This window comes from Saimiri boliviensis, chromosome 7 (genome assembly GCF_048565385.1).
Source record: "Saimiri boliviensis isolate mSaiBol1 chromosome 7, mSaiBol1.pri, whole genome shotgun sequence".
Lineage (NCBI taxonomy): Eukaryota > Metazoa > Chordata > Mammalia > Primates > Cebidae > Saimiri > Saimiri boliviensis.
The window spans coordinates 40,851,596-41,428,311 of NC_133455.1; the positions used below are offsets into that span (position 1 = coordinate 40,851,596).

A 576,716-nucleotide genomic window follows, 5' to 3' on the forward strand; every position below is an offset into this window, starting at 1 on the left:
TTGGTATCAGGGTTATGCTAGTCTCACGAAATGGGTTAGGAAAAACTCCCTCTGCATCAATTTTTTTGAAAAGTTTAAGAGAAGTGGTATTAATTCTTCTGTAAATTGGTAGACTATAGCAGTGGAGTCATCAAGTCCTGGAGGTTTTTGTTGTTGTTGTTGTGAGATTTTTGTTTCCCTTCATGAAAAGCCAACATTTTTTGTTGTTGATTTTAAAAATTGTGTTTCTTAGTCTCTGTTTTATTTATTTTTGTTCTGATCTTTATAATTTCCTTCTACTAATTTTAGGGTTGACTTGTTCTGGCTTTTATAGTTTTTTGAGATGAATCATTAGGCTGTTTATTTGAAATGTGTCTAATTTATTGATGTAGGCATTTATTGCTATAAGCTTGTCTTAATATTGCTTTTGCTGTGTTTCATAGATTTTGGCATGTTGTATTTCTATTTCCTTCTGTTTCAAGGAATTTTCTAATTTCATTTTTAATATCTTCCTTTATCCATTGGTTAAGAATAGATTGTTTAAGTTCCATGTATTCATATAGTTTCAAGTGTTCCTCTTGCTATTGGTTTCTAGTTTTATTCTATTATGGGTCAGATAAGATACTTGGTATAATTTACTTTTAAAAAATTTTTTGAGACTTGTTTTGAGTCAATATATAGTCACTACTGGAGAATGTTCCATGTGCTTATGAAAAAAAATAATGTATATTCTGTAGCTGTTGGATGATATGTTTTGTAAATGTCTGTAAGTTCCATCTGGTTTATGGTATAATTTAAATCTTATTTTGTTGTTGTTGTTGTTGATTTTCGATATAGATGATCTGTCCAATGCTGAGTGCATTGTTGAAGTCCCCAACTATTGCATTGGGATCTATTTCTTCATTCAGGTCTAATAATATTTTCTTTATATATCTTGGTACTTCAGTGTAGGGTGCATATATCTTTACAATTGTTTTATTGTCTTGCTGAATTAATTCTTTTATTATTATGTAGTGTTCTTCCTTGTCTATTTTTACATATTTGGACTTGAAGTCTATTTTGTCTGATGGAAGTATAGTTACTCCTGCTCTTTTTTGGTTTCCATTGCTTGTAATATCTTGTTCTATCCCTTCACTTTCAACCTGTAACCCTTTGCAGGTGAGATGACTTTCTTGTATGCAGCATATAGTTGGGTCTTTTCACCATTATTTTGAGACAAAGCTCTAAGCATTAATTTCTTTTTATCTATATATTTCAATTTGTGTCTCTAAGAGATAGGGATTCTTTAATATAAAAAACCAGTATTACACCTAAAAATATTACAATAATTTCTAGTATCAGTAAATAGGCAGTCAGTATACACATATCTCCAATTATCTTACTATCTTTTTTTAAACAACCAAATCCAGATCTAAACAAGGTTCATAATTCCTGATTACTTGATATGTTTCTCGGGTCTCTTTTAACTTGTAGTCTCCATCTTCATCGCTACATTTTCTCTTGGTCCTTTTTTTGCTTTTTCTTGGTCTCATTGGAGAAATAAGATTGTTTTAACCAAAGATTTTCTGATAATTCGAATTTTCTTGATTCCATCCCTAATGTGTTCTCAAACATATTCATCATCTTGTACTATTACTTCTTGTAAATTCACAGTTACAGATAGAGATCAGATTCTGCTTCCATATTTTTGGCAAGATTACTTCACAAATAGTGGTATATATGTCAATAAGTGGAAATGTGTTTATGTGAAATGTTAACAACTATGGAGGATTTCTGCCTGAATTAATCAATTCATTAGCTATTGGAAAGTGGTGATATTTTAATGTTATAATTTTTAAAAGTGAACTTTATTGTTTAGAGAAGTTTTAGGTTTGCAACAAAGTTGAATGGTAAGTATGCAAAATTCCCATATATCCCCAGCTCCCACCATTGCATAGCCTCCTTCATTATTGATATCTCTCACCAGAGTGGTATGCTGTTTACAATGATGGGTGTACATGGACACATTGTTATCATCCAAAGTCCATCCTTTCATTAGGATTCCCTCTTGGTGTTATACATTCTACATGTTTTGGCAAATATATAATAACATGTATCCACTAATTTATTTATTATTATTCTTCATTTATTGATAAGGATATTTAAATAAGGAGAAACTTGTCACCCTCCCCATTCCTAATTGTATCTGAAATAACAAAAGCCAGGAAAAATGCTTTGTTCTTTACCTCATCTACCAGTTTGCAAAATAATGAGTTGGTTCTCTCTTCCAAAGTAAACATGAGTTGTTGTTTCTATTAAGATAACTAAGAACTCACATATTCAAACATATTTTATATTTTTCAAAGCTCATATATACATATATATATATATATAACTATATATATGTATGTGAACATGCATACACATATATATATGTGTATACACACATATCCTAATAACTTAATGGTAAACTTTTAAGTCACCAACATTTATAAACCTACTTTGTTGTCTGTTTTTTTAAAAAGTAATCTATAAGACAATTAAAAATTTAATTTTAGAGCACTATTTTCTATTTAGTAGCTCTCAAAAAGATTCCTCTGAGTCTCTGAGGATAATAGAAAACCTTGCTTTGTTGCTAAAAAAAAAAAAAAAAAAGAGCAGCAGCTCTTTATATATATACATAAGAACAAGAAGGAAGGAGAGAAAGAAAGGAGGAGGAAAAAAGAGTCAGTGAATGAGCATAAAAGACAAATTAGTTGATTAATGGGCTATTGCACAGTTTGGGAAAATTATTGTAGTTAATTTATTTATATGGTTTTATGTGACATTATTGGAAAGTAGTTATGCTTGAGGGCTTAAGATTCAGACTGCTTGGGTCAAATCTCTAGGTCTGATACTTCCTGGTGGTGTCAGTGTGGGCAAGTCACTTCCCTTTGGTGGAGCCTCCTCAGTACGACAAAGATATGAAGCAGAGTTTTGTAAGGATAAAATCAATGAATACATACAAAATGCTCAGATTGCTTACAGGAAATGTTGAATAAATGTTCGTTGATTTTGTTCTCATTGCTGTGATGATGATGATGATGATGATGTGGTATAAATATGTGGATGGCAAAGCAGTATCTTTCTAGACAAAACAGAGCAAAAAAGATATTTTTTTGTTAACTACTATGAGCAAGTATTGCATTAGCACCTGCTTCATATTATATAGCGTATTTTAAATTTTTCAACATTATTTTTTAATTTTAGCATAGTAGCTAGCGTTGGGAAAGGATACAATATACCTTTTTTAAAAAATTGAGTGGTATTGTTAGGTATATTTGACGTATGTTAGGTTTTGTTATATCTGCAAATAACTTTTATAAGATAATGTACTATTCTCACATACAGTACTGTCAAAGAATGGAAATTTAAAATTCTATAAGAAAAGCTTAAACAAAAAATCCCAGGAAAGGTGATCACGTACAAATGTGGATAGTGAGGCACTCATGAATCACATAATTCTAGTATTGCCCATGATAAATTCATATCAATACTCATCAAAGTATTTTTTCCTCTACACAGGAAAAGAAAGAAATAAAAGGGAAACAATTTCTGAATCACTCCCTCTAACCACAGAAATGATTTTTAATTACCAATTCATCTGTTGGCAGACTCTTCTGGCAGATGTACCTGCAACTTGGAAAGATAACAAATGAACCAATTCCTTACTCCAGAGTTGACACTGATAGTGCTTACTGAATTTGCTCTCAGAAAAGAATCCTGGGCAACAATACATCTGGCACTCTGCTCGAGGAATTTGTCATGTCATTGACATGTTCAGCCTCCATTGTCCACACCACCCTGACAGCAGGTCCTTTATATTTCAAAGAAATTGCAACCTGAATTAATATAATTAGAATGTAACTGCTATTCACTGCACAAACTCCTTATTTCCAGGAGTAAAGATCTGATAGCATATCTGTGCTTAAAATCTTTCCCATGATGGTTGGAGGGGAGCAAGCACATAATAAGGTGATAGAATACATGCTATTTCACTGGCTTTTTAAAGTATTAACTAATGGAAATATAGGGAGAGAAGAAAACTGTTCTGCCCTTGCCATGTATGAATAAAAACATCTTTTAAGTTTACTAGCCTTTATAGTCCTTCTATAAAATAGTTCTAAAGAGTATCTAAATTCAGAGAAATAAGTGAAATCAGAAAGATTACCTATCTCCAAAAAATATGCAATGAATCATGAAGTAGAGTGGCTAATTCATAGATAAAAATTACAGATTTAAGAGATGGCTGAATAACTTCAGTCATTTTTTCCTGCTTCCCTTTGACCAGTTGATTTCACTAACTAAGCAACTGTCCCCAAATTAATTAATAACTTGGGTGCTGGATTTTTGAAGTCTTGAGGGTGCTGGATTTTGAAGTCTTGATTGACAGTGGAGCTCAAAAAAGAAGAGGGAAAAAGATAAGAGCTCTTTCTCTCTCTGTTTCTCTCTCTCTCTCTCTCTCTCTCTCTCTCTCTCCCTCTCCCCCTCTCTCTCTCCCCCCTATACTCTGCCTCCAGAACCCCGACTGCAGTTCCTCGACTATGTGAAGATAGAGTGGGAAGATGACTCTCTGCAAGATGGAAGAGAACTCTCACTGAGGAACCAAACTGGCTAGGATCTTGATCTTGAATTTCTCAGCCTTGAGAATCGTGAGAAATGAATGTCTGTTGTTCCGGCCATCCAGTCTGTCGTATTTTGTTATGGCAGCCCCAGCTGACCAAGATAGTGCATATGAATTTAGTGAGCATTGAGAAGAGCTCATGTTTTTCATAGTTTTCCCCATAGAATCATCTATTGATCTTCAACTGAAATTCTGTGTCAACAACTGCAATAACAGAAATAAAGAGAATGGACTAGATAGTGTGAGAATAGGGCTAAGGTTATATAAGTGAGAGACAGTTTCAAGAGATGAATTTCAGTAGCCTTAAAAATTTTAAATTGAATACATTTTATAAACCAAATGCATTATGTTAAGGAGCTGTAGACCTCAGTTTCTCCTGACAAAGATTGCATATACCTTTTAGTTACCATCTTGGGCAAGTCAGGAATGATTCCTTTCCTCCAGGTTGTCCTGTGCAGTATCTTCCTTATTTCCCTCAACATGGAGGAATTATCCACCATTTTCCAGTAACTAGCCCAGAATTAAGTGTGTTTCAGAGTCATATATATATATATGTATGTGGTGGCTGGATGTGGGCAGATTGAGAATGACTTGTTAAACTACCCATGCCTAAATTCCTTCCAGATCCATTAAATCAGAATTTTCAGCTGTGGTGCCCAAATTATCTAAGTTAAAAACCACTCCTAGTGCTTCTGATACATAACCAGACTTGACATCCATAGACCAATGTTCTCACTTATTGATACAAGTATTTAAGTTTACTACCTAGGCAGATCTTTCTATAGATTATATGTGTGAGTTTAAAATGGGTACATTTAATTTCTGTAAATGGAAATCCACATAAGACATTTCAGGCCAGTGGTTTTGAGGACAGACCATTAGAGTACTGGCTAGTCTACCCCATCCCCTCACTGTACACCTTCCTTCTGCCTTTGCCACAGGTTGCTTAGTTTCCTAGTCTGCCTGTCTGGTCTCAGAAAGAAAAATGGGCATCTCACAGTTTCTGGCAATTTACTTTGGAAAATAATGCAGTAGACATTTATATTTTAATATAAAAAATCCTTTAGTAAATAGTTTTCCTTCTGTTTAATACATTTTCTTATTAGTCTATATATTTAATAATGGGATTATATGTTATAAACACATGCTTAGACATCCAAATATATGCACAAATGGAAAATATCAAGCTTGCAGAAAAGGTCCATCCCCCAAATATAGATATTTAAGAGGTTTTGCCTTTGTTTTCTCTAAGGAATACAAAAGTTAGACTTGAACAAAGGAAATTTAGGGAATTCTGTTGCTAGTCTTCTAATTTCCACCAAATGCTAGCTCTGACATTGTCTTTTTGATTTTTAGTGCCCTTTAGAGAATTTTTAGGGGGATAGGTAGGAAGTGGATTGAGGATGGAAGAGAGTTCCTATTTGACGTCTGACCAATGGATTTTTAGATAAATTAGTCATGTAGAAAACAGCTTGATTTATCCAAGAGAGGTAATGGTGACTTCCAGGATCCACCCTACCCTGTTACAACCCAGAGGACTTTTTTCTTGAGGTTTACAGAATACATTGATTGGTGAATCAACTGGAAGTAGTAAATAAGTAAAAATTATAATCCACATTTTTAAAACTGTAAAATAAGTACATATTCTTGGAGGAGTATGTGGGGGGAAAAGTAATGCAGAGGCAAAAAAGAAGGGAGAAAATGAGGGCCAAGATGCTGATTTTGGAATCAGAGACATGTGGATTAGATTCCAGTCTAGTTGTTATATGCCCTTGGGTAGTTACTTCACATCTCTAAGCCAATGTTCTCATCTGTTAAATGGGACCAATATCTCTTTCACATGGCTATGGTAAGGGTTCGCTAAAGTATTTATTTTGCAGTTTGTAAAAGGACAGCAAAATGCCTGATATGCAGTAGCTGTTAACACAATACATCTGAGATAATAGTATTGCTATTGCTGGCAGCTGAGTGTGGTAGCTACTAAATTTATATTTTTTCTGGGCATGCAGCCTTTACTTTGAACCCCTTTTGATTTTAGGCAGAATTACTGCAATTGGCATTTCTAGCACTAAGGCTACATAATATTTTTAAGAATTTGTTGAGATCTCTTAAATTATTACCATTATTATCAAGAAATAGATTTGTTATGTCTGTTTCCATGATTTATTAACTGAAATTCTGTAATCCTTGCCTTAAGCTTACAAGCGTTCTTTAGTTTGATTTAAAGAGTACCCTCAGAAACCATTAATATTCACAAGAAAGTAAGAAATCTTTGCAATAGTATTTCATTGTATCATCATATTTTTTCTTTCCTGAAAAACCAGTGAAGAATGGCAGTTTTATATGTAAAACAGTAGTTAGCCTTTATATGGATGACAATTTCCTAAAAGCCTAGAAAAATTTTACATTTGCAGAAAAATACTCTTCCCACATTGGATTGATTAAAATTCAAATCTATATTAACATCTCATTACTTTTTGAAAAAAGTGAATGCCACACTTAATGGAAAACGCTCACGGTCTGTCCTCACTGCTTTTGTGCGCTTCTTAGCAAGGTTGTCCTGGGATCCAGGAGGGCTGGACTACAGCTACATCCTTGTTAAAACAGTCACCCGGCGTGAATGTTGGCCTTTAGTTTTTCCTTCCTTTCCCCTCTCCCATCCCTACATTGTTTCAGTTGCCAGGTTCCTAATATTTTTTTTCTGAAGCAAGGGAAAGGGAAGGGCAAAAAAGACTTTGGAAGAATAACATTTCTTTCTATAGACTTAAATAGAACATTCAACACAAAACATCCTGTGTTTTCTTTTAGTTGATGACACACTGACTGTAGGAATGAGTGAACTAAAAACCAGGGCTTGATTTTCAAACGAGGGTTATTTTAGTTGCATACTCCCCGATCAAGGGAAAGTTGTTCAACTATTTTAATTCACAACATGTTAGTTTCTCCTCTAAACTCTTATCTCGTTATCTTGTTGTGAGTTTCTTTTCTCCATTTTACATATCACCTTCTGACATGTGTTTATTATGTTTTTTGTTGATTTTCCCACTCTTCTGGCTATGATGGAATCTATGAGAGTGAGCATCTTTGTCCATTTTGCTCACTGTTGGATTCCCTGTTTTATAAACATCACCTGGCCCAGAGTAGGTGCTCAATAAATATTTCCAGCGTGAATTAATGAACTAGTTTCTTCCTCAGTGTCTTTTCCTATACAATTTTGGGGAAAATAACTGGCACAAATATGGTACAAAAACATCCTATAAATATGTGCTTATACCTAATAGATATATTTGAAAATACAGCTCTATTGGGTATGTACATATCTTAGTTGGTGGAGAAGAGATAATAGAAGAGTTAGACTAAAAAGAATCATCTCGTCACTCTCTATTCTCTTATTTGCTCTGCTTTATTTTTCCTCAAACCCTGACTCCTAACACCCAACATAATATGTATTTGTTTACTTATTGTCTACTTTCCCATACCAGAATGTAAGCCTTTTAAGGACAGGATCTTATGTGTTTTGTTCACTGCTCTAGCCCCATTGCTTGGATTCATGCCTGATACAGAGTAAGCACCCAATACATATTTGTTGAATAAATGTATGCTTGAATGAGTGTTTGTTGTAGACTGTATTCATGCCTGACTCTGGCTCCATATTTAGATCCTTCAGCATGATTGTTCACTAAGACTTTAGTACTGTTGAGGTGGATGATGGGTGGGGAGATAAAAGGAAGAAAATAACCAAGATTATATTAATATTTTTAAATTTTTTGTTCATTGTGAAAAAGATATTCCATTCATTATATATATGTGGCATAATATGAGCTTTGGGATGGTGGTTTGGGTCCTGAAACATTCACCTATTTTCAGAATAAACTGAAATAATTTCTTAATTTCTTGATGCCATATTTTCATTATTTGTAAAATTAAAACAATGTTACCTAACCCATGGCTATAATGGGAGAATAGAGAGGAATTGACACATAGAAGTTGGTCAGTAAATGTTCGCTATCATCATCATCCTCATCATCATCATCGTCGTCATCATCCAAGGGCTGGTGAACTCCAGCTGGTGGGCCAAAGCCAGCATGTGGTCTGCTTTTATAAATAAAGTTTTATTAAACACAATGGATTCATTTTCTTATTGTCTATGGCTGCTTTTACATTACAACAACAGAATTGAGTCATGACTTGAAAATCCTAAAATATTTGCCCTCTCACCCTTGATAGAAAAAGTTTGGAAATCTTCAACTAGAAAATGTTATATTGCTGGTCCACCACATAAAACCATGGTCTAGCGAAGTATGGTTCAAGGACCAGTTTGATCTGCAAACTGGTTGTTATTGGGTTCATAACAAGGTGAGTACAGAAACTAAGAGTAACTATTTAGAAACTTAGATAACAATTTACGAATGCTGTTGACATCTAAGTGCATGATTTTGACATCTAAGTACATGATTTTGGTTTATACAAAAGTGCTGATTCGTGACAGATAGAAAATTTAAGAAAAAGAAAAGCTGGTCTTTTCCACTGGAATACAGTCGGGTGTTTTGTAATGGGATTTTGTTGTATCGGTGACTTAGTAAGACATATTCGTGTGTTTCAGATGAAAACATCTGGGGGCCCATCAGGTGGGAATGACAAACATGTCCTGAGATTGCAAGTGACCTGGGAAGGTTGATGAGCATGCACATTAATAATGTCACACAAATGGATTTCGTATGCAGATGGATGGGCCAGCCACAGTTCACTTATCAGCTAATACAGTTGTAATGTGTTGCTTCATATCTGAGAGAAGGCAGCACCTTAGGATATTATGTGTATCTCACTTACATACATAAATGAATTCTCTTTTGAGGTAAATGTGTATCAAGTCAATAAGTCATCCTCTCTGAAGAGTAAGCCAACAACTTTCCTGGAAATCTAGCAAAACAACAGTTCTATGACCAGCCTTATGTTTTGTTGCATGTGTGCATAAAAAATGCAGATTGACTCTTTCCTTTTCTGTTTTTAGAATTGGTTCCAAACAGCAAAGCCTGCCAGAAAAAACAGACAAACTCTCAGGAACAACAATGCCCTTTATGTGTGGGGTAGAAGCTGCCAGACTTTGATTACTAGCCAGACATTAACCCCTTTGGTGTCTTAGCGGAGGAAATGCCAAGTCTGAATCCAGTCGTTTCCAGGATTTTACAGTCATTCATGGTGTGAGACCAGGCAATTTATAATGACTTCTGAGGAAAAAAAAAAAAAAAAAAAAAAAAAACTATTGAGAGAAGGAAGTGCAAGTCAAAGGCCAATCTCCTTGCTTCCTGAATTCTGCCATGACTCATTCCAGCAAGCAGACATAGACTTGGTCATCTCTGCTTTTTCCTTTGCTAGCCTCCCTGGTCATGGATGAGAAGCATGCCACTCTTGCTACTTTCCTATGGTGGTTTGGGTCCTGAAACCTTCACCTATTTTCAGAATAAACTAAAATAATTTCTTAATTTCTCGATGTCACATTTTCATTATTTGTAAAATTAAAACAATGTTACCTAACCCATGGCTATAGTGGGAGAATAGAGAGGGATTGACACATAGAAGTTGGTCAGTAAACGTTAGCTATCATCATCATCATCATCATCGTCAACATCATCAGCCAAGGGTCAGATGATGTTTTTGTGTTTTTGCCCAGGTGTCAGAAGGAGGGTGGCAAATTTGGTACTCACAGAGAGGAACTTATGTGTTTCTTGAGGTCATCACTTACAGTAAAACTGCTACCAATGATATTCCCTGAAAATTCTTTTGTGATCAGTTTCCTCCCTTCTCTCATATACCCTCTGTAGGTCTACTGATTTCATTTTGAGAGCTTAGATAAGTAGAGAGCAATGCAATTTGTCACAGAAGGATGATTACGTATATGTACTGTCATGTGCATGTATATACAGTATGTGTATATACAGTATGTTTATTTCATTTGTTCTTTTACTTTATCCTTCAATATTTATTTATTGAAAGTTTACTATGAGAGGCTGAGAATACCAAGTTAATTATAATTAATTACAATAATAGCTATCATTTTTCAAGAACATATTGCAGGTCAACATTATGCTAACTATTTTACATACATATACTTTAATGCATTTATTTGGTCACTTAAAAAACTTTATGAAATATCCCCATTTTACACATTAGTAAACTGAGTTCCAGAAAACTCAAGGGCATGCAGCTAGTTAATGTCACAGCTAAGATTCACATTCAGATCTGTCTGATGCAAAACTCATTCCCTGATTCACTTTGTTAAATTGCCTTCCGAAAGATGAATAACATGATACAAAGGCATTTACCTACTTTTTTGGAATTCACATTCTGGTTGGCGAGAAAGGCACGTAATGCAGACCATAAAAGGATATAATATAGCTATGTACAAAATACCATAATTCACTCATTCTGTTGTAGGGTGGGAGAAGGTGGGAGAGGGTAGAGGAAGGCCTCACAGGGCAAGTCGTGCTTGAGCTATGCCTCTGGGGTGTGGGATACTCACTTAGCAGAGAGAGCGAGAGAGAGAGGCGGTGGTTGAAGAGAAGAGGACAGAGAGGGAGAGAGAGAGAGAGATTTCAGCTGGGTGTGACTTTGTTTTGTAGGAAGAGACCTGGACTTGTTCAGGTGCAGGAGACATTTGGAACTAGTCAGTGGGAAGTTCTTCAAGGCGATTTCTCCACTGATCAAGGCCATTTATCTTTCTTGTTTGTTCTCCTTCAGCTATTTTTATTCCTGACTCAAAGGAGACACAGTGAGAAAGTGAGCTCAGCCAGGGTAAATTGGAGTTGGTGATGACTTCTAGGAAGCCTCAGGAAAGAGAAACAAAGATAGCCCTACCCTGCTGTTCGCTGCAACGGTGGGACCCTTGCGGGATAACTATTTTAGGAATGCAGGTGTCTACCCTCTCTAGAAATGAAAAAAGCAAGTTCTGGCTGTGGTTGAGTATTGCATGGAGGCGAAAAGAAACTGACATATTTGCTTCCTTTCAATTGTTTGTTTCACCCTGAAGGGCATGGCTGCCTAATTTTTTTCTCTAGAGAGAGGTGGACAGATAAAGACAGGAAAGTAACATCCACAGACTGCCCTCTGTGAGGGTGACAGTGATGAAGGGAATGCTTGATCTGAACACCGGTAAATAAAGTGACCACACATTTCCCTAGCCAGGAGAGAAATCTGGCTCAGAAGAAGTAACAACAATGACATTACTGCCAGGCTGCTCCCAAGCCTTTGGCTATTCTGTTCAGTACAAATAAAAAGCACTGTGACCTGCCTTGTTGGCAACCACAGTATCACAATTCTTTGGGGCTTCACTTTGAGAATTTGAGAACTATCTACTTTAACCCTGAGGGGTTAAGATTTCAGACTGGAAAGATAACTGAACTAGTCATTTGCAATAATTATGGATTTTATGCCTATTTAAAAAAGGAATACCGGGTTTGCCTATATTCATTACAAAGTCCTCACAGCTTTTAAATCTTCCAATAAAATGCCTCTTCTCTAGTCTTTTAAGTACATCCTGTGGCTGGATATGATTATGGGAGATTTACATGCATCCTTGTTTATTGTATCAAAAGATCAGGGAATAAAATGCCCATCATTAAAACCCCAAAGTGATTGGATTGGCATGAGGAATGGAGATGGGGCTGGCATGGAAGAGAGGGTTCTGACTCCGAGATTTCATGAAACACAAAACAATAGGACAGCTGCTCTTCCATAAACAGATTATTATTATTATTTCTACCTAGACAGCTTGATAGCAGCCATTATCTTCTTTCTGGGTGTCTTATCAATTTCCGGCTGTGTGCAGCATGGGTGATAAGGAATGAGAAATGTCACCCATGGGATTGCCAAGGATTATTTCTATGCACTGCTGTTCAGCAACAGCCAATCCCTCTGAACTGAGAAGTAGTCCTATTGTTCATGCTGGGCAGTTGCTGTTCTGACTATACCAAGAGAGCAGAAAAAAGATGCAGTTGCCATTGTGCAAAAGACTGATATTTCATTACTCTCAGCTAAAGTTCAAGCAGTCTTGATTCTGAAAAGTAGAATCATCATGAAATATCTTTGAAGAGAGAGAGGACAAGGGAAGAAAAGGAGAATGAGATGAGTTCAGAGCTTTTCAGAACTGCGAGGGAGTGTGAAAAAAGAAAGGTGTAATACTTTCAAACAGTGCAACTTAAAATGCCAGGTGTCTAAACCTCAGAGAAACTGAGTAGTATCACATCACCATGACTTGTGGTCCAGTCGTGTATTGCAAAGACTCTATCCTGCATTACTCATCAGAAAATCATTAACTTCGTATCTGGCATTATTTTAATTAAAAAACAGTTAACTTACTAGATATCTGTTTGACTGTGTTTCATACAAAGTTCTTGAATGAAAATAATCTGTTGATATTTAATATTTTTCCTTTCCTTCTCAATGAGAAAACAAATGTTTTATTATACATGCAGATGTGTTGGTTAAATATTTCAGAAAAAAAAAAAACCTGTTTGTCGCTTTGTTCCAATATTTCAGCTTTACAACCTTGTATCTTCCGAAAGAAAAGATTGTGTTAGAAAAAAATTCAAACTGAAGTATATGACTAACCTGTACTGTGTTCATAGAGAATTTCCCCTAAAGTGTTCTGAGTGCTTTAGTCTTCTTTATACATGGTTTTAGGGTCATACTGATATTATAATGTAAGCTGCTTGGAAGTGAGCCAAGTCAAATTTTGCAACATTTTAAATCACTATTCTGAAATTGGAATTTCAAATGAATAAAATGCTTTGCTTTTAAACCAATGACTTCAGAAATGAGATCCTAGTCAGGAATTATTACAATGGGAAGTGGGAGGAGGTGGGAAAGGTAAAGGGCAAAAAGAGGGCAGAGGGAGAAAGGCGGATGCAGGAAAAGAGGAAGGAGCTTTGACTCTCCAGCGAAGTGTGAGCTCTAAGAGAGCAAGAACCTTCTTTTTGTGTACAACACCTCATATAGAGAAAGCACTCAGGAGATACTCGTTAAATGAATTAGTGAGAGAGGCATAGAAAAAATGGTTTTCAGTGTGCAGATATGCAAAGGAACATTCCCCTAACAAAATACATAATTTTAGTTGTTCAGCCCTTAAGCATTTACTAAGAAACCTAGAGATTCTCCAACTTTAATACACATATGAATTATCAGAGAACCTTGTAAAGAAATCCAGATTCTGATTTAGTAGGCCTGGGATGGGCTTTCAGGTTCTGCATTTCTGTCAACCTCCCAAGGGATGTGGATATTACTGGCTCGTGGAATACGCTCTGAATAACAACGTGTTAGAGTAGCACATAGGGGACTGGGCTGCGGGTCATGAGCTCTGAGTTCTAATCTCTGACATGAGCCATCTGTGCTTGTAAGCCAGGTGATTGGTTCTCCTAGCCTCAGTCTCCCCATGTAGTAATGAATGGTTGAATCTACATAATTTCTAGAGTTTTTACAGCCTTAATATTTTGAACTTTAAAAAGAAAGTACTCCTATGCAACCATCTTGCATGTTCTTCACATGTACCCCAAAACCTAAAATGCAATAAAAAAAGAAAAAAAATGCAATAATAATAATAATAAAAAGAAAGTACTTAGAGAATGCCCAGTTTAACTCTGTCTCTTGAAATCCTGGGGAGGTAAAATCACTCCCTTCTACAGTTACATAGGGGATTTGTCGTAAGTGAATTATGCTACAGCTGATTCCCTGATATCTAGTACAGTATTTTTTTCCACTCCTGTTTCTTTTGTCGTTATTATTTCTTGTGGAATACTTAGAATTTGTCTGATGCTATGCTAGGTGCTGGGAATATAAAGCTGCATTAGAAATACATTATTATAATTTATTATCAAATTCCATGCTTGAGTAACATGCTAAAGATGACAACTAATCCCTGCAAATGTGTAACATGTGTGTTGATTTTAGGATTCCCCCTTCCATGATATAATAATTACTATGGTAGAATGTTTGCAAAGATGACCTGAATTCCCCAATTCTCCCTATATCCATCCATGCTCCATACAAAAGTGATTTTTTAGCTTATCATATCAAAAAGTGGAATTTCTTTCCCAAGCGCCTGACTCTGGACAGGTCTTGTGATTTGCTTTCATCAGTAGAATGCAGTGGAAGGAACAACATGTCAGCTCTATACCCAGGTCTCAAAAGGCCATGCCCACCTTTGTTACTTCACGCAGGATCCTGCTTCTGCCATAAGAACAAGCCTGGGGTAGCATCCAGGAGGATGGACGTTCTCAAGTGACCTACTGTCCTAGAGGAGGCCAACCTAGAGAAGTCCACACGTAGTCATCCACAAATATGTGTGAAGGTCTGACCAAGAGCAACGAAGTGGCTTACTCAACCCACAGCTCACCACTGACGTACAAGTGAGCCCAGATAAGATCAGAATTGCCCAGCTTAGCCATAAACCTGTGAACAATAATAAACTTGTGAATCCACTTAATTTTGGGAGGCTTTGTTTTGCAGCATAGCTAAGTGGTATGATGGTCTTCTGGACAAAAAGCTTTATCTGAAACAAATGGTTCTAGTTTGACTTCTCCATGGAAAATAGTAGGTGAGATGTTGTGGGATTGGCAGAGCCTTTGCGACTTCTTTCATAGTTCTGAGATGCTTTTCATTTAAAAAGGAGGGGAACTAGCTCATATTATTTTTAGTTTACTGATAAAAGAAAGATATGGACAGTGAATTTAAGTTTGGAGATTAAAGCTCAAGATAACACACATGCATATTCCTTTTTTTTAAAAGAAGCGTAAAAGAGCCAAGATCTGAGATCAGAATGTTTTAGTCTTGGCTTTGCCATGTATGTTATCTTGAGCTTCAGTGTTATTCTTGGTAAACAGATATAACTCTGACTGACTGCCTTCCTGTGTGATGTAATAAATATAATAAATAGATATAATAAATATAAAAATGTTCTGTAAACTCTTAAGTGGTACACAAATGCTACTTCCTTTGAATATTGTACTATATTTTGTTTTTACATAATAGTATCTAGTACTTACTGAGAACTCATAACTTCATTTATAAGCATAATAATAGCTATGACATATACGTTTTATAGCTTTCAGATTGCTTTTATATAAATGATCTCTCTTTGATTCTTCAATGATGTGCTGAAAAACATTTTTATCTTCTCATTTTGCAGATGCAGAATCTCTGCTGCTTTCTGTGTGGTGGGATTTATAAAGCCGAGATAATGGACAGGTTTTGCTAAGGTAGGAACCCCATCATGTCGGGGTTTCCTTTAAGAGTCAAACTTAGTGAATAAATCAGGTCTCTGTCTTTTATTATCTTGTATAAACTCAACCCAGCATTGCAATTTTTAAATTTATCCCAACTCTTCTCATAACAGTTATTATCTATGAGGTGTCATTCTTTTTCTCCCCAAACACATTTTTAAAAAATATTTTAACTTTTATTTTAGATACAGGGGATACATGTGAAGGTTTGTTACATGGAAATTTTGTGTGATGCTGAGTACCCAACAGGTAGTTTTTCATCCTACATTTCCCTTTTCTCCTCTGCCCTCAGAAGTCCATGGTGTCTATTCTTACATTTGTGTTCATGTGTGCTCATTGTTTGGCTCCCACTTATACGTGAGAACATGTAATATTCAGCTTTCTCCTTCGTCATTAATTTGCTTAGGATTATGGACTCCAACTGCATCCATGTTACAGCAAAAGACTTAATTTCATTTTTTATAGCTGCATAGTAATCCTTGGTGTTTATGTATCACCTTTTCTTTATCCGGTCTACCACAGATGGGAACCTGGGTTAATTCCACATTTTTGCTATTGTGAATAGCACAGCAATGAACATATAGTAATCAAAACAGCATTGTACTGGTACAAAAACAGACATACAGACCAATAGAACAGAATAGAGAACTCAGAAATAAAGCCACACACCTATAACCATTTGCCTTTGACAAGGCAAACAAAAATAACGGGGAAAGGACTCACTATTCAGTAAGTGGTTCTGGGATATTGGCTAGCCCTATGCAAAAGATTGAAGCGGGACCCCTACCTTTTTCCATGTACAAAAATTAACTCAAAATGGATCAAATATTTAAATGTAAGATCTCAAAACATTAAAATCCTGGAAGATAACCTAGGAAATACTCTTCTTGACATTGGCCTTAGCAAATAATTTTTGACTAAGTCCCCAGAAGCAATTACAACAAAAACAAAAATTGACAAGTGGGACTTAAAACTAGAGAGATTCTGCACAGCAAAATAAACTATCAGCAGAATAAACAGACAACCTATAGAGTGAGAGAAAATATTCACAAACTATGCATCTGACAAAGGCCCAACACGTAGAATCTATAAGGAACTTAAATGAATCAACAAGCAAAAAACAACCCCATTAAACAACAGGCAAAGGATATGAACAAACACTTCTCAGAAGAAGACATACAAGCAGCTCACGAATATATGAAAAAAGATTCATCATTACTAATCATCAGAAAAATGCAAATCAAACCACAGTGAGGTACCATCTGACACCAGTCTGAATGCTATTATTAAAAAGTAAAAAAAAACAACAGATGCTGGTGAGGCTGCTGAGAAAAGGGGTTGCTTAAACACTGTTGGTGGGAGTGTAAGTTAGTTGAGCCATTATGGAAATTAATTTGGAGGCTTCTCCAAGTGCTTAAAGCAGAGCTACCATTTGATCCAGCAATCCCATTACTGGGTATATAGCAAAAGAAAATAAATCATTCTACCAAAACATTTTTAAAGTGAGTAAAAGATAATGGTTACTCTGAAATTGCATGTTGGCTTAGTATTTATATTCTTTTTTGATTGTTTGTTTGTTTGTTTTTCCAGAGAACCAGCTTTTCATATAATTTATATTCTTAAGCAATCAGAATTTTTATTTGATGATGTTAATGAACTAAACATATAATTAAATTATTATCATCAGAGGCTTGAGCCAAGAAGTTTTATTTATAAGTATGCAGTTGCCTTGGCTGATGATATAGAGACTGGGCTTGGGCTATTTTTATCTGAAATATGTACAATGGCCTATGTACAATATTTGGTGAATATTGTCGGGCCCCTGACCAGTGATTTAAATTTCATCCAACAGTTAAAGTAAGTCTTGCAAGCAGAGCATTTCCCCTGTTCTACTTAATTTTAAGAATTGTGCTTATTTGGAGCCTACCTTAAAACTGAACCAGTGGCATCACATTTTGGTAGTGTGAAAGACAGTTGCTATTTTGACAATATTGTAACAGCTGCCATTGACCAAGAGCCTACGTACTACAAGCGAGCCAGAATTCTAAGTGTTTTACTCCCTTAAGTCCTTTAATTCTTATTAAGAGCCCATTAAGATGAAGTATATTATTATTATCCCCATTTAACAGACAAGGGAACTGAGACACAGAAACATCAAATAAATTGCCAAAGGTCACACAGCTAGTACATGCCAGTGGTGGATTTAGCTCAGGTCATTTGGGTAGAAAATTTCTGTACTATTCAGCATTATTTTACTTGTACTATCAGCTTTTCTTTAAGTCAGATATCAAGAAAACTTATCTGTACTTGTCCTGCCATAGCAGTGCTGCATCATCAAAAATTGTATATTTTCACAGCGGTCTAGGTACTATGAACTCCCTTACAGAAATCTAGCAATCTAATAATTCATCTCCAGTAAGCTAATTTCCTGTGTACTAGACATATTAAAGGATGTAAAAGAAGTAGAAGTCCTCTCTTTTAATGGACCTGAAGATTCACAAGAGTGGATGATCTTTTAGGGAGGTTACAAGGATAGAGTTGGTTCTATAAGGTCTTCAGGTCATATTGGAGAGGCAATTGATAGTAGCCCTTGTATTTACTTTATTTTAAGCCATTATCATCCAGATTTTAGCTAGGTCCTCATCTCAGTTTGTTTTGTGCTATTATAACAGCATATCTGAGGTTGGGTAATTTGTAAAAAGCAGACATTTATCTCTCATAGTTCTGGAGGCTGGCAAATCTAAGACTAGAATACCAACAGGTTGGATGCCTGATAAGGGCTCAGTCTTAATTTCCATGATAGTACATTTTTTTTTTTTTTTTTTTTTTTTTTTTTGAGACACAGAGTCTCACTCTGTCACCCAGGCTGGAGTGTAGGTGGTGTGATCTGGGCTCACTGCTGTCTCTACCTCCCAGGCTCAAGTGATTCTCCTGTTTCAGCCTTTTGAGTAACTGGGACAAAACACGAGTGCCAACATACCTGGCTAATATTTGTATTTTTTGTAGGAATGGAGCTTCACTATGTTGGCTAGGCTGGTCTCGAACTCCTGAGCTAAGTGATCCACTCACCTCAACCTCCCAAAGTTCTGGGATTACAGACATCAACCGTGATGGTGCTTTGAATGCTGCATCCTGTGTGTGTTTGCATGTGTATGTGCATGTGGGTGGGGGAGGAATGCTGTTCTTTGCATGGCAGATGAGCAGAAAGGGTGAACCCACCCCTGAAAGCCATTTTCAATGCAGAATGAATTCATTCACTAGGGCAGAGCCCTTGCGACATAAACACCTCCCATTATGCCCTACCCACCCAACACTGTTGCATTGGGGATTAAGTTTCTAACACATAAGTTTTGCAGGGGACAGACATTCAAACCATAGCTGCCTGCCACCCCTTGAGACACATGTAGCTTGCCTCGAATTCCAATTTCTCAGCTTGAGAGTGCTATAGGCCACTCCACATATCTCCCGAAACTCACAATCTTATTGTCCTCATCTCGTGGTAGATAAGTGATCTCTGTTTGTTACCACATTGACTCAGATGTAGAACCCAATCCCTTTACAGATTTGCACAAGAAATCCAATATACGTTGATTATGAATTAGATTATGTGCCACAAAAATTCATATGGTGAATATTCCTAACTCCTAGTACCACAGAATGTGACTCTATTTGGAAACAGGGTTGTTGCAGGTATAAATAGTTAAAGTGAGCTCATACTGGAATAACGTGGGCCTCTAAACCAGTATGGCTGTTGTCTTAATACAAAGAAGAAATATGAACACAGTCATAGGGTAATGCCACATGAAGATGAAGTAGAGATCAGAGTGATGCTTTTATACGGTAAGGAATATCAAAGATTGCCGAGAAACCACCAGATGCTGGAAGAGAGGCGAGGAACAGATCAGTCCCTCACCACCCTCGGAAGGACCCCACCCTGCCAACACTTTGATCTTGAACTTTTAACCTCCAGAACTGTGGCAATACATTTTTGCTGTTGAAGCCATTCAGTTTGTGGTACTTTACTATGGCAGCCCTAACAAATAAATACAGTGTCAAACTTTTCCCATGTTGAGTAGATTTTACTGAACACATTTGCGGGAAGGCATGTCACTGACAGAAACACATCACACAGCCCACAGCATTCCCCCAGTTAAACTGTCCGACATCTCCCTTCACTCTCTTTCCTCATCTCCATTCTGGATTAACCCCCAGATACAGATTCAAATTTATCTCACTGTTTTTTCAGAGTAGCTTTTCTCTTCCATTGAAGTTGTGACAGGTACCATCCAGGTCCCGGGGTTCTGCTACAGACATTGATCAAACAACACATCTGACACAGTCCCTTCACTGAGAGAGATGCCTCTGCCGAATGTCAGAGGAAAATCATTTTCTAGAGAGCCTGCTCTCAAATCTTGGCTCTGCTATTTGCTAGCCACATGAAGCTAAGCAAGTTGCTAGAATATTCCTAACTCCTGGTACCACAGAATGTGACTCTTCTTGGAAACAGGGTTGTTGCAGGTATAAATAGTTAAAGTGAGGTCATACTGGGATAATGTGGGCTTCTTGATCCTTTTGAAAATTAGAATAATATAAAGGAGAATAATTTTTTCTCCCAAAAAGACACATGCAGTTGTATGTTCACTGCAGCACTATTCACAATATCAAAGATGTGGAATCAACCCATGTCTCCATCTACTCTGGATTGAATAAAGAAAATATGCTGCATATTCACCATGGAATACTATGCAGCCATAAAAATGTACAAAATCATATCCTTTGCAGCAACATGGATACAGCTGGAGGCACTAACCTGAGCAAACTAATGCAGAAACAGAAAAGAAAATATTGCATGTTCTCACTTACAAGTGAGAGCCAAACACTGGGTACACATGGACATAAAAGTGATAATGAGAGACAGCGGAGATTACTAGAGGGGAAGCAGAGAAGGGCTCCAAGGGTTGAAAAATTACTCTTTGGGTACTATGCTCACCACCTGGGTGATGGATTCATTTGTATTCCAAATCTCAGCATCATGCAATATACCTTTCTAACAACTGGCACATGTACCCCCAATTCTAAAATAAAAGTTTCCGTTTGTTTGCTTGTTTGAAATGAAGTCTTATTCTATGGCCCCAGCTGGAGTGCAGTGGCACGATCTTGGCTCATACAACCTTCTCACCTCCCACGTTCAAGTGATCCCCCTGCCTCAACCTCCCAAGCAGCTAGGATTACAGGCACCCACCACCACACCTGGCTAATTTTTATATTTTTAGTAGAAACGGGGTTTTGTCATGTTGGCCACGCTGGTCTCAAACTGCTGACCTCAGGTGATCTACCTGTCTCAGCTTTCCAAAGTGCTAGAATCACAGGCATGAGCCACGATTCCCAGCCTTGAAATACAAGTTTTTTGAAAAGGAAATGACAGTACTCCGTAACACTCATCTTACGTTCAGTGCTCCCCAAAGCAGGCTCTGAGGCAGACCATTGTGTACAGATGGCTCACTGGGGAAGGCTCCAAAGAATAACACTGTAATAGGGTGAGAGGAGCAGGATGGGGAAGAGAAATTGGGCTGTAATGCGGGTACAACAGAGGCCTTAGCCCACTGTGGAAGCTGAGGAGCTGGATGGCCCTTTAGAAAGCATTCTCATAATAAGGTAAGGAGACTGAGGCTTTGTCCCTTCTCACTCACAATGATTAGTCATTGGAAGTGGACTACTCCCAGTGAGAGCTCATGACTTTGAGTGAGGCAGTTCCTTTGGCTGAAAGCAACTTCTGGAGAGCAACTCAGCTCTGAATGGTCATTGGCCAACATTGTCTTAGGTAGCTGGGGAAATGAGGGTCTTGATCCTGTGGCCAGTTTTGGGGTGACACATCACACAATTTGCTACAGGATTATTGTGAGCACAGAATGAGTTAGTATACAAAATATGCTTGGAACAGGGCATGTGGTTAAGTACTGCATACGTGACAGCTGTCACTATACTCAAGATCTATGGTAACAACGCTTAGGTTTGTGTAGTTACATACACTTTAGAAAGGAATTTCATATGAATTTTGACCCTTATAGAGGCTCTGTAGATGAGTGAAGTAAGTAATCTACAATGCTTTATATGAAAAAGTTTAGGCTCAGAGCAGTTAAATGATTTGTCCAATACCACCCAGTTAGTAGGAAGTAGGTCTCTCCTGTTTTCCATTTTTCCTCTTTGCTTGCTCCACAGCTAATTTTTCAAGTCACAAGTACCCATATGTAAGCCCAACCTCATCAGTCCTAATTTTAAAATGGATTGCTTAAGAATTTACAATGATCTAGTCTAACAGCAAGATGAAGCATCAAGGATCTTGCATCTGCCTGTCTTGGCCCTACCTTGAGCCATGTTAAAGTTACAAAGGTAGTTTATGAAAGTGAAGGCATTTCACCAGGGAAGGTTGACCAGCTAACTGTAAGAGCCCTTATGACAGTCTTTAGTGGATTCTGTTATATGTTGTCTGTTTGGCCCTCCACTTCGGAGACCTGATGCTGTGTTTTCTTAAAGTACAGTAAATGTTAAGGGAAAGAGCACACCAAATAAACAGAAAACACTGCTGCTTAAGCAGATTCCTACATTATTATTATTGTTTAATGACCTTTATTTTTTACAACAGTCTGATTTACTGAAAATTTAAGATGGTACAGAGAATTCCCACATACTTCACACCCAGATTTCCCTATAATTAACGTCTTGCCTTAGGGTAGCACATTTGTTACAATCAATTAACCAATATTGATACATTAACATTAATTAAAGTTTATACTTTATTCAGAGAATCCTACTTTAGTACATTACCAAAATACTTGGATGCCTATAGCCTCCCCATGGGCAAACTAATCAGACATTTACCTGGTGAGCATAAATTAAAGAGAGTTGGTTGGTCTTAAGAAATACACTCCAACTAAAATAACTAGAGGCTGTTTTCTCCACTATCTGGGTACCAGCGAAGGCTGCCCTAATGTTTTTGTCTGGTAACCAAAGGCTTCTGTCTCCTGATTAGCATTGCACATGCACTGTCAGTCTTTGTCTCTGGGACTCTCATTTTTCTGTGTTCCACAGATGACCAACTACCCTTTTAAGATCATCACATTAATAACTCTAATGAGTTTACAGGGAAGGTCTACTCTGGCCAGATGGTTATGTTGCCTCCTTGGAGAGATTTTGCATATTTCTGTGCTGATTTTATAGCATAACTTTCTGAGGGTGATATTACACCCTGTTTAGCATAGTAAGAGGAATGTTTAGAGCTCAGACTCTGAAATTAGGTTGACTGGGCCTACATCTCAGCTTGCCTTTTGCTAACAGTGTGACCTGGGACACGTTGCTTTAAACTGATGTGCCTTAGCTTCTTTATCTACACAATGGAGGTGCGTGGGTGGCAAGGGTTGATATTCATCCTGCTTTTCATTTATGTTGTTTGTCTTCTAGGTGTTAGGATACGACAAACAAATAACCGACTTTGTCCAAACCAATAAGAATGCTAAAGATGAACTCTGCAAATGTAGGCAATTTCAGAAAAGTAGACCAAAATCGAATGGACCTAATGAAATGACAGTGGGAAAATAATGAAAGTTATTTGCAGTTTTTATTTAATTAAGCTATTTTGCAGTTCCATATTAATGCAAGAACCTGAGGCTGAGCATCTCCTGTCTTCAATCAGGGACACAAGTGAACTTGAGAGACAGCCCAGAGACAGATGGCAGGGATGGAGGAAGGAGTGGTGGAGACAGTATACACTTGCTCTGGCCAGATGTACTGAACTTTGATGTGACACCACCTAGGTCAGATGTTCTTAATGTTTAGCATACTTCTGAATATCCTGGTCACTCTTGAAGTAAACTCTTTTCTTTTTCTCTTTCCAACATCTCTGCTTTACTGCCCACATACTAAAACACTGAAACACACACAGTCAGATGTCAGACTAGCTGTCTCAGGCTCTAAAATCACCCAGCATGCCATTGATTAAAATCCTCACTTGAAGCTCATCCGAGAAGTCCAACTCAGGGAGTTAGAAATAAGTGTGTGATTCTCTTTATAGACTGACATGTAAATTATGAACTTGCCTTTTAATGAAAGACATTTTAATATTTTATTTCTAAGTCTGGCAAGATATAATAACTTCAGGATGGGAAGTAAGTGCCACTCCCCACTCCTGAAGCCATGACGGGCATTGTTAATCCATCTCTGCACTCCCTGTCTTTGGTCCTGGTCATGGCCTCAGAGTAGTCTACAACGTGGTCCTCCAACTACCACTTGGTTGGAGTAGGCTTGAAATTTAAACTCCTTGCCATCTTTTGCACTACATGACACTCTGTTTTAACTTACTAAATATGTAAGCAACAGCAAGATACTCTGACACTTTGTCCTATGCATATGATATACCTTAAAATAATATATTTTAAATTATAAAAAACATTAAGTCTGCATAATTATCTTTGCTTGGGTAAACCAGTCTTTAAAAGCATGATTTTAACATCAGAAACCTATTTATCAAAGTAGTTATCAGCAAAAACTATTTAATGTCAAGGACTACCATTTTATGAATTTCAGAAAATGCTAAATCATCAGCTTTGGTGTTTGGCAAGGGCAATGGGTAGTTCTAGGACACAAAAATGTTTTTTTAAAAAGTGGACAGGGCAGGAGGGATTGCAGAGAAAGGCATGAGGGATGAAATAAGGTCATTTTCCCTTCTCCTTTGAACAGCTTCTCTCTGTGTGTGTTTCTCTCTTCCTGTCTGTCTCTTTCTCACTCTCTCATACCCACAAATAAGACAATTGTATTTAGTATGTACGACTGTGAAATATGCCTTGTATATGGGGAGACTCTTCAATCATCAGTTTCATTTGGGTAAAATTATGTTTTGAGGTTTTATGGAAAAACTTTGAAAAGTTTCAAAGGATTTTGGAATCAAACACCTTTTGTGTGACTCTTAGTGCTACCACTGGTATTTGCTTGTAGACTTGAGGGAAAATAATTCACCATTATGGAATCTTGGTTCTCTCAGGAAAATGGCTGAGATGGTAATAATACCTATCTCTCAAGATTTCATGAGCACTAACTGACTGAATTTTTATTAACAACACTTTAAACTTGTAAAGTGCTAACAAATATGGGCTATTTTTGATAAATAATATGTGGAGAACTTATAAAAATATAAAACACACAGTATCTATTGCTATTCATCAACATTATTATGGACATTCATTTTTAATTTTGAGTTAAAGTTTTAAAATACAAAACTTTCTTTATTTTCTATTTTTAAATAGAGGTAATATTGTTGAACTTAGGTAATGCTTTATAATATTTTTATTTCCTCTAATTTTTCTGAGTATTGATAACTTTGTATATCGATTAACATAGATGCAGCAGCAGCTTCTTTTAGACCTTTATCCATAGGTTTGAGAAGTACAGTGGTCATTACAGTTTGGTCCAAGTGTGGAGCAGTTATACATGACATTTTCTCAACGTCAGGAAACTATGCAGTACCTTATCTCCACGTTTGTCTAAAATTGAATTTGGATTTCCACTTGGTGCTTTTGTGGTCCAGCAATCACCAAATAAACTACAATCTGTTTATTTAATATAAACAGCTAGTGGGCTGAATTGACTAAACACTCAAAATCCTCCCACAGAAAAACTAGGTTTCTCCCTGAATTCTTTCTCAGTTCTTTATTCCTTGGAATACTTGTTAATACAATTGACTTCCACTGTCTGTACTAATGAAAGCAGAGCTCGGGTGGAGATTATCTATAGTGAATGCCATCAGTCCCAAGGAGCTATTTGAAGGTACATAGAGATAAAATTGAGAAAGCTCTTTCAGCCTTTTAGAAGGATCCTCACTGGTATAGTTAAGATCTTTGTCCCATCCAGATCTCATGTTCAATTAGTAATCCTCAATGTTGGAGGTGGAGTCTTGTGGGAGGTGATTGAATCACAGGGGTGGTTTCTCATGGTTTAACACCATTCCCCTTGGTTTTGTTGTCACGATAGTGAGTTCTTGTGACATCTGACTGTTTAAAGGTGTGTAGCACCTCTCCCCCTCTCTATTGCTCCTGCTCTGGCCATGTAAGACATGCCTCACTCCCCCTTAATCTTCTGCCATGATCGTAAGTTGCCTGAGGCATCCCCAGAAGATGATGCCACTATGCTTTCTGTATAGCCAGAAGAACTGTGAGCCAATTAAATCTCTTTTATTTATAAATTACTTCTATCTCAGGTAGTTCTTTATAGCAGTGTGAGAAAGGACTAATAGAGAAAATTGGTGCCAAGGCACTGCTACCTGAAAATGTGGAAGTGACTTTGGAACAGGATAATGGGGAGATGTTGGAAGAGTTTAGAGGTCTCAGAAGAAGGCAGAAAGATGAGAGAAAATTTGGAACTTCTTAGAGACTTGTTGAATGGTTGTGATCAAAATTATAGTAATATGGACAATAAAGTCCAGGCTGAGGAAGTCTCAGATAGAAATAAGGAACTTATGGAGCAATGGAGAAAAGGGCTCTTTTGTTATGCTTTAGCGAAAACTCGGTCACATTACGCCCATGCCCTGTGGATTTGCAGAACTTTGAACTTGAGAATGATAATTTTTGGTATCTAGTGGAAGAAATTTCTAAACAGCAAAACATTCAAGAAGTGACCCGGCTGTCTTTAACTGCCTATTCTCATATGTGTGAGCAAAGAAAGAACCTAAAACCTCAACTTATGTTTAAAAGGGAAGCAGGACCATAAAAGGTTGAAAAATTTGCAGTCTGGTCATGTGGTAATAAAGAAAAGCTCATTCAGAGGAACAATTAAAGAAGCTGTGAAAATTTGCATAAGTAAAAAAGAGCCAAGTGCTGATGGCCAAGACAATGGGGAGAAACCCTTGAAGGCAATCAGAGACCTTCATGGCAACCCATCCCATCACCGGTCCAGAGGCATAGGAGTGAAAAATGGCTTCATGGGTCAGGCCCAGGATCCTGATGTCCTGAACAGTGGTGCCTGGATCTTAGCCACTCCAGCTCCAGCTATGGCTAAAAGGAGTCCACAGCACAGGCCACTGCTTCAGAGGGTGTAAGTCATAAGTTTTGACAGGTTCCACATGGTGTTAAGCCTGCAGGCATGCATAGTACAAGAGTTGAGATTTGGGAACCTCTGCCTAGATTTCCAAGGATGTATGGAAGAGCATGGATGTCCAGGCAGAAGCGTGTTGCGGGGCAGAGCCCTCATGGAGCTTTACTAAGGTAGTGTAAAGGGTGAATGTGGGGTTTGAGTCACACAGAGTTCCTGGGGCACTGCTTAGTGGAACTGTGAGAAGAAGACTGCCATCCTCCAGAACCTAGAATGGTAGATCCACTGGCAGCTTGCACTCTGTGCCTGGAAAAGCTGCAGACACTCAGTGCCAGCCTGTGATAGCAGCCATGGGAACTGACCCCTGCAAAGTCACAAGGGTGGAACTGCACAAGGCCTTGCATCAGAGTGCTGTAGACATGAGACATGGAGTCAAAGGAGACTATTTTGGAGCCTTGAGATTTATTCACTGCCCTGCTGGGTTTCAGACTTGTATGGTACCTGTAACTACTTTCTTTTGGCTGATTTCTATTTTTTGGAATGGAAATATTTACCCAATGCCTGTGCCCCCATTGTATCTTGGAAGTAACTAACCTGTTTTTTGATTTTATAGGCTCATGGGTGGAAGGAATTAGTTTTGTCTCAGATGAGACTTTGGACTTTGGACTTGTGAGTTAATGCTGAAATGAGTTATGAGTTTGGAGGATTGCTGGGAAGGCATGATTGTATTTTACAATGTGAGAAGAACATGAGATATGAGAGATGCCAGGGACAGAATGAAATGATTTGGATCTGTGTTCCTGTCCATATCCCATTTTTAATTGTGATCCCCATTGTTGGAGATGGGGCCTGGTAGGAGGTGACTGGATCATGCGGGTGGTTTCTCATGGATTAACACCATTCCCCTTGGTGCTGTTATTGTGATAGTAAATTCTTGTTAGGTCTGGCTGTTTAAAAGTATGTAGCAACTGTTCCCTCTCTCTCTTGCTCCTCCTCTGGCCATGTAAGATACACCTGCTTCCCCTTCCCTTTCCACCATGATTGTAAGTTCCCTGAGGCCTCCCCAGAAATTGATGCCACTATGCTTCCTGCACAGCCTGCAGAACTGTGAGCCAATTAAACTTATTTTTTTAAAATAAATTACCCAGTCTCAGGTATGTCTTTATTTCAATGCAAGAATGAGCTAATTTACTCATCAAAATATCCTTTCCCAGAGAACTAAAGAGACTGTTTTCTTCCTTTCCCATGCACATCTTCATTATTTTGCTGATAGATCCTAGCTCCACTCATATTTATCAGTGATATCAGGTTTGTTTCTCATGATTTTTGTGGTGTGCCAGTTAACACAATGCTTGCACTTCTTAACTACGTTGAGCCTTTATATGACTGGCTTTAGACTAGTGCTACTCAGGAATGATCCCTGGGGCTTCTTGGGGTTGAGTTCTATTGTGCCTCAGTATGTGGCCAAAGTATTGGAAAGTTCAGGTGAATTGTGCTGGTACCAGGAATAAGGAAGCATCTCTAGTTTTTGTCTTCCTCTAGATTTCTCCCAGCAGTGAAACTCAGATGACCAGGACAAGCTGTGGCGAGAGAAGCTATCGGCTGCTGTCTGGTTTGTGTTGAAGCACATAGTCACTTGTTAAAAGCAGTAGGTGCTCATGGCTGACCTCCTCCACCTGGACAGTCTAGCCTTCTCTTCTCCTAGTTTCAATGCACCCCATTTTGTGGACCTAGATTAACAGATAATGGCTGAAATAATAAAATGACTATTTGTGCTTTATTGCTTTTGGTTTTGTGTTTTTTATCCTGAAGGAACAGGAGAAAATTAGAACGAGGAGTGGTGGATTGGAGCACTTACATTTTTCATCCCCACAGCTTCCTTCCTGCTCTTGGGTGCATAATGAGAATGGAAAACATTATTTCCCATGTCAATGACAAATGGCACCTTGAGTTCAGCTGCTTCCCATCACACTGAGTGTGCAGATTTACATCTCCCTTAAGCAAAGAAGAAGCTTGTTTGGACTGCTATCTACTTACTTTAATTATATTTTAATAAATATTTACTATTTATAAAGTGTACATAGAAAGACAACTGTTTCTTGGTATGTAAGACAACAGCAATAGGAATTTTATAGAAAGATTTGCTTCTAAGTGGAAAATTCAGTTGCAAATTCAGGAGAGGTGGAATGCAACATCGTGAACAGTTATAAATTGTGTATGTCATCATACCCTGCACAAATGACTGGCACTGTTCTGAATTTTGAAAACCATGCACATAGCTCCCCAGGCTTCCTGAATATTCCCAAATGTGCCAAGAAGATTGCAACAGGGCCTTTTCCCTGCTCTTCCCCCTACCTGGAATAGTTTCCATCTAACTATTTCTCTACATCTCTCTCTTTTTTTCAGGTCTATTTTTTTCAGGTTTCTGTTCAAATATCATCATGTTAGTAGGTCAGCTGCCTCTAAGCAGCTTCCATCAAATGGCAACTTCCTACCATCCCTAATCATTCTCTTTTTCTCTTACTTTGTTAATGTTTCTTCTTGGTGTAGGTTCTCACCCATCATATTACACATAGGTAAATGAAGCCTCGAGGTATTGTTTCACCAGCTCACAAATCAAAGTTTGCCTGTGGTACAGCTCTAGGTCTGTGGCCAAATAAATTAATAGTAGTCATAGCTGCAATTTATCAAGTGCCTAGCCTACCATTTTCTGGTTACTTTTTATATTGTATTGTTTTATCTTTATAGAGACCCTATAATAGGAGTTTTATTGCCAAATGGAGAGATGAGCAAAAGGTAGATCAGATAGGTCTAAAGAAAGTGGCCAAAGCCACACAGCTAGTAAGAGAGGAAGCCATGTCACCAAGACATATCCTTGTGACTCCAAAGCCAAGACTTATGCCGTTTCTCCAGGCTGTCTCTCAGAATAAGAACAAGAAGAACAGAATGTTGCACTAATTACTCAGCAAAGCTCAGCTTAATGAGCACTAACTAATTGTTAATTCAGCTAACTAGTTAACAAAGATCTGACTTTGAATTTTAGTTTTCCCATGGAAAAGGATAAAGCATCAAGTAGTTCTCTCTTTAAAATTGACTTATTTGAATGTGATCAACCTGACTGAGAAAAAATAACTTCATTGAGATGTAAGTTAGATACAACGAAATATCTAAGTGTACAGTTTTAATGAGTTTTGACAAATCTATATGCTGCATAACCACCAGCACAACTAAGGTGTAAAACATTTTATAAAATATATAATTTCCAGCATCCCCCAAAGTTCTCCCATGCCCTTTCACAAACTCTTGTCACCTCATACCCTCAAGACCTAGGCAACTCTGTTGTGCTTTGGATCTCTGTAGTTTGCGTTCTTTAGAACCTCACATAAGTAGAATCAGACAGTATGTACTCTTTGTTTCTTCTGCCTAGCATAACGTTTTTGAGATATGTCTATGTTGTGTGCACTACTAGTTCATTCTTTTTCATTGCTGAATATTTTCAATTATATGAAATTTAGTTATCCATTCTCCTGCTGATGGACATTTGACTGTTTCACTTTAGGCTGTTACCAACAAAACTGCCATGAACATTTGTATGCAATTCTTTGTGTGGATGTAGGTTTTTATTTCTCTTGGGTGAATACTTAAGAATGGAATGACTAGGTTGCCCATATAAACATGGTAAGTCCATGTTTAGCTTTATAAAAAATGCCAAATTTTAAAAATATCAGATTAGCTACTCAAATCAAAAGGAAAATATTTTCAAAAATAGTTTTATCATTGAGATGTCACTTAGCATTGAGTTGTTCATCTGTAAAACAGAGACATTTGACTAGATGATCTCTAAATTTTCTTTCAATGATTTGTGGCTCTAGGACTGAAGACTGCGTTAACTTCTCTTCCCAAGTTCACAAAGCAGAAATTTCTGAGCCACATGCTCCACCAGCCTTCATTCACACCCTCGTCTGGGAACTAGAGTTCTCTGTCTAACTTTTGCTTGTGCAGGCTAAGTAGACTTCCCAGGTGAGCTTCCTTTGTTTAGAAAGTCTGCCAAAGTCTTAGAAGGAGGGGCTCTATTGTGAGCCAGGTAGCCTATTCAGTATCAGAGTTGAAGATCAATTATTCCAGAGGAAGTTTGGAAAACCTCCTCTCACTGGATGAGAACTTGAATGGGGTGGGAGTAACTCTGGGGTTGAAATTTCCCCTACTCCCTTACCTATACAGACTTCATCTCTGGACCCCCTCCCACGACAGCATGGGAGCTCTCTCTGTCTCCCTACTTTTCTTTCTCTCTCTCTGCCTAATAAATTGTTTTTCTGTGAAGCTCTTTGGGACCGATATTTACTTGAACAAGATCACCATGCTGCCAGGGTCTCTTCTCCATTCTTGGGTGAGTGAGAGCCCAAGAACCTCAGGGCACATCCCATTGGGGAGAGAGGCAAGCCTTCCTGACGTTCCGCGACCCCGGTTATAGGACCTGCGGCTGTGTTGGATTTCTGATTCTTGCCTGTCTTGAGCTACTACATTTTATTATTTCTCTTTTTTGTTTTTCACATATCTTAATTGCTATAGCCCTATCTTGTTCCTGTTAATGTCAGTGAAAATGATGACAGTAGAAAGCTATGTGTCAAGCACAATCCTAAATATTTTGCCTGATTTTTCTCTTTTAGTCTTCACATAAGCATTTGCAATAGATACTATTTTTATATAATCTGTCTTGGTGATGAAGAAACTGAAGCTGAGAAAAGTTAAGTAACTCCCCCAAGTTAACAAAGCTATTAACAGGTAGAGTTGGGAAGTAAAATCAGGTCTGCCTGGATTACTTCTAAATTACTGATTTCTTGACACTTGCTCTGATATCCTAGTTCCTACTTCTTTATTTTTTTACATGACCCCAGGACCTGCCTGGCTGTATTCTGGATATACTTCACCTTCCCAGTGTTGTTCACCAGTTTTCCTTTCATACCGTGGCATGACATCAGTGCTCAATGATCTAGCAATTATCCAGAATGCAACAAAAAAGGCTTTAGAGAGTGAGGCAAGCTTAAGATCATCTTACTTATGTCAGCTCCATTAAGTTTTCATTAACAGTCAGAAAGAGATTTCTTAAATCAGCATAATGCCAGTAAGCATTGCTTTGAATAAAAGAAATGCTTAACTAATAAGATATCTTGTCGACATTTTATCTGAATCTAGAGAGCCCAGTCATTTGAAAGCATCATAGGGTTCATTGTCAATTTTGCACTGAACAATCCCTCTTCTCATCAAGTGGTGAAATTTCCATGCTAGCTTTTTGCAGGAATCAGAATGTGTTACTGGCTCTTCATGCTTTTTTTTTTTTTTTTTTTTTTTTTTTTTTCTGCAGTCATCATTAGGCATAACATGGACTCAGATACTGAGTATTATCATTGGATTAGTAAAGTATTGTGTGAATATCCTGAACATTTCCTGTTTAATTATTTTTTGATACAGTCTTATGAGGCAAATTCAAGAAGACTGTATCAGTACCATGGTTCGCATGCCACTGTAACATCATGCTATGCCACATCACATGCTATGTTATGTGGCTTGTGAATGAACCATTTCTTACTTTCACAATATTTATAGTGTTAATCAACCATTATCATTAGAAAAAATAAGAACATAAATTGACTTTAAAAATTCCCGAGGAGAGTTCTGAAATTCTTTTTCCTGAGATTACCTCTGTTCCACTCTTTACTTATCGTCTTGAGGTGTTAACCTAAGCTCCAACTCCTCCGTGAACCTATTGTATCTCATTTACACTGTTTTTATTCTTTGAACTTCTAAATCATTTACAGTCATCCTGGATATTTTAAATTTAGTTTTCTATTATGTTTTGTTACCTGTGTTTCACTCACAGGGAGGCATTGTGGCATAAAGGAAGAATATGAAACATTGAATTCAGAGAAATATTGGCTTTACCACTAAAAAACAATGTGACTCTGGATAAGTGTCATATATTCTATGGGTCTAAATTCCTTCATTAAAAAAAAAGACAGTGGCCCTCACAAATTATGGTGATAAATCTGTCTCATAATGTTCTTGCCAGCAACAAATGGTAAAGTGTATGAAAATTTTAAATCCTGCAAGACAGCGCCATGTCTTATGTCTCTGAACATATTGCATCCTCTCATTTATTTAATAAAAATTTATTTAGCACCTATTATGTACTAAGCTATGCACTTGCTACTGTGAATACAGTCATGAACAAATCAACTGTCCCTTTGCTTGTGAACTTGTGGTTTAGCAGAGGACACAGAAATGTAGTAAATCAAAATGATTACATGGTTCACAAATATTCGGAACGTCAGGAAATCCTCCATACAGTTACGAAAATCAAGGGTGCAGAACAAATTTGTTCACAAGCTTTTGCTGGAGAACAGAAAAATCATACTGATGACAGTGCCTTCTCCCTCTCCATGACTTTCATGTTTGTACTTACTTCTTTCTCTTATGCCTTATGAATATTTTGTAATCAAATAAACCAAAGCCTGTTCTATACAGAATCTAGATTCTCTCTTGTTACAAACATGTTCCAATCATAATTCTTTCAAATTAATTTATGGTAAGAAATCTCATGTTTAAGAGTCAATGTTTTAGAGTTTTTGGCGTTATTTGGCCTTTTTTTTACAATCTGGAGCTTTCCGATTGGCTGACATTATCACTGCTATCTCTATAATCACAGGCATGCAACATTTAATGATGGGAATACATTCTGAGAAATGTCTTGTTAGGTAATTTCATCATTATGTGAATATCATAGAGTGTACTTTTACAAACCTAGATAGCATAGTCTACTACACACGTAGGCTATATGGTATAGGCTGTTTCTCCTAGGCAAAAGACCTGCACAGCCTTTTACTGCACTGAATACAGTAGGCAACTGTAACACAACTGTTTTGTATATATAAATATAGAAAAGGTATAGTAAAATTTTATTACAATCTTATTGGACCACGTTCATATAGGTTACCCATTGTTGACTGAAATGTTGTTAATGTGGCACATGTCTGTATTATCAAATATTATTTGAGTGTGTCCTGTAGGTTAAGCACTGTACTATGTACCTAGGATAATTCTGCATAAGAAATATAATTTAAAAAGAGAATCAATACATGTGTATTTAATTGAAAAGATGTAATGCAGAGCAAGTCTGTGTTTGGTAAGGGAATGCCGAAAACAGCTAAAATTATGAGATAAAATATAAAATACTTTCATAAAAGCAATGAAAAATCTAATATGACATAATAAAAATTTATTTAAGAGCTAGAATTTAGAGACGTGAGAAGATCATTGCTTTGGCTTTGAGGATCTTTGCAAACTTAGATTAAATTAAGCTGTCAAATATAGCTGTGAGTTTGAAGTTCATAGCACAGAAGAAAACAGAAGTAAAATTCAGCATCTGCCAAAGGTTGTCAGGGCAGAGTCTGATCCTTTTCTCAGGGCACCAGATTTGGACACCACCACATGTGATGTGGGGTAGATTGGTCAATAGGAGCCAAGTGAAGTCAGACACCCAAGATAAAGGTAACCCAAAGTGCTTGCTGTGGGGAGAGAAGGAAATTTCAGCATGAAGCAGTGGATTCAACCAATCCAGACCAGAGGGAGCAGTATTAGAACAGAGAGCAGAAGGCAGAACCTGGAATTTTGTAGAAGAAGAAGAAGAAAAAGAAGAAGAAGAGGAAGAGGAAGAAGAGGAAGAAGAAGAAGAAGAAGAAGAAGAAGAAGAAGAAGAAGAAGAAGAAGAAGAAGAAGAAGAAGAAGAAGCAGCAGAAGCAGAGGAGGAGGAGGAGGAAACAGCAGCAGCAGCAGCAGCATCTGCTGCTGCTCAAATAAACATATTATCTTCTGTGTATTTCTGGAACAGAAATGATTTTCTACCTTTAAAAGCAATGGTAAATCTCAAGAAGAAATAATTAAAAGAATTAATACTATCAAATGGCTCTCAAATTTTGTGAAGGGCAAAGGAATGTTAGAAACAAATTTGCCATAAATATAATCAAGCATTAATATTTTAGTACACAAAGAACATTACATTTGAATTAAAATATTAAGATTCTAATAGGTAGTGAACATAGAAGGATAATTAAAATAGATATAACTAGATAATAAATGAAGAGATTAATAACATAATCATATTAGGCAATATTTATTGAATATTTACTATGTATGAAGAACCATGCTATGTACTTTACACATATTATTTCACTTAATCCCACAATCCTAAAAGCTAGATTCTATTATAAGACTTAGTTTATAGAAGAGAAAGTAGGTAGAGAGGAGCCAAGGGGTCTTAGGGCTGAGTTTTACTTCTCAATTTCTTTTGTATTGATTACTTTTAGCCTGTTGTTATTCTCAATATCCTCATCAAAGAGAGTGTCAATAAATATTTATTGTTTGTGGTAATATGTAGAAACAGCCTCAGACTCATTTGACTTGTACAGTATTATCTATAGCAATCAAAGAGAGTGTCAGTAAATATTTATTGTTTGTGGTAATATGTAGAAACAGCCTCAGACTCATTTGACTTGTACAGTATTATCTATAGCAGACTCTAGCGTATTAGCGGGCATGTGAACAAATAAGGAAACATTTTATGTTATTAAATTGGAATCAAATTTTATCAAAATGTCAAGCTTTCTTACGTAATTTCCAGGGTTTGTTAAAAAAAATCCTATGAAATCTTTTTAAGAAAAGTATTTTAAGAAAAAAGTTAGTAAAAATTTTCAAGAGGTAACTACAAGAGAAAATTATTTTATTGTTGTGTCTATAAGCTTTAAAATAAATACTCTTTTGTATATTTCAAAACATTTTAAAAACAGCTGTGTCCACATTATCTTTCTTTTTAGTTTTTCAAGACCAAGAATTTGATTTTTGATTAATTTTATAGAGGTCTATATGCAATTTAGACTTAGTAAATGTATTTGATAGAAAATAAATTAAGAAGATTTTTTTTTTTAATTGAAGCAGAGGAAAAAAAATAAGACTTACAAACCAATTGATTTCAACATCTGTCATGTTTGGACAGAGTGTGTAAACCACAGTTTGAATACAAATTGAGTTTTGGCTGGAAAACAAGTTTTTATTTCAGAGATGGTTTACCTTGAAAACATTTTGAGGCTAAATGTTTTTTACCTTTCCAAACATTTATGCTAATTCAAGCATGGGCAAGTTTAAAAGCAGAAAAGAGAAAAGACTTGGAAAAAGAAGAATTGAAGATACTAGTGAGAAATTTGAGCCCCTACGATCCCAGCATAAAGCCTTGTGCATTTGATTTCTCCTTTCCTTACACCACTCTTATCAAATCAGTCAACCAGTCTTACGAATTGTCTACAATATCTCCTAAATTGTTCCCATTTCCTCCTATTTTCATTGCTAGCATTGCAATGCAGGCCTTGACCCTCTTTCTCCTAGACTATTATACTAATTTATTATTCCATTTCCCCATTTCTGGTTTCTTTTACCTTCCATCTGTTGCCAACTGACCACTGAACACATTTTCTTAAAGGATCACTTTCTCCTTATCACTCTCCTTCACAGAATTTTTATTGTTTTCTTATTGCCTCTAAATTTGAGTTCTTTCATTGATATTGGGGAGACTCACATCTGATTGGCAACTGCACAACATGATCTAATTTGCCTGTTTCTCTGGCCTTGTTTCTAACGTTCCTAGAGGCTGAGACATACCTATTTGCAGCTTACTATTCTCCAAGTGCCTTTTAATTTTCCTGACTGTATGATTTTGTTCAAGTAATTATCAGTTTTCTCAAATTTGGTTTTCCATTTTTATAACATATTGTGTGAAGGGAGAAAGACTGTCATAAAGTTTTTCTAGATTCTTAGGCCTAGGAGTTGCATTTCTACTTCCCATCCACTATAAATAGACTCAGGACCCGGAAAGCCAATGGCATAACCCTATGTCCAAGGTCTGAGAAACTGGGGGCCGCTGATGCAATTTCTGGAGACCAAAGGCCAGAGAATGTGGAGTTCTGATGTTCAAGGTAAAGGTGTCAAAGGTTCAGAAGAGAGAGTGAATGAGAATTTGCTTTTCCTCTACCTTTTAGTTCTATCTAAGGCCTCAGTTGATATGGTTTCTGCCCACATTGGGCAAGTGTGAGTTTTCCTCACTAAGTCCACTGATTGAAATGCCAGGCTCCAGAAATACTGTCAACACACTCAAAATTGATGTTTCATCAGCTATCTGGGTATCTCTTAACTCAGTCAAGTTGACACCTAAAATTAAGTGAATAAGAACACATGGGCCTACTAAGAACTCTCATACATTTAAAGTAAAAAGTTGGCACAGATAGGAAAATAATAATATTGCATATTTAGTTAGAAACACTTCCTGGCTCTAGTCAGAGTGTAGAAAGCCAGAATGTTGCTTTCGCCTTACCAATAACAAGAAGCCAGTAATCTTCGAAATCATAATTTTTCTTGATCTTATCAGAGAATTGATAACACAGGGGAACTAATTAGCCAAAAAACTGAAGAAAGTCAGGCACCTCCAAGGAGAAGTAGAAATGTGAGTACTGGTTTACCTGGGCACTGGCTTACCTGGGCACTGGTTTACCTGGTACAGAGTGAGGGAAGAAGGTGGAGTTGTCACAAAAGTGAATAAAAAACATTCAGATATATTTTTTAAGTGGCTTCTTGGGTGTATAGAGCCCATGGGAGATGCAGATGCCAGAGGAGTTTGTGTTTGTGCACATGTGCTTCTGGTCCATAGACTACAAAGTGTGCCCTTGAGAAAGATGGAGAACAGGACAGGGGATTAAAAACACTTTCTCTTTGATACCAAGCTGGCAGTGGGTGAAGTGCAGCAACCAGTGTGGAAAATAGATGACACTTGGCCCTGATCCTTCTGTCATATCTTTCCTACAGAAAAAAAAAGCCTTCCATCTTTAGGGGAAGAGCAGAAAACTATTGCTCCAATGGCACCGTTAAGATCTATTGCAGCTAGTCAGGTACCAGAGAAAAGAAATTCTTCATCACTAGGTGAAGAGCAGAAATCCACCCTGTACCCAGATCATTAGAAATCTCCTTTTGTTGGAGAGGTGTATGATCATTGAAAAAACCCTATACCCAAGATCCAGAGACATAGGACCCACCTAAGACAGAGGATGAACCAGCACAAGAGAAAAATCCCCTCTATAGTTCAAACATCAAGTTGGCAAATGTCAAATAACATGTTACAACAGTATACCATTGTGGTGGTTGCAGATCATGAAGAAAGACCCTTTCAGGGGCACAGTGTCTCAAAAAGCCTAAAGCTGAGGTTGAAAGTGGTTAGAACATTGAGAGAAACCCTACTCTAAGCACAAGGTAATATGAAAGGAATTTGAAACTGCTGGTGCACTCAGGGTAATCAGAGCAACGCCACCACCCAGTCCCAGCTCAACTTCTGACTAGATTGACTCATCAACTAAAAATCTCAGGAAAAATCCAAGGTAACAAAGATGATGATTGCCTTTTACGGATTATCAGTAGACTAGACATGGACAAGAAAAGAATTCATGAACCTGACAAATATGTTAGTAGAAATTACCCAAAGTAAGAAAAAATAAAATTTTTAAAAAGAACATTAGAAGAGCTACCGGACAATATCAAATTGTCTAGTACCTATGTAATGGGAATCTCAGGAGAAGAAAGAAGAAAAGGTTGAAGAGTTAGAATTACAATAGAATTTTTATTTGAAACTATACAAGCTAGGAGACAGTAGAGTAACATCTTTAAATTGCCGGGGGCGGGAGGGCCAAAAACCACTGCTAATCCAGAATTTTTTACCCAGCAAAATATCTTCCCCAAACAAAGGATAAGTAATGACTTTTTCAGACAAACAAAAACTGAATTAATTCCCAGGATAACTGCATTACAAAAAAATGTTAAAGGAAGTCTTTCAGATAAGGTTGTAACAGCACATAGAAACTTGGATCTATATAGAGGAACAGTGTTGAAAATAGTAAAAATAAATTTTACTATAATTGTTTTATTATTTTAATCACTAAGAAATAATTGTTTAAAGCAAAAATAGTGGCAATCTATTCTGGGTATGGAGTGTATGTAAAAGTGCAATACCTGATAATACTAGCATAAATAATTGAATGGAGAAGTTGGTAGTATACTGTTGTAAGTTTATTACATTATAAGCAAAGTGTTATAATATTATTTTAAGCTATACTATGATTAATTTAAGAGTTATATTTTAAACCTTAGGACAACCACTAATTTTTTAAAAATTTTACTTTAAGTTCTGGGATACATATGCAGAACATTCAGGTTTGTTACAAAGGTAAACATGTGTGATGGTGGTTTACTGCACCTATCAACCTGTCATATAGTTTTTAAGCCCTGCATAAATTAGATATTTCCTAATGTTCTCCCTCTTCATTCCCCGAACCCCCTGACAGGCCCTGGTGTGTGATGTTCCCCTCCCTGTGTCCATGTGTTCTCATTGTTCAACTCCCACTTATGAGTAAGAACATATGGTGTTTGGTTTTCTGTTCCTGTGTTAACTTGCTGAGAACGATGGCTTCCGTCTTCTCCCTGCAAAGGACATGAAATCATTCTTTTTTTTTATGGCTGCATAGTATTCTATGGTGTGTATGTGCCACATTTTCTTTATCCAGTCTATCATTGACGGGTATTTGGGTTGGTTCCAAGTCTTTGCTATTATAAATAGTGCTGTAATAAACATACGTGTAAATATGTCTTTAGAGTAGAATGATTTATAATCCTTTGGGTACATACCCAACAATGGGATTGCTGGGTCAAGTGGGTGTTTCTGGTTCTAGACCCTTGAGGAATCATCACACTGTCTTCTACAATGGGTTAACTAATTTATACTCCCACCAACACTGTAAAAGCTTTCCTATTTCTCCACATCCTCACCAGCATCTGTTGTTTCCTGACTTTTTAATAATCTTCATTCTAACTGGCATGAGATGGTATCTCCTTGTGGTTTCTATTGGCATTTATCCTATGACCAGTGATGATGAGCTTTTTTTCATATGTTTGTTCATCACATAAATGTCTTTGTTTGAAAATGTCCGTTCAATGAGAACACATGGACACAGGGAGGGGAGCACTACACACTGGGGTCTGTTAGGGGGAAATGGGGGAGGGACGGGGTGGGGAGGTGGGGAGAGATAACATGGGGAGAAATGGGTGAAGGGGAGGAAGGCAGCAAATCACACTGCCATGTGTGTACATATGCAACAATCTTGCATGTTCTTTGCATGTACCCCAAAACATAAAATGCAATTAAAAAATTAAAATAAATAAAATGTCTGTTCATATCCCATGCCCACTTTTTGGTGGGGTTGTTTGTTTTTTTCTTGCAAATTTGTTTAAGTTCTTTGTAGATTCTGGATGTTAAACTTTGTCAGATGAGTAGATTGCAAAATTTTCTCCCATTCTGTAGGTTGCCTGTTTACTCTGATGATAGTTTCTTTTGCTGTGCAGAAGCTCTTTAGTCTGATTACATCCAATTTGTCAATAAAAAAGAATTGTTTTAAAGGTTCAAATAATAATAAGATAAAAATACAGGCATACCTTGAAGATATTCTGGGTTCAGTTCCAGACCACAGCAAACAACAACAACAACAACAAAAAGAATATCACAGTAAAGGGAGTCACAAATTTTTTTGGCTTCCCAGTGCACTTAAGAGTTATGTTTACATTACACTGTAGTCTATTAAGTATACAATAGCTAATAATTATCTGAGCCTGCAGCAAGTCATGGTCTACGCTGGTGGAGGGTTTTACCTCAATGTTGATGACTGCTAAATGATCAGGATGGTGGTTGCTGAAGGTTGGGGTGACTGTTACGTTTCTTAAAATAAGACAACGGTAAACTTGGCTGCATTGATTGACTATTGTTTTCATGAAAAAGTTCTCTGCAGCCTGCGATGGCTTTCGATAGCATTTTACTCATAGTATAACTTCTTTAAAAATTGAAGTCAATCTTAAACCCTGCCACTGCTTTATCAAGTAAGTGTATGTAACACTATAAATCCTATGTTTTCATTTCAACACTGTTCACAGCATCTTCCCAGGGAGTAGTTTCCTTCTCAAGAAATCACTTTCTTAGCTCATGTATAAGAAGCAACTTCTCATTCATTCCAGTTTTATCATGAGATTGCAATTCCTTTGCATCTTCAGACTCCACTTCTAATTCTATTTCTCTTGCTCTTTCTTTCACATCTGTAGTTACTTCCTCTACTAAAGTCATGAATCCCTCAAAGTTATCCATGAGCACTGAAACCAGCTTTTTTCAAACACCTGCTCATATTGATATTTGATTTTCTTCCATGAATTATGAGTGTTCTTAATGGTGTCTAGAGTAGTGAATCATTTCCAGAAGGTTTTCAATGTACTTTGTCCAGATTCATTAAAGGAGCCACTATCTATGGCAACTATAACCTTATAAAATATTTCTTTTCTTTTCTTTTTTTTTTTTTTTTGTCTTTTTCAAGAGATAGGGTCTCAACCAGCCTGAAGTGCAGTGGCACGATTATAGATCACTGCAGTCTTGAACTACTGAGCTCATGCAATCCTTCTGCTTCAGTCTTCCAATTAGCTGGGACTATAGGCACGTATTACTGTGCCTGGATAATTTTTTAAAAAAACCTTTTTGTACAGATGTTGCCCAGGCTTGTCTCAAACTACCAGCCTCATGCAATCCTCCCACCTCTTCCCCCCAAAGGGACGGGATTACAGAAATGAGCCACCATATCTGGCCTTGAAATGCATTTCTTAAGTAGTAATACTTAAAAATCAAAATCACTCCTTGACACATGGATTGTAGAATGAATGCTGTATTAGCAGGCATAAAAACAACATTAATTTTCTTGTATATCTCCATCGGAGCTCTTGGGTGACCAAGTGCATTCCCAATGAACAGCAATATTTTGAAAGGAATCTTTTTTTTTCTGAGCAATAGGTCTTAAGAGATGGCTTAAAATATTTCAGTAAGCCATGCTGTAAACAGATGTGCTGTCATCCAGACATTGTTGTTTTATTTATAGAACACAGAGAGAGTCAATTTAGCATGATTTTTACAGGCTCACGAATTTTCGGAATGGTAAATGAGCATTGGTTTCAACTCCAAAACTCACTAGCTGTGTTAGCCCCTAACAATAGAGTAAGCCTGCCCGTTGGAGCTTTGAAGTCAGACATTGACTTTTTCTCTCTAGCTGTGAAAGTCCTAGATGGCATTTCTTCCAATACAAGGCTGTTTCATCTGCACTGAAAATCTGTTGTTTAGTGCAGCCACCTTCATCAATGATCTTAGCTCTTCTGGATAACTTGCTGCAACTTCTCCATCAAGCTCTTGCTACTTCGCCTTGTGCCTTTATGTTATGGAGGTGGCTTCTTTACTTAAACCTCATGTAGCAACCTCTACTAGCTTACAGCTTTTCTTCTGCAGCTCTTTCAGGCTTCATAGAATTGCCAAGAGTTAGAGCTTTGCTCTAGATTAGACTTTAAGGGAATGGTGTGACTGGTTTGATCTCTTATCCAGACAATTAAAACTCTCCCTATCAGCAATAAAGCTGTTTTTCTTTCTTATCAGTTGTATGTTCAATGGAATAGCACTTGGAATTTTCTTTAAGAACGTTTCCTTTGCCTTTATAATTTGACTGTTTGGCACAAGAGACTTCGCTTTTGGCCTGTCACAGCTTTCCACATGCTTTTCTCAGTAAGGCTAATCATTTCTAGCCTTTGATTTATAGTGAGAGCTGTGTGACTCTTCTTTCCACTTAAACAATTAGAGGACATTGTAGGTTCATTAATTGGCCTAATTTCTACATTATTATGTCTCAGGCAATAGGGAGGCCCAAAGCAAGGGAGAGAGATGGGAGAACAGCCAGGTGTAGCAATCAGAAAACATACAATATTTACCCACTGCGTTTGCTGTCAGTTTGGTATGGTTCACAGTGCCCCCAAACTATTACAATAGCAACATCAAAAATCACTAATCACAGATTACCCGTAACAGATACGACAATAAAGGAAAAGGTTTAAATATTTTGAGAATTACCAAAATGTGACACAGAGATACGAAGTGAGCACATGGTGTTTGGAAAATGGTGCCAATCGACTTGTTGGACCAAGGGTTGCCACAAAACCTTCAATTAGTAAAAAATGCAGTATCCGTGAAGCACAATAAAGCTAGGTAAAGAAAATGAAGTATGCTTGTGTTCTCTTTCTGATTACTCTACTCTATTCAGTATGTTATTGTCATTGTCTTTTTAAATTTGATTTGCATTTACATATTACTTTTCCTTTTATAGCCTCTTTTTAGATCTGTCTGCAATAGTTTCATATTATAGAGATTTTTAAGAACTGTATACATATTTTTACCTTGACATTCTGTACAAATGACATGCAGATTTACATTTGAAAAAAAAAAACGAAACAGGACAAAACCAGAGTTATATCATAATTATGCTGAAAACTACATTACTTATCTGAGTTAGAGGATACAAGAGATAAAGAAAACTGGTTTAAACATGAAACTTGAAAAATGATAATGCCAGTGGAAAATAACTTTGCAATATTCCCCTCCTGTGAGCACATGTACAAATTTGATTTGCAATATAAACAGCAGATCTTTTGAACAAGGAAAGAAATTAATATGTACAAACATGTGATCCCTGATACATCAAAGACTGGAAAAGCCATATGCTTATTCTAATAAAATAGAGTATCAACATATAATAAGAGGTGATCATTGATAATCTTAGGCCAGAAAGAGATGAAAGCAATTCTCAAATAAGGTTTTCATTTGGTCTTTCTATATCTATATTCATTGTGCCTCAATTTTAATAAAGTATACATAAAAAGTAGAGCCAAAATGTGGCAATAAACTACGCATTCTCTATTTGTACCCTTGGGTCTTCTTAAGATGATCTGTTGTTTTGATGGCCAACAGGAAACATTTAAGTTTAACTAACCTTGGCAAATACATGTACAGGATTTGCAGTTAGACTGGATTTGAACGTAGGCTTGTGCAAGTTGCTTAACATTCTTGAACTTTTATTTTGAAATGGGGCAAATACTTAGAGATTTTGCTGGAATCATTGGTAAATACAGGTAAAACACCAGGTAAGGGAATGTATTCATCAATTATTCAGTGGTAAATACGGGTAGAACACCAGGTAAAACGCTCAACATTTAGTACATTGTAGGGATTAATCTTATCATCAGGAAAGCAATGTGGTGAAAATGACGTGGATTGAGAATGGACAATTTTTTTTTTCTGCTCCTGATTCTGAAGGAATCGTGAGTGACTTGTGCTACCTCTCTGGCCTTCAACTTCCTCCTCTCTAAAATGAGGAAGTTGGAATGTATCAGCTAGTTAAACATTTTCATGGTAACCAAACCCTTTGTGCAAATGTAATCTTAGACAAAAGGTCAGTATTTGAAAGTATTTGAAATGGAATGGAGCTAAAGAAGTGGAGCAGGAGCTAAATCTTCCTTCTCCCTGTCTCCTGGGGCTGTCTCCTCAGGCTCAGGATTATCTTGGATTCAGCAGAGGATGGGAATAAATGATTGCCAAGAAGTTTTGGAACACGTCTGTCTGATCTGTTGATGTTTGCATAGTGTGTTAGCTAAATGATTTTTCTTTAAGTCAATTGATCATTGCATTTCTCTTAGAATGGTCCCAAACAGCAGTCTTAAGACAAAAGCAATCGACTTTATATATATATTTATATATGCTTCTAACAAGGTCCCATACAACTGTAATTATCATGACTGGTAATGTGGGGACTATATATATGTTTTTACTTGTCATTTAATTTCCAACAGAAAGGTGTTGTCAGCTTCATGCTAGTCAAAATAGAATTCCCAAAGTGAATAAAGTTAATTAATAATTTTGTGTAATAGTCTCACTTCTAAATCAGATTTAATTAACTAGGTATACTAGGTTCTGTTCTCATTTTATCTTTATTTAGAGATTTTACTGGAATCATTGGTAAATACAGGTAGAACACCAGGTAAGGGATTGTATTTATACATAACCCTTTGCAAGAGGTATCATTATCATCATTTTATAGATGTGGAAAATGTAACTTAGGTTTAAGGAACTTATCCGAAATCACAAGGACTATCAAGTGGCAATGTCAATATTTGAGCCCAGATTCCTTTTTTTTTTTTTAGACGGAGTCTCTCTTGGTCACCCAGACTGGAGTACAATGGCACTATCTTGGCTCACTGCAAACTCTGCCTTCTGGACTCAAGCACTTTTCCCGCATGGCCTCTCAAGTAGCAGGGATTACAGGTGCCCACCATCACACCTGGGTAATTTTTGTATGTTTAGTAGAGACGGAGTCTCACCATGTTGGCCAGGCTGGTCTCGAACTCACGACCTCAAGTGATCTGCCCACCTCAGCCTCCCAAAGTTGGGGAATTACAAGCATTACAGGAACTACAGTGCACTCAGCCAGAGCCTAGGTTTCTTGATGACATATTCAGTTCTTTTATTTCCTAAGCTGTGAGAGCCAGTGGAAATTCAGACAGAACAATGCACAAACTTTTCTTTATTAAGGGTGTGTTCTTATTACTTTGCTTGAGAATTTCAAGGAGTTCAGAGAAGCTCTCTGAATCATCTGATGACACACAGTTAATAAGTATTCAGGCTGGCCTGGATTTTTCAAAGGCATAATGAATAAATATTCTTCATGTTTTAAATTATAGTGAAAACATTTGCATTCTGATATTAATATTTATTAATTTTTTGAGGTTCAATGAATAGTTCTCATGATAATTCCTAAATCTTCAGAGAAAACCTGCATTCATAAATAATAAATTGTGTCATTATCTACATCTGTTCTCACTTTCTATAGGGTTAAAAATTCTCTATTTATTATGGGAGCCAAAAAGAAATAGATGCCAACCAGTGTCTCCATCGAATTTTAGCCCATTTTCTCACATAATTCTTTATTTGAGAATGAAATGCTTATCAAAATGAATAAGGGACCCACTAAACTGCAATGATTAACATGCAATGAGTGTCAGATTCCATTTCCTTATGGAAATCGAGTCCAATAGTTTAGCAATACTATTGTGTTGTTAGCTGCTCGATTAGGCTGTTATAACTACTTTATTTTATTTCATTTTATTTTATTTATTTATTACTTTTGAGAAAGAGTCTTGCTCTATTTCCCAGGGTGGAGTACAGTGGCGCAGTCTCAACTCACCGCAGCCTCCACTTCCTGGGCTCAAGTAATTCTCCTGGCTCAACCTCCTGAGTAGCTGGGATTACAAACTTGTGCCATCACACCTGGCTACTTTTTGTATTTTTAGTAGAGACAGGGTTTCGCCATTTGGCCAGGCTTGTCTTGAACTCTTTACCTCAGATAATCCGCCTGCCTCAGCCTCCCAAAATGCTGGGATTACAGGTGTGAGCCACGTGCCCAGCCAGGAGTTACGACTTTAATATCACATTAGCACATCATTAACTCAAACCAGGCCATAGCATTATGAAAATTAGCAATTTTCATGTTTTAAAAGAGACAACATGAAATTTTCCAGTTGCTTAAATTTGTTTTATGTGTGTGTGTTGGAGTATGGGTGGTAAGAGAGGACATATGGAGCAGAGTTATATTTTAAATTAATAACAAGTTGCTTTTGAAAAGTGTGTATATTCAGAAATAAGATCTAAGATGTATTTTTAAAATAAAAAACAAGATGAGTCATTTTATATTATTATTGATTATTGTATACCCTTTGTTAGCTGCCTGAAGACTTTTCTGGAGCAAAATGAGCCAGAAATAAGCAAGTAGGCAAACTGAAAAGTGAAGCACTGCTACTTTGAAACTTCAAAATTATATTTACCCACTGAAGCCGTATTAAAAGTATATTTTGAATGGATGAATAAAAAATGTCATCATCTATTAACTAGTGGCAAAATTCCCTTCTTCAGATTTGGCACACATATTCTATTTTTCTTATAACTTTAAGTTGTACAATGCAATTCGTAAAGCACTTTAACGTGTATTAGTATTATTTCAACTTCACATACCTTAGAGTATGGTCAGAGCAACTATCCATATATTGATTTCATGGATAAGGAATTTGGATTTTGACTTTCCCTAGGTCACACAGATTCATTTTTATTGTTTGTTATCTATAAGATCTTAAAAGAATTACTGCTCTGTACATTAGTTGTGACAGCTATACAATGAGAATAACAAGTAGAGCTGTCTTGCAAGATTGTTGTGGGAAATAAATGAGATAAACCATCATAAAATCTTAGTATACTGCCTGAAACACGGTAAGCATCTGTAAATGTTAACTGTTGCTGTTGTTATTGTTTTTTAAAAAAGTTTCTATAATTACATTATAGAAAAGCATAGAGACTTCTATAATACCATATATCATGAATACTTCTATAATATCTATATAATGTTAAAAGTCAACATGTTTCCTTTAGATTCATTTATTTGCTTAGAATCGCCTTTTGTTCTTTTTACTCATGGGATTCATTTTGTTTCTTGCCAATATGTGTCCTCTAGCAGTTCTTTCATGAGGGCCTGTGAGTCATAAAGATGCTTATACTTTGCACATCTGAGACATTCCCTATTTCTGCTTTTCTCCTAAATGACAATTTTTGCAGGTAGAAGACTATGTTTGTGGCCAGTGAGGAATCTTATGTCCATCTGATTGGTCATCTGTCTTTTTTCTCTGGTAGCTTTTAGAATCCTCTTGTTATCCTTGCTACTGTATACTTTCATTATTATATAATACATCAATGTGGGGACTTACCTTTATTTTGTTTCATATTAAGCCATCTTTTTTTTTCTTTCTTTCTCCCTCTATCACACAAGCGGGAGTGCAGTGGTGTGCTCTTGCTCACTGCAACCTCCACCTCTTGGGTTCAAGTGATCCTCCCACCTCACCTCCTGAGTGGCTAGGATTACAGGTGCCCACCACCATGCCTGGCTAATTTTTGTATTTTTAGTAGAGATGGAGGTTTCACTATGTTGGCCAGACTGGTCTTGAACTCCTGACCTCAAGTGTTCCACCCACCTTGGTCTCCCAAAGTGCTGGGATTACAGGTATGAGCCATGGCACCCTGCTAGGCAATCACGTTGAATTGGACATTTACATATTTATCAAAATTAATACTGCTTAAAATGTTATTTTTCCACCATATCCTCTATTGTTTTCCTCTGGAACTCCTGTTAAATATATTTTTAGAACTTCTCATTCTATACTTCATATCTCTTAACATCTCAATAATATTTTCCCATTAGTTAATCATTTAGTTAAATATTTCACCTGTATTTTGGGTGATTTTCTCAGATCTACTTTTATATATTCTTTCTTTATCTGTACCTGTTCTAATTTTTGTTTTTAGAATCTCTATTGTGGTCTTTAAAATCTGCTTATTCTTCCTTTATGAAATAATTTATTATTTTTAGAATATCTACTACTTTTTTTTTTGAGATGGAGTCTCACTCTGTCACCAGGCTGGAGTGCAGTGGAGCAATCTTGGCTCACTGCAACCTCTCCCTCCCTGGTTCAAGCAATTCTCCTGCCTCAGCCTCCTGAGTAGCTGGGACTACAGGTGCCTGCCACCACTCCTGGCTAATTTTCGTATTTGTAGTAGAGACAGGGTTTCACCATGTTGACCAAGATGCTCTCCATCTCTTGACCTCATGATCCTCCCACCTTGGTCTCCCAAAGAGCTGGGATTACAGGCATGAGCCACTGTGCCTGGCCAGATGATCTTCTACTTTTTCTTTATCTTCTTGAATGTTTAAATATACTCATTTTAAAATTGCATTCTCATTGTACTAATCTGAGTTTCCTTGGCTGTAATTTGTTCTCTTTTCTTTTCTTCTGATTTGCTCCCATTTGGTTTCCTTTTTGCATCATAGGTTTGTGTGTGTGTGTGTGTGTGTGTGTGTGTGTGTGAGCATATTTTGGAATGGATGTTATTATGTGTACTCTGAGTGGTGTAGACTTTCTGTCTACACCTAAGGAACTTCAGGTTAGTATAAAGAGAATGCAACTTTAAAATGGGTGTGTTCAAATGTTCAAGGAAATTGAGAAAAAATAGAAAATAATGTAGAAACAAGAAAATATCTTTAAAAAGAAGGCTAAGCAGATATTAAAGGGCCAAATAAAAATTTTGAGTACCTCTGCAGAGCCCTGGAAAGGACAAGAGCCTCATCTCAGTGTTTGCTGGAGTTCTGGGCTTGGAATTATTTTGCTCTTCGCATCCATGTAGGAATTCAGGTCCCATGGTGGGTACAGGTTCAAGGCTGCAGGGTTTAGCAACTGACTCCATTTTTTATTCATGGCTTCAAATGGGCCTCAGTCTTGTTTACTATGGGAGAGAAAAAAAAAAAAAAAAGAAAGTAGAAAAATGAAAGAAGCCTATTAGAATACTGTGACCTTTATTCAGCAGCATGTACCCATAACTCAGGACAGGATGTTATCATCAGTCCCCAGGAAGGCCACATTCAGTAGAAAGCCTCAGTATTTTTGCCAGCAGTGCTTGCTTCAAAATATTCCTGGATGTGTAAGGCTTTATCTCTGTGGGCACAGCACATCCATGGCATTTCCCTCCAGGCTGCCTTTCCTGGTGTTAGAACGGACACTTGTGTTGTGGGAATATTTTTTCCCTGCTTTTAATTTTCATTCCCTGATGACCAAGTTAATACATGCTTATGTTGAAAGGGGGGAGAAAGAAAAAGGAAAGTATAGAAAAACACGAAGAAGTAGGGAGAAAAGCCACCTATACTCTTATGACAGTAATATTCTGATATATATTCTGATACATAAACTGGCCTTTTGGCTTTTATTTTTATCCTTTTCATAACTGAGATCATACTAAAATACTTTTTTAAAAATCTGCTTTTGTTGCTTACAATTATAGTTAAATCATTTAATGAGGTGTGATATTAAGCTTTCTAAAAGGCCATCTCTAAAACTTCTACTGCCATTGGCTAGTTACAGATTTCTGAAATTCTGGTAGAGGACATTCATTTCTTTAGATTTAACAGACAGTTGTCAATTACTTCACTAGTGAAGTAAACCAGAGTGATCAGCCATTAATACTTTATCAATCATTGATGGTTTCTGTTAGCTCCATAGATTGCATGCTTGCTATCTTTAGCTAAATTTCAAGAATGTGACAGGCCAACTTAGGAGAGTATCAGGTGACAGGGGTGTATGGCAGAAAAGGGGAGGTGCATGGATGGGGTAGATAGATAGAGACGATGATTTTGTGGAGTATATTAAAACAATTCCATGTAGCCACTTGCTCTGAGTAGCAGTCCAAGTGTCAAATCCATGATTTGAGGGTCAAAGGGGATTAAAAGCCTGGATTTTTCACTTCCTAGTGGCGTCTGAAGTACACTGCTTGAAGTCTTTGATTCTCAGTGTTTTCATGTGTAATACGGAGTTACTAAAGCCTACGTCAAGGTCATTGTGAAAAGTAAATGAGGAAATGCAATTGATTCATAGTAATTGTATACTAGATATTTCTTTTCCACCTCTATTTCCCCACTAGCCCCTCAATAGTTCTGTTTTGTTACATAAGTACTTAGATAAATGGACTTTCTGCAGCTTGTTCAATCAGAATGACCTTAGCCACAGCAGGACCAGGAATATGGGATGCTATTTTGAATAAAAACGTTAGAAGTAGCTTACACGAAATCATGCTGATTCATATCAAGTTTCAGTAGAGTTGTTCAGCTATAGTCAGCCTCTTGGTATGGTGTACTGAGCTGGTGTTAGTGCAGTGCCTAGCACATCACAGGGGCCGAATAAATGTTTGTTGAATGAAGGTTTACAGAATCAGCCTTCATTAACTCATAGAAACTTTTATGGGCCGGAAACCCCTTAGAATGTACAGTCTTTAGTTGTTTTTTATGATTATTTACATGTCATGTATTCTTAAAAAGTTATATTTGTTTATATGAAAGCTTCTTGATAATAAAATTATATACTTTGTTAAATTATTATAAAATTAAGAATAATTGAAGTTGAAACCTGAAACTGTAAGTTCAAAGACACCTCTGAAGCTCTTTTTCCTTACTCCCATTTTTTCAAAAACAATTTTTCAGTTTTCAGAATCATAATGTTTACCATTTTAAACTAAGTGATTATACAATTCAACTATAAAGCTTAATGTTTTATATAAAATTGCTTAAAATCAGGCCTGATATTATATTAGAGAATAAATAGTCTGTAAAATAGCCTGCACATCTCGACCATTATTTAACAACGGTTTGCTGAGACTTATAAAGGAGCAGAAAAAGAAGTTGGTTTTACAAAAGGAAATGCACACAGAAACTTACTTTCATTCAGACAACCTTAATAATGTTTCATCAAAATCATTGCTCTTGGTACACAGTATAGGTAAAAAGTACTTGGGAAAAAAAGCCAGCGTAACTATAGGAGAGTTAGTTAATCTATTAATGCAGCTGTCCCAAGGTGCATTAAAAAACAAACTCTTCAAGTTTGTAGCATTTGCATTCTGGATACTTGAGTTCTGGATACTTATATTCACCACTAACACATCCTTCAATTCTGAGACTTAGGTATTTAGAGACTTTACAGGTGAGATGACATGAAAAAAGTAAAATAAATAAATAAACAAATAAGCAAAAGAGTTTTGAGTATCCACTCTTCGCAGTATAAAAACATAACAATAAAAAAAGAAAAATAAAAAAAGAAAAAGAAAAAACATAACAGCCCTTGTTCTTCAAGAATGTAACAACATTTTCATCAGCTGTCATTATTACAGATTGAATTAGTGATGTGTCATTAACTATTTTCATCAAGTCATGACAAATATAGGCTGTTAACACTGCTTCAAATAGCTAGTGGGGAGAAAAGCATGGAGCTCTTTATTCCTTTGATCCCTCTCCTGAAAATGAAGATAATAAAGCCTCCCTCCAAAATTATGGTCAGGATTAAATGGGATAAGACCTGGGGAAATGCTCTGTGAATGCTAAATCAATGGGTCCCAAAATTCAGTTCTAGGCCAGCAGCACGGGTACTTCCTGGGGACTTGCTGCAAAAGCAAATTCCTGGGCCCCACCCTCAGACTTGCTGAATCAGAAACTCTAGGAATGAGGCTCAGCTATATGTGTTTTAGCCAGCCTTTCAGGTGACTCCTGTACTTCCCAAAGATTAAGAAACACTATCCTAAAGTGTTATACGAATGTCAAGCATTGCTCTTCTACGATGTTCAAGGACCCAAGATACCCATCAGCCCTAAAATACATCTTCCCCACTGGCCTATCCTCTGCCTTCAATTTCCATAAGTAATGAGCAAGAGTGGATCGAAAAACAATATCCCCCTTGTCCCCCTCCAAAGAAACCTACAGTATTAATTGTCCCTGAATTACCTGATTAATCAACAGTACATCAGCCAGGATGAAACTTTTTCCACCACCACCCGTTGTTCCTGAAATGAGACTTGAGGACTCTTAGGAGCTACTCCTTCAGCAAGACCACAGGAGGTCTAGGGAACAGCTGCCAAAAAGAAAGAAAACGGACACATTTGAAATTTACCTACTATTAAAAGCCTTCCTCAAAGCTAAAACATGAGGATGGTTTAGAGTTGACTGGTTTATGAGTGTGGTAAGATTAAAAGGAATTTTCATCTTGCTGTCCTTGGGATGTCATCTACAATGTTTTCAGGAGTCTCCGTTTTGGAAACATTCTGTGTCACACACAGTGCTAAATACTTCGAGTGTGTTATCTATCTCGTTTCCTTTTATTTACACACTCAAGGGGTGTGTGCTAACATGGATCTTGGTCATTGATGAAGAAAAATGGCCTGGAGAAGTTAACTGACTTGCTCAAGTCACATACTTGGTGCTTATCAAAGGCATAATTTGAAGAAAAGTTCTAACTGCAAACATGGGGCCCTTCTCTTTCTGGTCATAGTCTACTGGATCAGGAATAAAGTCTTGACAGAGATTAGGCTGATAAGTTTAGTTATTGGAGGAAGATTTGAATCTGGGACTAAATTACAGCATTTGAGTCACATGTAGAATAAAAGACAGAGGCCACAGGGACTGAGAAACAGGTTGATGCTCAAAGGAGCGACATTGTCTCAATTATATTTCAGTTCTTGGTTTCTCTTCCCCTTTAAAGCCCAATTTTTTTTTTAGCATGCCCTCATATCTCTACGATGAACTTCCCCTTTTCCATTTAAGTTAGGCTCAGTTGATTATCATTTGGTTGCAATCGATTATCTAATTTGTTGATGTAAAACACCTGCTGACAACTCAGCAACCCTGACATAAGATTTTGGTACTCATGGACCATTATTTTCTGGTTGCCTGGAGGTCTTTTAGTGTCCTGCCAACTCCATCTGCTTACCCTTTCCTCTCTAGTAAACTTGGTTGCTTGGATGATTGATGATGTATTTGCTTGTGCCTTCATCCCTCTTGGTTTATCTCTATACACATGTACATGTCTCTACCCTTCCTGCTACCCACATGCTGTGTGGATCTTGCCAATTGCCACTTTTTACCTTTTGTCAAGTTCCAGATCCTGCAAACTGCCAGTTATCCTCTTCAAACATCATTACTGATTGAAATTCACTGCTCAGAAACAGTGAGTTATCTTTTTAATGGCTTATGCTATTAAACCAAATTGCAAAATTCAGTGCCAAATACTGAAAGTGTAAACCTTAAACATTATGATTTTAAATGCTCTCCTGTTTCAATGTGTTCAACATCCCATTAGATACTACCATGAATGTGTTTTATATCTCGTCCCATAACCGCTAAAAAACAGGTAAACAATGTTTAAAAAAAGAATTATGCAAACTTAGAGTTGGAAGATAACCAGCTTTTTCCAAATGCTAGAGTCCTTGCTGCAACCCTCCTGCTTTTTAGTTATCAAATCTCTTAAACACTTTCAGTGATGGAGAGTTGCACAGTCTTCTAAATGAATATTTTCTTCTCTTAAAATAAAACCTACCTCTTTGTCACTTCCAAATTTTGCTACGTGAAGCACCTTAGAGTGAATATATTCCTGGTAACTATGATAGTTTCATTTCTAAATTTTCCTTTCTTAAGGTAAACAATACCAACTTCCTTCAACTCTTTCATTAAGTGGTTTTAAAGGCTTATAGTCACTTGATGCCCTTTTTCTGAACATTGTCTTATTTCATGGTGTCTTTCTTTAATGTGGCCCTTCAAAATTGAACATATCTCTGGATGTCTAGCTCTGTGGAAGTAGATTGGGACCACATTTATTTTCCTAATGCCTCTATCGACTTGTTGTCTCCTAGGATCTTTTTCACATGTTATGTTGTCAAGTCAGGAATCCTGAATCTCCTATTAATACGGTTTTAAACAAGAAAAAAAATGTAGGATTACCACTGTGACAGTGAGAAATCATTGAGAAAATTGGTCACCTTTAACTTTCCATACACCTTTACCCAACGACTTAGCCACAATCATCCTCATTTTCTCCCTTTTTTATTTTTTGGTTGAGATGATCCTCTTTTTATCAAAGCTCACTTTTCCAATGGTGAAATCCATTCTTTCCTTTCTTCTTGGAAGATCGTCTTATTCTTCTTTTGCTCTTCTTCTCTTTTACTGGCTCTGCCCTCTGTGCCCCTAAACTGTCTCAAATCTCTTCCATTACAAAGGAAACAGGTTCTCTCTGGTAGCTACTACCTTATCTCTGTCCTTTAATTACCAAGTTTTTGAAGAAAGTGCATGCTACACTTTTTTCTGATTTAGTTTTTAAAATACACTTTAATTTGTCTTCTATCTGAATCACTCTACTGAAACTGTACCTATTAAGTCTAATAATTGGTCTGACTGTGAAATTCGAAGCTCATTTTATTATTTTTATTTTTATTTTATTTTTTTGTGTCTACATGTTTCTGTTATTTGTGCCTATCATCCTTACTGGGATTTAAGATCTGAAGGCAGATTTCACCTCTTTTCTTCACTGCTATATATCACACTCCTGTAACAGTGCCAGAACACAGTAGGTGCTTGTTGAATGAATGAATGGACATCTATATCTGTAGAGCTATACATACTTCTTTCCCCCAACCTCCCAATATGGAAACCCATGTATATAACTGCAAAGTAAGAGATGATGTGTTTTTTTTTCCTTTTTTTATGAAGAAAGAAAGAGAAAGAAGGAAGGAAGAAAGGAAGAAAGGAAGGAAAGAAAGAAGGAGAAAGAAAAAAAGAAAAGAAAAGAGAGAAAAAGCAAAGAAAGAGAGAGAGAAAGAGAGAGAGAGAGAGAGAGAGAGAGAGAGAGGGAGAGAGAACGGGAGTCTTGCTCTATTGCCCAGGCTGGAATGCAGTGATGTAATCATAGCTCAGTGCAGCCTCAAATTCCTCACCTCAAACCACCCTTCCACCTCAGGGTACCCTACCAAGTATCTGAGACCACAGGCATGCACCTTCGTGCCAGGCTAATCTAAAATACAAATTTCATTATCTTTTTTTTTCTGAAAATTGTTTTCTAAAGTGACTACTGTATCCTGTTTTGTATTTCCACCAGAAACATATGAGTTTTGCTCTAGTTACCCCATATATTCACTAACGTGTTGTATTATCAGTTGTTTTATTTTAGCAATTCTAAAAGGTGTATAGTAGTGTCTTAATTTGATTTTATTTTGCACTTCCCTAATGAGCTATGATGTTATCTTTTCTTTTTTTGCATGTGTGTGATTATTTTAATTTAATATAAATTAAATTAAACATTTAATTTCTCAGTTGCACTAATCACGTTTCAGAGGCTCAAAAGCCACATGTAGTTAGTGGCTCTCTTATTCGGATGTTGCAGATGATCAAACATTTCCTTTATTGCAGAAACTTCTGCTAGACAATAGGATGCCTTAGCTAAAGTCATGAGTTCTTTCACATCAGAAGGTCATTAAAAAAGGCTCTTCTTAATGGACCTCTGAGTTACATTTACTACTGTAAATCACATCTTTCTTGAAACTCTATTTCCATGGCTTCCAAGACCCAGAACTCTTAGTGTTTGCCCCGTGTCCCTCTAACCATTCTTTCCTTCATTGTTTCCCTTTTTCCTCCATAAACTTTTTTTTTTTTGTCTTTTAAACCCTGGAGTACCCAAAGTAACATGGGATTATTTGAGGTCCTTCTCCTTTATATGACTTTGTGTTTTCACAGCTTCTCCAGTCTCATCTGTCACCATTTCCTGCTCTGCCTTTTAGCACTCAGAGTTTTCTGTGTACACTCTGCTAGAAAGACACCTGTGTGTCTTTCTCATGTGGTGCCCTTTAGCCAGAATAAAACCTCTTCAGTTCAAAGGCCGACTTCACTGGAACATGTTCTTCCTCCCATCACTCTTCCCTGGATGAGTTAAATGCTGCTTCTCTGTACCTGTATAAATAGGCCTATCGCCGCACCTTTCATTTTATGGATCTGCCTTTCAAGGGGACTTAGTATTATGAGAGACTGGGATAAAACATTTTTTATTTTTATATCTCCCAGCAAGGAACCAGAATAAATGATCAACCATTGTATGGAATTTTGCTCTTTATGTTTATAAATGCCATTTTATGTTTATCTTTTATTATAGCTAGTTTTAGTCCAGCATTCTAGGCTGTTCTTCTCTTTTTAATCTTCCACTTGACCATCAGTGCTAGTCATCATTTTGCCATTCTTTCTGGTACTGGCAGATTAGATATGGGTGCCCTCTTAGTTTTTATTCAAATCATTTAGAGAAAATGTTGACTAGGACAGATCCCGTAGTAGAATTCTAGAACTGGAGAATGGTATCCTAGCATCTAATGTCTTGTTGTTCTTTTTTCACAAATTGCCAGAATAAAGCCATCTTTGCCAAATAGCTCATTGCAGATTGGGCTTATGCAGCTCTCAGCTACTTCCCCGCACAAATGTTTTACCTAATAGCTTCATTACAAGAGAATGTCAAGTAAATCTTTAATGTACACTTGTGTTACAGCAACAGTCTTAGTATTTCATCATTGGATACTTAACACAAAGTTATCAGGAGAAAGGGTTATATTGGTTAAAGCAATTTTATTTTTTAATGAGGAATATAAGAACATGGTCATTTTCCATTGGTTATATCAGAACCCCTGTATTAACAAGTTCAAAATACACTTTCTACTTACCATTAATCCAAGAAAAAAAAAAAAGCTATGTGATTTGCATTGAAGAAATATATAATTACGTCTTCTGTAATTATATAAAACATAATTTTAATGTTGATTGTAGAAAACTAAATATTAGTAATTAATTGAGTATGTCTATGTGTCAGGAACGTTTTGAGGTGTTTTAATGTATTATTTATTAGTAAGAATAACTCTACGAAGGAAGTATTATTTATTTGTATCTTTTGCAGATGAGACATTGAAGCAGAGAGAAGTTAAGTAACCTGTTCAAGGTTATATAATCAGTGAGTTTAAGGCTTACCAGGTTCAGTTCTAGAAAATTCTCCAGTATATACTCATGTTGCCACAAATTCTAAGTATCACTGTTCTGCCTAACAAATAGCCATGCCTTTCTTAGAAAGCAACATCATCTCTTTCAATACAATACATCCAGTTCTCCTTGTGTGTGATTCTGTGAGTGAGTGGGCAGTGTTCTTGAGCATGGAATACAAATAATGAAAACCCTGGTGGGTGGAGAAGCCCCCCCCCCCAAAAAAAATAGCTCTTTCTGCTCATTATCTTGCAATCTGTTTTTGATGGGCTTACAAGGGAATTGGGGATGAAAATAGACCCACACCATCTTCTTTATGGTAGGCATCATCATTATCTTCAATTTGGTAGAAAATGTTCTTTTCCTTTTCCAGTATATCTCCCTTGGCCCATAAATAGAAACTTGGCCTTTTAAAATTTATTAAGAAGATAACATGGGTGTTTCCCTCCACCACTGCCTACACCCAACTTTGCTCCTCCTTGTTGGAGGAGAAGTGAATCATATGCCTGGGGTATGACTGGACCTGGTGGAGATCCCCATGAGATCTGCCCTTGTCTAGCTTGAGATGTTGTCTATAGAGTATCTCAATCTTATTGCCATGCAGTAAGTGAATTAGTTAGTCATGGTTTCTTTATCCTGCTCCTGATTAGGTAACATTATTTCAGGATGTGAGGAATATAGAACTCCTTTTGTTCAGGTATGTAACCTGAATTTATAAATCTAGGGGTAAAGTGGCACTATGATTCTTTTACTCCTCTTTCAATATTTACTGAACACCCATCATGTTCATATACTTTTCTAGGTGTTGGAGATTCCACAATGAACAACACTAGCAGTGACTCTGCCCCCAAGGATGATGCATTCTAGTCAAGAAAGACAGACAGACAAAAATATATAAAACCTATCAGATAATACAGAGAGTTGGGAAGAAAAATAAAGTAGGTAAAGAGAAATAGAGAATGCATAGTTGTTTGGTGGAATGGTGTTATTTTCCATAGAGTGGTCGAGGAAAGCCTCTGTGACTGTTTAAAATTTGAGCAGGCAATGAGGAAGTGAGTCCTGTTGCTACCTGGGGTAAGAATATTTTTCTTTTTTTTACAGTAGAAAAGACATAGATTCAACCCAGGTTGAATTGGATTGGATAAAAAAATTGGATCAATTGGATTGGATTAAAAAAATGTGGTACATACACACCATGGAATACTACCCAGTCATAAAAAAGAACAAAGGGCAGCTTAATTTAGGAAGGTAGCAGTGGAGATGGTAAGCATTGATGTATTCTGGATGTCTTTTAAAGGTAGAGGCAATAGATACACATCTTTTGTAACAACGTGGTTGCAGCTAGAGGCCATTATCCTAATAACTAATGCAGAAAACAGAAAACCAAACACAATATGTATTTGGTTGGAGTTAAACATTGAGTAGACGTGAACATGAAGATGAGACTCATACAGACTGAGAAGTACAAGGTGGGAGAGTGAGGGAGGGAGGCAAGGGCTGGAAAACTACCTGTTGTGTACTCACTACCTGGGAAGTAGAACCATTCATACTCCAAACCTCAGCATCATGCAACATGTCTTTGTAACAAACCTGCACATGTACACCTGAACATGTAATAAAAGTTGGAAATAAATAAATAAATGTCTAAAAACTACAGACACTGGCAAGGCTGTCAAGAAAGGGAAATACTTATACATTGCTGGTGGGAATGTAAATTAGTCCAGTCATGTGAAAAGGAATTTGAAGATTTCTCAAAGAGGCAAAGAACTAAGAGTTGAACTACCATTTGATCCAGCAATTCCACTACTGGGTATATACGCAAAGGAAAATAAGTGATTCTACCAAAAAGAATTTTCTAAGAGCAAGTTCAAAAACTTTGAGGAAAGCTAAAATTTCCTCTTTTTATTTTTTTCTTTGAGAGATGTAGGGAGGCCAGTGTGGCTGGAACAGAATGAGTAAAAGAGAAAAATGTAAGAGATGAATACAGAGAGAAAGAAGAAAACAAATTCACACAGGACCTCAATTGCCAAAGTAAAGAATTCTAATTTTTCTTTGTGAGAGATGGGAAAGCAGGAATTTGAAATGTGGGGTAACATAATCTGGCTTATGAATGGAAAAAATAATTCTGAATTTAGTGTGGAATATAGATACCAGGGAGAAATTGTGGACGTAAGGAGAGTGGGTAGGAGGCTATTGTAAAAGTTTAATTAGGAGATAAAGGCAGCTTAAGTTAAGGAGATAGCAGTGGAGGCGATAAGCATTAACCTATTCAGGATGTATTTTAAAGTAAGAGGCAACAGAATTTGCAATAGATTAGTACAGGATTTAATACTGTCCATGTGGTAATTTACATTTTTGTTAAGTAGTTGTTTTAAAATGTATTTTTATTTTTAAAGTTTAAATATACAAATAATTAGAATAGGAAAATACATCCTCATGATCCCAAATTCTACACTCATCCATATTTGACACATTAGCTTTGATTTTCTCCTTTTGTATTTGTTGAATTATTTTAAAGCAATCTAATGGAGAGTAACCTAGAGATTAATACAGGATATCAAAGAGGGAGTAGTGGATGGGATAGCCTGATGTTATAAGAATATGGAGGAGAGACGATCTGTAACTTTTTTTTTTTTTTTTTTTTTTTTGAGACAGAGTATCGCTCTTGTTGCCCAGGCTGGAGTCTAATGGCGTGATCTCGGGTCATCGCAACCTCACCTCCTGGATTCAAGTGATTCTCCTGCCTCAGCCTCTCAAGTAGCTGGGATTACAGGCATGAGCCACCACACCAGGCTAATTTTGTATTTTTAGTAGAGACAGGATTTCTCTGTATTGGTCAGGCTGGTCTCGAACTCCCAACCTCAGGTGATCTGCTTGGCCTCCCAAAGTGCTGGGATTACAGATGTGAGCCACCATGCCCGATTATGATATGGAAATTTTAGTGAAGAAACAGGCAGGATACCTATCCCCACTTTAGGTCCAACAGGATAAGTGTGGTACAGAAAAATAACCACCTTCTAAGTCAGCTGAAGGTAAAATAATGAGCAAATCTAGTTTCTGCCATACAAAAAGGTGAAGGAACTATTCAGATCAGAGACTGAGGGCACATAAGATCTTGCTGATGATGGACTATGGGTAACGAGTTTCAGGAATTGGAGACAGAAGGGAGATGGGGACAAAATAAGAGATTGTCTAGCTATGTCAGGCTTAAACGTGGAGGGCTAAGGTTACCTGTGATTCTAAAGCTTCTTGAGGTAACAAACATAACAATAAAGGCAGTTTCTAGACAGAGAATGGTGGCATGGTTATGGATTTTAGAGTGCAGGGAATTCTGGGTATCAGAGACCCACCACTTCATACTTAGTGGTGGAAACAGGTGGTTAAGGGAAAGATAGTTTTACTCTGAGTTCACATATCTAATTCTCAACTCCCATTGGGCCATGAGTTGATGAGGTAGTGACCAAGCTTCGTTCAAGCATATACTAAAACAAAACAGGACCAATAAAAAACCATACTGTAAATTGTTTTCCATTAACACACGTAGTACACTTTGGGAATCATTGCTCAATACTGTCTCTCTTTGAACCACCTTAACCATGAATGATATCCGGGAAGGTAACAAACAGAAGTAGCTGTAGAGGTTACTTGCTGAACATCACCATAGTGGGTATATGAAAAATACAAAGATGAGAGGAATATGATTTCTCAAGGCGCTTACAGACCTTTGGGGAAAGAGGCATGTAAGTAATCACCCTCGATAGAATGCAGAAGTAAAAGTAATATTTTGTGCAAGTTTAGAAGTGATAAATTCTAGGTATGGGAGGAGTATAGGGCAGTGGGTCTGGGAAGCTGCTATGCAGGAAGTGAAATGTGACCCATTGTTTGAAGGAGGGCTGAAATATCTGTAGAAAGTGAATGAGGAATGGGTAGTTCAGGCAGAAAGAAGAAATTTACAAAGTTGCAAAGACATAAATGTGACTAATCTTTGTCCATCCAGCCAATAGGGCAAAAACTTTTGGGGATTATCTTTGATTTTTCCTTTCTTTCACTCTTGTGACATCTGTCACCAGATCCTATTGGTAACACTTGCACAGTCTCTTGAATCATCCACTCTCTTTTACTCCCACTGCCACATCCTGAGTTCAAGCCTACTTTGTCTTCTTTTCTCTTCCCTAGACTATTGCAACTAACTTCTCACTGGTTTACCTGCTTCTGATCTATCTTCATTCTAATTCCTTTCAGACACTGCTTCTGGAACTCCTTGCTGAGTACAAAACTGTGCTATCTTCCTGCTTAGAGCACTGATGAGTTTACAATGTCGGTCACTCCAGGCCTTTCCACATCTCACCTCAATTTCTTTTCTACTCTAATTTCTGGCCTTACATTCTCTGAGTCACCATGTGTTTTACCCATAATAAACAATTTCGCTCCTTAAATATTGCTTTACTTTTTCCCCCCCCGCTGAGTTTGCATCTTTGCTGAAGCTACCAAGCCCAGCCTTCAGGGTTTTTTCCCTTTCTCTCTGCTTAATTGATCCTCTGAGGTCAAATTCAATGTTACTTCCTTCTGAGAAGCTTTTCTCAACTTCTACCCCTGTCAAAATGAATCACTCTTTAGACATTGCTTCTGCCACGTAGACCATGCTTTGTATCATAATAATTTATATTAATTCCCATTCCTCCACTGTACTGTGACCTCTGCGGAAGAAAAGGCCATGTTTTGGTTACTCTGGGCCTACCAAAGATTCCCCTTAGGAATAGTAAATATGCCCTTTCCATTTCTGGCTCTCTTTATATTATTATCGTATAAAATAATTTTCTTTTATTTAAAGGTATACCGTCTTCTGGAAGTAAAACTCCACAAATTTTAAATCATTTTCGTCATGGCATACAGTCTGATACAGTGCTGAAAGCCACTGAACATGGCTAATTATACGGTGAGTTTCAAAAAATAGATCATAGCATGCCCAAGCAGGTAGTTCGTTTATCATCTGGGAAATTCATAGCCTTGACTTAACTTGTAGACATGTGAGAATTTTTTTTTTTCTTTTTGCTACACCCGTTTTTTAAAATGTTTTCCTTTATAACTGGAGGGAAGTATGTCTTATTTAAGAATAAATTATCTGACTCAGGCAAAAATACAAGATCATATCGAAGATATTTTCAGCATTCAGAAATAGGACACGTTGAGGTCTTGGGAACTGTAACATTAAACGGGGGTGGAAATATATTAAATAGACGAAAGCATAGTGTTTTATGATTCAGTGCATTTCTAGTACTTGGTCCTATGAAGTATTCAGACTGAACTAAGATTCCCATTACAGCTTACTGAAATAATGAACTCTTTGTTGAATTAGGGATAAGAAAGTAAATCATCGTGTCTCCAGTCTTGGCCTGAATCATTCAGCTTCTAGAAGATTTCCCTTCTTTGTCATTAATATAAAATAATAATGGAAGGTTATATATATGAACAGTGAGACTAATAATCATTAGTTATTTAAGTCATGTGACTTCTTGGTCTGAATGTCTTTAAAAAAATACTTTGTTGTAACTTATGATGTGAAACCTGTAAAATATTTAAATGAGCATTGAAATTGACATAATATCCAGGTTTGTGCTTTAAAATCATATGAATTTTAACTGATGAAAAATTTTAAGTTTTCTCAGATTCACACTATTAAGAAATTCTTAAACAATTTTTATGTGCACTTCCATGCTCCTCCCCCACCTAATCTCCAAACTTTGCCGGTCAGTTACCATAGCAGACACTAAACAATGTAGAAAATAGATTTGTTTCCATTGAAGGAATACACATACACGCACACACACACACACACACACACACACACTCAGAGTACATATCTTCAATCATTACAAGTTACTTTGAACAAATTCTGTTTTTGTTCCTCTCTTATTTCACATACACAGGTAACACAGCAAATAAACATTTAAAGGCACAGAAGGATATCTGTAAAGACATTCTTCTCAAAAGCCAGAAATACCTTCGTTTCAGAAGATACATATTATTTTCATTAGCAGGAACACAGAAGAGAGTTTGCATTTTATAATATAAGTACAAATTGTGGAAGCATCTCAGATTGCAGAATCAGGCTATACACATCTGCAGAAAATAATTACATTGTGATCCATGCATGGTTCTTTATGATGTGATGTTCTTGGAATTGTTTGGTATCCTAATTTTCTGAATATTTCCTTGTTTATGTAAATGCTACGAAACTTTCTTTGTTATTTATTTGGAATAAAACAAAGCATAGATGAAAACCTTGTATCAAAAATATGAAGAATAAGTAAAGAATTTGGGGTGAGGGGGAAATGGTCAATCTGTTTGGTTCCTAAAATAAAAACTATGTAATTAAACTTCTTTTAGAAAAAGAATATATATTAACTGATGAAATGAGAAGTAAATAAAAAGGAAGATAAATTTTGCTTTAAAAGTTGTTATATTATTTACAAAATGAAATCAAAGTTGTCATTTTTAGAAATCATGTCAGATGAAGACTAGTTAAAAGAATTGAGAATTTTGTCCTGAAAAAGAGAACTAAAGAAAGATACAAAAGTTTTCAATGTTTAAAGATCTCCTGGAGAAGTAGAAATAGGCCTGTTTTGGATTACACAGACTGGCTTCTGAATGCTGCAATTCCTCAGCCTACCTCTTCCTGTTAACCTTGGGGTGTGTTGCAAATTAAGGAGAAACCAAGTCTGGGGGAGGAAGAGAGAGTTATCAGGAAGGTGTCTGAGTGTGTGAAATCACATCAAGAGTTTTAATGATGGCCTTGCCCTTTGTTCTAGTGTTTCTGCAGAATCTTATTAATAGTAATGATGATAACAATAACAAGATAGAAATAACTTTATTCTTCTAAATACTTTAGAGACTGCAGGTAAAAAAAATGTACCTTGACAATAAAGCAGCAGCCATACTTAGACTATTTTTATTTGGTCATTTAAAAAGATCTCAGCTATGAAAGCAAATACATTTTTACATGAAAAAAAAGACAATCCTAAGATACCGATATATCCAGGATGATTCTGTCTTTGAAACAAAGGTATGATTTCAGAGAATAAATAGGGCTTTATTGAGACAGATATAAATGGAGTCTCACAAATAAGCTGTGATTTTAATGGGCTTCATCATATTGTTCAACTAAAATTAAAAATTTGAGCAATTAAAAAAAATCTCTTATCATTATTGTCTTCCCATTTCATCTTGCTCATTAGAGCTGTTTCTTTGTCATGCCATACCCTTCTTTGAATCACAGTGAGACAAAAACCTGAATATTTTCTTGATTGTATTCTTGCTTGAGACAATGCAAGAAGTACTAAAGTAATACATGTATTTTAAAATAAATATACATTATTCATTTTATAAAATGAGTGTGTATTCATATATACAAATATAGAGAGACAGAGTCTTTCAGAGCAAAATATTCAACAGTTACAAAGGTAATAAAATTATTCATAACACTGGTCTCATAGATGTTTGCTGTAAATAGACATATGTAGAAAATCATTTAGGGGAAGGCCAAATTTACTACCAAGTGATTTCTCTAGAGAGTGTTATTTATGAATGCTCTTAGTTGCATCAAAAGAAAAACTTATAGAGATCATATTACATTTTCATACAGGTTTTATAATTGCTTACACAAAGGTACTGTCCAATTTTGACAATATGTTCTTGCTAGAATGTTACTAGCAAGAGTGTAAATGTATATTGACATGCTTACTAAAATTCATTTGCATTTGATCTACCTCTATCTCTGTCTACTGTTCTCCTCTCCTATAAGCAAACTGCAAATCTTTATCTTCCTCCCTTTCCTTCTTTTTTCCTCAATACTTCAGTAAGGAATTACAATTTTGAAATCAGTTGTTTATTGATGGTTTCCTAGACACTGTCACAGGTACTGCTGTACTCTGCAGGATGTTGTTTTACCACACTCTGTTGCAGAGTCTGTTGGATACACATTCTTTTGCATGGTTCAGGGGATTTAGTGAAGAATGGCACCTTGTCAAGGAGTGCAGCATTGGGACAGTTGTGATGTGTATACATGTAAACATATGCACACACCTGACTATAATACAGTGTTTGCAATGGCACAAGGAAAGTGTTGTAACAGTTAGAAGAGGTAGCCCTTATTTCTGACAGGCATGGTCTTAAAAGCTTCATGAAGAAGGCTTCATGAAGAAGGCTACACTTGAGCTCAGCTTTGAAGTATTGGCAATCTGTCAAAGAAAATGATAGGGAGGAGAAGAATTTAGGTGAAAACAAATACTTTTTAAAATTAAAAGTCATTTATTTTTAGTTTTCATGTGTGGCTACATGATTCAACTCTAATAAATTTTTGCGTGGGGTGTGAGGTAAAGGTTAATATTAATTCTTTTCCTCTATTTATTCAATCATTCTAGAACTACTTGCTATCTAGACTTTCCTTTATCTGTTTAATTGTCTTGGCTCTCCTGTCAAAAATAAGTTGACTTTATATGTGTGGGTTTATTTCTGGACTCTTCTATTCCATTGATCTATCGATCTGTCCTTGCACTTATCCTGTCTTGATTACTGTTGTTTGGTAGTAAGTCTTAAAATTAGGTAGCTTTCGTCCACCACATTTGCTTTTAATTTTTAAGATGATTTTTGAATATTTTAAATCTTTTGAATTTTCATTTAACTTTCAGAATCAGCCTGTTAATTTCCGTAAGAAAGCATCAGCAGTTTGCTTCTTGGATAAGCAAAGACTTTTAAGATTCTATAAAGCAGGGACCGCTGGGAAGATGGTCGACTAAGAACAGCTCAGGATTTCAGCTCCCAGTGAAAGTGCAGAGGGTTAGTGGACGCCACACTTCCGGATGAATTTTTATTGCCCACAGACCAGGAGATTCCCAGGTGGAGGGGTTGCCAGCACCACTGTTTTGGCCAGGGCAGCTGTTTCGGCCCGGGGGGCTGAGTTGGCCCACGTGGTTACTTTGACTGCGCCCTGGTGTGGCGGTTCTCCGTACAAAAGCCACTGGTCTGGGAGCCCTCTTAGCGGGCGACTGGAGCCCTGAGATGGCAGAGTTGCTCATTCATCTGAAAGAGTGAGCCAGGCCAGGAGATTCCTAGGGGAAAAAACCGCCAGAAACCTCAGCACCGCTGTTTCAGCCAGTTCAGCGACTCGCGGCACGGGAGACCCCGGCGCCTTTTCAACAGGCAACTGGAACGCTGGGTCGGTCAACTGAAAAAAATTTAAAAAAGCCTCTGAGTCAGGGGGGCCAGGTGATCAAGCTCAGTTGGTCCCACTTGCTCCCCACACCCCCACCACCACCACCAAAAAAAAAAACAGTAATTGAAAACGCTCTGGGTTGAGCATTTCACAGCAAGCGCAGCTGAACCTGGGACGGTCCAGCTCTGTGGGGGAGGGGCGTCCTCCATTACTGAGACTCTCCACCACTACGGAGACAGCCTGCCATCGCTGAGGCAGCCTGCCATTGCTGAGGTAACCCGCCGTTGCCGAGGCAACCTGCCACTACAGAAAGAGTCCGCCATGACAGAGGCGGGGCCACCATTGCCGAGGCAGTTCTAACTACATCCATATAAACAGGACTGCAGGGAAGATCAAACGGCAGCTGGGTGGAGCCCACAGCAGCTCAGCAAAACCTTTGCAGGCAGACAGTGACTAGGTGGGCTGTTAGCTGGGCAGGGCAGCTCTGAAAGAAAAAGAAAAGGCAGCAGCGCAATGGAAACTCATACAGCCCTAACTCCCCGGGACAGAGCACCTGGGAACAAAAAGTGGTTTATGAGTTCAGCTGCAGCAGACCTAAACGTACCTGCCCAGCAGCTCTGAATGAACAACGGAGCTCACAGATCAGGACTTGAGCCCCAATAAAGGACAGACGGTCTCCTCAAGCAACTCCCTGACCCCTATAGATCCAAAGAGTCACCTCATAAAGGAGAGAACAGACTGACATTTGGCGAGCATCATTCTGGGACAAAGATAGCAGAAGAGGAAACTGGTAGCAACCCTTACTGTTCTGCAGCTGCTGCAGGTGATCCCCAGGCAAGCAGGGCCTGGATTGGACCTCAGCAGTCCTACAGCATAGGAGCCAGACTGTTAGAAGGAAAGATTAAAAAAAAAAAAAAAAAAAAAAGTAACTTCAGCACCCACAAACTGCAGGCTCACTCAGAGACCCAATCTGAAAGACAGTAACTACAAAGACAACAGTGGATAAACCCACAAAAATGGGAAGAAACCAGTGCAAAAAGGATGAAAACTCCCAAAACCAGAACACCTCTCCTCCTAAAAGGTATCACAACTCCTCACCAGCAAGGGAACAAGACCAGATGGAGAAGGATTGTGATGAAATGACAGAATCAGACTTCAGAAGGTGGGTAGTAAGAAACTACAGTGAGCTAAAAGAACATGTTCTAACCCAATGCAAAGAAACTTAGAACGTTGAAGAAAGATTTGATGAAATGCTAAGGAGAATGGACAATGTAGAGAGTAATATAAGTGAATTGATGGAGCTGAAAAACACAACACGAGAACTTCACGAAGCATGCACAAGGTTCAACAGCCGAATTGACCAAGCAGAAGAAAGGAAAAAAGATTAAAGATCAACTCAATGAAATAAAACGAGAAAGCAAGAATAGAGAAAAAAGGGCAAAAAGGAATGAAAAAAATCTTCAAGAAATGTGGGACTATGTGAAAAGACCTAATCTACATTTGATAGGTGTACCTGAATGTGACGAAGAGAATGAATCCAAGCTGGAAAATACTCTTCAGGATATTATCCAGGAAAACTTCCCCAACCTAGCAAGGCAGGCCAATATTCAAGTCCAGGAAATACAGAGAACACCACAAAGATATTCCTCAAGAAGAGCAACCCCAAGGCACATAATAGTCAGATTCACCAGGGTTGAAATTAAAGAGAAAATGCTAAGGGCAGCCAGAGAGAAAGGTCGGGTTACCCACAAAGGGAAGCCAATTAGACTCATAGCAAATCTCTCAGCAGAAATCCCACAAGCCAGAAGAGAGTGGGAGCCAATATTCAACATCCTTAAAGAAAAGAACTTTCAACCCAGAATCTCCTATCCAGCCAAACTAAGCTTCATAAGTGAAGGAAAAATAAAATCCTTTGTGAACAAGCAAGTACTCAGAGATTTCATCACCACCAGACCTGCTATATAAGAACTCCTGAAAGAGGCTCTACACATATAAAGGAACAACCAGTACCAGCCACTCCAAAAACATACCAAATTGTAAAGAGCATCAACATAATCAAGAATCTGCATCAACTAACCAACAAAACAGCCAGCTAGCATAAAAATGGCAGTATCAAATTCACACATAACAATACTATCCCTAAATGTAAATGGACTAAATGCCCCAATCAAAAGACACAGACTGGCAAATTGGATAAAAAGCCAAAACCCATCAGTGTGCTGTATCAAGGGTACACAAAGGCTCAAAATAAAGGGATGGAGTAAGATCTACCAAGCAAATGGAGAGCAAAAAAAAGCAGGAGTTGCAATTCTCATCTCTGATAAAATAGACTTTAAAGCAACAAAGATCAAAAGAGACAAAGAAGGACATTAAATAATGGTAAAAGGATCACTGCAACAAGAAGAGCTAACAATCCTAAATATATATGCACCCAATACAGGAGCACCCAGATACATAAGGCAAGTTCTTAATGACTTACAAAGAGACTTAGACTCCCACACAATAATAGTGGGAGACTTTAACACCCCACTGTCAATATTAGACAGATCAACCACACAGAAAATTAACAAGGATATCCAGGACTTGAATTCAGGCCTGGACCAAGCAAACGTAATAGATATTTACAGAACTCTCCACCCCAAATCCACAGAATATACATTCTTCTCAGCACCACATCACACCTACTCTAAAATCGACCACATAATTGGCAATAAATCACTCCTCAGCAAATGCAAAAGAACGGAAATCATAACAAACAGTCTCTCAGACCACAGTGCAATCGAGTTAGAACTCAGAATGCAGAAACTAAGTCAGAACCACACAGCTTCATGGAAACTGAACAACTTGCTATTGAATGTTGACTGGATAAACAATGAAATGAAGGCAAAAATAAAGATGTTCTTTGAAACCGAGAACGAAGACACAACATACCAGAATCTCTGGGACACATTTAAAGCAGTCTCTAGAGGAAAATATATAGCAATAAGTGCCCACATGAGAAGCAAGGAGACATCTAAAAATGAAACCCTAGCATCAAAATTGAAAAAGCTAGAGGAGAAAGATCAAAAAAACTCAAAGCCTAGCAGAAGACAATAAATAACTAAGATCAGAGCAAAACTGAAGGAGATACAGACACATAAAACCCTTCAAAAAATCAATAAATCCAGGAGCTGGTTTTTCAAAAAGATCAACAAAATAGACAGACCACTAGCCAGATTAATAAAAAAGAAAAAGAAGAATAACCAAATTGATGCAATAAAAAATGATAAAGGGGATATCACCACAGATTCCACAGAAATTCAAAATATCATCAGAGACTATTACAAGCAACTCTATGCACATAAACTAGTAAACCTGAAAGAAATGGATAAATCCCTGGACACCTGCATCCTCCTAAGCCTAAACCCGGAAGAAGCCGAAACCCTGAATAGACCAATAACAAGGTCTGAAGCTGAGGCAGCAATTAAGAGCCTACCACCCAAAAGAGCCCAGGTCCAGATGGGTTCACAGCCGAATTCTACCAGACATACAAAGAGGAGCTGGTACCATTCCTTCTGAAACTATTCCAAATAATCCAAAAAGAGGGAACCCTTCCCAAATCATTTTATGAGACCAACATCATCCTGATACCAAAACCCAGCAAAGATTCAACAAGAAAAGAAAACTTCAGGCCAATATCCATGATGAACATAGATGCAAAAATCTTCAATAAAATACTGTAAAGCCGATGGCAACAGCACATCAAAAAGCTTACCCACCATGATCAAGTAGGATTCATCCCAGGGCTGGTTCAACATACGCAAGTCTGTAAACGTAATTCACCACATAAGCAGAACCAAAGACAAAAACCACATGATTATCTCAACTGATGCAGAGAAGGCCTTTGACAAAATTCAACAGTCCTTTATGCTAAAAACCCTCAATAAACTAGATATTGATGGAATGTATCTCAAAATAATAAAAGCTATTTACAACAAACCAACAGCCAATATCATACTGAATGGGCAAAAACTGGAAGCATTCCCTTTGAAATCTGGAACTAGACAAGGATGCCCTCTCTCACCACTCCTATTCAATATAGTACTGGAAGTTCTAGCCAGAGCAATCAGGCAAGAAAAAGAAATAAAGGGTATTCAAATAGGAAAGGAGGAAATCAAATTGTCTCTATTTGCAGATGACATGATTGTATATCTAGAAGACCCCATCATCTCAGCCCAAAATCTCCTGAAACTGATAAGCAACTTCAGCAAAGTCTCAGGATACAAAATCAATGTGCAACAATCACAAGCTTTCCTGTACACCAGTAACAGACTTAAAGAGAGCCAAATCAAGAATGAACTGCCATTCACAACTGCTACAAAGAGAATAAAATACCTAGGAATAGAACTAACAAGGAACATAAAGGACCTCTTCAAGGAGAACTACAAGCCACTGCTCAACAAAATAAGAGAGGATACAAACAGATGGAGAAACATTCCATGTTCACGGCTAAGAAGAATCAATATCGTGAAAATAGCCATACTGCACAAAGTAATTTACAGATTTAACGCTATTCCCATCAAGCTACCAATGACCTTCTTCACAAAACTGGAAAAAAACACCTTAAACTTCATATGGAACCAAAAGAGAGCCCGCATAGCCAAGTCAATTCTAAGCAAAAAGAACAAAGCAGGAGGCATCACACTACTGGACTTCAAACTATACTACAAGGCTACAGTAATTAAAACAGCATGGTACTGGTACCAAAACAGAGATATAGATGAATGGAACAGAACAGAGGCCTCGGAGGAAACACAACATATCTACAACCATCTGATTGTTGACAAACCTGACAAAAACAAGCAATGGGGAAAGGATTCCCTGTTCAATAAATGGTGTTGGGAAAACTGGCTAGCCATGTGCAGAAAGCAGAAACTGGACCCCTTCCTGACACCTTACACTAAAATTAACTCCAGATGGATTAAAGACTTAAACGTAAGACCTAACACCATAAAAACCCTAGAAGAAAATCTAGGCAAAAGCATTCAGGACATAGGTGTAGGCAAGGACATCATGACCAAAACATCAAAAACATTGGTAACAAAAGCCAAAATAGACAAATGGGACCTAATCAAACTCCACAGCTTTTGCACGGCAAAAGAAACAGTCATTAGAGTAAATCCACAACCAACAGAATGGGAAAATATTTTTGCAGTCTACCCATCTGACAAGGGGCTGATATCCAGAATTTAGAAAGAACTAAAACAGATCTACAAGAAAAAAACAAACAAGCCCATTCAAAAGTGGATGAAGGATATGAACAGACACTTTACAGAAGAAGACATACAGAAGGCCAACAAACATATGAAAAAATGTTCATCATCACTGGTCATTAGAGAAATGCAAATCAAAACTACATTGAGATACCATCTCATGCCAGTTCGAATGGCGATCATTAAAAAATCTGGAGACAACAGATGCTGGAGAGGATGTGGAGAAATAGGAACACTTTTACACTGTTGGTGGGAGTGTAAATTAGTTCAACCATTGTGGAAGACAGTCTGGCTATTCCTTAAGGACCTAGAAATAGAAATTCCATTTGACCCAGCAATCCCATTACTGGATATATATCCAAAGGATTATAAATCATTCTGCTATAAGGACACATGCACAGGAATGTTCATAGCAGCACTGTTTACAATAGCAAAGACCTGGAACCAACTCAAATGCCCATTGATTGTAGACTGGACAGGGAAAATGTGGTACATATAGAACCATGGAATATTATGCAGCCATCGAAAACGATGAGTTTGTGTCCTTTGTAGGGACATGAATGAACCTGGAAACCATCATTCTCAGCAAACTGACACAAGAGCAGAAAATCAAACACCGCATTTTCTCTCTCATAGGTGTGTGATGAACAATGAGAACACATGGACACAGGAAGGGGAGCACTACATACTGGGGTCTGTTGGAGGGAAATGGGGGAGGGACAGCAGGGGGTGGGGAGGTGGGGGAGATAGCATGGGGAGAAATGTCAGATATAGGTGAAGGGGAGGAAGGCAGCAAATCACACTGCTATGTGTGTACCTATGCAACAATCTTGTATGTTCTTCACATGTACCCCAAAACATAAAATACAATAAAAAAAAAAAAGAATTATTCAAGCCTAAGAAGATATACCTACTGTAAGGATGGGTTTTGGTATCAATTTTTGGTATCAATCTATGTTTATACATAGAAAATGCTGTCTGTGTGCTTAGCTGTCAAATAAGGAGATTAGGGGACAGTTAAATGGAATCAATGATGTCATAAGGAGTGGTGGAATTCTAATTCAGAGACATAAGGAGAAGACTGACCAGCTTCTTCTGAAGACTTCTGCCCTCTAAAGACTAAGGCCTAATTCCATTGGCTTATTTGAATTCCTTGGTGCTAAGTCCATTTTCAGACAAAGTTTCTGTGGGAAGAGCTATGGAAAAAGAAATCTCTCCTTGCAAAGTGAACTAGAATTACCAGCCCTTCAGCTGTAGCTGAAGGTGGGAGCCCATGGAACCTCAGAAGCTGCTGATAATTGGATTTTTGCTGTGCTCTCTAACTTGCCTCTTGTTGGAGAGAGTAGCTTCTTCTCCTTCGCCTTTGTCTGCCTTGGGAATACAAGAAAAAGCAGGAGTGAAACCACGCTCAGGGGGTAATCACAGGTCCTGGCTGAGCGACTTCAGGGATTACTTATGGGATCTTATCAAGTGTGCCTTACCTCCAGCAGCCATTGTTGCTTTCTTTCTCACCTCAGCACTAATGGGGATCCTCTGCTGCTTCACCATTCTTGTAGTTGACCCAGTCCAGTGAAGAACGAGAAGTTCTATAGGGCAAGTGTGGTCTCTCCTGTTGGACTCCAAAAGAGTGGGGCATTTGCTGTCTGCTTAAAATGAGGAAGTATCTTCAGTTAAAATTAAATTGTCTTCCAACTTAAATTATCTTTGCCTTCATTTTCTCCTTCAAAAGTTGCAATTTAAAAATGCGAATAGCCTTATTACAATTTTGGTTATAAAAGTAATAAATATTCACTGCAAAAAAAATTTGAGAAATACAGAGAGAAGAAGAGTATCCATAATTCTAGCACCTACAAATAAACACCATTAACATCTTGATGCGCCTCCCTTCAGTGTTTTTTCTATGTATGTATTATCAGTTTTCCAAAGTCTGTTCTGTGAACCAATGCTTCTGTTTTAATAAAAGTCATGAAACAGTGAAAGAAAAATAGATTCTATAAAGCTCTAACATTAAAGAAAAAATATCATAAATTGGACTTTGTTCAGATTAAAAATCTCTGCTCACCATAAGATATTAAAAATAAAAAAGGTAAAATGCACAAAGAGAAAATGTCTGCAAAACGTATAAGGAATTTGTATCTAGATTACATAGTCATTACACATCAATAATAAAAGGACAAAATCTATTAAAAATAGGAAAACATCCTGAAAGTCACAAAGTAAGACACATAAATAGACAATAAGTATATGAAATGTGGTCAACATCACTGGTCATCACATTAAACCCTAATGAGTTACTCCTTCACACCAATTAGGATGGGTAAAATGAAAAAGATAATGGCAAACATAAGGACCCTTACACATTGATGGTTGGAGTGTAGGATGAACAAACCTCTTTGGAAAACTATGATAATCTCTTATCAAGTTAAACATACACATACTGCAGGACACCCAAATTTTGTCACTAAATATCAAAAAGAAAAACATGTCTACAAAAAGACTTGTACATAAAAATTCATAGCAACTTTATTTGTAGTAGCCTCAAACTGGACATAGTCCAATTATTCATCAACGGGAAACAGAATAAACAAATTGTGGTATACTGTATTCACATGACAGTATACTACACAGCAATAAAAAAGGAACATGCCAGTGACACATGAAAAACATGGATGAATTCTACAGACATTATGTTTAGCTAAAGAAGCCAAACTAAAAAAATGCTTTATATATCAATGTATTTGTACAGAATTCAGAAAATAGCCAAAACTAATATACATAGAAAGAAATCAGAATAGCATTTGTGGCTGGTATTGGGGTTGATTTCGGAAAGGAGGACAGGGAACTTTTTGGTTACTGAAAGTATTCTCTTTGGAATGGTTTGGGTTTCATGAGTGTACACATTTGTCATTTGTCAAAACTCATTGAAGTGTACACTTAAACTCTCTTCATTTCAATGTATACAAACGTTATACGTTAATTAAAAATGCATATTAAGTAAAGTTTTAAGATTAAAAAAGAGGAGAAAGCCAACTATGCAAGTAGAGATCCACAGAGTGTTGAATATAGAACAGGAAACAGTGAGAGGTAATACTAGAGGGTCATCAATGTTAAGCTTTAGTTTTTTTCTTATTTGTAAACGTGCTGTCAAAGATGGCTTTCACGGACGGCAGGAAGTTTAAAGAACAAGCTATTCCACTAGGATACGCCATAGACTTTGCTCGTAAATACGTTTAGAATCCGTCCAGTTCTCTAGATACTATATTGTTTTACCCTTGGTCTTAGCCACCATCATCCAGCTTTTGTCCTGGCCGCTATTCTTGCTTCAGTTCTGATTCCTACAACCTTCCATCTTCTACACTGCAACCAGAGAGACTGATCTTTTATTAACATAAATCTTATGACATCAAATTTTCCTGCTTAAAACACGGCAGTATCTTTCAATTGTGCTTAGAGGAAAATTGAGTCTTGAAGGTTTTGCATTATCTGGCTCCTGCCTACCTCTCAATACTTACACTTTTCTACTGCTGACTGTTGATCTGCTTCTAACTTAAAAGCTAATACTTCTCACTGTTATTTTTGGGTAGAGGAAGTTGCAGCTTTTACTCTTTGCTCCTCACAGGTTGGTTTTCTCAGCTTTAAGTAATAGCAAGCTGCTCTGACTAGTTGTCATCAGCTAGACCAATGAATCTTCTGTTTTAAATTCTTTGATCAATTCCCTGTACTGATGCAGATGGAGTCTAGCCCCTACTTGAGAGTTTTCCTCACCCAAATGACTCTGTTTCAGAGACACCACTATACTGTCAATTTTGAAATTTAGAACAAGCCCTAATTCTAGGTCTCTGCCTTGTGTTCATGGAACACCTCAAGCTAAATTTATATTTTCATGACTTTTCTTCCCTTTCTGGACTCTGTCTCATCTCCAAATTGTCAGTGGTTTTTGCCGTTCTCATTCGAGCAGCCACATGATTATGGGAACCTACAAACTGGGAGCAGAACTAGTGATTAAGATGGGGCATGTAGACTTTGGAACAACTTATTAACTTCTGGGTGTGGCCCACACGAATCTGGCAAGCTCAGACTCATAGCACTTCTCCTTGAATTTACCCTGGGGAAGAGGCTTAGCTAGCAGTTCTTTAAAGAGCCCAGTGTTTGGTGCCAGGTGTTTTCCTTGTAAAACAGCTGACCAACTTTATAGAATGCAATCAGAGCCTTGGGTTGCCTCCTACAAGGAGAAACTGGTGACCCATTTCAGTTAACACTACAAAAAACTTACTCTGAGACCCAAAATGGTTTGAGGGAATAAAGAAAGTGCCTATTAATTGAATTTTGGATAAATTTTTAATTGTAGAAAATTACACATAACATGAAACAATTTCCACTGTTTAAAAGCATGCAATTCAGTAGCATTAAGTACATTCCTAATATTATGCAACTATCACTACTACTTAGTTCCAGAACTATTGCATTACATCAAAAAGAAACCTTGTACCCATGAAGCAATTATTTCCAACTACTCCCTCAATTAACCCCTGGAAGTCACAAATATGCTATCTATCTCTATGAATTTGCCTATTCTGGATATTTCAAATAAATGAAACCATTCAGTATGTGTGGTTTTTTGTGTCTGCTTCCTTTACTTTTAGCATGTCTTCAGGCTTCACTGGTGTTGTAGTATTTAACACAACTACATTCCTTTTTATGGTTGAATAATATTCTATTACATGGATATTCTATGTCTTGTGTATCCATTTATCTGTGGATGAACATTCAGGTTGTTTCTACCTTTATGCTACTACGAATGGTGCTGCTATGAATATTATTGTACACTTTTTTGTTTGCACACCTGTTTCAAATAATTTTTGACATATATCTATGAGTGGAATTGCCAGATTTTATGCTAATTCAATATTTAACTTTACTGAGGAACTGCCAAATGGCTTTCTACAGTGATAGAGGTCTTACATTCTTGTCAATCATGTATGAGAGTCAATTTTGAAGCATTTTTGAGTATTTTATGAAGGTGCCCATACCTATAAGTGAATCATTAAATAATATTTACGTGGTAGTAAAAGAAAACTGATTTCTGTTTTTAAAATAAGGTGAATTGACCTTTTCCTCTTCAAGTGAATTCTTCCTCCCCTTCTCCCTCCACCAAGGGGTGAGAATGGACCATGATGGCTAATTTTGAGTTAGGTCCCAGGAAGTTCTGAAAGCTACTTGCTAGGGCACCTATATGTAAAAAGTTTGCCTGTGTAGTGTTTTGAAAGAGTCACAGCTCAGATGTGAAGAAATATTAATATAATGTTATCTTTTCTATTACTGAGCTCTATTTAGCTCTGACACCCCCATTTTTGCTACTGTTAAAAACCTCTTAATCTTGTCGCTGAAAGCTAATATGGTCTCTTCTAGTTTAAACAGTAACAAGTAATTGAAACTCAGTGGAATTGTTAATTCTACTCAGAATTTAGTCATTAACTCAAGTTCATACTACCTACAAGGGCTGTTCTCCTGGCCCTGGCCCTCCCTACTGCCTCCCTCCATCCCAGGAATTTAAAATCATCACGGAATTGGAGGTGTGGTTGATGCACACATCCTTATCAGGTCCCCACTACCTCTGCTTGGTCTTTTGGTGTTAACCTTGTCCTTGATATATGTGTTAACTGTACCAGCCAGGCCTTTAGGAATGTACCAGAATTTTCTAGTCATATCCATAGCTTTGCTCATACTCTATGAAAAAAAATGTGGCTCCCCTGAACTCAGATCCTAGATTTCCTCAAATTCCCTGAACCACTCGGCATTTATGTCACTCTCTCAGTCTTGCAGCCTGTGGATGATGTGTGATAAGTCCAGTGGGTCTTGTAGCATTTGTGCATCACCCTACTTTTTTAGTCATAAAGTAAGTTCATTGGTTTGATGTAGTGTTATGTGGGAATCCAATTTAGTGGTTGGAACTCTAAGCCCTAAACAGTAGTTCTGGTTGAAGTCTTGCAGATAGGAAGTTCAATTCACCTACAGAATATGAACTGACAATTCAAAATGAATCTTTGTTTCTTCCAGAGTAGGCGGGCTTCAGTGAAGTCAACTTATACCACTAAGCGGACTGTTGGTTCTTCGATGGATGTGACTGCATAAGGGGATTAACATGAATCAATGTTGCTGTCAGGTTGGACCTTCAGCAGCAGCCTTGGTAAGTGGAAATCCATAGCTGTGGGTCAGTGCAGGGCCTTTTCCCCTGCCATCATTCTTCTCCATTTACAAATACATTGTGCCAGCTCTAGGATAGCAGGTGATAGAGGCTGACTGATGTCAACCGTCCAAGTTATTCTCTGTACTTAGTTGTTTAGTGTCTCCTCCTTGGAAGATACTCATGGTGACAGCATGTAATGCAAATATAAAGATCTCTTTTCAAGGCCAAAGTTCTACCCACATGCTTCTGTTCCACACTTTCTGATACTTGATCTTCCAATATTTCTTCTTCCATGTCTCCAACTAATCAGATAAGCTATTGGTTGAGCCTTTGTAGATTTTATTTTAGGAAACTTCCCTTTCCACACAAAGAAAATGAGGTATATTTCCTGAAGATCTGCCCATTGGGAGAATTTCACCTCACAAACCTTATCTTCAAGATCATCACTTAATGGGAACATAGTGTAGCCAAAGTCCATTTTTGGCTCATATCCACATACTGACCTACATTCATGGTCATGAAACAGCTCATCCATGAATCAAGCTTGACTTTCTTCTGCCTTTATCAGCTTGGGGTAGGAAGAGTCATGAATGGAATCACCATCAGTGACATGGGTTCACCTCCCTGTGCCTTACATTTGTACCTCTAGCCCTGACTTGGCTTTCATCCCAGGTATTTCTCTTCTAGCATATGTCCGGTAACTTCTGGAACTGTCCAGTTTGGTGTGTCTGGTAGAACCCAGCTCCTTCGGGAAATTTTTGGATTTGAGATCACTTTGCACATCATGGTCAGGCACTTAGTCTTTCCAGGACCAGGTATCACACTTAAGCACTTTTCAAAAAAGGATATAATTCTCTGCTACAGACGGCATGACATTTTCCAGAACACTAAAGGAGATTCTCCTGTTAGGATTTGAACATCTCATAATTTAGGTTCTGCTGAGTCAAGTGGCCCAAATGGCAAGACCATCTACGTCACAGCCTAGACTTGCTGCTGGGAGAGACATTTCTTGCCCTGGGTCCCACTCAAAGCTGGTGGCTTTCCATATCACTTGGTTTATGAGTCAGAAAAGTATTCAATTACAGGCTGCCTTCAGGAATAGGACATGAATTTGGTTGAAGTGGCTCTCTTCCATGGAGAGCATTTTCTACTAAGGCTGACAGCCAAAGGCTGGTAGCATTCTCAGTATTTGAGAGTAATTTCAGTCCCTAAAAGGGATAACACAGCAGCACATAACAGAGTCCATTATAGCTTCAAATCAGTGGCAGTTAGACTGACAGCTGACTTATCAGCAACAACAAAGAGCACCAGACACAGTGGAATACTATTAGAAATGTGCTGAAAAAGTAATTGTCAAACTAATATTTTATATTCATCCAGTATCCTTCATGAATTAATGTAAAATAAAAACATTTTCAGGAAGAAAAGGAAAAAAGATAAGAGAACTTGCCCTCAGCAAATTCTTCCTAAAGCAATTAATTTTAAAGGACGTATTTCAGGAAAAATGAAAATAATCTGAAATAGGTGCAAGAAAAAATAAAGAACAAATAATATAGTTAATATGTGTGTAAATTTGAGTTAATGTTGGCTATATAAAATAGCAATAATGATGTCTTGTATGTTTTATTTTAAAATATTCTAAAATATCTCTAATACCTGTATTATATATAGCATATTTAAGTATATTTTGTATACTTAAAATTTTGATACTTCATAAAGAAGCCAAATACAGAGTTACATGGGTATACATTTGGGTATAAATCATGTTGCAGACATATACAATGCCTTCTCCTTAAGAAAAACACAAAAACTAAGAAACAGAAAATAAACTAGAATACACAAATACAACCAATTCTATGAAAGTAATCAGCTGTAAATATTGACCATTACATAGAATTCCACATTCCTGCTACGGTTTTTGCGGTGATTACTTAATAACAGATGCTAAAAATTAAATAAATAAGGTGCAATGGTTGAATTGCATTTTTCCTCTCCCTCTCCCACTTAAGAGATCATTCTCAACCACTTGTCTAGTACATATTGATTGAAAGCCATTTGGAAATTACTCCATCTGTCAATGAAATGCGAACACCTATGTAGGGAAACAAAGCAGCTGTTTAAATGCTCAGAGCTTCACTAGACAAAGAAAGACATCCTCTTCCTTAACACAGGCTCTGTTTACACTATTTTAAAACAATGACTCATTCAGAGAAAAATTCAGTGTTTCCAGGTTTTGTAAACACAACCACTATTTATAAAGAGATTTATAAGAACTCCTGATATTAACCACTTCCCAGCTGAGGAATTACTAAGGACTGGAGTTAGACTCATGTGTGTCTCTGTATGCATATGTGTATTTGGTGAATTCAGAATTGTTTATATTTGTGGGCCACATTTAAAACTCTAGTTTTCCTCGTTTTTCAAAATCAACTATCAATCTCAGAATAAATAGAAACGTTACAAGTGGTCACATAATTTATAATTCTAAATAGCATATTTATACCATAAAAATTAGCAAATATTTTTAAATAAACAAAGCCATATCATCATCAATTATTCTTAATTATTTTCTCATCAAGGAAAACTGAGTGACGTGTAGATTTTGAATTTTGCCTGTGGTTGAATACCAGTTTTATCTCTGGTTTTTTAAACTCCTGACCTCAGGTGATCCACCCACCTCAGCCTCCCAAAGGGCTGGGATTACAGGTGTGAGCCACTGTGCCCGGCTCATCTCTGGTTTTTTATATGGCATTGGGCAAGGCACTTTTCCTTCCCAAGTCTTGGTTTCCACATCTTTTTTTCATTTTTGAGACACAGTCTCACTCTGTCACCCAGGCCAGAATGCAGTGGCACGATCTCGGCTCACTGCAACCTTCACCTCCCAGGTTCAAGTGATTTGTCTGTCTCAGCCTCCTGAGTAGTTGGGATTACAGGCACCTGCCACCAAGCCCAGCTAATTTTTGTGTTTTTAGTAGAGACAGGTTTCACCATGTTGGCCAGGCTGGTCTCAAACTCCTGACCTCAAGTGATCCACCCTCCCAAAGTGCTAGGATTACAGGTGTGAGCCACCACGCCTAGCCAGTTTCCATCTTTTGGATGGCGAAATTATTACACCACATAGAATGACTGCGAGGATCAAAATAATCTTAAAAATGTAAATTATTTGATGCAACGCTTGTCACTCAGCATTCAATACAAGTTACTTATTATTTTAAATCATGATGTATTTTCCCAGGTTTAGTATTGATAATCTTAAATTGGTTAATATTCAGCCCTTGTAGCTTTTGGCAATAAATGATTGTTCACATAGAATTGCTAGAAATGAAAATTCCTATCAGTCACTAAGCTTTATTAAAAACACAATTGAGTCATTCAGTAGTCAATTGCTTTAATTTCTTGTGACTCTGTCTCACAGTGTGTACCTGCAGGTAACCTGGGAGGCTATGATGTTTAAACTCAGCCATTTCACAATTAGGGTCCTAGCAGAGAATGGTGACACATTCAAACTAGGTAATGGAGGAGAGTTTAGTAGAGAACTATTTACACAGTTGTTGCCAGGGCTTAGGAAAAAAAATGTGATAATGAAACATCCTTAAGTTAGGTAACGTGGGGGCGTAGTTACTGCTTCTAAGACTGAATGGGCAAGGGGGTTGTGGTTACAGGACCCTGAAGTGGATTGCTGAGAAGACAGGCCCTTTTAATAGGGGCTGTGACTTTCGGGAGAGAGACGTAGTTACTGTTGCTGCCATCTGGCTATAAAGGGGCTAGGAGACAACTACCCCAAACTTACTCTCTTCCTGCCCTTCAAATCTCCTTCTAGAGCTTCCAACTGGTATACCCTATTAGAAGATGGGGTCAAGGGAACCTTCTGACAACCTCCATACTGTTCATTAACTAGAGCACTGAACACTGAAGCACGGGTTTGGAGGAACAAACAGAAGGCAGCCAGTATCATACATAGTTATTGCAGTTTGTCCATAGTTGACATGGGATCTGTTAAAATCCACTTAAAATATGTTGCAATCCCAGATCATCTCTGCTCAAATAGACAGTGCAGGGCTCTGGACCCACTCGGCACATTTCTGCCCCTGGAATGCGTGCGAAGCGGCCCATAAGAAAAATACTGGCTTGACTGCACTTGCCCTGGCATTTCCATGTGGAGACAGCACAAATTTTTACGGGGTAAAAATCCTATGATGTTTTGTGACCTTCAAACCCTTAAGTTCCAAATTTAGAAAATGGATCTGATCCTAACTTCGGGATATCTTACCTAGGTTGAAAGTTCCAGGGTAAGCCTCCACTAAGTATCACGAGACCTAAAATCTGCAATCAGTTTTCTTGATTGTTGAGATAGGGTTTATGGCAGACCTGATGTTTTGTGTTCTCCAGCCCCCATAAAGCCCTGAGAAGACTGCATATCTAGCCAACTTTTTGACTGCAACCTTGGGAAAGACCCTGAGCCAAGCTAAGATGCTCCTGCCTGCCTGGCTCCCAGAAATTGTATGAGATAATAAATGTTTGCTGTTACTCAGCAATAGATAACTCATGCACTAACATGCAAGGCATTTGTACAAGGCCAAGGGCATTTAATGAAAACTGACTGAGGAATAGTCTTGAACAGAGTAAGCATGGAACCTTGGAGAAAAGAACCAGAGATGGCTGGAAAAAGTTCATATGGCTGTAATGAGCAACAGAGTAAGACACAACAGACTATGTGTTCAGTAAAACTATAGCTACTAGCAGAGAGAGATGAAGAAATAGTCATTTGCTGAGTCCTTGCCCTGTATATTGTTTCTTGCTTGCAAAAATTCTGTGATTATGTGAAATACATTATTTTTGGATCAGAAGTAGACATAGCTACTCAGAGTCACACAGATAGTAGATGGTAGAATTTGGATTAGACCCCAAGCCAGTCGACCTCCAAAGTTTCTGTGCTTCTTTGTGCTAAAGAAAGGGGAAATTAAACAAGGGAGATTATATTGGGAGATGAAGTAAGATAAACAAAACTGTCAGAGGAAAAATCCTTCAGGCTTTTGGAAGGATGGGGAAACTGCCTGTGGTGAAAACAAAACAAAGCCTAGCAAAAACACATGGCTGATTAAAAAGAGAAAGCAAAGCTGGCCTCGCTAGAGAACAGAAGGCATTTGGGTGACAATAGAGGTTAGAGTGAAAGAAGCTCCATCTGTAGTCATCTCTTCAAGGCCAGATCAAAATTTGCAGAATATGGATGGCTCTACTTTGCAGATTGATGCTCCTCACCCACCCAAAATGGGTACACAAGGGGAAAACACAGCACCTATAGTAACATGGAAACATGAACACCACGAAGACAACACTCCCTGGCTCAGAGCAGATGAGGAGGAGAGCATGTCTTGGAAAATCCTCTAGTAGGAAAGTGAAAGGAGGTCAAGGAGAATTTTGCCAAGAACATGCCACGTGGTACCACAATTTTCTATTTCTACATCTTCAGTGACATTGTTCAGCTAGAATAAAAGCCACAGCAAGTGAAATTTATAGGAGGATGCATTCTTGTTTTACAAGGGTGGTGAAAAAGGGTGTTATAGGAAACAGATTTGAGGACGTTGAGTTTTGGGGGAATCTGTTTAAGCAACATGACTTAATGAGTAAAGTGGTTAAACAGAAAGTCTCCACAGCTAATTATTCTAGAGTGGAGGTGGGGATTTAATAGCATGACACAGGAAGGGTCATGACTTCAGTGATTTGGCCCAAGGAGAATCTATTTTGTGATCGATCCCAGTAAAAGTGGAACATCAGTCCTGGCCCACCAGACCAAGTGGTATATCAGTTTCTCTGCCGTTGCAGAGAATTAGAAGCACAGGGAGAAACACAGAATGCTTAGAGAGACACAGTACACAGCTGCTGCAAAGTCATGTCATCCTTGCAGGTAAGCTCAGGCACTCAACAATTTTGCTTAGCTGATTGGTTGGCCTTACTGTTACTATCTTAGCCTGGCATACTGTCAGACAGCAGAGTCTGAAACACATCTTTTATGAAGGTAGTTTGCTTGGGGATGTGATCTCAGGACCACAAGTTGGAGACTAGGGAGAGTGAAACTGGGGAGGAGGAACTGCTAAAATAAGAATGCATTGACTATCCAGTCATAGCTGGGGGATTTGGTCCCACTGTGACTCTCGAAAGAGCCACATACAGTGTGCCTCTGAATTGTCAGTATTTAGAGGAAGTAGAGAAGACATTTATCTACTCTCTCCAGCTCTGCATTGACCAAGGGTTGCCCCATAGGATGGCAGTCTTCCAGATTTATGCATTCATTGGTACCAGTCAGGTTTTCATAGGCATCCCATGTCAGAGAAGTCTGAGTGCAGAAAGCAAGAGCACTGGGTGTAGTTGAGGCAGGGTGCTGACACGTTTTAGCAATCTGAAGCGGATTTGTGGCTACCATCGATGGAGTGTAACCCTTGAGGCAAGGCTCAAGAAGTGTTTGACAGCAAATATCTGCTGAAAACTGCTCGGACAAACGTGAACATTACAAAAACTGAAACAGTGTGAGGGTTTTAATTCAAGAAAACACCACCTGCCTGGCTGGGACAGGGATGTGGGGCACACAAAATACTCAGATGTAAAAGATGGTATATTGTACTTGAATTATTCCCTTGGTTATTGTTGTCATTTTACTAATTCCTGCTCAGGAGTGAAAATGAAAATGACTCTGAATTCCCTACTACTTATTATATGTCATTTGTTTTATGTAAGTATATTTAAAATTGTTTTAAAAATATTCTTATGTAGTTCTCATTTGAATGAGTGGGTTCAGTAATTTATATCAAATTAGTTTGCATTTTTTTAAAAGTCCTGTGGCCCCTTCCAACTCCACAACACACGCACACATTTATATAATTATATTTTTAGATACCTAAATTGATTGGACTCTGCTGGGCTACCAGTCAAGATTCCAGTCCTTGAGAAAGCAAAACCAGATAAGCATTATCCTTTTACAAACTGGGATTTCAGTCTATGTGTGCTTTGTGTTATAACAGTCACTTTTATGGGTTCCTGAAAAAGGATTCTTAACCTGTGCTTGCAATAAATTATATTGGGTGGCTTCTTTAATTCAGAGAAAATGACATTCAGAAACAAACTTACGGAGGAATTTTTTAAAATATAAAAATCTCAAAAAAGTAAGTATTTGTGTACCTTCTCTTTGCCAGTTGCTTTATGTACATAACACTCAAATTTACAATAAACATGTCAACGTGATATTGTCATCTCTATTTTTACAGACAAGAGAATGAAGGCCAAATCGAGTTTCCTTGAGCAATTCATTTAAAGTTAAGAATCAAGCTGGTGCCCACGCTCAGCTGACATCCTTTCAATCCCATTTGGAAGGCTCCTCTCATAAAAGGCATGAAAGAAAAGAGAATGAGAAGGCACACGCTCTTCTCTTGAAGCAAAGCCCTCAGTCCATGCAGCCAGATCTCATCTACATATGGATTGCTGAGAGACCAAGGTCTTTCGACATAAATATTATGAGCAATACTGGCTTTAAGACTATTGCACTCAATGTCAAAAGCTTGCAGGATGCAGGAAATCCCTAAATTTGAGTCTCCAAAATTTTAAAAAAGGAAAGGAAGTAACTATTTCTCTACCTATTTTTCAATGTATGGCCCTATATTTGCCCCAAAATTATTGCTTCTGTTCTTAGATATTCATGTATATTTAAGAATAAAGAAGGTGATGTTGATGTGCAAATACAAGACTAAATTGACAAATAGCCATAAAAAAAATATGCAGTGAAATTAAGTTAAGAGTCATGGTAAATACCTAAAGGTCCACTGCCAGATGAATGTAAAGGCTGAAAATGGCTTATATATACAGTGGAATATTATTCAACTTTACAAAGAAAATGCTGGCACTTGGTAATATAAATAAATCTTGAAGACATTATGCTAAGTGAAAGAAGCCAGACACCAAAAGCCAAATATTGTACTGTTCCACGTATATGAAGTGGACTTCACATACTGCTGAAGTTCTCATCATCAGAAAGAGGCAAAGCTAAGATTTAAATCCAGACATGTCTGGTTCTGAATTCAGTTGTCTCCCTACACCCAAGACCTTGTTATATTCATTGTGCTAGTCTTCCTGGAAATCACGCAAACTCAATCCACTGCACCTCATCTCCTTATGTAATAACCTGGAGAGCAGTAAGAGCCATCTGCTTCGAGAACGCCGTATTTGAGTCCATAAGGTAATAGGTTGGCAGAGAACAGAGGGATTATGACATTGCCATTTGGCATTCTTGACTTACTCTGCATTTATAAAATCAAAATGCACAGTCCATCATGTTGTTCTCACAGAGCCTACCATTATCAGTCATTCTGAAATAAACATGCTTAGGGACATCATGTACAAAATAAGTGATCCTTGTTTTCGGGGGTGATGTCTGGCAGGAGGAGTTTTTAAATCCTACTTTCTGAAGCATTAGCTTACAAATGACTTCGTGAAGTGTATTTCGATACTGAGGCCCAAGAAGGAGATAACAAGTAAGAGAGAAGCATAGGATAGATCTTAAGATCATAAGATAACAAATGAATTAAGAGGTTGAAACCAGAGCAGTGGTTCCAAAACAAGGTTGATCGTTCAAATTCATCTGAAGAGCTTTAAATATATGTACTTATCTGAACCCAGCTTCAGGAATGAGGCTCAGACATCTGTGTATTTAAAATCTCTTGTGGTTATTCTAATAATTAGCCTTAGTTTTGAGTCATCGATCAGAGAAAAAGCAAAGCGTGTGTCTATCAGTTTATCTTAATGTAATTAAACTTTAGTGGGAAATATAAAATGACCCCCAAGAAGTGGTTAAGTGTGGCTTAAGAATTAGTTAAGCTAATGTAACAAAAAACAATTTAAAACAAAATAAAAAGAAACTTTAGTTTATTCTTGGGGCCTTTTGCAGAAGTCTAGAAAAATCTCAAAAATATCCAGGAAGCTCCCACTGAATATTTCAGCTACCTGAAGCACTGGATAAAAGGAGCGTTCCCAAAAGAAGCTATGAATTCTCTATCAGGCCTATGTCCACTCTTCTAGTCATAGCCTTCCTACTTAGAGAGGGAGAGAGACTCTAATCCAAATCCAAACATAGGACATATGGAGAAGATTATTCTGAGAGACACAGTCCCAGATTCTTCTCTGCTATATAGGTGTGACAAAAAAGGAGCAAGAACAACGACTCTAACATAATCCTTAGACACTTATAATAGAAAAAAGAATGGAAAGAAATAAACTTTAGCATTTACACAGGTTGAGGAGACCTAATCTGAAAATTTGAAATCCAAAATGATGAAAACTGATTGAGCTCTGAAGCTTTGAGTGCTAAAATAATTCACAAGTAGAAAACTCCACATCTGAACTCATGTGATAGGTCATGGTCAAAAGGCAGTCAAAACTTTGTTTCATGCACAACATTATTGAAAATATTATATAAAATTACCTTTGGCTATACATTAATATATAAGGCATATGTAAAACATTAGTAAATTTTGTGTCTTGGATCCTATCCTCATAATATCACTTTATATGTATGTAAATATTCCAACCCCCTGCCCCCCAAAAATCCAAAATTTTATGCACTTTGAAAATTCAACACTAAAGCTGGTTGAGTATACCAAGCATTTTGGATAACAGATGTTCAACCTGGATCATTTGTGGTCCATTCAGGGAAAGAAACCCTACTAGGTATTTCAACAGAGATCATTTAATATAGGGAATTTGATGATAGGGAACTGAAAAAAGAAAAGGAGAATGTTAGAAGAGATCATTAAAAAAAGCTGCTACCTCCCCTCAGGCTGGAGGAATAAAAGGAAGCTGAGATCAGGAAGCTCACTGGGAAGCTGATCAAAACTTAGAGGTTTCATAGAAGGGCCCAAAGATTTAGGACTCAGAATTCCAACGAGGGTGTCACCTACCTGGCTGCTACTGGAATTTCAGGAGCTTGGAAGGAGGGACTTCACACAGTCGGGCTTTAACCTATGAAGTGAGGATGCTACCCAACTGGTACTGGTACCTCAGAGGTTGGGAAGAGGTCCTGTGTTGTTGAGACACAGACACATAACAAATGGGTTCTGTAGCTGCTGCTCATGAAGGGACACAACGACTCTGTTAGTTAGAGTGAGCCAATGATCTGAAAGCTGTAAGTAACAGCTGTTGCCAGGGTAAAACGCCAAAGTGGGATGATCTGATGGGAAAAATAAGCGGAAATGAACAAGTTGCTTCTCTCCTTCTCCTGCTATTTAGTCTTCCCCTAGTTCTTTCTATTGAAGCCTTCTGACAAAGGAGACATGTTGTCTTCAGAATCATCATCGCAAAGCAGAAGTTAGGAAGGTAGATTTGAAACCTAATACCAGGTGCATCATTCATTACCCAATTTGGTAAATAGCAACAGATTTAGCCAAAGAAAGTATAGGATGGAAATAACAAAGGGAAGAGCAGAAATAAAGCAAGACATAAACGTTTGATGTAGAAGACCAACAAACAAAATTTTGAATCATTGGGAAAAAAAATAAAATTATTACAAGCTTGAGTTAAAAAAAAAAAAAAGGAGGAACACCTCCAACTTTTTGATGGAAAAAAAGTAGCTGACAATGTTTCAAGGATAAATTTAATGAAAATGTGAACAAATTTATGTTAATACATTTGGAAACAGATAAAAAAGGCATATTGGAGAGCAATACAATTATAGCTGTAATCTAAGGGATTATTTAATTAATCCTTTAGAACATTCAATTTCTATATATTTATACATATTTAAATATATATAAATATAAATATAAATTTAAATATAAATACATATTTAAATATATATAAATATATAAATATATAAATAAATATATATTTAAATATATATATTTATATAAATATAAATATATATTCAATATATGATATATATTTATATGACATATTTTAATATATATTTCTATATATTCATAATCTATAAATATATAGAAATTTAATGTTCTGAAGGATTAATGGAATTAAAGAAATAGTTAAAAAAACTCCCACTCTAAAAATGGATTAAAAACTCCAGGTTTAGTCTCTTTCATAAAATCGATAAGACTTGTTTGATTACTTTGTTTTTTATGTCCTTAATTTCTTCAAATATTTCATACATACCTGTTTTATATTCTGTACCTAATAATTTCAGTATCTACAGTCCTTCAAGGGTGCACTGTCTCCAGCTATTATTTATCGTTTTTTTGATTCATCCATGGTTGCTTGTGTATTCTTTGACTGCACTTGCTGTCCTTTGAGTCTGAATTTACTGCCTGATTTTAATACGTATGATGTTCATGTACCTTAATTAAAATATCTTTTCTCCAGAGATGGCTTGCTTCTATTTCTGCCTCTGCTTTTGTAAGTAGCCAGGAGATACCACTGACTTGGGAGCATTTATGCCTTCTTTAAGGTTTTAGGTTCAGCACCAGAGTACCAGACTTAGCTTCTCTGCCTGTGTGCTGGACCTAGGCTCAGTATCCCAATACTATTGAGAATTGTAGCAGAGCTATTGATATTCATGCTTGTGAAAAAGCTGCCCCACCCAGCTTCCTGTTCCTCCAGTCTGAACTCCTCTCTAGCTTTGCCCCAGCTGAACTTTTCTTGGAAAAAATATAAAGATCTTGCTTAATTTCAAAAATCAACAAAACCTCAAATAGTTCTAGTTGAGATTTAGTGATAAACACTGGGAACAGAGGAATGGGTTTAAGGATGTAGAGGAGTCTACAAAGCTATGGTGATGGTTTATTTCATAAGCTGAATGGTAGGTACAAGTTGTTATTTTATTTATTGTAGGTATTATAGCTCTTTTTAATGTATCATATATTTTATGATAAATGAAAAGCTAAAAAACCCTAAATTTTAGGGTTTTTTTAACAGAGATTTTAGGTTCACTAAAATCTTTCTGACACTGAGATAGCACTAAGGTATCAGCAATAATATTTGGTGACAACTCAGGCACTGGCTGAAGACAGGGCCTCAGCACGTATATAAAGCTCTGGAGACATGCTGGCCTAACAGGAGACATGCCCAGCTTGAGCTGGGTAGGAAAGGAGGAAAGTGGTGAGCAACATATCGCAGCCTTGTGGGTCTGTTCACAGAATACATAGGAGATGACTTCTGGGGACTCCCATGTGAATCTGAGAGAACTCTGGGATGGAGTTTTCAGATATGGTGGAAATACCAGAGAAGTCCCGTATATGGTGAATCTATAAACTGTTATGGCCCTGGGGACATGAAGTATGCAAACTCCACACAAATCATAGCCTTAAATCCCCTTTTGGTCTTGAGACCATCTTTGGAATTTTTTGCTTCTGAATCTAGTTGTCCTGGATCTTCATTCCAGATCCAGTTGTCCTGAAATCCAGTCACCCTTTCTCTTGTGTGTCAATTCTAAAAGCTGATCTTTGGCAGCCCAATAGAATACCATGGAGAAACGATTTACAAAATGGATCCATGGTGCTTAGAAAGATTAATTCCACTTTTATGGGGAACAATTTATTCCCAGGGTATGGCTTTTTCACCATAGGATCAGGCCCATTGAGAGAGCAGCATAACAAAAAGATCTGTTAAATTCTTATCTTTGGGTCAGGATATTAAAATGCCATGTAATTGGAGCTCCTATTCAGAAATACAAATAAATAGTGCATTGAAAATTGACCTAGTAGTAAATGAGAAAACAGCAAGCCAGGTGGGTTTGTATAATTTCACTCAATTCTATGTTCTACCCAATTTACCAAGAAAAAATAAAATTATGTTTGAAAATCAGCCATGCAATATTTTTGGCCGCTTTTCATAAAAATGGATGATCTGTCATAGTTCTTTGAGGCTTTAACCCCGTGTAACATAGCAACATTTTAGACAGTGCTGTGAACCAGACTTACACAGGCACCAGCCACCGTGGCATAATCGTGGGTGCCTCAAAGGCCTGCCCTCCCCAAAATATTAATGCTACCTACAGTCTTCTTGTGTTTCCAAAAGGGCTATTTTGAATTCACTGCTCAATTTTTTTCTAAAGATGAATTCTTTTTTTGCCTTTGTCATTTGCCTCCTACCGCCTGCTTTTTTTTTGTCATCTATGAGAAATATCCATATTACAAGCTCCAAGAGTTTAAGTTTATTACTCACTATTATCATGAGGCAGACAACTTCATTCTGGATAACACTGCTTCATACAAGGTAGGAATAACAATAGTGGTAGTTGTTATTGTTGCTAGAATTGAGATACAACTTGTATGAAGTAAACCTGTAAGTGTTCAGCTCAATGAATTTTTACATGTTTCTAAACCCAAGTGACCACCACCCATGGGCTTTTTCCTGTCCCTTCCCAGTCAATACGCAGCTCTATCTCCCTTCCCACATATACCGTAAGGTAAACATTATTCTAACTTCTATCACCACAAATTGATTTTTACCTATTTTAGACCATTTTATAAATTATTCAGTAGTAGTCTTGTGTTTGGATTTTAAACTTCATGGTATATCAGTGAGATTCATTCATCTTGTTGCACTTATGAGTGGCTTATTCTTTTTCATTGCTGTGTGCTCTTCTATTCTATGAATATATCTCAATGTATCCATTCTACTGTCCAGGTACATATGGGTTATTTTCACTTTTAGACTATTTTAAATAAAGCTACCATTAACATTCTTGTGCATGTGGTTTGGTAGTTATACACACTCATTTCTCTTTGATATATATTAAGGAATGGAGTTGATGGGAGGTAGATGGTGGCACTCTGTTTTTCCCTCTAGACACATTTTCTGTCTTTCTGTCTTACTTTGTGCCCTAAATCACTCTAGTTCTCCTGTACTTGGGCTCCTAGTTGGATTCAGCGAATGGAAGGCCCAGTAGTTGACTGAAGAATGGGAAGAGAGAGATCACAGTATTTGTTCCTGCTCTACTCTTCCTGCTTCACCATCCTTGAGAGTGACCCCATTTTCCAGCTACCACTACTCCTGTCAGATGGCCCCACTTCCAAGGCTCCAGCTCTCCATTAATGGTTCCATTAATACCATTCTTCTTTGTTGCCTTTTTAGGTCCAGCAGACTATTATAGATTCCCAGTTGTTAATTCCTGGGCATTTGAGTCTTCTCTTCCTAGCATGATGCTCTTAGCCCTACCCACAATCCTGGAAAAGTTGTTATTCTATTAAAAATAATACTAAAAAAACCTTATAATATACTTCATTCTTCTTTTAGGAATTACGACTTGTCACAGAAGAAAATAAAGTGGAATTTGAGATCACGTCGAGATCAGAATGTTGGGGCACACTAGAAGGTCCTGCTCAGTGTCAGAGAGCTGGCACAGGAAAGAGGTTATACTGAAAGGAGATATTTAGGGCAATTCAGGTGAAGAAATGTACCGGGTATGGACTAGAACTCTAGATAATACAAAGGTAAGTTTCCCATTCTCATGGAGTTGTGTTGACAAATAGAACTTGATTTTGATCTTGATTGTTCACAACTCCAGTAAGTCTCAATTTCCTCACTATAAAATGGAGATGATGGGTCAGGCATGATGGGTCATGCCTGTAATCCCAGCACTTTGGGAGGCCGAGGTGGGTGGATCACCTGGGGTCAGGAGTTCAAGACCAGCCTGGCCAACATGGTGAAACCTCATCTCTACTAAAAACACAAAAATTAGTCAGGCATGGTGGCAGACACCTGTAATCCCAGCTACTTGGGAGGCTGAGGCAGGAGAGTCGCTTGAACCCAGGAGGTGGAGTGAGCCGAGATCATGCTATTGCACTCCAGCTCCAGCCTGATTGATAAGAGCAAAACTCTGTCTCAAAAAAAAAAAAAAAAAAAATGGAGATGATGATAATACATGTTTCAGCTTGATCAGTGACCCAACCTCCATCACACTTCTGAAGCAGTCAGATCATGAAGAAAATCAAGGTAACCACATACACCAGAGGTCTTGTGATTTCATTAAAGGAATTAATGCAGCAGTGGTAGAGTTACCAAGAGGGATTCTTGAACTCTGAGCCTTGGAAGTAAAGGTTCCATATATCTGGTAATTTCCAAAGGGGCTGCAAACGTCAACCAAAGATAGAGAGGCTGGCTTTAGGGGTGGCAGGCTAGCATGTTGGTTGAGATAAAACAAAGGTTTGGGAGTCAGATCTGAGTAGAAATCTAGACTGTCTGTGATGAGTGATAAACATTTCTCAGCCTGCCCACCGAAGAGTGGGGATAATCGTTCTTTTTTTTTTTTTTTTTGAGACGGAGTTTCGCTCTTGCTACTCAGGCTGGAGTGCAATGGTGCGATCTCGGCTCACCACAACCTCCGCCTCCTGGGTTCAGGCAATTCTCCTGCCTCAGCCTCCTGAGTAGTTGGGATTACAGGCACGTGCCACCTTGCCCAGCTAATTTTTTGTATTTTTAGTGGAGACGGGGTTTCACCATGTTGACCAGAATGATCTCGATCTCCTTACCTTGTGATCCACCCACCTTGGCCTCCCAAAGTGCTGGGATTACAGGTGTGAGCCACCGCGCCCAGCTGGATAATCATTCTTAGGCCTCTTATGCTAGCCAGTATTAATGGATTTTCCCCCCACACATAAAAAGGTACATAAACACATATTTATGAACATCGTTCTTCCTACCTTTGATAAATGCTGGTATGAACTGTAGGGAAATACAACACTGGAAATAGAGGGTGGAGTGGAGGGCAACACTCCTGTAGGGATGATTATGAGTGTGTGTGTGTTGGGGGCAGGGAGAGTAGTAGACAGGAGGAGCTGGGAATGGTGGTGCTGAGGGCTAACACGTTTGTATATTGAATTAAATCCTCAATCCAGGAAAGAAATTTAGAATCTGCTACACCTAAGCAGAAGAAACCCCAGAGGCAGTTCATCGAAATGCGTTACCTAGACTGGACCTGTATGCAGGATCTCTTGGTTTGGGTTTTGTTTTTGTTTTTGAATAGCAGTTATTTGAATCGGTTCTTTTCCAAGTCCAGTTCTCTATTCCTACCATCTTCCTTTTGTTCATAGACACAAAGTCAAGGTCAGTCTGTGTGTGTGTGTGTGTGTGTGTGTGTGTGTGTGTGTGTGTGTGTCTTACATATGCAATCACATATTATCAGTAGCTGCATATGTCAAAGCAAAGTCTGACAGTAATTAGCTGAAATAGAAGCAAGGAAAAATAAGGGGATTTCTGAGAAAATAGATTCTAGTTTGTCTGTGAGCATGTACATTAGAGCAAAAATTTTGAAGGCAGCTAAGGCTTTGGGCAAATTCTAATAGCACTGAAGGGTGAAGAACTAGGCAAGGAGGCAGACAATGTGATTCTGGCATCCTGCTGGTGATTCAGAAAATACTGATTCAAAAACAAGAACTATTTTCAAAGGTCTTTTGACAGAGCCGACAGCTCCTCAGTTGTCAGCCACTCTCCAGAGACCCTAATGAGCTCTTCCTTGTCAGGTCTTTCTGTCTAAACATGAAATTGCTAGTCTCTCTATCTGGCACCCCATTGTGAATGCACCTACCTTTGCTTATGCATAATATAAATTATTACTGAATGCAAACACTTGTTCAGGTTGATCAGTTGGTTGTTTCTGTCAACCTACATCAATGTGCTTTTTAATGTGCAAATGACTCAGCAGCAGGAATTGTGTGTAAACAGGTGATCAGAAAGTGCTTTCCTATTGATAAACTAATAGGTATTGTTAAAGAAGTTGCATTCATGAAACTCTTGTAGATGGACAAAATGCTTTACTTTATTTTCCACCATAGCTAATTATGCTGGGGGCAATAAAGATGATATCCCAAAGAAAGAATGTTTCTTTAATATGTTTGATAATATTCAAGATACTTGCCCAACTCTGTTTAAGGGCCTGCTATTTTAATTTTAGATGTCAGAACCATTTTTAAAATTAGCTTATGTTATTAGGCAACATAAACAGCAACATTTTCTGAAATAATCCTTTTTGTTCCTTTTATCTTGTTTGTTGCAAAAACTCTGCACTGGCTTCCCCCTCTCATGTTTTGTGTCTTTAGTTTCAATATCCTTACACAATGTATCATGGGTGATCAACAACATGGAAAAATGGAGTGAATGAAACTTGGTTTGAGTTCTGGCCAAACATTTTTTTGGTTTCCTTTCCCAGATACATCACTTCTCTCATCTGATGTGTCATCAGTGTTTTTGGAATTATCTTTTACTCTGTTCTGTCATAAAGTTGCTTTTTCTTTGATTAAAATATCTCCAGCCATCTCACTTTTCTTAGTAAATTTGCCTCATGTTTGAGAAGAAGAGAAGCTACTCATTTTATATAAAATAAATAAACAAACTAAAATAACAAGTTTAGTGCACCCAAAAAGGACATATAGAAACAAAACCACCTGTGCTCATCATAGTCAATCTGCTAGAAACCAAAGCTGAAAAGAAAATCTTAAAAGCAGCTAAGGAAAAATGACATGTACAATAAAACAGCAATCAAATTCCTCTCTGCAAAAGCAATGGGGGCCCAAGGACAGTGTAAGAACATGCTGAAAGAACAAAACTTCAACCCAGAGTTCTAGACCCATAATACATTCCAAATATCCTTCAAGAAACAGCAAAATAAAACATTTTCATATTTGAAAATGAGAATTAATTACCAGCAAACTTGTGCTACCAAAAAAAAAAAATGCTAAAAGAAATCCTCCAGTATTAGGGGAAATGATAGTGATGGAAACTCTGATCCTAAAAAAGGAGTAAAGAACAGAACAGAAAATTGGATAAACATAAAAAATTACTTGTTATTCTTAATTTCAATATATATATGACTGCTTAAAGGAAAAGTTATAATATTGTATATAAGGTTTTTGCTGTATAAAAATGTAATGAATGTATATGACAATTATGATATAAAGAACAGAAGATAAAAGTGAAGGAACTATATGATGGAGTATTTATTTTATGTGAAGTGGCTCAATATCAATTTTAAGAAGACTGTGAGAAGGTGAAGATGTACATTGTCATTCAAAAGCAATCACTAAAAATAATGCAAAGAATTAGGGCTGAAAAAGGCTAATAGATTCATTCAAATTCTCTTCAAATTTGGATTTGAAAATACTGGAAAGTCCTAGATATGGTACAATTAAATTATGTTTTCCAATTCTGAACCTACACGTTAACTAAGAATCAATACGCATTTGAATAAGGTTATGATGTGTGCTGTTTATTGAATTTAAGATAAGACAGAATGTTCTTTTTATTCTTTATGCTCCAAGGACTGGTTTATGGTCTTTTTTTTCTTCAACTTTTAAGTTCAGGAGTACGTGTGCAGGATGTGCAGGTTTGTTACATAGGTAAACGTGTGCCATGGTGGTTTACTGCACAGATCCACCCATCATCTCAGTATCAAACCCAGCATTTATTAGCTATTCTTCCTGATGCTCTCCCTCTTCCCACCCCTCGCCTCTGACAAGCCTCAATGTGTGTTGTTCCCCACCATGTGTCCATGTGTTCTCATGGTTCAGCTTCCACTTATAAGTGAAAACATGCAGTGTTTGGTTTTCTGTTCCTGTGTTAGTTTGCTGAGGGTAAACGACTTCCAGCTCTATCCATGTCCCTGCAAGGGACATAATCTCATTCCTTTTTATGGCTGCATAGTATTTTATGGCGTATTTGTATCACTTTTTGTTAATCCAGTCTATCATTGATGGACATTTGGGTTGTTTCTGTGTCTTTGCTATTGTGAAGAGTGTTGCAATAAACATATGCATGCATGTATCTTTATAATAGAATGATTTATATTCCTTTGGGTATATACTAAGTAATGAGGTTGCTGGGTCAATTGGTATTCCACCTCTGGATCTTTGAGGAATCCCCACACTGTCTTTCACAATGGTTGAACTAATTTACACTCCCACCAACATGTAAAAATGTTTCTTTCTCTCTGCAACCTCGCCAACTTTTTAATAATTGCACTTTTTAATAATTGCTATTTTGACTGGCATGAGGTGGTGTGTCATTGTGGTTTTGATTTCTATTTCTCTAACAATCAGTGATGCTAAATTTTTTTTATATGTTTCTTGGCCAAGTTAATGTCTTCTTTTGAGAAGTGCCTGCTCATGCCCTTTGTCCACTTGTTCATGAGTCTTTTTGTTTTGTTTTGTTTTTCTTATAAATTTAAAACATAAATCTTGATAAAGATTTCTGTGGTAAAGTTAAAATAATCTGGAGTTCTGGATTTTAGATTTAACTGCTAATGTTGAATGAAGTAAAGAAACCATTTTCTCTTTCTTGTGATAAACTCTTTGACCTTGTTTTTCTTGTCCCATATTTAGTGGGTTCCTGAGAGAAGGTTTCTGATTTCCCTTTATTTCCACCCACATTCTAGGAGCAAATTTAGAAGTTTGTAGTGGGAAAGTGTTATGAGTATCTCTGGGAAAATAAACAAATAAGCCTGAAATTCCTGAAACACCAATGTGTTAGTTTTTCTTTTCATAATAATAGATGAAAATAATAAATTATAACTGATATTTTAAGCAAGATATGACAATTAAGGTCACTGAGATATCATCCTAAGATATCTGCCTATCTCACTTAAGAATAAATAATATGCACAAATTCCTTTCTTGTTTAGAATCTTCTTGATATATCCAGATTTTTATGTATCCATATCCACTTATATACAATATACTAAGGACAAATGTGCCCATTTCTATCGAAAATTAAACAAAAGAAAAGTGGTAACATGATATCACCATGAGTGGGGGTCATACCTGGAGTTAGATTTTGCTATAAATGTTTGGGGGTATGTTAGTTTGATCTCACATTGCTAATAAAGACATACCTGAGATTGAGTAATTTATTTTAAAAAAAGATATTTGATTGACTCACAGTTCCACATGCCTGTGGAGGCCTCAGGAAACTACAATATGTTGAAAAGGGAAGCAAACGTGTCCTTCTTCACATGATGGCAGGAAAGAGAAATGCTGAGCAAAGAGAGAAGCCCCTTGTAAAACCATCAGATCTTGTGATAACTCACTCACTATCATGAGAACAGCATGGGGTAACTGCCCCCATAATTCAACTACCTCCCAACTGGTCCCTCTCACAACATGTGGGGATTATGGGTGCTATAATTCATGAGATTTGGGTGCGGACATAGCTAAACCATATCAAAAGGTATAACTGAATTCCCATCTGAGCTTATAATTTACTTTGAAAGAAATAATTTGAAAGGTAGAATACTCTTTCCCTCTTATGGAGTATCTCCGTGGTGTTTTCTGCAAAAAATTAATTATAGCTTTGGCATAACCCTTCTATCCACTTATCCCCATTCTTTCTTTTCCTATCTATGAATAAGAAATTCCAACTTTGGGGCTCAGAACAATTTGAAACAGCTAAAGTACAAGTTATATCTAGAAGTTTGTATATTAAATTAACTGGGATATAAATGCATATAAAATATTTTCACCTGTCTCAACTGGCCAGAAATTTTCATCTCATGTTTAATGAATTCAGTTATATTTCAGACAAGATCGGGTGCTTTCAGGGTGGCATAGCTATAGACAAGTCCAATTATATTTTAACCCAAAGAGAGGAGGGCTTACTTTCATGAATTGTTGATTGGTCTGGAATTTAATTCTCAACAAGAAGGATGCAGCAAAATATAATATGTTAAGATCTACAGGAAAATGATGGTTCTAAAGTATATTACATGTAGTAAATCTTCATTTCCACTCTATTTCTAGCTAATGTGAGATTGACTAGTTACTTAGCTTCTTCAAGCCTTGATGTTCTCATCTGTAAAATAGGAGTAATAATAGTATCCATGCCATAGATTGATTGTATTAAATAAACCATTTAAAGTGTTTAATACAATGCTTAGCACGTCATAAGCAGTCTATAAATATTAGTTGTTGTTACCATATTTCTGTTTATTTGGCTTTTCCCAGCTCAAGAAATTTCCTTTTTTTCCTCAAAGAAACCAAAGCCATTGTTAGCTCACCCCATCAAGTATCCATTAATAATGCAAATAGACAGGTTCATGTTTCACAGCCAGAGGACCAAATTGCCCACAGTCATCTTGTCTAAAAGAGAGGATAAAAGTCAGCAGGTTGATTTTTTTCCAAACTTTATCTTGCAGCCTAGAGCATCTTGGATCCTCAGCTACTTTAGCAGAAACTCAAGGTTAGTTGGCTATTTTGTTCACTCTCTTTTCAAGTATGAGCTACTTTTCATTCAAATGATGAAAGAGTATCAAAATAATGTATTCTGAAATGAATTTTTGGGCTGTTTTTGATTTATAAATGTATAAGAAGTAACAGAAGTGTGAAAATATTCATAAATTGAATCTCATATTACCTAATCCTGATGCAAGTATATATTATAAATCTACTCATCTGAAACATATACATTGGGTAATACTCAATGTCCACTTGAAACCAAGAGTAGAGAAATTGCCCACTAAATTATGAATGATTCTTCTGTGACTATTGACTTCAAATCTCTCTTCCATTCTGATTCAGAGTCATCATCTTCTCATCTTTCCTTTGCATCTTGTCCTGATGTCCTTTTATTTATTTATTTTCCAGTAAAATTTTACTGCTTCTCCTCCCTCCCACAATCATCACCTGACATCTTTTAGGTATCTGCCCAATTTACAATTTTTTTTTTTTTTCCTCTAGCAACTGGCCTTTCATTCATGGGGACACAGAGGGAATTTGCTCATGAGTCATGCTTGTCATGTGTGAATCTGCCCTCTTTGTGAAAACCAATTGGACCAGGGTGGACCCTTACTTTAAGCGAACCAATCAGACGATCCCACGAGTTTGAAAGGCAGTCTCTGAGGGGTAGATGAATAATAGCACATTAGCACACTACACAGATTTAAACTCAGAAGAAATGATACATCCATGGACAAAGCAGCAAAGAAAACCAATTAGTGGAGAGGGAGAAAAATGAAGCAGAAATAAAGGTAAAGAAAAGTTATGGCTTGAGTTCCTGACAACTTTCTAGGACAGTTTCAGTCTCCTCTTGATAACCAGCTACATTCTTGCTCTAACTAGGATACGTTCACTTACTCATTTAATAACTCATTCAGTATACATTTTTTGGAAGCCCACCAAGTACCAGGAATTATGCTATTTTTAATACCTTCTCTCACTAAATTTTAATTGGAAGTCTAAATCACAACCAACCAAACAGCAAAACAATGATAAACATGTAATATTTCTGACAACTTCTCAGGAAAACTTGGGAACTTGATTCTGGCTATTACTGTACATTTTCAAGTAAAATCCAAGTTGTATTATGACTACTCTTAGCTAGGTGAGCTGAAACAATAATTCCTATTTAAGAAATGTGGTGCTATCTTCCAAGATTGCACTGGCAAGCAAATGATAATCTCTGAACATGATTATGACCTACTTAAGATTTTATATAATCACTGCAGAATTTTTATGTGAGAAAGAAAATTCACAGGGTAGCACAAGTAGGATTTTTTAAAGTTCACCTGTGAAATATCAATGACTAGCGGTATAAGGCTAATGATAGCTAATGAATTATGGCAAAATAAAAAAATCTTCTGACTTGCTATTTATTTCCTAACTTTCTATCTCCATATAGTATAATGATACAAGTCTATAAATATCAGTCTCCAGGGAAAACATATTTTTAGATTAGCCTAAATACAAGATATGGAGAAATTACGATATTTTTTCTTTGAGTAGTTGATAATAGGTGTATTTTATTAGGAACCTGCTGGTTCTTTTTCGACTGAAGATGAAAAAAATATTAGATCAAGGCACTAAACTTGTATTTAATTATTAGCATTAAATACAAGCCAGAGTTACATGGGTTAGAAAGAAGGCATAGGGACTTTTATCACCTCTACTTCCTGAGTCCATATTCTTACTAAAACCTATCCAGTTTTTAATCCACTGTGTAACTTACATCATTACTTCTGGATTTAAACCACTCAAATCTTACCTTCTCAAAGGGTTTTGTCCTTGCTATTGAATTCCAGTCTTTTTTAATCTCATTGAGAATAAAGCTCTAATTTTTTCCAATACCTTGAAGACCATATAGAATCTTACACCAGACTTTCTAGCCAGTCTTACCTTTTGCTAGTTTCTCTTAGCCTTTCATAGGTGTTCAAAGTTGAGTTAGAGAAAAATAATTGTATTAATTTTCAAGAGCTACCATAGGAAATTACCACAGACTGGGTGGTTTAAACAACAGAAATTCTGTGATTACAGAAATTAATTTTCTCTCAGCTCTGGAGGCTAGAAGTCCAAGATTAAGATGTTGGCAGGGTTGATTCTTCTGAGGTCTCTATTTTTGGCTCATAAATGGCTGGCTGCTATGGTTTAAATGTTCCTTTCAAAACTCATGTTAAAATGTAATTGCCATTGTAACAGTGTTGGGAGGTAGGTCCTTTAAGAAGTCAGTGCCATTATTGTTGGAATCAGGTTGCTTTTTCTCTCTGTTTCCCTCTCTCTTATCCTCTCTTGCCCTCTCTCATCATGTGATGCCTTCTGCCTTTTCACTATGAGATGACACAGTAAGAAGGCCTTCACCAGATGCCAAGCAGATATTGTCATCATGCTGTTGGACTTCCCAGTCCCTAGAACTGTGAGCCAAATCTCTCTCTCTCTCTCTCTCTCTCTCTCTCTCTCTCTTTCTCTCTCTCTCTCATAAATAAATTTCCCAGTCTGTGGAATTCTGTCGTAGCAGTGGGAAGTGGACTAAGACACTATCTTCTCCCAGTGTCTTTACATGGTCTTCCTTCTGTGCATGTCTTTGTCCTGATCTTCTCTTCTTATCAGGACACCAGTCATATTGAGTTAGGGTATACTCATATGACCCCATTTTACTTTATCCCTTTAAAGGTCTTATCTCCAAATGTAGTCACATAGTGAGGTACTGGGGATCAGGACGTCAGCATATGAATTTTGGGAACACTATTCAGGCCATAACAATGGAATTCTTTAGACAATTGATTAATATGCTATGGCAAGTTTGGACATGCCTTGTTAAGATCATGAGGGACTTGGATAGAGGTGACAAAAGAAGTGCAAATTCAATGACTCATGGAAGCTTTGGGTGTGACAGAAACTTGAGCAGCTTGTGTTCTTGACTGAATAGACTGAAATGTCCATTTTCCAGAAGCCCTTCTGCACAGAATCAAAGTGAAAAAAGAATAGAACAGAGAGATGATGGTCACCATACAAAATCAGCAGACTGCCAGGGCAGTCCCATGTCTCTTCAGAAGGTTGGGACAAACTAAAGTGGGTCTCAGGAAAAAAAACTGCTTCTCATAAGAAAGTGAGTCTTGTGAAAAATGGCACTGTAAGAAAATACTTTCCCTTCCATTTATCATAAACTATTCAATGAAATGACTATGCAAATAGCAAGTAACATGATGGATTAGGATAATATTATTAAGGAATTTAGAAACAAACTTGTTTAGGTGGTCCCTGAAAATGTTTCTGAATAAATAAATAAATGCCACATTGTCTAGCTTAGGCAAAACTCCACAGGATTTATCATATTATTAAAAAGAAAATAAAAGGTGGAACATAGAATGTCTTAAAATATTTAATGAGGCTGCCTCAAAGACACCAATAAAAGCTCATCCTTAAATTAACTGTTTTTTTCATGTGGGAAAAGAATAAACCGAAACAAACAGTAATAAAAAAATTGCATTTTTAAAAGAAAACAACAGCATTATAATGGATTGTCCCAGAGTAGTGACCATAGTCCTCCAATTTAGAGAGGGGAAAACTACAAGTACTTACTGCTTAAGGTATATTTATTAGTATCCTTTGTCTTACATTGAAACGTGTTTGTATGAGGACATATTTGATGGAATATGTTTCAAAGAGAGAGAGTTAGAGTTCTAACCCTAGAATGCTACAATTTTATTCTACAATTCTCTCAATAGTCCATTCAGATTAGGTTTTGACATAGGCTTCACGAAGCAGTTACCTAAGATTTTGAAGATGAAATCACTGCAAGGAAAATTTCAGAATTTTGCCTGAAAAGAGTCAATAGCAGCCTCTGGCTCCCAAACTCTCCTAAAGGAAAAGCCGAGCAACTATGGTTTCTGTGCTGTATTAGTTGTTTCACACTACTATAAAGACACTACCTGGGACTGGGTAATTTATTAACAAAAGGCATTAATTGATTCACAGTTCTGCATGGCGGAGAGACCACAGGAAATTTAGGATTATGGTGGAAGGTGAAGGGGAAGAAAGGCACCATGTCTTGCATGACAGCAGGAGAGTGTAAGAGCAAAGGGATAACTGCCAAACAATTCTAAAACCATCAGTTCTTGTGAGAAGTCATTCACTATGATGAGAATAGCATGGGAGAAACCATTCCCATGATACAGTCACCTTCCACCAGTTCTCTTCCCTAACACATGGGGGATAATAATTTGAGATGAGATTTGAGTGGGGACAGAGAACCAAACCATATTATTCCACCCCTGGCCCCTTTCAAATCTCACATCCTTCTCACATTTCAAACCAATCATGCCTTTTTAACAATCCCCCAAAGTCAACTCCTTCCAGCATTAACTCAAAAGTCCAAGTTCAGAGTCTCACCTGAGACAAGGCAAGTCACGTCCACCCATGGGCCTGTAAAATAATTAAAAAAGTTAATTACTTCCAAGATACAATGGGGATGCAGGCATTGGGTAAATGTTTCTGTTACAAATAGGAGGAACTGGCCAAAACAAAGAGGCTACATGTCCAATGCAAGTCCCAAACCCAGTAGGTCATCCATTTAATCTTAAAGCTCCAACATTTTCTGTGACTCCATGTCTCACCTTCAGGAGTTGCTGATGAAAGGGATGAGCTCCCAAGTCCTTGGGCAGTTCCACTTCTATGGCTTTGCCAGCTCCCACAGCTGCTTTCATGAGCTGGCATTGAGTGTCTGTGGCTTTTCTAAGTGCATTGTGGAAGCTGTCAGTGGATCTACCATTCTGGGGTCTGGAGGACAGAAGCCCTCCTCTCACAGTTTCTCAAGGTAATGCCCCAGTGGAGACTGTATCGGGGCTCCAGCCCCACATTTCCCCATTGTCTTGTCTATTAACATTTGGCTCCTCATTACTTATGCAAAGTTTTGCAGCCGGTTTCAATTTTTCCCCAGAAAATGGGTTTTTCTTTTCTACCACATGGTCAGGCTGCAAATTATCCAAACCCTTATGCTCTGCTTCCCTTTTAAACAGGCTCCAATTTCAAACTATCTCTTTGTGAACTCATATAACTGAGTGCTTTCAGAATAAGCTAGGTCACCTCTTGAACTCTTTGCTGCTTAGAAATTTTTTCCACCAGATACCGTAAATCATCTCTTGAGTTTAAACTTTCACAGATCTCTATGGCAGGGGTGAAATGCCACCAGTCTCTTTGCTAAAGCATAGCATGAGTGACCTTTACTCCAGCACCCAGTAAGTTTCTCATCTCCATCTGAGATCTTATCAGCCTAGACTTCATTTTCCATATCATTATCAGCATTTTGGTCAAAACCATTCAACAAGTCTCTATGAAGTTTCAAACTTTTCCACTTCTTCCTTCCTTCTTCTGAGCCCTCCAAACTGTTCCAACCTCTGCCTGTTACCCAGTTCCAAAATCACTTCCACATTTTCAGGTTATCCTTATAGTAGTGCCTCAGTCCAGTACAAATTCTCTGTTAGTCCATTTTCACACTGCTATAAAGATATTCTCTGAGACTGGGTAATTTATAAACAAAAGAGGTTTAGTTAACTCATGATTTCACATGGCTAAAGAGGCCTCAAGAATCTTGGAATCATGGCAGAAGATGACAGGGAAGCAAAGCACTTCTTACATGGTGGCAGGAGAGAGAGAGCAAAGGGAAAACTGCCAAACACTTTAAAAACCATCAGCTCTTGCGAGAACTTACTAATGAGAACAGCATGGGGGAAGCTGTCCCCATGATCCAATCATTTTCCCACCAGGCCCTCTCCTGACACATGGGAATTACAATTTGAGATGAGATTTGGAGACAGAATGCCAAACCATATTCAATGGTGTGTGTGTGCCTGTGGATGGGAGGGTTACTTTGCCTTTATCATGACAACTTGAAGTGAATTCAAATTCTTCATTGACTAAAAGGTTTACATGCAGATATAATATCTGAGATAAAAAATGGCTTTTTAGAAATGTTCATAATAATCAGACATACCCTGGGATTTATTTACAGAGCAATTTAAAACTTAAGATTTGTATATTAATCCCTATGAGAATTTGACACATTTTAGATAGTTGCCTAGATTTAAACATAAGGAGATGATTTTGAAAATTACTTTCTGTTGTAATATATGCTGAGCTCTATCCAGAGATAACATAGTTGTTATATTCTTTTAAGACTTTTAAATCTGCTATTGAGCTTCTTATTGATGTGTTTGATGGGCTGATGAGTTATGATGCGAGCAGTTAAAGTCTTCTAGACACAATGTTTTGAGAAACTATTTACTTACCATTAAGGCAGCATGAGATCTCTTTTTCTAATATTGGACTAATAAGTGTCATCATTAAGATTACTTTTCAGGCAAAATTTGTCTTAGAATATAAAAATATGCCTTCTGAGTTTTTGATGCTAATAAAAAGTTTATACTTTAATAACAAGTTTAAATCAAGTTTATGTTTAATTCCACTGCCTGAGTTATTCACTACCATGCAGCCTAAATAAGCAATTAAGATCTTGTGAATAATGCATATTGCCACCTGCACATGACTGACTGTTGTCAATTCGTTCACCCTCTCTGGCACTCATGTTCTTATCTTTTTGATAAGGGCTTAAACAAAGTTTTTGGTCATTGCTGTGCATCCAAAATAGACTGGTGTTAGCTAATCTGGGGACAGTCTGAGGATCTCTATGCTCACAAAGCTCCTGAGATGATTTATTGAGAACTACCCAACTAAATAATGTGTCAGCCTTCTAGCTTTACTATTGTAAGATTCAACATTTTTTTATTATATAATGATAGATCGTCAACCTTTATTATTTGAGAAGAAATTGCAGAGTTTTGTCCTGGTGAGAGTTTGGAACGGAAGGTTGAAATTTCACCCTGCTTTCTGTGTGACAGTCCCTTAGAGCTTATCTTTGGACATAGGTAAAGGGTCCTAGGGTGGAGAAAAGCAGGAATGGGAGAACTGATTTGAGAATTCGCCATACATTCCAAAGACTTTTAGGAACCTGGAGTGACAAACACTGAAATAAATTGGCAGGACCAGTACTGAATGGTAAGCTTTTTAGATAGGATGACACTTACCTAGAGAAATGTGCAAATCCTAGGATTTCTGAGAAGAAAAATATGAACTAAAATGTCTCAGTAAATGCAATGATAGTTTTTGAATTAGGAAAGAACACTTGTCTATAACAAAGAGAGAAATACAATGTAGTAGGAAGAAAAACAACAACAACAAAAGGCTTCGATTTTTGCCAAACTCAACCTGCTGCTTTTCAGAAGTAGCCAAGGCTTATATTTTACTGTGACTCCTTCTAGATGTTTCCTTTGTTTAAACAATCCTATCAAATATTCATAGAGTCTATCCATTGATATATTATTTAAAATAAGATTAGCATCATCACATTATAATGGTGATTCTTTTTTTTTCACTCCCATCTAATGTATTGAGACAATATATGATATATGCCACATCGTGTAAATGTAGCTCACTCCTTTAAGGACTCTTTGGCACTTTTGTTGAAGATATGTACCATAACTTAGTAAGCCACTTCTCTACTGGCGAATATTTTAATCATTTCCTGTTCTTTGCGCCTGTGAAATATTCAGTAAGGACCATCCTTGTTCATATATATTTGAGCAATTGCACAAGTATCTCTGTAGAGTAGCTCTAATGCTATGAAATTCTTGGGATAAAAGGATTTAAAGTGTAGATACATTTCCAAATTGCCCTTCCAACCTGTAATATCAATTTATAAGGCAGTAAGACTATTTAAAGTTCCTATTTTGTCACAACTATTCCAACTTGGGGAGTGATCAGTATTTTGGATCTTCACAGTTTTGATAGGAAAATTCTTATTTTGTAGCTTTAATTTGCATTGCTTTAATTATCAGTACAATTTTAAAAATAAGTAAATTTATAAAGAGACTTCCACTTACCCACCAACAATAAAAAAATTACATAAGGTTTCCAGTTAGATGGTAATAGAAAAACTAAAAGGATATAATGGAGGAACTTGGGCAGAATGCAGGCATTAATTTGCATTTTCTAATCAGAAATGCATTTATTTTTCTCTTTGTCCTCTGCGGTTCTCCAATTTGAATATTCAGCAGGAGAAGAAGGCTGACTGAATACTTAGATTTAACAACAATGGTTAAACATATTCCTTTCTTATGATTCTGCTCCATCTTTCTAAGGTGAAACATTTCAAGCAAAGCAAATCTTAATTTTGAATTCAGATGGCTTAGTGCTGAAATCATTATGAACACAATGGAAACAGGAAACTCTTCAGAATATTTTACCTCTGTAGACAAATTGGCACTTTCAAAGAACATTAGAATGACGTGGGTCCCATGCACCCCTGTCCATCACTCTTTATCCCCGCCCTCACCTTTGTCAACACCAAGGTAGATGGATGCCCTACATTGAGAATGGCCCTCAACATGAACTTCCTGTGCTGGCTGGCTGGCACCATGTTTTCCAAAATGATCTGTTCTAGCACATTTGCTCTCTCACCAGGCTCTCCTTTTCCCCTTGTCCTGTCCTCCCCCTCTCTTCCTGTTCCAAGCCTGTCATCACTCTTCTGGCAAAATCTTCCCTTGCTGCAGGGAGCAACCTCTCTCAACCAGTGCGTTCACACATTTCTGTCGTGGCACACCCATCAAAAAGAGCGTCCCCCACTCACTATAACCTCATCCCTTAGTAGCCTCACTCCCTTTCTCTTTCTTTCTCCCCCTTTCACCTCGACTACAGGGCCTGTGTTATCTGGCTCTTCTCCTTTGTCCTACATTAGTTTATAAAAAATCTGGTCCCTTTAGTCAACCATGAGTGTCCAAGAGCATGCACTTGGATCAGGCCACTGCTCTGGGTGCCAACAGAGTAGTATGCATGATGAATTATGAAATCCTTTTCCTGACAAGTTTAGAATCTCTGGTTCTGCTAGGGCACTGGACCAATGAATGGGAACATGTGTGACAAATCAGAAAATTCTTTTTGGGAAATGCTTGGGAAGAGAAATCTGTAGTCGACTACCGTGACAAACTGAAGATCTGATGAAAACCCTTCATGGGTGACCTGGAAAGAAGCCACTTCTCATTTTTGTTTTAAATTTAGAGACTGCTTAAAATTTAGCTAATATAGTCCAGGCTGGATTTTTTTTTTTTTTTTTTAACGGTGACAACAAACTTTTTCTCTGTGTTTTGTTTTATGCAGTGTCTGTGTGAGTTAAACATCTATTGAGGCTGTAAACACAAGCATTTAGCTTGATGAGTAAGACGAATGCTTTCATCTATTTAGACAGCAAACACCATGTCTCCTTTCACATGCCTCTGCCTCTGGGGATTGGCTGCGCAGGACTCGTTATGCTGCTAAAAGGGTTTCTATTCTGCTTACATGAATGCTCTGGATGCAGATTTTACACATGAGTGACGAGTTCAGATGCTGCTGAATCTCCTTTCTCCCATTCTCTTTTCTTACAATCACAAGACTAAGCACCTGAATGTGTTAAACCAGGCATTTTTATCACGAGATACATATTTGTACACATGAACACTCTTCATATTTCTCAACACTCATCAATTATTCACCTTGGATTTTTCCTCTGTGCAGTAGGTATAGATTTTCTTTTTATGTCTTCCATTTCTAGCTTTCTCTCTCTTTTTTTCAAACCTCTCTTTAAAAATTGTTAGTAAAAAAAATTGAATGTTTATTAAATATTTTTGAGACAGGGTCTCACTCTGTCACCCAGGCTGGAATGCAGTAGCACCATCTCGGCTCACTGCAACCCTTGCCTCCTCCCACCTCAGCCTCCCCAGTAGCTGGCATTACAGGCGCATGCCACCATGCCAAGCTAATTTTTGTATTTTTTGTAGAGATGGGACTACAATATATTTTTCAGGCTGATCTTGAACTCCTGGGCTCAAGCAATCAGCCTACCTCAGCCTCCTGAAGTGTTGGGATCACAGGCTTGAGCCACTGTGACCAGCCAGGATCATTTCTAGTAACTTGACGTATATATCTCATAATAGGGATAGTCTTGTCCTGATACTTACCATCCATTGCCTATATCATTCCTATCCTATGTTTTGTGAAAATAAATAAAAGCACTCAAAGTCCATTGAACACTTCTCTTTGTTTCTCTCTTGACGCATCATTCAAGGAGAAAATAATTTTACTGTATTTGGCTCTATTCACAGTTGCTATTTCCATTTAGTTCATATGCACTGAATTTAATTGTGTGTCTTATATTTTATCTGAAAATCCTGAATTAAATCCTGTCCTGTGGCTATTACTGTGTTATGATAGAGTTGTCTGTACCTTATAATAACGATGGAGGAAAATAATTTAACAGGAACAATTGCAGTGAAACTAGAAAAAAGTTTTAAGTTCTTTGAGGCAAAGGACTCTATTGGATTTATTTCCTTCTACATCCTCAGAGCCTAGCACCAACAAGGACTTCACAAGTATTTGTCAAATGACTTAAAGGATGATAAATATTGAGTAAATCAGTTCCTATGTCTGTCTCTTCTCTACTTTTGATCAAGTCAAACGTTTTCTGTAAACGGCCAAATAGTAAATATTCTAGGCTTTGTGGGCCACACAGTATCTGTTGCAAGTGTTCAATGCCAGCAAGATGGCAGCCATAGACCATAGGTAAACAAATAATTATGGCTGTGTTGCAATAAAACTTTATTTACAAAAACAGGTGACAGGCCAGGGTTGGCCCAGAGGTATAAGTTTGCTGACATCTCCCACAGACCCATGTCCTACACCCCCACCTTCCCATAATGTTGATCTGTTGATCTGTCCCAACTTTTTCTGGGTGGCGGTGGTGGTGGAATGGAGAGTAATCAGTTGTGATGACAAATACAGGCCTTGTTTCTCTGCAACTCTTCAACCACCAGCCATCCCATGGAGAATATGAATATCTTCCCCTTTTTTTTTTTTTTTTTTTTTTTTTGAGACAGAGTCTCTCTCTGTCACCCAGATTGGAGTGCAATGGTGTGATCTTGGCTCACTGCAACCTTTACCTCCCAGGTTCAAGCAATTCTCCTGCCCCAGTCTCCTGAGTAGCTGGCTAATTTTTGTGTTTTTAGTAGAGATGGGGGTTTCACCATGCTGGTCAGGCTGATCTTGAACTCCCAACCTCGTGATCTGCTCTCCTCAGTCTCCCAAAGTGCTGGAATTACAGACCTGAGCCACCACGCTATGCCGAATAGCTTCCTTTTAATTCACAAACCTGATAACAGTCTCAGGTAGCCTTAACTTATGTGTCATTGAAGTGTCAAAGATGACAATATTGAATGGTGTCAGAAACAAGTTAATGTTTTTCAGTATTAAAATTATTATTATTTTTAATTTTGTGGGTAGTCAGTAGGTGTACATATTTATGGGGTACATGAGATGTTTTGATACAGGCATCCAGTGTGAGATAAGCACATCATGGAGAATAGGGCATCCATCCCCTCAAGCATTTATCCTTTGAGTTACAAACAATCCAATTACACTCTAAATTATTTTAAAATGTACACTTAAGTTATTATTGGCTAGAGTCACCCTGTTGTGCTATCAAATAGTACGTTTTATTTATTCTTTTTATTTTTTTGTACCCACTAACCATCCCTATCTCCGATTTTTGGTAATAATTAAAATGGAAATCATAACATGGGCAGCTCTCCTTGAGAGCACCTCCTCTGGTTCATGCTTCCGGAAGCACAGTTTCTAAGGGGAATGGGCTCATGACTTACATGGTAGCCTCTCTAGGGGCTAGCCAGTGAGTTGCTGTTCTCTAAATAATGCCGTGGGACACCAGGGCTCCAAATAAAAGATGTCTAGACATCAACAACAGGAGCCTCATGAGATATCTGGAAAGAGGTGGTTGATGGTTGTGTGGCTTCTGATCAGCCTTTAAATTCAGTAACAGCTTCTTTACTGGGGGAGTGTTGGTTGCTGCTGTGATCTCTGAGGTCCCTGCCAAGTATGTCTGTTATCTGGCACTCATTGTTGCTACCTATCTGACCACAAAGGAGAGAAAGTTTGCATGAACACTGCTGTTAAATTGTGTTGTACAAATGCAAATAAACAGCAAAGACAATGACAGCACACAAAGAAAGAGATATCATTCTTCATGGAAAAGCATTTATTTGAAGTGGTCTCCAGCCATTCTTCTGAGTCTTCTTTCCTTTTCGATCAATAATTGTTCTCTGCCCCTTTTAACTCTTTATTTATTTAAGCATAGAATGCTTTCCCAATTTACATATGTCTTTCTCCTTTTATACTAAGAATCTTTTTTTAAAAGAAATATATGTTTATTTTTTATATAAATGTGTGTATATATCTATATCGACATATATGGATATGTATATGTTTTTCTCCATTTAAAAAAAAATTTCCTGGCCGAGGCGGGTGGATCACGAGGTCGAGAGATCAAGACCATCCTGGTCAACATGGTGAAACCCCGTCTCTACTAAAAATACAAAAAAATTAGCTGGGCATGGTGGGTTGTGCCTGTAATCCCAGCTACTCAGGAGGCTGAGGCAGGAGAATTGCCTGAACCCAGGAGGTGGAGGTTGCGGTGAGCCGAGATCGCGCCATTGCACTCCAGCCTGGGTAACAAGAGTGAAACTCCGTCTCAAAAAAAAAAAAAAAAAAAAAAATTCCTTTCTTTTCTCTATAAACTATGTATTCCTTTCTCAACTGCTCCTCATGCTTAATGATTGAGCTAGGTATTACTTTCTCCACCAATCTTTTCCTACTTTGGAAGCCCACCGAATCCTGACCAGGCTTATACTTTGTGTGTTTGTCTATCATTGCAGTCACAGAAAATTGTGTGATAATTATGTATTCATATGAGTTCTTTGTTATTTGATTTAATCATCTTTGTTACCCAACCTAAGCACCCTGGTTTTACGTGGTTAGCCCTCAGCCCAGTGAGTACAGTTGGTCATTGAGGGTCATAAAGGTGAAATGTGACCAAAGCTAGGGAGGTGGGAAGCAGCAGATGGAGGATTCTGGCTGAGTGTGTCCCGGCCCCCCAAACCACGGTCTTTTCAGATTAACCTACTTTCATAGTTTAGGAATGCCTGGCCATCTGCAGCAGACGGCTCGGTAAGAACAATATTCAGTTCTTTCTCCTGAGGTTTTTCATCTTTTACTCTATTTTTACTCTCCCAGCCAAGGCAGCCATCTGGTTCCTTAAAGAAAATCCCCAGGTGGAGCTGATGGAACATATTTCCTGGGTGCTTCCTGGACCCTACTGGCTTCTTACATCGGCTTCTCTCATGGGAGGGATCTCTTTTCCTTATCCTTCCCTGAACTGCCCTATCTCTAAATGCTAAGTCCTCCCATTAGATATCCCTGTCACAAAGTCCCAGAAACTACAGATGCACTCTTCAGCCCTCTCCTTATCACACAGAGCTGTGAATAGAACCGTATCACTGAAATGGTCTTAGGGTTGTCTGATAGTGTTTCTTCCCATGTCATGAGAAGCCAGAAAAATAGCCCATGTTTATTTGTGACTTGCTGATTTTCCTAGAGCTGTTTGGGAGAACAAAATTATAGTTTATTACACACATACATACACCCCTGATGTTACTCACCCCAGAGGACAGCTTCATAGAATACAGTAGTCACTAGCTCCTGGTGGCTATAGAGTCCTTGAAATGTGGTTAGCGTGACTGAGAAACTGCCATTTTTATTTCACTTAATGTATTAAAAATAATTTAAATTTAAATAACCACACATAACTAGTGGCTACTGTATCTTACAAAGCAGCTTTAGAGCATCTGACTTCAATGCGGGGGGTTATATCAATCTTACTATTTGATATTTCAATGATAACAGACTGAAGCTGCAAAATTAATTATTTGATTAGAACTATGTCTCCATAAAAGTCCCACTAGAGAACCACCTTGGACAACAATTCTCAGGGTACCCTGGAAGCTTCATAAATGTGAAAAGGGAAAATGACTTTTTACTGAAAGAAAAAAAGGAATTTTTAACTATAGCCCATATATTCCAAATAGTTTTTACAAGCCTTCAAAAGTTGTATATATGAAGGGAGGGAATTTATATGGAAGTTCACTGGAAGCTTAGATGAAGAGGAATCTGGGGACAGTCCTGAATTCAGCTACCTGTTATACCACATGTGACCCTGGATAAATCACCTTCCAAATGTCTGGTCCCTCATTTGTAAATTAGGAACCCACCCAAATTATTCTATAGAGTTTCTGGGGCTAAATGATATAATATAAAAGTAACCACTTTGAAAAATATTATGAGGATGACATTTGCTATTGAAATTTTAATTAATAGTATTATAATTCTATAATCCTTCCAGAGTAATTCAAATATGAACAGGAACAGCTGTGGAGAGGAGCCATACTTTCCTCACCTTTGATGGTAAAGCAATTCTGAAAAAGAAAGAAATTCTACTAGTCAGCATGGTAGGGTAACAGGGATTGCTTTTATATGAAGGCACAGAAATATTTGTGTGTGTTCATGGGCTTTACAGTTATCCAAGCCAACCTTGTTTTTAAAAATCGGATTTTAACTTACATGATTTTCTTTTCTGACATAGTCTCAATTTTAATGTATTCCTCCTGTTTTTATAATAAAGGATTTTTCAGAAAAACATAATAAACTTTTTCTTTCATTTAGCATGAGTCACCCAGGATCTCGTTTTGTGATCTCCTGTCCTTTGGCCAAAGCCTCCAGGGCAATGCCTACCTACCTACGGTAAGCACTGTTGTTCTCACCTACCGTAAGCACCGTTGTTCTCACACATGGTGACAACAATAATTTTAGACACTTAAATATTGCTTCTTTATTTCCTTGCTTTGCAAATGTGTCTGTGAAGTCATGGCCAAATGACAATATATATATATATATATATTCCAAAGGATAGGAATAAGAAAATAAGAAAGTACCACTTTCTTATTTTCCACATTCTGAGAATTCCCAAATAAATTTCAGTTTCTTTGAGACAATCCAGAGTATTTTTAATGAGAAAAGATTTTTTATGGTCATCTATTTATATTTTTTAAAATCTAAGTGGCCCAGTGTGTTTTATCTTAGTGTGTTTTATTTATATTTTCCAATTTCTAGGCTGAAATCTAAACACTCTTTTGATTGACAAATAAGTATAATAGTTTTCAAAACAATTCATTTTGTCCTATTTACTTTAGTGTATTTGAAACAATTGATATATGGCTTATGTTTGTAATCATTTAATAACAAAAGAGTTATTTTGTCTTAAACAATGAATCAGGGAATGCCTTGGCAATCCAATTTTTGCCTTTTGGGGCTTTATATTTTACATGTTAACATTCCAACCAAGACTAAAGTCTAGATATTTTATGAGTTTATATAAAAATACATTTAAAAAATAAGCCATTCTATAACATGTAACATAAATATTTGTAGCTGAAAGCCATTCACATACTGTAAAGTTTTCTGAAATGTAACACCATGGATAAATATTCCAATATGGGTTAATATCACATAAAGCCTTCTTCATGTTACATGAATCATGAAGACATGTTTTAATTGTTAAGATGTGTGTCAGTTGATCTAAGCTAGAATATGCATTTAAGACTTTGAGAGCACAAAACTAAACATTATGCTTTTTCTCAACTTGACAGAAAATCTAGAAGAGCTAAAAAAAATAGCATGGAGTACAGCTAAGCTGTATTCAGAAAAAAAAAATAGTTGCTTTGATTATGTTCAGACATTCCCACAATTATTTTTTGGAAGCAAATTGGATGTTTTAAGCAATCTACAGCTACTATTTCTGAAATTGCTACTATTATGGCAAGCTGGGAGTTTCATAGGCGCCAGACTCTGTCATAGTGTAGTATCTCATTTAATGCTCAGACACCCTTTCATGATGTGAGTAGGATTCTTAGTTTATACATGAGAAAGTGGAACTAAGAGAGGCTGGTCAAATCAGCAGGAAAATTGTCATTAGTTTTAACAACCAGAGACGTGTGTAGATTTCTATTTTTTCTGGATGGAGGAAACATTGAACTTGTGAAGTTAAGCAGCAGTACCAGTCCACCATTTAAAGGGCACATTTGGACACTGTGTCTCCATCTCTGCCCTGTACATCTCCTCTCCAGTTAATTATTTGTTCTTCAAGGCTCAGTCCAAATGCACATCTTCCTTGATTTTCCATTATGAATCTCCCACTCCTTTTATGTTTCTTTAGTGTGCTGTTAATATTTCTGTTAGAACTCCAGCAACAATGCATTCATTAAAATAACACCTGTGGAGTACTACTTTGTACTTGGTGCAAGAGTTAGCTGTGACAAGGTCTATCTCTCCCTGAGTATAGGCTCCTTGTCTTGTGTCTTTCACAGTATCTAGCAGAGAAATTTTCTTGTAGGCATGCAACAGAGATTTGAGTAGCGTTCCATTCTGGCCACTCACTGAGTCACAACCAACAACCTCCCCGAAGATCTCTTTTTTAACAAAACAGTAAGCAAACTTAGAGTACTCTGTCATATATTGAAGAGTTCATAATCAGGAACTCCCACAATTGGAGTTAGGTGTGTACTTCAGTTGCTGTCACAAACTGCTTTAGAATGCCGTCAACATTTACTGTGAAAGTTTTTTTCTTCTCTGAAGTTTTTCTTTCATTTAGGAGAAAAAAATAAGCCACTCATTAAATATTACTGTCTTTAACACCTTGCAGTTTCTATTTGCTCCAAATGAGGGAAAGTTTTTAGAGTTCTTGTGGGATACAATGGCTAGAAAGGAGAAGAATGAATCTGGAGCATCTAGGAGCAATAAGGTCTAGGATGAGTCAAAATTATATCGAAATAATAGGGAATCCTGGAGTTTTCTTGGATGCTGCTAACTCATTGACATATTTGGCTATAACCCAGCATCATTCTACATATTCTATATTTTGAAATATGAAGTGACTTATTTAAGAATATCAAGAATGTCTCTCTCTACGTAAGGTCCAGTCAAAAAGCACAGTAAGGATCTTATGTGAGCCATCTCCAAAGATCAAACACTAACCATGGTTCATAGCAAGGCATGTTGAAATTAACAATTAGAGTTATGTTCACATATCTATTTTCAAGATAATCATTTATTAAAGTAAAATTAAAAAAAAACTTATTACAAAGCGTGCACACAATTCTGACATTTATGTTTTTCAAGGCTGATTTCCTGTTGACAATTGCAAAGTGTGGAATTTTTATATTTTCTCATATGTAAACTAATGTGGAATTACTCATGACTGTTCTAATTAACATAGACCACCTCATTTAAAAAAAATAGAAACTAAGTTTAGTGATAGATATTGAGACTGTTTTCCTAGCCATAAGATTATGTAATACTTGGTGATATGATTTGGATTTGTGTCCTTGTTCAAATCTCATATCGAATTGTAAACCCCAGTGTCGGAGGAAGGGCCCGGTGGAAGATGAATGGATCATGGGGGTGGACTTTCCCCTTGCTGTTCTTGTGATAGTGAGTAAGTTCTTATGAAATCTGGTTGTTTATAATTGTGTAGCACCTCCTTCTTCATTCTCTCTCTCTTGTCACCAGGTGAAGATGTGTCTGCTTCCCCTCTGCCTCTGGTAGTTACTGATAGCAACTTGAGAATGAACTAATACACTTGGTTAAGAACATTATTTTATGTTGATATTAATTTCTAGGCATTAAGCATAGGCTGTAATTAATAATGTCAATCTCTTACATTTGAATAGAGCTTATAAATTCTTCAAAATATTTTTCTAGATTTACTCAAGGAAAAATTAATACTTAGAGTGCTAGTTGTGTAAAGAACCTTATATGTCATCTCATTTCGTAGTAAAAATTAGGAAGCAAAAAGATACATTTTGAACTTGTTTAAGGTTTGCCCAGCTAACACAGGGCAGAGATTCAAATTTAGTTTTTTCCGATATTTAGAACTCTTCAAAGTCCTTGTAATATCCCCTTGAAAACTGATAACAAGGAATTCTAGTGATTTGCTCAAGGTCATAATTCATAGCAAAATAGAATACAGAATTCTCATCTTTTAGTTATTTTTATATTCTCTGTTACTCTATGCCTCATGCATAGATATTAGAAAGTCAAGATTAATTTTTACTCTTTAAAGATTTTCCTTTTCTTATAACAGTTAAATGTGGTCTGCTGCCAAGGACTGACGACCTAACTAGAAATTCTGTATAAATCCTGAAGCGAGTAATCGGAGTAATTAACCTAAATGAGGTAAACTCTCTTTTTTCATATAGTCATGCTATATACAGTAAAAGTTATCTTAAGCATCATTTTACTAATTAGGAAGTGTTCCTCTGAAAATCTCTTCCATCTGAAATCTCTTAAGATTGCATATAATGCAATATTTGGGCTCCAATGTCACCCATGTAAGAGCGCTCACTTAAATTGTTTCCAATTAAATTGATGACTCTTTAGGAAATAGGGATCATGTAGTTTTCAAAATTGCTTTCTTGAAACTCAGATATTATGTAAATAAGGTAGTATACATATCTGTAGAAATTTGCTGGAAAAAACTTTAGAACCCAGCATACAGCCCACTCTCTGTAATAACAAATATGACAAATTCAAGGACAACAGTCCCATACAGGCAAATTTTAATAATTAGCTATTATGTGACCAGAGGAAAGTGAAAATTTCCTTTTGCAAAATCTAGTTCCTTCTTTCCGTATGCTTAGCTCCAGGAATACAGCCCTAAAATGCATTTGCTCCTAAGTAAAATTAGAAAACAATCTATTGAGTCCATTGCGGTAATGGGACTTAAAATTAAGTTGTAAACACCTTTGTATAATATTGAGTTCCAATTCTCACACAAGAATGAATACAAACCGTTTTATTGTAAAGACCATGAATTGCCCTTCCTACAGTTCAATGAAATCAGAGATATGAACTAGGCATGTTTACTTGATGAGGCACAGACCCAGATGACATTTAGTAGATTACTGCTTCAATGGCCTAAATGGCATTTTGGAGCTTCAATGAATCAACGTGCCTCTGAAAATACCTTGCATCCAAGGACTGGTTGGGTCAGGCCAAGTAAATATTAGCCATATCAGTTGATTACAAAATAAAATAAAATAAAATAAAATCCAAATTCTCAACAATTTCATCAGGAATTCAGGCCAAGAAATCTGAGAGGGATTAGCTCACCAGGTGAATATTCATCATTTAGAATTCAGATTTGTGTTGGCTCTGGCCATGGACACTGAGGAAATTACTTACCTTATTTTGTAAAGATATGTGGTATCTTTCTTAAGATACGCAAAAGACAGCAGCCTTTTTTATGGCATGGATCCCTCCTAGGTGCTATCCATAGAGTTTAAGCTAGGAAAGGTCGCCCATTTGTACCTCTTTCTTGTTTATAGAGTCTGGGCTGCCAGTTATTTAGTTTCACAATGGATTTTGATTGACATTTTCCCACTTGCTTATTTTCTGAGAAGGTAGCTCTCAACAAAATGTAAAGTCTTATATTCAATCTTGATGACTCAATGTTCCAAATGCTAGGAATGTGATTTGAAAAAAAAAAAAAATGGGATATACAATTAAGTTAAAAGGAATTTGACTTCTTATCAAGAAGAAATTGCCAGATGAGATATATACTAAAGGGCAAATATTCTCCTGAAGAGTGAAATGTCTCAATACAGGCATGACCAGTTTGACCAAAGCTCTCATTCTGTCTGTCATTATGTGAATTTCAAAACATTTTTTTCTGTGAAACAACAGAGTGGTACTTGAGGTGTGTTCCTTACCAAGGTAAATTTCATTTTGATTCCAATAAAAATATTTATGTGAGATTCTCAGAATTTAAAGAAACCCTGTCAGACAATTGAAACTGGTTTCCTGCAAATATATTGCTAAACTCTATGAAACTGGTTTTTGGGAATGGGTAAAATTTATTTGGCACTTCTAGGGCTCAGTGTATTTCTCAATAATTTCTCAACTATTGCCTGAAATTTAAACATTACAGCCTTGTTTTAAAAATTGAAACATTAAAGCATACATTCAAGTAGAAGACACTAAATAGAATATTCTAAAACTAGGTTTTAAATATATTCCAGAAGCAGGATTTAAATGTCTCTATTGTTTTTTCTTTTGAACAGATTTGTGTGTTTAAGTTATACTTTTCCCAAAAAAGTATAATTGCTCATTCCTAAGACTTAGAAAAGAATGACTTTTTCTAACTTTTTTATAAAAAGCATTAGTTAAAGTTACAAATAGTCTCCTGTCAGCCAATCTAGCACTTAGCAGCAGACTCATGGCTCTGATTAAATTCTTTTGTATTTGCTTTTTGCATGTGTGACTATGAATATCAATGATTTCAGTTTTTTTGCAAACATGTTTTCCCTTCATAATGCTTTACTTAAACGGGAAAACAACAACAATAAGCACCCAATGACTTTAGCACTGGTTAGTGAGAGGTTTGACACAAAGGAAATAAAAGCTGTAAAAGGAAAGGAAGCAATGAATGGACCCAGGTACGTGGTGGATGGTGGTGTGCTTGTCATTAGTAAAGAAGCACTTGTGAGTTGTCACGTATTTCATGTCAAACTGGTCAAAGGCATTATTTTAAAATGACATGTGGTTCATTGGGAATTGGTTTACTTCCATTCTTAGGTCCAAATTAGGTTAATTTTTTCTTTGGTTTTCTCAAAGGGTGAAAATATCCCCTCTCTTTTACAGACCTCCAGGGAAAGGCATGGAGGTTTGAGGCATGAAGACTCTAAACAGCCAAATTATGTCTTGGGCACAGATTCTATTATTCAGTGGTAACCCATCAGTCTAGCTTTCTGTGAAGAGTGAGTCCTTCCCTTTGTATTGCCAGGTTGGTTGTTCAGTTCTGATTGTAAAACATGTTCAATTAGGAGGTTTCCCTTCTAGACAGAGTGAGCAATGAATGCAGAGGTTGGTCTTTGAGGGCAGTCATTTATTTATATCCTGGATGGATGTTTTTCCTTAAAGCATAGTTTTGAGGTTTACAGTTCCCAGGAAACATACCAAAGTATGTATTTGAAAGGTTCAATGTCAGGATCCCTGCTTTGTTTACCAGAACTGTTTCTCACCTTTTGTAAAATCACAGATGGATGTTAACATTTCAGTGAATAAGATGTTCTATTGTATGAAACAGTGAGCTCCTAGCTTTCATGCCACAATGCATGTCCAGGATCAATGCCATTTCACTTTTTAATAATAGTGATCATAATAATGATTACTGTAATATCTATTGCATAGATACCACCATTAAGCAAGTTATGTAAGTTCTCAATACCTCAGTTTACCCATCTGTACAATAAAGATAATAATGTCCTCCTAAAATGTTGTAAGGATTAAGTGTTAGAGTGTATTAATTACCAGGCTATAGTAGGCATTTAATAAATAATAGATATTGTCATTCGTTTTATGAGCTTACATCATATAGGACTTCTGTCATTTTGTTTGAAAGAGCTATAGATGCAATCAAGTGAAATTTCTTCTCCAGGGAGTCAAGCCTGAAAAGAAATAAACACCGCCACTCACTGAATGACTCGCCATTAGGATGATAATAAATACAGCTCTACTGTTCGTGTGAAATAGTGCTAATGATTACCACACTCCTATTTTCCTCTATCAGAAGATGTACAATAATAGCCCTAGGTCAGTTTGACTTAAACTCAGCTTCTGGTCATCAGGGCCTAGTGCTAAATACCTTTTAAAAATCAGAATTCTCCAAAAAAGGGGAAACTTTTAATGTGGTAGTATTCTAATAAGCTCTTTTCATATAAAGCTGTGAAATTGTAATTGACTATTATGCATTTTAATTAATTTTTTTTTGTACTTGGGCCTGAGGATAACACTGAGAAAGGCATCATTTAAAAAACTGAATAAGTAACCCAAACACAAATGATTTATCTTTTGCTGAATTATGACATTTAGAAAAAAATAAAATCATTAGGTTTTTATATTATGTGATAGATCATTTCTTCTCCTTTTTTCTCATTATGTTAACATATTATAACATAATGTGTTATATATAATATACACATATATAACATATTATGTTAGTCAAATTCTCCAACGTATGAATTTTTTAATAAAACCAAGTATTTATTTCTATAATTTATTTAGAGTTCTGTTTTAGTGACTAAAGTGTGATATATAGAAATTTCCAAATAAAACCACAAAAGTCCAAAATACGTTATTTTAAATAAAAGCTAATATTCTAATATTCATTTCCAGTATGTGACATTCTTAGAAGTTGTCAGCCGGTGGGATACTATGGCTGATGTTCACAGTATACAAGGCTCAATCAGTTCACACTCTCCAGGGTTCAATAGTTCATCACAGAAAAGCATCTATGGTAAGATATTCTTTTGAAACCTGACAGGAAAATCTTAAAAGCATTGTCTCATTAATTTTCTCATTATTTCTCATTGTATCACTGGTGGCAGATAAGGATGAAAAGGGCTCAATACAGTATACCTAGAAAGAAAAATAAAGAATCCATTTGTTAATCTAAGCATGGGATCAAAATTCTCCAAGTTGATTATATCTTGCCTCATTACCCACATAAACCAGGGATTTGGGGTAAGTTCTAAATCCCAGGCTAACATTGATCTTCCCAACTTCCTGCTATCCCTTCTAGAAGAACCCAGGGAAAAAGCAAATCAAGAACTAAAATCTTCACCTCTCAGAGATTTGAAATCCTTTTTTTTTTTTTTTTTTTTTTTTTAAACTGGGGGCAAGGATTGAATAACTTTAGGTGCTATCTAAATCCTTTTCCTTATCCTTCATGTTTTTTTCTTCATCAGCCCCACAATCTGTCTTTTTAAACTACAGTACACAGTTTGAGGCTTTAAATTTTCCCAGATAGATTTCATATCCCACTCAGGTTAACATTTGCTTATATATTGTTCTCTTGGCCAACATCTCCCTTCAGAGAAGAAGAAACCATTGATGAAGGTAGAAGAAATGTCCTGTATCTTATATTTTACAGTATCAACTTTTTTTTTATTTGAGATGGAGTCTCGCTCTGTTTTCCAGGCTGGAGTTCAGTGGCATGATTTTGGCTCACTGCAGCCTCTACCTCCCAGGTTCAAGTGATTCTCCTGCCTCAGCCTCTTGAGTAGCTGGGATTACAGGCATGCATCTCCATACCCTGCTAATTTTTGAATTTTCAGTAGAGACAGGGTTTTACCATGTTGGCCAGGCTGGTCTCTAACTCCTGACCTCAACTGATCTGCCCCCCTCTGCCTCCTAAAGTGCTGGCATTACAGGCGTGAGCCACCGCACCCAGTCTACAGTGTGAACTTTACATTCACTGGATTTCAGTGTCATCTGAAAAAATGGGATGAGGATGAGCTTGGGTTATCTAATGTTAGCAGCTTTTAAAGTTCTAACCTTGAGTGGTAGAAATTAGTGTTCATGGACTCGTGCAGTCAGAATGCCTGGATTTGATGCCTGTTTCTAGTACCTGTCACTGTGATCTCATTCAATTGTTACTTGTTTCTAAGAGCCTCAATTTCCTCATCTGTGGTACAGGCATAATAATTTTCCGTTCACCGTGTTGTTACGAAAATTAAGTCAGAAACACACATATATATATAACTAAAAGAGTATCAGATACTCAGTAAACATTAACTACAGTGGTCCTCCCTTATCTTTGTGGGGGTTACCTTCCAAGATTCCCCATTGGATGCCTAAAACCATGGATAGTACTGAACACCATTTATTCTATGTTTTCTTTTAGACAAACATGGCTGTGATAACGTTTAATTTATAAATTAGGCACAGTAGGAGATTCACAACAATAACTAATAATAAAATAGAACAATTACAGCAATATTATTTAATAAAAGTTATGTAAATACATTCTCTTTCTCTCTCAAAATACTGTGTTATATTTTTGGACCATGGTTGACAACAGATAGTGAGAACCTAGAAAAGTGAAACTGTAGCTAAGGGGAACCGATTTTACTAATCCTAGCTGTTTCTGCTAATTTATAGGTTAATTTTATAAAGCACTTTCATTTACAATACTTCAATTAACCATTGCAAGGATTCTGACATTACGATGAATAATGAGGCCCTGAAAGGTTAATTGACTTATTTAAGGTGAACAGGTGGTGGTGAATCAAGAACTGGAATCTATATCTTGTCTAGGGTTTTATTACACAAATACAATGATACATTTACAACTTAATTAGTCTTTGATGACTAACACCCAAGATTTTTTATCTTTATAAGATCTTATAGGAGACTCTGTTGTTGATATTTTAGACTACATACTAAGAATAACCAAGATTTGTTATCTGAACTGCCTAATCTAGGAGCAATGTCCATATTCATACAAAATTTGAGTATATTTGGGTGGAGTCTAAAGTGAGACATGTTATACTGAGTTTCTTACTGACTTCTTTCAGTTTTTCTGAGGATGTAGGTTGGGGCGTGGAATGAATGGATGGATCATTGCAGAATTAATTTGAAGATTAGCATACAAGTGAAAGCTGCTGCTTGATTTCTACAAAAATAGGCCACTCTTAGAATAGTCTGCAATGTTACAATGAACTGTGAATGTACGTGTGTGTGTATCTGTGGGTCTGATGATATGCATATGGAGAGAGTAGCCTTCTTTTGAGAGCTACACTAATACATTTCTGTTCAAATACAGTAATCAACGTTCCCATTTCAACTATTTATTTGGGGAGAAAAAGTTCAAGTGCAGGACTGACTTACTTGACCTGTTTACTGAAAGTGTGATTAATTTTCGTGCTTACACAAATAGAAGTGCAGAAAAGCTTTTCCTTTCCTTTGTTATCTCTGTGGCATCTTTTGACCTACACCTGGCAGTTCTCTGTGATGAAAATGTACAGAAGAAAACAGCTGTGTGCAGATAGACAAGAGGGAAAAGGCACAAGAAGAGGAACTGAATGGGAAGTGCATTTTACAAAGGATGAAAATAGAGTGTTTTTATTTTATTTTAGCAACAACAAAAAGGCACTACATAGGAGTAATATAATTTCAGATGGACCAGGAGCCCATCCAGCCAGCGTCATCAACAAATCTGGTCTCATCTTCTTTTAGCCAGACTTATTTTGTTTTCAAAAGAAAAAGCGTGTTATTAGTTATTTAATACAAGGTGCATGCTAGGTACGATTCTAAATACATCAACTGCATCGTTGTTTAAATTTCTTCGTAGAGCAATCCTAAGAATTTTATGCTATGGGGATCTTGGTTTCTGTTTTTCAGATAAAGTCTAGAAAGTTGACAAATAATAGTTTTTAAAGAGTTGATAAGTCAAAGTGTCAGGATTTGAACACATTTCTGCCTCATTCTGAAGCTTGAAATCTTAACCACAATGCTCATGAGCATCTGTTGGGGAGAGTGTTCATGGGATGTGTGATAATTAATTTTATGTGTCAACTCGGCTTGTCCATGGTATGCAGACATTTGGTCAAACATTATTTTAGATATTTCTGTGAAGGTGTTTTGGATGAGACTAACATTCAAATCAGTAGATACTGAGTAAAGCAGATTACCTTCCAGCTGGGCCTCATCTAATACACTAAAGGCCTTGCTAGAAAAAGATCTACATTCCTGGAAGATGAGGGAATTTTGCCAGCAGATGACCTTCTGATCTGAATTGCAATTCAGTGTTTCCCTGGGTCTCCAGCCTGCCAGCTCACTCTGCAGATTCTGGATTGATCAGCCACCATAATCATGTGAGCTAATTCTGTAAAATAATACTCTCTTTCTATGTAAATACATTTGATTAATTCTTTTTCTTTAGAGAACGCTGATTGATATTAGATGGGTTTTCATTCATTCAGTTCAGGAGGGCGAGTTGGCTAAAGGAAGACCCAGATCATGGTTGCCTGTTGTGGCTTTCTAGGTCATTAGATCCAGGTGGGCATGATGGACCTCTGCGAGCTTTCTCAAGAGTGTAGGCATGGTGGCTAACAGCAGATAACTCTTCTTACTTCAGTGCATGATTGTACTTCCTGTGTCCTGGTTTACCAGCATAAGATGAAACACATTATTTAGTATTTAGTAAATACATTTCAGTTTATCTTAAGAATATATTTAGAAATCAGCCCACTGTTAGTAAATATATAGTATATAGCTTCTTACATAAAATTAGTATTTCATGAAAGCCTATCACATGCTGGATGCCATGATAAGTCCTTTCCATATCCAGAAAATATGTTATATTTTGCCCTCATAAGCAACTCTGAGAAAACAACGTTGATAATCTTATGTTTTAAAATGAAAAAACTGACACCCCCAAAATAATTAGTAACTTGCATTGGATAATAGAGGAGCTGGAATTTCAACCCGTTTCATAGTTCATCTTTTAAATGTCTACAGTTAATAACCTCTTTTGTACATTATATACACTTGGAATAAGCACAGGAATCTGGAGTATAAAAATCACATGAAGGACAGTCCATTTTAAAAATAAATTTATGAGATTCCTAATTAAATCTCTGCTATTAGAATAATCTTTGGTGATCTACTTCTATGATTTTATGCTTTACTTTTTCTTTAATAGTTGAATGAATAGTTGACTTGACCTAGTACAATAACTCTCTTATAACATTTTATTATAATAATTTTATTTATTTCAATCATATTAAGCTTACAAGGTTTAAAACTCATATTACTACTTTTATTTGTTCATTTTTCATACATTTAGTAAAATAATAGGGACAGAATACAATAAAACAAACTCAGCTTTACAAGCAAAAATAAAAATATTTCTAAACCTGAACTCTTAGCAAATAAGAACTCCCATTGGAGAAAAAAAATGTTTCTTCATTTATCAGTTTACATACATACTTCCAAAAGAAATTTTGATATGTAGTGTATGAGAATGTGTCAGCATTTTTTTTTAGAGATTAACTTGCAAAAGTTAAGGATTATCTGTTTTTTTAATAATATCTTATCCTGTTTTCCATCATGAATTTGTTTTCAGACTTGGAATTCAGTTTGGCCAACCCATGGGCCACTGCAGAAGCCAACTAAGAAAAATTAAAACCAGTTAATGTAAAGAGGTGAAAGGTAGAACACTTTGTAACAGCTCCTCGATAACTTACAAGTCATGAACGTATTTTCACAAACTATGTTTCACATCACATTTAATGTGAAAGCCAATGGTAGCCTTGTAAGCATCGACTAACTTAAATGGAGACCATAATGTTGGAAATTGATAGTTGAAGATAACATTGTCTCTAATATCTACCTCTAACTCTAGAAGGCAATAGTATCTTATTATCCTGGAAAATTGGTATGATTGGCCAAACCAAGGTTTGAAAAAAGTTAGGCCAAGTTTAAAGACATCAGACTGTGGTGGGCAGACAGCTCTAGTAAAGCCTGAAATAGTATCAGAAACACTGGAGATGTTCTACTTCTGAACATGGAGACATATTGCCAAGACATGTGTCATCATCGTTACAATGAGTACATTAGAGACTGGGCATAGTGTTGGAAAGTCCCACAGTGAAGTGGCTGCTAAGGGAGGGGTTTCTCTGTGACCCTTACCCCAGGTAACTAGGGTGCTATCAAATTTATTCCATAAATTATTCAGAGCTATGTGAACTGAAGGGATACTCCAAACTAGAAAAATGTAGAGTAAGTTTCTCCAACATCTTAGTTTATTTTCAATAAACCTTGACCTCTTTTTCTTTCCTCTCCTCCAATGCAGAGCTAAAAATGTCCAATTCAAAATAAAGAACCCCATGAGCACTTACATTGATATAATAATCTGATTATTATTTTAGCCTGGTTAATTAAGTGGGCAAAGTTCAAAAACATAAAACCAAATCAAACATAACCACAGCTTTATATCCACAGTGTTTTGTAAGCTCAGAGAAACATCCAGATCAAAATGTCTAATTGGCTTAAAGTTTAAGTGGCCTTCAAGGCTACAAACACTCTGTGTAATTCTCTGCAAGTTTATTTGAATGGTGCAAACTAAGTGGATGAGATTTCTTTAAAGAAGAAAGTGTTTAAGTCATGTTGAATTAACACACAAATGATTAAGTGTGTTGAGTTACCATTTGTTCTGTGGCAAAAGCTTCAGCACATCACCAGGGAAATAACCCTGGCCCACATTTAGTAGACTTCTGCAGAACTCATACACACATTTCCTTTCTGCTGAAAAATAACAGACGTCTATATGAAAAAAATAAGGCATATCCTCTTTGAAAAATCACTTAAAGGGAGAACTAGTGAGAGCATAAAGCAACAGGATGTGGGTGTCTGACTCACAATGGCAACTGGTCACATGCTGTACATGTTGACATCAGCTGTGGCAGAGACATTTTCCTTGGGTTTCACACCAAGGGTGGCTGAACCCACTCCTGTGAGTAGCACCACACACTTCATCAAGCAAGACTGTGCCACAGCATACCTCATGGCCCTGTGGTCCACAGGATCTTAGAGGGAAACTGGCATTGTCAACAGCCTTTTCCTCTTTGTGACCCGCCTTTGATCATTTTCACAGCTGTCACATTACGGTCTGCTCACAGACCAACAGATTGCTGGGAGAGGCGTGCTTACCATAAAGCTACCTGAAAGATAAGAACTGCCACTGTATTTCCCCTTCCTTGTTCCAACTTTCCTGATAATAATAGAAAGGTGTTCCTCTCTAAAATATACACTGGAAGTGTCAGACAGATGCTCCATCCTGTGGACCATCATCTCTTTGTCTCTGAGAAGCCCCCAACAGACCACATTTATTTTCTTATGTGACACAGGTCATATTTTGCCTTGTGTTATTTTTTCTGTGCAAATACTATTTACTGAGTGGCTACTAGGTTGCGAGTATAAGCATGTCCTAGTTCAAAGTGACATGAACATGAATATCATAAGTTCCTGCTTTCAACTCATATATGCTAGAGAGAAATAGAGAGAGGGAAGAAGGGAGAGAAAGAACAGGGTGTGGTGGTAGTACAGAGCAGGGAGCAATAAACTTTGTCTGGGAAAATCGGTCAAGGCTTCCAGAAGAGGAAGAGTTGGTCTGGGTTCTGATAGATGGGTAATACTCAACAGGCAGTTAATGGGAGTGTAAATTAGTTCAGCCATTGAAAAAATCAGTATGGTGATTCCTCAAAGAGCTAAAAACAGAATTACCATTGACCTAGTAATCCCATTTCTGGATATATATATCCAGAGGAATATAAATCATTCTACCTTGAAGACCATTGCATGTGAATGTCCATGGCAGCACTATTGACAATAGCAAAGGCATGGGATCAGCCTGAATGCCCATCAGTGATAGGTTGGATAAAGGAAATGTGGTACATATATACCATGGAATACTATGCAGCCATAAAAAATGAATGAGATCATGTCTTTCACAGAAACAGGAATGGAGCTAGGGGCCATTATCCTTAGCAAGCGAATGCAGGAACAGACAAATACCGTATGTTTTCACTTGTCAGTAGGAGCTAAGTGGTGAGAACTCATGGACACATGAAGAATGGAACAACAGACATTGAGGGCTATTTGAAAGTGAAGGGTGGGAGGAGGGAGAGGAGCAGAGAAAATAACTATTATGCACTGGGCTTAGTATCTGGGTGAGAAAATAATCTGTAAAACAAACCACTGTGACATAAGTTTCCCTGTATAATGAACCTGCACATGTACTCCTGAACCTAAAATAAAAGTTAAAAAAGAATCGAATGGCAGAAAAGAGAATAAGGACATTACAGGCAAAGTGAATAGTTCTTGCAGAACCACATTTATGGATGCAATGTTTTAATTAGGAAACTAAGAAAAGTTCAGAGTGACGGGAACCTTGAAAGAAATAGGGAGAAAAGGGGCATATTTATTTTTGACTGCTACATAATGAATGAGCACAAATTTAGTATCTTAAAACAACATGGTATTAGGATTCTCTAGAGGGACATAATTAATAAGAGATAGATAGATAGATAGATAGATAAAGGGGAGTTTATTAAGTAGTAACTTACACTATCATAAGGTCCCACAATAGTTCTTCTGCAAGCTGAGGAGCAAAGAAAGCCAGTCCAACTCCCAAAACTGAAGAACTTGGAGTATGATGTTTGCAGGCAGGAAGCATTCAGCATGGGAGAAAGATGTAGGCTGGGAGGCTAGGCCAGTCTAGTCTTTTTATGTTATTATTTTTTGCCTGCTTTATATTCTAGCTGCGCTGGTGGCTGATTGGTTTTTGCCTGCTTTATATTATTATAAATTTATTTATATATTTATTTATATATTTATATTATTATTATATTATTTTTTGCCTGCTTTATATTCTAGCTCCACTGGTGCCCACTCAGATTAAGGGTGGGCCTGCTTTCCCAGCCCACTGACTCAAGTATAATCTCCTTTGGCAAAACCCTCATAGACACACCCATGATTGACACTTGGCATTCTTCAATCCAATCAAGCTGACAGTATTAATAATCACAAACACATAGTTATTATCTAAAGACTTTCGTGGGTTTGAGTCCTCTGTTCAGGGTCTCATTGTGCTGAAATCATGGAGTTGGCTGGGGTTATAATCTCATTTGAGAATCAGGAACCTCTTTCAAGCTCACAAAGTGGTTGGCAGAATTCAGTTATTTGAAGCTGTGTGATTAGGAAAATTCTTTCTAACTAGCTGTCAACTAGAGACTCCTCTAAGTCTTAGAAGTCACCCACATAGCCCCTCCACAGGCTCTGTCAGAACATGCCAGTTTGCTTCATCTTGATCCCAACAGAAGAGTTTCCCTGTGACATTTCACCTTCCCTTAAAGCACTCATCTGATTAGATTAGGCCCACCCAGGATCATTCTTCTTTTGATGAACTCAAAGTCACACGATTAGTAGTCAGTGATATCCCACCCTATTTACTAACTCTTCCCACATTCAAGGAGAGAACATTATAACATGTTGAGGACTCCAGGAGTCAGAATCTTGGAACTCTTTATATCACAATTGAAGTAGAAAAAAGCTGAAGGAGTCCAAAATTTGAACTTTCTGTAGGCCATGTCACTATTCATCTAGTTTTGGGTCCCTTCACTGTTACACATTTTTATCTATTAAATGGGATAGTAACCTTCATAGAGATGGTCTCAGTCTAAATAAATAATATAACTAACAGAATTCCACACACTGCTTTGGGCATATGTCTGTAGTATGAAGGCTCTCCATATCAAAGCCACTCAGAGGAACTCCCACTATTCTTTAGGGTGGAGAGTGGAAAATTTGTTAACATCGTTAAGAAAGGAGGGAACATGATCAGATTTGCTTTTTGCACTGGGCCAGATGATGAGCAATCTGGCCTCAAACTGACTACTAATTTCTATTTTACTACCCTAATACAACACATGACTAAGAATTTGATAATTTATGGAAGTTTTTATAATGGAAAATTTTAAACATATAAAAAATAAATAGAATAATAAATTTCCCCATGTCCTTATCGCCTGGCTTTGATAGTTATCCACTATCAATGCCATGTTTGTTTCACCTCTCCTCTCTTCTCATCTTCTCCTATTTTGCTAGTATTTCTTTCCTTAGTTCTTTTGGAGGCAAGATTTATATATATTCAAATACACGGACTGTACAATTTTGACCAATGCATATACCCATGTAACCCCCACAGCTATCAAGACAGAAAGTATTTTTTTATTACTTTTATTACTCAGAAAGTTTCCCCATGTCTCTTCCAAGTCAACCCCTCCCACTCTGCTAAAATTCAGCCACTGTTTTATTTTATTTCATTTTATTTTTTGCCACCTTTAGAACTTTACATCAAAGGAGTCACATAGCATGTGTCCTCTTGTGTCCAGCTTCTTTTCCACAGCGTAATGTCTGGGAGAAGCAATTATGCCATTGAGTGTATTCACAGTTTGTTCCTTTGTATTGTCAAGTAGTAGTCCATTAAAAGAATATGCCACAAGTTGCTTTTCCATTATTTTCATACCTGGGCTGTTTCCAGTTTTGGGCTATTAAAAACAAAAAAGCTGCTATTTTCATTCTTATAGATGTCTTTCTGTGAACATCTATTTTTATTTTTCTTGAGTAAATATATAGGCATTTGCTGATTCAAAGAGCACACATATTATATTTATATTTATTAGGAACTATCATAGTTTCTTTCAAAGTGTTTGTAGAATTTCACACTTCCATCAGCAATGTGTGAGACTTACAGTGGCTCTGCATTCTCACCAACACTTGTTACCAGTTTTAACTACAGTCATTCTGATGGGTGTATGTCGGTGTCTCATTGTGGTTTTAATTTGTATTTCCATTATGATTGACCTTGAGTAATTACATTTATATGTGGAATAATGTTGCTGAAGAGCCTCAGTTTTTGTATTAGACCAACCCTGGTTTAAATCTCTGCTTTGCTTCTTACCTGTCAAGATTCTTGACTTCTTTCTGAAGTATAAATCCATGTAGCAGATACTTGATCTATCTATCTATCTGTCTATCCATCCATCCATCCATCTATCTACACACACACACACACACACACACACACACACACACACACACGAATGGCAATCCTCAACCTTTCTGGTACCAGGAACTGGTTTATCTGGAAGACAATTTTTACATGGATGGGGTAGAGGAAAGCATGCTTTTGGAATGAAACTGTTCCACCTCAGATCATGAGGCATTAGATTCTCATAATGAGTGCAACCTAGATCCCTCACATGTGCAGTTCACAGTAGGGTTCATGCTCCTATGAGTCTAATGCCCCTGCTGATCTGACAGGAGGCCAGTCTCATATAACTGCTGTGCCTCCGGGTTTCTAACAGCCTAGAGATCAGTATGAGTCCACTGTACTAGAATATGTAAATACTATATATATTTTAGTGCATATATAAATAGAATATTTATATATAAATATGTATAAGTATATATAGTGTGTATATATATATATATATATATATATATATATATTTTTTTTTTTTTTTTTTTTTTTTTTGAGACATCTCACTTTTGTTTCCCAGGCTGGAGTGCAATGGTGTGATCTTGGCTCACTGCAACCTCTGCTCCAGTGTTCAAGTGATTCTCCTGCCTCAGCCTCCCAAGTAGCTGGGATTACAGGCATACACCACCATGCCTGGCTAATTGTTTTTTAGTAGAGGTGGGTTTCACTATGTTGGCTATGCTGGTCTCGAACCCCTGATCTGCCCACCTCAGCTTCCCCAAGTTCTGGGATTGCAGGTATGAGCCACCACATCTGGTTTATATATAATTCTAGTATCCGCTACATGGATTGTTGTAAAGCAATAAAATACACATAAAGTTCTTAGCAAAGTATGTGGACCAACAAATACTTGTTTTACTACTCATTAAAGACTTTCATGAATTATACTTATTGACACCCAAATGGTCAAGTAGATTATTTATTGTTATTTTCAGATTGAGGGAATTAAAGGAGATAATCTCTTGTACTCAGAGGTCACAGTCCTAAACACTCCTTTCTCACCTCAAGATATAGCATAACCAAGCCTGTCTCTACCCTTACTGACTCCTTGCCACAGTAAATCTGAATGCCCTTGACTGCTTGGAGTTGGCTACTCAGTTCACCCTGTTTCCCCTCAAGGAACTGACATGGATTCCAAGGCTACAGATTCCTTTATGTCTTTTCCCCAGTGTTGCTTCACAGAAACACACACTACCTATGCCATCCACTTCTGTTTTTTCTCTTCCCCATCCTCCAGTTCCTTCTTTTCATTATTTGTAATACATGCCCTTTAAATGACTTTTTTTTTTTTTAATGCCAGGCAAAGGCAGGCAAATGTGATTCTTAGAAGTTGTGTTCGTTTTGGAAGTGGGATTAAGGGAGATCCCTTTGTTGGGGCGGGTAGCGTGTGTGTGAATGGGAGAATGAGTCTTCCTTAAATAGTTTTTGCTAAATTCACTAGGCATTAAGGAGGGGCGAGGGTAATGTGCTGCTCCCTGCCTCTATCCCCAAGAAAGTGTGGGGTATAGCAGAACAAACAGGATCTCAGACGGGGACATCAATAGTTTTCAAAATCTCCCCGGTTATTGATCTCCTCCTGCCTATACCTCCTATATCACACTGAGTCTCACTTTTCAGAACCAGAACCAGAAGAGAAGGAAGTGAAAACAGTGCCTGGAGCTGTCCAGAAATGTAACAAGGGGCTGAAATTAAGAGGATTGAAAGCAAGTGGCTAGCAAAATAGGACCAAAGTTAGAAGCAGGAAATGCCTGTATATTCGAAGAGAAGGGAGTGTCAACATAATGAAACACTTCAGAGAAGTGAAATAGAATGAGGAATAAAAGTAGGTCACTGAAAGTTAAGTGTTGATGTTTCTCAAGGGTGCGTTTCCATGTGTGTTTGGAGAGGTAGAAGGAAGAAAGTCAGATTAAAAAATATATATCTAGCAAGGTACCTCATATATACATATATATATATATATATGTATATATATATACACACACATATATATGGGGCTTGTATATGTGTGTGTGTGTGTGTGTGTGTATACACACAGATATACACATGGGGTATATATATATGTATATACATATCTATACATATATATAAGTATATACACACATGGGTTATATATATGTGTGTGTGTGTATATATGTGTGCATATATATGTATATACATATCTATACATATATATAAGTATATACACACGTGGGTTATATATGTGTGTGTGTGTGTATAAATGTGTGTGTGTGTGTGTGTGTGTGTGAGGTAAACTGCTAGATATATATTTTTTAAATTTGACTTCCTTTCCTATATTTTATCCTATAGGATTATACTTAAAAAGTCAATATCTCATCTACCCCAAAATATGTATAACTATCATGTATTAGTTATTATATAAATATGATAGATGTGCATATTTGGGAGTACATGGGCTGTTTTGATACCTGTCTACAACGTGTAATGATCAAAGTAGAGTGATTGTGATATCTATCACCTCAAACATTTATTACCTTTTTTTGTATGTTGGGAACATTGCCATTCGCTTCTATTTTGAAATCTACAATAAATTATTGTTAACTATAATAGCTGCACTATTAAATACTAGAACTTATTCTTTCTATCAAACAGCATTTTTTGTTTTTACCCATTTGCCAATTTTTCCATCCCTGGAAGTTAAATTTTATTGGGTTAAAGAGTTGAGTGGAAGATAAGTAAACTCAAATCTCTCCCTTAAGAAATGGCTTAAGAAGTAAAGCAGCGAAGAGAGGAAAAAAAAAAAAAAAGAAAAAAAGAAAAAAGATGGCTCATATAACCATAGACAAGTTACTTATCTGGGCCTCAATTTCTCTCTCTGTAAAATGGGACAGTAATGATACATTTCCCATAGGATTTTGTGGGGATTTTATTAACAGATATGTTTAAGAGAGTTTTGTGAACATGGAAAATACAAATGTCAACTATTATTATATTAGTGAAGGAGAAATGGAGCAGTTCTCTTTATATCGAATGTCTTAGGGATTATTAGATTGCCCCCTTTCCATTGCTACTAACTGCTATTCCATTTAGAGGCCTCCTCTAGGAGCTAGATTCACTGTACCCCTCATTCAGCCTCCAGTTGCTCCTCATCTCTGCAGTACCACAGAAAAATTCTTTAATCTTTGAAAAGATTTTTTTTCCTCTTCTGGTAACTACAAGATGAAGATAACAAAAAAGCACAACTAGTCGGGAAGTTACATGAAATCTGAAAAGAAATGGTATTATTTCTCACTGACCTTCATTTTGAAGTAAATTGAAACCAGCCCTCAGTCAATTTTCCTTCCTCTTCATTCCTCCTCTCCCCAGCTACCATTCTTCTGTTTACAAGGCTTCTTGGCTCAGTATGTAAGTATACATATATATGCTGCTGCTGCTGTCGTTGTTGTTGTTAATATTGGAGCCTTCCTTCTTACTCAGCTCCCCTTGCTCACCTTGTCCTTTTGAAATACTGCCTCTGCTGCCTAGGTAACTGCATGTTTGACATAGGATACTGAGAGGGTAAGAGAAAAATAAATGAAATCAGGTGTTTTATGGGGGATCTTTTGTTTATTTCTTTATTTATTTCGAGACAGGGTCTCTCTCTGTCATCCAGGCTGGAGTGCAGTGGTGTGATCATGGCTCACTGCAATCTTGAACTTCGGAACTCTTGGGATTCTCCAGCCTCAGCCTCCTGAGTTCCTGGGACTACAGGCGTGCACCATCTTGACTGGCTAATTTGTTTTTTGTTTTTAGTAGAGACAGAGTTTTATTATGTTGCCTAAGCTGGTCTCAAACTTCCGGCCTCAAGTGATCCTCTTGCCTTGGCCTCCCAAACTGCTGGGATTTCAGGCATGAGCCACCATGTCCAGCCACATACAGATGTTACAGTGCAAAAAATCCCGACGTAGTAACATGAAAGAAACAGTGGTTCTAGAATCAAGAGGGTTTAAACCCCAGATCCAACACTTAGTAGATAGTAACATTACTTTGAGTTTGTGATTGCTTATTAGATATTATTAAAATGGGACTAATAACGTGACCAACATCATGGGCTTTAGGGAGGAATAAATGGAATATTGTGAAGGACACCCTAGTAGTACAAGACCTGGTGCTTATGCATCAGCGACTTTTCTTTCCTGGGCTTTCAAAAAGGATTGAATGTGTGTAATTTATATGTTGGAGTGTAACTTGTCTGCATCCACCTCAAAGTGGTTCCTGTTTTATGAAGGAAAAAAGTAGCTCCTTTCCTGATGGGAGTCATTGAAGGGGAATAAACCTATTTCAAATAATGGTGAATGGAAACTTTGAGACTGCCATAGCATCCTGCCGTAAAGTACACATTTATATAAATGAAAATAGAGTTTGCTGATGCTGAAACCTCAATGAGACATAAAGGAAGTACATATTCTGGCCAGCAAACGGGTGTTGAGTCCTAAGTAGTAGTCCCCTTGTGTTTGTATATTTTGTGAATTCTATAAGATGTATGAATAAAGTGGGAATTTTTCTGGATTTCTTAGAGGGCCATAACAGAATAGTTACACCTGATTTTATTTTTTGCTTCACCTTGAGCATACAGGAGCCTTCATGTGTACAATAAACAGCGTTTTTGATGTACTGCTGCTGTTGCCTCATCACCTCTTTTTCTCTGACACCTGCTGCCTGCCTGCCACAGAGGCTGGGCAGACTGTCCCTATTTAGAAAACAGACAGGAGGGAGATGAGCTTCCTCAACAGAGCTGACACAATTTACCTCTTCCGTTTGTTCCAGGTAGACTCCCAGCCAGAACATGGGTCTACATGTAGAATTACTTGCTTGCTGTGCCTTTCTAAGGAATTTTCAAAATGGGGAGTGGCAGGATCAGACACAGAAGTTGACATCAGCTCCCTCAGGCCTTTGTGGCCACTGATTTGAAAAGGTCATGGTCACATCCATTGTGGGTGAACACCTGTGCCAGCCTTTGTCAGGAAAGCTTTTGTTCCAAAAGTGCATGCCTGTCTCTGCCTTGGAATGACTTCCTGCTCAAGACCCGGAACACCGGTGGCTTTGTGCCTGATGAATACCCATCAGGCACATTTTTGGTCATTGTTTTTGGCTTTGATTGCTTGGTTTTGCACACTTTCTTGGAGTTCTAAATCATGGGAAAAGCACATAGACATTTTTGCTTTGGGGTTCTGTGATATAGGAGCAACAAATGTCAGCTTGAATCCACTCAGGGCAGTTTTCCAATATCTCCTGAGTCACTTCCTCCAGTGAATCCAAAGTCATATTGCAAATTTTTCTGTCCACAGCAAATCCAAAATCTTTATAAAACAGGTGAGTTTCGGCGAGGACTCGATCAAGCTTGAGTCTAGGTTGCCTAAAACAGCTAGTTCCTGAGGAGAAGAATTTTTAGCAGGAAGGAGTCCTTAGCTCAAGATAGCAACTCCGAGTGATTCTGTTGTTTGTTTGAAATGGGTGTGTAAATATACTATGGTCAGCTAACTTACACCCATGTGATGATTTATACTTAAATTTTTTTAAAATTTCCCTGAAAATTGAAGTTTTTCTCCCTCTGCATAGAGGCACCAGGGTCTCCCTTGCACAGAATGCCTGATGCTTGGCTGGTGGTCAGTGGAACGTGAACAATAAATGTTGGCTCAGGATATCAATGTAAAAGCTGCAATATTCTTAATAGTTTTGAAACTACCATAAATTAGTCACCTTTTCCTGGACCAACAATAAAAAATAATAACATTCATCTGTACTTGTAGATGTTTGCTGAGAACTCCAACTGGCAAATATCCTAATATGAGTGATCTTAAGTACTTCAAATTTTCTGAATTGAAAGTTCTTTCTAGAATGTCTCCAGGACTAGCTCTTTTCTCTCTCTTTCTCCCTCTCTCTGTCTGTCTGTTTCTGTCCCTGTCTGTCTGTCTGTCTCTCTCTCTCTCTCTCTCTATATATATATATACATATATGCGTGTGTGTGTACATATATAAAATAAATTTATTTATTGGTTTGTTTGCTTACTTATAGAGGCAGATTTTTAGGACTCAGAATGTGTTAGCACATAGGTGCTCCATGAACTTCTTTTAGCTTCATACCAATCCTTGATGTCTGACAGCAAGGTAGTGAACTGATCACAGAAACTAACCACACGTTTCACAATGTTTTTCTTTCCCCTTTCTCTGTGCTTACCCCTTTACATCTAGGTTTTAGCTGATCCTTCCCTTGGCCTCTTGGACTTTTCAACTAGAACTATCACTTACAAAGGGACCTTGTGCTAGGGTGATATTAAGGATGCTGCAAATCCGGTGACAGAGCCAGCGTCAGGCTGGGATCTGGGCCATCACCCCTTCCCAACCAAAACAACAGCTTCCACTGAAGTGGCAGCCCCAGGGTGCAGTGGGCAGTAGTTTTCTCAGGGGACTAGAGGGAGCTTAGTTCCAGATCCTCTGGAACACTTTTAGGCCTGGTAATTTGGAGGCACTGAATTCTTTCTTGTATATGAGTGATTTTTAGTGTAATTTTATGCCTTTTTACCTTTCTTTTTAAATATTTGGTTATTGTTCTGTACTTGGAGAAGAAAAGATACACCAAGCTGTTTTCAGGCTGGGCGTGATGGCTCACACCTGCAACCTAGCACTTTGGGAGGCTGACGAGGGTGGATCACTTGGGCCCAGGAGTTTAAGACCAATCTGAGAAATGTGGTGAAACTCTGTCTCTATTAAAAAAAAATTAGCCAGACGTGGTGGCATGCACCTGTAGTCCCAGCTACTTGGAAGGCTAAGGTGCTAGAATCACTTGAGCCAGAGACGTCGAAGCTGAAGTGAGCCAAGATCATGCCACTGTACTCCAGCCTGAATGATGAAGTGAGAACATCTCAGAAAACAAAAACAAACAAAAAAATTCTGCTTTTCAGTATTTACCTCCTCTTTCAATTTGAGTGCCGGGACACATCTGTCTTCAGGGCAATCTCCAGTGGTGGAAAGGGCATGTAATTGAGCTTAAATCTTGAATTTGGCTCTTGTCAGGTATGAGATCAGGAATGGTATTTAACCTTGCTGCTGCTTTTTCTCAATTAATTTTTGCTAGGGTTATTTGAGTTGTTGGTGAAGTCAAGTATTAGAAACTGCCCAGCACGGTATTTGGCTTAGAGTTAGTTCCATCTCTCTCCCTACCTTAGTTTCCACTCTGGTTTTAGTTTCTTTCCTGATGCTCCTTCTAATCTGGAAATGTTGGGTGATGGGAATAAGCCATCCTCCACATCAAAACTTTTGGGAGATAGTTCTGAAAGCTGGCCATAATTGCGATATGTTTGTTGTGGTATTTCATGATTAGTTTTTGTATCATGGTTAGTGTATTAGCTTTCTTATGATATCACGGTTGGTAATAAACTAAAATTTGATTGAGACTCTAACCACCAGCTCAAGAGAGGCAAAGAGGGTGGTAGAAGAAATAGCAAAGACTCCAGTGCAGACTCCAGCAGATATTAGGGTAGGAATGACAAAGAAATGAAGCCAGAGTGAGGCTGGGACTGTGCCACCGCCCTTCTCTGTCCAGGACAACAGCTTTCCATCAGGTGTCGTCCCAAGGACCAGTGGGCTCCAGTTTTCCCTTGGGCCAGTGAACCAAACGGGTGGAATGAGCCTCATTCCAGCCCTTGGATTCAAGCAGTGAGCTGTAAGCCTGGCTACAGGACCAAACGACAGCCAGGAGCCTAATGGGAACAGGAAGCCCCACTTGCATCCCAAGTCTTCCGGTCTCTGCTCTTTGCTAAAGGAACCTTCACTCAAGTGAGTTGTGAGAAACTTGTTTTCTGCTTCCCAGCTTCAGCTTCCTTTGTGGCTAAGATCAGACATGTGATATACTTCTAACTAATCCTACATAGGAGCTGGAGAAGATAGTCTCCTGTGTCTGTTCTCAAAAGGCTGCTTCTGTGTATAGGAGCTTGAGTACAGCTACATTGATATTTCATGTAAACAGTATGTAGAGTATTCAGAGCTTGGTAAACCTGCATTCAATGCCAGGCTTTATTGATTTCTTATTGTCAGAACTTGGGCAAGGATCTGATACTCTAACAATGCCTTCTGCTTCCTGTACTGGAGCATTGCTGAACACATATTGCTTTCTAACTGTGTGGTTACTTCATTTATTTTCTCTGTTAGACCAAAAACATCTTGAGAAGGGGCTGTGTTTATAGTAAATAGCACATGATAGGCATGGAAAAGAAATTCAAAGAGTTAAATGAATTTTCTACTTCTGATGAGGTGACCAGCAATGAAGATATGCTATTGAACTGCAACATGAACTGCTCTTCCTTAGTGAGGAGAGTGCAAAAATGGTGACAGAGGATTCGGACACCTACACCAAGCACTTCATTGAGACAGGGGACAAAGACGATGGCAACATGCACCCAGTTCTAGAATCAGAAGTGGCAAGGATCTAGGGAATTAATTGTAGGTCTACATCACATTCCAGAGCACCTCTTCTATTTATTTATGGAACTTTCGGGAACATTTTCTTATGAAAGGTTTAATTTTCAAAGTACTATCCTAGGAAAAATTAGTGGTTGTTTTAAATACTGAAACTATAGTTTAAATACCGAAACTATTTCATTTTGAGAGCGGTAGGACTTCATCCTTGCCAATTACAGCTACAATCCATATTTCTAGAACCTTGACATATCCAACTACATGCTTCCTCCTCAGCAAGTTATCATATGCAATCTCACTTTCACAGCACCAACAGCTAAAATCTTTTCATGTTTTATACTAGTTTACACTTAGATGTTGAGCAATATATTGCATAGTTTACTGAGAGGCATCAGGTGCAACTTAACCTTGCAAACTCAAATTCAGACACAACTAAGTACCCTTACAAAAACATGTAGAGAGAAATGGTCTCAAATCAGATTTTCAGTTTATCATAACGGTCTTAAAATCACATCTCTTATAGTGGATCAACAGCAAATTGCAAAAGAAAGGGGAGGGTTGATATTTCTTGATCCCCTGGCCTCCAGTGATCCTCCTGCCTCGGTCTCTCAAAGTGCTGGGATTACAGGTTTGAGCCACCACACCTGGCCTAAGTTCAACATTTCTGATAGACTCAGAATTATTTCTTGTGACCCTAGAGGAAGGCTGGGAGCTAATCAAAAAAATAAAATTAAAAAAAAAATTTGAGAGAGGAAATTAAGAGATCCTATCTGCAAAACTGAAGGGCTTTTTTGCACACAAGTTACAAGATAAATTCCTTTATTATTAAGTTTTTATTTTTAACAGACTTTGTGTAGTACCCTAAAACCTTATAATGACGCCTTTTTTGTTCAACAAAAGGTACATTGCCTCACTGTTTCTATAATATTCTTGCTTCCCTCTTGGAGAAATTAATGGAGTAAACACCACTTTTATTAAACAATGTCAGTTTTCAGAAGCACATACCATCCTCCAAACCTTACTGAAAAACAAAGGCTCTGGTTGCATAGTTCACACCATCATTCTTTTGCTTCCAGGCTGCACAGAACACTGTGATCAAGGGCATGACAACCAGATGCTGATGATCACCTGAAAGTGCTATTCAATGCATGCAAATTCCCATTTCAGTATTCTTAGGAAAGCCCTTTGGTGTGGCAGTGGTGCTGGGACAAAGCATATTTGAAAGAGGAGGGTCAACCATGGATATTATAGTGCACATATGGCTGCACAACGCTTGAATGTAAAATGCTTTTCCTGAAAAATAACTTGGCAGCCATAAAAATCTGCCATTAATATTTGGTTCTGCTATCCAGTATCTGGAACAAGTGGGGAGTGATTCTGGGCACATTTTGTGTTTTTTTTTTCCCCCATGGCTATTGTCTTGTCTATAATCACTGCAAAACTGACATTCAGGAGATGTAGCAGTAGAGACCCAGCAGTTGCAGCCAGGGAAAACTTGGTCCATTCTTTACTGACTGCACAACAAACACTATTAAAGGCAGGGGAAGCCATTTGTTCATGAATATACATTTGATACATATAAACGCTTTGTGCCATGAATATTTATCTTTTTCGTGGATTGCAGCTGTTGTGTATTGAAAACTATTAACAGGTTGGAAACTGTCCTTTAGAAACCTATGACTGTCATTGGTGTGCAAAACCATCCCTGGAAATTTATCTTTTTCTTTCTTCCTCTTTTGTGCAAAAGATAACATACTCCTGGGGTTTATAATGAGGTTGGTACTCTAGTAGATAGAGAAATGAATTTGGTAAAAATGAAAGGCAGCTTTCTCAGGAGAATTTACACACACACACACACACACACACACACACACACACACGATTTATTTAAAGTTTTCTAACTTAAATTGTTTAGGTAGTGTCACTAATGCAGAGTTTTATCTACCAGCTGGTCTTCAGATTTGATGAACCGTTGATAACAGAGGTGAAAATATTAGTCATTCAATATTATGTATTTGTGAGGGTGGAGAGTGTCATATGATTTCTGTTTTTACCCAAGATGAAGGCCTTAAGCCTATGGATATTCTTGGATATTTTTTCTGGATAGAATGAATAGTTTTTCAGATTTCAGTCTTGTACTTCCTCATGTTCTATATAATTTAGTCACTCTTAACTCTTTGTTTCCCAAACAAATAATGTTATCTTATGCCTTAGGACATTTGTTAATTCTGTTCACATTGTCTGACAGATTTTTCTCTCCAATTCTGAGTATCCCTGCAGGTTTTCTTCTTAATCTACTTCCCTTCAAGGGTAGCTTCAAATATTTGTGTCTTGGGATATCTTTTTATGCTTTCTGTTATCTACCTCCTATCTGTCTCTAGATACGTCTCCTGCCAATGTCCCTTCTCATGGTAAATTCCCTTTCTAGATCCTTCTGCTGTGCCTTCCTGGACTCTGGTATAGGCACTTACTGTTTTACAGTTATTTGTTTTGGGGTGTGCCTCTCTTAGCAGAAGGAAAGTTTCTTGAATATAAGACAAGATCCAACACACCTCTTGACTTTCATACAGTGAATGCAGTGCTTGACATTGATTATTTGTTTAACATATGCTTATGCAATGAGTAAAACTGAGGGGGGACAATGGTATTTAATTTTTAATCTTTAGGGATACATAATAGGTGTATACATTTATGGGGTACATGAGATATTTTGATCCAGGTATACAATGTATAATTATCACAGCAAGGTAAATGGAATATCTCTCACCTCAAGTAGTTACTGTTTCTTTGTATTACAAACATTCCAATTATACTTTTTTAGTTATTTTAAATTATGCATGGCCTTTAAGGGTAGATGTCCTTGAAAAATATTTTACCATTTCTGTAACAATATACGAAGCCACATGACAGATACTCTTTCCCTCCCTTTTTCTGATTGTCTCTTTTCTTTCTCTTACCATTCGAGTTAGCTCTTCTTGGCCAGCTCTGAATTCTCCATTGGAAAAGGACAACTGTGGTTTATACTGTCACTCAGGTTTATAACCAGGCTTTTCTGGGTGTTATCCCTTTTCTTACCTAACACATCTCTAGCCAAAGAGGCAAATTTGTCATTCTTTACTCTTTCCAATCCTACTCTAAGTTACAGAAAAGATGAACTACCATGAAATATTTAGGAGCTTTTGACTCCAATGAGTCTTTAACATATGTTGATATAAATACTTTTTTGTATATGCCATGTTATTGTAGTAGAATACAATTTGAGGATGTAGTCATAGCTGTGGGATGTCTGATATCTATCTGCGAAGATGCTATGTGTGTTGATTGCTCTCTTTCTTCAGCACTCATTACTATAGCTTTCTCTAGCATGGAAAACCAGCCTTTGACATCTCTTAAGTGGATTCACTTACTGTCTGTAATAGATGGCAAAAATGTCTCCAAACACATCCCTTCTCTGACTCCATGCCTCTTTGCAATGTGACCTGGTAGATCCTCTAACAAAGAAGTAAAATGTATATTTTTTCCCCTTGAGTTTGAGTCGGCCAGTATCATGTGCTAGAAGAGATGCTATGTATGTTTCGAGCCTTGATCTACACTTACTGCTATTGGGACTCTGCTACCACCATGTAATAAAAACTGAAGGTAGCCTGATGGAAAATGAAAAGTGATGGGAAGAAAAGCTCCAGTCATCTGAGCTGTCTCAGAAATGGTCGTCATAAACCAGCCAACCTCAGCAAACTAGCCAAGTGATCACAGATGTCTGGGCAAATCCAGTCAAGATCAGCCAAGCCCAGATCTGACCAGAGGAGACTGTTAATCAGTAGATTTAGGAGCTAAATAAATGGTCAAAATCACTAAATTTTGGGGTAGTTTGTTACACAGGAAAAAGTGACTGATACAATGATAGGATATAAGAAGTTCTGATAATTCAAGCAAAATCCTGCACTAGGCTGGGCATGGTGGCTCACACCTGTAAATCCCAGCATGTTGGGAGACTGAGGCAGGTAGATCACCTGAGGTCAGGGGTTCAAGACTACCCTAGCCAACATGGTGAAACCCTGTTTCTACTAAAAATAAAAAAAAAAAAAATTACCCAGGCATGGTGGTGGGTGCCTGTAATCCCAGCTACTCAGGAGGCTGAGTCAGGATAATTGCTTGAGCCTGGGAGATGGAGGTTTCAGTGAGCCAAGATAGTACCATTGTGCTCTAGCTTAGGTAATAAGAGTGAAACTCTTTCTCAAAATAAAAAAAAATCCTGTAGTATGAGTCAGTGTATAATAAATACATAACAGAGGAACATATGGAATAGAGATTGATTTGAGACAACTTACATCAATTCTGACCGTATGTACTACCTCTGATCTTGCCTTTCTTGAAGATGGCTTCCATAAACTTTTAATTTACTTCTGCATGATGTTTCTGGCAGTGACCCTACCTCCACTTGCCTGTAAATCAACCCTTTATTTTCCCCACTGATTAAGTCTTTAGGGTTTGTGTTACAGGCCAGTTAGTTCTTTCAGTCTCTCCTATCTTGATCTTTCCTCAAGGCCACTTGGTTTAGAAAAGTAGGCTTAGCTTAAGTTTTGGAGGAGAGGCAACACCACCAGCAACAGCTATTACTTCCTGAGGACTTCCTATGTTCAAAATCTCATTTAATCCTATCACAATGTAGGCAGTAAGAACCAGGAGTCTTAGTTGTAAGCTGGGAAACATGAAACCGTAAAGCCAGAAGAAAAGACTGGGATTATTTTCATGACCTCATGATCTACCTGCCTTAGCCTCCCAAAGTGCTGGCATTTCAGGTATGAGCTACTGCGCCTGGCCTCTGCTCTATTTTCATGTGCTTGACTCTGCCTTCATTAGCATGAGCAGACAATTCAGAAAGTGGTCTGGTTACCAGAGGCCTTCCAGTCTGAATCAGACTTTAAAGGAAAGTAGGCTGGAAGCAATGATTCAAAGAGAGGCACCTGTTGTTAGCAGGGTAGCAGCTAGGTGCACTCTGCTCCTGCTCTCTCTTTTTTTCTTTTTCTTTTTCTTTTTTTTTTTTTTGAGACAGAGTCTCACTCTAGTGCCAGGCTAGAGTGCAGTGGTGTAATCTCAGCTCACTACAACTTCTGCCTCCCAGTTTCAAGCGATTCTTCTGCTTCAGCATCCTGAGTAGCTGGAATTACAGGCACGCACTACCATGCCTGGATAATTTTTGTGTTTTTAGTAGAGACAAAGTTTCACCATGTTGGCCAGGATGGTCTTATTCTCACGACCTTATGATCTACCTGCCTCAGCCTCCCAAAGTGCTGCGATTACAGGCGTGAGCTACCATGCTCGGCCTCTGCTCTATTTTCATATGCTTGGTTCTGCCCTCATTAGCATTAGCAGACAATGGATGGTGGCCAGAGAGACTAAGTTTTCAAATGCCTATTGCTCAGTAGAGGTGAAAGGCTCAGACTTCCAGTACTTTTGAACATCATGTGTGTTAAATGCAATCTCTCAAAAATGTCTACACAAAATTGAGTGACATTCCTTCTCTTTTATCAACAAATGTGCTTTTTTACTTTAAAGAGTCCTTAAATCAACCTTAAACAAAATAGTATGCCACTTAAATGGATAGACAAATATATCACACATCAAGTATGAAGCTCCTTTTAGTTATCCAGTACCTTGCCCAGGTAACATTGGGTTGCATCTCAGGAATGCAGTCTGCATCAATGTTTAATTTTGTTTAAAATGTGTTCAATATTAACATACTGCTTGGGAAATCTCTTTTATTGACTAGTGATTCAGATCTCTACATGTTCTGGGCTTACTCACCTCCCATTATGTGGGCTACAGATAAAGACTTTCTGCAGAACTCATTTGTACTAGATTAACTAATCTTATTCTTCTTAGGGCCTATAAATTAAATTAGGCCTAAACTCGCTTGTTTCCTTTGTTACTTGTATTTAGCCTTGAAATTTCATCATTTAGTTCCTGAGTGAAGGTTATTGCTCTTGTGTGCATGTTATTTAAGACTGCTACAACTCTATAACCATTAAACCCACATTTGAATGTGGAATTTCAAATGATGTTTTAAGAAAGAATTTAACATCACCCAATTGATTTCAATCAGTGAAATAAAAGCTATTATTTACTTATCTTAAATATATTAAGAGCTGCTAATAAAATTTGTTTTATATTTGTGTCTTTGTGTATAGGTCTGAATAAAGATCTAGGAGTATAGATGTGCCATGTATATCTTTGTCCACTCCATAGGTCTTTATATACATTTGCATGATGTTTATGTCTATCATCTGTCATCACCATTCTCTCTTGCTCTTTCTCTCCGCAGCGTGTGTGTATAAACAGATCTCTTAATATCTTCAAAGAACTTGTGATTATTGATATTAGGAAGCCATGGGAAAAGTATAGGCAACTTTTTACTTAAGAACAAATTATTAATTCCTTTGATTTTTCTTGCCTTTCCACTTTAATGTCTAGATGTTTGCTATTTCATTGTTCATTAAAATATCCTCCAAGGGAAAGAAGATGAGCTCTCGGTATCTAGTGCAATGTGCAGCAATCTAGGGATACCCATTAAGTGTCTGTTGACAATGAGAATGATGATGATAAAATTGAAATCAGTTAATTGGTTCTGCACCTGTTAGTAAAGCCGGTGAAACTTTGCATCGGATACAGGTTAAAACGATTGGTGAATTTTCTGTGAAGGCATGTTCCTCTTACGGGGAGGAATACTCATGTTGAGGGCTCCTACCTCTCAGTTTCTATCAGCGTGAAATGGATTAACAGAGCAAGGCTAAACGCAGGGGAAGGTAGAGCGTGCAATGTGTCTGTGGTGATTGTGGCGTTATGACAAGGGACTATCATCTCTGACTTTTCCTACACCTGCGATTTATCTTTTGGGCCAACACATCTCTTCTAGTTTTGTTATGTATACACAGGCAATTGTAAAAGCAGAAAGAAGGACATTCCAGAGAAGAAAAATGTTCTAAGTCAGAGAAGAGAGCCTTTCAGCTCATTCTTGATGGATATGTGAAAGTAAGTCAAATGGACTTGAATGTTTGGGGTGGGGGGCGCGGGGAAACAGGTAGGGATGCTTTCTCCCTCTTGCCTCAGTCAACATAGGTCAAGTTAAAAGCCTAAAAGGGCAGCAGGAGATTAGAAAATGTCTAAGGAGGAGAACTCAGAAAAAGAGAAACCTGAAAGACAAACTTCACCGACATTATCATCTCCCTGAAGGCCACTGAGTGTAGCCAGAAAAGCACTCTTCATTTTCATATTTCAGTGAGATTTTTGTTTGTCAAGTTCTTTTAATTCTTTTCTACATTTAATTGCAGTTTTTTTTTAGTGCTTATTGATGTTAACGGCAAATAGAAGCATACATAGAAAAATACATATACTTTCCTTATAGTGTATTTTCCATTGCATTATTGAATAAATCCAACAGGATCTGGGAATACAGAAAACACTACCAATCTGTTTGCAAAGTTATAATATTACCCTATAATGCCCATTTTATTTAAAAGGTGAGCTTCATGAGATTCAGGACCAATTTTACAAATCTAAGATCAATTTCATAAAAAATAAGTATACTCTGAGACTTTAAGAGGAAATTTATTCAAGAGAGTGTTGTATATTTTACACTCCCTCCAGATTACCTGTTAAAACATGTCATATTTGTTTCAAATGTCCTTTCTATACAAAATGAGTCTGTTTCTGATAAACACATCTCTCTGTCCTACCTCACTCAGCGTCTTTTTATTGTTTCTATCTATTTTTTTTTCTTAGAATTGTATGTTTTCTAAATTTAAATAAGCCTTATGGCTTTTAAATTCTACAAGATCTCCAAAATGCTATCTGCATCCCAAATTCTTACTTTTATTTCCTCTACCTAAAAATAGAGAAAAACAAATAGAACACACACACACACACACACACACACACACACACACACTCACTCACTATAAACAAAATCCCACAGGCTTCATTTTCCATGAAAGGAACAGCTGAGGGAGAAGATGGCAAATTGGGGTTTATGCTGGAACTTAAGCAGTAAATAATTAACCTCCCTCTTTTCCCTGCTTCAGTTTGGAATCACTGAGAAATAGGAGTCAGGATGATCATCAAAATATGACCTTTGTCTGTTGGGGAACATGGTTTGTGCATGTAGAAAAATGGGCTTAATGGTTCTATAGCCCCTGGGATGAAACAGATTTATCCATCTGTTTACCAGGCAGAGGCAGAAAAAAATCATAGTGTCCCTGAAATGGAAAAAGTGACATGGGAGGGGAGTGTACCCCTGTCCATTTTATAGCAACAGGAAGCACCAGTAGCATCTTCCTTGAAGGCAGAGCGGTTCCCAAAGAGAGTGAGAAGGGGCTGAGAAGAGTGTTAGCCGTTCCTTCTTTCAGATCACCCGTCTTATGAAGAGGTTTGAGGGAGGGGAATGGGCAGAAGACCCGAGTCTTTTTCTAGAGGTGGACCCTCCATAGAGAAATCCCAGGACAGGGACTAGAAAGAGTAGCTCATCTTACTATTTAAGGACTTCTCTTAGCCCCACTGTCTGAATTTAATTAAACCGCTTCGATTTTCTTTAGGCCTTTGGCAAGCTTCAGGGTCACTCTGAACTATTCCTGATGTATTTTTGTGTTTAGACATTGTGCTTAGGATAGTTCTGAGAAAGTGGCTCTTGGGAAAGAGTACATTTTGTTCCACATATCTAAGCCAGAATGAAGCCAGATCCGGGTGCTTTCAGAACAGAACCTCTATATTAGTCACAGAAATTAGAAGCAACAAAACCTATCAGATCATCTGCTATCTCCTCATGCCAAGCCCAGGGAATATGTGATGCTTATTCTTTTGAACTTACAGTGTTTATCAGAAGGGCAACTAAATAAAGCTTCTTCAGAAATAGACACAGAGGGGCTCATTATGTGTCAGCATACACAGATTCAGAAATGTCTCCAGAGCACATGGAGAAAAATGTATGTGGATAAAAGAAATTTGTACTGGGAAGTTTTTTTTTTTCTTATTAAGCCGGTTTAATTCCTTAACCAACTTCATATCTAGCATACTTAAATCATACCCAATTTTTTAAATATTTATTTTTATTCTGTTGAAATTATTCTCATCAGAATAATTTGCCATGTAAAATTTTCAGTGAAGGTGACATACTGCTAATCAACTTTTAAAATCTATATTAATAAATTTACAGCATCTGCAACTGGAAATTTTATTGTACAACATTATATCTATTCTAAATCTAATATTGCAGATAGATACTTTGTTAAAAAGTTTAGCTTCTGTCTATTTTTAATCAATAACAAAGTTTACTATGTGCAATTTTGTTTTATGTTGTGTCATTATTTTTACTCTAAATATAATTGTAAATTGTATAAAAGAAAATAGTTTATATTTATTTCTTAGCTAATTTATGAGAAAATAGCAAGCAATTTTTCTTTGCTCTTCCAGAATTGCTGTAATGCAAAGGACTAGACAGCTCTATTACTAACCCAATTCTTCTGTATGTTTTTATCACTTTGAATATTGCATTTTAAAGTACACCATCTTAGTCTAGTCTGGGGATTCTATAAACCTTTATCATGGACATAGATTTGTCACCTATAGCTATACCCTAGGTAGCTTAAGCAACATTTATTTATTTCTTACAGTCCTGGAGTCTGGGAAGTCTGTGATGAAGCTGCCTGCAGATCCAGTGTCTGATATGGGTCCTCTTTCTGGTTTGCAGATGGCAATGACCACGTGGCAGAGAGCAGAGAGGGAGCGGCTCTCTTTCCCTTGTTCTGTGAACATTAATCCCATCAAAGGGGTTCCACCCTCATGAAAACTTACTTCTAAAATGTCCCACTTCCTAATGCTATCACATTAGAACTTCAGCATATGAATTTCAGGGAAACACAAACATTCATGCCTTAGTACACCTCTTCTGCTTGTGGAACCAAGGGTGAGTAGTGGGTCCAAAATGATTTACTTTGCTTTATATTTGTCAACATTTGGGAGATAAACAAATAGGGGTGATTAAAAAAAAAAGGCAAAAAACTTTTTGTTCTATTTATTTCCTCTGATTTCCTTTTTCTAGTTTTTCCTTTCTCATCTCTAAACTTCCAGTCTTATCAAAGTTTTCCTGACTCATCTTTTCTTCTGTAACTATTTTATCCTATTTTTCTCTTGCATCAGTCCATTTTCTGCCTGCTGTTGGCTTGTCCTCTCTCTCCCATTCTTTCTGGAACCCTTGTGCTCTCCCTGACAGTTCTCCTGTGTGTATGTAGGTGCACTATCTCCTCTGTTGCCCTACTGCCATCTCTAGCCAAGAACTGCTTATTCAATGTCATGATTATAAAGGTTTAGAGAAGAAACACTTGCCCCTGCCACTCAGCATCCCACCCAGATCAAGTAACTTTAATGAAAAGCATATATTAAACTATTTATTGTATAACTTTAAATGCAGTACTGAAAATAGTCCACTTATCTGAACTTGACTTTATAGAGCCGAGGGATGGATGATAGAATCTCAGGAGGACCTTTCCAGATCAAGGAATTTGGAATCATCAGTTTAGATTTGTTAGACATCCTTGTGGTGTTTGGAGTTATATTACATGACTTCAGACTTCAAGCCTTAAAATCCAGTTTCTTTCATTTGTCAGAATGCTTAAAATGTTGTGGTGTTGGGCTGAGTTTCTGCAAGCTTCTGTCATTATTGACTACAAACGAGGCTTGTTTGTTTGTCTTACCACTGAGTAGTTTTTGTTGTGTTGAGAGTTGTGCAACCATCACCACAATATAATTTTAGAACATATACAAAACCCATAAAAAGAAACCCCAACCCATATCCATTAGCAGTTATTCCCCATTACTGTTCTCCAGCTCACCACTGCAGCCCCAGGCAACCACTATTCTATTTTCTGTTTCCATGGATTTGCCTGTTCATGACTTTTCAAATAAATGGAATTATACAATATGTTGTCTCCTGTGACCGGTTTCTTTCACTTAACACAATGTATTCAACATTCTCATGTAGTAGCATGTATCAATATTTCATTCTTTTTTATTGCTAAATGACATTAGATTGTATAGATATCGATACTGACTAGTTGATAAGACATTAGTTTCCACTTTTTGGCTGTTATAAATAGTGCTGCTATGAGCATTCACATATGAGTTTTTGTGTGGAGATACATTTGCACTTCTTTTGAATATATCTGGGACTGGCATTGATATGTCTTAAGATAACTTTATGCATAACATTTTGAGGAATGGGCAAACTGCTTTCCAAAATGCTGCACTATTTTACACCTTCACAAGCAATTTGTGAGGGTTTCAATTTCTCCTTATCCTCTTTGACCTTTGCTATTGCCTGTCTTTTTAGTTATGTTAGTGTGTGTGAAATTGTATCTAATTATGGTTTTATTTGCATTTTCTAGTAATTAATGACGTAGAGAATTTCTTCATGTGACTGTTGGTCATTTATGTATCTTATCCGAAGAAATGTATATTCAAATCCTTTACCCATTTAAAAAATGGGTTGTTTATCTTTTTATTGTTGAGTTGTTTAGAGTTATTTATAAATTCTGCATACAAATCTTATGTCATATATGCTTTACAAATAATTTATCTCATTCTGTTTGTCTTTTCATGTTCTAGATGATGTCCTTTTAAAATTTGTTGAAGGCTAATTTTTATCTATCTATCTATTCATCCATCCATCCATCTATTTATCTATCTATCTAGTTGCTTGTGTTTTTCATGTTATATCTAAGAAAGCACTACCTAATATAAGGTCACAAAGATTTACTTCTGCATTCTCTTTTAGTTTGGTAGTATTAGCTCTTCTATTTAAGTTTGTAATATATTTGAGTTAATTTTTGTATATGGTATAAAATAAATGTCCAGCTTCGTTGTTTTGCATGTAGATATACAAGTTTTCTCAACACCATTGGTTAAAAAGACCATCCTTTGCATATTGAATTGTCTTGGCACCTGGTTGCAGATCAGTTGGCCACAAATGTAAGGATTTTTTTTTTTTTTTGGACTATCAACTCAATTCCTTTCATATATATATATATATATATATATATATATATATATAATCTTATGTCAATAGCATGCTGTCTTAATTACTGTAGATTTATAGTAAGTTTTGAAAATGAGAAGTGTAGTCCACTGTTGAAAAATGCTGAGCATGACTGCTGAGAAATGCTGAGTGTATGATAAAATATATTGTTTGCTAGAAAGAACAGTGTGAGGAAAACCTAGCTGCTCCCCCCACCAAGAAGGAAACTACTTGGGTCATTCTAAAGTGGCAGGACAATATATAAATATCATACACTGGTTAAAACAATTCTTTAAATGCGGGACATCTGACGCTGTCCCCATGGCTGCCTCATGGAGAATACTTTTTAGTTTGTCTGTGTTCAGTGATAAGCGGGCACCAGCTGCCTATCTGGCATATTTTTTTGTTATGAGAAAATACCGAACATCTGTTCGTTAATAATCATTACCTGTTCAAAGACAATGAATGTGAGTCAGAGTCTGCTGGAGGGCCTCAGTCTGGAATGCTGATAGCCCTTGAGGCTCTCAGCTCAGAAGGCAGTTGGCCCCTTGGATAGACCCACTTTACTGTTCTATCTGGGTGTCTGCTTCTCAATTCCTTCAGCACCACCTGGGTGGGGGTCTCTATGGCTGAACTGGTTCTCAGTAGTCCACCAACTTTGTCCTTTTTTCTCCAAGATTGTTTGACTATTCTGATTCTCTTGAATTTTTATATGAATTTTAGGATCATCTTATCAATTTCTGCAAGAAAATGAGCTGAAATTCTGATAATGATTGCATTGAATGTGTAGGTCAGTTCGGGTAATATTTCTTAGCAATGTTAAGTTTTCTTATGATTGTGGAATATCATTTCATTGTTTAATATCTTCTTTAATTTATTTTAAAATATTTTTACATTTTTCTGTGTACAAGTGTTGCCCTTAAACATTTATTCCTAGATATTTTATATAATTATTAGCTGTTACTGTAAGTCAGATTGTGTTCTTAATTTCATTTTTGGAATATTCATGGCTAGTGTACTGAAATACAATTGAGTTTTGTATGTTGAACTCATATTCAGTAACAATGTTGAACTTGTTTATCTATTCTAATAGTTTTTATAGTGGATTTTTTATACACAAGATCATATTACATAGAAATGAAAATAGTTTTACCTCTTTATTTTCAATCTTATACTCTTTATTTCTTTTTTTTACCTAATTACTCTGGCCAGAAATTTCATTACAATGAACAGAAATAGTAAGAGTGGACATACTTGTCTTGATTCTTGTTCTTGATCTTAGAGGGAAATGATTTGGTGATTTTCTATTAAGTAAATTAGCTATTTTTTTTTTTTTTTTTTAAATCAGGTTGAGAAAGCTCTCTGTATTTGTAGTTTCAACAATGTTTTTAGCAAAACAAGGGTGTTGGATTTTGTCAGATGCTTTTTCTGCCTCTAGTGAACCAACCTTGCATTCCTAAGATAAATCCCTTTTGATCATGGAATATAATATTTTAAAATATTTTTTTGGATCTGATTTGCTAATATTTTGTTGAGATTTTTTGCATCCATATTCATAAAGAATATAGGTCTGTATTTTTTTTGTTATAATATCTTTGCCTGATTTTTGTATCAGAGTAATACAGGGATCATATAAATAACTGAGATTCTTTTGCTATTCTTCTGTTTTTTGAAAGAGATTTTGAAGAATTGATGTCAGTTCTTTAACTGTTTAGTTGAATTTGCCTGAGAAACCATCTGGTCCTGGATGTTAATTTATAAAAAGTTTGTGTTTGTTTGTTTGTTTGTATGGAGTTTTTCTCTTGTTGTCCAGGCTGGAGTGCAATGGTGTGATCTTGGCTGACCGCAACCTATGCTTCCTAGGTGATTCTCCTGCCTCAGACTCCCAAGTAGCTGTGATTACAGGCTCCTGCCACCATGCCTGGCTAATTTTTTGCATTTTTAGTAGAGATAGGGTTTCACCATGTTGACCAGGGTGGTCTTGAACTCTTGATCTCAGGTGATCCACTTGGCTTGGTCTCCCAAAGTGCTGAGATTACAGCCATGAGCCACCATGCCTGGCCAAGTTTTTGGACTAATAATGAAATCTCTTTACTTATTATAGGTCTAGTTAGAATTCTTTATCTTCTTAAATCAGTGTTTGTTTGTGTATTTCTAGACATTTGTTCATTTGACCTAGACAATGTAACTTCATAATTCATTTCTTTAAATTTGATAGTGGATATCCCTTCTTTTATTTGTGGTTTAGTAACTTGAGTATTTTTATGTTTTTTTCATTGTCAGTCTAGACAAAGATTTGCCAATTTTGTTTATTTTTTCAAGGAACCAACATTTTGCCTTTCCAATTTTCTGTATTGATTTTCTATTCTCCATTTCATTTATTTCTGCTCTAAATTTTATTATTTTCCTTTTTTTTGCTTGATTTGAGTTTAGTTTTTTCTGCTTTTTCTAGTTTCTTAAGGTGGAAAATTAGTTTATTTATTTGAGATCACTCTTCTTTTTGATGTAAGCATTTATAGCTACGAATTTCCTGAAAGCAATGCATTAGTAGCATTTCTTAAATTTTGGTATGCTGTGTTTTCTTTTCACTCACCTCAAAGTCTTTTCTAATTTTGCTTATTAACTATATTTGACCTATTGGTTATGTAGGAGTGTGTATTTTAAATGTAAATATTTGTATGTTTCTCAAATTTTATTCTGTAGTTGTTTTGTAACTAAATTTTATTATGGTCAAAGAACATACTTTTGGTTATTTAAATTAAAAAAAAATTGTTGAACTATGTTTAATGCCTTACCATATTGTTCATCCTGAAGAATGTTCCATATACTCTGGAGAATAATGTGCATTCTACGGTTGCTGGACTGGGGACTCAACAGGTTTTGTTATATCTAGTTGGCTTAAGTGCTGTTCAACTCCGTGTTGTTTGTTTTTCATTTTTCCTGATATTTTGGCTATTAAATCTACGGTTTCTTGAAAGTAAAATGCTGAATTCTCCAACCATTATTTTGAATTGTCTATTTCTCCCTTTAATTTAGTTAATTTTGCTTTATGTATTTTGCTGCAATGTTGATATATACATACATTTTCATAATTGTATTCTTCAGGATTGACCTTACTTATTGTTTCTAATAAATACTTTTATTTTAAAGTCTGTTTCTGTTTTGTTTTGTTTTGTTTTTTTGCTTCTAATATTAATATAGCTACTCCAGCTGTCATTTGGCTATTCCCTAAATGGTATTTCTTTTACAGCCTTTATTTTCAATCTATTTGTGTCTTTTAATCTAAAATATATCTCTTTCAGGCATCATATAGCCATATTATTATTATTATTATTATTTTTAAATATGTATCCATTCTTTCATTCTCTGCTTTTTGAGAGGGAAGTTTAATCCACTCACACCTGACATAATTACTGATAAGGTAGAATTTAAGTCTGCCATTTTACTATTTGTTTTCTACATATCTTACAACTTTTCTTTTCAACAAATGTTCAGTTCCTGCCTTCTTGTGTGCCAAACAGATATTTCTTAGTGAACCTCTGTAATTCCCTAGTCATTTCTTTCATTATATTTGTTTTAAATGACCTTTTCAGTGGTTGCTTGTGAATTACAATTAGCATATGAACTAATCTAGTTTTGACTAATACTCATTTTATTTCAGTAAAACATAAACACTATAGTTCATTTACTCTACTTTTCTTTGTAGTATTTTTGCCATACCAATGGCATCTCTTAAGTTTGTAAGCCTGAAGAGGGAGACCCAGGCATCTCAGATCAACTTCCCCTTTTTTATTCCTAAGACTGTAAACCGAAGCCCTTTTTGTGTGTAATTCCTAAGACTGTAAACTGAAACTCTTTTCATATGTAATTCCTAAGACTGTAAACAGAGACCCTTTTCATATGTTATGCTATGAACCTAAGATTCTTCCACGTGTAACATCTAAAGTATAAGCCTATATAAAGAAGGAACCTTCTTTTGTTAGGCAAGCTTGGATACTAGGCAAATATGCCAGCTGGCTCCCAGCGGAATAAACTCCTTCCTCCAATATTCTGTGTCTGAGAGATGTTTCCTGTGGCTGCTCCTGCAACAAGCCTATTAATATGGTTTTATAATATTGTTTAGGCAGTTATCTCTTCAAACAGGAGAAGAAAATACTTGCAAACAACAACAAAATTATATTGTATTTCATAAAACTGAAAATTACTTTTATTAGTGTTCTGTTCCTTTAGGTGGATTTACTCACCATGCACTGTCTTTTATTTTAGATATAAGGATTTATATAGTATCACTTGCAGAGTAAGAATGCTAGCAGTACTTTCTCTAAAATTCTCTTTATCTGAAAGGGACTTAATTTATTCATTTGTGAGAGTTTAACTGGCTGCAAAAATTTTGGACAGTCTTTTTCTTTCAACACTTGGAAGATACTACCTCACTGTCTTCCAGGGTCCATGGTTACCTTTTATTTTCAAACTATTGTAGCTGTATTGCTATTCTCATCCAATTGTACCAAATGTTAAACACATTTAATAAAGAGATCTTCCAAACAGGCTTTGTGTGAACAAAATGGCTGTTTATTCACCTGGGTGCAGGTGGCTGAGGCTGAAAAGGGCATCAGGGAAAGGCGATAGGATACGATTTGGTTTTATAGGTTTGGAGTGGGCAGTGGAGAGTTACAGAGTAAGATCAGTTACAATGGTGGGGGTAGGGGCAAGGAGTATACATTACCATAAGTTCAGTTACAGTGGTGGGTGGGGGAAGGCATAAGAGTAGTTAGGATGGTAGGGTGGGGTGGAGGGATATTCACAGAGCAAGAACAGTTAAAATGGCAGGGTGGGGTCAGGAGTACATTATTGTAAGAACTGTTAAGATGTTAGGGTGGGGTGAGGAGTATTTACATTATTGTAAGAACAGTTAAGATGGCAGGGTGGGGTGAGGAATATTTACATTATTGTAAGAACAGTTAAGATGGCAGGGTGGGGTGAGGAATATTTACATTATTGTAAGAACAGTTAAGATGGCAGGGTGGGGTGAGGAGTATTTACATGATCATAATAACAGTTAAGATGGCAGGGTGGGAAGAGAAGCTTAATGTCTAGGGGTAGCTGTGTGATCAGAGATAATGGCAAATGCAGGCAGAGGGTGGAGGGTGATCAGTCAAGGCAGGCAGGACTTCAGACTTTCTGGGTCTGGGCTTGCACATGGAGGCCTGACATTTGTGATGTCTAAGTATATCTCTCTCAGACGTCATAGAGACATATTATGTTGGCTTTTTGAAAATAATTTTTATCAACTCTTCCATCTGATGAGAAATCATTTATTTTTTCTCTTGCTACTTTCAAGGCTTTCTTTTTGCCTTTGACTTTTGTCAGTTTTATGTGGAGGTATAGGTCTCTAAGTTTATTGTACTTGGTTCGCTGAGCTTCTTGGATAGGTAGAGTTGTATCTTTTATCAGATTTTGGAAACTTATGGCTATTATTTTTTCAAATATATTTCTATCATTTTCTTTCTCTTCTTTTTCTGGGATTCTTATTACACATATATTGAAATACTGTGTCCCACAATTCTTTTAGGTTTTATTTTTTATCAGTCTTCTCTTTCTTCTTTTTAGACTGGATAATCTGTATTAGTAGCCTACCTTAAAATGTGTTGATTTTTTTTTTTTTTTCTGCCAGTGCAAATCTGTTGTTCAGCCTTTGTAGAGGATTTGTCATTTTAGTTCAAACTCTAGAATTTATATTTCAACTCCAGAGTTTTCAACTCCCTAATTTTTTGACTCCAGATTTTTCATATCTAGAATTCATATTTGGTTACTTTTAATAATATTCAGCTCCATTCTAGCTGATACCATCTACTTGTTAAGACAATGTTGTCATATTTTTCTTTAATTCTTTAGACATGGTTTCCTGTTATTCTAATTTTAGTGTATGCGTTGACTAAGTGAGGATGTTTTCCTCTAGTTATTAAACATTTTGTAATAGCTTATTAAAAGTCTCTGTCAAAAGTCTGGACCCTATCAGGGACATTTTATATTGACTGCTTTTCCCCCTTTTAATGTGACATACTTTCATATTCATTTTATTTTATTTTTTGAAGATCTTCTAATTTGTCTGTTGAAAACTGAACAATTTATAAAAGCTGGCATCAGTTTTTTTGTTGCTTATTTGTTTAGTGACTTTTCTGGACTAATTCTACAGTTGCATATTTCTTCTAGTAAATGGCCACTAAGTTATCTGCTACCTAAGTCTTGCTTTTTAGGGGTCACACCTGAATCAGGATAATTTATTGGTTGGTAAATTTTCTGAATGGTCAAAAGTTTTACTTTAATACTTTGCATGCATGTCTCTTGCCTTTGCATAGAGATCTGGGTGAGAAGGAGCCCTTTCATTCTTCATGCAACTTACAAGACAGACTTCACTTTCAATTCCTGTGTATGTAGGACCTCAAGGACAACTGCAGGTAGGTGACTGCCACCTCATCCTTTTCCACATGTTTCCTGGTCATGCATACAGCCTGTGCCTAACGGGCTTTTTATATGCTCAGGAATATGTCAGAGGTTTTCAGACTGCTCTATGGTCATCTAATTCTCTAGCATTTCCTTTTAAATTCCTGACCATACTATTGTTTGACATAATTAAAATTACAATCTTAAACAGCTACTGCCAAAAGTTTGTTATTGTTTTGGTAATGACCTAGGAGTAGGCCATTTTAGTCCCCCTTCTAAATTAAGCTCTGAGTCAAATCAAATAGTCAACATATGCTGAGAATAGAGTTTTTTCAGAGAGCTTCAATTTTAGACAGAATATTTTGAATGTTTTCTGGGGATGGAGATTTTAATAAAACATTGAAAAAGCGGTTCAGTTTCTCCATTTTCAGCAATATTGTCAACTTTAGGTTGCCATACTACTGAATAGGGAATAAAGAGGAGTGGGAATAATAAGCCAAATTGCCAGATAGTTCATTTTGTCGTCTAGGTTCAGTAATTAGTGCTTTTCAGCTAACTCTTTCGTTAATTGTCAGGGTTATAAAAAAGTTAATTTTAGTTGTTTTGTCCCTGTTTTCATTGTTCTGGAGAGAGAGCAAGGTCACTGATGCTTTCACCATTCCAAAATCTATTTCCCTGAGCATATTAAAAAAAACACCTGTTAAACATAAAAATAAATATTTTTTCTTGACTCATAATGAAGGAAACAAAGATATTTTATATACTGGTTCAAAGGGGAATCCAATAAAAATATAATTTTTTTGTAGATGAGGGATATTGGTTTAAATGTGCAAATTGAGGCAAAACTGTTTTTTTCTGAGGAAGGAGGATAGCTGTTCCTCTTGGGACAGAATTCATTTGCATGTATATAGATGAAAATTATTTTTTCACTGCTGTAAGTTATCTACAATTCACCAAGTTGTAAAATAGCTTTCATTGAATCAGAATCTGATAAGGCAGAAGACTGAGTTATAGAAATGCATGGCTTTCCATTGAATCACAAATTACTTCCTACAAAACTAAGTTAAGAAGACTTTCAGAGTAAATAAATCTAATGTTATTAGAAAATAGAAAATGGTTTAAAAAAGTAGGTCTTCAAAATTTATTCTTATTTGGCCAAAATTGAACCTCACCAGAATAACAAGAAATTCTAGAAATATGAAAAACATAATATCACTCCCAGGCATTTGATACTTATATCTCTCTTACCACCACCTGTAATCACCAAGGTAGTTCCATTTTGGAGATTCTGTTTGCCTTATACACATCAAAGTTAAAGTATTAGGAGATTTTTCACAGGTTAGGGGCCAGAAAACCATTGCTTGCTTTTTTCTTTATGAAGTGCATATACTTATGAAGGCAATTTCAAGTAGGGAGAGAATGCTAACATTAAGATGGCTTCCAAATTACCTAAAATGGCTTCCTGAGTGGTTGATGAGCATTCTGAGTCTTGTGTGGCACACATACTTCATGACTTTCATTATAAAGCAGAAATCTACTTTTTACTTCAACTTCCTATTTCCTCGTTTACAAATCTCTTTACAAGAAGCAAATAAAAAGCTTAAAAGAAATTTTGAATCTGCTAACCTTTTAGCTTGGTTACTATCCTGCTTCAAGTGTGAAAAGAAAGCTATCCTGGATAAAATGTTTATAAAAGGTAGGCTCTTAGATGCAGAAGGCTTACTTCCCCTTCTGTTCTGTCCTTGCTGAATCCATGTATGAAGAATGTTTTCTTTGCCTATTCCATAATGGGTTTCATCCTGAACTCAGTAATTTTAGCTAAGAAACACCTAAGTTAAAAAGATCATCTAGGGAAATAAAATACACCTTTCTGTTATTGATCTGACTATCTTGACATACTTTTGTCATTTGTAAGGGTGCAACATCCACTTGTAAAGGTGTCTGAGAGGGAGGACAAGGTCACTAACAAGTCTTACCTTTGTTTATAGTACTGTTTCTGGCCATATTGTCTTTACCGGGCCTTTTACCTGAGCCTTTACATACTTTTTTTTCCCATTTAGTTTAAACAAATGATGGTATAGTATTTAGGCCTCTAGTCTTATCTCTATTCTTTTGAGATATAAACGTTCTTTCTGGTTTTACCTACAGTCATTTTTCTTTTTAAAGGCAAACTGATGCCAAGTGTATTAGTTCATTTTCACACTGCCATAAAGGTATTACCCTAGATGGGGTAATTTATAACCAAAAGAGGTTTAATTGACTTACAGTTCTGAATGGCTGGGGAGGCCTCAGAAAACTTACTATCATGGTGGAAGGTGAAGGAAAAGCAAGGCATGTCCTACGTGACAGGAGAGAGCGAGAGAGAGAGCGAGAAAGTGCCACACTTAAAACCATCAACTCTCATGGGAACTCCCTGTCATGGGAACAGCATGGTGGAAACTGCCTCCATGATTCAGTTGCCTCCCACTGGGGCCCTCCCTCAACATGTGAGGATCACACTAGATAAGATTCGGATGGAGACACAGAGCCAAACCATAACATTCTACCCCTGATCACTCCCAAATCTTATGTCCTTTTCACATTTCAAAACGATAATGCCTTCCCAACAGTCACACAAAATCTTAACTCATTCCAGCATTAACTCAAAAATGCAAGTCCAAAGTCTCATCTGAGACAAGTTTCTTCTGCCTATGAGCCTGTAAAATCAAAAACAAGTTAGTTACTTCCAAGATACAGTGGGGACATAGGCACTGGGAAATGTTCTTATTCTAAATAGAAAAAATTGGGTGAAACAAAGGGAATGCAGGCCCCAGGCAAGTCTGAAATACAACAGGGCAGTCATTAAATCTTAAAGTCCAAAATGACCTCCATTGACTTCAAGTCTCACATCCAGGATGTGTTGATGCAAGGGCTGGGCTTGCAAAGCCTTGGGCAGCTCCATCCCTGTGGCTTTGCAAGGTGTAACCCCATGGCTGCTTTCATGTGCTAATGTTGAGTGCCTGTGGCATGTCCAGTTACATGGTACAAATAGTTGATGGATCTTTTATTCTGGGGTCAGGCAGATGGTGGCCATGTTTTTACTAGGCAGTGCTCCAGTGGGGACTCTGTGTGAGGGCTCTGATCCCACATTTTTCTTCCTTGCCCTAGCAGAGGTTCTCCATAAGGGCTCTGCCCTTGCAGCAGACTTTTGCCTGGATATCCAGGTGTTTCCATACATCCTCTGAAATCTAGGTGGTGGTTCCCAAAGCTCAACTCTTGTCTTCTGTGTACCCACAGGCCCAACACCACGTGGGAGCCACCAAAGCCTGAGGGTTGCATCCTCTGAAGCAATGACTCAAGCTGTACCTTGATCCCTTTTAGCTATGACTGGAGTTGGAGCAGCTGGGATGCAGGCCACCAAGTTCCAAGGCTGCACAGAGCATCAGGGACCTGGGCCTGATCCACAAAACCATTACTTCCTCCTAGGCTTCTGGGCCAGTTATGGGAGGGGCTGCCACGAAGTTCTCTGACAGGCCCTGGAGATATTTTCACCAATGTCTTGGTTATTACCATTCAACTCCTTTTGACTTGTGCAAATTTCTGCAGCTGGCTTGAATTTCTCCCCAGAAAATGGGTTGTCAGATGCATAGTTTGCAAACATTTTCTCCCATTCTTTGGGTTGTCTGCTTACCCTGTTGATAGTTTCTTTTGCTGAGCAGCAGTTCTTCAGTTTTAATTAGATCCAATTTGTCAATTTTTGCTTGAAAAAAAAATCACTTTAAAAGCTGGCAAATAAAAATTATTTATGGAAGCTATAAGATTTGCTTCCATGTCAGTATGTCCACAAGTCTTCATTGTTAAGTGTAAGTGTTAATATTTGATCAATAAGGCTAGTTTTTAAGTTGTTGGAAAAATAGGAATGCCTTCAAAATTGTCAGTTAAATATAATTCAGACTATTTTGCCTGAAATTACCTGTGAGACTGGTTTATGCTGCCTCTGCTACAGGTTTTAAGGTCAAAAAACCTCTGTTTCTGTAGTATTTTTGATACTTCTTGAATTGACTATGAGCTTATGCTTTGGTGTAGAGACTCTGACTTCTGGGGTCTGAATAGCTTACCATGATGAGACCTATCTCACCATCTAATGATGATAGGTCTCACCATCATAAGCTATCCAGACTCCAGAAGACATATTCTCCATGGCTGAACCAGCAGCTACAAGGCAGAATAAAGACCAATATGGCCCTTCTTCCTGACTCAGTTTTGCCTTTTGGCTCTTCTGCAAAGGGTTCCATCCTGCATACATCACCTTCACAGATCTGTCTTTTTGTCTTGAACTCCACACCTGGTATGTAAATTCAGGATGCAGGCCCTGCCTTTCATAGCCATCCTAAATGTCATGTGACTACTTGACATCCATGATGACTGGGGAAAATATTTCAAAATTTGTTTGAGTATTTTAAAATCTTAAAGTCATATTATGTTAAATTAAATAAGTGATAATCATAAAATGTCTGAGTCATTTGAAGTTAAAATACTAGAATACTAAGTTTGTATACTTTGGCATTTTATTTTTATATGACATACATAGAAAATCTATCTATATGTATGCATATATTGTGCTTGTGTCTGTTTGACAAGCCAGGAGTTTGAGACCAACTTGGACAACATAGTGAGACCCTTCTATAAAAAAACAAAAGAAAAAGAAATTATCAAGGCATAGTGGCATGTGTCTGTAGTCCTAGCTACCTGGGAGGCTAGCTTAGGAAGGTCATTTCAGCTCAGGAGTTGAGGTTGCAGTGAGCTATGATCATGCCAATGTATTTCAGCTTAGGTGACAGAGCAAGGCCCTGTATCTAAAAAAAATAAAAAATAAAAATAATAAAAAACTTATAAGACATTATAAATAGTTTATGGAAATCTAGTATGATCAAAAACTGACTGAAATTGAATAGGTTTGTTTACAAGATTTTATAAAAATTAGCTTTACTATTTATTGATTAATACATATAAAAAAGGAATACTTAGTTTTAACTTTTGAGCAAAATTTTTACAGGATTAATAAGACACAGTAAAATATTTTGTTTTACCTTTCAAGTAAACTACACAAAACAAAAAAAGAGAGGGAATAAGAGACAAATTATGTATCATGCTGTCTTTCTGAGGTCTGCTGATTGGTTGGAAAACTGAGTTTCTTCTCCACTAAAGGATAGAAGTTTTTGCTTTTTAAAATGTATAATTATCATTTTGGATAAATGAGTGACTATTATTTTACACTGTGTGTGATCTTGTTTGGGTCAAATGTTTTAAACATATTTAGTCCAGCATTCTGACATACTTGACAGGCTCCCCAAAATCAAATTATAAATTCAAAATTCTTTTTATTGATTTCTAGCTTTAAGTTGTTATGGAGGGCTCTTTTAGCCTACAAAAGAGAGATAATGAGCAGGCTTAAGTGATGTTGTTAAACTACACAGGAAGCATTGTCAAATAAAAAGTAACGTTTAACCTTCTTTAAGTTATATTTTTATGAATATGTTACCAGTATATATTCCAGCAGTGTATGGGACTCCTAAAACTCTGATACATCTGGGTATATACTATCACTTATAATTATGGTTATTATGTTTAATTATTATAGGCCACAGAAATAACCAAACTTATTTGTTGATTGTGTCTTTAAGTATAATCATTTAAAGTCATTTCCACAGTTAATTGCTTAATTCTAATGTAGTTTCTGAAAACTTTACAAGCAATTAAAATTCTAGAGTCTTGTGTTTTCGAAGAGATTCATAAAACAAGTAGACAGAACCCTGAAAAGCAATCTGAAATGTAGGTTTCTGACAACTTTAGGAGCATGTCATTGGTCTGGGAAAGAATGCCCAGAACTCTAATGAAGAGATTGACTGGTTTTTACAATGTTAACCTAAGAAGGGGAAAAGTTAATTAAATATTAAAAAAATACTTTGCCAGATTTTCATGCTATCAGCCAGTACTGAAACTGTGTGGATATGTAATTTGAAAAAACTCCACAGTCCAAGTGAAATTACCTATGATAACCCATCTAATAGACAGTGTTATCCACCTAAACTGGAGAAACAAAATTGGTATTTAGGAGGATATAAATCCAATGTTACGCATGGACTCATGGAGAGTCTTGACTGCTGCCTGGTTCTTCTGAGTTCTTGAAGCTTTTATTATTTAAAGCTTTACATTCCATGAATCATCATGGAAGGGATAAAATAATCAAAATTGAAAGTTTGGTTTGTCAAACCCGTAATCCTGGGAAAACAATCAAATCTTCAAGTACATGTCTGCTACCTGATGGCCAAACATTTATAGAGGGATTTTGTTCAATTGTCATTGTCAGTGTATGTTTTCTGGTTGTATAGAAGCTTTCCTGTGTAAGAATGCTGATGTTATAACAATTGGAAAATGTGTTTCAGCGTGGCACATTTGTAAGAAAATCTCCAGTGATAGAGGCATTTATTTCACAAGTCAAGTTGTAACATTATCAAATAATGTATTACAGATACAATAACATTAAACAAATGCAACTGAATTTAATTGGATTGCCATGGTCAATGTTATTACCAGTTGATGACAATCAGATCCATTCCCAGAGCTGACTGACCCCTTATGAAATAGTCACTGGAGAACCTACGTTCCTAAGAATAAAATCTCGTGTATTTTCTGCTCCTAAACTCTAATATGACTAAATGCTGCAAGGCTTCAATGCATTATGCCAAAGTATATTTTGACCAGGTAAAGAAAGCATTTTATGGTCCACTGACTGAAGACAACCAAATCCTTTGCATTCTAGAACTCACTCAGAGATAGAGTCTTTTGAGAATGACGTCAGAGAAAGACTACTGTTGCCATCCACACTGCAACAAAACTTTGGGACCTTGGACCTTGGGTTCATAATCTCACAACTCAGAAGGATTTCTCCAGACTTTTGAATTTGAACATTCATTGGACCTTAAGGTAACTCAAACTGGAGAAGTTTCTGTCCAGAAGTAGACAACATCCTATACATGGATAACTTTTTCCCATAATCATAAGTCAAGACTTTCCTGCTATCATGAAACTCTTATCTCTCAATTTTTCTTTGCTTATGTCTGTATGAACAACAGAACTTAAGAAATGAATATTTCATGTGTACTCATGGGGTGTACATTTATTTGTGGAGGATTTTGCAACCCATCTTATACATAGACAACCTTATATATTGACAGATGGAAGAAAAAGGGCTAATGTGGGTGAGAAATTTTAGTAAAACCTTTGTTCCTTCTTAAACACTGAGACACAGAAAATTGGCCCACTCCTCTTAACCTATATCACAGGTTAAAGAGAACATTGTCAAGAAGCCTTCACTTTTCTGGATGATCAACATGTATTAGACCTCTTTATCCATGGGTTGGGGTAAATGAAGCAATGACTAGAAATGTATCCCTCATAATAGGCTTTATAGCAGATTCTACTGAAAAGGCTATGATTACACAGCAGACTTGAATTTCCTTTACTAAAGTTGTGCTATATAATAGGATTGCCCTAGCTTACTTACTGGCTAAACAGAGAAATATCTGTGCAGTTGCTGATGCTTCTAGTTGCACATGAGAAATACATCATGTATTATAGAGAATCAGTTGAGGAGATAAATGAACAGGCTTTTGGTTAAAACTAATAGAATCACTATGTAGCTCATTCTTTGATTTGATTTTAGTTGATTTGGCTTATGGGGACCCTGGCTAAGAAACATACTGCAAACTTTTGGTATTACCCTTCTGATAGTATTAATAGTTGTCTCCATGGTGTACTGCATTCTCTCAAAAGTTTTAAATGTTTGTATGGAACCATCTGTAAAATGTCATATGGTCTCTCTTTGACTAAAACAATAAATAGTCAAAGAAGTGTGTGATCATGAAAACTCCAGAACCTGTCAATGAGGTGATGAGACCAGAAACCCAAAAAGATGGTAACTGAGAGTGGTGCTAAAGCCCTAAGTTTTGGTCACACTCTCGCTTAAATGAGAGACCTGACTAAAAGGAGAAAATTTTTAAACGTCTAAGTTTTATGGAAGGCCATTGTTTTGGCCTGTCTTTGGTAGATCAAACAAAACCAAAATGGAGTCAATCATGCTAAATGCAACATAATCAATTGAAACTTTAAGGGAATGGATAGGTCCTAAAACAGACCAGGTTTTGTTGTTCTTCTTTAAACAGGATTCCAGCACAAAGAGGTATCATTTACTCTAACTATTATCTACCTTATAAAATCCACTTTTGTACTATTTCTCAGTGAGACTAAATAAGTACATTTACTATAGTGACAGGGTGATGTCAATGCCTAAACTTTTGTTAACCTTTAAATTTTGAAAGGTTGACCATTGTTAAATTAAGTTTAGTCTACAACTGCCTTCTTACATATTTTAAGTTAGGTCTAAAGCTTTCTTTGTACATAGTGACCCATAACCTAACTGGATGTGCTAATAGACTATGTAACCTGCTGTGTGCCAATCATGGCATTTCTGCCAGTCAAAGGTGGCCAGCTCTTCAAACCATGTTCAAATAAGGCAAACACAGAACTGTACCAGTCCAGCTATTTCTCTACCTCACTTTCATTTTCTGTATGTCACTTTTCTTTTTTTGTCAATAAATCTTTTTCAACCATAAGGTAGCACTAGAATCTCTCTGAACCTATTCTACTTTGAGGCTGCCCAATTCACAAATCGTTCTTTGCTCAACTGAACTCTGTTAAATTTAATTTGTCTAAGGTTTTTCTTTAAATATTCCTAAATCCTAGCATAGTACTTTCTCGTCACTTAATATAACAGTAATAATAGTAATAAAGCAAGTATAAATATGTACATAAGAACCATCCAAATAAAATATTACCTGACTTGATTTTAGTTCAGGCTGTTTGTAGACATTTGAGACAATTTTTACTTGTTTGTTTGTTTGAAGCATTATTCCATTGTGAAAACAGAAAGCCTAATTTCTATTTTCAAATATAGAATGACATATTGAGTAATCTTAAAAAGTAAATATTGGCATATTTCTTCCAATAATTGCAATCAGGGTAACCTTATAGAATGCACTGTCCTGACAGGCTCATCATTTACTGGAGGTTAAAGAGCATATTGGGTAATAGTTTGACTTATTGGTGCATAAAACTTTAGCTGAGGGAAACACATATCCATTAACAAAAATGCATCTTAATTTAGGCTAATTAGTAGAAAAGAGTTTTGACTCTTACATTAGAGAGTTGAGATTAAAATAGAATCACATCAATACGCTTTAAGAAGTAGTCTTCAAAAATGAAGAAGTTTTACCCTAAGAGTGGTTGTGTTAGATTAAATAATGGTCCCTCGAATATATCAGATTCTAATTTCCAAAGCTATAAATGGTCCCTTACATGGAAACAGTGTGTTTTTAGATTTGATTAAGTTAAGGATCTTGATGTAGAAAGATTATCCTGAAAGATCAGAGTGGGCTTTAAATGCAAATATATGAATCCTTATAAAACAGCAAGAGAGGCTGCAGAGGGAGATTTGATAATACACAATAGGAGAAGGCAAAGTGAAGAGAGATTCCCATATGCTGGCCTTGAAGATTGAAGTGATGCAGCCATAAACCAAGGATTGCCAGCAGTCATCAGAAGATGAAAGATTCAAGGAAAGAATTCGACCCTCAAGCCTCCAGAGGGAATGTAGCCCTACAACACCTTGATTTTAGTCCAGTGATACTGATAACAGAGTTCTGGTCTTCAGAATCATGAGAGCTTCTGCTGTTTTAAACCAACACGTTTATAGTAACTTATTACAGCAGCCTCAAGAAACAAATAGAATGGTGATAAAATATACTTACCAAATCCTTGAAGTGGTTTCAGTGTTTTCTGAGATCTCCAGTTTTCTCCTTCACCCTCTAAATCTCCTTGGATTATCACACCCGTTTTTTCATTTAGAGCTCTCCACTGCCTTCTCAGTTCTGTCAGAGCACTCTGCACCAACATTTATGCCAGCACATATCACATTATTCCAGCCTGCAAATAATAATTCCACCCTAATCTTATTAGCATAAGCAATCACCATTTTATTATACTTACGAATTCTGTGGGACAAAAATTTGGTCAGAGCGTGGACAGATGGCTTGATTTATTCCACAGTGCCTGGGGCCATGCTGAGAAGACTACAGTGTCTAAGGGCCTGGAATCAAATGAAGACTTCTTTAGTTATGTAACTGGTATTTTGACTTTAATGACTCAGAAGTTGAGCTTAACCTTCAATGGTTGACCACAGCCCCTCTACATGTAACTTCTTAAGTTTCTCACAACACGGTGGCGAGGTTCCAAGAGAAAGCAAACTGAGGGCACATGTCAGGAGGGGGAGCATTCCAAGTCACATAAAAACATTTCCATCATAATCTACTGGTCAGAGTGATCAAAAGTCCACCCAGATTCTAGGAGAGGGTCCATAGACTCAACTCCTTAAGGGAATGTAGCAGGATCTTATTGCAGAAGTGCTTGTGAAGACATAAAAATTGCACGATTATCTAGTGAAAAATACAAGAGTCCACATTCATTTGAATAGGGTTGCTTTCTTACCTGTCACCTGGCCTAACCTAAAACTCAAGCTCAAGGAAGTTGACTTGGTTTCTTTATATCTCCAGTGCCAAACACCCAATAAATGCTTGAACTGAGAAAATAGAGGTTGCAAAAAAGAAAATAAGGAATGTGAGAAGAAAGGAACTGGAAATTAATCTTCTTGGCCTTATAGTGAATGAGTATTTCTTCTGCAGTGAAAACAGTGTGGTGTGAGGCTCTATGTTAACCTACAATTCCCTTCTACTTTCACTTCCTTTTCTATTCAGCCAGGAACAAAACATTCATCATTATCAATGGCTCTTTGCCATGGCCCTCAATTTCCATTTTTCTTTCAGCTTTGCCCTGGAAAAACTCTGTCCCTGGATCAACTTAACTATTCCCTTCTCCGCTTGTACTCTACTGAATGACAGATCATTGCCAGAAAAAATTCACACAGGCTTCTAGGGCGTTACTGCAAGTTCACAGCTGATACTCCTACTGGTCAGGTTAGAAAGGTCTGCGGGTTGGCTGACTTGGCTCTAGGCTTTGGTTAATTTTCTGTTTTTCCTTCGGAGGCCCAGGCTGAAGGAACAGGAACTACCTGAGGCAAGTTCTTCTTACGGTGGAATCAGAAACGCCAGGAACATGAAATAGAAATATATCATAACTTTCAGACCTACAAAGAAAACTAACACACTGTCCCTTCTACTTACATTCCATTGTCCAAAGCATGTCACCAGACCAAACCAAACATTATAAAGCAAAGATAAATACCTCTCACACACAAGCTAAACAATAATATATAATATTTCCCAATATTTTACTAGACTCTCTTAACTGTCTCTTAACATGTCTCCAGTTAATGTTTTCTATAATTTTCCCAAAAAGCTGTTTATAATTTTTTTCAAGATCCCCATCTTTTCATTAAACCACCTTATATTGTACAAAAAGGGTAGTCTCCATCTTCAAAGAAAAATTAGAGATCTTTTAGGAAGTATCCTTTTATATTTGCTGTGGGTCATTCACAAAATTGATTTATCTGCTCTCTTCTCTAACTTCTTGGTAGAAGTCATATTCAACATTCAGTTTAATGCTAATTTTTTTCACCTCTTCTCTGGATCCTAACCACTATGATCTTTGAATTTGACATCATTAGTTATTTCTTCCTATTTTATAGCGTTAAATTAGCCCTCTTCTTAGCAGAATGACCCAAAATAGTATACACTATAAGAACCATCCATGATCCAATATTCAGCCACATGTGATTATGTAAAATGAGGCAATATTACTTTGATATAAGAAAATTGAGAGAGGCCGAGGAGGGCAATCACTAGAGGCCAGGAGTTGAGACCAGTCTAGCCAACATGGTGAAACCCTATCTCTACTTACAAAAATTAGCTGGGTGTAGTGGCACATGCCTGTAATTCAGCTACTTGGGAGGCTAAGGCAGGAGAATTTCTTGAGACTGGGAGGCAGAGGTTGCAGTAAGCCAAGATCGCACCACTACACTCCAGCCTGGGCAACAGAGCAAGGCTCCATTTCAAAAAAAAAAGAAAGAAAGAAAGAAAAGGAATCCAAGAAGGATAGAATGAAGCAATAGACTAATTGAATGAACCAAGTGATGTGAATATATGTGTTGAGTGACTCAAACTGATAGAGGACACGCATTCTTTACATTGTATTTCCTACAGCATAGAAACTATAGGAGACTCCAAATGGTGACTCTAATAGCAAGAGAATTTGACTTGAATATCGTCACTCCCAGGTCTTAAGGGAGTGAAATCTCTGGTTGCTAAGCCAACTCAATCAGCTGAGATGATGAATTAGTTTTCTATTGGCTCAATTAACAGATTGTTTTATGGCCCCTAAACTTAGGGGTCATAAATGGATGCCTATTTATTACCTCAGCATTTCTGTGAGTCTGGAATCTGGATATGGCTTAACTGAGTTCCCTGCTCAGGGTCTGAGTGGATTATGGGTTGGAATTGCAATTTCATTTGAGGATTGGGATAATCTTTTTAGTTAATTAGTTGTTGGCAGAGTTCAATTCCTTGTAGTTGTAGGACTGAAGTTCTTGTTTTATTTCTGGCTGTGGGTTGGAGACTGCTTGCAGGTGCTGGAAGCTGACTTTACGGCCTTGCTATGGGCTTCGTTTGAAGTGTAGCTCACAATGTGGTTTTTTTATTTCCTTACGGACTCCAGGGGAATCGATGTTTCTTTGAATCTCTCTTTTAAGGGAATGCCTGGACTGTATTTTAAATAGCCCACCTGATTAGATTAGAGCCACCCAGTCAAATGTCTCTTCTGATTGATTAACTCCAAGTTAGGTACCTTATTTACACTTGTAAAATTCATTCGTCTTTGCTATATACTGTCATCACAAGAGTGAAATCTCATTTTGTTCACAAGTCTTGCCTATACCCAAGGTGAAAGGATTATAGTGGGTATGTACACCATGGGGAGATCTTGGGGGCCAATTTAGAATTGTTCTTTCTATACATCAGAACCCAAAAGTACCCTGAAATTGCAATCCAAACTTTTAAGGATAACATAATTGTTTTCTTAATGGGCATTTATTTTTAATTGTAGTGAGAGTTTATATGAGTGCTAGAGGTAATATATATACAAGCTTTATGTTTTTTATTTTTGTGCTTGATAATTTGTGATTTTTAAATTTAAAAAATCTAGTTTTCTCTTTATCTATCATTCTGGGAAATTACTATGCCTTTCCTATGTAGGAATTTTTTTCTTGGACTGTATCTCCCTTTTTATTTTTTATTTCTTCATTTTGATATTGTGTATCTTCCTATAGCCTCCTAAAAGTAAGTTCAAGGAAGATAAACATTTGGAATTCATGTTTATTTGAAAATATCTTTATCCAGTATTTATACTTCATGTAATCCACAGTTTGGCTGGATTTAAAATTCCAGGTTGAAAATACCACTTTCTTGGAATTTTGAAGATGTTGTTCCTTTCTTCTTTATTATTATATTTTTCTTTTTCAGAGACAAGGTCTCACTCTGTTGCTTAGGCTGAAGTGCAGTGGTGCAATTATAACTCAGTGAAGCCTTGAATTCCTTGGCTCAGTCTCAGTCTCCTTAGTAGCTAGGACTGTATGTGCTTACCACTACGCTGATCTGACTTTTTATAGCTTTTGTTTTCTTTTTAGAGATGGTGTCTTGCTATATGGCTCAGATTGATGATGAACTCCTGGTCTCAAGCTACCTTCTCACCTTGGATTCTCAAAACATTGGGATTACAAGCATGAGCTACTGTAGCCAACCACATTCTTTTCCGGATTTCAGTGTTGCTATTTAGAAGCTCAATACCATCAGATGTTGTTCTTAGTTTGTAACATGTTATTGTCTCTCTGGATGCTTTTAGAATCTCATCTTTGTCCTCAGTATTCTAAATTTTTATGATGACCTGCCTTGATGAAGATCTATTACTTTTATTTTTCTTCTAAAGGGTGGAAACATTTAGCCTTGATACTATAAACATCTAATCTGGAAAGTTTTCTGGTATTATTTCTTGATAATTTCTTTTCTTCCCTTTTTCTCCATTGTCTTTAAAAGATTTTTTTACTATAATTTAAGTTCTGGGGTACATGTGCAGATTTTGCAGTATTGTTACATAGGTATACATATGCCATTGTGGATTGCTGCATCCATTTTCCCTGTCATCTACATTATGTATTTCTCCTAATGTTATCCCTCCCCACTCCCTGCTAGCCCTCTCCTAAAGCCCCCACCTCCCAACAGGCCCTAGTGTGTGATGCTCCCCTCCCTGTGTCCGTGTGTTCTCATTTTTCAACACCCACTTATGAGTGAGAACATGCAGTGTTTGGTTTTCTGTTCTTGTGTCAGTTTTCTGAGAATGATGGTTTCCAGCTTCATCCATGTCCCTGCAAAGGACATGAACTCATCCTTTTTTATGGCTGCATAATATTCCATCGTATATATGTGCCACATTTTCCTTATCCAGTCTATCATGGATAGACATTTGGGTTGGTTCCAAGTCGTTGCTATTGTAACAGTGCTGCAATGAACTATGCATTTGTCTTTGTAATAGAACAATTTATAATCCTTTGGGTATACACTCAGTAATGGGATTGCTGGGTCAAGTGGTATCTCTTTCTTTCTTTTTTTTAGATTATACTCTAGGTTCTGGGGCACATATGCAGATCATGCAGGATTGTTGCATGGGTATATACATGGCAAGGTGGTTTGCTGCCTCCATCCTCCTATATCTGGCATTTCTCCCCATGTTATCCCTCCCCAACCTCCTCACCTCCAACTGTCCCTCCCCTACTCCCACCAAGAGACCCCAGTGTGTGATGCTCCCCTCCCTGTGTCCTTGTGTTCTCATTGTTCAACACTCACCTATGAGTGAGAATATGTGCTGTTAGATTTTCTGTTCTTGTGTCAGTTTTCTGAGAATGATGGTTTCCAGATTCATCCATGTCCCTACAAAGGACATGAACTCATCATTTTTTATGCATGCATAGTATTCCATGGTATATTATGTGTCACATTTTCCTTGTCCAGTCTATCATTGATGGGCATTTGGGTTGATTCCAAGTCTTTGCTATTGTAAACAGTGTCACAGTGAACATACATGTGCATGTATCTTTATAATAGAAAAATTTAAAATCTTTTGGGTATATACCTAGTAATGGGATTGCTGGGTCAAATGGAATTTCTATTTCTAGGTCCTTGAGGAATCACCACACTGTCTTCCACAATGGTTGAACTAATTTACACTCCCACCAACAGTGTAACAGTGTTTCTATTTCTTCACATATTCTCTAGTATCTGTTAAGTCCAGATTTTTTAATGATCACCATTTTAACTGGCATGAGATGGTATCTCAATGTGGTTTTAATTTGCATTTCTTTAATGACTCATTATGATGAGCTTTTTATCATATTTGTTGGCAACATAAATTTCTTCTTTTGAAAAGTGTCTCTTTACATACTTTGCCCACTTTTTGATAAGGTTGTTTGTTTTTTTTTCTTTTAAATTTGTTTAAATTCTTCGTAGATTCTGGATATTAGCCCTTTGTCAGATGGGTAGCTTGCAAAAATTTTTTCCTATTCTGTTGGTTGCCAGTTCACTCTAACGATAGTTTCTTTTGCTGTGCCAAACTCTTACTTTTAATTAGGTCCCATTTGTCTATTTTGGCTTTTGTTGCCATTGCCTTTGGTGTTTTAGTCATAAAGTCTTTGCCTATGCCTATATCCTGAATGGTATTGCCTAGGTTTTCTTCTAGGGTTTTTATGGTGTTAGGTTTTATGTTTAAATCTTTAATCCATCTAGAATTAGTTTTTGTATAAGATATAAAGAAGGGGTCCAGTTTCAGCTCTATGTATATGGCTAGCCAGTTTTCCCAACACCATTTATTAAACAGGCAATAATGCCTCATTGCTTGTTTTTGTCAGGTTTGTCAAAGATCAGATGATTGTAGATGTGTGGCATTACTTCCAAGGCCTCCGTTCTGTTCCATTGTTCTATATGTCTGTTTCGGTACCAGTACCATGCTGTTTTGATTTCTGTAGCCTTGTAGTGTAGTTTGAAGCCAGGTAGTGTCCTGCTTCCAACTTGATTGGGGCATTTAGCCCCTTTACATTCAAGGTTAATACTGTTATGTGTGCATTTGATCCTGCCATTTTGATGCTAGCTGATTGTTCTGCCCATTGGTTGATGCAGTTTCTTCATAGGGTCGATGGTCTTTACAATTTTGTATGTTTTATCAGTGGCTGGTACTGGTTGTTCCTTTCCATGTTTAGTGTGTCCTTTAGGAGCTCTTGTAAAGCAGGCCTGTTGGTGACTGCCTAGCAGCTCTGAAGGGAGCAATGGAACTCCCGGCACAGCACTTGAGCTCTAATAAGGGACAGACAGACTGCCTCCTCAAGTGGCTCCCTAACCCCTGTGTATCCTATGAGACACCTCATACAAGATAGCTCTGACTGACATCTAGCAGGTACCCTTCTGGGACAAAGCTACCAGAGGAAGGAACAGGCAGTAATCATTGCTGTTCTGCAGCACCTGTGGGTTATTTCCAGGCAAGCAGGGTCTGGAGTGGACCTCCAGAAGTCCTGCAGTAGAGGGGCCTGTTAGAAGAAAAACTAAAAAATAGGAAGAAATAGCTTCAACATCAACAGAAAGGATGTCCACTCAGAGACCCCATTGGAAAGTCACCAACTTCGAAGACCAAAGGTAGATAAATCCAAGAAGATGGGAAGAAACCAGCAAAAAAAAAAAAAAAAAAAAAAAAAGGATGAAATCACAAAAAAAAGAATGCCTCTTCTCATCCAAGGGATCACAACTCCTCACCAGCAAGGGAACAAAACTGGATGGAAAATGAGTGTGATGAATTCACAGAAGTAGGCTTCAGAAGGTGGTAATAACAAACTTCTCCAAATTAAAGGAGCATCTTCTAACCCAATGCAAAGAAACTAAGAACCTTGAAGAAAGGTTAGACAAAATGTTAACTAGAATAACCAGCTTAGAGAATAACATAAATGATTCAATGGAGCTGAAAAACACAGCACAAGAACTTTGTGAAGCACACACAAGTTTCAATAGCCAAATTGATCAAGCGGAAGAGAGGATATCAGAGATTGAAGATCAACTCATGAAATAAAATGAGAAGGTAAGATTAGAGAAATAAGAGTTAAAAGAAATAAACAAAGCCTCCAAGAAATATGGGATTACGTGAAAAGATCAAATCTACATTTGATCAGTGTACCTGAATGTGACGGGGAGAATGAAACCAAGTTGGAATACACTCTTTAGTATTTTATCCAGTAGAACTTTCCCAACCTAGCAAGGTAGGACAACATTCGAATTCAGGAAATACAGAGAACACCACAAAGATATTCCTCAAGAAGAGCAATCCCAAGGCACATAATTGTCAGATTAACCAGGGTTGAAATGAAAGAAAAAATGCTAACGGCAGCCAGATAAATAGGTAGGATTACCCACAAGGGGAAGCCCATCAGACTAACAGTGGATCTCTCAGCAGAAACCCTACAAGCCAGAAGAGAGTGGGGGCCAATATTCAACATCTTTAAAGAAAAGAATTTTCAACCCAGAATTTCACATCCAGCCAAACTAAGCTTCCTAAGTGAAGGAGAAATAAAATCCTTTATGGACAAGCAATTGCTGAGAAATTTGGTCATCTCTGTTGTCTTTTTGCAGAATTCCTATTAATCAGTTTTTAGACTTCCTAAACCAATTCTGATTATTTTTTCTCCAGTTTTAATATTTTTGTCTTTTCATTTGTTCCCTCACTTTATCTTCGATTATTTTATAACAGTTTTAATTTAGCTATGTAATTTAGTGTTTTTCTTATTCTCCAAATGTTTCTTTTTCTGATTCATTTTTTTAAAATGATATATTTTAAGAATGTGGTGTTTTAAGAATAGAGTTATCCTTTTTTATCTCATTGAGTATGTCGGTCATAGTATTTCTATAATATTTTTTCCTTTTTTGTGTTGCTGATTTTTTTCATGTTGTTTACTCTCTTCTCATGTTTGTTGTTCCTTGGATATCTAACAATATTGGAATAAAGAACACTGTGTATTGGGGCATGGCTTGTTGAACACTGGGCTTCACTTTGTGTTGATCATTTGAGACAAGGCCATTTCATCATACAATCCTCAAAATTCAGTACCTACAAGTCTTTTCAGAGATGTAAATCTGGTTGTATTTGGGTGTTGAGCCGATAAAGGCAGCTGGTGGTCTTTAGTTAAACCTGTAGACTTATTAGTTTCCATTTGGTTCAGCTTGTATACTTACACTTGCTTTCTGCCATGCCTTTTGTTCCACGGCCCATAATGTCTCTGGCTCAGTTGTTTTGAAGACTAAAAACTGTTCTTGGCTGGGTGTGGTGGCTCACGCCTGTAATCCCAGAACTTTGGGAGACCAAAGGGGGAAAATCACTTGAGGTCAGGAGTTTTAGACCAGCCTGGCCAACATGGTGAAACCCCGTCATGGAGATGCACACCTGTTATGTCAGCTACCTGGGTGGCTGAGGCAGGAGAATTGGTTGAACTTGGGAGACAGAGGTTGTAGTGAGCCAAGACTGCATCACTGCATTCCACCCTGGGCAGCAGAGTGAGATTGTCTCAAATAATAATAATAATTATTATTATTATAATAAATGAAAATAAATTAATAAAAATAAAAATGGTTCTCCTACCTAGGCCAAAGAGAGGTATTTATCTGGTTATAAGTTTGAGAACCTTAACATTTTAGCTAATGATCTGGTTTCCGGCCCTACTCTTTTTCTCTGCCTTCTGCATATATTTTTTTTTTTTATTGGAGGTTCAATTGGCTTGTATCTCATCAGCAAATTTGACTTTACTATTTAAAATTATTTATTATGCATTAATACATTTGTACATTTTGTTGGCATCTTTTGTCGCTGTTGTATTCCTTCCTCTTATTTTTGCCTGTGTTTACTTTTTAAGAAGCTTACATCTTCATAGGTTTTTAGAAGGTATTTCTTGATGATATTATAATTTTCTCTACCATTCTTAAACACTATTCTCTTTCCCTCATGAAATATTTCATTCTCTCTCATTGCTCCCAGTGGCACTCAGAAAACTTCCAATCTATCCTGATATGTATCAAAATGCCAACCAGACATCTTTGCTTGCGTGTATCACAGGGACTTGAACTTAACATGTCTGAAACTATCCTCATCTACATCTTTCAAAATTATCTTCTTTTTATATGCCATTGACCTTATTAATAGCATCACTGTTTTTCTGTTGTTCACACCATAAACCTGGAAGTCATTCTGGCTCCATTCTCTACTTATATAACCACACTAAATTGCTCATCAAGCCCTGTTCACAATATCTCCTAACCATCTTTAAAATCTGTAATTTCTTCTCCATTTCTGTGGACATTTTCCTGGTTCAGCATCTCTTATGTCTTGTCAGATTGCTGCAATAGCTTCTAAAAATCCTTCCCTTACTAGGAGAGTTGCCCTTATCTATTCCATTCTCCTCAATGTCACTCCCTGGATCTCCTGAAATTTAAGTCTTAGCATGGCAATTAGCTTAACACCTCTAAATATCTATCTCATATAAATTGGTAATTACTGTATGCCAAATTCTGTGCTATAATCTGAGGGTAGGATATGAACAAATGAGATACTTGGTTCTCTGGTCTCATGAGGCACATAGTATGATGAGAGAAAGACCTATTAAACAACCACAGAAATTAATGTTTAGCAATAAGCTGCAATAAGGAGCACAGAGAAAAAAACAATAAGTGTGTTGAGAGATTATAATTAGGCCCTTACATAGCAAGGGGAGTCAAGAAAAAAAACCTTGCAGACATGGTAACATTTAAACTGTGTCCTGAAACAGGAATAGAGGTTAATAATGCAAACCATGAGGAGAAGATTGGAGGGACAGTATGAAAATAAGAGAGGCAGGCGGAGCTTTCCGGACAGAAGAAGTAGCTTCCACGTGAAGATCCTAAGGTGGTAAGGAATTTGGTGTGTTTAAGGAGCAGAGAGAGAGAGAGAGAGGAAAAGAAAAAAAAAAAACCTGTACAGCTGTTGTGTAGCAGATAATGGGAAAAAATGGAGTGCAATGAGACTAGAGAGGGAGATGTAGTCTAGATGATACAGGGTGATCAGCCATATAAAGGATGTTGGATTGCATCTCCAGTGCGATGGGAAGCTGTCATAGAATTTTAAGTAGGAAAGTGACAGAATCCAAATGTAGTTTATGAGAATCACTCTGGCTGAATATAAAAATAATGGCACTGGACAGGAAAGGAAGGGATTTTATAGCTCAGTATTCCAGCCAAGACAAGATGGTGCCTTAGCCTGTAAGGTGACTGTCATTTCACAGGGAACTGGATATAGTTAGGGCATATTTAGGTATTAAAGTAGACATAAGCTGGTAAATAAAGTGGCTTTAGGGCTTTTAGGACATCCTGACTTTTGGATCATGAAGCAAAGTGGGTAAAGAAGCATGTTGAAAAGATGAGCAAGAAAAGTTAGGTTTGAGCTTGCAGTTATATAGATAGGTTTGAATTTATAATAAAGGTCTAGAAAGACACACATCTGGGATCTACACATACTGAAATAGTATTTTAAATGACGAAAAAGGAGGTCAAGATGTTAGCAAATGTAGAATGACAAGAAAGAATGTCCAGGGTGGAGCTATGGGGAATTCTAACAACTAGAGGTTAAGCAGAGAAAGATGAACCAAAAGAAGATCTTGAGAAGAAGAGACTGAAAAACTAAGAAGAAAACTGGCATAAGGTGGAATCATATATGCCAAAAAAAAAAGTTTCTTTCAAAGAGAGAATCATGGTAAGTTATGTTGAATACTTCTGAGAAGTTCAAACTAAGAAGTATCTATTATGCTTAATCATAGATAGGTCATTGTGTTCTTGGCAAGAGAAGTTTTAGTAGCAAAATAAGAAAAGTCAGAATGGAAGTAGTAAGAGAGTTAATAAGATAGAAGAAGCATCTTTTCAGTCATGAAGGATAGGCAATAAATAAAGAGAGTTATCAGGTTGTGGAATTTTTGTTTGTTTTTAAAGGTTACTAGGGTTGCAAGAGCTTTTGAATGCTGATAAGGAAGATCTGGTAGAAAAACGAGAGATAATTTGCAGACTCATTCATAAGAAGTTATTAACAAAGAAAAGAGGTCTCTGAAGGAGGGAGAGGGAATGGCATGTACAGCACAAGTGGAGGGATGAGTCTTAGAAAGGAAAGGACACTGATTCGATAGCTACATGAGGAGAAATAGAAAAGGATGGATCCAGGTAAGATACCTTGTGAATCTGGTTGAGGGGAAGTGAAAGAGTTTCTATTTGATAGTGGCAACTTGTAGAGAGTGGAGATAAAAACTATGTGGGAAGAAGTGGCCAGATTGCATCATGAATTTTTAATTATGTCAATTATTCTCGTTATATAATTTCACCTCAAATCCAAACTTCTTTGCATAATGGTTCTCAAATGGTGATTTTGTTTAGAAGTACTGGAAAGTTTTTCCCTGACCCAAATCTCAGAACTAATAATTTAAAACCTCTGAGTATGACATATGCCATATGTCTTTTTACAACTTCCATATTATTATTTTTTTGCCTTTAATGAATAGAACACACTGTCATAACATACAAGGCTATTCATAGACTTTCCGCCTGTCTGTCTTCACAGCTCTGTATGCCTTGCTTTGAACCCTGTATACCAACAATAACAAACTACATGTTATTAGCCACCTACACCCCACCCAATGCACCATATTAATAATCATTTTGCCACTACTGGCCTTGAATGGTGAAGGAAACAAGTAGCACATCTGAATTACTTATAGAAAATACTTAATTCCACATCACCAGTTGCAGAACAGAGTAATTCTTATGTTCTTTTTTATATCTCTCCCTAGCAAACTCTCTGACCCCCATTCTTTAGATGCCTTTGTTAAAGGGAGTTCAGACCATCATAGTTGGCATTGAAGAACACTGAATAGATTGGCAGCTCTGGGTAGAAGCACAAAACAGAATTAATGAGTTGTTGCATGCAGTCTAGAGTCAGTGTACTAGTCTAAGGAGGGGAGAAGAAAATCAAGCCAAATTAAACCCAATAAGACCTGATAACTATGAAGTTACACAGCACCAAGAGGTGTGATGTTTCACAGATACAAAGAGGGCGATATTTTCAGAATGGAGGGAGAATAATCAGATAGGCAACTGCTGCAGTCATGTCAGATAAGAACTGAGAATTATCCATTGTCTTTGAAAATACAAAAGTCCTTAGTGACATTTGCAAGAACAGTTGCAGTGGAGCTAGAGAACAAAAAGCAGATCACAGCAGGGTGAGGAGTAAATTGCTTATTACAAAGTAGAGATAGCAAGTAGCAGGACATTCTTAAAGAAGCTTGACATTGAAAAAGTAGAGGTAGAGGGAAATATGGTATTTCTGAAAGGCATTTCTTTATTGAACTTTTCATATCTACTCAAACAGGTATGTTTGAGTATAAACTTTTCATATATACTCAAACTTTCATATATACTCAAACAGGTATATGAACTTTTCATATATACTCAAACAGGTACATCTTTTAGGAAAAGATCCAGGAGACAGATAAAAAGAAAGGAAGAGTGTGTGAGAGAATGACGGGGAGAGAGAGGAGAAGCAAAAGAAAAGAAGAAGAGGAGTGGGGGATAAAAAGGAGAGTACCTGATGAAATGAAACCCCAGAAGAGAAATCGAAATTCACAGGAGAAAGAACTTTGAGTAGAAAGAGAAATTCCCCTTTCTCAGAGACAGGAGGAGATTCTGGAAGGATGTGCCGGTTAAAATGGATTCTAAGCACTAGGAGATAAAGGTGGAAGGAACTGTTGTTTTCTGGTCTCACCATAATCAAACAGAACATAATATCCATGAGTAAAGGTGAGGGAGGAGTCAAGTCAGAGTTTTGGGGAGAAGTGCAATTTTATAATATAACCTCTGAAGGAAAGTGACAGGGAACTGATGATTAATAAGAGGAAATGTAGCCTGGCAACAACTGAGATTGGAGACCATGAATCTGAAGCGTCCCCGGTTATGTGATTTTTTGTTAACAGCTCACAGCATCAAGAATTCTGCCTGTATGTTGTGGATATTTATGTACAGTGTTGTTCTTTTAATTTCAGTGATATACAGCAATATCTCTTATTGGATGGGGTCCTTTTCAAAGCCATAATAAATGCCAATTTTGATTCCTCCAAGGACACTGCTAGAAGGATTTATCATGAGCTCCACATATGAAATGATCATGAAATATGTCATCTAAGAAATCTTGCAAATTGCACTGCCTAAACAGATGGCACAGCTTTGCAATATAAGCAGCAATGCCCTCACTAGCTGTTGATTTTGTTTGCAAAATTTAAATCACTGCACAATGGCTGCTGGGGCTGATGAGAAGTATATCTGAAATAATCCCACTAGGTCCACAGATAATTAAATGTACTAGGTTTAGAAGAGGTTGGGGTAAAAAGATATTTTATTATTGTACATGTTTGAGCTGCAGAGACTTTCAGAAAATATCAAACTTATGTTTGGATATGCTTCAAAGTAGGGGGAACAAAGCTTATCCTGTTACATGTAGGAAACCATCTGACTGTCTAAATGCCTCCACTCTGCCCTAACCTTCTGCCTTCACTTAGGCATCTGTGATATTTTACTATCCCTGAATGCCTTAGCTTTGTTTTCTTCCTTGATTTTTCTGTTTTCTATTATCCTTGACATTTAGGGAATCTTCAAGGATCCTGGGTCTTATCTTTTTATATGCTGTTAATGGCCTAATCCCTCTCTTGCCTTTCCTTAAACTATAGCCTGCATGCTGTCATCCAAGGCCAGAGGTCGTAAGAAGCTGAGAATGTAGATCTGCAGTTGTGCAGAGAAGAGGAGGGTACAAACACACACAGAGTTACGGAGGTTAATGTATATTGAGAAGCAGTGACATCCTTCTTTCTCTTCTCCATTTGACAGATCCCCACACATCCATGCAGACTCAGCTGTAATAATACTAACGAAATAATGATAATAAATAATTCATAATTTTTTTTCTGTGTGAAACACTACCCTAAGCATTTTGAAGGTATCAACACATTTTATCCAACCCCAAACTGAGTGCTATCATTCTGGTTACCTGTAAGGTTATATTTACCTTCCCTAGTAGATGTTAAACCTTTTTAAGGAAAGAAATTATACCACTTATATTTTTGTCCCCTATGAGACTTCTTGTATTTTCTGTATTGAATATGTATTAAGCGTATTTGTTAAATGACAAGATGAATAAGAAAAAAGAAAAGGAATGCACAAAATTGGTTTAAAAGTTAAAAACTATTAATTATACACTAACAATTGTGCTTTTTCATGTAAATTGCGAGTTCTTTGAGAATAGGATATGTTTGTTTGTTTTCCTCAAAGTACCAGGTACATGGTAGATACTCAATACATATTTGTCGGTTGATTAGCTAAAACCTGCCAGAACACTATTTTACCCTACAGAGCGGAAAGCTAAGGGATATATAATCTAACTCAAAGTCAGAATTCACTGAATACCTGCTGCCTACCTTCCCACAGACCATTTGTCAGGCAGGTTGTTTGATTCTTTGGAGGTGATTTTACTAAAAGTGGTTTGAATAGTGATCACAGGGCACCACCCCATTGGTGAAGCTCCATTAGTCACCGTGGTTAACCACTTATGTTCCATTCTGTTTCTCTTCTTTCCTGATCAAATCATCTACCACTCTGGTACTATTGTGGATGTCCTTTGCATCTATTGAAGAAAGCTTACAGTATACATTAAAGATGACTTAAAGCAAGTTGAACATTAATAGTGGACACTTTAAATAAAAGCACATACTATAACTAATTTGTGGGAATTATTCAATTTACACAACTGTTAATATCTGTCTATGGATGACAATATATACTTACACTAGGAATAATCACGAAAGTCTACTTTGGTGAAAATGAAGAAACAAGATATTCAACTAAGTAATACAGGTTGACTTATTTTTGTTTGGCTAGTAGAAGTCATAAAATAAAAGGCGTAATAAATCAAAGGATTATTTGTTGTTCAAACTGACTTTAAGTTAATCTGTGAGGAGGTATTATTTGCAACTGGAATATGAACTATGTTTTCTTCCGAAAAGCAACCAAGCAATTCTGTGGTGATTAGTACATAGAAAACGACATTCAAGTTCCAAAAACAAATCTATCTCTAATTTTGCCAAAAATAAAAACAAATTCTAACTATGAATAGGAAAGTCTCTTTGTTTTGAGAGGCTAGTAATTGAATTTTAACTACATAAATTCTAACTGTTCTTCCAGTGGGGCTGTATCATCATGCAGGATACAAATACATCATCATTTTACCTGGAGAGATGCCATGTGTTCTCTAGCAAAGTTGCATCTATAGAATTTAGACTGGAGACACCTTGTATGTCATAATTCTGTGATTTTGGCTTTTAAATTTGTATTCTTGTGATTTTGGCTTTCTGGGATAACTTTCTGTTCTTCCTTTTCTAATACCTAGCAGAGATGGGACATTTTATTAGTATTTGGATTCCCAAAGGAAGACCTGGTTGTCTTCCTTGTCAGACCATTCCTCACAATCCCTTCAGGCACAGTGAAGAAAAATTGGTATTTTCATAATGGAGTCCATGGGATGAATTGCAGATGGTCCCTGCTACCTCCTACATATGACAGTGTCAGTAGAACAGTGATTTATAGCTTCCCAAGGAGTTTTTATTCAACTTGCATTTTTTTCAAAATAAAATAAAATGAATGAAATGAATCCCTATACAACAGGACAGAAAAAGAAAATTATCTTTTTTATGGTCTTGAACTTTGATCTGTATATTTTAGTTCCCAAAGAAACATTGAGACATTTTAAGCATTGAACAATCTATCCCCACCAAAAGAACAGATCCTAGATCTAATATAATTCAAATCCACATGAAGAGTTTCATTTTTCCCATAAGGTTAAACCTCCAACAAGTTGAAATTAATTTCTATATATAAATTAAAGGATCTGGAACATTCAGAAAACATCCCTTGCCTTTGAGATTCACCAACTTTTGCTCTGAAGTTTCTGGGGTTATTAGGTGCAAAACTGTAGGTCCACAGCTAGGGCAAAAAAAGATTAACCATATAGGTCAAACAATATGAATAGAGTATCTATAAATGTATAAAGTTAGCATTCTGAAACTAAATTAGAGGGTGTTTGGCTAGAAACACTTTCCTACCCAGAATCAATTACTATTAGACTGCTTAGTACAATTGTCTAACAAACCTATTGGAAAGCCATTAGACAACAAGTATATGAAGAGAGTTAACTTAATTAGTAATTAGGTCACTATAAATCGTGATAAGAAAATGCCATTTTACATCCATCCGATCAAAATAATTAAAAGTTTGATAGTAGCAATTGCTGGAGTGATGCTAATCAAAATGTTCTCTTTACATCACTGTTGTGACGATAAAATGGTACAATAGCTTTGAAAAACAATTTAGCATTATCTTGTAAAAGTGAATATTCACATGTAGTGAATTTACATCTAGGAGGTTCCTCTAGATATAAATTCCGTCTAGATATAAATTCTATCTAGAGGAACCTCCTAGATATAAATTCATGTGACATGTTTGTTTATGGGCACCGGGAGACATGTATAAAATGTTTAGAGCAGCACTGTTTGTAATTGCAAAAAGAATTGAAGTTTAAAAGTCCGTCTATTGAATGTAAATAACCACAGAGAGGGCCAGGCACATTGGCTCATGCCTGTAATCCCACCCCTTAGAGAGGCCGAGGTGGGCAGATCACTTGAGGCCAGGAGTTCGAGACCAGTCTAGCCAACATGATGAAAACCCATGCTATAATTTGTGTTTTTCTACTTCAAAATACAAACAATTAGCCAGGCGTAGTGGCACACACCTGTAATCCCAGCTACTTGGGAGGCTGAAACACGAGAATCGTTTGATTCCGGGTGGTAGAAGTTGCAATAAGCTGAGATCTTGCCATTGCACTCCAGCACTTGAGCCTGTCCAGAGTGGGACTCTGTCTCAAAAAAAAAAAAAGGGAGGTGGGGAGAATGGATAGAATGGATTAAAAAATTCATAAATGTGACAGTACACAGTAGTTAAAATGAATAAACCACAACTATGTATAACATGGATGAATCATAGCTACTACTGATCAACAACAACAAAAAAAGAAAAGCTCAGTATAAAAAAATATTACTTAAGCATTTGCTATGTGTAATACAACTATTATTAAAAAGAAAGGTGTCACAGTGGCTCACGCCAGTAATCCCAGCACTTCGGGAGGCCGAGGTGGGGGGATTAGATGAGGTGAGGAGTTTGAGACCAGTCTGGCCAACATGGTGAAAACCTATTTCCATTAAAAATACAAAAATTAGCTGGGCATGATGGTGTGCACCTGCGGTCCCAGCTATTTGGGAAGCCGAGGCAGGAGAATCGAATGAACCTGGAAGACAGAGGTTGCGGTGAGCAAAGACCATGCCACTGCACTGCACTCCAGCCTGGGTGACAGAGAGGAGACTCTGTCTCAAAAAAAAAAAAAAAAAAAAAAAAAGCAAGGTGTTCTCATCAGCTTGTACTGTTGTAACAAAAATACCACGGACTAAGTGGCTTGTAAACAATAGACGTTTATTTCTCACAGTTCTGGAGGCTGAAAGTCCAAGATCAGAGTGCCCTGGCCGCATGGTCCGGCTCTGGTGAAGGCCCGCTTCCGGGTCACAGACATCCAGCTTGGAATTGTAGTTTCTCCAGGAGTTTTTATACAACTTGCATTTTTTCAAAATAAAATAAAATGAATGAAATGAATCCCTATACAACAGGAAAGAAAAAGAAAATTATCTTTTTTATGGTCTTTGAATTGTATCCAACTTTGAAGTGTATCCTTAGAATTCAAATCGTAGAGCAGAGAGGGGACACAAGCTCTCTTACGACTCTTAGAAGGGCACTGATTTTTTCTAAGAGGCTCCACCCTGGTGACCTCATTTAATCTTAATTATTAGTACTTTCTAAAGGCCCCCCGCTTCATATCATCACATCAGGGGATAGGATTTCATCATATAAACCTTGGGGAGACACAAACATTCAGTGCATAACACACACACAAAAATAAGAATACAAAAGGCAGAATGATGGATAGCTTGTGTTGGAGACTTCTGCCTGAAGACAGGATGGGAAGGAGCCGGAATACCTGTAACCAGTTGTCAGTATTCTAGCTCTTGGCCTGGGTATTGTGTTCACAGATGTTTATTATTTGTTGAAATAAATGAATGAAAAACTAAATAACTAATAAAAGAGCTGAAGAAATTAAAGGTACAATGAATCTGACTGTATATGTTTATGATATATAAAAATAAGACTTTGAATGGATGTCTGTGTTTGAAATATTTACAGTCTAATTGATAAATACTCATAAACAATTACTGAATGTGTACTACACAGCTAGGTACCCAAATCTTCAAAATTCAAATTTTATTAGGATTTTGTTCTGGGTGAGAGAATGGGCAGAAATGTTCCCTCTGAAAAATGTCATTTGGGTAACATAATACATGGATCATTTTGTCAGGAGAGATTAATTCTGCCATGTGGTACTGTTAAGTCTGTATCTTTTAATGATAATTTTGTTTTTTATAGCATCTTACCAGCTCCTCTACAATTCTTCCCCTATATGTTTTTTTTTTTTCTTTTAGACTGTTAACAGAATTACTGCATTTTGTGTGAAGGTAACATTATAATTACTACATATTAAACAATCAGTATCCGTAGCTACCTGGAGTAAATGAAATGGAAAAACTGGTCTGTCGTTTATTTTACGTAATTTATATGATCTTGATCTGGGCCATTTAAACTTCCAAACTCTAAGCTTAGAGTCATACTTCCGTAAGCAATTGCATCCTTGTAAATATAATTCAGGACTTCCAGTCTTTCATGTTGACCGATGGGAAAGTGCAGAGCAATCAAAACGCATGGCTGGAACAGATCTGAATTGAGGCATCACAAGGATTAGGGTTTGGGTTGTGTGTGTGTGTGTGAGTGTGTGTGTGTGTGTGTGTGTGTGTGTGTGTGTGTGTCTGGATCATTGTTTTGGGGAGAGACTCTCCACAAATAAAGGTCAGAATAAAAATACCGTTGCATATTTTGCCCAAGTAACTGAAAGAACAGCACTCCAGCACTCCCTCCCCCTCTTTCAGGTCCTTATTACAAATTGTAGGGTTTGAAAAAAGTCTTTGTGTTTGTCTTTTATTAGTCTCTTTTATAAAAATATTAAAACTACAGGGCAGGGGTTATTGCTTACCAATGCATTGCAGTGCGAGCTCCAGGGCCAGGCAGTAAATATTTGTTGAATGAAAGACTAGGTCCCCATTAGGCAATGAGGCTGTTTTGGCAATCAGTCTCCTTAAATGACATTATTTACTGCTGAAAATGTGTTTTCCACATTGGCTTAGATCTTTAATTTACACAGGCCCATTGCCACACTTCAGTGACACAGATCACTTTCTGAACACTCCCATAGCTTTTCTGACCTCCTTCTCACATCGAGACATATTGAAAAAAACAAAACACATTGCATTAATTTTTATTCAACAGCACAGCCTTGCCCTACCCACTACCTCTAAATTGTCATTCTTTGATTTTTCACTATAGAGCTAACATGCCCCAGCCTGTTGATTCCATTAACTCCTTAGCTTTAGGTTATAAACAGGGTTACTTCTCAAGTGGAGTCTTGTCTGCCTGTTTACTAGACCAGTTTAGAGATTGTTCAAACCAAAATAGCCAGGAGAAAGATGGAACTTAATTTGTTTCAAGCTTCAATGCCTGGAGGCAAGACAGACTCTGTATCCCATGGGTGGACTACTAAATGTTTTCAACCTTGGTGAGCAACAAAGACTTTGTGCACAGAACATCTAGAGATTTCCCAACAAATGACTGGGTTGCCTGTCAAATACTGACTGAGCCCTACCTACTCAGAGAGTTGAGGAGTTCTTTGCTTGTTCAGACTTCAGTCCTCAAGTCAGTTAAACAGAGGCCCGAGCACACACAACAGAAAGTACAGCAAACATGCCGTGTACCAAACATGATGGAGCTATTGCCTGTTCTCCTCGCCCCTCACCTTCACCAATCCTTACTGAAGTAAGTTTTAAAGTACTGTCTGTTGACCTGGAAGCCATTATTCTAACGAGGCTAAAATCAGGGTAAACTGATTTGCTATGCATGACTGAAGCCAGTCATTTGGAAGAATGAATCAGGCAAAAATTAAGTTTGAAATTAGAATGTGTTAGGTGGCATAATAGGAAAGAATTAATGGTTTGTTAACTATGTCTAAGAAAAGATGGCAAACTGAGTATATCCCAAGCAATCTGATTTAATTTAGTTCAGTGTTTATGAACACTAATTATATGGCCTTGAATTGGGCTACATTGAAGGAAAGAACTTGAAGGAAAGGAGAATAGATTTCTCCCCTTAAGAAGTCCACAGTTTGGGAGCTGACTGATTCACATATACCTGTGAAATACCTGTGATTAACACAGACCAGCATGTAATAGACATTTACAAATGTTATTAGGTTGGTACAAAAGTAACATCAGTTTTGCCATTGAAAGTAATGGCACTATGACTGCTATGTGTCAAGTATTAAAAGAATGCCTGAATACTTTTATTGTGCCTAGGGGAGATGTGTTAGAGAAAGCAATACGAGAGCAGATTCTTGAATGGTGATCCTGCCAGCAGGGAGCAAGGGAGGACATTTAGACAGAGACTGGCATATACAAAGCATCCGTGGCATAAAAAACAGCCAGTTCGGTGGTAAAAAGTCCAGATCTTTCTTGGCGGGCCAAGGCACATTTGGCAAGAGAACTGTCCACAGTAGTCCAGTCCAGACCTCATTGTCCTAGCCCAGGTGTAGACTGGACCAAGATAGCTTGAGGCAACGAGGCCAGAGGAAAGATTTAAAATTTAAAAAATGCAGCCAAAGTAAGCAAAAAGTGGTGCCAGTGGTCAACTTTGAAGAGTCAGCTGACGTTGTAGGTGGGGCAATGAGTAATACAGTAAAACGTAAACAGGGATTGGAAGCAGTTCCAAATGTAGGTTTAGAAATGAGGCAGGAGGTCCATTTCATTTGGATCATGCTGACTGACACCATTGAAAATAAATGACACAGAAGAAGCAAAAGGATCACTTAGAAAACAATTGCAAAAGTCAAACGGGATAAAAAGGACTGGAAACAAAGCAGTGTTAGTGGGGTCAAGTGTGAGAAAAGTTTTGGAGACAGCATGCATCACACTTGTTAAATAATGAATATGAGGTTGAGCACGCAGACCTGGAAATGCTCCAGTAGTGCTCAGAGACAACATCTTGCAGAAGGTGAAGTGCGCATTGAACCTGTGGCTAATAAATATTCGCTCAAGAGCTAGAACACATGAGTTTAGGAACTAATGGAAGAAAATGTTTGTTAATCTCTTTCAGTATAATTCTTACTGACCAACCCACTTGCAGATTTATGTTTTCCATTACCTCGACCTTAGCTTCTGCCAAATTATAAGTCTTAATTCTCAATGGGGGAATGTTTTCATCAGTGGACAGTTAAGAGTTTCAGTAACTTGGAGCTATGACTTACTACCACATTACTTTGCAGTCCTATGCTAATGATCTTAAAGGCAAAGATTTAGGGTAAAATGACCTTGATAACAAATAAAGGTGGAATGTAATTAGTTCCAAAAGAGAAAAATGAAAAAGTACACCATGAAAATCCAAAGGATGGTGAAATTTGGTAACATTCAGAAATGCAAAAATGAAAGGCCAAAAGTCAGGCAGCACATAAAAATTAGTAAGGACAAATAATAGTGTCAGAAATTTACATCTCATCTTTTGTATGGAAATGTTTACAAATAACTTTTTCAAAGTGTCTGTTGGATAAATAAAGATGCAATCTGTTTGCCATTTGGTTATATTTCATTAGATTTGATGATATGGTCCAGCTATGGTTTTTAAGAATAATGAAGGAAATCAGGAAATAAATAACCCTTGATAGCAAACATTCTAACATGACTTCCTATAGCCATTAAGAGGATTTTTTTTCTTGTATTATTGTACTATATTATTTAGGTTGTAATAGTACATTCAATTCATTCTCTTGGCCTTGTACTGATCCCCTCTCCTTGTCCAGATTGAATTTTCAGAATAGGTATGAATGCGGTCATACAATATTCTTGCTCCTATTCTCCATCAAACAGAATAACTTGGTTTAAAATGGTGCTGTGTTGACAGTCAACACAGTGTTATGATTAAGAGCATGAATTCTGGAGAACTGCTTATCGAAATCTAGGTCTGACAACAGTTGTGTAACCATGTGCAAGTTTGTTAACTTCCCTGCACCTCAGGCACTTTATAAAAGAAAAATCGTAATAGGATTTACCTACCTCATAGAATTTTTGTGAAGGTTAGATGAGGTAGTGCAAGTCAGTAGGAGTAATAATTGTTGGTTGTTTTTCTTAGTTTACAATGTGGTATCGAGAAGTAGCAGTTGTTGTTAAAAGATAATTTTAATAAACAGCAATCATGACATTCACATAGCTGAAAATGAACACCCGTTAAAATTTTTATTTAACGTACTAATGAGTAAAACAACCAAATCAATGCTAGAACTGGTTCAAAAGAGAATTCTAAGAACAGACACATTTATAGATTTGGAATATTAACATGCATGTAGAAATGAAGGCAAAACTGGTTTCTTCCATAGTGGAGGTGGGGAAGCAGTTGAATGTCCACTGGCTAGAACTTAAATGTCTAGAGACAAGATTTATTTTTGCATTGCTATCGGTTATCCGCAACGTATAGAACTGGGAAATATGCCACAGAATCAAAACTTAAGCATGGAGGAGAGGTGTGCTAGAGGCTGTGTATTTTTCCATTGAAGCACAGGGACAAGCTTTCTCTACATAGTGGTGGTGGTGGTAGTTTATTACTGTGTCACGAGTGACGTGTGTTGTAAACTTCCTAGAAGCAGGTTAAATTCTATAAGACTTGAAAAAGAACAAAGTGTATACATTATTCAAATGATCAAATAGTGCTGATGGAAAGAATGTGGTCCTGGCATCAAACAAACCTGGGTTCTAGTTCCATCATTTTACCATTTATCAGGTGATTGACCTTGGGCAAGTCATTTAACCTCTCAAGTTTTGTTGTCCTCCTCTGTGAAATTAGGGACAGGAACAAATGTTTGCTAAAGTGTCCTTCTGTACACACAACTGTAGCCAAAAAAGGATGACTGTTAACGTGAATCGTAGTGCAATGTCTTCTGTGGATAATCTACCCATGGATAGTTGAGACTGGGCTACAAATGAGCAAAGCGATAAAAGTTGCTGACTTAAACAATTCCAGCAAATGACAAGTCATTAGGGTCTTTGAAATGTCACCCATTTTACTCTGTATATTTAATGATATGCTAATGTAATTTTGCTAAACATGCAGTACTTATCATTATACATGATAGATTAGAGATATGAGTTTTCCATAGTAGTAAACTGTCATAGAAATAGTCATTAAGCACTACAATTATGGGAACACCTACTACCTTTTATATTAGAAAGTCATTTTTTTCCCTGCTTGTGTCAGTTAAAGTGTAAGAGACTTCAAATATGAGGTAAAGGGTTTGTGTTAAAAGTATGGTTTAAGTACATTCAACTCAAACTCTGCTTGTACCTTCTATGGAGACTCCATGTGATCTGAATGATACTGGAAGAAGCCAATTTAAAAGTGCTGAAAATTGATCTTTATATTGATTTCCCATGTTTAAAGATGATCATGAACATTCATAACAAATCTTCCCCCCAAAACAATCTCTTTCAACATGTCAAACTAGGACAATGAATTTTGATCCAGGTTGTTGTGGGGAAAATCAAGTTTCTTATTGCAGTGAGTACTACCTGGATCTGATTCAACAAATTTTCTAAGCACTTATTTTGTACAAGGGAGAGGTCAAAATTAACCACACTAGTATCTTTGAGTTTGGAATCTTCTTAGTTGAGAACACGATATATCACAAAATATCAATCTGAGAAAAACACATTTACTTTGAGCTATTTTTAACAGGATTTTCATGGGCTCAGGCCTAATTCAATATCAGAGAATATTTGACTCTATACTTATTAGGAAAAAAAAGAAAACTTTCTTGCCTTCTGATCTTAAGTATGAAGGTATTATATGGAAATAAGGCTCTTTCCAGATCTAAAATAATGTGACCCTAAGACAGGGTTCCTCAACATTGGCACTGCTGATAATTTGATAATTTGAGCTGGATAATTCCATTTTTTTTTTTTTTTTTTTGAGACAGGGTCTCGCTCTATTGCCCAGGCTGGAGTGCAGTGGTGCAATCACCACTCACTGCCACCTCTGCCTTCTAAATTCAAGTCATTCTCCTACTTCATCATCCTGAGTAGCTAGGATTACAGGTGCCCGCCACCATGCCCAGCTATTTTTTTTTTTTTTTGGTATTTTTAATAGAGATGGGTTTTCACCATGTTGGCCAGGCTGGTTTTGATCTCTTGACCTCAGGTAATCCACCCACCTTGGCCTTCCAAAGTGCTGGGATTACAGGCATGAGCTACTTTGCCTGGTGAGCTGGATAATTCTGTGTTTGGAGGTTGTCCTGTACATTGTTTAGCAATATCACTGGCCTCAACCCACTAGATGCCAACAGCACCTTCATTCCAAATTGTAGCCACCAAATATGTTGCCAAACATTGCCAATTATCTCCTGGAGGCAGGATCCTGCTTGACAATCACTACTTTAAGTCCTTAAGGCACAGATAAACTTGGAGGAAAGAAGGAATTTGCCTATAGTTTGCATGTAAAGCACCTATTTCAGCAGTGGTCCAACATGACAGTATTCTACATTGGGGAAAATGAGTGTAGCTATGTGTACATATATTCCTTTCTGCATAATTTTTAATGTCTGCAAATTCTTATAATGGGGCCATAAGCTGACAAAAGGGATATGTTCTGAGAAATGTGTTGTTAGGCAAATTCGTCATTGTGTGAACTTCACAAAGTGTATTTACACAAACCTACATGGTCTAGCCTAATATGTACCTAGACTATATGGTATATAGCTTATTGCTCCTAGCCACAAACCTATAAATAAATAAATAAATAAATAGTTAAAATATATTTCTAAAAGCTAAGGACTTAAGAAAACTATCCCTAATATAATTTATCTAATAAAAATAAATAATTTCTTAAAATTATACAACATTCAGTTACTGGTGAAAGAAAATGACAATTTGAATTCAGTTAGTCAATGAAAAGTTATTGAATCTAAACTCGTGAGCTACACTATGTTTTACTGACAGAATGACTTTAAGCAGCTATAGTACTATCATTTAAACAAATATTCCAGTTTCTGGATGACAATGTTTTTTATATTCTAGTAATCCACACAATTGTTTTCTTGACGAAATAAGGGAGATACGTTTAGACAGGAGTTTGTTCTGCTTTTTCATTCTCTTGGTGGCCACCTGGTGGCCAGATGGATTTTACAAGTGGCTCTGGGCTGTGTGTAAGAGAGAGAGAGAGAGAGAGAGAGAGAGAGAGAGAGAGAGAGAGTTTAATTTTGAAAGTAGGGGAAGAGATTCTGAGAGGGTATGATGGAGTGAATGCTATAAACATAAATACTCTTAAAACTGTTTGAAGCTGTTAGATTAACCATGCTCTTGGCTGTAGCTAGCAGTAGATTTTGATTAAATGCAGCCTGGTACAGAAACCTGAAGACCGTGACATGACTCTTTGTTAAGTCAACTCTCTAGGTTGATTTGGATTTTAGTTTCCTATTTTACAAAATAAGAAGTCATAATAAATAAGCTGTCAATCCTTTAGCATCCTCCTGACTGTTCCAATTTTATGAACTAGAAGCTCTCTCATCGATTGCTCCCTCAGAAGGCAAATATGACATAGACATTTCAGTTAAGGTATGCTCAACTTAAAGTGTTTGGAGAAATGAACAAATTTTATCTTTTGATAAAAATTTTCATTAAATTTTTTCCAAAACTTCAATTTGTAGCTACTTGTTCATTTGAAAATATTTTACAGAAAGCCTACAACAGATAACCTATTCTACTAAACATTATAATACAGATGAAGTGAGGAGTTAAGAATAGAAAAAAGCAGGTGTAATCTGTCTTAAAAGCACTCGTAATTTGTAGATGACAAGCTTAGAGAAAAGTAGCCCACTTTGAAAACAATTGAACTTGACAAAATAAATGAATTACAAAATAGTTATTTGGACCATAGCAGAAAGGTAACAGTCATGCTGCCATGGGGATAATGTGTCTAAAATAAATCGATTATATGTGAGTGCACACACACACACACACACACGCACACACACATTTGCAACCTGGTTCATTACTGATTTTGAATACAAATTCACAGTAATAGTTATATTGGCTGAGTTAGGTGCTTTGTATGTATGATCTTATTTAATTGTTATAATAGTACTGGGAGAGAAGCATTGTTATTATTTTCATTTTTTTCATTTGAGTAAATGGAGGGAACCAAAGTCTAGGAAATTTACTCAAAGGAAAACAGCCATTGCCAGATGAAATTGGGTTTTGCCTCCTTAGCTTGGGCTCTTCCCTACTTAGCTGCATGGTTTTACTTTCGGCACATCTCCAAGTTGGACTGTTATGGTACTCAGGTCAACAACCACTGTTCTAGAGGCAGGTTGGATCACAGAAGCCTATATTTTCATTTTCTTTAGTCCCAGGATGGTAAAACAGCAAGGCACACAAAAAAGTTTCTATTTCTTTAAGATTTTTCTTTCAACTTTTAAGTTCAGGGGTACATGTGCAGAATGTGCAGGTTTGTTACAAGGTAAATGTGTACCCTAGTAGTTTGCTGCATAGATTATCCCATCACCAAGGTATCAAGCCCAGCATCCATTAGCTACTCTTCTGGTTGCTCTTCGTCCTCCCACCCACTACCCTCCGACAGGCCCCAGAATGTGTTTTTATCCTCCATGTGTCCATGTGTTCTCATCCTTCAGCTCCCACTTACAAGTGAGAACACGCGGTATTTGATTTTTTGTTCCTATGTTCGTTTTCTGAGAATAATGGCATCCAGCTCCACCTATGTACCTGCAAAGGATACGATCTTGTTCCTTTTTATGGCTGCATGGAGTTCCATGGTATATACGTATTATACTTTTTAAATCTAGTCTGTCATTGATGAGCATTTAGGTTGATTCCATGTGTTTGCTATTGTGAACAGTGCTGCAATGAATATATGTGTGCATGTATCTTTATAATAGAATGATTTGTATTCCTTTGGGTATATACTCAGTAATGGGATTGCTGGGTCAAATGGTATTTCTGCCTGCAGGTCTTTGATGAATAGTCACATTGTCTTCCACAATGGTTGAACTAATTTATACTCCCACCAACAGTGTAAAAGTATTCCTTTTTCTCCAGAAACTTGCTAGCATCTGTTGTTTTTGCCTTTTTAATAATAGTCATCTGACTGGTGTGAGATGGTATCTCACTGCAGTTTTGATTTGCATTTCTGTAATACTCAGTGATGTTGAGCTTTTCTTCATGTTTGTTGACTGCATGTATGTCTTCTTTTTAGAAATGTCTGTTCATGTCCTTTACCCACTTTTTAATGGGGTCATTTGTTTATTACTTGTTAATTTAAGTGTTACTTACAGATTCTGGTTATTAAATTTTTGTCAGATGGATAGAATGTAAAAATTGTCACCCATTCTGTAGGTTTTCTGTTTGATGATAGTTTTTTTGTTTTGTTTTGTTTTGTTTTACTCTGCAGAAGCTCTTTAGTTTAATTAGATACTATTTGTCAATTTTTGATTTTGTTGCAATTGCTTTTGGCATCTTCATCATAAAGATGCTTTGGTATCTTCATCTTCATCTTCTTCAGCTTCATCTTTGCCCATGCCTGTGTCCTGAATGGTATTGTGTAGGTTTTTTTCTAGGTTTTTATAGTTTTGGGTTTTACATATAAGTCTTTAATAGTTCCTAAATTGATTTTTGTACATGGCATAAGAAGGGAATCCAGTTTTAATTTTCTGCCTATGGCTATCCAGTTATCCCAGAACCATGTATTAAATAGGGAATCCTTTCTCCATTGCTTTTGTCAGGTTTGTTGAAGATAAGGTGCTTGTAGGTCTGCAGTCTTATTTCTGAGTTCTCTGTTCTGATCTATTGGTCTACATGTCTACTTTTGTGCAAGCACCATGCTGTTTTGGTTACTGTAGCCCTGTAGCATAGTTTGAAGTCAGGTAGCGTGATGCCTCCAGCTGTGTTCTTTTTGCTTAGGATTGTTTTGGCTGTATGGGCTTTTTGTTTTGGTTCCACATGAATTTGACAATAATTTTTTTTTTCTAATTCCATAAAGAATGTCAATGATAGTTTAATGGGAATGGCATTGAATCTATAAATTGCTTTGGGCACTATGGCCATTTTCATGATATTGAATTAATTCTTCCTATCCATGAGCATGAAATGTTTTCCATTTGTTTGTGTCATCTCTGACTTCTTTGAGCAGTGGTTTGCAGTCCTCCTTCAGGAGGTTCTTAACTTCCCTTGTTAGCTTTATTCCTAGGTATTTGATTCTTCTTGTGGTAATTGTGAATGGGGGTTCATTCATGATTTTGCTTTTGGCTTGCCTGTTACTGGTATCTAGGAATACTAGTGATTTTTGCACATTGATTTAGTGTCCTTAGGCTTTGCTGAAGTTGTTTATTAGCTTAAGAAACTTTTGGACTGAGACTATGAGGTTTTCTAAATATAGAATCATGTCATCTGCAAACAAAGATAGTTTGGGTTCCTTTCTGCAAACAAAGATAGTTTGGGTTCCTTTCTTCCTATTTCAATACACTTTATTTCTTTCTTTTGCCTTATTGCCCTGACCAGAACTTCCAACACTATGTTGAATAGTAGTGGTGAGAGAAGACATCCTTGTCATGTACTGGTTTTCAAGGTGAATGCTTCCAGTTTTTGTGTATTCAGTATGATATTGCCTGTGGGTTTGTCATATATGGCTCTTATTATTTTGAGGTATATTGCTTCAATACCTAGTTTACCGAGAATTTTTAAAATAAAGGGATGTTGGATTTTATTGATGGATTTTCTGCCTCCGTTGAGATAATCATGTGGTTTTTTTCTTTAGTTCTGTTTATGTGATGAATCACATTTATTGATTTGTGTATGTTGAACCAGCCCTGTGTCTTGGGGATGAAACCTACTTGATTGTGGTGAATAAGCTTTTTAATGTGCTGCTGGTTCAGTTTTCCAATATTTTGTTGAGGATTTTTGCATTAATCTTCATCAAGGATATTGAACTAAAGTTTTCTTTTTCTGTTGTATCTCTGCCAGATTTTGGTATCAGGATGATGATGGCCTCATAGAATGCATTAGGAAGCATTCCCTCCTTTTCAATTTTTTGGAATAGTTTCAGTCGGAATTATATTGGCTCTTCTTTGTACCTCTGGTAGAATTCAGTTGTGAATCTGCCTTGTCCTGGGCCTTTTTTTTTTTCTTTTTTTCTTTTTTTTTTTTTTTTTTTTGATTGGCAGGCTATTTATTAACTTCTTCAATTTCAGAACTTGTTATTGGCCTATTGAGGGATTCAGTTTCTTTCTGGTTCAGTCTTTGGAGGGTGTATTTGTCCATTTCTTCTATATTTTTTAGTTTATGTGCATAGAGGTATCTATAGTATTCTCTAATGGTTATTTGTATTTCTGTGGGGTTAGTGGTGATATACCTGTTATCATATCTGATTATGTTTATTTGAATCTTCTCTTTTACTACTTATTTGTCTAGCTAGCACTATACCTATTTTATTAATTTTTTTTTCAAAAAGCCAGCTTCTGGATTTGTTGATCTTTTGATTTTTTTTTTTTTTAATGTCTAAATCTCCTTCAGTTCAGCTCTGATTTGTCTTCTCCTAGTGTTAGGATTTGTTTGCTATGGGTTCTCTAGTTCTTTTAGTTGTGATATTAGGTTGTTAACTTGAGATCTTTCTAGTTTTGCAATTTGGGCATTTCATGCTGTAAATTTTTCTCTTAGCACTGCTTTAGCTGCATTCTGGAGATTCTGGTACATTGTCTCTTTTTTCTCATAATTTTCAAATAACTTCTTGATTTCTGCCTTAATTTTGTAATTTACCTAAGAGTCATACAGGAGCAGATTGTTCAATTTGCATGTACTGGTGTGGGTTTGAGTGAATTTCTTAATCTTGAGTTCTAGTTTGGTTGCACTGTGGTCTTAGAGAGACTGTCATTATTTCAGTTCTTTTTCATTTGCTGAGGGGTGTTTTACTTTACTTCTGACTGTGTGATCCATTTTTGAGCAAGTGCTATGTGGCAAGGAGAAGAATGTATATTCTCTTATTTTAGGACAGAGAGTTTTGTAGATATCTATCAGGTCCACTTGATCTAGAGAAGAGTTCAGGTCCTTAATATCTGTTAATTTTCTGTCTCTTTTATCTAATATTGTTAGTGCCGTGTTAAAGTCTCCCACTATCATTGTGTGGGAGTCTAAGTCTCTTGGAACTTCTATAAGAACTTGCTTTATGAATCTAGGTGCTTCTACATTGGTTGCACATATATTTATGTTAGTTAGTGCATCTTGTTGAATATAACCTTTTACCATTATGTAATGCCCTTCTTTGTCTTTTTTGATCTTTGTTGGTTTAAAGTCTGTTTTGTCAGAAACTAGGATTGCAACCATGGCTTTTTTCTCTTTTCCATTTGTTTGGTACATTTTCCTCCATCCCTTTATTTTTAGTCTATGCATGTCTTTTCATGTGAGATGGGTCTCTTTAAGACAGCATACCAATGGATCTTGACTCTTTATCCAGCTTATCATTCTGAGTCTTTTAATTTGGGCATTTAGCCCATTCACATTTAAAGATAGTATTGTTATATGTGGATTTGACCCTGTCATCATCATGCTAGTGGGTTATTTTCAGACTTATTTACATGGTTGCTTCATAGTGTCTCTGGTCTGTATACTTCAGTGTGTTTTGGTAGTGGTTGGTAATGGTTTTTCCCTTCCATATTTAGCACTTCCTTCAGGAACTTTTGCAAGGCAAGTCTGGTGGTAACAAATTCCCTCAGTATTTGCTTTTTTAAAAGAATCTTTTTTCTCCTTCATTTATGAAGCTTAGTTTGGCCAGATATGAAATTCTGGGTTGAAAATTATTTTCTTTAAGAATGTTGATTATTGGCCCCCAGTCTCTTCTGACTTGAAGGGTTTCCACTGAGATGGCCTCTGTCAGCCTTATGGGCTTCCCTTTATAGGTTACTTGGCCTTTCTCTCTGGTTTCCCTTAACTTTTACTTTTTTCTTTTTTTTTTTTGTTTTGGTCTCGGAGAATCTGTTGATTATGTGTCTTGAAGATGATCTTCTTGTGAAGTATCTTACTGGGATTCTCTGCATTTCCTGAATTTGAATGTTAGCCTATCTTGCTAGTTTGGGGAAGTTATCCTGGATGATATCTTGAAGTTTCTTTTCCAACTTGTTACCATTGTCTTCCTTACTTTCAGGTACCCTAATCAGTAACAGATTTGGTCTTTTTGTATAATCTCATATTTCTTGGAGATTTTCTTAATTTCTTTTTATTATTTTTTTCTCTACTCTTGTCTGCTTGTCATAATTCAAAAAGCCAGTCTTCTAGCACTGAGATTCATTCCTCCCATTGGTCTATTCTGCTATTAATACTGGTGATTGTATTGTGAGGTTCTTGTAGTGTGCTTTTCAGCTCTTACACAGATCTGTTATGTCCCTGTAAACTGGCTATATTGGAAGTCACCTTCTGTATTATTTTATCACGATTCTTAGCTTCTTTGCATTGGGTTATAACATGCTCCATTAGCTCAGTGAGGTTTGTTATTACCCATCTTCTGAAGCCTGCATCTGTCATTTCAGCCATCTCAGCCTTGGTTCAGTTCTGAGCCTTTGTTCGAGAGATGTAGCAGTCGTTTGGTGGAAAAGGGGAATGCTGGCTGTTTGAATTTTCACGTTTTTTTTTCTTATCTTTGTGGGCTTATCTACCTTTGATCTTTGAGGTTGCTGACATTTGGATGAGGTTTTTGTGTTTTTTTCTGTGTTGTTGTTGTTGTTGTTGTTTTCTGTTTTTTTTTTGTTTTTTTTTTTTTTTTTTTTTTTTTTCTTTTAACCATCGAGCCACTTTTCCATAGGGCTGCTACTGTGGTTTCCTGGGGGTTTGCTCTAAACCCTAGTTGCCTCAGTTCTTCCCCTACCTGGAGGTATCACCAAGGAAGGGTATAAAAAAAAGCAGAGATGGCAGCCTGCCCTTTCTTCTGGAAGTTACATCCCAGGGAGTACCGACCTATTGCTGGCTGGAATGTACCTTTAAGAGGTGGTTGGATATCCCATTTGGGAGCTCTCATTCAGTCAGGAGGAATGTGATCAGGGTCCTGCTTAAACAAGCGGTCTGGCTCCTTTTTGGTGCTGTGCTGTGCTGTGCTGTGCTGTGTGGGGGACTCCTTCAGCTCCTGATTGGTCTTGGCTCTTCAAAGCTCCCAGGCTGGACCAGCTGAGGAGCCATAATAGTCACGGTAGCCACCTGCCTCACCCCTGAGGCACTTTGTTCCAGGGAGAAACTGGGTCTCTATCCCCTCAAAGAACAGTGGCAAGGGTGACTGGAGGTCCTGGCTGGGAGGACTCATCCTCTGAAGAGGAGCAGACTGCTTAAAGAAGCAGTCTGGCCACAACAGCTATATTGTGGTAGGGAACAGCCTCTGTTCCTGTCAGGCTGGAATGACTAAGTCATCTAACTGAGATGGCGGCCCTCCCTACCCCCCGGCACTTGGTTCCAGGGAGAGATCAAAGCCTTGTCCATAATAATACCTGCCAGTGGGCCTGGCTGGAGGTCCTGGCTGGGAGAACCCACTCTGAGAAGGAATGGATCTGAGTACCACTTAAAGAAACAATCTGGCCATGATCTGGCTAAGCCACTGTGTTGAGCTGCTGGAGGACTCTTCCTTATTTGGACCAGTTAGACTCTCCAAAGCCTGCAGGCAGGAGCGGCTGAGTCAATCAAACAGCAGAGATGGTGCCTACTGCTTCTCCTCAGGGTTTTGTTCAGTCTCAGGCAGTCTCCATCCTATTGTCAGTGGCAGGCTGGAATTGCAAGCCAGTGGATCTTATCTTGTGAGGTGCCCTGGAAGTGAGTGCCCTGCTCAGCTCCCTAGATTCTGCCCAGTTTTTAGGGGTATGTGCAGACCTCTCACCTTGTCTGAGTTGCAGGCACATTTGTTGTCAACCTAGGGGTGGGAGTATGTAAAGCTCCTGGGTCTCTGTGCGTGCCTGAGTAGCTGCTCTGCGGAGACTCCACACAACTCTGTGTGTTCCACTCAAGGCCTTGGTGGTGTGGGCTCACAAGGGGATCTCCTGATCCATGGGTTGCAAAAATCTGTGGGAGAAATGTGGTTTCCTGGGGTCACACAGTTGCTCACCACTTTCCTTAGATGGACATGGAGGTTCCCTCATCTCCACGTTGTTCTAGGGTGGGCCATAGCTCCACCCTCTTTTCTTTATTTTCCATGGTTTGAGTTTTTTCCCTGATCAGTCCCAGTGTGACTACCTGGATATTTCAGCTGACGGTGCTATATTCACTCGCCTCTTCAGTTCCTCTCCTTGAGCACAGCAGACCATAGCTGCTTCTAATTGGCCATCTTGACCCCCCTCCAAGATTTTTTTTTTTAAAGAAAGTAATCAATTCAAGAAGATTTACAAGGAATCAGGATTAGCAAAAGATTATTAATGATTATTATTTACATGGCAGTAAAAACATATAACATGAAATCTACCCTCTTAAGACATTTTTCTGTGTACAGCACACTGTTGTTAACTGTATGCACTGTATTGAATGGCAGATCTCTGGAACTCTTTTCTCTTGCATGCCTGAAACCCTACATTCATTGAGCAGCAACTCTCCATTTCCTCTCCCAGCCTCCAAAACCATCAGTCTTCTTTTTGCTTCTGTGAGGTTGACAACTTTAGATACTTCATATAAGTGGAATCATGCAGTATTATTTGTCCTTCTGTGCTTGATTTCACTAACGTACTGTTTTCAGGTTTCATCCATGTTATCACATTGCAGAATATCCATCTTTTTTAAGACTGAGTAATATTCCACCTGTATATTCACCACATTTTCTTTATTTACTCGTCAGCTGATGGACATTAGGTTGTTTCCACCTCTTGGCTATTGTGAATAATGCTACAATAAATATGTGGGTGCAAATAGGTTTTTGAGATATTGTTTTCAATTCATTTGGATACGTATCCAGAAGTGGGATTGCTGGATCACATAGTAGTTCTCTTTTTAATTTTTCCTGGACCCTTCATACTATTTTAGACAGTAGTCATACCATTTTACATTACCACCAATAATGCACCAAGGTTCAAACTTCTCCATATCCTCACCAACATTGTTATTTTCTAAGGTTTTTTTTTTTTTTTTTTTTTTTTTTTTTTTTTTTTTTTTTTTTTTTTTTTTTTATGATGGGCATCCTAACAGGTGTGAAATAATATCTCATTGTGATTTTGATTAGTATTTCCCTGATGATAAGTGATGTTGAAAATATTTGCATATACCTATTGACCATTTGTGTGTCTTGTTTGGAGAAATGTCTACATTAATTATCATTTACTTTGCCTTTTGAAGCAAAGTTCACTGTTTTTCTATATATAAAAAGTAAATTAATTCCTTGCTGTGAGCATGCACTGAACATGTGCTGTTGAAGGTACACTAGGCCTACAGGGATATACCTCTCCCCTTCTGGAAAAGCAGTTTACACCATAGAGGAGATGACAAGTCTTGTATGTCAACCCTACACTAAGGGAAAGTCTGAGATGTGTTATAGTGTTGGTACTGGTTATGATGGGAACACAAGGAGGAGAAGAAAGCCAATATTCATTAACCAAACACCCACCATATACAAGTCTGCTTGGATGAGAATCATCATAGAAGAAATCCAAGGCAAAGAGAAGTTAAGGCATGTGCTTGAGGTCAGCAGCAAGTAGATTTGCATCTGAACTATTTCCCAAATTCATAACTTTTTCTCCTATAACATTTTACAGTCTCTTCTTTGTGAACTGAGAAAACTTCAGGGAAATTTGACTTCGGAGTGGAATCTAAAAGAACGGATCAGTGTTAGAATGAGAGAGTAAATGGTCTCTCACTGACTTTTCTGAGCCTTTGTGATTTGCCTTAGAAATAAGTGATAAGCTCTGTGATAACCTGAGACCTGAAGAGAAAAAGGTGGCAGGTCTCTGAGGTATGAGTTAAGAGCCCTATTCACCCCAGGGGCATGATTTAGCTCACAAAGACGGCCTCATTTTAGAAACAGAGGTTTCTAATTAGTCAGTATGGCATAACTTTTCCTCTGATTGTTTTGACCTGTTCTCATTTCTCAGGGACCTCAGACCCTCAGAGTAATTACCCTAAAGTGAACCTCCTACAACTATGAAAATTTTTTCTCTGCCTGCCTCCTGAGCTTCAGCTCTTTCTTAATTGTGAAATGCAAATGACAATGTACTGATTCTGAGGGCAATTCTTGGGGCTGAGCAGTTACTAGGGAAATCAGGATTATGAATTCTGATCAAAAGGCAAGATCTTTTACATCACCAAGGACCCCAGGACTAAGGATATATTGTAATCAGGATTTGGGAGTTCTGCCGAGAAACTTTCCTTGCCTAAAGAGGCTGGCCATGGGTGGTGGAGGAGGTCTGTGGAATCTGAATGTTTATTTCCATCTGGAGTTGTTAGCAGAGGCGTGTTTCTCATTAGAGTCAGCTGTGGAATTTCAAGAGTTTTATAATACCCCCATTCATTCACTTTTAGCCAACAAATATTTAGAGGCTACAGAGCATTACTGGGATCAGCATAAAGTTTTAATTCATCCAGTGATAGTCTGAAAAGAGAGGAGGTCAGAATTTTATGGGTATCCTGAAAACCCCTGCCAGTTCACCCAATCTAGAATTCTAGAGTGGTCTCAGTACTGATCATATCCTAAGGATACCTTCTTTACCCTAAATGTAAGGAAAAGATGCAGACAGACAGATGTCCTTGTGAAAATGCCCAATCTTTGGCCCTATTAAAAAAACAAACAAAACTTCAAACAAATATAACAGAGTTTATTTGAGCATAGAACAAATTATGAATCAAGCAGCATTCAGAACCACAAGAGGCTCAGAGAGCTTTGCCCAGCAGCATGAACAGTGAGCTTTTATTGGTCCAACATGGAAGCAAAGGAGAGAAATCATCTGATTGCCCACAGACAGGTGTTTACCTTATTTGGGTATGGTGTGCTTGCTTGGCTGCCTGTGATTGGCTGAAGCTTAGTTGTTTGTGATTGGTTGAAACTCAGCTGTTTGTTACAAAAATATCCTCCTAAATTAGGCTGTGGTTTGTTACATAGGCACTCAAAAGTACAGAGGCAGCCTGGACCAATGGTCTCCTATTTGCTTAATTTAATGGCCCTAATAGTTTGCTGTCATCTGTTCATAAACTGAAGGTTAAATGAAGGGATTTCCACCACCTATCATTTGACAAGCTGCTCTTAGAAAATCAGTGCTGTGTGGTGGAAGGCGCAGGAGACAGGCAGATATTGTTCTGAATCCCGACTCTGTCACTGGCAAAGTGATTTTGAGCAGGTAGCTTTACCCCTAGAATCTTAGTTTTATCATTTATAATATGGACGTATTAACACATAAGTTTTGCAAACAGTAAATTTGATAGATTTTATAAACATTCCTATTCCATTACTTGACATTTGATATGTGCTTAGTAAAGAGCATTTCCCTTCTCCTTAAGAAACAAGAACAAAGAAAATTTTAGGTAGCATACGTATCCTTTGAAGTATATATGAAAGAATTTCCCCTGAATGGGGATGAACCAATATACTTAGGCACTGTTGAAAAACGTAAGGTAAAATTGGGATTAACAATATCAGCAAATACTATGCTACATATTTAGAAAGGAAGTGAGTTTAAAACAAGGTACCAATGCTTTCAGCAAGCTTTCTTGGAATTCTTATTGTGTTTATATAACTAAACTGAACTGGAAAATAGATGGTGATAATGATTAAAGTAATATAGTAAAAAATGTAACATGACCTCAGAGAAGTATGCAAACAAAATAGAATTGGGGATTTCAAAGAGAGAAGAAAGGATTATTTTGAGCTGAAGGACTCAAGATGGAGTTTATGGAGGACAAAATAGCTTCTAAGCAGGACTTTGAAACACACAAGTTGAATTTCAAAGGAAGCTATTAGAGAAAAGGCATCCAGGGGTGCCTGTCCAAGGTGGGAAAGCCCAGACGTGAAAGGGGCCAGTGGATGGTCTGGTTTGATTGGAGGCCAGGCCAGATTTCATGGAAGCATAGCTTGTGCTGCTCTACAGGGTTTTGTGCTTGGTTTATTTCTCTGTTGCCACTACACTGAAATTCTAAATAATATTTTTGGCAAGAAGCCTTGCATTTTCATTTTGTGCTGGGCCTGGAATTTACATAGTTGGTCCTGACTGGAAAAAAATGACTGAAATAAAATTGTTGAAATCTTGCAGGATTTTAAGTGGCCGAGTAAAACACCTAAATTTTACTGTGTCATGGAATGAGGAGAGCTTTGAACCAAATAATAATATGATTAGGGTTATGAAGGAATCATCAAACTCTATGTATTCTGGGTAAGAACAGAGAGAGGCTAGAGGGAGAGAAGTGAGTGGTTCTGGCTGGAATTACTATATCCCCCCACCCTTTGCTTAGAGTTCCTCTGGCTTATGGCAACTATCCAGTGTCATTATTAATGCCCTCTTTCACTCCCCAAAATATCCCAGTTTGGATCATAAATTATTTGGTCACTCAATTTATTTTGATAGTCAAGCCAAATTAAGTCCTGAATTTGGATGGCAGCAGGGGATGGTGGTGAATAGATTATAGAAAACCAAGAAGAGAGATTTAAATGACAGGAATTGTCAAACCTTGAGTCTGAATTTCCTTTTTAACATTAGAAAACTCTACAGGTGACTATATGCTAGAGGTTGAACTTTTAGTACTTGTTGCTTAAGAAAATCCATGATGACATAAAATTCTTTTTTACTGTGCTTTTAGGTAAATCTATATTTTATTAACCACTAGACATTTGAAGAGCTGTATTATGTATTTGAATAAGATATTAGTCATCCTGTGTAAAGTCACTGCTTGCTTCCCTTTTTGGATTGGTGGACCTTTTATAAAATTCCAGTCCTCTCTCCATAACAAAAGATCCATGTCCCCAAAAGGTAGAATCAATGAACTACAGGTAAAGCTTGCATTCTTTAGCATGACATTCAAGGCATTTACCAGAGTGGACAGAATCTAAAGTAGAGCCTGCTCATTGTAGTTTGAAAACTTTACTAATAAATGGTTGAGATCACCACAGGAGTAGATGAGAATGTGTGTATATATAGGGGATGAAGGGCAGAGCAAGTGGATGTGGCTTTGTATGTGCATATAACTTCATCTTGATAAAAGAAATATCTGATTTTTAATAATGTGTATACTAGGTATCTATAATACATTTTCTTTGAAATATTTTTGAAATATATTAATGTGGTAGAAGGAACACTGTGGAGAATTTCAAGTTTGATTCCTGCCTCTACAATTTGCCATTTTTGTGAGATTAATCAAGTCCCTGAACTTTTCTGGGCCTCTGTTTCTTCATGTAGAAAATGGGGTTAATGATACCACTCTCCAGGTAGCGATGAAGGTAGAAGCAGGTATAACATGTGAAATGCTTTAAAAACTTTAACAGACTTATACTTACACTTAGGCATGTATCAGAGACACTTAGAAAGCTTGTTAAACAAGATTGCTGGGCTCCTCCCCCAGAGTTTCTGATTTGGTAGGGTTTGTATTTTCTAAGATTTCATGTGATTTTGATGCTGATCCGCTTGGGGCTACATTTGGAGAACCACTGTTCTTAGCAAATGTATGTCCTCTTCATCAAGTTAAAAGAATCACTCCCATCTGCCTAGAAGATAGGTATTTTTTCAGGGGATGTTGCACATTATAAAATAAAAGAGACATAAATATGAAATGAAGAAATGCATGTGACTAAATATTGTTTTACATATTTTACCAGATGAAATAGAAAGACCTTGGCTACGGGAAGAAATTAATGAAGACTGCTATGAATCATCTATTGGCTTCATGCAAACTAAAACCAAGGATTATACTTGCAGCTTAATTTCAACGTTATAATGATTTCCTTTCATTATGATATAGGACCAAACAGGAAGATGCAATAGTGTGAAATTAATACTGACAACATTGGGCTTGCCTGGGCTCTGCAGATTAACCAGCATTTTACTGCATCAATAAAGGAATGAGGAAATAAAATTAAAAACTGATAGTGAATGGAATTACTTATTTGAAGCTAGTGATAATGTCAAGCTGTCACTCCCACAGACAGATTAAGCACAGAAAGACAACCAGATAAATTATAAACCACTCATTAAAACCCGTATCCACCTAGTCCACAAGCTTGGTAACAATGGAAATCTGAAATTGACTTGGTCATGGCAGATTTGAGTTGCGTGTTTAGCATTTCATAAACTCCCAGCATCTTGAAGAGTAAAGATAAAAAAAACCTTGGAGGTCATGTGAGATTAGATTTCATGTGAGATTAGATTTCATGTTTTGAGCCATTATACTGCATTATTCAATATAAGATGAAAAAAATAAAGATTTTGTTTCCTTTTAAAAAAAATCATGGCAGTACAATTCAGAGAAAATATAGTGTCAAGTAGTATACCTAAATAATGTGAAATAAAAAGATTACCCTAAAATACAGCAAAATTAGTTCTCTGTTCTTTGAATAGGCAGTGTTTATTTTAGCATTCATCTCCTTGTCTTTAACTCTTCTTTTTCTCTCTTTTCTCTTTACCACTATTTCTTCATTATTGAGACACATAGACAACTTGAAACTCTTTTTCAGTTTGACTGAAACATTGATTTTTTAAATTTATCAACTATTTCTAGGCAAACTGTCTGGTTAAACAGAAGGTCTTGTCTTTAGCATAAACAAGACTACCTATTTTTTTCTGTAAAGGTGGGACAGATTATAGAATCATGGAAATATCCAGGTTGAACATGACTTTAGAGAAGTTCGTCTTCTACTTCTTTATTAAATTGTGGCAGGATATGATTCTCTCTTGCCTTTTCTCCTTTGCACACTCACTGTTGTAATGGAGAACGTCTTTTATTTTTATCATACTCAAGCATCAGGAGTTTGCCAGAGGAGGCACTCGATATTAGCAATAAGACATTTGTTTATCTTGTAGCAGGTCTTTTTTGAAGAGTGTAAACATCTAATGTATTCTTTTTAGGATGAACTTTGATTACAAATTGTTAAAGCGGAATGGACTCTGGACCCTGAAGAAAAGGTAGAAAAAGGAAAAGGAGAAGGCAGTTGTGAAACCAGGACTTTAGGTATCCAACTGAAAATGGATTCTCTGTAGCCTGGGAAGCTGCCTGCCTGGTCATGTTAAGCTAGGATCAAGACCATTTTCTTGCAGAAAACAGAATTTGACCACCTCCTGTCCTTGGCAGCATAGTAGATAGATTTTAACAAATACGGTGGAACTCCAGATCTTACTAAATGAATTTCCAGATCTACTGTAACAGAGCCAACCCTTTCCATTTGGCTAAAATTTCCATTGGAGGAGAAAATTTAAAAAGAGTGGTTCTTAGTGTTCTTTGAGAATTGGTTGTCGAATTATTTTCCCTATTTGTCAGTTTACCTTAGCAGTCTTCTTACTTCCCCAGTTAATAATCTCAAAACTTGGTAAAAATTACCAAATCTCCCAGCTAGAAGAGTTCCCTAGTTATCTACCTAGACTTTGTTGTAGCCTTTTGGTGATAGAGTTCTGTGTTCTATTTTTTTTTAGCATATGTTTATCATTGGAGCATTCTTTCAAATGGAAATAACTCCCTTCCAATTACCCCAGAGAAAATGAAATTAATCCAAGCTCCCAATGGATTAAATCTAATTTTTCTAAATGCTGTCTATATTTATGGTATATAGTAATTCATAGCTAACACTCCTCAGTGCTTAGCTTATGTTAAGAAGTTTACAGTAAATCCTCACCCTAATGGCAGGTTTATTATTATACTCACCTTACATGTAGGAAAACTAAAATTGTGGAAAGAGTAAGTAAATTGCCCCAGGTCGTATGGGATTTAAATGAGCACTACTATTTGGAACCAGGGAGTCTATTGCCAAAGCCCATAGTTTTAACCACTAAGCAAACTACCTTTGATCTACTGATTGAAAATAATTTTCTCTGTCCTCGCTATCCTCTGAGCATATTCAGTCTTTTAACAGAAAGGTGCTGCTGGTCTCCCATTAGGCCAGGTCCTTTGATACATACACAAAGATAATATTTAGGCATATTTTTTAGTGTAATTGAATAAATTAGCTTTAATACAACTAAATATACTTCCTAATGGGGTAAAGAATCAATGACAATCAATGTAAGAAACACTTCATAGAATAGGCAAGTCAGAACCTGCAAGTGATGCATTAACAGGTTTCTATTCAATGTCATTATAAGAAATTGATCTTAGTTGTTAGAAAATGAGAATGCTTATGGAAATCTCAGACTCGTCCATACAAAGCATATGTGTGTATGTGTGTGTGTGTGTGTGTGTGTGTGTGTGTATATATGTATATTTATATATACATAAAACAGTTCTTTCCATCTCATCTCCCACTGACTGTCAGAGCAATAAGAAAACATACAAATTGGGGAGCAATGTTGTAAGCTCTTTAAAAAGCATTCAAACTCAACTGAGAGAGAGTTTTTGCAAAGCTTTTAACCTGTGCTTTCTGGGTGATGTGATGATAAACTAAAAAGTCAAAAAAAATTTTTGCAAAGGACCTGTTTTCTGTTGTAATCTCTCTTTATGTCTTGCTCTCTGTAGGGTAATACTCATTATTATTATCTAAGCCTGTTTCTAAGATTCTCAAAATTATTTAAAAGAAGTAATTAGTACAATATGCAGTTGACCCTTAACACTAGTTTAAACTGTATGGGTCCACAAATGCAGATTTTCTTCTGCCTCTGCCAGTCCTGAGACAGCAATACCAACCCCTCCTCTTCCTGCTCCTCCTCAGCCCATTAGCCTGACAAAGGCAAAGATGAAGACTTTCATAATGATCCATTTTCACTTAATGAAGAGTAAATATATTTTCTCTTCCTTATGACTTTCCTAAGAACATTTTTTTCCTGCTTACTTTATTATAAAAATCCAGTATATTATACATATAACATGCAAAATATGTGCTAACCATTTATGCTATTAGTAAAGCTTCTGGTCAACAAATAGGCTATTAGTAGTTAAGTTTTTGGGGAGTCAAAAGTCATATGCAGATTCTTGTCTGTGCAGGGGATCAGTGCCCCTAACCCCTGCCTTGCTCAAGGGTTAATTCTATTAAAAGTACAATGAAAATGAAAACAGAGGCAGCAATTAGATAAAACAAACCAGGTGGCAAATAGTTAAAAATAATAACAATTATTATTCAGAGCTAAAGGAATCACAATTATAAGAATAGTATCAGAACCCTGAAGGTATTTCTTCAACCCCAATTAGTTTTACAGATAATTATAGTAAATATATGTGCGTCTTAAACTCAAGAGTTTATTAAGAAACTAAACAGAGAAATATAGTTGCTCCTTTCTTATGTATTCACTGGAAGTCCACTGGATAAAAGATTAAAACAAAAAATGTGCTGAGTATATTTGGAATTTCCCTTACAATAGATGTCAATTTCCCTTACAAAAGTTGTCAGTGGTACACAGGTAGTACAGACAACGTTTTCTGTATTAGGATGACTGCTGAACATGGTGAAGATATTAGAAAATTACTCTATCTTTTCCATCCTGTGATAGAATATCTCTAAGACAAAAATCTGAGACACACAAAATAATTTAAGATTCTACAAGACTCTAGACAAGATAATGCCTTTAAACATATAGGCCCCAAATTGATCATCTCAAATATTAAAAACAAAGGCATACCCCATAGTTTAACTCTGCATCATCTAGTAGTCTTTGCTATAAAATCTAGTGGAAATAAAATAAGCTGAGTTGGTGCTTGTCCATTTGGCTCATTATGATTAACTATTCATTTGAAGTTACAGATCGATAAATAGTGTCACCATCATATGAAAACTTCCTAGCACCTTCATTAAGGCTGGACTTTTATGTAAGATACTTTCCATAGAAAAGGGGAGAACACTGAGAGCATACGACGTGAAACTGAGAAGACATCTGTCACAGTGACCAAACCTCTAGTTGACGGAATAATAACTATGAATCAATTACTGTTGATATATTACATAAAGCTGTGGGAATAGAGAGCTTTCCCAATTACACAGAGAGTAATCAACAGCCAACAGCAGTAGCCCCATGCTTTCACATCTGCTGTGTGCCTCCCATGGGAATATGTCCAAGACAGAAGGAGTTTCCATTCACCTTTAGTTTGGCTTTGAAAGTATAAAAGAAACCATTCGTTCTTCAACCTTGCAATAGCAGTGATCTATCACCGAGGCACTGTTAATAGAGACATGCTCTGTCTCCTTTCACCAGCATCTCCAACTCAATTGCCAAAGTTGTTCTCTCGTGATCTCTCTTCCTTTCTTTAATCTCTACCACAAAAATCACATACTTTAAGAAAATTCAAAGAATTCCTAAAAACTCACAGGACGTCCAATTTACCTCAAGAAGACAGACACACACACACACACACACACACACACACACACACAGAGAGAGAGAGAGAGAGAGAGAGAGAGAGAGGAGAAATATGGAGCATTTCTTTACATTTTAAAATAAAGTTTTAAGATGGGAATATTTTTTATCATGAAATTTTGTGAATTTCTATGTTCATGATAAGCTATTATGAATAAGATTTTAGGCTCAGAATCCGTCTAACTCAAATTCTAAAAGTATCAATTGCTGTTACCACAGCTAGGTGGATAACAAAGAACTTGGTGGTCTGAATCGATTTTGGACAAAAATGAAATGCCTGATTTCCTGCCTAGTATTTAATATATTGTCTATCCTTGAAAAATACAGTTGTTAACACTGACTGGAGGTTAAGGTACCCGTTTCTTTTTGTAGCCTTTAATCTCATTTGCATTCCAACTATACAAAAATGATAGTATTACTTTAGCTTGTAGAGCAACTTTCTGTAAATTTGAAATAGGCACCTTTTACTTAGGATATGTTCTTATTATCTGCCATAGATTTATAACAAATATAGAAATTTATTGTAACTAACACGAGAAGCATTCCTTAGATCTGTACCACCTGTACAACCAAATCCAACTATTTTGGTAGATAGTGTATGATTGCTTCCTCATAATTCCAATGGATTGGTTCTTGGCAATCTCATATTATGCTGTTTCACACAGGTACATTTAGATTTTCTGTTTTCATCCAGCCTGACACCCCCAGACATACGAGTTTGCACATTAGCTGACAACTCTGATACCAGTAGTATTTGCGACAGATGTCTTGGGCTGTCTTTATTTATTGCCACTATACTTCTTTTTTCTTTAATTCTGGTCTCGTCTAGTTTCTGACTCTTGACTCCATCTCTTATTTATTTAGGTCTTTCTTTACAGAATGTTTTTGTTAGTAATCAAGCTGTGGTTCATATGCATACACACACACACACACACACACACACACAAACATGAAAGATCATTTTCTGATAAGACTGATTAAAAAATCAAAATAAGAAAGATGAAAGGATCTCTCTGAAAAATTATTTGTGTCAATATTGTTTGTGAATATTTTGTTGAGGAAGCCTAGGAAAGACTCCAATAGAATCACCATGGCATCTTTAGATCTGGAATGTAACTAAAGCAATTGTTACTCAGAAAACACCAACTGCATACAAGAGGTAGAAGAAGAAGAATTTTCAGTGTTTATCCTACACTTCTTAGTGACAACTGTTCCCTGGTCCTAGAGAACTGCTCTCTCTCATATATATATATATATATATATATATGAAAAGAATAATTCACCTGATAGTGATTATCTCATGTGATTATATCTGTTTTTATCAATCAGACAATGTATAAGTTGGCCTGCTGAAAGGTCTTACATCCAGAGTCCTCATGAATCTTGATTCAGGCTATTTTTTTTGCTGTATTAAAATGAGGAAAATATTTTAGTTGTTGTTGTTGTTGTTGTTATATTTAGCTGCCTCCTGTAAGTTCGTCTAATGTTAACTCCCTACAATGTGAAATACTATACATTAATAAGCTTATCAAATGTAGTTTCTGACCAGAAAATCTGACAATCTGCCCCAGATTCACTAAAATGATTCCACACACTATAGACCAGTGGGGAACTTATATTTACACTCGAAAGTCTCTCTTTTGAATACTGAACCTCTTATGTGTACTATTCTTGAAGGAGATGTCTAGTAAAGTATCTGTCTGAAATTCTGGAAACTATTTCACCAACGGTCACAGGAGTGTCACCCAGCGGCCATGTTGGCTCTGCATGTGGCACCCAGTGGCCATGTTGGCTCTGCATGTGGCACCCAGCGGCCATGTTGGCTCTGCATGGCTTACTGCCACTCAGCAGGTAGCTGAAGGCGAAAAGACAGAAAGTGTCTCACAGTCGCAGGCAGTTGAATGTAATGGACCTGGTCAATTGACCCAATCTGGACAATTAAAGATCCTTCCCCAGGAACTTGAAATTTGAACTGAGAGTATGTTAATTGTACCTTTAGATTGGAATTATAACAAATTGAGTTGAAAGCTGTGGGTGGTCCTGTGAACTACGGGGCAGAGAGAGAAAGGAATGCCACAAGGAAGCAGAGAGAGGCAAATACCAGATGCAGAACAAATCCTGTGGGGTGCCTGAGGACTCTCTTCTTGACTCTGGTTTTTACACAATCTGTCCATCGTCCTACCCTTGGAGTTCATACGATAGTCTGGACACTTTTTGCTTGTTAGCCTGTACTTACTGCAAGAATCTCAACTGTTACACTTCTGTAGTTCTAAATTTTCGCCAATCCATCTGATCTCACTCTTTAGCACAATTGATAGAGTTTCTATTTTAACACATTCCAAATTCACATTGTGCCCTAAAGCAAATGACTTAACATGTACTCACTTCACAGAGTATCTGTGAGAATAAAGTGAGTTAATTTATATAAAATCTGAGTAATAGTACCTGGCACACAAAGAAAACAACAAATACACTTAAATTTTACAATTATTTATTTACATTAATATAATATTAACAATGATCTTTCTTAAAAAAAGCATATTTAGAATCTTTTTTATGTTTTTAGTTTAACTCATATCTCCAAAATGGAGTTTTAGTTAGTATTTGCAAACTCCAGAGTTAGTGTTTATTAGTTACTTCACTCATTCATTCAAAGAAGTTATTTATTGAACATTTCGTATGTTTATGCATGTTTCTTTCTGTGCAAAGATTGCTATTAAGCTACTATTTAAAAATAATCTTATTTTGCTGTTCAATGTAGGATTTTAATTAATGAGATTTCTCTTGAGTTACATCTTATCTGCATTAATCATCCTTTGGCTTCAGAGAAAACAGAACTGATAAAAAAATGTTCTTTGAAGATAATTCTGTAGTATATAGCTACATGTCAATGTTTGTTTAATAAATTAAAAAGGCACAAAGGTGAATACATTTTAAGCTGTATAACTATGCAGGTGATTGAATTATTAAGAAGATAGAGAGAATTCCACTAGGGATGGTTACATGTGCCTTCTTCTTGATTATTCCCTTAAAAAAAGGTTCTTTGATGCACATGAACATTTGTTCCAACTGGCCCACTGAGTGCTTGAAGCTTATTCAAAGGTCATATTTTTGGGCAAGACTTCACTCATACAGCCCAGATGGACTAAAATACAAAGAGATATAGATACTTCTAAGTTATAGCTGTTAAAGCAAGGATTTCCAGACTGATTTTCTTAGATGTTGCTTTAACTTTAGGGTTTCATTTGGAAATGTCATGACTAATTTTTAAGAGAGACTAAAGAGTACATGAAACCACAACCTCTACCACACAACAAAAACTTGGCACAGATAACAGTGAAAAACTTTTCCCTGAACAATTCTAAACTATACTCTTAGAAGCTATTGAAAATATCACTGAAATCAACATTCGCCTCTCTGGCTCAGTAAGAGAGTTGAGGTTAAGCCATTAAACCAAACCTAGGCACTAAACATAACATCAGCAACTTTTATGTCTCAGAGGTTGCCATAATAACACTTTTTGAGATATATTCTAATTTAGGAGTTTTCAAGATTTAGTCTTATGTTATTTTTACCCTATATGCCTTCTTCATTTCTCAACCTATAAATCTCAGGGTTATCAGATTTAAAAAACTTTTTATAAAAAGTATTTTCCAATATACTCTTTACTTTCTGAAATAAAATTAACAGATGACAAAACTACCAGCAATGTAATTTTCAAAAATCAATGTAATGGTGTTAATAATTTTAATAAATAAAAAGGAAAGTAATTTTACTTAAAAAACTTGTACAACTAGAGTAGAAGGTAAGATTCTTCCTGATGACAGCACTTAAATGTCTGGGAAGACATTTAAAAGTTGTGTGGGACAACTTGTGCATTTGCAGAACACTTAGCATTCATAGTGCCTACTCACTAAAGGCCTTAGCATCATCATTGATTTAACCAAAAATTTTCCTACATGGAATTATAAAACTCCCCTAAGTGACCAGTACTACTCTTATTGCTCACCTCTACTTTTGCCAATTCTAAAAAAATTAAACCATAATTCGAAATGATAACAGTTTAAGTTATAATAAAACAAATTTTCATCAATATTTATTATGAATATTGATTACTAGTATGGTGTCACTGCCTTTTAAAATGTGTCAACAATTCCAAGCTCTCCAAAATTCAGACACAATTATTTCTAAAGAGTTGTTCATTTGCTATTTTTTGTTTGAGAAATTGGCAATGGCTTCCGGCTCAGGAATAATGTAATTTAAATACTGCTTCTTAGAAAATGAGAATCTCTATTGCAAGATTTGGAGAAATGACTAAAGTATTGATGTATCATTATATGTTATAGAAATTTTTAAAGGGCAAGAACTATTAAATGAAAGCACTGGTTTTCAGTTTCTGTGCATTGATCTAGTTTCATTTCCAGGTAACTCTGATGTATCAGGGCAGGCTACACACTGAGAAAAAGAATCCCAGTGGATTATAGAACCAAAACATTAGGCAGAGAAGACTTGTTTCAGGGGTTCAAGCAGTTGCTATGTATTATAACCCAAGATAATATAGCACAATGAGTCGTTTTAACTATAAGGTTGAGAGATGTACATTTATATTAAAATTGTTTTCAGACTCTGAAAGCTGTTTCTCTTTTTTTTTTTTTTTGTGGCAGCATATGGAATATTTTGGGCCTGGGGTAAATAAAAATGACCCAACCATCAGTAGAAATATAGCAACTCCCCTGAATCATACTGCCTCAATACCCTCTCAACAACATAGTTTTGCAAATAAAAGCTTATTCAAAAGTAACTAAAGCTTAAGAAGGCCCTGGACATCTACTTATGTTAGTTAGTTAATAAGATAGCCCAATATAAGAGCAGAAGTAGTATAGAGAGGAAGTAATATTAGTGGTTAAGCATCAGTTCTGGACCTAGACTTATTACTTTCTAGCTATGCCAACATGGGTAAAATATGTCTTCTTAAAGCCTCCATTTTCTATAACAGAGTCCAATAACGCTATCTCCTTTATAAATAAAACAGGTCTATAAGAAGTTTCCCATGTAAAGTGCTCAGATAGAGTCTAACACTAGACTGAAACTCAGGTAACATTAGGAATGTTGTGAGTTGGCTCTTCAATCCCATCAATTTTTATTTTTAGGGAAAATCCTGGGTGAATTCAGGCCAGTTAAAGTCTAAGTAAAATATCCTTTAGACCAACTTGTGACTGCTCTGGTTGGGGTATCATATGATTATGTAACCTATTTAGGATTTTTGAGTCGACCCAAGCATGTAAGTATAAAACAAAGCTAGTCTTTCTGTTGGTAAATTTCTTTTCAGAAACATTCAGTAGTCCGTCTAGTGACCTGTGATAGGACAAAAGTCTCATGGACTATTTTAAATTGGTCCTCAGAAAGAAGCACAGACAAAATCTGCTCCTATAGAACATGCTGATCTCTGATACCATGTGGTGAAAATAGCATACCAATGCAAGACTTGATTGCTTATAGCCTTGATTTCCTGATCCCTAATCCTGTGTTCTATGTAGCCACTTGAAATACATGTGTTTACAAATTGATTATTTGAAAGCAATAGAGAAATGGGCTACACCAAGCCACTTAGGGTCACATAATAAAAGATTAGCCACTTTAGGTTTCAGCTAAATTAAAGCATTTATTTTTTTTTAACTAAAAAACTTCTGCATACCTTAATGTATCAAATTTTATGTTTTTTCTTGGAGAAAATTATTTATTTATCGATGGTTATAGAATTACTTGAAATCAATATACAAATAAGTAGCAAAAACATTTTACTTTTAAATTCAAGCCAAATGAATTTAATTTGCATGCAACCAAAGTACCAAAGACTGAATTGCATGCAACAGCTCTGCCCGACATCAGAGACACTCGGGAGATCAAAACAAAATCAAGTTCTGAGGAAGTGATTCTCTTATTATTTTTCTTAATAGGTATGCATGTGTTTTTTCTGTTGATACTGGTCAATTCAAGGCATCATCGAAGTCTGTGAATCCCACCAAGATTTGAATGACTCCATCTTAACCTAGGAGGTATGAAAACATGTGAAGTCTGACATCTGAGAAAGATTCTGTGATTGGAATCTGAAAACCTGTAGCTGCATTGAGAATGAAAGACCTTGTACTGTTTCATTTTCCCTCTTGCAGAAGTGTGCAATTGCTGTCACAAGATTGGACTTATGTTGGAACATTTGCCCTTCCCCTTCAAATTTTTTTGTTTTGCATGAGATGAACATGAAGATCATTAAATGTCCTTATTAAGCCTGTCTGAGCCAGAGGACAATGACCTTTTTCATGTTCTGTCATTTGTTGGGTGGGTTTGTCCCAGTCTTCTTGCTTTGTTTTCTCAGGGAAGGAAAATTCAGAGCCAATCAAACTGTAAGATTCTGACCAGGCCAGGGTTGCTTAAGCAGTGCTAACACTTTCATAGATCATTTTTGTGACAAAGAGTGAAAGGAGTATAGAAAATAGCACAATGGGATTCAATTCATGTGACAAAAGGAAATTGTTCAAAGTTTAATCCATTCCCGTTACAATCTCAAGATTGTAATCTCCTTGGATGCTGAGCCTAGGAAAGATTTTTTTTTTCTACAATATGCATCATCAAGTTGCTTTAGAAGTGCTGCTGTGGGCTGGAGGGAGGCAGCACAAGTTATATAACATGCAATTTAGGATAATGGCCTTTGAAAAGAAGAAATTGATATAAACAGATGAAGCCAACAAAGCTTCAGTCATCTAGAAGGTAGTTTCAATCACTACTGACATTAAACAATATCAACCCCACTGAGTCTACACTATGTTTATTATCATTTAATTTCTTGCTCAAATCAGTGCTTTCTTATCATAATGTCATAGGGATTGCAAGCTCTGTTGTGACTACAACTGGTAGAAAACTGCATTCATCTAAATAACAGGATAGAGAAATTGAGCTATCTTCACCTTTTGTGGCTTTAAATGCCAAAAACCTTAGCAAAAATGGAAGCGACCATGTTTTCATAATTACCACGGCACTGTCTTTGCTCTTGTAATGATAGAATCCATACTTTCAATCTGGAGAGCTTAATAATAGCAGCTGTCTAGTCCACCCAACTGTGGGATTTTAGGACTCCCGTAATTATTCGTTTTTACTCACTTGACAGAGGGTGTTGTTCCCTTGAAATAATTCAGGCCGCATCAGAAAATAGAATTTTAAAATCCTTTTATGTGTCCTGCTATACATAACAATATTGAACTATGCATTAATAAACCAAATTTAATTGACTCGGAGGTGCATATGTCCTAATTAACACTATACCTCGGTACTGAAACTGATTACTACAGACCATCAAACACACACAAATGCAGGCATAATGATTGTACCATTAGTGGATAAGTTCTGCTGACTCTTGGTACATAAAAACCACACCTTCGCTTTTTCTTCATCTTCTCCCTTGCTTTTTTTTTTCTTCATATTCTGCCTCTGCTTTTCTTTTTCTCTTTTCATTTTTTACAATAGTTTTGGGGAATAATTTTAGATGCACAGAACATTTGCATAGATGGTATAGAGATTCTGTCTTTCATCCAGTTGTTCTTTTATTTTTAGTAAAATGTATTAATGGGTAGCTAAAAGGTAACAGGAAAAAACACAAACCTATCCAGAGAAAATGCAAATGGCATTTCATATTTCTGACATGCATTAGGCTACTTATAATAATAAATAAAATATGAATATGGAAAATACACACGGGCATTTCCTATTGTGATTTTAAATTAATGGGTTTTTCCGTAGTGAGATTATAAGGTAAATGCACTGTATACCACCAGCAACAGCAGTGTACCTTATTATTATGGGTGAAAATTATATGTTTCTGAATGTGTTCACATGGGCTGAGAGGGTGTTTGAAAGAAGAGAAAGGTAGTTTTATGGGGAAGGCTGTGGAGATGCTGGAGAAGATAACTGAAAGAGGTTTTTAGGATTTAACAGGGCCCAGACTCTGTGTGTGTGTGTGTGTGTGTGTGTGCACGCGTAAGGACAGGGTTGGTGGGGACAGGTAAGCAATTATAGAATGTTCTCTGGACATTTATGCTGGAATGTGTAGAAAGGCCTCACGTCATGTATGATGCTGTATACTTAATCTAAACCAGGAGTCCCCAACCCCCAGGCCACAAAGCAGCACCAGTCTGTGGCCTGTTAGGAACTATATTGCAAAGCAGGATGTGAGCAGCGGGACAAGTGAGTCAAGCTTCATCTGTATTTACAGCCATTCCCCATTGCTTGCTTGAGATCCGCCTCCTGTCAGATAAGTGGTGGCATTAGATTCTCATAGGAGCGAGAACTCTATTGTGTACCGCACATGTGAGAGATCTAGGTTGCACACTCCCTATGAGAATCTAACACCAGATGGTCTGAGAGGAACAGTTTCATCCCCAAACCACCCCTCCTCCACCACCCCATCCATGAAAAATTGTCTTCCACGAAATGATGCCAAAAAGGCTGGGGAACACTGACCTAAACAATTCATTCATTATATATATTCATTATACATATGTATGTGTATATATATGTATATACACACACATATGTATATATGTATATATACACACAGATATGTATATATGTATATATACACATACATATGTATACAATTCATTATATATTAAAAAACAAAGTATTATATATTTTTTACAATTATAAAATTAATGCATATTTCAATTTTATAGTTGAAAAGGTAAGTTTTATTTAAAATGTATGTCCTGAGCACTTACAAAATTTTGAAAATTTATAAAAGCAGTAAGAAGAAATGACTAACAATTTCACCACTCATATATAACCACTCAATAATTTAATGCATTTTATTTTTAATTAATTTTACTCACATTTTTCTAAATTATACTATCGAGTTGTTCTAAATTCTGTTCTGTTCTAAGTTTAATGCTCTCATTGTTTTCTTATTCTGGTTTTGAGTCAATTTGATTTCCACATGCAATTGTGAGACTGGGGCTCCAGATAGTCCACAGGAAACATCATCTCTTTCTCTAAGCCCTATTGAAATTGTCTAGAAAATAGCTCTCATCATGCCAAGACAAACATGTAGATATTATTACTGGAAAGCACTAAAAAGTCCATTCCAAAGGTAGAAAGTTTCTACTGACTTGCAAATACTTGCTCTGCTTTGCTCCTTGCTAAAGGACACGTTGTTTTATAATTGCAATCTAAGAATTCCAGTTGTGAGTGTTAACTCTCTTTTTACCCATGCCAATTTCACTTATAGCTACAGCTTCTGTCTTTTGCAATCTCTAGAGTTGCACTTTTTTTTTTTTTTTTTTTTGAGCTAGAGTCTTGCTCTGTCACCCAAGCTGTAGTGCAGTGGCGTGATCTTGGCTCACTGCAACCTCCGCCTCTCAGGTTCAAGCGATTCTCCTGCCTCAGCCTCCCAAGTAGCTGGGACTACAGGTGTGCCACCACACCCGGCCCATTTTTTGCATTTTTAGTAGAGACAGGGGTTCACCATGTTAGCCAGGATGGTCTCGATCTTCTGACCTTGTGATCTGCCCACCTTGGCCTCCAAAGTGCTGGGATTACAGGCATAAGCCACTGCGCCTGGCCTCTAAGCTATACTTCTAAGAGATGAGCAGCCTTTGCACCAAACACCTAGCACCATGATCAGTCATGGTTCAAATATATTAATTGAGAGAATAAATAAGTTCATCTATGAGGTGGGTCAGTATCAAACACGGTCCAGAGAAACCAAAGTACCAATAGACTTTTTGAGAATGTCAGTTACAAAACCTAGAAATAAAGCCTGGGCAGGACATCAGCCATTCCTCGTTCTATAGCAATGTTATTAACATATTTAGGAAATATAAGTTAATTTGATTATGCTAATATAAATGATGCTTCCTGCCCTTTTTTTTTGAAAAGTTGTGATCTGGAAAGCCTTTTAAAAAAAATGTCTTTAGAGAGTCACCTAGCTTGTAACAAAATTTACTTTCTCTGGATGTTAGAACCAGAGTTAGAATTAGAAATTGGCCGTAAGTCTACTGGTCACTTGGAAACATTTTAGTGGTGCTCAAAATAGTTTGAGGGTAGAGAAGTTCTCAAATGTAGTATATAAACATATCTGTGCAAATTTATATTTAAATATAAGTGTAAAATCAACATTGTGTGGCATTTTTAGGGAGAGATGAGCATGTTATGGAATTACACAAAGTCAAACAAGGCATTGCAATTCCCAAAGTCTAAAACGTCTAGCTTTAGCAGATGAACTACACTGTGACCTCAAGATAGATAGAGATAAAAATAAAATAAGGTGAAATAAAACAAAATAAAATAATTTATTTGATCTAATATAACTCGCTCAAGTCCAAAGCACAATAATTTCCTGAGAATTTGTGGCTCTCTTAGTCTAAAAGCCCCAAGAACATTTATTCAAACCATTGGTTTTGGACATTCATTTCAATTCAATAAATGTTTATTTAGTACTTAAGATATGCCAACAACCGCACAAGATGCTGGAGCTAAAATACAGAAGAAGATACCTGAGCATACAGGTTTATGGAGGCCATCATTCAACAGGAAAGCGAAATTATTAAGCACATAATTATAATGAAGAGTGATTTGAGCTAGGACAGAAGAGCAGAAGTCAGTGGAGAACCAGGCACAGGTGCGTGTAATCGGGATGTTAGGGAAATCTTCCCTGGCAAAGTGACAGCTAAGCTGTAGCCTGGACTACAGGTAGGGAAGGTTTCATTCATCAAAGCTGCAGCAGAAATGTAAGGGAAAAGACCAAAACAAACAAAACAAAACAAAATCCAGATGATAAAAGCAGAATATTCAAAAACTGTACAGATTGAGAGAATTGTTTCTGTGACCTATATTATAAGGTGCAGAGTGGTGCGAGATGAGGCAGGAGAGCTCCTCGGGCCTTACTTTTCATGTATTAATGAGAAGTTAATACATAATATGAAAGATAGTTAAATAAATTTAGAAAACCTGTGTCAACTCTACAGGCAGAGTCTTTACTATATAAACAGGCACCGTACATCTACGATGCTTAGAGCTCTGGATTTAATGATTGTTTTGCTATTATCTTACTTTTAAAATTTAATAAATTATTGTCTTGCTATTGTCCCTAGGAATGTGGAGCTGTGACCATCTCTCTCTATCTCTGTCTCTCTTGTGAAATTGAAAATAAAATGGTATGAGGTGATATCAAATGGAATTTAGGTGGCTATATTAGTCCATTTTCACACTCCTATAAAGAACTTCCCTGGGGCTGGGTAATTCATAAAGGAAAACCAACTCACAGTTTCGCATGAATAGGAAGGCCTCAAGAAACTTAATCATGATGGAAGGGAAAGCAGGAACCTTCTTCACAAGGCAACAGAAGAGAGAGGAAAGAAGGAAGAACTTCCAAACACTTACAAAGCTGTCAGATCTCTTGAGAACTCACTATCACGAGACTAGCATGGCAAAAACTGCCTCCATGATCCAATCACCTTTCTCCCTTGACACGTGGGAATTACAGGTCCCATCCTTGGCATGTGGGGATTGCAATTTGAGATGAAGTTTGAGTGGCTACACAGAGCCAAACCATATCAGTGGCAGTAGATAATTTTTTGACATATTTTCACTGGACTGTACCTATAATATGGCATACCCACTGTGGAATCCTGATTAATTCTAAAGCTTCGTTTTTCAAGTGATTTGCTGACACGAATATTTACCCCTGTATAATGTTAACAGCAGACAGGAACTACCTAGCCCCATCTACCCCCAGAAATAATGCTTTTAATTTTTTATTTTTAAAGGAGTATCTTGCTCTGTTTTAGGTACACATTTTAACACTTTGATACATTCTAATGCTTGAGAAGCTTATTCAGCTTGGTAACCATGGCTACCCCGCCACAAAATAAATGAATGAATAAATAAATATATAAGTAAATAAGAATACAGGGAACATGCTCCAAGAGTTGTACATCTTCTTGAAAGAAAATCAATATACAGTAGTTGTGGAGATGGAGACGGTTGAGCTAAATTTTTGTTTACCTTCTAGATAATTCCAGTTTCTGCTGTCATCAGGATGGTAAAAAGAGAGCTTTCCCATCTCAGAAAACCCCTTATGGGTCATGATAACCTATCTGCAATTATGTTCATTCAAATGCTAAATTCTACCAAAATGCAGTTGACAGACTGCAGACAGCTAAGTGATGGGAATGGTACAAATAAATTCTGTATATGTTAAGTACTTATTGGTCTGCAAAGTGCCTTCTATTTGGATCTGTACTAGAATAAAGGCATGAATGTGTTGAATGTTCATAACAATAATATTGAGAGGAAGACGGACAAGAACATTTGTCATGGTTTAAATATTCTTACTAGAAGAAACAGACTTTCTTTTGTTTCAATTTTTAAAAATATGCAGCTTTTAAAAAACAAATGGCTTCTAGTTTCCAACTCAAAGCCAGATTCAAGAAGCTTTCATTCTTCTTCAGCTTTTAAGTTCAGGGGTACATGTGCAGGATGTGCAGGTTTCCTGCATAGTTAAATGTGTGCCATGGTGGTCTGTGGCACAAATCATCCCATCACCTAGGTATTAAGCCCAGCATCCATTACCTATTCTCCTGGATGCTCTCCCTCCCCCAGTCCCCAGCAGGCTCCAGTGTGTGTTGTCCACCATGTGTGCATGCATTCTCATCCTTCAGCTTCCACTTGTAAGTGAGAACATGCAGTCTTTGGTTTTCTGTTTCTGCATTAGTTTGCTGAGGATAATGGCTTCCAGCTCTATCTATGTCCATGCAAAGGACATGATCTTGTTACTTTTTATGGCTGTATATGTACCACATTTTCTTTATCTACCCTGTTATTGATGAGCATATAGGTTGATTCCATGTATTTGCTATTGTGAATGGTGCTGCAATGAACATATGTGTGGATGTATCTTTAAAATAGAATGATTTATATTCCTTTGGGCATATACCCAGTAATGGTATTGCTGGGTCAAATAGTGTTTCTGCCTGTAGGTCTTTGAGGAATCACCACACTGTCTTTCACAATGGTTGAACTGATTTACATTCCCACCAACAGTGTAGAAGTGTTCCTTTTTCTCCGCAACCTCATGAGCACCTGTCTTTTTTTGTCTTTTTAATCATAGCCATTTTAACTGGCATGAGATGGTATCTCACTTGTGGTTTTGATTTCCATTTCTCTAATGATCAATAATGTTGAGCTTTTTTTCATGTTTGTTGGCTGCATGTATATCTTCTTTTGAAAAGTATTCATGTCCTTTGCCCATTTTATAATGGGATTTTTTTTTTTTTTTTTTTTTTTTGCTTCTTGATTTGTTTAAGTTCTTTGCAGACTCTGGATATTAGATCTTTTCAGATGAATAGATTGGAAAATTTTTCTGTTATTCTGGAGTTTGTCTGTTGACTGTGATAGTTTCTTTGGCCGTGCAGAAGCTCTTTAGTTTAATTAGATTTCTTATCAATTTTTGTTTTCATTGCAGTTGCTTTCGGTGTTTTCATCATGAAATCATTTCTCATGCCTATTTCTTGAATGGTTTTGCCTAGATTTTCTTCTGGGGTTTTCATAGTTTGGGGTTTTACATTTAAGTCTTTAATTCACCTTGAAAGAAATCCTTTAAAAATATCTATTACCAACCCAGCCATTGACTACAACCTTGTTTTTGGTGTTTAAAATGTATACATTTATAAATTAAGATTATAAACTTATAACTGCTTAAAAGCCACTGGTTTAAAAGACATTTATTTTAACAGTCAAAGGTTTACTACAGTGAAATCTCTTTAATTCTTCCTTTCATTTTGATAATGGGGATATGACTTTCGTTTTAAGCCAAGCTGTCTTTCTACAGTCATTGAAATAGTCCAGCCCAGAACATTTGGTTGAATAGTACCATCATGGTTCAATCTGTTATGCAAAATCCAGCAGGTGTTTTATAATTACCATAAAGTTGCTGTAGCTACAACCCTTTACCTTCATATCCATAGGAGTAAATCAAAATAACCTCTGTGCTCTGATTTACCATTAGATCCATCCCAAACATGAAAGTACCCAAGATTTACCTGAGATACTTTTTCTAGGTTCCTATGTGTGGACATTCTCTTCTAGTAAGTCTGAATTAGGTGGCACATTTTCGTTTTTAGCAGCATTTCAGGTGGTTCTAATACAAATGTTCCTGCAGCTTAGAGATTTTTTTTTATCCTTGTATATCTGGAACCAAGCACAGTACGTAGTACATATCAGACTTTTAAAAGCCATATTTTAAACAAAATTAAATTAAAAGTAATGGAAATTTCATGGGGGCACAGACATGTGTTAGTTAGAACAGGCTGAATTATGCTTCAGAAAAAAACAGCACTGAAGTCTCTGCTAGAAACATAACACAGTCCTATTTCTTATGGTTATGATGCAGACCACTCTCTAAGGTGGCTACTATCCATGAAGCTCCTCTACTCAAAGATCTAAGGCTAGCAAAGGAGCTATTGGACAGCTCCACCTTATGGCTACATACTCTGGCTGTAGTATGGCTTTCAGATTCACCAGGGAAGGGAGAAGGGGAGAAGGTGTGATGAAAGGATTTCCTCTGCTAAGGGTTTGGTTCAGAATTCATGCACATAAGTTTAAACACAGTCCATTGGCCATCACCAGCATGTGGGCCCATTCAACTACAAGGTGGCTAGAAAGTGTGACACAATTATATCCCTAGAAGGAGAGAAAAATTAGGAAGCAATGAATGTTAGGGGTCTCTATGTCTAAAGTAACATGCAAGAGTCATTTTTAATCTGCTTTTCATATGATTTTTTTTAAAGATAATGCTCAAATACCATTCATGGAACCTTCGACTCCAGCTCCCCTATCTTGGCTCTCAATGTACTTGGACAAATGCATATATTTTGCTTTTTAGAGGCCTCCACACAAAGACTTCCATGAGTAAGATGTGACATAAATAATACTCAAATATCAAGGCCTGAGCTTTTAGAGGGAAAAAAAAAAATACCAGAAAAGTTCTTCAAGGGCATGTGTTGGTAGTTAGAGAGTAAATAAAACACTTGAAGATTTAACCCAAATAACTGATTATTCTATAAGGGTTGAGGCCAGTGTTTTGCACACCAAATGACACTGTGGATTCGTAAACTATCTGATATGTCAGCCATATTCTTGAAGATCAGGGGGTTTGTGTGTCATCACTGCTATATCAGAACAGAAAAAGGATCCAGTGGACAAAATTATCTTAAATACAAAACGTAATTTAACTGGTTTAAATTCAGTAAAAAAAAATCATTAAAAAAAAAAAAAAACACAAAACCTAAAACCTATGTGTTGGTTGGTTACCATGTGGAGACTCTAAGAACCAGAGCCAACACTCAGTTTAATGTACATTCCCCCACCTCAGCCCAGAGTATAACAAATGTTTAAAAGAAGCAGTGACGTATTATAGGAGTAACATATTGTTTTTAATAAAATTTAAACAAAATAGAAGAAAAAACTAAAAATCTCTCCTCATCTCTTTTTCAAGTCCCAGATTTTAAATCTTGTTTCTTGATATATATCCTTCCAGAGTTTTGATATGTATATATAAACACCTGCAAGCAATAACTAATGCATATTTTATTTACATATTATAAATACATATCAGTCTCCTGTAGACTTCAAGTATCATAAAAATAAAGGAGGGTCAATATTTGCTTACTTGTATTTCTAGTACTAAACACAGTGCCTAACAAATTATAGATGCTTAATTGATTATCTGATGAAAAAATGACTCTTAATACATCTTAGTTTCCAATTAAGCTTTATTATTTTTAATATTAGTAGAGTTTTTCATAATACAAACATGCCATAATATTTTTAAATATCTTGTTCACAAGGATAAATATTTATGTAGGATTAATCCCTGGAAATGAGATATTTAGCTCAAAGTCATGAATGTATTAAATGCTGATAGACACTAGTGAAATGATTATTCACCCATTTGGAGAATCACAGAACCATTTGACAAAGATTAATCTACCCTCTCCTAGTAAATTATACCAGTGTTCTCTATGATTTCAGAGTGTATTAGGAATGATTCTCAGGTAAAGAATTCCTGCTTTAGAATGTTGCATTACTGAGATTGACTTCACTATAAATGGTCTCAGCTTCTAGTTGTAACGTGATTTGTCAGCTTTCGTTCAGAAAACATCTGTTTTCTGAAGGGAAAACGATGAGATAGTGAGTTTCTCATTATTAGATGATATTACATCTAATTTGTCTCATGAAAATTTTACGCTCAGTTTACCCATTTTCAAAGGCAAATGCTTCGGTGTCAGTAGAATACCCTTACAAACTCTCACTCTGCCACATCAAAATCCCAAGTTAATCCATGATTTTCTTATTTTCTGCTTTAAGTTTCTCTAACTGCTCTAGTCACAATGATGTTACTAAAATTTTTAAGAAAAGGAGAACATGACGTGTTCGTTTCCATTTTTATTGCATCAGGTTGAATTAAGTAAGAACTTCAGTTTTGTCCAGCCCAAATCTGAGGGCTACAGTGAGTCATGAAAGAGAACTGCAACAGAAGACAGTGACTAACAGCTAGGAGAATGCTTGGCTAGCAGAAAGGCAGACCTTGATCTTCCATAGGCAAACTCATATCAGCCCACCACAGGGCAGTGGGCCAAAGCAATTACTGTTTCTTGAGTCAAAACAAGAAACTATGACATGCCTGGGCATCATAACTAGTCACTTTCTTTCACATACACACCCATATTCTCCAGTTCTCTAAGTTTATTTTTCTTAAAGGAACAAAGAAAAATTAATTTAATTAGTCCCCCTGCCCATTTTCAGAGAAAACAAAGCCTCAGCTAAAGAGATGTCACTTTCAGTTGCTTTCAGGAGGAAGCATGCTTTTATTTAAGGGACTGTAACTGATTTGCAAGAGAATAATGCACTTTTGGTTTACTCAGCTAGAAATTATATTGGCTTTTCCTCATTTCACTTCCAAAAGAGGAACGTTTGGATATTGCAGAGAACCAACTTTGACATCTTTAGAGAGTGGAATCACTTGGCTGGGCTCATTTCCTGGATCCTGTGTTTTCATAGCACAGTTTCAAAGACAGTGTAAAGCCAACACACACTTAAAATTCTTGGTCTCTATCAAAACAAATCTGCCATTTCCTGCTTTACTTTTTCAGTGAGGTTCATTATAGTGCTAAATTTGAACCTCATTAAAAAATAACATCTACACCTGTCCTTAGATTATTCCTAAAACGTAACATTCTCCTGTGTTATAGTAAATGGTACTGTATGCAAACTCGAAATCTATACTTAATATCATTGAGTAAAAATGTTACCAGACTTGAGTTTTAAACTATGAAAGGTAAATGTGTAAGTTCTTTCCCTGATGCCCTTTGAGAAATCAAATTGAAATTCAGCTGAGGAGGAAACAGGCTAACATAAATAAGAAATTGTAATCTGGGCTCTTCCTACCCAAAAGGTGTTTTTTGAACCAGTAGCACCAGCATCAAGTGAGAACTGATTATAAATGCAGTATGTAGGGCCCTACCCCAGATCTCCCTATTTGCAAAGTACATTTTAATAATATTCCCAGGTGATTTGCATGTACATTATTCCCCCTGTTCTTGGAAGATATATTTCAAGACCCCTAGTGGATGCCTGAAACCTCGGATAGTACCAAATTCTATATATACTATTTTTCCTACATATCTATGAGAAAACTGAATTTATAAATTAGGCACATGAGAGATTAACAGCAATAACTAGTAATACAATAGGAAAATTGTAACAACATATTGCAATAAAAGTAAAATAAGAATTACTTGAACACAAACACTGAGATACATCAACGGTCAGTCTGATAACCGAGACGGTGGCTAGTGACTAATGGGTGTGTGGTGACTACAAGGGATGAGTCACGTCCCAGCAAGTTGGAGCGGACATGTTGGGAGATTTCATCAGCTCCTTAGAATGGCATGCAGTTTAAAACTTATGACTTGTTTAGTTCTGGATTTTCCATTTAATGTTTTTGGACCATGGTTAGTTATAGGTAACTGAAGCCTTGGAAAGTGAAACCAAAGCTACTAGATAAGGAGGAACTAGCAGACATTATTTTAAGAAACCCTAGTGTAGGTCATCATTGTGAAGCTATGTAGAGACACTAACTGTTTCATTCTTTAAAACACACCACTATCCGATGAAGGCTACCTATCATAGGTATTTACAGTCCTCAAGATTAAAGATCTCTGCTGGTCACGGTGACTCACACCTGTAATCCCAGCACTTTGGGAGGCAGAGGTTGGAGGATTGTTTGAACCCAGGAGTTCAAGACCAGTCTAGGCAATATGATGAAACCCTATCTCTACAAAACATACAAAAATTAGCTGGGCATGGTGGCTCCCACAAGCAGTCCCAGCTACTAGGAAGGCTGAGGTTGGGAGGATTGCTTGAGCCCAGGAGTTTGGGACCAGACTAGACAGCAGACAGCAGAGTAAGACTCCCATCTCTACAAAAAAAAAAAAAAAAAAAAAAAAAATGCAAAATATTAGCCAGGCATGGTGACACATGCCTACAGTTCCAGCTACTTGGGAGGCTGAGATGGGAGGATTGCTTGAGCCCAGGAGTTTGAGTCTTCAGTGAGTCAATGCCAGTGCACTCCAGCCTGGGAGACAGAGCAAGATGCTGTCTCAAAAAAAAAAAAAAAAAAAAAAAAAAAAAAAAAAAAGATTATAGAACTTCAAGTTTATTTTTTGAGCAGGAAAAGTATGAAAAAAACTGTGTTCTTAAAGACATTTAATTGAAAAAAGAAAAGTCAAAACATACAACCATGTTCTTCATAGGTATTTGAAGACCTGTGTGCAGAAAACATCACTGCTGAATGACCAAAGGAAAACAGAGTATAATTCTTCTACGAGAAGAAGCAGTTTTAGTTGAAAACAAAATCAAGAGCTCAAAACAATGAAAAAGGCTTTGTTTGTTTTAGTTTACTATATTTAAACTGCTAATTTATCATTAATTAAAATGTCTTAAATAACTTTTATGAATTCAGTCAAAAAATAATTTTTTTTTTCAAAATAGAATCTTTGCAAAGCAATACTAAAACTTTATTTCTTCCTTCAATAAATATTATTCATATCAGGCACTGCTTTAGATATTTGAGAAACATCAGTTAGTGAAAATCTCTATTCTTGTGGAATGTACATGCTTGTGGGGAGAACATGGAAAATAAATACCAAAAGGAAAAGTAAATTGCGTATTAGGTTAGAAGTGATAAGAGCCATGGAGTAGGGTTGGCTGCAATTTTAAAATCAGTTTGGGGGAAAACTTGAAGGAAACGAGAAATGCAGGAGAAGGCAAGAAGACTTGATTCTTTTGGCCAGGGGATGATGGATGTCTGTTTCTTCTATGTATTTACTATTTTTTGGCACTCTTTCTTAAGTGCCAAGTGACGTAATCTTGGCTCACTGCAGTCTCAAATTCCTGGGCTCAAGCAATCCTTCCATCTCACCCTATGATCAGTCTTTATAGTGACCCACGTATTCAGTAACATGTGAACTTGTATTTTATTTTTCTGTGGCACCAGAATGCACATTAAGTACATTCTTATTTTAAATGTATAATATTACCTCTAGAAACGAATCCATTACAATAACTTTATTATGTGCTTATTATGTATAAAACTTTATTATTTTTTTCTAATCCTAGAAGAAGGTATTATCATCCTTACTTTAGAGATAAGAAAAGAGAGGATCTGAGATTATAAGAGCCAAGCCCCAAGATTAGGGACTTGTTTTAACAGTTGAAGCAAGAACTGAACTTGGCTGTCTCTGAAGTCAAAGTCACAATCTTTTTACTAAGCCAACACCACAATTTGTGCTCAATGCATTCTGTTAGACACTTTCAATCTCTAATTGTATTAAAAATGTTTATAAGATGAAATAAACTAATTTCTTACTAGCAGAGTTTGTATGGTTCCAGCAAACATCAAAAAGATGCCACCTAGACAGGTCAATAGTCATTTTGTGGCAGCTTGATGCTGATACCAAAATAAAACTTCAAGAGCCTAGCATAGTCTATACACTAAAACTTTTTACTAATCATTTTATTCACAACCTCTATCAAGTTCCACACATATGATTGTTTTAATTTTTTGAATTCTTCCTGCGAGTTAGAGATTGCCCTATATATTCCACATGTATAATCACATTTTGCCTTAGTAACATTATTTTAGAGAAAATTGAAGCCTGTAAATGTTAAGTGGAAACTTTATCTTAAGTGCCACAATGAATGTTGAGTCCTAGCCCCTAGTTCAGAACCATAGAAATTTCTATGTCAGGAACTACAGTCCCTTTAAATGGCAGTTAAGTGATAGTCCATCAGCACATGGTAAATCTAAGGAGAGGCAAGGAGTGGTGAATATCTTTATACTACGAGAGCTAGAAGCCAGTACAAAATTACAGGTTAGCTTCTAGAAAAATGACCCAGGAATCAATTACGTTGTATCTCAGTATCCATCTGCCATTTCTGGGTGCCAAGCCCCCAGCAAGACACAAGACACCTGCACTATGTATGTGGCATATCAGCATAAATCTATCCTTGCTAGAAGGTGGGGGCCTAAACTACTCTTGTGGGGTCTTAAATGATTCTTCATGTCCCTGTTTATTATAAGCAGCTGGCAAACTGAGTCCAAAAAAGGAGCCAAAAACCCAACAGCACTGGGTATACCTTTAAATACAATAAGTTATTGATAAGGGAGACCTTGAGTCATCAAGAATGCGTTTAAGGAAACAGAGCTGACCGCAGTACATGATAGAAAGCTTTTCATGTAAAACTGTTAAACCAAAAGTGTCTGCTTTTTATCTGGCAAGTTTTACAAACCCTACCGGAGAATGCACTTTATGCAGAATTCTCATTTCCTGACAACCCTGGATAGATTGCGCATAGCTGTGATAATGTTCATCTCTGCGTATTATAATGAAGCTGCCATGGTAACTCTAGAAGTCACTTTAAAAAAATGTGCAATTTAAAAAGTTCATTTCTTGGAAAAAGATTAGCACAGCTCTAACACTCATAATAATCTAATGAGACTTTGAAAGAACAGTCAGGCAAAAAAACAAAAAATAGAGAGAGACTGCTTAGAATTCACAATTGCATAAACCTCCTGAGAATGACGTGGTTCACCCGTGACTTCCCTAATCAATGAAACCAGGGGGATGTTAGGTCAGAGACTTAATTAAATTTTGATGTGTGTAACTCAGCCGTAGAACCCATTCAGTGCCTATTTAGCTCGGGATGCTCAAGAAGTAAATCACAGAAGCACTTGCATGGAAAATTTTATGTACTTGCCATTTTCATAATTTAAAGAACGAGGTATAATAAATGTTCCCAGCATCTGTTATTTAGGACAGGTTGACTGTACCTTTTACGGCTGGTCACAGAAACTGAGACTGGGAAGAAAACAAATGTGGCAACTGGGAATTGGGTACATTTCTAAAGTTAAACTCTCTCCCCTCAGCCCACTCCCACTTTCCCACCCCAGCCTTTTTGAAAGAAAAAAGACATAAATCAGTGCTCAAGGTCTCTGCATATTGTTTTGGAAAATATCTTTATTTCCAAAGGGAGATTGTAACTTCTAAAAATGAAAATTGTTTTTGGAGACTAAATCATATGCAGCTGATGAAGGCATAGTGCATGCGCAGAAGCCCCTGTTATCTCTGAGACCTCACAAGCCCTAGAAGCAAGCATTCCTGGAGGGGCATTGTGACACTCTTGACGTGGCATGTTTAATTGGAATGTCTTTTCTAGAGCTTTCCTCGTGGGCTTACAGTTTAGGATCAGGGTCCTGGCTACAAATTCAAATAAGTCACATTTAATAAACCCTTATTAGCAGAAAGCTTTTGTGGCCATATGCTAATAAAGAAACCTTAATCTCCATGTAGAATTTCACATTGCTCAGTAAATTGTGAAGTTTAAGTAGATGTTGACCTTACATTTGCCTTTTAAAGAAACTAAGCTAAGTGGTGCGGAATACCTAGAATTCCCTTTTCTTCTTAACTTAAGCTTCCTTTCTAAAATATACAACAGTAATTTAATTATTGATTTTACTTATTTAAAGAAAATGCCAATGAAACAAAATATGATTTGGATTTATATCCCTGCCCAAATTCCATGTCAAATTGTAATCTCCAATATTAGAGGAGGGGCCTGGTGGGAGGTGATTGGATAATGGGGGCAAATATCCACCTGGCTGTTCTCCTGATTACGTATGAGTTATCACAAATCTGGTTGTTTAAAGTGTGTGGCACCTCCTCCTTAATTCTCTTGCTCTTGCACCAGCCATGTAAGATGTGCCTGCTTCCCTTCAACTTCCTTCACAATTGTAAGTTCCCTGAGGCCTCCCCAGCCATGCTTTCCATACAACCTGAAGAACCGTGAGCCAATGAAGCCTCTTTACTTTATAAATTACCGTTCTTGGGTGTTTCTTTATAGCAATGCAAGAGCAAACTAATATAAACTGTTTGGTTGATGCCTGCTCCTCACTTCCTCCACCCAGTGCCCCTAATTCCTGCCACAATCAGATGTATTGGTTGTTTGGCATTGAGTCGACAAAATACGGGAAAAAATTAAAGTCATGGGTTTTGACTTCATGTCCAATCAGCCTTGCCATGAAACATTATTTTGGTCCTCTCAACAGTTTCTAGACATGCTGATGGCAGTAAAGTCAGATAAAGGTGGACAAGTTTCCTTGAAAATGATTCTATGGCACACCGTGGAAAAGCAATAGACTAGCAATTAGGCCAGTCAGCTTGTTGAATAGATTTTTAGACATATTAGGTTATCAAAGTACTAAGAAACACGAGCTTGGCCTTCTGCCTTGACAACAGTGTTAGGAATCTTTCTTCCTCTGCACATATTTAACTTGAATCTTCTCTAAGCATCACACCTACTTTTTTGGGGGTCTTCATGGGTGCCATGACTTTGACAGAGACATCCTATTTAGCAAGTGAGAGCAAGAACCAGGAAACTGAGACACTGCTATTTCTGTGCTCCATTTCATCCAGAAATTAATAATGGTAGGAAAAACTTCACATCACGGTTATACAGTTAATGGTAACTGCCTTGTTCCAGATGGTGCTTTGAACATAGAGCCCAAGGGATGAAAAAGAGTTTATACTTTGAGAGAACTCAAAGTCTGGTAGGGAAATCTACATGGAAGTAAAACAAATCATTGTTTCAGTGGGAAGAATGGACACTTTTTTACCCCTTGGCAACATAGGCATGCATTCCCAAGCCCCTCACTTACCCATCCTACCCAAAGGTTTTCCAAATTCTATCTCTCATTTATCTTCAGCCAAACCACAGCCCCCTATAATTTTATCAAAGGATCTTAAAACTGATATACTCCTCTGACAAAAATAGACATGCAGAATAATAATTTCCTTAATCAGGATTCCCTCAATCTCAAAATTTGTGTCTTAGACTAACTTTATTCAGCTTCTTTCTTGTGACGCTGTCATTTTTCCTTTCCAAGGCGTTTCCCCTTCCTTTCCTTCTTTTCTGTAAGCTTTGCTTTCTGGATTCAAGTGATTCTTCAGTCTCAGCCTCCTGAGTAGCTGGAATCTCAGGTGTGTGCCACTATGCCCAGCTAATATTTGTATTTTCAGTAGAGATAGGGCTTCACCATGTTGGCCAGGTTGGTCTTGAACTCTTAACCTCAAGGCCTCAACCTCCCAAAGTGTTGGGATTACAAGCATGAGCCACTATGCCCAGCCACCCATTTCTTTCATTTCCTCTCTCATGCTTAGACTCTGATTCCTCATGTTCCACCCACACAACTGGCCTCTTGCATACTTCATGCCTCTCTGAACTCGGCCACTCAGCCTAGGGTGTTCTTTCACCTTGGTCCTACATAAACATCACGACTCACTTACCAAAACCCATCTTCTGTCTTTTCTTTGTTGTATCTTCGTTTTCCCTATCTCTGCTGACTCTGCACATTTAGCTTTCAAACAGATGTCATCCCTAAGAAAAAGTGAGAAAAGTCAATAACTTTTCTTTAATGTTACTCATCAAATCACTATAATTTTCTCTTCTCTCCATTTCTTTGAAAGACGTGCATGCAATAGCGCCATAAAGATATATATGTATTACTTCGATCTTCTATTACAAAACAAATGTAGAAAATTTGGCAAAATGTTTAAGAGTTAAAAAAAGAGAAATGAACGCCATTCATAATCCTACCTCCTAGAGAAAAATACTAGGACGATGGAGGCTTAGGTGAGCAGTGTCTAGAATTAGACTCTGATTTCAAATTCTGGCGTCATCACGTACCAGTTGTGTAACTTTGGCCAAGTAATTTTACCTCACTGTACCTTTTTTTACCCTTTGTGCAAAATGTATGATAACAGGGAATTGCTGTGAACATTGAACAGGTTAATGGAAGTGCATGTAAAGCACTTATGGTAGTAGGCACTTGTAAATAAAACTATGTGTTACTAATTTTTATTTTTGACGTCTTTATAGTCTTTGCCCATATATATAAATTAAGTTGTTAAAAGAATTTATACAGCAAGATCTCGAATTTAAAAAAAAAAATATATATATATGGTTTAATTCTTTTAACAACTTGATTTCTCACTTAACAGTATTTTATGTCTTTACTTATTAAATCTTTGCTTACTCTCCATCCACCTGCAGCATGGCATGGGCACTAAGCTGTAATTCAGCCACTTTGTCAAAGGCAAATGATCCCTAATAACATGTAATGTGATTGTCCCATTTTACATCTTTCTTGAAGTCTTTAATTACCAACCTTCTCTTATTGAGACTCCTTTCTTAACTTCACTGACACTATTCCCTCGTTGTTCCTTTCTACATGTCTTAGTCTCCTGTAAGACATATGCTCTTAGCTGTCAAACTGCTAAATATTGTCAGTTCTTAGAATACCAAATGCATATTTCCTTTTTTTGTGCTCTGCTTCTTTCCTTGCCTATACCACATGTCCTTCAAGTGTAAGATTTTTAATACTAACCTTATTTTCTTCCAAAAAAGTCTTTACTTCATTATTCATCCATTCACAGTTAATGACATTACCACCCACCCAGCCATCTAAGTCATTTTAAAACTTTTTCTTTTCCCTTGAGAATAGCCTCACTCAAAGCACTCTACTTTGTGCAAAAATGAACATATCCACACCCTCTACACATCCAAATCTATCTCTCAAATCCATTCTTACTTGTATCATTTCTATCTCCATCAGTGCTACTGAAACACCACTGGTTTTTCCAACCAGAAACACTGGGGTTGTCCTCAATTCCTGATTTCATTTCTTCCTCCACTTCAGCCAACCATGACTTTGTTTTACTGTGACCTCCTGCCTGCCTCTTCATTTCCTCTGCCCTGTTTTATCTCAGATTTTATCATCCCCTGCTTGCCTTACTGCTATGGCCTCCCATGTGGGTTGAATGGTGTCTCATAAAAATGCAAATCCACCCAGAACCTCAGAATTTTTACCATTTTGGAAATAGGTTCTTTGCAGATGTACTTAAGGTAAGGATTGAGATAAGGTCATATTGGATTAGGATGGGCCTTAAATCTGATGAGAGAATCCTGTAAGAGATAAGACACGGACACACACAAGGAAGCAGGCCATGTGAAGATGGAGACAGAGACTGGAGTGAGGCAGCCAGAAGCCTAGCAATGCCAGGGACCACTCGCAGCTGGAAAAGGCAAAGAAGATGCTCCTCTAAAGCCTTCAAGGGGAGTACAGCTGGGTTGATGCTTTGATTAAATTCTTTCTGTTTAAATAACCAATTTTACGATAATTTTTTATGGCAGCTCTAGGAAACTCAGACACCTCCCAACTAGTTTCCCCATCAATCCATCTTCCATGCTTTGGCCGGAACTCTCAGACTATACCAAGTCTCTGATTAAGGTCTTTCAATCAGACGCAAGCAAGGCTCTTTCCACCTGGCCTCTCTTCTTTTCTTTGTTCTCTTCCACATTATTATTTCCTGCACCTTTGACTCCTGAACACAGTTTTTTTTCCACACCTAAGTCTTTTCTGACTTTTGCCTCTCTAGTTGGAATGGCCTTATCAATCTCGTCTTCCTTTTGCAATTAGTTATCTATCACAATCCAGCCCAGGAGTCACCTTTTCTATGTGATCCCCTTCACTCTTCTCTGTCATGTTTATGCCTTGTATTTTCTTCTACTACTTCTACTATTGTATTTGCTAAACATCATACTTGTTTGTTAATGTCTTCATATTCATTTTTATAGTCCAATATTTTTTGGCATAGGGTCAAACACATAATAGGTATTCAATCCATGTTTGACAGAATCCCTTCTTTCTTATATATTACACATAATTAAATGTTTGTTCATTTTTTTTAAGAGATGAGGTCTTGCCCTTTTGTCCAGGCTGAGATGTAGTAGTTAGTATGCAATCCTAGTGCAGCTCACTGTAATCTCGAGCTCCTGGGAAGTCATCCTCCAGCCTCTGCCTCCTGAGTAGCTGGCACTACAGACACATACCACTCCCATGCCTGGCTAATGCTTTTTATATTTTGTAGAGACAAGATCTTGGTCTGTTGCCCAGGCTGGGCTTAAATTCCTGGCCTCAAGAATTCCTCCCACCTTGGCTTCCCAAAGCATTGGGATTATAGGCATGAGCTACTGTACCCAACTAATACCAATTTTAATTTAAAAAGTTATCTTTGAGTTCTTCCACTCAATCCCACTGTCTTGGTTCTAGACATCACCTCTCTGGAATAGTTTTCTTGCCTGCATCTCCCTGTCTCTCCATCTTGTTTCTTCTTCTGCCATTAATAGAATCTTTCTGAAACTCATAAAAAAAATTATGTCATTATCACAGCTGGAAACTTCAGTAATTACCCATTGGCTTTAGAACTAAATCCAAACTTTATACCACAGCTTATAAAGTTGTTTCAATCTTCCTTACTCCATCAAGAATGCTGTGTTCCAATTTCACTAGATTTCCCAGAAATCCTTAAAGCTCTGTCCATGTTTGTGTCTTCATATCTTTGTTCCTCTGCTTTCTTCCCTTGCTGGAATTCTCTTCCTTCTTAATGGGCCAAAGCATCCCCTTCTCTTAAAGATCCCTCTCAGGTCTGTGGTTGTAGAAAGGAGGAAGTACATTACCCCTTTTCTTGTCTTCCTGCAGAACTCTGTCTCAACTATGTTTACACCATGTTGCATTATAGCATGTAACTACACTATTTACAACCAGCTATGCTACCATGGGCTGACTTAGCATATCATAGCCAAGTTGAATGCATATATGACTATTTCTCCCTGATTTATCCCTATCTAGACTGTGAGAATATTAAAACGTGGGATCCTTTTTGTAGTCCAGATATCCAGCATGGCTTCTCTTGAGAAGAGTAAGTAAATAGAAGTGTCCTTTCAGAGGTGGCTAACTCTTTTTTCCATTAAGAGTTTGTGAATTTATTTTTAGGCATAGCATCAAATACGTGTTTTTCAAAATTTCCTTCTTATCCACCCATCTGCACACTGATTTTCTTTTTTTTAAAAAAATGATTTACATAGCATAATATATGTAAACAATACATATAAATCCCTGTGATGACTAATGTTATGCATCAACTTGCCTGGGCCAGATATTTGGCCAAACATTATTCTAGACATCTCTGTGAAGGTACTTTCTGATGATATTAACATTTAAATCAGTAGACTTTGCATAAAAAAGATTGTCCTTTATAATGTGGGTGTGCCTTTCCAATCAGTTGAAGGCCTTAACTTAGAAAAAGACTGACCTCCCTGGGGAAGAGCAAATTCTGCTAGCACACTGCCTTTGAATTAGAAATGCAGCTCTTCCCTAGGTCTGCAGTCTGCTGTGCTACCCTGAAGATTTTGTTCTGGTGGACTCCACAATTGTTGAGCAATTCCTTAAAATAAATCTTTCTCAGTACACACACACACACACACACACACACACACAGACACACACACACACACACACACACACATCTTATTCTGTTTCTCTAGAGAACCCTGACTAATACAGCAGTCAACAAATATCTCTTCTAATCTGAAACATTTTATTGATTCTCTCTCCATACATACATTTCTAAAGCACAACACCACAAAACAAGTTATAAATAAAATTTATAAGCTTGAATTTGGAAAGGTTTGCTTGCACAGGTATTTTTGTGGCCCAGAAGTCCTGAAATCACCCAGTGCCTGAGTTAGAATTTTGGCTCTAGCAACTAGATGACTTTGAGTTACATGCCCTCTTGTATTTCTATGACTTTATATCTTTGTTGTTGTGAGGATTCAATCAATGGAAACATGTAAAGTGCTTAAGACTGTGGTTGCGACATAGTAGGTGCTCACTGAACATTACCTGTCATGTTTATAAAATCTCCTCTGTTTGTCTAATTACTTCAGTTTATTCATTTCCCCTTGTTAATCTACTACTGAGAACAATATATGGATTCTGATTGCTTGTCTTCAGCTCCTGGAGACTGAAATGTGACATACAGGGCTACAGTAATGAAAACAGCATGGTACTAGCACCAAAACAGAGATGTAGATCAATGGAACAGAACAGAGGCCCCAGAGGCAATGCCACACATCTAAAACCATCTGATATTTGACAAACCTGACAAAAACAATCAATGGGGAAAGGATTCTCTGTTTAATAAATGGTGTTGGGAAAGCTGGCTAGCCATGTGCAGAAAGCAGAAACTGGACCCCTTCCTGACACCTTACACTAAAATTAACTCCAGATGGATAAAAGATTTAAACAGAAGACCTAACACCATAAAAACCTTAGAATAAAACCTAGGCAAAACCATTCAGAACATAGGCATAGACAAGGACTTCATGACTAAAACACCAAAAGCATCAGCAACAAAAGCCAAAATAGACAAATGGGATCTAATTAAACTAAAAAGCTTCTGTACAGCAAAAGAAACAATTGTTAGAGTGAACTGGCAAGCAACATAGTGGGAAAAAAATGTTTGCAATCTACCCATCTGACAAAGGGCTAATATCCAGAATCTACAAAGAACTAAAACAGATTTACAAGAAAAAAAAAAAACATTCAAAAGTGGTGAAGGATATGAACAAACACTTTTCAAAAGAAGACATATATGAGGCCAACAAACATGAAAAAATGCTCATCGTCACTGGTCATTAGAGAAATGCAAATCAAAACTACATTGAGATATCATCTCACGCCAGTTAGGATGGTGATCATTAAAAAAATCTGGAGACAACATATGCTGGAGAGGATGTGGAGTAATAGGAACACGTTTACACTGTTGGTGGGAGTGTAAATTAGTTCAACCATTGTGGAAGACAGTGTGACGATTCCTCAAGGACCTAAAAATAGAAATCCCATTTGACCCAGCAATCCCATTACTGGGAATATACCCAATGAGTTATAAATCATTCTATTATAAAGACACATGCACATGTATGTTCACTGAGGCACTGTTTATAATAACAAAGACCTGGAATCAATCCAAATGCCCATCAATGATAGACTGGACAAGGAAAATGTGACACATATATACCATGGAATACTATGCAACTATAAAAAATGATCAGTTTGTGTCCTTTGTAGGGACATGGTTGAATCTGGAAACCATCATTCATAGCAAACTGACACAAGAGCAGAAAATCAAACACCACATCTTCTCAGTTATAGGTGGGTGTTGAAGAATGAGAACACATGGACACAGGGAGGGGAGCATCACACACTGGGATCTGTTGCAGGGGGGCTAAGGAAGGGACAGCAGGGAGTAGGGAGGTTGGGGAGGGATAACATGGGAAGAAATGCCAGATATAGGTCATGATGGGGGGATGGAGGTAGCAAACCACATTGCCATGTGTGTACATATGCAACAATCCTGCATAATCTACACATGCATCCCAGAACCTAAAATACAATAAAAAATAAAAAGTATAAATAACAGTTAAAAAAATTTTTAAAAAACCAATGCATTCGTTATAATAAAATTCAACTATTAATATTCTGAATGGCTTTTGCTGCTTGATGTAGTAATATTATATGTGTATTTGTAGGGTGACGTTTCTTGTTTGCTTATTGTTTAAAGAAAAGTGTCTGTTTTGATTCTAGGATATAAGAAATATAGAAAGTTCAAATATGCTAGTAAAAATGAAAGTTATTTTCATTTACTAAAGCCATAATCAAGACAGAAGGCATTAATTAAGTAATTACTTAAGGGAATAGAAATGTTGTTTTTGAGTTTGCTAAAGATTCTTCCCTGCCAAGGGGTGGCTAGAGCTCTGTCTTTACTGTAACATATGCAAATACATACATAAGTAGAGCAAACCCTGGGTTTTTCTTCAGAAAACAGTGGTTCAAAATATATTTATATCTCAAAATAAATTTTGTTTGGTTTGGCAGTGCAGCAGTAGCACCTGATTTGGTGGGGAGCTGGGAAATTTATTTTGTGAGCACATGTGTGTTTTAACACTTAATCTAAAACGAGACTAAAATCAATCTTTATTTTCTTAGCACACTAGTGATTATTTAAGAAGGTGTTTCAGAATTATGTTAAAAGAAAAGGTCGTTAATCAGGAAGGGAGGAGTGTGTGTGTGTGTGTGTGTGTGTGTGTGTGTGTGTATGTGTGTGTGACCTGCAAATCCCACAAGACACTGCTTTTCCCTCATTACTTTCTGTTTTCCACTGTTGATACTGAATTCCTCTTCCCTTTACTTGATAAAGCATCATGTCCCCAGGGTATATACTAATGTTGAAAGAAAACATTATTTTTTCTCCCTTTGAGTATGTGAAAGATTGATGATGGAGACATTTTCCATCTTCTCTTATGTAGTTCCCTCTTTACATCATTACTAATAATTTGGCAATCAAATGCACTCGAAATATGTAGATGAAATAATCCTCCTTCTTTTTATCAGTGGCAAAAGACTTTCTGATTTACAAATGGATCAAGAAATATACATACTTAAGTGTAAGTATGTATAAATATACTTCATTGAAATATATTAATAATGATCTAAAAGACACATGCACATGAATGATAAATTAAGCATAAAGCAATATAAACTAGAAGGGCCCATATTAGTGAACACATTTAAGTGATTTCCCATCTTCCAATCAGGCTTCATCAAGTCAATACAGATTGAGGACTGTTTATCCCTTTTTAATAAATGACCAGAAAGGAAGCTGTCTCATTTAAAGGATAATTATTACCTACATATGTATATATATGCATATATATAGCATATGCTATTTAAGAAAATTCAAATCAAGCTTTAACTTGATTTGACTTTGCGTTAAATATTTGCTTAAAGACTTTTCATAGAAAATCTTCACTATAAAATCAATAAAATCAGTACTGTTATCCACCTTTTATAAAAATTTAAAAAAGAGATACAGACTTGTATACATTCCACCAAGTTAACCACACCTCTTTAACCACACACAAAAAAATCTTTATGCTTTTTGTTTTGTTTAATGCCAGAGTTCTCATTAATCCAAGTTATTTTTTAAGAGCATAAATGATTTCTTACAAAGCCATTATAAATGGAGGAAAATTTCCAGGTGGCATAATTTTTCTCTCTCACGCTTCATTTTTTTTTTTTTCACCAAAAATGTCTCTAACATTTAAAGTGCTTATAATTACAGTCCATTTATATACAGTCCATGTAATTTATATACAGTATAATTTATATACAGTCTGTATGGACTATATAATTTATATACAGTTCATTTATATACAGTCCATATAATTATAAACTGCTTATAATTACAGTCCATTTATACAGTATAGTAACCACAGATTAATTTGGGTGCTTACTGTCATTTTTTTTCTGTACATAAAAATCAGTTTGGTTTGAAATATTTGTGCTTTGGTGCTTGTTAGGCTTGCTTACTAGTACAGATGCATCTGGTGAATTTTTGCAACTTCGAAATAACTTAAGAAACAAACCCAGAAATCCTTTGGAAGTTGAGCCCGCTAGATCCTGAGGTAAGTAGCTGTGACCCATTTCTCACCTTTAAATGGGTTTTTAAAAATTCTTCATATCCCTCCTTTTTATCCCCACCCAAATTCCATCCCAACTTTTCTCCTCTTTCTTCTGACCTGCTATTGGTGTCTGAAGTGGCATAATTTCACCAAAACCCTTTATCTGTAGCTGATAAGCGGAAAGGTACTTCTTTGACTCCTTAAGCCTAATTTTTCATCAGGCCTTCCTTCTAATCTCCCTTATGGACCAGTTTTCAGTACTAAAGGAGTTTTCCCTAATATGTTCAACAGATGCTCCTTTTCAATGCCATCTTTTCAGAGCGCCTAAAAGTGCTCCATTGTGGAGCCTAGCATATATGCTTGAATATACAAACACAGCACTACTTCTTTTCTTTATTGACTTGCACTGAAATCTGTGCCTCTTCTAAATAAAACACTTTGCCTTCCCAGTATCAGGCTGCCCATGTGCTGAAACATTTGTGTCTCCTTTAAATGCATCAGAACTTCCCAGGTTTGCCTCCAACAATATTTTAACAGATAGTACACTGCCAAAAAACGATCAAATGCTTTCCAAATCTTCTTGACAGCATTATTGATGACAGATGGTTCGCCTCCACATTTCACCAACCATAGGACAGTATTAGAAATAACACTGCCTCGATACGATTATGCAGTAGGACAAGATATGTAATGCCTCTTCACCTCTTGACCTCTGCAAGAACATAAATATTTAGAAGAGCTCCAAAATATCAGAAGAGCTATAATTTCACATAGTTTTATGCAAACTGTTTACTTACTGAGTACCCTTAGCTAAAGGCAAATTATTTATTTGTTCTTCTTTTCATAGGAATACTAAGCGTCATTCTACTATATTTACAATGTCCATTCTCAGAGGTTACTACAGAAAGGCATCTAATTTTCCATGAGTGAAAATGCTCTGAAAATAGATGTACTCAGGGCTTAAACATGCAGTTTCTCAGAAGCTTGCTGCTGTTTCCAGTCAGGAATTTTTTAACCAGAAATAAAATAATATATTATTTTTCCCAGTTACTATCTTGTGCTCTGTGAATATTAATAGTTGACCTATAGGTATCAAAAAACAATTAATATTGCATAAAACGTATGATTAGTATAGCTGCTTACTGAAAAATTAGTAAGTGTGAATTATAAAGTTGAATAATATTTTAGGTATTAAAATATGCCATTATGATAAATAGCTTACTATGAATGCTTAGGATAGGAGTTACATTTTCCAGTTTTTAGGTACCCCCAAATATTACTTTTCTAGATTATAAACTCCATGAAGGCTAGAATTGTGTCTGTTATGTTCACTTCTGATTTTCCACCATCAAGCACAGAGTCTGTTGCTATAATAGACGCTCAGTATAAATGTGATAACTACCTGGATGAATAGATAGATAGATAGATACATGGATGGAATAATTTTCCAAGCACCAAAGCACATTAAGGTGTTCATCTTTTCCTAAATAATAATGTAGTGATAATTGGTACACGTTGTGGATAAAAGCTTGGCTTTATCTTTGGTTATATTTGTTAGCTTTATAAAAGTGAAAGCTTTTTAACATCTAATGCCTCAATTTCCTCATCTTTAAAATGAGAATAATAATACTTTTTATAACATAAAAATATAGAGGCCTTATACTGATGATGCTAAGTGTATTGACTCTGGGGCTCGATTTTCTGTGTTTAAATTCATGTGCTACCGCAGAATGGCTATGTGACTTTGATCTCAGCTCACTGAAACCTCTGCCTCCCAAGCTCAAGTCATCCTTTCACCTCAGCCTCCAAAGTAGCTGGGACTAAAGGTGTGCATCACTGTGGCTGGCTAATGTTTCTATTTTCTGGAAAGAAGGGATTTCATTATGTAACTCCTGGGCTCAAGCAATCCTCCTGCCTCGGCTTTCCAAAGTGCTGGGATTACAGGCATGAGCCATTGCCTCGACCATGTTAGTTATTTTCATTGGACAGTATGTTTTCTTGTTCCTTGAATCAAGTAAGTTTTTGTTTGTTCCTCACTGTGGTTAGTTTAAAGGAAAAAAATTACAGTAATTGTAATTTAAGAGCTGTAAAATATGTGTTAAGTAACAGTTAAGTAACACATGTGAACTAAAATGGCTTTAGGACTAGGAGTGATGATACAAAAATTAACTCTCAATGTAATAGAACTTTCCAGAAAAAGATGTTCCTCCATCCACCTTAGTAATTCTTCCAATCATTTGTTCAACAATATGTATTTGCTGTTCCAACAATATATATGCTCTATGCCAGGCACTACTCTAGGTGAAATAAATATGAACAGTAATTAGAAAATAAACAGAAAATACAGCCTTTTAACAGTTCTTAGAACTGTGTGTGTGTGTGTAAACACTGATAAGCAAAAGAAGTAAATATATAATGTGTTAAGTCCATATAGACAATTAATGTTAGGGAGAAAAAAGCTCAGAAAGACAGAATTTGGAGTTTGGTGTTACAATTTTCCTAAAGTAGTTATTAAGTCCTTATTTATATGATTGATATAGAATAAAAGTCTAACAGAGATAAGCATGTGAATTTTGTTCATGTTTTTGGAGAGGAGAGCCAGTCAGAGTGAGAAGCAATTGGAAAGACCCTAAAGAACACTACCTACTATATCTCAGTGACATGAAGGAAGCCAATCTCTTTAGAAGAAACTTCTGCAAGAAGGAGAGTAGTAAGACATAAAGTCAGAGAGGTATGTGTGAGTGCACTGGATTGTGAAGGATCTTATAAGCCAATGGAACAATAATAGCTTTTACTTGTAATGAAATGGGAAGTTGTTTGAAGGTTTTAGCAAGAAAACAAGATAATGCGATCAACCTTTAAACAGAATTATTTTAGTTACTGTCTTGAGAATGTACAGTAGCAAGGACAAAGGAATAAATATAGTCTGGAAGCTTTTTCAATAATGCAGGTAAGAGATTATGTGCTCTTGGACCAAAATGTTACAGGAAAGACTGAAAAGTGGGCAAATACAGAGGCTATTTTGAAGCTAAAGCCAAGAGGACTTGTTGATGCATTAAATGTTGGAAGAAAAAGGACAGACAGGCATTTTTAAAAATCTGCAGCAATTGGAAGGATAGAGTTCTTATTAACTGTTTGAAAAGGCTGAAGGAGGTTAGTGAAAATTAGAAAGGCTATTTTAGACAAGTGGAGTTGTTGAGTAGGCAGATAATGTGTGTATTTCTGAAGTTCAGATTGGAAGCCCAGATTGGAGATTAGTAGTTGAAAGTCATCACTATATTGCCACTATGAGGCCACAAGATCACCAAAGGAGAGGAGTATAGAAAGAAAAGAGAATATTAATTCTGGGGAGGCAAAATTATGCCCATAACAGCCCATTCTCTGTCCCCTCAAATACTCATGTCCATCCCACATGCAAAATACATTAATCCCATCCCAACATTCATCAAAGTTTCAACCTATTATTGCATCTACTCTTAGTTAAAAATGCCATCTAAATATTGTCAACTCAAAGGTCAAAATTTAATTATTTAAATACCCTAAATCAAGAATGGTTAAGATTTCAGGCATAATCCATCCTATGGAAAAATTTCTTCCCATCTATGGATACGTGAAACTTAAAAATAATCCATCTGCTTTCAAAGTATAACAGTGGGACAGGCATATGATAGGCAGTAACCTCCCAAGGGGGAGAAATTGAAATAAAGGGATCACTGGTTCCAAGAAAGTTGACACCTAGCAGGCTAATTTCTGGGTAGTTATAAATTACCTAGTCTCTGGTATTTTGTTATAGCAGCTCAAACAGACTAAGACAGTCATATATTCTATATATTTTTTTCTCTTTTCTGCATTTTTAATCTAATCTTTTTGCTTTGGTTTTTGTACTTTCAACACACCCATTAAAGTTGTAAGTTGGTTACTATGTTATTCAGTTACACAATTTCTATTTGCTTTTAAAAAATGGCTTACATTTATCTGATAATTTTTTTCACCTTGTCTTCTATTTCTTGAACATATATTAATCATATGGAGTTATTTAACTCCATGGTTGATAACTATAATTTATAGATTTCTTATGGATACGTTTTTACTGCTGGTTTTCTCAGTGTGTGTGCACACGCATGTTAGTGTGCACGTGCATATGTGTGTATGTAGCCAGAAATATTGATTGAAAAGTTATAGTGGCAGATTGAAGTCTTGAATGATGCTATCGTTCTACAGAAATATTTGTTTTCTTCATCTGGTAGTTTAGCTTGAGACAGATCAGATTATTCCATTCGAAATTAAGCTGATTCAAATTAGTTTTCAGTATTTGTGAAGGCTTGGTCTGTCCAGGTTCACCATTACTCATGGGCATAGTCCTTCAGTGACCTCAGCTGAAAGCCAGAGTTTTATCCATAGTCCTTTATCCTCAGCATGTATTAAGCTTGAACCGCCATTACCTTAACCTCTTAAGAGTTGAAAGTTCTGCTCAGATTTTTAGATTTCTGTTTATCATGTTAGAACTAGCAGTTAATTTATGGTGAAAAGCAGAGCCAAATGTTATGTTTACTTCTTTTTGTTTCATTTCTCTCTGAGTTTTTGATTTCTCAAGTTCTGACTTCCTTTGTAGCTGATACCTTTAAACTGACCTTTTAAATTATTTTATTTGGATTTTGCTATTTTTCTTGGCAGAATACCTTCATAGTAGGAATTAAAAATGTTTTTAAGCAAAATGACATTTTACTGTACATTTTTTCTATTACATATTTTTTTAAAATTTTCAATTCAATTTGGGAAAGTTTACATAGAGTATGTTAGTTATATAGAGCTCCCATGCACTTTTACCTGCTGCATATTATATCCAATACCCTCTTGATGAAACCTAGATTGTTCTCAATTTTATTGCTATTATTTAGAGTTATGCAACCGATATTCTGTGCATGCCTTTTGATGTGTCTATGTGAGTAGTACACTAGAATCGATATTGATCATTAAAGTTGATGAATATAAACATAAAATATTTAACTGATACTTCACATATTCTTTTATAAATAGGATTCCAATTTATACTCCCACTAATAAATTAAGAATGAAATTGATGCTTTTATAAAAAATAAGATAGGCAAGATGAATTTGCAAAAGAGTATTTCTACTCTTCTTCTTCTTCTTCTTTTTTTTTTTTTTTTTTTTTTTGAGACGGAGTTTTGCTCTTGTTACCCAGGCTGGAGTGCAATGGAGCGATCTCGGCTCACCACAACCTCCGCCTCCTGGGTTCAGGCAATTCTCCTGCCTCAGCCTCCTGAGCAGCTGGGATTACAGGCACGCGCCACCATGCCCAGCTAATGTTTTGTATTTTTAGTAGAGACGGGGTTTCACCATGTTAACCAGGATGGTCTCGATCTCTTGACCTTGTGATCCACCCGCCTCGGCCTCCCAAAGTGCTGGGATTACAGGCTTGAGCCACCGCACCCGGCTTCTACTATTCTTTTAACACAAATAAAACATTAAAAGAATCTTACTAGTTGATCAATTTGACAATTGTTTATTATTCCAAATACACATTTGGGGAGTGAGGATTTATCAGTGGTGAAGGTGACAAAGTTCCTGCCATAATAGAGATGATGTTTTAGGGAGTATGAGTTTTATGATTTCAAGGCAGTTTGGTTTGTATTATCTAATATATTGCAGACTAATTTATTTGTCTCAATTTCTCTCACCTTTTCTAATTGCTTTTAGACTTCCTGAGAACTTGAAAATTTACAACAAATAGTTTGAAAACTTTACATACAAATAAATGAGCAAAATACAATGATTAATGACAAATTGGGAAAATATTTTTAACTTTTAACACATGGTTAAAATCCCTAATATAAAAATAATTTCTTTAGGGTGAGGAAAAAATAACAATAATTGACAACTCAGTAAAAATAATACAAATAATTCCAAAACATACAAGCTTAAATTTGTTCATAATGACAAATTTACAAATAGAAACCACACTGAGATAAGAGTGTTCTTTTATTAGACTACTGAAAATCAAGGATTTTGACCATAAATTTTTTGGCAAGGCTCTGGGGAAACAAGCACTTTCATTTATTGCTAGGAGGATTGCAAAATGCCTTTCTAAGGGAATTTAGAAATATCCAGAAAATAAATGTCTTTGTTCTTTTACCTAGTAATTCCTCTTAGGAATCTAACTGAAGCTACCCTTGCAAAAATATGAGATGATCTATGTACAAGGATATTGGTTGTGACATTATTTAAAATAGCAAAAGCCTGGAAACAACTTAACTATCTATCCATAGTGAACTGGTTCAATAAATTATAATATGTCCACATAATATAGTACAAATCCTCTGTAAAATGTAAAGAGGAAGATTTCTATATATTGATATTGGAGACTCCAAGGTAATTGGAAAGTGAAAAGCCCCACAAAACTGAAAATGCAGGACATTATTTAGTGTGTATGATAAAGAATGAGAGAAGAGAAATGATGGAGAAACCAAAATAGAAGAAAGGTTTTACTGGCTATACCTTACGTTATGTTTTTATTTTGAAATCTTTTGATATTTTACAAAATTAAATTAAATCAAAATCAAAATAATCACTAAAATGGAATGAAGATTAAGCAAATAGATCTACATTTTATATTTTGTGTAGAATAATCACCAGAAAAACACTGATTATTTCATGTGATTTAAAATATGCTATTTGTACTATATAATCTTAACAAGATATATTCTAAAGACAAAAATCTATTTTAAAATATTTGAATTTATATATATATATAATCAGGGCACCACCACCATGCCCAGATAATTTTTTTGTGATTTTAGTAGAGATGGTTTTTGCCACTTTGGCCAGGAACTATTGACCTCAGGTGATCCACCTGCCTCAGCCTCCCAAAGTGGCAGGATTACAGGTGTGAGCCACTGCACCTGGCTGTAAAAACTTTTACTATGATTACGTATCTGTTAGGCTAGTACAAATAATTTTTCTATTACTTTTTCCTATTTTCAAAATATTTTTTACTTTTTATTTTTCCATATGTATTTTAGAATCAGCTTCCTTAGTTCCAAAGTAATGCAAATAACAAACCTCTCCAAGAAAAATTAAAACATGTTATACCTTTCCATTGGGCAGGTGAACTTTTGTGTCTTTCAGAATTATTTTAAAATGTTCTTCATAAACAATTTGAATATTGCATATTTGGCGTTTGTAACATGGATTAATGCTGCAGAACAAACTATCCAAGCTTGGAGGTATGAAGTAAGAATTTTATTATGCTCTTGCATTTTGTGGGTCAAGAATTCAGAAAGGGAATACTGATAAATCTCTCTTCTAGTTGATGTCAGCTGAAAAGACTTGAAGACTAGAGATAATCAAAGGCAGGAGTATCTCCATGGCTAGGGAAAGAAATCATCTGATGGCATCTTCATTCAAATGTTTAGCTACTGATACTATGTCAAGACTCTCAGCTGGGGCTGTCACATGGAAACTTATGTATGCCTTCTCCGTGTAGGCTGGGTTGCTTCACAGCATGCTGGCCTTGGACATCTTATGTGGTGCTCAGGGTTCCAAAGGCAAATATTCCAAAAGAATAGGTGAAGGCTGTATCACCTTTTGTAACCTAGCTTCAGAATCAGATAGCATCACTTCTACCATACTCAGCGTCACCCAGCATCAAGGGGGAGAATATAGATCTCACTTCTTGACAGGAGGGATGTATATATCGCTGAGATTATGTGGGTAAAAGATATTGCTGCAGTCAATTTTATGTGGGTAAAAGATATTGCTGCAGTCATTTTTAGAAAATTTGATATGTCATAGTATTTTTCTTGGATTTGTTTTGTTGTGGCTTTTTATGAATTGGGTCCTTTCTTTCCTTTTATATCCTAAATGTTTATTATTTAATGAACACTACTGATTTCTGTATATTACACCTGCTGATGCAAGGCCTATAACCTTAATGAGTTCGGCCACTTCCCTTCTTTGTGTTTTATTCTCTTGGGTATCAATTGTATTATGAGACAATCAACAAAAAGTTTTACCTTTTTCACTCCAATTTTGTTGACTGTTCTACTCTTGCATAATTGTGTTGGCTGTGAGCCTCAGAATAATGTTAAATGTAATGGTGACTGCAGACATCTTTACTTTTTTCTGACTGTAGCAGAAATGCCTGTGCTTTTACATTAATGAAAATAGTGCAACTGAAAAGGACACAAATTCCTTATGGTGTCTTAGATATGGTATTTGATATCTAGAGAATCATTATTATAATATTTTCATTGTGAATAACAATCTTTTCTTATCGAGTATCTTTTCAAAAAATAATTTTTGGCCTTATATTTGATTTGCTCTGATGTTAAGATCACCAACCCTGATTCTGTTTTATAGCTTACACTCTTTTTCCTTAAACATCATGTTGGTGTTGGCTCCACTGTCTTCTAGTATTAAAAACTAGAGAAAGTCTAATACTGACCCTATGTTTTTTCAAAGAATACTGATGTTCTTGCCTAATCACGTAGTGAATTATTTCTTCATCTTTAAGACTAATAATCTCATTAGATATTGACTGGGGCTGATTTTACTTGGTATTAAAAATATAGAGTCAATATATAGATTCATATCTACATATCTATTCATATCTTTATTTAGTTCCATTTTTTAAGTGATATTTTAAAATATTTATTCTCTCCCATTGTTTTACTTTTTTTGGGACCTTCAATTACACAAATACAAAATTTCCTTTACCTATTTTCTAAATCCATTATTTTATATTTATTTACCTCCTTATATGTTTCTTTTTCTTCTTTCTTACTTCATCAAAGCCATTACTTTGGTTTTCAAGCCACCTTTCATCCTTCTCCTTGTAAGCCTTGGAATTTCTTTTTCATTGTTGAAATAATTTTGTCATTTTCTTCTCATAACGTTTGTCAATTTCTTTTTTTACTTTTTCCAGTTTTCTGGCCATTACCTCTTACTATGTGACTGTGTTACCTCAGAACTCTTGTATTTCTGCTTTGTGAATTATTAGCTGCAAATAATTCACTTTTATTTAAAGATATTTTATTGGAATTTTAGATTACAATTTTAGCTGCTGTGTGGAAAAATAATTTTAGTGAGTATTCCTTTCCTGTTGGAAGATTTATCTATAGTTTTTCACATTTGTATACTATTTTTGCATTTACCTTTTCTTTTGTTTGTCCTCAAATTTAGATGAGAGCAGAATATTCCTGGATGTGAATATAAGGCAGAGGAGGGTGAGTAAGGATGATCTCCCTGCTTCACAGCTCAAGCTGGAATGGTACGGGCAATGTTACAGTGGGAAAATGACCAATTTACAACAGACATCTCAGCCAGCCATTAGATTGTGGAGAGAAAAAAATAAAATATAGAGGAGTGAGTCTCTGTTGAAAATCAGCCCTAGGTTCAAAATGTTGCCTCATGGTTGTGGCATTTCCATGTGGGCACATTTCCTTTGCTTCCCAGAGCGTAACTTGGTTCTGGAGGACTCTGTCTTCCAGACTTGTGTTTCCTGCTGACTCTGCTTGCTGCTTCTACCGAGGGAAAGAACGAATTCAACCTATTCACTTTTACTTAGAAAGTGGATTTTTACTGATGCTTGCAAAATATCATCTCTGAACTTTTCTGAGCAGTTTCTAAGTCTGCCTTCTACGTCTACTGTTTATTCCTATTTATCTCTCCACACTGTTCACAGCAGTTTGCTCTGAGTGTGGAACCTTCACATATTTGAGAGTGGATATTTTGGTTGGTGTCTGGAACCTACATCTGCAGTGTCAACACTCCTCAGTCTTCCCTGTCACTGCCTCATGGCTGCACTAGGGACTTCCTGTCTGGCTCTGCTGGTCTCAGTTGCTCTTGGCAGCATGTACACATGATTTAAAATTCGTGGGTTTTCTTTGTTTTCTATTTTAAGTAAAAAGGGAGTTTGTGACATTTTTGTTATTTTCCTTTCCATTATCTCATTGGTCTATTTCCAGGGGAAGTAGAAAGATACAGAATTTAGCTGCCACTATGTTCTTCCAGAATCATAATTAATGTAATTGCTTTTGTTGTAGTAAAATATGAAGTATATTCCCACTTAAGTAGAATGAAGTTTTCATATGAAAGTATAAGATTCTTTAAAAGATGTCTCCCTGAACAAAACATGTTCTCCACTGGTGAATTTTCAAGATGTTTTCTGGACATAATTGAGAAGGGGCAGCTTGATAAACTAATTAGATAAGCAAATCTATGCAGAGTCTGTCATTCTCTGAGAAATAAAAACTGGGTAGAAAAAAAGAGTCAGATTTACATGTTACAAAAATGGTGCTCTTTATTTTAATCGACAGAATTGGATTAGACTCCAGCATCAGCATGCATTTCTCATTGTTTTCTTTCTATATTAACTACAGGAGACTCATTAGAATTTCATGGATGTAATTGTTTCTGGGTTACATCCTCAATTAATGACTATAATTGAAAGATGGGATAAAGCTGAGATGACGTGACTGTAATTTAAGTGTAAGATGTCTGGGCCTCTATTTACAATGCATTTGTTATTATTATTTTTTCCTACTGTGGAGGAGTATTTACAAGAGGCAGAAATAAATGCATTTCAGACGGCAATGTCTCAATCAAAACAATGAGCATATTGTGCACAGGGTGCTGTTTTCCTGGGCTGTTTTGTGACTATGCAGCCCTCAGCATGATACATGTGCATATAAAGAGCTTGTGCTCAGATCTTCTGGGAGGACTTGGGGGGAGGAGAACATGCTTCAACAAAGGGGAGGTGGAAGAGAGGCTATCTCTGCCCTTTATGTGCTATGTTACAACAACTGTTCAAAACTGTTCAAAACCTGTGTTATAACAACTGCTCAGCCTGCACTTGTCAAGGATTCCCTAATCAGTTTTAGATTATATCATGGGGAAAGGAAAAAGGAACTCCCCCAATCCCTTAATTATGGCTCTTCTCTGCTTCCCTCTCATTTTATTCCTTCCCCCAACCAAAGTAGATATTAACCTTATTAGCTTTTTGAGCAGTGCATCGCTGATTATCCGCACACAAGCCTTGAGAGCAGCTGCAAGGGGCAGCTGAACAATTATCTGGAGGTAACTGGGTTTGATTCAGTCTCTGGAAACAAAGTCCATAGACTGGAGCTCCTAGGTTTAGGGGTGTCTGCTGTTACTACATCCAGGGTCAGAAGTGGACTGAGTGTCTCATTGTGCGTTTTCTTCAATGGCAACAACTTTCCCTTTACTCAAGAGTCTTCTGAATTAGAGAGAATGACAAAAACACTCACAGGATTAAAAGTTCAATAGCTGAGCTAGAAATACCAGGATACGTGACTGGACTAAACCACCAGAAAAGCAAAAAGAAAGTGGGAGATGAACTAGGCAGGAATAGAGAGATAGGGAGGGACCACTGATTCAGAGGTGACTTAACAATGATAATAACTTGACAATTATGTACCTTTTAAAATAACTCTCATACTAATACTACCAGCTGAGGAGTATTTCCTAACACGGGACCTGTGCTTCAGAAATATAATGCAGATTATCAGGCCATACCACAGACCATGGGAATCAAAATTTCTGGGTGTGAGGTCCAGGAAGCTGCATTTTTCCAAGCTACTAGGTGACTCTGACAGACATTGGAGTTTAGGAATGACTTGGGTAGAGGCCATGGAGAGTGGAATGTATGGAATGGCAACAACAAACCAGAGAAAAGCTGGGAGTAGGTGGATTTGGGTTGGATTCTCCAGGGGCATATTCTGTGCTTACCAATAAGGGGGCTATGAATCAGAGGAGGTGTCTCCCTGCAAGCTATGTATCTAGTAAGTGGCAGAGCTGTGGTTTATACTTAGAGCTTTAACTCCAAAGTTCTTTCTTTTGTACCAAACTTAAGTCAGTAGGAATACAAATGTGCTAGAATTTGAATGGCAGCTTACAGGAAGTAGGCAATACGGTTTGGGATTCAGGACTTGATTTGGTTATAAGTCAAGATAAGGACATCTTTCAGGAAAATGGTGTGGAAGGCAAATTATGTTTCATGTTCTTTAATCCAGTATTCTAAGCTTATCTTTTATTTGCCTCCTTCATGGATTTTTTTTCATACATCACTGGTGTATATTAACTGTAAAAATACATATCCAACTTTTTGTTTTAAATGCATGTGTTTTAAATTTAGTATGATTCTAACTCATATCGCAAAATTATCACTTTGATATGTTAAGATTTTGTAGCACATATAAGCAAATATTCAACTAAAGTTTCTTAAAAAGTATGTCTGCATACTATTTACAATTATCTTGCCAGTAGTACTACATGTACTGCACTTTAGATATCATGTTTTTACCCATTTTATCTTTTGCTTGATGCTTCTTTCCATTACTTTCCGGCTCCCCATTGTCTAGGACCTGTCTGCATGATCTAAAGCCATCATATTTATTGGCTTAGCCTATTCAACAGGGCTTTTCTAGTGGTGCAGCCCGGGTCACCCTTTCCAGCACCCCCGTTTTTCTTCTCAAAGAGAAGAATGAGATAGACTCCAGCACAATGAAAGCCACTGAAAGAGGTTCCAAAGGGAGGAACATAATCCAGCTCCTTGGTCCAGGTTCTGAAGATACTGACCTAACTGCAGGTGCTCATGCTTAATCACTCTTCTCTGCCTTTGTATGTGATATTCTCCCAACTAGATCCCTCTCCTTAGTTCTTCCAGTTTTCCCAGCTCATCTTGATCCTTTTTGACTCTGGACTTTTACCGTAAAAAGAAAAAAAATGATCAACTTTGTTCCACATTTCTCAAACTTACTTGACCGCATACTTTTTATATGAAATATCTGTTACCTTCTTTGGGAATACATTCTAGACTTTTAAACTATCCCAGTTGCTCTTTCTCTAGGTATAAAATACTGTGGTTATTCTTGTTGATTACCTTTTATATTAATCAGTGTTCTCCAGAAAAAAAAACTCAAATAAATATATACATATATATTTCTCTCTCTCTCTCCATATATATATATATATATTATATATATGTATGTATGTATGTACATACACATACATATACACACACTACCAATACACAAAGGATCTTGTCTTCCCCTCTCAGCCTTCCACTGCTCTGTGTATGTATATAATATATATATTCTTTGCTGATATAGGATGGTAGGGAGCAAGAATACTTAATGAATTTTTTTGATAGAAGCCATATATATATATATATATATATATATATATATCAATAGATCTATACATGATATATGTACATATATGTATATATATGTTCATACATATACATATATATACATATGTTCATATATATACACACATATATATCAGAGATATATAGATCCTTGGCCAATACATATATATATATATATATATATATATATATATATATATGTATATATATCTATATCAGAGCGAGATCTATTGGCCAAGGATCTATGGAGACTGACACAACCAAAATCTGTATAGAGGGGCTGTCAGCCTGGAGACTCAGAAAGAGCCAATGTTGCAGTTCAAGTTCAAAGATCATCAGGCTAAAGATGTAGGAAAGAGCTGATGTTGCAATTCATGTTCAAAGGCAGTCTGCTTCAGAATTCCCTCCTGCTCAGAGGAAGTCAGTCTCTGTTCTATTCAGGCCTTCAACTGTTTGCATAAGGTCCACTTACATCATAGAGTACAGTCTGCTTTATTCAAAATCTACTGATTTAAATGTTAATCTCAACCAAGAACAGCTTCACAGAAATATCTAGAATAATGTTTGGGCAATGTCTAGGCACTGTCATCCAGTCAATTTGATACACAAAATTAACCATCAGACCTTTCTTATGGATTAGACAGAGACAGAGTATCAATTTTTCCATTTTAAAAAGTATTTTGTCACAGGTGAATTTGGACATATGCATTTTTGTTGCTGCCAGTAAATCAGCAACCATGTAATCAACAACATCCTCCCAATAATGATCATATTAATTAAAGGCTTTCCTGAAATTAACATTAAAGATATAGTAGTCAGATGAGAAGAGTGAGATGAGAATAGACCAAAAGTGGGAACACAGATGAGGTCAAGATAAAAAGAACAGAAAGAAAAATATTGATAGGCATTCACTGATGAGATAATCCTAGTAAAACAGAGTAGAAACAGATCATAGTAACCTAAACTTTGCTGATATAGGATGTTAGGGAGCAATAATACTTAATTTTTTTTGAGAGAAGCTTTAATTTATCAGTACTTCATGCAAATGAATAATGTAGGTGGACCTTATCAGCATGCTGGAAGCTTACCATTATTCAAATTACACAAAGCCATCAAATTTGTGCAAACCAAAACAACAGAAAGAGCCATTAATTCCATTCAATCCGCTAGCATTCTGGGGTTTTATCCATGTTTATAATGGTAAGACACTTCAACCTTGAAATTAAACGGAGAACATGGTGTGGTAATTTAGTCACACATTCACCATTTAATTGTTTTAAGGTGATCTAGGCAAATGTACAACATTGAGGTATACACATTTTCAGTGTGCAGTCCAATTCTATTCATGTCTTGCATGATGGATTCAGAATTTCAGATCATTCTACCTAATAGAAAATGTGGTAATTAAGATCAGTTTAACAGTGGTGCTTTTTGAGGATTAAAAATGTTTAATTTGAATACCACATTTCCATTCTGAAAAGGTGGGGTAACTAGAAAGTGAATATGTTGGCCACAAAACACCTCTGAAACAAATCATCATTCGCAAACTAGATTTCTGTCTTTCTTGAGTATGAAACAATTTGTCACTCCACAAAGGACCCTGTCCTTCACTCTAAGCCTTTCCCTGCCTCTGCATACACCTGTGACATCATGGCTGCCCATCCTGGAACATCACTGGAGAGACAGGCCCTGCAGAATGCTGGCTTTTTGCTGAATTAGACATGAAATTCACAGCGGAAGGGTCCATCAGCTGCTTCCTATTGAACTGAATCCCATTTACAACATGGCCACTGGGATTACCTCCTATGTGTTGTAATTGTGTCTGCTTTAAAAAAGTAAAACAAACAAACAACAAAAAAAAAACCTACCTAATGGTAAATTCTGCCACAAAAGAGATATTAGGCTAAGGGGATGTGATGATCTGGAAAATCCACTGTCACCAGCAAGCTGTGGGTCTAAAGAAAGTGATCAATTTTTCTGTGCCCATATTTCTTCATCTGTAAAATAGACACAGTGATCACTTATTGAGTTTGTAATATGTGCTGGTCATTTTTAATGATTTACCTCTCTTAATTTTCACAATAACCTTGGAAAGTAGGCATAATAATAAATCAATTCTTTTATTTGTAGAAGACATAAATGATACTTGGAGATTTCAACTATTTCCCTGGTTCACACAGCCATGGAGGCAGGATTTAAAGTAACCCCTCTATAGTACTTAAACTTAATTATAGCACTAACTCCCAATACTATAATTAGCATTCACCTGATGACATTCTTCTGGGGATAAATATATATAATGTTGTAAAACACATAGCAAAGATACCTGAAAATAGATGCTATCTTGAATACCTAGATACAGCAGCAATAACATATACTTCGTAGGTAAACTTTTTTGTTTTTCAATTCCTTTCAAAAATTTTCCTTACTTTCCTTCAGTACTAATAAATCCAAAGTCAGTATCATTTACCAGGTATCTATGCATGTAATCAAAACCTTTTAATTATTCCCTAATTATTTTATGAATAAACATGTTGTCTCTACAGTTTCAGTTAGGAAAACAAACAAACAGAAAGAAATAGCTTCAACATCAACAGTAAGTATGTCCACTCAGAAACCCCATTCAAACCACTTCAAAGACCAAAGGTAGATAAATCCATGAAGATGGGAAGGAACCAGCGTAAAAAGGTTAAAATCTCCAAAAGCCAGAATGCCTCTTCTTCTCCAAGGGATGACAACCCCTCACCAGCAAGGGAACAAAACTGGATGGAGAATGAGTGTGTTAAATTGACAGAAGCAGGCTTCAGAAGGTGGGTAATAACAAACTTCTCTGAGCTAAAGGAGCATGTTCTAACCCAATGCAAGGAAATTAAGAACCTTGAAAAAAAGTTAGATGAAATGCTAACTAGAATAACCAGCATGGAGAAGAACATAAAAGATATGATGGAGCTGAAAAACCCAGCACGAGAACTTTGTGAAGTATACACAAGTTTCAATAGCCAAATCAATCAAGTGGAAGAAAGAATATCACAGATCGAAGATCAACTCAGCGAAGTAAAGCAAGAAGGCAGGATTAGAGAAAAAAGAATGAAATAAATGAACAAAGCCTCCAAGAAATATGGGATTATGTGAAAACACCAAATCTGCATTTGATTAGTGTACTTGAAAGTGAGGGGGAATATGAAACCAAGCTGGAAAATACTCTTCAGGATATGATCCAGGAGAACTTCCCCAATCTAGCAAGGCAGGTGAACATTGAAGTCCAAGAAATACAGAGAACACCACAAAGGTATTCCTCGAGAAGAGCAACCTCAAGGCACATAATCTTCAGATTCACCAGAGTTGAAATGAAGGAAAAAATGCTAAGGGCAGTGAGAGAGAAAGGTCGGGTTACCTGCAAAGGGAAGCCCATTAAACTAACAGTGGATCTCTCAGCAGAAACCCTACAAGCCAAAAGAGAGTGGGTGCCAATATTCAATATCCTAAAAGAAAATAATTTTCAACTCAGAATTTCTTATCCAGCTAAACTAAGCTTCATAAGTGAAGGAGAAATAAAATCTTTTTTTTTTTTTTTTTTTTTTTTTTTTTTTTTTTTTTTTTTTTGAGATGGAGTTTCGCTCTTGTTACCCAGGCTGGAGTGCAATGGCACGATCTTGGCTCACCACAACCTCCGCCTCCTGGGTTCAGGCAATTCTCCTGCCTCAGCCTCCTGAGTAGCTGGGATTACAGGCACGAGCCACCATGCCCAGCTAATTTTTTTTTGTATTTTTATTAGAGACGGGGTTTCACCATGTTGACCAGGATGGTCTCGATCTCTCGACCTCGTGATCCACCCGCCTCGGCCTCCCAAAGTGCTGGGATTACAGGCTTGAGCCACCGCGCCCAGCCAATAAAATTTTTTAAGGACAAGCAACTACTGAGAGATTTCATCACCACCAGGCCTGCCCTCTTAGAGCTCCTGAAGGAAGTGTAAAACATGGAAAGGAACAACCAGTACCAGCCACTGCAAAAATATACCAAACTGTAAAGACCATCCACTCTATGAAGAAACTGCATCAACTAACAGGCAAAACAACTAGCTAGCATCAAAATGGCAGAATCAAATTCACACATAACAATATTAACCTTACATGTAATTGGGCTAAAGGCCCCAGTCAAAAGACACAGACTGGCAAATTGGATAAAAAGTCAAACCTGATCAGTGTGCTGTATTCAGGAAATCCATCTCATGTGCAAAGGCACACATAGTCTCAAAACTAACAGGATGAAGGAAGATTTACCAAGCAAATAGAGAGAGAGATAGAAAAAAAAAAAAAACAAAAAACAGGGGGTTGTAATCCTACTCTCTGATAAAATAGACCTTAAACCAAAAAGATCAAAAGAGACAAAGAAGGGCAGTACATAATGGTAAAGGGATTAATGTAACAAGAAGAGCTAACTATTCTAAATATATATGCACCCAATACAGGAGCACCCAGATACATAAAGGAAGTTCTTAATGACCTACAAAGGGCCTTAGACTCTCATACAATAATAGTTAGAGACCTTAACACCCCATTGTCAATACTAGACAGATCAATGAGACAGAAAATTAACAAGGATATCCAGGACTTGAACTCAGATCTGGACCAAGCAGACCTAACAGACAGCTACAGAACTCTCCACCCTAAAACCACAGAATATACATTCTTCATTCTTCTCAGCACCACATCGCACTTACTCTAAAATTGACCACATAATTGGAGGTAAAACACTCCTCAGCAAAAGCCAAAGAACTGAAATCATAACAAACAGTCCCTCAGACCACAGTGCAATCAAATCAGAACCCCTGATAGAGAAACTCACTCAACTTTACAAATCCATGGCAACTAAACAATGTGCTCCTGAATGACTACTGGATAAATAATGAAATGAAGGCAGAAATAAAGATGTTCTTAGAAACCAATGAGAACAAAGACACAACATACCGGAATCTCTGGTACACATTTAAAGCAGTGTCTAGATGGAAATTTATAACACTAACTGCCCATCAGAGAAGCAAGGAAAGATATAAAATTGACACCCTAACATCACGATTAAAAGAACTAGAGGAGCAACATCAAACAAATTCAAAAGCCAGAAGAAGGCAAGAAATAACTAATATCAAAGCAGAACTGAATGAGATAGAGACACAAAAAAGCCTTCAAAGAAATCAAGAAATCCACTGGTTGGCTTTTTGAAAAGGTCAACAAAATAGACTACTAACCAGACTAATAAAAAAAGAAAAGAGAGAAGATTCAAATAGATGCAATAAAAGTATGATAAAGGGTATATCACCACTGATTTTACAGAAATACAAACTACCATCAGAGATTACTACAAACACCTCTATGGATATGAACCAGTAAATCTAGAAGAAATGTATAAATTCCTGGACACTTACACCCTCCCAAAACTAAACCGAGAAGTTGAAACACCGAATATACCAATAACAAGATCTGAAGTTGAAGCAGCAATTAATAGCCTACAAACTCAAAAAAGTCCAGGACCAGATGGGTTGACAGCTGAAATCTGCCAGAGGGACAAAGAGGAGCTGGTATCATTTATTCTGAAACTATTCCAAACAATACAAAAAGAGAGAATCCTCCCTAACTCATTTTATGTGTCCATCATCCTGATACCAAAAGCTGCTGGAGATACAACTAAAAAAATTTTCAGGCCAATATCTATGATCAACATCGTTGCAAAAATTTTCAATAAAATACTGGCAAACTGAATCCAACAGCACATCAAAAAGCTTATCGATCACAATCAAGCTGACTTCATCCCAGGGATGCAAGGCTGGTTCATCATTTGCAAATCTATAAACGTAATCCTTTACATAAACAGAACCAAAGACCAAAACCACATGATTATCTCAATAGATGCAGAGAAGGCCTTCAACAAAATTCAACAGCCCTTTATGCTAAAAATTCTCAATAAATAAGGTATAGATGTATCATATCTCAAAATAATAAGAGCTATTTATGACAAACACACAGCCATTATCATACTGAATGGACAAAATCTTGAAGCATTCCCTTTGAAAACTGGTACAAGACAAGGATGCCCCCTCTCACCACTCCTATTCAACACAGTTTTGGAAGTTCTGACTAGGGCCATCAGGCAAGAGAAAGAAATAAAGCATATTTGAATAGGAAGAGAAGATATCACATTGTCCCTTTTTGCAGATGACATGATTTCATATTTAGAAAACCTCATCATTTCAGCCCCAAATCTCCTTAAGCTGATAAGCAACTTCAGCAAATCTCAGGATACAAAATCAATGTGCAAAAATTGTAAGCAGTCCTATATACCAATAATAGACAAACAGAGAGCCAAATCATGAATGAAATCCCATTCACAATTTCTACAAAGAGAGTAAAATACCTAGGAATAAAACCAACAAGTGTTATGAAGCACCTCTTCAAGGAGTACTACAAACCACTGTTCAATGAAATAAGAGAGGAAACAAACATATGGAAAAATATTCCATGCTCATGGTTAGCAGGAATCCATATCAAGAAAATGGCCATACTGCCCAAAGTAATTTTTAGATTCAATGCCATCCCCATAAGCTACCAATGAGTTTCTTCACGGAATTGGAAAAAAACCACCTTAAACTTCATATGGATCCAACAAAGAGCCCACATAACCAAGATGATCCTAAACAAACAAACAAACAAAAAAAGCTGGAAGGCATCATGCTACCTAACTTCAAACTATATTACAAGGCTAGTGTAATCAAAACAGCATGGTACTGGTACCAAAACAGAGATATAGATGAATGAAACAGAACAGAAGCCTCAGAAAGAACACCACACAACTACAACCATCTGATCCTTGACAAACCTGACAAAAACAAGCAATGAGTAAAAGATTCCCTGTTTAATAAATGGTGTGGAGAAAACTGGCTAGCCATGTGCAGAAAGCAGAAGATGGACCCCTTTCTGACACCTTATGCTAAAATTAACTCCAGATGGATTAGAGACTTAAACATAAAGCCTAACACCATAAAAACTCTAGAAGACAACCTAGGCAAAGCCATTCAGGATATAGGCATAGGCAAGGACTTCATGACTAAAACACCAAAAGCATTGGTAACAAAAGCCAAAATAGACAAATGGGATCCAATTAAACTCCAGAGCTTCTGTACAACAAAAGAAAGAAATCATTAGAGTGAACTGACAACCAATAGAATGGGAAAAAAATTTTGCAATCTACTCATCGAACAAAGGGCTTTACCGAGAACTTAAACAAATTTACAAGAAAAAACAAGCAACCTCATCAAAAAGTGGGCAAAGTATATGAACAGACACTTTTCAGAAGAAGACATACATGCAGCCAACAAACATATTTTAAAAAGATCATTATCACTGGTCATTAGAGAAATGCAAATCAAAACCACATTGAGATACCACCTCTCATCAGTTAGAATGGCGATCATTAAAAAATCGGGAGAGAGTGGATGCTGAAGAGGATGTGGAGAAATAGGAATGCTTTTACACTGTTGGTGGAAGTGTAAATTAATTCAACTATTGTGGAAGACAGTGTGGCAATTCCTTAAGGATCTAGAAATAGAAATATCATTTGATCCAGCCATCCCATTACTAGGTATATACCCGATGGATTATAAATCATTCTGCTATAAAGACATATGCATACATATGTTTATTGTGACACTGTTCACAGTAGCAAAGACTTGGAACCAAACCAAATGCCCATCAATGATAGACTGGATAAAGAAAATGTGGCACATATACACCATGGAGTACTGGGCAGTCATAAGAGGATGAGCTCATGTCCTTTGCAGGGACATGGATGAAGCTGGAAACCATCATTCTCAGCAAACTGACACAAGAACAGAAAACCAAACACCACATGTTCTCACTCATAAGTGAGTGTTGAATGATGAGAACACATGGACATAGGGAGGGGAACATCACACAGCAGGCCTAGGGGTTGGGAGGCTATGGGGGGAATAGCAGGGGATGGGGGACTGGGGAGGGATAGCTTATGAGAAATACTTAATGTAGATGACGGGGCGATGGATGCAGCAAACCACCACATGGCACGTGTATATCTATGTAAGAATCCTCCACCGGGCGTGGTGGCTCAAGCCTGTAATCCCAGCACTTTGGGAGGCCTAGGCGGGTGGATCATGCAAGAGATCAAGACCATCCTGGTGAACATGGTGAAACCCCATCTCTACTAAAAATACAAAACATTAGCTGGGCATGGTGATGCGTGCCTGTAATCCCAGCTACTCAGGAGGCTGAGGCAGGAGAATTGCTCGAACCCAGGTGGCATAGGTTGCGGTGAGCCAAGACCGCGCGATTGCACTCCAGCGTGGGTAACAAGAGCAAAACTCCATCTCAAAAAAAAAAAAAAAAAAAAAAAAAGAAAAAAGAAAAAGAAAAGGAAACCTCCATGTTCTGCACATGTACCCCAGAACTTAAAGCATAATAAATAAATTAACAAGAAAAAAAAAACTGTCTTCATGTCACAATAACCTTATGGGATGGGCATTATAAATTCCATTTTATAAATGAGAAAACAGGTTCAGAGAGGTTAAAAAGATGTATGCATCTGCAAAGACCCTATTTCCAAATAAGGTCAAATTTATAGGCATCAAGAGTTAGGAATTCAACATATCTTTTTAGAAAACACAATTCACATAATTTTCAAGAAGATAATTATTGGGATAATTACTGGGAAAAAAAACCCAACCAATGAATATTTCTGACCATTTCCATAGGGATTCTAAGTTATTTTCACAAGAGGGTATGTATTAATTAACTATACAGTGAGACAGGCTATTCATTAAGCAAGCCGAAAGTTCACGGTAGATTCTGCTATCATGTAGTCATTTTTGAGGTGTAGAAACCCCTTTACCAAATATTTATCTTCCAGTAAAAAAACCTTTGGGGATTAAGCATACAAAAAAAAATTTACTACATGGAGTTTTTTTCATCATTTACCCACAGAATATGGTCTTGCTATTTCATCTCCCTAAAGCATCTATCAGACAGAAATATAATTGCAGGAATTAAGGTGACTTTAACTGTAAAGAGTCTTCCTCCCATGAGCCTTGTGCTCTACCCAAGACTAAGCCAAACACTGGGCATCCTTGAAGACTTCTTTATCTTCTCCCCAAAGAAAATACAATTTAATAATAATAATAATTCCAATACTACTACTACTACTAAGTATATTGAATAGCCACAGTTGAGAGAAAATGGGTGGGAACCCCAAAAGAAAAGAAGAACGACGGAGGAAAAAGTAGGAATCATATTGCCGAAGGAAGAAAAACTAAGGGGAGAAATTTACTACCAATTCGTTAAGTGGTTTCTAAGGTGTATCGTTTGAATGTGGTTTGTTTGCTCCAAAACTCATGTTGAAATTGATTGCCCTTGTGGAAGTGTCGGGAGGTACAGCTTAAAAAGGAGTGATTCGGTCATTATGAAGATTAATGCATCTCTCTCAGGAGTGGGTTAATTCTTATGGGAATGGATTAGTTATCTCAAGAGCAGATTGCAGTAAAAGCAAGTTTGGCTTTCTCATGTTTCCTTTTACCTTGTGATTCCTCTGCTTTTCCAGTATGCTATGGTGCAGCATGAGACCCTTGCCAGATGTGGTCATCCAATCTTGAACTTTCCAGCTTTCAGAAAGATGAGCAAAATAAACCTCTTTTATTTATAAATTACTCAGTCTGTGTTATAGTCAGTCCCTCTGTACCTGCGATTTCACAAGTGCGGATTCAACCAACCACAGACTGAATCCTGCAGATATGAAGGGCTGACAGTACTATGCCATTTTACACAGGGGACTTGTACATACTTGGATTTAGGTATCTTTGGGGGGTTCTGGAACTAATCCTCCAAGGATGTAGAGGGATGACTGTATTTTTTTCTGAGACGAAGTATCACTCTGTCACCCAGGCTGGAGTTCAGTGGTGCTCTCTCTCTCTCTCTTTTTTTTTTTTTTTTTTTTTTTTTTTGAGACAGGGTTTCGGTCTTGTTACCCAGGCTGGAGTGCAATGGTGTGATCTCGGCTCACCGCAGCCTCCGCCTCCTGGGTTCAGGCAATTCTCCTGCCTCAGCCTCCTGAGTAGCTGGGATTACAGGCACGTGCCAGCATACCCAGCTAATTTTTTGTATTTTTAGTGGAGACGGGGTTTCACCATGTTGAACAGGATGGTCTCGATCTCTTGACCTCGTGATCCACCTGCTTTGGCCCCCCAAAGTGTTGGGGTTACAGGAGTGAGCCACTGCGCCTGGCCAGTGATGCACTCTTGGCCCACTCCAACCTCCACCTTCCAGGTTCAAGTGATTCTCCTTCCTCAGCCTCCCGAGTAGCTGGGATTACAGGTGCCCAGCACCACATTTGGCTAATTTTTGTATTTCTAGTAGAGACAGGTTTTCACCATGTTGGCTAGGCTGGTCCCAAATTCCTGACCTCAGGTGATCCACCAGCCTCAGCCTCCCAAATTGGTGGGATTACAGGCTTAAGCCACTGCACCTGGCCAGATACTAGGTATTTCCTTACCTTTCTCTTCTCCAGTTGTCTGACTGCAGCATTTATTTTCTAGTCTGCATCTTTTTACAGATACCAAAAATACTGATTAGCTATAATCAATTAAATAAGAGAATTAGTTTTATGTTTGCCATTACGTGGCTAAAATAAACAAACTGATTCTCTTACATAACTTTTTCCTGCTAAGTACTCTTAGAATCAAGATCAGATGGCCTTGACCTGATTAACGTATAAGAACAACATTCTGTCCATCACAGCTTACTTAAATAATGTGTCTAGTGGCAAGTATGAAGTGGTCGCCTGTTTCTTATTTACTTCATATTCTGTAGTCAAGCAAACCCGGGGTTATATACCTGTATGTGTATGTATTGTTTGTTGATATGTATGTTGTATGTACAGAGTTTGATAAAAAATAAGATTAAAAGTTACAGATTGCACACAATCAAATCTCCAGTTAAGTTTTCTCACTCAGCTTTTATTTTCATGTAGCTGTCTTTAGACTTTGCTCGGAAAGAATGTGCTTGATATCAGTATTTTGTAACAATAAAAACTTTCGGTAGACATATTTGGGATATGGATGCTTCTCCTTATACTTTACTTAGCTGCTTTGATGTTTCTGACTCCTTCCTTAGACAGGATTTCTTGTTATTTTCTTTTTCTTGATCAAAGAAATGTCACAAGGCTCAGGGATTTCACATCTTAGCGTACAGAAAATTCAAGTATATGAAGTTCAGGAAAATTTTAAAGAAACATCTAAATAATGCAACTCTCTGTAGGTTGGTGTTTCTTGAAACTTTACATTACAGCATAGAGATGATGTAACTGAGACCAAGTCCAGAAATCACAATATATTTATTTGGTTTTGTATATAGTTAACAAAAATCACTCATATGTAACAGCGCATGTATTTACAGCAATTTACACAATAAAGTGGTGCAGATATTTTAATTTTAATCAACAGTAAAATCACGATTAAAATTTTAAATAAATAATTTTGAAATTTAAAATTTTATCAATAGACATATGATGATAAATTATCTAATCTAGTGTTATTACAAACAATGCTAGTCTAAGTTTATACAGGTGGAAAGGAGCAGAACTGGAACTCTAATGGTTGCAGCCAAAGTTTTTGAGTGAGAGTGGAAATTCAACACTAGAAAACCAGACATATACACAAGGTTCAAAGGACTATAGTGAGGTCATAAATGTGTAATAGAGCTAGTGATCAGAGTGATCTGGTAATAAGACCAGCGTGGCTCAAACAAGCGGAAGAATCCTGATCATTATGGAAAGGTAGTAGGGGCTATTAATTGGGAGTGTGTTAAGTCAGCAGGTCACTTTGGTATAAAGCTTCGGGGTCAGAGCAGACAATGTTGTCTCTCTATATTGAATTTCATCAGGAAAAGAACTCCATCATCAGATTCACTTTGTCAAATCAGTGTTTGACCCTAACTGACTGCAAAACCCTAAAAGATAAAAATTGGGAAAGAGGTCATAGTGGTGATTCACAGATAGAATCTATATAAAAAGTCACAGATTCCACTGGTGCTTAGGCAAGATTTAAAACCAAAGTGGCAACAGGCACTGATAAAGTACTAGAACACTGGTCACTCTGGTGTGACCTTGGGGAGTCGGCTAAACAAGGAAGACTATAAGAGAAAACTATTTTTTCTGTACTCACAGAACACTTCTGACACCAAATGTGTATGTAGCATTTTTTTCTCACCAATAAATTCACTAGTTCTCAGAGGACACCAACCTACATGTGCTACAAATTAACTTAATTCTCAGACTAACTACTCAGGATTAGTGTAGGCCCCACAGAAATCATTAAGGGCTCAGTCCTCAGTAGACAGCCTCCCACTTCAGATGTCAATCTCATATAGTGAGTACCTAGGTTATCCACAACTTCTGTCAGACTTGGCTTCAAATCAGAGGTTCCCATAACTCGTTCCTCATGTTTGATAATATGCTAGAACAGCTCAACAGGGAAAGTTTACTTCCTACTGCTGATGTGTTAAAAATAATAAGTTAAAGTATAGAAATGGACAACCTGATGAAGAGATAATAGGTCATGAGGTCTGGAAGGGTCCTGAGCACAGGAACCTCTATTCCTGTGGAGTTGAGGATGTATCACCCTCCTGGCACATTGAGGAGTTCCGGCTCACTAACCCAGAAGCTATCTGAACACCATAGTTTAAGGCTTTAATGGAGGCTTTGTTACATAGGCACAGTTGATTAAATCATCAGTCATTGGTTATTGAACTCAATCTCCATCCCCTCTCCCAATCCCAGAGGTTGGTGGTGTGGTAAGGCTGAAAGTTCCAATCCTCTAATCATGTTGGTTTCCCTGGAAACCATCTGCCCATCTTTAGAGGCTTTTCAAGATGACATCTTACTAACATCAACTCAGCTGAGGTTGAGAAGGTCTTGTTATGAATAACAAAAGAACCTCCTTTTACCTGTATCACTCCAAATGCCCCCCGAGGTACATTTAGAATCCCTCATGTTCTGCAGAGTATTGTTTGCAAATCACTAGATTAGATGACTTCTGATCACTTTCAGAAAACACTTTCACTGCTAAAAACACTAGGAGTCTGTGGTTCTAGATGCAGACAGACTTCAACATTTGATTTACAAGAGTAGAGGGGTATCCCATTGCTGATGTTTATAATGTTTGTTTATGACTTCCTAAATAACAATTTTACAAAAAAAAAATAGATCCCTGTTCTCATCTGGCATTTATGGTACTCCTAAGTTTAGAAACACAATAGAGGAATGAGGGCAAAATATATGTGAAAGCTACAATTCTCTCTTCTCAGAGTAAGGTGATGCACTGACTCCTACAGAGGTCCAATCCTGTCCCCTAGATACCCAGAGGAATTGAATACTGGCAGTGTAAGCAGCATCTGCTGTCACATCAGATATGGCTTTCTGCACATGGAGAAACTAACTAGAGTGGACAACACAGCTGCATTTCATTCCCAATTTGGCTATTGAGATTCTGGCTGCAGGATCTTGGGTGTCTCACTTCACATAATGATTGGCATGGCATGTAGCATGCTGCTTGGAGACTCTGAACACCTAAAATCTTCAGCTCAGGTTTGTCAATTCCGAGTTTTTGACCTTGGCATATTAGATTGTTGGAAGGATAAATGAAATAAATGAGAGCATTAGCCTTATTGCCAGGCATATAAATGGCATCTAAAAATGATAGGTACAATAAAATCAGCAGCAACCATAGTACTAATAAAATTTGTTCTCTGAGATCAGTCTTTTTATCAGCAAAATTATAATAAAATATCCAATAAATCCTTTTCTGGAGGCAAAAGATCTTTTATTTCTATCTTGGAAGCTTTGGTATCTCTCTGGAGTGGTATCACATATTTGTGTGGAGGGTATAGCAATAGGGTCCAATATGTTCTGTTAGGCTCAGTCTCGAAGAGTTCTATGAGACTAATTTTGTCATCATTTGTGTAGGTGGAGTTGGGAAACTAAAGATAGAATTACTTACTATATATACTTTAGGGACAGGCATAGGACAGCATCCTAATGTTCTTGGAGACAAAATATTCCTCCCTGAGATAATGATATTAGTTATTGCTGAAGGGTAGAAACCCTGTCTTTGCTGCTGACATTATAAATGTGTGACATCAGGCCTCAGAGGGTACACACTTTCATGGTGCATCAATATTTTCTTGCTTTTGTTGTTACTGATGGGAAATATATAATTGGTCTTTCTTCATTCATGAAATCCTATCATTTGCAATATTTCAGATTTTAATAAAAAGATATTTGATTAATAGGGGAAAACTAGATTTTGAGGGGACCACACAATGGATCATCCATGATGTGGAATCAGAATATTTTCTAGCAAAATGTAATAGAGCTCTTCTGAATAAATTTAACCTAGGAAGAAACAATATTAGATGATATTAAATATTGCAGTGGAGTTTGGGACACTAAAGGTTGATTGGGCTATTTGTTTTGTGATGTTCCCAAGGGTTATTTTGTTGAGAGCTTGCTATTAAGTGGTCTAATTGTGTCAGTGGATGGGGGTCTTTTCAATTTGCATAATTTCCTCAAGGGACTGCAGCTGCTAATTTGGTGATTAATTATCCATATTACACATTGTTTATTTGACCATGCCTAGATTAATTTCTTTTTCCTAGCAAATCACATTTAGATATGAATTTGCATATCTTGATTACATTTTAATGTCTTGGCTATCATTGCCTCTTCCCTGGACACCTCATGAGATTACAGAAGAGTGCTCAAGCAGAGAATGATGGAATGTCTTAAATGACATTGCACATCAGTGGATAGATAATGCACATGACTTATTTTTAGTGAAGAATGTGTTCTTTCATAATCAAGTGAGTTACGATATCTAATGTACAATATATTATCTGTTTCTACCATTTCCATTTTCCTATTACCAACCAATTTCAAAAACAGTCTTTATTAACATTCAGAATATTGCTATACATATGTTTATCTCTTTATAGGTCCAAGTATTTTATTCTATTAATCTGTAATCTTACGTTCTGTTGTTAAGTACTTGCAAGCTGGGTCAATATTCAAGGTCTGTAATCAGCTAATCTCCCACTCAATTTTTTCCAGGCTAGAGATCCACTAGGAGTCTAGTGACACTATACCATAAGTTTCCTGTGGTCAGAGACTGTGTTTTAATTTATCTTGTATTTATTTATCTAAGAGTGTCCTGACTGTTAAGATTTTGGAAAAGTAGGTAATAATTAATGTTCATAGATATACTGTATTGAGTGCTACCTAGGTTCCAGATAGTATTATGGCTTTACTTGTATCATCTCGTTAATGATTGAACAATCTTACAAGAAAAATATTATTTTCTTTGTTTTATTGTGAGACAATGAATTCTAGAGACAGAGAGAAAGAAATTTGTTCAAGATAAGATAACTAGAAAATAGTGGAGCTAAAATTAGAAACTGTCTAATAGTAAAACCTGTGCTGTTAACCAACTGTATGGATGTAGAGTGCTAAGTGGTAAACACTCAACCTACAATAAATGATTGTTCTTAATCAACTGAATGGGCACAGAATGGACAAATTAATACTTTTAGCTATGAATGAAGCTCGTTATCAACTTACATGCACTTAGAATGTTGAGTAAATAGATAAATGAATGAATGAATGATCATATGAAGAATTTCTATATTTTAACCCATCATCCAAATGTCAAGGTAAGCACAGACAGGGTTAAGTCTAAGGCCTCCCAGAAGTGGGGGTTGCCAGGCTTGAAGTAATGAGCAGGTTGTGGTCAAAATGCTAAGGTGGAACACAGGTATAGTTCATCTCTTCCTCTGTATTACATTCCCCAGACCCCACTTGTGGATGGAATGTAAAATTGGCTTACCCAAACAATCTGCCTAAAATGTGGCCTCTAGCCAGCATTTTAGCTTTGATGCTGAAAAGTAAAGAATAGCAACTATTGAAGAATCTTGCTGCTTAATAGGAGGGAGAACTTTACAATACACTAAACTACTGCTCTCTTGTTTCCAGAAGGGGTATGCTTCAGGTATCTGAAAGCTCTTTTCCACCTGTTCAATAGAGATAGGGCTGCATAAGTTGCCCTTTGTGGCAAACTTAACCACTTTATCATGGTAGTTGCACCATATCCTGGCCATGCTAGAATACTGGGCAAACTTCTCAACTTCTCGGTCTTTCAGTTACCTCATCTATAAAATAATAATAATATTATTATTAATATGTTTTAAATGCATTAATTATATATACAATTATATCTCTATATATAATTAATTTATCATCAGATGCCACACACAGACTTGAAAAAAGTAAAAAAGAAAAAGAAAAAAATTAATCAGTGGTGATTTAAGTAAAATATTAATAAATAGTAAAAATAAAATAATAGTAATATAGAGTTGTTCTAACAAATGTTACTGCTTATCAATTCTTTGGACATTTTTCAGGGACTAAATATGTTTGGTATCAATATTATAATAATCTAATGAAGACATGTTCTTATCTCTATTTTACAAATGAAGAAAGTGAAAACCAAACAGGTGATTTCCTTTGAGGACACACATCATGCATATATATATATATGTGTGTGTGTGTGTGTGTGTGTGTGTGTGTGTGTGTGTGTGCTTATGTACATGCAAGTATGCATATACACACATATGTATGCTCATAGTTTCCTCTTTCCTTCCGTTACTCTGGAGAACCTGATTCATACAATACCCTAAATATGACGATAGAGAAGAATCTAAAGTTCCAGGCATGTGCTGTGAATATTTTGGAATATTTAGGTAAAAGTTAATTTTGCTTGTGTTTTTAGAAAAGTCATAGCCTCTAAACTGGCAAAACGAACCTACTTCTGCTTCTAGCTTTTAAAAACAAATTGTTGAAAGAATTCCATGGTAATGTTGGCATCTATACAGATTTTCTAAGAGCATTTTGTAAATGAGGAGTCTCAGAATCATTCTACTTCTTCCATGTGTTTCCTGGGCATATTGGCAAGTAGCATTAGGTTGATGAGGGAGAAGGAAGCCAAGAAATTATCTCAAAGTCATCTAATGAGCTAGAGAGAGACCTAAGCTCATAGTCACAGACTGGGTTTATTACTGTTCTATAATCCCCTCAATATTTTCTGACTTATTGAATGCAATTGAAAGATATTTATGAAAGGTAAAGAGGAGCTTAAATATTTTGGTTAAGTTTGGAATAAGGAATAATAGGACACGTCTAAACAAGAAAAACATTGCCCTTTATATCTTGAGAAACATTTCTATCTTTACATCTCTTTGAATTTCCAAATTTATTATCTACTTTCCTTTTTTTTAAATAGTATTCTTAATAGAGATTCGTGGCAGTTTTGTTGTATATAAAATGTGAGAAAATATATTTTCTTCCTCAGTATTTGTGGAAGACCAAATTCAAAAGATATGTGGGACTGTGTGGGTGTGGATATGCTTTAAATCATGTGATGGATTTCCTTATGAATGATGATAGAAAGGATCATGAATTGAAAGCCATAGAGGGATTTGATCCTTATTCTGCAACTGATAAGCATGCACCCTTAGACAAAGTAAATCACCGGTTTGATCTTGTTTCTTCACTTGTAAAATAGAGACAAGAACATATCTTCACAAGATTATTATAAAGACCCAATGAAATTATCATGTGAAATGCTCTGTAACCACTAAAGCCTAAATAAAAACAAAAATAAAATGTGATGTCTTTACTTTCTTAAAAAAACTTCCTTTCACTTAAGAATAAAAAAGGAAAACTTTATAAAGCAATTGCACAAAATGAATTGAGAGCATGTGCAGTAAATGGATTTGGAGCTGATTGACTCTTAAATGATTATCGTCTCTACTCCACCTCTGTTTATATTTGGAAGCTTAACTTCTTTGAGCATTAATGTTATTATCTAAAAATTGAGAGTTTTAGTGAGGACTAAAATAAGAATGTATGTAAAAGCATTGTATATACAACCTTTGGTGTAGAGTAAATATCTCCCCAATAGTTTCTTTCCTCCCTACTCTCTCTCTCACCTCATTCTTTTCTTTTCTTTTCTATCTCTCTTCCTCCTTCCTTTCTTGTTTTCTTCCTTCTTTCACCCCGCTCTGTTTCTTTTCTCTTTCAGTCTACCTTTTATTCCTCCTTCTTACTTCTCCCTTTCTCTTTCTTCCTCCACCCCTTCCTTCTTCCTTCTTCTTTCCCTCCCTCCCTCCCTCTCTCAGTCCCTCCTTCTGTCCCTCTCTTCCTTCCCTTCTTCTTTCCTTCCCTCCCATCCTCCCTTGCTCCCTCCTTCCTTCCCTCCCTTTCTTTCCTTCTATCACCTCTTCACAAAATTGTGACCTTGCATCAAAACCAGTCTCTCACTTGCAGTAATTTCTTACTTAATATTTGTCCATCATTTTTACTGTACATCTCTGAAAAGAGTGTGGGTTTTTTTTTGTTTATTTTCTCAAACACCTCTTAAACACTTTCTCAGGTTGCATTTTGTTACTTTTAAAATATTCTCAACATTTACCATGGCTTCCATTCACTCTACAGACTCCAGATGAGCTCAACTTTCCAACATCAGTTCTATCAACTCCTACCCTCTGGTACCAGGATGGTCAGCATAGCTGAAGCATGTCACAAAATTATGATGTAGTAGTCTCCATGTTTTTCTTTATTTGTAACTTCACTTAAGTTTCATAGCTACTTAGCAATTTTTGTATACTCCTTGCTGCAAGAACCACAGCGACTGTATTAAGCATCTTACAATTTACTTGTGCCAGTTAGTACCGTTTGCCTTATGTTTTATGCATGCGTGTTTCTATGTGTATAGTTTCTGACTACATCCTAGAGCTTAGTCCTAAGTTTTAATAAATGTTTACAGTCTTTAAGTCCATATTTATTTAACAAATATTTATTGAATAAATTATATGTGTTAGACATGTTACAAGCATAGAGAATTAAGCGTTATCCCAAATGAGCACACTCTTGTTCTCATAGAAGTTCTATTCTGTCAAAGGATAGATGCAAATACATAAAAAATAGGTAAGTAATAAGGTTAATAGTGATAGTTGCTAAGTTATTTGTTTTCCCAAGACTATGGTTTCTTCTTTAAAAGGTGGTAAAAACTAGATCTTTCCTCTGAGTCTTTAGGAGCTGTTTCAGGGATGATACGGCTGTATTTGGCAATGCCTGGATATCCTATAAGATTACTAACATTAATGACAATAAAAGTGGAAAGAATCCTTGATTACATGTCAGGGGCCGTCAGTTCTAGCCACACTAAAGTGTAAATTATATGGCATGAATTTATCTCTTTTAGCCTAATGACCTCCCCTGTAAAATGAAGGAGTTAATCTGGACGATTATAAAGGCTCCTTTTAGCTTAGTACAGTATGTTTCTAAGATCCCTGATGTCGCTTTTCCTAACTATAGGTCCCAATTGATCTGTCAAAGCATGCAGAATATCTTTGAAAAGATACTATAAATGTCTTCTGGAAAGAGTTTCATTTTAATAACTATTAGGACAACAGGAACACTGTGTCTTTTATTAAATTTGTCTGTTCCCTGGTGCTGATAATATCTTCTGAATATAAATTGCACAATATAATATAATAAAGCACAGTTTAGAATTGTTGTCATAACAGTGCATTCCATAGTACTAGGCCATAAAATAAGAACTGAAAGTGCATCTTGTTCTGTAAACTCATAATTTTTAGCTGTCTAAAAACTGTAAAGAGGAAATTAATAAGCAAAAACATTTCACAGCATGCATGCACTGCTGAAAAAAAGATTATGTTCTTTGTAGAAAAAAAATCAGGAACCTCATTCTTTTGGAATTTGAGAACCTACAAAAATATTTGTATTAAAAAATTTTCTTTTTGGTAATAATGATCACTTTCACATTCATTAATCTGTCATTTATTTTGTAATTCCCCTAACAAGCATTTGTTTAGAAATTACTGTATATTCAACTCTACTTTAAAACGAGAGGATAGAAAGATTCATAGTTATTAAAAGAAAAAGTATCCCCAGAAGCTTAGAAGAGATGAGGTTTCATGGTAAGGTTGAGTGAATGTCTAACTGAAGTTAAATACCTTTAATTTGAGTCATGCCAACCTGTAGGATTAGTTGGAAAGTGATTTATTCTAGCAGCATTACTCAATTATCTTTAGGAGATTATTAGTTATCATGGTTATATGAGATATATAAGGTTTAAATTGGATGCAAAATGCTGTGGCAATGCAATTTTAATCATAGACTTTCCTTGTCATTGAGGCCAAAGTCATAGGCTTGATGTTTGTGGATCTAGATACTATAACAATGGTATTGATAATATTGCTTATTGCAAACTTAATTATGTCATGAGTTTTACATTTTTATTATTCAGCCATCATTTCACTATATTCTTGTGACAAATCAGGAAAAAACACCTTTGTCCTCAAGATGCTGAGGAAGGAGTCTTAACAGCTACAATGGAGTGTGATAAATGCTGAGAAGCAGTGGCATGGAAGACCATATGAATGGGAATCTGCCTAGTCTCCAAGGGGTTAGATGGAAGGTGTGTCTTGACTGCTTAAACTCTTTTATAGTAGATATGACAAACTGCATCATGCAGACAAAGAAAATGAGGCTAGAAATTATAAGTGATGAGACCAAGGCCACGCTGTAGAAATTGCAAGAGCTGAAGTTTTAATTTCTGCTTCCAAAGCTCTTGCTTTTCCTGCTGCAGCAGACCAACCCCTGTCTCATTCCCAGATGCTTGCTTGCTGGTGGTTATGGGGAAAATGATTAAGAGAATGTGGACAGATCAATAGAAAGCAGAGAAATACAACAACAAATACACACACACACACACACACACACACTCACACAGAGACATAAACACACATAATACACAAATAAACAAACACACACATACATATATATTCACATATACACACACATATACTTTTAAAAAAAATCAATCCTTATGCAAAAGTAGCTGCATAATATCCAGAAGAAAGGCTTTTGGAGTCAGATGACAGGATTTAAATTTCATTTCCAGTGCACTCAAAGTGAGACTAGTCACCATATCCTTTAGATGACATTAATTGTGACAATATTTACTATTTGTATATGTGAAATATTACATATTTAGTAATGCACTTGCAAACCACTGTAAACTTCAAGCATTCCACAAATACCAATAGTTTATTTTAAAGATGGTGATTTGTATGCAATTCTCTGACGCTAATATTAATCTACCAGCCATTATGCCCAGAGTCTAGGCTGGGTTAATTTGAGGCAGCAGTAAATATAATAAAAATTAACTAAGTAATTCCATCTCCTTTGTCATAGTAATTTTGGAGCTTCGTTTTTATAGTAATATGTGAATTCATCTGGTTAGATAACCTCTTTTAATGTGGAAGTCACGCCCTAGCTTGCAAGATGCAAGGGTCATTTTTTTTGAGGGTTCATTTTTCCTATCCTCAGCATTGACACAGTGATCACTCTCTGCCAGGAAATGTATTTTCAGCATGTTCCTACCTTTATAGAAACTCCTCTCTCAGTGCTTACTCATCATTTCCCTGCCTATTAAAGGCTACAGTGCCCCTGTGATCCAGCCATGGATATCTTCTTAATATACATTCACCCCCCTGGTAATCTCATCCACTCTCGTGACTTTCAATGCCATTTAGATTCTAAACATTTATTTTTCTTGCCCATTTTTCTTAGCTCTAGACTCGTATATCTATTTATCTTCGCTTGGATATCAAATAAGCATCACAAATTCAAGACAATCAAAACTGAACTAATGATATTACTACCATCCAATCCTGTATGCCCCTGGATTTTTACTCACTTTAGTTAATGGGACACTATTTTTCTTAGTTGCTCAGGCTATTATCATTGGTATAATTCTTGACTCATTTCTTTTCCATGAATGTCATGTGTGGCCCATTGGTGCATTCATTTGACTCCACTTTCATAAACTGAGCATTTCTTGACTTTAATGCTACCTGCAAAGCTATCATCAACTTGCATCTGGATTACACAAGAGCCTGCTACCTGCTGTCCTTGTTTCTACCCTTGTTCTGTTTTATGCTCTATTCTCAGGATGGTAGGCAAAGCAACTGTTTTAAAATGTAAATCAGATCATGAAATTTCTTTGCTCGAAACTATTCTATGAAGTTAAAATTACAACCTACACCATCCTTATTATTTGTAGCATACTACCTCCGTCAGCCATCTCTCTCACCCCATTTTCTTCTGTCTCAATTTGTTATGGCTCCACTAATCCCCTTGCTGCTCCTTGAAGCCCCAGGAATACACCTGAGGGGCCTTTGTGCTTACTGTTTCCTTTGCCTGAAGTGATTTCTTCCAAACACTTGAACACTCCTTACTTTATGTGTTTACCAAAATGCACCTTCTCTGTGAGACTTGTCTTAGGCCATTCTCCTCCCTAAAACTATATTATGTCTTCATTTCATATTTCCTTTCCTGTTCTGTGTCTTCTCATTGGCAGTTATCACCACCTCATGTACTTCATATTTTATGAATTTATCATATGTCTTAGCTATCTTTCCCATTTACAAAAAGTAAGCTCTAAGAGTCAAAGTGTGTCCTAAATTCAAAATATCTATCTAAATATCTCAGACATTGATTTTGTTTATATAGGCAGAGTCTGAAAATAATTTACATCAGAAAAATGCCTTTATTCATTCTTTAAACCATGGTCTGTGGGAATGTTAGAGAAATTTGAATAATCCAAAGACAAAATTAGTTCGCCATTTGTCCAGGTATTACAGATATATCACAGGCCTAACTGGTTTTAAAAAAATTCTCCCCAAGACTGCCCTTCTGTATTGGTGGGGAAAACAAAGCATCATCAGAGTTTATTGCTGCCACAATGTGAAGCAGCATTTCAACCTAATGATTCAGTTGTAGCTTTAGTGCAATTTTCTTAGTAAACAAGAAATGCAGCAGTTCTGCTAAAATTATGTCACATTCTTTGTGTAGCCATAAAGGTCTGCATTTTCAAGTTGAAATTAATACAATGAATAGAGTTGTGTTTTTACCTAGAAGTCAGTACCATCACAAGCCAATACCATTCTCAAATAAACTCCAGGAAATATTAAGTTTTTTGAGACAGGATCTTGCTCTGTTGCCCAGGCTGGAGTGCAGTGGTACAATCTCTGCTCACTGGAACCTTCGCCTCTTGAGTTCAAGGGATTCTCCTGTCTCAGGCCCGGAAGTAGCTGGAATTACATGTGCCTGCCCCCATGCCTGGCTACTTTCTGTATTTTTGGTAGAGACAGGGTTTTGTCATGCTGCCTGGGCTGGTCTCAAATTCCTGAGCTCAAGTGATTTGTCTGCCTTGGCCTCCCAAATTGCTGAGACTAAAGATGTGAGCCACCGTGCCTGGCCAAAAATATTATTTCAACATATCCTTAAGATAATTAAATGGCAAACTTACCCAAGTAAGTGGGAAACCACTGAAAGAGCTATTTAAAAATATATTGGCAGGACTTATCATTTACAGTCTAATTCTATAGTATCATGCTGTATCTACTAACTGTTTGCCTTGACTTGTTTGTTAATATGTTATAAGCTCACAGAGGGTAAAAACCTTAAAGACAGGGAATGGGTTGCTTTCTTCATTGCTACTAGTATCTACACATAGTCAGTTAACAGAGTAGCAAGTAGAAAGCAAAGAACAAGTTAGAGCTGGAATAAAATTCAGGAAGCATGGTTTTTCCCACATCCTGTGGCAACCTATGGATTTTCCCAGGGATCTCTATTTAGTTGATGTAAGAGCCATCTGGTAACCCTAAGATAACCAGATTTTAGGATACGTTTCTAGATTAATGTAGTTAACGCAACAGATACTTTCTGAATTTCTTGGATGTTCTCACTATTATTCTAGGTGCTGGGAATACTGAGCTGAACAAAATAGACCAAAACTCTACCTTATGAAACTTATGTGGTAGAGAGAAAGATAGTCAATTAATAAGCAAATATATAGTATTCCACAATAACAGGTAAATACTATAGATATAAAATTTTGTGTCTAACCCCCCAAATTCATGTGCTGAAATTTAATCCCCAGGGTGGTAATATTAATTAAGAGGTACCTTCATGAATGGAATCAGTACCTTTATAAAAGGGCTATGGGAGCTTGTTCACCTTTTCCGCCATGCAAAGACATATCGAAGTTACCACCCATGAGGAACAGGCCCTCAGCAGACAATGAATACAAACATATACATCAAGGTAAGAGACCTGGGTTTATTGGTGGGTATTTAGATGTGTGGCCTTTGTCATTTAACCTCTTCAAGTCCAGTTTTCTCAACAACAAAATGGGGATAATATTGTTCAATTTTACTTAAGCGGTAAAAATCAATTGAGATAATATGTATAATGTGCTTGTCATAGATTAAGGACTTAATAAAAAGAAGACGTTATTATATTTATTGTTATCACCACCACGATTATTCTTACTTCTTGGATATGCTGCTAGATAAAAACTTATTCTTCCTTGCTTTAGAATGCATTTTTATTAACTCTAAGCTTAAATATTTATCTTTAAACATTGTACTTTCTGAGCAAAGTTTATTTTTATAGACTGTCTAAAGAGACCAACAGAATATAAATAGAAGGCCTTACTCAGTGGTAGCCCACATGTGTAGAGAGTTAAGAAGGTAGGTGTGGGATTCTTCCTGCGTTGGAAATGGCAATTCACGTGTTTGCAGAAATTCAGTTTACTATGCACCTGTGTACATGATTTTCTTCTTTGCATCTTTTCTTCTTTGCTGTATATTATAGAAGGAGAAAAAAACAGCAGAGGGGAAGCAGAGAAATTATAAGAGAATACAAAACATGTCTTCTGATTAAGCTTCAGCAGCAGATTGTGAAACAGTCATTCAAGAGAAAGAGCAAAGATACAGAGAAGTTACCTCTAAAGGTTCATCCTTACACTGTAGTGAAGCTTTTGAAATGGAGCTGAAGATATGAGGATATGGACAACTTTTAAAACACAAGACAAAAATTTGGAGTGAAAGTGAAAGAATTAGACTATATAATGTTAATTGGAAGAAATTAGGTTTTGTCTAGTGGTATTTTACAATATAGGCCCACTCTTAAATTAAAAGTATTCAGTCAAGTGGTATAAGATTAATCCCAATATTTTAGTTTGAGAAAAGTAAATTATTGAGTGGAGTAAGCCAAGGTTTCTTAGGAACTGTCTGAATGTGACTTGGTCACTCTAACTGGATAGGGCAGACAGATCACCTCACACGGAATTAGTACAGAAAATGCACAAAAAGAGTGATCTTGAGGAAGTTGCAGACAGAGTTCACCCTGTGAGGCAGAGCTCAATGACAAAAGTCTCATTCCAAAAATGTAAGCAGGATGGATTCTATGGAAGTCGCAATTTTAAAATGATTCTACGTTCTGTTTCAATATTGTAAAATTTAATAAAATTTATTATGCACTAACATTTGTTAACCAGAAGTATACACAAATGAAAAACAATTGTACCTGTCCGAAAGAGGCTACTCATAAATAAATAATTATAATACAATGAGAAATGTGAAGTTTATCCTTTGTATCTTCAGACCACATCCTAGAAATTACCAATGCTACCTTTGTAAAACTTGGCATAAACCTTTAATGTAATAATATATTACATTACAGTGTACATGCAATTACACAAGCCAGTTTCAATGGCTCACACTTGTAATCCCAGCACTTTAGGAGGCCAAGGCAGGCGTATTGCTTGAGTCCAGGAGTTTGAGACCAGCTGGGGCAAGTGTGTGTATATTTATATACTATATATTACTGTGTTCATGATGTCTAGTGATAATTTAAAAAGCCCTTCCGGAAAAAGGACACCTTTGATTCTGAATCCTGGCGCTAACACTTATGAGCCATATGGCATTGGGTAAGTTACTTAATCTCTGAATTCTAATTTCTTCACATACAAAACAGGAATATTCATATCTATATCGCTGCCTTGTGAAAATTTTAGAAAATAATGCTGGGTAAGCACTGACCTGGTACCTGCCATAGATGGGGTGTTCAAGAAATATTAGTTGTTACTTTTATTGTTGTTTTTGTCATTGTTTTCATTTTTTATCCTTATTAGCAGTATAAGTATTTTATAATATTCAGGCAACTAAAAGGATGGTCTCTAAGTAGCTATTATTCACATACATATCTTTTATTTTTATTTTTATTTAGAAACAGAGTGTGACTCTGTCACTCATGCTGAACTGTAGTGGCACTACCATGGCTCATTGTGACCTCAAACTCCTGGGCTCAGGGGATCCTCCTGCCTCAGCCTCCCACAGTAGCCAGGACCACAGGTGTGTACCACCATGCCTAGCTAATTAAATTTTTTTTTTTTTTTTTTTTTTTTTTTGTAAAGAGACGAGGTTTTGTCATATTGCCTGGGCTGGTCTCAGACTCCTGGTCTCAAGCAATTCTCCTGTCTCACCCACTCAAAGTGCTGGGATCACAGGCATGAACTGCCTTTGCCTGACCTCACATTATCTATCTTAAAGAGCACATATTGAGAAGATCTTTCTCAAATTCATTTTATCAAGGAGAGAAAACATTTCTGTGTCACTTGATTAGTGCCCAGCAGTGTTCTAACTACTGTGCAAACATTAATCAGCAAAATAATGAGGTAGCAACTATTACTGCACCATGCTACATTGTTCTAAGCAGGAAACTTCTACACTAACCAACGCAAGAAAATAGAGATTTCCAGAAAATTGATGCTGACCGGATAATCCCGTAGATTCTCTCTCCCTCTCTCTCTTTATCTCTTGTTCTTTTAAATTTTTATAAATTGCATCAAGGCATGTTATGGGCCAGGGGTGGCCCTGAGAGTCTCTGTAACTTTTAAGTTACAGATCTAAGATTGGTTCGGGGAGACTCACACGAGCACTTTACACAAAACAAATGCTTCCTGTAGGAATAAATTCCCAGAAATCAAATTGCTAAGTCAAAAGATTGGCACATTGAAACGCTGAGTTTCTTCCAAAAATATTTTTGTTTATTTAGTTTCAACTAATATTTTTGTTTCCCATACCATAGGTAATCTTGACTATCATAATGTCTTTTCATATTTTTAGATTTTTATTATCACAGAGCAAAAAGTTGTCAGACACAGCTACATTTGTTTTTTCCTGGAAGAGTCTTTGTTCATAATGTACTCAATGCATGGTGACCAATACCTTTCTATTATTGGACTTTTTGTCCTAAAAGTAAACATGGATATTTTAAAATTGTGGCAAATTGATGTGGTGGTGCCAACGATTTTGCTCAACTTGAGCAAGATAATGTAAAAAAATAGCATGGTTTTCCTGTCACACTTCATAAGGAGATTTGGTTATACAAAACCTTGTTTCTTTTGGATGATGTTTTCAAGTTTGTGAGACCAGATATAGATACTAACATATCTTGTAGTATTTTCAAAGACCTTTTTATTCATTGCTAGGCTATTTCCCTTGGTATGAGCAAATCAATTTTATTAGAATATTTGCCAACCATAAGTTGTGTCTATAGACAGTGTACATGCATTATATAAACTACTTCAAAGACTGTTTTGGTAGAATCATCAAGGCCTTTCAGTACAGGCTTACTTGTAAATTGCTGGTGTGTCCTTTTATCTTTAAGATCTTCTGATGTGGGGAATGGATAAAAGTTTGGAATCATTTTTAAAGACTCATTTAAAATTTCATCTATGAAGAGACAGATTTTGTTTCTATTTCCTTCACTCAGATGCTTTTTTAAAAATTAGATTATTTCAAATCTTGTCTCTCCTTTTAATCTATTCTCTGCATTCACATTTTAATTCAGTTCGCCATCTTTTGATGCTCAGTAAACATGTAGACTCGAAGAATTAGATTTCACTCTCAGCTCAACAGAATGACCCAGAAAAGGTAAAAAGGTGGAGGCCAGCTATTCTTACTTTCTCCTACAGGTCTACTAAGGCACCTTGAAAAGAAAAAAAATAACAGACTTTATTCTAACACAATTTAAATAGTGGCTAACACTTATTAAAGGGTTTCTATATGTCGGCCTCAAATGTCTGGGCTTTAATACATTCTACTTCTACTACTGAGGTTTTATTTGGTGTCATGATGATTATTTAGAAGAAACATAAAACTGAATACACGTATTAATACATGTATTAAAGCTCCAAATGTTTTGATTGTGTGAACCTATTTTATTTTATAGGTTATCTGCAAAGTATCTTACTTTGCAGATTAAAAAAAAAAAAAAAACTTGAGGCATAGACAGGCTAAGAACAAATGGATGTAAATTAAGTAGTTTGTTTTGTCTCTCTTAACCATACTACAGAGAAAAGTAAGTTTAAGTAAAACAGCGTCCTTTTTTGACCACATTTTTTGGAGACAAATGCAATTAAGGAGTATTTGCTTCCCATGCTCTCCAGTACCCTTATGCTGGCCTTCAGACTATGCTCTGTTCTATGTTGATTTCAGTAACATAAAGATGAGACAATTCATCAATAGAATCCATAATAGAGTCTGATTATGATTCTGTAGCAAATATTACCTTATAGAAATTGGCTGTAATCAACTAACTATAAATAAAAAAAGTTTTTTTAAAATAAAAACTTGTTAAAGAGAGTGACAAGGAAAAGAAAGAGGAATACTTAGGAATTCAGAGTATCTCAGATTCCCACACGTGAAGGAAACTTAATAAACACCTAAGACACACTAAAGGAAGACAAATTTCTTTTAGTATAGCTTTCTGATCAAACTTTTCTCTTTCTTTATGCAGACTTCCTAGGTTATGCCCTAGTAATAATGATAGTACTAACAGTAATAGTGGCAGTACTAGGTTAGCAGCAGCTGAAGCAACAGTAGCAGTATAAGCTTGGGAATTGGAATCAGGTAAATTTGACTCCAAAACTGAATCTTCTGCTCACTAGGTGTGTGACTTTGTGGAAGTTAATTAATCCCTTCCACCCCTAATTTTTTAACTAAAAAATGAGCAAGATAATATCTGCCTTACAGAAGAGTTACAAATAAGTGAGATGATTAATATAATCACCTAGAATACACTTGACATGTCATAATAGGTCTCTAATGTCAGTAATGTTCATTTCTTCTATTTTTCCCACTCTTTTTTTATTATTTTTCAACTAGAATGGAAAGAGCAGGATGTCTGGGAGTTTACAAACATGTTATTCATCTGCTGACATTGGTATGCTGCTATCCATACCTCCAAAATTAACTACTCCCAGCACCTTAAATAATTATTGAGTACTCTTATAGGCTTAGTATGGTCTTTCTGTTGCTCCTTGATCAGCTTTGTCATAATATAAGAATCCTCTGGTAACACATGTATTCAGTTTTATTTTTCTTCAAAATATATATCATCATGGACACCAAATTTAAAACCTCACTAGTAGAAGTAGAATGTATTAAAATTCTCCAGGCCCAATACTTTTATTCTTAGTAATATTCTTTAGAGAATTTCATTAAGACATTTATCTTCCTCTTAAGCTTCAAGTACAGGGGCATTTGCTTTTTTTTTTTTTTTCACTTGGTTAGTGAATTACAATGGGCATTAGGGCTAGATAGGTCCAGTAATCTTAGATAATTTCTGTTAACAAGTGAAAGTTTATGTAAACTTTTGTGTTTTTTAACAAAAATGTAATTAAATGAAATAGTGGGGAAACAAAGAATGCAAACTCAATTCTTACTGGGACCAACCTTACTCCTGGCCACAAACACAACCTGGTCAAGATTGTATCCTCCCTCAGACACAGAGTACAGAGTGATGAAAAGAGCAACAGGCAAGCAAACTAATTTGATGGGTGATGGGAAGAATAGTGAAGCTAGCTCCTAAAAAGATAAGAGTCAGGGAAGATCCATAGCTCTAAGTAACAAAAACTGATGAGGATAAATATGCTTCAACTGATAATTTTTCCTGCCACTACATCATAATTCTAAGGGCTTAAAGTCTTGAGAAAGAGAATTTGATTGAACTAGCTTGGGTTAGAGGACAGGGAGTGCACAGAACACATCAAATTGCAGTCCCACTGTCACTGTGCATATGGAAGTAAGACAATTTCTTAAATTATCAAATATAAAAAATAGAGTAACTGGATGCTAAGCAAGCACAAATCAGGAATAAACAAATATTCGTTATGGAAGGTAATGAGTTCTTTCTGGCAATGACTCAATTATTTGGACACACGCTTAATACAAATTTTTATACAAATTTTATAATAATTATTTAAAAAGATAATGTAACATTAAATTTAGAGTAGAATAATATATAATAAAATGTACATCATAAGCACTGTTTTTAGCCATTTTTACCTATAGTAGGAATATAAATTTATTTCCTAATTGTGATTCTGCCACCAGTCAGCTATAGACTTTGGGTTGATAATATTACTTTTCTAGATATCCGATTTCGTGCATATTTAAAACGAGGAAATTAGACAAAGGTATCAATAGAGCATAAGAATGATCTTTGCACCTCCACTTAACCATAACCCAAACTGATAAGGTGAGTTAGTTTATGGCCATGCTTTTAAGTTTGGCCATCATGAGCTGGATTTGTTTTTCTTGATTAACTTATCTTGTTACAATTTAAAAAAAAAAAGAAGTTTCATAATTATTCTCGGCAAACATCCAAAAATATGCCTCACTATCCAGTTCCAATTAATAATGTGTGACTTGTTAAAAACAGATTTTATTCATTTCAAGGTTTTAATAGCACCCAGTTTCAACTGAGTTCTCTTGGGAAAATATTTAGCATGCGTTTAAGTAGTTTGACACGTACAGCTAATTAATTTGTCTAAAGCTAAATATTATATGAAATATAAACAAAGAACTGAAAGTTGAAATGATGCCAGAATGAAAGCTTGAGGTACCCTATGGTTAATGAGCCTCAGGTTGTTTTGCTGCTATTGTTTTTGGTTCTTACTCTTATTCAATAAGGTACAGAAATGAATGCTGTATCATCTTCAGTTGGAAAATTGAAATTGCATATATAAGGAAGCTCTTTATGTGTTTTCAGAAATTGAGAGAGCTTTTAGAAATCTGATTTTTAAGAAATGTGTTTGTGATGGTTTATACTGAGTGTGAACTTAATTGGATTGAAGGTTGCAAAGTATTGTTCCTGGGTGTGTCTGTGTGAGTGTTGCCAAAGGAGATTAACATTTGAGTCAGTGGACTGGGAAAGTCAGATCCACCCTCAGTCTAGGTGGGCACTATTTAATCAGCTTCCAGTATAAAAGCAGGCATAGAAAGAACAGACTTACTGTATCTTCTGGACTTTATCCTTCTCCCATGCTGGCTGCTGGCTGCCCTCGAACATCAGACTCCAAGTTCTTCAGCTTTTGGACTTTTGGACTTACACCAGTGATTTGCCAGGAGTTCTCGGGCCTTCAGCCACAGAACTGGAGACTGTGCTGTCGACTTCCCTACTTTAGAGAGATTTTGGGACTCACACTGGCTTCCTGACTCCTCAGCTTGCAGACAGCCTATTGTGGGACTTCACTGTTTAATGATATGAGTCAAATGGGACATAATCAAACTCCACAGCTTCTGTACAGCAAAAGAAACAGTCATTAGAGTGAATCGGCAACCAACAGTATGGGAAAGAATTTTTGCATTCTACCCATCTGACAAAGGGCTAATATCCAGAATCTACAAAGAACTAAAACAGATTTACAAGAAAAAACAAGCCCATTCAAAAGTGGGCAAAGGATATGAAGAGACACTTTACAAAAGAAGACACACATGGGGCCAACAAACATATGAAAAAATGCCATCATCACTGGTCTTTGGAGAAATGCAAATCAAAACTACATTGAGATATCATCTCATGCCAGTCAGAATGGCGATCATTAAAAAATCTGGAGACAACAGATGCTGGAGAGGATGTGGAGTAATAGGAACACTTTTGCACTGTTCTTGGGAGTGTAAATTAGTTCAACCATTGTGGAAGACAGTGTGGCAATTCCTCAAGGACCTAGAAATAGAAATTCCATTTGACCCAGCAATCCCATTGCTGGGTATATATCCAAAAGAGTATAAATCCTTCTACTATAAGGACACAGGCACACGAATGTTCATTGCAGCACTGTTTAGAATAGCAAAGACCTGGAACCAACCCAAATGCCCATCGATGATAGACTGGACAGGGAAAATGTGGCACATATATACCATGGAATATTATACAGCCATCAAAAATGATGAGCTCATGTCCTTTGCAGGGACATGGATGAACCTGGAAACCATCATTCTCAGCAAACTGACACAAGAACAGAAAATCAAAGCCCACATGTTCTCACTCATAGGTGGGTGTTGAACAATGAGAACACATGGACACTGGGAGGGGAGCATCACACACTGGGGTCTGTTGGGGGGAAATAGGGGAGGGCCAGCAGAGGGTGGGGAGTTGGGGAGAGATAACATGGGGAGAAATGCCAGATATAGGTGATGGGGAGGAAGGCAGCAAATCACACTGCCAAGTGTGTACCTATGCAACAATTTTGCATGTTCTTCACATGTACCCTGAAACCTAAAATGTAATTAAAAAATATGCCACATGAAGCAAAATAACTGAAGACAGTCTAATTCAGCTTCAATTGCAATAAATGTTAATAAATTAAATGTGCTGATCAAAAGAGTTTCTCAGATTGGATAAACTGATCTGCCATCATCATCATTTTAGTTCTCCAAGAAATAGACTTTGAGACAGGAACGTACATGCAGAAAGTTTAGTGGGGTAAGGGGTGGTTTCAATCTCAAAACTATACTTGTGAGGAAGGAGGGAGGAAGGATTGAGCAGAGGAAGAAGGAGAACTGTGCTACAGTTTCCACAAACCCTTCAGCTGGTTTCCCTGGGAGCTCTGAACTTGAGATGGCCTTTCAGATGTGTTCAAAACTGAGACAACATGTTGGGATTTTATACCAACACATTGACCAGATAGATGTTGGAGGTAGGCTAACACAGGGAGGTGACACAACCTTGAGTAAAGCAGTTCTGTTTGGTCAAGGGTAATCTTGTGAATCATAGATGGGCAACACTGCCAGCAAACAAGGGCATGAATTCCTCAGTGCTAAAGAGGGAAGGGAGGATTGCAGCACAGTTTACAGCACGGTCCACATCTTGAATCACTCAGCACCACTTGTTTCATGAAATATGTTCATGGCCTAGGAACAGCATCTCTGCAATTCTAATAGTTTTCTTTCCTAGAAACACTTATAAGAGGAAGGTTAGAGGGACAAACTATGATCCCTGCTACTGTAGTTAGTGGAACCACACCTGATACTCATCATCTTCCTGTATCCATTCTAGATGCCCTTCAAGTTCATCCAGCATTTCTGCTAGTTTAAGTGATGCTAACATCTCTGTGGAGTCTGAGCCTCAGGTAGGTGTGAGTTCAGGCTATGGCTACTACTTTGCTTTCTTTGTTGTCAAAATTGATGAAGGAAGAGATGCCCCACTAGATTGCCTTCAAGTGCGACAGCAGCTTTGTCTCCTCCTGATGACCAAGGCCAAATGCCCCCAGCAGGTTGATATCTCCTTTCCTGGTCTGCTGGCCTTTTGACATGAAGAACCTGAAGTAACTGGTTGGCAGCCACAGGTGAAAATTTCAAAGACATATTGTGGCATCTCATAGTGAAAAATGTTTCCTCTGGGGACCAGGATCTCGAGACCCACAGAGCTTAGACCAGGATCTTTAGATCCACAGAACCTAGATTTGCAGAGATGGGAATCATGTATTCCCCAAGTAGATCCCTGGACATGATGGCAAGATCCTCTTTTCTACATTTTGTTTCTTGGATTTATGTGTTCTATTGTTTGGGGTCCCAGCACCAAACAGCTGTTGTCAATTTAGATACTATGGCTTGGAAGATGACAGCCTATCTTTTCTGAGTATGATCCCAAAGCTGGTGCCTCAGTTTATGAGTGGTAGGATCCCATGGTACTAGACCACTGCTTTACCTCCTTTGCTGTAAAATGAGTGCCTTGGACTGAAGTGATACTATGTGAGATTCCTTGTTGATAGAATAAACTTTTTAAACCTTCGGATAGTGACATGAGCTGGGGTTCTGTAAGCAGGAGAGTCAAACTCATGCCAAAACTATGTGTCACTATTCTATATGATTTGCTGCTCCTTCCAGGGTAGAAAAGGCTGAATGAATTAATCTACCTGCCAGCAAGTGCCGGTTGGTTTCACTGAGTTATGACATCATATTAGGAGCTCTGCTGCTGGCAAGGTAGACATGTTGCTATAATAGCAGTAATTCTATCAGATTTAGTGATGTAGAGTACATATACTAGGTCATGGATAGCTTCCATCCTTGTCATATGGGTATCATTATGCCAACACTGAAATGATGGATGCAGAGACTGATTGACATCAACTGGCCAAGTAGTTTAGTTGTGTAGTTTCTTTTCCATGATGGACAGTCTTTGGTAGGCATTAACATAACATACAAAAATCCTCATGCTTTGTGACAACTCTTTATGTGTCCATCTATGTACCTCTTCTCAAGGCCTCCTCATCTTAGCTATGCCAATGCTTCTTCATTGCAGTCTTCTGATAGGGCTTCCAGGCGATTCAGCACTGCTCATTAATATAAATGTTTTTACCTCCAGCTAGTTTTTATTCCACACAAAGTAAATAACTAGGTGTAGTGCCCAAACCTCTGAAGGATTTCTATTTGCTTCTGTCTCTCAGAATCATCAGGAAATGTAGCTATAGCATCATTGTAGTCCATTTTTAGCTTTCACATATTGAGCCAAGCCATCTACTGAGCCAAGCCACCTTTTCTCACTCTATCAACTGATTGTAAAGTTTACTTTTCCATGTGGAATTAGTGTAAGCAGAGGGAGATCTGCAAAGGCAGCAATGATGGATGACATGAGAGTCTGGGTCACCTGCTCTGCAGTTGACCTATGCTCTGTGTTGCAGCCAATGCTCAATCCCAGGTGTGTGCACCACTTCCTTCTGACAGTGGATTGCTATCAGGCCCTCATCGTTAATAATTTGGTTCTCAATAGTTTGCTCATCAGTTTATGATGAGTAGTGTGTCCACACAGCATCGTGATGCCCCATAGTTATGTTCTCCATCTCTACTGGAGCAAGGTAGCACTTCAAGAGCTGTTTTTTCATATGGTTTATAATTTTCCTCTACAACAATGACATGGCCTTGTTTCAGAATCTTGAAGATCTAGTTTATGATTCTCCAACTACTGCTTTTCATAAACACTACAAGCCATTTTATTTTTTTTATTACACATACCTCTAGAACTATAGATTCTGCCAGTATGCATGGAATGTTTGTTCTGTAGCTTGCACTTTGATATGGTTTGACTCTGTCCCCACCCAAATCTCCTCTTGAATTGTAGTTCCCATAATCCCTGTGTGTTGCAGGAGGGACCTGGTGGGATGTAATTTAATCATGGGGCAGTTACCCTCATGGTGTTCTCATAATAGTGAGCGAGTTCTCATGAGGTCTGATAGTTTTATAAAGGCTTTTTCCTCCTTTTTTGCTGGGCACTTTTCCTTGCTGCCATCATGTGAAGAAGGACGTGTTTGCTTATCCTTTAGTCATGATTGTAAGTTTCCTGAGGCCTCCTAAGCCATGCTAAACTGTGAGTCCATTAAACCTCTTTCTCCATAAATTACACAGTACTGTGTATGTCTTAATTAGCAGTGTGAGAATGGACTAACATAGTAAATTGTTGCTGGTAGAGTGAGGTAACTCTGGAACTGGGTAATAGGCAGAGGTTAAAACTGTTTGGAGGGCTTATAGAAAGACAGGAAGATGTGGAAAAGTTTGGAGCTTCCTAGAGACTTGTTGAATGGCTTTGACTAACATGCTGATATGGACAATGAAGTCCAGGCTAAGGTGGTCTCAGACGAAGATGCAAAACTTGGTGGGAACTAGGATGAAGGTTACTCTTGTTATGTTTTATCAAAGAAACTGGCATCATTTTTGCCCCAGCCCTAGAGATCTGTGCAACTTTGAACTTGAGAGAGATGATTTCAGTTATCTGGCAGAAGAAATTTCTAAGCAGCAAAGCATTCAGGATTGACCTGGGTGCTGTTAAAAGCATTCAGTTCTACATAGTCACAAAAATATGGTTCAGAATTGGAACTGATGTTTAAAAGGGAAGCAGAGCATAATAGTTCAGAAAATTTTTAGCCTGACAATGTGATAGAAAATAAAAACTCATTTTCTGAGGAGAAAGTCAAACCTCATGCAGAAATTTGTGTAAGTAACAAGGAGAAGAATATTAATCACCAAGACAATCAGGAAAATGCCTCCAGGGCATGTTAGAGACCTTCATGGCAGTCCCTCCCATTGCAGGCCAGAAGGCCTACAAGAAAAAAAAAATGGTGTGGGCCAGAGCTAGGGCGTCTGTGCTGGGTGCAGCCTAGGGACTTGGTGCCCTGTGTCCCAGCTGCTCTAGCCATGGCTAAAAGAGGCCAAGATACAGCCTGAGCCACAACTTTAGAGTGTGCAAGCCTCAAGCCTTAGTAGCTTCAACTGGCGTTGAGCCTGCAGGTGCACAGAAGTCAAGAGTAGAGGTTTGGGAACCTTTGCCTAGATTTCAGAGACTATATGAAAACTTCTAAATGTTCAGACAGAAATTTGCTGCATGGGTGGAGCCCTCATGGAGAATCTCTGCTATGGCCCTGAGGAAGGGAAATGTAGGGTATGAGCCCCCACACAGAGTCCACACTGTGGCACTGTCTAATGGAGCTGTGAGAAGAGGGCCACCATCCTCCAGACCCCAGAATGATAGATCCACTGACAGCTTGCACCGTGTGCCTGGAAAAGACACAGACAGTCAATACTAGCCCATAAATGCAGCCAGGAGGGGGGCTGTACCCTGAAAAACCACAGAGGCATAGCTGCCCAAGACCATGGGAGCCCACCTGCTGCATAAGCATGACTGGATGTGAGACATGAAGTCAAAGAAGATCAATTTGGAACTTTAAGTTTTAATGACTCCCCTATTGAATTTTGGTCTTGTATGGATTCTGTGGCCACTTTGTTTTGGCCAATTTCCCCCATTTGAAATTAGTGTGTTTACCCAATGCTGGTACCTCTATTATATCTAGAATGTAACTAACTTGCTTTTGATTTTACAGGCTCATAGGTGGAAGGGACTTGCCTTATCTCAGATGAAACTTCGGACTTGGACTTTTGAGTTAATTCTAGAAATAGTTAAGACTTTGGGGGACTGTTGGAAGGGCATGATTGTGTCTTGAAATGTGAGGACAAGAGATTTGGGAGGGGCCAGGGGAGAAATGATATGGTTTGGCTGGGTCTCTACCTAAACCTCATCTTGACTTATAGTTCTCATAATGCCCATGTATCATTAGAGGGACCCCATGAGAGGTAATTTTATTATGGGGATAGTTACCTTCATGCTGTTCTCTGGATAGTTCTCACAAGATCTGATGGTTTTATAAGGGCTTTTCTCCTTTTCTGCTGGGCACTTCTCCTTGCTCCCCATCATGTAAAAATGTGTTTGCTTCCCCATTCTACCATAATTCTAAGTTTCCTGAAGCTTTCTCAACCATGCTAAACTTTGAGTTAATTAAACCTCTTTTATTAATAAATTACCAAATCCTGGGTATGTCTTTATTAGTAGCACAAAAGTGAACCAATATAGACTTGTTGCAAAGTCCATTCCAACTCTAGACCCAATTCAAACTTGACAGCAGTATCACTTAATAGATCTTTGTGTTTCTTAGTGACAGGAAATATAAGATTGAGTAAGTTCTTTACTTTGGAAGGCATGTTCCAGCATTCTCCAAATCAGCATGTTCCTAAAATCTTCACTGATGTAGTGAGCCCCTGAATCTTCTTCAGCACATGTATCTTACCAAGACCTCCAATGTACTTACCATTTCTAGCTCATACAGTTTGATTAACATGATGTCATCAATGGAATGTACTATTGTAAATTTTGTAAAATGTGCATATGGTCCAAAGTCCCTTCAGCTTCTATTATAATAGAGGATAAGAGAGTTGACCAATGTTGCCGATCCACGTGATCACAATCTGCTTCTGATTCTTCTTTTGGTCCTTGTCCTAGTCCTGGTCCTGGTTCCTAATAATAATGGAAAAGAATATATTTGCCAAACAGATGTCTGCATACTGTGTACCAAGGCTGTATGACTCCCTCTTGGCTTTCCTCAGTCTTACAGCTCTTACTCCATAGGTCAAGAAGTTAATAGAGCAGTTCTGCCCACTAGAAAGTATGTTCAAATTATCCACTTTTTGGTTGGAAAAATAACCACTGAGTGGATCCATGAACTCAAAGGACCTACTGTATGCTGAACCTAGACCAGAAATCTGTAAGTTTGGCCCCCATATATCCTTATTCTAACAGGGACTACATGATTACGCTTCACATCTTAAAGAATCAGTATCAGCTCATATCCTATGTCCAACATATTTTTAAATGTCTTAGCAGTCTGAGTATTCCCCTTTCACCAGTGCACAGTTGGTTACATAAATGGTTATAAATTCCCCAGAGGAAGGATTGAGGAAATAATCAGAATGCACAGCTGTGGTGGTGATGCAGATTCCTTCCACTTGAGGACCTGGCCTCTCTTTCCACCATTCTGTTGTGGGTCTAAAATCTGACTTAAATCTAGAAAATGGGAAGGGGGTCATGATTTTTATTGAAATGGATGCCCTAGCTTCCCAACCATCTATCCTTGAATTATTTTGACTGCATAGATTAGGCAAGAATCCTCATAGGTTGCCCATCCATCTTGTCTCTAAGGCACTGTATTCTATATGACCATCCCCATATCTCTCTGAAAGTCAGCACCACCTTTCTGGCTGCCATTCAGATCTTGCTGCTTATTTCTATAATTGCAGCCACCTGCCTTTTCATAGTTAAACACTATCAGCTGACCTCTATTATTTTGAGATCTTATCATGTCTCATTGATATCAGTTCTGTAGCAGCACCTTCCACCACCAGATGGTGAGCTTCTCAGTGATGCTGGTGCCTACTCAATGGCATATTCTTTATAGCTTTGGAAAATCAGATGTCTGGGTTTTCATCATGAAACATTGTTGGATGGTAGGTCTAAGAAAATATATATAAATTGTCATTAGGAGAAGCTGTAATTTGAAGAAGATGTGTCATGGATATATCTCAAGAAAGAACCAGGCAATTTCTAGTGAGTGCAAATAACCAAGATGAACAAAATAATCCAGGTAGAATCTATTGGAAAATAACAGACTTTAATCTCCTCGATACATATGTTATATGTCTTTCTTTCCCTTATTTAATATATGTTCAATTAATAATCATAATAACAAATTGAAAAAATTAGAAAACCCTTATTAATCAATCTTATAGCAGATTTTTAATTAATGTTAAACCTAAATATTTCAAGTAATTTATTATTACTATGAATCATTAAAATCTGCAAATTTATTCCATTAGGGAAGAAGTAATTGACCTTATTTTAAATTCCTCACTAAAAAGTAAGAACCATAGGTTCTGGAATATTTCTTTTCTTATTCTTTTGTAACCCAAAGTCACAAAGACTTTCTCTCATGTTTTCTTTTTGAGGTTTTTATAGGTTTCATTTTCATACTCAGGTCCATAGTTCATTTTGAGTTAATTTTTATATGTGGTGTGAGGTATGAATTAAATTTCATTTTTCGTCATTAGCTGTTAAAAAGATAATCTTTTTTTTCCACTAAATCATCTTGTTTGTTGAAAATCAAGTGACTATATATATGTCATGATCTATTTCTCAACTCTATCTTGTCACATTAATTTATTTGTTTGTGACAATACCATAGTGTTTGGTAACTCTAGCTTTATGGTAAATATTGAAATCAGATTGCATAAACTCTCTCACTTTCTTCATTTTCAAATTTGTTTGATTATTTTAAGTTCTTTGCATTTTCAGAAGAAATGTAAAATTTGCTTGTCAATTCCTAACAAAAACTTGGGATTTTAATTGGGATTGCATTTAATGTATATATATAAATTTGGAGATACCTGACATCTTAACAATCTTGACACTTTCAGTCCATGAATATGTTCATTTATTTAAGTCCTCTTTAGTTTCTCTCTGCAATGCTTTGTAATTTTCAGTGGACAGATATTACATGCTTTATTAGATGCATTATTAAGTATGTCATTTTTTTAAATGTTACTATAATTAGTATTTTAAAATTTTTAATTTCTGATTACTCAGTGCAAGTATATCCAGATACAACTTATTTTTCTATATTGATCTTGCAACTTTTTAAATTAATAAACCCTCTTATTAGTTTTAGCAACTTTTTTGTGAAAAATCCATGGGGATTTCTGCTAGACAGTCATGTTGCTTACAAATAAGGAGAGCTTACCTATTTTCTTCTAATCTGTATGTTTTTATTCCTTTTTCTTGCCTTATTGCCCTGGCCAGAACATCCAATATAATGTTAAATAGAAGTGACTAGGGTGAATGTCCTTACCTCACTCTTAGTCTTAGGAATTAAGTGCAGTATACTAAGAATGATGTTAGGACAAGGCATGGTGGCTCATGCCTGTAATCTCAACACTTTGGGAGGCCAAGGCAGGAGGATCACTTGAGCCCAGGAGTTCAAGATCAGGCTGGGCAACATAGGGAGAGCCCGTCTCTACAATTTTTTTTTTTAAAGCCAGGCATGGTGGTGCATGCATATAGATCCAACCACTCAGAAGGCAGAGTCAGGAGGATCCTTGAACTGGGGAGGCTGAGGCTTCAGGAACTGTGATTGTACCACTTCACTTCAGCCTGGGCAACAGAAGAAGACCCTGTCTTGAAAAAAGACAAAAACCTAGTTGTAGGTTTATTTCAGATTCTCTTCATGATTTCATGATGTTGATAGGTAAATTGTTGTTATACTGCATTTAAAATTTTTTATTTTTTTATTTTTATTTTTTAAATATTTTTGATCTGTGGTTGGTTGAATCCACAGGTGAGGAATCCACAAGTATAGAGGGCTGATTGTACTTCTAATTTTATAAGGTTGGTTTTGTTAGACTTTATTAATATATGTATATCATATATAAAGTTTATCATATGAATAGCTTATGGTTAATAATACATAATATTTCATATTTGTATTGATATAATTGAGATAATATAAATAAATATCAAGAAATAAAACTCTTTTATTCATACATTTGTTTGCAAGCTCATTTATATACTCATTGATTCAGTTTCTTAATGTATTTATGAAATTATTTATTCTCAATCACTGTTTACTAAAGGTCCTTTATGCATCAGGCACTGTTCAAGGCCCTGGAAAATTAGCCTGAACAATAAACACTGGCATGAGAAAACAAATAAAAAATATCAGATGACTGTAAATATGTGGTCCTTTGATATTGTGATAAACATAAAGCCAGATGATGTGAAAGACAATGCCTAGGATTTGCTTTAGGTTGGGAGGTCATAAAGGTATTATAAAGAAGATGAAAGCCAGGTGTGATGGCTCATGCCTGTAATCCCAGCACTTTGGGAGGCCGAGGCGAGTGGATCACAAAGTCAGAGATCGAGACCAGTTTGGCCAATATGGTGAAATCCCGTCTCTATTTAAATACAAAAAAATTAGCCAGGCATGGTGGTGTGCAACTGTAGTCACAGCTCAGCTACCTGGGAGGCTGAGGCAGGGGAATTGCTTGAACCTAGGAGGCGGAGATTACAATGAGCCGAGATCTTGCCACTGCACTCCAGCAGGATGACAGAGCAAGACTCCATATCAAAAAAAAAAAAAAAAAAAGAAAAAGATGAAATTTAAATTAAAACCTCGATGATCAAAAGCAAATTGCCACAGACACATTTAGAGGACAAATAATTTGTACAAAGGAAACAAATTCTAAATAAAACTACATGAGTAAATGAGCTTGTGCTGTCTGAGGATTTCTGAAGCCAGCAGGGTTAGCTAACTCTGCTAGCGATGAGGATGTTGCCTTAAAGAAGAAGTAAGATCATCCCTTGCTTTAAAAAGTTCATTTTTTGGTGGCGAAAACAGATATATAGATGCAAATTACTATCAATACATAGTAGAATAAGTTCTATCATAAAGAAAGAAACAGAGCACTTTAAATAACAAGCAATGACATGGCCGTTTCTGCTTAAAGGAATTGGTAAAGGACATAGCAAGAAATGACATTTTCAGAGTTGCTAAAATTTTGACATGATAGTATTTTATCTTTAGTGCAAATATGATGTCATGTTACTGGAGTAAAATTTCTGAAAATAATCTTGTAAATATGCATACAATCCTTGAAAGCTGAGTGTAATATCTTGAGAAAGACTGTTGAGAGTTATTCCAAATACAAATTACTTCAAACACAAATAGAGACAAATAGAAGAATCAATGCACTGCATGTGTGGAAAAGTAAAAACATTTTTCACATGTTGTATTTTGTCTGATTAGTTTTAGCACCTTTTTGGGGGATGACATTTTCCAATGAGTAATTCAACGGATGCCAACTTCCTTTCCATCTCCTTTAATATTGTCTAGGCAAGTGAGAATTTTTCAAAGTATATTTTTAAAAATAGCAATAATCACCGACATCCTTCAGTTAGTTTCTTGGCAACTCACATATACCAAATATTATTTCCAAATGCTTACTGCTGTTATTACCTACTCTACTTAATTAAGGATGCTGTTGCTTTCTTGTCCTACCTCTGTCTATTTCTGCTTCACATATAGCCTTGAAAGCAGCGGGCAAACTGCTTGAAACCAAAAGTTTAATTGCTTCTTGTGCCCTCCTGGAAGTTGTGAGCCTAGAGGGAGAGACGAGTGATTAGGTAGAAAGTTTTCCTCAGTTGGAAAGGTTATACATTCTTAGCACACAGTTAAGAAACAAGGAAGCCCTAAAAATGGAGGAAGTAGGAGGGGTCGATTTGTGTTTTTGGAGATAGGTGTTCTAGCAAAATTAAGAAGACATGCAAGGCAAATTCTAAAACAGCTGTAATTAGGAGTATGGTCCATTTGCCAGCTTTCTGGTCCCTCCTCGGATGTGTGCTGTCAGATCTGCAATGAAGGCTCAATATTGTACGCTGCCTTAACATCTGGTGAACAAAGAAGAATGTCAAATGGCCTAACCACAGCTCTCTGCTCCCATAGATCAGGCCCTTTCACCAAACAACCCTCATTATCATGGAGACCAAGCACATTGCTTGCTTATCCCTTACTGGTGGGTTTCAGTTCCCTGCCAGCTCACAGAATATCCTCACAGCCAATCACATCCTGCCATGGACCCAGGGGCCACCACACTTCCTTGGTACTGCAAAACCTGTCTTCCTCAGGCCCTGCTTGTTTACTCTTTTGAGAGCCACCCATGTGTGGCTCTGCATGCGTGCTATGTCCTTCTCTCTAGGCTGTGGGACTATGTGACTAATAAACTGCTGTTATCTCACTTGTCCAGTGTTGCGAGTGGTGTGTTCAGAAATCCTCATAATTCTGGGGTAGAAATTTTTCCATCACCAAAAGAAGTGAATAGTGGGGTGATTAAAACAGGTGTGCACTAAGAGACACATAGCTTTTTTTCCTAGCCAGTTTCAGAGCACTTTAAGAACTGGAAGTGTGTGCCTTTACCCCAAGGAGGGTGGATGGCCCACAGCTAATTTTGAAAGTAACCACAAGAAAAAATTTACCTTTTTCATCCTTACCTTTCTTGAAATTTTGTGAAATTTGATGTTACACATTCAAGGTTCATGCTCTCTTCCTGCCTTCGTGCTTTCATTCTTCATTATACCATTGTGGTCTGATCTTCTACCCATATCAATGTCTTAATTCTCAATTCTGCATGGATTAGTTCCTAATTACACTTTCCTTTCCAGTGCCTCCCCAATATACACATCAGTTCTCACACTATGCTACCAAAGGTGTTCAGGAGCAGGGCTTCTGCCAGAGCAGAGCTTTCCCATCTTCTTTTGGCTCTTGGCTTCTGCAATTATGATCCTTCAATTTTTGTCTTTTATTTTTACTTAACAGATAATAATTATACATATTTATGGGGTACATAGTGATGTTGTGATATGTATGCAATGTATAGTGCCTCATATATCCATTTCCTCAAACACTTGTCATTTATCTGTGCTGGGGACAGTCAAAATCCTCTCTTCTAGTACTTGGGAATATACAATAATTTATTGTTAACTATAGTCACCTGACAGTCCTATAAAACACAAGGACTCATTCTGCCTATCTAGCTGTAACTTTGTATTTGTTTATCAACTTCTCTCCATCCTTTTCTCCTCCACACACTTCCTAGCCCCTAATAACCACAGTTCTACTCTCTATAATGTGTTCAACTTTTGAAGCGCCCACATATGAGTGAGAACACGTGGTGTCTGTCTGCCTGACTTATTTCACTTAATATAATGTTCTTCAGGTTCATCCATCTTACCTCAAATGACAAACAAAGCATTTCATTCTTTGTTTTATGGCTGAATAGTATTATGTTGTATATGTATACCATTTAAAAAATCCATTCATCTGTGGATATACTCTTATGTTGATTCCATATCTTAGCTATTGTGAATGGTGCTGTAATGAACATAGGGGAGCAGGCCAGGTGTCTCTTTGATGTACTGATTTTCTTTCCTTTAGATAAATACCCAGTAGTGGGAAAGCTATGATTCTTCAAGTTTTGATTGGAGCCTATTCTTTGTGTATCAGCCCCTGCCAAGTTCAGTAGTTAGAATGTTCACATGTAATGTCATCATTTTGTTTGGAGTATTATGCATTTTTAGATCACCAGTCTTTTTCTTTTGAAAATATAAAAAGTTTACTATAAATTCAAGCACAAATGATAGGTATTAGATATTTTCTTCTCCTTGAACTAGTACAGTGAATCAAAAGTTGACTTACATCCGTTATCCACATGGGTATATTTTTGAATACTTACACAATAGGCTGTGACCCAGCTGCCGGTGTCTTTGGTTTCTAAGTACATAATGGTTGATAACACCAACTTCGTAGCTATTTTCATACACAGGAGTAGCCACTCCAGTCACATATGGCACACGCACAAACACACTGGAACATACTCCATTTGCATGCATACAATAGATTTTTTGTTTTTTCTCCCTTTCCCTCCCCTGCTGCAAAAATATTGCATTTCCATTTGACTCTGATAGAAAATGTTCTCCTGAGTTAAAGGGAGCACTTACTTGTTCAATGAATTGAAGCCGCAGTGATAACACACTCAGAGTTGTCAAGGAGGAGGAGATTGATTTCTGCAAATGGAATCATATGGCAACTGAAAGTGATAGCTACAAAACTCTCTCCCGCTTCTGTTTGACATTGATCCTTCCACCATGTGCCAGATCATTATCTTGTGGGCAGAGGAGAATTGCAACTGTACGTAATTCATGGCAGTTTTACAAGAGGGAGTGAGAAAGGCAGACTGTCTGGTATGATGCCCTGACTGACACAGGTTTGTAGCCCACAGTTGTAGCATGAAATGCTCAAATAGAAAAGTATTTACTCATGGCCTAAGGTTGCATTTATATGACATGGAGATCATTTTAAGAAATGGTAAGAAAATTCACAATAGGCAATTCTAGTCCAGGTTAGTATTTAAAAGAATGGGCTTGTGTTAATATGGCATTTCCCAGGTCCTACTTTGGTCTGCTGTGCAGCTTGAAGACAATTTAATTCCATGTTGAGTCTTTGTTGTGCTTTGGTGCATTTCCAAGGTCAGATTAAAGACAATTCATGGGCTGTGGAATGCATCACAGTTACCCATGTTAGGACCCGGTAATTGGTATGAATGAATCAATGCTTTTGCTCTGGGAGGGTTCTGAGATCAAACAGGTTTAATAAAATTGTTTTAAATGGATTCTTCCTGTCATTTAAAAAAAGTGTCTTCAACCTCATCAATTTGCATTGAAAGGTTCTTTCTGCCTTCTGGAGAGATTGGTATGGACATATACGTTTGAAAATATCAAGTGGGTACTGCCCTCTGCTACACAAGCTTACATGTATCTGTCAAAGTGTGCTCTTTGTCTCTGGGAATTGTGCATCTCAGACTATTTGCTTTAGTATTGGAGATAATATGGCTTTAATGGAATGGGAATCTATGTGGCACATGGAACACAGAATCCCCTGCCTCTAGGAAGAGTGTACTAAAGAGTACATTGAAATACATTGCAGCATAGGCTCACTGTGGAACCACAGAGCTTGTTTTTAAGGAATGGACACAGAGTAATTCTCTTGTCATCTTGATGCACGTCTTACTCATCCCCTAATGCATAGCTCACATCTCCCCTCCAGTATCCAGTCATTCTCTGGCTTTTCTGTCCCACTTCCATGATCCTTACTTTCAATAGATAACATTTTCCCTATAGTATGAAAAGATTGTGCTCACTTCAGCAGCATATATACTAAAATTGGAAAAGATAAAAGGTCATAATAAGCAGTAACCCTCACAAATTTTCTCTCTCACTCTGTTAAAAAAATTTTTGAAAACGGAATCATACCACAATCCACTTCCTCATTCCTTGTTTGCTCTCCACCTACTGCAAACCAGCTTCTAGCCACACAGCACTACTAGAAAAGGTTCTAATTAAAACAAAGATGACTTTCCAACTGGCAAATTCAACTACCATCCCTTGATCTTGGTGGCAGGCAATATTATATGTCTCTTTCTCCTTCTACAGTAGTCTTTTACTTATGTATTGTTTTGCTTTCCATGATTTCACTTCCCTGAGGTCAACTGTCACCCTAAAATATTAAATTATAAATTCCAGAAATAATTCATGTTTGAAATTGCATTCCTGCACTGTCATACTCTCTCCTGCTCCATCCCACCTCTGAACAAGAATCAGTCCTCTGTCCTGTGTATCTACCCTGTGGACACTGCTGGCCAGACACTCCCTCAGGAGCCACCTCGTTATCAGATTGACAAATCATAAGAAAAAGAAGGGTCTGTACAGTAGAATAAGGTATTTGATAGAGAGAGACCACATTCACATAACCTTTGTTATATTGTTATAATTGTTCTATGTCGTTATTAGTTACTGTTAATATCTTACTGTGCCTAATTTGTAAGTTAAATTTTATCCCAGGTATGTATGCATAGAAAAAAAATAGTACATAGTATATATAGGGTTTGGTATTCACTGGGGGTCTTGGAACATTGCCCTGTGGATAGTTTGAGACTACTGTTTTTTCTTGTTTTAACTTTTCTTCTTACCACTCAGATTGTTGCATTTCAGTTTACTCCAGGGACTCTGTCTCCTATGGTTGCCTGGTTAGAGGTGAGGGAAGGCATATGTTTGGCTGTAAGTGTTCTTGGTCAAGCAGCACACGGCTCCTTAACATTGGCTCCTCTCCTCTGCCTTCTGTGTTGTCTAGTATACCCCCTCTGGCATCATTTTCCATCCAATTCTGTAGCCAGGCTTGGAGATAGAAAGTGCTGAACTTATTGCTTGGTATAGGCGTAGTAAGCGCTTAATTAAAATCAGCTCATTATGGGTGGATTTAAGTGATCTAACATACATATTTTAATTTTTTCTATGTTTTGATTTTGCCATTAATTTTCAGTAATGCTTTCCCATCTTTAAAACAATTCAATTTATTCAAATCACAACTACCCATTAATTACCCTAAGTTGTTTCTTTCCTCTTACCTCTGTATTAAATCATTTCTCTTACTGGATTTGGGTCAATAGCTCTTTATATATTTCATCAGAGTTCCAGTAAAGTCTTTGATAATTTCTTATTTAATTAAACAATTTATATAATTATATAAAGAAGGAGTTATACATAGAGTAATATCGTAAAGATATTGCTGACATGAGACGAAATAGAATCACATATTTGCTTTGGTTCGGCACTTAGTCTAAAAGGTGCATTAGCAATAGAAATCACCATGTGGACTGTTGGTAGATTTACTTTCATGTCAGAGACAGAATCTATTTTGAAGGAATTTGAAAAGATTGCTAAGAAGACTAAATACCTATGTGCCATGGCCTCTGACTCATGTAAAGTGATGATGAATACGAAAAAGAAAACACACACACACACACACACACACACACACACACACATACACACACACAGACACAGACACAGACACAGAAAAAGTGAGAGAAAGAGAGAGAAATAAGGTTTAGTAGAAAAATGTAAATGACCTAGATTCAAATTATACCTGCAGCACAGATAACTCTTTGATAACTCACTTAACCTTTCTAAATGGGACTCTATAGGTTGGGAGAAATTTTCCCTACCTATCTATTTTCCAGTGCTGGAAAGTTATTTGTTAATAGTAACTGCTTTACACATGTAAAGGATTATTTAGATTACCATGTACCCGGTAAATATTTATTTTCTATGGCTAAACTGAAGTGAACCTCACAGGAAGCTCAATATTTTTTTTTTCCTAAAAGACAATATCCTCATGGAACATGCAATGCTATCTGAACCAAGTTATTCTTACAGTGTTAACTGTTACTTTATATTTCCAAGTTTTACTTTGTTCATCTGTAAAACTGGGACATTAATAATAGATACCTACCTCATGGAAGTGTTGTAAGGATTAATTGAGACAATATGGGCATACCTCAGAGATATTGGAAGTTGGATTCCAGAGCACCACAATAAAGCAAATATCTCAATAAAGTGAGTCACACAAATGTTTTTTTTTTCCCCAGTGCATATAAAAGTTATGTATATTATGTCTTAAAAAGTGGTCATACATTAACAATATTTTATTACTAAAAAATTCTGTGTCCTGGGTTTTGGTGTATTTTTATTTGTCTCTATGTATGTTCTAATTTTCTTTGTAATTTCTTCTGCAATTCATTGGTTGTTTAAGAGTATGCTATTTCATTTCCAAAATGTATGAGCTTTCCTGTTTTGCTTCTGTTATTGATTTCTAATTTATTCCATTGTGGTAAGAGAAGAGATTTTGCATAATATCTATATTTAAAAAAACCTGTTAAGACTGAATTCATGACCTAATATTTGGTCTATCATGGAAAATTTCCCACATGCATTCTGTTGTTGTTGGGTAGTGTTCTGTGTACTGTTTATTGCTCAAATCCTCTATTTCCTTATCTTCTCTTTGCTTGTTCTATGCATTTATTATAGAGAATGGGTCGTTGAAGTCTCTAATTTTTTTACCCCTCAGTTGTGTCAGTTTCTGCTTCTTATATTTTGATGGTCTATTAACTGTGTGAATGTTTATACTTATCATCTATCCTTACTGTATTGAACCTTTTATTCATATATAACGTTCTTCTTTTTTTCTCATAAGCTTTTCTTTTCTTTTCTTTTCTTTTCTTTTTTTTTGTGATGGAATCCGGCTTTGTTACCTGGACTGGAGTGCAGAAGCACAATTTTGGCTCACTGCAACTTCCACCTCCTGGGTTCAAGCAATGCTCCAACCTCAGCCTCCCAAGTAGCTGTAATTACCAGCATGTGCCACCACACCCAGCTACTTTTTGTATTTTTAGTAGAGACAGGGTTTTGCCATGTTGACCAGGCTGATCTCAAACCCCTGACCTCAGTGATCCGCCATCTTTGGCCTCTCAAAGTGCTGGAATTACAGGCATGAGCCACCATGCCTGGCCTGTTTCTCATAAGCTTTTTGTCTTCTCTTTAATCGAACTTTATTTTAAATACAGGGAGTACATGTGGAGGTTTGTTACAAGGGAATATTTCATGATACTGAGGTTTGGAGTATGAGTTCCATCACCTAGGCAGTGAGTATAGTTGCAGATTGGTAGTGTTTAAACCTAGCCCCTCCTTTACTCTCTAGTAGTCCACAGTGTCTTTTGTTCCCACATTTATGTCCATGTGTGCTCTATGCTTAGCTCTCACTTTAACTGAGAGTGCACAGTATTAGGTTTTCAGTTCCTGTTTTAATTTGCTTAGGATTTTGGCCTTCAGCTTCATTTATGTTGCTGCAAAGGACATGATTTCATTCTATTTAATGGCTGCATAGTATTCTATGGTTGAGATATATATATATATATATATATATATATATATATATATATATGTATATATATATATATATACATATGCACACACACACATATATATAGGTGATACTTTGCATATCTATTTTTTAAAAATCTGTTAAGACTGAATTCATGACCTAAAATTTGGTCTATCATGGTCTATCAATTTGGTAGACCAAACAGATCAATTTAGTCTATTTGTTCTATCAATGATTATATATATATATATATATATATATATATATATATATAATTTTCTTTATTCAGTCTATCATTGATATGCTCTTGGGTTGATTCCATATGTTTGCTATTTTAAATAATGCAGCAATGAACATACAAGTACATGTGTCTTTTTGGTAGAATGATTTGTTTTCTTTTGGGAATATACCCAGTAACAGAATTGCTAGGTCAAATGGTAACTGTGTTAAAAGTTCTTTTGGAAGTCTCCATACTGCTTTCATAGTGACTAAACTAATTTGGACTCCCACAACAATGTATAAGCATTACCTTTTATCCACAACCTCACCAGCATTAATAATTGCCATTCTGACTGGTGTGAGATGGCATCTCATTGTGGTTTTGATTTGCATTTCTCTCATGATTAGTGAATATTTTTTCATGTTTGTTGGCTACTTTTATGTCTTCTTTAGAGAAATATCTGTTCATGTCCTTTGCCCATTTTAAAAAGGGTTGTTTTTTGCCTGTTGATTTAAGTTTCTTATAGATCCTGGATATTAGTTCTTTGTTGGATATATAGTTTGTGAACATGTTCTTTCATTCTTTATATTGTTTGTTTGCTCTGGTAATACTTTCTTTTGTTGAGTGGAAGCTCTTTGGTTTAATTAGGTATGATTTGTCTATTTTTGTTTTTGTTGCAATCACTTTTGTAGACTTAGCCAAAAATCCTTTGCCAAGGTTGATGTCAAGAAAATAATTTCCTAGCATAAATTCCTGAAATAACGTAATTTCCCAAGATGGAATCAGAAGACATTTAAACCCTAAATAGATCAATACAAAGTTCTGAAATTTAATCAGTAATAAAGAACCTACCAAAAATCTCTGGACTAGATGGATTCACAGCTGAATTCTACCAGATTTACAAAGAACTGATACCAATCCTACTGGAACTATTCCCAAAAACTTCAGGAGGAGAGGCTCCTCCTCAAATCATTCTATGCAGCCAGTATCAGCCTGATAACAAAATCTGGCAGAAACACAATGAAAAAAGAAAACTTCAGACCAATATCCTTCATGAACATAGATAAAAAAGTCTGTAATGAAATACTATCAAATCGAGTCCAGCAGCACATCAAAAAGTTAATATACCATAATCAAGTAGGCTTTATTCCTGGGATGCAAGGCTCATTCATTATATTCACCATATAAATGGAACCAAAAGCAATAAAACATATGATCATCTCAATAGACACACAGAAAGCTTTTGATACAATTCAACATCCATTTATGATAGAAACTGGCAACAGACCAGGCATTGAAGGAACATACCTCAAAATAATAAGGGCCATCAATGACAAACCCACAGCCAACACCATACTGAATGGGCAAAAGCTCAAACCATGTTCCTTGAGAACTGGAACAAGACAAGTGTGCTCATTCTCACCACTCTTAGACAACATAATACTGAAGTCCTAGACAGAGCAATCAGGGAAGAGAAATAAATAAAAGACATACAAATAGGAAAAGAAGTCAAACTATCTCTATTTGCCGAAGATGTGATTCTATACCTAGAAAATCCTGAAGACTCTGCCTAAAGCCTCCTACATTGATAAATGACTTTAGTAAAAGTTCAGGATCTAAAAATAAATGTACAAAAATCAGTAGCATTTCTATTCACCAACAAAGTCCAGGCTGAGAGTAAATCAAGGACACAATTCCACTTATAACAGCCACAAAGAATATGAAATACCTAAGAATAGTGCTAACCAAAGAAGTAGAATATCTTTGCAAGAAGAACTACAAAACACTGCTGAAAGAAATCAGAGACAATACAAAGAACTGGCAAAACATTTTATGCTCATGAATTGGAAGAATCAATATTGTAAAAATGGCCATAGTGCCCAAAGCAACTTTCAGATTCAATGCTATTTCTATCAAGCTACCGACATCATGCTTCACAGAATTGTTTTAAAAAATTAAAATTCATATTGAATTAAAAAAGCCCAAATAGCCAAAGCAATCCTAAACAAAAAGAGCAAAGTTAGAGGCATCACATTACCCAACTTCAAAGTATGCTGTAAAGCTACAGTAACCAAAACAGCTTGGTATTGGTATAAAAGCAGACACATAGACTAACAGAACAGAAGACAAAACTCAGAAATAAAGCCATAACCTACAACCATCTGATCTTCAACAAGGCAGACAAAAACGATCAATGGAAAAGAACTCCCTATTCAATAAATGGTGCTGGGATAACTGGCTAGCCATATGAAGATGATTAAAGCTGGACCACCTACATTTTATCATATGCAAAAGTTAATTCAAAGTGAATTAAAGATTTAAATGTAAGACCTCAAATTATACAAATCATAAGCTTTTAAAATTTAAAGCCCATTTTGTTTGATATACTATAGTCACCCTGCTCTCTTTTGATTACTACTGGCATGGAATAACCCTTTCCATCTTTTGACTATCAATCTGTTTGTGTCTTTGGATCTAACGTGAGTAGACAGCATATGGTTGGCTTATTTTTTGAAAATCCTTTCTGCCATTCTGTTTTTTGGTTGGATAGTTGAAGCAATTTATACTTAAAGTGATTACTGATACGGAGGAATTTGCTTCTGTTGTGTTTAGATTTGTTTTCTATATGCCTTATAGGTTTTTCATCTTCATTTCTTGCATTATCATTTTTTTTCTCCAATTTATTGTAGTGAAACTTACATTGCTTTCTCATTCCTTTTGTGTAATTTTTCTTGTGGTTACCATTTTTGCATCAATACAAAATATCCTAAAGTTATATTCTAAAGTTTTAACATTTGACTCAAATAATATGGTAACACTAAATATCAGATTCTTCCCTTTCCCCAGGGTTTCTTTTTCTTTGTTTTGTTTTCATTTTTGTATTTTATTGCTCTTTGCCAAGCATCAGCCTGAGATACAAACTTCTCAGGTATTTTTCTGAGCCTGCTCTTTCCCTAGGCATGCACAGTAACTTTTAATCACTTCCATATATGTGATTGCTATTGAATGTCTTATTCTTCAATGTCTCACTCTCAAAAGGTGGGATGGTGGGGGAACAAAGGGGAAAAAATGCTGACCTTTTAAATCCCCTGAAGAATATGTCCGTTGAAGTAGGAGGGGCCTGCAGCAATGGTGAGAGGTGCAACAATGACCATTACCTCTCTGTCTGACTTCTGTGATCAGAAGCAATGATCAGCAATCGGAGCAGAGATCCCTGATATTTGGAAGACTGAGCCTGCTCTTCCTACCCTGGCTCCTCAAATTGTGGGCAAGCTGCTCCTAGAGCAAATACACAGCTGTTTGCCATGGCTTAAGAGTGGGGGATGGGTAGCTGCTCCTTTGCCAAGAGCTAAAATAGACCAAAATTAACTGCAATTTACCATCCAGGCCTTCACATTGGAAGCTGCAAATATGCAAGACTCCAGAGTTCGAAAACAGTCACCTTAGACAGATCCTGCAAACGCAGTTGTTGGCTAGGTGGAAAGACAGCTTTTTGGTGTTTCCTACTCTGTCATCTTCTCAGATCCCCATATTTCTTCTCTTTTTTAAAAATAGTCTGAGCATTGCTCTAGTTAATATATTACATTATAATTGTTTGCTTACGTATTTGCAGCTGGAACAGAACCAAGAGACCCAATTGCTATCCCCTACTTTGTTCTTAGTAAAAGAAGTATAATTTTCTTTCGAATAGCTTTTTACCGAGCAAAAAACTTGTATTCCACAGACCCTCTTGCTGCTAAGCTATCCACTTGACACAGTTCTAATCAATGAGAACAACTAGAATATTGCTGGTGATTTTTAAATAAATTTTGGTTTCCTAATATAGGCATAGCCTCCTTCTTCATTACTGGAATTTTGATGAGAGGCTAGACATCGAGTATGCATTTTGGAGCCATGTGGCAACCATGAAAATAAAAGCCACGTGTGAAGGATGATGAAACAAGAAGATAAAAATGAAGCTATGGTGACATTATGAAACTCTGTACCATGCCTGGATATATACTAGATTTTAAAAAATGTAACAAAATATCAACCTGTTTGATGAAGCCAGTGTTCCATTATTTTAACATCACAAAATACATAGAAAATTGAAATATTTAATACTTCCATGGAAGGGAAATTCATGGACACTGTTGAATATTCAAAATACTCTTCTCTCAGAGGCATGGAGATTCATTATCTTGTCACACCTGTAATACATTGGCAAAATAAGAATGCATTATATAGCACACCTGTTTGGAATCTTTGCTATGATTGCCTTTTCAGGCAGCTGAACATAATTTCCTACTAATAGAGTTTCTCTAGCTAGACAATGAGATTATTGAGAGCAAAACTATGCATTATTTATCTTGTTTCTTGCTCACCCCTTATGGTGCTGAAAACTTGGTAGTTATTCAATAAATATGTGTTGAATACATGTTAAAAAAAACAAAAACAAAAGCAAAACTCGAAGTCTCAGACCAGTTTTCTCACATTCCTGAATCATGCCTATTTCAGACTCAAAGCTTTTACCCGATTTTCCTTCTGCCTGGAAAAACTTTTTTACTCCTTTTCACATGACCAAATTCTACCTATTCTTTAAAGTTCTCCTCAAGTTTAACCTTTTCCATGAAATTATTCACCAACTTATTCCTCCTTTCTGTATTTCCCTAATTCTTGTTGAAAGAAAGGTTCACTGTTGGTATCACTTCGTATGGGTATTCTTCAACTAACTGACCAGCTTTTCCATGTTGTCATATAGTAATCCTATATTTTACTAATGAAATGTTGTACTTTGGGTATTCTTTTCCTGAAAACATATTTCATATTATGAATATAAACAATTGATGATATAAATAAGTTAGTCAAATAAACAAAACCAAACAATTTAAAAAATAAATTTTACATGTTCCCTTTAGGAAAATATTCTGCCTGAGATGGATCATCCATCCATAGCTTCTTAAAATGTGAATCTAGTGAAGTTTAGCTGAATGCAGTAAATTGGTCAGAATCACCCCCAAAGTAAGAACTAAGAGTTTTCAGGGCTCCAAAGCTCTTAGAACTGCACTCAAAGAGACTATCAAGTGTCCAAAATTTTTAACTGTAGATTTGATGTGCAGGTAGGCTTATCAAGGTCTTTGGATGATAAACCAGGATCAAGACACTTTCCACAAGGTTTTTATTTTCATGAACAATTATCTGCTGCCTGATTCATCAATCTTAAATGTTTTGGAGAAAAGTTCACATTTCTGGAGATATTTATGCCTCTGGATCAGTACTTAGAATATCCCCTTGAGCTCTAAATTCTTTCCATTGGAATGCCTCTTGACACAGCCAAATTATTATTTACTTACTCTGAAACATCTTCCTTTGATCTCTTACTTTTCCTGTCTTTCAGCATTTTGTCAAAATTTTTGCTTGGGTGTTTCTGATTGCACATTCACACCATCAAAAGTTATTGCAATTTGTGGCCAGGCACAGTGGCTCATGTCTGTAATCCCAGCCCTTTAGGAGGCTGAGGCGAGCGTATTACTTGAGGCACAGAGTTCAAGACCAGCCTGGCCAAGATGGCAAAATTCCGTCTCTACTAAAAATACAAAAAGTTAGCCGAGTGTGCTGGTGCAATTTGTATCCATATAGTTAGTAAACTGGACACTGATTAAACAGTCTGGTGTCACCTTTCTACTGCTTTTTTTGAGCTGCCTTTAGAAAATTTCAGTCTACCACAGGAACACTGCCATCCAACATAGCAAGTAGCTTTTCATGTCTAAAATGATCCTATAATGTTTTTGAGTTTGATGTATGTAATGTTTCTAGAATTTACAACCTTAATATTAAGGCTTTTATTCTCAGTTGTAATATAAGAAGAAGCTAATACTGAAAAATGTATACTTGGATTAGAGCCAAAGTCTCTACTTTGCCTCTTAAAATTTGTATGGCATTAGGCAATAAATAAGTCACTTTGAGCCTTAACCTTCTCATCTGTAAAATGAAGACGATTCTAAACTTAAACCTATTACACATGGTTATCCTAAATATCATATACCATATTCAAAATGGTTTGTAAATGAAACTATTATTTTAAAAATCTAGCTATATTTACTGGTTATCTGTTATCTACACATGAACTCTCATTTGGTTAATTTATCTCATGAATATTTCTGTTTTTTTTTTTTTTTTTTTTTTTTTTGCTTACTCCCAATTTGCTTCCAAATTGTAATATTTTAGTTCTAGTTTCTCTATTCAATGAAGAAAGAAATCACAACTTTCCCTCTTTAATTTTAAAGCTGAAATAACGGATGGAACATTTATCTTTACCTTCAAGTTTTATATACTTAATTAGTTGGGTTGATAGATATTCTAAATATGTTGGACATTTAAACATTGATGTTTATTTAGGGTTGTATGGCTTAGTATGAACCCTTTTGGTGTTCATACTAAATAAGCTTCAATTTCAAAGAACGTTTGAAGCAGTTCCATTAAAGTATCTTCAAATCTGAGCAGTCACTTATCATTGCCTGGAGAGTCTATTTCTCCATAAAATTGGTTGATTCTGTGGGTTTATTTTGAAAGACTGGTTCACAGTACCACTGAAATTCTTTAAAAGGAAGTTCATAGGGCCTGTTTACCAGGTAATACTGTCATATGCATTCAACTTGCAACTGTTTTTGAATTCAGAGCCATAAGGCTCTTTGTAGGTATGGCTTTCAGTTGGTTGTAAAATGCTTAAACAGATGGGACATTGTTATTAACATGGATAATATATTTTCATTCTATTAGGGTTGAAAGTGATTTTCCAGATAATGGCTTAGACAAATGTTTGTGGAGTCTGTCCAGTTAATCTACCAAAAATGCAGCCTGGTTTTCAGAAGCAATTTCACCTTTATTAAATTTTTTTAATTAAATATTTAATTCTTGTGAATTTCTTACCACACTGTTGAAGAATCTTTGTTAGTTTCTTTTGGGAATCATTATTATTGCATTATTTAATGTGATATTGACCTTCAGAAACCCCTTTAAAATTAAATAGCCACATGTTTTATTGTACACTAGGTGATTCATTTAAAAAATAATTTCAACAAAGATCTTTTTATATTTTCACAGGTCTCATGAAGTGAAGGTCAAAAGGTTGCTTGATAATTATTGGATGAGATGCTGTGTATTCGTCCATTTTCATATTGCTATGAAGAATTGCCCGACACTGGGTAATTTATAAAGGAAAGAGGTTTAATTGACCTACCATTCGGCCTGGCTGGGGAGGCCTCAGGAAACTTGCAATCATGGCACAAGGTAAAGGGGAAACAAGGTACCTTCTTTACAAGGCGGCAGGAAGAAGTGCCAAGTAAAGAGGGAAGAGCCCCTTGTAGAACCATCAGGTCTCATGAGAACTCATTCACTATCCCAAGAACAGCATGGGAGAAACTGGTCCCATAATTGCATTACCTCCACCTGGTCTCTCCCTTAACATGTGGGGATTATGGGGATTGCAATTCAACATGAGATTTGGGTGGCAACACAAAGTCTAACCATATCATGCTGTAACAGGGGGCCAAAGATCAAATAAATTGCTCACTCTCCAACCTAAGAATTAGCCACAGCATAGTAATGTAATCTATTTATTCAACCTACAAATAGAGTGTCTCTTAGGTAGCAGTCACTATGTTAAGCACTGGGGACACATAAACAGGAAAGAGTTTCATAAAGACAAGAAAATGACTGGAATTTAAAAAGTACAATTTCAACTTGCTATAATTAGGGTTATAGTGGAGATACAATACTTACTGGCTATCTGGCCTACATAAGATACTCATTCTGTCCCAGCCTCAATTTCCCTACTAAGATGGAGGATATTAACAATATACACCTCCAGAGTTGTTTGAAGAGGCAAATGGGATATGACTGCCTGGTACAAATGGAAGCTCTATATAGTGAAAAAACAAGAAAACCAACAATAATGACCTAAAAAAAATGAAGTTTTAAATAATTTGGAGTTTGCTATATTTAAACATCATTCATGCACTTCCTCAAATTTCTTGGCTGATAGTATCTTAGTAACTATTTAAGTATCAATTTTTCATTATTTCTCAAGTTCTTTGAGTCTCTAAAATTGCCATATTTCTATCTATAGTTATTAAAGTATGTGAGAAACTGGGAAGCTGTAATAGCTGCTCTTGGTTTGGTGGACTTCTTTTCCTGGTATTGCCTTCATCTTTGATTTCTTGACTCAATTATAAAACATATATCAACGACACAAATATTCCTCCTTCAACAGATAATAGACAACCCGTAAAAATAGCTGTACTGGTTTTCTGATGCTGTTGTCACAAATTACCATAAGCTTAGTGGCTTAAATTAGCACTGATTTATTCATATACTGTTCTGGAGGTCAGAAGTCTAAAATAGGCCAACAGGGATGTGTTTATTCTGGAGTCTCCAGGAAGAGTCCATTTCCCTGCCTTTTCCAGGTTCTAAAGGCTCCCCATAGCCTTTTATGACTCTGACTCTCCTGCCTTTCATTGTTAGAACTCTTGTAATTCTAATAAACCTGCTAGGAAACCTCAAGGTACTCACATCTCAAGGTCCTTAATCATACAGACAAAAAAATTTGTTTTGTTTTATTTATTTTGGCTTATAAAAGAACATATTCACAGGTTTTAGGAAGTAGCACATAGACAGCTTTGGGAGGCCATTATTTTGTCTACCAAAATAATGTAGGTAGATAAAAATAAATCTGAAACATGTTTCATTTTTTAGAAATTAGCTAGGATGGCAGGAAATAAATCAAGCACAGGCAATGAAGAAATGTGATACTATCTTTCAACAAATATGATCAAATTCCATTTGGATGAATTGAAGAAAGAAGCAAAATTTTGGTGGAAAGTGTGAATTACAGAATTTTGTGAAAGCAATATTTTGGCACTGAATATGAAGGATAGCTAGAACTAAGACAGCTGGAAATGATCTTAAGCTGCACTGTTGATTTATTTCATGGAACAGATAGAATCGTAAGAAATTAGCGCATGGTTCCATTGTGAAGTAATGACAATTTTTGTGGTAATTTAGAGATCACAAAAAATGTTTCTTGAATGTTATTTTATTTTTAATACTCTGAATACCCCTATACGGTAAATGAGGAATGCATTTTGAACTCTATGTTACTAATGAAGCAGTGAGGTTGAGAGTTAATAAACAACTAGCTCAGGGTTATAGGCTAGAATGGAGCTGAAGGCCTGAGAGGCAAAGGTCAAATGTGTGAACTCTAATGCCAGAGGCTACCTGAAATCCATTAAATCTTGTAAGTAGCTGAAACACTTCCTATCAAATCTTGTTTCCACTTGGTAGTAGCTTGACATTCTGACAGTCATACCATAAGACTACAGTAAAATTTCTAAATTCAAAAATAACATCTTTTAAAAATATTTTTAATTTTTATTAGTGCCTTTAATGTAATTCATCACATCACACAGGTGAGCAACTATTGCACTAAATATTAAACTTGTAAGTGGGAGCTGAACAGTGAGAACACATGAACACAGGGCCAGGGAACAATACGCACAGGGGTCTGTGAGGAAGTGGGGTGGAAGGGATAGCACCAGGAAGAATAGCTAATGGTTGCTGGGCTTAATACTAGGTGATGGGTTGATCTGTGCACCAAACCACCATGGCATATGTTTACCTGTGTAACGAACCTGCATATCCTGCACATGTACCCCAGAACTTAAAAGTTAAATAAGGATGGGCACAGTGGCTCATGCCTGTAATCCCAGCACTTTAGGAGGCTAAGGCAGTTGGATCACAAGGTCAGGAGTTTCAGACCAGCCTGGCCAATATGGGGAAACCCCATCTCTACCAAAAATGCAAAAATTAGTTTGGCGTGGTGGCAAGCACCTGTAATACCAGCTACTTGGGAGGCTGAGGCAGGAGAATTGCTTGAACCCGGAAGGTGGAGGTTGCAGTGAGCCGAGATTGTGCCACTGTGCTCCAGCCTGGGCAACAGAGTGAGACTCTGTCTCAAAAAAATCAAAGAGTTGAAAAAAAAATTTTTGTTTCACCTTCTGTCAAAATGAACTGCTGTCTTCTACTTTCTTGACCATTTCTAATAAAGGACCAAATTTGTTGGATCACTTTCAAAGATGACCTATCTGGAATTGCTCTGACAAATTATTAATCACAGCTAAATAATGAACTACTTGCTTTCAACATTGGAACATGCCTACCAGAAGCTTCTCATGGGAGAAGTGGCTACCCTGCAAATGAAAACTGCAAATAAGAGGATCTGTTCCTGTGAGTCTCAATGTGGGGTTCAGTACATATGCCTGGTCTTCTAGTCAGCTCCCTAAAGGAGCTCCTACTCCAGCTCCCCTGGAGAACCATGCTTATGTGTTGGTGTTCTCACCCCATCAAATGGTTTTTGTGTGTACTTGAAGCCCAGCTTTTTATGGCAGATAAGGATAAGCTTACCCTTACAATTTGGTACAAAATCTGTCCTTGGTTTCATCTGGTCTGGAAGATTATACCTTACCTCTTCGAATTGCCATCAAAGCATCCCAAAGTGAAATTCCATCATTCCAAATATATTCTCTAGATGTAGGCAATTAACATCCAGCTGTTCTCCTAGAGTGAAACAAAATCTTGATTTTTATATAAAGGCAAGAGGTACTGTTTGTTTACAGATATGTAATAAACAATAAAAATGTATCATATCAAATGATTGCTTAGGCTCTCCAGCTTTGTAGAGTCCATATTTCAAATCTGTGTCTCAGCAAAATAAATCACAGTATGCTATAATACAGGTCTTCAATTTCATTCTTGCATAGTTCACCTACACATTTTTCAAGCATCTTCTGAATTAATTTACTTAGCTAACATCATCATATCCATTAGTAGGATCACAAATAGCTTTTAAGTGAACTAAATAATGTAGAGAAAATTTCAATCTAGCTTCACTGTGAATTACCACTGGATCTTCTTAGTACAATTAACAGAGTAAAACCAGGAATACCCCTTTATACACTCAACTCTGTACACACCTCCCCTCTGTTCCTTTTACTATGTTTTCATCTTCTCAAATACTGCATAGGCAGATGGTAAATCTACTTTGAAATATTATTTTTTCTTAATAAGTTTCTCAGTGCATGTTATTTTCCAGTGAGGCTTATGGACTAGGGGGAAAAAGCTAACAAAATTAAACGGTAAGTACTCTGTCATTTTGAGAGGTTCCATTTCCATAGCCTTTATAACAGACTTTTTCTGTATTTTGTAGCAAGAGCTTGTCACATGGGGCCCAGTTCATAGTATGGGTCATTATTTTCCAAATTGAATTGCTTATCTATGCTTCCCTTTATGGGTTACATTAGCCAGAAAACCAAGCTCACACCGCTTTTAAGAGTGTTCATCTGAACTGTTTTTCTCCTTTTTGAATACTATGCACTGGAATTAATAAAATAATGCATGTATCTGATAAAGTAGTTCATTTTAATTAGGCTCTTCTGTTCTTCTGGTGTCTCAGATTTAAGAAAAAATTTTGACTCTTGATTCTTTTATTTCACTTTGCAAACTTGGTTTTCACTGAATTCTGCCAAGGAGGATTTTTTTTTTTTTTTTTTTTTTTTTTTTTTTTTTTTTTTTTTTTTTTTTTTAGCATTGCTATTTGGTTTCTTGCTGATTTAAAAATCTGTAGTCAGCTGGGCGCGGTGGCTCAAGCCTGTAATCCCAGCACTTTGGGAGGCTGAGGCGAGTGGATCACGAGGTCAGGAAATCAAGACCATCCTGGTCAACACGGTGAAACCCCGTCTCTACTAAAAATACAAAAAATTAGCTGGGCATGGTGGTGCGTGCCTGTAATCCCAGCTACTCAGGAGGCTGAGGCAGGAGAATTGCCTGAACCCAGGAGGCGGAGGCTGCGGTGAGCCGAGATCGCACCATTGCACTCCAGCCTGGGTAGCAAGAGCAAAACTCAGTCTCAAAAAAAAAAAAAAAAAAAAAAAAAAAAAAAAAAAAAAATCTGTAGTCTGAGAACTTCCTCCTCCCACCCTCACCTTACATCAAGAGCAAGTGACCTTGTTTCAAGCTTAATATTTTTCTTTGCTTTGATGTTCACATTCCCATCATCTTGTTTGCTCCTATTACTGTTGTCTGTTCTTATTGGTGTTGACAGAGTTGTCCCTAGAATAAAACCCTCGAAAGTAATTGCCCTTAGATCTAAAGTGCTGGACACCTTCACTGAATCTTTGTCATCGGCTGCAGGTCAGGAAGTTGGGGTGGGGCTGGGCAGACCAGGTAGAGAGATGGTAGTGGGGGGAAGTCTTTGATAGAGAATATTACAAAGAACCAGAGCTCACATTTTTTCAATAATTTATCAACCACCCTTTCTATTCTGCATCCCCACCCCCCACCCCAAGATTGACAATGCTATTCCACTGATGCATTTATACACTCTCTCAGTTTTAGTTTCAAGCAGCAAACATCAACACTGGCTATCTTCAGCTAAAGTGAAAAGTGAAATTTACTGAGCTTTTATGGGAGCTCACAATATTGATGGGAGGCCAAATGTAGAAAAATGATAAAACCTGGAAACAACTGAGGGCTGGGCATTAGAAACCACATTAAAAGTGATGCTGCAGAATCTCTCTGGTCCACAATATGCTATAGCTGAGATGCATATAAGGACAATTTTCCATGCAAAACCCCAGAAACAAGATCTGAGTGACCAGAGCTATTGACCACAACTATTGTTAGAATAGAGTTGGAGTCTTTGTGTTAATAAAATCATGACATCTCATCTGGGGAGAGGCAGCCTTATAGAAGCCACTGTGGACACGCAGATCTTGTAGCACTACCACATTATGCTCATCAGTGTGAAACTTTAAAATATTGACAATAATGACCAGATGTAAAAATTTTTGAATAAAAATTTTAAAGTTTGCATACAAAAGAAAATAATAGGATCCAAATAGAGGATTTACAGGAGGAATACTCAAAGCTAGAATACCAAGAAGAAATGGGGATAAATTCTGAACCCTCCAAAAACAGAAAACAACAATAAAAAAGGAAAACTGGAGACTAATATCTCTCATGAAGATGCAAAATTCATCAAAAACATATTAGCAACTCAAATACAACAATATATGAAAAGAATTGGCTGGGCACAGTGACTCACACTAGGAATCCCAGCACCTTGGGAATGGCAGGTGGCAGAATTGCTTGAGCCCATGAGTTGGAGACCAGCCTGGGCCACATGATGAAACCTCATCATTTCATGATGAAACCATATCAATAGATGCAGAAAAATAGTCATTCGTGATTTAAAACAAAACAAAACAAACAAAACTCTCAGCAAATTAGGTACAGAGAAAGGTTTTCTCAACTTGATATAGAAAATTACCAAAAAAAACCCCACACCTAACATTATACTTAATGGTGAGAAACTAGATGCTTTCCCCTAAAATTAGAAACAAGGCAAGGATGCCCCTCTCATGACTCCTATTCAACATCATGATATAAGACCTAGCTTATACAATGAGACAAGAAAAGGAAATGAAATATAGATAGATTTGGAAGGACAAAATAAAGGTGCCTTTGGCCACAGGTTACATGATCTCTGCAGAACATCCCAAAGAATTAACAACAACAACAAAACTGATGATACCAAATGTTGGTGAGGATGTGAAACAACAGGAATTTTTATTCATTGCTGGTGGGAACAAAGAATGGTGCAGATAATTTGGGAAGCAGTTTGGCGGTTTCTTACAAAGTTAACCTTGGTCTTACAATATGATCCAGCAATGTGCTGCTAGGTGTTTTCTCAAATGAGTTGAAAACTTTTATCCTTACAAAAACCTGAACATGAATCCTTGGGGGAGCTTCATTTCATAATTGCCAAAAAACTAGAAGCAACAAAGATGTCATTCAAAAGGTGAATGGATAAATAAACTGTGATACATCCATAGAACAGATTACCATTAAGCATTAAAAATAAATAAGCTATCCCATGAAAAGATTTGAAGGAAACATGAGTGCATATTACTTAGTAAAAGAAGTCAATCTGAAAAAGCTGCATACCATATGATTCCAACTATATAGCATTTGGAAAAACCAAAACTAGAAAGACAGTAGAAAGACCAATGGTAGTCAGAAGTTTGGAGAGGGGAAGAGAAATGAAATAAAAAGGAATTTCTAGGCCCTAATGATTGACAATTCTCCCACATTCAGAATGAACTTATGCTTTCCCAAGACCCCCCAAATCTTATCCCATTATAGAGTAAGGTTTACGTTCAAGTCCAGAATAATTCATCATGTAAATTTGTTTGAGATAGAATGGGGTTAGAGGAAGCTTCTCAGGAAAAGTTTCTCAGTTACAGCTTTTTGAGAATGGTTTCTCCTGATTTGAAGATTTGTGAACTAAGAGACCTCTTATTTGACTTTCCTCCAGCTCTCCCATTTTACCCCTTCCACGCACACACACTGTGACTGGATAATTGCAATTCAAAACCAGGCAAATAGAAGATCCCTAGAAGTCACTAAACAATTACAATTATAGAATCCAACCAAGCATCTGTTTTCCAGTCCTTGATTAGGGCTGAATTCTGCTTTTTCCAAGTGGCTTTCCATATCTCTTTGTAAGTCGCTCTTCTTTTCTTTATATTTCTTTTAAAGTAGTTTCCTCAGTCTGTTTCCTGCTCATAAAAGTGTGGGAGCCGGCTACTTTTTTGCAAGGTAAATGACGTGTGCTTAATTCTATCAAAGCTAGAAGTACTTCCACAAATATAGTTCTCTTAAAAACTTTCTGAGTTTCTTATACATTCTTACTGTAGTTTATGCCATTATACCAAGTTATACCCACAAAACTCTTCGAGACAGGCCTCACTTTACTTGGGGCTAAGCAGAAATACGAGTCTTTTGGACAAGGCCTTTAAGATTCTTAAAGCCCTTTATCTATATGAGATGATCTCTGAGATGCAATCTTACATTTCTTTGAGGTCACAGCAAGAGGTCTTATAGTCTCTTTTGATATGACCTTTACCCCGAGGCTATATTTTATTGGCAGAGTCCTGGCTTTGATCTTTGCCCTGAGACTATTTATTACTTTTATAGTCTTTCACAGGAAAGACTGAGATGGGAAACAATTTTCATTTTTCAACCCATCATTTTCTGGTTCATTTATATTTCTTTTAAATTCTGCTTGAAAATGGAACAGTACATTTTTTAGTTCATCTCGATCCTCTTACACATTATCATAAGCAGCTAAATGAACCCAGGTGGTATTTTCAACATTCTAATGAGGAATTTCCTTCACCATATCCACAAGTTCCTTAGGCACATTTTGTTTCTTTCACATTACTGCAGGTGGCAGTCTCCCTAATGATTTTACCAGTACACAATTCATATCGTCTTCTCTGTAGTCCCCAATGGCAAGCTTTTTACCACCTTTTCAGTCATCGTTATATTCTGAAAAGTGAAAGAATTATAAAAGAACCACGTAATTCCAAAACAAATAAATTTCACTTATTTTCAGCAGCACCTGATTGACTTTGAGTCACCATTTTTATTTTATTTCATTTTTTTTTCTGTAATCTCTTGCTGCACAGCAAACTACTCAACACCTCATGGCTTAAACTAACAGTCATTTTGTTTCTTGAAAGTTATTCAGTAAAGAATCGTCTCCACTTAGAGGTTATTGTGACAGTCTTGCAAACAGGTGCTTATTCTATGTTTCCGTTTCATGGAAAGACCTTCTGGTGTTGGCTTAGGCAGGATGCTGAGGTTTCATTTTCTCTCACTCCATTGACTCTCTCCCTCCCATGTGGTCTCTCCACATGACCTCTCCTTCTTATGTAACAGCTTATGGATCCCAGCAGCATAGAAGTAGACACTACCAGGTCCCTTTATGGCTTGGGCCTGCAAGTGGTATAATATCACCACATTCTTTTGGGTCCAGTGAGTCATAACTAGGGACAGATCAGATTGAAAGGGAAGACACCATACAAGGACATCAATACCAGGAAACTTGACCAGCTGGAGACCACTAATGCTGAATACCCCCACATTCCCTATATTCTCTGTTTAATTCAACAGTATGTCTGGAGTCTCTAGTGTCTTTGTGCTCTTGAATCACTCTAATCCATTCTCCACCCAGTAGCCAGAATGTCTTTAAAAAGTACAGATTAAATAATGCAACTTTCCTGCTTACAATTCTCCAATGGCTTTCTATTACATTTTAAAAGTGTCCTACAAGATTCTACATAATGTTTCTTCTGCCTCCCATTTTCATATCCTGACTCTTCTCTGTATTCCCTAGACTCTAGCCATACTGGCCTGCTTTCTTTTCCTTGAACATATCTAACTCATTCCTGCTTTAAAGCCATTGCATTAGCCATTTCCTCTCCCTGGAATGCTCTTCTCATGAATATTTATATGGATGAATTCTTGACACTCAATTCTCAGCCTAAATGTCACCTCTTGGAGAGGTCTTCCCTGATCACCAGTCAAAATGTTCCTCCCCACTCCCTTACAACATAGTTAATGACAGGAGTTAATATTTTCTGATATTTCCTAGTTTGTTTTTATTTGATTTCTATTTTCCTCTGCTTATTAAATATAAGATGCATGAGGTAGGGACATTGTTTTATTTGCCACTGTGTACCCAGAGTCAAATCCTGTGTCTACTACATTGTGGACCATAATTATTTGTATATAAACCAATAAGTGAACATTCCTGTTAGTATAGGTATTCTTACCAGTATTGATAGGGGTGCTGATTTAATAATAACATTACAGTTACAACAGAAATTCTCTTAGAAGCACATCTAGATGCTTACATTAGAGATGAGTTTCTCATTTGATCATAGGCCCCTTGTGGCCCCACCAAAGTGGTGAGGAATGGGGAGGATACATTCCACAGGGTTCCATCATGCTCTTCCTTGGTCTCTAGCTGTATGAAATTCCCAGATCAGTGGAATTGACAATCCTTAGTCCCAGTTTCTGCTTATCTCATAAGGGTACTGGAAAAACTAAAAATAAATGTTCACATAGCACTTAACAGAGGAAGCGCTACATGTAGGGTGCCTTTCATTATTGTTAAGAACAGAGGGAAAGAACGTCTGTCATGGAAAGTATCCTTACATTTCATTCATCATCCTCACTTTAGTAATGAAGTATCTGACCATGAAAACTATCATTAGAATGTATTTTTTAATTGTTAGACATACTGATACACTCCTATTTATTTATGTAGAGATTCTCATTATAAAATATTAAATAATAAGAACAACAATAACCATTAAGGAAGTATTGTCTATGGCACAATTTTACTTCTTACTGAAATGGATGCTGAATTTGCTATCAGTAGTTATAATCCAGTTGCTAGTAGAATAAAATAGATGGACAAAATTGGAACATTTCCGTTTTTTCCATGAATACCCTTTGACACTGTCATTTACTATTGTAAACTGAAGAGAGACTCTAGTATGTTGAAATTATTTCTCAGCTTTGTCTTTTTGTCTGTCTTTTTTTGAAGTCTGCCCACGCAGCCACAATCATTTTCATAGGTCACATTATGTCCGTGTTTCCTCACTGCAATTCCCTGTGCCAAGAACTTCATGTAACACCCTTATGACAGTGCTGCAAGGTAGGCCTCACGACAGGGTTGACAAACTTTGTTCTGTAAGGTACCACAGATAAAGTAGCATAGGCTCCTTGGGCCATATGGTCTCTATTGTAACTTTTGGCTGTTGTAGCATGAAAGAAACATAAAAAGCAGACAGAGACAGTATGCAAACAAATGAGCATGGCCATGTTCCAATAAAACTCTATTTATCCACCATGAAATTTAAATTTCATATACTGTTCACAGGTCATGAAACATTATTGTTCCTTTCACCTTTTTAACACTTAAAAATATAAAAGTCATTCTAAGCTTACAAGTAGTACCTAACTAGTGGGCAGGTCAGATTTGGCCCATAGACCATAGTTTGCTTACCTCCGTGGAATATAATCTAGGAGACTGGGCTTCAAAGAGGGCACATGACTTTTTCAAAGTGATAGCCTCAGCAACTAGGGGAGCCAGGAGTCAAAAGTAAGTACATCTGATTTTTAACCCTTGTAGTAAATTGCCTTTTGGACAGTTTTCTTAAGTTTCATCTTAAATCTTAAACTCTAGTTTAACTGAACTAGGAGTTCAGGTCACCTTTATTTAGCATAGAAAGCTAATCACTATTTATCAAAACAACACTATTTATATGGCAAAGGATATTTCCATTTCTAATTCTCATCCTCACCTTGGGATTATTTTCTGTTCTGGAGACTTCCTATGTGTACATACATGCTCACATATGAAAACAAATGTTTCTATATAAGCTACAGTGTTACAATATAATTGATGTTGATTAATTTGTACCAATGTGCAAACAGATGCATTTTTAGCTAAAAATTAGTTTCTCCTAAGGTCTATCCATAGTGCCAACCAACACCACTCCCTCACCCTAACCTCCCAGTTGGGGATAGACAGAAGATAGCTCACCAATTAGATAGGAGACCACAGAGTTTTTCCAGATGATACAGGATGAGTATAATCCTTGCACAGAGCTCTGTTCTGCCTCCTGTTAGTATAACTGTAACTGTATAGCTGACTGCACATCTGGGACAGTGAGGGATACAAAATGATTTTTTCACCCCTGAAAAAAACAAGTAATATGTCCGTACAAATGCTCATGCTTCTGTCTCCTCTACCCTATGTCTTCACCTCCTTACGCTTCAAATCTTTCCTCTCCTGAGAAGATTTGTATCCACTCTGTTGAGAGCCTGCATATTATCTTGAACCCTAAGAATCTAACCTTTTGTGTTTTAATTCAAAAGGAAACATTGTTCCAAACTGTCTATTATTTTCAACCAGGGCAAAATAATATAGGCTGTTGAGGGCTCCCAAACATGAGTAATTTATCACTTGGAAACACTGGATTGAATGTGTTCCCCAGGAATGCATTCTTCAAAACCAAGTATCAGTCATGGCTATGCAGGAATCAGACTGTAAATGATTAAAAACACGATGGATCACTGGTCAGTTGTTCAGTCTGTCTAGAATCATTATGCCAGGAAGAGAAGTTAAGAAGCTAGGAAAGGAAACCCTCTGAGGTCTGTTCTCTATAAAGAAAGAGGATTAAAAAGAAAGCCAGGTCCTCTTCCCCCAACATCATAGACAACGTATGTGAACGCACGGAGACAAACACACACACGACCATATATTGCTCAAATAGCCCAAGGGTAAAGGTTAAAAAGTACGAGGGAAGGATTTTAAAATGCAAGTTTAGGCAATGAATTAAAACAGAGAAGAAAGAAGCCAATGTAAATGAGCATTATTTAATCCTGTAAATTTGCTATCCTATAGTGTACCTAAAGATGTAGGTAAGAGGCATTTGTTTGCTCACGGTTATGGCTGGAAGCCTAGGAAAATAAATTTATTCAGGCATGCCAGTCTGTCTGCAAAGACTTCCATTTCGCCTTTTATGGAAATCCTGAACAAAGGAGAGTGACTTTGCTTCTGTCAGGAAGGGAGTTTCAATCAGACTGATGAATAAAAAGCACAGCTGCCAAAGATGATCCATGGCAGGGTAAAGTTCAGGTACCCAACTGCCCATTTTTCTATTAAAATATGTCATTAGTGTTGGCCTGGGCAAATAGAGCAGGTCTATGCAGCACACTAAATTGCTTCTCAATTTTAAAATATCAATTCCTGGAAGAATTATGTAGGATAAAACGTAGAACCTCAGCATTACAAAATAGTGGTTGTTCAGTGAGACAAAGGTTTAGCTTTGCAACCACCAGATATAGGTTTATACCATTTACATATTTGGTAACTCTGTGGTGATGCCTGTTTCCTTGGGAACTGTGTTCAATAAACGATAATTCTCAGACATTACCGTATTTTATCTGAATTAAGGGAGGCACTGAGGCAAAATTATCTCATTCAAAAGAAGCAACATATTTGACACTTCCAATTTTCTAAAATATTTCTGAGACGTTAGGAAGCTCCAGAAAACTGAGCCTTTGATTTATATATCCTCATTTTACCAATGAAAGCATTTAGGATAGAAGAATTTGAGACTCCCTCAAACCACACGTCTGGAGGTGGTAAAACAGCAGCCAGAATTTTAAATCCTAATCCTATCCTTCTTCCACTCAAATTCCTAGTGGAAAAACATCAAGTTTGTGGTTCCTGGATAATATTTCCAGAAAGGGACCCTTGACATTATGATGATTACAAATAACCACGAATCAAAACAACAGCAATAAAAAGCTCTCCCACACAGAGCAGCAGATCCTTCAAGTCCTAATCTTTCTTGTTATTGGCGCGTCCTATGCAAGCTGTCTTTGGTGTAATCAAATGACATCAACTCTAATCTCCTCCTTGTAGTTTGCCATGCTTCCTTCTGTTTTGTGGCATTTGCTGCATCAGAAAAGTGGCTAAAACCTACTTTCTAAATATACTTAAACCTGGACTATTATAAAAATAAAAAGAAGAGAGAATGGGGAAGAAAGAAAAGAATGTGCTGCTACATTTCTCATCAGGCTCATGCCAGAATATCATTTGTTTCTATTTTGAGACTAATGGCTTTAGTCCCTGGTCTCCAAGACAAATGTTTATTGCTTATTTTTCAAAGACTGTTGTATTAGTTACCTATAGGAAAATAGCAATGCCACAATAGTTTCGTAGCTTAAACAATACAAATTTGTTTCACATTTTCTTTGGGTCAAGAATTCAGCTGTGGTACAGTTAGAGGATTCTGGCTCAGGATCTTTCATGAGGTTATAGTCAAGATGTCAGCTGCGGCTACATCTCCTCATGATTTGGCTTGGCCTGGAGCATCTGCTTCCAAGAAAGCTTATTTACGTGGTGCTGGTAGTCGGCAGGAGGCTTCAATTTCTCCCCAGTGGACCCGTCTATGAGCTGCTTGTATGTCCTCACAATATGGTGGCTAACTTATTCCAGAATGATCAATCCAGGACAGCAAAATGTAAATTATAATGTCTTTAATGGCCTAGCCTTGGCAGGCACACAATAAAAAGGAAGTCGTTTCCTCATCGTTCTATTGATTATAGAGATTGACCCTGCTAAGCGTGAGAGAAGATTCTATACCAGTGTAAAGACCAAGAGTTGAGGATCTTCCAGAGCCATCTTGGAAGCTGGCTTCAGAATTGTTGCACTTAAACTTATGCTGTGTCTTCATTTAGGATAATTGATGTGGTTAAATGGACTGGTCAGTTAAAATTACACAATCGTTGACTACTTTAAGCACACTATCACTTTCTAAAACACTGCTTTCCATTATTATTTACATAGTAATCGTGCCTAACTTATAATAATAACCTTATACTATTTATACATATTTTCACAAGCATTATCTCATTTGATCACGACTTACTTTTCTTATAACTTCTTGAAATAATTTAAATGGCATTAACTTGAAGTAAGAGTTGCAAAGATAAAAATACTTCTTTTATTCCTTCACCCAGATTTATCAGTTGTTTACCTCTTATATAGCCTCAGTACAATTGTCAAAACTAAGAAAATAACATTGGTACAATACAATAAACTAAACTATAGGCTTTATTCAGATTTCTTCAGTGTTTTCATTGACATCCTTTTCCTGTTCTAGATTCCAGTGTCAGATACACATTGCATTTTTTCACCGTATCTCTTTAATTTCTTCTGATCTGTGACTATTCTTGTCTTTTCTTGTTATTCATAACCTGAGTCTTATGAAAAGTACTGGTCAGATATGTTGTAGAAAGTTCCTCTGTTTGATTTTGTCTGATATTTTCTTCTAATTAGACTTAAGGTAATGGACTTTGGGGAATAAGACCATAGAGTTGAGGTGCCCTTTTAATGATAGCAATATGCATTATTATTACTGGTAATGTTAACCATGGTTACTTGGCAATGATGCTGACAGGTTTCTCCACTGTAAAGACACTGTTTTTCATTTCAAAATTATATTTTTAAAGTGAGCCATTAAATCCTACTCAAGTGGGAGAAGAATTAAGCTCTATCGGCTGGAGGGAGGAGTTCCAAAGACTTTGTAAGTTAAAGCCATCATACTCATTAATAAACATTTTGGGTGCGATACCTTGAAGCTATGCAAGTATCCTGTTTCTTTTTAAAGGTTTATCCACGAATTTTAACATGTATCAGTGATTTTGCTGTGGTATTCTAACAGTGAGTTTCTAGTCCCCTCATTCCTTCTACATTGATTCATTGGAATTGGTCTGTTAGGAAAGTCTCTCCATTCTCCATTTAGTTACTCAGTCAAACATTTGTTTATGTATCAACATAGGCTCATGAGTATGTGTTTCATATTTTGGGTTATAATCAATTCTACCATTATTTATGCTAATATTCAAATTGATCCGGGTAGCTAATGAAAAGTCTTTCATCTTGCTGCCTATTTTCTTATGGCTGTCTGCCCTCCCCTCATCTACTTGTCTGCTGCTGCTTTTTTTTTTTTTTTTTTTTTTTTTTTTTTTGCAACTTCTTACTTTAGGGCACCACAAAATATTCTAAGCTTACCTTGAAAAAATGTGTTTTTTGTTTTTTTTGCCCAAGTCTAGAATCAGTATTTTTTGCAAGGAGTTATTTCTTTGTTTGGAGAATGATATTGGAAATCAAGATCCAAGCATTAGTTGTATTCATTGGCCCTGGAGTGTCACAGCTTCTAGGCCCTCTAAGCAGAGAGAGCTGGGAAACATAAGCATATATATGAAACCAGGTACAACTTTTATTTTTGAGTGTCTCCTGTATGTCAGACACTATACTAGGCACTTACTATTTCTCATTTCATCTTGTTCTCACAGAAGGAGATATGTTTCATGAGCCTCATTGTACAGAGAAAGTGATAAAATTTCCAATTATATGTCACTCAAACAAGGAAGAAGAGCTAATATGAGAAATTAGGTCAGTAGACTCCAAATCCTATCTTCTGTTCTTTAAATTAGTTTATGTAGCTATAGACTTTCTCTTTAGGGGCCCCTTTTAAAATCTTTCCTTCCTTATATTTCATGTCATATTTGGTCTTCCTCTTTTATTAATTCCATCATGGCAATAGATAAATTAGGTGTATATTTAATGAGTTGTGTCCAGGCAGCAAAATTCCTATGATCTTTTCTATATGTTTTTAGCTTAAGTTCTTGTTTTTGACAGGATTTTGATATTTGAAATGAGACTCCCGAAGAGATTTTCCTCACCAAGCATACAGCATTACAATCTGTCACTCTACTAATATTTATCGTTATGGTGTAGTAGGCCCATTCTAGATGCCGGGATACAGTGGTGGGAAAAAAATAGATAAAAGTCTTATTATTGAGGAGTTTATTATCTCATATGGAAGAAAAACAAAAAATAAAATATAATAATTCTATAGATTATTAGAAGGTGATATGGAAACATGAAGTAAGGAAGGGGATGAAAAGAGACAGAGTAGTTACAATTTTCAACAGAGTAGTGGCAATAGTCCTCTCTGGTATGGAGACAGTTGATCAAATATATATAGGAGATTGGAAAGGGTCTACATGCATTTATGGGTGAAGCCTATAAGAGAGAATGGAGAAAAGCCAATTCAAAAATTCTGAGCCAGGACTGTACCTGTTGTATTTGAAGAACAAATAGAAGGCCAGTGAACATGAGCCAAGTGAGCCTGTGAAAGCAGGAGATGATGAGGAGTTATGGATGGGAGCATAGATCATGTAGAATTGTTTAGGCCATTCTAAGGGCTTTGGCTTTTTCTCCTAGTGGGAGGGATGCAGTAGAATGTTTTGAGAAGAGGAGTGACCTGATATAACTTACATTTCAAAAAGACCACTCTGCCCACCATATGGAAAATAGAAAGGCCCTGGGGCTGAAGCTGAAAGCACAGCTAGAAAGTGGCTCAGAGAGATTCAGTGATGGCTTGGACCTGCATAGTAAGGAAAGGTTAGAGAAATGTTATCAGGTATTGGTGACATCATTTGTTAAGTTGAACCAAGATGATTCTCTTTTTTTTTTTTTTTTTTTTTTTGAGATGGAGTTTTGCTCTTGTTACCCAGGCTGGAGAGCAGTGGTGTGATCTCTGCTCACCGCAACCTCCGTCTCCCAGGTTCAAGCAATTCTCCTGCCTCAGCCTCCTGAGTAGCTGGGACTACAGGCGTGCGCCACCATGCCTGGCTAATTTTTGCATTTTTAGTAGATTCGAGGTTTCACCATGTTGATCAGGATGGTGTCAATCTCTTGACCTAGTGATCTACCTGCCTCGGTCTCCCAAAGTGCTGAGATTACAAGCGTGAGCCACTGCGCCTGGCCGAACCAAGAGGATTCTCTTAGCCATTGGATGAGTGGTCTGAGAGAAAGAGAGAAGTAAATCAAGACTTCCAACATTTTAGTATAAGCAACTGAAGAAAGAAAGGTACCATTATGGCAGAACGAGGTTTGTGGTGGAAGACATGCAGTTCAATTTTGGACATGTTAGGTTTGGGATGTCTATATATGATATGCATGATGTAAGATTAAATGAAACTGGGGAAAATCTGAGGCTTTGGTAAACAGATGTTTCTAAGACTGAACATAGACTGTCACCTCAGTCTATCAGAGCCATGATCCAACCTTAAGGAGATATGAGAATAAAATTTGACTGGGAAGGTTGGGATACCTGGGATTAAAACAACTTCAAGAAGAGACAATGTTTTTGTAATATCCACCAGCACTTGAAAATGCATATTGGATCACCCAAGTCTAAATTTATTTGTATCTTAAAAGTGTAATTTTTATCTCCCCTCATTACTGTAATTTAAAAGAATACTTTATTTTCTTAACAACAGGATTTGATGATAATTTCACATTCATTCTAAATGTACTTTATGTTTTGATGAGCGTTTGTCTTTTCAGACTATGAAGGTCTAAATTTTGCAGCCTTTTTTTCTATGACCAACCCTCACTGAAAAGAATTTCCAAAAGATACTTTGCTTCCCCCCCCACCCCAGAAGGTCAGATAAATAGCTATTTAAAGGAGCAATTACAAAGCAAGATAGAACCTCATGTACACACACTGACAATGATTGGAAAAAAAGAGAAAGTCTTAATGGGGAGAGGGAATGAGTTTGTCAGAGACTGCTTCTTATAGGTGAAGAATCTTCAACTTGGCTTTAAAAGAAGTGACGGCTCACATAAAAGGAAGGCCCATTTATAAGATTGGTTTGCCTGGGTGCAAGAAAAAAGTTCATGTATTTTTTTGAAGGCAATTATAGGCTTTCTCTCTCATTCTCTTTTGCTTTCTATTTTCAAAAACCACAGCATTTTGAAAAAGCTCATCCTGTTTAACTCTCATGTGATTTAAAAATCTAACGTAGACATATGCTGTTAATACTTTTATATATCAGAAACCTGAAGGGTAGAAACCATTTTAAACTTAACTTTTTAATTTTGATTTCTTGACAATGCTTTTTTACTGAGCCTGAGGAATTTCACAATGCCAAAAGTTATTAATCGTTCCAGACTCAAACCAGTAAATCGGATGACATGTAGCAAATGATTGATTATAAACAAATGATGGGGTACAGGAAGGTGTCCCCATTTGCTGATATAAATTTGGGGATGTTTTCATCATGATACTGAAAAGGCTGACAAAGTAAGAGATAATGATAAAAACAAATGAAAGGAAATAATTTGAAAACAATTTTAAAAATGCAGTAAGACACTTTTTCTCCAAAAAAATTAGAACTTAAACTTTTGAGAACAGGCACCACTTCATCCATAGTGGAGAAGTCAATTCATGGTAATAGTAGCTCAGTCAATACATTTAAAGTGAATAGTTACGAATCATTTTTTTTTTTCATGTTAATTCTGCAGTCTGAAAAAAGAACAACCTTATTTCTCTCATTTGGTGAGTATTTTCAGATGGCTCTTAAAATGTGTTTTTTTTTTCTTTCTCTTTCAACTGCTGGAGAGTAACTAGAAACAAATCTGTTCCTTGGAATAAATGTTCAGTCCATATGTTATTTTTCATGGTAACTGATGGAAGTGTGAAGTCCTCCTCAATAAATTCAGCCTGTACGCTTGCTCTTCTTCCCCATCCCCCACTGTCACCATATGTAACACATCTTGGGAATGAAGAGAATAATTCCTTTATCATTTGACTTTTGTAGCTTCATTTTTTACTCAAGTAATGTGGAGATTTTAAAGAGAATTAGAGATACTAGTGTAAAGAGTGGACAGGCCAAACCAGCTCTTGTGAAAGGCATTTATGCGAAGCAATTGGGCAAATGAAAAAAAAAAAGAAAACCCACGTATAACTTTTTCTTCACCCAAAACTTAACTACTAATAGCCTGCTGTTGACCAGAAGACTTAGCTGTAACATAAACAGTCAACACATATTTTGTATGTTATATGTATTATACATTGTATTCTCACAATGCAATAAGCTAGAGAAAAGAAAATTTTCATAGGAAAATAATAAGGAAGATATGATATATTTGCTATGTATTAAGTGGAAATGTATACTCATAAAGGTCTTTATCCTTATGGTCTTCATGTTCAGTAGGCTGGGAATGAGGAATAAGGGTTGGTCCTGTTGTTTAAGAGGTGGCAGAAGCAGAAGAAAATGGGCATGTAATTAGACCAACACAGATCAAACCCATGTTGTTTAATGATCAACTGTAATTATAAACATTAACTATATTCCTCAAGTCTATGCAGAGTGGGAGACCGAAGAATCATCACAGGCTTCGGAAGTAGAGAGATCTGGGTTCATTCCCATCACGACCTACCTATGTGATCCAGGCAAGTTTCTTAATCCGAATCTGAATGTTCCTACATGGAGAATGGTATTACATAACCTCACAGTGCTAATGCAAGAATTTACTAAGATAATAAAAAAACAGTGACTAGAACATAGTAAGTGTTCAGTAAGTTTGTTTCCTTCTTCTCATCCTTCCATCTCACTGTCATTCCTGTTATTAATGATGAAAAACTCTTGTTTGTGTTTCAGTGATTTATGAATGTTCAACTTAGACCCATGAATGTGATCAAGTATATGTTTTATGGTGAAAGATTCACCAGAAATTTTCTTTTATAGTAAAAAGTCAGTCAAAGTTGACTTCTTTTGGCAAAATTTCTGGTGTTTTGTCGGTGGGAGTTTAAATACAGATGAATGCTATGGGAAATTTTAACTCCAGGCCAAATGTTTTATGCTGGGAAAATAGTCTTTGATATTTGAATGTCTCTGAATGTTAACTGAGAGCCAAATGTGTAGGGGCATGACCCTTTGTGAATTGAAACCTCAAAGAAGACTTGCATTAATTTTCTGCAAACCAAATATATAAAGTTTCGTGCAGCTTTAATTGAAATGTAATAACTGTTTACAGATTTGCCTGCATCATCATCATAGAGTAATTGGTTGTCCACAACAAGTAAATGGGAGATGAAGTAAATGTGCCTGGAAGGGTTTCAAAATTCAATGAAATATTTATAAAATTATTGCTATGCATGTTGTCTTTTCTACCTTGACACTCATTTAAAGTTGGACCTTGATGGAATCAAGTTACTGCTAGTCTTGGGTATCAGAAGAGACCTTTATTACTCTAGGTTGGGTTTGTTAGAACATGAAGCTGCGTTATCTCAAAAAAGCAGAATTTTTAAAAGGTTATTTATTGCTGGCCTTTTATATGTTCTTTGTAGTATTGGGCTCAACTAATCAGAGACATGTTGGCTTTTAATTCACAGTAAATATGTTGGTATCTCTTGGAAGGCAGAAAGAAAGAATGCAAAGAATGGCAGCAAACTTGAAAATTCCTAATGAATTTCATTGCAATTTGGTTATTGTGAAAATGCTCAAGATTTATTTATAATGAAGTAATAACCAGCCCTGCTCAAAGTAACCAAGAATGTAGCATTTTTGTTTTTTTTTTTTTTTAAACAAAACAAAACAAAACGAAACAGTATTTGGGAAACTATTTACTCAACACAATAAAAGAAAATGTGGCTTTCCTCCATATCCAGGCCCACAGGCTTCAGAATATCTTTATAAATGGCAAAATAATCAAGGAAAAGAGAAGAGTTCTACCTTGTGAGAATGTTGTAAAAATAATACTCTATTAAAGAAAGAATCTGGGTTTTTTGGGAGTTTATAGCAATCCCATGGGGTCAGTGTTATTTTTCCCATTTTAAAGATAAGAAATCTAAAGCTCTGGGAAGTCATTCATTTTCCACAGAGAGTAATTTGCAAAATATAGTTATAAATATAATCTGTATTTTCTCCAAAATCAGTGGTCTTTCTTGAACAACTAATTTCAAAATTTAAGAAGAGATCGACCATAGGTTCAAAGAAAAAATACATTTCTGTTATTAGGATCTGACTTGAAGTTCATTATTTTCATACATTATATGTTACTACTTAGAAAGTTAAAAAATGGGAGAGTGATTGAAATGCAATTGCTAGACCACAGGTTCCTACTTTAAAAGATGAAAAGTATAATGTAAATTTCCCAGGGATATTATGAAAGATACATGAAAACAATAGTTACGGAGCAGTTGGGAAATATCAGTACTTTTTTTTCTTTTTGAGGCAGTCTCCCTCTATAGCCCAGGCTGGAGTGCAGTGGCACGATCTCAGATCACATCATTCTCCACCTCCCTGGTTCAAGCGATTCTCCTGCCTCAGCCTCTTGAGTAGGTGGGATTACGAGCGCCCACCACCATGCCAGGCTAATTCTTGTGTTTTTATTAGGGAGGGGGTTTCACCATGTGGGCCTGGCTGGTCTTGAACTCCTGACCTCAAGTGATCCATCCACCTTGGCCTCTCAAAGTGCTGGGATTACAGGCTCAATCCACCGCGCCTGGCCAGGAACTATCAGTACTTTTTATGATGAGCATTTTGTACTAACTGAAGCCGCCTTGTTTTATCATAGGATTGAAAACAGACCTGACTTGGAATGCCAGCACCATTTGTATAATAAAGGGCAAGTTGTTGTGTAATAGCTGAGGCAACTAAAACCTCAGTTTCTGCATCTAAAAAGTGGGATCATAAAAGTACATATCTCACAAAATAAGAAAATGCATGTAAAGGGTGTAGTAGGGCTGTTAGCACATAGTAAGAATTCATTCTTGATTTTTATTATTAACCTAGTAGCTCTGACAATGTCAATAACATAGCTTAGACCACAACTGTAGGCTTCCCAAATAGAAAGAAACTACACCCTAAATTATTTCAATTTTTCATTAACACATCTCATATCAATATTTGAATAACTTTTTTTCCAGTTGTAAGATTTGGCAAGGCACTTTTATAATGGCCTTTGAAAATTTTAGGGTTGTAGTATATCCTGTGTGAGATGGTACCTTTTCTAGATCAACATCATATTTTTCACAAAAGAAATTCTGAAGAAAAAAAACCTCATATTAATTGAATCCTTATACATTAATTTTCTTCATTGCCATATTTTATGTTTTATATTTTCTTCTCTAAAACGAACTATACACAGTTAAATATATCTTCCAATCCTACACAGCAACACACGTAATAAATAGAAAATAGTATGGCAGAGGTTTTACGGTAAACAAAGTAATACATCTCTCCCAAAGTGTACAGGTCCTTATCCCCCAAACTTGTCACTATGTTAGTGTACATGCCACTTTGCAGATGTGATTAAGGTTCTTCAGATGGGAAGATTATTTTAAAATATCTGGTTAGGCTAATGGAATCAGATAAGGTTTTTTTAGTCGTCTTTTGTTTTTATTTTTATGTGTTTGGAGGTAGAGTTTCACTCTTGTCACCCAGGCTGGAGTGCAATGCTGTGATCTCGGCTCACTGCAACCTCCACCTCTCTGGTTGAAGCGAATCTCCTGCCTTAGCCTCCCGAGTAGCTGGGATTACAGGCATGTGCCACCACTCCCAGCTGATTATTTTGTATTATTAGTAGAGACGGGATTTCACCATGTTAGTCAGGCTGGTCTTGAACACCTGAGCTCAGGTGATCCACCTGCCTCAGTCTCCCAACGTGCTGGAATTACAGGCAGGAACCACCATGCCTGGCCAACTCTTTTTTTTTTTTTAACTTTTTAAAATTTTACTTTAAGTTCCAGTATACATGTGCAGAATGTGCAGGTTTGTTATGTTCTTAAGTATACATGTGGATTTTAATAAGAGCAAGATGGAAGGGTCAGAGTCAGAAAAGGAAATATGACAAAGGAAGCAGAGGAGAGAGAGGTGGCATTACTGCAAGAGGCCACAAGCTGAAAAGTGGAGGAAGTTTCCAGAAGCTGGAAAAGATAAGGGCTGGGACCGCTAGAGTCTTCAGAACAAAGCCCCCTGACTCCTTGCTTTTAGCCCTGTAGGACCCACTTTTAAACTTCTGGCCTCCAGAAAGGTAAGGTGATAATCTCATGCTGTTTTAATTCATGAAATTTGTGGTAATTTGTTATAGCAACCACAGGATACTAATATGCATGTCTTTTTCATATTAAGTAGCTATTATATTAAAGTTCTGAAACGTTATTATTAAGACAAAAACATTTTGTCATAGAACATATATATGCACAAATGTATATTTGTACACACATGTAAATATATAAATAGGTATATGCCATAATAATATTGCCTTACATATTATTTTACTTTAACAGGCAATGTATGAAATTGGGGATAAAATCATCTTAGTAAACAATAAAATAGAAATGTTAGCATTATCCAAACTTTAAATAGAAAGAGTCTCTTTTTCCTGTTTCAAAATCATTATTGCAGGATATTCAATAAATTTGACCATAATCTAAATATACTTGAGAAACTGAGTTCTACACATTTAAAAAGTAAGTTTTCTTTCCTATAGCATTTCCACAGATTAGATGTCCTGCTGAAACCATGATATATTTTGTTTGTCTGCCTATATTCAAATGCAAGCTTTCAGTGCATGAAAGAGAAATGAACAGAATTAGAGGATTGTCTTTATTCTTCATGTTCTTCAGATATGTCTATTAAAATGGCAGTTCATGGAGAATTTTAAATTTAATTTGTCTACAGAACTGATTAAACAGTAAATGAATTGGTTTTTTGTTGTCTTTTCTCATTTTGATTATGGTCATAATAAGTTTTAGTGGGCTCAACAAAATGGATTTAAATTGGGAAATCAATTGCTTCCTAACTTTGATAAAATAAAGCCCAGAGAATACATTTTTGTCCTATTGTTATTGAAAAAACTGACCCTTGAAATGCGCCAGGTCTGTAAATTTGATTCCATCATTCTCTCTCTCTCCTTTGCTAGTTGACCTCAAGCTAGACGTTGGAGTTGTTGCTCTTCTGTTGTTTCCTCATTCAAAACATAAGGGAGATATCGAATTGCTTGTAAAAATAGCTCTAAAGGACTGTACTAAAACATACCAAGCATACAAACTGAGCCATGGACTATATAACATGCCCCAAGAAACTATTAAAATTAACACTGAGCTGTCATTAACTAAGTGTCCTCAAATTATATTGTTCTTCTTGGTCTACAGAAGAAGGCGGAAATATAGCCATACAGCGTTTTTGAATCTTTAAATCATAAAACAAATTCTCCACAATCTGTACATTTTAAAACCAACTCCAACATTGGTGTAACTACTTCTTTTCAGAAAAATGTTGTGGAATAATCCAGGTAAGCATTTCTTACATTCGTATAATCTAGAGATCCACAGAGTATTTGAACTGGACTTGATTGTACAGTTACATCCTGAATCAGATGCCTAAATGTTATCTAGTTATCTAGTTATTCCAGTTACCTAGTTAGGTGGGGCAGCACTACAAATGAAACTCAGTCTAAAGATTTATAAAGTTCATTTCACAAATCTTAGTGTTTCTCTGTGCAAGGATTCCCAGTAAATGTACTGCCTAAATATTAGCCTCCATTCCGCAAATATAAGATTGATTCTTGTAGAATGTGAAAGTCACTGTTTCCAATTACTTTTCTTACTGAATGGCAAATACTACTAGCAGGGAATGGTATTCTTGACCTCCATTTAGCTAATGTTTTAGTCATTAGGTAGCTTCTACTCAGAGATTTACTACCAGCTAGTTAAGCTGGGGCTGGAAAATGACCAAGAAGGGAATTACTTGGATGAAGAGCCACAGGAGTGAGGAAGACTTAACACCCCATTGTTACATACTTAAACACCAACAGCCCTCCCTCGCATTTGCTAATAAACTATGAGTAACTTGAAGACAAGAATCAAGACCTATTCTAACTTTGCTAACTTATTTCCTAACTTATTTTTCTTTTTCACATTCTACATGTTAAACTTAATTCCATTTGTTAAATGAATGAATGATTATAGCTTCCCTCTGCAAAGTGGACCAAATTGTCTGAGTCTAAATCACAACTCTACTATATTTGTGTTAGCTGTGTAACCACAGGAAGCTAACTCTTGTGCCCCAATTTCCACAATTTGTAAATGGAGTTAATAAAAAATATTTTCATTATAAGAAAATTTTGAGGATTAAGTGCTTAACTTTACTTACGTAGGGTAGGCAAAATTTTACCTCTATTGGTCTGGGGTTTTTGGGTAGGCCTGTAAGCTAAAGTGTCCTGAGACCTATTAACAACAGAAAAGCATACAGAATTATTTAATGTAAGTTTTACATAACAAAGGAGCCCCCATAAGAAAATGAAGACCCATTTTTGAATGGGCTTGTTTGTTTTTTTCTTGTAGATCTGTTTTAGTTCTTTGTAAATTCTGGATATCAGCCCCTTGTCAGATAGGTAGACTGCAAAAATTTTTTCCCATTCTGTTGGTTGCTGATTCACTCTACTGACTGTTTCTTTTGCCGTGCAGAAACTGTGGAGTTTGATTAGGTCCCATTTGTCTATTTTGGCTTTTGTTGTCGTTGCTTTTGGCGTTTTGGTCATGAAGTCCTTGCCTATGCCTATGTCCTGAATGGTTTTGCCTACATTTTCTTCTAGGGTTTTTATGGTGTTAGGTCTGATATTTAAGTCTTTAATCCATCTGGAGTTAACTTTGGTGTAGGGTGTCAGGAAGGGGTCCTGTTTCTGCTTTCTGCACATGGCTAGCCAGTTTTCCCAACACCATTTATTAAACAGGGAATCCTTTCCCCATTGCTTGTTTTTGTCAGGTTTGTCGAAGATCAGATGGTTGTGAGTATGTTGTATTTCCTCTGAGGCCTCTGTTCTGTTCCATTGGTCCATACCTCTGTTTTGGTACCAGTACCATGCTCTTTTGATTACTGTAGCCTTGTAGTATAGTTTGAAGTCTGGTAGTGTGATGCCTCCTGCTTTGTTCATTTTGCTTAGAATTGACTTGACTATGCGGGCTCTCTTTTGGTTCCATATGAAGTTTAAGGTGTTTTTTTCCAGTTCTGTGAAGAAGGTCATTGGTAGCTTGATGGGAATAGCGTTGAATTTGTAAGGGCGAAGAATATGAACAGATACTTTACAAAAGAAGACATACAGGAGGCCAACAAACATATGAAAAAATGCTCATCATCATTGGTCATTAGAGAAATGCAAATCAAAACCACATTGAGATACTATCTCATACCAGTTAGAATGGCAATCATTAAAAAATTGGGAAACAACAGATGCTGGAGAGGATGTGGAGAAATAGGAAAACTTTTACACTGTTGGTGGGAATGTAAATTAATTCAACCATTGTGGAAGACAGTGTGGCAATTCCTCAATGACCTAAAAATAGAAATCCCATTTGACCCAGCAATCCCATTACTGGGTATATATCCAAAGGATTATAAATCATTCTACTATAAGGACACATGCACACGAATGTTCATTGCAGCACTGTTCACAATAGCAAAGACCTGGAACCAACCCAAATGCCCAACGATGATAGACTGGATAGGGAAAATGTGGTACATATATACATGGAATATTACGCAGCCATCAAAAACGATGAGTTCACGTCCTTTGTAGGGACATGGATGAACCTGGAAACCATCATTCTCAGCAAACTGACACAAGAGCAGAAAATCAAACACCGCATTTTCTCACTTGTAGGTGGGTGTTGAACAATGAGAACACATGGACACAAGGGGGGGGAGCACTACACACTGGGATCCATTGGGGGAAATGGGGGAGGGACGGGGGCGAGGGGAGGTGGGAAGAGATAGCATGGGGAGAAATGACAGATACAGGCGAGGGGATGGAAGGCAGCAAACCACACTGCCATGTGTGTACCTATGCAACAATCTTGCATGTTCTTCACATGTACCCCAAAACCTAAAATGCAATAAAAAAAAAAGAAAAAGAAAAAGAAAAGAAAAAATAAATAAAAATAAATAAATAAAAATAAAAAAATTTAAAAAAAGAAAATGAAGACCCATGTAAGCAGTTAGAGTTGAACACTTATATACTGAGTTGGAAAAAGTGCAGTAAATTGTGAAAATGTAGCAAGGCAAGGGGACTTGGATTAGGGCAGTTAACTGTGGAGAAGTGACAGTAAAGGTGAGGGTTCATTTACAAGGTTGGTTTGCACAGACTTTTCTCAGCCTCAATTTCTAGTCCTTGATGACAAGAATGCGACTCTCCTTATGGTATAAGGAGAACATCCTCCATATGCTTTTTATTTTCTTTTTTCAGGAAGAGCAGGGGAGGTCAGAGGGCCCCTTCTTATACCTGCTGTTTTTCAAGTGCCTTCAGCTAAAAATAATCCTAGGTCAAAGTGGCATATTTTGGGGGTTGCATATACTGCCACACTTAACTTGGCACATAGTAAGTTCTGAACAAACATGAGCTAGTACTAGTGGTTCCCAGCGAGGCATTAATTTTGCTCCCCCGGGGACGTTTCTGAAGTCATTTTTGGTTCTCACAACTTGGGGGGAATCTACTGGATATGAGCCATAGAATCAGCTAATCATTCTACAACGCACAAGGCATCTCCCACAACAAAGAAGTATCTGGCCCAAAATGTCATTTGGGCTGAGGTAGAAAAACCCTAAGCTATTACTACCACTGTTACTACTGCTACTGCCATTCAGCCGTAATATGGCCATAATCTTTGTTTGTTCCTTCATTGTTTTTCAATTAAATATGGAGATAAAATAATTTCATCTCAAAGGACTGGAGGGAATTTAGTCACTTTAGTCAATGTCTACTGCCTTAATATAAAAAATTGCTTCCTATGAATGATGTGTTTACCTAAACTAATCTTCAATTCAGAACAGGGAAAACTGAAGTTTGTTAAGAAGTTCACTAAAACTGGTCAGAATCTTAGGCATTAAAAACAAAATTCCTCTTCAATGGCCAATTTAACACTAATATTCTCAAAGATTAGGGGTCCCTATACTTGTGGCTTAATGGAAAACAGACTAGTTAGCTGGAAGCTTAAGAATGTTGATTTGATTGTGTAAAACTCTTTTAAAGTTTGTAATATCACTGATGTTCTAAATGTATGATTATGTTATATTTTTTCCTAATTTTTGAATTCAGCTTTCCCAGGGGATGAAAATAGAAAGACAGATGAAAGCAAGGAGTAAGAGAAGAAGATCGTATTCTTTATTGTAATTTCTCTCTCTCTCTCTCTCTGGGACTAATTAGAGCTGGGAATTTTATTTGAAAGCATGTTTTAAATTTTGCATGTTGCAGTTAATTAATTCTAAAGAAAATTTCTTAGGTTTACTTTTCTGTGAATATTGTTTTTTACTATTAGTCTGAGAGGTTGATATGTAGAGGAAAATGCACACATTTAAATATATACTATATCTACATTTTTTCACTGTAGGACACTGTCCACGTAATAAAGAAAAATATATGTGAATAAACCTTCAATTTTTAGAGTCTAACACTTACTCTGATTGTAATAAATTAATTTTGAACTAAGCAGGATTCACAGCATAGTTTCAACATTTATGTCCTTGGCGAAACAAAAAATGTTAACTGAATTCTTGTGATCTATCGTTAGGAAAAAAAAAATGATTACCAAGCTTTGAACGTGACTTTGGATAATCTTTAGAAACATTTTAAGCATGTAGAACTTTAAAGTCCAATTTCCTCTGATCTACTAATTTATTAAAAACATCAGATCAATTTTTTTTTTGGTTTTCTAACTAGTTACCAAAATTTACGCCTTCTTCTTCCTTTCACCATTTTGCCCTCCTCCTGCTCTTAATATGATAAAATTCTGCATTATTTGGATTTGGAAATATCCCAAAGAAAAATGTCTATACTGCAAATCATGAAAGAAAAAGTTTATGATATGTGATTTATGACAACATTATGTGGAATCCCTCTTCCAAGCCTGGTGATTATCTCTTCAGTCTAATCCTTTATGATCTTTCCAGAGTGATGGCAAAATCTTTGCAAAGAACAGTATTTCACTCGGATGATTGCCCACTCACCCCCAGACACCTGGCCCCTTCAGTTCATTTTGATTTATTAATTTATTAACTTTTATTAATAACAAAATTAATAAATTAATATTTATTTATTATTAATAAATTTATCTATTAATTTATTAATCAAAATCCCTATTTTGATTAATAACCCAGCCTAAGAGTTATAGCAATACGAGAGACTGAATCTATCTTTGTTTCAGGTATTTACCTCAAATTATGAAATTGGTAAGACACTTAATAAATTTTGCCCTGAATACTGGTGTGCCCAGGTATGCTGTGTTCTCTGTTTCCAGTGGTGATAATTTTAAGACCTAAAGAAAGCTGGGGTTAATCCTGAAGCTAAGAGTAAATGTTTCTTGAATTGATTTTGTTCTGTGGTACAAATAACATCAATGAATATCATATCTGTATATATCTGAACCAAGTTGTGTGCAGAGAGGTTGACATAACTATATTTACAGAAAATGATTTTTACAATTAAAGTTCACATTTTAACATGAAAAAATAAAAAAGTTCATTCTCCCCTGAGACATCATTTCAAAGTGTAACACAGATAAACACCTTCCTTCCAGCCTGCAACTCCTCAAAGGGTTTGTAATAAGATCCAAACCCCAGTATTTGTGTGTTGCTTTCTTTTCATCATTTTGTCCTTGGTACATCTCTTATGCCTTCTCTGACTCCTTTGGTTAAAGCTCCATCCCAGTCCTCACCAAGCCGATCTCCAACTCATCCTCTTTGTAGTACTTGCCACTCTTGAATACCTACGTATAAATTTATTCTATCTCACAATTGTGCTGTTAGCTTCACTCTGTTATAATCTTAGGTCCATTACGGCAAATATTTTGGTCTATCATGTTCATTGCTGTGCCCTTGTGCCTATATTCCATGGGCATAGAATAGGTACCTGTATTAGTTTTCTTAACTTTCTGTGTTACAAATTACCAAACAGACTTAGAAGTTTAAAACAATTCAGACATATTCTCTCATGGTTTCATAGATCAGAAATCTAGCCATGGCTAAACCAGATTCTCTGCTCTGTGGCTCATCAGGCTGAAATAAAAATATCTGCTGGGCTGTGCTATTTTCTGGAGCTTGGGATCCTGTTTTAATTTCATATAGCTATTGGCAGAATTAAGTTCCAAATGTTTGTGGCATTGAGGCACCTCTTCTTCTCCTGGTTGTTGATCAGCAGCTACTCTCAGCTCCTAGAAGTTTTCTGCAATTTCCTGCCACATGGTCCTCTCATGCTTTGAACCTCTTTGATTTCTTTTATCCCTGACCGGTATCAGCTGATTAGATCAAGACTATCCATATTCAAGGGTCAGGGACTATGCATGGCATGCTAACCAGGGGTGGGTATCTTAGGGACCAGCTTAGAATTCTGCCAACTCGGTGCACAATAAATTCTGAATTTATAAAGTGCTGTCATTTTACTTCTGCAACAGATTTTTAAAATTGCAAAAGTAAGGATCACGGTGGAATATCTAATTAGCTTCTACTTCTACTAAGAAACATTTTTTGTTTTTCTTTTTTTTTTTTTTTTTCCAATTTAATGCTACTTTTCCATAACCAAGTTTTGAGGGAACAACTTTGTTTGTGATTAAATGGAATTTGGTCCTCAGTTTATGGTCATGCTTACTCTTAACCAACTCACCTTCAATTAGGTTGGTGCAGAAGTAATTGTCACAATGACTTCTCCACCAACTTATAGATAATGTATTTTTTTCTCATTTTAATGTACTCTCTTAATCTAATGCTTAATCTTTTCCTTGCAACTGTTTGTGATTTTCTGATGAGAATTTAGAAGACATCATTAAAAAGAATGTAATTCTTTTTACATTTTGTTTTATTCTTTAATGTTTTTCTCTCCAAAGTAGGAAAAAAAAAAGCTTTAATTTTAGTTTGGATTGTGAATGTGTCTTTATCAGGAGAGATACTACATAGGAATGATCAGGGTCTTTGTACGCATCAAACTGTTTGAATTTTGATTCTACTCTGTAATTGTTGTAAGTTGTAAGCATGAGAAACATCTTCCTTCCACCTCAATTAGCCTGTCAATAAAATGTGGATAATAACACTTAACTCAAAAGACTGGTGTGAATAGTAAAGAAACAAATCATTTGTAAAAGTGGCACACAGTAAGTGTTCTGTGAAAATGAGATTTCTCTTCTCAGGTAGAAAATATAGATATGAGTAGTATTTCCCTATGCATGGTCAAGGGTACTTGCTAAAAAGGCAGAATCCTGTCAGATATCCTAGAACCAAACTCAGAAATCTACATTTTAAACCAATACCTCAAGTTGTTATTAGCATACTAATGTCTGAAAACCAAAAGATAAGTAACTACACAAAGATTTCCTTAGATAAAGTATATTTTCATGTATTTCAAATGTTGAAAAATATTTTTTGTTTGTAAAGGAATAATCATCATGTAAAATGTTGTTCTCCTTCCCGTTTTGTTAAATTCTGCATACTATATGTCTTTCATTGTATTAAAAGAAATAACACATAATTTAAGAATTGTATTTTTACTTCTTCCAATGTGTTGCAGGCTGAAATAACTTTATCCCTCCCCCTGTCCAGTGTCTTTGAAGCCTGTCTCTATTTTCTTTTCTTTTCTTTTGAAATGGAATTTCACTCTTGTTGCTCAAGCTGGAGTGCAATGGCATGATCTAGGATCACCACAGCCTCTGTTTCCTGGGTTCAACTGATTCTCCTGCCTCAGCCTCCTTAGTAGCTGGGATTATAGGCATGTGCTACCATGCCCAGCAAATTTTTTTGTATTATTAGTAGGGACAGGGTTTCTCCATGTTCGTCAGGCTGATTTTGAACTCCTGACCTCAGGTGATCCACACACCACAGCCTCCCAAAGTGCTAGAATTACAAGTGTGAGCCACCATGCCTGGCCAGAGGCCTGTCTCTATTTTCAAAGAACCATAATCAAGAAGGCAAATGCTGTTCACATTCTGAGTCTTCAGTTTCACATTATAAAGATGGGCTTATTTCTATATATTTATGCTTGATCTTCTATTAGAAACAAAATAGTGATGGTTATAAACCAAATACATCTTAATTTTTTATAAATGTGTGTACTGTGTATACAAGCATATTTATGGAACAAAAATCGACATGTGATTAAAATGGATGTAGACAACTAGAAAGAATATTTGACTATTTGAAGCCAGCATAGCCTGGAAAATCAGCCAAAATCTGGAGGTTCACTAAATGTCTGTATGCCTGATTACTCTATTGAATAAAAAATAAGAAAAGGCTCTTTGTTTTTTTTTTAATTTTTAGGCTTTTATATTTTAAATGTTATTAAATTCAAAGACATCTCTCTTCTGTAAAGCCCACCTCCACTCTCACCTTGAACTGTCTGTAGCTTTATTTTTGATTAGAACCATGTGCAGCAATATTCTTTACTAGGATGGAAGCTGATCATTGCAGTGCAGCATAACTGAAACTCATAAAAAGCTTTATTGACATTGTCCTTTGAAACTGGTAGAGAATGTGTTCCATCTTCCCACTGTGTCACATCAGCCCAGCAAATTATATCTTTTCCCTTCGCTAGGAGCCACAAAATGCCCAGATGCAATTTCTAAAGCACAATTTGAAAATAATGAGGCAAATACCGGACACAACATGCTCTTAACAGAGGCCACTAAGTCCAAGTTGGTGAAAAAGAATTAATTCAGCAAGATATTGCAGCTACAGCTTAACTTCTCTCAATACTGCGATCATTAGGATTCTTAGATTTAGAAGATACCAGTGCACAGATAAAAAAAATTATACTCTAAAATGAAAATGGCTGTTTTACAATTGCCAGAGACATTTAGCTTTGCTCTTGGATGGCAGAACTGAGGGAGCCTAGCTACTTATGTAGCTTAAATTACTCACATGAGTGTCAAGGGTTTAGATTTCAGTTACTCCCCACCCCCAAAAAAGTCTTATTTCTTTTTAGTTTTAAATAAAAACTTCAAATAGACACTGCCATTTTATACTTAATATTTTGTTGTGATATTAAAAAGATCTTTCCTGGTAATAAATATGACAAAAGCTGTATAGAAAGATTATGCATACACTTAAAAATGTCTAAAGGAATAAATAAAGGATACAATAGGATCTAAAACTGATTTGATATTTATTATGTATTATGTTCTCTGCAAAAAGCACAGATTTTAGAGACAGATTCAAATTCCAGCTCTGGTAAATTATTAATTTTAGAACTTTAGAGAAGTTACTTAGATTCTTAGGATCTTAATTTTCTCTCCTATATAATGAGCATAGAACTAACCACTTATAGTTGTTGTGAAGAGTGAAGAGTTACTGTGTAGAAAGCACGTAGAATGCTGACTAATACATCCTAAGTATTTAACAAATGCTATCATTAACATTAACTATAACAATTAATAGCTATTACCATTTGTAACAACTATTAGCATTAATAATAATTTTAATATTAGTAATGACTAATAATGCTAATATTAACATTACTGATAATTTTTAGTGACAATTTTTATTATTCATGATAATTTATTATAACTGCTCTAGCCAATGATGATACATGATTCCTTTTATTACTTTTTAAGCATTACTTCTTCTAATTCCAGGAAAACTTTCTTAACCCTGGTTCTAGTTTCTTCCTTATGCAGATGCTTGATCATGTGAAGTCAAGAAAGAAAAAAAATTTGCTTGGGATTATATGACCAATATAGTGGCAGCACTGTGCTGAAGTGCTAACTAAATGCACTAAAATCTGAGTTATTATATGTTTCTGCCTCTGAGTTTAAGCAAATAATTCAAAAACAGATTTTAAAAGGCAATTACACGCATGAAAATCTGCACATGGATGTTTGTTTATAATTGCTAGAAGGAAACAAGATGTCCTTCAGAAGATGAATGGATACAAAAACTGTGGTACGTCAAAACAAGGGACTATTATTCAGTACTAAAAATAAATGAGTTACAACTCATTATGACTTTATAAAGCCATGAAAAGACAAGGAAGAAACTTCAATGCATTATTACTAAATGAAAGAAGCCAATCTGAAAACGTCTACATACTGCATGATTCCAACTATATGACATTCTGGAAAAGGCAAAACTATAGAGATAGTAAAAGGATCAGTGGTTACCTGAGGTCAGGAGGAAAGGGGAAAAAAAAGTGAAGCATGGAAGATTTTTAGGGCAGTGAAGCTCTTCTGTGTGATACTGAAATGGTGGATACAAGTAGTCTTATATTTGTCCAAATTCATAGAGCATACAACACTAAGAGTGAGCCCTAATGTAAACTATGGACTTCGGGTGGTAATGATGTGTCAAAGTAGGTTCACCAATTGTAGCAAATTTATCTCTCTGATCACGATGTTGGTAGTGGAGGAGGTTGGCAGGGGGAAGGGGCACATGGAAACCATACCCTCTGCTCATTTCTTGTGACCCTAAAACTGATTTAAAAAAAGTCTTTGGGGGGAATAGTCACTACCATTTATTGAGTTGTTTCTATGCTTAATAGGGGTCTTTATTCTACATTGAGACTGTGTTTCCCTACTGAGACATCTGGAAGCAGATCTTCAGCTGCTTTCTTTTGATATCATGTAATAAGTGTGTGTGCTATGCATGGGGGATGGAATAATGAGGGGAGATCCCCTCCAAACCCCTATCACCCTTCCAGCAGCATTCTTAGCAAGTGCTTATCAGTGTCCAGAGACACTGCAAATAATGAGCCAGATGATATCCTAGCAATGTCTAAAGATTCAGGCATCTATTCCTTCACCATCCACTCTCAAATTGGCGGGTTTTTTTTTTTATGTCTACCAGACATTATTCCAGGCATTGGAGGCCTAGCACTGAAAAAGACAAAAAAAAAAAAAAAAAAAAAAAAAGATTTTCTGTTCTCATGAAGCTTATAACTCCACGAATGAAGAGGAAAGACCACAAGCAAACAATAAACCATAATATGTATCATCAGTATATAGAGCTGGACTGTGTGATGGAGGATGACTGTGTGACTATTTTAAATCTAGTGATCAGGAAAAGCCACTCTGAACATTTGAGTTGAGATCTGAATGACAAAAAAGAAGTAGCTATGGAAATATTAGAGGAAAGTGCATTTTCAGAAGTTAGACAAAAACCACCTGACATTCAAAGAGCTTGAAATTTTGAAAACTGAAAAGTCCAGGATGATAGGGAGTATTAGACAAAGAGATTGGACAAGGCTAAAGAGAGCTTGATAAGCCAGGACCCCACAGTTAGATGCTACTGTGAGTGACAGGAAAAGACATCAAAGGGAGTGAAGTGATCTGGTTTACACTTTGATTTCTTCAATCACTGTGTCTGCTACATAAAACATGGATTTTAGAGGAACAAAGAAAAAGTGGGCCACCAGGAAACTAGTGAGGAGGCTATTGTAGGGTTCCAGGTAAGATATGAAGGTGGATTGGACCAAAGTAATTACAGAACAAAATGGAAGGAAGTAGTCAGGGGTGGAGGTGAGCTTACGAAGCAGAGCTGACATACTTGCCAAAGGGTTTCATGTACATATTCAGGTGAAGAAAAGAATCAAGGATGACTATATCTCATAGTGGTCAGTGGTCGAAGTCTACAGTTAAATCTAGAAGTCAATAGAAAGGACAAAGTGGTTTCTAAGGCCAAACACTTTTAGTATCTATTGGGAATTTGGAGCATTTCTTCCCATGAAGCTGCTGAAGTAGGAGGGGCAGACGGTACTTTTCAGTCTCTGGACACTGACTACCCTCCTGTTCGTGTGGTCCCACCAGGTCTTATTCCTTCATTTCAGGCCCCACTGACCTCCTCTTAGGCCAATTCTCTTCTGTCTCTCAACTTTCTTGTGTAACCAAAAACATCGTCCTAGTTTTGGGAGATGTGACCTGTTCTTTTATTCTTTGCACATCCCCCGCCCCAGGTCTCTTGCCTAAGCACACACATCTTCCCATTCCCAGGCCTAGACTTTATGCTTCTAAAACACAAGAGCTACAAATGTATTCCAGTTTTTTTCTGTTATGTAATTTCCTTTCTGTGTCAAATAATTGTTGAATATATGTGTTGTCTAAATAGAGGAAGAGCCTAGGGTGGAAGAAAACTCCAAGAAACAGAAACTCACACATACAGACAAACATTGATTACTGTTTCAAAATTGCTGCCCCTTCATGCATACTTTGCCTTATTTAGTCTCAACTACCATTGTTTTTACTAATTACTGACTTTAAGCTTCTCCCTTGGCCTCTCATGGGTTAGTTTTCTCATACATTAAATTAGGAATTTGTAATAAATAATAATTAAATCCCTTTTAGATCCATAATAATAAACCATAATTACCTTCTAGATTCTGGATAGAAACTAACATGTATTCATTTGCTGTCTATTGCCTCCCAGGAATTCAGTGGGAGTTGGTCAGCCTGTATTGTGTCCCTCACTTAGATTCAAGATACATGATAAGAGGATCAATCAAGACTATTAGGATTCTATTTGAATTGGTGCGCTAGATGTCTTCAAGAAGAGAAGTCATCCAGAAAGTCCAGATAAAGTTCCAGTTGTGTGTCTTGAGAATCTAGAGCCATTTTGAGAATACTAGGAACCTGGTGAGAAATAGCAGCACCTTGGAGTAGCAGCTCGTCTATGGGTACCAAAGGCGATGGCAGAGATTAAAGGGAAACTAGCAGGAAGGAGAAAGAAAGTGGGGAGGAGGGAATAAAAGAAAAGGAAGGAAAGGGTGGGAAAGAGGAAAGAAAAAAAAATAGAAGATAAATATGGTAGACATATACGTAGTAGATACATATAGTATAAAATATATATAGTAGATATTGCACATAAAGTATATCATGAGAAACCCCAGAAATAAGTGTGGGGGCAAGAGATAAGAAGATGACAGTTTGACTATTAACACAGTAGTAGCTGAGGAATGCAGTTCATACTTCTAGTTGGTTATTCTAGAAACTGAAGTTTAGAAGGTTAAGTAATTTTGCAATATTTTATATAAATAGAAAATGTAGAAAGAGGATTAATGCATCCATTCAAATAATATTTTTTGAGCACTTACTATGTGTCAGGTACCATTCTGGCCATTGAGGATACAACAGTGATAGATAATGTCACTGACCCCACGGAATTTACATGAGATAACAAATAGCAACTAAATAAGTATGTTGTATAACAACATACTTGATAGTACTATGGAGAAAAATGGTGAAAGTGCTATGGAGAAAAATGGAACAAAGTTGAAGGAATCGAGAATGGAGAGGGTAGGGTGGGGCAAGCCATGTTATTTTATATCAAGGAAGTTCTCACTGTAAAAGGGACTGATAAGGTTAGCAAAGTCTGAATAACTGTGGCTGGTTAACATTTGATTCCCCAGCACCTGAGCATAATACATTGCCACATATTTATGGTTCCAAAGACAACGTAACCTTTTAATTACAGCAGTGACTTAGTCATGGTATATTCAACACAGCATGCAAAATAATACAAGTTGTAGATAAGATCAGAAATAAAATTCTATTTTAAATATTGAAATTTCTAAATCATGCAATGCTTTTATCTGCTTGAATGAAATTATACTACCTAACATATCATTGCAAATAGGGACCATACAATGAGAAAAATAAATTAAGGACACACAAAATCAGAGGTAAGGTAGAATTCTAGCATAGGTGATTGAAAATCAGATAAGGAACAGCTTACATTCATTCTTTAATAGGAGACATTCTGGTGCCAAAACATTGTTACTGATGTTTTTTTATTTTCCTCAACACTAAAGGAGTATTTTCAGATGTTTTCTTTAAAAATAGATAATTCTGGCTCTAGGTCTTATTGAATTGATTAAAGAGAATCTTGTATGAATTTGCCTTAGCCTTGTAAGTCAAAATACCAACTGTGTTTTTATCCCAAATAAGGAATTGAGAGAAAGTATATTGCTGTATTTAGGAAACTGCTCATGTAATTGTGCCCTTGAAAATTTCTTAAGTTACAAAACCAAGAAATTTGAGCTTTCCATAGCTAAACAATCATGTGATGATGGTGCACTAACAAGGAAATTGGCAGCTGTCAACCTCAAAAATTTTGATGGGATATTTTCTATATCCTTGCCAGCCTCACCGGTAATCAGTCCACTATCACTCTCCAGGAACTGTACTTAACCATGTTCAAACGGAGACTCTAATTTCCTGTAATGCAGATTCTTCCCACTATGCCTCTCCCTTGCTGTGAAATATTGAATTTATTTTCTTTAGATCACTGTTTCCTCATTTTTAAAAGTGATGTTAGTTAGATATTTCTAAAATATTTTTAAACTCTAGTAACCTGAAGTCTTTGTAACACCTGTGAGACGTTTTGCAGATTGAGAAATATTTAAATGCCTTTTGAGTCAAATATGCATTTGAAGTCTGATTCATCAACTTACTAGTTGGGTAAGCTTGGGTTAATAAGTTAGTCATTCTCTCTATATTTTTTGTCTTTAAAATGGAGATTAAAAATACAATGTTTTTAAAAAGATAAACTAGGTAATAATAAATGAGAAATACTTAGTTCAATACCCAGCACTTAACAAATATTCAATAAATGTTTCCTGTTACATCCATGTGTCATACTGTATATTTTTCCAAAGATTGTTGGTAGCTTTTGACCGTCATTGCATTCATCATATTGCCAAAAAGAGTGTAGTGTCTGCAGTTTTACTAGAAAAAGGACAGCAATCAGAGGTGCTTGTACAAGGACATCTTGTGCCTATATAGTCAATATTCTTAGGTTTAAAACAAATTCCTCTTTAAATGAAATTGCTAGCTCCACCAGTATTTGCTGTGTGTTTCAAAATTTTCTAAAAATATATTTATTAGATTTACTGTGGAATAAACTACTCCCAGACTTAGTGACATAAAACAACAGCAATCATTTTAGTTAGCCCACAGTTCTGTGGGTCGGTTACGTAGTTTTTCTGGTCTAAGTAGGCTTGGCTGATCTCTGCCAGGCTCTCTTATGTTTCTGTGTCTAGCTGGGGAGTCAGGTGGTAGCTTATATACTGGCAGTTAGCAGACTGTTGATCAGGGCAGCAGAAGTGTCTGGAATGACAAGGTCTTGATCTCTCATTAGCCAGTATGCTTGCCTGGGCTTCTTGATATAGCAGTGATGACAGTTTTACTAAAGCAGCAAGAGAGTGCAATAGTCAATGCACACACAAAAAGTTTGCAATTTTTAGCTTGTGACACATTTGCTACTATCCCATTGACCAAATCTAGCCACATGGCCAAGCCAAGACTCAATGTGAAAAAGCAATGCCTATCCAGGACCCAGAATAAATGAATGGGAATGACTGAAGCTACCTGCAGAGATTCTGCTGGAAAAGTATATGCTTTGCTTATTAATCAATATTTAATTAATATTACACATTTAAAAGATAGTTGCTTGAAAGAGTAAATAATTGTAGTCACCTTAAGGTTTATTTTAAAAATTCTGAAATATTGACTGTCTATTGGTAACTTTCTCTTTTTTTCTACTGAATACAATCTATGATATACAAATCAAATTGAAGTGGGATATTCTACTGAGAAAAAATAGATAGCAACCAAATATACTTTTCATGATTGTCTCAAATCTCAAAAAATTTAGGACTACACTTCTACTTATCGATTTATACCTTAAATATTATAAGGAATAGAAAATGTTTAAACTAAAACAGGAAAGCTCAAAATAGCAGTTTTGCTTTTATATTGTAAAACAGGTATGAAGAAATGTGTGGTGAAACATATTACATTATCAATGTGACAGTAAATACACTTTTTCCTACAATCAACTGGAGAATATAGATAAAAACACATTTTTATGAGTCTTCACTATTCCAATAACATGAATAAAACCTATTTTAATTTTAGTTAGACTGGTTACATCTAATACTAGTTAAGCCTGGCAATAGTAATGTGGTGACTTCTTACCTCCTTTAACTCTCTTTGCTATTCCAAATGGCCAGCATCATAAATCAAGCAGAAGGGAATTTATATGTATTCCACGTGCACTCCTTTGGGTATTCTGCTAATGGCATAATATAAGTATCTAACTTGTTTTCATTTTGAAATATATTTTTGGGGATTCCCAAGCCTGCTGTACAAACTGTGGTAAGAAATGATTCTCATTTGGCGTCAGATGCCCTTTTGATTCTTAAACTATGAGAAGTAAAGCAAGTCATTTTGTGGATTTTGGTTGTAACAGAGAACAATCATATCAAGAACAAGAGTCATATTCTAGCTATTTTTGTGCCAAATAGTATTTCCCAAATGTCTATGAAAATATAAAGTAATAGGCATAAGGTACTTCTTAACTTAATAACTCACTCATTAAAAAAATTATTTAGCTTATATGATATAGAAGACACAGTCTAGACCCAGGGAATAAAAGCAATGCAAGTTGTGCCGCTGTCAGAGTGTTAGGAATGGTCTGTCCAAGGTGCAGACAATTAGGGGGTGTGTTGTTTATAGAGAATTTGAAGACTGTCATAAAGGCAACTAAAAGTCAGTCTTCTTTTTGTTGTCACTATATACTGGCAAATGTAAACAAAATCAGTCATGAAATACTGTACCCCACCCTCAATATCTTGTTAGTATAACTATTTGAAACCAATGTTGCAACTACTGTCCAGCTTTTATAACATATAAATATTTCTTCATTTAAACAGCTGTTTCTAAGCAAACAAAGGTAGCACATTACATAGATACAAAACAGGACTTGAGTTGTAACAATCTTCTTATTCTATAGGGCCACTTGGAATTTGTATTTGTTCTTAAAGTAGACTGCAAACTTTCAGGCATTGTATTTTTGGTTGGTAAGTGCAAATTTTACTTTATAGATAAAATATATTTCTTGTGCTTTTTGATTATTACTGAAAATAATTTTGTCAAATAGGAAGAGGTTAAAAAAATCATCTGCTCCAGGTATCAAATATGTTATTACAGCAACCTATTTATTATAAATACACCACTGAGTAAAAGTACAATGACAATATATTTCTAGGCTAACAAAGTTTTCAATATAGTAAGTCAAATGTGTATTAGAATGAGTAATTGCAATACTGCATAATTATGTACATAGCACCGTGTTGGAACAGAGAAAGGAGAAATAGCAATATAGGGGTCCTTTAGAATTACTTCAGACCAATTGACAATGATCCCAAAATTCTAAAAAAAAAATCCCTTCATGGAAATATTTTTAATCTTTTTGGTATTATTTTCCAATATACTGTGACTAAGAGGAAAATCCGTCAGACTCGAATTACATGTTTTAACTGTGTGATTGCATTTTCATGTCTGTGTTATCTTTTGTATTATTTCTATGAAATAAAATATATGTGGGTGCAAATAAAAAACACTATGCATAGTTGTTCATTTGAAAATATGTACTTCATGGAAATCTTGTGTTTGCCTATGGTTCATACACACATATGTGCATGTATTTGTCTATTATCACATTGCTGTAAAGAAATACCTGAGACTGGGTAATTTATGTAGAAAAAAGTTTAATTGGCTCATGGTTCTACAGGCTGCACAGAAAACATGATGCTGGCATCTGCTTAGCTTCTGGGGAGGCCTCAAGACAAGGCAGAAGGAGAAGAGGGAACAGTCACATCACATAGCCAGAGCAGGGGCAAGAGAGAGAGAGGGGAGATGCCACATACTTTTAAAAACCAGATCTCTCGAGAACTCATGATTGACAGGACAGTACCCAGGAGGATTGTGCTAAACCATTCCTGAGAAACCACCTCCATGAGCCAGTCACCTCCCACCTGGCCATACCTCCAACATTGGGAATTACATTTCAACATGAGATGTGGGCAGGGACACACATAGAAACCATATCAGTGTGTTTTGTTTCAATAAGATTTAAAGGCTGCATACCAATGATTAACATTTTCATAATGTCAGAAGAGATACTGCATTAGAAAAAATATAAAGACTTTTATTTAAATAAGCGGTTCACAATATAACTCATGAACTCAAAATTAAAGTTTGCAAGTTCTTTTAAGTAATTACCTTCTAACCTTTTTGGAACATTACGAGTAAAATAAAGGTAGGACTTTCATTGCTTTGTTCTAAAATGGTGTTTTAACTAACACCATGGATTTTTTAAAAAGATGTATCATATAGAATGAGAAAGAAGTCTTGTTAATATTGCAAACATAAACTGGACAGAATGATGCACTTCAATTTGAGCCATTTTCAAAGATTAGAATGCAATGGAATGCAGAAATCAGTGATACTTGGGATTAATGATTAGCTTTTTGTTCTACTTCCTAAATATATTATTTAAATAGTATAGAGATAAATGATACATACTACATATGTTTACATTGTATGTGCATATCTGTGTGCATATGTATGTATATATTAGGTTGATTAACTTAGGGATCAACTTCATAGGATAGAATCTACCCCTATAGCATAAAAGAGATAAAAATAAGAATTAGGCAATACTATAACATTGTAAGACACCCCTTTTTTAGGCAACATGTAATTTTTTGGATTTTAAGGGTAAAGGAGTAAAGTTTGGAATTTTCAGGACATAGAAAAATATTGAATAATTTAAAATTCTAGATAGGAAAGACTCTATACTTTTAAATATGTCAATGAGAATCTAAATGTGCAACGAATAAACACACTTAGATTTAGAAAGCACATTTAAATTCATATTTATCTGCTTTCTGTAATAAATAGGTGCTAGATCTGTAGAGATAAAAATTAAACTCAATTTTAGTGTAAAAATATGAAAAAGTAATGTGTCAGCTTTTACAATAGTTTTAATATCTAAGTTTTCAATTTATTTTTACCAATAATTTTATATCTTTGTGCATAAACTTTTTTAACAAAAGGCACTATGACTATCTGGGATCTGTTTATAAATAAACAAGGTAGGGATATAATCTTAAATTCTCAGTAGCAGAGTTAATTCTGTTTTAAAGGGGCTCAAGCTACCAAGTTCAAAACAGCAGTTAAAAGGGTACCTTGACAAGTAAGAAAACATGTTTTTTAATAGATAGGAATGAATTGATATTAATCACTTATTTCTTCTCCTAAAAATCTGAGGAAGCTATCCCAATACTTCTATAGAAAATCTATTCTAAACATATTCATCTCATTAATATTCAGCCAAAAATGAACAATCTATAAAACAGTTTTTATGAAGTATGATGATAATGTAACCCTTGATAAAAGCAGAATTTGTCAGTATTTTGTTCCTTGCCATCTTCTCTTCAAAGTCATCTTCAGATTGTTTAGAGTTCACATAAGGTAACACTTAATAAACTTAGTAGAAGGGAGTATCTTCTAACATTATGGCATTCATTTTATTTATTTATTTATTTATTTATTTATTTATTTATTTATTTATTTTTAGAGACAGAGTCTCCCATTATTGCCCAGGCAATAGAGAATACAGTGGTGCAGTCTAGGTTCACTGCAACCTCTGACCCCTGGGTTCAAGTGATTCTCCTGCCTCAGCCTCCCAAGCAGCTGGGACTACAGGTGTGCACCACCACACATGGCTAGTTTTTTTTTTGTTGTTGTTGTTGTTGTTGTTGTTTTTGTATTTTTAGTAGAGATGGGGTTTCACCATATTGGTTAGGCTGGTCTTGAACTCCTGACCTCGTGATTCACCTGCCTTGGCCTCCCAAAGTGCTGGGATTGCAGGCATGAGCCACCACACCTGGCTGGTGTTATCTTCTTATTAACATAGGTTTCTTTTGCCACTGCTTTGTTTTTTGTTACATAAAACATGCACCCCTCCTCAGTCTTCCTGAGACTGTTATCACTAGTATAGGGTGTTCAGTTTGTTTTAAATCATATGGAGCAGTGAAGTCAACAATAATCTAAGAATTTAGCATCACTCAGAGTAAACTTAATTTTTTCTTATGTCACATAAACATTAGGAGTATTCAATCCAAAAAAGATAGGCTATTTTTCAACATCTTCTCTTTCTTCGTGGTCAAAAACAACTGTGGCCACCCTGGTGGAGCTCTGTGGACTAGAGATATTTCTCAGGATTTTTCAATGAGTTCTTAAGGGTCTCAGCCTCTAAGGCAGGTTATCATGACTATCCCTCTGAGTTGATGAGATCGGGCATCAAATAAAAAAGTTCCAAGATGTTAGTATCTTAGGAAATTGAGAGTTGTGGATTACTGGCTTTTGACTTTGTCTAAGAAACTTTGGTTTCCTTACTTGAGATATGTGGATTATATGAAAGGTTACAGTCATTTTACCTCAAATAACAAATGGATGTGGAGCAAGCCCTCCCCCACACTCCCACTTCTGCCTAGACTGTAAAAGTGGCTAAAACGTGAAGACCAATGAGTCCTCGTCCAACAATAGAAATTTGATTGCTTCTCATGGCAACTCTAGCCCCAACGTGTGTTTCCATCATGTTGCTAAGATGGACATCTCATGAATTATGGAAGCTACTGTAGTTTGAGCTCTGATTGTGTGCTAGGCTCTGAACTAAATGTCTTACGTTGTTTGTTTTATCAGGATTCTCTCAGCAAATTATTTATATACTCAGACAAGGAGATTGAGGTGTTAAGTGCTGGCAACAGTTAAAAGGTGGTGATAAATGGATTGAAGTGCTTCTGTGCCTTATGCTCTCCTAGTGAAATCCTCTGAGTGATTAGAATTCATTGTTACCACTATGCTTTGCTTGTTTCTTCAGATTCTGTCCTTGTATTTAGAGCATATACTGAATATTAATTGTATTAATTAGGGTGGGTGATGTTATGCTGCAATAACAAGAAGCCCAAAATCCTGATAGCTTAAAGCAGCACAGGTCTATTTTTTGTTCGTGTTACATATCCTTTGCTGGTCAGTTGGGGATTCTGCTCCTCAGCATCCATGCTCCATGACTAAGGCTATTCTTCTGGTTAATAAATATTAACATGATTCTTTTCTATGTCATAAAATAATATTTTATATCATCCATTATGTAGATATACCCTAACTTTCTTAACAAATCCCCAATTATTGCATCTCAATGATTTCACAATATTAGTTATCTAATATTACCATCACTGTGAGAGGATATATTCTCTAGTGTCAAAGAATACAGTCCTTGGCCAGGTGTGGTGGCTCAGGCCTGTAATCTCATCACTTTGGGAGGCCGACGTGGGCAGATCATTTGAGGTCAGGAGTTTGAGACCAGGCTGGCCAACATGGTGAAACCCCGTCTCTACAAAAAACACAAAAATTAGTGGGGCGTGGTGGTGCATGCCTGTAATCCCAGCTACTCAGGAGGCTGAGGCAGAATTGCTTGAGCCCGGGAGGCAGAGGTTTCAGTGAGCTGAGATTCCGCCACTACACTCTCACCTAAGCAGCAGTGAGACTCCATCTAAAACAAAAACAAAAATAAAAAAGAGCACAGTCCTCAAGAACCAGACCCTACGGATTTACTGTCTTGTGTGTCAAAAGCTGTGTGACTTTAGGTAAGTTATTTAAACATCTTGTGTCTCAGTATCCTCACATGTGAAATGTAATTGTAACTGTCTTATAGGGTAACCATGTGAATCAATTGAGGTTTTAGATGTATATAAAATGTATAGACTACGGCTGGCTCATAGTGAGTGCATATATACATATATATATATATATATATATATATATATATATATATATATATGTTAATAATTCATGATTAAAAATAATAATTTCTGGGAGTAGAATTTTTAAGTGAGAAGTTATACAAATATTAAGGCTTTAAATACATGAAGCAAAATTGAAATGCATTATTAAATTGATTCCCCGAAAGGAAGTAAAATTACTCTATGGAGTAGATTATGCACCATTTTCTAATGAGGAGTAAGAAATTGATGAAGCCCTCAGCTACATGTGGATAGCTCAGGGTTTTTTTTCAGTACTGTTTTCTTCCTAAATAACGTCAGATCTTCACTCTCCTTTAATCAACTTCCTCTTTACACTCTGACCTATGACCCACACAGAATTGTAGGAATATTTGTTCTTTGTTAAAAAGCTTATTTCTGGATCTCAGTCTCTCTTTCATGTAAGGCAAGCCCATCTGTCACCCTCACCCTTCAGACCTTTAGCCCCTTTCCTTTATAAAAGGCAAGCAAGAACAACTCAACTTAACAAACATCTTTGATAGATGCAGAAGCCAGTTCCATGTTTCCTCTCCATGTTTCAGGGCTCTCAGAAGCATATTCTCCCCAAGACATTTAATACATCCCATCAACATTTACATTGCTCTTAGCATAAGGCTATATCACCTATACAATGTTTACATGAGGGAATGAAATTTCCAAAAATAAAAAATATCACTACAGTACGGTCCATATGTTGTTAAGAGTATCATTATACTCACTATTTGACCTTTTTTTCCTGAGGAATCTAAAGAACCTTATGTTCTTTCTTGGAACTCCATGTACTTACTATATATTGCTTTTCACTGAAGTAATGTACATATTACAGAGAAATAAAGGCAAAATTAGCATCTAATTTGCTAAATGAGCAAATGAGTTTAATATTATGGTTTTGGTAACAAAACATGTGGCCACATGTCGATGTAAGCTGAGAGGCCAGAAATTCCCATATTCATGGATGGAAAGACTCAGACACCATTGACTTAAAAGCTCAAAGGCCACTGAAAACGCAGAGCCCAGATTTAGCTCTTTGTTTCCTAACCCATCTGACTAGCATTTGGTTAATGTCAGTGTCTTCATAATACGTTTAGTGCACTCTCTTCCTCAGCATGATTAACTGTAATAGGACTGCTGCTGAAAAGGTGTGCTTAATGTATTGTAAAGGGTCACAGATGGGAAGAATTAAGTCCAAGATGCCCAGCTAGCTAGACTATGAAAGACATAATCCATATTTAATATCCTTTCTCATTAATGATAACAGTCATATATAAGCAATTTCAGTTAAGAACTAATCTAAAGCGGTAACAAAGTTAGACGGCATCCTTAATTACAGAAGGTAGGGCTCCGTTAGTCCCACCCACTATTGGCTGTTCATCAATGTTAGGAGAAATTAATGTGGGTCTTATGACTACAGGGTGCCCAAAACAGCTTTTGGTATATGGTTATTTAAGAAAAAAGATTAAAAGATCAAATTTATTCCACATCTTCGTCATTTCTTCTGAAAAACATGATTGAAAAATCATCTAACTTAATATGCACTCTTCTTTTTTCTTTTTATTCTTTTTTGAAATTTAGTGGATATGTATGGGGCAATTTATGTATTCAGCATAAATAAAGCCTCTTTCAAAATACAGCCTTTTTGGAGATGGTGTGATTTTGTTTAGTGGGATTAATTAAATTTACTTTATTTTCATCAGATAGACTCTCTTCTTTTGGATAGTACATTATTAAAATGATCTAATGCACTTACTAATTTACAACCAGACCAATTAACATGAACCTAGTGTCTACAGCCCTGAACCATATTAAGTTAAAAAAAAAGCATACATAAGTTATAATGAAACCATCAAGGAACCCACAGCAGAAAGTACCCATACTTGACTATGTTTCAATTTAGTAGGAATTTTCCATATGAGTTTGAGACTTTGTGCTCACAGCTTTTACCAATTTCCTATTCTTCTTTCATATGGGATTATTAGCCCAGTGCACATTCATAAACTGGCATTCATTTGTTCATTTGGTATTTAGTAATCACTGTACTGGGCAATGTACTAAGAGAGAGACAGTTTTAACAAAATAGACAAACTCTAATCTTATATTTCTAATATTAATACTCTAGCAGAGGAGGTAGGTGGTTCAACAAATATAAACACAAACAATACATAAATTATTACGAATTTAAGAACAATTTACATAAATGTCGAATTAGGAATTTATTTTATAAAGCCATCAGTACACTGATTTAAATTAGGTGAAATGGAGAAAGCCTTTTAAAAGGAGGACGTTGAATAACATAGGAATTAAGGAGACAGAGTCAGGGAGATCTTTCAGACACGGAAGAGCATGTGCAGTTTTTTTTTGAGGATAATGAGCTTGGTGACATCGGGAAACTGAAAGAAGGATTGAGTGAGGTTTTTTTTTTTTTCAGTGCCTTTTGCGTGATTAATCTTGGGTGTGTGATTAATCTTGGGGCACAAATTATCAACAGGTGGTAAAGGAAAAATACACATATTGTGTCACAGAATTTAATTTGTCCTGGCTTAACAGAAGGATTTTTTCATCATTTTGGCTGGATTTGTGCCCAAGACAGGCTCTTCTCAGAAGCTCCAGGCCCTGGGAAAGAATAATGTTCAATCTACCCATGCAGTCTGGATCTAAATGGTTGAATTCCACTGGCAATTGCCTTGCATTGAGCTGCTTATTGCTTTATTATGAATCTGTTGCCCGGAAGCTCCTTAGACATCCTCTTTCTGTCTCAGTCAAATTCAGCCTACTATTGGATTTCTGGTCCTCTTATCTCAAAAGAATGTTTATATTTCCAAATCCTTTTCTGCATCATCTTCTGCAGACATTTCTTCTTGTTTCCTACCCTCCATCTCTTCACCTTTGAGGCTAAACAAATATTAAGCTTCCTATTTTGTTATTGTTTTGTCTTCAGTCAATCAAATATTTACATACCTAAAACCAATTTGCAATGATCACAGTTAAAAACACTAAGTTGTTTTTTTAAATAGCATCTCTCATCACCCATATTATTATATAAAATACATTATAATAGAAATCAAGAGAATGTGAAGACAGGCCCCAGAGAGAAAATATTTGCAAAAGACATATTTGATAAAGGAATATTATCCCAAAATTATGAAAAACTCTTAAAATTTAACAAAAAGAAAACAAACTACCTGATTTTAAAAATGGGCAAGATACCTGGACAGATGTCTTATCAAAGAAGTTGCAGAGATGGAAAGTAAGCATGAAAAGATGTTCAACATCATATGTCGTTAGCAAATTGCAAATTAAAACAATGCTATACCACTACACCTATTAATGGTCAAAACCCAAAACCCTGACACCCCCCTATGCTGGTAAATATGGGGAGCCACAAAAACTCTCATTCACTGCTGGTGGGAAAGCGAAATGGTATACCTACTTTGGAAGACAGTTCAGCAGTTTCTTACAGAACCAAACATACTGGTATCATGAAATCCAACAATACTTCTTAGTATTTACCCAAATGAACTGGAAACTTAAGTCCACATAAAAATACCAGCTTCATTTATAATTGTCAAAACTTGGGAGCAACCAATATGTCCATAAGTAAATAAGTCCATAAATAAACTGTGGTACATCCAGATAATGCACTGTAATTCACTCCTAATAAAAAAAGCTATCAAATTATGAAAAGACAATGCAGTAACTTCAATATATATTGCTAAGTGAAAGAATCCAATTTAACAAGTTACATACTGTGTGATTCTAACTATGTGACATTCTGGAAAATACAAAGCTACATAGATGGTAAAAGATCAGTGGTTGCCAGAGGTTGGTGGGGAGGGAAGAATGGGTGGAGCACACAGGATCTTTAGGACAGTTTCGCTGTGTGTACCACTACAGTGGTAGATAATATGTCATCATACCTTTGTCCAAACCCATAGAATGCACAGCACCAAGAACGAGCCATAACATAACTCTGCGTCTATGGATGTATCGGTGTAGGTTCATGCATTGTAACAAATGTACTTCTCTGATGAGGGATGTTGACAATGGGGAATGCTATGCATGTGTTGGTGGAGGGCAGGGGGTATATGAGAAATCACTGTACCTTCTGCTTAATTTTGCTGTGAACCTACAATTGCTCTGAAAATAAACTTTGTTCATAATGATTATTATTATATTTGTAAACAAAAGAGACCAAAGCTTACAGTCAATTATATTAAAAGATATGAGCAAATATATTTGTATTTATACAAATATGACTACAAATATAAGAAACCTAATGGAGGAAAAGTAGAGGCAAGAGCATATAACAAGTCAAATTTAAGTTAATGTAAACTTAAAGATGAGTAGCTATTAGTTTGATAAAGAGTGGGAAGGACAATTATTCCAGGAAGAAAGATAAGGATGTGACTAAGAAAGCATGACATCGACAGTAAGGTCAAGAATGTATGTTGAGAAATAGGTAATGAATGTAAGAAAGGTACTGGGGTGAAGATGCTAATAGATAAGAAAATGTTTTTTCAAGCTTCCAGGCAATAAATATTTGGTTCTAAGCCTCCTGCGTTCGTGGATTGTGCTTAAGCAGTATCAATGACAAGTGAAACAAATTAACATGTGACAACTTAAAGAGTATATTGAAAAAGGCTAAATGGAATTATTTGTGAGGCATCCTGTGGCTATTACACTTATTAATCTTCAATATCAAGGTTTGTCATTCTTTGGTTGGTGAATCTTCTTTTCCATATTTATGCTATCTGTGTAGATTGGTGTTTTCTGTTTTACTGTGCTTTTAGATAATACCTGGAGTTAGACAAATGGCAAAAGCTGAAGGCACGGTTCCCAAGACTGTCCTTACTTCTGACAACAACTACAAGTTTGGCTTGGTGGGGTTTTAAAACCACCCTCAGGCTGGATAATTCACTCGAAGGACTCACAGAACTCACCAAAAGCTGTTATTTCACAGTTATGGTTTACTACAGGGAAAGGATATAAATTAGAACCTGTGCAAATAAGATATGTGTAAGGCAGAATATAGGTTTCCAAACATAAAGCTCGTGATTTCTCAGGATGTTCTATCCTCTCAGCAGAGATGTATGAAAATACGCAAAGAGGATTGCCAACCTGGGAACCTCACCTGAGCTTTGGTGTCCAGAGTTTTTGTTGGGGCTTCATTATATAAGCTTAATTGATTGACTGGTTGCCCATGTGATTGAACTCAGCCTCCAGCCACCATCTGCCCCTATTCAAGAGGCCTGGCTGATACCATGTAGCAAAAGGAGCACACCATGAGTTACTTTGTTAGTACAAACTATCAGGTGTGGTAAGAGGGGCCCACCATGAATAACAAAGGAACTCCCAAGCAATTTATCAGGCTTAAGCACAGCAACAAACTACAGAATTAGGAGAACAGTAGAGATGTTTACATCCAGTTATTATGTTGTGGTTGGTGAATAATCTCTATACCTGGATCCAGTGTTTTTATAGTTGGAAAATGGGTCAGTTATATCACTTATCAAAAAGTTTTGAGGCATTAAAAACAAGCAGCAGCGGTGTTCAGTGGATTGTGTTTACATGAAATAAAAACTAAAGCCCTTGATAAGCCTCAAAACCTTGAAAAATTCTGTGGCAGCATGACAGGTGATTAGACTCCATACAAGTCAGGTAGAAAAAGTCCTTGGAGGCCGGGCGCGGTGGCTCACGCCTGTAATCCCAGCACTTTGGGAGGCCGAGGCAGGTGGATCATGAAGTCAAGAGATGGAGACCATCCTGGTCAACATGGTGAAACCCCGTCTCTACTAAAAATACAAAAAATCAGCTGGGTATGGTGGTGCGTGCCTGTAATCCCAGCTACTCAGGAGGCTGAGGCAGGAGAATTGCCTGAACCCAGGAGGCGGAGGTTGCGGTGAGCCGAGATCACACCATTGCACTCCAACCTGGGTAACAAGAGCGAAATTCCATCTCAAAAAAGAAAAAGAAAAAGAAAAAGAAAAAGTCCTTGGAATGGAAGTTGGGTAATAGATGTGGCATATTTTCAGGGCTACACCCAATTCTGTATTAACCAATTAAACAAATAAATTGTGTATTATGTGCTTCCTATTTAACTAAAAAAGAAAAGGAGAGAAAACAGGATGGATAAATTTTGTTTATATTTTTGCAACTAAAACATCTAGGAAGATGCTGTTTTAAGTCCAACACAGTTCATTGCTTTATAGTTAGTAATCTTTTGATTTATGAATTACATTTGTATGAAAGCTAAAGTCAAAAGTTTTTAATCCAACTCTACCCAAGCCATTGGGAAGAAAATTTCTGAATGTCTTGATTTTAAGAATGAATAAACAGGAAACTGTCATAGACAGGAAAATAAGAACAACATTCAAAGTTCAACATCTTTGAGTAAATGAAATGTGATTGATAATCAAAGGCAAGAACTGTTCCTTTTGTTTCTTTCAGATAGAAACTGAGAAGAAGCCACAGGTGCATAATAGATGTCTGATTCAGATGCAGGAAAAGCTCATTGAGGAAGAGAGATGAATTTCATCTAAGTATCTAGTAACAAAAAAAAAAAAGTGGGAAAACACATCCTGTGAGGCATAGAAATAATGATATATTGATTAATGATTCATTCCATTTATATTTAGCATCTAGTATCTGCAAGCTACTGTGCTAGATACTGGGGATACTCGGGATAGAGCAAAAAGCAAAATCAAAGGAGTCGTGGCCCTCATGTGACTTATATTGTAGAGCTGGAGATAATGCAACACACAATTTCTTATGCACATAATGAGATATAATTCCAATATATCTTTAAAGGAGAGTTATGACATGCTAAAGAATAACCAGCTGGGAACTATAACTCAGAGAGAGAGAGCAAGAGAGAGAGAGAGAGAGAAAGAGAGTGAGAGAGAGAGAGAGAGAGTGAGAGAGAGAGAGAGAGAGAGAGAGAGAGTGAGAGAGTGTGTGTGTGTGTGTGTGTGGGCGCTTTGAAAGAAAGGAGCAATGAGCAAAGATTCCAAGGAGGTAACATCTTAAGTGAAGACCAAAAGGATGATGAGAAATTACCAAGTAAAAGCAGAGGGTGTTGGCAAGAGCAGCTGGTAGGCAGAAACAACATTGTATAAAGGTCTCTATGATTGGAATTCAGAAAGCAAGAGGTGTAAAGTGAGGCTACTATTGTTGACATGATGCACCGCCAGGTAAGACCTACTAATAATTTGGGTGTCCAATATATGGAAAGACATTAAGGGTAACCTTAAATGATCAGTGTTATTAAAAGATCACTTTGTAAAATAGAGAATGGGTAAAGCAGGATCAACATGGAAAGCAAGAAGGCCAATTAGGGGTCTATATTGTTGTATCATCGATCTATAATGGTAGCTTGGACTGCAGTCACAGAGTGGACATAGAGAGAGGTAGACAGATTTGGGAAATATTTTAGAAACTAACATTGACACTATAAGATTAGTAAATGACAATATAATAGCTGAAAAGGGGGTAATGTCTAAAATGACTTCCACATTTTTGTGTCTTATTTTCAAAATGACAGTTTTGAAAGAAAAAACAGGAATTGACTTTAATTTCTTCAAGACTCTTGACTCTCTAACATAAAATATTTGCCTCTTTTTTTTTTGATATTTGTGAAGATGCCCTTCAGTAGAATTAAACATACTGTTGTTAGATGGGATTCTGACCTTTCTGAGTGCCAAATCAGATTCTTTTCTTTAAAATGGAAAGTGGGGTAACGGTTTCTTAGGAAAAGAAATGAAAAAGCAGTGGGTTGGTGGCCATGATGAAATATGTTCACAGAGCCTATTCACTTGTCACTTGGCAGTGACCTATATTATGGAGCCTTGCTACCATTTCTGACAGTTTCATTAGATAAGTCAAGTTCAGGGTTGTCAGAAAAGCTAAGATCTCTTCTCTTCAGTGTTAAAAAATAGTCCAGAAATCTACCTTGGCATATTTGCAGAAAAGAGACTGGAACTGCTATCTTTGGAGACATCTGCTTGCAAGGTTGTCCTTTGGCTGGTGTCTATGAGCTTGTATGGCAAATGGTTTCCCACACTAATATAAAACTCTCCCTAAGTAATAAGAGTGGCTCGCTGTGACTAAATTATATAAACAATATGTTTTATGCTAGACATCTGCTTTCCTTTTGGAAACCTGACATTTTGGTACAAGCTACATAGAGAGTGCCCATGTGACCAGCGCCAAATAAAAACCCAGGGTGCTGACTCTCTAACAAGCCTCCCTGGCAGAGAACATTTCAAATCATTGGCTGGGGAATAAAGACCATTCTGTGTGACTCCCCTGGAAGACAACTCTTGATAGCTTGTGCCTGGTTTCCTCTGAAGCTGGCTTCATTTGTTTTCTCCCTTTGTTGATTTTGGTATGTTTCTTTTCCCTGTAATTAATATTTGCTATGAACATGATTATAGGTAGAATCCTGCGAGTCCTTACAGGGAAGTATCAAACCATGGGGTGGTTTTGGGGATCCCCACCACAGCACATGACTGGGGAACATTATCCTGCTGTCACCTGAGTTATTCCTTTAACAAGGCATTGGACATGGATTATCAATATAATAATTCAAGAGAATAACGAGCTTGTCATATACTTTGGGTCAAAATTATTTAGGACAATTTCAAATGTGAGCACATCCCTTTAATATATCTTGGATTTGTTAGATTCACCTGAAGAAGATGGAATTATGATTATAACTGTGGTTTTGCATGTGATAATCCCCAGGAGTATAAAAACAAAAATGTCACTGATGTAAGTACTTTGGACTTCATTTTCATTAACTTGTCTTTGTTGTTCACATTCATGTCATTGATGCTATATTCAGACCACAAAGTTTTATATGAGAAGGCTCTAGTATTTAAAGTGTTTTCTAAATGAAGGTAAAATATCTCATTGAAATGATGGCAAAAGGAACAATATATAGGAAACAGCTGAAAACTCCTTCATGCTAAAAGCTTTCTGTGTCACAGAAGATGGAACAGCATCAACACTGTCAACCATAAGTGACCTCTGGATTTGAATTGTGATTGTAGAAATCGCAATGTCCTTTCATTTAAGCAATTACTAAGCCTCTTAGAGCAACTTATGTGTGCAGGGTCCAAGATTCTTATTACCTACTGAAGCCTCTATTAACCTGCACAAATTTAGTACTCACTCTCTAACGTCCTGCTTTATCAAATTCTCATAAAATATCAATAATGTGCCCTGAAGAATTTTCTACTTTTTTTCCCCTTTGGAGCCATAACACAGTTCTTTAATCTCTGGTTATTATTTTTCAGTTGAAACATACGGGGCTTCTCCTGAAATGTATTCCTAACCCTACCTCACCTGGGCCCATGACTGGATTGACTCGTGTGTGTGTGTGTGTGTGTGTGTGTGTGTGTGTGTGTGTGTGTGGTGTCTACTAAAAATGTTCTTGGGTAAGGATAAAGAGTAATTGTGAATATGAGCCCAAGCTTCACTTCATGTGATTTTTGAACTCATTCTTAAACTCTCCTAAGGCTTGAAAATAAAAGCTAAATATTTACCAAGAGATTATTACTTGCCAGATAGCATTCTAATTTTTTAAAATACACTAACTCATTTAAACCTTACAATAGGCAGAGCACAATGGCTCATGCCTGTAATCCCAGCATTTTGGGAGGCTGAGGTGGGTGGATCACTTGAGATCAGGAGTTTGAGACCAGCCTGGGCAACACAGTAAAAACCATCTCTACAAAAATAAAAAAAAAAAATATTGGGACATGGTGGTGGGTGCCTGTGATCTCAGCTACTTGGGAGGCTGAGGCAGGAGAACCACTTGAACCCGGAAGGTGGAGGTTGCGGTGAGCCGAGATGGTGCCACTGCACTCCAGCCTGGTCAACAGAGCAAGAGACCCTGTCTCAAACAACAACAACAACCACACCTCACAGCAGCTTATGAGGTAGGTGCTGTGATTATCTTCATTATATCAAAGGAGTAACAAGACACAGAGGTCACACAGCTATTCAGGGACAGAGCCGGCGTGGGATGGGTCAGTCTGGTTCAAGCCTGAGCTCTCAACCTCTGGGACTTACTGTCTCTGAATATTCATCCCTTGTTTTTCATAGTCACCCCCTCAGTAGGGACTCTGGCTCCCTCTAATCACACTTTGTTTGTTTCTGCAGCTTTATGCTTTTCTACACTTTCACCCATGATGTGCTTTGTCCTACCCATTCTCAGCCTGCGAGCTCTTCACTCAGGCGCCCTCTCCTGTAAAAGCGTTTCACAGTCTGATAGGCAGCCTGAGAAACACCGTGCAGACGGCACAGGGACAATTATTGCCCGTGGGGCTCAGACTGCACACAAAGTGTGAAAGATTATTTCTGATTCCATTACTTTCAGTTATTTAGACTCCCTTGCCCTAGTGTGAGGAAGTGGAACTACACCAAAAATCTAGACTTCTAACATCAAAGAATGAAATTCCAAAAGACAAAAATTCTGACAAAAGAGGGCCCAGCTTCGCTTTCCCAGTATTAAATCCATGTTTTACTGTAGAACATGTCAGACAGTTTTAAATTCATACTGTCAATTTCTACTGGGAGGCTTTAGGACATTTTCCCTTCCAGTGAAATTATATAATTCTCATTAAAAGTTATCTTACTGTTCAAATGACTAGCAAATACTACAGTCTCTGAATCCAAGAAAGCCGAAATTTTGTAGGGGAAGAAAATTCCACTAACTACTGCACGCTTTGTTAACAACAACAACAACAAAATCTCCTTAGCTTACCACATAGAATCTTTCTTTTCTTTTCTCTTTCTTTCTTTTTCTTTCTTTCTTTTCTCTTTCCTTCTTTCTCTTTCTTTCTTTTTCTTTCTTTTTCTTTCTTCTTCCTTGCTTTCTTCCTTCCTTCCTTTCTTCTTTCTTTCATTGTAGTTATAACATTCTGAATACTTTTCAGTCATGCCACACTTATTCTTTCCCAGTTTCTAGTTCTCTGTATCAGAAATAAAACATTTTGCAATTTTTTTTTACTGTAAGTGCCAAGAATTTTCTATTTCCCCAGAATATCTATAATGTGAAGCTGATGGCAAATCTTAAGGCTTTTCAAGTACAGTATTTTCTTTCTTGTAAGTGACAGCTATTTTCAATTTTTCTCTCCTCTTTCCTGAGCAACTTCCCAAGGTTATTTTCTAATTTGTTGATTATATTAATAAATTAAAGGAATCTTGAGATAAATAAATGTAAACTGATGTTAAGGCTCATCAATCTTACGTATTTTTTAGGTAAATTAGTTTTTTATACTGGAGTCCAGTTTAGAACTATTCATCAATTGTTTGGATATGGATTCTCTAGAAAATATTAAGAAAACTTAGAGATTAGCTGAAGCTACTTGAATGTAAGAAAAACTCAAGTAGTACTCAGTGGTGTCCTTCACCAAATTAAGTTTTCCCGAATATGAAATTATATCTTACATTGTTGCCTACAGATTTCACAAAAAGAGATTATACGTAAGAACCATGATGGAATGTATATCTCATAAAAGTTTATGATTCAGGTCCCACTCACATTTAATGAGCATCTGTAATAGCAAGTAACTATAATATGCAAGTAATAAGAAGGTAAACATTTAGAAAATATTAGACAGGTGGATGGGTGGGTGGGTGGATGGATGGATGGATGAATAGATCGATAGATGGATTCAACACTGACTTTATATAGAGAGTGATGATGATTTATTATTTCTCCAGCTCTCATTTTTTCCCTGTGCTCTAGAGTCATATAGGTGTTTCTACTTGATGCCTACCAGGTGTTTCAAACTTAACACATCCAAAACATCTTAATTTTTTACCCCACTCATCTACATCTCTTCACTCCCATCACCCTCCAAACTTACTTTTCCCCCATTATTCCACAAAACAGTTCTTTACACTACCATTCATTCCATTAGTTTCCAAGCCCCAAAATGGATGCATTTTCTAGGTTTCTTTTCTTCAGCCCCGTCTGCCTACATCCAATCTATAAGCAAATCCTGTCAGTTTATCTTTAAAATGTATCCCAAATCCCAACACCTCTCACTGTTTTCATGACCATTTATTCAAATCTCTGTGCAATAACAACCTAATTTGTTTCTCAGTTTCTACTCTCCCCTTCTACAACCAATTCTAAAATAGCAGAAAATAAGATATTAGTATGCAAATCTTATTCCCTGATGGAAACTCTTCAATGGTTTTCTATTGCACTTAGAATAAAACTAAGATTTCTTCTGATGGCCTAAATGATTCACCAGTGTCAGGTCCCTGCATACCTTTCCTGAGTGATCTCTTACTGTTCATTGCATTGACCATCCTGCTCCATGCCAAACTTTTTCTATGAAGCCTCATCACTAGCTGGCATCTCTGTTCAGAAAGCTGTTCTTCCATCCCTTTGCCTGGCCCAGTTCCTTCTATCATCCACACCTTTATTCAAATATTATCTTCTCAGAGAGGTCTTCTTTAACTATCCTAATCAAATAGCTGTCATCATTGTCCATTGTATTACCCTGTTTTATTTCCTTAAACTCACCTGGTGTTATCTGAAACTGTGCTATTATATATGCCTTTATTATATTTATTTGTTTAATATTTTTCTTCTCCCAATAAAATGCAAGCTTCACATGGCAGGGTCCTCGTCTATTTTATTCACTTCTGTGTTTCCAGTGCCTACCATGGGGATTGCCATGTAGCTGGAGCACAAATAATATTTGTTGAATAATTGAGTAAATAGATCATATCAGATAATTTGCACAACCACCTTGTAAGATGAGTGGCATCATCAGTGGAACTTCAAGGCAGTAAAATTAGCTTTCTAAAATCACACCTGGTCAGACTCAGGATTCTTCACACAAGAACGTTTCATCTTTTAGTTTCATCTCCATCAGTGATGGTACCTCTCAAGTATCTCCTCACAGTGAATAGACATTTGGATTAATGTTCAATTTAAATGACATTACTCAGTATATTTCCATCTCACCTTAAAAAGAAGTCAACTTTCCACATACCTTAAGGATCATATTATGTCAGAACAAAGACACAAAATTTTATTGCTACCTGCGCAGATTGAGAACAACCCAAGAACTGCAAATTAACTGGACGTAATTTTGGTTGTGTTGTTCTCCAGAGCCCCTTCCTGAATGAGAAAATAATTGAGGAAAAATGTAAGTGAAAAGGAGAAGCTTTCATCTGGGACATACAGCAAGTGTAATTGAAAACTTAAGCATATGCCAATCACTTTTGGAGAATTTCAGAGCCTGGAAACCAGAGGTTCTCAAGAAATGAGTCATTACTACAAGAACAGAGAGCTACAGTGGGTTAAAAAAGAATGTTGCTGCAGCTTTGGGGTTTACACTTGTTGCAGTTTATTCAATTTAGATATCTTTCTAAAACCTTAGATCAAGTCTAAAAATATCACAGGCCGGCATTTGTTTAATTCACAAATTAATATTTGTGATAAAAATCTTGGACTTTAAATAAAGTACTAGATCGATTCCTGTGGTTGTGGGAAAGCAAGAACTTCTGGTATTTTTCACAATAACTTTTACTTGGAAATATTACTTTGGTGAGGCAAAGAGGGACTTCACAAAACAGGGAGTGCTATGGCATACCATAGACATCAAAGATACCAGCTCTGGTTAAAGACAACAGTTAAAGGTGAATGGTTAAGAAATCTTCATCACTATTAATATCAACAACTTTACCCAGCACCAGTTTTGTGGGAGAACTGAGAGTACAAATAAATCTATTACACAATCTGTCAGGAATATAGCAATCTATAAAGAAAAATAATATGTATGCCTAACCTATTATCCATTTTTGCTTCTTAGGAACACCCTAATTTTTTTTTGTTTAGGAAAATTCTTTTGATGAAATGACATAGCTAGGTGACTTTTATCCCAAGGAGCTGCTTGTCTCTTATTTTAAGCCCTTTTCTAGGTGCTGTCATTCAGTTTTCTCTTAGTATTAGCTCCCTGATGTTCTCTTTATTTATTTATTTTGAGATACAGTTTCACTCTTGTTGCCCAGGCTGCAGTGCAGTGGCATGGTCTCTGCTCACTGCATCTTCTGCCTCCTGGGTTCAAGCAATCCTCCTGCCTCAGCCTCCCAAGTAGCTGAAATTACAGGCACCCACACCATACTAGCTAATTTTTTTTTTTTTTTTTTTTTTGGTATTTTTAGTAGAGATGAGGTTTCACCATGTTGGCCTGGCTGGTCTCAAACTCCTGACCTCAGGTGATCCACTAACTTTGGACTCCAGAGTGTTGGGATTACAGGCATGAGCTACTGTGCCAGCTCCTGATGTTCTCTTTAGCTTAAGTTACCTAGAATTCGTTTCTGTTGTTTGCAACTAGAGAACCCTAACTAATTTTTATACAAAATCTTTCTGAAAGATGTAGATTTAGTATTTTGGAACTTTAGGATGAGAACGTGCTTATCTTTTATCCAAGTGGACTAGTTCAACTATAAGAAATGCACAGGGGTAGAGAATAACATGAAGGTCTCTTAGATATTTTTATTTAGAGAAGAAGGCGTGTTCACTAAGAATCTTAGCATTACTAAAGAAGTGTACTGTCTACCAGATACAGAATGACTCTTAGAAACAACAACAAAAATAAGTCTTCATTTTAGACAATTAAATTTGTCAAGTAAATTCAAGAGCTGCTAGAAATCCAAAAAGTCATGTTAAAGAACTTGGTTTCTCACATATCCATGAAAATGAATTAATAGAGAAAGCAGCTGCAGAAGCTTGAAGTGTCAGATTTCTTTCTGTCACTTTCAACAGGAGGAGTTGTGCTATTTTTACGGGCCTGAAGCTTTCCTAGGAAGCTTCCCCATCAGGGAGGATCCAGATCTCTCTGCTGCAAGGATCAGCAGGAAGTTGCATCTATGCCTGTGGTTGCAGGAAGTTGGTGGTACACATGGTGAGATACCACTTTTCCACGAGCCCCAGACTTAAAGAAAAAAAAAGTAGGGGCTGGCCATATATCCTTAGAATGATGCTGGCAGTAGCTTCTGTTTACATTGCTAAATCAGAGTCAAAAGCTAATGTATTTGGTATGATTGTGCACTTCCAATGCAGGCAAAGATTTCTGCCCCACACTTAGTTGTTGGTAAGAATAATTCAGTCTTGTATTTAAGCAATAATGTGAAATAGCCACCAGAGACCTTAAGAAAATGCCAGACACTTACCCACTTACAACAGTCCAAAGACATGTATTGTCTTACCTTGAGGCAGCTAGAATTCCTGGATCTTTTGATATTGAAACCATTATTCCATCACTCCAGTCTTGAGGACTGCTAGGAGCTGAAGCCTCCCTTTGTACCTCTTAGAACTTGGCAGTCAGTCAAGGACATACACGTGCTCCTCTTTACTGGGTATCACTTCTCTGGGCCTTCTCACAGTGAGGCCAGGAGCCCTGACTGCTTTATACCTGCAGAGCCGTTGTGACCTTCTCCATAGTGGCATGGTTTAGACCCAACATGCTCCTGATGAAGCTTCTTTTTGCTTCACTGAGGTTCCTGATAAATAATCCTTTAATCAGCAAATCAATTTATGTCACAGAACTTTCATTATAAAATACTTTAAGTAAAAAAGTTTGAGACTAAACACAACCCTGACACATTTTCTTTTTTCTTGGTCTCATTAGGTAAAACATGTGGTCATTGTTTATTTAACTAGTCTATTGCAATATTAAGACACTCAATTCTATTTTAGATACAAATTTGGGAAAATTAAAATGAATTTTAACATGTATCATTCTTATATATATATTTATTTAAATGAAACATATCAAGATATAATCAGCTATTTTTTCAGTTTGCCTTATTTGCTGGGGCTTAGGATGATAGAGGTGGGAATGAAATTCAGTTTAAATTGAATTTTTAAAAGATGAATATGACAACTGCACAGATTTGAGAGTACCTAGTATCAAGAATCGTGAAGCCCTTTTTAAGCCTATTTTTGTAACTGTACAACCACATTTTACAATTGTATGTTGAGTTAGGGTTTACCAGACAAAGACTCTTTTACTCTTTAATCCTGTATTTCATTCATAAGAAAGGTATCGTTTTGATTGTTGTTATTTTTTCTTTTATTATATGAAATGGTTAAAAATAGCAACACAGAGTAAAAATATATCAACATATGGAACACGGATAGGTTTGTTTGTTTTGTTTTCTTAAATTACAGTTTACAAGCGTTTCAGATTCCCCACATATACATTCACATTTGTTAGCTGTTACTACAGTAGCTATTATGCGAATGGATAAACAGATGGTGCCATGACACGGGGCTTTCTAAAACCTGCTCTCTTCAGTTGTTCCTTCTATAGTTCTAGCCGTGCTGAGCTTAAACAATAAGATTGTTAGACAATCATTTATTTCACTAATATCAGGAAGAGGCAAATAATATTTTAAGTGCCTGTTTTGTAGCAAATACTGCCCTGAAATTTTTCTATTGGCTACAACTAAATCTTCACAGCAATATTGAGAAGTACAAGATTATCTCTATATTATCCTCAAGGAAACTGAGTCACAGAGGTTACCTAGCTTGTAGAGGGCTACCCAGCTATTCTGAATGGCACCAGACCCCAAATCCAAATCTGTTTGACTACATGCTCTTTCCGTCCATTGCTTGCTAAACATTTTTTTATAAAGTACCCCTAAAGGCAGACGAGAATGAATAAACCCTAGGGAGTCTGGGGGTGTAGTTCAAAGGGAAGCACAGCAAGTGTGAAATTTCTTTGAAGTTTCATCTTTTATCTTTAAAATGCAGTCTACTCCATAGTATATCTATATTTGTTTTAATATGAAATGTTTGTTTTCTCAAATCTTAAAATCAAACTGAAATCCTAGAAATATGCATTGTGTTTATCCTGTGGCCTCTAGATTCCTCCATGGGTATCATGGATAGAAAGCACAACCATTCACAATACAACCTCTAAAAAATGAGGCATACAATTTTAGTCCTATTGGTTTTAATGTGAAATCTCAATTTCCCACAGTGGTTCTTTAGAAGTGAAAACTTAAAGCACTCCGCTCTATGCTTCCACAGCACCCTGTACGTTTCTTTCATAGCATTCATCATATTTGTAATTACTTGTTCAATATCTCCTTGCCTCATCAGAGTATACATTTTATGAAGTAGAAATTCTGTGTTGGTTACTTCTATATCCCTAGCACCTACCCTAATACCTGGAACACAGTAATGCCAGATACATATTTGCTAAATAAATCTTTGATGCCTTTTGTTTGCAAAATCTTTCATTGAAGACTTAGAGTAAGAAATGCTGTAAGCGAGATAGTCCTTGCTCCATCATTATAGAGCTCATGTAGATTTGATATTAAGGTACCTTCTAGAGGCTGAAGAGCTGAAACTTCTAACCCTTCTTACAGAACTGATTTGTTCAGTGGTCCTAAATAGAGGAAATGGTGAGAAGTAAATAGTACCGGGTCAGGATGTAAACTTTTCATGGCTTCACATCTCATCTGGAATAAGTACATGACCACATGTCAGAGTTTCAAATGCCCTGGTGCTTACCTTTGGTACGCATGCTAGCCCACATCTGGATAGGGAGACACTGGCTTACAGAGAACCACACTCAAATTCAGAATCAGTATATACTAAACTGCATATATTATAATAACTGTAATAAGTACAAGCTATTAGCAAACAACTTGTAAGCTCGGGCATCAATCGTCAGACCAGTTTTATTTTTACTTTTTTCCAATGGCAGGCAAAGTTCATCCACAGAGATTTTAGAGTAGCTGAGGATAGATCTTGTAAATTAGGAGTTTTCCGAGAGTCCAGAACATCATGACCTTGATTTTGTGCCACATCCTCAGGTGACTCATCTTCAGGAAATCTTTGTACCCTTCCCTAGTAAGTTATGGGCTCCCTTCTCTGTGCTCCATTCGAGTTTGTGTGAAGTCTATGAATATTTTTAATTTTAATTCTTAAAGACTGTTTATCTTAATCAGGATTCATTTAGTGAAGTTCTCTTGAAGACAAGTACTTCATTCTAGTCATATTTGTTGCTATAGCCTAGAGACTGGCACATAGAAAACATTCCTTGAATAGTTTTTGACTAACTGAATGGATAAATCATACCACCATTTTCTAGGACTTCCTGGTTTTTATACAGATTTATAAAGGTGAATATGAATGTTCAATTGTATTAAATAATTACACAAATGAATTAACTGGTTAAATAATAACATCACAAGTAGCCACAGCTACCGAAAAGGGTTTCATGTTGTGGTACCAGAAATACTAGAATATATGTGCTTTGTGGGATTGGCAGCACTTTTCAGTTTTACTAAACCTGCAAAATTTCTTTCTTTTTCCTAAAAATGTCCTCATTCTGCTGACACTCAGAGATGATATATGGATAGCCCTGAGATTGAGTAGAGAAAACAATACACAATGAAGATAGTGAGCTAGCATAAGCTGCTGGCTCTTCCTCAAAGCCAGCTCTGAAAGCTGTTTGAGCTGGTGCTTTTGGAAAGTGCAAGGGAGGGACAATGAGGAGAGTGGAGGAAGAGAAGGCTGCGGCAGGCTGCAGACAGAAGGTTGGTTGGAGGATATGCTCTTGCTTCTTGGTGGCGGGCACATGGTGGCTGGCAGTCATCAACCACCCTGTAATCTTAAACCTGTGTAGACCAGACTATTGCTGTTGTTGTCCATGGGGTAATTTCAAAGCAATGAAAGACTTTCTTGGGTAAGGAGTTGATAAAAACAGTTACAGAATATGTAACTCCCTGAGAATCCCCTCCTTCCCTTCTAAACTTCCAGGTCTGATAGAGTATAGACTAGGGAGTTTTCATCTCCCCATACTGCTTCTCCTAAAGAATTTAGAATGAAAATCAGGTTGAAGGATTTCCCCCAAGGGAGTGGCTTCGTGTTACTAGGAACTCTCTGCATTGGGCTTCATCTCTTCTCTCTCTGAATTTAGTGTTGCTGTCATACTCTAGGGACCCTTCCTAACATACAGGAGCAAAGAGAGAAGCTAAATGTAAAGTTACATGACAAAATAAATTGACTTTTGAGAAATAATATTTTATAATATTGTAAAAGAAAGGCAAAAGCTGAACAACATATACTACCTATACTAGCTAAAATAGAATTAACGACCCATCTGAAGCAGAGCTATCCACACGCATAGACCAACAATGAAAGGTTGTCATGACAAATATGAGAAGGAATATAAAGAATAATGTTAGCATCTTCAAGTAAGTACAAAAATCGTAAAAAAAAAAAAAAAGAAACAATTGCAAACATTAGGTAAGAATACCATAATAGTTGAAATTGAGAAAACGGTAGATAAGATTTTTTTAACGAGTGAACTTAACTAGAGAAAAAATTAGTGAGTTAGAAGATCAAAGGACAGAAAGAAGGGATTTAAAAAAACCCTAAGACATACAGAGATAATTACAGGAGTTTAAGAAGGAGAGAAAAATCAAAATGAAAAGAAGGATATACTTGGAGAAATACTGAAGACAAATTTTTAGAACTGATGAACACATTAGATTAAAATAGTGACTGAAGTGCGTAGGAAGGAGAAGAGAAAAACCTATATCTAGATACCTGAAAGTGACATTTAAGAATGCCAAAGTCCTAAAGAAAATTTTAATAGCTTCCAGTGGGGAAAAAACAGATTACTATGGGAGACTGAGAATTAGATTAAGACTTCTTAATAGAAACAATGAAATCGAGACAATAATGAAACAACATCTTTAAGTTTTTAAGTAAAAGAAGTTGTGAACCAAATTTATAACCAAGAAACTTGTCATTCCAAAATTAAGGTGTAATGTAAAAATATTCTCAGGCATTAAGACACCACATGCTTTGCCAAAGACCCAAATCAAAACACTTTAAAAGGAAGTTCTCATTAATTAATCAGTCCAGAAGATTCTATGTGAAGTTAAAATAGTATAGCTTATTGCTAATTGAAATTTGAGACATTATTAATATAATAGCAAGGGGTGACAAAATTTAAATGGCAATCAGCTAAAATACTTATTCTACTAGGGGAAAAATATACATATTAATTGTTTTAAGAATAAATAGGATTAAATAATTTTAAGTATATACAAGAAGCCTAGCCATTAACATAAAAATAGAATGTATAGGCCAGACGTGGTGGCTCATGCCTGTAATTCCAGCACTTTGGGAGGCTGAAGGGGCAGGATCATGAGGTCAAGAGTTCGAGACAAGCCTGACCAACATGGTGAAACCCCATCTCTACTAACAATACAAAAATTAGCCTGGCATGGTGGTGTATGCCTGTAATCCCAGCTACTCAGGGGGCTGAGGCAGAAGAATCTCTTGACCCCAAGATGCAGAGATTGCAGTGAGCTGAGGTCATGCCACTGCACTGCAGTCTGGGCAACAGAGCAAGACTCTGTCTAAAAAAATAAAAAATAGAATATGTAATTTTGAGCAACTTGAAGGGTACTCAAGCTATCTAACCAAGAACCAGAAATGAGGGAAAAAAAGAAAAAAAAGAAAGCATTACAAATGAACAATATGAAATATGATAATAGAAATGATTTGATATGACTATAGATAGAATACATTTAAATTTGTCAAAACGATCTCTTAATGATAGAGACTATCAATTTGGGTCAAAAACATCCAGTGATGTGTACATAAAAGGAGACATGGTCTTAGAAAACACAGAAAGCATTGTATATGCATTTTATATTGCACCATAACAAATCACCACAAATTTAATGGCTTAAAACAACAAACATTTATTATCTGACAGGTTCTTTGAGTCAGTAGTTCAGACATGTTTTGACTGGGTCAACTGATAACTCTCTTGTCTGTAATCAGGTGAAAGTGGCTTTGTTCACATCTGAATGTTAGACTAGGGAAGAAATCACTTGCAAGCTCATTCAGTTTTGGGGCCATAGCCAGTAAGGCGCTACCTCAGTCATACAGGTCATAGAGGTCACCCACGGAACTGGGTGACTAGCGCCTCTCCAGAGACAGTGCATAGTATGCCTGCTGGCTTCTGAATCTCCAGTCTGAGTCTTACATAATGTAACATAATCACAGGAGAGATGGTTCATCACCTTTATTGTATTCAACTGGGCAGAAGCAATTTTAGAGTTCTACTCACAATTGAGGGAGAGGATTACACAAAGGTGTGGATAATTGGGGGTTCACCATAGAATGTCTCTGTCACACTTGAGAATAAAATAAAAATTTATAAAGCCACAGAATTAAAGCAGATCAGAAGAAGCCATGGCCAGGGAATCTAGTGGTTTATCAAAGAGCAGACAGATGGACTAAACCTTAAAGATACCTTTGATGATACATATTTAGGTAAACTTTCACCTAAAACTCAGCATGATACACATTTTCCAGAGCCAACATGAAACAACACAAACAAATAACAGAGGTCACTACTATTAAAAGCTTACCATTCTAGTTCATAAAGTAAAGGAAATAAATAGTAAAAACTAAGAAGAAGTAGGTGATGAAGCCGCTGAATATGAAAAGAAGAGGATTTCAGTACAGCCAGAGCGGAGAAGCTTTCCTTAATATGGCTAAGAAGTTTACAGACTTTTATCTAAAGAAGAAATTGGAAGTCAAAATCAAAACCAAAACATGTAATTTCTTGTCTGTTAAATATATAATTAAGCTTTAGGAAGCTGTTTAATAAACTATAGTTCATATTTCAAAAAGTGGGCTTGTTCAGTTGTTTTCAGTTAATCTTTTTTTTTTTTTTTTTTTTTTTTTTTTTTTTTTTTTTTTTATCATAGTCAACCCTCTTCCAGGTGGTAATATACATAAATGTAAAGTTGCATAACGTGAATTTTGGAGCAGGTAGGCATACTGGGGTGCCAGGGGCTCGATTTCTGTTTGGAGCTGTATCGTATTACATACCCCTCCTTTGTTTCCCTGTACAGCAAAATTCCTTGAAGCCTTGATACTTGCTTTCTCCAGGGATCATGTCCTTCTTTTTTGACCCTGCTTCAGCCCAGTCTTTACAACTGCAGGCAAATTGCTCTGGTTCAGATTACAAATACTAATCTCCCCCTTTGCTAAGCTAACGTCGATCTCAGCGTGCATCTTCCTAGACTCATCAGCAGTGTTTACCACCCTTGATCTTTGACCCTCCTCTTCGAAACTCAGGCTTCTCCTGGTATCTGAAACACACACTCTGCTGGATCTTCCCCTGCCTACTTCACTGATCACTCCTTCTCAGATTCCTCTGCAGGATCCCCCTCCTTTCAGCAAACTCTATTTGTGGATGTGCCATGCCGGAAGTGAATCACCAGGACTTTCCTCTACCTACCTTGGTGGTTTTATTTAGTCTACCATGCTGATGACTCCTGAATGTCTATTTCTAGCTGCCAGCAATGGCCCCACTCTCATTCACATTGTATATTATTCTTCAAGTTCTTTCCTCCGTAAGTGCTCACACGGTCCCCTTCTCATATTAATAGAAAGTCATAATCATTTCCCTAACAGGACTGTTTCCTGAATGCTCTTTCTCTGTAATGTCTATCAGTCCTTTTTCTGCCTTCAGTGCCTTACTATGGACTGCACTGTGTCCCTCAAAATTCACTTACTCTAAAAAAAAAAAAAATCACTTATTTTGAAGCTCTAATTCCAAATGCAGCTGCATATGCAGATAGGATCTTTAAGGAAATAATAAAGATTAAATAATGTCCTAAGGGTGGGGATCTAACTGTGTAAGATTGGTGTCCTTATAAGAGGTGGAAGAGAAACCTGGGCTGCTTCTTTCTGTCATGTCTAAAGGAAGGTGTCTGTCAGCAGGAAGAAAGCCCTCACCAGAAACTGAACCATGTTGAAACTTTGATCTTGGACTTTACTGCCTACAGAACTCTGAGAAAACTACTGTCTGTTATTTAAGTCACCCAATCTATGGCATTTTGCTGTAGCAGCCCTAGCTGACTTTCTCTTAGCTGTTTCTTCAAGGCTCTGATGTCATTCTTTTATAGCACCAGACATACTACATTATAATTGTTTGCTTAATTCTCTTTCTCTCCAACTAAACTGGAAAATATTTGAGTGCAGGCCTTATTTTGTTTATTTTTATTTTCCAACAACCTGCAAATACCCAAGGCATACTAGATATAAAGAAAGAATTTTGCAACTGATTTGATTACCAGACATGGGAGAAGGAAAGTTTTGTGAAAGATTAAGCCCTAACTTCTTTCCCATACAGAAGGTTAGTTAATTTCTACAAAGAAATGGACCTTAGCAAAACCCATGAGTAGAACATTTCACTGTCTCTATATTGTAAATATATATTATGTATCACTACATGTAATATATGATGTATGTATAATTTTCACTCAATTTATATATTTCTCTCATATATATAGTAGTCTCATATATCTGTACATACTCATATATATACCAGTATATATGAGCATATATAATATATTTAGTGTATATATGTACAGATATGAGACTGCTATATATATATTAAAGACGTGTATAAATAAATTGAGTGGAAATTATACGTGTGTGGGGTGTGTGTGTGTGTGTGTGTGTGTGTGTGTGTATTTGCTGATTGTTTCAATGAACTCTTAGGAAAACCCTAGAGTTTTTGGCTAGAAAGAATGGAAAGACAATCTTATCTGGAAAGCCAAATTTAGTCCCTGTGAAATATGATTTTGAATATTTATGTATCTAATGGGCCTTTCTAGATGTAGGGGTTTTCAATTCTACACATGTGGCAGAATCAAAGCGTTTTAATTTTGTCATTTACTACTGTGATAGATATCTACCATGTCCTAGATAATGAGCTAAATATTGAAAATACAATATTGTACAAAATGGACATAGCACCTACTGTCATGGAACTGATGATATTGGATCTAAGTACCTACTTATCTTTCATTTTGTTCATGTAAATGTTGGAGAACATTCAACAAATGTAGTGCTTTTATTTATAGCACACTTGCTGTAAAAATGCCATTCTGGACATGATTGGCAGTGCATTTAGCTGTTCCTTCAAACCATTTTATGATAATAAACAATTACAAGTACTAGAATGAAGGCGCATCTGTTGTATTCTTCAGTGGAGACAAATTTTTTGATCTTCATGTTGCCACTACACATCACAGTGGCTGGCATGCAGGCAGTGTTGAATACATGTTTGTTAAAATGAACTGTCATCCTATTTCTTATAGCTGGAGAATACACATCCAATTTATGTAACAGTGGTGGCAATTTATTTGTAGGTAAATTGGAAAGAAACAGGTTTCAGACACAACTGTGTATCTAGGAAAATGTACCAATCAAAACTCATATTTTATATTTAAATTAAAACTTTTTCAAAGAGGCCAGCTCTTTAATGTGACTTTTTTCATTCTTGCTTTACTGGAGCTAATGAGGGGTACCATTGTCATGTTCAAACATAAGATAATGACTGATAACTATAATAACTACCTTTGATTGACTGGTTAGTGATTTTAGCTATGTGATTTTTCATCGTTACTTAATTAAAGACTTCTGATACTCTACATTCTTCATGCTAACTTCTGATGCTTCATGACTGAGAGTGGAGTATTTCTTGAATTTATTCACTTCTCTCTCTCATCATCTTTCCTCTCTTCTCAGCCACCACCTCTCTACCCGAATGCGATAACCTCTGCTTGCCTTCCTATCTAACTTCAACAATGCAGTCAAAGTGAGTTTCTGAGCATGCACATATGATCTTGACTCATCTCCACAAAATCTTTATGGGTTTCAACTGCAGGAAAGATAAAATCCTTAATTCCTGATGTTGTCTTTAATGTACTTAGGATTTGGCCTCAGTCTCCACTACAGATTCATTTCTAACCTTCTGCTCTCCACTCATCACCTTATATCAAGCCTTTTCTGTTTCCTCAAAAATTTTAATGTCCTTATTTCTCAGGAACTTTGCAAATTTGGTTTTCTCTCCTTAAAATCTTGTGTCTTCTAGATTCTGCCTGGCTCACTTGCACTCAGCCTTTAACTTCAGCTCAACTATAATTTCTTTCTGGATGTCTTCCCTTAGATTTCCCACTTCTAAACCTAAATTGAGTCTTATTGTGACACACTTTCATAGCACCCTCTATAATTCCTTCACAGGACTTCTCTCAGATTGTAATTATATAATGTTAAATATGTTTAATAGTTACCTGCCCTCCCATATAGCTTGAGAATATCCCCAGTTTCTAGCACAAAGCTGTCCTTTAGATAAATTCATTTCCTTGATACACGAATGAAGCAGTGCAAGTTGTTGGCACAGAAATTAAATGTTGCATGCATGATGTGGGTAAGAGCCTCTAGAACACAACAATTTCAAAGAGGAAAGGGGATGCTATCTTGCATTTGCTAATCCCAGAATAAAGCACATATGAGTTAATAATACAAAGAATTATCCACATTAGCCAGGAGATTCTTAACAGTCCTACTTTAAATCTGTATATGATAAAACCTCTAAAAAAACAAGGCTTTCAAATACAAAAGAAATGCATAGTTATAGTTAATATTGACTGAGAACTTATTGTATTGAATACATTCATTATTGCAGGCGATTCTTTCAGTGATCCTGTAAGATATTGTGTTGGTGCAAAAGTAGTTGTGGTTTTTGCCATTAGGTGATAGTAATAACTGCAATAACTTTTGCCCCAATTTAAAACTATGTCTAGTTTCTAGCATAAAGCTGTTCTTTAGATAAGTAGATACAATTGAGACAGAATAATAAGGAGCTGCAAGTGGCAGAACTGGCGTATGAAAACCTAAGCAGGCTGATTCCAGAGTAGGTGTAGCCACTATGCCATTGTTCTAATTTGAATGTATTTAAAATTTTCATAATTTAATTGAGCAAATATGTCTTGAGGATCTACACGTACCAGGCACTCCTCTAGAGCACTGAGGATTCAGCCGTGATCAAAACAGATACTTACTGCTCTTAATTCTTACACTCCAGTAGAGGCAAACAATAAACATGGACATATCTGTGTCCATGATGGTGATCTTCAGAAATAAAATGTAAGGATTTGCCCAGTGTATCACTGGAATGGGGGGTCAATTTTAGATTGGATAATCAAGGTAGGGATGTCTCAGGCCAGGCCTTTGAGGTGAGACTTAAATGATAACAGGGGACACTTAAGTAAAGGTCTGGAAGAAGTGAATTTTGCAGGAGGAATCCTGGCAAAAAGCCAGGAAGTCAAGAAAGCTCCAGTAGTGACGGATTGCCAGTGTGATTAGAGGGCAACACACAAGGGAAGATGCAGAAGAGACGTGGTCAGAGAAAGGGGTAAGGGTAAATCTAGAGAAGACCTTAAAGAGTTTGGTAAGGAGTGTAGATTATATTCTAAATTCAATAGGAAGATAATCCAGTTGAAGACGGAGAAGTCAGAGCTTCTGACTTCAATTTCAACTTCACTTTTCAATAACATAGTCTCCATTCATAAAATTGTGTTGCATTTAAAATTATTGAATATAATTTTATCAATCTACTATTTGAAGTGAAATTGGCTAGAAATTGGTCATTTCTAGGACTGTCAGTCATTTGTGCCTGGAGAGACTTTTCCTAAGAGAGACAGTCCTTGGAAACCTGAAAAGAACCTGAGGCTTTTGCCTAACGACTTTAACCATAAAGCATACTGCAGCCTGGCGCGGTGGCTCACACCTGTAATCCCAGCACTTTGGGAGGCTGAGGCTGCCAGATCACTTGAGGTTAGGAGTGCGAGACCATCCTGGACAACATGGCGAAACCCCATCTCTACTAAATATACAAAAATTAGCCAGGTGTGGTGGCTGTGCCTGCAGTCCCAGCTAAAACATGAGAATTTCTTGAATGGGGAGGTGGAAGTTGCTGGTAAGCCAGGGTCGCACCACTGCACTCCAGAGTGGGTGACAGAGAAAAGCCCTGTCTCAAACAAACAAACAAACAAACAAACAAACAAACAAACAAAACCCCTGCAAATAGTGTGACAATACATTAGTACTGATACTCAAAGTAAATAATAAAAATAATATTTCTATTTTAGACAAAACGATTATTTTCTTTCCACTTATGATGATTCTGATAAATGTCTGTTGACTATTCCAGGCTCTCAGCCACATACTTTGTTGAAATTTTATTCTAAACAATATGTATTACCCAGCCACAGAAACTGCCGTTGTTACTGACATTTTAATAGTCTTTTATAGTAAACAATAAATGACACCATGGAAGGAATAATATTCTTTGGAAATGGTAGAAAAGAGAATATTCTCCAGATTTCTTTTTTTTTTTACATTTTCTTTTTGTTAATGAAAAAAAAATTGACAAATTCCTCATGAAGTTATGCAACAGCTAAAAGTGGAAAGCAACATTAGCTAATGCAATAAAATATAATCTATGATTAATTATTAAGCACACATTCCTGAATTGGGCACTACTGGAGGTTAGGAACATGAGCAACTTCACTGAGGGAGAACATTGAATTTACCAGGTATAAGCTCCCTCCGGTGTCATGACTCAAACTTGACTATAATAATAATATAATAGCCGTCATTTATTAAGTGCATACTATGTGTCCAGCATTGTGAAGTGATTTACATATATTATCACATTTGTTCTTGGTAATAGCACTTTGAAGGAGATATTGTCTTCATTTTGCAGACAAGGAAACTAGGGCTTCAGATCAGGTTATTTGTTCATATCCTTACCTTGGTAAACAGCAGAGTTGAATTCAAGTCTGGTCTATGTGATTTCAAAGCATATGCATTGCACCTAACCACTATGCCTATTACTTTCCTTCTATGATTGAGTTTTCGTCTAATTTGACTGCAGCTTTTTCTTGTTCTATAGTCATTACTGGCACTGCATATTCTGAATTTCAATATTTTTACCTTTTTTCAGGAAGGAACTCAAGCACGCATGACTCTTTCCAGAACTATTATATAATTAACAGCATGTCATTCGTTTCAAAACTGAACTTCTTAGCTCTGAATAGTAGCTTTATTGATCATTTTCTATGACCTCGGGCAAATAAATTACCTCAGTTTTATCTTTAAAAATAGACTATAATATCTATGTCATAGGGTTGTGAAATAAAAACATGTCTTTCATTGGAAGCCCTTGTAATAGTTCCTGGTACACAAAGGCTTCAGTAAATGTTAGCTATTTATAACATTTAATGATGTAATTTCATTAATGGTCTGAAATTTAGTTGCTAACAAATAATCCTAAATATTTTGTGCAAAAAAAAAAAAAGCCAGGAGTTTCAATAGATATTTCAATAATGAAAAAAGAATATACCAAATCATACTAGTATATATTTCAAGTTCTTTTTTTTTTTTTCATTTTTAACTTTCTCTACTTTCTCCATTTTTTTCCCTCTGAATTTAGCTTCTTTTTCAACAACTTGACTCTGAAAAATCTTAAATGGAAATAATCAAATCTTGCCCTTAAGGCAACGAATACATTCTGTGTGTGTGTGTGTGTGCGCACGTGTGCACGCACGTGGGCGTGCCTGCGCATGTGTGTGTGCACGTGTGCATGTGTGCTTGTGCGTGGGTGTGTGTGTGGTAGGAAACCTAAGTTGCAAATGTGAAAAATAATTAAAGATTGTATATGCCTGCTTGCTTTATACAAGTAACAGGCTGATCTTCCCATCATAGAGATAATCTATTTTTGCCTGCTGTTAACAGGATACTATTTAGAAACTGGTGGCCATAACCCCTGCTGGCTTTCTGTTGGTCAGTTTTCCCTGGTAAAATATTCTATCAAAAACATTGATAAACTGGAGTGACATCAAAGGAGAATTACTTGTTTATGCACATTGGGAGACTTTAAAAAAATCCTATTGTATGTGACACAGAGAAGCTTGGAAGGTTTGAACTTGAAATGAAAATATTTTGAATGCTTGAAGAGCTGTCTTAAGGAATGGAATTAATTCAGTCTTCCACAGTGGCCCCACAGGGGAAATTTAGGACAAAGATGCCAAGATTGCAAGTAAAGTCTGTTTCAGACTGATGTAGCACAAGCTTTCTGGCACTGAAACTTGCCTGAACACAAGGAATAGACTGCTTTGTGAGAAAGTTGCCCTATGGGAAAGTTCACTGTCAATAAAGTTTTTCAAGGAGAGGTGTTGGGTCTTCCTGTGGAAGGTGTTATAGTAGGGACTGCAGTATTCAGCTGCAGACTGAACTCCATCTTCCTTCCTTCCTTCCTTCCTTCCTTCTTCCTTCTTCCTGCCTTCCTGCCTTCCTGCCTTCCTGCCTTCTTTCCTTTTTTCCTTCTTCTTTTCTTCCTTTCTTCCTTTCTTCCTTTCTCTTGATGGAGTTTTACTGTTTTTGCCCAGGCTGGAGTGCAGTGGTACGATCGCAGCTCACTGCAACCTCTGCCTCCCTGGTTCAAGAGATTTCACTGCTGCCACAGCCTCCCAAGTAGTTGGGATCACAGGCATGCGCCATCATACCTGGCTAATTTTGTATTTTTAGTAGAGATAGGGTTTCATCATTTGGCCAAGCTGTTCTTGAACACCTGACCTCAGGTGATCCACCTATCTCGGCCTCCCAAAGTGCTGGGATTACAGGCGTGAGCCACCGTGCCTGGCCTCCAACAGTATTTCTTAAGCCTTAATTTGGAGACCAGTGCCGCTGTACACACAAAATGGAAAATAGAAAGGCAATGGGTTTAATTTTATATAAAGATAAATATTTTTTAAAAAGGATATTCTTTGTTCTAAGATAATATTCTTTTTTTATAAAAATACAGTCTTATCATGCAGTAGTTAAAATTGGGACAGAAAATTGCTCCATGTCAAACCCTGGACAAACGTCTTAGCACTTGTGCAGTCTTGGGTAATTGCACATCTTTCTGAGCTTCAGTCTTTCAATTATAAAATGAGGAGACTACTATTAATCATAGAGACTGTTCTAAAGATAGAAAAAGATGATGTCCAGAAGTTGCTCTGCAGGATGGTTGATACATACTCATTAGATGCCTGCATTTCAAGTAAAAATATTTACTTTCAAGATATGGTGGTGTTGATAGAAAGAATTTAAGTAGTTTGTTTTACTCACTTAGCTATTATCTAGATTATACATTTACATGATCCAAGATGCAAACAGTCTCCAAAGTTTCCACCAGGTACCACCAATTTCTCTTCCCTGAAGGCATCAATTATTATTGTGTTTCTCTCAGTGTACTTTCAGAGATATTTTATGCTGATGTAAGCAAATGCATATAGATGTATGTATTCTGCTTCTCCTTTTTATTCTCAACTGGTTGTATATAATATTTGCTGTTTTATAACTTTTAAAAACAATATATCTTCTTACATATCACTTATAATAGCATATAAAGAAATTCATCATTTTTTAATGTATTCTATTGTAGTCTATGTATTGTGTTCTATTGATGTCAAGTTATGCTACTTTACTAACTAGTCCCCTGGGTATTTAGTTTGCATTCAATATTCTGCTACAAAAATCAACATGCAGTGAACAACCTTGTTCAATTAATGCATGTGTCACATCTGTAGAAAACTTGTAGAAGTAGAATTTCTGGACAAACGTATTTATGTTTGCAGTTGTGATTTTGCCACATTACCCTCTATCAATGTTATGCCAGTCAAAACTTCTAGTAGCAATATATCCGAGTTCCTGTTACTCCTATCCTTCATCAGCGTGTTATCATACTGGTTGATTGTAGCCTAAATGGAAGGTGAAAAAAGGTATCTCAGTGTATGCTTAGTTTATATTTCCCTTGTAAGTAAAATCAATTGAGTTTTTTCATGTCTGTATGTGATAAGCAGAATTCTAAAGGTTCCCCCCTAAGATTCTCATTCCTGTTGTAAAGATAATATAATCAAACATGACTTTATGTACTGTTATAAAAGGACTTTGCAGATGTAATTAAAGTTACTAATCAGTTGACATTAAAAACAGGGAGTTTACCCTGGAATATCTGGGTGGGCACAATCTAATCACAAAGTCCTTAAAAGCAGAACAGAAAATGTAAGAGTCCATCAGATATGCAGTAAAAGAGGAAGACAAGAGACAGGAAGCAGGAGAGGTCAGGGAGATTTGAAGCATGAGAAGGATTCAACTAGCCATTCCTGGCTTTAAAGACAGAGAAAGGGTCCATGAGCCAAGGAATATAGGAGCCTGTTGAAACTAAAAACAACCTTTGCTCACAGCAAGTAAAGAAATGAGGACTTTAATCTCTTTGGAACAGAATTCTTACGACCTATTAATAAGTGTATTTAGAAGCTCCAGAACTACACAATAAAAAGGGGTAAATTTCAATGTTTAAAAATTTTACCTCAATTGAGAAAAAAAGAAAAACAGTGAAATTCATTTTTTTTTTTTAGGTTAGGAAGTGATAAAACAGCTTTTACAACACTCAGGAAACAAATATAAGGCATCAGTTTTTATATCCTTCAAGCGTAAGGCCATTGACAACCAATCAAAGGAAGTTGTGAACAGGCTGGTTACCTGGGAATATCATTCTCATGGGTATTTGCTCAGAAATGCAGTAGAGAATAAACTTCTGTCAGTACAAAATGACTGAAGAATCTTCATTTATAAGGTCTATGAGGTGTGAAGTGAACATATTTAACTGTAGAACTGAGAAAAAAGAGGAAGATAAATCTTGACAGAATAGTATATAAATATAATATGCTTTAAGAATAAAAGGTATATTTAGGGCATTCTTGCATTGCTATAAAGAAATACCTGAGACTGGGTAATTTATAAAGAAAAAGAGGTTTAATTGGCTCATGGTTCTGCAGGCTGTACAGGAAGCATAGAGCCAGCATCTCCGTGTCTTCTGGGGAGGCCTCAAGGAGCTTTTACTCATGGTGGAAAGCAAAGTGGCAGCAGGCACGTCACATGGAGAGAACAGGAGCAAGAGAGGGTGTCGGGAGGAAGGAAGGTGCCACACACTTTTGAAAGACCAGATCTCATGAGAACTCACTCACTGTCGTAAGTCAGCACCAGGGGGATGGAGCTAAACTATCCATGAGAAATCTGTCCCCATGATTTAATCACCTCCCACCAGGCCCTACCTCCCACATTGGGGATTACAATTCAACATGATATTTAGAGGGGACACATATCCAGACTATATCAAAAGGCATTATACAACTAACAAAAATACAAAATGTAGAGCTAATCAGAAGTAAAATTAGCTCCTCCATATTTTCACAGATTTTAATAGGGAGTGTAAAGATATTAGCTGAAATTCACAAATGAAATAGTTTAATATACTTAGGAATAAAAACGTTAAAACTAAAATTATATCAGTGGTTAAAATTGAAAAGTGAGAAAGAGGAAAGAAGAAAATAAACAGATATTGCCTAATTTCAATATTGCTCATAGTAAAAACTAAGCTTCCAAAGAAACATGTGACTTAAGGGTGTTAAATACAGTTATTAATATAAATGTAACAACTGGAGAAAAAAAGTTATACTTTCTAAATATCAAAAGAAATAATAAAACCACAGAAAACTCAAACCACAACATGAAGGACATTGAAAAGTTAATATAAAACAATATTTTAGAACTAAGATTAAAGCTATCACTCATATCAGTATGAGCTATTGCACATGTTAAAAGAAAAAACTGCAGTTTGACTAACAAAGCAAAATGCAGCTAAAGCCTATATAAAAAGATATGCTTAAAATAAAGACATTTAGACAGTTAAAACAAAAAGGCTTGGCAAAGAAATAACAGGTAAATGCATATTTTTAAAAAACCTATCAGTCATGATGTTAATAATGAAATTCAAGCCAAAAAGAAAAAGAAAAAGAAAAAAAAAAAAACCTGTTTTCCTTGCATCATTATGCCAATTCTATAAGTAGAATGAAGTTTTTCCTTATTTCAGAAATTTTAACTGTTGTTTGGGGAGAATTCAAACTTATACAAAGAAAGAAAGAAGAGTGATTAAATAAATTCCCATGAAGCCATCTCTCAGCTTCAAAAATAATCAAAATTCTGCCATGTTTGGTTCTGGGGTAACTGGTAAGCCACATGCAGAAGAATAAAACTGGATCTGTATCTCTCACTCTATACAAAAATCAACTCAAGATGGATCAAAGACTTATATCTAAGACCTGAAACTATAAAAATTCTAGAAGATAACATAGAAAAACCCTTCTAGACATTGGCTTAGGCAAAGACTTTATGACCAAGAACCCAAAAGCAAATGCAACAAAAGCAAAAATAAATAGGTGAGACAAAATTAAATTAAAAAGCTTCTGTACAGCAAAGGAAATTATCTGCAGAGTTAGCAGGTAACCCACAGAGTGGGAGAAAATCTTCACAATGTATACATCTGACAAAGGACTAATATCTGAAATCTACAAAGAACCCAAACAAATCAGCAAGAACAAAACAAACAATCCTAACAAAAACTGGGCTAAGGACATGAATAGACAGTTTTTAAAAGAAGATATACAAATGGCCAACAAACATATATATATATATATATATATATATATATATATATATATAATCAAAAGGGAACAATTTTACACTATTGGTGGGATACTATATGCTTGTTTGAAAACCAAGCATTGTATGTTCTTACTCATAAGTGGGAGCTAAGGTATAAGAACGCAAAGGCATAAGAATGACGCAGTGGACTTTAGGGACTTGGAAAAGGGTGGGAGGGTATGAGGAATAACAGATTACACACACTGGGTACAGTCTACACTGCTCAGGTGATGGGTGCATCAGAATCTCAGAAATTACCACTAAAGAACTTACCATGTAACCAAACACCACCTGTTTCCCAAAAACTATTAAAATTAAAAAATGAATAACTAAAAAAGGGAAAAGCACAAAAACAAAAACAAATCCATTTTTGCTTTATCCACCCACTCTGAAACTCTTATTTGATTATTAATTAGGATTGGTTGTCTTTTTTTTTAGTTAAATGTGCAAACATTTAGATTCACTAATCTTAACTGTGTGATTTTGACAAATGTATACACTTCTTAACTCAAATCCCATCAAGATAAAACGTTTCTCTCCAGAAAGTTATCTTATGCCCCTTTTCAGTTAGTTTCCCCACCAAAGACAGCAACTGTTTCCGTTTTTTTTGTTTTTTTGTTTTGTTTTGTTTTGTTTTTTTTGAGACGGGGCCTTGCTCTATTGCCGAAGCTGAACTGCAGTAGTGTGATCACGGCACACTGCATCCTCAACCTTGTCGGCTCAAGCAATTCTCTCACCTCAGGCTTATGAGTAGCTGGGATCACAGTTGCGTGTTACCATGCTTGCCTAAGTTCTTAATTTTTTAAAAATTTTTTAGAGAAGGGGGTCTTAATAGTGCCCAGTGTAGTCTCAAACTCAATGCGCTCAAGCATTCCTGTTGCCCCAATGTTCCAAAGTGCTGGGATTACAGGTATGTGCTACCGTGCCTAGCCCAAATTAAATATATATATATATATATACACATACACTTATGTTTGCCTGTTCTAGAACTTCACATAAATGGAATCAAGCAGTATATGATATTTTGAATCCAGCTTTTTTCACTCAGCATATTGTCTCCTATATTTTTTGGATATTGGGTATGTTAGTAATTTGTTCCTTTTGATAGCTTAGTATCAGTCCACACTATATGCTTTGTATATCTTTTCTTCTTTGAATTATTAATGAAGATACTATAAATATTCTTCTATACAAACTTATTATAGAGAAAGGTTTTTTGTTGTTGTTGTTTTGTTTTGGTGAATAAATACCAAGAAGTAGACTTTCCATGTCTAAGGCACATGTATGTTTATCTGTGTAAAGGACCACTAAACCTTTTCTCACAGTGGTTGGATCATTTCTGATCCTCAACAGCAATGTGTAAGTCTGCCAGCTCCATGTCATGCCAGTATTTAGAGCTATCAGTCTCTTAATTTTAACCATTCTCGTGTCTGTGTAGTCGTATTTGATTGAAGTCTTAATTTATATTTTCCTAGTAATTACTAGGTCTGAGCACTTATTCATGTGCTAGATTAAAGTTTTTTTACATATTTGTTCTGTGCATAACTACATTTTCTTCAGTGCTTTAATTATACGTAATATATATTTATATAAATATATTAAATTTATTAAATACAAATTATATATGTATATTTATGTATTATATCACATATAATATATAATCAGACCTTCAAAATTCATCCTTATTCATTTATTTTTTAAATTATTTTTTTGAGATGGAGTCTTGCTCTTGTTGCCTAGGCCGGGGTGCAGTGATGCAATCTGAGCTCACTGCAACCTCTGCCTCCTGGGTTAAAGTGATTCTCCTGACTCGGCTTCCCTAGTAGCTGGAATTACAGGCAACTGCCATCATGCCTCACTAATTTTTGTATGTTTAGTAGAGATGGGGTTTCACTATGTTGGCCAGGCTAGTCTCGAACTCCTGACCTCAAGTGATCTGCCCACCTCAGCTTCCGAAAGTGCTGGGATTACAGGCATGAGCCATTCTGCCCAGTTTATTTTCATTTTCATTCTTTTATTCCATTTTGTTCCTAAGCTATATTAATTCATATTTTACATACTCTTGCTTTATTCTTATATCCTCCTTGAGCTATTACATCTTTTCCTCACATTTATATTTCATAAAGAGAAAAATTTTGACATATTTTTAATGATGACAAAATATTTGGTCTAAATTTGAAGATACTCCATGAAAATAATTTTCTTTTTTTCTTTTCTTTCTTTGTTTTTTGAAACAGAGACTCACTCTTTTGCCCAGGCTGGAGTGTACTGGCACAATCTTGGCTCACTGCAACATCTGTCTCCTGGGTTCAAGCAATTCTCTGCCTCAGCCTTTGGAGTAGCTGGGATTACAGGTGACTGCCATCATGCCTGGCTAATTTTTTTGTATTTTTAGTAGAGACAGGGTTTCATCATCTTGACCAGGTGGTCTTGAACTCCTGACCTTGTGATCCACCCACCTCGGCCTTTCAAAGTGCTGGGATTATAGGCATGAGCCACCATGCTCAGCCTGAAAATAACTTTCTTCTTTCTTGCAAAGGTTTAATCTCTGCATTTCTGTTACTTTATTTTGATTATTGTAGAATATTTTTTGTCAATCATTTTTCAGTTATGTTTTGAAGTTAGTGTATACTTTATGCATCATTTATTTTTAGGGGCTCATGAGTAGGAGAAACTAGTATTTTTCTAAACTTTCCTTAGACTCAGAATTTGGGGTGAAAAGTTATTTACTCTATATTTTTCTTGAACCAACAGCAATAGTAGCTGTGGCATTCACATATGTATATACTGAAATTCGTTTATGTTCTTAATGTTTGTACCCAGTTCTGATGCTCCTAACAGGTGGTTAGGGTTTCACGTTTCAGAAAGTAGCTCTAGAAAAGTACTCTGCTATTGTGACATTTGTGGCTTTCCCGTTCTTTGTGACACTCCTCTTCTATTGCCACTGTCCTTGAAAATACCTTCTTATTCCAAAATTTGAGGGTACAGATACCTCCCAGTTTTGCCAAAAGTGTATTTTGTACATTTGTTTTATGGTCTTTCTGCTTTGAATGATTTCTAAGAACATAAAAAAACAAAGAGAGAAAAAGATGTTGAATCTAAGCTGCCATTTTAAAAGTGGCAGTGATATTTTTTAAATACTTGTTTCATATATAAAAGTTCTATATCAGTATCTTTCCTCCTTCTGGCTAGTTACTTTGCTTTTTAGAAGTTTTGATTATATTTTCAAATGTTGCTGGTCCGTGAAATTCAACAGTCTGAAAGCACTGTGTGAGATAATCTGTGAGGTTCTTTCCAGTTTTAATTTTGAATTTTTTTTGTTGATGGAGGCTAAACTGTCTCCCTTACCACCAATAGTGGGGAATGATGAATACAAGTTGCCATTTGTCATAACAAAGATGCTTTCTGGGGGCAGACATGGTGAAGAATTCCTTCTGCTCAGCTCCTAAAAGCTCAAAGGCCTGAGTCTACCCTGGCAGAGTTTACAGTCACGAGACAGTGTTATTATTGTTTATCTGATACAATCCCTGGCAGGAGTTTAGTTATATTTATTTGAAGTAGCAGAACAAAGCTTCTTCACTAGTGGCCACACAAACTACCAGAGCTTTCAATTCATTTGTTAGTCAATTACATATGGAAATTTTTAGAGAGTGAATGAGTGTGTATATAACTCTGAGAATGTGTGTGTGCATGCGTGTGTGCTGATGGTCGCTACAGAGTCACTCTCCCTTTGACATTACATTTTATAGATTCACATACAGAATGAATTATATATTTTAGAAAATCCAATATATGAAAAATCTGTATTTAAAAGTATCATTTAGAAAGGGATCTATTTGTGGGTGTCTTCAAAGAACAAACTTTCCCATGCATTTCAAATGAATTGATTTATCATCTCCTCAAAATTTTTCTTAGCAAAAATTTAGGTACATACCAACTGTATACTCTATGGTACATACCTATGTACATTTGACCACTTCTAGAACCTAGGAAATGCTTCAGTATTATTCATAATCAACCATTTGCTAGGAAGAAAGAAGAAGCTAAGAAGAAAAATGAGACCATATGCTAAAGAGTTACCTTCCTCCAGTTTCAAATGATCACATCAATGATTGAAATAAATACACGATCCAGGAGGAGTATGCATGCCTCTTGGACAATGTTGTATTAAAAGATGTTTAAAGAAGAATATTGCTTTGGTGCTTGCTTTAGGAGCAAGCCGTTTTGAAACCACAGAGGATAAGGAATGATCTTGGTTTGCATACAGAAACTAAATGCTCCCAGTCTGTTAGATACTCAGATATTCTGCAAGACTGATGCATGGTAAGCAAATTCAGGAGGGATTTCTTGACAAGCTTATCCTTATCCCAAAATGTTCTCTATACAATAAGAATGTATCTTTGTAGAGATCAGAATGCAAATATCTACCATCCTGGGTATCTCTTTCACAGTATCGAGGGGAAAGTCAAGGAAAAGAAAATTGCATTTGTTGAGAACTAGTGTATTTCCAGAACTTTTACATGTGTTACCTCCTTAAATCCTCAAGCAATTAATACAGTTCAGACCAGAATTCAGTTAGTATATGTTAAAAGGCCTGTATTGCTTCTATTCTACTATTATCTCAAGAGAAAAATAGCCATCTAAAGGTTTGGGGTAAACACAGAAATTGAGCAAAGGGATTCAGATAATCTTGAAGGATAATTCAAACAGGGTCTGTAAAATCCCAGTGGCTTGCTCTATATCCTAAGCTGTTTCAATCAACATAATCATAATTGAATCAGGAGCCCTTAATCTATTAAATCCCAGGTTAATACAAAGCTCCTGACACATTCTGTACCTTTCTTTCTTCATTTCTGCTACACTCAAGGGCTAAGGTGGTTTTTTTCTTTTCCTCTTTAAACACTTTTCTATCTTTTTAAGGCTCTCTGCACTCAAGAATGCTTATGAAGTGAGTTAAATTCAACTCAAAGATCTTTCCATTCATGAGTATCTCTGAAGAACAGCACATGAGTATTTAGGTTTTTCTTTTCAGTGGGGAAGAGGTGGGTTGTTCCCTTCTTATCTGTTAGTTTTGCAACATATCCAGCTATCTATCACTTTAGTCAGGTTTCCCAAATACTGTGCTTGATTGTTCCGGCCAAAGGTACACTCTTTTTTTCTTTTGGTCAAATATTCTCTTTTATCATCTAAACCATTTTTGCCCTATTTATCATTTGTCACCTATGCAACCATTTCTGATAGCAAAGGTGGGCCGAAAGTGACTTTAACCTCCTTCCATAGCTTTATAGTTTATTCAAATTCTTTCTCACTCAAATTGATAATTTTGAATGAAAATGCAACACTAATTCATCTTAATGACAGCTGTCTAAAGAAAGTTTTACGAATTTCTGTTGCTGAGACTCCCTGACCTAGACTAGTTTATACTCCTCCAGAGATTTAGTATCATAATTTGTCTGAATTCTATGAGTTATCCAAGCATATTGATAATATGTCCCCTTCTGGTTTAAGTTGGCCATTATCTATTTGTATTACTTTCAACCAAATACAGTCATGTGCCACATAACAACATTTCAGTCAACAATGAACTGCATATATGATGTTAATCCCATAAACTACAACGGTGTTGGAAAATTCCTGTCTTCTAGTGAGGTCTGGTGACCCTGACCCTGTGCAGAATTACGCTAATATCTGTGTTTGTGTCTTAGTTTTCAACAATGTTTTTCTAAGTAAAAAAAAAATTTTTAATTCAAAATGGGGAAAAAGCTTGTAGAAAAATGATATAAAGAAAGAAAATATTTTTGTACAGCTACAAATTGGGTTTGTGTTTTAAGCTAAGTATTATTATAAAAGACTCAACAAGTCTAAAAAATTTAATAGTTTATAAAGTAAAAAAGTTACAGTAAGCTAAGATGAATGTATTATTGAAGAAATACAAATATCTTCAATACAAATTTAGAGTATCCTAGATACACAGTTTATAAAGTCTGAAGTACTGAACAGTAATGTCCTAGGTTTTCAGATTCACTCACCACTCACTCACTGACTCAGTCACCCAAAGCCATGTTCAGTCTTGCAAGCTCCATTCCTGTTAAGTACCCTATACAGTGGTACCTTTCTAAAATCTTTTATGCTGTATTTTTACTATATCTTTTCCGTGTTTAGATATGTTTAGATACACAGATACTTCCCATTGTGTTAACAATTGCCTAATGTCTACAGTATTCAGCACAGTAACATGCTATACATGTCTTTAGCCGGTGTGTAGTAGTCTAGACCATATTGGTTTAAGTTCATTCTGCAATGTAAGCACAATGATGAAATCACCAAATGATGTATTTCTCAGATATTATCCCCACAATTTAGCAATGCACAATTGTACATATGAAATAATATATCTGAATTCTTGATATGATTTCCTAGCCTGCAAAATGGAGCCAAACAACAGAAAGGAAACCTCCTATCCTTTTTACTCATCCACCCCTTAAAACCCAGAGTCCAGAATTAGTCCTAAGCCTCCAGTTCCATGTCCTGTTATGTCCTAAAGACCAAGTGCCCTTCCCAAGGACACCAACCCAAACCTCAATGAAGATGGTGCTACCTCTTTAATATTGCTCACAATTGGAAAGAGCCTCAGGCAAGAAGAGGCTTTTATAATCCCTCCCTGCTCTTCATAGAAGGCTCAGCTCCCTCAGTCTCTGCTACAGCTTAGAGAGGAAAACAGATGGTGAAACTTTATTATCCCTTCCAAGTCTTTCCATTTCCTTGACAGCTTCATTATATGACATTAAATGGGCCCTACTTTTGGAGGAAGGTTTATATATAAAAGAGTATGTACAATATTATTCAATTATTCCCCAATCCCTTGAAAAAAATCAATCGCCTTATCATTATGTTGTGTCTGACATGCAATAGCTCTGAGTTGTTAAAATATGTATCGATCCCAGCCCAGTCAATAACACAGTTCTAAGCTTCCTCTCAGCCTATAGCATTTACATGGCCTAGATTATTCACATTATATTGATTTGCTAAGTATTTATTTCAGATGGTGGTTTCTCCCTTAACTTATTTGTGGTACCCACTCTAAAACCTACACACTGACCCCCTTACTCTCTCTAGGTCTCCACTCTGCATTCCTCTGTGCTGATGCCATTTCCAGTCAGTTTCTCTTTTTGTGGAACAGAACCCCTGGGCATGTGTTCTCACAAGAAGCATTCTCTGATATTAACAAGTTCACTCAAACCTTGGGCTCAAAACTCTTTTTCCCTCATATACGGTCATGTGACCATTTCTGAACCAATCACGTTTGTGAATGACAAGGATTGTGTCAGCTGGTTTAGCTCTGTGTCACTTTATCTTCCCAAGGGATTGGGATTAGGGCCAGCTCAATTCAAACACATGAACTGAGTGGGAAGATGGGAAATAGAGGGTATGCGAGTCAAAAAAATATTCAGTTGTGTATAAATGTGCATGTGTTGGGGGAAGAGTTCTTTGTTTCAGTGGAAAAGATGTTTCTAACACCTCAAGTTTAAAAATCTGAGGATGTTTATCCTCAGAAACATAGTTTATCATAGTGGTTAAAGTTGTCTTTACTAATAATATATCTGTATGTGTATGTATGTAAGTATATATATATAACCAACATACATAAACACACACATACATACAAATATATGTATATGTAAGTTACTTGTACACAGAGACACATATATGATATCTATGTCTTATTTAATTAACTCTTCTTTAACCTCATTTTTCTAGTGTAGGACTTGTATATTTCTCAAATTTTAATGTATTAGTATAACTCAGGTGTCATATGAAATACTTTTTCACTCAGTCTAAGAAATAATCACCAACTATAGAAGCGTTTTTATCATTTATGGGATCTGTGCTTAAAAATAATGTACACTGTATGCACTTAAATATGTGATATACATAAACTCAACTGCATATATATATATATCTATGTGTGTGTAAATTTATGAGTGCATGTGTGTGTGTGTGTGTGTGTGTGTGTGTGTGTGAAGCCAAAGAAACCAAATGATACTAGGGGCAAATGTTTGGTGTTTGTTTTCCACATAGGAAGCATTTGGCAACCATTGCTTAACTCACCCTCTCAATGCTACTCTGAACAAAATCTTTACCTAAAGCTAAACAGATTGTTAAGAATCTACCAGACATATCTACATGCTCTAGTTAATATGCCTCACAGTGATTCATTTACTAGTATGTCAAGCAATCCTAACATATTTTGAAGATTGCTATTTCAGAGAAAATCAAACTCTACTTTAGCTTTTTTTGTGCACTTATTCCCAGGAATTAAAAGGCACATTTCCCACCAGAGACAAGGAGAGATTATTTAATTTCTTCCCTCTACTTCTGGGAAGAATGTTACTGACCTCTTCTCTCATCTCATAAAATCTTCTCCAGCCTACTAAACTACGAATAGGATCTTGATTCACTGTTATTCTCAAATCTTTTGTTTTGTGCTAAAATAGAAAAAAAGATAGAATAATGGCCCAATTCCTGAGTCTAAGCCATGTGTAGCACTTTGAAGGTAAATTACTAATGATATATCTGTATGTGTATATAAGGTAAAATTTGAAGATAAAATTACTAATAATATATGTGTATGTTCTCTGCTCTGGAACGCAGAGTCATATCTCATTTCTTTTGCTTTTTTGAACCACACGAGCCAAAAGAGGAAATGAGGTGAATTTTTTGGTGTCCTCTGAGAGTTCTCTCAGAGCTGATTTCAACTCCTATCTTTTACAGGAGATGGTGTTTACTTAATCTGAATATTGCTCCCAATGCAAGCCTTCACCCCTGACTAGTGTGTTTGTGGGCTCTGTTATTAACCAGGCAAGTTGCATTAAGCCAAGTCATCTTGCTGGAGTGGAATGCATACTTCCTTGAGCACCTGAATGCACACATGCAGCCTTTCCCTGTGACCCTAAGACAGTCAACGTCAGCACCTTTACTAGTGCAGATTCTGCAAAGTCCCTGCAGCTGACAGTGAACAGCTGGAAAAGGAGCTCTGAGGATTTTTTAAACCACCAACTTTAAATCTAGTATTTCAAAATTCAGGAGAGAAGAAAAGAAAAACTGCAATAACCATGATCATTTCAGATTAGTGAATAGAATGACTCTCAATGAACATAAAAACACCTGGAATTGAGCATTTGGTTGCCTCCACCTAAAACTATTTTGGATGCAGTTTTTCCTCACATCTAGTTAGTTTAGAAATTTTGGAATAAGGACAGAATGGAGAGAATTAATAGATTTATGTGGATAAGTTATGTTTACATTTTCTAATCACTGAGAGACAAAACCTCAGATTTTATTTACAATCCGCTACTCTAAATATAGACATTTGCTTCTCAAAACTTTACACTTAAAATATTTTCATTCTTAATTTTAGTTGAAAAAAAGACATAAATACATACATACTACATATTATTACATTTATACATACAAATCTATATATTTAATATTTTTTAGTTAGAAATGCTTTTATGTTTAAACTCAATAAATATTTATAATATTAAGAATTTGCTTTCTGTATAGCACTTTTGGAGGTAAAATTTACAATCTGACATAAATTTATTATAGAAAATGATAAGAAGCAAATTATATACTGAGAACAATCGCAACATTTATAACTTCTATCATGATTATTTGACTTGGGTTTTCCAGTGTTCATAGAAAAACTGCAATAATCATGCCATTACACTTTAGGAAAAAGTTTTCAGTGAAAAAAATTGGTTTGTTGCTATTTTTAATTCCATTTTACAATAGGAAAAACTAGAGTGATTTGCTCAAAATTACATGGTTAGAAAGTGGGAGAGCTAAGATATATAAAAGTTTATATTTTGAATGAAAATTCTATACTTTTTCTGTGATATCACACAACTGATCAAATAAAACATAGAGGCCTTGGAAACAGTTTATCGAACTTGAGTACTTACTAGATGTAAGACACTAGTTTTCTTTCTTTAGTGCCTGTGGGACAATAAAATAATTTTTAAAAAATAGATTAGTAAGTATAGGCAGCTGGCTTTGAGGTAAAGACAATTTGATCTTTTTAAAGCATTTGAATAGCATCTAAGGGAGAATCCATTAAACATCAATAAAAGCAGCGTATCCACTTTAGAGTGCTTTACAAATGAAGGAGATGTGGAATTTAAAGTATTGGTTTGGCACTGTCTAGGAGACAATTCATGGTTAAAGCTTGTAAAGGGCAGAGCTAACATTCCAGTACAGACTTTCCTTACTTCAGGGAGATTGCTTAAGTGCACCATTGTTGTCTATGGTCTAAAAGAACATGAAAAACAAAGAAAGAAAAGAAAAGAAAGCCTTACAAGGAAGGGAGGCTCAGCTTATAGCAAGCATGTATCAATGGACTAATATAAATAAAATCTTGAGACTGTGGCTTTTATATCATAATCTTCATCTGCTCCTTTTGAGATCTAGACTTATTTCCTGTGGTATTAAATTCAGTACTACTCATTGAACAACATCTTTACTAGGCACCGTAACAGGCACTGATGTAGCTAGAGAGAATCAGTCTCCTCCCTAAGGAAATCTGTAATATTACTGGGGCTTAAAAAAGGGACACACATAACTGTACTGTAATGAAGAATGGCTCAAAGTACCTTGTTCTGTTTTAGCCTAATGAAGCAAGAGAGATGACAATTTGTGAAAGATATTAGAATAGCTTTGTGGAGAAAGTAATAATCCTACAGATTGGCATAGAAGGCTCGTTAAGGCACCTTCAGACATAGATAAGACACGAGAATTTATTCCAAGTACTAGATTAATGGTTAAGTAACATTATCACTGTGGGACTGTGTAGTGGGTTTGAGAAAACTTAATTTATCTTTTTTTGTAAGTTTTAACTGATGATCTATGTTAAGGGTCGCACCATGAGAATCCTGAAGTTTAGAAATATTAATTCAGCAAATGATTATTAAACATCCACAAAATGTCAAGTATTGTCTTAAACAGGAATGACTAAGACACACATTTTCTATGGTGAAGCTTAGATTTTATGGGAGAAAGAAGCAGAAAACACAAATCATTAAATAATTAAGTAGTTTCAATTGTGGTAAGTTATTTCAGGAAATTAAAGATGATACTTCAATATGAAGGGAAGCCTGTATCCTCTAAGGAATCAATGAAGTCTCATCTGCAGAAGTGACATTCAAGCTGAGACTTGAAAGATATGTGGGCATTAATTAGATTAAAAGTTTTGGACAATGGGTGAGGGAAGGAGGGACACAGAGATTGTTCCAGGCACGTTCAAAAGTCCTGAAATAAGCAGAAATAAGCTTGCTTAGTTCAAGGTTAAGAAAGGAAGCCAGTTTGGCTGGTGTGCAGTAGTGACAGGGAAGGTGAGGAAGGAATGAAGTTGAGCTATATTGGGGAAAGTTTATGCAGGGCCTGTGGCCTACTTAAAGCATTTTGACCTTTAAAAGCAATGGAAAGATTGCTAAAAATCACTTAGTGATTTTTAGATCAGTTTAGGAAAGAGACAAAGGCCAGATAAATAGGCAGTGCTTTTGTTTGTAAGGGCCAGGGAGCTACTTCTTCATTGGTGTTAACTCCATTTATGGAAGCCAACTACCATAATAGCAGATCATAATAATAGATACCTTATGAGTATCATAAGGATTCCTATCTCTCCATGTACTCGGGAGCAGGGAATGCAGGCATTTGGTCTGGTTGTTAAATGTGGGAAGAATTAATTCGGCATGCTTGGTCTTTTTCCATCCTCGGAAGTCAGTACGTGCTTTCACTCACTTTCCCAACTACTAATCCTTTTGCTGAGGCAGCCTCCATTGCTGGAGGGCTAGGAATTGAGAATTGTGGCTTTTGGAAAAAGCAATATCAAGATCCAGCATTTTTTTTTTTTTTATGTTGGCTGGGAACATTGAGAAATGAAACAAGAATAATTTAGGGGAGCAAAATATATACAGTGAGTGATGAAGCATCTTGTGTTGTCAGAGTATGCAATTTAAATGTGGGCAGGATGTTTTGATGATGGTGGCTTTTGAAAGATTATATGGATCTGCTTTAAACTGCTGCAGCCTGAATGAAAGCTTAAAACTTTAAGTCAAAGGTGTTTTTACTTAGGTGAATGACCTCAGACTATATTAGGTTTGTCACACCCAAGTCGGGTATTTCCATAGAGGCAGCAATCTGAGTATACCTGGGCCTCAAGAAAGGCGTTCAGACCACAGCAAACATATTTTAGCCTGCCAAAAGTGCTCAGGTGGAGAAGGTGCATTTAGGAGGTTCAAGAAAGATCTGAAAACTTTTTAGATTGTGTCAAAGGACTTCAGCCAAGCAGATTTTGGCAAAGTGATGATGGTTTTAGCGATGAACAGGCAATTTCAGTGTACAAGCCAGTGCAGAGCACAATTACAGTCACTATAAGGTTTGGCATTGCAGGCTAGAATGAGGTATGCAGACACTACTAGCTGGTTTTGACCTATTTTCTCTTCTTCCAGGTTGCATTTAGATCCCATTTTCCAGTCTCTTTTGCAGTTACCTGGGTCCACATGATTGAATTTTAGCCGATGGAATATGAGTGGTAATGGTGGCTTACCATTTTTAGCCATGCCTCATATAAACTTTACTCACGTCTTCCTCTATGTTTAACTCCTCTCCTTCAGCTTAGTCAGATGAACAAGGTGACGTTGGAAGCCACCTATGAAAGATGGTGGAACTAAGGAGAATCAAGAAGTATCAAACATAGTAGATCTTGCTTCCCTCTAAACAGTAAATGCTTAGGATTCAATTTATCATCTTGCTGGTAGGTTTCTATCAGTTGAGATTAAGTCCATTGTTTATGTATTATGCATAGATTAGACTGACATCCTAATGACACTAGAAACAAGCAGAATGTCCCCTTCTGTGCTTTCCTTTACTCAAATAATATAAAGAAGTTTCTGCTATGTTTTTAAAAATATTGTTAAGTACCGAGTTCCTAATTTTACATAAAAGAAAAACTGTTCTAGGATCTGGGGACTATACTGTCTGAAAAAAAGTTAACCGATTTGACGCCAGGGCTATAATAATCTTGGATGTCTGTATGCCATTACTGTGAGGTCAGAATATTAAAACCAAAATAAGATACTACTACACACCCAAAAGTGAATAAAATTAAAAAGACAGTGAACAACCAAAACTCTCGATATTATCGTGGGAGTATAAAATGATACATCTATTTGATAGTTTCTTGTAAAATTAAATGTGCTTCTACCATATTACCCAAGAATTCTACTCCTAAGTATTCATCCAAGAAAAATGAAAATTTACCCTCAAGAATCTTTGTACAATACTGCCACACACACACACACACACACACACACACTATATATATATATATATATATATATATATATATATATATATATATATGAAAGCTCTACAACAACAGAAAATATTTAGATCAAAAGATTATTATGTATATATAATAAACTCCAAGAAGCTGGAAACAGCTCAGGCATCCATCAACAGGAGAATTAATTGAAAAAGAAAAACAACACTGCAGTATATTTATGCAGTAGAATACCACTCTGTAAAAAAAAAAAAAAAAAAAAAAAAAAGAATGAACTATTCATATATATAACAACATAATGAATTTCAAAAAATATGCTAAGTGAAAGAACCAAACCACTGCAGAGTACACACTTTATGTTTCTGTGTATATATATTTCTAGATCAGGCAAAATTGATCTGTGGCAAGAGAAATCAGAACAACGGCCACTTCTTGATGGACAGGGATTTCTTGGGAAGTGGCTCAAGGGAATTTTCTGGAGTGACAGAAATATCCTACTTCTTAATAAAAGTGTGGTGTATATATTTATCAGAACTGAATTGTACACTTAAGATTTGCACATGACACTATTTGTAAATCATCCCTCAATGGAAACTTAAATAATAAATAATCTCTACATTTAAAAATGAGGCATAACATTCTGAGTTATGAAAGAACCATCTCCATGCCAGCTTAGGCTTGAATTTCTAAAGGATCCTGAACTCCACCCAGGCATTGGCGATATCTCCAGCCACAACCATGAAGAGTAGGACATACAGAGATGAATTTCTGACTCTTTCTTTTGTGAACTTTTAATTTATGTGGAATTTGATTTTGATTTTGATTCTATTGGAATTAAAATTTTATTGAATCTTCAACCTCTTTCCTGTAATTTTATAATGTCAGGGAGATTATATTTCCATTTCTATTATCCATCTATTGGGGTTAAAATTTTTACTGGTTAATCTTTATTTTTTTTTAATCATATGAGTATCCTAATATGGTCCTTTAATTTTATTGGAGAATCCCCAACATGCTAGGTTACACAACATGGCTGGACATAATTTGGGTTGGAAAAAAGAATGCAGAGCAAAATTTTTGCTGTTGGTACAGACGCTTCAGATCAAATTGACACTGCCTGCTGGGATCCTAGGAGGATACTCAAAGTAGACAGACGTGCCAAGGCTCCCGATTGTGGTAAGTGGGCAGGGAATTGTGAGGGCCATTTAGCTGACCCATTTGCTCCCCATATAAACCTGAGTCTTCCTTCTTAACTGTAGAAATATAAAAGTTATTCTTTTCTCTGTCTGCACACTTGTATTGTATATCAATTAAGAATTTGGGTAAGACGGAGAGGTAGCTGTGTCTTTAGAGCTGATATTTAAAAATCAGTAACATTTCAGAGAGAATGCATAAAGAAATACAAAGAGGACTGAGGAAGAATTCTTAAGGTTTATTATTTACAAAGTATCTGAAAGAATAAGTGAGTCAATTAAATAAAGAATGAATGTCTGAGAGGTAGGAGAAGCTACAGAAGGGGAGAGCCAGCTAATAAGAAACTTTAAGAAGATCCAGTTAGTCAGGTTCAGTGATGTACAGGTCTAAGAGGAGTACAAATCAGGAAGGCAATTCTGTGTGCCAATATCCATTCAATTGCAAAATAGATGGCAGTCTCCAAAAAGTCTTGCAATACACTGTCATTGTTCATTGGTAGGAGGTAATCATGACTGAAATGAACATAAGTTCCTCAAGGAACGAGATTGTGTGCTGTTCATTGCGCATTCCTAGCCCCATTTGCATTGAGCAATGTATTTGTGCAATAAATGGTCTTATAGTCCCACTTCTCAATTTTGAGTAGATATTTTTCTTGTTTTTATTTTATAGGTAGAGAAGTAAAATCCTTAGCTAGAATCATCAATTTAAATTAGTAGCCGAGCCAAACTCCTGATAATTGTCACCGCACTGTTTAATGGCAGTAAAGCATTGAAATCTCACCTCTCTCACCTCCTTTACATCTTTGTTCAAATGTCAATTTCTCAATAAGGTGAACCGTGACAATTGCATTTAAAACTACACTTTTTTCTCCAACCATTCACCCTATTCTATGACTCTTCACCGCACTTACTCCTTTTCTAATACATTATACAATTAACTTACTTGTTGTGTTTCTAATTTACCATTGATCCAGAATAGGAGCTAGAGAAGATTTTTTTTTCTTTTTTTTTGAGACGGAGTTTCACTTTGTTGCCAGGCTGGAGGGCAATGGTGTTATCTTGGCTCACTGCAGCCAGGTTGGAGAGCAATGGTGTTATCTTGGCTCACTACAGCCTTCAACTCCCTGGTTCAAGTGATTCTCCTGCCTCAGCCTCCCAAGTAGCGGGGATTACAGGCATGCATCACCATACCCCAGCTAATTTTTGTGCTTTTAGTAGAGATAGGGTTTCACTACATTGTCCAGGCTGGTCTTGAACCCCTCAGCTCAGGTGCATCGGCCTCCCAAAGTGCTGGGATTACAGGCGTGAGCCACCATGCCCAGCCATTTTGGTCAGCTTTCTTCACAGATACAGTCAGATGTTTTCAAGAGTGACTGGCATTAAGTAGATAAAATGTACATATTTGTTGAATTAATTAAAAGTCACAGCTCTTTGGAAGCATAAGAGAATGAAACAACACTTTTATAGTCACAGAATTTAATTGGGTTTTAGAAAATTAATATTAAACTCTAGCTTTTTCACTTTTCATTATTATAGAATTCCTAAAGCTAATCAATGAGCGAAACATTAGTAGTATCTGCTACTTCATGTAAGTTACGTAGCACACTAAGCTATTTGGCAAAAAATGACTCTGAAACATAATATATGTTAACATATGTAAAGCAGATAGTGACTGATTTTCAAAACATTATTCATACATGTGTGACTTTAATTAGGAAGCTATAATAGATACATTATGAATTTTCATGAAGAAAAAAATCCAACATCTGGACTTGAGATTCTACACAAAGAAAAAGCTAGGTTTCTTTCTCTTTTTCCAGAGTGTATAAAACCTACATTTCCTTCAGTCAGAATCCTCTCAGAAATAGCAAAATAAAACTCTAGAAAAATAATAAGCTTTCACCACCAATTTTAACATTGATCATTCAAATCTTATAAAAAAGGACCATTATTCCACATTTTAATTTTCTCACAGAAGTATAACCCGAAAATATTTTCTATGTGTTACTACTTTGTACATGTCATTTTAAAATACATGTACTTGTTACAAGTATATTTATCTGAAGATGTTCATCTCTTTTGTTTCCTTTAAATTATTAGCTGTAAACCTTCTGAGATTTGAGTTTTTAAACATTGTCAAAAAATATTTACTTCAAGAAACATTATTCTCAAATTTATAGAAAATATTTTAAGATATAATTTCATATTAGATCTTCATAAAGAATTTTCTTTCATGTCTAAACAGATTTTGCCATTTTATAAATGCACATAAAAGCGGTAACTGTTCTTAGCATTTACTAACATTTCCTTTTGGCTCCTAGAACACTTACATCTTACATAATAAAACAATAATTGCATCTTATTGTTTCTTTAATGTATCATCTTTCCCAAAACTTTGAAATCTCCTGGAAGACAATAAACTGCTGAAATAATTCTTCCCCCTTCTATTATTAAACATAAAATAAGCATTCAGAAATATGTATTTATTCAACAATGGAAAATTAATTTGAATACTACCTATTCAATGCAAATAGCTATCCATATACAAAAATTATGGGTCATTATCACCCTTTAAACCAAGTAAATAAGTAATTGTTATAAGAAATTAAAAAGCTATATTTTTCCTTTATTGTTAAACATTAAATAATTTAATCTTGCTGCCTTGCAAAATTACTAAATGAATATATATTGCTTTGATCATTCAAAGTTATGTATATATACATGTACATATACACACCTAAATGTATATTCAACTATTTGCTATGCACTCTGTTAGAGCCATACCACAAGTTTTATTTTTTTGCTCCCAGTGTCTCTTAAAAGCGTAATTGTCTTCACATTATGGATGAGAGAACTGAAGATGAGAGAAGCATAACTAATTGTCTAAGGTTTTACTGTCAGCAATAATCAAAGTTGAGATTTAAATGCAAAGATTTAAAATGCAAATTTAATTATATTTCCAAAATATTACAGCTAATTCTTTACATGTATATTCTATCTTCAAACAAATGGGTATTACTAGCATATATTAAATACATCTATAACATACTGAAGCATATTCTAAGAGACAGAGTAGTCTATAAACAGAAATAAACAACTGTCAATGGATACACAGTAAAGCACACGCAGGTACACAACTGGCTTTCTTGACTTGGCATTGTGTACATGAGCCAAGTTAAAGGGAGCTACATTTCAGCCCTTTTCAATGTGGCTCTTACTTGGGTTAGAAAAATGGTAATTATTTTTTATGACAGGAAAAATCAGATAATCTTAATTCATTGTCTCCTTTGCATTCACTCTGAATCATTTTTCTATCTTGACCTACAAATTAGTAATGTTTATATATATTGCTTAACAATGCAAAAAAAAAATCTCATCATCTAACTCTGTACTATTTAATTTAGTCAATATTTGCCGTTTGTTAGGCATATGATAGATATTCAGATATTTACTGAGTTTAGACTATATGATGGATTTTCTCTGAAACTCAGACCTCTAGGTCAGTTACTGTTCCATCCAAACCCCACTGTGAGTTACATTGCTGATTTTAAATGAGCTGCTACCCAGGCTGTTCAAGCACATGTTTCTTTTAGATCTTTGGCATCTCTGATTTTATTGTACCTTCAGGAATTAGGAAAATCAAGCTGAGTCCTTTAGTTTTATGTATCCTCTCTATAAGTAGCCTCTACAATAAATATCAGTGCTTAAAGATTTAAATCCCTCCATATACAACAGGATTTATGACAGAAAACTGCAGTATTTTCACTAATTATTACAAATGACAATTGAAAATACCCACTTCCGGGTTTGCTCTTTTCATGACTATAAAAGCCATTAGCGTAGGGATACATCTTTTTGGTTAGACTCATAATCTTTGATTTATCTTCTTCAACTTGAGAAAATAAGCACTGAGGGGGGTCTGGTTTACATTACTGTAACAAGACAATGACTCTAATCTGCAATCTTCTATTTTGTTTCTGCTGTTCAAAGACCAATTTCAATTTTAACTTGCCTGTTGTCCCATTTCTCTTGGTACAAAGCTGTTTTGAATACAGGAGGGGTGGAGGTGGTGGGGGTGAGGTGATGTCAGTGGTGATGGTGGTAGTGTTGTGTGTGCGTGTGTGTGTGTGTGTGTGTGCAGGTGTAAAGGAGGTGGGCTGGTAGAGGAATAGGAGGCAGTGTACACAAGCTGTAATTGTTAATCTGCTTATAAACCTAACAGATTTTTCAGCTGAAATTTGGCCAGTGTTAATTGTACACACTGAATTCATGCTGGGAAAATCTCTTTGGAAAAAAAAAAAAAAAAAAAAAAAAAAAAAAAGACAGAAAGCACAGCCGGTCTGTTATGTAAGATGTTTATTTTCATCCAATCCTACCCACCATAGGCAGTACAGAAAATAGGCCAGTGCTTCTGACCGGTGACATCACCTCATCATCAGGAGAAAGCGGGAATGGCTGATCACCATATTGTTAGTAAAAAGAATAATTTTCTTTCACAATTGTTTTTCATTTGGAACTTTTATTTCTGGAGATGGTGATCTCATCTCTATTGGATGTTTATTTCTTCAGATTCTGTAATAGTAGTGAAGCTACCTTGATTTCAATTCTTGTGCAATGCACATAAACATTGATTTTGGTACTGTTTCTCCAGATCTCCAAATTTTAAAAGATTGGATCATTTTAGCAGAACATTGACCATCCTAAGACAATTGTGATGGGAAGAGGAATAATTATTCCGATACCTAACCTTATGAAGTATTTCATGTAGCTTTTGGTAATTTGCTTTGCAGAATGCCTCCTTTTCTTAGACTGTGTCACATTATATTTGGGTAGATGGGCATTGTGTTTATTTCATGAATACTGAGAGTGAAATGTACCGTTTCTAGAAAGTGTCTTAAGCAGGTGATTATGCTATAATATAGACATTTTTGCAATTTATAGGTAGTAAAGTGGGTGGAATTGTGTGGGTGTGTGCATGTAGCTTTTTTTCTGTTAATTCAGAATTAATAGAACATGAAAAATAGGATCTTTATTATAGAAGCTAATTCAGCTGCTTAGAAAACATACCATAATAAAATTAACCAGTCCATGGTTTGTTTATGACAGCTTTGGTAAAATGACTTCTTTCTGTTAAGGAACAATTTTCAGGATTATTCAAATTCACCCACTTTTAAATAATTTGCCTATTCTTGTTTCATTCTCCCTCTAGAGGATATCAGTGAGTATTACAATTCAAACATTAAATATGCCAGTAGGTCTAATTTAAATACAGCACGATCCTGAGAACAGTTCCTTGACTTCATTTGGATTCAACTTAACTCAGTTCTAGAAGCCATTATATTAACTGGCTTTGTTTGCAGCACTTTTTTTTTCTTTAAGCCAGAGTGTCAATATCTTAAAGAGGTCATTTTTATTTTTTTGTTTTGTTTTGTTTCTGTTTTCTTAAACAACAAAATCAAAATCTTAACCCTGGTAAAGAGCAGCTTCATTAGGAAAGATGGATGCACTGAAAAGGTTAGAGTTTCAGTTCCTGACATAACGAGTGGTGCTTGTTTGTGGCACTGAAAGTCTGACTAGGGATATTCACATTACATTTGCTAGGCAGTCTCTGGGGACACTGGAGGCCATTTAATGTTGTATAAATTAAATATCACAATAAAAAGTGGTCTAGTACCTGCAGATATGTCATTCAAATATTAGAATTAATACAAAAATATTCATAGACATTTACCCGAATATGAGTACAGGAAAGGGCTCCTTTTCCTGCTTTCAAGAAATGTAAATGGTTTGATTTGGGAAAAATACCTAATCACTCAGAGCTTATTTTCTCTATCAGTAAATAGGAATAATTATATCACCTTCTAGTATGAAGACCAAATAAAATCTAGAAAATACCTAATATGTGACTGACTTGAAGTAAATTATTTTCTCTTTTATTGTAAAAAAAAATTATCTCGTTGGAACTAAGAAGTAAAAATTAACAAAACCTTTCAAGAGAGTCCCCTCATTTCTTGATTTGTTTTCTTATATGTTCCGTACTTCCAACTTCAGAGTTGTGGCATTATTTTATCTTCAAAATGCTGTTACAATTGTAGAAATGCTAATCATAGGTGGACAGTCTGGAAAAAGGAATCCATGATTCTGTTTCTTAGCGTGGGGCTATGGGGCTCTATTTCTTTTTGGTGGGACATAGAAAGGGAGAAATAGATAGTTCTTTATGTTTTGACCTAGAAAGAAGTTCAGCATATAAAGTTTAAAAAAGAAAGATGCTATAAAATATAACAATATATTTCTATCTGTATTTCAAAAGTCTAAAAATTGTTTACGAAATTATTTGCAGGAAGTTGGGAGTAGGCAGAAGTTTGGAAAACTTTTTCTTTCTCTATACTGTTTACATTAAAATATTTCCATAGAGAATGTACATGGACTCCAGTACCTTAATTTTCCTCTCAACAACACCTACTGTTTATAGTTTATCATTTTTGTAGGATTTTGCTAGGCATAATTATATATATATTTAGAGAGAGAGATAGATATAATGCTTGTTTTCAGTAGGTGTGTTCTGTAGTCTTTGTGAACGCTGAATTAGTCACTACTGTTCCATTGCTCCTATTGGAAGAGTTACGTTTCTGAAAGCCTTTGGTCACAACAATGCCATCAACTGATCCATCAATAACCTGGCTTTAAGTGGTTTTTTTTTTTTGTTTGTTTGTTTGTTTGAAGACATCTTATTTATGATTCATTAACATTAAACTCAGAGCCAAAGCACTATACTCATGCCTGAATAAAGTTTATAACACGTATGTTCACCATAAGGCACATCACAGCCTTCTTGTACTTAACCAATAGTAGACAGTGCTTCAACACTATGCTTGGGGGAAAGTTTAAACAGTAAAATCACCAGCAAAAAAGCACAAACATTAGAAAGACTAAATAGACCATGAAAAGGACACTTGTTTATACTGTGGAAGCTGAAACAAGAAGGCAGAGCATTGCCTTCTTTAACCTAGAAAGTTCTGCAAGTATTGATTTTGGAGTTATTAATATGAATGTATTTTAGCAACTAACCCAGGAATAATGAGGATCAACTGTATACATATGTATGTATTTATATGTTTGTGTGTATGCATCTATATTCTTTTAATCATACACTAGAAATATATTACATGCACTGTTCTGACTGTTGCTTACAGTATTGCTCAGCAGACTCTGAAGTCAGACTGAGAGATCAACATCTGTCATTATCCTTTAGTAGCTGTGTTACCTTGGGCAGGTTACCTAACTTTGCTGTGCTTCTCTTTACTCATCTATACTATGGAAATTATAAGGTTATTTACTTAATGGAGTTGTGAGGATCAAATTAGTTGATACACAAAAAGCATTTAGAATATATCTGCCACATCATAAACATTATGATTTTGCTGCATCATCATTTAGGAGGATATTTGGAGAATATTCCTTATTGGCCTGACAACATGTTCTCATTCTTTTTGAAAACAACATAGTGTTACATCATATGAATACATCATAATTTTTAAACCTGATGCTCACAGAGTACATTTAGATAGTTTTGTATCTTTTGCTTCAATAGGAATCATAGAACACATTTTCACGTACGTATGTGGAAATCTGTATGTAGGCAGAGGGGTTGTGCACTTTTAATTTTATGTATATTATCACTTTCTCCCCAGGTTTATTATAATAATGTATAATCAGAAAAAAATTACCTTCAACAAAAAGAAAAGAAAAGCTATTTACTTTCAATAAAAAGAAAATAATGACTCTAAGTTCTTATCTTTTGCTCAAATGCAAAGATTACTTTTTCTGCAATAAATTAAATAAATGATCACATTTACCATATAAATGGTTACAATGACATTTAATGCCACCTATTTTTTAGGTTTACTAAACACCGAAAGGTTTGCTAATGTTTTGCAGACTTTATGTAAAGTATCTCTAAGTTTGCCAGTCCAGAATATTCTATTGGTTCAGTCAAAATATCCCATCTCAGTTAAGTAAGAGTAGACCTATCATTTCTAATACTTGATGCTTCTCTTGATGTTGTTAACTACCCATTAAATTCATGTATTACATTATTTTAAAAATGAAATAGCAAAATAATTGATAGACCCTGTACTTTAAAGACACTATCATTGGCTGTAGAAACTGGGGAAAAAATACCAAATCTTGCTCAAAAAGGATTTTTTAAATACAAAGAACACTAATAACTTCCAGAAAATTAACTCTAACATCAAGTAGTTTTCCGACTTCAGTGTTTCCACCCCTGCCTTCCAAATCATTGAAGGAAAACCATGGTTGAGTTTTTGCTTCCTTTCACAACTTCTTCAGAGCAGATTACATTTCATTTCTTTTATTTCCTTAATTGTTTCTTTCAGAACATTCATTATTCTCTTTATGGACAATCACAAAGGTATCGGGAATTCTGATTATAGGCTGTGGTGACAATAACCACAAAGGACTGAGCTGAGGTACATTTTCAACAAGGGGAGGATGTCACTGGACGCTCCCTATGGGATTGAAAAAAAGGTTCTAGAAAATAACGTGTGCCACTCTTATTAGGAGAGCCAGGGAGGAGAACAGCTGTGTGAAATTAGTACCAGGATCTTCCTACCTTTCATTTTAAACTTCTCAAAAGATTTTTTTCTGGTCACTTCCTCCTGAGAAGGGCAACCTAATCAGACATAATCTTTGCTTTTAGAGGTTACCATGGTGACTGACCAGGACAGACTGTCTTCTCTTGGCATCATAAACACACATTTTTTATGGTGCTAAATAAGCCTGTATACCATCAGAGTCTTTCTTTGAGTGATAAAACAAATAGGGAACATTGAAGTGATTCACAGCAATCAGAAATGATACTTTCCCATATTGATTTTGTTCTTTCTTTTTGCCCTTTCTCTGTCTGTGCCATGTCTCTTTGAAGTATACATCAAGGTACAATACTTATTGCAGGAAGCAAAATTGAATGAATCTTTTTTTTTTTTTTTTTTTTTTTTTTTTTTTTTTTTTTTTTTTGTGGACCGGGATAGTGAAAGATTTTCCTTACAACTTATGTTCTGCCAAGCGAAAGGCAATCTCATTCACTGAGATTGACAGACAACAGAAACTCGTACACAATCAGAAGGCAGTACTGTGACTAAATGAGTATGCGAGCAATCACTAATTGGTGAGAAGTGGGGTAAAGAGAACAGTGCATACTTAAATTGTAGCCTCTTGAACACACTTTATTTTTTAGAGCAGTTTTAGTTTCATAGCAAAGTTAAATAGAAAGTACAGAGTTCCCTTGTACCCTGTTCCCCTACAGCCTCCTGAACCATCAGCATCCCCCACCAGAGTGATGCATTTGTTAACAATTGGTGAGCCTGCGTTAATACATCATTATCAACCAAAGTCCACAGTTTACATTAGGGTTCAAGCTTCATGCACATTTTATGGGTTTGGAAAAATGTATAATGATGTGTATCTATCCTTACAGTGTTACATAGTATAGTCTCATAGCCCTAAACATGGTCTGTGCTCTGTGTACCTCCTCCTCCTACCCTAACCTCCGGCAAGCACTGATTTATTTATTTATTTATTTTACTGTTTCCACACTTTTGTCTTTTCCAGAATGTCATAGATTTGAAATCAAAGAGTGTGTAGCCTTTACATATTGGCTTCTTTTACTTTATGATGTACATTTAGGGTTTTCACATTTTTAAAAAGGAAATCTGATTTTCCTTTTCTGTCATGTGATCATTTCATTTTCCTAAGCCTTCTGACCAAAGTGTAGTTAGCAGAAAATGCCAAACACCAACTTGTTCAAAATTTGAAATCACCTTTTTCAGTTGGGGTTGGGGGAGAAAAAGAGCTAATGGAAACACACATAGAAAAATATAGAGAGAAACAAAAACATACCACCATAACCAACAAACAAGATGGCAAGAGAAGGACTGACCTAGATTCTGAAATGCATAAGCTTTAGAAAAGTAGATAATGCCTCAATAAACATGTGTGTGCATGTGTCTTTATAATAGAATGATTCATAATCTTTTGGGTATATACCCAATAATGGGATTGCTGGGTCAGATGATATTTCTAATTCTAGATCCTCGAGGAAGTGCCACAATGTCTTCCACAATGGTTGAACTAATTTACATTCCCACCAACAGTGCAAAAGTGTTCCTATTTCTCCACTTCCTCTCCAGCACCTGTTGTCTACCGATTTTTTAATGATCACCATTCTAACTGGCATAATATGGTATCTCATTGTGGTTTTGATCTGCGTTTCTCTAATGACCAGTGATAATGAGCTTTTATTCGTATGTTCGTTGGCTGCATAAATGTCTTCTGTTGAGAAGTGTCTGTTCATATCCTTCACCTACTTTTTGATTTTTTTTTCTTGTAAATTTGTTTAAGTTATTTGTGGATTCTGGATATTAGCCCTTTGTCAGATGGGTAGATTTCAAAAAATTTTTTCCGTTCTGTTGGTTGCCAGTTTACTCTAATGATAGTTTATTTTGCTGTGCAGAAGCTCTTTATTTAATTAGATCCCATTTGTCTAAGTTGGCTTCTGTTGCCATTGCTTTTGATGTTTTAGTCATGAAGTCCTTGCCCATGCCTATGTCCTGAATGGTATTGCTTAGGTTTTCTTCTAGGGTTTTTTATGCTGTCAGGCCTTATGTTTAAACCTTTAATCTGTCTGTAGTTAATTTTTGTATAAAGTGTAAGGAAGGGATCCAGTTTCAGCTTTCTGTATATGGCTAGCCAGTTTTCCCAACACCATTTATTAAATAGGGAATCCTTTCCACATTGCTTGTTTTTGTCAGGTTGGTCAAAGATCAGATGGTTGTAGCTGTGTGGCATTATTTCTGAGGCCTTTGTTCTGTTTCATTGGTCTATATCTCTGTTTTGGTACCAGTACCATGCTGTTTTGATTACTGTAGTCTCACATATGTTTATTGTGGCACTGTTCACAATAGCAAAGACTTGGAACCAACCCAAATGTCCATCAATGATAGACTGGATAAAGAAAATGTGGCACATATACACCATGGAATACTATGCAGACATAAAAAAGGATGCGCTCATGTCTTTTGCAGAGACATGGATAAAGCTGGAAACCCATTATTCTCAGCAAACTGACACAAAACCAGAAAACAAAACACTGCATGTTCTCACTCATAAGTGGGTGTTGAACAATGAGAACACATGGACACAGGGAGGGGAGCATCACACACTGGGGCCTGTTGCGGGATGGGAGGCTAGGGGAGAAATAGCAGGGGATAAGGAGATAGGGGAGAGAGAGCAGGGGGCAGGTGGATAGGAGAGGGATAGCATTAGGAGACACACCTAATGTAGATGACAGGATGATGTATGCGGCAAACCACCATAGGACCTGTAGACCTATGCAACAAACCTGCAAGTTCTGCACGTGTACCCCAGAACTTAAAGTATAAATTGAAAAAAAAAGAAAAAAGAAAAGAAAAGTAGATAATGACAGAGGGATGGGGTGAGGGAGGAGTGAGGGAGACCTCTAACGGTGAGTGAAGATGTATGAGAGAATCCCTTAGCAAAAAACTGCCTTTAAGCTGTAGACTCTCCACAGCCCACAAATGCTATTATGCATGGGTTGAAGAACCAGAACAATCCTCTGCACCTCAACTTCAAATTACCCAGAGAATAGAATAAATGCCCAGAGTGTTGTTAATATTCTCTTTGCTGGTAGACTCTGACTCAGTGCTGGTCTAAAGTATTCTTCAATTACCTGATTTAAATTAATTGCCTTCTCAGTACAGTCAGAGCTCTTTGTTTATGACTCTTGTGAGCAGATTAATCATTTCAGGTTTTACATTACTGTTATTTATGTTCTAGTCTTTCTTCTTCACTGGACTGCAAATTCCTCTAGGAAAAGCATTTTATTTTTCTTCAACTTTGTTTTATGCAAAGCATATTACAAACAGGAAAAGTTCAGTAAGCACTGGTTAAATCAAACTGAGCTTGAACAAATAGGTGTATGATAGGAGCCCTTCTCCCAACAAAAGGGCATTTAGGGACAGCAAAGTTCTTTATCAATTTTATTATAGTCTAGCAAAAATGATGGCTATCATAGATTAAAAACATGGTGAGTAAACATTTTGAGATACTGTCTATTTCTTATCACCTTATTCCCCATTAGTCTTTGAAAAAAAAAAAAAAAAAAAAAAAAAAAAAAAAAAAAAAAAAAAAAAAAACCAAAAAACAAAACACCAAAAACCTGAATACTTGAAAGAAGCAATTTGGAAAAAATATATGGATTATTTTGCAATAAACTAGCATACAATAAAACACAGCCCCCCCACACACATACCAAATATCCTTATAAAGAGAACCCTGGGTAGGGGTGGGGGAGAAATAAGAAGTAAAATAGAGAGGTCTATGTGTCCAAATGCAGAGGAAAACTGTACAAGATCACAAGGCCCAGGGAAAAATGTGGCCATGAAGCCCATAAGGCAGGTGGATCCCTGGATGCAGTATGGGAAAAGATTTTTATGCCTGAATAGTGGCTCAGAATACCAGAAAATCTCTGGGTCTGAAGGAAACCAGGCGGATGGAGACAATGGATGTTCCAGAGAAGACCATTGTGCTCAACTGACTAGATAGCAGATTGCTTCCCCTCCCCAACTTGCATTCCACAACCACCCTGCCTTGCAGAAGATGCTGGAGTCGAACCACAGGAAAAAAAATCCTCAAAGTTTATGAGGTCAAGGTTCCTATCAGTGGGGCAAGGGGGCTCTGTGTAAGACATTAAGTTGAATTACAGAAAATAAACCAAGTTTTATTACTTCAACAATTATATTTGTGAACTGAAAATTGTACTTATTTCAGAGTTTAGGGGCAGAAATAAGCTTCCACTCTTGAATCTCAATACCTTTAAAACTGAAGAGGGGCAGAGGTTGTTGAGACAACAGCTTACTGTGAAATAAAAAGAGAGAAAAAAATTCAGCAAGATATCTTAATTTTCTCATTTCTCCACCTGAAACTCTCAAGTCAATAGAATTTAGGTTATCAGTGTCAAAATATGTTCCCATTTGGAATTAGGTAAAATCGTGTACAATAAATAACAATGAATTCTGGATACTGCAATTTGCACATTCATATTTCCTTGTGAGAGCTGATATTTTGTAGGAGACAGTTTCTACTTCAATTAAAGTGTTGAGACCATTATCATAAAAGCCTGAAGTTCAAAGGGGCAGCCATGACATTGTTTTCTCAGGCAACTGCTGTCTGTCTCATCCCTTCCATGACTAAACAACAGTATAAAAATATAAGTACCATCATTCGGGTTTGATTTTCTTTTTTGGTACCCTTTCCTAAAGAACCAAGAGACTCGTACAATGAATAGAGAAATTACAAATCCTCTACGTTGTCTTCAAGCACCTTAGCTCTAACTAACCTCACATTTACTCTTCTCCTGTCTGTTATTTAATAGAGAAAGAGTATGACAAACAATTGTAATCCTAACATAACAAATATGCACATACAAACAACATTACATATCGTATATACATATTCATATGTATTCATATCCATATACATGTAATCAGAGGAAGGAATATTCCTTTGCCCCTTTGCCTATAATAATCCTCCTCTCGTGCTCTGCCTGATTTCCTTCACTCTAACATATACGCTTTAACATGGCAAATGGAGCCATTCCTTATTTTCTTTCCTGCCAGATTTCCAAACTCAGCCTCTCTTTTAACCATGTGCTGCAACAGTGGTGAGTAACTTTCATTCCCTGATCATGCCATGTGATTTCACCTTTTTATATGTAGCTCGTTTTACCTGCAGTTCTTTACATCTACTCCACAGCAGCTCTGATGAACACCTGCAACTCAGAAAGGCTCATTAAAGCATCTCCTGTATGTATCCCTTACAATCTATTCCCCCCACATCCCATGAAACATGGTCCACTTTCCCTTTGTGTCCCACTGCACCACACACATCACTCATTTATTTATTCATCAAACACTTATTAAATAATATCTGCTGTGTGCCAGATGCTGTGTGAGGTGCTGTCATACTGAGGAGGGAGGTTTATGCTCTTCATGCCGTGCGCACTATTTGCAGCTGTAGTTTAGGTGTGTGTTCTCACTCAATTACATTGAGGATCACTGAAGACTGATACTGTGTCTTATTCATTGCTATGTCCCAAGTATCACATAAAGGGCCTGAGACTTAGTAGGTGTTAAATACATATTCTGAATTCAAAATGATCTTTTGTCATAAATAATAAAGTAGATTCCCTTAAAAATTTATTTAAAGAAACATATTTAAATTTAAAAAATGAATGTATGCATATTTGTTTTTAAGCAATGCAGAAGTGAAGAACTCAGTGATTTCCTCACCACTTTTAATATTCCTGAAGAAAACAATGTTAGCATGATAATTTTACTCTTTCCTCTATCTCTCGCACAAAGCTATGCAAACATTTATAGGGTTTTTATTAGCACATTTTATTAAAATGCAGCATATATTTTCATAAAGAATATCTGTCTGTAGTTTTCTTATAATGTCTGTGGAAAACTTTTTAACTGCATATTTAATCTGCAAGATGAAGAAGCCAAAAACACAATACTCAATACAGAAGTGAAAATATATATGTGAATGTACATATACATAGATACAGAAATATGTCTGTGTACATATATATGTTTTTGTATATATGTCTACAACTATATCTCTAGATCTAGAAGTCCAAATCAATTCTATATCTAGATTTAGAAATTAAGTTGAATTATAGAAAGCAAACCAAGTTTTATTACTTCAACAATTATATTTGTGAACTGAAATTCATACTTATTTTATTTCAGAATTTAGGGGCAAAAATAAACTCTTACTCTGGAATCTTAATACCTCCAAAATAGAAGAGGGGCATAAAAAAGAGAGAAATCTAATGTATTAGTCAGCGTTCTCTAGAGGGACAGAACTAATGGAACATATGTATACACACACACACACACACACACACACGCACATCTACACACACACACATATATAAAAGGGAGTTTATTAAACATTAACTCACATAATCACAGGGTCCCACAATAGGCTGTATGCGGGGTGGGGAGCAAGAAAAACCAGTCCGAGTTCCAAAACTGGAGAACTTGGAGTCTGACATTTGAGGGCAAGAAGCATCCAACACGGGAGAAAGGTGTAGGCTGAGAGGCTAAGCCAGTCTCTCTTTTTGTATTTTTCTTTTTGTAGTCTAGCCACACTGGCAGCTGATTAGAGGTACTCACTAACTCAAACATTAATCTCCTTTGGCAACACCCTCACAGACACACCCAGGATCAATATTTTGTATCCTTCAATCCAATCAGGTTGACACTCAATATTAACAATTACATCTAGGTATCTAAATTTATATCTAGATCTATAGATATAGATATTTACTTTAGGGGAAAAATCAGTTTAAAAAAATGATAATTTAAGAAAGTAATAGTTACTTACTGAGAGTTATCGGTTAACATAATTCTAAACATTTAATGTATAGTGTCTCTTATAATTCACATAAATTATGAGATTTTTTTCCATTTTACAGATGAGGAATCTGAAACAAAAGGTTAGTAACATGCTTACAGCTGTATGGCCTTGTCAATGACAAAGTCAGAGTGTAAGCTCAAATAGTCTGAGTACGAGCTCTCAGCAGAGTTTAAAATGCCATATGCTCTCAATAAAATTCTAAAATAGTGTATTATAAAAGATAAAAATGAGATAATATGAAAGGGGTCAACTAAACAGTGAGCTGAAAACTTGGCAGACGCTAAGAGAAAACGACGTTTTTTGAAGTAGGGAAATGTTATGAGGATCTTTAAAAGCCTAGAAACAATGAACAACAGAATCAGATTCTCAAAAATGCCAAATCAGTGATGTACCAGAGACACCAAACTTAAAAATAAAAGAAGCTTTCTATATTTTTTCAAGATGAAAACGTGAGAGAAATTTTTTTAGCTATGAAGGCTGGAGAATGTAGAATGCAGACACAGCAGAAAAATACATAGTCTTCATCTCCTGACCAGCTGAACTGAATTTATAGAACCACTGCTTAGCTCTATTCCTGTGTAACTTGAATTCTCTGGTCTAAATTTTTGAGATCCCCTGAGTATTTTTGCCAAAGAATTTACTGGAAAATATTTATTTTGCAGTAAAAAATGTAAGTTATGGTAGAGCCTAAAATGAGAACTTAAAACATGTATAAAATGTATGTTGTATATTTGCAGAAGAGTCATTTGTTTTAGATATAGATTTTTAGATATGAAATGTATATAGAAGAAATATGTGCCACTTACTGTCCTAAAAGCTTTAAATGCAGTATCTCATTAAAACTTTACAAAACTACCCTCCACTTAGGGATGGAGATACTGAGAATAGAAAGGTGAAATACAATTAGTAAACAGTAAAGAATCAAAAGGATCCCTTGGATGATAGACTGAGGAATCAAAGGTACCAGATAGAGTCTGAAGTCTGCCTTTTAAACACTAGATTAAGATCAATATTCTAATTCTAACTCCATCTGGCAAACAGTAACAATACTTAGTATAGGCAAAGAGTCTTGTGGTTTTCATAGCACTTTCACATATTTTATCATTTTATGCTCAGATCCTTTGGGGGAAAAACTATTGCTATTACTATTTTATAAATAAGAAAACTGAGGCTCGCAGAGGTTTAGATGACCTTCCTGAGGTTCAATATCTAGTGAAGGGTTAAGGCAATCAATCCCAGGTCTTCTGATAGCTAAAATATCGTGCTATCCTTTATGTAACTGGTGTCTTCTGTAATAATCCACTAAGAATTTTCCCAGTAGCTTAAATAAAATTAGCAGATCATGTAAGAAGTGGTTTTTGAACCTATACCGGAAGAGTGATGAGTCAATGATGATCTGATTGATACAACTGCCTTGCTTCATGCCAGTTCATTCTACCGGAACAAGACAGTTTTGGAAATTCAATTTTTAGACCATTGTCAGGAGATCCAACCTCAGGAACGCTGACAGTAGTACTTTCTTTAAATTCACTTCATCTGTACCAGCTGGGGAGAATTTAGTTTCCACCATGATCCATATTGACATAGGCATAAGTCACCTAGAATTTATGTGCATTATGTCCAATGGTCAGTGAGCGATACTGCTTTTTAATATTTAGTCAAGGGGATTATTTATAAGCTTCAAGGTGGGAAAGAAGGAAGGTGGGAGGGAGGGAGGGAGGTAAACGAGGTGGGAAGGAAGAAGGGAGGGAAGAGGAGTGGGAAGAAAGAAGGGAAGAGGGGGGAAGAAGGGAGGGAAAAGGGGTGAGAAAAAGGAAAGAAGAAAGGAAGGAGGAAGGAAAGAAAGGAGAGAAGTGAAGGGCTGGGAGGGAGAAAGGGAAGGAGGAAAGGAGAAAGGGAGAGAAAGAAGGTAGAGGAAGGAAGAGAGGAAAAAAGGAAAGAACCCAATTTCCTACCCCAGCATAATCACTGTGAAACCGGAAGTTTTAAAGCATTTCTTCATGCCCTTTCTCTAGAGGGAAAATCATATGCATAGGGAGACTTTAAATAGAAGCAGCTGATTGTTCCTCCCCTTTAGTCAGTCCCTGTGGAAACTGCTCTCTTATTCCAAGAGAACTCTTTTATTTTGCAGCTCAGCATTATTTTTTTAATGCATTTTAGGTTTTGGAGTACATATGAAGAACATGCAATATTGTTGCATAGGTACACACATGGCAGTGTGATTCGCTGCCTTCCTCCCCTTCACCTATATCTAGCATTATTTTTTAATCAGTTCTATTTGTAAATTTGAAATGTTAGGATTGTTTTCCAGTAAACTGTTTCATACGCGTAATAATGCACTCTGATGTCTGTGCTGGCCAGCCTACATTTGCCCACCTTCAGTCTACTGAGGCCCTCACGTGTTCTTCAGTCCTCCATTTTTTCAAGCCTGCTTTGTGTTGGTTGCTGAATATACAGAGTTGCATGTTATTAATTCCATGGCTTATTTTGAAACTTACCCCTGAGATCATCTCTTCAACTGTCCTTCAGCCTGAGACACAAGGCTTTCAGTCTCTAATATCTTCCTATCAAAATAATTTTCATTATCATATTTTTTTCACTTTCCTTCTGGAATAATACCATCTATTTTGAATTTTTATTTGACTTGCATAGCCGAAGGACTCTGGACCAAAGTAATTAAATAAAGCAAATGAGACAGTTATTGATGTCAATATGTTATAGAGTGAAGGGGAGCATTTTAGAGTTAGGGTTCCCCCCCCACCCCTGACAAGTAACACATTGCCATCTGTTCCCATTTCACACAAATCAGTACTGAGGGAACAAGATGAAAGAGAAAACTGGGTCAACATTTACATTTCAAGTCAGGTTAGATTCTGCTTTGTCAGTTTCTTTAGGCTGGAAATATAAAGGTTAAAAGATGATTTCAGGCACGTGATAAGCAAGACAGAAAATGGATTTCTTCGGGGAGCCCCATGAAACTGTGAGACCCAAATAGAGGCAAGAAAAATTATAGGAAAGAAGTAATGTTTTGTGTGATCTAGGTCTTTCCTTAAATGTATGAGACCAAAAGGATGAAAAAACTAACTTTAACTTGTCATTGTTAGATCTCTGTGTTCAAACGGCTGTTAGTTTCAAACTGTTCTTGGCCCAAACAGGTGCCTCTAGGTTATATAGTAGCCTGTAGGGCTTTCCCTGTGACTGATGGTGTAGAAGTATCTAGTACTTAAAAAGAGAAATCTGAAAGTACATAACACTAGCTAAAATAAAATATGCTACCTTTACATTCTCTTTCTATATCAAAGACTAACATTTGGTAAAAATCATAGAGTGACTGAATCATGGACTTTGTGGTCAAGGGAGACCAAGAAAACTATGAAACCATTTTAATCCTGCATGAGTATCTTGAAGGATTCTGAGTCAGGACAAATTCTTCCTGCTGACTCTGTCTCTCTCTCTCTCTCTCTCTCTCTCTCTCTCTCTCTCTCTCTCTCTCTTCCCCTCCCTCTGTGTGTGTGTGTGTGTGTGTGTGTGTGTGTGTGTGTGTGATTGTGTGTATATGGATGCTTTGGGCATGACACTATAATAGAATTTTTCTTGTTGCTGCTTATTCATAGTTAGGCCTAATGAATACCTAAGTATTATGAAACATTCCCTTTCCTCATTCTCTAAATTTTATTTTTACATGTTAATAATTATTTGGTCTGATAATCTTTACATTTCATTTTATTTTTAGAAACTTCTTCATGGCTCAAACCTGTTTAAATGTTTTGGTGAGCACTCTCCTGATGACATTTGGTGTAGATTTTGGTAAACCAACAATATGAAATTCATTGTCAGCTTTATATCTTTCACTTCCTTGCTAAAATTCTTCTTTGCCTTTTCATTGCCTTTCATGTTAAATATTAATTTATTACAATAATATAAAAGAGATACATTGTCAGCCTCTTAAAATTTTCTTCATCTTAGGATTTTCTTCCTAATTTTAACAAAGCGTGTACTCGTCAGTTGTGGGGTATTGTGTTCTAAAAATGTCAATTGGGTCAATCGTTTAATAGGGTTGTATTTTTACCAGTATTTTGACCCATTTCTTCTACAAATTACTGACAATGGGCTATTATTAAAATCTTTAACTATGACTGTCAATTATTTTACTCTTTTTTTCTGTTTGATTTTCTACATATTTTAAAGCTTTTTTATTAGGTGCTTGCATATTTCAGGTTTTTGTGGCGTCTTGACAAATTTATACTTTTGTTATGAAATATCTTTTTGTCTCTGGTAATAACATTTTTTGGTCATAAAGTCTACTTTGTGTGATATTAATTTAGCTATATCAGCTTTTTTGTGCTTAGTATTATATCATTTTAACTTCAACCTATTTGTATCTTACATTTAAAATGTGTTTCTGTAAAGTAGAATAAATTGGGTATGGTTCTTTCATCCATTTTGGATTAAAAATTGAATATTTAATCCAGTTAAGTTTTTAATGTTTAATTTATTTTCACTATTTAATTTTGAAATATTTCTAGATCTACGTAAAAGTTACAACAATCATACAGGGAATTCACATATAACCTATACCCTGATACTCTTATGTTAACTTACAGAACCATTGTATAATTATCAAAACCCTTTGGGAGGCCGAGGCAGGTGGATCACCTGAGGTCAGGAGTTTAAGATCAGCCTGGCCAACCTGGTGAAACCCCATCTCTACTAAAAATACAAAAATTAGCCAAGAGTGTGGTGGTGCGTGCCTATAATACTAGCTATCTGGGGAGGCTGAGGAAGGAGAATTGCTTGAACTTGGGAGGTGGAGGTTGCGGTGAGCTGAGATAGCACCACTTCATTTCAGCTTGCTTAATGGGAGTGAGACTCCATCTCAAATATATAAATATATTGCGACTCCTTTGTCTCTTTCAATCACTAATAGTTTGTGTCTTCTTATCTTTTATGGCCTTGACACATTTGATGAGTTCTAATAAGTCATTTTGTCGAATACTTGTATTTGTCTGATGTTTTGTCATGATCGTATGGAGATTATGTATCTTTTGGCAAGGGTACCATGGAAGTGTTGTCTTTCTGTCAGTACATTATACCAGGGAGCACAAGATTTTGATGTTTTTCATTGCTAGTGTGTTAACTTTGATTATCTGGTATAGGTGGTATCTGCTGAGTTTCACCCCTATAACGTTTCTACATTTCTCTTTATAATTGATAAATATCTTTGGAAAGCTACTCCCAGATTATGCTAACATACTGTTTTTCTTCAAACTTTTGTCCTCTGATATTGACGTCCACTGGAGGATTGCATATTTTGAACTTGTAAACATTGCACTGACACATGTGTTGGGAAAGATGTGGAAATGCTCATTTTGAGTGAGGCCAGGGAAGGAAGACCACTCTAACAGATATGAGCAGCTATACCACACGAGGCTTATAACCTGGCAGTGCCATGGTTAGAGGCAGCGGTGGGGGAGAAAGATGCCAAATGGAGCCCCTGGCAAGCCCTAGTAGGAGAATCACAGCACAGACCCCTGAGACTGTGGAACTAGGCCGTGACACCTGCAGAAAAGAACATATATATTATTTGAAAAGTAGCTCATGACATACTACAATTCTATGATTAAAAAAAAAAGTCTGACTATGAAAACTCAAGTAACCTTCATGTACTGACTACAATAAGACCAACCAAGGTACAAGGTAAGGTAGGCTGATCAGCAATTGATCATAAAATGACCATTATACATGAAAGACTGGAATTGAACATGCTAGAAATTATAGTAATCTTCACAAAAAGAGGACCCACATAATTATGTTACCAACTATATGACACCATTCCTGCAACTTATCCCCATGGCTTCATAAGTTATCGGCTGAGAGAGAAAGAAAAGGCCCAAATTCATCTCATGAAAGGACTAAACTTAAAATATGATTGCAAGATGGGTTTTTTTTCTGCGACAAAGTTCCAGGCAAGAATGATCCTGGAAGACAGTGGTGGAGGAAGATCCTAGCAACTGGGAGAGTATGGGAAAGTACATCTGTCATTCACTTAATGTGGAGAGAGAAGTGTTCTTAAGGGTGTACATAAACTCATAGGCACTAATAAATAATTTAGCTTCCTGTTCAAGAGACTGTAACGAGTGAACTTAGAAGTTCAAGGAGGGGAAACATGTGTATGGACATATGGAAATGAACAGAACGTATTAGCATTACTATACTACTTCTTAATGCCATTCTACAAGAGGCACTAAACAACCAAGTAGAGAGAATGACTTCACTAGTTGATGTCAGCTGGATTCTGTCCTCAGCTATCTCAATAGTAGCAAAATATATTATAAATATTGTTCTCATTATGGTAGAGACAGAGGCTATTCCTTGACTCAACAGCTTGGGCTTCCTCTCATCAGCACTGGCCTACCTATTGCTTCCAGTGCAGGTCTGATCTTCCAGGAACAAAGAATGAAACTGAATCCCAAATGGGGTAACATACTTTGAAGAAAGCAGCCAGCTGTATATTGGCAATTAGATTACATCACCTTTCTTGCACCCTAAAAATCACAACTTTCCTATTTCTGCTATAACAAATTACCACAAATATAAAGCTTAAAACATCACAAATTTATTTTCTTAGAATCTTGTTGTCAGAAATTGAACATAGATCTCATTGGGCTAAAATAACGAAGAATGAGGTGTGCTTTCTGGAGGCTCTAGGGAAGAATTCCTTTCCTTGTATTTTTCAGCTTCTAGAGAATGCCTGCATTTCTTGCCCCATACTCCAAAGTGATGTTGTGCTCTATTTGCAGTCACATATTCTTCTCAGGCTCTCACTCTTCTGCCTCACTCTTTCATCTTTTAAGGATCCTTGTACTACATTGTGCCCATCTGAATAATCCTGAATAATCTCTCTTGTTTAAAAATATTGATTCAAACACATCTGCAGAGTCTCCTTTGTCATATCCACAAGTTCTGAGGATTAAGACACAGACATGTTGGGGAAAACATTATTCTTCTTGTGATAATGGGATTGGCATACAGTCTGTATATAGATTTTTCTTTTATGCCTGGAATACTTAAGATGGTACCACTACTGAAGGACTCAGAGTAACTGATCCATTGACATGGGATTCTTCCTGATATTGTTTCAAATCAAGGTACCCACTTTACTATCCAGAAACTGCTGGCCTGACAGAGTGATTAAATGACCTTTTTTTTTTTTTTTAATGGAGTTTCATTCTTGTCACCCAGGCTGGAGTGCAATGGAGCAATCTTGGCTCACTGCAACCTCCGCCACCCAGGTTCAAGTGATTCTCCTGCCTCAGATTCTCTAGTAGCTGGGATTACATGCGTGCATCACCTTGCCTGGCTAATTTTTGTATTTAGTAGACATGGGGTTTCACCATATTGGCCAAGCTGATCTCGAACTCCTGATCTCAGGTGATCTGCCTGCCTCTGCCTCCCAAAGTGCTGGGATAACAGAAATTACCTCTCGAAAGAGCAGCTGAAGCTCCAATTTGGAGATGAAAAAGTGCAAACATGAGACCTTATCCTCCATAGAGCAGCACATAACTTAACAGCTAGTATCTGAGAATTAAGGAAGTGGCAGTACTCACCATCACTTCCTCTCCCTGGTAATTTAAGCTCTATGGGTCTCGAATTTTTGGTTCCCAAAGTAAAGAAGTTTCCACCAAGTGACACATTAACTGAGTTTAACTAAGTTCAAAGCTCTGACTATTTCCAGTACTTTGGGATTGTTGTGTCAGTGGACCAGAAAACAAAGAAAGGAGTTACCATACGAGCGTAGAGTCATAGTATTATGCAAAGGATTAAAGACTACACAGATAAGGCAGAACATGTCTTGCCTGCAAGAATCAGCAAGTGGGAAGAAGTGAACACAATATATATAAACATGCCTTGTATAACATATGTGTATACATATAAACATATGCATATTTCTAAATAGATGATCTGATGGTGAATGTCTTCCTTCAGATTCCCTAGAAACAGAAGCCAACACGAAAATTCTTATTTAAGATTCAAGTAATTTATTTGGGACCTCTTTCAAGATAAAGTAATGATAGAAGTGGGATACAACTGGGGGAAAATAAAGCAAGGGCGTAGTCTCAGATGGAGACTAATTTCAGTCTGATCACATAGGCAAGTTTGGGGATAAAGATTGGACCCAGAATTCTTTCTGCTTTAAGAGAAAGTGGTCCTCTTTTATATCCCATGCCAGTTAATCATGGACCAAGCTCTGTGTCCATGAAATTATCAGTGGGCAGCACTGCCTCCCAGGCAAAGTAATTCCCATTTGGCTAAAGACAAATCTCTAGTAAAAGAGTCAGCTATGAACTGATTAACGCAATAGTTAAGAAATGAGGACACTGGCTATTAAGGAGGAATCGGGGTGGGGCACCAAGAGCATCAATTCTAATTTACCACTTGCACCTGTCAGAATTATTTTCAAGATCCCATTCCACCACTCCGAATCACCTCCACATTAAGTTCACTCCATTCAGGCACAGCTTGTTTGTGATATTTGTTGGTTACAATTTCTGGAAGATTTTCCTAGAGTTACTGGAACAAACTACTAATTGATACTGAGGCCACAGCTAGTACTACTCATCATGTTCTTTCTCCATCTCTTATTCTAGATTCCCCTCATCCTTAGCTAGCACATTGATTGGTCTGGGTTTACTTCAACGCTCTTTCCTGAGAGACTTTAGTTTCTAATCTTGTCTTCACACTTTATTTCATTAAGTTAATCTCAGGTCTCTGATATCCTTTCTTTTGCTTGATCAATTCAGCTATTGATACTTGTGTATGCTTCACAAAGTTCTCTTGCTGTGTTTTTCATCTCCATCAGGTCATTTATGTTCTTCTCTAAACTGGTTATTCTAGTTAACAATTCCTTTAACCTTTTTTCAAAGTTCTTAGCTTCCTTGCATTGGGTCAGAACATGCTCCTTTAGCTCAGAGAAATTTGTTATTACCCACCTTCTGAAATCCACTCTGTCAATTCGTCAAAGTCATTCTCCATCTTGTTTTTTTTTTCCTTGCTGGCAAGGAGTTGCAATCCTTTGGAGAAGAGGCATTCTGGGTTTTGGAATTTTCAGCCTTTTTGCATTGGTTTTCCCTTATCTTCATGGATTTATCTAACTTTGGTCTTTGATGCTGGTGACCTTCAAATGGAGTTTTTGTGTGGATGTCCTTTTTGTTGGTATTGATGATTTTCCTTTCTGTTTGTTAGTTTTTCTTCTAACAGTCAGATCTCTCTGCTGCAGGTCTGCTAGAGTTCGCTGGAGGTCCACTCCAGACCTCCACTCCAGACCCTGTTTGCCTGGGTATCAGCAGAGGAGGTTGCACAACAGCAAAGATTGCTGCCTGCTCCTTCTTCTGGAAGCTTCATCCTAGAGGGGCACTCCCCAGATGCCAGCCAGAGCTCTCCTGTATGAGATGTGTGTCGACCCTTGCTGGGAGGTGTCTCCCAGTCAGGAGGCATGGGGATCAGGGACACACTTGAGGAGGCAGTCTGTCCCTCATCAGAGCTGAAGCACTGTGCTGGGACATCTGCTGCTCTTTTCAGAGCCAGCAGGCAGGGCTATTTAAGTCTGCTGAAGCTTAGTCCACAGCCATCTCTTCTACTAGGTGCTCTGTTCCTGAGTGATGAGAGTTTTGTCTATAAGCCCCTGACTGGGGCTATTGCCTTTCTTTCCCAGGCTAACTTCAGACTGCTGTGCTGGCAGTGAGAATTTCAAGCCACTGGATCTGTTTGCTGGGCTCCATGGTTTCTTCCTGGTTTAATCTTGGGAGTGTATGAGTCCAGGAATTAATCCATTTATTCTAGATTTTCTAGTTTATTTGCATAGAGGTATATATAATATTTTCTAATAGTAGTTTGTGGGATCTGCTGAGCTAGACCATTTGGCTTCCTAGCTTTAGCTCCCTTTCCAGGAGAGTGAACAGTTCTGTCTAGCTGGTGTTCCAGGTGCCACTAGAGTATGAAAAAATACTCCTACAGCTAGCTCTGTGTCTGCCCAAATTGCTGCCCAGTTTTGTGCTTGAAACCCAGGGCTCTGGTGGTGTAAGCACCAGAGTGAATCATCTGGTCTGTGGGTTGCAGAGATCATGGGAAAAGTGAAGTATCTGGAATGGAATTCCTCACTGTGCAGTCCCTCAAGGCTTCCCTTGACTAGGGGAGGTAATTCCCCAATCCCTTGCACTTCCCAAGTGAGACAATGTCCCACCCTGCTTCAGCTTGTCCTCCGTGGGCTGCACCCACTGTTTAACCAGTTCCAATGAGATGGGTCAGGTTCCTCAGTTGGAAATGCAGAAATCACTCACATTCTGCTTTGATATGTCTGGGAGCTGCAGACCGGAGCTGTTCCTATTCAGCCATCTCGTCAGCCACCCTTGCCCCCCAATTTTTTTTTCTTTAACAAACCATCCACTTTATAAAAGTTCTGAGCTACATTCTCCATAAACGAATTTATAATGTATGTTATAGTGGAAAGTTGGCTAATAAAAGACAAGCTCAAAGAAACAGCATTAAACCCTCATGGTTTCAACTCTTACTGAACAGCATTGTTTTTATTGTTGTTTCCAAAATGAGATCATCTTTGTCTCTTGCTTTCACGTTAACTAGATTTGCTCAAAGATCTGATGTTAATGTCATCAGCCTGGGCTATTGCAGAAGTTCCTCTAACTGAGTTTTAAAATATAAGCAATAGCATGCCATAGAGGAAGATTTGATCTCATCATGCTGTAAATCACTTTGTTTTTCTGAGAAGGTTGGAAATGTGACAGGCAGCTGTGCTTTATCAATGTTTTCATTTATACATACATCTTTCCCACTTCAAAGTTTGCAGGAGAAAAGTGAGATAATGTGATTAGGTAGCCACGCATATTCAATGTTCTGAAAACTGGGTCATTGTTGAGATTAAATGAAGGATTAAAAAGGTTTTAAAAGGTGGTGAATTTTTGATTTGCATATTTCTCTAAAGAGTCTTGACTCTTGTCAAGCCCCCCTCCCACCTTTTACAGAGCAGCAAGCCAAAGCACTACATCAAGCAATTTAGTAGTTGCAAATTACTCTTGCCTATGTGGTGATTTTCTTTTTCTTCTGACCTAGAGCAAATTATCAGTATTTCCACACTAGATTTATTTTCCATAATCTATCAACTGCATTGCTTTGAGGGCACTGAAAATGAGACAGGAGAGTGCTAATGTGACAGATGAGGACTGAAATAATTAAGTAGTGCTCAGCATAAGGCTACTATACATCTCTTTGACCAGGCACCTTTTGAAATACCTTAAATGCCAATTAAATAAAGACTACTTAGTGGTGAACATTGCTCAATGCCATTCTTCCTTTTGGCAATTTTGACCTCGCCAATGGCACTTTCTAAAAGACAAATTAATGGCCTTCTACTAGAAGGGTGATTATAATGTATTCTATTTGTTTCTTTAGTTCATTGAATAGCACTATATTCTATGAACAGTATAAATCATATGAACATATGTAAGTAGAGATTTGAGAAACAATTATTTTTAGAAATGTGAAACATGAAAAAAATTGAAATAAATATTATTCCACTAACTTATTCATTCTTTTACTTATTCATTTGTTCAACAAATCAGCTCATATATAAGGAGGAGAGAGACATATAAATAAATGACTATAATAGAATGAGTTCAAAGAGCAGTAGATGTTCATAGTACATATTTGGAAAAAGAAAGAAACATATCTAACCCAAGGGGAAGATATTGGGAAAACCTTCCTGGGAGAGATGGTTCTGTATTTACTTGCCCCGTTCAATTCTTTCCCTGAAAGTGAAAAAACAGGATGATTGTATGGGTACTCAAAATATGGTTTCTACTGAATGCATATTGCTTTTGCATCAATGTAAACTCAAAAAATTGTAAGCCGAACCATGGTAAATTGGTAACATCTATACTCAGTCAGTAGTAGAGATTATAATGCTAGACTAGGAACTAGGTACCCATAATCTCAAGCTATTGAGCAGTTTTCTAGGAGTCCAAGAAAGCTGGAAAGAACTCAATTTCTGATGTAAAGGAGAAGATGTTTTTAAATCCAGGAAAGTGTTTGTAAACAATTGTCTGCTGCTTTATAAATGCTTAACAATTTGCAAGGTGAAAATCTTTGCATTTGAGAGCTACAGACACACCCTACAACATGTAAGAGGTATATTATTTATTTTAGTTTAGTTTCTGAAACACCATTTTAGGCAAATGAGGATTTTCAGTTTGATATCAGATTCTTTTTTTTTAATGTGTCAAGATATTTTATATATATATATATATATATATATATATATATGTATATATGTATATATAATTACATTTCAGGTTCTGGGGTACATGTGCAAAACATGCAGGATTGTTGCATAGGTACATACATGGCAATGTGGTTTGCTGCCTCCATCCCCCTGTCACCTATATCTGGCATTTGTCCCCATGTTATCTCTCCCCAACCCCCCTACCTCCCACTGTCCTTCCCCTAGTCCTCCCCCACAGACCCCAGTGTGTGATGCTCCCCTCCCTGTGTCCATGTGTTCTCATTGTTCAACACCTGTCTATGAATGAGAACATGTGGTGTTTGATTTTCTGTTCTTGTGTCAGTTTGCTGAGAAGGATGGTTTCCAGATTCATCCATGTACCTACAAAGAACACGAACTCATCATTTTTTATGGCTGCATAGTATTCCATGGTGTATATGTGCCACATTTTCCATGTCCAGTCTATCATGGATGGGCATTTGGGTTGGTTCCAGGTCTTTACTATTGTAAACAGTGTTACGATGAACATATGTGTGCATGTGTCTTTATAATAGAATGATTTATAATCCTTTGGATATATATAGCCAGTAATGGGATTGCTGGGTCAAATGGAATTTCTATTTCTAGATCCTTGAGGAATTGCCACACAGTCTTCCACAATGGTTGAACTAATTTACACTCCCACCAACAATGTAAAGTGTTCCTATTTCTCCACATCCTCTCCAGCATCTGTTGTCTCCAGATTTCTTAATGATCACCATTCTAACTGGTGTGAGATGGTATCTCAATGTGATTTTGATTTGCATTTCTCTAATGACCAGTGATGATGAGCATTTCTTCATATGTTTGTTGGCCTCATAAATATCTTCTTTTGAAAAGTGTCTGTACATGTCCTTCACCTACTTTTGGATGGATTTGTTTTTTTTTTTGTTTTTTTTTTTTTGTTTTTTTGTTTTGTTTGTTTGTTTGTTTGTTTTTTCCCCTTGTAAATCTGTTTTAGTTCTTTGTAGATTCTGGATATTAGCCCTTTGTTAGATGGGTAGATTGCAAAAATTTGTTCCCATTCTGTTGGTTGCTGGGTCACTCTAATCGTTGTTTCTTTTGCTGTACAGAAGCTCTGGAGTTTAATTAGATCCCATTTGTCTACTTCAGCTTTTGTTGCCATTGTCTTTGGTGTTTTAGACATGAAGTCCTTGCCTAAGCCTATGACCTGAATGGTTTTGCCTGGGTTTTCTTCTAGGATTTTTTATGGTGTTAGGTCTTATGTTTAAGTCTTTAATCTATCTGGAGTTAATTCTACTGTAAGGTGTCAGAAAAGAGTTCAGTTTCTGCTTTCTGCACATGGCTAGCCAGTTTTCCCAACACTATTTATTAAATAGGGTATCCTTTCCCCATTGCTTGTTTTTGTCATGTTTGTCAAAGATCAGATTGTTGTAGATGTGTGGCATTGCCTCTGAGGTCTTTGTTCTGTTCCATTGGTCTAAGCTCTATTTTGGTACCACTATCATGCTGTTTTGATTACTGTAGACCTGTAGTATACTTTGAAGTCAAGTAACATGATGCCTCTAGCTTTGTTCTTTTTGATTAAGACTGAATTGCCTACGTGGTCTCTCTTTTGGTTCCATATGAAGTTTACAGTTTTTTTTTTCAGTTCCATGAAGAGGGTCATAGGTAGTTTGATGGAGATAGCTTTGAATCTACAAATTATTTTGGGCAGTATGGCCATTTTCACAATACTGATTCTTCCTAACCATGGAAGAATGTTTTTTCATTCTGTTTGTGTCCTTTCTTATTTCCTTGAGCAGTGGTTTGTAGTTCTCCTCGAAGAGGTCCTTTACATTCTTTGTTAGTTGTATTCCCAGGTATTTTATTCTCTTTGTAGCAATTGTGAATGGCAGTTCATTCTTGATTTGGCTCTCTTTAATTCTGTTATTGGTGTATAGGAATGCTTGTGATTTCTGCACATTGATTTTGTACCCTGAGACTTTGCTGAAGTTGCTTATCACTTTCGGGAGATTTTGAGCTTAGACAATCTGGTCTTCTAAATATACAATCATGTCGTCTGCAAATAGAGACAATTTGACTTGCTCTTTTCCCATTTGAATACCATTTATTTCTTTTTCTTGTCTGATTGCTCTGGCTAGAACTTCCAATACTATATTGAATAGGAGCGGTGAGAGGGGGCATCCTTGTCTAGTGCCAGATTTCAAAGGGAATGCTTCCAGTTTTTGCCCATTCAGTATGATATTGGCTGTGGGCTTGTCATAAATAGTTTTTATTATTTTGAGATACATTCTGGCGATATCTAGTTTATTGAGAGCTTTTATCATAAAAGGCTGCTGAATTTTGTCAAAGGCCTTTTCTGCATCTATTGAGATAATTATGTGGTTTTTGTCTTTGGTTTTGTTAATGTGGTGGATTACATTTATAGACTTGTGTATGTTGAACCAGCCTTGCATCCCTGGGATGAAGCCTACTTGATCATGATGGATAAGCTTTTTGATGTGCTGTTGCAATTGGTTTGCCAGTATTTTATTGAAGATTTTTGCATCTATGTTCATCATGGATATTGGCAGCTTTCTTTTCTTGTTGAGTCTTTGCCAAGTTTGGGTATCAGGATGATGTTGGTCTCATAAAATGATTTGGGAAGCAGTCCCTCATTTTGTATTGTTTGGAATAGTTTCAGAAGGAGTGGTACCAACTTCTCTTTGTATGTCGGGTAGGATTTGGCTGTGAACCCATCTAGACCTGTTTTTTTTTTTTTTTTTTGGTTGGTAAGCTATTAATTGCTGCCTCAACTTCAGCCCTTGTTATTGGTCTATTCAGGATTTCAACTTCTTCCTGGTTTAGGCTTGGGAGGGTGCAAGTGTCCAGGAATTTATCCATTTCTTCCAGGTTTAATGGTTTGTGTGCACAGAGTTGTTTGTGGTAATCTCTGATGGTAGTTTGTATTTCTGTGGAATCAGTGATGATATCCCCTTTATCTTTTTTTATTGCATCTATTTGATTCTTCTCTCTTTTCTTTTTTATTAATTTGGCTAGTGGTCTATTTTGTTGATCTTTTCAAAAAACCAGCTCCTGGGTTTATTGATTTTTTGAAGGGTTTTTTTTGTCTCTCTATCTCCTTCAGTTCTGCTCTGATCTTAGTTATTTCTTGTCTTCTGCTAGCTTTTGAGGTTTTTTGATCTTTCTCCTCTAGCTCTTTCAATTTTGGTGATAGGGTGTCGATTTTAGATCTTTCCTCCCTTCTCATGTGGGAATTTATTGCTATAAACTTTCCTCTAGACACTGCTTTAAATGTGTCCCAGAGAATCTGGTATGTTGTGTCTTCATTCTTGTTGGTTTCAAGGAACTTTTTTATTTCTGCCTTCATTTCCTTGTTTATACAGTCAACATTCAAGAACCATTTGTTCAGTTTCTATGAAGTTGTGTGATTCTTAATTAGTTTCTTAATTCTGAGTTCTAATTTGATTGCACTGTGGTCTGAGAGATGGTTTGTTATAATTTTCATTCTTTTGTATTTGCTGAGGAGTGATTTACTTCCAATTACGTGGTCAATTTTAGAGTAGGTATAATGTGGTGCTGAGAAGAATGTATATTCTATGGATTTGGGGTGGAGAGTTCTGTAAATGTATATTAAGTTTGCTTGCTCCAGATCTGGGTTCAAGTCCTGGATATTCTTGTTAATTTCTGTCTTGTTGATCTAATATTGACAGTGGAGTGTTAAAGTCTCCCACTACTATGTGTGGGAGTCTAAGTCTCTTTGCAGGTCATTAAGAACTTGCTTTATGCATCTGGGTGCTCCTATATTGGGTGCATATATATTTAGGATCATTAGCTCTTCTTGCTGCATTGATCCTTTTACCATTATGTAATACCCTCTTTGTCTCTTTTGATCTTTGTTGGTTTAGTCTATTTTATCAGAGACTAGGATTGCCATCCCTTCTTTTTTTTTCTCTCTCTCCATTTGCTTGGTAAATCTTCCTTCATCTCTTTATTTTGAGTCTATGTGTGTCGTTGTATGTGAGATGGGTTTCCTGGATACAGCACACTGATGGTTTTTGACTTTTTATCCGATTTGCCAGTCTGTGTCTTTTGATTGGGTCATTTAGCCCATTTACATTTAAGGTTAATATTGTTATGTATGAATTTGATCCTGCCATTTTGATGCTAGCTGGTTGTTTTGCCCATTAATTGACACAGTTTCATCATTGCGTTTATGCTTTTTACCATTTGGTATGTTTTTGGAGTGGCTGGTACTGGTTGTTTCTTTCTATATTTAGTTTATTTCAGGAGGAGTATGGCAGGCCTGGTGGTGACAAAATCTCTGAGCAATTGCTTGTGCATAAAGGATTTTATTTCTCCTTTGCTTATGAAGCTTTGTTTGGCTGGATATGAAATTCAAGGTTGAAAGTTCTTTTTTTTTTTTTTTTAGACAGAGTTTCACTCTTGTTACCCAGGCTGGAGTGCAATGGCACAATCTTGGCTCACCACAACCTCCGCCTCCTGGGTTCAGGCAATTCTTCTGCCTCAGCCTCCTGAGTAGCTGGGACTACAGGGATGCACCACCATGTCCAGCTAATTTCTGTATTTTTAGTAGAGGCAGGGATTCACCATGTTGACCAGGATGGTCTCGATCACTTGACCTCATGATCCACCTGCCTCAACCTCCCAAAGTGCTGGGATTACAGGCTTGAGCCACCGTGCCCGGCCTGAAAGTTCTTTTTTTCGGATGTTGAATATTGGCCCTCACTGTCTTCTGGCTTGTAGGGTTTCTGCTGAGAGATCCACTGTGAGTCTGACGGGCTTCCCTTTGTGGTGTGGGTAACCCAACCTTTCTCTCCGGCTGCCCTTAGCATTTTTTCCTTCATTTCAACCCTGGTGAATCTGATGATTATGTGCCTTGGGGTTGCTCTTCTAGAGGAATATCTTTGTGGTGTTCTCTGTATTTCCTGGATTTGAATGTTGGCCTGCCTTTCTAGGTTGGGGAAGTTCTCCTGGATAATATCCTGAAGAGTGTTTTCCAGCTTGGTTTAATTCTCCCTGTCACTGTCAGGTACACTGATCAAACGTAGATTTGGTCTTTTCACATAATCCCACATTCTTGGATGCTTTGTTCATTTACTTCATTCTTTTTTCTCTAATCTTGCCTTCTTGCTTTATTTCATTGAGTTGGTCTTTGATCTGTGATATCCTTTCTTTTGCTTTATCAATTCAGCTATTGAAACTTGTGTATACTTCTCAAAGTTCTTATGCTATGTTTTTCAGCTCCATTAAATCATTTATATTCTTCTCTAAGCTGTTTATTCTTATTAGCATTTCATCAAACCTTTTTTCAAGGTTCTTAGTTTCTCTGCATTGAGTTAGAACATGTTCTTTTAGCTCTGAGAAGTTTCTTATTACCCAGCTTCTGAAGCCTGTTTCTATCAATTCATCAGACTCATTCTCCACCCAGCTTTTTTCCCTTGCTGCTGAGGAGCTGTGATTCCTTGGAGGGGCACGAATGTTCTTGTTTGGGGTGTTTTTATCCTTTTTGCACTGGTTTCTTCCCATCTTTGTGGATTTTTCTTTCTGTGGTCTTGTAGTTGGTGGTTTTGGGATGGAGTCTCTGAGCAGACATCATTTTTGTTGATGATGAGATTATTTCTTTCTGTTTTTTAGTTTTCCTTCTAACCATCAGACCCCTCTGCTGTAGGACTGCTGGAGGTCTATTCCAGACCCTGCTTGCCTGGGGATCATCTGCAGCAGCTGCAGAACAGTAAGGGTTGCTGCCAGTTTCTTCTTCTGTTATCTTCGTCCCAGAAGGATACCTGCCACATATCAGACTCCTTTATGAGGTGACTCTGGATATATGGGGGTCAGAGAGCTGCTTGAGGAGACAGACTTGTCCATTATAGGAACTCAAGTGCTGAGCTGAGCTGTGTGCTCCATTGTTCCATTCAGAACTACTGGGCAGGTACATTTAAGTCTGCTGCAGTGGAACTCATAACCACTATTTTTTCCCAGGTGCTCAGTCCTTGTAAGACGGGGCTTTATTTATAAGTTCCTGACGTGCTAGTGCCTTTTTTTAGAGCTGCCCTGCCCAAAAAGGAGGTAACCTAGTCACAGGCTGCCAGTAGAGGCATTGCTGAGCTGCTGTGGGCTCTGCCCAGCTGTCGTGTGAACTTCCTTGTGGTTTTGTTTATAGAGGTAGAATTTGAACTGTCTTGATCATGACAGTCTGCCTCAGTAGTGGTGGATTGCCTCAGTAATGATGGGCTGCCTTGATAGTGGTGGACTGCCTTGGTAATGGCAGAGGCCCTACCCCCAACAGAGCTGGACCCTCCAGGGTCCAGTTGTGCTTGCTGTGAAACTCTCAATCCAGAGTGTTTCAGATTGCTGGTCTTTGTGGGGGTGGGATCTGCTGAGCCAGATCACCTGGCCCCCTGGTTAGTCCTCCTTTCTTCAGCTGAATGGGTGGCTCTGTCTCCCAGGCATTCCAGGTGCCAGTTGAAATGTCTGCCCAGATTTGTTTTAGTTTTTGTGTGGAGATCCACTGCATAGGCTGAAACAGCCGTACTGGAAACTCGTGGCACTTTTCAGCCTAGGAATCTCCTGGCCTCATTTGGGAATGCAGTGTTCATCCACCCTCTGCATTGTTCTCACTGGGAACTGCACTCCAGAGCTGTTCCTATTCAGCCATCTTGGATCCTGCCCGGATATCAGATTCTTATGGCACACTAACTAAAATGAATTTGGAAATAGGTTGATGGACTCAAAATATTCACATGGAAAATACCTAATGTGCTGAAAGGACTGAAACATTTTCTCACTATACTGTCAAAATTTTCTTTAAAATTAAAAATATAGGTGGCAGAATGATTTTTATTAAATACAATTTGAAATTTATGTAGAGGCATTTCTAACTTGTCTATAAATTATTATATGTTTTAAAATGAATCTTATGGTGCTGGGAATGACCTGTTTTTGCATCTTTATTAACACCATTGCACTTACATTGCCTTCTTTTTCAAATTTATTATTTTGAACTGCTGATTATGTCTGGCCATTTACTCTCTTCCAGCACATTTAGCATTGAGTCAAGATGGTGTCATTTTACATGCAAGCTCCAATACGATTTGAAGCCTTTTGACCCTTCTTCAAATAGCTAATTCCCTGGGGCACAGAGGTGGTGGCAGAGATGGCAGCAAATGACAAGGTGCTGAAAATTCTACTGCCTTCATTAGCTACTTAGCTGTCAAGGTCTTTATTTATCTTCAAGGCTGACTGAAGCTAGAATGATTCACACATTTTATAAGGAAACAATTAAAAAGACATTGATTCCTGAAGGGCCATGTGGCTACATATTGATGAATATTTTTATGATTTTGATTTTTACTCCTGTCACAATAAAAACTAAAACTAAAATTTTATTTCAGTTTTTAATAGCCATGTAAATATTAATACTAATCATATTATAGTAAATGGTAAATTTAGTATTGCCTTAACAAAGAAACAAATAGTTTTTTTCTTTTTATTATACAGGAAATTCTTAATAGTTTTTGTCAAATTTATGCTTTGCTCCCTGTGGGAGGCAGAATTCCAAAATGAATTCTAATGACCCTTGCTCTTACATAATCTCTCTTCAAGTATGGATGGAACCTGTGACTATTGGGAGATATAACTCTCACGATTATGTTATATTCTATGGCAAAAGGCATTTTGCAGATGTAAGTAGATTTAATTAAGTTCCCAAATTAGTTGACCTTAAAATAGGGAGATCATGCAGGTGGACCTGACCTCATCATGCTGGTCTTCCAAATCTGACTCTAGAGGGACAGAAATGGAGAAAGTCAGAGAAGCACAGGATTCAAGGTGCTGTTGCTGACCTCAAGATGCAGGGGGCTAGATGCCAAAAAATGAAGGTGGGATACTCTAGTTGCTGAAAGTGGTTTTTGGCTGACCAGCAGGAAAAGACAGTCTTGCAAAAGGAAGGAAATGAATTCTTCTAATGACAAGAATGAACTTGGTGGCAGAATTTCCTTTAGAGCATCTAGAAAAGGTATCAGCCCTGTTACATCATTATTTAGCTTTACAACAGCCTGAAAAGAAAACCAGAGATGCCATGCCATGCTTCTGACCTACTGAACTGTGAGCTAGTAAATAGGTATTGTTTGAAGTTGCTAAGTGTGTGATGCTTTGTTACATAGCAATAGAAACCAATGCTCCTCCTTCCCCAAAGAAAGCTTAAACTAATTTGTACTAAATATTCCAAATAAACTTCTTATTTTGGATGTTAAAAATTGTCTTTTTCTCAGTTATTGTTAATTTTAAGGAGTAATTTTTTGTTTTAATACCAGTTTTAAATGTTTTATATTTTAGCTAATGGTGGAAACATCTCTGAATCTTCAAATACTATTTTATTTTGTATATTCAAAATGAGTTTGAAGTTTTCATTGATATAGATTAAGTTAGGAAAAAAATATGAGCCATTAAAATATACCTCTGTTAAGAAAATTCAGATTGGAAAAGTAATAAAACTACATGGCTTTCTTGGACACATCAAATTAATGCTAAATTTAATTTAGACCATGAGACTAAAATAAAACAAGAATGTATTTAAAACCAATTTAGTCAAGAAGAAATTACAAGAAAGATTGCCTGGATTGGAAAAGAAATTTCATGGGAGATGATGCTTTTGAAGATACTATCTATTATCTTCTAAGCAGGGGAGTTTCCAGAGAGAGGCTTCAGGGGAAACATTGGTTAATTTATAATAAAGGTGCTCATATTTATTTGATGTAATAAAGAATGGTATTCCAATAAACCAGAGTGCTTTTTTGGTTTTAGATGAGGTGAAATTAAAGGGTAATTCCCTTTTACCACTAAATAGCTGGGTCGAGCTCAGGCAACTTGCCAAATGATAGTATAGGAGATAAGGCCTACTTATGATTTGTTGGCTAATTTTATCGCAGGGTATGCATCTATTTTTTAGAAAAAGGAGCACTAAAAGCATTATTTTTTACAGTTCAGTTTTAATTTAATTTAGTAAAAGAGCTATGAGAAAAAATAGATATTTTTCCACTTCTGTCATCTCAGAATTTCTGTTAAATACAGCAATTGACTAATGAAGTCAAAAATTTACTTTCTGCAGATCTTAGCCTTGGTAAACATTGCAGCATCTTGCAAGGCAGCAAAGAGAATCAAAAGTACTCTTAATATTTAACATGAAGGTGTTGTGCAATGTATTCTACTAATCATCTTGGAATGTGTATCAAAGCTTGTTTACGGAGTGTCTCAATAGAAAGGTTATTTTTTGAGATAGAGGCATTTTAATTTTTAGATCTATTACTCTGAATACTAATATTGCATTTACTTGGGAACTTATAATGCTATATTTTATTAAGAAAATTATCACTTAATCTATTTTTCACAGAGAACAAAAACCGTTGGGATCAAAACTACCAGATATAATAACTGACTAATCTACTGTAATAAGAAAAAACATATTGTACATATTCTGGGTATCAACCAGGATTCATCACAGAGACAATTCAGTATATAACTCTTACAAAGTGCTAACACATTGCGATTACTCTTTCCTGAAGGAGTCACACCTGGAGGAGGAGTCCATTTTTCTCTTATGTTACCAGCTTCTATTATTTCTAGATCTGAAACTCAAAATACTAATTTGCTATTTTATTCATTAAGTATTCTTTAGATACCAGCTTTATATAGCAAGAAACTAAACAAATCTTGTTTTTGTGTGGCTTATATTTTAGTTGGAGGAAAATACCAGCACAACCGGAAAGACATTATGAATGTAAATCCAGAAAGGGAAGATATACACACATTAATTTTTATTGGTTATAGTTTCATTATAGGATGTGAGAATGAATTTCTAGAGTTCTTGATAAAGAATCTGGATGAATATATTGATAGCTGATGAATTTATCAAAGATTCTTAATTGAATGGTGTGATTTGACTGACAAAAACTGGGATTCAATAGTGGTCCACCCTAAATGGTGATAAAATTACAGAAATTTCTCTAATGTAATATACTAGATGAAATAAAAGGGCTTTGAGTGATAGAGGCTGAGGTATAATTTTTATGCTTGAATCATCATGTTCCCACCACTTATGTTCTGTTCAGGAATCCAGATCACTCATTTCACCATGACCTCGAGAACTACATCAATAAAGGAAGCATCACAATGCAGGTAGGAGGTAGAATATTCTGTAATTAGAATAGGGTCCTAAGTACTGTTGAAGAAAATAGGACTCTGAGGTGGCTAAGACCATGAAGTAGTATTTAATTGGTTAAGGCGAATTAGTCATGTTTTCTAAAATAGTCAACAGAGCCTGCATGGTAATTAGAGAGATTTGTCGATGATTAATGGTTACGACATTCCTGGGAACTACATACACATAGGCATCTTGCTAAGGTCCTATTTAACATGTGAAATGGACAGTCATCCTAACTTGACGAGAGACTTGACTTCACCCATCACTTCAAAATATTATGATCTTTCCCCACATCCAAGACCTGACTCTCAAAATATTAGTGGTCATCCTTTATGAAGAACCTTAAAATAACACCGTAAGTATGTCTGTGGGTGTGGTCCTCCCTGAGGAAACGTAGAACCACTTGTGAGATCAAGTGAATACAAAGTAAAGGGATCTAGAAAAACATCTGGGGAATTATTAGACATTGGCTTCAGACTAAAACAATAACCAGAGATCTGTATAAATACTGAGATCTACTGGTCAGAGGAGATTCTAAAGAGTGTTAAGTAATAATTTTTTTTTTTTTTTTTGAGACGGAGTTTCGCTCTTGTTACCCAGGCTGGAGTGCAATGGCGCGATCTCGGCTCACTGCAACCTCCGCCTCCTGGGTTCAGGCAGTTCTCCTGCCTCAGCCTCCTGAGTAGCTGGGATCACAGGCACGCACCACCATGCCCAGCTAATTTTTTGTATTTTTAGTAGAGATGGGGTTTCACCATGTTAACCAGGATGGTCTCGATCTCTTGACCTCGTGATCCGCTCGCCTCGGCCTCCCAAAGTGCTGGGACTACAGGCTTCAGCCACTGTGCCCGGCCTAATTAATGATTTTTTTTAAAAATGATTGTTGTTTCTAGCTTAGATTAATTAATTAATTAATTGATATGACTCTCCTTTTGGGCCAGAGAGACGGTAAGCATCAAGTTGCTCCACTTCCTGTTTTAGAGATAGAAAATGAAGCTCAAGAAAATTAAATGACTTCCTTTAGTGTAAAGCCAAGACAAGAACACAGATCTTCCAAATACCTGGTTATTAAACCAGAAAGTGTCTAGAGTAGAGGAATGGGAGTAGAAAAAGAAATGATGGTTGTCTAGCTTCTGAGAAAGAAATCAGAAGAGAAGGGACATATTCTCTTCATTGTTCATTTTTATGTTAAAATTTTATTTTATTCAAATTAAAAATGAACCTAAATCCCTGTCTCTTTTGGTGGGAGGAGAAGGGAGTCTGACAGGAAAGACAGAAGACGGCAATCACAATTGATGTCTCAAAACCCTTGCAGGTAGAGAACAGTGGGAACCTGGTGGACAGGAGGCTCAAGGCTGAGGAACACCATGATTAAGGGTCCAACACATAGACCACGAGCTTTCTTTCCAGGGAGACATGCAGGATTGAGGGCTTCCAGCTGCTCAGTTTACTCTAGAGAGGGAATAGTGTTCAGGTCACAGAAGAGCACATAGAGGAGGAATAAACTGCTGGCTAGTTGCAAATGAGGGTTCTACTGGAAGTGTGTGACTATGACCATTGGTATCTAAGCAGCAGGACCTACTGGAGTGCTGGGGTACGATAAATCTTCAACTTGAAAGGGTCACAATCCTCAGAATGAAGAGCTATTCTTGCACCCCACTGCGTAGCTCTCAACTCCCTACTCATGAAGCTCAATGATAAAGCTCTTTGGACAGCATACTGGCTGAAAATGGAAACTTGGAGTATATGTCAGTATCACTGCTAAATTGGGGCTACTAGTGGCCTTCTGCACCATTGTATATGTTGCAAACCCTGTGTGTAGAACTTGAAAGTAGAGCACAGATTCACTTTCAGAAATGGCTGGTGCCTGCTCTACTGGACTGTTCCCAGTATTTTCTCCACGGTGAAGATGAAGCTAAGATATTGGACCTGAGCAGGAAGTAGGATGCCTAAAACCTTCTCCCAAGGACTCTCAGACAAAGCAGCATTTGGTTCTGGGGTACATCATGGTGAATACAAGGTTTGTGGGGTTAGATAGCTGATGGCAAAGTACAGGAGATGGGACCTAGAGTCCAAAGCTGGATTTGTAGTTCTGCTCTGACATCAAACTCAGGCCTTCACTCATCAGTGCTTTTTCCTCCTAAAGGCCTTTTAGATTGTTAAATTCGAACCCATTTCCATATTACCCTTATGGTTTTGAAGCAAAGCCACCTCTCTTTGGAAACTAGTGTTCTTCTTTTAAGAATTAACTCTTGTGGACAAGTGAGGTGGCTCATGCCTGGAATCCCAGCACTTAGGGAGGCTGAGACAGGCAGATCACTTGAGATCAGAAGTTCAAGACCAATCTGGTCAACATGATGAAACTCCATCTCTAATAAAAATACAACAATTAGCCGGATGTGGTTGTGGGTGCCTGTAATTCCAGCTACTTGAGAGACTGAGGCAGCAGAATGGCTTGAACCCAATTGGTGGAGGTTGCAGTGAACCAAGGTTGTGCCATTACCATTGCATTCCAGCCTGGGTAACAAGAGTGAAACTCCATCTCAAAAAAAAAAAGGAATTAACTCTTGGCTTGCTTAGAGTTGTAAAGTATTATAAAGTGGTTATTATTCTGTTTTCTGGCACAGTCCTACTTTACTCATGTTGTCCTAATTTTGTTAATAAATTATATGGTCAACTCTTTAAGAGGCACTGATGGGTGTTTGATCATAGGTTCACCAAATGATTATGCAACCCAGGTTTTAACAGTAAAATAAGTGTTGTTAATTACTTTGGCACATGCCCAATAGCAAACCACTGTCAAGTATAAATAATCTAGTTTGTGAAAACTAAATGAAGAGTTCCTGAAGACACCTCTGAGTTGAATGAGCAGGTGGTTCACACACATCGTGTGCTTACACTAGGCACAATGATGGCCTTTCTTCAACCCATTCTTGTGGCTTTGTGGGAAGTTTTTTTTTTTAATGAGAAGTTAGCCAAGGAGCAAAAAAAAAAAAAAAAAAAAAACCCAAGTTATAGGTGATTCTTCATGACATAGTGATCACATTTGGAATTACAATTCTGTGGTGTTATAGCCTGAAGGGCATAATTAGAGAAGATTGCCCATGTCTAGGCCATTCAAAATGTGCTTCTAGAGTCCCACATAAATATACAACAAGAAGTTGATCTTGTAGAGAAGAATTAAAATAACTATATTGATGATGTACTTGTTTTGTAATTATTAGTCACTTTTCTCTACAACTATCATATAATATTCTCAAAGAACTCAAGAATAATATGGGAATTTTGGCAGTGTGAGATGTCCCTTCAGCAAGGCTGAATGTGGCATATCACAAAGTAATGCTCATTTACGGTCAATACAAAGTCACTACTGTGGTCTCATTAGAGTATCCTTAGTATAAAATGTGTTTTCTGAAACACTATTAATCTTGGAAAAAACTACTTATTTTTTCATTGAAATCAACATTTATTTCAAATTTATAGTTTCTTTCTTTATGATCTTGTTTCTACTGAGATTTCCATTTAATAAATCTGCATATGACCATCCTTGTCTGTTTCAACCAAGGAACTCCATTTACTGTGAAAAACAATAGGCCAATGCCCATGAGACTTGCAAAGCTTATCACTTATCTGTGGTTTTATAGAAATGTGAAATGGTCTAGTTAGACGTGTAACAGTGCCAGCTGAGAAAAAATTACCTATCTATCCTCTATCAAAACAGTGAGTGCTTTAAAGAAGGAAGGGTTATCTTACCAAACTAGCAAATAGTACATTAAGAAAAAAGTTGCATGGTGAAGTAGTCACGAGTTCCAGTTCAGGACACTTCTGTTTCAGATAGACTAAATGAAATTAAAAAAAAAAAAAAAAAAAAAAAAAAAAAAAAAAAAAGGTAATAAGACCATACATAGAACAATGATGCTCAAGACATTGGATTGGGCATCAATCTATAAAGAATAGTGATGATTTAGAGAGGAAGAGAAATAAAGGCTTCATTATGATTGACCCAGATTACTGGATAGAATAATAGTCTGGGCCACAGTATAGAGAAAGGAAACCCAGACTGAATCTGATGGTTTCTCTGAGTTGAGATGTACCTGGGAGTCTGAGAAAGCAAGTCTGTCTAGAGCTCTCAGGGCAGAGTGCTAGAGAAAGAGAGATGTACAGAAAAGGTACTCTGAGGACTTGAAAAAGGTATCCCTGAAGGTTTCAATTAAGTATGATTTGCACATGCATATGAATAAGATAGCCAATACAGAAAAAATAACTATCCAAAGAAATCAGAACAAAGAGTGTCCTAAGTTCCAAAGGGTTTACAATGTCTGTTTCTAACAGAGTAGAAAACCATAATTGATGAAGCATCAATTAGAGCACTAACAGAGGTCTTGCCTCAGTAGTGGGGAAATTAACTCAAGGATAAACAGTACTCTGGTCCATTTAATGAAGCTTAAAAGGTAGAGACTTGAAAGCATTAAACAATTTGCAAGTATCAACTGCATCCAGTACAAAGGCCAAGAATACTTCTATTTTTTAGCTGTTTTTTTTAAAAATTGTATTTGTACATAATAGGTTTACATATTTTCAGGAAATGTGATAATTTAATATATTCATATACTTTGCAAAAGATTATATACAAAAGATTATTGTACACTGTAGTCACCCTACTGATCTGGAAAGTACTAGGTCTTAGTTTTCCTAGCAGACTGGATTTGCTCTCATTTATCAACCTATCTTCATCATCTTTTCTTCTAAGAATATTTTTAAATAAAAAAAAAGTTAAGCAAATGACAAGATAAAATATGCAAGGCCTGTGATCCAAAATATGACTATGCATGCAAAGAAGCAAGAGATGAGAAGAAAATGGCATTAATTAAAATTGAGGCAGAAATGACATGTATGAAAGATTTAGTAGAAAAAAACATTAAAAGAGTTATTATAAATATATTTCATATGTTTAAAAACTAAAAAGAAAAATTAAATGGGTAAAGTAGAGGCATAAAAGCTATAGAAAAAACTCAAATCAAAATTCTAGATTTAAAAGCTACAGTGTCAGAGATGAAAACTATGTTTGGATGACATTAAGGGAAGATTAGCAATTGCAGAAAAAAAGGATTAATGAGCTTGAACATACAGCTATGCATAATTGTTCAAAACAAAACAGAAGAAAAAAGTGGAAAGAAATGAAGAGATCATCAGTGAAGTATGGGATAATTTAAGCTGCTAAATACATATGCAACTGGAGTTTTGAAACAAGAGGGAGGGTGAAGAAAAAAAATGTGTGAAAAGATAATGGCTAAGGATTTCCCAAAGCTGAAGAAAGCTGTAAAGCCTTAGTAGCCTTAGTTATTAGAAACCCAAGAAACACGAAAAAAAAAAAAAAAAAAAAAAAAAAAAAACATGAAAGCATATCGTAATCAGATTGCTTACAACAATAATAAAGAGGAAATCTTGGAAGACAGAAAAAAGACATTATAAAGAGGACAAACGTAATGATAACAGAGGTTGTTTTGTTTTGTTTTTCTGGAAATAATGTGACAGTGGAGCAATATACTGAAAGATTAAAACTGTCGAATTAGAATTTTTAACCTGGAAAAAAGTAACTTATAAACATAAAAGCGAAACAGAGACAGTTTTAGATGTGCAAAGTCCGAAAAAATTTAACAGTAAGAGACTTGAGCTATAAGAAATATCAAAAGGAAGGTTTTTCAAGCAGAATAAAAATACTACCAGATAGAGATCTGGATCTACATAAACAAATGAATATTACAGAAATTATAACTACATGAATAAATATGAAGACACTTATTTGTTTCTTTAAAAGAGAATTTACTCTTTAAAGCACACAAAAAGAATATGTTATTCAAGGGAATTATGAAATGTATGGCAATAATAGCACAGAGAGACAAGGAATTGGAAGAAGTACACTAGGAGTCCAGTATTGGTAAGTTCTTATAATACATAGAAAGTTGTATAATATGGGCTGGGAGTGGTGGCTCATGCCTGTAATCTCAGCACTTTAGGAGACCAAGGTGGGCAGATCACTTAAGATCAGGATTTTAAGACCAGCCTGGCCAACATGGTGAAAACCCTGACTCTACTAAAAATACAAAAAAAAAAAAAAAAAAAAAAAGCCAGGTGTGGTGGTGCATGCCAGTAGTCCCCGCTACTAGGAAGACTCAGGTGGGAGAACCACTTAAATCCAGGAGGTAAAGGTTGCAGTGAGCCAAGATCACACATTGCACTCCAGCCTGGGCAACAGAGTGAGACTCCATCGAAAAAAAAAAAAAAAAAAAGAAAAGAAAAGAAAAAGAAAAAAAGAAAGTTGTATATTATTACTTGAAGGTAGACTGAAGTAAGCTAATGTTTGCCCACAACCATGAAGCAAAATGTAAAATAACACTAATCAGAATTGTAGTTAATAACCAATAGAAAAGAAAAAACACAATCATAAAAAGTGCTTAATGTAAAAGAAGGCAAAAAAAGAAAACATATGAACGAAGATCCAAAGGAATAAGTAAAAGTCAAATAAAAATGGAGTAATTTTAAAATTTTCTAAATCAAAAATTACATTATATACAAATGATATAAATGTCACAATTAAGAACCAGAGCCAAAGCTGGAGCACAGGTCATAGCTGAGGCCGGGGCTTGTGAGGCCCCTACAGGCGGAGCTCAGACCACCAGAATAGCGGCTGGTGGTCTCGGTGTGGCTACTCATGTTCTGCATCCCAGACTGCGGCCGGCTCCCCTCACCCTCCAGCAGCTTCCTTTAGGGGGCGATCTCGATGATCAGGGCCAGCTTGACGTCCATCAGCTCCTGGTACTCACGCAGCTGCCACGCCGTGTCCTGCATGGCCCACTGCAGGGCGGCCTCCAGCTCAGACAGCTTGGCGTTGGCATCCTTAACCTCCAGCTCCCCATGCTGCTCGGCATCTGCCATGCCGGCCTCCAGGGAAGCCCTCTGGCCTTTGAGGCCCTCGATCTCAGCCTGGAGCCGGCTGATGTTCCAGTTCACCCCGGAGATCTCAGTCTTTGCAGCCACAGGTCATCCCCGTGCTTCCCAGCCAGCGTCTGCAGCTCCTCATACTTGATCTGGTGCGTGTTCTCCGCCTCAGCGCGGCTGCGGTTGGCGATCTCCTCCTACTGCGCCTTGACCTCAGCCGTGATGTTGTCCATGTCCAGGGAGCCGGTGTCTGAGATCTGGGACTGCAGCTCCCGGGTCTCCTTTTCCTACAGCTGCCTGAGGACGTTGATCTCGTCAGTCAGCCCTTCCAGGCGAGACTCCAGCTCTACCTTGTTCATGTAAGCTTCATCCACATCCTTTTTGATGAAGACAAATACATACTTCATCTCCATTGGCTTATTGATCTCATCCTGGTACTTGTTTTTGAAGTCCCCCACCAGCCCCTGCATGTTACCAAGCTCTGCCCCCAGCTTCAGCTTCTTCTGGTCCAGAGTCTCCAGCTGCCACCTAAGGTTGTTGCTGTAGCTCTCGAACATGTTGTCCACACTGCTTGGAGCGGTCTTCTGCTGCTGCAGGAGGCTCCACTTGGTCTCCAGCATCTCGTGCTGCTGCTTCAGGAACCCTACCTTGTCGATGAAGGAGGCAAACTTGTTGTTGAAGGTCTTGATATGATCCTTCTCCTGGGTGCACACGACCTGGATGTTGGGGTCCACTGCCAGGTTAAGGGGGCCCAGCAGGCTCTGGTTGACCATGATGGCAGTGATGCCTCCCATGCCACTGGCCTCTGCCTAGGCCACCCCGGAAGCTGCTGCTGCCCACTTAGGAGAAGCTTGAGGAGTTAATGCGGGCACCCAGCCCACTCTTGTGGGAGAAGCTGCTGAAGGCCTGGGGGCCAGAGGTGGACACCTTGCAGGACTTCTGGGTCACCCTAATGATCATGGTAGCGTGGAGTGGGGAGGAGTGGAGGCAGGCCGGCTGAATCAGGTGGAGATTCCAAAAGTAACAGAGAAGCTGCTTCTTGCTCGTAATTACCAATTAATTCTTAGGCTACTTTAACTCTTAAACCAAACCAAACAAAAATTGTTGCAAAAAAGGAAAACTGTAGACAAACTGTACCCAAAAGGATACCTTGAAAAGTTTAAAAAAATATATAGCAAAAGACTCCAAAAATGTATAAAAAGAATAATGTATCATCACAAAATAGAGTTTATTTCAGGAATGGTTGGGTTATCATTCAATATTCAATCAATTTAATTCCTTATATAATATGTGTGTGTGTCCGAGATCTGAGACTGCAGTTCTTAGATCTCAGACACACACATATGTATGGGTGCATATAATGCATATACATGCACACATATAGACACCCATATATATGAGTGTGTGTATGTGTATATTATTTGTAGGTATATTATATATAATATACATATATATAGGGATGTGTGTATGAGTATGTGTATATATGTATATATGACATACACACATACACCACATACACTCATATTTACACACAAAAAATTCTGGTAGAACGAATAGATAACTTTAGCAATGTTTTAGCATACAAGGTCAACAAACAAAAAAAATCATTAGCAGTGAGCAATCAGAAAATTAAATTTTTTAAAATATTATTTTTGTATAAAAGAATCCAAAATATAAAGCACTCAGAAATGCATGGGCAAAAGAACTGCAAAGATTGTACAATGAAAAGAGCAAAACTTATTGAGGTCAATTAAAGCCCTACATAAATGGAAAATTATACCATGTTCATAGACCAGAAGGCTCAGTATTAAAAGTATGTCAATTCTTCATAAATTGAGCTATACATTCAAAGCAATCTTGATAAAATTCCATCAAGCCTTTTTGGGTAAAACTTGGAAAGTTGATTCTAAAAATTTCATAGAAATGCAAAATATCTGTAATTTTTTAAAAACTAAATAACTTTAAAAATAACAAAATTGGAGGTCCTGTACTGACTTCAAGTTATATTATGCATTCTACACTATCAATGTACTATGATACTGCTGTTGATAGACAAATGATAGATGGAACAGAAGAGGATCCAGTAAAAGATTCACAGCTATACAACCAATTGTCTTTAGACAAAATGCAAAAACAATTAAGTGGAAGAAAAATTTTCTGTTTAACAAATAATTCTAGAACAATTAGATGCATGGGTATATTAGTTTGCTAGGGTAGCCATAACAAATTACCACATATTGGATGACTTGCTAAACAGAAATTTCTTGTCCAAGAATTCTGGATGCTAGAGTCTGAATCAAGGTGTCAGCAGGGTTTGTTCCTTCTAAGAGCTGTGAGAAAGAGTCTATTTCATGTCTCTCACCTATCTTTTGATGGTTTGTTGGCAATCTTTGGCATTCCTCGGCATTACCTCAAACATTGCCTTTATGTCTACATAGTCCTCTGTGTGTGTGTGTGTGTGTGTGTGTGTGTGTGTGTGTGTGTGTGTCTTATAAGATTGCCAGTCACATTAATAACCTATTAGTCATTCTAATAATCTTGTCTTTACTTGATCATCTGCAAAGACCTTGTATTCAAATAAGGTAATATTCACAGGTACCACAAATAATGAGGATTAGGACTTCAACACCTTTAGAGGGGATACAATTCAACCTGTAACAATGTGCAGAAAAATGAACTTTGATGAATATACAAAATGGACTCAAATGGATATACAAAAATGGACTCAAATGGATCAGAGATCTCAATGTAAAGCCCAATAGTATAAAACTTCCAAAAGTATAGAGAAAATTATTGTGATGTTGGCTTAAGCAAAGGTTCTTAAATATAACACCAAAAGCACTATTCAGAAAAGAAAAAAACTACACTTCATCAAAATTAACAACTTTTGCTCTTCAAAATCGTTAAAAGACCAAAAAAAAAAAGTCCAGTCAAAGACATGGAAAAAAAATTTGCTAGTTATATATCTAAAGCAAGACTTATCCAGAATAGATAAACTACTCTCAAAATTTAATATGAAACCAAATAACCCAATTAAAACTGGTCAAGTATTTAACATACACTTCACTAAAACAGATATATTGATGACAAGCACATGAAAAGATGCTTAGCATCATTATTTCCAAGGACAATGGAAATTAAAACCACCATGAAATACTAATATACACCTATTGAAATGTCTAAAATTAAAAAGTCCTGTCATTTCAGCTGTGCATCTGGAACATGTGAAACTGTCATATATTGCTGGAGATAATACAAAATGGTACAATCACTTTAGAAAACTGTCTGGCAGCTTCTTTAAAAATGAAGTGTATGCCTGCCATGTGATTTTACCTTTATCTAAAGGTATTTCCCAAGAGAAATGAAAGCATATTTCCATACAAAGACTTGTACACATATGTTCTTTGCAGCTTCATTTGTAAAAACCAAAGACTGGAAACAACTCAAATGTCAGTGAACCAGTGGATAAATAAATTGTAGTACATCTATAAAGCAGAATACTACTAAACTATAAAAAGAAATGAATTATTGGTACTGTTATTAGTCTGTTTTCATACTGCTATAAAGATACTACCTGAGACTGGCTAATTTATAAAGGAAAGAGGTTTAATTGACTCATAGTTCTGCAAGGCTAGGGATGTCTCAGGAAACTTACAGTCATAGTGGAAGGCAAAGAAGAAGCAGGTGCCTTCTTCAGAAGGTGGCAGAAAAGAGAAAAGCCCAGGGGAAACTGCCACTTATAAAACCGTCAAATCTTATGAAAACTCACTCACTATCATGAGAACAGCATGGGGGACACTGACTCCATGATCCAATGACCTCCTGCCAGATCCCTCCCTGGACATGTGGGGATTATGGGTGTTACAATTTGAGATGAGATTTGGATGGGGACGCAGCCAAACCGTATCAGGTACATACAATAATATGAATAGATCATGAGTGAAATAAGCCAGGTTACCCTATGTCTCCATTTATATAAAATTCTAGAAAATGTAAACTCACCTATTATGCTAGAAAGTGGCTACATAGTTGCCTGAGAATGGGGGTTCAGAGAAGAGTGAGAAAACGGGATTACTGAGAAGTATGATAAAATTATTGGGTGCTAAAGTTTATGTTTATTATCTTGATTGTGGTGGTGGCTTAATGGGTTGCATGTATATTAAACTATCAAACCATTTATTTCAAGTGAGTTCATTGTGCAAATTATACCTCACTAAAACTGTTAACAAACAAACAAAACAGAGCTTCTGACTATAAGGGGTCAAAATGATACCTCAAAATATGGTACTTTGACATGCTGAACTAAAGAAGCAGCCTCAAGATCTCTCTGACTTTCCCCACCTCTTTTCCTCCTGTTTCTGAACCGTCTGTTTCTCCCAAAGCACAGGATATGCTTGAAATATCCCTTATCTGAAATTCTCTTATCTACCTCGAAACTGCACCTGCCAAAGAGGAACACAAATGCCTTTGATCCCATCCCTAAAATTTTATTATCCAGAGAAGATTAAATTTCATACCACAGAGAACAATACTGAACACTAAACAGCACATCTAGAGCCCAAACTATTGTTTGTTTTCATGTCTTATTCACTTGGCAAAGAGAATTATTTGCAAGCTAATTTCTGTCTCCTGCGGCCGTTCATCTCTCCTAAAATCCTTCACTAATGTTCTAAAATTGCCTACAGTCCCCAACTTTGTCTCAGTTCTGAAGAGGTTGTTTAAGCTTCCACCATCCAGCTGACAGCCTTCTTGGAGTCTCATATTGTGTCTATGGCTCCCACATGTGTGCTCATTAATAAATTGTATGCTTTTTCCCTGTTACTCAGTTTATTGCCAATTCATTTAAAAATATTTATACCTGAACCTTCAGAAGTAAACTTTGAATTTCCCTACAAGACTGGAGTAGTTATGCTTTAGTTTAAATCTCTGCTCTTTCTCTACTAGCTGTGTGACCTGAAAAATTATTTAACCTTTTTGTGTCTCAGTTTTCTTGTCCTCAATATGGATAATACTCAACGTACTTAATTAGGTTTTTTGAAGCTTAAATAAATTACTACATGCAATCTGCTCAGCAAAGTGTCTAGTAAATAATAAATTTTAATAAATATTGTTGTTTTCATTGGTATTATCATCAGCCTCAGCAGCACCAGCAGCCTGGATTCAGAGTATACAACTCTAAAAACAAGGGATTTTTTTCTTTTTTCCAATTGTGACATGAATTATAAGTGTTCTATTTGCAACATTATTTCTTCTAGTCCCTGTGACTTGATTAAAATATTGTGTTATCAATGTAACCCAAGTTTAGTCCTATTTGATTTGAAACTGAGAGAGCATAAGGGAGTTCTTTCAGCTCTCACACAACCAGGCCAACAAGTAAAAAAATGGGCTATGGTATTGGCTAAGCTGATCAGTCCTGGCAATCAAAGGAAAATAAGGTAATTACATTAAAATAAATTCAGGGATTAGAAAAAAAAGAAAAAGAGAAATTGGTGTACCATAAGTTGTCTTCTTCTACCACCCAGGCTGATGGTAGAAGTTGTTGGAAGACTCTTCTAACAAAATCAACAAAATGAGCAAGGACTAAATATTTTTAGTAAAAGAGGTTTTGGATACTACATTGGCAATCAAAGGCAAGAACAACAAACAGAAGTGGAAAATGAATTATAAATATCATTTAATGGTTTTATGGGAAGTTTTGGAAGCAAAGAATTGAGTTCTAATCATATTCCTTCATTTTGCAGAAAAACAAATTTATCGAAGTAGCCCATATGACACACATATGGTTAAAAGAAGTACATATATTAAATGTGCAGATTGATGTAATTCAAAAAATTAAATACACTTGCATAATCATGAGAAGGTCAAGCTGTAGAATATTATCAGCACCCCAGAAGTCTCCTGTGGCTCCTATTCAGTCAATGAACTCTGTCAATTTTAATTACTCTTCCAATTTAAATCACTTTAGATTAGTTTTGCTTGTTTTTGGACTTGATATAAATACAAATTTAGAAACAATACTCTCGTGTATCTGGTTTTATTTACAAACAGTAGTCTTTTATGTTTGACTTGATATGCTCAACTACTTTTGTATCTCTTATTTTTACTTCATTCCTATGGCTATTTTTCAGATTAATCATTTATCTTTAATTTCTGACAGCTTTACTATGATATGCTTACGTATGATTTTCTGTACTTAGGATTTGCAGAACATTTCAAAACTATGACTTGCTATTTTGCTGCTAGTCTTGGAAACTTTACAGCTATTATCCCTGCAACTGCCATTATCTTTTTTTACTATTTTCACTCTCCTCAGACTCTTGCCTAATTATATATGCAGAGACTCACACACCTTGTCATTCTGTCCATGTATCTCTTTTGGGCTCTCTTTTTAATTATTACTTTCCAACATATATTCTTCTTATCCTGAACTCTAGATGTTTTAACTGATTTTTCAATTCACTAATCCTCTCTTCTGCTGTGTTTAATCTACTATTATAACCATCCATTATATTGCCAATTTTATTATTAACATCATGACCATGTTTGCTTTTTAATAGGTCTAGTTTTTTGTGGATTTTCTTGATTATAAAATTTATAGTTTATCTTCCAAGTCTGGATCTAATAATGCCAATATTTGGATCACCTGTTAGCCTTTTTCTCTAGGCGTGTGTGTGTGTGTGTGTGTGTGTGTGTGTGTGTGTATGTGTAAGGTTGCTTTTTTCTGTCACGTTTGATAATTTGTTTATTGAATTATGGACAGTATAAAAATAGTTTTATGGGCCGGGCGCGGTGGCTCAAGCCTGTAATCCCAGCACTTTGGGAGGCCGAGGCGGGTGGATCACGAGGTCAAGAGATCGAGACCATCCTGGTCAACATGGTGAAACTCCGTCTCTACTAAAAATACAAAAAATTAGCTGGGCATGGTGGCACGTGCCTGTAATCCCAGCTACTCAGGAGGCTGAGGCAGGAGAATTGCCTGAACCCAGGAGGCAGAGGTTGCGGTGAGCCGAGATCGAGCCATTGCACTCCAGCCTGGGTAACAAGAGCGAAACTCCGTCTCAAAAACAAACAAAAAAAAAAGTTTTATGACTACTGTTCCTTTATAAAGTATTTATTTGTGTCTGCTAAGTAGATAGATATTAAGTAAATTACATTAATCTATTTGAGGTTAATCTATTTCTGGTTTGCCCTTCTCCTAGGGTGTAGCCTTTCCAGTGTTTCATCTGCATGCCTGGGTTCTTAACAGATTTGGTGAACTCTTTAGTACCAGAAGATAATTTTTTTTAAATTGTTTACTCTGCTTGTCTTTTTAGCCTCTTAGTGGCTACTTTCTGCTTTTTCTATATCATTCTGCACATTTGCAATTTAAAAGTTGGCAATTACCTTCAGGGAAAATTGGTGGTACCATGTCGAGCTCACTTCAGTGCATTTTCCTTCTCTCCAAGATCTTGACTTCTCAAGACCCTGCACCTTTAGGTTTTTACTGATGCCTTCAATCTGTGACTGAAAGCATTTTAGCTAACATGTATGGTCATTCTCTGTGGGCATGTCAGTTTAAACCAAGCACTTCCCGTGATCATTGGTAAATGTAACGTATATATTTATATATTTTAAGTAATTTCCATATTGCCCCACTGCCTCTCCAAATACAGTGTGTGGGGTGTGTTGGTATTAGTGCTTAACTATATACCATTTAGTCTGGAGCAGCTCTTTCCAATATAAACATCATTTGACCCACATATGTAATTTCAACATTTCAGGTACTCACGCTAAATGAGCAAAACACAAGTAAAATTACAAGTAATAATATATTTTATTTAATTAAAATTAAATTTTAAGCATTACCATTTAAACGTATATGTGTTCAAAATCCGCTGTATATTTAACAACGCTCATCTCAATTCATACTGGCCCCACTTCCAGTGCTTAAGAGCCACTCTTGTGACTCGTGCCTATCATATGGAAAAATGTAGGTCTAAGATTGCAGAATATTCAAAGGAGATGTGACAGAGCCAAAGGACAAATGTACATTACACGATGATACTGATTTGAAGACTTGGATTGTCTCCTTTTGGGAAACAGATAGGTCTCTATTTAGCTTTACAAAGAATATTTTTATCATGTTATGTGGAAAAATATTGGGCAGAATCTTTTTAACAGTTCAACATCAATTGCTCCATCCTGTTTTGGAGAAATAACTCAAATTCTGTGATTCAATGGAGGGTACCATTGAGGTTACTGAATGTCAAAGGACAACAAATTGTCTTTTTGCACCCTGAAATTCAAGATTCAGACACATAACTGAGGCTGGGCCAATGATACATGTCTTCCAAGGACTCAGTACATTAAATACAGAAATGTGGAAAAGTTATGTAATATTCCCGGAAGTGATCTTGAGAGAGGCAAAAGAGAGGCTCAGCAGTGACTTTGCCCCTGCAGTGTCATTCTAACCAATTTCTGGGTTATACGATGTTGCTATATTGCCGTTTCCTATCTTACTTTGTTCTTGCGGGTGTTCCAGGCCTTTCCATGAATCCCTGATTTCCAGGGGTTTTGTAGACTACCGATTTCACCTTTCATTTTACTACTACCTTGTAGTAAAGTACAAAAATTTAGGAGCCAAATGGCCTGTGTTTGAATCTTGACTTTCCTATTCAACAGCTTCCAGGACTTAGACTCATTATTTCACTTTTTTTTTCTCAGTTTCTTCACCTATCAAGTAGCAATGATAATTGTACCCACTGCCTGGGTTGTTACAAAAGCTCAATGAAATGATCCATGCATAGTAAATAGACATTGTATGCACTTATGTACTCAACATCTACTTTCTGGTAACTCAGATTTTCTTATTATTTAAAAAATATGGAAAGTCTACTGTGTACCAGGTACACATACTATTTCCTTTTGGGGATAATGAAATTGATTCAGAGAAGTTAGGTAGTTTGCCTGCAATTGCACAGCTGATGTGCAACCAATTATACATGTTATTTGATTGTAAGTTTTGTTTTCCGAGATGAGGGTTATAATGAAATATTGGAAGACCCTTAATCAATAGACCGATAGTTCGTAAAAGGATTCTGCCATTATTGGGAACATCCTTGATATTTGCAGAAAGGTAAGCCAAGCCTCAAAGAATGCATGCCTCATAAATGTATTTAATTTCACTGACATCACCATTTTCTTAATCTCTCATCTTTTCCAATTTTTCCATCTTTTCTCAAGTCTATGATCATAAATATTTCTATAACCATAAACAGCTCATTATTAAAATATCTTTAGTCTAAGAGAATTCTGGAAATTTACTTTAGGTGAATTTTCAAGGAAAGAGTTGGGCTTGTCTTTCAAGAGAATGATTTCTAAGTTCTCATTATTGCTGTGGCAGCCAATTTAAACAAGATATGGTTTATGATACAGTACTTTTATAAATGCCATCCCTAGTCTTTTTCAGGGGACTATGTGATAGATTCTAACCACTTATATTGAAATTGTATGGAAGTGGAACTAAACTCTTCCAAAAATTCAAATAAAAGGCTATATATCTAAATTTCTACATTTTCTAATCCAGTATGTGTTAAATTTTCTTTTTCAACTGCTTTTAAACTAGCAGAGGCTTCGAACCAGCTATGGAACTTCACTGGCCAAGACTACCTCTGATAACACTTTGACTTCTAATCATGAACATGTGTGAATTCTCTTCTTCCTTCTTAAATCATGCTTGAAGCTTCTCATCTTGCCTCTATTTCTATGGATTGCTTTGCTATTTATTTTTGGAAATGATTTATTTTAAACACAAAGAATTAACTTCCTTATCAGCCTCATTAATAAAAAGCATCTCTATACTGTAGAAATACATTAGTCAGCCAATTTTAGCTGCTGTTTGCGTTTGCATAATGAGCTCATTGTGAAACATAATGTACCAACCTGATTATAGCAAAGCCTTATGTAATAAAAAAACACACACATGCAAAACACAAAGCAAACCACATACTCCATACCTTTCAGGTAGCACTGATAACCTTCTATCTGCATTTTCTGTAATGTTATTCCAAGTCAAATCCAATACTGGATGATTAACAATGATGGGCAAAAAGTTTTACCAAATGAGAATCAACTTGTTCATACGAGGCATTCATCCATTATTTAATACTCATACTAATCATATTTAAGAATTAAAAAGTAATTTTTTCTTTTATGATTAGTTTGAAAATTTTCATATGTATTCTGGGGCCAGGAGAAATACACAGGTTGAATAAATGACAAGGTAAAGCATCAATTGTTACCAGCTGGATATCTTTTCATATGAAGGTAATACTTACATGTGACATCCACAGACTTTTGATTAATAGAACTCATGCAAGAAGAGAACATCTTTATTTCCAGATCTTGGAATCTGGAATATCGTCTTCCAGATACTTGGGCTCTGTAATGTTAATTTAAAAAACAGATTATCAGAAGAAAACATCTGGATAACTGAGTGAATGTCTTCCTCTTCTGATGGTCAGATTCCTAAAATCCACACCAGTATACTCAGATATACATTGGGCATCTAAACTTACACCTCATCATACTCAAAAGCAAATTATTTATCTCATCCTAAACACCTGTTCTTCCCCTAGTGTTCCTATATTGTGCATCTCACAAAAAGATGCCACTATTTTTGCAGTTGATAAAGTCTAAAATTTGATTCTTCTATCTCTGTTGTGTCTCACATCTAATTAAGCCAGATGTTCTATGGTTTCTACATTATAAATAACCCTCTAACCATCCACCTTTCTGTCTTCACTAAATGTTCTGACATAGATACTTCACCTATGTTGGAAGCAGATTCTTAACAAAGCTCCCTGTCTCCCACTTTTTCTTCTGCTTCTCTTCCAAGCCATTTGCTACATCCCAGTAGGGGGTCCCCGTTGTCCTCCAGGTAAAAAGGAGCCTTTGATAATAAGGCATGTGGGCTCTTTGTCCTTTAGACTCCAGGTATCTATGCAATTGCTTCTTTGTCCACACAGATAACCCTTTATCACAGGTAGGTCCAATATCCTATGCTTCCTTGCTTCTGAGTGTCTTCTTGTGCATTTCCTTTTCACTGCCTCCAATACCTTCTCCTATTTGCTGCTAGGCTTGTACTCTTTAGGTCTACATGGGACTTCACTCTCTCTTATTTTCACATTGGGGCCATATACCATTTCGTTGAGCTTCTAGCAACGTATGTTTTCCCTCTTGAAATAATTATAACATTGTGAAATATTTTTTGTTCATTCCTCTATATTTCTAACTAAACTGGAAGTTCCCAGAGGGCAAGAACTATGTCTTTCTTGTTCACTGTTGTGTTTCCATATCTAACGTAGTGATAGGATCATAGCAAGCATTTAATAAATACATGTTATATGAGTAATCCAAGAATGAGTACTTATTAAGATTTTAGGTAAATAGCTACATTTCTAAAAAGATTTAAAAATATAAAGACATAACAAAAGCAAACTGGGAACATTATTAAACAAAAGCATTTCTTCATTGAAAATTAGAAATGGATGAAGGCAATCAAGGAAAATGTGCCTGAATTTTTTCCCAGTTTTTCACATTAGCCTATATATTGCCAGGGAAAGTAATAATTGAATGTTTTATGTCTTCAGTTTGAATCTCTGTAAATTCATCTGATAATTTCTTGGCCTTTCCAGAAATATTAACAGCAAATATATCTCTCTCAATAGATGGTCAGAAAGAAGGAAAATACCCCATAGCAGATCTGCCCTGTGGATTGCTTTTGTAGGCTCAGAGGTGGATTTAAAACTATACGTCCCTCCTTCTGTCTAAGGTCAGAAACGGGCTCTTCTGGATATGGTCTGATGCCTAATGCCACTGACCTTCATGGTCTGAGAACTAAAAACAGCTAACATGTACTAAGACTTACTTTATACCAGGGATAACCTCATTTATTCTTCACAACAACCCCGAGAAACATATCATCATTATGTAGATGAGAAAACTGAAGCTCCAATAAGTATATTGTTCAATACCAAGTAGTTGAATTCAAATTATTGTGTTCAATAATGATGTATTCAACCATTAGGTACCATATCTCCAGGAAGTTTCCATTACAATAAAAATGTGTATTAGCTATAAGAAGTACATCATTATAAAGAATTTCATAGTGTTATTTTGGCAGAAATTCATTAACTAATTATATATGAGTAATATCTTAATGAATGCTCAATTATTTAATTTTTCTGGAGGGAGAGTTGTATTGCCCATGTTTAGATTTACATATTGAGTAGATTTTAGTTTAAAATATGTTAAGGCAATTAATTATAGATAACTCCTACATTTGTGAGCTGCACAGCAAATTATCCTGAAACTATTAGTGGCTTGAAAACATGATGACTTCTTATTTCTCACAATTATGTGGGCTGACAGGGTGGACTTTCCGTAAGTCACCTGGACTTAACGTGTATACTGCCTTAAATCTTCCAGAGGTCTTAATAAGGGGTCTTAAAGATAAACTCTAGATTTGATCTTTGGCCCATGCCTTATATCACCTTGAGAATTTTTTACTGGCTGATAATACTTGAGATGAAATATAGTTTCATTTTTCAGCCCAGTAAGTCCTGGCCTTTCTATATTTCCTTTAGCATTCTGTTTATAAACAGAACAATTCCTTCACACATTTCTATCTTCACATAACTTGTCATATGCAGCTAGAGGAAGCCAACTGCCACTTTCAACATTTTATGTAGAGGCAACGATAGCCAGATCTACAAAATCTGAGGTAGCCAGAACCTACCTCATTAGGTTCATTTTCTGTCCTTCACATTATTACCAGTCTTTTACATTTTTTTCTCTGTAACATAATAAAGATCATCCTTCCTCTAACCTGCAAAACGTCTTGCCCATTTTCCTGAAAGCATTTCCTAGTAGATTTCTTGCTGCCTTTCAGTCTCCGTCTACCACTAACTTCCTAGCCATTGACACACGTTTTAGGTTTTTGAGTTTACAAAAACCCTACTTCTTTTTTTTTAAAAAAATTCAACTTTTATTTTAGATTCAGGGGCTAGCTGTGTGAATTTGTTACCTGGGTATATTGTATGATGCTGAGGTTTAGGGTACAATTGATCCATCACCTAGGAACTGAGTGTAGTGCCCAGTAGCTTTTCAACACTTGTCCCCCTCCTTCTCTTTCTGCTCTAGTCGTCTCCAGTTTTAATTGTTGCCATCCTTATGTCCGTGGAATACCCTATTTGGATGTTTTACATCTTCAGTTTGTTAGTGAAAACATGTGGTATTTGGTTTCCTATTCCTACATTAAATGCTTAGGACAATGGCCTGTAGCTGCATCTATTTCTCTGAAAAGAGAATTCTTTCTTTCTTTTTTTTTTAATGTCTGCATCGTATTCCATGGTGTAAATATATCACATTTTCTTTATTTAATCTGCCATTGACGGTTGGTACCATGTCCACGCTATTGTGAATAATGCTGCAATGCTCACGTGAGTACATGTGTCTTTTTGGTAGAATAATTTATTTTCTTTTGAATATATGCACAATAATGGGATTGCTGAGTTGAATGGTAGTTTTAAGTTTTTTGAAAAATCTCTAAACTGCTTTCCACAGTGGCTGAACTGATCTGCATTCCCACCAGCAGTGTATAAGCATTCCCTTTCTTCACAGGTTCACCAGCGATCTGCTGATTCTGACATTTTAGTAGTAGCCATTCTGACTGGTATGAGACAGATCTCACTGTGGCTTTTGTTCGCATGTATCTGATGATTAGTGCTGTAGAGCATTTTTTAGTATATTTGTTGGCCAAGTGTATGCCTTCTTTTGAAAAGGCTCTGTTTGTCTTTTGCCCCTTTTAAAATAGGGTGCTTTGGTTTTCGCTTGATCAATTGTTTAAGTTCCTTATGGATTCTGGATATTAGATCTTTGTTGGATGCATAGTTTGCAACTATTTTCTCCCACTCTGAAGGTTATTTGTTTACTCTGTTGATAGTTTCTTTTGCTGTGCAGAAACTCTTTAGTTTAATATGGTCCCATTTGTAAATTTTTGTTTAATTGCAATTGCTTTTGAGGATTTATCTCCCAAGGCTGATGTTCAGAATGGTGTTTCCTAGGTTTTCTTCTAAGATTCTTATAGTTTGAGGTTTTAACTTTAAATCTTTAATCTATCTTGAGTTAAGTTTTGTATATGGTGAAAGGTAAGGAAGAAGGTCTAGTTTCATTCTTCTGAATACGGCTACATAGCTATCCCTGTACCATTTACTGAATAGGGGGTCCTTTCCCCATTGCTTAGTTTTATTCACTCTGCCAAAAATCAGATGGCTGTAGTTGTGTGGCTTTACTTCTGGAACACCCAATTTCTGAGAGCCTAAATTAGTCGGGGTTCTGTCAAGGAAACAGAATCAATTTGAGTATTAAGCATTAAGGGATTTACTGCAAGACTTAGGTCTTACATAATTTTTAGAGGATCTGGGGAAGTAAAAGTCTTGAATTAGTTGAAGGATCAGAAAAATCATCTTAATCTGCTCTCCCAAAGCATTTGGCACAGGGTGACAAGTTGGAACACACATGCAGAATCTGGGAAGCCAAGCAAGTCCAGCCACTGAAGTGGAACTAAGAAAGAGATGTGTGTGGTGAGATCTATTGAAACCTGTTACCACCTCTTCTGGTCCTCAGTTAAGCACTGGTTGGTGATCCTGGGGACATTGCTTGTCAGAATGTCCAGCAATTAGCATGAAAAGCTGGCTGTAGAATGATGTAGCACAAGGATGACGTGGAAACCATCAGGCACATTTACAATGGACAATTGCCTGTCTCTTTGATAAGTGATTCTCAAATAAAGATTCTCAGATGCATTCTACTGCATTGAGAGTGTAGTAGAATGAGTTTCATGGTGATATCACATATCACCATGAACACCTTCCAAGAGTAATAGTTACTGAGAGGCTGATTTAGTTTTGTCCCAAATCTCTCAAAGTTCTCTCTATCTGTTTCTCTCCCTCTTTATCTTGTCTAAACCAGCACCACACAAAGAAGGACATTCTGGCAACATATGCTTTAGCTTAACCAAGTTGATAATAAAATGACCCAGCACTGGAGGGAAATAAATGTTTCTGCTGATGAAGGAATGAGACTGTTTGATATCCTTTCTTATGCAGGTCTGGGATTTAAGCAGTGCTGTGAGGTTCAGGCAAGGCCAAGGCCACGGTTATGTGTCTAAATGTGGATTAGACACATAGTAGGATTCTGGGACTCTGGGACTTTTAGGATGTCAGGATTAATGCATAGGCACACATGACTAGCTGGGTTGGGATTTGCACTGATAAACATCCTATGCAGAGAATCCAGTGGATAGGTCATTTTTTCTTATGTCATGGTTTATATCATCTAGATCTCAATTTTTCTTATGCCCCAAGAGTGTTAGAACCACCTCCACCCTATACAGAGATTAGTTTTCTAAAATAAGTAATTCAATCATAACCATTATCTGTGATGTTTTAGTACTTCCCTTTGTGAGACTGACAAAATATCTTGGACATAATAAATTCTGAATGTTTAGCGTGCTGAAAAGCTAAGTGGAGAAAGAGCTAAAGAACAAGCCACATATCAAACAGTCATAAGGAAATAGGCTAATCTATGTTTAACTTCAAAAGTAAACATAGAGTCAAAGGTGGGAAAAAAAAATAAAAACCATCATAGACTAGCTACACACAGGAATTGAATAGGTGGCTGAGCTAAAGCCAGAGTGAGTGAGATAATCTAGAAGAAAACTCCTGGAAGATGAAACAAGCCGACATCCATTTCTAGTAAGTAAAAATAACATGATTCATAGGCAAATGAGTATAAAGGTCTGGAGTTTCTGCCTGCTGCTTCTTAATTGGGTGACCTTGGATAGGTAACTAAACTATTCTAAACTTCCCTAAGCCTCACCTTCCGCCTTTGCAAGATGGAGCTACTTTATGGGATTTTTGTAAGAATTAATTATTATACTACATGAAAGTGCTTATGGTAGCATAAAGTACTCAATGAATGTTAATTGCTATTATTAGAGATTATGTTAGATAACATCAGTCTTTTCTAATGTCCTTAAAATGTTGTCAGAGTATAATATTCCTAATTTGTCCACTCATTCTCAGTGCAGTAGCATTATAGTCTTCCTCATCTGATGCTTGAGCCCTGTCAAGAGCTTCTTTTAACATAAATGACTAGATGCAGAATGGATAATTCTGTATATGGTATATGCATGGCACATATTTCCTAACATGTGCTACACATACATGATCCATGCATTACCTCCATTTACTCCTTATTATCAGCCTGCCTATTTAGAATCTGATTGTGACCATGACGGAAATGTTTTGGTGGAACTACTTAATGTCAATGACTAAACATATTAAGAAGAACTTGGCTCATATTTCTAATTTGCCCTTGCTTTGTTTTGGAAATGTTTTAGTATTTACCCCCTGTTAAAAAGAATTGGCTGATTGTAAAAATCATAATAATAGAGTTTTAGCTTTTATGACCTTCATGCCAGATATGTTCCTTATGCTATCAATCAAGTCATGGCTATTTAGCTTAGGCTGAATTTATAATGACTTTTGGATTACCCTGAATTAAATAAAAATGGTCCTAGAAAGAAGACCGAGAATTTAGGCAGCTACAGGTTTTCCCAATACATGGCATCTGGAGCCTAGTTGCTCTACCCTTTGCCTCATTAGCACTTATACTTGAATTCAGCTGTAACAGCTTTTCTGTTATTTTACTTCTCTGCATGCCTTATATATCTCTTTTTCCTTCTCCTCCTCCTCCTTCTTTCTCACTTCTTGTTTACTGCAATTTTCCAAAGAGCTAACTAGAAATTATCCAGCCTAGTTCCTGATCTTGTCCTAAACAACATTAGTGTAACCCCAATGTCAACTGAGTTTGCACCATCATTCAAGGTCTATGTAAATTGGTGACAATCTCTCTCGGGTAAAACAAACAAAGGTACATTTTCCACTTTTGTTTGTTTTACCCAGATGGTAAGTCTGAAGTTTTCAGCAAGATTTCAATGGCTGACGTTCTCATGGTTGCCTCTAGCCTTGAATTCCTCTTCCCACTGAACTCTGGCTCTCAAGAGTATCTCATCTCCCATGTTTGTTCATGACCTGTGGTCCTATGCTGACCTGATCATCTCTGCTTTCTCCAAAATGCTATATACCCAATTCATTTGCAGGAGCATCTGACTTTACCAAGAAGAGTATTGTACAGCAGCAACAATTTCCAAACTGTTTAATACTCAGCATTAGACCTGTTTTTCTAGAGGCTTTTGTCCATGAGCCACCCATTAGAAATTTCTTAGTAATCACAGATTTCCTGCAACTCTGGATTCCTGCTTTGCTACTTTTGTCTCTCTTTTTCTTCTCTCTTTTGTCTCTCTCTCCTCTCTCTCTTTTCTCTTCTCTTTCTCTCTCTCTTTTTTATCTCTATCTTTACTTTGGAAGTGGTAATGTCTGAGTTTATGCCCTTTCCTATTTCATGTGTTCTTTTAAATTCTTATTAAATTTTTGGACCAAAAAAAAAATTGTCTTAGGCCGGGCACAGTGGCTCATGCCTATAATCCCAGCACTTTGGGAGGCCAAAGCGGGTGGGTCACGAGGTCAAGAGATTGAGACCATCCTGGTCAACATGGTGAAACCCTGTCTCTACTAAAAAAAATACAAAAATTAGCTGGGCATAGTGGCACGTCCCTGTAGTCCCAATTACTCAGGAGGCTGAGGCAGGAGAATTGTTTGAACTCAAGAGGTGGAAGTTGTGGTGAGCCGAGATCACACCATTGCACTCCAGTCTGGGTAACAAGAATGAAACTCTGCCTAAAAAAAATTGTCTTTTTTTTTTTCTTCTGAGATTCTTTCAAAACATGTCCTCAGGGCTCACACATCTAAAACAAAATAGCAGGTGTTTTTCTAAACAAAGACAGTTTTCTCTCTAAGGGGAATTCCAAGCCAGCTGTTAACATTACAATTTTATTTACCCTGCCACCTTTGCTTAAAGAAAAAATCAGTGAAGACCTTTAGGGATTTAACTTATCCAGAAAAAGGCATATGTACATCGCAGGAATATTATCACAATATAATTCTCCTTAAAGGTTTTAGTTATGTTGATATTTGTAATCCAGCGGTCCCAGTACACACAACCATGTTAGAGAAAAGTAGATTCATTGTATCAGTAACACACACTTGTTTCTATTCATTATATATCCATACAGTTTTCACAAATGTCTGCTGCTTCCAAACCTGAATCACTGTCCTTGAATCAAGCTTTCATACCTTTTACTTATCTTTCCCTTAGGGTGACTTCTTTCCTTATTATCCTAGATGTACCCTTTTCTTCTACAAGTAAATCAGGTTATATTCCAAATGGTAGACTAACAAATAGAAAATGAGGCAGTGATGCAAGTAGTTCAACCATGTCCCTGGACCATTATAGGAGTCAGGTCATGATGTTGGCTAGTTGTAGATGTGTCTTATTGGACCAATTAATGACTCTGATTTTTCCTTATGAATGTGATGTTCCTATGCATGCTAACTGCATTGTTGTCCCCAAAGTTTAAATCCATAGAGTTTCAAAACACTGCCTACAGTATTGGTAAACACATCTTGATGGAGAGCCCACTATAGACAAAGCATTATGCAAGGAGTTATGCGAGAGATGTCAAAGACGTCAAAGAAAGTGAGTCATGCTTCTCTGCTGCTTGGAACTGGGGTGCAAGAAAAAGTAAGAGCAAAGGTACAGATTTAGGCTCCCTTGTATATGCACACATTTATTGAGTAATTTATATGCCTGTGCATGAATCTGTACGTTTCTATAAATATACATATGATAGATAATCAGACTTCTGATTCTGCAACAATCTCGAGCCACATCCTCGCAGTAGCACAGAATGGCTTGGTGCCCAATTTCCTGTTCTGTGACATGCATATACTATCTACTTTAACTCCAAAGTCCTTCACAATGACCCATTCTTCTCAGAATAGTGCTCACCTATTTTTCAATACTCCTCCTTAGACTCACATCCTCCAAGAAACCTGATGGGGGAAACACACACATAATCACATTAATCCTTAAGTTTTAATTTGTTCCTCTCTTCAGAGTGAGCTAGTCACAACCAGGAGATGGCATCAGGTTAGATTATAAAAATGATCTGGAGTTTAATAATCTGATTAGTAGAGACGTTCACATTTTTCTCATCACAGCCACCTTTGTTTGTTTTTATACTAAGCAGCTGTGAAAATGTCTCTCATATAATTCTTCCCCAGGGTCTCTCTTGCTGATTACAATTCCTTCCAGAACTTACCCTTTAATGCAGTCCCTGCTGCAATTACTGAACTGGCTCCAGGACATTGGGTTACACAACTTTGTGAAAGCTGATTTATCAATGATGGGATGCAGTACTTAAGTAATGTGTTTCTTATCTTTCCAGGGTGTATCAATGACTGGGGGACTTTGTGTTGTTATTGTTTGACATTTGTTTCCTACAGTGTAGCAAAAAGATAATTGTATTACATACGGACTTCTAGTATCTTTCCTTGTCAGTCATTACTGGAAGTTTGTGGTATGAGATTGGCAACAGGTTCTGGTTTCTCCCCAATGTATGATACTCCTTATTTTGTTTGATTTTAGGTTCTTAAAATCCAGTCTCAAAAGCCCCCTTTTGCTATTTCAGTTGCCTCCAATGAGGTCCACACAATATACTAACATAAATAAACCACACTTTGAGGATGTAAACACAAGTAAACACATAGCTTACTTGCAATCTGTTCTTGATGGACATTGGTTTTGATATTTATGCAATTATTGGCACACAGGTATTTTACAAACAGATGATAATGAGTTTCCTGAGCTGTTGAAGTTATTGAAACAAAGTAAGGTCTCCAATGTACATTTTCCACAATGTATCCCCCCACTACACACACACACACACACACACACACACACACACACACACACACACACGAGCCAACTACAATGAGACAAGTTCAAATAACAAAGCTGGCATTGTGCATGTTAGCCTTATTGAAATAGTATCTACAGCCCAGTTTCTCAGATTACTCTGCTTTCTACAGAACTAATTTTAAAATGAATCTCCCGCTGACTTCAAGGAGCTTTCATCTCTTTAGGATGGTGATGAAACCTAAAAGTGTGTACCTGGTACCCCAGGACACTGAAGAATGAAGTCTGTGTCAGCCTCGATTAGCAGTTCTGAAGCAGCCCCAACTCCTTCCCTGGTGCTGACCATTAATCCCTGGGAAACCTTTCAAAGGGTTTTAAGTGGTAAGTTAAGAGAAAATGAGCCCCAGGAAAAACATCAAAATTTTCTAGTCCTATCATAAATGAGATTGCTTACTAGACATAGTTCCTTTTGTGCTATGAATACAGAATGGTTTATCCATAAGAATTTTGCCTGAGATATATTTTTTGTACAAAGAATGCAACTCAACTGTAGCATTATAAGAAATAACATAGGAAGTTGCCCTAAACTCAACATCTCAGAATTCTGGCACATAATAAACTTCAAACAACTTCAAGAAAATTAAGGTTATTTTTAACTGCTGGACACGATAAAGAAGTAATCCTGAGAATAAAACACATACACACACAGATGCACACAAAATTAATTGTGGCATAATTATTGCACAGCTGCTCCAAAATTTTACCTGCTTTCTTTTTTATTGATCCAATGTAATCTGATTATGCTCCTGGCTTGAAGTAACTCTGGTCCTTCAACCTCCAAGGATATCCATTCAAGCATAACGTTTTCATAACTAATAACTAAGAATGGGGATTTCTTTGGTATGGTTTTAATCTAATCCATTCACTCATATAGATAAGATTACAGTTGGGGGTTACCAATAAAATACATTTCTTTCAGAGAGTAATCTATCAGAATTCTTTACTGTGCCTAGTCTTGCTTCTCTCTTTAATATTCTGACAGTGTATCACTGGAGAATGCTTTATTCATTTGCTTAGATATTCTTTTTAAATTATGTTCTTTTCTTTTTTCCCCTGGATCTTCCTCCAATTTACTACTGCATTTATCTATTCCTTTTTAGAAATGTATTGTTATTTATTTTTCCTTTCTGTCATTGACACAAGTTTTTCTTTATGTCATTCCTTACATCTCTAAGAAAATTAACTGAATGACAGTTACATCAAATTGTAAATGAAAGCCTTTTAGTTTACTTTGCTTTCTCTCTTCCCAATCTAGATGTATAACCCTAATATTTGCTTGGACTTAAAGTTTATAATGTACTTTTTCATTTATCATAACAGACTTTATAACATTTTAAAGGCTTGTTATTATAATTTTATAGGTGAAAAATAAGATCAATAGGTATTTGCAAATAAATATATTTCCAAATAAATAACAAAGAGTAAAGAGCAGATTTAAACTCATGCGTGTGTGTTTAGTTCCAAAGTTTATTGGCATCTATTGCAACACAGTGCCTCAGTCAACCAAAAGCTTCATAAACCAGAACTCCTACAGAAATATTAGTTAACATAATAATTCTAGATAATAGAAAATTTCTATCATATCAATAAAGATATATAAGTAAATAGTATATACATGAATCAGAAATTTGTGAGTTTGAATGTCATTGTCTATCAAATCATATAAAGAGTTAGGATGTAACCCTGACAGATTGGAATCCTACTCATAGCTATTGTTTATTAAAATCAATTAGGTAGTCTGCCCTTCTTGCCAAAAGAAGATAATTCAGATGAGACACACTTCTTTTGGGATGACTTGTCATATCAGCAGGGAGTCTTATCACATTAGATTTAAAGCACAGATCCTTTCTTTGAAATAGCTGTGGAATGAATTGCTTTCCAAAGAGTTTTGCATAATTTTAATTTGCCTTTTTATTGCTATTAATGGACCATCTGTACCTGTGGTGTTCTTTGAAATTTAGAAAGAATATACTGTGCAAGTCTTGTAATTTAAAATGTAAAAACATATAACTAAATAAGGCACGTCAAGTGGAATGAAAAAAGTATATTGATAAGTTCTAAAAATCAGGAACAATAAGGAACATAAAATCTGGGGTAGATACTCAAAATTTGAACTAGCAAGGACTAATTTAGATCAACTACCTAATTGTTAGTATGCCTTTCCCCCCATAATTTGTACTCAATTTGTGAAGCATGAGGAGGCAAAAAATAATAAAAATCTTTAATTCCAAATCAAACATTTTAATTGGATTAAGTTTATAAATCAGGATTAACTCAAATTAATGTAAATTATCAACTGATTGTTAGTTCACTGTGGAAAATCGAAGATATTTTATTGGAAACGTTGTAGAATAGTTGAAACATAGAATGGGAAACTGTTATTCTTCCCATTATAACATAATTTTAATTCACAGGCATTTCTATTTCAGTTTTACCAATTTTCTCCCTATAGTTAGAGACAGCTCTCAGTCATCATTAGTTTGTTCATATGCATCATTCATTTATGTTTCATTGGCCCAAACTTAATTACATGGCTACCTTAATTGTTAACAATGCTGGAAAATATGGTCTCTTGTGCCCATCTTTAGATCTTAAACATATCTAAATTTCTGCTTAAAGTGATAAAACCAGAATGGATACAGGAAATTGCTGACAATAGCCTTCCCTTTGCATATCATTTTTGCCTGCACAAAATGTATTCACCATCCTCAATGGAGACACACATACCCCTCATATTTTCTGCATCCTGCTTAAAGTTCAGAATCTGTTACTAATGTGCAATCTTCTTGTGACCCCTTCATCTATAAACCAAGAGACATGTTATCTCCTCTGCCGATCCCCATCATTTAATATACAATGAAGGAGTAGGGAATTATGCATTCATAGAGATAAAAATAGAAAACACAGAGCAATAAGTGATCCATAGTGGTTACATATTGACATGTAAAAACTCAGAAATATCCCCGTCTTTGCTCAATTTACCCCAGACTTTCCTCCCTTGGATGGCTTTCTTGGTCATTGTCCTCCATGATTTCTGAAGCCCTCTGAAAATTTTCCTGACATGCTATACTTTGTGGCCAAACTTGAACTGAGTTCTTGGGGTTATGCTCTGTTTCCGGGACTGTATAATTTTTCCATGCTGCTTTTTGATAAAATGCATTTGGGAACCTAAGTGTATTGCTTGTAGGCCAGACTTTTCTCTCTTTCTTTCTCTCTCTATTTTCTGAAAGCAGTATTAATTCTCTCGAAAACTTAGTGAGGCTTCTATTTGCTTTCTAATCTGTTCTATGTGTAACTTACCATACTTGATGACCTCTCCCATTTCTTCACTCTTGTTTTTGCTTCTGTACTAGAACCATCTCTCTGAGACTAGGCTACTGAGAAGTTAAAATAATTTTACCTTATCTTTGTAGCTGAGTGGAGCTTCTATTGTCTGGCTGAAAAGTACACATGAGAAGCTTTTGTGAATGTCTCTGAGCAATAAATAGTCTTATCTTCTGTTATCTTTTGCTAGTTAGGACTTACAAGCAGGGGACTTTCCTTTCATAAGATGTACCACTTTTGTTTAAGTCTAGACCTCTGGCAGAGACTGATTTCCTTTGCAAGGTCAGTTTATTTCGACTTCTACTTGCACATTGGCAATACTTACTCAGGCTTTTCTCTCTCGTTGTATTTGGCTAAAAGCATCAAGGGGCAGATAATATAGACAAATATTTTGCCTTTGCCTAATAATCTTTCTTAGAGCAAGAGTATTCAGAGGTATGTCTTCATTTCACTACAGAAAGCAGTTTTACTAGATATTTTGCCATGACCTAAGAAAGGTCATTAGCTTTCCAGCCTGTGATGTTTACGTCCTTACAGTCTACAACTCAACTACTAAGAAAATGCCACGTATTTTCTATGGCAGTACACCATTTTGGTACCAAGTTTTTCATTAGCTGAGACTTACGCTAAAGATTTATCACAAAGAAGCTTCAAAATATAGGCTCTTTAATTAGATAAAATATTTATCTCTTGTGATAAGTGTGTGGTCTCCAAGAACCCTGATTGACCAGCAGACTATATCATCTTCAACATGTGGCTTCCATCTTTGGGTCCAAGATCATCTTCTACAGCTACAAATCTCCTACTCTTGGCCAAGAGTAGGAGAAACAAAAATGTATTAGGCTAGTAGCCTTGTCTTTAAGAAAATTAATCCAGAAGTTGCACGTATTGTTGCCATGCCCCACTGGCCTAAATGTAGTCACTTGACTGTAAGAAAGGACAGGAAAGCAATCTCTAGCTAAACGGTCATGTGTCCTGTTCACCAGAGTAAATTTAGAAGAACTTAGAAAAACAAAGAATAAATACTGAAGCTCACAGCTTCTTTTCCACCATTTTTTTGGAGGAAAAAAACAAGGGTTTTTTTAAGACCTAACTATATGGGCTAATATACCAATATACTGGTTAAATCTACTGAGTATGTTAAATCCCATTATTATAACTCATTTCTAATCTGGAGAAGACTTTCTCTTCTTTTCTTAGAAAAAAATTCTTATTATGTTTTACGTTCTAGGGTACATGTGCAGATCACGCAGGTTTGTTACATAGGTATACATGTGCCATGGTGGTTTGCTGCATCTATTACCCTGTCATCTATATTAGGTATTTCTCCTAATGTTATCCCTCCCCTAACCCCCTACCCCCTGACAGGCTGCAATGTGTGATGTTCCCCTCCCTGTGTCCATGTGCTCTCATTGTTCAACTCCCACTTATGAGTAAGAACATACAGATTTTGGTTTTGTTTTCTGTTAGCTTGCTGAGAATGATGGCTTCCAGCTTCTCCCTGCAAAGGACATGAACTCGTCCTTTTTTATGGCTGCATAATATTCCATGGTGTATATGTGCCACATTTTCTTTATCCAGTCTGTCATTGATGGGCGTGATTTCTTCTTCTTAAAGATGAAGAGCTTCATAATTTCATCAATTGTTTAAAATGAATACTAACATTGTTTCTTCATTAACACATATATTTTTGGTTTTATAGGTTGGCCTTTTGTTAGTCTGCTGACCTAAGTTACTTGCAGATATTAAGACTTTCAGCCTTGTTTTTCTCCATCCAGTTACTTCCAGATGCACAAATGTCCAAATTTTCAAACACCTAGTTAATTTTATAAAACACGTGGAAGTCTTTACTAGAACAAAATTATTGAGTAACTTTTAAAGTAACTAGTAATTTCTATTCCCATTATTTTTTCTTTTAAAACTTAATCCAACCTTGATACACATTACTTATTAAAAATGTTGTTGGCAGGGCACAGTGACTCATGCCTGTAAATCCCAGCACTTTGGAAGGGCTAGATGGGTAGATCATGAGGTCAGGAAATAGAGACCATCCTGGCTAACGAAAATACAAAAAATTAGCTGGGTATGGTGGCACATGCCTGTAGTCCCAGCTACTTGGGAGGCTGAGGCAGGATAATTGCTTAAACCTGGGAGGCAGAGGTTACAGTGAGCTGAGATTGCACCACTGCACTCCAGCCTGGGCAACAGAGTGAGACTCCATCTCAAAAAAAAAAAAAAAGAAAAAATGCTTCTTATTAATTCATTTTCAGTTCTAGGTTTAGTAAAAAGTGTTTAACTATTTGTGCTCAAATTTCTATCTCTATGCATCAGACTTTCTGCAGACGTTTTCCTAAGATAAATAATCTCGATTAACCTAGCAAAGTAATGACACTGTGTAGACTAACTCTTTCACTTATTCTTTTACACTTTTGTATCACTCACAACCATGCTTTCAAAGCTGTGTTCTATAGAGCCCTGGGATTCTGTTAAGTTGGTAATGCAGGAGAGAGGTGAGGGATTGAATTTCCCTACTCTGAGCTCTCTAAATCCACTTCATATCTAAAAGCTTGACACTTACCTTTGTTATGTATTGGAGCTCTGCTTAAGATTTTCTTTGAGAAAAACTTAATGCTTAAAACACTTCTAAAAAACAGAAATCTATGAAGTTTTGTGTTGTTATTTCCAGCTTCCTACAATTAACCACATCTCATGGAAAAATTAGAAAGAAGAAAAAAGGAGAGGCAAACAGAGCTTCCTTTGCTAAGAGCTCAAATAACTCTCCCCTAAATAGTCTTCTCCAAACAAAAATGCAAAGCTAATTTTCCATTTACTCTTTGAGAGTTCAACAGAAAAACAAGTGAGTAATAGATTATGTTCCTCTTTCTGAAAGCTTTTTATCTGGAGTTAGATAAGCCATTGTTACTTGATCAAATAGGTGGATATAGCCACGGAGATAAGCTAATATTTGCATTGGCATGACAACCACTGACTGGTCTAAGCATAATAGAAGTCTTACTAAGTATAATGGAAAAGTCACAACTACCAAGCAATTCCTAGGTCTTTCATTGAGATGGTCACCTTGATTTATATCTTCCCTTGAGTTCCTTAAAAATGCTATAAAGATGTAATAGTTTCCTACATGGACAAGAACAATTTTACGTTTTACTAGTCTTGAGATATAAATTTAATCTACTCCATTGAGGAGCATCTTCGGCAAATGTAACCATTTTAACTTCTATTATTTTAGTACGCTGTAAGAATGAATAAAGAGTTAAAAAAAAAAAGTTTGTCCCTTTCTGAGTTTTGTATTAAACTCAGATCCTAAAATGAAATAATATATATTGTACTCAATTTGGGTTTATAGAATGTCTCTGTAACGAACATGCATTATGAAATTTGTTTGTCAGCTCCTCTCTTTTGGTCAAGGGGTGGGGGACAATGTTAAAGAAACAACAACAACAAAAATTTGGGCTTTTGAAGTTTTAGAGCATTTACTTCCAAAAACTGAGTAACTGTAAGTAGCATTTTTCTTAGTATTTATTGTGTAGATGGACACAAAGTAGGAGATGGGAAAGAATACTAGATGGAGGGCAAGACCCTGACATTACATTCTTGTATTTCTCACTAAGAAGTCTGCAGTTTACTCATTTCTAAAGGAGTGGGTTAGATAAGGACAATCCATTTGGATTTTCTGGTCCCAAATCATTTCCAAAATATTTTGATGGACAAGGTTAGTTACAATTATTCCCAACTTTAAAGTTAGTTCTCAAATAAACGTCATTTGAAATCTAACTCTTTTAAAAAGTATATTAAATTATAAGATGGAAAAATGCCTCAGAACCTTAAAAAGTTTATTTTTATATACATTAAGCATTTTAAATTTTAATTACATTAACATTTTAATGTCAAAACCAACATTTATTTTTACATAAATGTCCAAAATTCTATCAATGGAAAGCAACTTTTTACAGCTTTCCTTTTCTAAGAGCTCTTGAAAAGAAGTTAATGAACGTCTTTGTTGGTTGAGATAGGTCATGTTTTGCTTTATTTTGTTCTATTAAAAGAGTATTAGAGCAGAAATAGAGACTTAATTTTTCTTATTCATAAAGTTGCATATGCAAAATTATATTTTACAAGTAATGCATAATTTTTAAAATGTGTAAGGTCATTTTGGAAACATAATCAACCTGGTACATAACTTTTGGGATAAACTGAATTTCAAGGATTTATCTGAAAGGTAAAATTCAGCCAATGTATGCTTTCCTCAAACAATCCTTATGTTCCAAACAGGGAACATAGAATGTGCTGAGTACAGTGGAAAGGATTCTGAACTAGTTAATATGCTTGAATAGAGACAAACTTAATCACCTTGTATAATTTTGGTTTCATATTAATGTTCTCACTCATAGGCGGGTGTTGAACAATGAGAACGTATGGACACAGGGAGGGGAGCATCACACACTGGCATCTGTCGGGGGGACCTAGGGGAAGGACAGCAGGGTGTGGGGAGTTGGGGAGGGATAACATGGGGAGAAATACCCGATATAGGTGATGGGGAGGAAGGCAGCAAACCACATTGCCATGTATGTGCCTATGCAACAATCTTGCATGTTCTTCACATGTACCCCAAAACCTAAAACACAATAATATATATATACACAAATATATACATATATATACATATATATACATATATATATATAAAACACATAATCATTATAAATTTTTTGAATGAAAGTAAACAAGAACAAAAAGAAAATACACTTTATTGCAGGCGATCACTATTAACATTTTATTCCACTTTCTATTTTATCTATTAGCATATATACACGTATAAATGAGCGCCTACTGTAGATAACTTTATAGTCTACTCTTCATCATACTATCAAACAGTTTGTGAAAATATCATTCAAACTTGATATGTAATTATCTATGAAACAAATTTAGCATAATTTTTAATCATTACCTTATTGTAGGACATAAAATGGTTTTCAACTTTTTGCTATGTAAAATAATACTTGGGTCAATAATCTGGTGTGTAAGCTCTGTGCACATTTTTTATTATTTATATTCTGAAATATTTCTAGAAATTGTGTGGACAAACGATTTAAGTATTTTTAAATTATTGACAAATGTTATTAAATGTCTTATGTAGGTAGTGAAGCGTCTTATATTCTCACTGATACTGAAACAATTTTTATTCTCATTGACATTATTTAGAGTGTTTATTGTACTATTCCCTCACCAGAGTTGACTGTTACCATTATACACATACACACATACTTGTAAAACTCACACCCATACACACATATGCTTGTAAGCATAATTTTTTAAGGAGCTATTTATTTAAGGCACTATAATGATATGGACAAGAGACAGGTAAATACTGGGTAGAAGAGGGCAGTTACCCAGCAAAGGCCTCACCCTCAAGCCTGGAGACCCTCAGTCCTAAATGGGGACAGGCATTCATGTTTTTTCACCAAAAGGTTGCCTTTTAGCCCACCATGCCCCCTGTTCTGTACCCATATATACTCCAAACTCCAGACTCCAGGAGCAGACAAAGAGATGAGGAGACAAGAAGATAAGCTGATAAATGGCAGAATGACACAGTCTAGAAAGAGAAGAGAAGAAACATCCGAACACTGAGAGGAGTTTGGCTGTGGGTAGTCAGAGAGGATTTTGGCCACTGGATGGCCAAACTCCAGGGGAAGATCATCTTCCCACTCTATCATCCTGCCAGCTCCTTATCCATCTAGCCAAGAGTCACCTCCACCACTCAATAAAACCCCACATTCATCCTTCAAGCCCATGTGTGAACCAATTCTTCCAGGACTCTGGGCAAGAGCTCAGGATACAGAAAGTTATCATGCTGGCCCTCTGTCCTTGAAAAAGGCGGAGGATTCACTGAGCTGGTTAACACACAGGCTGTCTGTGGACAGCAAAGTTGAAACAGCATCGTAACACTGGGGCTGCAGGTACCCACCCCTAGATATTACCACGGGGTCAGAGCCCAAAGCACTTGCCTCACCTCTTGCACCTGCCCACCTGCACGGTCTCACTCCTGTTATGGGTTTGAGTATGAGCAGCAACCAACAGGCGAATCACACCTCTGCTGCATGTCCTTTGAGTGGGATCAGGGAACTCTCTCATTTCAATAACAATTTGTTTTCCCTCCTAATATTTAATTTCACTAACACAACTGATTTTTCCTATCAATAAGTGAACAAAGCCTCTTACCATCTTTCAGTATAATCTATATCCTAAGTTTCTATATTTAATATTTGTTTAAAGTTGTTCTTTAGCATATCAGTTGATGCCTGGGGCTATCAACATGATGAGCTGTGTTCCTAGATGAGTTCTAATGTAAATTTTACTACAACTAGAATTTTCTTGTCAAATTAAGCAAAGTAGAAGCTAGAATAAAATTACTATGTAAATTAGGATAATGAGAATTAAATTAAAGTTTTGGAATATTGACAGTGAAAATACTCTCGTTCATTGAAAACAGAGACCCTAAATAATAAAGATTTCAAGGGACAAGACTAATACATTCTTTCTCACAGGCTAATTATATTTAAATATGTTTATATAATATTATAGGAGTCTATATTTCTAGAGACCTAATTCTATCCAAGTATGCTTGCTCTCATAGAATAGAAATGAGACAAATTCATACCGATTTGAGTCCTGATTGGGTTACTTATTGTCTTTGTGGATATGGTCAAGTTACTTAATTTCTAAAATTTTACAATTTAATATTCTTTAAGCAAATAAGAAAATGGCTGCTTCCCAGAGCTATTAAAAGGATCAGATTAAAATGCATGTATAAATATTTTGGACAAAATAAATATGCAAAATAGCAATTCTGTATATGAGACTTAGTTTTTTATGTGGTAATAAGAGTATCACTTTGGGGAGGCTTCTCTAAGGAAGAGTATGTCTACTACTCCATAGGCTAAAATTTCAGAAACATTTCTTATTCAGAAATTCCAATTTCTGGATCATTGTTCAAGATAACAGAAATTCTTCTTTCCAGAAACCTTAATTTTGCCTGTTTTGTGATCAAGAATTATAATTATTGTTCTTTAAAATGAATTTCTTAATCTCTGAAGACTTCAGTGTTTGGCCACATTCCAACTATATTTGGGAAGTAAATTATGAGACACATAAAAAATTTTAAGAGTGCTGAAGACCTCATAAAGATATTTCTTTCTTTGGAATTTTGTAGAATCTCAATAACTTCTGTGTTCAAAGAACCTTTAAAACATACACTTTTTAGATTGTACTTTGAGGCTGAACATTTTTTAAATTTCATCCATAAGCAAATTTTAAATGGTTTCCTTTGCTAAGATGCCATGGAGAAAAAGACTTGAAAAAAATTAATACATATTCATGAGAAATGTTTTGATTCTCCTATTAGAGGTTTATGATGGTTTGTTCTCTCTTTTTCCTTATAATCTCATAAAAACCACAATCATGCCATTTTCAGAGTCACTCTGGGGTTCTCCTTTCACATTCAGGCTTCCAAGGTTTCTTGAGTGGAAATTTGATACCTTGGAAATCCATGGTAAGAATATCCTTCGTTAACACCGATTAAAATATGAGAAAGAACAGACTGAGAAAAAGAAGCTTAAATTGAAGCTCAAGGGAATTAGATGAGACCAAAAATGTATCTTTAATGGTAAGTTTTGTTAGCCTTTGAAATAGACTTTAAGGAATCTGTCACTTTTTTTTTTTTTTTAGGAAACATTTCAGCAAATCTTAGAAAAATGGCCTAGATGTTTCTCATTTTTATCAGGGAATAATAAATGTTAATGAATGGATTCCCCAATTATTTATTTATTTATTCAAAGCCCAGTTTCATTTGCTGCTGGTTAACTTGAATGTTATTAAAAATTTTTATCGCATCCCTGCTGGGAGTAGTGACGTGTCTTGAGCTGTAACAATATGATCTATATGAACTCTTTTCGTTTTATCTTCGAAAGTTAAAATTGATCTTGTATTACCAATTCTACCCTCTCATAGGAAATCTTCGGTGGCAGCTGTTATTTGAGGGCCTTATTCTTTGCTAATTATATATATATATACCATTCAAAGTATGACATGATCTCATTTTGTACACTTCAAAGTTCTAAATAGTTAAATAATACAGTCTACTAGATATTTATAAGTAAAGGCACTTTCAGATTTAAAAAAAAGAAACAGAGAATTTCAGATTCAGTGGGCAAGAAGGCAAACCAATGATTTATGATCAATCATGACGGCAGAGATAAAATAAAATTTAAAAAAAATACTTTTTCTGTATAGGGTTGGTGAAGGCAAAAGTGACTCAGAAATAAGTCTGTTGTATATAACAATGCAGAGTTATAGATGCATTTCTGTGATGCTGGACAAGCCACATACTAAAAAAAAAAAAAACTATATAATGAAATAACAGGAGATTTTTGCATTTCCGACATGCCTTTATGTAAGAAGAACTGCAGTGGTGTGATTTAAAGTTTGCTTATTTCTTTCTCTCCAAATTGCAAAGCTTCTTTTGTATATAATAAGCCACAAAAATTGCCAGTATACAGCTCCATGCATACATAAATCTTAGGAAATTGCCATTACTTGACCATTTTTTTTTCAAATTTTTAAAAATGACAATTTAATATGGTTGCATGTAATCAAGCCTTGACATGGTCATTGTATTAGTTTCCCAAGGATGCTGGAACAAAGTACCACAAGCTAGGTAGCTTGAACAACAGAAATTCATTGTCTCATAGTTCTGAATAATAGAAGTTCAATGTTAAGGTATTGGCAGGGTTTGTTCTGTCTGAGTGTTGTGAGGGAGAATCTACTTCATTCTTAGCTGCTTGTGGTTTGCTGGCTATCTTTGTTATTCTGTGACTTACAGGCATCATCCTGATATCTGCATTCATGTTCATATGATGTCCTCCTTGTGTGTGTGTCCAAATGTTTTCCTTCAATAAGGATATTTGTCATATTTTTACATTTTTCTTTTATTTTTAATTCACAAATAATAATTGCATGTATTTATGGAGTATAAATATGATGTTATATGTGCACCAGTCATATTAGATTAAGAGTTCACCCTATTCAGTATGATCCCATGTGAATTCAATTTATTCCTTCATTAGTAGCCCTATTCCAAATAAGATGGAATTCTGAGATAACGGGAGTTTGGATTCAATATTTGAAGAGGTAACAATTTAACTCATGTAACAATTGTATTCCACATTTTCTCATTTTTCTTGCTCTTTCTTTCTTTCACCATGTGCCCTATAGATCTGGATCCCACCATGTGCCACAGACCCTGCAGTGGGAGAGTCTTTCTCAGGCTCTTTTTATGAAGTGAGGACTCTGGCTTCATTGAGAAAGGCAGGCATCGGCTCCCAAATACCACAAAGAGCACTTTTAATTTTCTTATTCTGACAGGGGTCAAACTCTTGGCTTCCACTGTTTGCTTCTGGATATGAACTTTGACCATTTCACAGTACCATTTTTGCACATTGTTTCATTTCTTGTCAGGAAGCAGTTTATCTTGTCTTTGAGGCAAGACATATCTTTCTTTATATTTTACCCATCATTGCTGTTTGTTTAGAGCCGAAGGGATGATCAAAAGATTGTCACTGTATCATTTTTCTGGAATTTGAGTTCATGTGATACTCTTAAAGAAGCAAATTTTATCTTCACTTAAGTAGCAGAGTAGCAGATCTTTATTGATTTCTCCAAAGAGATCATCTTTCTTCAAAAAAAAAAAAAAAAAGTGGAATAAGAATAGAAGAGATGACAAGAATGTACATGAGCGTGTTCATATTAAATACCTTAAAATACAAGATATGGAAAGGAAAATGTTCTTATGAAAAATGTCATTATTTTCAGAATCATTTTCTAATTACTTGGAATATTCTGAAATAAGCTGACAATATTAAATTGCCGTGATTCTTGATTTTTGAAGTGTTTTGATTATATGCAATGTGAACTTTCAGAAACGCAGAAGGACCATCTCTGGAGCAATTATTCAGCATGTGTTCTGGATGGTAAGAAAGACTAATGACAAAAGAATTCAGCTGGGTAAGTGGCTTCTTCACTATGGTAGAAGTGAAGGTGATGATACGTAGATCTCCTCTCCACGCTTTTCTGTGCAGAGAAATGTCAGAGCACCTGAGGAGACTTCAGGATGCACAGACATGCGTTGATTACTATGTTGTTCACTGGAGATGTTACCCTTATGCCTCAAATTGAAGGAACGGTCTGATACATTCTTAATAATTTTATACATTTTTCTCTCATGATAAAGCATTTTGGAAAACTATTCTACCTCCAAATGATTTATGCAGGTCCATGTAGTGAGTTAAGGAGAGCACCAGACTGTGTCAGGAGACAGACATTTCATTTCTGACTCTGCTCCTAATTAGCTATGTGATACCGGCTAAATCAGTACAATTCTCTGGGCCTATTTTATCATTCATAAAATTGATGGACATTGGACTTTATGATTATCAAGATTTTTTCCAGCTTTAAAATGCTTTTTTGATGCCCTTATGTGTGTGCTTAGTATTATGTGCCAACTTAAGTAACAGAGAAAAATCACCTTTCCCCAGTTTTTGTCTGAAGTGTTATCTGGATCAGTCGTTCATAGGCTTATAGAGGACTCTGGGGTCTTTTGTCAGACTTCGGGGCCAGAGAAGTTGGTAAAAGGGATAGTCAGAGAAGTTGGCTTTTCCAGCTTTCTTCTCTTGCTTCTCACAGACAGGTGTGTCTCTTTTCATTTAACATTGATCTCTTTGTAAAATATTATTTAAAGAGAGTTTTTTTTAGTTAAAAAATACAAACACTGCTGATCAAAGTTGTTTGGCAGTAGATCAGTCTTAATAATGGAACAATTCTATACTCGATGCCTCTATTTGGTGTCTTTTAAAAATAACTGAGTTAAAAACTTTTGATTTTATGATAAAATCACAGATCGATACATTTGGTATGTTTTAAGAGATTTTATAATATTCAATTTGGTGTCTTTTAAAAATAACTGAGTTAAAAACTTTTGATTTTATGATAAAATCACAGATCGATACATTTGGTATGTTTTAAGAGATTTTATAATATTCACTTTTCCTTTTTTATGGATCACACCAATATCCTTAAATGTTTAATATAAAAATAAACTAGCTTGGGTGTGATAAAATTAGATAGGTTTATGTGTAAAAAAAAAAAAAGAATCCCTAAAATCTTGAAATTCTGTATGAAACTGTTGTTAAATTGACTTGCATACACATTCTTAAAAGATTAATCTGTACCTCAATATTCTTTTGAGGTTCTGCCATTTTTTATTTTACTTTGATGATGTCAGGTTACTCATCAAGCAGGGACCTCCTTTTGACCTTTCTATTTTCTTCACATAAAATGAGGATAAAGCATGCAATTCAAATGAATGTTGAGTTGTTTATATCATGTTTATAACTACGTTATGAGATTTAAGCATTTAGTATAGTTTTTGGCATATAGAAAATCAAGCATGGAGCCCTTATTTTAATGTATAGAAAGGTTTTATCTGAGAATCTAATTTAGACCTATCCATTTCTTCAAAGAGCTAAGTTTCCCATGTGTTTTGGAAAATATCAGTTCTTAAAGGTAGAAGGTATGAAGTTAAATGAATTTAGGAAAGTGTTGAATAGAATTTTCCCTTTCTGGAAATTTCCCTTAGCCCATTAGAGGCTCTGCAAAGTCCTGAAATTAGGGGTTAACTGTTTAACTCAGAATTTTTAAAACACATTTGAGCACAAAACCCCTTATAAAAATAACTTCCATTGTTTTTCTTACAAAACTTGGGTTCTGTAAAACACATTTTGGAAGACACTGACTATAATAAGAAGAGTTTACTATATAATCAAACAAAATATGGAAATCATATTCTTGCCACACTATCTCATTCACTTAGACTTTACTATACTCTGGAAGGTGGCTAGAAAGACATTGTTATGGCTGTTTCACAGTGAGGAAGCAGGCTGATGTTTTGTGACAATGGAAAACATTACACAGCCATAGGTGGTAAAACTGGGATTTACAACCAGGTGTTCTAACAACCAGGCCAGGATTTTCTCTGCTAGACTGTTTTAAATCTAAAAATATTAGTCACGTGTCATGTGTGATCTAAGATGTTCTATGTAAAAACTTTGGGGTTCAGACTTTTAGAATAACATTTTACTTTCTCATAGAGGGAATTTAACATATAGTTCTTCCACTCCGTGCTACTGTCATGTGCATTGTCTCTGCTGGGATACACAGAGGGAATATGCAGGTGAGCTGGCATTGAGGAAAGGGCTTGTTCAAACCCTAAGCACTTTTAAATATGTTGAGCTTGGCCTCTCAAGATCCCAAGGTTGCACAATTCTTTCATGTAAAGTTCATGTAAAATTCAATTCTGCGTCATATCTAACACTACGACATACATGTAGAAGGGCAACAATGACAACTATTATAACATCCATATTTAGAGAGTATCCCTGCCTAATTTACCTTATGTAAATGGTGATTACAAAATCACAAAGGAGCTCCGTCTGGTAATCACAATGGTGCATAAATTAAAGCTGTCCAAGGTCAGAGACCATTGAGAACCATTTATTGGTCCAGAGTTGCCAGGATTTGATCCATAGCTTCAACAACTGTGGCAACAGCTGTGGGATCTCAACTTTGATAGAGGATCCCTAAAGATATCATTCAATATCATGAACTCTGACAATTACTCCTATGAGATTTTGACCTCTGTGAGCCTCACTGTAAACTGAAAATGTTGATAACACTTTACAGAAGTATAAATGAAAACAGGTAAATGTGCCTAGGACTACCTAGGATTCAACAAGTGGAAGGTACTATTCAGTACAGTTGGCCCTCAGTATCCAGTATCCACAGATTCCACATCTCAGATTCAAACAATTGTGGATTGAAAAATTTAGGAAAAAAATCCGATTTCAAAAAAAAAAAAAAACAATAAAAAATAATGCAAATGAAAAATACAGTATAACAACTATTTGCATGACAATTACATTCTGCTACATATTATAAGTAATCTAGAGATAATTTAAATTATACAGAAGGATCCGTGTAGTTTATATGCAAATCCTATCCCATTTTGTATAAGGGACTTGAGGATTCATGGATTTTGTTATCAGAGGGAGGTTTTGGAATCAATCCACCTGGGATACTGAGAGATGATTGCATTTTAAAAAGAAAAAATAGAATCCAGAGAGATATTTTCTATACTCCCAATTTAACACATGAAGGAAGTACAGCTCAAGAGGTTAAAAATGTACTTGAAGTCATGCAGTTATTAAAAAGCGAACATAGGTATTCAATTAGATCCTGTGATTCTAAGTACATCCTACTTCACTGTGCTGCCTTCCTTACTTATTTTCAAACCATAAGTGACTGGACTCAGTTGAAATATTTCTCAGTTTTGCTTTATATGTGACATTTTACAAAACTCAGTTGTTTTAGAAAGACTTTCTCCCTTCTGAAATTTTAATGACTAATCACGTTTAAGCTTGGTACTGTTACTATATCATCACTCTTTTCTCTGAAAGCAATCATATACCAACAGGGCTGGTGGGATCTGAAAACGGGAGCCCACCATAAATAGGGCATCTTACTTTCCTCTGATCACAATGGCTCCACAGTGTAATAAAATTCAGGAGCACATATTGGGAAAGAAGCCAGGTATTGATTAGTTCTGTGCTGACTGCTCTGGGAATTTCTGAGTTTCACACAGATGGAAGTGCAAATTGCTGTGAGAAATCACTGTAAGGGTTTTATATAGGGGATTTATTTATTTATTTATTATTTAATTTATGCATCACATGTCACACATGCAGACCATAGGCTGAAACAGTTAGTTAAACAACTTTGTCCTCAGCTTATATATAGGAATAGTCAGTCACCACAGGGTAATGACGATGGGAGTGAATATGAACAGAGAATGGGGCAACCTGTCCTTATGTGCTCTACAAATTGAGCTAAAATGTTCTCTAGAACATAAATCCTATCATTTCCCTTCTACTATTGATTTTGTATAACTAGTTCAACATGGCCAACAAAATAAATTTTACATAATGATATTTAGTATTTGGATTCTCTATTGGTAATACATAAACAAAATTATTTGTGAATTGAAGATTGTACAGAGGTCTCTCCCATTTAGAGGATAAATGTTTAGTCTGTCATTTAATAAATATGGATAGATTGCCTATTATGGGCAAGCACTTTCATAGATATTAGGGATACAATAAATGAGAAGGATATACATGGTCTCTACTTTCAAGGAATGTATTATTTTGTAGGAGAGATATACACTAATAACTATACAATGAATACCAGAAACAAATATATGGAATACTATAAGAGGAGACTCCAACCAGGTTTAGAGAGTTAAGGATGAATTCAGTGAAGATATAATCTTGAGATAAGATGTGGAAGATTAAGTTGGAGTTAGCAAGGCAGCACATGGGAGAAGGAACATGGCAGAGTGTGCTGAAGTCTCTGAAGAGCAGAAAGAGCATAATGCACACAGGGTATTAAGCAAAGGTAATTGTGGCTGGAGTTAAGAAAGAAAAGGTGATACTGCTCTGTGTTGAGAATGAAATAGCATAGACAGGTGAGACTCAACAAGACCTTACAGGTTAAAATGAAAATGTATATAGGTGGAATGTAATGTGTTAAAGTTGTCACGTATTTCATTTCACATGTTATTTTGCCTGGAATATGTAAAAAATATGTAAACCAACTCAACTAGTTTTATTTAAATCACTGGCTTTATTATTATTATTAATTTTCATACAATCTGCCAGATTGGCATTGCAGTTAATTCTGTAATTTGAGGTTGTCAAAACCACTTATTCTACTGATTTTTATTCTGGGACATAATGATTGCCTAACATATTACCTAGTTTTTTAAAAATTTAACTCCAGTTCTACATGGTTTGGCTGTGACCCCACCCAAATCTCATCTTGAATTATAATTCCCATAACCTCCAGTGTCATGAGAGAGACCAGGTGGGAGAAAATTGAATCATTGGGGCCGCTACCCCCATGCTGTTCTTGTGATAGTGAGTAAGTTCTCACAAGATCTGATGCTTATATAAGGGGCTTTTCCCGCTTTGTTCCACACTTCTCCTTGCTGCTACCCTACAAAGAAGGATGTATTTTCTACTCCTTCCACCATGATTGTAAGTTTCCTGAGACCTGCCCAAACCTGTGAAATTATGAGTCAATTAAACCTCTTTCCTTTATCAATGACCCAGTCTGGGGAATTTCTTCTGAGCAGCATGAGAACAATATAATCCAGCAAGCACACTCATATTTAAAATATAATGCTTTCCTTCATATCAAAGATATTTAAAAATTGATTGAAATGTAAATGTTAAACTTTAAGTGTCAATATGATGTTATAGTTTGAAAGTTCAGAATTAAACCTTTGATTTTATTTAAAAATTTTTAACTCCTTTATATTATTGTATTTTGGCTTAAGAATCTGGGCATCTAAGCTTTTCTCTGTGGATGCCTACTGTAAATATTTTTCCTTATTTTTATCTTTTCCTCCTTTCCAATTATTTCTTCAACAAAAACAATTTCTGTAATAGTTACTGGTAAATTTGACTATATTATATTATCTAAGATTTGGCTTATTAAATATTCTCTGGGCTATGCAGTAGACAGTATTAGGATTTGGCATTCCAACCAAATACAGTTTATAGGAGAAGAAGTACTGTAAGAACATTTTAGAATAATATCAACGAGTAGTGTTTGTGTAGCACGTTTCCACTGAGAAAGCACTTTAACATAGGTGATTTCATCTGAGTAGTTAATAACCCTGACAGATATAATCATACCATTATTTCCATCTCATAGCCCAGGAAATTGGAGGTTATAGGCAAAAGATATTCAAATCTTGGTCTATGGTGAAATCTATGTCTTTTGCTTCTTATTTTTCTTCAGCCTCTCCACTATTCTTCATATATAAATTAGACCCTGTAATACTAAATTGGTAGAGGCATACATTGCATATTTAATTATATGGGTAATTACATATGTTGCAGATTGAAGACTTTTTTCCCTGACTTCATAATATTAAAGTCTGTGGCAGCAGAGTTTCCAAGGAATAGAACTCATCATTTCTCACTGATATCTTGCCTCTTTGATGCCTCTCCCTTGTGTTTTCTTTTTTTTTTTTTTTTTTTTTTTTTTTTTTTTTTTTTTTTTTTTTTTTGGAGATGGAGTTTCATTCTTGTTACCCAGGCTGGAGTGCAATGGCACGATCTCGGCTCATGGGTTCAGGCAATTATCCTGCCTCAGCCTCCTGAGTAGCTGGGATTACAGGCACGCACCACCATGCCCAGCTAATTTTTTGTATTTTTAGTAGAGATGGGGTTTCATCATGTTGACCAGGATGGTCTCGATCTCTTGACCTTGTGATCCACCTGCCTCGGTCTCCCAAAGTGCTGGGATTACAGGCTTGAGCCACCGCGCCCAGCTTGTGTTTTCTATTATCCCTTGATTTATGAATGTGGCGAGCCTCAGATATTGATGATTTTAAAAACAACCAAAATTATAATATTTCTCTCCATTTATTCTCTCTTCTTCATTTCCACGTTAGTGTTAATGATGGCACTATTTTTCCTGTCACTGAAGATTTCAGCCTCAGTATGATTTTGAGACCCTTTCTTAATTTCTTTTGACCTACTAATCCAATTATTTTTTTTTCTTACAGCATTGCTTGATGCTGTCTTTCCCTCTTTTTCTGAAGTACTAATCTGGAGACATACACCCAGTTTGCATATATTTATGTTCTCAGGAAAGACTCAACTTTTTCTCTCCCATTATTATAATCTTACACAAACTGATTGCTAGGGTTTCACAATAATGGCTACACATTCACATTTAATTTAAAAGATTAGAATGAATTAATGAAGCATTTATTCAATTCCATTAATGCTTTATTTATACTCGTAATAACATCAAAAATGGATAATTTTATTTATATAAGGGGATTTTCTGAATATTTGAAGAATATATTCCTTTATGCACCATTTTTGTTTTAACTATATCTAAACCAAATATCTCCAAGAGAGTGAAGACCAGAGATGTTAGTTTAATACACCACCTGAGTTTTTTAGACTCCTTTATCCCCTCTGTTCACGTCCCATCTGCATTCCTGTGGGTTTTGCCAATTATTTTTAGGTAGTTGAGAGATCTAACTTGATCTCTCACCCAGTATTCACACTACTCAAGTGAATGCTGTGTTCTTCCCTGAACTCTCTGAAGCCTTTAGGTCTGTCATGCCCTTGTGACTGCTTCTTCACCGGGTCTCGCTTCACTGGCCTACAGAGTTTTTGCAGGTGGGTAACAACTATGCCATTGCTCTTATATAGTGCAAAATGAATTTAGCCTTCTCCATTTCCCTTAACCCCAGTCCCTGCCAGTGTTTCCACTCTACTAGGTTCCAGGAGGTCCCTGCCAGTTTTACATGCTGCTCTTTTGAGTATTAGAAACTTTACTGCTGTTCTTCCAAGGACTCCTTGATAGCTGCCCAAATATTCATTTTGCCAAAGGCAAAAGGTGTCCTATGACAGTGTGGGGAACCTCAAGGCAATCATGTCTGGGTGGAGATTGTTTTATGATTTAGTTGAAATAATTCTCTGAAGTCTTACTGCTTGTTTTGCTTTTTGTTTTGTTCCGTTGAACTGTAGGTCCAGGTCATTGATTGATTTTAATCATTTTCATCACTGGCCTTCACAAAGTCCCTCTGCGATGCATTCATTTATATACACTCCTTTGGGTCCATTTCTTACTTTGTTTTCTCCTTTCTCTTCATGCTCAATAATTCTAATGTGTTTAAGGCATATCTTTTTGGTCTCATAACTACACTTTTGAAATGTGTATTGTTATTTGGAATGAATGTCATTATGTCATATCATGCCATATATTGTAGTTATTTCTTACTTTTCTTCTTGACACTATGCTTTCAAGTTTGCTTTATGAACATCTAATCCATTCCTTCTGACTGTTGCATGGTGTTCTAGCATGTGTAACTACAGCATTTTTGCCTATCCTTTTCTAATGACAGACACCTAGATTGCAACCAGATCATCGCCATTTCAAATAATGCCAAAACTTACAAGAAATATCACAGCCCTTTAGGGTCCTGTGTTTGGATTTATTTCAGTTATATACCTAGAAGAAGAATTGCTGGGTGGTGCACTATAAATACAGCTATTTTGACTATATGCTTCCAGGTTTCCCTCTAGAATATCAATATCAGTGTGCATTTCCACCACTACATCAGGGTTCCTATCCATATTCACAATATACTAAAACCTGGAATTACCTAGCAATGTCCTGATGTTCTCCAATATTTCTGATGCCTAACATTACTTATTTTTTTTAAAATTTTCTCCTTTACTCAATGTGTCATTTATTTCCTTTGTCTAGGTTGAGCAATGGAATAGGTACAGAAATGACATGAGAGCTGATGCCTGAGTTGTCATCTTCTCTTCCTTTCACACTGCAACCAATAGGATTCTAGATTGTGGACAGCCCATACGTTTTTGGCTTAAAAGAAGATGAAGTGAGCCAAACTGACCCATTGGTCCAATATATATAAGTAGCATGAGTAAAATACAAAGCTTTGCTTTTGTAAGTCACTAGAATTTTGTGTTGCTTCTTACCACAACATAACCTAGCTCATTCTAACTCACATATGCAACTTGTTAAACTATGCCAGTATAGGAAGCACAAAATAATAATTCTGTAATTTTAATTTATATTTTTCTGATAACTAGTGAGTGTGCCCACCTCTTCATGTATTTCTTAGTCTTTTTGTTTTCTTCTTTACTCAATATAGCATTTATTTTCTCTGGTTCATTTTTTATTAAAAGAAATCTGCTATTGAAGGTCTGCTATTCACTTTTAAATTATATGTGCAGAATTTTTTCTGTGTTCCAACATTAGTTTCTTGTTAGACAATCACAGTATCTCTTCCCAGTGTCTCATCTGCTAATTTTATTCAAGCTGTTCTTTGTAAAGAGAAATCATGAATTTTGATGTAATCAAACTGATTCATTTTTGTTTTATAGTTTCTGCTTTTGAAATTTTAGTTAAGATATTTTTACTTTTTATTAAGTTACAAATATATTTACACTATTTTCTTTCTATTACCATCACTGTCCTAATTTCCATATTTTTTTCATCCTTCTAGAACTGTCTTTTTGAGTAGTTTATATAAGAATCTCGTTTTTTCCACATAACTGTGAAAAAGTTTTGCCAATAACATCTACTGAACAGTCCAATTGCTTTACGGTGCCACAATTATGTTTATTACATAATTCTGCTCTGAGAACTCTGCTGTTTTCAGTTGGCTCATGCTATGGTTTGAACGTTTTGTTCCCTCCAAAATTTACATTGAAATATCAACCTAGTAAAACAGTATTTAGAGGTTGTGACTTTTGGGAAGTATTTAAGACATGAGGGCTCATGATGGTGAGTTTCTTTTTTGCTATTTTCACTCTTCCACTGTGAAAGAACACAGCATTTCTCCCCTCTAGAGGATATATAACAATAAGATGCCATCTTGGAAATGAAGACCCAGCTTTCACCAAACAACAAACATGCTGATGCCTTAATCTTGGACTTCCCAGCCTCCAGAACTGTGAGAAATAAATTTATGTTCTTTATAAATTACCTAGTCAGAAGTATCTATTAATAGCAGAACAAATGAACTAAGACAGCCTATTTGTCTTCTCTACCACCAAGGCCACAGATTTTTATTTTCAAAAGTGGCTTTGTATTATGTTTTAACTTCATTTTTCTCAAAAACAAAACAAAACAAAACAAAACAAAACCCTAACTGAAATGTTGATTTAGACTGAATTACAATTATTGATAACTTGGAAGAGATTGACATCTTTAGACCATTACCTTTTTTAAAGAACTATTAAGAGCATGGAATACCTTATTATTTATCAAATGAACTTCTATGCCTTTGAAAATAATATTTTGGTTTTCAATAGAGATTGTTTTGTTTTCTATTAATTCCTGTATACTTTAATGGTTATCCATCTATTGTGAAGTATAATTCATATTTTTATGTCATCTAGGTAGTTATTGCTAATACAGAGAAGCGCTTTTAAATTTTGCAAGGTGAGCTTCAATCTTTGTTGTATGCCTCTTGGAAATGAGATATGATCCTGAATGAAGCTAGCTAAAATAATGACTATTATATTTTTCTCAAGATTTCCACTCCATTATTAAGATTAAAGTTTATTACTAAGTCAATTTATTGTACCTGGCTACACTTTTGCTTTGCATTTCCTTCGATGACATTCCTTCCAGTGAGTGGGCATTATGGGATCCCTCAACCACTCTCCAGAAAGAATCAAATATCTGAACATTCATTACCAGACAAAAGCATGGCTCAGGAAAAGATCCCTCTTAGAAATCTACAATGTGTACATATTTTTCTGGTGTTTAAAATAGAGCTTATTGAGTGTTTTCTTGATGACCAAGTTCATCATTTAGAACATCGAAGACTACCAAATACTGTGTTGTTATGATGTGGTCAGGAATTCCTGATATGTAAAGAGAAGCTTGTCCTTAAGCCTAGGGATTAAGTTTCAACAACAACAACAACAAAATGATGCTAGTTCGGCTCCTGCATCTATTTTTCTAACGTTTTCTGTTCTGTTTGATTCTATCATTCTATGGGTACCCTGTTTCCTGTGGTCAGTCAGCTTGCTGTTTCAGGCATTCTCTATTCCTCTCCTGAAGTATTAACTCAACAAAACAGGAGGAGTTGTTGTTTACATCACCTCTGTACACCACTGCAGGCCTTTTCTTAGTGTGTTTAATTGACTTTTTATATTTGCTATTTTAAATTTAATGTGATTTGTGAAAGATGAGAAGTGAGATTATTGCCTTTGGGCCTAAAACAGTTATAAACATTTGTTGAAGCATGGACTGAGGGATCACCTATGATAAGTGTAGAAGTTTAATGTCCAAACTTAATGAGCCAGTTTTGTTTCATCAAGGATTCTTTGTGCTATTTGGTTTTTAAATGACGGATATTCAGTTACATCCAATTAGTTAAGGTTACACAACAAATGTTCTTTGAAATTAATACTATTATTATGTTAAAGGTTTTTAGAAATTTGGGGTTAATAAGGAGACAAATATCTGTGAAATATTTAAAATGAAATTCTTTCAGGAAGGACATCAGAATTTTTTTTCTCTCATTTATAATAGCAAATGGCCAGATAAGATTATCTTTTAGTCCATTATCCCTCAGCTGTGCTATTGATTCTATAATTTCATGTTAAAAAGCTTTTGATTTTTTAATTAAACTTAATATTTTAAAATATCCAGATGCCTTTGTTTTAATTATGTAAAAAAATATATCCAGATGTGTTGTTGTCTAGGGTTTATTTTTGGAAAAAAATTCTAAACTTTATTTTAGAAAAGAAAATTATTTTCACATAGCACCCAACTAAATACCTTTTAATGTACATGCAAAAAGACTTTTTATATAATATTATTTACTCACTTGGGAACCACTAATAATTTCATACTCTTGGAATTGTGAGTCATCATTTTAACAGCTGCCCATTTCAAAGTGCCACCAGAATGTTTCTATCTCAAATGTTTTTAACAAGTTCAAATCAAGCAACAGGAGCCCAGCTAAAGGCTCAGAGGTGTTATAAAAAGACAATAAATGTTTTGCTTTACTTTTAAACATGCCATCTAACCATTAACTTCATGCAGGGTGGTGCTCCATGGGGGACTGAGGTGGAAGGCATTGGTCAAGAGCAATTTACTGAATTAGCTCAGTTTTCACCACCATATGTGGATCAGCCATGCACCCTCCTGAGCCCAGAGAATGGGAAAGAATTGGTCCCCAGGTAACAATGATGGCCAAAAATGGTCTGCAGTACAGATTTTTAGGTGAAAAGAGGGTTTTACAGGCTCTCAAGAGTGGCCTGTCCTGACTAGTCTGGGGAAAGCAACGATTCATTCTAGTAGAGGTTTAGGGATTTAACTGAAGCTAGAGAACAAGCTAGAGATAAGCCAAGGCTAGAATTCATTATTTGCCTCCCTCTCAGACTTTCTTTCTCTACAGCACACTGCCTCTAGGTTACATCTTATGTAACTCTTTTATTTTGGCTTTATGGAATAATTTTACATTAGCTTCTTCAGACTCTTTGAAGAATCGTCTTTGCTGACCTAGTTATTATTGAAGGAGGGACTGAGGGATCACCTATGGATAAAGTGAAGAATATTTAGTGTCAAAATTTAAAATGTGTTACATTCAGAGAGAAAGGGCCTCATTCAGACAGAATTCTTTAAGGAGCACTGTATAACTTTAGCCACACTAATTTTGACTCTAGAAATTTTCATGATTCCAACAGTTCATTATGTATTTATGATAATAACCAGATGGGTTTGTCAGCTTAGCACTTTATGCAGGCAAAGCATTTATTAATAAAATTGAACCCATACACTATAATAAGGAATATAGGCAGTTTATACTTTACATTATTCTGAGCTACATCATTTTTACCCAAGACAATTCTCTATTTTTTCTTCAATAAAGATAGTGGGTGTCATTTGACCAGAATGGCTACAGGTATTGTCATTTAAGGTGGGAGAAATTTCCTGTGAATCACAGCTTACTTTGTATCAGCTTACATCTTTCCTGGGGTGTCTACTTTTTGATGCACAGTATCTCTTACTAAGTTAGATTTTGTTTATACCTCCTTTCAAAATACCATCTCTAAATACAAAAGATGTATGTTTTGATTTCTGCTGAAAGCTTTACTCTCTTCCAATACATTCTGCAAAATGTTGCAAAGACTGGGATACTTAAGCTTTCTGTTTCTCTGAGAATTCTGAGTCTCAGTTTTCTTTGCTGTCTGCATTCTCTTTTAGGTTTATTATTTCTGATGAGAATACTGTTTTAAATCTAATTGCCCTTGAAGAGTTCCCATCCAAAATGAATCCCTCGTTGTGTAAAATATAGCCACTGTTATATTTCCTTTTTGTCTCCGGCAGCAATAGTTTAGAAGTAGCTCCAGGGAACTAAGAGTTTAATCATTCCTTGTCAAATATCATATGAGTAACACTAATATAATTGTTTTTCTATCGAATGGCCTTGTAACATAATCTAGGTACTTCCTACAGCTACTTTCAAAGCAGTGTCTATACAACATCATACTTCTGAACAAAGATCAGGAAAATCCACTTCATTATGAAACAAAAAACGATCCATTTTGTATTTTGAAATTACTTACGAGATTATATTCCTTCCTAAGTGATTTCAGGTTAGATACAAAGTATATGTGGTAATATTTAATTTAGAACAAATTGAAGTTAGTGGATACAACTTGACCCAAAACATTCAATTCGACAATCATTTTTCAAGTGCATACTATGTGCAAGGAGTCCTAGGATTTACAGTGATGACCAAAACCCAGTTCTGGCTATTTTTTCTAAAGATTCTAAAACTAAAAATGATGAAAACCCATGTATGTAAAAAACTGAAGTAGGGGGCCAGGCTATAGCCTAGCCTCTGCTTCCTGCTGAGTTTGAACTTCCTTTAGCAGGTAGGATGAATTCTCAAGACTTGTTTTTTTGCCACTTGAATCAAGAACTTGGGGCTGGAGGAGCCTAAAGGACACCATGCAGGATCTCACAGTTTGAGGGGAAGGTGGAGGAGGATAGAGTGGGAAGAGCAGCTTGGAGTCCATCTCAGAGACTGGCCTGCCAGACTGACTGCATGGACTTTCAAAACACTCAGTAAGCGACTATTTGACTTTATGGAGTCTAGTATACACAAATAACTGCATGTATTTTCCACCAAATCCTTTCCTTACAGAGAAATCTTTCTAGTTTTTGTTCTACAATTATTCTAAAATTAGTCAAGAACAAGAAAATAATTTTCCTGACACATGAACACACTAGATTTGAAGGTGGAACAGACTGCTCATAACCAAAGCATAGAATAATTTTCAGAATAATAACTATATTTAATATTACCTTAACAGTATCAGAAATGTCTCTTATGAAAATACTTTCTGTACTTACTATCAAAAGAGAATCACTTCAGCTACATTGAGATGAGCTATGAGCAGGAAAAGAAGTTGCTGGATTTAATGCAGGATCCTATAATACATGTTCACAAGCTACATATTTTCATGCCTACGTGGGAAAGTGTGACACGCAGAGGGAAACAGGGACATTTTTCTGTTTCCATGTGAACCGCATAGGGTTCGGGGAAATATGGTGCTGTTTTGGCCTTTGAATGATTTGTAGCTTTGGAGCAGTCAAGAAGAGGTGCTGATAAAGAATGTGGCCAGTGCCGTGTGCTAGAAAAGATGATTTGCGTGTTAAGTGAGAACCTTCTGAGGCTCTTCAGATGGAACCGAGGAAGACTTTGAAGGAAGCTAAAGAGTCTGCTACTTAACAGGAGCGGGGGATATAATTATGATTGTTACTAGTGTGGTCCCATTTATATTCACAAGCTGGTAAAGCCCAGCAAGACCTGCTTATATAATTGAAGGTGAACTGTAAGCTCCATGGGAGTGGGGCCCAAGCCTGTCCAGTTTCATTATATTACCCAGAAGATACAGGAATATTTGAGGAAATGTCAAATATTTCCATTTAGGTGGTATGCTGGGTACATGAAAAACTGTAATGGGGAGAACATTGGAAAGACAGAAGAAGACAGAATGTGGAGAATGTCAGATGCCATGGTAAGGAGTTGAGCTTTATTCCATAGTAATTGGTAGCTGTTGAAGGTGTTTGTCCTGGAGAATGATGGAGGGATGTCAGGTCTTTGTTTTCCACTTTTTGTAGCTTATATTTTGCTTCACCCTACATTGAAATGTAAATAAATGCACAGGAAAAGGAATTAAGTATTTCAGTCATGACATACATACTACATTTAGAGAAACTAGTTCTTTTTTAAAATTTGGAGTTACGGAGTGTATGTAAACTAATTTCATGATGTTACTTTGCCTTGGTGAACAGAGTAGAACTTTAACAAGAGAAACAATCATCTTCTGAATTCCAAAGAGCCTTGGATTCTCATGTCTTTCTAGGTATGTTCCTCTGAAGTCTAGAATTTGTTAATTGCTAGGATGTCTTAGCCAAGAAGATTGGTCTGTGTGGCTACTTTCAGAACGATTATTGTCAATCTACATCAGCAGAGACAATGACGAAACCGCCTCACTGCATACCTAGAAAGCTTCTGTTCTGAAAATAAATGATCTCAACATGTTTCAGAAAATAAGATAGTAAATACAACCATCATCCAAGTTTCCATTCTGTCCTAGTTAAATCTATTGACAAATATTATCCATACTAAGCACTCCTATGGATAAAAGCAGAAATTGGTTTTATGTTCTAGATTTTTCTCTCAGCTTGTTCATTTTGTTTTACTCATTTTTAAGCTCTGAATGTATATTACTAATGTTATATTTCTATGAAACTATAGGAAGATTGTGTCAGGATAATCAACAGAAGTGTAAAAATTAGAATCATTTAGTTAGATTGGTTATAGCACAGTATCAAAGGAAAAAAATGAGCTTCAGGATCAGAGAGTTTTGTGTTCCAATCTGAATTTGAACACTATGAGCTCTGTATCTCTCAGAAAGCCATTTAATTTTTCTAAACTTCAGAATATCCTTTATAAAGTGGAGATTAAAATGCTTATTAATTAGATTTTCATTTGATTAAATAAAACGTGGAAAAATACATTGCAGAATGACTTGCAGGTATTCTAGACAAACTGAGTTGTCATTTTATGGCCTTTTTATCCTATATCAGATAGCTGTTTCGAATGATATTTTTAAATGAATGTTATTAGAGTTTCTTTTTTTTTAGTGACATTTATACATTATTGTGTTTATTTCTTTGTACCAGCAAAATGAATCTAAAGTAATTTAAATAATTAGAAAACAGAAACACAATTATTAAAAATGCTTAAATTAACATACAGAATAAATCTCTGCAGGAAGATAAGAAAACAACTGGTATGAAATAAAAACTGAAATTCTTCATGATAGCTGTCAAAGTCATGCACCATACACAGAAAAACGTACCTTTCTGTGTTTATTTCACACTTCATCCTAACACACATCTTCTGCTCCAATCAAACCAGACCATTTGATAAATCCTACATATCTCATTTACTTTTCTTTTCTACCTAAAATGCTTTCTCCTCCTACCCCAAAACATGAGCCAAAGCTCAGCCAAAATGTTAATGCAAAATGCTAATTTCTTTTGTACAGATTATAGCGTTCCAGAACTGGATGTTTCTTTTCCTCCTTTGCCTCCCCTTAATTCTGTCTTCAGGAAGCATCAATGGTTCATGTCCCATCCCCCTTGTTTGTTCATTGGCCTTAGCTTCTCCTCTCTCTACAGCATGCATTCTGAATGGTACTTGTGCCTAAAGCATAGATCAAACCATTTATCTCTCTCTCCTGCAACACCCAGTACAGAATCTTCCTTATTTTTAGCATTCACTATGTATTCATTAAATTTTAGTAAATGGGAATTTAATACTAAACTGTTCTTTCAGCTTCCTGACAACAAAGAAAAAAGAAGGAATTATAAAACATGGGAATAAGCAGTTAAAAAATGGAAAAAATGATAAAAGGAATTGAAGTATGTAATTTTAGTTGTCCACTGAATAAAACATAATAAGGTCACTTGAAAAGCTCTTTTTTTTTGCTTCTGATTTCTAGGATAAATTTATCTCATAGATTATTATATAGAGTTATATACTTGATAACGGACTATAAGTAAAAATATAGTTCACCAAAAGATTGTAAAAATCTTTATTAAAATGAATTTTTTTAATTCTATGTAATTAAAGTTATGGACCAAACCAATTTTAATTTCAGGAAGATGAATGGCATCATTTAACAAGTTGTTTTCTGATTATATTTCTTAACGTAGGTAAGAGCTTGGAGAAAATGTATAAGTAGGTAGTTAGCTTGTCTCTTTAAATCATCGCATGTTCAAGTAAAGTTTTGACAAGACCTGGTTATTTGCAGTCAATTTGTGAAGTAACTCTGACAAGTGCCCAAAGCGCATACATCTGTGCTGCTGATTAAAGCACACTACAGGCATCTTACATACCAGATGTGCAGATGGCAGAGTTTATAAAATCTTCTGGAATGTGAGGAGCCTGTTTTACATTCTTACCAAGATAGAAAACCATATAATTTTCAGAAAGCATAACAGTAAGATATAGGAGAATAGGTATGTGTCTGTGTGTGGACAGGGTGGGGAATTTGGAAAAAAAAAGTGGATAAAGGGTTAGGTTATTGGGACATTTAAGTTTGCTTTAGTATTGGTATAAAAGCACTTCTTGGATATGCTTTGCACCAATAAAGCTCTAAACTTCGATGAGCTCTATACCTCAATTATGGAAAGGAAGATTTTATTATATAAATTAGTAATGTATTGCATTGACCAGAAAAGTACCATAGAATTGCCTGAAGTAATAGTATGGCTGTTTTTGAAAACAAAAACCTCTTACAATAATAATAAGAAAAGCATTTAATTTGATTGCAAGAATGAAGACCCACAATTCATGAAATCTTTACTTTTGTTCTTTTTCAGCAATAAATATTAAGTCAGATGTTTTAAAATTAATAGAATTCCTGAACACACATACATCTTTTTCTTTCCTTTCTCATTCCCTCTTTCCTTCCTCTCTTCTTTTTTTCTTCTACTTACCACACTAAGCATGGCAGTCCATTTACCAAAAATATCAGACATGACCCTCCCCCCACCTTCACTGGAGATTGTCATTCACCCCTTTAATAGCAGATATCCATTTGTATCTTTGACAATAGGTCTGTCCTAGTCCGCTAGCTGAGAGGAGGATAATAGAGCAGATGTGGGCAACAGCATCAGTAAGTATGGCAGAGTTCTCCCCACCACAACACTTTCTGGTCCCACTAGCTACTTTTAGACTTCAACAGAGTACCACAAAAGAACCACCAAACCTCTTAAATGCTCTGGTTTTAAGGTCCTCCCATTTTCTATGACCCTATTCTATGCTAATGTCCAATCCTCTGGGAAGATTATTTATTTATTGCTGTGTTTTAATATAAATTCTCTAACTGATGGAAAAAAGACATTGCCTACAGTTAAAATATAATTCAGCTAAGCAGAATTCTGATCATATATCCCAACAGTTCACCACTTTTGCCCATTCTCCTCCCTAAACATCTCAGGTGCACAGTAAGGACAATCTTTTCTTCTTTCTTCTATTCCACTTAGGCCCGAACGTGTATATATATATATATATATGTTCATGATATTTGTTCTGTAACCCTGTAGTGTTCCTAGGAATGATATGGGGAGAAATTTGCTTTGCTTTAAAAAAATACCTTTAAAAGTGTTTGGGAAAGACTTTTGTTTTGTAATTATATGCTAAGTAATTCAAAGCAATCCTCTGATTGAAGAAATCCTTGAAAACTTAGAAAAAATAAACAAAATGATTTGCTTTAAGGTTTATAATGCCAAATCATTATTAAATAGTTTGTGTTCAGAAAGAAAATAGAGATGTACACAAGTAAATGTTTGGTGTTGGGGTGCTTGTCTCCTGTGGATATTTGCTGATTCTGAAAGAGTTGCTGAACATCTGGGAAACTGAATGGTATTACCGGAGCACCTTATGGGGGATCCATGTGAAAGTTGGAGCAGCAGATACATGAGGGTCGATGTAAGTCATATGCACACTGCAAAGGTTGATAGGAAGTCATCTGGTTCTTACAGAGATGGAAACCCAGTTTTGAAGTATGTCAATCTCTGAAATCAGATTAACGAGTTTACAGATTTCAAGAGTCACACTTCTGGCAGACAGAAATGCCTATTATTTCTGGAGAAAGAGAACATCATCCTTGACTTCAAATTATTTTTTATACACAATATCCAGTTCTCAAAGCAATTTAACCCCATGCATGAAGGGGTTGGACAGCATGAGCCAGAATGAGCAGAAACAGGAGCTTCAGGGACATGCTGGCTCGTGCTTGTAATCCCAGTGACTTGGGAGCCTGAGGCAGAGCAATCCCTTGAGCCTAGATATTTAAGACTAGCATGGGTGAAAAAGTGACAATTTGTCTCAAAGCAAAAAAAAAAATAAATAAATAAATAAATAAATAAAACAAAACAAACAGAAAGAATAAAGAAGTAAAAAGGAACTGGTATTTGCAGTTGTCAGATACGTATTTTAAAGAATAACTGCTTATTGTGTTGATGAAGATAAATGGGATTATTGAGTTGTTTTTAAATTTGACTTTAAGTTTTGGGATACATGTGCAGAATGTGCAGGTTTGTTACATAGGTATGCATGTGCCATGGTGGTTTGTGGCACCTATCAACCCGTCATCTAAGTTTTATGCCCCGCATGCATCAGGTATTTGTCATAATGTTCTCCCTCCCCTTCCCTTCACCCCACAACAGGCCCCCACCCACCGTGTGTGATGATTCTTTCCCTGTGTCCATGTGTTCTCATTATTCAACTCCCACTTATGAGTGAGAATATGCAGTGCTTGTTTTTCTGTTCCTGTGTTACTTTGTTGAGAACAGCTTCATCCATGTCCCTCTAAAGGACATAAACTCATTCTTTTTTGTGGCTGCATAGTATTCCATGGTATATAAGTGCCACATTAAAGAAAATATATTTTAAAAACACCATAGAATTTTAAAATGAAGGATTAAAATTAAGAACACTAGAATGGGTTTAACAAATTAGAGTTAAGTAAAAAGGGAATTGGTGGACTGGAACACAAGTTAAAAAACATCCAGAATGAATCTCAGAAAGAATTATAACCAATATAGATGCTAGAGTAATTAATATAGTTTGACATTTGCCAATTTACCGGAATAGAGAAGGCAAAAACAGAACTATACATATGCAGCTACCTGATTTAAATGCAGTACACTGGAAATTTGGGTATTTCAATAAACATCACTATTCACAAAACTTAATTCCAAACGGAGTGTAAAAGTAAAACAATGAGGCATTTAAAAGTAAATATAAGGAATGTTTTATACTTGAGGTGATCATAAATTTCTTAAATAGTAAATAATAACCTTATCTATAAAGAAAAATTTATAAACTGGGCTACATTAAAATTGAAAATCCATTTGTCAAAGGAAATTATTATAAAAGAAAAAAAAGAAAAAACACAAAGTGGGGGAAAATATTTTCAAAATAGATAGTTAACAAAGTTCTTATTCTGAATATATATATATATATATATATATATATAAAGATTCGTAAACTTTTGTTTACAAATGTTTGTAAACATATATATGTAAATATTTGTAAAACTTTTACAAATCTATTTAAAGGTAACCAACCCAATAGTAAATGTTTAAAATGCTTGAAAAGATACTTTATAATAAAGTAAAATAATTGGATAATAAGTAAATTAAAAATTGCTTAACACCATTAGTCTTTAAGAAAATAAAATTAAAATCACAATGAAATACCACTATATATCTACCAGAGTGGCTAAGATGAAAAAGACATGCAGTACGGAGTTTTGACAAAGATAGTGAGAAAAAATATTGCAAATCTCACATGTTTTTGGTGGGAATGCAAATAGGCATCGCCGCTTTGGAAAGCAGTTTGAAAGTGTGGGCTACAGGTAAATATATACATAATCTATGATACAGCATTTTACTGTTAGGTATATGTCCAATGGAAATACATATGTATTCACTAAAAGAGATTTAAAAATCCATAAATATAACATTATTCCTGACAGCCAAAAGAAACACCCTCAAGACCAAAACCTAAACAGGAAAACGTTAATGTTCATAGCAGCCCTATTCATAATGGCTAAAAAGGAGACATGACTGAAATGTCTATAAATAGTAATTTGGATAATAAATTATGATGTATTTACTTAACAAAAGACTATATTTTGATGAGAATAAACTAAAACAAGAGCACGCAGAAATCTTACAAATAAATCTTGGAGGACAAAAGCCAGACACAGGATACTATGTAATATGTGATTCCATTTATGTAAACTTTAAACAGGCAAAATTGTTTTTGTTTTAGAAATCATGATAGTTTCTGAAATGGGACTTGATGGAGGCTGTTGGGCTGCTGCTTATGCTCTGTTTCTTGATCCGCTCACATATTAGAAAAGTGTGGTGGATTTGTACCTATCCACAGAGCTGTGCACATACGACATTTTTCTTTTCCTGTATGATATAATTTAATACTGTTTACCTAATAAGAGGTACTCTTTAAAAGGTCATCCAAGAATCTCAACTTACTAACAATAACTTAAGAAAAAAACTTGTAAGCCCTTGTCACTGAAAACTTCAAAATATTATTGAGATAAAGAACACAAAAGTAAGTGGAGGGATATACTCTGCTTGTGGCTTAGAAGATTCATTATTGCCTATGTATCTATTTTATTCAAGTTTATATTAAAATCTAACATCATGCCGGGAAAAGTTTTACAAGAAACATGACAAATACTCTAAATTTTATAAAAAATGAGAATTGTGGCTGGATGCAGTGGCTCACGCCTGTAATCCCAGCACTTTGGGAGGCCGAGGTGGATGGATCATGGAAGTCAGGAGATCGAGACCATATTGGCCAACATGGTGAAACCCTGTCTCTACTGAAAATACAAAAACTAGCTGGGCATGGTGGCCCGTGCCTATAATCCCAGCTACTCAGGAGGCTGAAGCAGGAGAATTCTTGAACTCGGGAGGTGGAGGTTGCAGTGAGCCAAGCTCACGCCACTGCACTCCAGCCTGGTGACAGAGCGAGACTGCATCTCAAAAATAAATAAATAAATATTTAAAAAATAAAAATAAAAATTGCCAATATACTCTTAAACAATAACAACAATAAAAGACTTGTTTTAGCTATCATTAAGACTTATAAAGCTTCACTAACACAATGTGATATTGGTGCAAAAATATGTAAACTGACCAAAGAAAAACAATGAGTCCAAAAACAGAACCAAATATTTAGGGATGCTTGATTTGTTACAAAGCTAACATTACATGCTCTTTAACAAATGCTGCTGGAGCATTTCGATAGCTACATTTTTTAAATAGCATTCATCTCACAGCACTAATAAGAATGTATTTCAGGTATATTTAGATTTCCAAATGTGAAAAACAAAACAATACTTCTAAATAATGGTGTAAGATACAATTTTAAAGACCCTGAAATGGGGCATATCTTAAGGAGGACACAAAAGTAATTAATAATAGAAGAAAATATTATCAAATTTTAATTAAAAATAAGAACTTCAGCTTAGAAAAGATAAGATTTAGAAAGCAAAAAGTAAACCAGAGAGTGAGAGACAATGCAATACATGAAATGGCTGTGGATTTTATATTCAAGATATGTAAAGAACCACTACACATTGGTAAGGAGAAAGGTAGCCAAATGGAAAATTATGCAAGTCTTGAACAAATATTTTAGAAGAGAAGATAGTCAAACAAACCTATAAAAATGACAATAATTTCTTTAGTAACCAAGAAAATGGAAATGAAAGCTACAATGATATATGGCTACAGGCCCATCAGAAAGACCAGATATAAAGTCTGACAATACCAAGTTTTGGCAAAAGTAGAATCACTTAATGGGAGTATAAATTGAAGAGATTTGTTCTTCTATGTTGCATCTTACAAAAGGCAAATATGATACTGTATCCATAAACTTGTTTCCAGGTCTGATGGCTAAGCCATGATGTTTCCATAGTTTTCCATCAGATGCCTTTTTTAACAGGTAAGTTATTGATACAGTATATTTATTCTGTAACCATAATTGTGATTTCCTCTTCTGTACAAGTCCGACCTTACTGAACTCTTCAGACTTTATTGTTTTTACTGGTTTGCTTTTTCTGGCTTCCATCAGACTTCGCAAAATTAAACAGTCTCCAGATTGCCTGACAATGAATTTAGTATGACAATTTGTTGTTATATAGTTAGAGGAAAGTTATAAACCCCAAATACATATCCCTTGAATTCCCATTTGTGCAGGGTACAGAAATTTTGTATTAAACTTCTTATCCCCACAGTGTCACTGTTTAGTAACACTCAACAACTGGAATATTTAGGACCCATTTTGTTTTCCTCCTTAAGGACAGATAAAAGTAAAGAAAAATGCATAATTCAATAATCGATCACATTAATTTCTGATTAGAGATATAAATGTGTTTGTCCATAGACATGTCCTACAGGCGGTCATTCAGCATTGTTATTGCACATCACTAGTTCAGATCAAAAAATTGTATTAGTAATTGGCTACTTCAGTGGTTTTACAATAACAAAGATGGTAACTTCATTCTTCTTTTCTAGGAAGCTACATGAAAGCATCAGAAGAATGAGAGATAGAAATACAAATAGAATCTCTAAAGACAATGTGGAGATAGCTGATTTATTCATTAATTATATGAAATGTTATTAAAGTGGTTATGGAGTAGCCTGTATTCTGCAAATGCTGTCATACAGTTGAAATGTATAGCAGTAAACAAATAAAATATCCAAAATATGTGAAAGGGCTGCTAAATTTAGCGACCATCATAAAGGGAAGTGAAAGATTTCCAAAAGGCAATGTCCATGGCTGAATGTATGTATATATACATAAAAAACAAAACCTCTCCTATTTACCAAATTATGCAGCCCAAACTTAGACGGAGGGGGAGAATCCAATAACTCATTGTTCAGACCCAGCTTGGCCATGAAAACTTAACAGGGAGAGAAGATTGGGCTAAATGCAGAATCATGCACAGAAAGTTACATCTGCAGAAAGCAGTCTTTTAAACAGGCAGAATGGAGGGAGAAAAACTCCACAGTGAGCATCCAGTAGTGCCAGTCTCAGATGGCTCAGATAATTAAAAGCTAAATAATTTATGCATTCAATCCTGAATTATGTGGAGAATTATTGATAGCCAAGGACATGATACTTGTTCTTCAACTACATAAACTACCTGCAAATAGTTGATTTTTAGAAGAACTTAACCTGTTTCCAAAAAAAGGAGTCATAACCATTAAGGAACAATTACAGAATCTCTTAGGAATGAGTTGCTACAGTGGTCAAAGCTGTCTCCAGTTTAGAAACAGCAGTGATGTTTCTAGCAGTAACATCCAGTGTCAAATACTCGTGGTATCGGGGGGATCAGCAACAGCATCCCTGCCAAGAGATATCAGCTGTGGTGTCCACATGGAACAAGTCTGAATATGATTTTCGAAACCATTCCTAAGAGTATAGGCCCATTCCTACTACTGTGGTCTACCCAGAGATCTGTGAGCTATCTAATGTTCTGAAATACATTCTGGTTCTATCTCTCACTTTCTTTTTTTCGTATTTCTCATTATAACTTTACTTAAAAAATTAGTCTAAAAAATAGCACTATCCATTAAACAGAATTCTTTAAGCATGTAGTAAACAGTTTATCAATAGCCATTAAATTAAATATGTGCATATATATAAAATCAATATTCAACTATGTATAGATGTCTTAGATTCAAATAGCATAAATCAATTTCTTGAGAGTTTGTAAGTGATATTCATTACTTAAAATAGAATTAAACCATTTGAAAATGCTTTAGATTATTGCAAGTTAGTTTGCAGAGAAACTTAAGAAAATGAGAAAATATTTGCAAACTATCCATCCAATAATGGTTTAAAATTGAGCCTTGGTAAGGAACTTAAACAAATCAACAAGGCATTTGAAAAATTGGCAAAGGACATGAACAGAGACTTCTGAAAAGAAGACATACACATGGCCAAAAAGGGTATGAAAAAATTGTTTAACATCACTAATCACTAGAGAAATGCAGATCAAAACCACAATGAGATACTATCTGACACCAGTCAGAATGGCTATTAGTAAAAAGGCAAAAAATAACAGATGCAGGTAAGGTTAACTGAAAAGAGAACACTTACACACTGCTGATGAGAATGTAAACTAGCTCAGCCATTGTGGAAATTAGTTCAGAGATTTCTCCAATAACCTACAACTGAACTATCATTCGACCCAGAAATCCTATTACTGGGTATATACACAAAGGTATATAAATTATTCCTTTTTTTTTTTTTTTTGAAATGGAATCTCGCTCTGTCATTCAGGCTGGAGTGCAGTGGCGTGATCTTGGCTCACCGCAACCTCTGCCTCCTGGGTTCAAGTGATTCTCCTGCCGCATCCTCCTGAGTAGCTGGGTTTATAGGTACATGCCACCACGCCTGGCTAATTTTTGTGTTTTTAGTTGAGATGGAGTTTCACCATATCGATGAGGCTGGTCTCGAACTCCTGACCTTGTGATTCGCCTACCTCAGCCTACCTACAGACAGACAGACAGACAGACAGACACACACACACACACACACACACACAGACACACACACACACACACACGTTCATCACAGCACTATTCACAATGACAAAGATGTGGAGTCAACCTAAATGCCCATCAACAGCGGACTGGATAAAGACGTAGTATTTGGTTTTCTTTCCTGAGTTAAGCAAATTAATGCAGGAACAGAAAACCAAATAGTGAGTGTTCTCACTTATAAGTGGGAGCTAAACACTGAGTTTGCATGAACACAAAGAAGGAACAACAGACATCAGGGCCTACTTGAGGGTAGAGGTGGGGAGGTGGGCGAGGATGGAGGAACTGCCTATTGGGTACTATGCTTATTACCTGGGTAATGAAATAACTTGTACATCAAAACCCCATGACATGCAATTTACCCATATAAGAGGCCTATACATGTACCCCCAAACCTAAAATAAAGGTTGGAAGAAAAAAATATATAAATAAAATGATTGCATGAATATATTTTAGTGTGATAAAACTGACATTTTGTTTTTAGTTTTATCTCAGCCTACTCTGGGCAAATATGTTCTCACTGTGCATTATTTTTTAAAATATCTAGTATGTAACTTGTATATGTAAGTATGTAAGTATCTAGTATGTAACTTGTATATATATTTAAACTAACTTATACAACTGTGTGTATTTATTATGTATTACATGATTTTTTAAAGTACATATACATTGCAAAATGGCTAAATCTGGCTACTTAATACATTATTTCACATAGTTATTTTTGTGGTAGGAAAACAACATCCACACGTAGCATTTTTCAAAAATACAATATATAGTCATTAACTGCTGTACAACAGATATCTTGAATGTGTTTCTCCTACCTAACCATACATATGTATCCTTTACTACAATTTCTCAGCTTCCCTCCCTCCTAAACACTTCAGGCTTCAGTAACCAACATTCTTCCTCTACTTCTAGGATATCAACATTTTCAGACTACACATGCAATTGAGATTATATGGTATTTGTCTTTCTGTGCCTGGGTTTATTTCACTTAACTTGATGTCATCCAGGTTCAATGATGTTGTTCCAAATGACTGGATTTCTTTCCTTTTTGTAGTTGGATAGTATTTCATTGTGTGTATTTACCATTTTCTTTATCCATGTATTCACTGACAGACACTTAGGCTGATTCCATGTCCCAGGTATTGTGAATAGTGCTGCAATAAATGTGGAAGTGTAGATATCTTTTCAACATACTCATTTTGTTTCCTTTTGATACATGTCCAGTAGTGAGATTGCTGAAGCTATTTTAATTTTTTGAGGATGCTCCAGACTGTTTTCCACAATGGTTGTGCTGATTTACATTCCCACTGACATTGTACAAGGGTTCCCTTTTCTTCACATCCTTTCCAACACATGGTATTTTTTGTCTTTTTGATAAAACTCATTTTAAAAGAAGTGAGATGGTATATTGCTGTGGTTTGATTTGCATTTCTCCAATGATTAGTAATATTGAGCATTTAAAAAACACCTGTTGGCCATTTATATATATCTCTTTTTTGAGAAATGTCTATTCAGGTTCTTTGCCCATTTTTATTGGATTATTTGTTTTATTGCTATGGATTTAAGTTTCTCGTATATTTTAGGTATTAAACACTTATCAGGTGTATAGTTTGCAAATATTTTCGCCTATTCTGTAGGCTGTCTCTTCATTCTGTTGTTTGTTTCCTTTGCTGTGCAGAAGCTTTATAGTTTGATATAATTTGTCTCTTTTTACTTTTGTTACCTGAGCTTTTCAGTTCATAGAGTATCATTGTCCAGACCAGTGTCACGGATCTTTTCTTCTATGATATATTCTATTAATTTTATAGTTTGGCATCTTAAAGTATATAATTTAAGTTAATCTTTGTATATGGTTAGAGATAATGGTCTAATTTCACTTTTCTTCATATAGATATATAGTTTTTCTCATACTATTTATTGAGCAAACTGTCTTTTCCCCATTGCATATTCTTAGAATCTGTCAAGAATTAGTTGACTGTAAATGCATCCATTTATTTCTGGGCTCTCTATTTTGTTCCTTTGGTCTGCATGTCTGTTTTTATGCCAGTACCATGCTATTTTGATTACTACAGCTTTTTGGTACATTCTGAAGTCAGTAGTGTGATCCTCCCAGACTTATTCTTTTGCTCAAGACTGCTTTGGCTATTTTGGTTTGTGGTTCCATATATACTTTAGAATTTTTTTCTATTTCAATGAAGAATATAATTTTGATACGGATTGTACTGAGTCTGTAGATTGATTTCGGAAATAAAGATATTTCAACATTATTAATTGTTCTAATCCACGAACAGTGCTATCTTTTTATTTGTTTGTGCCCTTTCTTTAATTATTTTCATTGATGTTTCATAGTTTTGGGTGTAGATATCTTTTACCTTCTTGATTAAATTTATTCCTAAGTATATAATTTTTAAAAAACACATCTGATATAAATAAAATAGTTTTCATGATTTCTTTTTCAGATAATTCACTGTATAAAATTTTATTCAGTGTATAAAAATGCAACTTATTTTTCTATATTGATTCTGTATCCTCCAACTTCATTAAATTTGTTCATTAGTTCTAACAGTTTTTTTTAATGGAATCTTTAGAATTTTCTATATATAAGATCATGCTATTTATAAACAAGGGCAAGTTAATTTCCTCTTTTCTGATTTGGATGCCTTTTATTTCTTTGTCTTGTCTTATTGTTCTGGCTAGAACCGCCAGTGTCATCTTGAATAGAAGCAGTGAAAGTGGGCATCCTTATTTTTCTTACAGATCTTAGAGAAAAAGTTTTCAAGATTTCCCCATTCAATATGATGTTAACTGTGAGTTTGTCATATATGGCCTTTATTTTGTTAAGGTACATTCCCTCTATATCTAAATTTTTAAACATTTTTATCATGAAGTGATATTAAATTTGTATTCATTTATTTATTTGTTTGTTTATTTTGAGGCAGGGTTTCTTTCTGTTTCCCAAACTGGAGTGCAGTGATGTGATTATGGCTTACTGCATGTTCGACCTCTCTAGAAGCAGGTGATCCTCTCACCTCAGCCACCTGAGTAGCTGGGGTCACAGGCACATGCCACCAAACTTGGCTAACTTTTGAAGTTTTCTTTTTTATTTTGTAGAGACAGGGTATCACCATGTTGTCCAGGCTGCCCTTCAATTCCTGGACTCAAGTGATTCACCTGCCTTGGCATCCCAAAGTGCTGGGATGACAGTCATGAGCCACTGTACCTGACCTGGATGTTGAGTTTTGCCAGATGCTTTTTCTGCATTTTTATTGAAATTATCATAGGATTGTTGTCCTTCATTGTATTAATGTAGTGTATCACATTTATTGATTTCTGTAGACATTGGTTGGGATTTTGGAGTCAGTGTGGTAAATTTAAGTTATGTTTGCACCCGTGGAGTAAACACAACTGAAGGAAAATACACAGACACACACAGTGCTAGGCACATTTTGAATTCACGACCTCAGTTAAGCCCTAAATCCTGGGAATAATTCTGATTTACAGTGGATAAATCATAATTTACTTAAATAATTCCATATTTTCAGACCTACAGGTTGTTTCCAATTTTTTACTGGTAGAAAAATTTCTGTTGTAGATTATACATGTAGCTAAATCTTTGTCACATCAACAATTATTTTCTTCGATTAATTTCTTTTTTAGAATTAGAGTTTCAGTTATGAATGGAGTGACTTCATTAAGCTAAGTTTCCTGCTGTTATAATTATTAAAGATGAACAAGATATAAAATGCAAATATATATGCATTTTATGAAGGCCCTGACATACAATCAAAGTAGTCAGGGACAAGAATAACTACACAATTATAAGGAAGAAAGAACACTAGGGTTTATTTAGCTGGCTTTTCTGTAGTGGGTACTTAGAAATTTTCTGCAATGTGAGGGAATAGAGTCTGAACAAAAAACAAGTGTCTTACAGCACTGAAGAGATACAGTCAGAGTTTGAGTCTGATACAGAAGATACAAATTGAGTGGCAATACCCCAAAGACTAAGAAGTTTCAGGAGCGCCCTAAAATTCTACTGATTCTCTGCAAGATATTGGTGGATTCTTAATTATGCATGCAAGAAAACCAACAGAAACCAGCAGCTGGGAGGAAAAGAATTGAGGAAATGTTAGTATCTGCCTACTGCTAAGGAGCAAGATTGGAGTTCAAGTTCCGTAAACTCAGAGGAACTTGTAAATACCCAGGGCTTTTCACTGAGTTCCCAGAAGTGTCATGCCAGAATAATAAGGAAAAAATGGAAACATAAATACCTAAAAAAAAAAGAAAGAAAGAAAATCAACTTAGGAAAGGGCTAAGGTGATATTGTAATATTCTGTCTGCCTACCACAAGAAAACATAATCCTCTTCAGAGGATTACATTTTTCAGAGATCACACAATTTTAAGTATCAAGCTAAAAATTAAAGGCATGTTATGATGTAGGACCAGCTGAACAAAACAGGAGAAAAATGGACAATTGAAACAGATCCATGGATAAATCAGATATTGAAGTTATAAGAGACTTTAAAATAATTACATTTGATACAATTCAAGAAAAGAGAGGAAAGAGTAGGAAACTTCAGCAGAAACCTAGGATCTATTAAAAAGAAACCTTGTCAAATGGAAATTCTGTATTTAAAATATATATAGTGTCCTGAATTAAGAATTCATTAGTTTATTAGCAATTTAGAAATCACAAAGCAAAACACAAAAGAATTAGTAAATATGGATGACAGAGCAATAAGAAGTATCCAGATACTTTCTATTGTGCCTGGTTTATTTCACTTAACATAATGTCTTTCATGTTCAACCATGTTATTTCAAATGACAGGATTTCTTTCATTTTTATAGTTGAGCAGTATTCCATTGTGTTTATTTACCATGAGAAAGGCAAAGCATATCTCATGAAATGGTTGCAAGGGATGAAAATGACTTGGTTGTTTCACACCTTAGAATGCATGGGGAGAAAAATCATACAGAGAAGCATATACAAGACATGTAAAGTACAGGGGAATTGTCTAACATATGTTTAACCCAAGAGGCAATTGGTGAAGAATTACTGGCTGAGAATTCCTCAGATGTGATTACAGATACTAAGCCATAAATTCAAAAAGATATACAGACGCCACATAGTATAAATAAAACACACACACACACACACACACACACAAACACACACACACTTGGGCATATCATAATCAAACTACTGAAAACCATGGAGTGAAATCTTGAAAGGCAGTCAGAGGGAGAAAAATTTTTTAAAGTCGAAGAGCAATTACAGGGTCAAACAGTTAATGAGTTTTGAGACTATGATGTGAATTTACAATCTACTGTCCAGAAATTCTGCATGTTTCCCCCACACTCTTGAAAATGCTGTCACAAATATTGGTGTAATTTTGACATTCTAAGTACTAGAATATTTAAAGCTCTTTTTTTTCTTATATCTTAAGTTCTGGGATACACATGCAGAATGTGAAGGTTTTTTTTTTTTTTTTTTTTTTTTTTCCTCCCCTCCTCGAACATGAAGTTTGCTACATAGGCATACATGTGCCACGGCAGTTTGCTGCACCCATTAACCCATCATCTACATTAGGTATTTCTCCAAATGCTTTCCCTCCCCTAGCCTCCCACCCCCTGACAGGCCCCAGTGTGTGATGTTTTCCTCCCTGTGCCCATATATTCTCATTGTTCAACTCACACTTATGAGTGAGAACATACAGTGTTTGGTTTTCTGTTCCTGTGTTAGCTTGCTGAGAACAATGGTTCCCAGCTTCATCCATGTCTCTGCAAGAACATAAACTCATTCTTCTTTATGGCTGCATAACATTCCACAGTGCATATGTGCCACATGTACTTGATCCAGTCTAAAATTGATGGGCATTTGGGTTGGTTTCAAGTGTTTGCTATTGTGAATAGTACTGCAGTAAAAATTCATGTGCATGTGTCCTTATAGTAGAATAACTTATACTTTGAGCATATGCCCAATAATGGAATTGCTGGGTCAAATGTTTATTTCTAGTTCTATATCCTTGAGGAATCACCACACTGTCTTCCACAATGGTTAAACTAATTCACACTCCCACCAACAGTGTAAAAGTGTTTCTATTTCTCCACATCCTCTCCAGCATCTGCTGTTTCCTGACATTTTAATGATTGCCATTCTAATTGGTGTGAGAGGATATCTCATTGTGGTTTTGATTTGCATTTATCTAATAACCAGTGATGATGAGCTTTTTGTTTCATATGTTTGTTTGCCACATAAATGTCTTCTTTTGGAAAGTGTCTGTTCATATCTTTTCCCCAGTTTTTGACTGGGTTGTTTGTTGTTTTCTTGTAAATTTGTTTAAGTTCCTTGTAGAATCTGGATATTAGCCCTTTGTCAAATGGATAGATTGCAAAAACTTTCCTCATTCTGCAGGTTGCCTGTCCACGCTGATGTTAGTTTCTTTTCCTTCACAGAAGCTCTTTAGTTTAATTAGATCTCATTTGTCTATTTTGGCTTTTGTTACCATTGCTTTTGGTGTTTTCGTCATGAAGTCTTTGCCCATGTCTATGTCTTGAATGGTATTGCCTAGGTTTTCTTCTAGAGTTTTTATGGTTTTAGGTCTTACATTTAAGTCTTTAATCCATATTGATTTAATTTTTGTGTAAGGTGTAAGGAAGGGGTACAGTTTCAGTTTTCTACATATGGTTAGCCAGTTTTCCTAACACCATTTATTAAATAGGACATCTTTTCCCCTTTGCTTGTTTCGGTCAGGTTTGTCAAAGATCAGATGGTTGTAGATGTGTGGCATTATTCCTGAGGCCTCTGTTCTGTTCCATCGGTCTATATATCTGTTTTGTTACCAGTACCATGCTGTTTTGGTTACTGTAGCCTTGTAAAATAATTTGACTTTAGGTAGTGGGATGCCTCCAGCTTTGTTCTTTTTGCTTAAGATTGTCTTGGCTATGAAGGCTCTGTTTTGGTTTCATATGAAATTTAAAGTAGTTTTTTTCTAATTCTATGAAGAAAGTCAATGGTAGCTTGATGGGAATAGGATTGAATCTATGAATTACTTTGGGCAGTATGGCTATTTTCACAATATTGATTCTTCCTATGAATGAGCATGTAATGTTTTTCCATTTGTTTGAGTCCCCTCATTTCCTTGAGCAATGGTTTGTAGTTCTCCTTGAAGAGGTCCTTCTCATCCCTTGCAAAGTTGTATTTCTAGGTATTTTATTCTATTTGTAACAATTGCAAATGAGAGTTTGCTCATGATTTGGCTCTTCAGCAAAGTCTCAGGATACAAAATTAATGTGCAAAAATTGCAAGTGTTCATATACATCAATAATAAAGCTCTTTAATCATTAACCTGTTGCAGTTTCTGAATGATGAATGAAGTTGTTGGAAGCGTTAGAGAGATTTAGAGTTTGAGAACATTTTCATGAACTTTGTCCCCTTCTCATTTTTTTTTGATTACTTAAGTATGGTTTATATTTAAGCATTATTTAGTGTTTCCATGCACTTTGTCTGCTAAACTATGCCTAGACATATATACATACGGTTGATGTTTGCATATTCACTCTTTCCTATCTCAAATAACAAAATTCCAGAGACCCTGAAAGTTTCCATTACTTATATGTGTTTTCTTTTTTTTTTTTTTACTCAAGGCACACTCACTCTTAAAATGGTTTATAAATTGCAGTTAGTTTTCAAAGTAATTTTGATTTTCTTGCATCTCTTTTTTTGCATGACAACCTTAAGGTGTCCTTGAGAGAAAGTGCTTTCATTTCAGTGTATTCAAATGCCTTTTTTTGGCTTCTGTGAGCAGCAATTATGGTGTCCTGTATTATCTGGTCTCTTTTTATGGCCACCCCCATAAAGCTAAGATGCAAAGATTCTACCCCCAGTGATTTAGGTTTGGCCTCATTCCAAGACTTAATTGGTGGAGACTTTGTCCTGTATTTAGTATTCAGGACAGAGCAAAGCATTTCTCATGAAATAGTTGCAGGAGATGAAAATTACCTAGTTGTTTCAAGCCTCACAGCAAAATGGAATTACCTTTTGGACCGGAACTGAGGCTCATGCAGACCACTTTCTCTTACCAAGTAATTTCCTAAGATACAAACAAGACTCATTTTGAAAATATAAAGCTCTATTGACAATATGCAATAAAGTGAAGAATTAGGGTACAAAATGTGATGTGAACACATTAGAATTGTAGACAAAATAATTAATAAAAGCATATGGAGAGAACCTGGAAGGAACTCCACAAAAATAATAATAATGGTGGTTTGAGTGCTGGGATAATAGGCAATTATTTTTCTTTTCACCATTTTACATGTTTTCTAGGTTGTAGTTGTATTACCTTTATAATTAAACAATAAATTCTCTTTAAAAACATATTAGAATAACTCTCCAGTATAGATTTTGACAACCTACCTTTATAACCTCCTCTCCTTAGCCATGGACCTGGGATTATAATGCTTGAATGTCATAATTAAGATAATAAAATGTTAATAACCAAACTGGATTTTTTGACATTATGGTTTGCTTATTTTGTAATGTACTTCTTTTTAGCACGTGTACAATTCAAACCTTTTAATTGCATTTTGCATGAATGTCAGGCAAAGTTATTGCAAGCAAGTTTTTCTATATGCGTTTTTTTTTAAGCTTGACTTATTATAGCAATCCAAATGTGGTGGGAACACTGCATTTAACCAAGCAGAAAGACAAAGCAGTAATTGTGATTTCATTCTAAGTCACCAGCAGTGGAATTTTTTGAACCATCTTTTCAATCTTATAGATGTTTTAATCACTAACTATATGACTAATTTATCAAAAATATGCGATGATCTTCCATACCTTCTAGCAAATCTTCTATAAATGAAAAAATGAATATTAAAACATACAATTTTTTTCTTTCTGTTATTTTAACTCCACAGTAGGTTTAGAAATAAAATCAAGATTTTATATGCATTAAATCTGTTTGTTCTGATATCATTCATTAATTTTTAGCTCTATATAGTTTGAATGGCTATAGAAAATATCCATAGCATTTTAACTGAGTATAATTCTCATTCTAACATGCATGACTAGAAAAAAATTCAGTTATTCTTAAGCAAAAATAAATCTATCTGTTATATAGAAATAAATTGCACATTATCATTCTTTTCTTAAAGGAGCTGAAATCAGGAACTATGGAAATAGATTCCACTAGACTATCACAGCTAGACAGTTACATCATAGCTGACTTCTTTCTTTGTCTTCTTGTGATAAGGCCTGAAGCATATTTGTTTGCCCTCTTGATGAGTTTATACCAAATTCTGAGGTTATTTTGAACCTTATAATATGTATTTAAAATAAAGTTTTTCCTTGTCTGGGATGAGTATGGTAAGAGGCATTTGTTTTTTAGTATTATTTGTTCACTAAATAACACTGTGTAGGTGATATCAAGCATCAGAGCAATTTCATATGATTCCAATCTCATCCCATATCATGGAAAGTATGTGAATTAATTCTGGTGTTCAGGAGTGTTTTAATCCATACGCTATTTCATAGAATCATGGATAAATAGAATCAGAAGGAAATTCCAATCCAGTGGTTTTGGAATGGAATTCCTTTTTCCAAAATCAATCTTCTGTAGAAGCCCTATACATAAAATGATATAAGCTGAGCTCCTTCACTGACTGGGTAAGAAGCTACTGAGTTGCCTCATGAAATTCACTTGTCCCATTCCATCTTTATCCATGTAAGCTGTTGAGCATCTTAACAGAACACAAGAGGCCCTCAGAAGATACTGTAAATTCAATTCCAGTTTCTTTCATATTACAAGTAAGTTAACAAAAATCTTAAGAAATGAAGCAACTTGTCACAAATGAGGATCACAGAACACAGACTTAATGCATACATTAAGTCTCAAAATATAAGACACCAGGGCAGATGTTATATTAGTTAGTAAACGAGGCATACTTACAAATCTAGGGCATTTTTCACATCAAAATTACTATTGTTGTTTAATAGAATGTTTTCCTCATTTGTCTGAAATTGTTCAAAGGAAAGTGCAATAGGGGAATGGTGTGAAAATAAACACCCAAAAGCCTCTGAATAGACCAAAGAACTTGCAAAACATCTGGAAGTGATCTTAGTACAATATCTTAAGGGGACTGCAAAATATTCAGTCCAAGTACCACTGCCACACAGGCCTGGTAGACCTGTGGCTGCCACTAAAACCATGAATGCTTATTGTGTACATCTTCCCAGAGGACCAGAGGTATTTTCCAAGAACAAGAGCTCTGGCCAACTCTAGGATCTGGTTGAAGGTATACTGGGCCTTCACTTTACAGGATTTATAAGGTAGATTATAGCTGAGTTTATACTGTCACAGAAATTATCAGGCATAGGAAGCTCTAGATCAGGCATCCCCAAACTTTTTACACAGGGGGCCAGTTCACTGTCCCTCAGACCGTTGGAGGGCCGCCACATACTGTACTCCTCTCACTGACCACCAATGAAAGAGGTGCCCCTTCCTGAAGTGCGGCGGGGGGCCGGATAAATGGCCTCAAGGGGCCACAGGCAGCCCGCAGGCTGTAGTTTGGGGACGCCTGCAGATGATCTAGGAATCCCGGATATTCTAATTGTTTGAGCACTGCAGTGTGTTATAGCACATATTCTTACTTCATATTATTTTAAATACTTGATTTAACCAGATCACGGATTTCCTGTATTGGAAGAAGATACTTCCTCTTTCTATGCTTTAGTTATTCCGTAACTCAAGAAATAACTGTACCAGAATTTAATAGAAACATAAAATAAGTTACCACAATATGAAAAAGCTATGCTTATTACAACAACCATGACAGGCATGTAGAAAATGCAACAAGACTTTTTCTGGGTCTCAACATTTTATTTAACATCTGACAGTTGAAACAATAAAGGAGAAATATTGCTAGATATCTAAAAAGAAGTAATAGATCTATCCTCAAACAACCAAACTGGTTCAGCCATCATCCCTCCCAATAGCCAATGAAGATTAGAGGGTTGTTGAAGAGCATAGATGATGAAGAAATTTAATAGTTATATATAAGATTATCACATTCTCTTTTCTCTCTAGTCTAGTAAGAGTGCCTCTCTCTGACCCAGAGGGATAGAATACATGTTAAAAAGGGAGATGAATGTTTCACTAACATGTGCTTAGTTCCTTGCTTGATACTTGGTAGCTAAAAAAATGCCTAAGTCTGCCTATTCTGATTTAGAACAGGTATCGCCAGCTTGGAGGCGTCTTCTGGAGTTTGCAGAGGCAGAGAAATGGTGCTTGTGTCTTGCCTGAAAAGTTCTGAATGCTGGAGGTTGCCTAGAGTAGATCTCAATGGCAGCCATAGAAAAAGAATGCAATGAATTGGCCTCACTCCTGAAGTTTGTCAGGGCCAGCTGGTATGCATCTTCACATGGGCCTCCTGGAGACCCCGCAAATTACCCAAGCTTGAATATTTTTGAAAGGACTCAGATGCCTGCCAAGAGGAAAAATGGACCACTTACTTTTTTTTTTTTTTTTTGGCCAGGAGAGAAGGGTGAGTTACCATTTCTCAAAGGATCTATTCCCTACATCATGAAATGGTGCAGTGCAGAGACACCCAGCAACAGAGGAGGGGCCTTTCCACTTTACTTTGCACCCCTCCTTAGCTCCTGACCACAGAATAGTTAGAAGCAGAAAGAGGAGGAGGTAAAAGAAAGAGGTTTCAAGAACAGGAAAGAATAGCTTTTCCTACTTTTGGTCTCTATGAGCCCTAATTAGGCCCAAACGAAGATCAATGCCATATCTGAAATCAGTGGGAGAAGAAAGGATAAATGGTCACTTTATTTACCCTATTGAAGATAGACTGTTTGGTGTGCTAGTTATCCTTGCTTTACATTAAAAAGTATTGAAATACAGAAAAAGGAGTGACCAAAGGGCACAGAGGTAGGAGATGACAGATCCAGGAGTCTTGTAACTCTAAAATCTATTTCTTGAGAGAACGCCATGTTCCCTGTATAGAGAGACTGTAAAGAAATGGAATGTAATACATATATTCCATGCTGACTTTGTCTTTGGCATTTTCAACTTATATTCTAGAAAGATGAGACTGAACACTGGGAATGAGAGATCCCAGCACTGTCTGGGTTACTGTGAGTAAGTAACTTCACCTTCTTAAGCCTTCTTTTTTCATTTATAAAATAAGAAGATTGAATCAATTTAGCTAAAATTTCCCTTTCAGATTTTACAAAGGTATAATCACAGCTAAAAGAGAGGGGGAAGCGGGGAGGGAGAGAGGAGGGAGAAGGAGAAGGCAGGGAGAGGAGAAGTACGGAGGAGAGTGTAGAGGAAAACCATGTGAGTGTAAGGAAGCTCCTGTATTCATTGCATTAGTTGGATATTTGACACCTTAAATTTGCACTTTTTTTCTGGAGAGTCAAAGAATTGAATTAGAACTTCAAAAAGTGTCTTTGCTTCCATATTTTTTCCTTCCTCCTTCCCATCATTTCTTTTACAGGCATCGCTAAGCTGACTTTACAATAAATAAAAAACACATACTTTTCAAAGCTGGAAACACTTCTACCTCTCTGACATACTTTCAATTGTGGACAGTAAAAAAAAAATTCTTCAACCCCTGAAAGCACCCCCAAAACTGGATTCCCAGGAGAAATCGTGGTATGGAGTTTTTTTAAAAAACACATGATGTGAATGAGACTGGGGAATTGTAACCTTGGATAGGTTTGTTGCTGCAGCTTTCAATCCTGTCACAATAGGTGTCATGAAGATGAATAAAGTTGGTGCCATCTTCTGTTTTCATTATCATCTTAGGGGCTGGGATTGGAAAGGATTCATTTTGTGCCACTGTCATTTCTCATTACTATCTTTGTCATGAGAGTGAATTATAACAGCCCTCAGATGCCAGCCATGGCTTTGCTCTCATTACAGACTTTCATTCATGGGACGAAGATGGTAATAAGACTGGAATGTCGTGTAAAAACAGAGCTCACTTCATGACAGTTGGAAATTGGTGATGAAAATGGAAAATGGCAGAAAAAATTAATCTTTTTTTTTGTGTGTGTGGCAAAAATTGCCCTGCAAACAGCATAGAGCACCAAAGGTATCCTTCACTGTGGCAATGACAAAGCAATGAAAAGGCAAACAATGAACAGCTTTTGGAGCCAATGAAGGGATTCTGCAGTATCCATCTTGCTTGGTGCTTTGGAAATGTATCCCTTAATCCTGAATAATGTAACATCCATTTGGCTCCAAAAGTAATGTGATAGGCAATTAGGAGCAGCTCTATTCTCCCTTCAGTGATGTGAATATCTCTATTACATACTGGCAGAAAGGCTCTACCAAATTGATGGAAGCCATTAGAATTTCTATATAGGGCACCTTTCATACACACACACACACACACACACACACACACACGCACACACACTTGCACATATATATGCCCATGTATTTATGTGTTCATATATTTACAATTCTGGAAAAATATTTAGCTTACTCAATAATAGTGATATTCAAAGACAGGAATTCCACTTTTTATTTTGTACATACAAATTTAATATATTCTTGTATTGATTGAATTTTTAAAACAAGAGCATTCATCACTTAAAATTACAGAAATACTAACCTTCTTTACCATCAATATAACTGGCTCTGTGTACCACTGAATTACCTTTATTACTAGATATTGTTTATTGTCAAATCTAGACACATATTCTCTAACTAAAGTTGAAGAGGAAAAAGTATCATTTACATCCAAATTTTAAAATGAATGCCCTAAGTCTCTTCTTTTACAGATACTTTTTACCACTATATTCCAACTGTGATGTTTTTCTTTTTCCACCCAGAGGTCATATCTTTTCAAAATGAGGGTTACAGTGTGCTAATGGTGGAAAGAACTTGTGTGAAATGGTCTTTTCATTAAATTTCACTTAAAGCAGTCTATTTAATGTTTTATCATTTGCCAACATGCATAACAGATATTCAACATTTATCCACATTTCAACACATGTCATTGTTGGGAGGGAAAAACTGGCATTTTAATATGCACATTAAGCGCAGAAACATTTATAAGACGGTTATTGGATACAGAAACGTTTTTTATGTGCACCTTAATGTCTGGCATATATTTAAGGTTGCTAAATGTTGACACAGTTGTCTGTGTTATATGGACAAACCAGAGAAAGTAGGCATGAAAGACCACTTTTATTAGTATGAAAAGAAGGCAATTACACTGTAAGAAATTGCCTGAATTCACTTGGTTCCTTTTACTTTGGAGTGGTTCATAGCAAGGGCACATTTTAAATCTGGAACTTTTTTTTTATTGTACTTTAGGTTCTGGGGTACATGAGCAGATCATGCAGGATTGTTGCATAAGTACACACGTGTCAATGTGGTTTCTACCTCCCTCCCCGCTGTCACCTACATCTGGCATTTCTTCCCGTGTTATCCCTCCCCAACCTCCGCATCCCCCAACTATCCCTTTCATGACTCCCTCCAACAGATCCCAGTGTGTGATGCTCTCCTCCCTGTGTCCATGTGCTCTCATTGTTCATCACCCACCTATGAGTGAGAACACTTGGTGTTTGATTTTCTGTTCTTATGTCAGTTTGCTAAGAATTATGGTTTCCAGATTCATCCATGTCCTACAAAGGATAGAAATACATCATTTTTTATGGCTGTATAGTATTCCATGGTGTATTATGTGCCACATTTTCCTTGTCCAGTAAATTGTCAATGGGTATTTGGGTGGGTTCCAGGTCTTTGCTATTGTAAACAGTGCCTCTATGAACATACACATGCATGTGTCTTTATAATAGAATGATTTATAATCCTTTGAGTATATACCCAGTAATGGGATTGCTGGGTAAAATGGAATTTCTATTTCTAGGTCCTTAAGGAAGTGTCACACTGTCTTCCACAATGGTTGAACTAGTTCACACTCTCACCAACAGTGTAAAAGTGTCCTTATATCTCCACATCCTCTCCAGCATCTGTTGTCTCCAGATTTTTTAATGATCACCATTGTAACTGGTGTGAGGTGGTATCTCAACATGGTTTTGATTTGCATTTCTCTAATAATCAGTGATGATGAGCATTTTTTCCTGTGTTTGTTGGCCTCATAGATGTCTTCTTTTGAAAAGTGTCTGTTCATATCCTTCACCCACTTTTAGATGGGTTTGTTTGTTTTTTTCTTATAAATCTGTTTTAGTTCTTTGTAGATTCTGGATATAAGCCCTTTGTCAGATGGATAGATGGCAAAAATTTTTTCCCGTTCTGTTGGTTGCTGGTTAACTTTAATTATTTCTTTTGCTGGACAGAAGCTCTGGAGTTTAATTGGATCCCATTTGTCTATTTTGGCTTTTGTTGCCAATGCTTTTGGTGTTTTAATCATGAAGTCCTTGCCTATGCCTATGTCCTGAATGGTTTTGCCTAGGTTTCCTTCTAGGATTTTTGTGGTGTTAGGTCTTATGTTTAAGTCTTTAATCTATCTGGAGTTAATTTTAGTGTAAGGTGTCAGGAATGGGTCCAGTTTCTGTTTTCTGCACACTGCTAGCCAGTTCTTCCAACGTCATTTATTAAACAGGTAATCCTTTCCCCATTGCTTGTTTTTGTCAGATTTGTAAAAGATCAGATTGTTGTAAATGTATGGCATTGCCTCCAGGGCCTCTGTTCTGTTCCATTGGTGTATATCTCTGTTTTAGTACCAGTACCATGTTGTTTTGATTACTGTAGCCTTGTAGTATAGTTTGAAATCAGGTAGCATGATGTCCCCGGCTTTGTTCTTTTTGCTTAGGATTGTCTTGGCTATTCAGGCTCTATTTTGGTTCCATATGAAATTTAAGGTGGTTTTTTCCAGTTCTGTGAAGAAAGTCATGGGTAGCTTGATGGGGATAGCATTGAATCTATAAATTACTTTTGGCTGTATGGCCATTTTTATGATACTGATTCTTCCTAAGCATGAGCATGGAATGTTTCTCCATCTGTTTGTGTCCTCTCTTATTTCCTTGAGTAGCGGTTTGTAGTTCTCCTTGAAGAGGTCCTTTACCTCCTTTATTAGTTATATTCCTAGGTATTTTATTCTCTTTGTAGCAATTGTGAATGGGAGTTTGCTCATGATTTGGCTCTCTGTTAGTCTGTTATTGCTGTATAGAAATGCCTGTGAAAGCTGGAACTTTTATACTTACTTTAAGGGACTGGGGTGAAGAGAATAGAATGACATTTGTTAGAAAAATATTGAAAAATATCTTTTAAACTAGTATAATTTTTTACTTAGGACATATTTCAGAATAATTTTACTTAGTTGTATAAAGTCATAGATTAAGTGTTCACAATTTAAAAATCAAAAATAATGAATTATCCTAAAGCGAATTCTAAAGAGAGTTTTATATAACTGCTAAGGGTGAAAGTGTAGAACACTTCAAATCATGTAAGGAAAACTCATTTTAGAGCAGAGGTTATTAACCATGTTAGAAAAACCGTGAGACATTTGTTCTAAATATCTATAACCATAGATTCTAATTCAGTGGATTTGTAGCATAGGAATGTGGGTTTTTAAAGCTCTTTAAAAAAATTCTTACGTAGATTTGCATTAGAAACCACTTTTTTTGGAACTTATAATAAACTAGCTAGGTATTCACTTTTTTTCTATGCCTCTCTTCATCACATATTTTTTTCTCACAGAATATTCTCAATTCAATTCATCCATCTGTTAAACATTTATGTGTACACCTATTATGTGCCAAATGTTGAAGTTAGGGAGCAAAGAAAATAGTGTTGACAAAGGACAACCAAAGTTTTCAAGGTACTTACTCAACTGGCATGGTGAGCGATATGGTTTGTTTGTGTCCCCACCCAAATCTCATATTGAATTGTAGTTCCCATAATCCCCACAGGCATGGAAAGGATTCTGTGGGGGTAATTAAATCATGCGGTGGTTTCCTCCATGTTGTTCTTGTGATAGTAAGTGAGTTCTCAGAAGATCTCATGGCTTCATAAGCATCTGGTATTTCCCTGGCTAGCACTTATTCTCTGCCCTGATGCTTTGTGAAGAATGGCATGTTTGCTTCCCTGTAAGTTTCCTGAGGCCTCCCCAGCCATACAGAGCTATTAGTCAATTAAACCTCTTTTTTTAAAAAATACCCAATATTGGGTATTTCTTCATAGCAGTGTAAGAATGTATTAATACAGTTAGATAAAAAAAAAAAAACAAACTGTTAGAATACACTGTGTGGATGAATATCACAAGATTAAGCCCTTTCTATGCAGGAGTACCTATAAGAGGTTCTGGAAAAGGCTTTTCTAGGCAACAATACTAAACTGAGTCTTGAAGAGGCAATCATGAGTTAGCCAGCTGGATAAAATTGTGTACTCTAGGTAAATGGAACAGCAAGACTAAGGTAAGAACACGTTAGAAAGTAAAGTACTGTGAGTTCAGAAAAGTGTGCAGGGTTGTTGGTGTAAGAACTGAGATGGAAGTGTAGTTGGGGACCATATTAATTGCCATTAACACATATAGCACTTACTATGTGCCAGAAACAGCATTCTAGGAGTTATACTCATTTAATCATCATAACAATCATATGAAGTAGGTACGACTGTCATCTTCATTTTTTAAAATGAGGAAACAGGCACAGAGAAGCTGTGAGAGGAACTTCTGTATTTTTAATAATCTTTTTTAAGATAATCAATATTATTCATTGGAAGACATTAAGCTGGAACAAATTATGCCAAAACCCCACATAAGCATGAGTCTGCCTCAGTTTTCACCTCAAGCATTTTCTGGAAAATTGGATAGTTTTCAAAAAGGAATGCAATGAAATTTGAGTATAGGCTCAGTTTAGTACTTGCTGAACAAGATATTATATGAAAAAAATGTTAAATGCTATATTTCTATTAAATCTAACACTTTTTTAAACAATTAATGACTTGAGCTGTGATCAGCATTAGAAAACAGTGATAACAAAGTTTCAGAGCTTATGAACTAATTAGTTACATAAATAATCATAATGTCAAGGAAATGGAAATGCCAAAAATAAGTAGCATTTCAGATCAGTGATTACCATATAAGAGAATCTGAGTGTAAAGAACGTTTATAAAACTTAATGATAGTAAATACATTTTTATAAAGCAAATATATTTCTTAATACTTAAAGACAATCTTTACAAATCTGATTATATGTAAGGCAAATTCTGAGTAGTTAATATTCCATATAATCTTTTAGTAAATTTTGAATCTACCTTTACTATTTATTCAAAAATAAAAATTGATTTTGAAAATCAGTTTATCAGAATGAACAAAAATCAATGAAAATTGATTCCATGTGTAGTAGAAACTAAGGTATTTAAAGGCTATGTTTGGATAGTGATGTAGAATGCAATTAGAAAACATTAAAGTCTACTTAAAAATTGTTCAGAAATTGTCTTGGTAGTCCTAACTACTTTTTGGTATTCCAGTCATCCAGGCTGGAGTGCAATGGCGGGATCTCAGCTCATTGGAGACATCACCTCCTGGGTTCAAACAATTCTCCTACCTCAGCCTCCTGAGTAAATGGGATTACAGGAGCCTGCCACGATGCTAATTTCTGATTTTTTCAGTAGAGACAGGGTTTCACTGTTTCTGCCAGGCTGGCCTCAAACTCCTGACTCAAGTGATCCACCAGTCTCAGCCTCCAAAAGTGCTGGGATTACAGGCGTGAGCCACTGTGCCCGGCTATATTACCATTTTTATTATCGTTAAACATCAATAACTGAGGAATTAATATCAGATCAAATCAATGTTACTATCAAATAGATTTTTTATACGTGATAAAGTCACTTTTAAAACTATGTAGTATTTTTGTAGCTATATAGTTTGCTTTTGCTTGTTAACTAATTTTTTAATATGTTTTATTTGTGTAGACATGACCTTAGATTTATTATTTAAATTCGAAACAGGAAAAAAAAAGGCTGAGAAAAGTACTTTACCATGGTGATCGTTTTAAATGAGGTTCATAGTATTTTAGTTTGTGATTAGGTTCCTCAAAAGTGGAAGTGGGGGTTGAGAGCAGGTTGAAGGAAAAAAAATGAAAGACCATTTAGATAAAGTTTCACTACTACTCCTATAGATTCAATTATAACAGCTCTAGGGACTGAAAAGTACATGTGTGCATTTGGCCAGCCATCATTTTAAAAAAATCTTATATAAAATTGAGTATATACCTCTTTTTAATCTATATTGCATCATGACCTTTTTAAATTTATTGAATAACTGTATTTATTTAAAGGCTAATCAAGATGCCATTCTAAATCTTACTCAGTCCTTCACAGATTACATATATTTTGTGAGATCTTAAAGTTACTTTCACGTTTTCACTATTATAAATAATTCTGCAGTAAACATTTTTATGGGCATAATTTTTCATATATGTTAGATTATTTCCTTTTTGTACCATAATGAAGATGTTTGAATTAAATGTATGATCACATTTAAAACTTTTTATACATATTGCCAAAAAATTTCTCAAAATCTTTCTGCTCCAGTTGCTACTAAAAGTTACAGACACACAAATTAGTATTACTATGTGGGTTTTTCTTTTATGTTGTTTAATTTTTTTGTTCATTATTATTACTTGAGATATAATTTACATACAGTGAAAATTATCTATTTGCACAGTTTGTTGAGCTTGACAAATATATAATATGTATGACCACAATTTCAACCCAATTTATATAATATTGCCATTACTCTAAAGAGCTATTTGTGGATCTTTGCATGGAAGAAGGTTCCACTTACCCTGGGTTCCCGAAAACCACTAATTTGATATTTGTGGTTATAATTTTGCTTTCTCAAAAATGTCATGTAACTGGAAATATGAGCTTTTTCACTTGGGTTGATGCTAGCAGCATCATGTTGTTGATGTAGCATTTGTCCCTTTTTGCTTAATAATATTCTATTATATAGATACACCACAATTTGTATCTATCTATTCACCAGTTGATGGGATTTGAATTGTTTAAAAATTCAAATTTTGAAATTCAAATTTTGTGATTATGAATGAAATTGTTACCAACATTCACATACAGATGTTATGTGGAGATATGGCCTCAACATTCTTGTGAAAATACTTGGAGCAGGATGATTGACTTTTAATTAAGTATATGTTTAACTCTATACTGCCCAACTACTTTCTAAAGTGACTGTACTATTTTCCATTCCCACTAGCAATCCATAGGAGAAGCGGATGTATTGCATCCCTCACCAGAAATAATTTTTGCAATTTTAGTCAATCTAATAAGTATGTGATTATATTTTTTGTGGTTCACATTTGAATTTTCCTACTGATTAATAATGCCAAGCATTTTTTTTTCATGTGCTTATTTGGCATATATAATTTTTATGAGTGTGTGAAATTTCTGTTCAAACTTTTGCCCATTATATTGTATTGCTTATCTTCTTATTATTGTATTTTAAGAGACCTCTTGAGAGCAGAAACTTTTAATTTTGATAAAACACAAAAGCAAAATTTTTTCTTATGGTTTGTGCTTTGGTGTGCCACATAGAAGTATTTGTCTAACCAAAATTCACAAAGGTTTTCTCTTGTATTTTCTTGTAGAAGTTGTACATTTCTAAGTTCCTCACTGAGGTCTATGATCCATTACAAGTTAATATTTGTATACAGTGTGTATACAAATACACAGAGAGAACAAAGTTTTTGTTTGTGTGGATTTTTTTGTCCCAGTAAAATTTTTTTTAAAAGAATAAACTTTCTCTCCAGAATTACCTTGGCACATTACATTTATCCAAAATCAATGTATCATATACATGTGAATCTCTCTCAGACTTCCTATTTTGTTCTATCAATTAATTAGCAAGTCTACCCTACCATTAAAAGCACAATGTCTGGATTACTGAAGCCTTATAATATGTCTTGAAGTCAGGTTTTGTGTGCCTTCCAAATTTGTTTTGTTTAATTTCAAAATAGATAGGACTATTCTATGACCATTGTCTTCCCATATATATTTTAGAGTCACTTTCCCAATATCTAAAAATAATCCTCATTGGATTGTGATGAGTATTATTTCCAATCTTTATACCAATTTAGAAAGATTTGATAAGTTAATAATACCGAGTTTCCAATCCATGAATACAATATATCTCAGTGTACTTAGTTTAAAATTGTTCTTATCAGTGTTTCTATTTTTTAATGTAAAAATATTCCACAAAGTAGGTTAGTTAGATTCATCACTAGGTGTTTCATATTTCCTTTTTATACTATTATAAATTATGCAGATCTTAAAATTTATTTTAATTTCCAAATGTTCAATACCAGTTTATGAAAATGTAGTTGATTTTTGTATGTTGACCATGTATTTGGTAACCTTTCTAAATTTATTTAGGGTTTCTATGAAGTATTTTGTAGAGCCCTTGGGATTATATTCCCTGATGGCTATGATTTGCTGCAAATAATGATACTTTTTTCTCAACCGTATATACATTTTTATTTATTTATCTTGCCTTATAACACTATCTAGGATCTCTTTTATAATGTTGCATAGAAGTGGTAAGATTGGACTTCCTTTTATTGGTCACATTATGAAATGCACTGGTCTTTTACTAATAGGTTTACTGTCAGTTATAGGCTATTATAGATGTCTTTTATCAAGTTAAGGAAGTTACTTTCTGCTATTGGATTGCTGAGATGTTTTTATTGTGAGTACATGTTGACTTAAAAAAACTCTTTAATTGTATCTGTTGAGATAATACACTTTTCTGTTATATTGTTTTGATATAGTGAATTATAGTGATTGACTTTCACAGGATAAATCAACCTTGCATCCCAGAGATAAATGCCACTCTTCATGCTGTATCAGTATTTTTATACATTTCTAAATTTGATATAATAATAATTTGTTAAAGAACTTTGCTGGAGAGGATATTGAACCATGTCAGCATTCAATTTTTGGTACCATTTTTCTATTTTTTTTTTCTTGTAATGTTGCTGTCTGGCTTTGGTAACAGCAGGTCTCATAAAATGAGTTGGAAAGCATTCTCATTTTAAATTTTCTGAAACAGTTTGTATAAAACTGTCATAATTCTTCTTCAAATGCTTCACAGAATACACTCATGCTATCATCTGGGGCTTGAGTTGCGGGGAGAAAATTTTTGATTAAAAATTCAAATACTTAGCAAATGGCATGCTATTCAGGTTATCTCCTTCAGGAGTGAGATTCAGTAGTCTGTTTTTAGCAGGAATTTATCCATTTCATGTTTTCAAACATATTCTCATAGGGCTCATGATATTCTATTATTATCCACATAATGTCTGTAAGACATGTAGTTATGTCCTCTGTTTATTCCTGATATTGATAATTTTATCTACATTCTTTCATTCTTCATTGTTCTGGTTATACTTTCATCAGTTTGATTGAACCAGTTTTTAGATTCACTGATTTTATTTTAATTTTTAAATAATTTTTTAGAGATGAGGGTCTCAATTTGTTGCCAAGGCTGGGCTGCGCTCAAACTCTTGGCCTCAAGCAATTCTCTCACTTCAGCCTCTCAAAGTATTAGGATTGTAGGCATGAGAAATGGTGCCTGGTTGATTTGATTTTTTAATTTTTTTCAATTTCATTCATTTCTGCTGTTTATTTTCTTTCTTCAGATTTCTTTGTTTATAATTTTCTCTTCTTTTTGTCGTTTTTAAAATGATGGCAGTTTGTTGGCTTCTGACATTTTCTTTTTTTCCCCAGCTATACTAATGTAAAGTTGAACAAATTTGTATATATTTATGGCATTCAACCTAATCTGATATTCATACACATTATAAAATGATTTCCAAAATCAAGTTAATTAACATATCCATCACCTCATATGCTTATTCATTTGCATGTGTGTTTGTGTGTGTTAAAAACTATTAGGATCTGCTCTTTTAGCAAATTTCAAGTATATAATACAGTATTATTGATTAGAGTCACCTTGCTATACATTAGATCCCCCAGAAAACCTTTTTATGTTATAACCAAAAGTTTATGCCCTTTGACTAACATTTCCCCATTTCCCCCAGCCTCTGGCAACCACTGTTCTAATCTTTCTATGAATTTGACATTTTTAGATTTTGCATAAAATTGAGATCATGCAGTATTTGTATTTCTGTGCCTGCCTTATTTCACTTAGCATAATATCCTCCAAGTTCATCCATATTGTCTCAAATGGCAAGATATACTTCTTTTTTAAGCCTGAAAAAGATTCCATTGTGTGTGCATTTGTTACATTTTCTTTATGAATTCATATATTGAAAGACACTTAGGTTGTTTACATTTAGTGGCTACTGTCAATAATGCTCCAGTGAACATGGGCATGCAGATATCACTTTGAGATATTGATTTCACCTTCTTTGGATATAAATCCAGAAGTGAGATTGCTAAATGGTAGTTCTATTTTTAATTTTTTGAGGAACCTTCATATTGTTTTTCATAATAGATGTACTACTCTACATTCCCACCAACAATGCACATTATCCCTTTTCTCCAAATTCTGCTGTTATCACTTGCCTTTTTTATAATAACCATCCTAACAGGTGCAGGGTCATAGCTCACTGTGGTTCTGATTTGCATTTCTCTGATGATTAGTGATGTTGAGCACCTTTCATAAACCTGAAGGCCATTTTATATCATCTTTGGGAAAATATCTGTTCATGCTTTTCCCATTTTTAAATCAGTTTTTTTTTATTTGCTGTTGAATTGTATGTGTTCCTTACATATTTTGGATATTAACCGTTTATAAGATATATACTATAAAGTAATGTGCACATGTATGTTTGTTGCAGCACTGTTCTTGATAGCAAAGACTTGGAACCAACACAAATGCTTATCAATGATAGACTGGATAAAGAATATGTGGCACATATACACCATGGAATATATGCAGCCATAGAAAAAGATGAGTTCATGTTCTTTTCAGGGACATGGATAAAGCTGGAAACCATCATTCTCAGCAAACTAACACAGGAACAGAAAAGCAAACACCGCATGTTCTCACTCATAAGTGGGAGTTGAAAAATGAGAACCATGGACACAGGGAGGAGAACATCACACACCGAGGCCTGTTAAGGGGTGGTGGGTTAGAGGAGGGGTAGCATTAGGAGAAATACCAAATGTACATGATGGGTTGATGGGTGCAGCAAACCACCATGGCACATGTATACCTACATAACAAGCCTGAATGTTCGGCACATGTAACCCAGAACTTAAAGTATAATAATACAAAAAAAGAAAAATGTATATTTGTAAATATTTGTAAATAGACTCCCTTTTAATTTTATTGATTTTTTATTTGCTGTGGATGGAGAAGACTTTTAGTTTGAAATAGTACCACTTGTTTATTTTTGCTTTTGTGTCATATCCAAAACATCATTGTCAAGACCAATGTCAAGAAGCTTTTTCTTTATGTTTTCTGCCAGAATTTTTTTGGTTTTATGATGTTTAAGTATTTTATTATTCTGAGTTTAAAAGTCCAATTTCATTTTTTTTTTTTTTTTGTATCTGGATATCTAGCTTTTCTCACAACATTTATTGAAGAGACTATCATTTCCCCATTGTGTATTCTTGACATCTTTGTCAAAGATTAGTTAGCTTTACATGCTCTGTTTATTTCAGGGCTCCCCAGTCTGTCCATTGATCTGAAAAAATATATGGATCTGCTTTTATGCCAGTATCATACTATTTCATTACTATAGCATTATTATATAATTTGAGATTAAGAGGTATGCTGCCTCCAGCTTTGTTCTTCTTTCTCAAGTTTTCTTTGGTTAGTCTTTTGTGGTTTCATACAAATGTTATTTTTTTTTTTTGTATTTTGGGGGAAAATGCCATTGGCAATTTTGGTAGGGATTGTATTGGATCTGTAGGTAGAATTGGGTAGTATGGACATTTCAACAATATTAATTTTTTCCAATCCCAATGAATATCTTTTCATTTGTTTGTGACCTCTTCAATTTCTTTTATTACTGTTTTATAGCTTTCAGTCCAGATATCTTTAATCTCCTTGTTTAAATTTTTTCATGAATAATTTATTGTTTTCAATGCTACTGTAATGGAATTTTTTTTCTTAATCCCTTTTTAAGACAGGTCATTGATCATATAGTTCACTAGCATTAATAACTTTAATTCCTAAATTAATTATCTTGAGAAATGTTATATTATCAATATTCTTTTGGTAGAGAGGAAAATATGTGGGAAAACATGGATATCAATGACTGACTCAAAACTTGATAAAAAAAAGAAAACAGACTTGGATTCTGGATATAAAGACACTTTAGAAATTTTTTAGTCAATAGTTAATAGATATTTTCTTTTTATGTAGACACAGGACAAATACTCAAAATTTGTGTCTAGGTAAGTCTGAAAGCGCTTTTAGAATTTGAAGTTAAAAAGTCCAAAGGATAATAAGGTACAGTGATATTTGATTAGTAGATTTTTTTCTTTCTTAGCTGTATAAAAAATAAGGTGCATCTTACATGCAATAGTATGAAACTCAATAAAATATGTCCTTTGGTAATTGTTCTGTTCATATGTCATAATTTTTAAACAATTCCCAATGGGTAGTCGTTTATTCATTACTATTCATCTTTTGTGAATTTTTTTTTTCTGTGCAAAATACTTTTTAATACAATTTTTAGAATGCATTAGTTTTCTCGTTCCCCATCTAAATATTTTCATAAATTCTTAAATATTTACTTTAATTCATAATAATCTAAATGTCTTGTCTTTATGACATCATCAAATTTCATCATTATTAACTTTAACAAATGTTAAACAAAACCAGAGACCATCAAAACAGGAGAGAAGAAGGAAAGAAAGGCCAGCTATTCTCTTCTTTAGAGCAGGTTTCATTGTTTGGACATGACCATAGAAGCAATATCATTAGCTATTCAAAACTTTGCATTTGACTTCAAAGTATAAAATTATAAAGATGGGATATTATTGCGTTAGCGGGTAGAGTAACTTCATAAGTATATTTCTGACAAATACAATTGGATTTTGTCAAATACTGTATATAATTTGTATATAAATACAATTATATTTATGCCAGAAATATACTTATGAAGTTACTTATGAGTAACAAAAATATAATTATATTTTGTCAAATATTGTATATAAATTGTACCTAAATACAATAATACAATTATATTTATGTCAGAAATATACTTACAAATTTACTCTACCTGCTACCGCATTCAATCTGTGATACAGAAGGCTTTAATGGTAAAGGAAAAATTTACTGAAATTATTTTCTTTTAGAATTTTGTTCAAACTCTTCCTTTTTTTTTTTTTTTTTTTGAGAGGGAGTTTCACTCATTACCCAGGCTGGAGTGCAATGGCACGATCTCGGCTCACCGCAACCTTCGCCTCCTGGGCTCAGGCAATTCTGCCTCAGCCTCCCGAGTAGCTGGGATTACAGGCACACGCCACCATGCCCAGCTAATGTTTTGTATTTTTAGTAGAGACGGGGTTTCACCACGTTGACTAGGATGGTCTCGATCTCTCGACCTCGTGATCCACCCGCCTCGGCCTCCCAAAGTGCTGGGATTACAGGCTTGAGCCACCGCGCCCGGCGTCTCTTCCTTTTTTTAATGAGAAAAAGGTTTCTCTCTCGAAACTTATCATAGTTATGCATTTGACTTATTACTTCTGCTTTTGTCAATAAATTTAGAGACTCTCTGATAATGGAAAGGCCATATTTGTATGAGCTTGGACCATGAAGGCAAAACTGGGAGTTTGTTTCAGTATCTGACACTTGACAGCTGAGTGACTTTTAACAAACGCTCTAACCTCTCTATTCCCTTCAATGGGAATGAAATAATAATTGTTATATCAATAGCTAACATTTGTGGATTATTTAGTATTCAGGTAATACTTGAAACACTTTCTGTTTATCATTTCATTTTCATTCTTACAAAAAGTATATGGAGAAGGTGCTATTATGATCTCCATTTTGCAGATGAAGGCACTAACAATGTCAGTATAAAATTAAATGAAAGAATAATTTTATCACTCTTGGTGTGGAGAGTAAGCACTCAGTATGGTGATGATGATTATATCAAGGATGACAGAAGTAATGATGGTGATAACAATGACAAAATTAAAATTTCTATACATCAGCATATTATGCCATCTTAGATAAATATGCATGTAACTACTAAAAATAGCATCAATAGTTTAGTAAGCATTGACTGACTCTTTTTGATAACCAGACGCTAAATGCTCAGATATTACACAAAGATATAATGATATTTTCAAGGCATCTCCAGACTAATAGAAAAGAAAAAAATATTAAAATAGGAAAATATTAAATGAATGAATGACGGGGGAGGTAAGTAAGAAAGTAGGGAGGAGATAGCAAAGAAAATATAAAGGAGAAAAGAAAGGAAGGCAGGGTAATCTTGTAGAAAATACGCTTAGCTTCATTTGGATTGCACAGCAGGAGATATATCCCAGTTTCTAATACATGCCATGCATCAATGCCCGTATTCAGAAATCAGCTGCTGGGAAGACACGTGTAAACACAGCAAGCGTTTTTCTTAAGAATGTATAGTGATGCATAACGCATGTCAGACTGGAATCTGGCTTTATGCAACATGACTTACTGGATCAATGGTCCCAATTTAGTGTACTATCCGTAAAAAAAAAAAAAAAAAAAAAAAAAAAAAAAAAAAAAATCTGTAGCACATGTGTATACAACTGATATTATGACATACAGAATTATGAAACCCAGTGAGAAAGAGATGGATTATTTTTTCATTCATGCTGTGACCAGGACTGTTTTTCCAAATATGCGTATCTATAGATTACAGAAAGGGTTGAAGGGATATGGAAAGACAAGAGGAAAAAAAGGGCAGAAATGTCATAGCAGCTTTCAGCTGCTTCAGCTCCCTGGGAAAGAGGTTTAGTATACATTCCACCAAAAAAAAAAAAAAAAAAAAAAAAAAAAAAAAAAAAAAAAGTGCATTCAATAGCTTTAGATACATTTTGTGCTGATCCAGTTAATATGTCAAAATATTCTGCTTGAAGCAAGAAGACAGAAAAGCTTTGCCACACCACAAAGGGGCATCTAAATCCCATCACTCCTTTGTCACCCTCTAAGGAAATAGCATTATGTAAGCATCTGATTTGCATCATTGGGGCAACCTCGATTTCTGAGAAAGCTGTTTGCAATTCAATAAGCTCCATGCACAATGTTGCCTTTCATGTGACTCCTTATGGTGCTGTTGATAATGATCATAATACTTTCTTTCCCCAAAGGAGAACACTGAGTCAATGCTGAAAAATCAAACTTTTGTTTCTGTGTAAGCTAGAGGGAATATGAAGATTGAGAGCAAGAGAGATGAGCCTTCATATTTCATAATCTCTGACATAGATTAAGAAAGTTTCCCAAAAGGTCACTAGAATAGATAGAGGCAATATTGAATTGATAGCTTAGAAATAAAAGCTGGGACAGTTTGAAAAGTGAGAAGAGGGAAAGTGAGGAAAGGGAGAGAAAGGGCGAGAGAGAAAGAAAGAGACTGTCAGAAAGAGAAAGATATTAACAGAGATGGAGAGAGAAGACAACGAAAAAATAGAAATTGTGAGTCTGGATCATGAGATATGAAAGCGACTTTGCCATCCTTGAGGAAGTCAAAAGTTCGTATGAAAATTCATCAAATACTCATTTTGTTCATTCATTCTTCACCTTTTGAGTATACCAGTTATGCCACAGGACCTTGGAATGCCTAGCATTTTCTTTCATTTTCCATTTTGAATAGTTAAATAACAACCACCTCCTTTATGGTCCTGTAAATCTTAATTCTGTTTCCATCTGAGTTGAGTTGTTAAGGAGTTAATGATTTAGAACTGCATCCTGCTTTGGCTTGCTTACTCTTTCACAGAAAAGTAAGTGAGGGGAGGCACTTCTTAAGGTGACGGGCAATGTGTCCCTAAGTTGGACGTTTTGTTTTTTTCTCCTTTCTAAATTTATTTTATATTCAGGGGTTACATGTTTAGGTTTGTTACCTGGGTAAATCGCGTGTCTCAGGGATATGGTGTACAGATTATTTTGTCACTCAGATAATGAGCGTAGTACCCACTAGGTAGTTTTTTGATGCTCACTCTCCCTGTCCTCCATCCTCAAGTAGGTCCCAGTGTCTGTTGTTCTCTTCTTTGTGTCCATACATGTGTACTCAGTGTTTAACTCCCACTCATAAGTAAGAAGAGGCAGTATTTATTTCTCTGTTCTTGTGCTAATTCATTTAGAACTATGGCCTTCAGCTCTATCCATGTTGCTGCAAAGGACGTGATCTCATTCCTTTTTATGTGCTGGACTTTCTAAGTGATGTGGCTGTGGTGTTGGGAGTGACCTTCAAATACAGATACTCAGCAAATGTGAGATAAATGAGTGGCAATATTACTGATATCAGGGAAGATAACGAACGAGAAACAGCAAAAACAATGACAAGGACATTGAGAACAGGGTCCAAATGTTAAACAATTTTCACAGACTTTGGTATAGAAAAAGGTACCAGAACGATGTTCCATGCTCATTATTACTTATTCGACAACATTAAATAGGCTGGGCGCGGTGGCTCATGCCTGTAATCCCAGCGCTTTGGGAGGCTGAGACGGGCAGATCAGCTGAAGTCAGGAATTCAAGACCAGCCTGGTCCCCATGGCGAAACTCCCATCTGGTGTGGTGGTGGATTCCTATAATCCCAGCTACTTGGGTGACTGAGGCATGAGAATCACTTTAACCCAAGAGACAGAGGTTGTAGTGAGCCAAGATCACTCCACTGCACTCCAGCCTGGGTGACAGAGTAAGACTCTGCCTCAAAAAAATAAAAAATAAAAAAAATAGTAATTGCCCTAGTGCCTATAATAAACATAAGATTAAAATACAATTTCTAATACAAAGTTACAGTCAAGAAGAGGTGACACAAGCGAGCCAATATAAATATCACTAACATGTTGTCCTCACAAAACTTTTATGTCATTTGTTCCAAATGACATGATCTATTTTGAAAATATGAAAAATATAAAACAGACTTTCTCAACTTGACATTATTACCATTTTGAGCCAGGTAATTTTTGTGGCTGTCCTCCTGTGTATTGCAGGGTGATGAGCAGTGTTGTTGACCTCTATGCAACTAGAAGCCAGTAGTAAGTCACCCCCAGTTGCACCAACCCAAAGTATATCTAGACGTTACCAAATCTTCCTTGGGCAAAATGGCCCTGATTGAGAGACCTTACCATAGAGCACCACATCTGTTGTGGCGGTTGTTGCTGTTCTTTGGATTTTTGCTGTGTCTACTTTTGTATTTCATTATATATGCAGTAAAAGTAGCAGATTGCTAAACTACTGAAAACCATTCTCTCCTTTTTCTGTGGCCGTATAAGCTGACCTATGCACATGGCCATGCCATTAGGGGCTACATATCTTAACTTCCTTTACAGGTAGATGTGCTCATACGATCACATTTAGTGACTAAATGAAGAGATGAGTAGCACTTTTAGGCTTTAGCACTAAAGTAAAAAGCATGCTCTCTTCTGCCTTCACTTTCTACTTCAAGCTGGAACAAGGACAGGGATGATACAGCTTCAAAAATGCAAGAAAAGTAACATTCTAGAACACAGAAAAACAAGGAGATGGAATTACTTTGTCAGTGACAGATGCAATGAATTACTTTTTGAAATAGAAGAGGCTCATCAGCATCAACCATTCCCCTTGAGACTCAGGTGTAAAAAGTAAAGCCATTGTGCTTTGGGGTCTCTTTGTTATGGAAAGTTAGCCTTTATCCTAACAGATATAGAATATATGTATAATATAATTTTATGTACATATATAATTTACACACATTTTATAATATGATTATCCAGAGAAACAGACCCAATAATGTGTGTGTATATATATTCATGAAGAGAGAGATTTTATTCCAAGGGATTGCCTGGCACCAGTTACAAAAATTGAGAAATCACAATCTGCCATCTGCAAGCTGCAGGCTTAGGAAAGCTAGTAGAGAAGTTCCAGTCTAACCTGAAGGCTGGAGAACCAGGGAAGCCAATCCAAAGGCTCAAAAATCAGAAGCGCTGATGTCCAAGAGCAGGAGAAGATTAATTTACTAGCAAGCAGAGAGAGCATATTTGCCCTTCCCCCACATTTTTGTTCTACTCAGGCCCTCAATGGACTAAATGATTCCCACCCACATTGATGAGGGCATCTTCCTCACTCAGTCAAACAATCCGAATGCTAATCTCTTCTGCAAACACCTTCACAAACACACCCAGAAATGATGTATTATTAGCTTTCTGTGCATCCTTTAGCCAAGTCAAGTTGACACATAAAATTACCCATCACACAAACATATATACTTATGATCAATGTACAAAATTTTTGTTAGGAAAGACATTTTGGAAGAGCAAACTATGTAAGTAAATGCATGTCCATATTAGAATGTCCCTTAAAAAATCTGTAGGAACCTGGGTAATGGAATACTTAATTCTGCCAATGTGACTTTCTGGGCCTTAGACGATGAATCAGAGTTTGCTAAAAAGATTAATGAACCAAGGAAGTAGTACTCTCTGGTTTCACACTTCACAGTCTCTCATCCAGAAAGAGGGTAGTGGTAGCTCTGCAGACAGCAGCAGTCATCATCTGAGTCCTGCGGACATTCTCGTTTAGTCAAATCACTTAACTGCACTCCCGCCTTACAAGAGGATGATCACCAGACTTCTGGAATTGACAGGTGCTGTAGCACAGATAACTGACACCTGAGTACTAAGTGTTTTGATGAAAATAATCCATGTTTCCTTGCTATGTGTAGCGAGTCTCTGAAAAAAACAACAGCAATGAAAACCTTAACAGAATTTGATGGTCCTTCTAATGTTTCATCTTTCTCTATGTTCTTCTGTCTATGTTTCAGTGGATGTTATTGTATATCAAAAGGATTGCCTTCTCTTCTGAATTAAATCCTGCCCCCTAAAAAATAACATTTTCACCCAGAAAAACAAACATTTGAAATATATAAAGAGTACATGATAATTTAGGTAAATTTTAAGTCAAACTTAAACTGTCATACAAGTCAATATACATCATGCCAATTTACTTTCATTACTGAAAGAATTAGCTGTATTTAAAAGCAATTGACTTGGTCTGGCATCATTATTATATTTTTAGAAATGTGCAATCTCTAAAATAGTAAAAATGGTATTATATCTATTAGGTGAATCACAATTACATCTCACTATAATGAATTTAAAAATTCTGCAAGCATTTATAAGTTAGTGAAATTTCTCATGAAACCTCACCATACCTATTTACCAGATTTTAAAAATATATAAATGATGTTCTTCCAGTAAGACATATTCTAAACTTCTCCCATACTCAAACTTATGTAATATTTTTAGGAATCTTGGTATTAACTCTTTTATTTATTATTTCCTTTTTACCATATACCACAAAAATTCTTTTTTATAAAAGCTTATAAGAAATTGTATCTCCTCTTTTTAAAAAAAGTTTTTTTCTACTTTTTTTTCAGTTTCATAGTCACAAAAAACACTGTCTCTTAATTTTTTCTTCTTCCAGCAACTAAGTAATGTTAATTTTTGTTCCTTTAAAGGGACTCAGTGCTTCTGTTGTGTCTATATTTAATTCTTTCATGGTTGTTGTAATGAGATAAAAGTTCCTAACATTCTAGAGAGTTTAAGTATAAAAAAGTGCCACTAAATAAGTCTTAATAGTTAAATGTTGAAAATCTGCTAAAATATTCAGTAAGCCCTATAATAAAATTCTGATGCTGACTGCCCAGATTTAGCATAGATTTCACAGGTTAAAGGTACAGTCTCTGATGAGACTGTCTTCATATCAGACACCATCCACAAGTTTGAGGGTGCCCAGGCCACCTGCTATTTTGATGACTTGCTCCCTATTTGTGGGTTTTCACTATCCCATCAGATTCAGTAAGTTGCTGGAATGACTCCCAAAATTCAGAAAAATACTGTATGTATGAATACACTTTTATTACACAGAAAGATACAAATCTGAACTTGCCAAAGACAGAGACACATGGAGTGGGGTCTGGGAGAGTCCCAAAAGTGAAGCTTCATTGTCCTCAGGATGCATCACTCTCCTGGCCCATCAACGAATTATTACAAACTAGGGAAACCCACTTGAGTCTCAATGTCCAGAGTTTTTATTGGGCTTTTATTCTATCAGTATAATTGATGGAATCATTGACCACATGATTGAACTCAATCACCAGCCTCCAGCCTCACTTCAGAAGGTAGAAGTCAGGCTGATGTTATGTGGCTCAACGTTCCAACTCAAATCATTGGTATTTCTGGCCTGGCCAGCCTCCATGTTGAAACTGTTTAGGGGCTTTCCCTGAGTTACCTAATTACCATAAACCCAAGTGCGGTCTTGGGGACCCACCATGAATAATAAAAGTACTCCTATCACGCAGGAAATTCCAAGGATTTAAAAGTTCTCTCCCAGGAATCTTGGACAAAGGACAAAGACGCTTTCTTTATTATATAGCTCTTTTTTTTTTTTTTTTTTTTTTTTTTTTTTTTTTTTTTTTGAATAAAGAAAAGGAAGAAAGAGAAAGAGGAAGAGGGAGAGAGAATGGGGGTATTGCTTTGTTGCCCGGGCTAGAATACAGTCTAAATATGGGTATGCCTATAACTGTCCTTAATAATGGAGACATGAAAGAAAATGAGGGAAGAGAGTAACAAACAAGGAGCCAACCAACATTTCGTTTAAACTTCTAAGTTGATATGATGTGGTACTGATAAGAGTGTATATTTTGTGTAAAGTGGAGAGTTCTATAAATGTTAATTACGTTTACTTGTTCCAGATCTGAGTTCAAGTCCTGGATATCGTTGTTAATTTTCTGTCTCATTGATCTGTCTAATATTAATGTTGAAGTCTCCCACTATTATTGTGTGGGAGTCTAAGTCTCTTTATAAGTCTTGTATGTCTGGGTATTCCTGTATTGGGTGCGTATATATTTAGAACCTTTAACTCTTCTTGTTGTTGCATTGATTCTTTTATCATTATATAATGTCCTTCTTTGCTTCTTTTGATCTTTGTTGCTTTAAATACTATTTTATCAGAAGCAAAAATTGTAACTTCTGCCTTTTATTTATTTATTTTTGCTCTCTGGTTAGTTGGTAAGTCTCTCTCCATCCTTTGTTTTGAGTCTTTGTGTATCCTTGAATGTGGGATGGGTCTGGATGCAGCATACAGTTTTAGTTTTTTGTCCAAATTGGCTGTCTGTCTTTGAATTGGGGAATTTAGTCAATTTAAATTTAGAATTAATAATAATATATGTGAGTTTAATACTGCCATTTGCCCATTAGTTGATATAAATTCTTCATTATATTAATGTTCTTTACTTTTTGGTATTTTTTAGAAAGGCTGATACTGTTTATTCCTTTCTATGTGTAGTGGTTCTTTCAGAAGCTCTTGTAAAGCAGGCCTGGTGGTGATGAATTCTCTGAGTGCTTGCTTGTTCACAAAAAACTTCATTTTTCCTTCACTTATGAAGCTTAGTTTGGCTGGATGTGAAATTCTTGGTTGAAAGTTCTTTTCTTTAAGGATGTTGAATATTGGTCCCCACTCTCTTCTGGCTTGTAGGGTTTCTGCTGAGAGATCTGCTGTAAGTCTGATAGGCTTCCCTTTGTGGGTAACCTGACCTTTCTCTCTGGCTGCCCTTAGTATTTTCTCCTTCATTTCAACCCTGGTGAATCTGACGATTATGTGCCTTGGAGTTGCTCTTCTTGAGGAATATCTCTGTGGTGTTCTCTGTATTACCTGGAGTTGAATATTATCCTGCCTTACTAAGTTGGGAAAATTTTCCTGAATAATATCCTGAAGCATATTTTCCAGCTTGGATTCATTCTCTTCGTCACATTCAGGTACACCTATCGAGCGTAGATTAGGTCTTTTCACATAGTCCCATATTTCTTGGAGACTTTGCTCATTCCTTTTTATCCTTTTTTCTCTAATCTTGTCTTCTAGTTTTATTTCATTAAGTTGGTCTTCGACCTCTGATATCCTTTCTTCTGCTTGATCAATTCGGCTGTTAAAACTTGTGCATACTTCACGTAGTTCTCGTATTGTGTTTTTCAGCTCCATCAATTCACTTATTTTCCTCTCTAAATTTTGTATTCTTGTTGACATTTCGTCAAACCTTTTTTCAAAGTTCTTAGTTTCTTTAGATTGTGTTAGAACAAGTTCTTTTAATTCACAGAAGTTTCTTATTATCCACGTTTTGAAGCCTGCTTCTGTAATTGGAACACACTCGTTCTCCATCAAGCCTTGTTTCATTGCTGATGAGGAACTGGGATCCCCTGCTGAGGAAGAGGCGTTCTGATCTTGGGTATTCTCAGCCTTTTTTGACTGTTTTCTTCCCTTCGTTGTAGATTTATCCATCTGTGGTCTTTATAATTACCGTCTTTGTAATTGGGTTTCTGAGTGGACGTCCAACTTATTGATTCTCAGCGCCGAAATCTGAGCAACCCACTGCGCCGACTAAATCAGCGGCGTTAAGATTGATGGTGCTTTTCTGACTCTGCACCAAGAACTGACGCTCTGAGGCGCCGGCAAAACCGCCTCGCCGGTCACAAGAGTCGCGCTGGCGACCCGTGGGGCTCCTCTGCTGGGAATCTCCTGGTGCGTGAGCAACAAGAATTCATGTGAAGGTGTGGCGTCCTCTCGTTCTTTGCGTTTTCACTGGGAGCTACAATGCCGAGCTGCTAGTGATCAGCCATCTTGGATCTCTCTCGTTTTTTTTTTTTTTTTTTTTTTTTTTTTTTTTAAGGCTTTGTTTCACTTTTGTAGTCCAGGCTAGAGTGCAATGGTGTGATCTCAGCTCATTATAACCTCTGCCTCCTGGGTTAAAGTGATTCTCCTGCCTCAGCCCTCCAAGTAGCTAGGATTACAGGCAAGCAACACCATGTCCGGCTAATTTTTGTATTTTTAGTAGAGAGGGGGTTTTGCATGTTGGCCAGGTGAGTCTCAAACTTCTGACCTCAGGTGATCCACCTGTCTCGACCTCCCAAAGTACTGAGATTAAAAGCGTGAGTCAAGGCCGGGCACGGTGGCTCAAGCATGTAATCCCAGCACTTTGGGAGGCCGAGGCGGGTGGATCACGAGCTCAAGAGATCGAGACCATCCTGGTCAACATGGTGAAACCCCGTCTCTACTAAAAATACAAAACATTAGCTGGGCATGGTGGCGCGTGCCTGTAATCCCAGCTGCTCAGGAGGCTGAGGCAGGAGAATTGCCTGAACCCAGGAGGCGGAGGTTGCGGTGAGCCGAGATCACGCCATTGCACTCCAGCCTGGGCAACAAGAGAGAAACTCTGTCTCAAAAAAACAAACAAACAAACAAAAGCGTGAGCCACTGTGCCTGGCCAATAACTCTCCTTTTAAAAGCAAACTCAATTTTACATACACATATCACCGAAATACTTACTAAATGAGTTTAATTTTTGTTTTTAATCTTTTATTGTTCTTTTCAGGGAGTCAGGGAGTCAGGGAAGAACCAAGAACCATGGTATATGTTCTAAGAGCAGCCCTGGGCAAAATTGTGAAATAGTTGGATTTTAGCAATTTCAAACTTGAAAGAGTTTCAGAGATCCTCTAATTCTGCATCATTCTTAACAGAAACAAGTTGGCTAAGGAAAAAAAATAATTTGCCCAAGGTAGAAATAAAAATAATTTGCAAATAAAAATCAAAATTCAAATTTCCCAGCTCTTATTACTATGCCACTCAGCATGCCTGCAGAGCCTGTTCCAGCTCTGCTTTCAGGCCCCAAATACCTAGTTTCCCTACCATGTGCTCTTTCTTTCCCCATTTCTTAGGAGACTTCCTGATACTAAGCTCCGCTCCCCTCTTTCCCTACTTTTCTCTTCTACCTCTCCATCTTCGTGCCTTTGCAACTCCAGAGAGCCAAAAAATGAACTACGTATTAACTTTCCTGCAAGTTCTGATCTCTGAAGTCTAGCAAGAGCAGAAACATGATAATTAACTCATTTACGGCTCTCCTAAACTTCAGAATACCTTAACTCAGTTTCTTTAGATTAACCTTCTAGATTGGTATTAATGAAGGAGATTTCAAGAATGAGACCTTTGACACTTTTGTGTACAGAGCGGGTTACATGTGCCACAGAAGGCAGAATCTGAGTAAATAAAAAAGAACTATCTTTTGTAGATTGGGTCATTAACTGAGTGTGCTGCTTAATAATAGGAAAATCTGAGAGCCAGAGAGGTGACTGCTGGCTGGTCACCTCGTGGTCCGTCTACTATTCCTCTCCCAGAACAACCTTTCTAAAGCATAAATCTTATCTTAAACATGGGGTCGTGAGGCTATCAGTGCCTCTCCATAGTCTCGGGCCCTTTAGTCTGCATGCAAGGGCTGCTGCTTCTCTTTCAGCTTAATCTCCAGTCACAGTAGCCACGATCACTCTGAACCTCTTTGGCTATATCGTGCTATTCCACATCTTCCACATGCTGCTGTTCCCTCTGGCTGGACTTCTCTCTTTCTAACCCTCATGAGTATCTTTAATACATACGGGTAACTCCTTGAAAAAACAGCATAAAATGACTTTTCTTTGAATAATTCTCTAATACTCAGATTTGATGAAGATGCTCTTCTTCTGGGCCCTTTTAGCAATCTTTAGAAATTTCTGAGATTATAGCATAATGCTCTATTCTTCATAATGACTTATCATTCTCTCCCAAATCAAATCTCAAAAGCCAAGGACTATGTGTGATTTCATTTTGTATCCCCAGAATTTCACACACAGCATGCACTAAATGCGTGTTTGATGCATAAATTAATGTATGCATGAAGAATATATATCAATATCATCTTCATCCACCTTCATCTTTCCCAGAGAATTGTAGAAAATTTCTTTAAAATGTAGAATGTAAAAAATAATATCCATTAGATTTTGGAAGAATAAGTACTTTTAATAAAAGTGTGTGTGTGTGTGTGTGTGTGTGTGTGTGTAAAATAAATATCCCTCTTTAATCACTATTCACAGAATGTTATTTTGAAACTGAATTTCACATCATGATTTTTTTCCAAGATAATGTGTTATGATGTTTGTTTTCAAATATAAACAGCAACATTTCAGGGCTGTGCTGAAAGGTGAATCCTTATTCTTTACAGTATTAAATATTTCAAAAGAGCTAAAAGAACAATATCTGCAGCTTCATCCATAATTATCAAAGCTGATATTATATTTTGACAAAATACACATAAAATTTTGGTGATGTGTTTTATAACTATCATAATAATTTTTTTCCTGTTTTCGATTTGAAGGCCAGTGTTTTCTCGTGGCTTCTACTGTGAGAGCATTGTCTTAATACTGTAAACCCATCTCATAATTATCCAGTTCCATATAGTTAAAGGAATGTGTAAAAAAAAGTCTAAGTTCACAGCACTAAAAATTCTTCAAGCATCTGTTGACAAAGCCATGGGATAGTGGACCTCCTGCCTCCTTCAAAATTCACCTTTGTTACCTAGTCCTCACTTCCACAGGCTAGAGCTATTTGCTTGGATTTTAATTTAAAAGATTATAAATAATGGATGAGTTAGTTGAAGTGAATAAGGTATTACATAATATCTAGCTCTTCAAAAAGTGACATTTCATATTCAGACTCAGAATTTTTCATGTTATGAAATGTATGCACATCTGAATGGACAAAGGAATGGTAATTGTTTTAAAATTGATTATAAAAATTGAAATTTATAACATAGTGGAACGTAATTATTTGTGTCAACTATTCCAGTTTAGTTTAGCAGATGCTAGTATCAGGAAAGAGCAATGCTATTTAAGCTGTTTGCTTTTTTTTTGCAATTCTCCTGCCTAAGCCTCCCAAGTAGCTGGGATTACAGGCACCCTGTCATCACACCCAACTAATTTTTATATTTTTAGTAGAGATGAGGTTTTACCATGTTGGCCAGGCTGGTCTTGAGAACTCTTGACCTCAGGCGATCTGCCCCCATCAACCTCCCAAAGTGCTGGGATTATTGGCATAAGCCACAGTACCCAGTTTAAGCTTTTGTTGTTCTTCAGATTAGTATGTATACTATTTTATGTGAATTCACAGTGGTGGCTGCTTTTGAAAGTTTGGACTTCCATATTTTTGTCCACATTTGTAGATTCTCTGATTTTGTGACTTTAAAGTTTCTGTAATGGTGCTGGCAAAACTAACATAGGCTATTGTAGAATTAGCACAACGGGAAAAATAAAGCAAGACACAAATATGTTCACATGAAATATTCCACAGAATTGAGAGTTGAGGAAAAGTGCTAGTTTTCCCAAGAAGACTGAGGGTTAGACCAATTCTATTTTCCTTAAATTAAATAAGTAGACTTGTACTTTTTTGGTATGTTAAAAGCAGGTGCAGTGGTACAATTTTGGCAATTTTTAGATAATTTTTAGAATTAAAATAATGTGGATCACAAGGTCAGAAGTTCAAGACCAGCCTGGCCAATATAGTGAAACCCCATCTCTATTAAAAATACAAAAATTAGCTGGACATGGTGGCGCACACCGATAGTCCCAGTTGCTCGGGAGGCTGAGGCAGGAGAATCACTTGAACTCTAGAGGCAGAAGTTGCAGTGAGCCGAGATCACGCCACTGCACTTCAGCTTGGGTGACAGAGCAAGACTCCGTCTCAAAAAAAAAAAAGTTTTTCTCTTTTATAATTGAAATCTCAAATTTTAGAATGCTATAACTTACAGTCTTACACTATGGCAATTTAAGCATTAAACATATACTTATGCAGAATATTAATAATCTTGGGGAAAATTAGTAAAGAAAAATACCATGTATTTTAAAATTCCTATTGTCATGTTTTGCTGTATCACTCAGAAGAAATGATATCATTTGCAAGGTCGCCACAAAACTCACTGTGACAGACTTCAAGTTTTAGTATAACCCTGGCACTTGGAATTTCTATTAAATCAATTTTTTTCCTGATAACTAAATCTGAATACATTTTTTCCTTATTAACTAAACAGCTAATATTTGCATAGCCATTGGAACAATTGGGTAATAAATCTGATATAATCATTAAAAACGTTAAAATGTAGGTAATATTCACAGGTATGACAATGATTTTGTTATTAGTATTAGTGTTATTTTGGTAGACGCAACATACTCTTTTGAGGAAAAGTGGTTGCTATTCTAAGCAGGTCTTTGTGTTTCTCTAACCCTCATTCTCTAGCTCGACTGTGGCAATTCAGTTGATTAGAGAGAGGGAAGATGATGTGTCTCAAGGACACTTGAACAATGTATGTTTCTGCTCATGTTGATGCTAGAAAGCTTCTGGCACAGCATTGGCTGGTTTGCAGGGCTTGCAGCAACTTAATTCAAGTATTAATATCTTGCTCATCCTAAGGATGGACTCAAAACAGGCTATAAACGGCAATAAGTGTTAAAAGAAGTTCTGTGTTTTACTGTTGGTAGACTGTTTTGGTAAAACGTCTCCACTTCCTGTGAGTGTTCTGATGTAAAAGGGTTACAGACCACACTGAGATTGCAGAGGTCAACGAGGTTAGGAAGGCTGAGTTCTGCCAATGACTTGCTGTGTGGTCTACAGGAAAGATATTTAAACTTAGTGTTTCCACCTTCCCATGCATGGAAAAGAACTAATAGCACTTAAATATTTCTCAAAGTGTTACAGTAATTAATTCTTTGGCAATGCTTTGAAAGAAGCATCAAATAGATTCACTTATTTGCTTCAGCTTTTGATTTTATTTGTTAATGAGGGAAAACATTCTGCGTGAGAAAAAAAAATTATTGACTGAGCGATGCTAAAATTCTATGCATTATATTAAATTAATTTTACCTCATTTCATTAAGATAATTGCGAGAAATGGGAAGGCTTCTTCCATGTTGTCTGGATGTCCACAGAGATGGCCATAAGAATGGTGACTTCCATTCTTGTAGCCACCATCACCCTTAATTAAATATCTGGCATTACAGATGATGTATCTTTGGGAAGTTTTCATGTTAAAATGCTTTCCTGATACCACTTAGGGTTGACAACATTATTTAACTGATTGAAATGGGTTTTTCTGCTAAGATATTTTCAAAAGAAAATGACATAAAACTCATACCAGCTTTGAATATGAAGGATATTCATTGGCTTATTTAACAGTAACGTTCAGAGGTGATAGTATAAGTCAGCTTTCACTAGGCTATGGTACAGAAAAAAAAAAACGCAAAATTGTAGTGGCTTACAACAAATGATTCTTTGTCATACATGTTACATGTCAGTATAGGGCTCTCTTCCATGTGTCTTCTTCATTCTGGGATTCAGGCTAAAGGAGCTGCCCCTACCAAGGATATCTCATGGGATAAAACAAAGTGAAATGTACTTGTGGCAATGGTAGAATTATATGTTGGCTTTTAAAACAACCTCTCAAAAGTCACGTGCATTTTCTTGACCAAAGCACGTTTCATGACAAAGACTGATGTCAAAAGGGTGGGTGAGTATAATTCTTAGTGGAATAGGTAGTCAGTACTTTGTAGTGATGGCACCATGCTGTGTAAAATTCAGGAACAGTTTGATTTGGGCCTGGCTCTGTTTCTCTGTGAGTCTCCACCTGTTCCATTTACTGGCTTTGACCTCAGATCAGCTTTCCTTGTGGTAGTAAATTGATAATCATTCCAATCCTTATGTCCAGAAATCATCCATCAAATGAAGAGAACTTCTCTTTTCTCAACCATCAGAAAAAGTTTCACGTGTCATTTTGATTGGGCCCATTTGGGTCACATGTTCAATGAAGGAATCATCACTGTAGCCAGAGAAGCCAAACACTGATTGTTTAATGCCTGGGATTGAGATCATCCTGGGTGGCTTAGACCAACAGGATATATCCTGAACCTGGGATTAAGGTCTATCCTACTCATACCACATTGTGGCAGGGGTAGAAGAAATTCAGGGAACCAATCCCAGATGGAGAATTCTCAATCCACCTTGTGATTGGTCAGATTTTGATGTCACTCCTTAGAGGGTCCATTGCCTTCATTGTGCTTAAGCTCTGGGATATAACTGCATGTTATTATTGAAATGTCCTCATGAATGATTAATTTAGTTTTTGAAAGGTTTCTATTGTTTGCAACTCAAAGTATTTTACTTGGTAAAGAAATATAGAATTCATGAAAAATTGCTACCTAAAAGAGAATTCAATACAAATGAAATAAAATAAAATAGAGCTTGGCTGGAATCCAAATCCTCCACTTCCTAACTATGCAACTTTCAGCAGGTTATTAACTTTGTTAAGCCTATTTCACCATATTTAAAAAGAGAATAATGGACTTATAAAGCTTTTGGCAAAAATTCTGTGAGCTAATGTATATATAAAAAAAAAGGTCTTACCTAGTGTAGAGCAATGACTAACATGGCGTGTTTTATAAAGTGTTAAGAGTCTAGAGATGGTAGGGGTCAGAGCCTGAGGGATTAGAAAATCTCTGTGGGGAATGCAGCATTTAAGCTTGAGTTTAATGTCTGGTTAGAATTTCCACATGGGAAATCTCTAAGAGACAATAGGCAAGCATCAGAGATGTACAAGATTGTGTCCAGGAAGGGTGCAGAGATGAGAAAACAAAAGGCACCCTCAGAAAATAAGAAACAAACAAGTTAGTGCTATGAAATCTGTCATTAACATCTCCCTCCATATTGTGTCTATTTCTATCCTCAACCCTGAAACAATCCTTTTACTTCAACAACCAGGTTACCATACTCATGAGCAAGGTTCAGCTACAGCCTCCTCCTCTGTGACACTTCTTCAGTCTCTGCATAAGGTCTACATTCATACTTTTCATAAATGATTGCTTATTCAAACAAGGCATTTTGAATACTTTTATCTATCTTGCCATGCTGTTATCCTTCTCCCTTATATGTTAATATTTAATCATTTTTGACACACTTTGGGCATGAATGAAAAAATATATACCTTTATTCAAAATGTGCATAATTATACTTTCTGCTGACTTAAGAGGAAAAAAAAACTTTCCAAATGGAATTAATTTCATCCTCACATGGGCAATTAATAATGTATACTATGTACATTATATAGACTATTCTTTATTTAGGGAATGACACAAAATTTATTTTTTTTCTAATTAAACTTTGCTTTGTCCAAAAAGCATGTGTGCATTATTTATTGCTGTGTGCTTGAATTCAAGAGTGAAAAGAATTAAATACCCTCCACACCACAAAATTGGCTTGTTTGCTTTAACAGTTGCTGTATTTGTGATTAACATGAGCTGGAAACATTAGGGAGCCAACTAATTCTACAGATCATTTCATCATGAAAATATCAAATGCAACACTTCCCAAATCCTTGATGCAGAATATATCAGTTCAGTTGCCTATACTCCTTGTCTCTTTTCTTTCTGACCTTTCTTATAAATTTTTCATTCATCTGTTTAAAATCTATTTCTCATGGTTTGCTGGTAATCTGAAAGGCTTTGCATAGTAAATGGAACATGTTGAGCTTTTTTTCAAAGTAAAAAATTGGGTCAAATTTATGAAAATAGGCATAATAATCATAGATAAAAATGAGTGAAGAAAAGTAAGGGGTACATTTCTTTTATAAAAAAAAACATTGCATTTGACATTCTAAGCTTGGATTTTGTTGTCACTGTTCTCGGTTTGTGTGATGGTGCTTGTGCTGGAAATTTTTAACCACCATCAATATTCAGTTATGTTGCAATTGCTGTATCAGCTCCTGGAGAACAAAGAGTTTCTGGTACAACTCTGGTAGGAGTCTGACAATTAAAAGAACTTTGAAAGAGGGCCCACAGAAAGCAAGTTATATGTAAATCCCATCTGTACAATGGTTAACTGCCCAGGTATTTCTGCATCCTGATAAATTATCTCTGCAGTTTTTTATGCCAGAAAACATCCACTTTTTGTTCTCACAGTATCTCAGTTTCAAATAAAAATAAAAGGTTTTTAATCAGTGAGATCAGCTAGTTCTACTTGGACTATATCATAAGTCTGATGTAAAAAAAAATTAATAATTATTTAGATTAAAATAAATTTAGATCAAACAAGAATTAGGGTAATGTGTCCAATCAGGATCATGTGTCCAATCACATAAAGTTCTGATTTGCATCACAATGACTTCAAAGTTAATTGGTTTTAATTTCATTTCAAATGTCATTACTTGGATCTACCAGGAATAAAATATAAAAGTTAACTGATATAATAAAAATTTTGATTACTGGCCATTCTGAATGATATCTGACAATATAAAGAAACTTAAAACCTTAGATATATGAAAGAGTTTATTTATTAAGTGTAAAACTGGAAGAAAAGGCCGGGTGCAGTGGCTCACACCTATAATCCCAGCAGTTTGGCAGGTCCAGGCAGGTGAATCATCAGAGGTGAGAGGTTCAAGACCAACCTGACCGATATGGTGAAACACTGTCTCTAGTAAAAATACAAAATTAGTCAGGCACTCAGGAGGCTGAGGTAGGAGAATCACTTGAACCTGGGAGGCAGAGGTTGCAGTGAGCCAAGATTGCACCACTGCACTCCAGCTTGGGCAACATGGAGATACTCCTCAAAAAGAGGGGAGGGGAGGGGAGGGGAGGGGAGGGGAGGGGAGAAAGGAAGGAAGGAAGGAGAAGGAAAGAAGGAAAGAAAGAAGGAGAGAAAGAAAGAGAAAGAGAGAGAGAGAGAAAGAAAGAGAAAGAAAGAAAAGAGAAAGAAAGAAAGAAATCTGGAAGAAAAAACAAGTTTCCTACATTCACATTTCAGAAAAAAAGAAGCCGCTGCAAAAATAAGTAATCATCTATAATAAGTTATGTTTGCAATTGAGAAACTAAAAATATTAAAGTATAAGGAAGCACACAACAATGTGGATTTGGGGTAAAATAGATTTTTTTAAAAAGCACTTTAAAATTGCCAATATAATTTATAGAGCCATCTATAGAAATATCTCATGTCTCAATTTTCCCACAGAATAATCATCCTTATTAATGGTGCTTGAGGATACAAGTAGCTGAGTATAATAGGCAGAACCCTCTCGTATAACTCCCTGCCAGCCAATCTTTCCTCTCACTCCACACATACTGTCATGAACTCTTTGGAAGACTAAATGAGATAACAGATACACAATCACTTTGTGAAAGGTCAGATACTAGTCAAATGTACCTTGTTTTGCCACAGAGCTATCCACTGCTAAGTGTCTTCTGAAGAGCAAGATGGAGTAAATTCTGCTTCCTGTCAACTCTAAATGATGATTTTAAGTACATATGCCATTTAAAATGGAAGCACACTGTCAGTTTTATACTCAAATAGCCCTTTAGGCACGTGATTGCTTTGGTTGCCAATTTCTCAGATTTGTTTGTTTTTCCTATTGAAACGGACAGAATTGCAACTTGTGTACCAGGTTTTGAAGAACTGACTTAATTATTACCTTCCAGGAAACTTGTTAATACTCATCATTTTGTTGTCGGCAGCACTGAGAGCTCATTTCATTGGGCACTCTGCTACTAGAGCTCCTTTTCACTCCTGTGTGAGTGGTTTCTCTGGGGCAGTTTCATGGTCATCTTAGTGCACATTTCTTCCCCTTTCAGCTACCTTCTACTTTGTAAGTCATCCAAGTGCTTTTCCACCCACTCACAATAACATTGTGCATCCCCCCCATCCCCACCCGCAGCCTGACATTTCACTACTCAGACAGCTTAATGCCATCTGCAAACTGGGAGATTCAATTTAGAGAAGTTGTGAAAATGTAAAATATAATTGATCTTAGCATATTTCCAGTAGAACCTAGCTCTTAACCCTTTTATATCTGTTGTATATTCCATGAGAAGCGGATTTTTCTCAAAGTTTATTTGGTTCTTTGTTTCTTCTTCCTGTGAGTTGAATAAAAGCTGTGGAAACCCTAAGTAATATAATTTTTGAAACACATTACTTGGTATCAAGCAAGAAAGCTTTATACATTTTAAAATGATTTGTTTTCAAAAGTAACTTTAACATATTTGAAGTAGTTTATGTACCTTAACACTTTTATATACATTAATATTTTTAAAGTATTTTATAATTAAAAGATCATACACTGAAGAAGATCTATTGTTAAATTAGGAATTGTTACATTAGAAATTGTTCTAACTCTGTAACAACCAGAGAGGCCACGATTAAAAACTTCACTGCTGAGGTGGTAGATTAGAGGTAACATTAAGTTTCTTACTCAGGCACACAAATGTAGTAAGAGACGAAGCAACAATTTATATCCATGGTCTGAATACTTATAAGTTAAAATTAGCAGGACTGTAAGTACAAATTTTAATTTTTTTTATTTTGACATATATATTTTTATTTTGGCATGTATATATTGTAAACATTCAAACAGCATGGAAGTGGATGAGATAAAAAAAATGTGAAAATTTTGTTTGACACACAAAACGTTCAGACAGTAATTTAGGTGACTGTTGAAATCAGATCAGCCTTGGCATTCAATTTGTTTTTATAATTTACCACGTTGTTTAGAAAATAGGACATCCTATCTCTCAGACAAATAAGAGTGAAATCCTGTATCATATGTGTGTGTGTGTGTGTACACATGCACAGATGTGAGTTATTAAAAAAAAAAAAAAACCCAGCACAGAGCTAAGACCATCTTAATCCTTGACTTATGTTTTGAAGTTCAAATACAGTCCCAGTAACGGTAAGAAAGATTTTTGCATTAAGGCCTGCACAAAAATGAATTAACCCGGCAGCAAAAGTCAATATGCTGGTGGTCTACAATGTGTTAAAATTCATTATATAACACATTTGATTGTTTGTCTTAACAATTAATGCAGTTAAAACATTAAATTGGAATCAAGTGTCAAGGGACCTCTCAAAAAACCTTTAAGAGCTATGGTTCTGTGAAAAATAGTTTGAAAATCACCTCTCAAAACATCATGTCCACAACTAAAATCCTCTCATTTAAGAATTGCAATCCTTTCTAACCTTTGTCTAACCTGTAGGTCTTCATATCAGATAGTCAGCAAGCATCGGAGAAATCAAATGTGCATGTGCCTGCACACACACACACACACACGTGCGTGCACACACACACACACACACACACACCCCTCCTTACACCTCTAAATTATCTGTACCCGATACGAGCCCTAAACATATTGATGCATATCAAATATATTTTAATTCTTGGATTGCAGAATAATACGGAAAATTCCTAAGCAAGTGGCTCATGTTGGATGGTAGCAAAGGTAAGACTATTGAATGGAATCAATCATTTGAATAAAAGGATAATAGGATTAAAGTTGGAGATAAATAGCACATATCAGGTAATGAGTTCAGGGTTAGTTTTTAATATTTCAATCCTTGATAATATTATCCAAGATTGTTAAACTTTTATTTTTTTCATGAATACATTTTCTTAGTATAAACAAATGCTCAAGGGGTAATGTCACCTTCAACACTTATACACACATATCCAAAATGGCTATTGTAAGGGAAATCCAGTCTTGGAAATCATAAACTTGAATTCAATGAGAAGCAGATATTATTTTCCCTGTGGCTTGAACTCAGAACTATAAATAAGACCTTAAACTGAGCCTCTAAGTGATTTTGCCACATGATGAAGATCTGGTGAAGAAGCTACGTTGATACAGATAATATAACAGGTATGGCAAAATATAAAAGGGACATCAGTTTCTTTGTATTTTTTAAATGTTTGCTTCGTAAGAGTTGAGGGATTTAATTACCTTTTTTTGAATCCTGTTGTGTTTTTCTGGTAAGACTTAGTTCGGCTTTTATTATTCACTTCTGTGGCTGAACAGAACTGCAAAACAGAAAAACACCAGGCACATAAGGAACTAATTAAACTCAGGACTCAGTTAAGAATGTAGGAGGGTCTTGGTTCTGTGCCATATGCAAAAGTAAGGGGCAACATTTAATTTTGCTTTTGTGCTATTTAATATACCACCTAAAGTAGCCCTTACAAATCATGGTTCTCAACTGGGTCCTCCAGCTTGCTGGTGTTCCATGAAGTTCCACAGTAACCTGAAGAATAGTATGAAATACAAGTCACAGAGGAAAGACAGTTTTTAAAAACTTAAGTTGTGCTATAGAGATGTTAACTTGAAAAAGTATGGGAATACTTTTACATTATAACGAGGTTTGTTTTTTTGTTTGTTTCTTTGTTTAGCAGTACCAAGTAAACTATAGGAAGTCCGAGGAACTTCACTTTTTAAAAGTAGTCTATGAAATAAAGGATTTGGTGTGATGCTGATAGTTTATGTACACAGCTGATTTCACACATTACAACGTTGTTAAATGTTGAGAGAAGGAAATATAGATCCACAAACCCTTATATAAAATTCTCAAAGTCAGATGTATTTCAGAATTCAGCATTTTTCAGATTTTAAAAAGATGGGCTAGGTGCAGTGACTCATGCCTGTAATCGTGGCACTTTGGGAGGCCTAGGCAGGAGGATTGCTTGAGGTCAGGAGTTCGAGACCAATCTGATCTTGAATTCAATCTCTACAGAAATATTTAAAAATTAGCTGGGCATGGCAGCACATACTTGTAGTCCTAGCTACTCACAGACCTGAGGCAGGAGGATTGCTTGAGCCCAGGATACCAAGGCTGCAGTGAGCCATGATTGTATCTCTGCACTCCAGACTGGGCAATAGAGTGAGAACTTGCCTCAAAAAAATTTTTTTTAAAGTAAAAAGATACTGTAGGATATAGGTCATTTTTTATTTAACACCTATGGCAGTGTTTGTGGGGAGCAGCACTTATTAAACAGATCAATACAGCAAAATGTACAAATACTCACACAATGGAAAGAAGAGCATAAATAACAACATTTTCATCATGTCAGGGCATTTTGCCAACAAATCTGTTCTTAGGGCTTCCTGGATTTAAGAATTCTAGTTAAGACATTGTGGACTGTCATTGCCTAATGGTTTTCCAAGAAGGTGTGAACATCCGCGTTCCTCACCCTCCCTCCCCCAGAAATTTGCAGGTAATTTCTTGGCCTGTCTTAGTCTTCTTCAAATTAGTATCTAGTATGGTGTTTAACGCCTAGTGAAGAAAAGATGTTTAAATTGAATTGCTTTAGTAAAAACATCACCATCAAGAATAGAACCAAAATAACATTTGGGTAGGAATATTCATTCAACGATGACTTGGAAAAAAATTAAAAACAAAAATATGAGTTTTTTTCCACACACTGCAATTTGGTTTTGGTTCGAGTAGAAGGCTAAACTAAACATGATCTGCATTTCACAAGGCATCAGGTCCCCAGGTATTTGGTGACTAAGCTCTGTGCAATCAGTTACAGGTTTACAGAGTCCATCCAGTATTAAGAGTTAAAAAGAGCAAACTAAACACGTTAGAATTGTTTTTCATACCTTTAGATGACAATGCCAAGAGCTTACTGACATTCAGAATACAAGTCAAGGATTCTTCTAGCTTGGAGCTTTGTGAGGTTTTACTGCAAACATAAACCTCATCAGCTAAAATCTAATGTTTTTAAAAAGAACATTATGGATTTTTTTCCTATCACTTATCGCCATAAAACAACAGCAATCTTTTCTAATTAGCCTTTGATGACATTTGTCTAAACAGTATGAGGCTTTGTCTTGAAACATGTCTTAGAGAGCAAGTCTTTTTTGGTCTAACATGAAACAGATTATGCATCCAGAATTTTCACTATTTACTTGCAAAAATGATTAGCTTGACCCACTCTCTCTGAATGACTCTGGAGAGATGCCCTTCTCCTCAGTTTGGGGCTACTAGCACTCTCAAACTCCAATGGCTGCTGGGCATGTTCCTTTACAGAACCATTATCCTAGAAGTACATTTATCATCAGCTCTGGATTTCGACAAGGCCTAATGCATTTTCTCTGAAATCAAAACTCTTGTCTCTCAAAAATTATAAACATTTAGAGTAGAGAAAATGTTAATTCTGAGATGTATATGTTTTGTGTACCTTTGACTAGTTATCACTCCTTTCAGACCATTTCTGTACCCTGCCATTGTAGTATTTCTAAATTAGCCATCTGCTTCATCCTGTTGGCACTTTTTCTTAGAAATCTCCTTCGGTTTCCCTTAACATAAACAAAAAAGCTTTTTTGTTATTGTTGTTTGTTTTTTGTTTTCTTTACTTATCTCACTTCATGCCCCTTCATTCCACACCCACCGCAGGTGAACCTGTGCTTCAGCTTCACTGAACTCCTTGCCTCCCTAAAAACACCACAGCCTTCATTTTGTACCTTTGTACATGCTCATCTTGCTGTTTGAAATCTTTTTCACTCCTCAGTCGAACTCATATTTATCCTCCAGGCAAAAGTTCAAATGTCATCTTTGGAGGAAAACGTTTCCCAACCTCTTCCCTCTGGGATCTTAAAACATTTTTTACATCCTTCTATACACCCTTAGTTTGTCCATGTTATGTTAAATATTCTGCTGAATTTCTACCCCTTCTTCGTCTTTGTTATGGCTTCTCCGGAACATCTTATATTGACAAACATAACAAACACAGTTTCAGTGCTCTATAAAATGTACCTTGATTACTAAAAATTAATATATTTTATGAATTAATAAGGAAATTTCTTTCGAGCAGGTTTCAGTTTGCAAAATACTGTTTAATAAGGAACTCCATGGAGTCTCTTTAGAACAAATAAATATTTTCTTGTGAATGCAATTTATGCTATGAGGCAGAGTCATGTGATTTCTGTGCAAACAGTACTATCCGTCATAATGTAAAGACATACAGGTCTTTTTCAACAATTGTGTTTTGAAAAATCCCCTGATATGTGATGAAGAGTGATCCAAGTTCTAGGAAATGCCAGCAATTAAGGATTATGAGAATACCAAACACTTGTGCTAAATAGATGACCTTGAACATGGCACACAATTTATAGACTATATGATGCCTTAAAAAACAGTAACAAAGTAATCAGCCAGACCCTGACTTGAAAGCGGAGCTAAGCCCGCTGTCCTTGTAGTGCACATTGAGCTTGTACAACAGAGATAGGTTTCTCTTGGCTGTTTTCTACTGTCTTAAGGGCAGGATGCAGGACTCCCTGAGCTACCATCCCATTCTGTCCACTCTCTCTGCTGTGTTACAGCACGACCAAGCAGCACCCAAGGCACCCCCAGACCAGACCGCTTACCTAATCCAGACCAGAAAAAGACAACCTACTTGGTTGTATTCTCTCACAGGGTTAAGAAGCAATACTCACTCTAACTTTGGTCACACAACAGCTGAGTAAAACAAAGTGTCCCAGATGAAGCACATTATGGTTAGTCCAAGACATTTGTATTTAGAGTAGTTGACTTCGTGTCTCTCACCCTATGTTGGCCATTTCTGACCACCACTTTTCTTTTTTCTAAATTTTCATTTTGGCATTCTCACTTGCAACTAGGGTAGTTTATACTCTAACTGAAATTTTACTGAAATTGATATCCTGTAGCATGAAATCGCCTATCAAACTTCTTTTTAGAGTGGAGTGGTGCTTAGCATATTTCCATTTCTCTACACATTATTTTATAACTTTGTTCTGCAATCTTGAAATAAAAGTTTTTATACTTTTGTCTTCTTCTGATTTTAAATAATCCTGTTTTCTAACAATATTTATAGCAAAACTTTAGAAATTTAGGACTCCCAGATGTCATATCTGAATACTGTACCCCATAATTAGGAATTAGTAATTCCTAATAATTGGTCACAATAATTATTGTAGCACAATATATATTGATGCAAAAATTGCAAAATTTTAGAACATCCCAACCCTAATTCCTAATAATTGGGTACAACATCCAGTTATTAGAAAGAGAACAAAATAGTAATTTTTACATAAATATATATTGTGCTGAATACTCAGGGAGCTTTCTCAATATAAAGATTCAAGTTTTCCTCTGTCTCTGGAATATTGAGTTATTGACTTGTTTGTCTTCTCTCATGGCACCAATTCTACACAACATTTATTACAATGCCTTTATAAAATCTATTAGGTAGTGTTATTTCTCCAGTTTTGTTATTTTTCAAATTTTTCTTGAAAATTCAGGTCATTTGTATTTTCTATGAATTTTATAATCAGCCTTTCAATTTTTTTTAAAGCCTTCTGGAATTTTTCTTTTTTTTTTGGATACAGTCTTGCTTTGTTGCAATCTGGGCTCATTGCAACCTCCACTTCCCAGGTTCAAATGATTCTCCTGCCTCAGCCTCCCAAGTAGCTGGGATTACAGGCACGTGCCTCCACTTGCAGCTAATTTTTGTATTTTTAGTAGAGATGGGGTTTTGGCATGTTGGCCAGACTGGTCACGAACTCCTGACCTCAGGTTATCTGCCCACCTCGGCCTCTCAAAGTGATGGGAATACAGGTGTGAGCTGCAGTGGTTGGCCACCCCTCATCTTTTTTAACTTTCTGTGAATCACTACCGTCCCTTCTGTAAAACTTCTTTTCCCCATTTAATTCCATGGGCAATATTTTCCTGGTTTTGCCCCCAACTCCTTTACACCAGCGATAAAAGCTAGCATAGTATTTCCTAAAATGTGCTCCAGAGAACACTACATCCTCAGGTTATTAATTGGCTATATATATATATATATATATATATATATAAACAATTATAAAAATATAATAAGAAAGACAAAGACATTCAAATAAGTTTGGGCAACATAAACTCAAGTTTCTTTACTGTGAAGTCATTAATATACTAATGTGCCTTATGTATTATTTGGCAGGGTTTATGATATATGGCTTTTACCAAATGTACTTGTTTTCCAAATCTTTTCCATGGGGATTTTTGCAGAAACATTCAGAAATCCTTTCAAAAACACCAAGATGGTGATATAATAACAAGTAATAGGGCATTAAAAATTGCAATGCCGCTGTGCTGCCCAGAGCAGCGAATAATACAGTCAGGATGGCTAAAGGTGACCCCAAGAAACCAAAGGACATGATGTCTGCTTCTTTGTGCAGACGTGCTGAGAAGAACATAAGAAGAAAAACCCAGATGTCCCTGTCAATTTTGCAGAATTTTCCAGGAAATGCTCTGAGAGGTGGAAGACAATGTCTGGGAAAGAGAAATCTAAATTTGATGAAATGGCAAAGGCGAATAAAGTGTGCTATGATCGGGAAATGAAGGATTATGAACCAGCTAAGGGGGGCAAGAAAAAGAAGGATCCTAATGACCCCCAAAAGCCACCGTCGGATTCTTCCTGTTCTGTTCAGAATTCTACCCCAAGATCAGATCCACAGACCCTGACATCTCTATTGGAGACATGGCAAAAAAAGCTGGGTGAGATGTGGAACAATCTAAATGACAGCGAAAAGCAGCCTTCCATCACTAAGGCAGCAAAGCTGAAGGGGAAGTATGAGAAGGATGTTGCTGACTCTAAGTTGAAAGGAAAGTTTGATGGTGCAAAGGGTCCTGCTAAAGTTGCCCAGAAAAAGGTGGAAGAGGAAGATGAAAAGGATGAGGAGGAAGAAGGGGAGGAGAAGGATGAATAAAGCAACTGTTCATCTGTCTCCTTGTAAATACTTAAGAGTAGGGGAGCGCCGTAATTGGCACGTCTTATTTGAGAAGTGCCTGTTTCCCTCATTAGGTTTGATAACAAAATTTGATCACGATCATTTTGTAGTCTCTCAAAGTGCTCTAGAGATTGTCAGTGGCTTATATGAAGTGGCCATGGGTGTCTGGAGCACCCTGAAACTGTATCAAAGTTGTACATATTTCCAAACATTTTTAAAATGAAAAGGCACTCTCGAGTTCTCAAAAAAAAAAAAAAATTACCATGTCTAGCAGGGGGAATCAGAGTAATTCTGTTATCTTCCCATTCCTCAATTTCCTCATCTATTTTATTATTTTATCATGTTTCCATTCTTTTTGTAAAATTAGATTACATTTTGTTATTCAATATAATATTAATTTATAATTTATCATCTTTACTGAACTACATATCTTTATAACAGTTACAGTAGTCCTGAAATTTCAGCATCATATTACTTCATATGACAGATACTTTCTTCTGAGCAGCTAATGGGATTACTTTTCGTTAATGATGTGTATTAAAAATAATTTTAGGGGAGGGAACAGGAGTGAAAATGGTGTTAAGAAAGCAAAATCACCTTAGACGAAAGCATACGTCTGAATTACAAAACCGTTCCAACCTTCCATTGTGTGGTCAGAGGGAAAAACTGGACCTCAAACTACCAATGACGGGTTACAGCTGGCCGGTTCAAGACGACTAGAAGTGCTCTGCATTAAGGACACAGACAGAACATTGTGGGTAGACTTGGAGCTGGAGATGCACTTAAAAAAACAGTGGGATTAAACCAAACTCCCTCCACCTGAAAGGAGGATGACTCCAAACTCAAGTGAAAGCATTAGTTTCCAGTTAACGTGACAGAGTGGCCTAATCAATAATGAATTGCAATGAGTCCACGGGCCATTCCGCCTTCCTTGATCAATATGGTTTCTGACATCTTTATGGAGTGCTGCCAGAAGTGATGCTCCCTAACTCCTGGAAGGAAAGTTGCCAAGACATACCAAGGTCTCCATTTACGAAACAGAGAGTAGACGCTATCCTTTGGCATTTAAGAACCAAGGTGGGAGGAAGGGAGGAAACAAGCCACCATTAATTTAATGTTATATTTTTCTGTGATGAAAACAAAATGCAAGAGCATTTATGCTTGATAAATGAAGAGAGATAACAGTTTATATTTTGGGTTCATTTTACATGTGATTTATTTAACATACTTTCTACACTACATTGGCTTGACTCACATTTTGCTTACTATTTACTTGCAAAATAAATGTTTTCAATGTAGTTTTAATATAGAAAAGTTATGTATTTAATTAATATGAAATGGATATGAAAACATTTATCTAGAATCAAAAATGTGAGGTATAACACAAGAGGAATATAATTTTTCCTTATTAAGTATGTACAGATACTTGATAGTTTCTGTCTGCTGGGTGTTTTAGAACAATACAATCTTTTCTAGTTTTTTTTGCATATTTAACCACAATAAATGGCCTAGAGGCCAGCCTGCTCAGCTGTCATGGTGGAGAATCTTGTAACAGTTCGGGAAGACAAAATATCTTTCTTTTAAAAATCTTTATTCACTGTGATTTTGATATAAAAGATATTACAAATGCCCCGGGAGAAAGATTTCCATTGGAAAGCTGATTATATATCCAGATCCTCAAAAGTATGCTTTCACAAATGTATGGTTAAGGGATTAACATCTTAGCTTATGTGATGATCAATTTTATGAGTCAACTTGGATTGGCTACCATACCCAGTTATTCAATTAAACACTAATCTTGGTGTTGCTGTGTAGGTATTTTGTAAATGTGATTAAAGTTTACAATCAGTTGACTGTAAGTAAAGGAGATTAGTCTTGATAATCTGGGTGGGGCTCATCCAATCAGTTGAAATTTCATTTTTTAAATAAAACCAAAGTTTTTCTGTAAAAAAAAGAAAAAGAAAGAAAGAAAGAAAGAAAGAAAGAAAGAAAGAAAGAAATTCCACCTGTGTACTACAGCCTCGGCTCCTGCCTGAGAGTTTCCAACCTGTCCCATAGATTTTGGGTTTGTCTAGCTAAGCCCCATGCTAAGCCAATTACTTGCAATAAACACAGACGCACTCACTCACACACACTATATACGTACATGTATGTTTGCAATTAGAAGATTTTATGTCTAAATTGAAATGCATGAATTTTCTTTTTACTGAGAAATAATTGCACAATGTAATTGTGTGTGTGTGTGTGTGTGTGTGTGTGTGTGTGTGTGTGTGTGTCATACTGGTTCTGTTTCTCTGGTGAAACTCTAACTGATAGGGAGCACATACCATGTACATTGTCCAGCTTTTCTTTAAAGACACTTCTCCTGCTCTTCCTGAAGTCTGTACCCTCTCCTTCTCATCATTAATTAGCACAGCACCCTGATTATTTTCTTCCTAAAACTCATGATAATCTCCAATTAAGAGAAAATTTAACTATTTACTGTCTTTCTACATAACTGAAATGAAATTTTCTGAGGCAAAGCACTCTCTCTCATTCACTGAAATAGCCTCAGGATGTAACTCAGTGCCCAGATCATAGTAAGCACTCAGTTTGTTGAATAAATGCAACACAGAAGTATTATCACATTGAATCTTCATAAAGCCTCTGTCATATGAGCCTATTATCCCCATTTTACAAACCTCAGAAAAATTAAATCATTTGTCTCAAATCGCACAACCAATAAATGATGGATCTAGAATTTTAAAACAAATTGTCCTATTTCCAAATTAATTTTATTTCCTTTATATTATATTGTAGATTTGGACTTCTTATTGAACTTAAATCCTAAAATGTATCAGATTCTCAAATACTATGCAAAACAGCAAAAAGAATCACACATAGTGTAATCAGAGATACCTATAAATAGCTTTATTACTCAGCCACGTGCATGCCCATAGAAGAAGCAATTGTATAGGGGTTATTCCTGCTCGGGGGTGTGGGAGGAGACATCAGGAAAAGGAAGCCATTCAGGTGGGTCTTGAGTTTGTGGGCTGACTTTGTGAAGATCAGTTTATATCCGAGACAATACTGACAAATACATAAGCATTTGCGGTTAAGAATGTTTGAGGAACAGTGAAATTGAGTTATTTTAGATAGTGAGATACATGACTGGGAGAGGATACATAGATATCTATGCTGGCTACGAAATGAACTTAAGGTCTAGACTTCATCCTACGCGTAGTTGTGGTAGCTATGGTACACCACGTATCATGTTTGATTCATACTGTAAATGTAAAATGTCAGTTAAAGATCATTAAAAAGGTTAATCTTTGAAGGTGAAGAAGTTAATAACCATTTGGAACAGAAGATAACTCTCATGAGGCTCTTTAAGTATGTTATTCCAGTCCTCCAAGAAACAGATACTGAGATAGGATTAAATATGCAGAAATTGTATTAGAGAACACAACTGTAAGAGAAAATGGGAACAGAGTTGGGAAATTAAAAAAAAAAAAAAAAGAAGAAGAAGAAGAAGATCTGACCCCTGGTGAAGGCGACATGGAGTAGAAATTGAGTAGCAGCCAGGCACGGTGGCTCACGCCTATAATCCCAGCCCTTTAGGAGGCTGAGGCAGGTGGATCACCAGGTTAGGAGATCCAGACCATTCTGGCCAACATGGTGAAACCTCAACTCTACTAAAAATACAAAAATTAGCTGGATGTCATGGTATATGTCTGTAATCCCAGGTACTCAAGAGGCTGAGGCAGGAGAATCACTTGAACTTGGGAGGTGGAGGTTGCAGAGAGCTGAGATCACACCACTGTACTCCAGCCTGAGTGACAGAGCAAGACTGTCTCAAAAAATAAAAAATAAATAAGTAGGCATATCCCAAACTGCCAGATCATGTACAGAATGTTCAGCCAGGCCATCAGGAATCCTTGAGTAAAGCCAACCATCAGAAGAGTTTTGAATCTTCCAAGAGGACCTGCTTTTGCCTTCCTGCCCTGGTCAGTAACTAGCTGGTCTTGGTTTGTGGGAGGTGTCACAAAGCAGTGTCTGTTCTCCTGGCCAATAGTGTTGCATGTAGTTGAAGGTCTATGAGACACAGTCTTTACTTACACACTTTACATGCCCTGTAAACACTTAAAACACTTTTTTGCCTTAATTAAAGCTTTACATTGGAGTCTTCTTGAAAATTGTTATTCACTTTTGGAAGTGGTAGGTGACTTTTTATGCAATTATTCCTCAACCAAAGCTAATAAATATATTTCACAATTACACACAAAATTCTCTAATGGTGAAAAGCTGAGCGTGTGTTTCCATTTAATTGCCTATACCTGAAGATACATCCCTTCTCTTGTGAAAGAAAGACAAGAACTGGCACATGGAAACCTATGGAAGGGAAAGGAGAGATTTGAAAAAGACAGTGAATGCTTACTCAGAATGACGATCTCGTCAAATTAAATCTTTTCATATTCGTCATTATTTTTGTGCCCATTCTACTAAGTAGAAACTGAGGCTCAGTGGACCTTATATAACCAAAATGGGTCAGAGTCAGTAATGGTTGTGTTCCCTCCTCTCTCCTATGCTGCTTTTAGAGGCTTAATGTAAAGGGTGAGTGTGTCATTTGAGGAAGGGGTGGAAAAAAGAGACTGATGGTTCACAGGACAGAATATCACTTCTTTTGTAGGTCAGTGCTGCTCCCTTTCACTAGGAGGGCAGTTTTGGAAGTGTGAACACAGAGCCAGTGGGGAACAAATAGAAACTGAGTGAGGCAGCACGTAGGAGATAACATAAGTAAGAGGCTCCCTCAACAGCTACAGATCCATCCTTGAGGGGACATACTACCTCTTTCTCCTCCCCTCTAGACAGATGTCAATGGATTAAAAAATATGAAGCTGCCTTTCAGATGTGTTTTCCCAGGTATCACCCCTGCACCCCTGCGAATCTTCTATCTTCTGAAGTTCATTAATGACTTATTACATTGGTTCATATCAATAAAATATGACCTTCACACTTTCATTTCTTTCATTCACTTATTCAGTGGACAAATTCTTCCTGCTTACCAACTTCTGTTCCATGTGCCATGCTAAGGGCTTGGACACAGCAGTAAGTTGGCCTTGGTTCCTATCCTCATGGAGGCTATCCTCAAGTCACTACAGCAATTGTACTTGCCAACACTGGCGTGTGACTTTTTGTGCATTTGTTTTACATTTTAGTGTAACCATGTTACATTTTTGCAGTATGTGTTTTTGGAGAATACTAACAAGATTCCCTTTTTTTTTTTTTTTTTTTTTTTTGCATTCCACCCTTCCCCTATTCTTACACACACATACACACACTCCTAAAACTTACTCTCCAAACAGCTATGAAGTTTGTCTTTCTCGTTGTATCTGATAGTGACCATAAACTCCAGACCCCACAGCATGACCTACAAAGTCCTTCTCTATGTGACTGACTTTCTAGATTCATCTCTGGCTATTCCTCCTTCCACATTATACTCTGTGTCACACAAAGACACTCTAGATTCTTCTCAGTTCTCTTTACACAGAATGCCTTGCTTACCTTTTTCATTAGGCAAACTCTTACTGACCCAATTCAAATGTCTCCTTTGTCTAAGAAGCCTTCACCCTGTCCTCCAGGAAACAGACCTTCTCTTCCATGATTTACACGTGTTATGGCAAATACTGCATTGTATTGCAATAGTTTGCCTAACTACATTTCACCTTTTGTTTCTTGAGTTCCTGTAAGAGGCCACATCTCTTTTTGTTTTTGAACTTTCAGTTCCTAGCAAAGTTCCTGAACCCTAGTAGGGAATGAATAAATGGCTAGTTAAATTGATTTGATTTGAAGTAAGACTGTGGTTAAGAAAACCTGATTTTGTTTGCTTGCGATGAGCATTAACCTCATGCAGAAATGTCATTTAACTAAATAAGGGTACCAGGTTCACATTTTTTGATGACTAAACATTTAGATGAAAATCTAGTCAGGGTAAATCACCTTAGACAATTTCAAATAGTAAATTCTCAACATTTTGTTAATTCTGGAGGCAATGACTGGACAATTAAAAAATAAAATGTGATGAGTGACAGTGCTTAGCATTTTAGCCTTTCAAATGCTATATATAATTTACCTCAAATACAGGATTTGCACAAAATTTGCAGTAGAGCTAAATTAAAGCCCCCATACTCTTTCAAAATAGCTGAATGTAGCCCACTACTGAGGCTGTTTATTTTTAAATGATATACAATGAAAACACTATAATTAAGAATGGGTAAACCCAGCTGTGCTTTGGGTTGATCAAATTTCTTAAAGTTGCTTTTTGACTATTTGGAGTCTGTGAAGACGAAAGTCTATATTTCCAAGAATTTCCCCTCAATTTTTAAATCAGTGTTTATTTTAAAAGAAGTATAATCCATATGGTTTTGATTCCTCCACACTTAACTCATCCAACTGCAGTTTTGCAAGAACTATTTGAAGTCAAAAGCTTTTTAAAATTTTTATGAGCTTTTTTGTCTTTTTCTCCCCCCACTCAGAAAAGGAAGCAATACTTGCCAAGTGTAAACAAAGTTAATCACCAAACAGTTTTATATTCTAAAATAATGAAACCAGATTGGGTGCTGAATTTGACAAAACAGTTCTTTTATCCTTAGTGAAATTGTTGTCTAAGCTCATAGAGAGGCTGCCTTCTCTGAAATACAGCCCCAGGCGACACCAATGTTGTATCATTCAGATTCTCAAATCTTACACAGTAAAGCAGTTGTTGTTCCAGCTAGAGGTTAATCACAATGTCTTTATTTTGTCACAGAAGCCACCCAAGTGCAATTTTAAATGTCACAACTACCCAGAAAAGTTAGTGATAGAACATCTAAATGTTGACGCAATGCTGTATCTATGAATGAGCGTCTCTCAGGACTGTCAGATCTTAGCAGGAAATCAAAAAGACTATAACACACGCAAACCTATGGAAGCTCTCAAAGTTGCATCTAGAAGAGCCCTCACCAAACTACAGCTCATAGACTAGAAACAGCCTGCCAGCTGTGTTTGGAAATAAAGTTTTATTAAACACAGTCACACCCCTATATATCGCCCATGGCTGTTTTTGTGCTAGGATGGCAAAGTGGAATAGTTGTAATAGAAACCACATGGTGAGCAAAGCCTAAAATATTTACTACCTGGTTTTTAGCAGAAAACCATTGCTGACTCCTAACCTATGTGATACATGGCTGATAACTCTCAGATTCGCAGCTCTGGAAATAACACAAAACTTCTCTGAATGTCATATTCTCATTCTAGATCAAGGATTAAAAGAAAATTAAACAATATATATTCTTAGTGATTTTTTAAAAGGTATTATTAGAAAATAAATGAATAAACATAGACTATTATAAATATACATTACTTTTTGCATAAGTGAGAAGTGAACATTTGCTGAACATTTCCCAACTTCTAAGTTTTCTATGATGAAACATTTTGAGGATTTAAAAAATACATACAATTCTCATAGCACTAAAGTATTCATGATGACGATCACTTTGGCAAGGTAATTACTGTCTTCTTCTATTATCAATATAACAGAGAAATAGTAATTAGATGTCATAAGACTTACTTTCTGCTAGACACTTTTGCTGGGCTTTTTGTATTTGCCTGTCTTACTATATTTAATTTTCACAAAAGAACTAATATGCTTTTTAAGCTCCAGCAGTCTCAGTTTCCTCTATTGTAAAATAGGGATAATAATATTACTTGCCTCATAGGGATATTTTGAGAATTAAAGAAATTAATGCATATAAGGTACTAAGGACAAGGCTTGTGCCATTTGCCAAACCCCAAAAGGAATCACTAAAAACCAGCTGAGCTAGCAGAACCTAACTTTAATTAAACGTACTGTGGTCAAGGTTAGTTCTATTCTAGTCTTAGTATAGGAGAGTCTTAGCATGGGAAATGTCAGGAAAAATACATATATATATATATATATATATATATAATTTTGGCTGATGGTTTCATAAGGACTCTTAAAAAGCAATTATTTTCTGGCCTATGTTTCTGTATTTCTTACTGGGTCCCAGAATCTTTTAACACAAAAACAGGAAAGTATGTTGGTTTCAGTTTTCATATTAGGTGTACTAAGTTCAAAAATGTATGAGCAATTATCATTGTCATTTTTATCATCATTTTTTTACAGTTGAGGTAGTTGAGACCTTGAAAGACTGGGAAATGTGCCCAAGGTCATATAGTTTAGATATTTTGACTGCTAGCATTTTTTTTTACTTCCCAGTCCATTCACGTAAGTGTGGAATTAACAAAGTCTGTACTGTAAGCATCTCCTTGCTTAAATGGACCTTATTCAGATAAAGAGAAAAACTGCATACAGGAGAAATGTACTCTTCTTAATTATAATGTGTTGGGTTTTTTTCTCTTGGAATCAGTAAGGTTTGATGGAACTGAGGGGCATGGGACTGGCATAGGTAGCAGTAATAGAGTGATGGATGGGTGCCATGGCTATCATATCAACTCTACCCTCCCCCCCCAAAAAAAAAAACCACAAAAAAGTATGTCAACCAGGCAAAGTTTAGTTTATCAGATCTACTGCAGTACAACAACATTAGCTGTACAGTTAGTTCTATCTTTGAAGGAGAAGGTCAGATTCAAATATCTATCAGGTTTGAGGTCTGGTTATAATTGGTTTAAGGTTAGGTCTTTCAAGATAGAAAATTGATTGGGATTAGACAGGGTTTGTGGCATAAAGCTGATAGACACAATAAAGCAAGGGTCTTCAAGCAGTTCTGGTAAGTAAATGTTTGATAAATGAGCTATTTGCTAGGTGTGCAATCTATTGTCCTGATAGGAACTGTTTGTTTAAATTAGCAAACTATTTACCCAAATCAGTTTGACCAATTTCATGAAACTAATAGTAAAATAATTCATTGGCCATATTCCTACCTGCCTTAGTGAGAATTCTCCTGGGCTAAGCGTGTAAGTCATACTGACACAGGTAAGCTCAGTTCTGAGTCCTAATAATTAAGGTATGTGGATGTAGGTGGTTTCAGTTCTCAAATCAGACAAAGTGATGGATTATATTTGTGTTGATTCTCATTCCCAAGGTTATTTCTTTTTAAAAGCTCTTTTAGTATGCCAATCCTCTATTCAGGCAAATTATCTGCATACTAAAAAACATAAATATCATTAGGCTAAACAATGTTACTTAGGCCAACAATTTGACTTTATTGTTTAACTTTACCTGCAACATTGTTAATTTATGACAACTTTGTTAACACCTCTACCTTATAAGATGCAAGTGTTTATTCACCTCATCAACAGAAATTTACTATTTTGTAATTTTGTGTCAACTGACTTAAATCACTTTCCAAAGCAAAATAGTCCCTAGTCTTTCCATTTGAATATATCTATATCCTTTACTTATATCATTATCCCTCCATATCTGTGATTGGTTCAAGGACCGCCATAGATACCAAACTCTGCAGATGATCAAGTCTCTTACATTAAATGCTATTTGCATAACCTACTCACCTCCTATATGCATATAACCTACTCAAATCCTCTCATATACTTTAAATCATCTCTAGATTACTTATAATACAATGTAAACGCTACGTAAATAGTTGTTATACTGTATTTTATATATTTATCATTTTTATTGTTGTATTATTTTCTGTATATTTTAAATCCATAATTGTTGAATCTGTGGATATGGGACTCATGAATATAGAGGGCTGACTATATAGATATTTTTAAATTGTCTACTTTTTCATGGTAAAATTAAGAAGGGATTTTTTTTTTTCATGCTGCAGCTGATCCACTTCTTAGGGTTTTACTTATAGTTATTAAAGAAAGAAAATTAAAAACATTGAGTTATGTAATTGTACCTGAGCAAGCAGATAATCAAAGCCTTGAGACTAACAGCCATAAGACTCCACTGAGTTACATGGCAAGACAGAAAAAATAATAATGCAAGCATTTTAGGCCACAGCTAAATAAATATCATAAAGAAGTAAGAAATGAAGGGGGGAGGAAGACAAGTAAAATTCTAAAAATAATTTAATCAATAGTAGAGTAAGTAAATTATAGTTAATAATCATTTATGCATATTATAAAATAGAAGAACTGCCATGTTCTCAACACAAAGATGGAGGTAGTGGATATCTCAATTACCCTGATTTGTTCATTACCCATTGTTTGCATGCATCAAAATATCACATGTACCACCAAAATGTCTGCAATAATCTTACAGTAATAAAAATACAGAAAAACATAACTTAAAAAGAAAATTCACTCTTTAAGCAGATGTGCTGCAAGCATGTTTAAGAAAAATATCTTTAAATGTATGCAAGAAATCATGTGGAAAGGGAATATTACAAGTCTTAAACAAAAAGATATTTATCCAAGTGCATAAAATATGTATCAAAAATCAAGTTTGCT

At 36.3% G+C, this 576,716-nt stretch overlaps 1 protein-coding gene and 2 pseudogenes across 1 annotated transcript; 2 read left to right on the forward strand and 1 right to left on the reverse strand.

Annotated features, from left to right (window-relative positions):
* Positions 1-72,942: 72,942 nt before the first annotated feature.
* LOC101052777 (small integral membrane protein 9-like) lies at positions 72,943-73,856 on the forward strand. The gene has a single exon (XM_003927878.4). It carries the CDS (start codon positions 73,153-73,155, stop codon positions 73,450-73,452), a length of 300 nt encoding a protein of 99 aa, XP_003927927.3. The 5' UTR covers positions 72,943-73,152; the 3' UTR covers positions 73,453-73,856.
* A 379,791-nt stretch (positions 73,857-453,647) lies between these two features.
* On the reverse strand, positions 453,648-454,978 carry LOC101052130 (keratin, type II cytoskeletal 8 pseudogene; annotated as a pseudogene).
* A 110,711-nt stretch (positions 454,979-565,689) lies between these two features.
* LOC141584989 (high mobility group protein B3 pseudogene) lies at positions 565,690-566,276 on the forward strand (annotated as a pseudogene).
* The last annotated feature ends 10,440 nt before the right edge of the window (positions 566,277-576,716 follow it).

What these genes read in the sequence shown, in the direction of transcription:
- LOC101052777 (XM_003927878.4), top strand. Translation starts at nt 73,153, where the DNA reads ATGGAACCTCAGAAGCTGCTGATAATTGGATTTTTGCTGTGCTCTCTA.